Source organism: Bacillus rossius, chromosome 17 (assembly GCF_032445375.1).
Source record: "Bacillus rossius redtenbacheri isolate Brsri chromosome 17, Brsri_v3, whole genome shotgun sequence".
In the NCBI taxonomy this organism is placed as follows: domain Eukaryota; kingdom Metazoa; phylum Arthropoda; class Insecta; order Phasmatodea; family Bacillidae; genus Bacillus; species Bacillus rossius.
In genome coordinates this window covers 30,270,457-30,820,971 of record NC_086344.1, presented here as the reverse complement: position 1 = coordinate 30,820,971, position 550,515 = coordinate 30,270,457, and the positions used below count along the sequence as shown (strand labels likewise).

Genomic DNA, 550,515 nt, shown 5'->3' with positions numbered 1-550,515 from the left:
ATCACCGAGGGACCACTGTCCACTCTCACATCACCGAGAGACCACTGTCCACTCTCACATCACCGAGGGACCACTGTCCACTCTCACATCACCGAGGGACCACTGTCCTCTCTCACATCACCGAGGGACCACTGTCCACTCTCACATCACTGAGGGACTACTGTGAACTTTCACATCACCGAGAGACCACTGTCCACTCTCACATCACCGAGAGACCACTGTCCACTATCACATCACCGAGGGACCACTGTCCTCTCTCACATCACCGAGAGACCACTGTCCACTCTCACATCACCGAGGGACTACTGTCCACTCTCACATCACTGAGGGACTACTGTGAACTTTCACATCACCGAGAGACCACTGTCCACTCTCACATCACCGAGGGACTACTGTCCTCTCTCACATCACCGAGGGACCACTGTGAACTCTCACATCACCGAGGGACCACTGTGAACTCTCACATCACCGAGGGACCACTGTGAACTCTCACATCACCGAGGGACTACTGTCCACTCTCACATTATAGGGTTACTGCGATATACTCTCACATCATAGGTAAACTGTGGCCGCAATCATATCAGAGGTTAACTGCTGTCTTCACTCGAATCAGAGGGTCACCATAATCCGTTATTAAATCAGAGGTAAACTGTCACATCAGAGGGTACCTGCTGTTCACACTGACATCAGGTGTAATCCATTCTCACATCAGAGTTAACTGTGTCCGTGTTCACACAAAAGACAACTGGTGTTCACTCTCACATCAAAGGGTCATTGCGATATCTTCACATCAGAGGTAAACTGTGTCCACTGGAACATCAGAGGGCCACTCTCACACCAGTGGTAAACTGTGTCTACACTCAAATCAGAGAACAACTCCTGTACACTCTTACATCAGGGGACAATTGTGTTCTGCTCTTATATCACTGAGCAACTGTGGTTCGCTCTCACAGCACGTAAAAACTCGCCCACCATCCACCTGCATCTTCGCTACAACTCTCAAGTGGATTCAAGTTCACACCGAAGGCATGTTGCGGAATGTACCTCTATTGGTTCACTTGTGATCTGATTTCTCACGTTGATTGACACTCACTACTTTATTGTTCGTTTGGGAGCAATGTTCCTTGGTTGTATTACTTGTGTGTGATGCAATGCTAAACTAGCCAGGAAGAGAGAAATTGTAAGACACATTTATTATAGTAATATTATAAGTGAACATTACATGAATTAAATATATACTTATATATAAAATACTAAACAAAAAAATACTTGCATAATTTTTATGGACTCGCAAATTTAACCATCTTTATTTCTGCTTTGTCTTAAAGAACAATTGTGTGAACATTGTATTATTACCTGCGTTAGTCAAGAGAAAATATTGTAAATTTGCTTAAATATACAGAGTTATTTTACAGAAATCGTTAATATTGTAACAAGGTGTATGGTGGGATGTAAATATTGGTAATCAATAAAACTGTGTAAAAAAAAACATAATTGGGCTATGCCTATACGAACCCAATAGTTTTCACACACAATTATTAAAATCGAAACAATATAATATTCATGAAGTGTAATACGTTGCGTGTAAAAAACTTTCGTGCAATCGATAGTGCTTACGGAAACTTGCGTGATCTTTAACACCCTTCATATTACAATTAGTGAATATATGTTGAAAATGTTTTTGAGCGAACAACAAATTTCAACAGATATAGGCTATAGTGTTTAAAAAAAAGGGGGGGTATTGTCTGTAAAGTCGGTTTACGGACGATAATTTTACGTGATAACGTCATAAGAAAACATTGATGAAAAATTGAATACTTTTTAATTTTCAAATATCATTTACGGTTTTTGCAAATTTAATTTAAATAATTTGTTTAAATATAATCACGAACAATTAGTTTAAAAGCCCACCTTAACCTGTTTGATATTATAGAAGATTTACTCGCACGGTGGTTGGCCGGTTCTTGCACGCTCGGCTCAGGTGGAACGTGACCATTCTTTTCGTGCGTGCAGCCGGCGTTCATCGATTTACAAGAAGTTATCACGTCAAAAAAAAATTCGTATTACTTAATTTACACACCTCCAAGATCTTGACCGTCTGTTCCGTAAACTTGCATGTCATTTTACTGCCCACTTGAGACAAACAACACCCACTACTGTTAACTTCTTGCGCAAAAATAATTACACGGGCTATCATTCTTCTAGGACTCTTTCCAGCACCTCATGCGTACGATGTGTACAATTTGTCCGGAAGAGGTAGGGCTTTTTTTTTTGGATGCCAATTATTTGGGAGGTAAGTTGAATCGGTAATGCTACTGAAGTGAAGCTTCTTTGCTGAGGGGGTTACAAAAATTCAGATCGCACGAGGGGAATAGTCAGGTGCGTGGTGGGGGAACCGGTAGAGGAGGAGGAGAGTGCGTCAGCGGCGACGCCACTCCAACGCATGCGCTAGCGGTCGAATGGGAAGACAGGTACGTAGCGGAGCATGCTGTATGCCAGTTGTAGCGGCCGGAAGGGGAGACGGCAGGGGAGAGGTAGAAATGACGCAGCAGTGATGCTACGGGAATTCTCGATAACGCTTCTTGTGTTAGTCTACTTCTCAGTTTTCGTAACGGCTAGCGATTGACGCTGCCATATTTCTTTAAATTTCATTTAAAGTAGCTACAATTAATTTATTCGTGTGGAAAAGAGTTAGTGATCTGTGCAATTAACTTTATATGCGTCGTTCAATTTTATGTGAACAGTGTGATTTAAAAATGTATAAAAGTTGTATATACTTAAAAATTGAGCTTTAAAAGGGTTATTTATTTTTGGTATGTGAACACTGTGATTTGAAAAGTCAAAAGGGCTTACAGACTTGTGAGTTAGACTTTATAAGTGTAATTTATATTCGATAAGAGTTTTTTTTCTATCTATTCTTTCATTTCATTCAGCTGGAAATCGTGATTTAACACCGTGCCTAAAAATAATATTTAAAAAAAAAAGCAGAAGCAGATAATAGGTATAAACTTGGGAATAAACCACCAAAAGAGGCGCCAAAAAGTGCCGGTGAACGTATGCTAGAGTACAGGGCGCGGAAAGGGGCAATCTCCCCCCCCCCCCCATTTTTTGTTTTTTTTTGAGATCATGGCTGCATCCTTACTATTCTCAATTATTATCTCTTTTTCATTTAAAAAAAAATACTAATAATTTATCTCTTATCTATACCTAACAAGCAAGAAGTTTCACTTCTATCGATATATATATATATATATTCCTACAAAGCGTTTGTTAAATTCCATTTATTGAATATTTTTTTTGTAGTGTAGTCTTATTGTGGTTCGCGAACAGACGCCGTCGCGTCCTTGGCGGGGAGGTGGGGGGTGGGAAGGTGGTAAGGGGGGGGGGGGTAGGTGGGTTTGTCCCAAGGCTCTAACGAGGCGACGGGCGATGGAGGTGCGTCACCGCAATTAAGGCCACGTCGTCGACAGCGAAGACACAGGGTGCTCTCAGGGTCTCCAGCATCGCGACGAGTAGCGGTCACTGCGACAAATGCGGTGAGCGAATATACATGTGTAATGTAATATAGTATAATATATAGTATAATATTATATATAGTATAATATACATATATGTATATTATATGTGGATATGGTCCTTAACGTATTCAGACTGGTGTATATATATTTTTTTGTTTTATACTTTATTTTCTTCTCTTCCAATACTTATATATATACACAAACATACATACACACACATACACTAGCTGCAGTTGCCCGGGCTGAACACAGGGTGATATACTTACTGTCCGCGGGTTAAAGCAAAAATCGGCTAGCGCCGTACGAAAACTGCGGTGGACATTGGAGAAATGACACACGCAATTTGCCGTTCGTATGTCTTATTATGACCTGCGATTTTTCCTGTCTAGCCGCACGGCGATCTCGGTTAAACGGTTTTAGAAGTTGATGCGCTGCAGCGACGTCTAGCGGAGAGTTACAAAAAAAATGGATGGCATAAAAACCTTCTTCACGGGAAAAAAAAAAATAACACTACGATGTGCCAACTTTCATGGCGATCGGTTAAACGGTGTTAGAGTTTATAGATGCCATACGTACCGACCGATATATATATATATATATATATATATATATATATATATATATAGATGTGTGTTTGTGTGTGTGTGGTGGATGGCCGCGAACCAAAGTACACAAAGCCAAAGGTAAACTTTATAGTATTCACTGTTTGATGAATTTTAACATGATGGGCAGTATTTTAGTAAAAATTCCCTTGTCGAATTTCAGGTCCAAAGCAAGGGTTTACTATTTTTTCCAAGTCGTTTTCCGCCTTTTATCGAAGCCGTTTCGTTGTATGGTTTAAAAATTCGGCCTGCTAATAAAATGGTTCAATGTTAGACGTAGCTGCTCCGGCAGCGAATTCTAGCGGTGGACGCGAAAATTACTTGTGATTCACGTCAAGAAATTGAGTAGAAAACACAATTTGCGTATATTTATTAATGCTCGGCATTATTTTTTTTAAAAAAATCTACGTTTAAATCTGTGCATGAGTTTCGTGTTGTTAGTGTATTTTAAACATGAGAACGCATTAATTGACACGGTACCGGGGTTAGATGTTACGCATCTCTGGCGAGTACGACGACAAAGATTTACGAATGCGGATTTTACTCGGATGTCTGACGGGGTAAAATGCATGTTAAAGGCCGGTCCACACGCAACGTTTTGTACACAGTTTTGACTGCGCAGGCAAAACTGTGCAAACAAAAGGTTGCAGCTTAGCCGTGTCCACACAACACAGTTTGCAGCCAAGATTTATCCTATCAGTTGCGAGAATTCCTTACTTTGGCCAATTCTTTCCGGTATACCGACCTCAAAGAATTATTATTATTTTTTTTTTTGTGATTTTATCTCTGTTAGCAGCGATGTCAACCTCTTTGCATTTTTGCACAAGTGTTTCATACGCTTGACTTTTTTTTGTCCTATCGCTATATTCTTTTCATTTGACCCGCCACAAACACGGAAAGGACTTGTACAGACCAATGAACTCAGTCTCAGTTAGAAATTCACGTGAACACTGTCGTAAAACGGTCATCGTTGAAAAGTATTACACTGTTCCGGCACAAATACCGAGGGGAGAACTGAGCCCCGTGTACGGAGAAGACGGAGGAAGTGTCCACACGCTACGACAAGTCTGTGCAGGTGGGGACTAAACTGCGCGGACACAAATGCTCTTGGCCGCAGTTTTCCTTCTCCGTGTTCCGTCTCCGCGCAGTTTTCCTGTCTACGCGCTACGTCTTGTCTACAACGATGTGACCTGCGCAGGTAAATCGTTGCTGAAAACGTTGCGTGTGGACCGGCCTTTAAGGTTTCTGCCTGTATCACAGGAGGAGGTGTGTGGGAGGGGGTATCAGTCAGTCAGTCAGTCAGTGTGTGAGCAGACGCCAAGGTGGGAAGTCGTCACGTGACTCAACTCCGACGTTGCCGAAGAAAAAGGAGAGGGGAGGGAGGGAAGGTTCCACGCAACCTCGTGCTGGGTTTTCCGGCGGCATGCTCAGGTGAGTTACTTCGTGCCGTGGACTGTACGACGTGACAGGTGTGGTGCTGTGGGTTCTGTCACAACTTAGAAACACCCGAGATAGAATCTTCTTAGTTATGACAGTTCTATGTCATGTGGTTCGGCGTTGTGTGTTTCTAGGTTACGATAGGTCTAAGTCATGACTTTCTACGTTACGTTTCCAAGTTGTGTGGTTCTGCTTCTGCGTTGCGTGTTTCTAATGTAGGTGTTTCTATGTTGTGATAGTTTTAAGTTATGTGGTTCGGCGTTGTGTGTTTATGGGTTACGATAGTTCTATGTTACGACGTTTCTACGTTGTATGGTTCTGCGTTGCGTGTTTCTAATGTAGGTGTTTCTAAGTTGTGATAGTTCTAAGTTATGTGGTTCGGCGTTGTGTGTTTATAGGTTACGATAGTTCTAAGTCATGACATTCTACGTTACGACGTTTCTAAGTTGTGTGGTTCTGCGTTGCGTGTTTCTGATGTAGGTGTTTCTAAGTTGTGATAGTTCTAAGTTATGATTTTCTACGTTACGACGTTTCTAAGTTATGACAGTTCTAAGTTGTGATAGTTCTAAGTTATAACTTTTTACTTTACGGCGTTTCTAGGTTGTGTGGTTCTAAGTCATGACAGTTATAAGTTGTGATAGTTCTAAGTTATGACTTTCTAAGTTACGACGTTTCTAAGTTGTGTGGTTCAGCGTTGTGTGCTTCTAAGTTATGGCAGTTCTAAGTTGCGTGATTCTAAGTTGTGATATTTCTGAGTTATAACTTTCTACGTTACGACGTTTCTAAGTTGTGTGATTCTAAGTCATGACAGTTCTAATTTGTGACAGTTATAAGTTATGACTTTCTAAGTTACGACGTTTCTAAGTTGTGTGGTTCTGCGTTGTGTGTGTCTAAGTTATGTGTGGTTCCCCTAAGGCGCGCGTCTCTCAGCTACGTCCACGCAGGGCGCTATGCTCGCTGTGTTGGCTAAGTCGCCAGGTGTTTGGTTCTCGGCTATTTTTTCTAAATCGTCGCTGGCTTCGCGCACTCGCAGATAAACAAAAACATATGTTTTGGCGCGGGATTGTGCCGTACTTCTGTGTTTGCTTTACATTAGTATCATGTCGATGGAAAATTTTCACTGAAGAAGTACAAAAATTACCATGTTTATGGAATAAATCGATGGAAGGACAATAGAAAGCAAGATATGCGAGAAATTGTCAGGGATTTGATTTCATAGGAGGTTATTGATGAAATAATAATTTTTTTCGTACGAATTACCATTGCTCTTAATTTTCCTTTTATTTTGTTGACGATCAATTAGTTAAAGAATTATATCGTCATGAAATCATTGTTTACTGACCTCAAGCAAATAGTCAACCGTTCTTCTGCTAAAATGCTTTCCCTGTACATAATTTAAATTTTTCTTCTGAAATTTATTCTTGATGAGAAATAAAATGCTATCAAACTGAGTTGCAAATTATTCTGAAATAATCCATAAAATTTGGCTTCAACCTCACGCACCTGCTTAATCAAATGATGAAATTCTGCAACTTATATTCTTTTTGAATTTACTTAATGAACCCATTTATTTTTTATTTATTTTTTGACCTGACAGCGTCTAATAAATCTATGAACGCCGGCTACACGCACGAAAAAGTGTCCAGTTACGCACCTTGTCCCGTTACGCTGTGTCCCGTTGCGCTCATTGTACGCTTGCGCCACATCTATCTCTCTTCCATTCGATTGGCCTATGAATCTACTATTATATTAAATAGGTTAAGGCGGGCTTTTCAAAAGTAGCTTTTAAATTTAGTACTTCAACTAAACTATCATCTCATCAATGTTTTGTTATGACGTTGTCACGTTAAACTAGCGTCCGTAAACCGACTTTACAGACTACCTATTTTTTTTTTATTTATACGTTCACGTGCTGTGAGAGCCAGCAGAATGTCATCATCGTCGGAATCATCACTGGAATCCCACGGCATGCGTCTCTCTGACATCGCGAACTGGACTGTCCTGTCTGGTCGCCTGGCGCAGCGAATATAGCGAACATAGCGTATTTACTCTTCTCTTTTCAATGCACGATATCTGCCGCTAGCGCCGTCCTTGTCTCGGTTTACTCTGTTGTCAGATATATACGCCATGGAGCACGGAAGTTTTAGACACAACTTTTTAATGTAACGAAAAAAAAATAATCTTAAAGGAAAATTTGAAAATACATTTTCCTTTTTTATTCATCAAGAAAACAATCTGATAATATTCAATTATTATTTATAAGAAGTCGAAACTCAGAGACACCATCTTGGTTTCAACAGTTTTTCGAATAAATTATATTCATATTATATTAATATTAAACTTATTTTTTTTCTATTGTGAGCATACCGTATAATTTTATGGAATACCTTGCTATTAAAGGTGACGACCGCTACAAATAGTGTTCAGCATTGAAATATTTTTTTTTATCGGAATAACTAAAGATATAATAATTCTGTCAATAGACACTAATTTATGGTCTTGAAAAACCAGTGCATTTTTAAAAAAACATATATTAAAACGTAGGCTATTGCTGTTAAATATGGTATAACAAATACAATTGTTAATGTTAACAAGCTGGATAGTGGGATTCTGGCCAACAATGCTCGCTGTTTACTCTGCTCTGCAATCTAAGCGTGAGAGACTCTATAGCCGCGTGTGAAGGCGGGAGTGTTTCGGTGGACATTGCAGTAGCCATCTTCAGTCTCTCGCTGCAACCCTAAAGCTATGGCGACGATGCTGGTGTGGGTTGCCTCGGCATTTTTAGCAGGGGTGCAACAACAGGGGGGGGGGGGCAAGGGTATTTTATCCCCCCCCCCCTTTCTGAAACCTTGAAGTGGGGGCAAACGGGGGCAAAGAAAGTGCTGTGTAATTAATTTTTGGATAATAAAACTGCTTAAATAGCACCATTTTCCACCTTGAAATACAAATTTTTTCCCATATTGAAGTGGACCCCCCGCGGGGGTCCGCTTCAATAGGGGGGATAGATGATTCTTTATAAAAAGGTATATTGCTTCCCTTTGGAAATTTAGTTGTTGCGCCCCTGATTTTTAGCCCTCCCTTATACCACCCCCCCCCCCAAAAAAAAAAACTCCAGTTAACTGCTACCCTGAAGATGGCGAATGCGAGGTCAGCCGAAACATCGGTGAAATCTTCGCCTTTGACGTGGCGACAAACCGCAAGACAAGCAACTTCATAAATTTACAAAATGAGCTGGATATTTAAGTTAAAAATTTACTTTAAAAAGGGAGGGGGATTTTGAGAGTTTTTTTTCCCTCAAATTTTCCAGAGATGGGCTCCTAAAATCCCTACTTCTCCCGGGTCCATTCCTTATCACCCAGACCCATCACCAAAATATTATCCGCAAAAATAAATGGGTTAGGAGGCTAGGGCCCCACAAATATATAATTTTTATGTTTTTTTATTTTTAATTTAAACTTAGACATATTTAAGATGGCTGCTAGAGATGAGGACTACACTGTATTTTTTTGTAAATGTAACAGAAATATTTATGTAAAATTACAAATATTTCTACATTTACATGAATACAATTGTATCACTACAAAATAGTGTTCGCAGTAATACTGGGTTCGGATTCTTACCCAGGCAGCATTTATGCTCTGTGTTGTCCCAGTACCTCCAGTAGTTAAAATGATTTGTAAACTGTTCCCTGAATAGTTTCCAGTATTAAATAAGCCTGATAGAACAAAATGAAGTCAAACTGTTCAATATTCGATTTATATTTTCAGTGGTTAAAAAAAAAAGGCTTGAATGAAACGTCATTATTTAAAATTAAACGCCAATTTTCGTAAGAAATGCTCAGTATTATCTCGAAAAACGTACATCATATTTGCAAAAAATAACTATAACCATGTGTTGTGCAAAATTACACTATCTTTCTGTTAGTGTTATACTATTTCTTGACATCTGGTTTCCAAAATATTTTTTTTTTTTGTAAAAGAAAAGAAAAATTATTTTCTGCGTAGGGAAAATCCCACCTCTTACTTGGGTGCGACACAGGTAGCGCTCGTCCCTACCACTGCCACTACACGGACCTCCCCATTAGTGGGCTGCTTTTCCGACCCGGGGCGCTTTTTTTTTTGACGTGACGTCTAATAAATCGATGAACGCCGGCTGCACGCACGAAAAAGTGTCCCGTTACGCACATTGTTCCGTTACGCTGTGTCCCGTTACGCACTGTGGTTCCGTTTCGCTGTGTCCCGGTACACACATTGTCCTGTTACGTTGTGTCCCGTTACGCTCATTGTACGCTTGCGCCGCATCTATCTCTCTTCCACTCGACTGTTTATAAAGTGAAGTGAAAATTTAATGCGGTTACAACAATTTCGGCAATAAAGGTTAATTATTCTTGCATTTTAAAAATCTGATTACTAGTATAATTTAAAGTATGTATTATTTTATTATTAAATTAATAATGATTCAATTTTATTCATAAAAGTATGCAATCATTTCATCAATGTTTTGTTATGACGTTGTCACATTAAACTATCGTCCGTAAACCGACTTTACAGACAACCGATTTTTTTTGTCTCTCTGGAAGGTTCCGCAGGCTCCGAGAACGCCGACACCATGAATCGGCGTAACTAGGACGCCGTTGTTCTTGCAGCTTCGAGTGTTAAGTCGCGGGGTACTCTGATGACAGCGACACTTCCGGAATGCTGCGAGAACTTTCCACGGGTAACGCCGACGGGTGTACAGGGTGTCCACGCAGGAATGTCCCAGTTTCAATGGTATGGCGTAATTTTTTTTAATTTTTGACCGTTTACAAAAGATTACACACCAAATCGAAGGTAAACTAACCCAGTATTGTCTTTAAATATATTCAATATGTGCCACCTTTAGTCGTACGGCACGCATCCAAACCTAAAGTCCAATATTCTTCCCGCAATTTGGTTAACACGTCCGGAGTGATGGAAGCAATGGGCCTCTACAATTCCGTGTCTCAAACTCTGGCAAATCGTTGGGTAGCGGCGGTATGTGGACACGAAAAAAAAAACCGTGGCGTTGTGTCGAGTGAACACGGAGGACAGAGAAAAAAATTGGTTGTCTGTAAAGTCGGTTTACGGACGATAGTTTAACGTGACAGCGTCATAACAAAACATTGATGAAATGATTGCATACTTTTATGAATAAAATTGAATCATTTTTATTTTAATAATAAAAGAATATTTACTTGAAATTATACTAGTAATCATATTTTTAAAATGCAAGAATAATTAACCTTTATTGCCGAAAATTGTTGTTGTAATAAGCAATGAAAACCACATTAACTTTTCACTTCACTTTATAACCAGTCGACGAAACAGTTCACGTGCAGATGTAAGTTGTGTGCTGCCGCTGTCTTTCTTCTCCTCGGACGCATAGGCCAATCGAGTGGAAGAGAGTTAGATGCGGCGCAAGCGTACAATGAGCGTAACGGGATACAGCGTAACGGAACAATGTGCGTAACGGGACACTTTTCCGTACGTGCAGCCGGTGTTCATCGATTTATTAGACGTTGTCACGTCAAAAATTCATTCACGAAATCACTCCAGTTAAATGTCGTACACCGAGAGCTAAGATGTTACGCATCAAAAGGCTCCAGAGTTTAGTGAGCGGGCCAGGGTACTTGCAGGTATTGTGGGTCGCCACACATCTCGTTCGTGACGTCACGTCGGGAGAAAGTAGGTTTCCGGGGTGAAAGTTGTCTGCTCCCGCGTTGTCTCGGAAGAAGTTCGTGGGAGCGTGAAGTTGAGTGGCATTGCGTGCACGCGAATTCACTATAATTTAGACGGGGAAAAAAAACTGCCCCCTCTCCCCCTTCTTAAATTTTTCAAACAAACAAGCAATTTGCTGGATTCACAGCCTACGCATTGCGTATCGTACGAAAGTGAAAACACTGGTATTTCATGCTGCCGAGGATAGCAGAGAATAAATAACACCGGACAACATCCCATCCTTTATTTGGGATTTATAGACCACGGAATAAACGTAAGACGAAAAAAAAATAGAGTGTGTGTACTTATGTACGCGCGTGAGAAGTTATACTTCTTTGGCATCATTAAAAAATATTTTTTTAATTGCATGCAAATAATTAATTACAATAAAATAATAAAAGGGCTGGAAAAAGATAGTCAACACAGTCAATAAAGTTCAGTTTAAATTTGAAAAATTAAATAAATAAAATTTAGAGAATAATAAATATACATGACATAATTTGTACTAAATATTACAAGATTCTTAATTTTAAATATTAATTATTGATTATTTAATATTTTAAAAGAAAATAAATAAATTTAATAATTAATTCAAAAATTTAATTTAAGTTTATTCATTATTTAAATATTTATTATTTTCTTAATTTAATATTCACTTTTCATTTTTATCAAAAAGTTTTCATTAAAATTGTTAATTTATTTTTATAAATATTTACTATTTAGTCAATTTAATAATAAATATTAAAAATTAATATTTTAATTTGATGTTCAATTTTAGTTTTAATCACAAATATTGTATTAAATGTTTATTAAATTTATTTCTTTATTTTGTCAATATTAAATAACTAATAATAAAATTCTGAAAAGTGAAGGAAAAAAATTCACCTTACACAGTTTTGTATGTAATTGTATCATTATGTTTTCCACAAATTACGAATGTTGCGACGCCGAAACTCCGCGACGTCATTCTGTACGCGTACGCAATACGACTCGATTCGTTGCTCTAACATAACACAGCATGCTATGAGGTTATCACAAGTAACGAGTAACGTAACGATACGATAGTAACGAGTACTACCGGTTATAGTAACGAATTCATACAGGTACACTTTTTTTTTTCGTTACTTTTACACCTCTAGTTCCGAGCCTCCATCTGCTCTCAGATGGGGTGCTGTCCCAACTTAGAAACACACAAGATATAATCTTCTAAGTTATGCCTTTTCTAAGTTGTGCGTTTCTAAGTTACGTGTTTCTAAGTTAAGAAAGTTCGGCGTTGTGTGTTTCTAAGTTGTGATAGTTCCAAGTTGCGACTTTCTACGTTACGACGTGTCTCAGTTATTTGGTTCGGCGTTGCGTGTTTCTAAGTTGTGTGTTTCTACGTTGTGATGGTTCTAAGTTATGACGTTTCTAAGTCATGATCGTTCTAACTTATGACAGTTCTAAGTTACGTGGATTTTTTTTTTTTTTCGAGGTTTCTAAGTTGTGTGTGGTTCCCCTCTCAGGTCGGCAGACATGGCGTGACCCCCAGCTCCGATGCAGCTGGCGAGGGGCTGGCTCCTGAAGGCCAGCGTGGCCTTGAACGTGGTCGTGGTGGTCCTGTGGCTGTCGCGCGGGCACCGCAGGGACGACGACTTCGGCGACGGAGTCGAGGAGGAGGAGGAGGCGACCCGGCGGAGGTCGCGCCGGCTGAAGGAGCTGGTCGAATGCTTCGACGCGCCGGCGGGGTTCAAGGTCGCGCAGCGCGGCGCCTACTGGGTGCTGCTCAACTACGTGCCGGCGGCCAGGAGGAGGCTGCGCTGCCACGAGGGGGTCACCTTCACCACGCACTGCGACCACACGTACCTGGGCAACCTGGCGGCGCTGGTGGACCGCTGGCGCGCGCCCGTCTCCCTGGCGCTGTACGCCCCCGGGGACGACTTCCCGGCCGCCTGCGACGCCGTCGTGTACGCCAGGTGCGCTTCCGCATCCAAACTGTGCTTCATGTTGGTTGTCCGTGAAGTCGGTTTACGGACGATAGTTTTACGTGATAACGTCATAAGAAAAGATGAAAAAAAAGGGGGTTTGTCTGTAAAGTCGGTTTACGGACGATAATTTCACGTGATAACGTCATAAGAACAAAAAGGGGGTTGTCTGTAAAGTCGGTTTACGGACGATAATTTCACGTGATAAAGTCATAAGAAAACGTTGATGAAAAAAAGGGGGGTTGTCTGTAAAGTCGGTTTACGGACGATAATTTCACGCGATAACGTCATAAGAAAACGTTGATGGAAAAAAAAGGGGGGGTTGTCTGTAAAGTCGGTTTACGGACGATGATTTTACATGATAACGTCATAAGAAAACGTTGATGAAAAAAAGGGGGTTGTCTGTATAGTCGGTTTACGGACGATAATTTTACGTGATAACGTCATTAGAAAACGTTGATGAAAAACTGCATACTTTTTTTTAATTTTCAAATATTGTTTACAGTTTTTGAAAATTTAATTTAAATAATTTGTTCAAATATAATCACGAACAATTAGTTTTAAAAAAAACGCCTTAGCCTGTTTGATACTATAGAAGATTTTCTCGCACGGTTGGTTGGCCGGTTCTTGCACGCTCGGCTCAGGCGGGAACGTGACATTTTTTTTTTTTTTCAGTGCGTGCAGCCGGCATTCGTCGATTTACAATACGTTATCTCGTCAAAACTGTCTCTATGTTTTGAAGTTTTCTCTGCAAGTTTGCAAACACGACTGGCTCAACGTGGATCACAGACGGCAGTTTCACCGCAAGTCATTTACAAAATAAAATTTTATTACATAAATTTCTATTCTACTACAGGAACACTTGCGAAAGTTAGCAATTTTATAAACATTTAATCCTGCATCGGCGTGAAATGACTAAGTCTTAGCTGCATACACTTTAGAGGGTATCAAAGTTTTTTTTAGATAAATTTTTAAGAAATCTGCCTATTGTAGCTGTTACCGCGGTGATCAGAATTATATGATTTTATTAATAGGCGCCATTATCTTTTCCTCTTCATAATTTTAAGTTGGGGCTGGCTAGCAGCCCGTTGGTAAACGACGAAGGTTGCCCCCGAACGAATGCGGACAGCAATCAATGACCAAGTTACCCCCCCCCCCCCCTCACACACACAAACACTCTTGCTTAGCAGTTTTCTTTTCTGCTCTGTCCAACTCTTCTTCCTGAACCATCTACCATTTTCCTGTACCCAACCGCTTGATCTTAATGCATATTTTTTTTTTTTTTTGCATTCCACATGTAAGTGCCCAGGGTTTTCCCTGTGTCTATGCAGGTTTTACCTGGGCCCGACTTAGCTAGTTTTTAGTCTAGAATGGTCAGTGAGGGGAGTTAGTCATGGTGCCAATTGCTGCAATGTCTGGCCAATCCCCTCCTAGCACATGATGCATGCTCCCTCTCCTGCATGGCGTGATTACAGCGTATAGACTTCGGCCTGAGACACAGTTTTTAGTTAGGTTAGGAAAGGAAAAAGAATGTTTCACATCAACATTGCATTAATAGTTGGCCTTGAAATTTTGCATCAAAAAAATACCTTGCACCGGGAAAGCTTGGTCCCGTCGAAAACTTGTACCGAAATTACCGGGAATTCTCGGTCCCTTCGAAGACTTGTACCGTGAGTACCGGGAAATTTATTGTCCCGTCGAAGACTAGTACCGAAGGTATATAAATAAACCCGAGGTTGGCCGAAAGTACTACCGGGAATTCTCAGTCCCGTTGAAGACTTGTACCGAAAGTTGGAGACTATCACCGGGAATTCCCGGTCGTGTCCTGACGCGGGGTGCTGTCACAACTTAGAAACACACAACTTAAAAAACACATAACTTAGAAACACACAAGATAAAAATCTTCTAAGTTATGTCTGTTCTAAGTTGTGTGTTTTTTAAGTTATGATAGTTGTAAGTTATGTGGTTCGACGTTGTGTGTTTCTAAGTTGTGATGATAGTTCTAAGTTATGACTTTTTACATTACAACATTTCTAAGTTGTGTGGTTCTCAGTGGTGTAGCAAGCGGGTGACAGGGGTGGCCTCCGCCAGGGGCGCCGGCGCAGGGAAGGAGGGGTGGGGGTTTTGCAGCCAAGACGTGATGGTTTCGCGGTTACTGAACCCTCCCACCCTCTTTTAATACATGAGGGGGTGCCATTTCCCTCTGGCCAGGGGCGCCAGTCACCTTAGCTACGCCACTGGGTTCTGCGTTGCGTGTTTCTCAGTTACGTGTTTCTAAGTTATGATCGTTCTAACTTATGACTGTTCCCAGTTACGTGGATTTTTTCGAGGTTTCTAAGTTTTGACTGTTCTAAGTTATGACTGTTCTAAGTTATGGCTGTTCTAAGTTATGACTGTTCTAAGTTATGACTGTTCTAAGTTATGACTGTTCTAAGTTATGACTGTTCTAAGTTATGATTGTTCTAAGTTGCGTGTGCTTCCCTGGTGACGCCAGGTCGTGCCTGTCACCGCTCGTCGCGGAGTTCGTGACCTTCCACGTGTTCTTCGACTCGGGCCAGCTGCCTGGGGCGGTGCCCTCCCCGGAGGACATGCTCTCCAGGGCGGCCAACTGCTCGGCTCCGGCGCCGTGGGAGGAGACTGCCGAGACGCACCGCCGGCGCGGGGAGATCCCCTACCCGGTGAATGTGGCGCGCAACGTGGCGCGCGAGGCCTCGAGCACGCACTTCGTGCTGGCGGCCGACGTGGAGCTCTACCCCAGCCCGGGGCTCGCCGACGGCTTCCTGGACCTGGTGCTGCGGCGCGGGGGTCATTCGTCTTCGCCGTCCGGCCCCGAGGTGTTCCCGCTGGCCCTGTTCGAGCTGCAGGAGGGCGCCGCGCTCCCCGGGTCCAAGACGGAGCTGGTGGGTGGTGAGGGAAGCGCCAGGGGCGTAGCCAAGGAGGTTTTTTAGGGGTTCAAACAACCCCCCCCCCCCCCTCCTTATCATCAAATCTTTAATTAATTACTTATTCATCACTCAAACTAATTTCATATTAAAATTAATAAAAAAATTTACCATTACAATATTTAAATTTAGGAACAGAAAACTGCTAAAATAGCACTATTTTACACCTTAAAATCAAAATTTTTCCCGGGGGAGGACCACCGGACCAACCGCTTTAATACGGGGGGGGGCCTCCATGCTTCTTAACACCCCCCCCCCCCCCCATACACAAATCCTGGCTACGCCACTGGGTAAGCCTAAGATGTACATCAAATTCTGTCCCTGCCCGAACACGCCCAAAATATTCACCTTCGGCCAAACTCGGGTTTATTTATACATGTTCATATTTCTCTGTTTATTTTAATGTAGCTATACCAACCTAACTAAACCGTCCATAGTGTTTTAAAGTGTTATAATGTGGCTAACCTGAACGACCACTTTTAATATATTGAATTCATTTTTCCTGCGCAAAAAATAAAACAAATCCCCGAGGTTGGCCGAAGGTGAATATTCGGGCGTGTTCGGGCAGGGACAGAACTTGATGTACATCTTAGGCTTCTCGAGCTGGTGGGTGCGGTGCGTCCACAGAACAAGGAGGGAAATAAAGAAGTGCGACTCTTACAGTGGAAACTGAAACCATGTTTCACGCGACACGTGTCGCTATCTGTTGGGCGGGCCCATAACTACCAGCAAATAAAAAATCGGAATAGAGGTTCTCATACAAATTTTTTTTTTAGTTTTTTTTTTAATGGGGGACCCCCTCAGGGGGTCCACCCCGCCAAAAAAAATTGTCTCTTTATTTGAAAAAGAGTAGTACAAAAGGTTATTTCCATGAAAGAGAAAATTTGACACAATAAACAATAAAATCAGATATTTACAATATGATATACAAGGCACTGGGCCCCTCCCAACACAAGAGTTCTTGGGGGCTGGTGATTTATGAGCGGTGAAGTGTTTCTTTACATGTGTTGGTGAAGTTGATGATGGTGTGGTGGTGAGACCAGGCCCGTTTGGCTCGGGGCTGGCCTGTGCAGGCGGCAACTGGGATGATGTTTCGGTGGGGTGGTCATGATAGAGGTGCTGGAGTACCGTGAATCATTGGTCCCGCAGCACATTCTTGTAGAGTTGCTGGTCCCCGGGTTAGCCGCCGGCCCCGCCCACTGGGATGTCGTCTTCTTCATCTTCAGAGTCCTCCGCTTCGAGGTGGTCGGTAGTGAAGAGGGGTCCTCTGGGGTGTGGTGAGTCAGGGGGGGGGGATCGGCATTGAGTCTGATGAGGGGGTTGAGGCTGTATGAACATTTTTTGAGGAATTTCTTTGTTGATTTGATGATGATGTCATGGATGTGGGGGAGTCCGGTCTGCTGCAGGAGTTGTTGTCGTGAGGTGGAGCGGGGAAGTCCCAGGATGAGTCTGGTGCCGAGGAAATATGTTCTGGTGATGGGTCGGAGGTTGAAGAGAGATAGTGAGTCCAGTTGGGGCAGGCGTACGTGAGGTGTGACATGACGTGTGTGCGGTAGACGGTGATCCTGTTTTGGAGGGAGGTGCCAGAGGTAGGCCGGAGGACTGAACGAGGTAGGTGCTGGGAGGGGGAGTGAGGTCGGAGATGTGTAGGATGAAGAGGATGGGACTCAGGATGGCACCCTGAGGGACGCCAGCCTGGATGGATCGGGAGTCTGAAAGGATGTTCTCTACTCTCACCTGGAAGGAGCGATCCTCCAGGAAGGAGCAGAGAAGGCGGATGAGGTGCGGGGGGATTGCTGTGGCAGAGAGGCGGTGGAGAAGTTGAGCGTGAGGGACGGAGTCGAAGGCTCGGGCGAGATCTAGGAGTACCATGCCCGTGTGTTGCCGCCGGGAGAAGCCCTGAACCACCAGCAGCTCCACCCGGGCAATGGCGTGAGAAGTTGAGTGTTGTGGTCTGAAGCCGAACTGATAAGAGGGGAGGAGATTGTGGGTCGAAATGACGAGGAGGAGGCGCTTTAGGATGGTCCTTTCCGCAACCTTGGACAGGATGGGGAGGAGGGAGATTGGTCTGTAGGATGATGGGAGGGTCGGTGGCTTTCCAGGTTTGGGGATGGGGCAGACAATGGCTGTCTTCCATGAGGTGGGGAAGTGGCAGTGGAGGAACATGGCATTGATGAGCTTGGTGAGGAAGACGATGGCTTGCCGGGGTAGTTGGCGCAGGAGTGGGGTGGGGATTGAGTCTGCGCCAGTGGCCACAGAGAGACGGAAGTAGGATATCGTTGCCTTCAGTTCCCTGGGGGTGACCAGGGGGAAGGGAGAGGTGTTTTTAGTTAATACGTTTTTTTTTGGTTGTATTAAGTTATCTCCTTGGCGGCGCCAAACTAATTTAATCGATGCGAAAATACTTAATGCTGTTTTGTAATAAACTGTCATGTCATAAATAAAGGAGTAGGAGGTGCGAAAACTCATTGTATTTCACACCACAAAATTAGTGGCTACCTACCTACCTAAATAGAGTGAATTTTCACTGTTTTGTTTGCCTATACATTACTTCTCCTAATAAATTGATGTAGTTATGTCAGCAATATATTATGAAAACAACTATCTAGCGGACATGCCCATAACTACTTAAAAAAACTAGGTCTCAATATCGGTAATTAGAGTTCTCCCCCATGTTAACAACCACCGACCGATTCGAGCTTTTTAAAAATTTTCAAAATTTATTGTTAAAAATCAGGGAGTCCCTTGTGGGGGGGGGGGGGCGGGGCGTGCGTCACGCATGTTATACAGTCTTGTGTCAAAATTCTACCGACAAACTTTCAGTTCCAGAATCTAGAATCAAAACGAATGTCTCGTGGTCTTTGTTGCCTCACAACACTGGGATGTTGTTTTACGGACACACTGTGTGATGAAACGCCGGTCCGTGTGCGCCCCAGTTTAGTGTGATGTATATTCTGATGTGTGATACTAACAATGTAACCGATTGTATTTTTTGGTCAAAAAGAGCACAGATGCTGGAACTAAGATGTAAAGTATTATCTTTGAAAGATTTGTGCAATGGGAGTGCATGACTTGATGTAAGCTTTTGGGCATACACCATTGCTAAGCACATGTATGTATGTAGAAGAAAACTACAAAAAAAAAAAACCAAAAGACAAAAAAACACAAATTAAGCAAAAAAATTAATGTTGTATACAGGATACAAACACCACATAATATTCCATAACAGGAATATGGTCAACAAATTATGGAATATTATGTGGTATTTATATCTTGTTGACAACAGCAATTTTTTGCTTAATTTGTGTTTTTGTCTTTTGTGTTGTATTTTTTTTTTGTTTTCTTCTACAGACATACATGTGCTTAGCAATGGCGTATGTCCAAAAGCTTAGGCACATCAAGTCAAGATGTAAAGTGTTATCATGTGGAATAAAAAGACTTTTTAAATTGAAAAATTGTGCATCTGCCAGCTGGCCATGCTGAGCAACGGCAGCGCGGCGCCGTTCCACGAGAAGCTGTGCCACGACTGCCACAACCTGCCCAACGCCCGCCGCTGGCGGGGGACTCCCGAGGAACCGCGTACGCGCGTGCTAAACGTCGGCCGGCGCACAGACCGCTACCGGCACTGGGAGCCCGTGTTCCTGGGCACGCGCGACGACCCGCTGTACGACGAGCGCCTCACCTGGGAGGGAATGAGGGACAAGATGACCCAGGTGAGTCTCTTCCCCCTTCCCTCCCCTCATCTCCCGCGAGCCCCTTTCGGCAGCGTGCAAGCGCGGCTCCAGAAGGGGGGCGGTGGGGGTGATAGCCCTTCCCGAGACTAATTTTATTGATTAGTGTTAATGGTTAACTTATTTTATTTTGGACAAGCCAGATTTATCATAGTGTGGTAGTTAATACTTTTGGTCACCACTCTGATGACTTACAAACTAATGACAATAAATATTTTTATGAAAATTCACAGGTTCAGTAAACTCGAAATTTAGTAAATTAAATTATAATTGAATTGAATTTTACTAGACGCAGGCCGGCCGCGGATACTTTGATAATTACTTTACAGCTTACATTTATTTTAAAGCAAGTTACACAAACAAAGTTTCAAAGTATTAAAATCAAAAATAAACAACTTTCCATTATTTTGTATTGACAAGTACTTTTAATTACTATATTTTATACTTTTTTCTTTAAATGGTAGTTGAATAGTTCGCAAATTGTTCGTAGAGAATTTAAAACTTTAAGATTTCTTACATTGTGTCTTCCAAACATAGACTTAGCTGCATGCGAAGTGCTGACATCCGAATGACGAGGCGTGATGGGGCGGATGCGGACTAAAGTTGGCAGCACAATGCGGAGAATTTAGATGGCCGAAATCATGAACTCAGTGCGGGTAGATTGGTTGTCTACCCATCACTGGGGATGGAAAACCCCACAAATTCTGGGGTAGGTCGGTGGTACTATCTATCCATGTGATGGTAGATGACCACTAGCATGGTTGCACACACTTAATTCACCAGAAAAACACTAACTCTAATATGATGTAGTCTAAACTTTAAAATTGTAAAGGGGTTTTCCCCTAGTCGTCGCGACTAAATCCTATAATCTTTGATGTCCGACTTCTCAGGAGGAGAGATGCAGTAGCGCGGCAGATGTAGGATGCTCCCTGTACCACAGTTGATTGACGACTCTCTCTACTTGAGAGAGTCCCTTAGTTCCTGCATGGGCTTGAAACTGAAAAGTGGGGAGGGGGAAGAGAGAAACAGAGTGGGTGGAGCTAAGTGGGCCATGGGAGGAAATGTGCCTTGGGATTGGTCAGGGCTTGTAGGTGTCATAGTGCCACAAGAAAAAATCTAAAACTCTCTCTATGGCAGCGCCATCTTTAGTTGGCACAGGCGCCATGAGATAGCGCACCGAGCGGTGGTGTTGCTGTATGCCGTCTAAGGCAAAGGGGGATTGGAAGGTGGTGCTCACTGGTGGGAGAAACTGACATTAGCATGCTTAGTTTCGGTTGTGCTCGAGAGATCGCGCACAAGCCTCGTGCATGGAGCACAAGGATAGGCGTAACTTGTTCCTAAAGGAGAGGAGGGGTTGACGAGGGAAAGGGCAGGGTCCATGCCTCGGTCATGGTTCCTGGAAGCATAGCAGAAAACCTAAGAGGGCCAGGGGTGGCGGGGAAGTGCTTGTTTTATGCCGAGACCAGCACATCAACTTTACTCGCCAGGGCCTCGAGCCTGGGAAAGCAAGCTAGGCTCGCCTGATGAGGCAGGTACCCCTGCATGAGAAACAAGGTGTAAGGCACGTTAGGCAGGGAGAGTTATTATGCCTGTTCCTGCATGCAGGCAAGATAAAATTGACTCGGCTAGCCTACGCTGTGTGTAAGCGTCAGCATGTCTCTGCTGAGATGTAGAGACTCTCAAAGACCCACTTGTAAAGTTTTAATATGTATAGCCCTGGATGGTATAGCTGAGGAAATAAATTTTGATGAGGTCCTCTAGCTTATGGGAAAGCAAAAATATTTTAATAAATAAAAGTTGAAAAATTGAGCCAACAAATTACTGATTTTCGGCTCATACTCCCCCATTTGTAAGGAACCACGCTCTGATTACCATTTTTAAGAAACCACACTCTGATTGCCATTTGTAAGAAACCATGCTCTGCTACCATTTGTAAGAAACCACGCTTTGCTACCATTTGTAAGAAACCACGCTCTGCTACCATTTGTAAGAAACATGTGTTCCTGTTGACTTAGTAGGTACTTCAAAACAAAAAGGCTAGAAACATACAGTCTATAGCATACGTTAGAAAGACATTTTAACAGTGAACAGAGGCGGAACACAGGTAATATACAAAGAATTTAGGTGTTAACACCCCAAATGGTTGGTGGGTGTTCAGGTGGATCGTAATATATAAAAATATAAATAAAACCCTGAAATCTGGTTACTTCTAGATTATTTTAATGGTTAACTTATTTTATTTTGGAGAAGCCAGATTTATCATAGTGTGGTAGTTAATACTTTTGGTGACCACTTTGATGACTTACAAACTAATGACAATAAATATTTTTATGAAAATTCACAGGTTCAGTAAACTTAAAATTTATTAAATTAAAGGCTCAAATTTATAGAATTGGTTTTGTACGGGTTCGGATTTTTTCAGTTATTATTATGATTATTATTATATGAGTACCAACCAACTGTCATGACCTTTAATAGACAGGCACTTAACAAATATTGCATAATATAATACACACATAATAGTACATAAGACAGTCACTAAAAAGACAACAGAAACATAATACATGATACAACAAACACATCACAAGACAAATAAAATTCCTAAATGAAGGAAACAAAAAGATTAACATTATCAATTTTAAATTAATTCTAACTAATGAAATAACAATACAGTAGAGCACCCCTCAACCGTAATTCCCACAAACGGAACTCCCGATATCCGGAACTAATTTTCCAAAAAAAATTAAAACATTACAAAACATTTCCGCACTGGAATGAGGCGTTTTTGCCTGACTGTACATGTCTTGTAGGCGCGCGCGCGCACGTCTGTCAGAGAGCTAATTATAGCCAGTCTTTCCCGCGCATTGCGTAAATACACCGCTGGTTTTCGCGTCGGACGTGAATTACAATAAAGATGTTTATGCTATAAGTAGTTTTATTGTTTCACTATGTCACGTAAACGGAAAATTCCGGCCGGCCCGAGAGTATGTACACAGACTCCCACTATACACGCGATAGCGAGTAACATTTACTTCCAACGTGTGATGCTTTCAGTTTATAGACAATAATTTAGTGTCCAAATATGAATTATGTACATATTTATACGTTAATATGTGGTTAAACAGTCTACATTTACCTGAATTTCTCTATCTCTGTGTTTTTAAACGAGATGCTTGAAGTGTTATTCATGTGTATGTGAAATGTAAACTGTGCGTGGCAGTGACTATACACACTCCAGGAAGTATGAATCACTATTCTCCGTTCACTCTTAGCAGAGTTCTGAAATAAACAAACACCGTCGTATCACTGCGCCGCGTCAGCAAGTGATAGGCTGAATTCATCTTGCGCGCCAAGCACTAGTTGCAAAACACACACTTCAGTTGAGTCGGTGCTAATAAAATAACGGAGCAGTAATATAACAGGAAAATGGTGCCGTTACCGTGCAGGACACAAAAGCAAAAAAAGTTTATTTTTTGAATAATCGATAAAATAGCACCGTAACGTAAGACAAGGCTTTCAAAGGCTTTCCCGTTCTGTGCTTTACAAAACTCGGTCCGGCGTCAGCCATAACAAACCGCGCACGAATCCGATATACAACTGTTGCGCCGGGCATCAACTGTACACTGTACATACGGCGTCTGCTAACATAATTGTAAGTAAATACTTGCTGACACATTAAACTGTATTTAGATATTAATGGTGAAATGTTATAATGCTATATACCAATTGTTTTAAAAAAAGGCAGTGTAAAAATACTTACAAATGGTACGTAACCAAGGGACTATTTCTTGCGCACGAATAATGTGCGCGGCAGCCGGCAGCCAGTGAAAATGTTTGTTTACAAGAGACTTTGTTTATTCCAAAACTCAGGTAAGAGTGAACGGAGAATAGCACGTCAACACAGAAGTAACACAACACTGCAGCTGTAGTCCTACTACCTCCCCCGATACCTCTTCAACATCCTCTTCACTCACGCACGCACCCACCCACCCACAGTGATAAGAAACACCCGCTTGCCAGCTTGCTAGAATGAAGGTCATTCAACCGGCCCGGAGGCCGGCCCTACCGCAACTCCCCTTACCCAGAATTTTCCAATAACCGGAATAGACCTCCCCCCAATGATTCCGGTTGAGGGGTGCTCTACTGTAGTAAAATATTTACATAAAATATTTATATTAAATGCATAATAATTGTAGCTCAAATGTATTTCATTGAGATTATTGACTTTATAAATGCAATAATGATTGATTAAAACAATCATTATATTTATATGTAAAGTAAAATTATATTAGGCCTACCATTAATTATAAGTAAAACATTAACATTATCAATTTTAAATTAATTCTAGCTGATAAAGAACAACAAAATATTTTCATGAAATAGTTATTTAGCTGCATAAAAACTAAGAGCTCAAAATGTCTTTCACTGAGATTTTCGACTTTAGAAACGGGTCCAACTCTTTTGAACTAGGTATCATTGCAATTTTCAGTGCAATGTTTCGACAGCTCATTTTTTATGTGAAATGTTCGAAAAAAAAAATTGTGATATTGGTGTAACCAAGTTTCTGTTAGAAAACTGAAAGATTTTCAAAAAAATTCTCTCAATTTAGTCCTTAGCCCTCTAAGATTTTGATGGTATAAATTTCCTGCTTATCTATTAGACTGAATTTCCGGCACCTCCAGCCATTTAATTTGTTGACCCTCGAGAAGATGCCTCAGAATTATATTGTCTTCCAGATGACTCAGGGTTGACACTTTGATAAGAGCTGATGGCAGCCATGTTATCACCCTGCTTGCTCGTTTTGGAGACGTCCGTAGGAAGGGCTATTAGACAGCTGGAAGGCCAAAAGACTGTGTTGGAAAATACGATCATAATCCGATTCAGCAACTGCTATATAAAATGAAGAGTTAACTTATCATAACATGTTTTCAGTATGACCACCTTTAAACTTGTCACTTCAAGTTCAGTGTTGATGAATGATACAAAATGCCATTCTCTTGGACATCGGGTGCAAGCCGGGAAACGAAAATTGATTTATTGCGGGGCCTGATAGGTTTGGATACCTTTTTTTTTTTTTTAGGAGCACATTGTCTCGGACGCCGAGTTGAACTTGTTTCTTTGCGACACCCTGCTTGGAAGTCACTGACCCAAATCCCCCTCGATGTTTTCTTTTCGCGACCGCACACTTCAAACGAAGCCATCAGCGTCAGCAGCTGACTGCCGAATGGGTGCTTAGTCTGCAGAGGAACGCTGCCTCGTAGCGTTTCCACTTGGCGCTCTAATGACGGCATTCGCCACTTGCTGGTTACAGTTATTTTTTCTAGAATTTTTTTTTTTTATTTTTGTTATTGCCAGACGAATCCTCGTTCCCTGCAATCTGACCATACGTTGTATTCTTGACGGTATCTGCGCTTAGGTGACTGCTGTGTGTTGTTTTTTCTTTAAAATTGATTGTCTTCTTTTGATTTTTTTTTTTTAATAACCAACTGTTCAAGCAACACATATGTTTTATTATTTGTTGTATCACTATAATTATACTTCTACAATAACAAGTAACTGTCTCTTATTATCAATGCTTTATTCTTTATTATCACTTCCTACATCGTTACATCTTATCCACTCTCGCTCGTCTACATTATATCACTGCTGCCAACACTCACTCTTTTAAAGTCCCAAGTCTTTATCATACATCTCCCCCTTTTCCCCCTCATTAAGGAGATACACTAACTATATCTAAGCACATTATCAACAAGTTACCTAGCTTCCCTTACACCTACATATTCAGCTTTAGCGGTGGTATAACTTGCCTGCCTGTTCTCGTCCTATACCCTTCAGAGGGGCAGTTTACTTTTTCCACCTTCCCTTTGTCTTGAGTCCTTGCGTTACCAACCCTCTCCGTCTCAACATTAATTTTTTTCTGAGGGTTTGGTTACTGACCCCGTGCTAAGCTCCTTGCTGTCCTCTAGTTTGTGTAGGTATCCTGCACACTTGCTAGCCTCCTTGCCCGCTGTTTCGAGTTCTGTTGTTGTAAAACCTTTGAAGCTTTTCAAGAATGTGTCATTCCTCCTGTATTCTCTGTGCGTTTCCTCATCCCTCACAAGATATGATCTGGGTGTTGTGTGTTTCCCCACGACAACTGCTTTGTTCCAATACCGTGTTTTCAAATCCCTTAACAAGACAGAGTCACCCTTGCGAAACTCCTTTTCCCGTCCTGCCGTTAGGTCATACCTACGTTTGGTTTCCGTTCTGACCTGTTGCAACGCTGCCCTCACATCATGTACTTTCGGTAACAAGAGCTCTCGTTTGATAGGAAGCTGTGTTCTTAGCTGGCGACTCATCAGTACCTGCGATGGAGACACTCCAACATCCGCTAAAGGAGTTGCCCTATAATTAAGTAAGAACATTTGAAGAGGCTGTTTGGTATACTCCGCCTTTTTAAGCATTTTCTTTACTATGCCTACAGCCTTCTCAGCTAGACCGTGCCCTTTCGGATAGTAAGGACTGGATGTTACTAGTTTGAAACCCCATTGTTTGGCAAAAGTTTTCATCTCAAAACTATCAAACGGCATGTTGTCAGTTACTACTCTTTCCGGGATTCCTAGCCTGCTAAAAATAACTGAAAATGACTCTATAACTGAACTACTGGTCTTGTCTTGCAACCGTTCAACCTCTAACCACCGCGACAAGTAATCTACCACTACCAAATATGACTTTCCTGCATGTTCAGCTATATCTGCTGAGACTACCTGAAACGGGTAATCAGGAACTGATTGGTCAAGCAATGGTGATTTGACAGTTTTGTTACTAAACCGTTGACAGACATAACACGACAAAACTAAGTCTACAATTTGAGAGGTAATACCAGGCCAATAAAAATGTGAACAGACTTTTTGAATAGCTTTCTTACAGCCCTCATGTGTTTCGTGTAGCGCTTGTAATGCCTGTCTTCGAAGACTACTTGGCACAATCAGCCTGTCATTTAAGTACAACAGCCCCTTTTCAGCAGTTATCTCAGCCCTCATATTATAATAGTGGCCCAGATCTCCCCCGACCTTCTTGATATTAGGCCACCCATTTTTAACATAAGACAGTACTTTACTTAGCACAACATCCTTTTTTGTCTGATCTACATATTGCTCATATTTGTCATCTGTGAAAACAATTTCATGCATACCTACTACATGCACAACATCTTTCAAGGACTCATCATCTTTCTCTGATTTCAGTGGATAGTTTCTGGACAACAGATCAGCTACATGCATCTTTGCCCCTTGTAGATAACGAACCTCTAAACTATACATTAGCAATTTTAACCTCAACCTCTTAAGCCTAGTGTTCTTGATTTGCACCATGCGCTTTCTCATCAGTGATACCAAAGGCAGATGATCAGTGTAAACAACTACCCTTCTTCCGTAAATATAATTATGAAACTTTTCACAAGAATAACATATGGCTAACAGCTCTTTCTCCACCTGAGCGTAACCTTGCTCTGTTTCTGTCATGGACCTTGATGCAAAATGTACCGGCCTATTATCCTGTATTAGGCAGCTACCTATCCCACTTTGACTAGCATCACACTGTATGACTATCTCTTTACTAGAATCAAAGCCAGCCAAAGTGGGAGCTGCACTGACCCTTTGTTTAACATTGTCAAATGCAGTTTGCTGTCTGTCTGTCCACTCCCACACCACATCTTTCTTTAACAACTCTCTCAATGGTGCTACTACCTCAGAAAACATTGGCACAAAGTCCCTAAGATAATTCATGAACCCCATTAGCTGCTGCAGCTCTTTCTTATTACGAGGTGCATGTAAGGCCTGTACCGCTGCAACTTTGTCAGGGTCTGGGTGAACTCCCTCTTTGCTAACAACAAACCCCAAATATTTGACTTGATTTACACAATACTGAAACTTATCATAATTAAACTTAACATTGTATTTAACAGCTCTGCTCATCACTTTCTCTAGAACTTGATCATGTTCAACTTTAGTTTCTCCACTAATTAAAATATCATCAAAATACACAAACACTCCCTCTATATCTCCAAAGTACTTAGTATTCAGTTTCTGACACACCTCTGGCGCACTGGCTAACCCAAAGGGCAGTCTCTTGAACCTGTAGCACCCAAATGGTGTATTGAATGTACATAGCTTACTTGACTCCTCATCCAGCAACACTTGATAAAATCCATCTTTTAAGTCCAGCACTGAAAACCATTTTTTTCCAGTTAAACTTGATTTTACTTCTTCAATTGTGGGGATAGAGCAATACTCTCGCAAAACATACTTATTCAGTTCTTGAGGATCTAAGCACAGTCTTAACGAGCCATTCGGTTTCTCCACTACTACCAACGTATGAACCCAATCCATTGCTTCTGTGCAAGGTTGAATAATGTTCTTATTCACCAGATGATCTAAGGTATCCCGTAACTTGCCCTTGATGGAAAGTGGAACTCTCCTGCTTGCATTTGCTACTGGCACTGCATTGTCCTTTAGATTTAACTTGTACACATCTGGGAAGCACCCTACTCCTTTAAAAACTTGTTTATATTTCTGAACAATGCTGTTTTTTCCATCCCCCTCTGCAATTGCCACCTTGAGTGACTCCACTCTCTGAATAAGGCCTAATTCCACACAGGTGTTTAAGCCTAATATTGGGCATGCCCCTTCCTGAACAACCATAAACTCAGCTACTGTCACTCTTTTATCAGTCTCACAGTCCACCACAATCTTGCCCAGAGGCTTTACCTGAAACCCTCCAAAAGCTTGTAACCTCACTTTAGTTTTAACTAGCTGTATCTCGCTCCCAAGCTCTTTGTATACTCTGTACGGTAGAATATTAGTGACTGCACCTGAATCCAACTTAAACTTTATACTAACACTCCCGACAGTCACTTCTTTAAACCATTCCTTATCACTGCTCCCCTTTAACCGACTGACTGATAACACCTCTAGTGGATCTGAGTCACTACCACTACTCACTTCGCCATATCCTACCGTGAACATTTTACTGCTCTTCTGAGATCCTCCGTGCTTGCCATTCCTACTAGGACCACTTGCTTGATTCTTGCACGCTACTGCAAAATGGTTAAAACCCATACACTTATTACATCTTTTTCCAAACGCTGGACAGTTCCTCACCTCATGTTTTTTTAAGCACCTCGTACATTCTGTATACTGTTTATCTCGTCTCTCCCCTGATTGTTTACGAAATCTACTCCGACACTGACTTGTTTGTCGCGACCTAACCTCCAAAACATCTTGTGTTGTCTGGCCTTCTGTTAGAGCTTTGGCACTAATCTCTGCAACCTCCACCGACTTGCAGTAATTCACCATTTTCTCTAAGGTCATATCACCACGGAGTAATTTTTCTTGTGTTACAGAGGACGCTATTCCCAACACTATTTGTGCTTTAAGTAACTTTTGCTCTTGATCTCCAAATTCACACGGCTCACTTAATAACTTCAGGTCCGTGTAAAACTTATCGAAAGTCTCGCCACTTACTTGCTTGCGACTAAAAAATTTGTAAATATTCATAGCTTCATTCTTTCGTGGAACACAATGGCTGCCCATTAGCTTTAAAATTCCTTCAACTGTTTCTTCTTCGTTTTCTTGCTCACGTCGCAGTGAGCTATACACCTTTAACGCTTCAGACCCCATAAGATTCTTGAGCCTTGCTACCTGTACTTTAATTGGCTTTGTGTCCGTTTGTCGCTAAAAAGTACACTTCTACCTCTTGTTGAAACAACTTGTAATTACGCGCCACATCGCCATTGAGGCTCAGTGGGCTCGGCTTATTGAACTCCATGTTACCGTTGTTATTCTTCAGTTCTTCTCGATCCTACCGACTGCGCCATGTTTTATTATTTGTTGTATCACTATAATTATACTTCTACAATAACAAGTAACTGTCTCTTATTATCAATGCTTTATTCTTTATTATCACTTCCTACATCGTTACATGTTATCCACTCTCGCTCGTCTACATTATATCACTGCTGCCAACACTCACTCTTTTAAAGTCCCAAGTCTTTATCATACAACATATACAACACAAAAACATTTTTTCAATATTTTAATGAACAAATCTTAGGCTTCCAATGTTTCAAAGCTTTGCAACAAACGCGAAGCTTTGCATCAGAACCAAAGCTTCAAATAAAACAAATAGCAAATTTCCTGGCTAAGTAAAATCGAATATTAAAAAAAAAAAAAAAAAAAATCTTTGATTGATTTGCTAAGTCTAATCTTTACACAGGCGCTAATGACTAACGTCGTTAATTCATTGAAGAAAGAAACTTATTTTCTGGTGAGTCGTGGGAAAGGTCTCGATGAAATAAAAAATGTGGCTATGTGTGCTTTCAGGGTTACATAATGTGTGTGGAGAAATACCCGTTTCCTCTTCTGTTCTTTTTTCCTTGCTCACCAAAATTTTATCTCTATAGTTTGTTTTCTTACGGATGATTGTTGGTCGATCGTATGTCATCTTGGTTTCCTGTTGATTGGGAACTTGTAGAGGAACTGAGTCTTCCATCGAACGTGTTTCCGAGGTTTTGATCGTGGTGTCCACGTCATCAGCCTTTTTTCAGTGACATTGTCAACATCGTTGCAACTTATGTTCGAGAAGCTCCTGCAGACAAGAATAAATTGTCGTAGGAAAAGGACTGGATGAAATAAAAAAAAAACGCGGCTGTGTGTGTTCTTTCAGGGTTACATAATGTGCGTGAAGAGATACCGGTTCCTGATCCTCAACAACCCATTCCTGGTGCACACGCCGGGCATCAAGCGGAAGGTGGTCGACGCCCGGCGCAGTGAGGCGATCGAGCACACCAACGCGCTCATCGACAACGTCATCCTCCCGGAGCTCAAGCTTCTGTTCGGCTCCGACGCCAAGTGCAGCGTGTGACACGAGGGCCGACCCCGTGGGACACTCTAGGGGAAGCGTTCGTTTCACAGACGAGAGAGCCACACCCGAAGTTACCCGAAAGTTCATGCTCGCTTTTTTTTTTCCCCCGTACCACAACAGGTGTATTTATTTGGGGGAAAACAGTTTACATGATTTCACAGTATCTTTAATGTAGCTATCCTAACCTAATCAACCGTCCCCAATGTTTTAAAGTAGTATTTATAACGTAGCTAACCTAACCTAATTGACCATTAGTTATCATGAGTTGTATATTTATTTACAATGACCCCCAAAAAAAAAACCCGAAGATGCACGATCGGGCGTTTGGCTCTCTCGTCTGTGAAAAGAAGACTTCCCACACTCTAGAGCGGAGCTGGCAAGTTTACCTTTTCCGAGGACGCGATACCATTTCCTTGGAACCAGGAATGCGACAATCGAAATCCTCAAATACCTTCAAATCTCTACTATTCAAAGGATTCGACATTCAAAGAAAAATATCCGACTGAATTAAAGTAAATTGAGAAATACAACAACTGATAACCTCTGAAGTTCACAAGGTCAATTTTTTTTTTGTATTTGGGCCAATCCAATCCTTAGTATTCTAAAAATTCTATATTAAAAAAAAAATATCTGACTGAATTAAATTAATTAAGAAATTCAACACTCATAACTTCTGAAGTTCACAAGGTCAATTTGTTTCTTCATGCCTATTCATTGTAATGTTAACATGTAATTATGTAAGTAAAATTACGGTATGTATTGATTCTGAAAACTTAGTTTGTGAAACAACCATTTCCAGGATAGAATGTTTCAACACCAAAGATAATAAGAGGTACTTTCTGAGATTCGGTTTCGAGAAAATTGGTCATCACTATTCGAAACTAATCAGAAGGCCAGACAGTAATAATTAAATACTACATATTTTACACTAAAACTTTTAATGTTGCATTATTCTGTTCAATAACCAATAATCACAATTTGTGATGAAGAAATGAAAAAAAAATTCTCTCAAAAATTGTATTTACAAAAATTAAAAATTTTAATGTCTAAGAGGAAGTGCCACGAAACAACATACGGATTACAAAAATGTTAATAATTTTTTTTTCCAATATTTCTGTGAGCACATCATAGCTTCATAATATTGTCTGCGGATAACTTATTCTGCGTGTGTGCAAACAAAGACGGTTGATACACGACAGTTTATCTGATAACATTTCTTTGTCGAACGATTCTTCATGCGGGCTGTACGAATCAATGTTGCGGGCTGGATACAGTCTGTGCGCTACCAGATTTTTAATCACTGTTCTAGAATGTGGAAGAATAGTATTTTTTTTACTACAACAAAAAAAACCAAAGAAATATGTATGTACATATTTAATACAACAGTTAAAGTAAGTGATATTTTAATAAACATCTAATATGAAAGTGATAGAAAGCAAATAACATATTATCACAATTTAAAAAATTAAAAATATATAATTCTGTTAGAAATGCGAATTTGTTATTTTTTTACCCATACAGAACCTTCTATTGATCTTACAAACAAAATTAATTGATTATTTTGTGGTGTAGCAGAAAATGATGTTAAAAGTAAATAAAATAATATTTACCATTTTATTTTGATACAAATATTTATAATAGTTTCATATACATAATAATTACATAATTTTATAAAGTATACATAAAATCTTTCAGTCTACTTTAGACTTTCTTTGGTTTCACCTGAACAATTGGAAATTTAGATTAAATGCTCTTTCTCATAACTATGTGTATATATTTTTTTTTTTTTTTACTTTAGCTAATATACTGAAACAACACAGGGTACACAAAATAAAAATTACTACTGTACGATACTTTTTTTTGTTTAGGCACAAATCAATGATAATGCCTGCCTTTATCAACAACTCTTTTTCAGCAACGCAGCCAATCGCAGACAGGTAAAACCAACACAATCAACAATACGTATTTGTATGGAAACATGATACAAATAAGAACAAATACTAGTTATTTTACAATTAAGTGAGCGAGTGTCCGAATTTCAAAAGGGTCAAAAATTAGTAAATTTTAATCATTAACAGAAATGTAGTACACTTCAGCTTGTGAAATAAGCAATAAAGTTGAGAAAATATACAGTAGAGTCTTGATTAGCCGAACTTCGATTAACCTAATTTCCATTTAATCCTAACGAACAAAAGAAAAATGATACCACTAAGCTAAATTAAAACCAAAAAAAATTTTCTTCATATGTATATCCGTGCTATACGAGGTTGCCGCTGTCTACATTCACTCAGTTAATTGAGATACTATTGTAAATGACTTATGGTCTTAATCTAAACTCTAAAGTGCTTCGCAAAAATTAAATTTGCCTTTTAATTTGTAGCTCAAACAAATCATGAAGGTGTACTGCGAGAAACCGATAAATTATTTAAGACGGAACACTAATAAACGTTTGGATTATGTTTAACTCAATAAATTTCTATAATCACCGCTAATCTTGTCACTGTCGTAAAATAATTTCACTGAAACAATTGGGAGCAAAATCCTTATTTCCCAAACATTTTTCTGAGTTTGCTTTTTTCATCATGCTGCAGCTGAAGTTTGTCGATTATTTTCAAATTTTTGCTGTTCCCCCCCCCCCCCCCCCCCCCCTCCCCTCTTAAATTTCAATTATTTATCATCAACTGTAATGTTCGTAATTTTCCTGCCAGTGTTTGCATGCAGATGCTGTAATTTCAGTTAAAACACGAAAGTTTTACAACAAAGTTGTATTCATTTATAAGCATATGGTACACAATAAGGTTCTATAACATACTATGTTCACAAATCAAAACAACATACAACAATAACAAAGATACAACACTGCAGTACACTAGAACAACGAATCATATGCATCCTTTTGTACTTTTTCAGAGTCAGAAGAAATGAGAGCGAAATAACCACAAATTAATGCATTACATTGATGCGAAAAATCATATATAAGGTTAAGGATATGAATGGGGCGTGTATTTTTCACTAAATATTTTGAGACCAGCTGAGCGTTAAGAGACAGTGTCATCATCTGTTTTTTTGTGATTGGTCGAGTTTCTTTCGGGTGCCCACCCAGTGTCGACACACGAATCTAAGCAAATCTGTGCGGAAGCAAACTCGTCCTGAACAGCCCGGCCCAAATAAGACAACGGCTTCTCTTGCAAACTGCCCCCAATGACAAGAGAGAGACCAACTACTGTGGGAATAATATTTTTCAGTCTAATAGGCGTTCAGAATTTTTTCATGAAAAATGACTGCCCCTGGATATACATAATTAATGGGAAGCCCAAGATGTATATCAAGTTCTGTCCCTGCCCGAACACGCCCGAATATTCACCTTCGGCCAACCTCCGGATTATTTATATTATATATTTATATTTCTCTGTTTATTTTAATGTAGCTATACTAACCTAACTAACCGTCCATAGTGTTTTAATGTAATTAACCTAACCGACCACTTTTAATATTTGAATTCATTTTTCCTGCGCAAAAATAAAACAAATCCTGAGGTTGGCCGAAGGTGAATATTCGGGCGTGTTCGGGCAGGGACAGAACTTGATGGACATCTTAGGCTTCTCATAATTAATATGGATGTTTACACAGTAAAAAAATATAATTTTAACATCCTGACAAACAGAAGTAACCTATAGTATTCACCCGCAGAAGGATCGCTCCTTTTAATTTTGAGCATAAAAAATCTAACATTTTCACCGTAAGGGTCACATCATTCTAGAGTTCCGTGGATACAAGAGAAGTCTCAGTGTTCCGTGTCTCAGCTTATTGGCTCGTAAGAAATACGGTACTAGTGTTGACTCTCGGCTCTTCTTTGTCTATTTACTAAGGGAGGGTGTGAGGCAGCCCATTACTCTCCCCCACTCCCCCCCCCCCCCATTTCCCATTAACTCATATAGCCAAAATTTTTATTTCCAAAATTCAATAAATATTTTTATTTTGGTACGGATTGAAATAAACTGTAAAAAACTACACAGACCAAGGTTTTTGGATGACATTAATTATATCCACTAAATGATGACAAATACCTAACTTATCTGTCACTAGATGTTACTCACCTTGTTTTTTATTACCGATTTTATTACATGCTAGTACCCAAATGACTGCTAATTTCAATTTGTTTTTTATTTCGGAATGAATTTTCTCTAGGCATTCATACGAAAAATATTATAAAAATGCATCTTGTATCACAATCAAAATTTCATTCAGTATAGAGAAACATCTTAAGAGATAATTTTTGCACCATTTTCATAGACAGATTTTTTTTTTTAAATAAATCCAATACAGAAACACCCTAAATATTTAAATTTAAAATTGAAATTGGGCTGAAAATGAAACCATGGAATCTCATTTCTAATGACAATGATCTTGTCACATTTTTTAAAATCATTTAAAAGAATCAAACGGGGTTAGGATGCAAGTGAAAGAGGCGTGTGCAGACTACATTTTTATGACAACTCTAGTGTCTCCTCGGGTTACTAAGACCGTAGCGGCGCACAACCGTAACACTTTGTCGACGAAAAGTCGAGGGGCTGTAAGGTCAAAGTACGATGCCGCTAACTAGGCCTGTGCGAAGCTTCCACTAAGCTAATCAACCGAAGCTCTTTTTAATATTTCATTTGACTCATCCAGGAAATATGCTATTCGTTCTTGATGTGAATCTTCCCATTTGTTGCTTAGCTTTAAAACACTTCAAGCCAAAGATTCATTCATGAAAATATTTAGGTTTTTTTTTCCCTTTGAATAAAGTTGGTTACTTAAAAAAACATCAAAAGGTGCCACTCTGTTTGCTTTTATGTGTGATTATTTTATAATTTCGACACAATCCTCACTGTTTTGAAACCACTATAAAATGCATAGGAAAAATTATATTAAAAAAAATAACATTTAATTGCAATGAATACTGAAACTCACACTTAACACAAATAATACCCAAGCCAGCAAAGTGAAAGCCAATAAAAATATATGTATAGTCAAGAGGCTTTTCAAAATAAAACACTTGAAGACTAAGATTAATTACAATAATATTGCACATAATAAAACAAAAGTATGTTAAAAACTAGGTCACTATGAACTTGCAGCAAATAATCAGCTGATATAAAGCAGTATTGAGGAAACACAATATTTATTCTTTTAATAATTACGTGTAAAAGCCAAGAAGGTCTTCCAACGTTGCTCTATCAAACGAACAAACTGAAGAAAGCCCCGGGTTTCAATTAGAGATGTTTTTATTTCAAGGAAAGGAAATAAAACATACATTTTTGTCTTTCTTTCCAACATACCTAATAGTTCACTTAATATTTGAGAGCTAGGTAGGACCCATGCTACACTCTACCAACTGTTATGAACAATTTTTTTTTGTTTGAACAGTATCTGCCAATCCGCAGAAAATAAATTATTGTATCACAAACTTCAACCTCGTAATGAAAAAAAAAAAAGGAAATTTTTCCATATAAATACGTGGTTACGTTTCTCCACTCACGTCTCTAAGTCACAATATTTTTGTGTTTGAATAAAACTGCCTCCCGACCGGAGGTAAAGCGTACAGCGGTGGTCGGAAAGTGGCAAGGTTGTCTGGAGCACCGTATGGCCACACACACACTCGCGCGCATGCGCCGCCTGGCACGGCTTCTCGGCCTCACAGCTCCTGCAGCTGTTGCCGCGTGCTCGTCACGATCTCCCGGAGGTCCCGGTTCCACTTCGTTTGGTCCGCCAGCTGCAAAAAAAGCAACATCGTAAAGTCTCCACACGAGAAGCCCTCGCTGGAATCTTCTCACAGACAAGAATCTACTGTTTCACATCCTTTTTTTTTCAGCCATCAAGAGCGTAACGGAAAATGCAACACCCAGAAGTGGGAGGCAGCTCAATGTAAAAAAAGGGGAAGGGGAATAACGAATAAATTATAAAGTCAGACAATAAAAAAAACTTTTTTTTTTTTTAGGTTTTTTTTGTTGGCCAGAGCGTTTTTTGCAAGATCGCCACCAAATGGAGTTAAAATTAGGAAATTAATAAAAAGCAGCACTTTCCACACCGCTTTACGCAGTAAACAATGCAAAATAAAAAGTGATGTTTCTTTAATAATACCCTGAGGTACTGAGCTTCTCACGCATGCCAGCATTACAACAAACAAACGCTGAACACAATACAATATTTTCTCAACTATTCCATGATTTTTCCAGACATTCGAAAATTCCCTTTAAAATTCAGAATTTTTTCCCCTGATGTTGAAAATCCTGCATTGATAATTTGACTGTAGTGATTTTGACAAGCCATGGAAAACCAATACAAGGATGAAACACAACCTGAAGTAGAATCCACTGATTTTTTTTAACAAACATACCACGATGGTGTCAAGCACATAGCCGTACTTTTTATCACGATAGTATGGTTGGCCACCCTGCTAAAAACACAAATTTAACTTCAAATCTTAATTCCCGCAAGAGACAGGTTACCAGAATGAGAACACTTCTAAGTTAAAACTTCCCACGATATATCATGTCGCACGTCATGTTCCTGGACAGATATTATTTAGAGAGTAGTACAAATAATTGTTAAAAAATTATGATCACACTTATATAATATCTACTATATATGTACATACTATAAACTAAATCTCGCTTAAAAAAGTTTCCTACATAATAAATCTTTAAAAATTAGTACTGCACAATTGCACATATATCATACAAATTAACCATTTAATAAAATTTCCCTGTTGAAAAGTCTTAGCTCGTAAGTACCTAGTGTTCCAAGTAACATGATACTTTAATCACTGGAAAGTTTATGAATATTTTAAAATGATTTTGAAGTTTTTGTTGTTGCCAACATTGATGATGAATCATTACCTTACAATAAAGGTTGGTATTTAGTTGTATTTACAATGGAGTTGTTTCTAAAGCAGTCTTTTTGTTTTATTATTACTTCTCAAAAAACAAAAACAGATCACAACTTACATAACAGGTCGAGACGATCTTTCACGTATTACTGTAGGCCTAGCTCGTTACTTGATTACAAAAAAAAAAAACAATTAAGTCCCATGGTTAATCTTTTAAGTAAGGTACGGCACCCCGCGGATATGTCCCGGGAGAGTGACGTCGATCACTCTGGACTGATGATGACGCCTGGGGTTGAATTTCTATTTCAAAAAAAGTCTGAAAAATAAAAAAAATTGGTTGTCTGTAGTCAGTTTAAGGACGATATTTTAACGTGACAATGTCATAACAAAACATTGATGAAATTATAGATACGACGCAAGCTTACAATGAGTGTAATGGGACACAACATAACGGGACATAGCATAACTGAAAACAGTGTAACGGGACAATGAACATAATGGGACACAGCATAACGGGACAATGTGCATAACGGGACATTTTTTGGTGCATGCAGCCGGCGTTCATCGATTTACTTCTCGGCTAGGCCCCGACCAGCAGGCGAAAATAGTATATTTATTTTTATGAGCTGCCAATGACATGATCGAACGCGGCACCAACTATGTTTGCATCATGCAGTTTTCCTTCCCTTACAAAGGCAAGCCCATGTTTCAACCGATCAATCACAACACAGAACCTGGAACTAACATGACCGTACTGGAAATAATGTGCTGCTGGAATTTTTTTTTTCTCTGAAATAGTTTGGAAAGGCACGGCACACCACCTCACGGCTCGTTCCAACTGGCCGGCGCGAGGACAGGCGCCCAGATAAGGTTCTTGTCCGTTGCTGCGCAGTCGTGCGCCTATGCGCTGAGTTTCACCAGACAACGTGCTAACTTGAGGCGTGAAAAATAACGTGTTGGCGACAAGTGTGTCACGCCCGGGTCTCGCCTGTCTCTTTCTTTCTTTTTAAAACTTCTAGAATGTTACAGCCTCACTAACCAATTGAAGCTTAAAAATTGCAAAAACCGTAATCAATAAATATATTAAGTTTAACTGACAAAACAAATTAAAGTCAAAAAAAATTATAAAAAACACTAAATTCATATTTATGTAAAACCTAGCCCAAATTAATAATAATTAATATTAAAGCACAAAAAATATAACTTACATGCCTATGCATAACAGAATAAACATGAGTATAAATTAGTTATGAAACATTAAGAAAATATCAACAATAAACATTCTCAGTTAAGGTGTTATTACTTGATAGTAACGGCAGGAATTATGCTAGATTACATATTACACTAGAGAGTTCTTAATAGGGATAATTAAAAAGAAAAAAAATCAAAATCTTAGAATTGAATTTATATACATATATATAAAATCATATCTTGTAATTTTTTTTCCTCTGAGCATTTATGATATTAGTTACTCACAGAAATAGTAAGATTTTTTATTGTATCCTCGTTGCTGGCAATTTCATTTTCCTGAAACAAGCACATCACAATTTCTGTACTGGAAACCAATAAATAAAATGAGTAAGGTAAAATTATCTTAATGCTACAATTCGTACAGTTAAAAAATAATCAAAGATTTGTGAAACTAGAATTAGAAAAATTCATGGGGAATTGCAACACATTTTCTATATGAAGCAAAAATAATTTTTTAACTGTTGGTGTGCGAATCAGACCTTTTAGTTTGAATAAAATATTTTCTAAAGATTCTTAATTGATTAAAAGAGAGTTGAAAAATAATTACGATCACTGTCAAGAATGCTTACACAAGCACGAATCCTGTTTTCGCGTTCTCTGATCATGGAGTCGTGAACTTTGGCCGACTTCGTCATCAACATTATAACCTCTTCCTTGTTCACGACCTGAACAAAATAAATCAAGAACAGTTGTAGATCGTTGACAAAACAAACGCAACAAGGGTTAGATTTTAAGTCCCCAATGGATAGCGAAAAATTCATTTTTTTTAATGTCAAAATGTTATTTCTTGTGCGCCCACCGTCAAATTACATTTTGTCATTTTGTGTTGATGGTAGTAAAAGTAGTGCAGAGGTAAGACACTGGCCTCAAATTCCAGACGGTCCAGATTCGAATCCTGGTTAATGCTTTCTTAAATTTAAGTATAAACATCGGCATAGTACGTAATGACTAATAAGTGGAGTCACCAAATAAAAATATGGTTCGTACTGAACACACAAGCTCTGTGTTTAATTAAACATATAAAACTCACATGATGCCTTGATGTTTTTTGGAAAACATACACCATATACTTTCATAAAAAAAATAATTTCCCAATAACAAAAAATTGATCTACTCATATTCATTTCAATTCACTGACTCATGATTAAATAAAATATAAGAAAAAAAATAAATATAGTTTCCCACATGCAAACATGTCGAAGTCCTGTTCTTACGCAACGCATGCATTGAAACAATACCACACATCTTATAAATCAGGACACAATTTTAAAAGTGGAGTGTAATAAAAATAAGTCTCTCTCTCTTTCTTTCTCTCTCCCTCCTTCTCTTTCCCACCCTCTCTCACTCTCTCCCTCCCCCTCTCCCTCCTCACTCTCTCTTTCTCACACTCTCCCACCCTCTCCCTCTCCCTCTCCTCCCTCACACCCTCCCACCCTCTCCCTCACTCTCACTCTGTACCTCCCTCTCTCACTCACTCCCTCTCTCACTCTCCCCCCTCTCTCACTCTCCCCCCTCTCTCTCCCTCCCTCTCTCTCCCCCTCCCTCTCTCTCTCCCTCTCTCCCCCCTTCTCTCTCCCCTCCATCACTCTCTCCCTCTCTCTCCCCTCCATCACTCTCTCCCTCTCCCCTCCATCACTCTCTCCCTCCATCACTCTCCCCCTCCCTCTCTCACTCTCTCACTCCCTCTCTCCCTCACCCTCCCTCCCTCTCTCCTGCCCTTTCTCTCTCTCTCCCTCCCTCTTACTCCATCCCTCCCTCTCTCATTCTCTCCCCCTCCCTCACTCTCTCCCTCCCCTTCTCCCTCTCCCTCACTCTCCCCCCCCTCCCTCACACTCTCCCTCCCCCTTCCTCTCTCTCGCTCTATATATATATAGAGAGAGAGAGAGGTGTTTCTCCCTCTCCCTGCAGTGTGTGGTCCTCTCAGCACCGGTGATCGAGAATCCTCATAAGTGGTTCTTTGTTCTAAATGCCGTTCCTTGCAATTCACCATATGCCTTGACAGTGTAATTTTTTAGCACTATTCTTTGTAATTTCGTCACACAGTTGTAATATCGTAAACCTTTTTTTTTTTTTTTTTTTTTACACTTTTTAAATTATGGTTTAAATAGTTCAATTCTTTCTGCACCCCTCGTTTACAACACTTGCGCAATCACGCTGAGTGCACCGATGCGGAGTGTGAGGTCGGTGACTCGAGACGGGAGCGCCACGCACCTCTTCCTCGACCAACCGCAGTCGTGTCTGCGAAATCTCGAGGGCTCGCCTCAGCCCCGCCACTTCCGACCGTAAGTTCGCCACCTGGAGGGTGAACGCATCAACTATCAAGCACACACAATGACACGCACGACTCAACTACAAACTCACAACTAGTTTCACCAAAATCCGCAACACAGGTGTTTAGTGGTTTTTTTAATAAAAGTTTTCCTCTAAAAATTTACCATCTGAAGTTTGTACCCCCAAGTGCTTCAACATATTTCACTGACAATAACAAAGTTCAAAAAATATATATATGTCTGTACTTTATTATTCAACACTTGTGATGGGTCAAAATTCAAATCCCAAAGATAACTTCGAATGTACCCCTCAAATACGAATCTAAGTGTTGAGTGTCAAAAAAAAAAAATGTACAAGTAATTAAAAAATGTTAATTAGGTGTTAAAACAATCAACTCCTTGTTTGTTTCACTTACTGATATTCCAAAATCCATAACAGTTTTAATTTCATTTATATAATTACTTATCTCGGCGAACTACAATAGAATAGGTCTAGTATTATACTTCAGATTTGTCAGTGTTGAATTGTTTTAATTTACTACATCACTAAAGGCTAAGTTTTAGAGCAAATACATCGATAAGATGGTGTCTGGGAGCAAGAGGTGTTTAGCGGTACCTAACATAACGGATAAACATTTCAACTGAAAATACAGGCCAAAAACTAAATTTTCATTGGACATTTTAAAGGCTTATGTACACTTCCAAACGATCCCGAACTGTACAGAACACACCCAACTAGTCCCGGGCCGCACCAAGCACTCCCGACAGCCACTTAAGTGCATTATGTAAAAGCTTTTTCTACCTTAGCTGAAAATCATAGGTTTGTAGGTCACGTTGACTTAGTTGGCTTAAACAAGTACAGTTCACTCCCGATTATCCGCGAAATTAAGTGGCAGGGCCACCGCGGATAGTGAAAATCGCGGATAATCCGCAAAAGAGCGGAAAATGGGAAACAAAAAAAGGAAACATAATTTCAACTTAAAAGTCTAAAAATTTATGGAAAGTAAAAGTTAAAATTAACAGTAAAAAAATTTTAAATGATGCTAAAATATTAGTATTTTACTGAATAATTAACATACAGTACATTTCAGTAATGTAAACATAAAAGTGCTCGGTACTTGTTTCGTAACAAAGATACAGTACTGTACGTACTCAGAGACTTCATTAGACACTGCGTGAGTTCCGAGAAGGCCTGTGGCGTTTTACTGTATACTGCACACAATGCACTCGTCAGTAGTGTTCAAATGTGCTCACTTGTAATAAAATACAGATTTACATATATGCTGTATTTTTTCGTAGCATGCGCGGATAATCCGCACCGTGGATCATCCGCCCGCGGATAATAGGGAGTTTACTGTAATTTCCTCCCTGATGACAGACCATCGGTAATCCCCGAACGTTGAATGCCAGACTATCGGAAGTCGGCTGAACTAAAAATTTGATGGTACAGTAGAGTTTCGATTAATCAAGTTAATGTTGACTGCGGCAACCTCGGGTTAGCAAAATCCCTGATAACAGTAACAGAAATTAAACAAGAAAATCGTCCTGGGTTTACATTTGGCCAACTGATATAATTTTTCTGGTTTTTTTTTTTCTAGCTTCTCTTTTAGTATTGATTCTTTCACGTCACTTTACGATTTGCCCGACCAGCAAACGGCATCTCGGAGGTTAATTTTCTTTAGGCTTTCGACAACAGTCAACGTTATCTAGGTCCTCAATCTTGCCAGAGACGTCACTTTAGTTCGGCTCGGAATCTCGGTTCATCGAGACTCTACTGTACTTGGGAATTCGATTGGCCCGTTTCTAATTGAAACCCACTGTTCACACACGCTCGTAACAATGCGCGGCGCGTCGGTCTAACCTCCAGGCCGTGAGACTTGACCGCCTTCAAGCTGCTCAGCAGGTTGTGCACGTGGGTGTCCCTGAGACGTCTCGCCTCGTCCGCAGTCTCCTTCACCGCCTGCGGGACACGAGACACTAGACGCTCGTACGTCAATGCCACAGCGCACAAAACATTGCACGTTCGCTTTTCCTGCGTTCCACCCTTGCAGGTTGCGTAGTCAGGGGGTCCACACAAATCTGTAATAAAATTTCACCTGACATCCCTGTCTAGTTTTCAAAGTGAAACCTCTTTGCTGAGGGGGCCAAAATTTTCGAGCGTTACGAAAATTCTGATCGCACGAGGGGAATAGTTTGGTGCGTGGCGGGGGGAACCGGTAGAGGAGGAGAGTGAGTCAGCGGCGACGCCACTCCAACGCATGCGCTTGCGGTCGAATGGAAAGATGGCAAAAAAGGAGCGGGGGGAATAGATAAATAGCGTAGCATACTATAGTTTTAATGGCCGGAAGGGGAAACGGCAGGGGAGAGGTAGAAATGATGCAGCAGCGATGCTACGGAATTCGTGTCACGCTGCACGTGTGTGTGTACTCCTCAGTTCTCGTAATGGCCAATGATTGACATTACCATTTTTCTTTTATTGAATTTAAGGTATCTACAATTTATTTATTCATGAGGAAAAGAGTCATTGATTTGTGCAATTAACTTTATAAGTATAATTCATTTTTATGTTAATAGCGTGATTGAAAATGTAAATAATATTACTCTATCCATACGTAATAAGTAAGAAGTTTCACTTCTGCCGCGCAAGGACTCTACGCTCACACGTTTTATTATTATTAATTATTATTATTGTTATTATTTAGCTATTTTGCAATTTCCTGAATGAAATGAGGAAAATGCAGCCCCCCATAGTTGGCCTACTACTCTCTCTCTCTCCATTTTCTATTTTTCGAAAAGAACCTTGCATATACAATTCTGTTGGCTGATTTAAAACATGGTTTAAATAGAGTGATTTTTATTAGAAAAAAATTAATGTTTTGTTTTTATGTATTTTTAAATATAATATTTTAATACATTTTAATCAAAGGTAATTCCACTCTTAATAACAACATATTTATGGGTACAAATAATTAAATAATAATAAGTTCTTATCATTTAAATTATCTGAATAAGTAGTAAATTTAACCCAGCTAAATACTAATCTAAAATTAAATGAATTAGTACATTGTAGTCAAAAGTATCAAAAAAAGACGGAAATAAATTCATTAATTTAAAAAAATCCTTATCTGTGGGAAATCCCCAGCTGTATTGTAAATCCCCATTCTATGGAGAATCCTCCTCCTGCTGGGGAAATACCCTTTCTGTGGCCAAGTCCCAGTCAGATGTGCAGATTTGCTGGACTTCAGTTCTTTGATGTTACAACTTCTCTGGTTCAACACGAGTGGCAGAAAGTTGGATGTTGTACAGCTTTCATTTGAACATGGTGAGGACCAAAATAACTAATGTAATAAAAAAAAAGATGGTTTGAACAAAAAAACAATTTTTTTAAAACTTTTTTTTTGACGTGAAAACGTCTAATAAATCAATGAACGCCGGCTGCACACACGAAAGTGTCCCATTACGCTCATTGTACGCTTGCACCGCATCTATCTCTCTTCCACTCGATTGGAACAACCATCGATTTGACTTTTTCGAGGCACATTAAACTTGAAACACTCCCATTCATTTCCTACTTATCCTATCATTGTCCTGTCCTTAACAGAATAACACAGATTGGAAGAAGTTAAATAGCAAACATGAACAAAAGTTATAGTTAAAATAATCTCTTTGTTAAAGTAATAAACATATTTGAATTAATGAGTGCAAACAAAAGTAAATTTATCAATTAAATTGTAGATTTAATTTCACTCCTTCTTTGTATCCATACGAAATAGTGATAATTTCAATAAAAATGATTCAATTTTATTCATAAAAGTATGCAATAATTTCATCAATGTTTTGTTATGACGTTGTCACGTTAAACTATCATCCGTAAACCGACTTTACAGACAACCAATTTTTATTTTCCAGCCCTGGTTCCAACTAATTTTACAGTGCCTGGCCTTCAAATTTCGAATTTATCCGGCCGATGGTGGCACGGTAGGGAGATCGAACGCCGTGCCACGCTCGTACCTTGTCCACTTTCTCCGCCAGCTCCACGAGCTCGCACATCGCGAGCGCGAACAAGCGAACGGCATCCTCGACCACGTCGTCTTCGCTCTGCAAGCACAAAGCACAAGACACGCTCCTTTCGCCTTCCGGCCCCCCACCCGCCGCGGGCGAAGGCGGGAAGGATTCCCCCCACGCTCACGCCCAGAGAGGACACAGCCAACTCGCAGAAGTGTACCTAGCGTGCAAGTGCCCAACACCTGCTTGGTCGACCCTTTTCCATTCTTTGGATGGTTCACACAATGAGGAATCTTGATTTAATGCAGTTTTTTGTACATACTTCATTGCAGTTTTACACTGTCTGTCATGGAAAAACTCCAAAAATAAAAAAATAAAAAAATAAAAAATCTTAATATATATAAATCCAGTGTCCTGATGTTTGTTTCCAAGTGAACTCTTCACCAAGTCAACCGATTTCGATGAAAATTGGCATTTATGCGTAATTTTTTTTCCAATTTGAGAGATACGATGGTTTTTTGTTTCGATTAATGGTCTTGATAATTTATAATTAATAATAAACTGATTATCAATGTTGATTGGTGTTTAAGCCCGGGAAACAGTGGGTACTTCGTCTCCATGACAACGTTGCGTGCTTGAGAGTCGGGAAACCATCGGTGCTATTCGTTTTTTCTTCGGTACATCACAAAGCATTGTATTAATTTTTTTTTGTCAAAATTAATTAACTTTCATTTTATTTCATTTATTATAACTGTAAATAAGAGATTTGGTCTCATTTCCCCCCCCCCCCCCCCCCCAATAATACAACCGTGCGAAGCCGAGTCAGGCAGCTAGAAAATTCACAGAAAACAAGACCGAATCAGCTGATGTCTGACAAACGGAACCAACGATGAGACCAAACAAGCATATGGACGACAAAACGATGACAGTACTGACAAAAGATGTTTAACGCATTAATATCATACAGCACGAGAATTCTGTTGAAGGAACTTAGTCATGGAAATATTAATACAACAGCACAGACGAGACAGATTAAATGAAGGCAGACAACAAACCTGGACAACGCAGCAAACATATAACCACAGCGATGAAGATAAACAAGTACTACGGAAAACACAACGACGATAGCACAGCAACTGTTCTCGGAAATCTTCTGTATTCATCATTTATTTTTTTTTTTTAATGACCAAACGGTACTTACTTTATGGACATTCCTCGTATGTCTTCAATCACTGTCATGGCTGGTCAGTCCACGCACAAAGCACACAATACATGCTACCCTCTGACTGCATGACTAGGCGTATAGGCTTCGGCCCGAGACGCACCTATGTCCCTCCCTAACCCGGACCCCTCCTACAAATTGCGCTTAGTTTTAGTTACATCAGGAAAAATAATTAACATTACAACTCGACTTATTTTTTGTCTGTTTCAACTAAAACTTTGGACTAATGCTATTATTACAACTCTAGCAAAATGTTTGAGTGTAGTTTCGACATAATGGTTTTATAAAAAATAATTTTTAAAACGTTCATAATTTGCAATAAAACAATAATCGCCAAAGTTGGACTGGTATTGTTTAGCTCTGAGATGTAGGATTCACCCGCCTCTCTCCAAGGGATTCCGTTTGCCGGGAGGATCAAACAGGGATTTATCGCAATTGCAGAAGTTATGAACAGCATTTTGCGGACAGCTGTTGCCTCATCAAAAGTTCTACTGGGACAAGACAATTCTAGACTGTGTCTCTCAAGCATTACAGTTATTTCATTTTCTTGCCTTCACTATTATTAGAGGGCTTTTTTCTCGTAAATTTACTTGTAAATTCATCATCAAAGCTCTCTTGCATTTAATATTTCATCTTGAATTTTCTTCAAAGTTATTTCCTAAATATCATCTAATTACAAAAAAAAGTAATGATATTGTATATAATTATAATCAATTGTGTGCCCTTTACAGCTCAAAATTAACATGACTGGCATATTTGATGATATAATTTTTACCAATCTTTTGGTATCATAAATTTTTTCCCAAATAAAAAAAAATTATATCATAAATACTTATTATAGCAGCAGATACTTTGATTCAAGCATACTAGACTATTAACTGGCTGTACAGAACTAAGGCCTGTTCTAAAATGACATGAAAATGAAGACGTATCAAGTAAACATGGACATATCTCACTGAACACAGTATCTGCAATGGCACGCATGCGTACACGGACCCATACTGATTAGCTCAGCAACGCTCAAACTCTTTTGCTTATGTTACTCTGAGCGACCAATAGAAGCGGAGTATTTAGCCGCGGTGGTAGCCATGTTTGTCTGAGTTTTAAATACATTAAAAATTGTGTGAAGAAAAGTAATATAAAGAGTTATATCATTACTTTGTGGTTTATTTTTATTAAATATGTAAATACTGAAAAAAGTTTTGTTCTGAAATTTTCAAATTTTTTCTAAACAAAATTTTTTTTCTTAACCGTTAAATTAATCTCATTAGTTGCAGTTTGTTACGTTCGCATGCACTGTAGAAGCAACAGACAGCGAAGTGTTAAGATCCGTTTCAGTTTTTTACTTTCCCCGCGTCATCGTGGAACGGGACTCTGGGTTGGGGGAGAGGAGGGGGGGGGGGGGGGGGGGAGAGCAGCCAGACAGCCATCTCATTGGCCACTCGGCCTGAAGTGCACGGCACAGACGCACCGCGCAAGACGTGTGCACACGAGCACTCACCTTTGTCTTGGGAACTTCACCCGTGCTCGCTGGAAGGGCAAGCGCCAGCTGTTCATCCTGAAACAAATAACAAATAACAAATACTGTTCATCCTTCCACAGGGTGGCCACAAATTACAGGATGTTCGTGAAAGAGTGTACCAGTTTCACTGGCATATTGTAGCAGTTTAATTTAGACTGTTTACAACAAATCACACATCAAAATGAAGGCAAACCAATCTCTAGTCATTTTTTTACAAATGTTCAGTATGTGCACCTTTAGTTATACGGCGCACATCCAACCTTAAGCCCAGTTCTTCCCACACTTCGGTTAACACGTCCGGAGTAATGGAAGCAACAGCCTCTTCAATTCTGTGCCTCAACTCTGGCAATTCATTTGGTAGCGGCGGAACGTAGACACGATCTTTTATAAAGCCCCAAAGGAAAAAATTTGCATGGCGTTATGTCAGGTGAACGCGGAGGCCAGAGAAAAAGAGCTCTGTCGTCTCGACCATTACGACCGATCCAACGGTCAGGGACTTCGGCGTTCAACCACTCTCGTACAGAGAGATTCCAATGGAGAATGCATGTTGAACTGAATTATGGATTCACTCTTAGACAATTGCAGAACACAAAATGCTTTATGCTCAGGAATCGCCATTTTGCATAGGTGGCGCTGCGAGCGAGAAAACAACAAAGCAGCACCCACACTGCGCGCTTATCTAAATCTGTTTGAGTTACTCTGTAATTGTGACCATGAACCAACACTCTACAACTCTTACAGTAGATACTATTAAAATTTATAACCGGGACATTCTTTTATGGACACACCTTAGATTATTAATAAATGCAAGGATATTTCAAGGGTTTCAAGGACCAGAATTGTGTTTTAGCGGTTCACTTAATGAAAGAAAAATTATGAAAATAATTCAAAGTATAAACATACATAAAAATACTAAGAGCAACTCAATTTTTTTAAAAGACACGATTAACCTTAAAATTGTTGTAAACACGAGCATATGCAGACACATACGTATTGCACATCGCATACATATCAACATCTTGGTTACTGCCTATTTCGGAGATGTGGTTCTGACCAAAATGTAGATTGAACATAATAATTATTCACTCGAACGGCCAAAATAATTGCATGAAACAATAAAATTCATGGACAATTCCCGCTTTTCAAGAATTCAAGGACATGTGGCCACGATGTTTGAGTAGCGGTTTTAAAAAGAGTTTGCGAAAAGGTATTTCTGTTTATTTTACTCTAACTCACTGTCTTATTGTAAGTGAGGTCTCGTCTTACGGCAAAGGAACCCTCATGGTATTTTATTATTTTATTTTATTTATTAATACTGTAACATGCCCACCAACAGCCGAGGGCTTTAGCGGTGGGCACGACACATATATACAAAGACAACATATAAACAATACAAACAAAATACAAACAAACAAGTAAAGTTAAAATAAGTATAACTATTAAAAATAAACATCAAAATATAAAATGCATAAAAAGAAATACAAAACATAGACATTACAGTATAATGAAATTACTAATTGGAGGCTTATGTAAAAATAAATTTAAAAAAAGAAAAATACATTATATACCTAGCTACACTTTTACAGATTAACCCGGATCTTCTTGAATTTTGATTCCAGTGCCTCACCACTACACAGCCTTGCAACATGCGATTGTCTAATCATAGCCGCCATATTGGAATCTAGTGCCCCACTCCCCGAACTATGTACTTTCCATTACAGTGCCCTATTGCCAGATGAGGCACTTTTAGTTATGGTTGCATCTCGACCTTGATCCGGCCGCCGTCTTGGAATATGGCATTTTGTAATCCACCATTTTGAATTATGACATCACTTCCACCATATTGAAAAAATATTTTAAAAAATTAAAAATTATAAAAAATTATTTCATTTAACTTTTAATAAAATTTCAATTAAAAAACAACTGTCATGGCCCTTGGAGTCCTCGATACAAACCTTGTGAGGGAAATATAAATGACAATGGGTCCTTCCTCGGCAGAGGCTACCAGAAGAGAAACCCCATCACTAATAGCAAAGGAATATATGTTATGCCAACCAGTATGTCATGACGGCCATCTTGGATCCGCCATTTTTTTTTTGTCGGCGAGACGTGAATTACAAGTTAGGACCACCAGAAGGGAGTTAACACCGGCCTACTGTAAATAAAAAAAATTGGTTGTCTGTAAAGTCGGTTTATGGACGATAGTTTAACGTGACGTCATAACAAAACATTGATGAAATGATTGCATACTTTTATGAATAATTTGAATCATTTTTATTGAATTATCACTATTTTGTATGGATACAAAGAAGGAGTGAAATGAAATCTACAATTTAATTGATAAATTTACTTTTATTTGCACTCATTAATTCAAATATGTTTATTACTTTAACGAAGAGATTATTTTAACTATAACTTTTATACATGTTTGCTATTTAACTTCTTCCAATCTGTCTTATTCTGTTAAGGATAGGACGATGATAGGAAAAGTAGGAAACGAATGGGAGTGTTTCAAGTTTAATGTGCCTCGAAAAAGTAAAATCAATGGTTGTTCCAATCGAGTGGAAGAGAGATAGATGCGGCGCAAGCGTACAATGAGTGTAACGGGACAAAGCGTAATAGGACACTTTTTCGTGCGTGCAGCCGGCTTTCATCAATTTATTAGACGTCACGTCAAAAAAAAACCATGACAGCATTTGCCTGGAGACATTCCGGATGGAACCACGTTAAATTCAAGATCAGGACGGGATGGGACGGGACGCGTATCCGGGCGCTCCCGAACGCGCGAGTCCAAACATTTCCGCGTGACGATCGATCGGCGCGGTGGGAGTGGCTTCTCTCTCGTGACCAACCAACACGGTTCTATACGAAACTTTCAGCATAGTTACCCATGAGTCTGGTTCTTCGAACCCCCTGTCCAAGTCCTTCGCTTCCCCGCGTGCGACGTTGAAATACTCCGTGAAGTTTATGACTTTCTTCCTCTGTAGCGCCACCTGCAAATGTTGGTCCACAGTCAAAACAAGCCAATAATATATATATATATACACACGCATATTGCACACATTTCCCTCCCCCCTCCAACCAAATATCTCTGCTCTAGTATAAGCTCTTTTAAGATGGAAGTGTCCTGAAAAAGTTTTTTTTAATTTATTTTGTGTTTTTGCACATTATTTTTAATAAATTCATAATATAACAATAATTAATTGTTTGTAAAAGGTTTTCTTTTCTACTAAATAAGTTCTTATTTAATGGTTTTCATGAACTTCAATACAAAATTTTATGTCAGTTCTAGCATGTACTGAAAGCTTGAAATCATGTTTTAAGACGAAGGCTACATACCAACCGTTGATTTTTACTATATCATTCATTAAATCAATATAAATTATATTATTTAAAAACCAGAGGAACTCGAGGTTTTTCTGGGTTTTGTGCTAATGTGTGAAAAAGCATCTTGTACTGTGTGTACTTAAATTTTGGTAATTGACAGTTCTCACTACCGCTACCCATTTCCATAAAACCTGAAAAGCATCACAAAATGTTGTTGATGTGTAACACCTTAGCCCTCTAGACACCGAATTAGGTACGGTGTGATTTCGATGAATGCGACGGAAGTCGCTTGGAAAGGAAATGTGTGCCATCTGTGGCAGATGGCGCAAAACAAAGTTGAAAAATACGTAGGGAAACCTTTATAGTGTTAACTGTTTATTGAATTTCAACAAGATGGCCGATATTTTAATAAAATTCCTTGTCAGAATACAGGTGCAAAGTCAAGGTTTAGTATTTTTCAAGTCTTTTTTTTCTCTCTCTTTTTTTATCGGAGCCATTTCATTATATAGTTAAAAATTTCGCTCTGCAAACTGAATTGATTCGATAGTCAACGTGGCTGCTCCGGCAACGGAAACTACGTGTGATTGGCGTCCAGAAATGTAGCTGAAAACATAATTTGCGTGTATTTATCACGCTCTACATTATTTTTAATAATTCTACAGCGAATTCTGTGTCCGAATTTGTATTATAAGGGTATTTGTGACATGAGAACATATGAATTACTGAGGTTGGAAGCTACACATCTCTTGCAAGTACTGAAAGAGTGGCTCACATTTTTTTTACAAACTCTGACAACCACATGAAGTTGTTTTCGAACACTGTTGGCAGAACAAAGTGGTGGAAAAAATCACTGGTACTACTTTAAGAACTGTCAGATTTGAGACATTACATAAAATAATGGGTCATGTAATATAAAGAGATTCCCTCCCTTTTATCATCTTTGGTTTCCCCCCCCCCCCTCCCTTTTTTTCCTTCCAGTTGTGTTCCCCTCTTTCCCCTTGTTATTGCATCATTCACCATTTCCCCTTATCTAATTCTTCCATCATTCGTTTGTCTTCTCCCCACATTAATTTTATTTCATACTACACATTTTTTTTTCTCTTTCCTTCTTCCTTTCTTCCTCTATCCTTGATAAGGGAAATTATGTAGCAACTTTAAAGTTGGACCTTTTATAACTACATTTTTATAGTTTCACTACTATGCAAATTGCTGGTAATTAACTAATTTTTTTTTTACATGCAAACTTTCAACATATATGTATATATTAGAACATGAAACCATCCAAGGTTGATGCATATTGCCCTCTATGGTTTCGCGCACAAAATTTTCAGATAGCTAGGAGTGTAGCAGGTATCATCATCAGCCAATGGGTCTTTTTTAAAACCACCACTTCTATTCCCCCCACCACCGTCTGTAATCATCGACCACTTCTTCGGGCTGACGGAGACACCAGGTTCATTCCTCGGCAGGACAGTCAGCTCCATAAATAAAACCAATTCCTATCTTTTCTTTGCATTTTTGACATGACGTCTAATAAATCGATGAACGCCGGCTGCACGCACGAAAAATTGTCCCGTTACGCTGTGTCAAGATGGCACCAATCCAAGATAACGGTCAGCACCGCAGCATCACACCCAGGTTTTGTTCAGTTTCGTAATGAAAGAAAAAAATTTGGTTGTCTGTAAAGTCGGTTTACGGACGATAGTTTAACGTGACAAAACATTGATGAAATGATTGCATACTTTTATGAATAAAATTGAATCATATTTATTTTAATAATAAAAGAATAAATACTTGAAATTATACTAGTAATCAGATTTTTAAAATGCATCAATAATTAACCTTTATTGCCGAAATTGTTTTAATAAGCAATGAAAACCACATTAACTTTTCACTTCACTTTATAAACAGTCGACGAAACAGTTCACGTGTAGATGACTGTAATTAATTTTAAAAACTGGTGTTTAGCTATAAAGTTTAAATATAATTATGAAAAATTTTTCATATAAATAAACTGTAATCAAATATCTATCATGAATTATATGAATCACCATAATTTTTAGTCAAATGTAACATAACCTATCATTACTGCACTCGCCGACAGCGTAACGGAACACAGCGTAACCAAACAATGAGCATAACGGGACACAGTGTAACGTAACAATGAGCATAACGGGAGACAGCGTAATGGAAAATTGTGCGTAACTGGACACTTTTTCGTGCGTGCAGCTGGCGTTCATCGATTTATTAGACATCACGTCAAAATGGTGTGGTTGAAGCCGAGTTGCAATGAGATAAACTTTGTTTGTGAAAGCAACCTATCAATAATTTAAGGGATAAATTTGCTATGCGAGTGCTAAGTACACCCTCCGCCCTCCCCTCAAAGTATCAAGTAACACAATATGTTACAGGAAAACAGAGCACCAATCAAAACAGCACTAACAAATACATTTTATTCCATACGTGTGGATGTTAATAAAAAATAATTTGTTTTCCAATCAGTATGTGTGCTGGCTGAAAAAAAATTTTGCTCCCGTTAAAAGTCAATTTAAAGTTCTAATATGTGTCTGCACACATCTGAAGTACGTATATTTAAATTAATGTTGAGTAACATTTTGAGACAGACTAAACAAACTAAAATTAAATTCAAAAAATTTACGGACCACATTGTTTACACGACAGGTCTTGGGCATAACATTTCTACGAGGCTCTAACTTTCTGAATCACAAAATAATGATGTTACTAATATAGGGGATATTTTTCAATTCCAATTTAAAAGAATCATAAACTAAATATTTTCTTTTATTAGAAAATTATTTAACTTATTAACATAACTCCAGGCTCTGTTGTTTATTAAATGTGTGTCTGCCATGATTTGCCACTAGCGCATCCTAGTAGGCACGAGGTAAACTCTCCAGATCTGCTGCCGACATACAGGATGGCACAATATGAACGGTGGCTGAACACTCGGGCCGTCGTCGTAGATAAACACCCAATAAAGGTAGTGAATAGCTATCGAGGAAAGAGGAGAACATTGTTTGTCCATTCATCACATTATTAATTTGTTGATTTTATTTAATACTACACCAGTGCTGTTGTGCACGCACAGAAATAAAAATTCACGTAAAAGAAAAAAGCGTTACTTAGAATCCATGACCGAGCTACTTCAAATCATGCCGTAATATTGGCGTTGTTACTTCAAAACCGCGCAAATCGAATAGCATTACTTTGAGGGGCGTATGTACTGCACTGCCGGCAGTTGTTAGTCCATTTTCATTATATTACAGTGTTCCCTGTTTTTATAGTGGGTTGCATTTCCCTGAGCACATTTTCGTAATTACTTTTTTTGAAGAAGAACAATAATTATCTGTATCATTTTTTTTCTTTCCACAAAGCAGCTTACTGCTACTTGTTTCAAATGCTCTTTTACCGTATATCAATGTTTCTGGTATTCCCGTTAAAACTAGGTATATCAACACTCGATAATACAGTATTGAGGCAGAAACTGAACTCATTTTACTAAAAGACCTTTCTTTGTACTCAATTTCAAAATTTTGGTGAGCATTTTGTCTCCATTTACATCATGAAGGACCATGCATGATACATAAGAGACAAGATTTTATGGTTTCATTTTTGATCCGATTTCCTTTTTAAAACAGGGGATTTCGGTGTTATAGTTTTTATTTTTATAGAAGCTGATTTGTAATACTTACTTCACCAAAAATAGTGGTAAAATTTACGTGTTGCAATTTAACAATAAAATAGTTTGTACATTCTAAACTGGTATGAACAAAGACACATTCAAAACAATATAAATGAATGAATGAAGACTTGAGTGACTCAATAAAAATGCACAATAAATCAAATTAATTTTTATGATCCACGCACTTAAGTGCAATTTTTGTGTCCACAAATAAAATATATTTCTTGAATTTCAAACATTAAAGAGATTACTTTTTTTTTTAAAATTTGAACCAAGCTTTGGTTGAATGCTACTTAACTGCACTATGGAACTTGCAATGCGGTGTCTTGACACGTTTTTAAATTTTATTTTGATTTTATCGAAATTCACCATATAATCGTGTCCCTAATGATATAAAATTGTAAGATAACCCACTATTGCCAAGGAAAAATATTTTATCTGCACTATGCAGGATGCATGCCATTCATGCACAGATATAGGTAAACTTAAGGTTCCAACAGCAAAAAGGTTTATGCCACTAACAACTGAATCATAAATCAAAAAAAAGGACTACAGAGAAAAGAAGGTATGAGTCAGGACTATGTAATGCAACAGTAAAACCAAAACTACACATGCACTTTCATGCACTTTTATTCAATTTAAAAAAAATTGAATACACATAGTATACATATCCCTTGAAAAAAAATAATAATATTAATTTTAACATCAGGTACTTAAATAAATAGTAAAAGGGTCAAAATATTGCACTCGTATAGCCATTTGCATCACAAAAGGTAAATATGTACAAAAAAAAAATATTTGCACATACAATATAATATAACAATTAACAACAACTTGAAAATTTAAATAACACAAGTATATACTGTATTAACATATGCAAATTGTAAATGAAAACCTCATACTGTTTACATTTACTTCTTTTTAAATAAACCAGTGCGAAGATCAGTTTTTAATGCGAATACAAATACCAAATTTATTCTCGTTGAATACGAATATTGAATTTAGATGGTAAAAATAAGTATTGAGCCCACAAAAATTTTTTTTGTCAATATCTCATAACAAATACTTAGGGGGAAAAAAAGTTAGATTTTGTAGTGACTTCTGGGAAATCTAAACTAGGTACCGGTATTTATATTGCATAAATGACTTAACTCTACAGTGAAAATTGGTTTACGACAAACTCATGAGGTATACTATGTCAAATATTCTTAAAAAATTTGTATATTTTTTAGTATTTGAAGTTGAATTGAATACGAATAATAAACTATACAAATTCATATTTAAATATTCGTACAGGCCTAATTTAAAACTAAAGAATTAAATACTAAATCATTAACATAGGTTGGAACAACAAATAATTTTTCAACAAGGTCATTACTAAATAAAATAATTAGTAATATTTGTCACTTTAACACTCAACATTATGTACGTTACCCAAGGCACTTTTGAATTTTAAAAACATACACCCTCTTTGATTAATGCTTTCGTGTCTGTCAAGGACTTATACTTACAAAGAATTATCAATATTCTTTGAATATTTAAGGTCATAGATAGTTTAAGTCAAACATCTCCCTCTTTTTTAACACAATACTTAATAATTTTAGAATTACAAAAAAGAAAGATATGTATTGTAGATTTACTCTATCTAATGCAAAACTTTTGCAATAAGGAAAATTATTATTTTGGCACGCATTGTTACACGAAAAACATAAAAATAAAATTTCAATGACAAACAGTAACCTTACACATGAAGATTATTAACATACTGCAAGAAATCAAAACCCACCTCTCTGATGATTTTCAACATGAGAAGAAAAAAAAAATAATCAAAACATTTTCACTGTATGTATTTTTGGCATATGACTTATCACAGCTTCCTTGTAATTTTTCATGATGGAGAAAATAAAAATTTCTGTACACTATTTGAAAAAGGGTTTCGTTTCAACTTTCAAGGGCTTTACAGAGTAAAACAATATTTTTTTTTTTTTTTGCACTTGAGGTTTGCGTACATCGCCACGAAGCAGCGACGAGGCAACGGTGCATTACGTTCACTCTGTACTCGACGAACGTAACGGCGAGATGCGCCACAGGAGTAGGTGGGGGTTAGCGGGCGATGCGAGACCGGTTCGGTCCAATCAGAAAACAGGCTGCGCGCTGCTTGAAAATAAGCGGCCCTCGGCGGAACCCAAAATATCGCCGGGCGCACCAAACGTCAAGAAGCATCTCACGCACACGTCAGAGAGAGCGATGGGGTGCGTGGCCGTTGCGAGTGTCTCTCCCCGGGGCTACCACCACGACCACTACGCATCGCCCCCTGGGGTCGCGGGGAACTCCGCGAGGGTGCAAGCGGCGGCAGGCGTGTCACAATGCGAAGGCTTCGTTGCCGGGTGCTGCAAACAAGGCCCCAGTCCACCGGAAAAAAATTTTACCTTCAAATCTTCTCAAATTAAATGGTAAGACAATACTTAAACAATTTTCTAACCACATACTAAACCATTCTTACAATCAAATACTGACCTTGGGTGAATAAACTATATACATCGATTAACAGTGATTTACTTAACAATATTAGTAGAGACTAGATTTTATGGTGTTATTTTTTTGGTCAATTTTGTTTTCAAAACAGAATATTTAGATATAATCGTTTTAATTTTTTTATTAGTCTGTTTATTTTTAAATGAAGTGTTTCAGTCAACAAATACGACAGTAAAATTCTTCTTAGTACTTATTTCACCAAAAAATTGTATTTTTTACTGTGAGACACTATAATACGTAATAAAAGCTTATCTGGCCTCTGAACTCTGAACAATAAAAATAATAAATCAACAAGCATTTGTCTATTTGAAAAATGTACCCAAGTCAATAATGCAAAAATTATTTCAGTAAAAAAAAAAAAAAATTGCTCACAATGGTTTAATATAATTTTGGACTAAACTTAATAATTAAAAAAAAAATTAATTTAATTTAATAACACATTTTTATGATTGGGTTAGGTCCTGTTAAAATTGTGTTAATTTTACGATGTTAGTAGTTTTTTGGCGTTATTTTTTTTTACTGCAATTCACCATAAAACCTTGTCCCATTTTATGAAACAAGGAGAAGGGATAGCTTGAATCAACATTTCATATAAAAACAGAACACTATCATTAGAGAACAAAGAATATGATTTTATACAGTTTTAACCAGTATTATTAACAGAAAATACCTATCATTACTAAAACAGTTTAACTTAAGGGGGAGGGATAGTAAAAGAAAGATATCACCTCGGATCCAACATTTTAGGCCATAAACATTAACATATTTTCTGAGGTTTTAAAATAATGTTATCATTCTCAAAAATGGATTCCATGCAAAATGCTAATTTTGCTTCACATAGTGAATTATTTGTAACAGCCATTACCACTAACTTTGGGCAGTCTGTTATGTTACGTATACTAAGCTTTAAGGAAGCTAAATATCCAACAACAAAAATTAGTTATGGCAAAATACTGTTGGAACCAAGATGACATTTTGCATTTTATAAATTTATAATTTATACTGTAGAGGGAAAGGAGTAACAAAGGACAGAGAGAGAGAGAACACATGGACGGTATCACACAGGAAAGTAAAACTGAAAAGAAGTGATAAAACAGATGTTTGATGGAAATGGGTTGGACAAAGAGCATGGAAGTAAGAGGAAAATAGGAAACAGGAAGCAAACTGCAAATGAAGGACAAATGAGAAGGGACAGTAAAGAGACGAATAAACATGGACGAGGGGGAAGAAATAGAGAACAGAAGTAGAAATAGGAGGATTAGAAAAAATTGTAATAAAACAGGAGAACAAAGAGGGTAACAAAAAAGAGAAAAACAGGTGAAGTAAAATAAACTCATCCCATACACACATAACAAATGTAACACAAATTTTTACTTTAGGTAACTACAAAATAAATACAGTCAAACCCCTGTTAAGACAATACTCAAGGAATTTAGAAATTTTTAACTTACAAACAGGTAAAATTTAATGGTTTTATATGCCAAATTTTTTAATTTATTAAATTTACTAACCTGGAGATTTTCTTTAAGTGTGGTTTTCTTACGAGGGTTTTACCATATGTCATCAAATATGCCACATGCACCTACCTACACCATTCAAACTACATAGTACATGCTAAAAAAAAATGTCGATGATTTTAAATACAATCCCAAGGAAACTACTGCACAAACATCACAACATGAACTGCACTACTTCCTGCCTTTAGAACACAGACATTGCAGTCACATGCAACCGATGTACATGCCACAGACAAATTGCTCCTCACTTACTGGGCAGTGATTAGCGGTAAATGTTATTAGTTACGTACCACGTTGACAGGAACGCTAGCGCACACATCCAGTAATACCGAACAGATCTCGGAGCGATTTGCTGAGATAGGAAAATAAAACGAGGCAGGACTAGCATGATGTCTACAATTCTTGGTGAGTAAATTTCACGAGCTTTTCAGGACCTTTAAGTAAAATTTTCTTACAAATTTTTTTTGAAGTGAAACTTCTTTGGGCGAGATGAGAGTAAAATTTCAAATCCGAATTTTAATTTCTGACCTCGCTCCCTTGAGCATGTTATTCAATATTTATTTAAATATACTTCAAATGCATTTAGATACGTATTAGTAATGTAAATTAATTCTAACGGGAGTAGTGTCTTGATTAAATTGGTAGTCAGCGATCACACTTACCTATTTGAAAAACAAATTATTTTGATTATAATATTGTCTCATGGAAAAGTAAAGAATTAAAAAAAAAAAAACAGCGAGCATGGTGATTCTATGCCCACTACTGCAAAGTGAAATTCTCTGTATGCTCCTACTATTTCTCTCGTGTCACATACATACAATGCAATACAAGCATAAAATATTTCTTGGACTCCCAAAAAAAAAAAAAACAGTTTAGCTGTACATTTACATTAATTAGAAAAATATTCAACATTCGTGAATATTTAGATATTTAAGTCAAAATTTGATTTCGATTAAAAAAAAAAAAAACAATGCGCAGAAGTCCACTTAAAGGGCCCCATCACACGGCGTGCAGAGCTTCAGGGAAAACGAACACGATTTCAAAAACCTACTCGGGATAACCAATTCGGATCTGTATGCAGAAAGAATTTTAGAAATTGCTGGTAAAACCTGTTTTTTTTTCAGACGGTTTAAAAAGGGCGTGTTTTCAGAGTAATTTTCAGGCGTGAAAACAACCGGCACAGTTTCTCGAAAGCACTTTAAGGGCTCCGCCTACCTGGTCACACAGACGGTTCGCAGAGCTTCAGGAAAAACAACGCAATTTCAAAACTACTCTAGATATCCGAGTGGGAAGTGTTTACGAAAAGCATTTAAGAGTTTGCTGAGGCCCGAAAAGTACTTTTAATTTTGGATCATGTTTTTAAACTGTATTTATAGAAGAGTTTAAATGGCTAAAACGCATGTTTTCAGAGTATAATTTTTAGGTGTAAAACGACCGGTACATATTCTTGAAAGCACTCCAGGGACTTGCATTACACCGTTATCTTCACTTCTCCGCCGTGTGATGTCACGGTCGCCGCTCAGTGCACTGGGAGAAGACCGCGCGCCGGTCCAGAGGAGACACCCCCGCTAGAAGCACCAGGGCGGGTCCTACCACCGACCTGCGACATGTACAGCTTCATCTCCTTGCGCATGCCCTGGATGAGCCGGTTGCGCACGAGCACGCCCGACTGCGCCCGCGCCAGCTCCCCCTCCAGCTCCAGCACGCGCCGCCTGGCGTCGCCCAGCTGCGCCCCCGCCCGCTGTCGGCACACACGCCCCCCCGTTGAGGCACTAGTCCGTTCTGGCTTTGAATATATATACAGTGGAACCCTGTTATAAATGTTCCTGCATAAAATGTTTTCCTGCTTATAATGTCATATTTTTAAAGTCCCAATATTTCATTGGCTTACTTCTAAAACCTCGTAACGCCATTTCAGTCAATTTTACAGGAGAATTTATGAGCTTTTGGAGCACGGTTTCGACTGACAAAGATACAAGGTTTTATAATTTATGAATAGAAAAGAGACTAAGTAGAGTTGACTTACGAGTATTTATCGGCATATGCACTATGAAATAATTTTAAAAAATACTCCAAACACATCCGGAATATAATACTGGGAAAATGTGGACTTACGAGGTTTTAGAAGTAAGCCGACGATTTCCCCCATAAGGACAAAGTATTTATTTCCTGCATATAACGTTCATAAACAGTGTAATTTCCTGCTTATAATGTTTGCTTTCTAACATTCAATAAATGGGGGAAAAAAAATTTTAAAACCAAATTATTCCACTTACTTACGATAAAAAGTTTCCTTTGTGTATGTTAATGTTTACAATTACTGCCATACAATACATGAAGTTTGTTAAAATACAATTTTATGCAATATACTGAAGATACAGCAATGTTCATAGTTACGTATAAGTTGACACCCTTAGTCAACTCTTCTCTTCCTTGCCATTCCAGTGGGTATTCAGATGCACGTACATAGTCCTACGATATTTAAGTTGCCAACCATTGAGCGAGGGCATAACTAAAAGTGTTTTCTATTACTTACACTTTTTTTTTTTTTCATTCATACGTAGGAATCCCAAAATTAAACATTTTCAGGTGGCGAAGGAGTAGACGTTCTCACTCTTAATGTTGTCACCATGAATCGTGAGACAATTTTACAAATAAGTGGTAGTGTATCTTTAAAGACAAACAAAATTTAACCAGGGAACAAGACGAAGTTGAAAAATTGTTGGCTTGTTTCAGAAAATTCATGTATCAAGTATACTATCTTTGGTTTTAACATTAAAGTTGTTTACATAGCTTTGTGAGTCCATTGGTACAAAGCTCGAACATTGTTAAGTGCTAAATTGAGATTTCCTGCTTATAACGTTTTCCTGCTTATAATGTTTATTTTCTTGTGCTCCCTTGAAAAACATTATAACAGGGTTCTACGGTACTGTATAGAAGTCGCGAGTGGATTGGATTTACTCTACGTTTTTCAGGAGCGTATGATGAGCAGCTTGGGAATTTCACCGCTGCAGGGCGCTGCCGTAACGCCCTGTATGGTCTTCGGTTGTTATTTACACGTTAGAGCGCAGCACTGTCATTCCCCCCCCCCCCCCCAACCCATCATTCACTGTAGCTCAAGGTCGTTCAACGGGAGTTTGTGCGTCACAAAACTGTAGGGATGAGAGTTGGAGTAGAGGGTGGGTGGAGGACAACGCATGTTTGAGGGAGGGTGGGGAAGGGGTGTTTAAAGAGTTCGACACTTGTCCGCTAGGGACCACCACAAGTCGGTGCCCTAGAGATGGTGGCGATTGCGGCGGTGAATTAACCAACTACCTCAAAACCGTATTAGAAATTTTAACCTTGGTTGGCGACTTCTATACAGTATATATATTCAAAGGTTCTGGCGTGCGAGTCAACTGGACAGCAGAACAAATCGTAGCTGCGTTGTTTTGGCAATATCCACTACGTGACAGCGACTTCAGCCAGTTCCTTTCAAGCTATCAAACACATTTACAGCATGAAGCGTACAAAAGCTTCAGGCGGCAATGGGGATAAAATACAAACAGAAGTACAGTAAACTCCCGATTATCCACGATATTAAGTGGCAGGGCCACCGCGGATAGTGAAAATCGCGGATAATCCGCAAAAGAGCCGAAAATAGAAAACAAAAAAGGAAACATCAATTTCAACTTAAAAATCTAAAAATTTAAGTACACTAAAAGTTTCAATTAACAGTAAAAATTTTTTAATTATGCTAAAATACTGAATAATCAACATACAATACATTTCAGTAATGTAAACATAAAAGTGCTCGGTACTTGCTTCCTAACAAGGATACAGTACTGTACGTACTCAGAGACTTCATTAGACACTGCGTGAGTTCCCAGAAGGCCTGTGGCGTTTTACTGTATACTGCACACAATACACTCGTCAGTAGAGTTCAAATTTGCTCACTTGTAATAAAATACAGATTTACATATGTGCTGTATTTTTTAGGGAGTTTACTGTACTAATAAGTCCCTTCATGTAGGAACAATGTGAAAAGCGTTAGTTCCCCTATGTGTTTCAACATTGACGTAAGGAAAAACCACATCAAAGGCAAGGCAAATTTATTAAGGTACAAACAATAATGAATGCTTCTACACACCCTAATGTTAGGGTTCTACAAACAAGGCAATAATATGCAAAGCGTGTCATCCGGGTGCCGATCATGGGTAAGACAAATCAGGTAAAAAAAGCTAAAATACTCGTGGTAGTTATGGTATACTGCTTAAATTTTGTTTCGCTGCCACGTTCTAAATTGAAGTTGGGTTTCACGAGTCTTAGATGCTCACTGTGACAAACACGAGTTCAGCGCAAGCATACCAGCAGAACACGGCAGACGTTGTCCTGTCCAGTGTTTGTTTATTTTCCTCTATATATCTAAAATGGATGGTCGGTATGTCATATAGAATCTATAAAGCGTTTGAAATGGTATTCCATTTTTAACTGACTCATTAAAAACTTATCACAGTCACAATCACTGTTTGTTGTTAATGAGGATTAAGGACAGTAAAAATCACAATATACCGATTCCCATGGCGATCAGTTAAACGGTATAGAAGTTGCTTCGCTGCGGCACCGTCTAGTGGCGAGTTAAAGGAAAATGGATATCGCGAAAATAATCTTCGAGGTTTAAACATCTACGTACACCAATTTTCACTGTGATCGATTGAACGGTGTAGAAGATAATGTGCTGCAGCACCATCTAGCAGAGTAACAACTAACGGATAGCACAAAAACCTTCTCCATGAAAAAAAAAAACTTTGATGTGAAAACTTTCATGGCGATCTGCGAAACGGTGTCGGAGTTTATCAACATCATACATACACACATACTATTTTATATATATTCGTTATACTGAAAACACCTGTCCATTTCACGAAAAAACGTGAATTGTTTTTTCAAATTATGTATTTGCTACAAGTGATTACATGAGCTCACATTTATATAGTTGAACCATAGTTATTCACTTGCTTTCGTTGTTAATGGCAGCTAGGTAAACTGTATTTTTGTTCAGAAATATTATAAACACATTTTCTACTTATTTCCTAAGAAATCTGGAACCATTATTTACGTTTGTTTATTTTGTTTTTGAGTCGCAACTTCTGTTTTGTCATAGATACACACAGCAAGTAAGCCGCTTCAGTAGCACATGGTGGTAAATTGATTGTGACTATTGAATTACACTCTATTTGCAACTACTATTATGTTCACTTCCTTGAATGGTCATTGCAAAGAAGTGTCCGTGTATTTTTTTTTTAGTCCATAGTTTTTGACGTTCATTTTTTTTTTATTCCCACTACAAAACATGGAGGTATTAGTCTATGGAGCGGGTGTTTGTTTTGAATATGAAGTCAACTGGAGAGCAAAACAAATTGTAGCTGTACAAAGGCTGATATGCTAAATTTGTTTGATAGCTTGAGAAGAGGTCCCAAGTGATATGTATTGTAATTTGTAGATTTATTTTTATTAGTTTTTTTTGTTTATATTTTTATTTCAGTATATTATCTGTCTTTTATTTGCATGTTATAGTTGTCTTGTATGTCATGCACAACTATTACTCTCACCTTGAGTGTTTTTATGCATGTGATAATGTATAAATAGATTTTTAAAATAATAAAAATAATGCTATGTTTTTATGATAGGCTACAGAAACACAAAATGTTTTAGGAATAACAGCAAAAATTAACATTTGGTACCACTGCTTTAGCCTTATTTTAACACCGATTTTGGTCAGTTTTATTTGATGTTTTTGTTTCTGGGGTCCCTAAAATGAGCCTTGGCCCACGGTAAAGGACAACCGTGGCAAGGCCGAACCAAGATTGGAACCCGTGTCGCCCACTTGAACACGAGAGGCGCATTGTTTCACGACCACGCCACGCTTCAAGGTGGCGACAGGACCTCACGGGTCGCGGCTCGGGCGCTCGCACCTGCTCCGTGCCGTCCAGCCGGAGGGTCAGGAGCCGTATCTGCTCCGCCCTCTCCGCGGCCAGCCCGTTGGCGCGGTCCAGCTCTCGCTGCAGCTTCTCGCTACGGTCTGCGGCCGCCGTCTCGCGCCCTCCCGTCTCCCTGGCCTACACGCACACACACACACAGTCACACAAACAGAAACACACACACAGAGAGAGACACACACACACAGAGAGACACACACACACACAGAGACACACACAGACACACCCACAGAGACACACACACAAACACAGAGACACACCCACACAGACACAGAGACACACCCACAGACACACACACAGAGAGACACAGAGACACACAGACACACACACAACTACCAGCGACGAAGCACGCCAGTCACTAGGGACAAGGCTACGCTGTGAATAGCGATAGATCCAAGAAGCACTTTGATGCACCACGTAGCATCGGAATGCAAGCTGGTGCCACATTACTTTGGGAAAAGATCATTCGGTTTTACGTCTAGGCCAATTTCGTTTTTTAACTGGAGGATTTTCGGTGTTATTGTATTTATTTTCATTAAATTACTTGGTTCATTAAAAAAAAAAATATGTGTGCGTGAAGTCCATGCGCTACACAAGTGAAAGTTATTAACCAATTGGGCCGTAAATATAAAATAATTTGATACAATTATAAAATAAACATGCACAATGTTAATATTTAGCATTCATGAAAGCAAACAGAGCGCCTGCTTTTGATTTTTATTAGTAATCAACTCCATTCAAGCAAAACATTTACAACTAAAAATAAAAACTAAATTTTTAATGAGCAAAGCTTTGCAACAAATGAGAAACTTCACACCAGATGCGAAGATCTGCATTGTAACCGAAGCTTCAAATAAAAAAAAATATAGCTAATTTCCCAGCAAAATCACTTGGAATATTAAAAAAGAGCTTTGATGGGCTTGCTTAGTCGAAGCTTCACACAGGCCTAATCGACCCTTTAACCGGCGTCCTTTCAGTTTTAGCGCAATCCACCACAATAACTGCCATTGTTATGGACCACAGAATGCCCGGTTAAGAGACCTTTCCCTCTACTTTTGTGTTTAGTATACACTGAATATGTATACTTTAGGTCAGGGGCACAACTAAATTTCCAAGGGGGGGGGGGGGGGGGGCAATAGACCTTTTTATTAAGAATCGTCGATCCCCCTATTGAAGCGGGGGGTCCGGGGGTCCGGGGGTCCGGGGGTCCTCCCCCAGGAAAATTTGTATTTCAAGGTGGAAAATAATGCTATTTAAGCAGTTTTATTATCTATAAATTGATTACACAGCACTTTCTTTGCCCCCGTTTGCCCCCACTTCAAGGTTTCAGAGGGGGGGCAAAATACCCTTGCCCCCTCCCCCCCCCTTCCTGTTGTTGCGCCCCTGCTTTAGGTGGATCGGAAAAGCTACGACTGAAAGTTACTGCGACGACAGGCTGCCTCGCTCTCCTGACCTGCCGAGCGTCGTCCGGGCCGGGACCGGGAGCCCTCGCCTGCTCCGCTGCCGTCTCCGCGGGCAGCCTCCTCGGCCGGTCCAGATCTCCCCGCTCCGCCCCGGGCCTCGTCGTGTCCCAGGCCGCCCTCGCCTGCGCAACACAACACACCGTTTCCTCGTTGTGCGCTCGCGTAGCTCTACTGCATCGCGAAATACAGTCGACGGTCATCTTTCCTTCTGAAAAGTAAGGCAAATAGTTAGGTTAGGACAGCTAACATTATTAACAAGTACACAATAAGTTAACGAATCGTTCGAGTATCATAAACGCAGCTGACCTAACCTAAACAAATGCTCACTTACAGCTATCTTCTCTTTCAGAAACCATGCTGATTTTTTTCGTTTTTTCGTTCATTACTTTGTCGCCCCTTCTCGCTCCACCTGAGGTTTGTGGGACGGCCAGGCGACCTTCCTCTAGCCCCGCTCCGCCGCGGGGCAGCTCTGCTATAGAACGCCAAGTTCCTACGTCCAGGCCAGGACTCTGGCGACTGGCCCGAACAGAATACCGTGTTTCATCGCATTATCGTCGCACCGTTATTTTAGGGCGTCAAAATTTCGAATGAACGTTGCATTATGTTTTTTGGTCCCCTCTGTTACATTCCGAGCGCTTTGCGTAGGTAGTTTTCCCGTATAAAACAACTTATTTCAAAGCTGAAATCTAATATTAATATTACCGCTTATTTAATTAAACCAGGGGTGCCCACAAGGGGGGGGTAACGACGCAGACTGCGTCATTAAAATTTCAGGGGGGGGGGGGGGGGGGGGGAGGTTAAAAGACGAGAAAAATGTATATATTATTTACATAATTATAGCTTCTAATGTGAAAATACGTTTCTGGTGCTGTGATAATTGAAAGGGATCTTGTAAATCAAATTGGCAACCCCGCACTTTCCTCAACAAAAGCAGTTTGGCATCTGTCGGTTCAGGATGGAAATATTACCTGATATGACCAAAATTATTATTAGAAAATCAGTTTTAATTAATGCAAAATGTGATAAAATATAATACTAAAAAAGTATAATATTATAAAATAATTGAGTAAATCATTGAGAAAATGGCATAAAAAATTACGGGGGGGGGGGGGGTGCGCATCATTAGGTTAGGGGGGGGTGGGCACCTCTGATTAAACGAAATACGAAGTTGTCTAACGTGTAAGGTGGCTGAGCTGTGGGTTGCCACACTCCTCCAGGCAACGGCAGCGTCCCGTTAACACGTAGGGGAACTGACGTCGGGCCCTCAGATACGTGCGCGAGCAAGCAAAGAGTTTTCTCTAAAAAAAATCTGAACTCACCAGCATTTGTTTGTGGAACAAAAAATGCCAGGGAGGTCTCGTGTTTAAAATTTTATAAATAGCCCTTAAAAGAAGTATTGACAAAAAATCAAAATGGCTTGCTAGACAGAAGCTTATTATTAGCCTTTTTTTCCCCCAGAAGCCCCTACTCTGCAGAATTACCTAGTCAGTATAATTGACACCAACATGGCGTTTGCGACACTGAAAACTACGTCTTAAGCCTGGGTGTTGATCATCGCACCAAAAACACAATTCTTTTAGCAAAAGCTTATCGGTACAAAATACACAAAACCGTGCCAACTGTATGCCACATCTTGAAAATGTACGCTCTAACACACAACACCGAAAGTTGCTGGCTCGTGATTAAGTCAGAACAGACGTACAACTGACCTCGGCTTCAGCTTTCTCTGCCCGCATCTTCCACAACTCCACCTCCGATGTCAGCTTCCGGAGTTCTGTTTCATACTGGGGGAAAAAAATTCCATTTAAATTTAAAATAATAAGTTTATTTTCAATGTTTTTAAAACCTTTCTGAGAAATATTCCAAAACATTTATAAATAATTTATGGTCGAAAACAAACCATTTTTTTTTAACATCATTTTAATGTATCAAAAAAAAATTGGTAATGGAAGTGAATACCATACCAGTGAAAATATGTAGGTTTCAATGGCACAGGTTTCTAGCTTTAACAAAGGTTAAGATGCAAAGTGGAAGTTTAGAAGTATACTTTTCTGAAATAGATATTTTGAAAAAGAAAAAAAATTTTTTGGAGATAGTGCAAGAAAACTAAAGGGGGAAAAAAAGGAATAATATTATTTTATGAATAGTCCTAGTATGAAACCAGTTTTCAGAACAGAATTGCAAAAATACTGATGCAGTAGAGTGATATGATTTTTTTTCAGTACAAGAATTAAATTTAAAAGAAATACATAGTTAAAATTTGGTTTACATTCATAACTTTTAATTTGCAACATTTTTGATTCTGTTCTATACAGAATTCATACTTGAGCTAACATCAAATTTCAAACTGAGCTAGAGAACATTTCTCGTGAGCAACAAGACTTTTGACTAACTCACCTCTGGCGGTTTCTTGGGCTCTTCTCTTTTGGGTCTGGAACAAAACAAAAACCCACTTGTTTTCTCTGCCTGACAAGGAATTTTTTTGCATGCTTTCCACAAACTCTACAACTAAAGCATTACATCTTCTCATCTCAATATATCTAAAAACACGCGCAAAATAACGCACACGCACACAAAAATAAGATAGATTATTTTCTGAACAATAATTATGAAGGAAATAAAATTATAACTGTTTGCAGTGTTTAGACTTTATATATTTTTTTCTTTCAGACTAAATACAAATGTAACACATAGTGTCAAAACATACTATTTTTATGGTTTTAGAAAAATCAACAACAGAAAAATTGGAAGAACAAAAAATTAAAACTTATTATAATTACTGCCTGCATACAAAATAATAATTTTAACATCAACAAGCGGTGTATTATCACTCAGGCAACGATGGGCACCATTTTCTCTGTGCTGCAATCTAAGTGAGAGAGAGAGACAGATATCGCCAATTTCAAATCCCCTGACTTTCCAGAACGTGGTACTAAGCTCTTGCGAATACTATTTAATTTTATTTTTGTTTGAATCAAATACAACAATACAAGTGGAACTCGATTATCCGTAACCCCATTAACCGGGCATTTGGTTAGCCGGGTGCCCAAATAAAAATTTTGACATTTTTTTATGGGCATCTTTCATGGCGATCGGTAGAGACCTGCAAAATTCGTGGATTCATTCGGTGATAGGCTAGGATTCAAACACATTTACCTCTTAGATAAATTTGCTATTGACTTACTGTTCATCTGGACGAATCTCAACCAGTTATAAACCCTCTCAACCAAAGAAGGATTGAATCACAGACAAAACAGCTGAGACGACTCGCAAGTCGGCAAACAGTGAACTTGCATTATTTGCCAGAGTGTACAGGGGTATGTGCAGTCTATCCTGAAGGCCATCGAAACCGCGAATTTCGCAGGTCTCCAGCGATCGGTCACAAAGCGCCGGAGTTTATCGACGTCGTACATACATACCAACATCATATTTCATATATCGTCGGCTTACTTCTAAAACCTCGTAACTCCATTTTCAGTCAATTTTACACAGGAGAACTTATGAGCTTTTGGAGCACTCATCGACTGACAAAGATAGGAGGTTTTATAATTTGTGAATAGAAAAAGAGACTAAGTAGAGTTACTTACGAGTATTTATCGGCATATGCAATATGAAAAAATGAAAAAATTGGTTGTCTGTAAAGTCGGTTTACGGACGATAGTTTAACGTGACAACGTCATAACAAAACATTGATGAAATGATTGCATATTTTTATAAATAAAATTGAATCATTTTTATTGAAAAATTACTATTTTGTAGGGATACAAAGAAGGAGTGAAATGAAATCTACAATTTAATTGATAAATTTTCTTTTATTTGAACTCATTATTTCAAATATGTTTATTACTTTAACAAAGAGATTATTTTAACTATAACTTTTATACATGTTTGCTATTTAACTTCTTCCAATCTGTGTTATTCTGTTAAGGATAGGACGATGATAGGAAAAGTAGGAAATGAATGGGAGTGTTTCAAGTTTAATGTGCCTCGAAAAAGTCAAATCGATGGTTGTTCCAACAGAGTGGAAGAGAGATAGATGCGGCGCAAGCGTACAATGAGCGTAACGGGACACAGCGAAATGAGACACTTTTTCGTGCGTTCATCGATTTATCAGACGTTGTCACGTCAAAAAAAAATACACCAAACACATCTGCAATATAAAACTGGGGAAAATCTGGACTTGCCGAGGTTTTAGAAGTAAGCCGACGATATGTAGGTTTTTGGGGTGTGTACGCCGAAACCCCCAGAGGGGGGCCGGGCACTCACGCGGCCGGCGGGGGCAGGCCCGAGGACGGGCCGAAGATGTCGCGGTAAGCCACCCGGTGGAAGGTGAGCCCGCGCAGGTCCCAGCGGCCGTCCCGCATGGCCCGGCGAACCAGCTCCAGCAGGGAGCCCACGTCCGCCTCGAGCTGGGCCACCAGGGAGCACAGCGTCGCCACGGACTGGCCCTGCCCATAACACACACCCCCTTGCCCGCTCGACAGTTCCCCGCACACGCCGACCAACTGTCATCCTTAAGGGGCCCGCCTCGTCAGGGGTGTATCTGTGCTGGCGAGGCGGGATGATGAGCGCGACGCTCGCTGGTGCTTCTAGCGCGGTGTCTCCTCCGGACTGGCGCGCAGTCTTCTCGTGCATTGAGCGGCGACCGTGACATTATATTGCGGGGAAATGAAGATAAAGGTGTAATGCAAGACCCTTAAGTGCTTTCAAGAATCTGCACCGGTTGTTTTACGCCTAAAAATTACTCTGACAACATGCGTTTTAGCCAATTTAACTCTTCTAAAAATACAGCTTTTAAAACTTGATCCGAAATCAAAAAAGTACTTTTCGGCCCTCGGCAAACTCTTAAATGCTTTTTCGTAAGCAGACCCCACTAGGATATTTTTAGTAGTTTTTAAATTGCGTTGTTTTTCCTGAAGCTCTGCGCACCGCGTGTGTACCCTTAAGGCCTCCGCCCACCCGGGCACACACGCGGTGCGCAGAGCTTCAGGAAAAACCACGCTGATTTTCAAAAACATTCGACATCCGAGTGGGGGTCTGCTTACGAAAAAGCATTTAAGAGTTCACTGAGGGCCGAAAAGTACTTTTGATTTCGGATCAAGTTTTTAAAACTGTAATTTTTAGAAGAGTTAAAATGGCTAAAACGTGTGTGTTCAGAGTAACTACCGGTACACCTTCATGTTCATTTATCCGCCATGTAATGTCACGGTCGCCGCTCAGTGCACGACGAGAAGACTGCGCGCCAGTCCAGAGGAGACAACCGCGCTAGAAGCACCAGCGAGCGTCGCGCTTATCATCCCGCCTCACTAGCACACATACACCCCTGACGAGGCGGGCCCCTTAAACCCTTAATCACAAAAAAAAACTGTTTACTGCGCGTGCTCAAAGCGTTGTTTGCTGCCGAGTCGGAAACAAAAGAACGTCAAAATACCCACATTCATCCATTATGTGCATGCTATCAGTTTTTATTGCGGAGTTTTTAAGGATTCTTACTGAAATTTAAGGACTTTTAAGGGCCCATATGCCCATATTCAATTAAATACAATTTCAGAGCTTTTTAGGAACCATATACAATTAAAAACAAATTAGGGACTTTTAAGGGCCCATGTTCCATTAAAATCAAATTAAGGACACAATGTAATAAAACAGGAGAACAGAGGGGTAACAAAAAAAAAACAGAAAAACCGGTGAAGTAAAGAAACACATCCCATACACACATAAAAATTGTAAAATAAATTTTTACTCTAGGTGACTACAAAATAAGTACAGTCAAACCCCTGTTAAGAACATAAACAAGGAATTTAGAAAATTTTTAACTTACAAACAGGGAAAATTTATTAATAGGGTAAAAATTAACGTAGGCCTACTTGTATGTCAAATTTTTAAATTGATTAAACTAACTTGGTCGATCAAAGACAGATTGAAGACTGTTTAGGGACATGAAGGAGGCATGCGATCACTGGCGGGAAGACGGGGGGAAGGAGGGAGGAAGGAGGTAACTCACGTCGGGGGCCCAGACCATGTCGAGGTGTCCGATGCCACGGTCAGACAAGCGACAGTTCTTAAGACATTGGCCGACTGGTATCATCCTTAAACAATCAATTAAAAATTAAAAAAAAAAAAAAGAGCACGGTGTACCGCGCGTGCTCAAAGCGTTGTTTCCTGCCGAGTCGGAAACAATACATTATCCATTACATATGCATGCTATCAGTTTTTATTGAGTAATTTTTCGGGATTTGTATTATTACTGAAATTCAAGGATTTTTATAGGCCAATGTTTAATTTTAAAAAAATTTCAGAGCTTCTTAGGCACCATATACAATATAAAAAAAAAAATTATGGTCTTTTACGGGTCCATGTTCGAATAAGAACATATTAAGGACTTGTGAGGGCCCTTGGTCAAGGCGTGCGGTCACTGGCGGGTTAAAAATATGGTCTTTTAAGGGTCCATGTTCGAATAGGAACAATTCAAGGTTCAAGGACCTGCGTGGGCCCCTAAAGTCAGTTGAAGACGGGCGGGCGGGAGGCAGGATGGAGGGGGACAACTCACGTCGGGGGCCTGGGCCCGGGCCACGTACTCCCGGACGGACACGGACGACCTCTGCAGCCGGTCCTCGAGCAGCGCGACCCTGTGCACGGCCGCCGTCTCCAGCTCGGACACTGTCTCCACCAGGAGGGCGTTCTGGTCCAGCAGCTCCGCGATCCACGAGTACAGCAGCTTCGTCCGCACCTGCGCCAGAGCCGGGGGTGGGGGGGGGGGGTGTACTTGGTGGTTACACTGTGTACCAGTGGCGTAGCCAGGGATTTGTGTATTTATTGGGGGGGGGGGGGGGGGGTGTTGAGAAGCATGCCCCTTCCCCCCCCCTTCCCGTATTGAAGCGGGTGGTCCGTGGTCCGTGGTCCGTGGTCCGTGGTCCGTCTTCCCCCCACCCCCCCCCCACCCCCCCCCCCCCCCCCGGGAAAATTTGGATTTTAAGGTGTAAAATAGTGCTATTTTTAACAGTTTTTCGGTACTTAAAATTTAAAATATTGCAATTGTAAAAAAAGTTTATTAATTTTTAATATGAAATTTGTTTTGAGTGATGAATAAGAAATTAATTAAAGATTTGGGGCTAAGGGGAGGGGGAGGGGGAGGGGATGTTTGAAACCCTAAACCAACACTCCCCCCCCCCCCTGGCTACGCCCCTGCTATGTAGCTACAAGGAACAATTGCCCTAATAACTTCGCTGCAAGGGTGGTCATGTCACGTCGGATATTTTATTATTTTATTATTCCGTGAAATCATTGTTATAACATCAAAATTTTCTAAAACATGAGATTTTTATTCCCACTTAATTGCTATTATAGTCATAATTTGCCTTATTTCAAAGAGGCATTAATTTAAAATTATTCTGCCTCCAATTTCTTCAGTACGAAGAAAGAGGAGAGTTATCAATAAACAATTACCTAACCAACAATGGATCACTACACCTCTCACTCCAACATACAATATGCCAAAAACTTTTACAATTTGTGTATCTGCCTGTACAAATCATGCTAAATATATAAATAACAACAAAAATTTTGCAATAGAGTTGCAAAAACAAGCACTAAAATTGTTTTTTTCTATTCTTTCAAAGACAATGAAAATTTTATGAAAATAAAAAAATTATGATAAAAGGTTGTCGGATGACTGAAACCAAGGTATAAATTTATGCTAAATATTGTGGTTGTACACACTATTGTGCAAGATTTATTATTTTTATTATCATTTCTTAGTTTCACGTAATCACTGTTATGATTTCATTGTAAGAGTTATTTTATATTGTGTGTTCCTTATAAATTTATTTTATGTGTGTGTATGTATATATATATATATATATATATATATATATATATATATATATATATATATATTTGATATGAACCATACCCCATTAATGGGGTTGAACAATAAATGTAAAATAAATAAATAAATCTAAGTAGACCTTACTATAAGGTTACTTCAGTATTTCCTGCAGTACACAAATTACCTACCTCTGGCGAATCATACTGTTCATTAAGTTTCGCCAACTGCTCCACATAAGTTTGATTTATTTCTTTGGAAATTTCACTCAAAGCAGTCTTTTCATTACATATTTCACCTTCTTCGATAATACCACATGCATCTTCCTCAATGTTTGAGTGTAATTCGTCAGGTCTCTTGTATTCCATTATATTTACATTAACAATTACTATTTATACTATGTTTTTAATGAACTTCATGTAGTTATTCAAATCGAGTAAAATCAAGGAGTATAAAATAAACAAGTACTATCTACCCTTCCCTAACCTAATTGCCGACACAAAATAACAACAAACTTTAAAACCATAGAGATGAACATCATAACAGTAAACAGTTAATGGTGGTCCGCGAACTAACGTTGCTAATAGTGGAACCCATAATTAACATATTGTTAACTGGGAGTTTCGTATATAATTCCTAATTCCATTTCAATTTTTTAAATTGTTTTACGGATAGCTTAAGTGGTGCGAGAGAATGCCTCGTTTTTGTATCGCGCCTGGTTGTAATGATGGTTACGGCTCAAAACCGTCATGTTTCTGCTAAACCATAAATTTTAAATATTATACATAGTAGTAAATGGGAATCTTTTGGTGGTTCGTTATTGTTATAAAAAAATCTGTTATGATTTTTACATAACTCAAACTGTAACGTAATGCACGACTTGTGTTAGTTGTCCTTACAAAAATTACATGGGTAAAAAGTTTGTAACTACACAAGTCAAAAATATTTCAAGTTATTAATTATAAAGTCTTTTAATTTTAATTTAATCAATTATTGTCACAAAGTTCAATTATAAAATGACAAAACACAACATAAGGAAACAAATATAAAATTGTGGAAACACCTGCACAAATATTGTTAAATAAACAATTATTTATTAAGTTTCTAACGCTTCCAGGATTTTATATTTCTACAAAACATTGTCAGTCATACTAAAACAGTTCTAACTAACCTTTGCTCTATGTCTTAGGATGATCCATTTGAACTACAATAATACGACTCTGGGGACTTATTAACTTCGAAACAAACAATTAATATACTTTTTTTTATAAACCAAAACTATCTCAGTGTGATTTTATTTATTTTTAAAGACTTTTTAGCATTTTTGTGCTATTGTTGACGCCTGTGTTATATATCTTCTGTGACTGGAAAGAGACGTTAGCGCAGCAGAACACCAATCAGCTTCCAGTATTTAAATTTAAGGAAGTTTCGAACTATTTGAATTAACAATCCTTCTGATGGCGTTTCTAACTTAATGATGTACAAATTTTAAAATGTTAGCTAAACAGCTTAGCATCCAGTCATTTCCTGGTGCAAAACACTTGAAGTAAGTAGAAAGGGTAATACTAAAAGGTATTGTGCCTAGGAGTGACAATTTATACGTGAAATGTACGCAGTAAGTTGCAACCACTAAGTACTATTGCATTTTTTTTCTTCTAGCTAGCATCGGTTACATAAAATGTGCTTTATATCAGTGTTCTTAGCTCTTGTGGTAAAGAAAAGCAATACTTTAGTATTCAACCGCAATGAAAAAAAAAATTGATAACATGGGTTGGCACAAGCGTACATTTGACTACAGATACGAGTTTATGTGTACATAAACGGAATTTCTGGCGACTATATAAGCTATAAACACGATCTTGTTTTACACTAGTGTTAGCAATATAAGTATAAAAGTAGAGACCAATACATAAACAGCAGAAGCACAAACATTTCATTTATAGAGGCTTTCGAACTGCGATGTGACTGAAATTTTGGAACAAGGACCTATCTACGTTCGTTGGCTTTTGAATTATTTCCTTTTTACATAATAATGGACGACATGAAAATGGGGCGGAGCCAAGCAGTTCGCGTAACGGCCGGTTGAAGCGCCACTGTCAACTGTGGGAGACAGAATGTCATCAAACAGCCACTAATAAGCTATGTTGAAAGAGTTTTCGTGGACAAAGTCAGTATTAATATGGATTTTTTTTTTTTTTTTTTTTTTTTTAAGTTATTTTAAGGATTTTAGCTTTGTCGAGGACTTGGGAAGCAAGAGGCTTAAAAAAACCTAAAGTTTTCATGTGTATGCGTATTATTACGATGTTTGGATAGCGACACGCGGTAGGAACGTGTTTGTGAAAGCATATTGTTATCCACGGCAAAGAATACGAAAAGTATTGATTTAATTCTGTTCTTGGAGAAATGCGTTAAAGTAGGGCACATAGTTTTGATTTACGTTTTGTGTGAAAATTGTGCAGTGTTTGTGTTATTATGTACCTATATGGAAATTGGTGGCTGATTACAAAACAAAATAATTAACTGCAAAATAAATCGCCATTAAATATTTCAGAAAACCCGTATGAAGTTAGCTTTGATAACTCAACATTCTTAGTTGCTATAATTTTTTTTACTGAGAAGCGCATGTTATTACAAAATTTAGATTTTTTTTTTTTACCCCTTGTCCATTGTGAATTTGATGGTAATTCAAAAGTCACGGCCTTTCCATGTAAAAAAAATGCAAAAGAAAAACATTTGAAAAACTTTTCTTTCATTAAAAAAAAACGGGTGTCGAAATTCCTAGTGGATTCTGAAATACTAGAAGTGTGGAGGGCAATTAAGTCCAGGTAAATGGTGAGGTTAAACATTAAACCGAGAATATAATAATTATAATCGTTGTAACATTGAACCCAGAAATACCATTTTCCCACATCTCTAGTTTTACGGAAAAGCCGCTACCTTCCATATTTACAATTCTAGGCCGCACTACAGGTATCAACGTGTACAATCTTCACGATTTAGCTGTGTTTTTATATGGCTTATGCACTTTGCAAACTTTTGCTACACTGGTTCTGTTTATAACCGAGTTGTGTTATATCTAATTAGATAAGCACAGATGCGACTGTGTGAATGTGGCAGGTCCTTTATGTTGTCCGTATAAACCACGATTTTCATCTTATATTTAATGTTCATTAATCCAAAAGTTAATATCTCGTAAAAATATGAAAAACTGTATTGGTTTAATAAATAGTTCTCGGACACGATAACTTTTTTTTTCATGTTCTAGACCTACTTACATTTGATCTGTAGTAAAGATTTTTTTTTTTTTTTTGCGTGGGGTGATTTAGTTTCCTCGGTGTTGTTAATGTAAAAGTACTGAGAATTGAATTCTTCTTTGAGATTGTAACGTAAGCAATTTACTTTTTCTGCAATCTGCAGTGACGAATTGTATAGAGCACACACGCATGTGCGCTGACATATTGTACTTTGAGCGTTCGTCCCCGCAAACTTAAATTTTCGTTATTTAAATCGTTATTTAAAACTTTCTTTTTTTAAGGTGTAAAATGCTGTTTAAGGCGTAAAACGTGAACGCTTACAATGAAGGATGAAATAAAAACTGTACCGTTATTTAAAAGCTTGAACGGAAAAAAAAAAATTGTAATGCTTCGTTGCAGCCATAAGCAGCATTGGGCAGCGACTGATTCCTTTGTTTCCCACAGTTCCCCACTCTCCTGGTGTGTCACGTGACACAGTGACGTCAGAGGGCGGGTATCTCAAGTCGTCCATTAGCTCTGTAATTTAGTTAGAGAAATGTTCAGAAAACCTTTTAAAGACACAGTCGTTAAGTGCATGTTGGTTTTATTATGTACACCATGTTTACACGTGTTAAACTATTGCAGAGGGAAAGAAAATGTAACTTTAAAACAAATTATTGACAGTTTATTTTAGTTTCGTGATAAATATGAATTATGAAAAGAAACCAGTTGTAGCAATTTGTTTTCTACTGTTTTACGATTTTGAGCTATAGGGTTGCCGTCTTGCGACTTTTGCTATTTATACGCTGCTGTTAATTTTTTTTCGTTGTTTGCTTGTTGCGCTCCTTGCACTCTTGCGTTTCCTGCGTGGTTTATAAACCCGGTCTTGAACAAAGCCTTGAATGAAGGCTTGGCACGGCTTGAGTTGGCAATGCGTTCATTCTTGTCCTATCTTTTGAAGTTAAACTTCTTCGGGCGCGTTGTAAAATAATGATGAGAGTGAAGTTTTACCGAAGTGCTCACACCATGTAACGAAATTTTTACATCATGAAATAAAAGTAAAAAATTATGTGTGCTTTTAAATTGCCATCAGCTTTGGTCTCGTGTTTGGGACACGGGGCGAGCCTGGTGGTTCTTATTGGGTGAAACTGCTGGACTCAACCCGGGAGGGCGCCATGTTGGCTTGCACACCAGCCGTTGTTACGTGGGTCGTCGGCTTCCGCGTGGTCCACTAGGCCCTTAGGGAAGCATTCTTTTCACAGACGAGAGAGCCAAAACCCGAAGTTCATGCTTTCTTTTCCGTATCTTTAATGTAGCTATCCTAACCAAATCAACCGTCCACGATGTTTTAAAGTATGTATAATGTAGCTAACCAATCCTAATCGACCGCAAAATTTAATGCCACACCAGTTTATACAATGAGATAGAACGGAAAAAAAAAAGCGAGCATTAACTTCGGGTGTGGCTCTCTCGTCTGTGAAATGAAGGCTTCCCGATCCACATAAATAAAAGTTTTTTTTTTGTGAATATTAGTGGTAGAATATGGGTTTATAAACTTTCTCAAGTGTACCTATCTATAAAAGTCAGGTTATGTTCCCGTGAGAATAATTTATTTGCATTATTAATAATAAATTATTACGTTATTATTTAATCCATAATTAAACATTAAAACAGTGATAAATATTCATCATATTTATTTATTTTCATTACTTATTAAAATTTATCTCGATTATTTTACTAAAATAATAATTAATTTTTACGCGTTTTCTATTATTATTGAATACTGAGTATTTATTAATAATTTTTTTTTAAAATTTTATTTATATGTAACCAAGTATATCACCCTGTCTTTAGATGCATATGTACATTTATGTTGGTACATATTGGGAGAGAAAAAAACTACGTGATTATATTTTACCATAATTTTTTTCGAAAATGTTCACCACTCACATCTCAACACTGTTAAAAAATTTCACCATCAATTTACGAAAAACCCTGGTTACGAATTATCCTCGGATCTACGTAAGTTTACGGACACTGGGTATACTTATTTTGAACACGAATTAACAAAACATCCAAAAAAACTGGAGTGCACCGTAGTTTTCTACGAAGGTTCAGTTATTTTAAATTACGAAGAACTATTTCGTTTTCCCAAGTTCAATTATTCTTCGCTAAGAAGTCCGTAAATGAACTGTGATTTCTAACAGTGTAGTTGTGTGCAAAGTCATTCGGATGTTATTCTCTGACAATTTAATTTTTTTTTTATTGTGAACCAAGATTTTTACTGCAGTCCGTCAGTGGAATTCTTCTGGCAGTCCTTTCAAGCGCCGATAAGCCGGATGTATCCGGGGGTGTTGACAATGTGTTCGAAATGTGTTTTTGGAAAGAGGTGATGAGAAGGTGGTTGGGGGAGGGGCAGGTAGGTGCGTTCCGGGAAGTCGCCATTATTTTCTCCCCCCCCCCCCCCCCCCTCCTCTTCGCCTCGCAAAACAGAGTGACCATCGGACTGGGGTGTTTTTCCGCGGTTCGCCGCTGTCTACCGGCCAGGAAGGCTCTGGGATTCCTACAGGGCGCGGTCCCTTTGAAGTCGCGTAGCGCGCGAAGTGCCTTTAACAACTGACCTAGCAAAGGGACAGCGACCTCGCCAAATTTCGTTCTTTCGTTCATTTGCAATGGCGGCTTCAGGATGACTTTTCGGGGAGGGGCTATCGCACAAAGAACGGTCGTAGTTGCAAAAAAATTAAAGTGGTCAGATATTGGCGTTGGAATATTATCTACAAATTACAGGTTTAAAATACAGAACCTTAGTAGCTCCATGCAACTTTTGATGAGATAAAAGTTTAACATGTGAAATTAAATATTTAAGTAAACATAAATATACACTAATCAATAAAATTGGTCTTCTGGAGCCGCGCTTGTCCGTTTGTTTGACAGCCGTCGCGACACCATATCTTCCCCTTATGGACAGTTCTACGACGTCACGGAAAGGGAGACGTATCTCCCTAACACTTTTCACTATCGCGTCTCTGCTGCTTCCACGGTACACGGAAACGTAACAAATGGCAACCATTATGATATTTTTCAAGGTTACTAAAATTTTAATTTAATTAAAAATAGGCTATATACAATGCCTCGAGATTATAGCACGGGCAGAATTTACGTAAATAAAAAAAACGACAAAGTAATAATAGAACACTAGATATTCTTGTAGCTAATTGAAACCATTTTTAAAGTATTTAGAACATAAAAAAAAAAAACATGGTTACCACCGCGGCCAAGCACTAAGCTTCTAATGGTCGCACTGGGAAACATAAACGGAAGAGCTCAGCATTACCGAGCTAATCCGTACTGGTCCGTCTAAGAATGCGTGCTATTGTAGAAACTCTTCCGTGAAATTTGTGTCCTTTTACGTGATCCGTTTCCGTGTAGTTGTATGACGGGCCTTACTGACGCCCAGGGACGTAACTAGAAGTTATGGGTAGGGAGGATTGGAGGTTTAAACTATCAGAGTTCTAAATATTTTCTTGAATATCGTAGTGTTAGAAAGAAAAAAATTTGTTGTCTGTAAAGTCGGTTTACGGCCGATAGTTTAACGTGACAACGTTATAACAAAACATTGATGAAATGATTGCATACTTTTATGAATAAAATTGAATCATTTTTATTTTAATAATAAAAGAGTAAATACTTGAAATTATACTAGTAATCAGATTTTTAAAATGCAAGAATAATGAACCTTTATTGCCGAAATTGTTGTAATAAGCACAAAAAAACCACATTAACTTTTCACTTCACTTTATAAACAGTCGACGAAACAGTTCACGTGTAGATGACTTGTAATTAATTTTAAAAACTGGAGTTTAGCTATAAAGTTTAAATATAATTATGAACAAGTTTTCAAATAAATAAACTCTAATCAAATATCTATCATCAATTATATGAATCACCATAATTTTTTAGTCGAGTCGTCGCGCCGCGTCTGATTTCTATTTTTTTTCCTAACCTAACTAAAAACTAAGTGTGTTGAGGAGGGTTCCGGGTTAGGGAGGGAGATTAAGTGTGTCTCAGTCCGAAGCCCATACGCTCTAATCATGCAGTGTGTTAGCCATGCAGGGAGAGGGTCGCATGCATCATGTGCTAGGAGGGGATTGGCCAGCCATGACTGCGATTGGCGCCGTGACTAACTCCCTTCACTGACTATACTAGACTTAAACTAGATAATTTGAGCCCAGGTAAAACCTGCATAGACACAGGGAAAATCCTAGGCTCTGACATGCGGGATGCAAATGTTCCATGCATTAATATCAAGCAGGATGCTTACGGGAAATTTAATGTTTGAATGTTTATTGTTGTTGTTAATAGCACAGAGGCTAACATAATCGCATAAATATAATACATAGGTTTCATACATCCAATACTGACAACATTATATCTTTTACATACGAAATCACCTTGGTATACATATATACACCATCCGACTTATAAGTTGGTATTCAATTCATTGCTGTCTTTTGCATAACAAAAAGTTTCGTAAGTGTTTCCTGAACATTTTTAAATGTGGACATTCTCTAACGTAAACTGGCAAATTGTTGTATTCCTGGAGACCTTTAGAACAGATTGACTGTTGAGCTGAAGCAATCCTCCTATATTGCAAATGGAACTTATTGCAATTACGTGTGGCCATAAGAATGTACATTTGAATTTTTTTTTCTAGCCTATCGCTTAAATATTTTGGCAAGACTCCAATATTAATCTTAAATATAAAAATCTGGAAGAAGTCTGATCTATGTGTACGTGGTAGGCAAAAATGTAGCGTCGTGTCGTGGCGTGCTTCATTGTGTGCGTGTGTGTCCGGTCTTGTCACACAAGCGCTTCCACGAACTGTCAACAGCAAGCGAAGAGACATTTTGCCGGGCTGGGGAGGGTAAATTGTTCAGTGTTGGAAAGGGTGGGGGGGGGGGGGGGGGGCGACGAGAATGTGGGAGAAGTTCCTGGAAAATAGCCCGTCGCCAACACTTTGCCCTTGAGACCACCTCTTTTGTCACCCTGGAACTCGCTTCCCTGGCTGAACATTATTCCTTTTTTTTTCTTCTCTGAAATCGGTCACTAATGATTCTCACGCTACCAAACACACAGCCATGAAACCAAAGAAATTTTTAGTTTTTGTCCCGAATATCAGGATCTAGGTTATCATCAGAATTCTTCGGGTTCAGGATCTAGGTATCTTTAGTACATTTAGGTGTTTATATAAAGTATGGTCTTGATAGCCACAGTATAAAAAAAATAATGATATTTATAACTTTTTATTAGAGATGGAAGGTAGTTTTCGTTGGTGATATAGAACAATGTTAGGATAACCTAGTTGTTTCAGAATACATAACCATCTTTGGCTCATAACATAGCAATATAAATTTACATAGGCTTAAGTGCCCACTTAATGCAATACACACAAATTGACTTAATTTGAATGGGTAGTTAAAAACACTACAAATAGGCAATAGGAATGAACCATTAACTTGTGCTTTCAAGAACCAACTGATACGTTCAATAACATAATGTCACACCAAAATTAACATAAAAAATAGTATTTAAAAATAAACGTTTATCGAGGTCTCCGGATTCCTTTACATTTAGGCGCTACACATTATTTGATAGTTATGCATACTATTTATTATTATAATAGACAAGCATATCCAAAACACAACGATGTTTTAACGATCGCGATTGAAAAATTAAAAAAAAAAAAAAAAAGGGACACCAACCTGACGGTGTAATATGTTGTACGAGTCGAAATAATTACATTAAGAAAGTAAAATAACAGTATTTTCACAAGTCAGATTATTAATAACTCAGCTCTGAATATGAATGAAATTCTGATGAAGGCATAGAAGGAATCCGTAGTGTACGATAAGCTCATAGTAGGCCCTATCTAGTGACAGGCCCCTGTTCCTGGCTGTGTGAACGATTCTGAAGTAGTTTCATTTCATCAGGTGTGTACGCCAATTTCAAGTTACATTTGAATTGGTTTTCTGTTTATGTTTCATCTTTGTATATTTTAACTTTCAAGTTTTATTTTATCAGTTATTACTTTGCGTGATTTATTATTTAATTTTTAACATCAAATGTTAATGTGTAAGAAAAGGCGTATCGCCTTAACTTCGCCACCAATGAAGTCGATAATCTTTGTAACAACTGCTTACCATGACCACTTCGCCGCTACCCTACTGCTTGAATCTGTGTGTGAATGTGCGAGTGACTGGTTTTAATGTAGTAGCACCTATTTTTTTTAATACTATTTGCTGTATGTTTAATCACTTTCATTTTTACGTATGTCTATGCTTAATTTTTAGTTACTTTGAATTAGTTATGTTTGAATCTTTTGTAATAGTTGATATTTGAACATTAAATTAAAATTTTAATTTGTTCTCTTAAAATTTAGTCAACATCTGCTTATATCATGCTTAATTTTTAATATTACACTATTTGATTTAATTGCAGAAAAGTGGTCAAGTGTAACTTCGCCACCCATAAAGACGATAAATAAATAAATAAATAAATAAATAAATAAATAAATAAAATGAATGATTTGGGGGGGGGGATATTTGTGCAATTGTGACCCCAGCAAGAATAGTTGGATGGTGTTATGCACAAATGAATTAACCAACAAAAAGAAAAAAAAGAGTTATTGAAATAATTGTGTAGGTAAAATTACACTTTTAATTGAGTTAAATTTTTTTAAACCGACATTCCTTGCTACTATGCCATCTTGCGACCAAACATTCAACGCACTGTTACAATACCGGTTTTATTTATTTATTTATTCATTCATTTTTTGTTCTGTAGATCCCATATGGAGGTAAGGACTCCGGGATATAGAACAAGTCAATTAATACAAATATATACATATATACAAACAAACTGTACAATCAAAAAAACTAAATATTACAGAGTACTTTTACATTTCAAAAGTAGGAAAGAGAGATTTAAAAAAAACATGGGTACATAAGAAATTGTATAAACTGATGCTCATAGCGAAGAGTTAGTTTACAAAACTCAATATTTTTCTCCTCGTTTTGTGATGTATTTAAATAAAATTTACCAGAGTTTAGTTTTCTTATCTGTTATTAGGTCAAATAATTCTATGAGAGAGTAGGAAGGATGTTTTAACAGTACTTGTTTGATTGTTCTTTTGGATATAGGTAAATCGGTTAAACTTGTGACATTTTGTGGCAATAAGTTGTAAATTTTTATGCCTATGTAATTTGTGCCCTTTTCATACTGACTGGTATTATGACCTGTTATCCTCAATTTATTGGAGTTTCTTGTGTTGTATAAATCAATTTCTAGATTTTTTTTTGAAAATAGCGTTTCTCCTTATGTATGAATAAGAGTATTCTTAGTATATACTCGTTTATGACTGTTAAGATTTTAAGTTTTCTGAATTATTGTTCACAGTGAGCTGACAATTGTCATGTGTCATTATACGAATAGCTCTTTTTTTGTAATTTTAGAATTGTTTCAATTCCCACTGAGTTTCCCCAGATATCTTTATTATATGTCATTATAGAGTGGAATTGAGCGTAGTAGACAATTTTGAATGTATCAATACTAACTATGTCTGTCAGTCTTCTTAGTACATAGCAGGATACACTTAGCCTTTGTTGTATTGTGTGTTCAACTTTGAGCTAAAATTTACTCAGTTGAAAATGTTTGCGGGTTGAACCATTTTTACGTAACACCGTCCAGTTGGGGGCTTGGCGACTCCGGCCCATGTGTGACCCAGGTGGGGCGTCATGAGTGAACCACGTGACTTCCAGGAATCAACTGGAGCCATGCAGGTGTCCGAGCTGCGACTACTGTGGCCGAAACGGCCCGGTACAGTCGCGACGAAATGACTCGCAGCACGCGTGAAGCATCACCAGCCTGATTCGCTTTCTTGAGATACCTACTGTAAAATGTCGCGAAGTAGTCTCAGTGAAATAAAATAATTTAAAATCAAATTTTCATTAATTAAACTTTTTGACGTGACAACGTCTAATAAATCGATTAACGCCTGCTGCACGCACGAAAAAGTGTCCCGTTACGCTCATTGTACGCTTGCGCCGCATCTATCTCTCTTCCACTCGATTGGAACAACCATCGATTTGACTTTTTCGAGGCACATTCAACTTGAATCACTCCCATTCGTTTCCTACTTTTCCTATAATCGTCCTATCCTTAACAGAATAACACAGATGGAAAGAAGTTAAATAGCAAACATGTTAAAATAATCTCTTCGTTAAAGTAATAAACGTATTTGAATTAATAATCATTTCATCAATGTTTCGTTATGACATTGTCACGTTAACCCTCCGTCAGGCGCAATGTCGAGGGTCACGAGTTTGGTCGCAATGTGCCCAGTAGGCACACATTAAAAATAATAATAAGTTGCTGTGAAAAAAAGTTTTTATTTTACAAAACTGTTTCTGTACATCTTTAGAATGCGTATACGCGTATTTGCTAAGTCTTGGATGTAAAATAAATTGGCCAGAATAACAAATTTAAACAACAATCATAAATTGATAAACATTTATTTTATTTTATTTTACTATTTCTAAACTACTTTCTTTGCCCAGAAAACACTGTTAGAAGATATAAAAAAGACATATTACACAAAAAAAATTATAGTACATTTTTCAAAAAGGTTTTGGTTTTGTACTCATCCGCAAATATGACTCCTTATAATTCACAGGATTCAGTTCCTAAATAAATGTATATAATGTTGTCTTCATATATTAATTTTTTTAACGTTTTCTTTTATTACGAAGCACTACTAGAAGACATAATACATTTATGTAACACTAGAAAACAATGGATCACTTAACTTAGTACATATTTTAGCTTCTAATTTAGCGGCAAAGATAACCACCACAATCCACATATTTCAATTCCTAAAGACTCTCTTTTTCATGTTTTATGTTTTTGCTGTTTTTTCTCTCACTAAAAAACACTACAGGGCAACATAAGAGATACATGGCAGAAACAATTAATCACTTAATATTTGAGGCAGTTTTTGGCTGTTTATCTGTCACTAATGATGGCACCCAAATTTCACACATTTTAGTTCTAAAGTTGTCTTTCTTCACTTTCAATGTTTTCATAATCATTGTATTCAACATAAAACACAAGTGCATTACATAAGACATATTGCAATGAATAGAGATATGTATCACTTTTTTTTTTTTACCAAATTTGGTTTTTATAGAGCAGAAAAGCTTTACAACACATATTACCTGACAAAATCATTCTGTAAAGTAAGCGAGTTAGAAAAAAAGTCAATCATGAACCACTCATCATCTAAAGGCAATGATAGTTACGCACTGAGTGCTGAAAAACAAGTATCACATACATAATTTGCATGAGACAGACAAAGTGCCCGCTTACATTTTCTGCATTCGTACTTTGACAGTCTTCTAATTCCAGTTTCTGCGGTGCATGCAGAACATCGTTGTCGTTTTGATGATGATGATGTTGAAGGTGATGGATCAGGTTTATCATCTGGAAATGGTCAATATCTTTTTAGCCTCTGCTGTAAATCCAAGGGCATGCCAATCGTTTTTAAACTCCTTCGACGAAGTTCGCCAATCACCAACTCATGTCACAGTTGTTTCAGAAAAATTCTTCTCATTGCAGCAAGGCCATTACCAAGGTAAATAACTTGGGGATTGATGCCAGCTATGCTCAGTATAAAAAACAAAATGAGCATTGGCCATATTTTGGTGTTTCTAGCCACATTGTTTGTTGCAACAAAATTTAAAACAAAATGTATATCATATGTGGGCGCAATGTGTCTGACAAACACAGGTCAAAAACATGCATGTAATAAACATAACAAACACTAAATTTCAGTGTAATATATTATAAAATGTACAAAATAATCAATTTACTATATAGAATTGAAAAGTACACACTTCACAAATTGTGATGAGTTCGGGCGCAATGTGCTTCTCAGGCCACTTTGCCACATGTGAGCTTAATATTTGGTTTAACACTAAGTCACATATACACACTGAAAGAACAATGTTAAAAATACAGCTACTGAGGAGCACAAACCAAACTGCCATCTATTGGCATCCAAACGAACAAAAACATCTGACCTGTGCCTGTCAGATCAGTTGCGCCCGACGGAGGGTTAAACTATCGTCCGTAAACCGACTTTACAAACAATAAAGATAGTTTTTTAATGTGAACTAGGCTATGATAATTGAGGTTCACGTTAACATTTGTAAACCAGCAACTCTGCTCTCAAAACCTTAAGTACAGTGCTTCGAAAGTCTCGCAACACGTAAGAGTATCTCTTGCTTACGTAGCTTTCTTGAAAGACTTTTAACGTATGTATAGAATGTAGAAAAAAGTCTCAGTAAGTAAAATACTCTTTATAATACGTAAGTAGGTACGCCTCAGGGGCAAGAAGAACGTAACATCGCAAATACACAGCTGCGTACTTGAGTTCAGACACGGCCTGAGTTTGTAAGCCCCGTTCTACAATAGCACGTAGACGGAAACGGATCGCCCGTTACATTTCATCATCACGTCTGCTGCTCCCAGCTGTTGTCTTCTTTAAATCAAATTTCTCACCAATACTGTCCTATTTTTATTCGTTGATGCTTTTTTTTTTTTTTTTAATTATCAACAGAGTTACAATCGCTGCAGAACGTTGTCTATTAATGATGACACACCTTCCAATGTCACGTTTTCTGGTTCAATCAATTCACTGGGACTGTGTTACAACTGCTCTAGACACTTTATGTCTACATAATAATTGCTGGTCGTGTAGACGCCAGTGACACTAGTGTCCTGACTTGTGTCTACTGTCAGTGTCATCACCGTGTAGACTGCCACAGGGAAGCGCGGGTACATCAGCTACTAAATTAATTAATTAATTAAAGTGGTCTCCTGGCTGAGTTACCAAAAAAACACGCAGAGCTCCAGATACTATTGCACCATTTGCAAGCCGCTTAACATTTATTGAAATTGTCTGATTACGAACATCATTTATATTCATTGTACTTGTCCATGCAAGTTTCTCTCCATTGGTTTCGTGTATAACGTGTTTTTTTTTTTTTTTACAGTGGAAAAACACTAAAAACGGGTGTTTTCACAGACGGTTTTTCGGCGTGAAATATTCAACGCACAGTAAGTGCGTAAGTGGTACTGGGACGTGAGCGGAGCCTTCATCTTCAATATTTCAGCATGAAAATGGTTGTCTATAAAGTCTGTTTACGGACGATAGTTTAACGTAACGTCATAACAAAACATTGATGAAATGATTGCATACTTTTATCAATAAAATTGAATCATTTTTATTGAATTATCACTATTTTGTATGGATAAAAAGGAGTGAAATGAAATCTACAATTTAATTGATAAATTTACTTTTATTTGCACTCATTAATTCAAATATGTTTATTACTTTAACGAACAGATTATTGTAACTATAACTTTTATACATGTTTGCTATTTAACTTCTTCCAATATGTGTTATTCTGTTAAGGATAGGACGATGATAGGATAAGTAGGAAACGAATGGGAGTGTTTCAAGTTTAATGTGCCTCGATAAAAGTCAAATCGATGGTTGTTCCAATCGAGTGAAAGAGAGATAGATGCGGCGCAAGCGTACAATGAGCGTAACGGGACAATGAGTCATCCTTTTTTCGTGCGTGCAGCCGGCGTTCATCGATTTATTAGACGTTGTCACGTCAAAAATACAGCGTCGCCGCTTGTAGAGTCTCGTAGCGGTGCGTCACGTACGAGAAGTTCGGTGCCTGGCGTGTAGAGGCGAAAGAGGCGAGTGATTCACGAACCACACTTTCCCACGCCGCCGATCCATCATATTGCCATCCGGGGCAGTTAGTGTGTGCGAGACCAGAAACCGAAGTTTCTATAACTCGCTTAGTGCATTGTAAATCAGGTGCACCCCACACTTTTGTAGAATCACTTGGATGAACGGGCGGGGCGCGTGTCTTGTGGGATAAGTTTGGCACACGGGCCTGTGTGTGCGCTGTTAGGTTGTGTAATGCTAAAAAAAGTTACGTGTACCTAATTCGGCGGGGGAGAGAAGCTCCCCACCAGCTAGATCGGCTAACTGGCGTGATGTAGTGTCGTGTTGGTGTGCATTAGAGGCTTGTCGGTGTGCTGTAATTTCAAGTGACCCTAGTTAAACTCGGGTGTGGCGTGTAGTGTAAAGCTGTGCAAGCCGCTCCTACGAACCCCTGGGAACACAGAAACATGCTAGGGTACACTTTCCCACGCTTTTGGACAGGCGGAAATATGGCCACAAAAAAAGAAAAACAACTGTGCGGATGAGAAATGCCAACATCAAAAAAATTAAGTTTTAAATATACAGAAAACATAGAAGTTTCTTAAACATTATGTTTTAAAATTTAAAAGAAATGTAATTTTACAGTCATCATTAGTTCTGAATTTATGGGGTGGCGTATTGAGTAAAATTTGCAAAACCATTATACTTGAAATTTATTTTTTTGACAATGTTGAAGTATCTTGGTAGCAATGGAATAAGCATTGCTGCCATGCGCGCATGTGTTTTTTTTTTTTTTGCAATTGGAACTGAAGTTATGATTTTCAGCACTCATACATTGCGGCTATGTAGTTTTTAAGTTTTGAAACAAAATATTGTTGTTGTTCCGTATTGGAAATTAGATAATGCGAAACGAACGCATGCATCACGAACGACAAAAAAAAATCAAGGTGGCCAACATTTTCTTTAGAAAAGAACGATTTTTAGGTTGTTGGGTTGCCGATAAATACCGCACTATTCACTGATTTTCAAAGAAAATAAAAGCTATAGTTCTAGCATTGAATTGCGACTCGTTATCTTCCTTGCTTCGTGCTATTGTGGATCGCGCGTCCAGCCAGGTGTAGGGATAGCAACGATACGTCGATATATCGGAAATATAGATATTTCAGGTTCAAAATATCGATAATTATCCATCGATATTTTAGTGTTGATGATTATTTGATATCGATATTTTGTCCCGATAATATCGAATATGAATACAATAATATTTTTTGAAGTAAAAAAATAATAATATCATTTAAATGTCTGTAAATAAATTTGGCAGAAGAAATAATAAAATGGTAGACCCAAGGTTTCGGAAATCTTTATATTCGCATTCAGTCCTCTCATTGTTGTACTGCGACGGAGTGATTTTGTATTCCGTGTTCTGGCGGTATGGCATCTAAACGTAACGTTTGAATATAACATATCCTGAAATAAAAATTTTATAATAAATAAATAATGAGTGAAAGTTTGTGTACTATAATATACCTATATATCGAAAATATTGATATTTTATCGGTATCGATATATATTCAAAGATACAATTCAAGCGATATATCAAAGTGTTGAAATGTTTTGCCATCCCCAGTAAGGTGCCCACACTAATGGGTGGCTGGGAACTGAAGCACCCCGAGAAAACACCACCACCGGTGATGAAAATCCCCGAATAGTAGTCCTGGTGGGAGGCGAGATCTGTAACCACGCGGCCACCGCGGGAACACCACATAACTTAGAAAGTCACAACTTAGAACTGTCATAACTTAGAAAACTTGGAAAAATCCGCGTAACTTAGAAAGATCATAACTTAGAAACACACAACGCAGAACCACACAACTTAGAAACGTCATAACTTAGAAAATTCTAAGTTATGTGTTTCTAAGTTGTGTGTTTCTAAGTTATGACAGCACTCCGGCGACCGCTAGGGCCTTCTTCATTCACACATCCGTTCGTCCATTACTTCAGTTTCTGGATGACATGGTGGGAACTGCATAGCTGCAGTTTGGCTCCTTCCACTTCCCCTCCCCTCTCAAACATCCACACACCCCCACCCCCCCAAAAAAAAGGGGGGAGGGGGGGGGTGGCCATCACGATTCATCGATACACGCTCGAACAACAGAGAGACGGGCGCGAAGCCAAAGTACACTATGGCCCGTTTTACAATAGCATGCAGACGGAGACTGACCCGTACGGTCTAGCTCGACAATGCTGAGCCCTTCCGTTTACTTGATGTAAGCTTATGGACATACGCCATTGCTAAGCACATGTATGTCGGCAGAATAAAACTACAAAAAAACCAAAAGACAAAAACACAAATTAAGCAAAAATTGCTGTTGTCAACAGGATATATACACTACATAATATTCCATAACAGGAATATGGTCAACAAACAAAGAAAAATGGACTAATAGAACGACCCCTCCCCCCCCCCCCCCCTCAAAAATGATGGCAAAAATATTGAACACAAAAAAATTCAGCACAACAGTTCAAACGAGACAAAAACACGACAAAACGAAAAGACGAAACAAACACAATAGTTTTCCAAAACAGAAACAAGCGACGTTTCGGTAACTGTTATCTGCTCCCGTCCTCAGGCAGAGGCCCACATGGTACGAAAACACAAGTACGACTGAGTAGGGGCTGGAAAAATGAGGGTACAGACATACATGTGCTTAGCAATGGCGTATGTCCAAAAGCTTACATCAAGTCATGCACTCCCATTGCACAAATCTTTCAAATATAATACCTTCCGTTTACGTTGCTCCGTGCGACCAATAGAAGCCGAGTACTTGGCTGCGGCGGTAGCCATGTTTGTGTTCTAAATACGTTATTCATTTTTTTTTTTAAATAAATTAAATTAATATTTTATAACCTTAAAATGAAATATCTTTGGTTGCATTATGTTACCGTCACGTGCACTGTGGAAGAGCAGACGGGATAAAGTCCGTGTCATTGTGGGACGGGGCTGTCACACTACCAAACGGGGACGCACCACAACGCCGAAATACCACAACGCCGAACGTACAATAACGCCGAAAACCATAACGCCGAATGCCAAATTGACTACAACGCCGACAGCTAGAAAACTGCTGTGTACAACAACGCCGAATTACCACAACGCTGAAAAATGTCATTGCAGGACTGCCACAAATGTTAGGTTAGGCAAGGTTAGAGAAGTCTAGGTTAGGCCATCCTAGGTTAGGTTAGGTTGTGGTATTTCGGCGTTAAGATACATTTAAGAAACACACACAAATTCATTCAGTTGTTTTTCATTTTGCTCCTGTGGTTCCCCCTCCGCACAGCAAAATTTTTCGGCGTTGTGGTACACAGCAGTTTTCTAGCTGTCGGCGTTGCGATCAATTTGGCATTCGGCGTTATAGTATTCAGCGTTATTGTACTTTCGGCGTTGTGGTAACGACCCCAGCCAAACGTTTGCTTACTTATGACGTCACCGAAAACGTCACCAGTTCAGCCATGTTTGAATGACCAGAGTTTCCATTGAACGTGTCAATTAAACAGGTTGTAAAGGTTAAATAACTAAAATTCGTATGCGAAAATATTTGCAATGTGCAGTAACCATGCTTTTTGTATATCCATGAGTCGGGGGAAAATTTTCCCCCGACGTCGACTGCTCCACTCAAACGGGAAAGGGGAGGGGGGGGGGGGGGGTGTCAAAATCACAAAATCTCGAAAATTTCAAAAATATAAACTCTTTTGCTTTTGAGTGTTTCCTCAACCCCCCCCCCCCCCCCCCCAACACACTTTTTCATGGGAGATGGGAGAGAGGTCATTTGCCCCTGATTTTTTGAAAATTGGGACAATTGAAGTAGCTACGTTAATTTTGACATGCTTCCGGGGCCTTCGGGCTCCATCGGACCTTGGGGGAGGGGGGGGGGGGGTTAAACTTGATTTTGTAGTGCATTTCAAGGAATTTGTTAAAAATTTAATTAAATATAAACAATAAAATTATATTTCATAATCTAAAAAAAAAAACACGAATTAATTGTTGTATGAACTAAAAAGTAAAAACATATCTTTAAAATTAAGTAGGCTAATTTGTTCAACAGTGACTGAATTAACATCAACTATGTATAACGAAAAATTTTAATACATACGAATAAGAATCAAGTAATAAACAAAACAATTAATTATAATAAAGAAAAGCGTGGGTTGCTCTCTTATTTTATTTTCATAATAACCTTGTCCTCACGAATAGACATTGGTGGTAGAAAATTTAAAACATCTCTACGCTTTTTTTTCTTCATTAAAATTGTTTCATTTATTAGTTGATTCTTTTTTTAAGCTTACGTATTTAAAACAATTCGTTATACAGAGTTGTAGTTTATTCTGTCGCTGTTGAAGAAATTACTTAAATTTAATTTTGTTTTAAATTTTAGTTCATACAACAATTAAACCATATATATATATTTTAAATATAATTATATTACTTGCATCTGTAGCGTCTCTGTGCGCTTGTGTTTCTTTGCCAAGTTCATAAACCTAGTTCTTAGGTTTTATTTAGATATTGTAAATAGTTTTTTAATAACTGAATATTTGTTATGTTCAAACAGTGTGTCCAGACGCCTTGGAATTGTCAGGAGACTGAATGCATACCTACTTTGACGTAGTTGAAGTCATTTATTTATTTTTCGTCTTTATTGGTGGCGAATTAAGGCGATGCGCCTTTTCCTACGATCGCCATCACAAAATTGTCCCGCCCAAAACATTGCGGGAATAGGTCTTGACCACGTCTGACGATGGTTTGGTGATTACACGTGGATTAGAATATCCAGTCGATGAACAGTCACTACAATGAAATGCAACCATTTGAAAATGTTTCCACAACTCAAGTCACGTGACATGTAGCCAATCAGATGGCGGGGAATATTCCCGCCCGCCCACCCGATCATACCTTGCCGAAGTTTAACTGGATCGTTACCACAACGCCGAAATACCACAACGCCGAACGTACAATAACGCCGAATACCATAACGCCGAATGCCAAATTGACCGCAACGCCGACAGCTAGATAACTGCTGTGTACTACAACGCCGAAATACAGTAACACCGAAAAATGTTGCTGCGGGGAGGAGAGCCACAGGAGCAAAACAAAAACTGAATGAATTTGTGTGTTTCTTAAATGTATCTGAACGCCGAAATACCACAACCTAACATAACCTAGGCTAGCCTAACCTTACCTAACCTAACCTTTGTGGCAGTCCTGCAATGACATTTTTCGGCGTTAATGTATTTCGGCGTTGTGGTACACAGCAGTTTTCTAGCTGTCGGCGTTGTCAATTTGGCATTCGGCGTTATGGTTTTCGGCGTTGTGGTGCGTCCCCGGTTTAACTTTTGATGGACGAACGGATGAAAATTATGACCTCATGTTTTCAACACGTTTTTAAGTTTGGTATTTGAGAAACACAAAAATTAATTAATAACGGTGGGTAACTCGAAAAGATATTAAAATAAATATTATAGAGTTTATCATTTTAAAAAAAAATGCCTAGCGTGAATGATCCTTCAAACTGGTAAACCCCTGGAAGATGAATTTCCTCAGAAATATAAATATATATTTTTTTAATGTTTGGCAGAATGCAAGTTAAATGGGGGATCATTCAACTTGGCCACCCGATGGTGGGGAAGCCTTCATTTCACAGACGAGAGAGCCACACCCGAAGTTAACGCTCGCTTTTTGTTTTCCGTACCACAACAGGTGTATTTATTTGGGTGGGAAAAAAAATCGCGGCCATTTATACTCCAAATGCGCGGGTTTAACTTATAAGATATCATTAGCCAGAAGTAATTTAAAGAATTATTCAGTAGGTTAGCTACATTATAAATACTTTAAAACATTGTGAATGGTTGGTTATATTAGGTAAGTATAGCTACATTAAAAATACTGTAAAATAATTTTATGGTTGCTTAGCAAATAACTTTTTAATATGTAGCTATCCAGCGCTAGGAAACCGTTTACATGATTTCACAGTATCTTTAATGTAGCTATCCTAACCAAATCAACCGTCCAAAAGGTTTTAAAGTATTTACAATGTAGCTAACCTAACCTAATTGACCATTAGTTATCATGAGTTGTCTAAAATAAACACGGCAAACGAAAAATATGGCTGCGGCCGCACCGATGTACAAGATGTATGTTAATGAATAAACGGCGATTTCTTGTAAACGTGTTGTAATTTCGTATCTCCGCAAGTTGTATTAAATATAGGAATTTTTGTAGCACAAAATAAAAGCATTCCAGAATTTTTAATATTATTTACAATGAACAAAAAAAAAACAACCGAAGATGCACGATCGGACGTTTGGCTCTCTCGTCTGTGAAAAGATGGCTTCCCGTTGCGACCGTTCTCAGTTTTCCAATTGTCGCTGCTGCATTGCAGGATACGCAAGGTTGGCAGGCCTTATTGCGACGTGTCGCCGGGGCAAGCAGGAGTGAGGTCGCGTGATCGCTGATGACTGTCTCTCTCTCTCTCCCCCCCCCGGACCCTTGTTTTCCCAGCGCAGTGTTGCCATATCTCGTCCCTTCTACCCCGCGTTCTTCAGCGTTCAGCGTTCGCGTGAAAACCTCGTCTCTGCAGGAATCTGCCTGGCGCGGCGTCTGGCGTCTCGGACAAGAGTTTCCACAATTGACACGCAGACGGACGACGTATCAGGGGGGGGGGGGGGGGGTGACAGTAGATAGGACGAACTGAATCCTTCAAAATTGGATCATACCATGTTTCACCAACATCGGGGGAAAAAAAAATAGATTACAAGTTCATTACATGGCCAATTGTTATTAATTTTGTGTTAATCTAAATTGCTGTTACAGTACTAGAAATTACTTATATTCTAATTATAAATAGTTTCTTGTGATGCCATTGTTGTTGTACCTATTTGGCTGTAATTTTTTTCTTTGTCAAGTTGCAAAGAAATGGTACGTATGATCGCAAGGGTTTTGTTTTTGCAAATTTAAGCGAACGATCATTACTATGGGAGTGGCGCCTCTCCCTTTACCTACTGTATAAGACAGACATAAGAAAAATATTCAAATACCAAAGCACCATAGCTCCTTCTTTAAAAGATCATTTAGTTACCTGGCAAGCTATCTGTGGAATGATTTACCAGACTCGTCCGACGCTGGTTTCAAAACGCGTTACCGCGCGCTTCTTCACAAGCGACAGTCAGCTGACACAATAATGGTGACTGCGCACTGGAAATGTGACCTACCCAGTAAATATTACAACAGACTTTTTTTTTACAGATGTGGCATATTGTATGTATTGTATAGATACGAACCCTTACATTAATGTTTTATTTTTTCAAGTTATTTTTTGGAATAGTTTTTAGTGTTTTTTTTTAAATTTATATTATTCATTAAGCTTCCTTAATTTATTGTATTCAATAGTGTGGTCCCAATGTTCAGTGTAAAAGTGTTTTATTTTAATAATGTAGTGTAATAACACGAGTAAATTGCAAACCGGCCTAGTGCTGAATTTTGTTCGTGTATAAAATAAAATAAAATAAATAAATAAATATTAGCACTTCCTCCGTGCGACCAATAGAAACCGAGTTCTTGGCTGTGGTGGTAGCCATTTTGTTTATGTTCTAAATACGTTAAAAAAAATTGTTTAAAGTACGGGAATACATCCAATATTATACTACCACTTTGTGGTTTATTTTCATTGTAAATGCAAATTTTACTGGTTCTATTAAATAAATATTTTCAATTTTTTTTTTAAATGCAATTTCATTGGTTGCGATTTGTTGTTTTTCCGTTAATTGTGGAAGCAGCAGACGCGACAGTGAGATTCGTGTCCTATCCATTTCCATTTACAGGCCATTGTAGAACTTACAAGAACTACGCAAGACGAGCAAGTCGCAAAATGTTCAGAAATCACATTTAAAAAACACACTTACTACTCAAAGCGCAGTAACTGAACGCAGGTTTGCTGTTGTTCAGCTTCCAACTTTCCTGCTTTTAATCTTGCGTCTTCGACGGCCTTATTTGAAGAGAAATGCTCCAGAAAACTTTTAACGACGTTTAACGTTATTTTAACAGAAGCAAACTATATTCTTTTTTTATGATGTAGGCTACGTATATCATGTTTACACTTACTTGTTAAACTTCCACTCAGTGAAAGAGAAAATTATTGACAATTAATTTTGTTTTCGTGATAAATGAGAATTATCAAAAGAAGCTTGGGGGTAAAAAAAAATATGTTTTTATAATGCTTGATAGAAATTATGAACTTGTTTCAATTTTTATGCATTTATTAACTTTAAAAATTTCTGTGAATTCCACTGAGATTAATAGTCGTATTATAAAATATATTTTACTGTGATTAAAGTTATTGACCTATTATTTGTTTTTCCTACCTATAAAACTATTTTGCGTACCACATTCATTTTAACATTATTTTAGTTCTTTCATCTCTATAATCTCTTTGATAGCCAATATGTTTTTCGTCGTTTTAAAATTTGTTGTGGCGGAAACTGATGCAGTATTCGTTTTCGGTAGGCACGATTCTGATTGGCTTATTTCGTCCGTCGTCCAGCATATTTAGGAACAACTCCTGTGTTCAAAATACAGGTATGTCTATAAAAAAAATGTGCCAGTTTCAAACATTTTTAGTATCAACTGTAAGCGTTGTAGATTGTTGGTTTAAGGTCACAATTAAAGAGTAACACAGACAGTTTTAGATAAGATCATGCGTGAGTAATGCTTTCTTGTTTTCTCGCTTGAAGCGCCACCTACACAAGATGGCGACTCCTGAGCATAAAGCGAGCGAATCTTTAATTTCAGCCCTCCCCATTGGAATCTCTTTGTACGAGAGTGGTTGAACTATTTTTCGCTGGCCTCCACGTTCACCTGACATAACGCCATGCAATTCTTTCCTTTGGGGCTTTATAAAAGACCATGTCTACGTACCGCCTCTACATAATGATTTGCGAGTTGGGACCAGTGCTTAATTTCTAAAGTTTTAGGTGTGGGAACTCTAAAGCGGGATGCTCAGACCGGGGGGTCTGGAATACCCCCCAGGAAGGAGGAGGGTCCGGGGGCCCTCCCCCGGGAAAAAGTTTTGAAAATTATAACTGTAAACCCGCGTTTTTAGGCCATCCAGACATAATACTACAATTATTTTTATAAAAAATTGATATTTTAATGGTGATTACTTTTTAAAGTGCTTGATTATGATGTAAGAAAATAAAAACATGAATTTAAATTGAGTTCACCCTTTGCTCCATTAACATCTTGTTGACTACTTTCACTGACCATTTTGTTTGAAGCAATGAAGCTTACCAATATTACTTTTTTAATGAATGGTAAAATAAAAACAAATAAAGCCTTATTTACAATTTTATTGATATACAGTACAGTTGTAATAATACATATCCATATGTAAATAGATGTTTTTGAATATAACAGCTTGCTTGAACTACAATTTTGCATATTTTACAAAGAAAATTTGGCCTACCTTATGGGTAAAAAAACAATATTTATACATTCAAAATAGACCAACTTCTTGGAAAATAAAAGGAAGTGTTTAATTACACACAAAATAAATGACACAAAGAAGTAACACGGTTTCATTTTAAAAATTTAATGAAATTTTAAAAAGTTAAGGTGTTATTTCATCTACTTATTATGACAATGTACGGTTTGTAGTCATTGTAGTCTAATATTGTAAGGCAATGCCTAGTTGGTAAAATTAGTTGTTTGTTAATTTTTTGAAGTGAAAACTGCAAAAAAACATCAATACACAACTAACTGTAAATACAAAAAGAAAACTAAGAAAACTTTAGTTTAGAACACAACTACAAGTTAGGCCTAGTTATTTTTATGAAAACTGAATGTTCTGAAATTCTAAAAGATATTAAAAAAGAACGGGTTTAGGAAAAAAGTTCCCACAATGCAATGCTGTCTTCATTGTACGTTTTCTGCCTTCGTTGTTTTGACTTGGTGTCAAGTGCAGAATGGTGTCCCTTCGCCAGCCAAGTTTTGACGTGTCGCTCGGGATTGTATCTAGCCACAGGAGGTCCTAGGAGCCTGATCCGCAATAAATCGCAAACCGTGCTAATGTAGAGTGAAGATCTAAGAGGAGTCATAATTAAATTCATTGCAGAAAATCCACGTTCACATTCAGCACTAGACACTGCAATGCTATTTATGATGGATATCAGTTTCTTAAACGACGGCGGCTGCTCAAGAATAGTAGGTTTCTCTCCACTTAACATAGGCTTCAGTCCCTGCTTGAAGTGTCTGAAGTCTTGAAGTGTCTGAAGTCTGAAGTGTCTGAAGTCTCTAATTATATCCTGAGAGCTGCTAAACTTAAATCTATCGCAGATTCGCTGGATCTCACATTCTCCGTAGGTGATGGATAAGTCTTTTGGCCAATACATGGGGTGGATCACTTTGATGTCATTCATGATTGTGTTGTAGTTTTCAGACGCATTTGAAGATGATAGCAACCTTGAAGTCAAGTTGTTTGCGAGGCTCCGATAGAACTGTTTTTCTGGAATACTTGGTATCTTGGCTCTCACATAAAGTTCAACATCTTGAAATATCAAATCGTCAATAGCAATTTTAGCTTCCACTGAACGTCTACCCATGTTTTCAACTCGGTTTTCAAACACTTTGATTAACAGTGTTATATCACTGTGGGCTTGGATAAGGTTGAGGCTTGATTTTTGAAGCTGAAGGGACAAATCAGCTAACTCTTCTAGAGCATCGTACATCAATGCAAGGTTGTGTACGAAAGTTGTAGAAGACAATGTACTACAAAGCCCTTTGTAAGTCGAACGTTGCTTCGAGTCCCTTTGCTTGTCTTCAGATGCTTCAAGGAAATGGTTGTACAAAGCTTTAAAATCTGTCCAAACTGCTTTCACCGCCATTAAGCTGGAAGCTACCCAACGAGTATCTAAAACACGGCCGATTTTCAAAATTTGCTCCTCTAGTCCTTTAGCAACTTCTGCCAACTCCCTGCTATTTTTCGGAGAACAACTAAACATGTTTCTAATTTTATCCATGAAGATCTTAAAATGATTGATTCCAGCTACTTCTTCTACGGAATCGTGTACGGCAAGCTCTAAACGATGGTTCAAACAATGCCAAATGAACAAGTTGGGGAATGTTTCAGTAAGCTGCATAGCAAGGCCAGATTTTTTGCCTAGTAGCACTGATGCACCATCACAAGTTAGAGCAATCATGTGGTCTTTTATGAATTCAAAGCTTAGACCTAATGCTTGTAACTGATTTAAAAGTTCTTGTAATATACCAGCTGATGTTGTGCTATTTAGTTCAAAAAGTGTTAAGAACACTGTCATAGGGTTTTGCATTCCTTTTAGAACAGTTCTGATATAAACCACCAAAGCATTTTTGTTTGAAACTGAAGTGGCTTCATCTAAAAGCAGGGAAAATTTAGAGTCTGACTTGATTAGGCCATTTATTAAGTCTGATTTCATTTCATCAGAAATATGATGAACTATATTGGAGCAAGCGACATTTGAATGGAGGATTCGGCCCATATCTAAACCATTCATTATTTGAATATCAATTTCAGTTTCAAACTCAAAGAATGGCCTATTTAATTTGGCTTGCTTATAAGCCGTGCGGAAAATGCGCTCAGTTACAATTTGCTGCTCTTGATGCATAGAAGCAACAGCTTTTTTCATTGTATCTTTCTTTGCTTCATTGAGTATTTTTTCAGCTAAAGAGTGAGCTCGAGACCCACGGTGTAAAAATATCTTTTTCCTAAGAGAGGATTGCTGGTCTTTCTTATTGTTTCCGGAAGCGGTAATAGTTCCTAAAACCCACTCTTCGCTAATCTTTAGGCCCTTCGTTTTCCCGGCACCTAGAGTACTCACGCTTCTGCAAACATTGCAACCTAGTTCTCTGTTCACAATTAACCATGGATTTTTTGCTTTGAATTCAACAGTTTGTTCTACAGACCAACAAACTGGCTGTTCACCCCCAACAAAATCATTATTTTCTATACTAACCTTAGCTTCGTCTGTATCAGATCCAAAACCCTCCAACCTGGATACTGTTTTGTCCGACGAGGAAGTCGAAGGGGAAAGGTAATCGCAATTATCCTCCTTGATTCCGATTGCGTCTTCTTTTTTATCTTGATTAACAATTGAAGTCGTACTTGATGCTTCCGAATTCACGTAACCTTTTTGTTTCTTAGGGTTAGGTTTAAAAAAATCAACAAATTTTCTGGTAGTCATAGTCAAACTATTTAGCTGCACTAGCACTAATAAGTATAAAAACGAACACAATCATCGAACACAATGCAACTTGTAACTTAAACGCGAAACGGCGTCAAGGTCAAGTCAACGCACCTGTTGTAAACTGACTAAACTCCAAAGATCACGGGGGCGGTGGCGCGGCGAAAGAATGGAGGGGAGGAAGGGGTGGGCATTGTTATGTTATAGAGAGGCGCGGACGAGGATGACTCACCAGTCACCTTCCTCCCTGATTCTGTGCATGACTCATCACAACACAGCTCACAACGACTTGTACGGGCGCTTCCTACCTGCTTACGAGTCACTCGCAAACAAAGCTTTAAGCCGCGTACACACTTGCGCGCCGCGGCTGCAATGCAACACGAAACGCGCGCCACCCGCGCGGCGCGGAGCGACACAGCGCGCCGCGCACCCGGCGAACCACCTGAGACTGACGAACACCGCAGTTCAGCCGGTCATGTACGACGAGGAAGACGAAATTCTTCTCGTTAGCAGTGCTGTGGTTGTAATAGCTGCTTACCATTGTATGCAACGAAAACATAAGCGTCGATCTCGACGATGGTGGTGCTCAAATCTTTTTAAAGATCGTGTATCTAACCAGATGTTAGGAGTCCTGAAAGCTCAGGAAATAAGTGGCCAATACAAAAATTTCACACGAATGAGCCCGACTACTTTTGAAGATTTATTGATTAAAATTGGACCAAAAATCTGTAAGAAGGAAACACACTTGCGAGAACCGATCACTATTCAAGATCGGTAAGTAGCCTATGAATTGTTTACAATTTGTACTAATGCCTGACAGCAATTTCCCTGTCAGCATTATTAAAAGTGTTAATGTTCAATATGTTTAAGTACACAGGTTTTCAATTTTAATGTTCCAGGTTAGCCGTGACATTGCGGTTTCTAGCGACAGGAGACTCGTACTCAAGTCTGCAATATCTGTTCAGAATTTCAAAGCAGGCTATAGGAGGAATAGTAACAGAAGTCTGCTCAGCGTTAATTGAAGTGTTGAAAGAAAATATCAAGGTAAGTTGAACGTTAGAACAAATAAACGTTCTTATTGCTTAAGTTTTTATTTATAAAACGATATTTTCAAAAATACAGTACTCAAATGATGTAAGAAAGAAAAATTAAATAAATGAACTCATTAAATTCAAATTAAATCAGAGTAGTTCACATAAACTAATAAATAAATTAACACAAAAATTGTGATGCAATTTACACACAGTCATTAAAATCATCAGAACACTGAGATGAATGCGATAAAGGACTTTGCATTGACGCCAGCGGTGAAATGGTGTGACTTGAATTTGTTTGTATACTTGTAGCCGAGGCACTAGGTAGCATAGTAACTTGTGCATGTGGAGTCATTTGTGTCGGGGACCGACCAGCTGGAGAAGACTGCGACAGATTTGGCTCAAAGGGTTGTTGTTGTTGTTGTTGTTGTTGAGCAGGAAGATAAACTGATGAAGTTGATGAGTGGGAAGCTGGCTGTTGCATATACATGCGAGTAGAATAGTTTTCAGGTGCATTGGAATGAAATAGTTGACCTTGACCATAGTTGTATGTAGGTATTTCAAACAAACCTCGATCTGCTTTCATCAAAATGTCATAAACAGCGTGCTGAACCCCCAATCTTGTAGCTGAAGAAAATGTCGCCATTTTGGAAGATAAATATGCGCAAAATGTTTTAATCTCGCTCTGTTCAGGAGACATGTTGAATTTTCCAGCAGTAGCTTGTAGAATGCTAACAGCATCCGCTAGCAGTGCAGTTCCATCACCCTGTTGCCTTCCTTTTGCTCGCTTAGGTGCACTTGGAGAAAGAAATTCTTGGTCTTCATTTTGCACATTCAGTTCTTGATGGACGTGGTTTCCTTCAATGATCACCGGCTCCTTAAACATAATAATTAATAAACATAAATATACTTGCGATAAAAGTATTTATTACATAATCCCTCTACATTAAAAATTCTTAGCTTTGTCAGTACAGAAAGTTTCAATATTTGAAAACAAAGGGCAATACTTGTGAGGGAATGTAAATTTTCATCGAAAACAAATGTGGATATTTTCATATTAAATACTTTCTCTTAACAGTGCACAAAAATACGATTTAAATAGTTCCCAAAAGAATCTGTTTTCCTAGGTAAATTTCAAATGAAAATGAAGTACACCTGATTTTCATGTGAGAGGTCATACAGAAATATTATGTCTGTGACCACTATTGTCTTATCATGTATGTATCTATCCTTTCAGCTCCCCAAAAATCCCGCGGAGTGGATGGAAGTTGTGAAGGTGTTTGAAGATCTTTGGAATCTGCCTCATTGTGTGGGAGCTATCGACGGCAAGCATGTCATTATACAGTCTCCAATGAACTCTGGCAGCGAGTTTTACAACTACAAATCACAATTTAGTATTGTATTGTTTGCTTTGGTAGATGGAAATTACAACTTTTTATTTGCTGATGTGGGATGCCAAGGAAGAATTTCGGATGGGGGAGTTTTTAACAACAGTAAACTGTATGACATGATGACGAAGAGAACTTTGGGGTTGCCATCTCCAACAGAACTTCCTGGACGACAGATGAAAGTGCCGTATTTTTTTGCAGCTGATAATGCTTTCGCCCTTGGAGAAAATATATTGAAACCTTACTCTGGAGATTTAGAGAAGGGTTCTTGTAAAAGAATATTTAATTATCGGCTAAGCAGAGCCCGTAGAGTGGTAGAGAATGCCTTCGGAATAGCAAGTTCAGTATTCAGGGTTTTAAGAAAACCAATCCTCCTGGAACCTGAGAAAGTTCAATTAATCGTTACTGCGATTATACATCTGCACAATCATTTAAGACGGCATTCAACAAACCTATACACACCGCAAGAATTAATGGACTACGAGGAAGGTGGTGTCTTGACGGAAGGTTCCTGGAGAAAGGATGAAAATATGACATCCCTGGTTCCATTAAGAAGTATTCCTAGAAGATCCTCTGCCCATTTTCAAAAAATAAGGGATGAACTAGCAGACTACTGCGTTAAAGAAGGTGCGATATCGTGGCAGAAGTCATATGCTTGAAACTAACGTGTGTGCCTAATTCGAGAGGTTTACAATGGTGTTGGCAGACACATAAGTGTATTTGATGGTATTATATCCACTTTTTTACTATCTTCCATTTTAAGGCTAAATAATTTAAAACATAAGGCCAAGATACATCTCTCGCCATTTAATCATACTTATAAAAACTATCAACATGTACTGTTAAAATGTTGAGCTTACTGTGTTCATTGTTGGCCGTGGCTTATCTCTGCCTTCCAGAAATTTTAACGACTCGTAGGCGAACCATCGGCTGGTATACACTTCGGAAGTACCTGCAAAAACATGCGCCAGGATTACATAATTTTTTGTTAAAAATATGTCAATAATTATTTTATATTCAGGTGTGTCAATTAATTAAAAAGTATTAAAAATTAGGATATAATTTGTCATGTTATATAAACACATTGATTGTTCTATGTTCAGCAGTTTCATTCAATTAAAGGTAGTGTAAACTATTAAACATATACAATATGCAATACATTTAATGTACATTTAATGTACTGATAACAACAATTTCTATTATATATAAGAGCTACGTATTAACTACTAAATGTGGTATTCAACGACGGTACAGCAAAATACTGTGAAACCTAAAATTAACATTAATTTACTTGCAATGAGAAGTATAATAAAATCTTACCTTTACCAGTCCCTATTGTGTTTTTTTCTTTTGACTTCTCCCTTCTGTACGACGACAGCAAACTAATCATTTTTTTCCTGCATTCATCTTCTAACTGCCCGACTGTAACAGCTATGTCTCTCCACGCATCCATTTTTTTAGCTTTTTTGTAGTAGTCTCTATTACTTGGGTCCCAAAGCACAGGATGTGTTCTATACACTTCAATCAAGCCCAACATATCTTCTTCGCTCCACTCCATGTTCGCTGCGTGTGCGCTGCGAGCTGCAAACACGTCCACACTGGCGCGCCGAATCCCTTTGTGTTCGTCGAAAAAACCGACAGCTGGCGGTTCGCGGCGCGCGGTTCGTGGCGTGCGCGGCGCACGCTCGGCGCGTGTTCGAGGGCCCGTACACACCTGGCGAATCCTGTTCGTGGCGTGTTGCATTGCAGCCGCGGCGCGCAAGTGTGTACGCGGCTTAATATTGATCCAACGTAATTGTTTTTTAAACTTTTAGTTTTAAGTGCGTTCCCTTGCGTTCCGGCACTCTTGGGAGGTAAGCGAACGCCGTTCCCTTGCGTTCCCACTGAAATTAACCCCTGGTTGGGACACAGAATTGAAGAGGCTATTGCTTCCATTACTCCGGACGTGTTAAGCAAAGTGTGGGAAGAATAGGACTTTAGGTTGGAAGTGTGCCGTATAACCAAAGGTGCACATATTGAACATCTGTAAGAAAAATAATTACTTTAGTTTACCTTTAATTTGATGTACTTATGATTTGTTGTAAATAGTCTAAATTAAACTGTTATAATATACAATTGAAACTTGGACATTCTTTTGTGGACACACTGTAATTGATGGGAACTCGAGTCATCCAACTTGTCAAACATGGCTGCGCTGGTGAATTTTCGATGACGTCATGACTCATCTACATTAACTTGAACAACTTTATTGGAGGTGCCGGAAGCGACAGTTTGACAGTGTGATAGAGCCTGAAGGCCCGTTTAGCGATGACGCAGGAACGGAAACGGATTACGTAAACGGAAGCGGATCTCCCGGAACAGAGTCTCTACAACGGGAAGCCTACGATTCACTCGTCCTCTTCTGGACATACCCGAATACTCACGTTGGCAAGCCTTCTTTTTCACAGACGAGAGAGCCAAACTCGAAGTTCATGCTCGCTTTTTTTTTCCGTACCACAACAGGTGTATTTATTTGGGGGAAACCGTTAACATGATTTCACAGTATCTTCAATGTAGCTATCCTAACCAAATCAACCGTCCACAATGTTTTAAAGTATTTATAATGTAGCTAACCTAACCTAATTGACCATTAGTTATCATTAAGTTGTATATTTATATACTATGAACAATAAAAAAACCGAAGATGCACGATTCTCTTCTGTTGAAAGAAGGCTTGCCAACGTGAGTATTCGGGTACCTATGTCCAGAAGGACGAGTGAATCGTAGGCTTCCCCTCTAAAACAGCTCGCAGACGGAGAAGTACAAGTACGGATTAGCTCGGCAATGCTGCGCTCTTTTGTTTACGTTGTCCCGTGCGACCAATAGAAGCAGAGTACTTGGCTGTGGTGGTAGCCATGTTTGATAAACTTTTAAATACGTTGAAAATTGTTTCTATTGCATGAAAAGTCTACGGTTCTATCATTACATTGCGGTCTATTCTTACTATACGTGTTAATCCTGACCATATTATGTTCTCGTTATAATATTTTTTTTATAACCATGAAAATGAATTTCATTGGTTTCCATTTGTTACCTACGTTTTATTTATTTATTTATTTACTATTGTCTTTATTGGTGGTGAAGTTAAGCCGATATGCCTTTTCTTACACCTAAATACATTTTCTGTTTTAACATCAACATTTGAATTTTACAAAAATAAGCATAACGTAAACATAATATATGGTAAAATAGTTAATAACGGGCCTAAGATCTTCAGGAGGCAAGTTGAAAGAGAAAAAAAAAAGGTGCGGCTGTCTCATGGAAACGGCCGTGTGTTGTACGTGAATACTTGTCGATATAGAAGCAATTTCATCATCCACTTGCATAATTTCAACCGCCCCAGCTGCAGATGTACTGGCACCGTCGTTGATCCGCTCGGCCGCATTCATTCTTTCACGTTCCCGGCACTGCTTCACTCGGTCATACAGTGTTTTATTGGTATCATTCGATTGCTTTTGGGAAGCCCTTTCCAACCGTGTACTATCTCTGTATTTGGATTTGGCTTTTTGACGCGTATAGGCTGACATTAATTTTTATATTATATATTTTATTTTAACGCCATATATATTCACAGTAACTATTTTACACTAATGTTTTATACATGCAATCGATCGATTTTGACGAGAGCTAACGATTGAAACTCAAACGAACGTCGTAGCTTCTCCGAGTCAATAGTTATACTGAATGGAAATCTCGAAACGCAGCAAAATGACCTCAAAATGGCGGCGCTTCCCCCTCCACCGCGCGCTATGCGTCACAGTCCTCACTTAGCGTAACGAATTCTTTGATCCTTTAGCTATCCAGTGGTGTGATTAAATTTTGTGATGGAGATGCAACACCAAACTGTATCCCCCGATTTTGTTATCATTCGTTTTTGACAACGTCTAATAAATCGATGAACGCCGGCTGCACGCCGTTACGCACATTATTCCGTTACGATTTGTCCCGTTACGCTCATTGTACGCTTGCGCCGCATCTATCTATCTTCCACTCGATTGGCCTATGCGTCCGAGGAGAAGAAAGACAGCGGCAGCTCACAATTTACATCTACACGTGAACTGTTTCGTCGACTGATTATAAAGTGAAGTGAAAAGTTAATGTGGTTTTCATTGGTTATTACAACAACAATTTCGGCAATAAAGGTTAATTATTGTTGCATTTTAAAAATATGCTTACTAGTATAATTTTAAGTATTTATTCTTTTATTATTAAAATAAAAATGATTCAATTTTATTCATAAAAGTATGCAATCATTTCATCAATGTTTTGTTATGACGTCACGTTAAACTATCGTCCGTAAACAGACTTAAACCCCCCCCCCCCCCTTCCCCCTTTTTGAATTTCCTCCCACTATGGAAGCAATTTTAAAGACGTATTCACGTCAAAGAAAACCGGTGGCCCAAATCACAGAAATATTCCGTGGCTCAACTTGATCTATCAAGTTCACTCAAACCTGGCCTACTTTCCACTAACGACTCTTGTACGACTTACTGCCACTAATTGTGGCCAACTTACGCGGTCGTTTGTCACAAAGTGTTTCTGTTTTGACAATCTTCGTGTTCATCGTGTTTTGTCCACGCATTTCCACGCTTATCTCACATCTAACTTTACGTCAGATGTAGACTACCGCAAAGTGCCCGTCTTCCTGGAAAGCAAGTAAATCGACTTTGTTTTGATTTTGTAACCTTTAACCCTGGTTATTTGAACATTCAACCAGCGCCTAAGTTTGTGTTACCAGCTCATTGCTCATTTTATAAGCAACTCTTTTTTATTTTGAATGGCTAATGCAATGTTATATTAGTTCATTCACAAAATGTGGTCAGGTGCATGTGTATATATATAAAAAAAATACGGGAGTTACTCATGGTAATGACTTAACTAGACATAATCACCTGCAAGTTTAGAAACTAATTATTAGCCTAAATGCATTTTAGGATCGAAAATTAACATTTTAAATTTACGACTTTGCTTGTACGTTTCAAACCTTTTCGTTGTGTTATCTTATAGAATGTTCGCTTTCAGACCCCTCACCTCCTCTCTCTCTCTCTCTCTCTCTCTCTCTCTCTCTCTCTCTCTCTCTCTCTCTCTCTCTCTCTCTCTCTCTCTCTCTCTCCCCCCCCCCCCCCCCATCTTAACCCTGGCCGACAGGCGCACATGCGCTGTGCAGAGCTTCAAAAGAAACCGCTAAACTGCTCCAGATATCCAAGTGGGGTCTGCTTACGAAAAGCATTTAAGAGAGTTCGTTAAGGGTCGAAAAGTACTTTTGATTTCGGATTAAGTTTTTAAAAACTGTATTTTTAGAAGTGTTAAAATGGCTTAAAACGCATGTTTTCAGAGTAATTTTTAGGCTTAAAACAACCGGTACAGATTCTCGAAAGCACTTTAGGGACTTGCATTACACCTTTATCTTCATTTCTCGGCCATATACGGTTACGGTCACCGCTCAAATTTCACGGTTATCCTGCGACGACGAGAAGACTGCGCGCCAGTCCAGAGGAGACACAGCGCTGGAAGCACCAGCGAGCGTCGCGCTTATCATCCCGCCTCGCTAACACACATTTACGAAGAATCAGCTCGTGGGGATTCCAGATGGCGCCAAGCACCGGTGCCGAACAGACGAGACTCTGCCTAGGAGAGGAAGAAAGCCAAGATGGCTGACGTCACCCGGTCTACACGACGTATTCACGTTAATATATATATATATATATATATATATATATATATATATATATATATATATATATATATATATATATTTCGGCCGTGTCCTGACACAAACTAGCCCAGTTTTATTTTACAAGTTGATACCTTTAATTCCCTATGATGATCTACAATTAATAATTAATTTTTCATGCAGAAATGGACATTCTATTAAAAGAAAATACAGAATACGTGGGAATTTTTTTTCTACGTAACCATGTCACGTAGCGGTGTTGATGTCAAAATTATATGTATACTTGCTGTCAACATAGGTGTGTCCTGCCAGGGCCGGATTTAGGGGAGGGCAACCGGGGCGAAAGCCCCGGGGCCCCCACAAACGGAGGGCCCCCACAATAGAGACATCGGAAAAGAATATTTCAAATTCCGACAAGTAAACACTAGTAAACATATTTTCCTTTGATATTCTTTTTTCGCTGTTTTACCTTTACCTACAGTACTTTGTGCATACATTATTATATTATTGTTTAGTATTAACAGAAATATTCATTAACACTAAAACTTAATTTCATATAATTCTTGTCTCCGATTATATTTATGTATGTTTTTTAAATACTAAGAGAATCTACTTGATTTCACAATAAATTATTTATTGGAAAACTCGACTGAAAAAAAATTGTTCATTTTATTTGGAAAATAATTTGGGGCCAGTGTTGCCCCGAGGCCTCCAGACCTCTAAATCCGGCCCTGTGTCCAGCAAAGAAATGGAGATAATGGAAATCCGGGAACTTTGAGGTATTTAGAGGCAACATAACAACCTCAACGTTGTTAACTTTTCGAAAGTAAATGTTGGTAAATAAGTAAAAAAAAAATAAAGTAAAATTTTTTTCGTGCGCGTTTGTTACTGTGAATGTTATCTTAAAAAGATTTGTGCAATGGGAGCGCATGACTTGATGTAAGTTTTTGGACATACGCCATTGCTAAACTTACATCAAGTCATGCGCTCCCATTGCACAAATCTTTTAAAGATAACATCAATGCTCGGTATGGACCCGGTATGCATATTTCTCTGAGGAAGTTGGAAAAGAAATTAATTGATTTATCACAATGTTTCTTAGCAATGGCGTATGTCCAAAAACTTACATCAAATTACTGTGAATATTAACCAAATGATGTTTAAGATTATTTATTTTGCATGACGTAACAACCAAAACAGGACGTTAAATTGATTAATGTTTTGTTTCAAAAATTAATTAAATAATAATAACTGCATAGCTGCAAAGTGTGAGTGTTGAAAATCATAACCTCAGTTTCTATTGCCAAAAATTACACGAGTGCACATAATTGCCAACCTTACCTTTGACACTGAATTATTATGTCTTTATTGGTGGCGAAGTTAAGGCGATACGCCTTTTCTTACACTTAACAGCATTAGACATTGAAATATTACAAAAAATAAGCATAGCGTAAACATGTTAGAGTATAAAATAGGTAATAAAATAGAGAGTAGAATTAAGCTTTAGCTAAATGTTCAAAAATTAAGAGGTAACCATTACATAATTTAACCTAATTTAAATTTACAGGTAAGTAAAAATTAAGCATAGGCTTATGCGTGCTGGGAAGTAATTAACACATAAAGAAATTCGTCGTTTTCAAAAGAAGATAATAATAAGTAGTATTACATTGAAACCAGTCACACAGATTAAAACAGTAGGAAAGCCGCGAAGTATGAAATGACATTCAATACAAATAATGTGCGAACATATTTCATTTAATGCGATGCACTTTGCTTCAACCTGTAGGGTAAAATTAAAGGGCAAAAAAAAAAAAAAAAAAATACGTGTTTTCACAGGTAAGTACGGATTTATAAACTTCGCAAGAGGCAAAGGGTTCAAAAACGATTTTGTTCAAATATTCGTCTATAAAGCACGCAAGACGCAAAAATAAAACGCAACATCGACAATAATTCGTGCTTTTTCGCATTCCAAATATGAAGTGAAATTTACTGAAATTGTTTTGGAGACTCAGACCTTATATATACAGAAGGTCACGCACGATATTGTTTATCTTCTCTTCTCTAAATAGTATAAACTAAAGTCGCTAACTGCGTCTGCCTATTCGTTTACTTCTAAACTACATAATGGATTTAAATTCTGTTCTCACTATCATTTAAATAATTTCTTTCGGAAGGTTTATGTTCTATTATTGAATATTCGATTATATTTTCCATGGTGTGAAAAAAAAAAATTATGCGTGACTGAAACATCAATTAAATTTAAAATTGTGTTCAAATTTTCCTAAGAAATTTATTAGTATTATTTCGCAAAACGTATTTTCGTGTATGCAAAAATATTCAGAGCCATGTGATGTACAAAGTTATAATATGGGAACGCACCACAACGCCGAACGTACATTAACGCCGAAAACCATAACGCCGAAATGCCAAATTGACCACGAACGTCGACAGCTAGAAAACTGCTGTGTACTACAACGTCGAATTACCACAACGAAAAATGTCATTGCAGGACTGCCACAAAGGTTAAGTTATTTAAGGTTAGCACACAAATTTATTCAGTTGTTTTTCATTTTGCTCCTGTGTCCCCCCTCCCCGCAGCAACATTTTTGGCGTTACTGTATTTCGGCGTTGTGGTAAACAGCAGTTTTCTAGCTGTCGGCGTTGCGGTCAATTTGGCATTCGGCGTTATTGTACGTTCGGCGTTGTGGTAACTACCCTTATAATATCTTTCTTGTAGTATTACTAGCTATTTCTTGGATACTGGTTTGTAAAAATACATTTTTTTTTTTTACGATTTATAAAAATTTCCGTTATTTTTTTTTTCTTTGGTTGCGTTTTACGTCGTTGCAACGTTGCGTTCCTAGCGTACTTCACAAACCCGGTCTACGGCCGCTAGGGCTGTTAAAACGGAGTTTACCGATTTACCGTACCCAACTATAATCCGGAAATGTTTACCGCATATCTGAAGTCCATTCTAACGTCCGTCCATTCATTCAATGCCGTGCCCTTGAACAGGTATGTTTGTGCGCTTGGTGATGGCAAAAACTTTCCAACACATCGATACATCGCTATTTCGATGTATCGCTTGAATTATATCGATACCAATAAAATATCGCTTTGAAAATATCGATATTTTCGATACATCGGTATATGTTAATACACACACGTCTACGCGTGCTTTACTTAATATAAAATTATTAATTACGCATATTTAAGCTAATATAAAGGAATTACCTAGTAAAAGTTTAGCTCTTACTAACTATATAGTGAATACAGCATTTTATTTATTAACTATTCTCTATTTGTGTCGATATTTTTAAAATAATTTTTAAAGTAATATTTATGAATTGTTATAGACTTCTGAAGAATTTAAGCGCAAAAGAAGCAAAAAAATGAGAAAAGAGAATAATGAATATTGAAAAATTACTTAGTTGTAGCTATTTGATTTTGCTGGTAATAGCAAAAACTGCTATAGGTAATTTAATTATAATCAACTGAAACTAGCATAAATATATATGTACCTATTTTTTGTCAAACTCAGAAGCATTTATTTTTCAGGTATCTAAACTTTTATTCATTTTCTATTTTTCCGCCAAATATATTTACAGATAATTCTAGTATTTTTTTTACTTAAAAAAAAGTATTATTTTATTTAAATCAGTTATTATTGGAACAAACTATTAATATAAAAAAAATCGGTACTAAAATAATTATGGTAAATTATCGATTTTCTGAACATGCAATATTGATGTTTCCGATTTACCGATATATCGTTACCATCCCTATTGTGCGAGTGCACAAATTCACGAGCTGACAGTCAACTCATAATATTTTGTATCTGCAAAAAAAAAATCTGTATTAAATTTGTTTGCCACTTTCTTTGTAAGAAGTAAACTATGTAGAAAGATACTTGTTCGATTTCAAAAAATCATTCACTGTTATAAAGATACACTATCAACAGAAGGTAACAGGGTATGTCTTATTTAAAAAAAAATGGTTCGGTAAGACAGCGATATTTTATAATAAAACTGAGAAAACAAAAAACCCAACAAATTGGCTGCTTTAAAAATTAATTAATGTGCTATTACTTATAAAAAGTCATCAGCAATTAATTTAAATCGAAAATAAAAAAGATTGGTGGTTAAGTACCTAAATACAACATTTTACATAATCCAAATTTATTTTCTATGTTGAAAATCTTAACAAATTGCTTGTCAGATGTCACGGGATAATCATTTGGTAGGTAAAGTAGTTATTTACTAACACTACCAACAAGAGTCGGTTGCATCGCGAAATCTTATTGGCTGAAATCAACAGCACGACTTCAATTGCGAACCGATTTCGCACAAGGATGCCTAAATCCCCCCCCCCCCCCCCCCCCAAAACCAAAAAAAAAAAACAGGTACTTACCTAAGACTTTGAGTTTGATAGTGTCCAATCAGTTGGTCCGGGGGTCCTAACAGAGTTATGTATATATATAATATTATTAATAATATAAATATTATTATTAATATATTATAATATATATTATACTTATATAGGTATATATATAAACCAATTTTCAAATATAGGCTATATATATATACATATACATATACATATAGCCTATATTTGAAAAATGGTTTATCAACAAAAAAAATATTTTAATGCAAATATAACACTAATGTACTAAGCGAAATAATGCATTTTAGGAGAGATTTAATGCCAACTGATAAAATAAATTTTCAGTACCTTGCTTCATTGTCACATCAGTCCGATATATAGCAGACGGTATGTTTAGCATGAGCAATGGATGTATTATTCTACTTCTTACCACCATGGTGTGAACAGTCTATCTGTTTAATTCATAGGGTAGGGTGGGACTAATTGGATCAAAATAAGGAAGAAAAAAAATTCACCTCTTTGATTTAAAGTTAACACGCCATTTCCCATGTTAGAGCTTGTGAGTGTAGTTGTGGATGGAAGCACTAGAAGATTAAACTAAACATCTTTAACGTATCTCACGTGATACCTACCTATCGATTTAAAATTTGTGAGGTGAGTATTTTCTGTGATTTCATGGCACTGATGTAGTTTTCGATGTTCGTTATTTAAGATGTGACGAGAAAAATAACTCAACTTTATGCATGTTGTATTTGTTATCACGGCCGGCAAGGATCACTTCGCCGTTCTACGTGACAATTAGCGGCATCTGTTGATTGGTCTCGGAACTGTTAGAAGTTTAGAGCTTCGTTTCACGTGGGGCTATTTTTTAATCACACTGAAACATTCCTTCGTTTTAGTTGTTATTGCCTTTATGTGTTACAGGTGTACGGTAAAGAAATAACACTACAACAAAATACACACAATGCAATGAAACTGAAGTACAAAATGTGGAGTCATCAGATGTGCCAACTTCGTCAACCAATTTCTCTGTGCAACAAGATTCTGAAAACCAAAAATATTTAAGTGCAACCACATCCTTCTCTGTTGTGCTGCTAACACAAAAAAAAAAGAGTGAAAGAAGAAAATATTGACTAGAGCAAAGAGATCAGCGTGTCACATGACATCTCCTTAACACATTAAAAATACAAGAACTAAGAAGAAATTAACTTTTAATAAATCAACACTGACAAGAAAGAATCAAGTCCTAATGCAAAGTTTCATAGAAAAGAGAAGCGAATAAGAAAACGAAGTTAGACCTCTACAAGCTCGAACGAAATTTCGTCAGAAACATCAGATGAAGACAATAAATACACCGTGTGGCTTCTGTGGTGTTAGATATTTGGAGGAAAAGTCACAGAGCAAAGATATGGATAAGTTGTCAAAAGTGTGGGGAATGGTTTCATGAAATTAGTATTGGTGCTAATGAATACACACACACACACATGCATATATAGATATGGAAGATGTGTTTGAAAATTTTCCGATCACTATTTTATACTTTATTATTGTTTTTATATGTGCACTTCTAAACAAAAAAAGTGAGCCAAATATTTCTACGATTTATGGATTTTCATTCTGGCATAGTGTTTTCGTTAGTATTTTTTTTTACAGGGAAATGAGTTAACTAAAACAAAAAATGTTCTTTTTATTTCATATGATGCAAAAATTCTAACTTTATTTTCTATATATTTTTTTGTATCGGATCGCATAAAATGTTGAATTAAAAGGCTTAAAACTTGAAATGATCCAAATGGTACGAAGATAACATTCTTTTTTGTCGGAAAAATAAAACTTTTTTTTTTAAAAAAAATCATTGTGCATTTTTATGGGTTGGGGGGGAATTAACATCTAGTGCTTCGAAAATCATTCAAAAGAAGTTTATCCTGTTCGGCATAAGATAAAATAATATATAATATATAATGCTGAATTTATCCGTAAAATATTTTGTTGTAGAGTCACACCATTTTGTAACTAGGTTTATTTCCCACTCTTTACCCTGTGTTGTTAGTACAGAGATGTTCGGTTTATTTGGTTTGCAGGAAACCAGGCGACGGTATTCTGCCCGTTGACAAACACCCCTCCCCCAATCAGCCACAGAAAACGTTTCAAATTCCAGACAGCCGGAAGAAAAAAAAAAAACACGTTACTCTTCTCGGGATTACAGACGATGGCGACGCGTCTACCACGAGATGACGGGCCTAGAGCCTCCCCATTGGCCGGCCCTTGAATGAGCATCACCACGTGGCTCTTGGAGAGGGAGGTGGGAAGCCGACGTAACCCCTCCCTCATCGACCCTGATTGGTCCACCACCGGGAGGAGCCTAGAAGACCCGCCAAGAGGTTTGGAGACTGGCGGAAGTTTTGTTATTCCAGTCGCAGCTCACTTGGGAAGAGTGTGGACGTTTTGGAGGATGATGGATGATCCTTCGCCCTCGGAGACTCTTCACGTCGTACGCCCGGGTCATTTGCAGGTAATCACCAAGGTTTTTTTTACGCCTACTTAATATGTCTTTTAAATTAGTAAGGCCACTCACGACTTAAAAAATAAAATAAACTTCCTTTAATGAACACGGATTTATTTATTTATTTATCGTCTTTATTAGTGGCGAAGTTATGGCGGTACGCCTTTTCTTACACTTAATCACTTTTCTGAAATTACATCAAATAGTGGTATATTAAAATTAAGCATGATATAAGCAGATGTTAACTAAATGTTAAGAGAACAAATTGCAATTTTAACTTAATGTTCAAATATTTACTATTGCAAAAGATTCAACCATTACTAATTTAAAGTAATTAAATTGTGTGCAAACAAGGGATGAACGCGGGTATTTTTGAAGTTCCGCTTCCCACTTGGACGAAAAACTTGCGTGTTTCATGCCACGTGATTTAGATTTTTACGTATAAAAAAAAAGGTTTTCAAATTTGCTTTTCGTTATTAGTGTACCTTAGAACGTGTTTTTTTTTTAAAAAATATTTTCAAACGGATAAAGTAAATGTAATTAATGATAAAAATTAATGTTGAAGTAAATTTCAGATAATACTATGCTTGTGTCCTATTATGTGTTTGAGACAATTCTGGACCATATGCGCTTACCACCCGTAAGAATTGAACTCATTATTTTATCTGCATGAACTGTTTAACATAATTTTTTGTAAGGTCTTTTCTATGACAAATGGTCTTCTACTTCAATATAGTGATTTTTTTATTGCAAATAAAAAAAAGGTACAAACTATGATTACAAGCAAAAATAGGCGAGTCTGTTAATTAAGCACGTATGGCGATTGTTACTATTGCGTATCCAGTTGTATTTTAACATAAAATTTTAAAAGAGAGTTGTCTTCGTAATGTTAAGCTGTAGAATCATTAAAAAACATTTGATTTTTAAAATTGCGTATAAGACTTTTCGAGGAACATTGTCCCTGTGATCAATTATTATAATTGTACTTTAACGTAAAGTATTTAAATAAGCAGTTGAATGTGTTTGATGTAAAATTGTACTATATTCAAAAATATTTTTCATTTTGAAATTATGAGATAAAACTAATAAAAAAATTGGATATGCACTAAGGAACAATTACTGTATTTAAATATATAATACGTTTCCGAATACTTAATTTAATTGTTCAGCCAAATTCAGACCTGTTTCACAATCGTTAATACAAGTTTTTTTTTTCCCTTGCGATTCAACATTGCCTAATTAAAACTGGTTTTGCAGTAGGAAGGACTTATTTTTATACACTTTATAAATTAACAAAAAATAAGCAATCCATCAGTCGATTTTCCATTTTTTCCCGGCTAAAATATTTGGAATGTTAAGACAACTGTTGTAGACGCAGACGTAATGCGTATGGAATCGCTGCGTTTAAATTTTTTATCACTAGATTTTACTAAATGAAACTTAATTTAAATCGAAGAATTTCACACGTTATGGCGAGGAAATAAAAATTGTATACAAAAAGCATTATATTCATGTTGTGCCTGTAAGTTGCGTGTTTTAAACTAACACACTTTTCGTAGATAACTTACGTTAATGATCTTATTGCAAAGTTTATAAACCCAGTCTTAGATATGAATGATAGGTGTAATTTAATGACATTTCCATTTGTCTTAGGTTGACAATAATCGTGTGTTGCCTAAATTTAATTAGAACAAATTAATGAAAATTAATTTTTAGTGTTTCCAGCATATTACCAATCATTGTCAACTCTCAAAGCTATGCTAAATTAATTTTAAGCAGATAATCGCAATAGTAAATTAACTTCCTAAAAAGACATTAAACACGTGTATCGAAAAACGGGTCATCGTATTCCAATTTCTTATCTGCATACATTTGAACGGTGTTATACTGTAGTAGGTTTTGTAAAATACTGTACCTACTTCAATAATACGTTTACGAGCATGTTCAGATAAACTAAATGAACTCAGTAAAAAAAAAAATGCGTAGGGATGCACACAGCTTACAACCAAAAAAATAAGGTATCATTAAAGGCCTAGCTACATTCGCAATAGCACGCAAACAGCACACAAATAGCACAGAGCTTGATGCTACATTCACGAACAAACACAAAAGAATACCGGAAGCATTCAAAAATGTTTTTTAAATGATTAACTTCCGTTTACAATTTTGGTCACTGAAGTTTGTTTAGATTCGTGTGTTATTGTTGTACGGTTTTCGTTTACATACAAAACACAAGGAGCATTCAAAAATACATATCACTGTTTATTTCAAATCCGGCTTCTTTAACACATTCATACACGGACTTCCAAGCATTTAATTTAGCTTCATTTTTGTATCCTGCGGATCCCCCGTCATACAAAATATTTTTACTTTATATTACAGCTATCAAAAAGCTATCAAATGTGCCTTCCATTTTTATGTTTTCTTGTTTTTGAAAACAATAACAAACTATTCCAAGTCAACAGCACCAATACTTTCGGGACAATTGTTCTTTTATAAGCTCACTAGAGTAGTACTTAAATTGTTTGCTGATTGGCTACCACCAGGGTCGCGCACAGAAGATAACCTAAAAGTTAATGAAATTTCTGTGCGCCGATCCTGTGCTATTTTTCTGTGCGCGTGCTATTTGCCAATGTGGCAGCTCATATCTGATGGTGTATGTTGAACTTCTGTGCGTCTGTGCTGTTTGCGTGCTATTGCGAATGTAGCCCGGGCTTAAAATGAAATAAAAGCAAACATATGTTGTCGGATGTGGAAATGTATATGAAAATACGGTGTAGGCCTAGTTTTGATCGAATAATCTTTTGGAAGTGTTTTAAATGAGACGGTAAACGATCTTGTAGAATGACGTACATGTTGTCGGTCTTCACGTGACTACTCACCGCCGCTCTACCTGGTAGCTCCGGGGTAGAGTGTCCGACTCGCGGCCAGCAGGTCCGGGGTTCGATCCCCGGCCGCCGGAGAAGTTTCACACGAACGTTGCGCAGCGTTCGTTGCTGGGAAACTCCGAGTGTCGCTGCAGTTGGGCCGGGAGGAGCGGTTAAGGGCGGAATCAAAAAATCCGCTGAAAGATGGCTTCCGCAAGGGAGCGCTTCTTTTGCGTTTCCCTCGCGGAAGCCATTGGCAGGTGGGTTTCTCCCCGGGGCGGACGGAGTTTTGCAAAAAAAAAATACAATTTTTTTTTTCATTTACGCAAGTCCCTAGCATTTTTAAATCATGAGGTTTTATATATATTTTTTAAAAGTCGATGAAATAATTAATAAAATAGCTGTAACGCAGCTAAGAGATACACTAAAAGTGATTCGTAGAGATGCTGATGCACTAAAACCAGGTTCATAGTAATGTCAGACTCGAGTTGTATTATGTTTGTATTAGTTATTTTTTTTGTTATAAACGTAACGTAAGTGATACCTTTGAATATATATACTGTATAGAAGTCGCCAGCCCAGGTTAAAATTTCTAACACGGTTTTGAGGTAGTTGGTTAATTAACCGCCGCAATCGCCACCATCTCTAGGGCATCGACTTGTGGTGGTCCCTAGCGGACAAGTTTCGAACTCTTCAGACACCCCTTCCTCCTCCTGTTGAACGACGTTGAGCTGCAGTGAATGATTGATGAGGGGTGCGGGGAATGAGATGAGGGGTGCGGGGAATGACAGCGGGCGACAGTGCTGCGCCCTAACGGGTAAATAACAACTAAGACGATACAGGGCGTTACGGCAGCGCACTGCAGCGGTGAAGTTCCCAAGCTGCTCATCATACGCTTTTGAAAAACGTAGAGTAAATCCTATCCACTCGCGACTTCTATACAGTATACATATTCAAAGGTGATACTCATAAAGAAAAAAAAAATGTTAAAAAACATTACCGAAAGGCGAACTTTAAGGTGTATGTAATCTCATTTTAAGTATGTTATCACCATTATGAAATTAATAACAATTTTTTTGATCGACAGATACGTTGATAAACGCTACGCTACATTTTTTTTTAAATTGGGACGTTGTTTTTCTTGGCTGAATATTCGATTGATATCACGCCTCAGAATGGGCCACGTGCTCATTAGTACGACCAGTTGTCAACAGGTGGTGTTAGCAGTAGACGTATTCGGTTACTATCCATTAGAAATGCGTCCTCTACACTTTGGCTGTATTTGCTAACGAATGTATGTATTCGGATACAACCCATATCAAGTAGCCAAGATCATTGCCATTGCCTTGAAACCCCAAACTTTTTTCAGTTATTTATTTCATTTTTAGTTCTTATCCATAATGCACAAATAAGGTTAGTTCAACTTTGCCAGCTAATTTCGTTAATATAAAATAATAAGAGACGTGAACGAACTGTAAACGTCTTGCAGCGCATTAACCCCTTTTCACACTTATAAAATTCTTAAGATATACCTAATTTTCATTTTTTTTTATAGTAAGTAAACTTTTTTGTGTTGGAATAATTTTACGCTATAGTTATAATAACTAATAAAAGTTAAAACAAATATATTTACTAATGACCACTAGAATGCAGTTACACATTTACCCACACAGTCAAGGTTTCATAATCTCCATGTATCATTGAGACATAAATTGTCCCATTGATTGGTGCCGGATTACAGGATGCGCCGTACCGTAATCGTTGGTTTCCACTGTATGTCATAGAGAAATTACAATGAATGGACTGGCGAACAGAAAATGAAAAAAAGTTAACCTGGCTAACACTGTCTCAAGACTTTCTATTGATTTGAAATCGAAATCGGCTGATGGTGGCGCTTTTTTTTCTCCTGCTGTTCGTATGTTAAACTTGTGGCATCTCTGGCATACCGCGAAAACTTTCAATTGCGCATGTTTAAAAAAAATAGTTTCAAAATCTCCCTCGCCGAGAGAACCATTCAAAGAACTAACCGCAGGATTAGAATATCTTTAATCACGTCTACGTCTTGTTGCCTAGGGGAAGGTAGATAGAAGAAAATGTTTTTTTTCCTAACCGTGTATTTGTTTGGGAGGGGTGTTAGTGAAGACTATAATCATTTAAGTTAACGTTAAATTACAATTTTTATACATGCGTTCTTCAGGAAATTAAGGAATTATAAAAAGGGAAATTAACTATTCTGGTTAACAAGAACAGTATCTATTTAGAATTGTAGAACTGGTAGGTTTTTTAATCATAAATTCTTGTGTCGTTAATGTCTGATTTATTTTTCGGAGTATGTATTTTTTGGCGTGTGATGCTAAATTCCATCTGGGATAGCATCTCGAAAAATTTGTGACAAACGTCACTTTGTTTTTGTCTTCCATGATTAAATTCCGTCGAGAATTATTAAATTCATAAGCACATAGTAACAATGGAAGTAATAGAGCAAAAAATTGTTTTCATTGGAGATATTTTGTGCTAGGAAAGTTAGAAAAATTATTTCGGTTGGACCTACTGTATCATTAATTCTAAGTTGGACAGACTAAATAAGATTGAATTACGAGAAGTTAAACAATTTACGAGCTGTGTTAGTGGGAATGCTTGAGTTTTGTGTCAGGGAATTTAAAATATACAGAATTAGTCTGAATTCCACAAACTTCGGTTGCAGGTTTATCGCGACAAAATGAGTTCGAATCCTATTTATGACTTATGCTTACCAAGGTCTTTGAACGTATTATTGTATTTTCAGGGTGCGTAAGACTACTTAATTTGTCTTTAATTGAAAAGGGCCCTTAAAAGTTATTATATCTTAAAACCTCCCCAATAAAAGACTGATAGCTTGCAAGTAATGGATCAATCCGGGTGATTTCAATTTCCGACTACCTATGCGCAGTACAATTGGCGAATTTCTGACCACATGATTGGATTTTGTACATAACTGGCATCTCATCTTTTCAGATAGACACTGTGCTGGGGTTAGATATCATATATGTTCGAGATCATTCTGGACAGTATGGGCTTAACTGTAATAATTAAACTATCCAACAAAATTATTTATTGAGGTAGGCCTATTTTGTGGTAGGCGACAAAGTAAAAAGGGGTTAATAAAAATTCCTTAGTTTTTATTTGCATGGGAAGGTACGAGGCATGTAAATAATAAAAGTATTTAGGATTGTACACAATTATTTAAATGAATAAATTTTGCTACATTGTAGAAATTCAATGCTCAGTATTCTGTTATTCGCAGTAAAAATATTGCTCGGCTCTTACTTTTCAAAGATGTATACCAACCTTGGGAAGCCTTTTTCGTGATGAACCTGCAAACTCACACACACATGTTACCTCTGAAGGTTACTAGGTGAAACTTTTCCCTAATTCCCTTCATTCCTATCCTGTAAAATATTTTCCAAGATATGTACTTTTTACATGTAATTATATAAATAACATTTAAATAGGTGTTGGTTCTGGAAGTTACGTTGGTTAGAACAACATTCAAACAGTTGAATGTTTAGCACCGTAATTAACATTTTTAATTTCTTGTAATAATTTTATTTTTTGACCCTTGCGACACCTACATAGGTCCGTTTTCTAGGGGTGTACCGGAGGGGGAAGCCTACGATTCACTCGTCCTTCTGGACATACCCGAATACTCACGTTGGAAAGCCTTCTTTCAACAGACGAGAGAGCCAGGCGTCCGATCGAGCATCTTCGGATTTTTTTTGTTCATTGTAAATAAATATACAACTGATGATAACTAATGGTCAATTAGGTTAGGTTAGCTACGTTATAAATACTTTAAAACATTGTGGACGGTTGATTTGGTTAGGATAGCTACATTAAAGATACTGTGAAAACATGTAAACGGTTTCCCCCAAATAAATACACCTGTGTGTGGTACGGGGAAAAAAAAAGCGAGCACGAACTTCGGGTTTGGCTCTCTCGTCTGTGAAAAGGCTTTCCAACGTGAGTATTCGGGTATGTCCAGAAGGACGAGTGAATCGTAGGCAACCCGTATCGGAGGTACTCTCCTGGGATTCCGGACCCAGACAATTTGGGAATTGGCCCACCTTCGCGCTGTCGCGATCGCAGCGAAGATATAAACTAAAGAGTGGTTTCACCCTGCGACAAAGATGCTGCGTGGCATTTAAGCTTGACCTTGACCGGGTTATTCCTAAGAGTTTTAGAAACCTTTTGCTTCGGCAGGGGGTCGTTAAGCCGGAGAGCGAAGGACATAAAGCTGCTTCTACCGGACATGGTTGGACACGGCTATGCCCCAGGTACCATTTATTTCTGTTCCGAAGCATGCCTTTGTAGTCGCCGCCTGCAGAAGGCTAGGTGTGCCGTCTGATGGACTGTGAGAAAAAGATTTTACGCCTACGTTTTGTTTCGAGTTCATGAATCAGGATGCATTTATACACTACGCAATATCGCAACGCAAGTGGGCTATTTATTGTTCAACTTCCAAACTTTATTGCGTTTCGACTAGGCTTGCTTTTTATTAGCGGTTAGTAAAGCCCCATAACGGAAAGTGGAGTTTTTTTTTTAAATTGGTTGTCTGTAAAGTCGGTTTAAAGACGATAGTTTAACGTGACAACAAAACATTTATGAAATGATTGCATACTTTTATGAATAAAATTGAATCATTTTTATTTTAATAATAAAAGAATAAATACTTCATATTATACAAGTAATCAGATTTTTAAATTGAAAGAATAATTAACCTTTATTGCCGAAATTGTTGTAATAAGCAATGAAAACCACATTAACTTTTCACTTCACTTTATAAACAGTTCTCGTGTAGATGACTTGTAATTAATTTTAAAAACTGGCGTTTAAGTATAATTATGAACAAGTTTTCATATAAATAAACTGTAATCAAATATCTATCATCAATTATATGAATCACCATAATTATTTAGTAAATTTATTAGCGTAACGGGACACTTTCGTGCGTGCAGCCGGCGTTCATCGATTTATTAGACGTCACGTCAAAAATATTTTATCCCAGACTGGAAGTTTTCGGCAATCGTAGCCTGAACAAGGGGTCTGGGACTCTGAAAATGTTTATACCCCGAGAGAAGGTAAATCTCTCCCGGCGTTCGAAGTTTCGCTGAGGGGTATTGGAACTCTCGAAAAAAATTTCGTGTGCGGTGTATGTAATAGAGGCAACCAACTGCGAATCGGGCGGGTGTCGTGGCTACGAGCAGTTTTGAATAATTTTAAGTCCCCCGAGCCCCCAGTTTCATGTCCAGGCGATCGAGGACTCGCCTAGACGGCCGTATTTGCAGAAACTGACGCAGATGTTACTCGCATAGAAGCACACGACGTGCCTTTTATTACATAGCCAGGGTGGCGACCAACCTGGAAAAGTCAGGGAATTTTGCCAGCAGGGAAAAGTCAGGTAATTTTTCAGACAGTCAGGGCAAAAAATTAAATCTTCTTTAAGGTTCCTGCTGCAGTATTTTACAGCTTAAAATTATTCATAGTATTAGTTAGTTGTACGTAGCGAATTACTAACTGAAATTCTGGAAAACTATACTTTATATGAAGTTTGAAATTTTAATGATGCTGTGTTTGGATTTGCTGGTAATTTGCTCGCGCATGCCTCTTATTGCCGCCATAGTCACGGTACGTGTACCAAATTATGTGTATGTTATCTGGTAAGTAAGTAAATATGCAAGATAACAAAGGTTATATATACGCTTAAAAATTGATGAGATTGGGGAGCATGGCCAGGAAATAAAACTTGCTTGTCCTGGAAAAGTCAGGGAATGTATTCTTAACAGTATGGTAGCCACCACTTGTTAAACTTTCACGCAATTAAAGAAAATAACTTAATCTAATTATTGACAAGTTTGCCTTCGTGATGAATACATCTTTGTAACAACTGCTTACCATGACCACTTCACTGCTACCCTACTGCTTGATTCTGTGTGTGAATGTGCGAGTGACTGGTTTTAATGTAGTAGCACCTAATGTTTTTTTTCGGTTTTGATACTTTTTGCTGTATGTTTAATTACTTTCCTTTTTATGTATGTCTATGCTTAGTTTTTAATTACTTTATAATTAGTTATGGTTGAATCTTTTGTAATAGTTAATATTTGAACATTAAGTTAAAATTTTAATTTGTTCTCTTAATATTTAGTCTATATCATGCTTAGTTTTTAATATTCAAATCTTTGATGTAATTGCAGAAAAGTGGTTAAGTGTAAGAGAAGGCGTGCCGCCTTAACTTCGCCACCAATAAAGACGATAAACAAACAAACAAACAAACAATTTATGTACATATGCAAAAATAAAGGGATCTAGGGTTAGTGAAGTTTAGGACTTGCGTTAATATATAAACGGCTGTGACTTTCTTGCGTTGATTTCATGTTGCGTTCCTTTGCGTAGATGATAAATTTATATACTCTGCCTTAGGCTTCTATTTTGATTTTATATTTGAGCATTTAGTATGTATTCGGCATGCAAAGTTTTTTTTTATCGTACCTTAATCAAGTCTATTTTCGTTATGCTTTGTATTGTTTTATGTAATGTAATGGCAGACATTCTGTTCATCTGGATTGTACACCTTTAAATCCTTAATTTGTATTTAATTTTATAAGAGCCCTTAAAAGTTCTTAAATTTCACTAAAAATCTTTTGCGCTGTGTGGTTAAATTGGCGAATTTCAAGTAACGAGATTAGATATTATTTATAAAAAAATGTTTTTAATTTTTTTTGTAATATTGGATCTGCCTTTACTAAAAATTAACGTTACTGCCTTGTTTTAAACTTATATAGTAAATGTAATTAGCGAACAAATTAAATAAAGGCTACAAATTTCAGAAACAATTGATTGGATTCGGTATGTGTTCCAGAGATAATTCTGGACAATGCAATGTAAGACTGGTTTTTTTTTTCTGATAACAAATATTTTTGTAAAAGGGGTCCATAAAAACCTCAATTTTTTATTGTACAACAGGGATGAAGCATTAGTAAATATTAATGGTTGCCGCAGTTAGAAGTAACTGGTAAAAATAAACGCTGAAAAATATGTCTTTGATACATAGATAATGAACTAGAATTTTTTATAAAATAAACGCAGTATTTTATCAAAATATCACGTGCAGATAAAAACTCAGCAAAACTTAGCGTTAGCGGTTTTAACGAAATTAGAATCAGTTCAGTATTAATGGCGGATTGAGCGACGAGCGACGAGCGACATATTCACTTATAAATAAAAATTTCATCAAAATACGTTAAAGGGTGAAGCTAAATAGAAATTGGACTTACGTTGAAAGGAAAAAAAAATTTTTTTAACCGAGTGGCAACAGTTAGTTTTGAACCACAAGCTTTCTAGTGGTGAATCCGCGCAGCGCGCTTTCTACTCACTGCTCCACCGAAGCTCAATATTAGAAGGACGATAATATGGCTATATTAATATGTAAACCTCTTAATTTTTTTAAAAACAATGTGTGTTATTAGTAAGTCGTTACACGACAATTTTTGTGCATGTATACATACATAAATTGTAACCAGTTTACCTTTTGTACAATCACCGGGAAGAAAGCGGTCTTACGAGAAATCGGATTGCAAAGACGTGAAACAATACATTTTTGAAACCTATATAATAGGTTTATTTTTAACATTATACACGTGATTATTTATTGTATGTAGCCAGCTTCCATAAATTAAATAAGTATGGATGCTACTTCGTCGATGTGCGAGTAGTTTCCTCTACAAACCGATGCCACAGACAGTCTCAGCTGATCAACCAATATGTTATATCTTCCCATGGCATATGATCAATCCTGCTGTTATCGTCTTTTATTAATGTTTTTAATATTACTATCGCACCTGTGTTCACTGTCACAGCTTTAGGAGCTTCATCATAGTCTTTGATTTTGTCACTGGCGTCTTCATCCAGAACTGTAAGAATTCGAAATCGTTCTTTTTTACGAAGTACGGAAGAACTACCTGAATTCGGCTTGAATGCACTCTCTCACCTTTCATGTTAGGGCTACTTCAATTTTTATCGCTCTTCCATAAATCTACGTCCTTTAATTTTTAAGTTATTTGTGGAGTTTAGAAGATCTATGATCATAATCTTATCGGAAACAAGGACAGACACCCTGGCAATAAATGATTACTGCACTCTAGCGGGTAAACATTAAGCTAACATGACAGTAGTTCAATCTAGCAGACGAAAACACGAGGGCGGGTGTGACGTCATTCTAATCTGGCAATATATACCTTGGCATTAGCGGTGCGAGGTTAGTCTGTCGGTGGCTTCCATTGATGATCTGTCGCCATTTTTCGTCCTCACTAGGTTCGAACCGAGGACTCCAAGCTGCATGATGTATCGTATGTTTCTTAATTAAAATTTGATTGATTTAGTTTTTTATGATTAAAAATGTTTTCCGAATTACGGATTTGAAAAATGGTGGACGTGTCGTCATCCAAGAGGGCGTAGTCTTTAATTAATTTTTTTTTAATTTTCCCGATTTCCTAGCATTAAAATATGGATTTTCAATATTGCGGCCGTTTCTTTAATATCAAATATGGCTGTGTTGTGATTTGAATACAAAATTTTCAGTTATACAATTCATTGTTTTATTTAGAATTGCGTGAAACTAAAGGTCAGTGTATAGTTTTTTTTTTAAAGATGCATACATTCGTGGTATCAGTAGGATTGTATTAATGTTAGTTAACTATATGAGAGAAAAACCAAGTGGTAATTTCATGCATTCAAAGTCGCAATAATATTCGATATTATGAAGTCTGGTAAATGTACGTATGTTGTCGGTATAGTTTTTTTGTTACTAAGTTGTTGTCAACAAGTTTATATAGTTTAGTACCTACACACATAGGTATGAACATGAATTGAGTGCAGTTGATAATAGGTGCAATGTTGTATAAAGTACTATTCTAAAATGTCTGAACTATGGATTTTCCAGGTCATTTAGAGGCTATTTTTCCCCCTACAAATATTATTAGTAGATTATAGTATAAAATGTGCAATATTTATTAATGTTAGGACATGAAGTAATTTTTTTTTCTGTAGATTCAGCTTAATACATTTGAGAGCTAAACAATACCTACTAATCTGCAGAAAATCAATTACCGTATAACGTTTTTCTACTTTCTATCATAATGTATATATATATTTGATAGTAGAAAAATATGGAAAACGCGTGGTTTCATTCTTTTTTTTTCTTCCAGAAATTATTCTTTCTGTCACCACTTCAGCCGCTAAATCAGAAGTTTCAAATGAAAACAAGCATGTGACTAACCTAACCCTTCGATTTTTTTAATTTCAATTTTTGAGAGAAATTCGAAGTTGCACGAACGTAGTAGGGAACCGAAACTACGTGAGTTGTAGGCTTCCCATGAACAATGTATGTTAAATACATATGGTACCAACATTATGGCAACAAAAATAACTTTCTTTTCTCTTGTAACAACCTTTTTTTTAATCATAGTATAGATTTATGAGAAATATAGACCTCCAGTACTTAAATTTTTAAAAATTAAATTAATAATGTTTCACACCAGATAATATTATATATAATTTGTCACTATATATAAAATATGTTTGTAGTTAACACCTCTTGCCGCTAGGTTATTTTTCACACTCTCGCCTGTGTTGTTAGTATTGAGCTGTCCGGTATTAGTCTCTAGTGTATTTGGATATACTGTTCCGTGGGATCCGTAATTACGAGTTTACGTAATACGTTTCCGCCCGCCTTGCTTTCTCTGGGACGACGGAACGAACGACGGACCAATGAGGGGGCTTCGCCGTTGAAGATGGTGCGTTGCGATTGGCTCTCAGACTGCGGGCTGCGTGGGATTTGAATCCGTAGTACGTGGTTTGAGAGCCAGTCGCGACACGCATGTCATCCGAGTCGGATTCGGGTAGCGTCCGGATGTAATAATGTGTACACTTAAAAGAAAATTCTGTACTTTTACAAACTATTCCTTTGGAAATCCGTTGCCAAGAAACAGTTTGTAATACTACAAGAAATATAATTTAACTTCGTACAGCAAATGGTTTTGGTTTATCGAGACAATACTCAGTATTTCTTAAGAAAATTTGCGCATAATTTTATATTTTAATAGATTTTTATTAATGCATATTTTAAAACCATAGATAAGATATTAGAATATTCCACAGTTGGAATTTTATTCTGTTTTACTATGCTTATTAATGTTCGCAGTTACATTTGTAAAGATATTCAAGGAACGGTTTACAAATAACTTTCAGCTATTGGCGGTACTTGAACAACACAGGAAGCATAAATTCCTGGCTAAGAATCCGAAACCAGTACTGAAAACACAATTTTTTTTAGTGACAACAGTTTTCATGTAAATGTAAATATATGTAATTTTTCATGAATGTTTTGTTCCATTTGCAAAAAAAATTGGCCTTACGCAGGTCTTAAAGAATAAATTCTATTTTATCTGTTTCGTAAAAACGTTTCTATACCAAAAAAACAGCTTATTAATATTGTTTTCTGAAATTGGTTTATATATTGTTGGCTAACTGATTAAAATTATAGAACGATATCGTAACATTAAATAAAGTGTGTGTGTGTATAACCATACGCATAATATGCTTCATTTACACATTTCTTAAAACTCATCAAAACCTATGGATAATATCAGTTTGAAATTCAGCTATTAAAGCTAATACTATTACATTATTTTTTAATCATTTTCAATACCTATGTGAGTGGGGAGGATTTTTTTACAAACATTTCTCGTTAAGTAGAGTATTGTCTATTAAATTTTTACAATTCAGGTTGATACATATCCGGAAAAATAATTGCCGTCAAATTCTCACTGGGTCGCAGGGGCTGCAGATTTTTATATCTTATATATATATATTTCTTGTGTGCGTGTGTATGTCACTGAACTCCTCCTAGACGGCTGGACCGATTTTGTGTGAGTTCACGGGGATTCGAGGATGGTTTAGATTCACAATTGGATATTTTATCTCGATTCTGAGTTAAGAAAAACTAAAAAAACACGCTTTAAAAGCAAAAAAACTAAGCATTAATTAGCCTCCATGGCAACGGGCTTTTGCATTGTTGTTGCCTTCTGCGTAAACATGGGAAAGGTTTTTGGTAACGGCAGTGGCGTGCCCAAGAGGAGGGGTATGTATAATGAGAAGATACAAAATGTCCAGCGTAGAAATACTTACCGCCATATCCATATCTCACAAAAAGTACATTTGGGCAGGACAATGTCTGTCGGGTCCGCTAGAAAGATATATATAGAGAGATAGAGATATAAATAGAAAGATAGAGAGTTAGAGAGATAAAGAGAGATGCTTAGTATACGTTTAAAAAATTACAAAAAAAATTGATTGAGGCATTGCAACGCATGCCGGGCATTATCTAGTGTGTGTGTATGTATGTGTATATATATATATATATATATATATATATATATATATATATATATATACACACACACACACACATAATATATTATATACGGTGAGTCAACAAGTTAGAAAGAAGTGAAATTGTTTACATTATTTCGCTGAGTTTGCATAGCAGTAAAGTCCATGCAAGTATGCGAGCGGCTAAATTATGCTATTGGTGCTAGTGTGCTGCGCCATTTCCACATACTTTTCCCTTATAAACGTACTTAATTTCCCCTTTCCTTTCACAGGTTCCCCACCACTTACGTAGGCACGTAAGGAAGGGGCCAAGAATCTTGTCAGCTGTCAGCACGTCAGGGGAAGTAGGGGTTGAAGGGGAATAGTGTGTTGTGTTGGGTGGTGGGGGGAAATTCCGCCTCCGTGCGTTACTAACCGTGTGAAGTATATTGGCAGGTGGTGTGCGACGAGTAATGGAGCTAAATGTTAAGTGTAGGAATAGTAACAAAGTGATTCACAGCAACGAGAGAAATAATTAATAAATTGACTAATGTGATCAAGAATCTCGTATAAAATGCCTTACGATTCCTATTCACAGAGGAACGGAACCTTATATAAGCAAAGCAACAGTGATGTGTATTCGGAAGAATCAAATTGCGATGCCAAATGAACCACATACAACACCAGGGAAAGAAAAGGTAAGCAATGCATTTAATACACGTGTAAAGTGCATCAGTGATGTTAAAAACCGTGTATTTATCATTGGTTATGTTTGGTGTACAAAATATAACACGTGCATATGTTTATTTAATTTTATTAACATTGCTACGGCGTTATTTTGTGTGCAGGCTACGAAAAAAAAAAACAACGCAAGATTGAGATCTTCAGCTTCGATAAGCGTGTCATAAGAGACACAATTCAGAAATACTGTGCGGTTGAAAAAATTGTCCACACAGTACGCAAACTGATTCGCGTATTGAAGTAAAAGATAGGTTGGATGGAGCCCTTTGTCGTTCCCCCACCACGTACCTAACTTCCCCCCCCCCCCCAAGTACCTAACAACTCCCCCGCCCCCACCACGTACCTAACTTCCCCCCCACCCGTACCTAACTTCCCCCCCACCACGTACCTAACTTCCCCCCCACCACGTACCTAACTTCCCCCCCACCCCGTACCTACCTTCCTCTGCCCAAACGGTTCCCCCACCACTACCTAACTTCCCCATACCAAACCATTCCCCCACCGCATACTAAAATTAAACGTTCTTATAATTTTATGTATTATATGTTAATATTATAAAATTATCACCACTTTGTCTTCAAAACATGGTGATATAATATCTACGTAATTGAGAGCGTTATCGAAAGGGTTCGTTTTCAACATATGTCATAGGTATATGCAGACTTTGGAAGGGACCGTGTTCGCCCTTGTTTGGAGCGCAATTTTTCCCGGGAGTCTTCGTGTGTATTTCTCGCTGTTGGCGTGGCTTGAGGGATCGTTACAGGGAGTCAATACACACACGGAAGCCCGGGTCACATCTCGTGAACACTCGCAGCAAGATGGCCGGCCTGGGAGATGCCGAGCTTGTGGAACGTAGCGCCACGATTGCTTTTTGACGTGACGTCTAATAAATCGATGAACGCCGGCTGCACGCACGAAAAAGTGTCCCGTTACGCTCATTGTGCGCTTGCGCCGCATCTATCTCTCTTCCACTCGATTGGAACAACCATCGATTTGACTTTTTCGAAGCACATTAAGACTTGAAACACTCCCATTCGTTTCCTACTTCTCCTATCATCGTCTGATCCTTAACAGAATAACACAGATTGGAAGAAGATAAATAGCAAACACGTATAAAAGTTAATAGTTAAAATAATATCTTCGTTAAAGTAATAAACATTTGATTTAATGAGTGCAAATAAAAGTAAATTTATCAATTAAATTGTAGATTTCATTTCACGCCTTTGTATCCATACAAAATAGTGATAACTCAATGAGCGTACCGGGACACTTTTTTGTGCGTGCAGCCGGCGTTCATCGATTTATTAGACGTCACGTCGGACGTTGCAATCGATATCTTCAGCGAGCAGTTACCAACTCAGTTCAGTAGGTAACTACTCCCTCTTGGATGGGGACTGCTAAGTTCGGAACGCTCTAGTAATGCAATCAATTACGCCAACCTCTTGAAAAATATGCCACTTTAAAGATTAAGAAATTTTCAATAACTTATGTTAATGCGATAATTGCGTCGGATCATTAATTTTATGTAAAGGCTGGTTTTTTTTACGTCCTTGACCGAGATAACTTATTACTTAATCGATCCAGTATCCTACCTATTAACGATCGGAACTTTTCCTGAACACGAATGTGTAAAATAGTGTTTCTAGATTATTTCGGTTGGTTTATGGAAGATTATTGTTTAAAAAAAACTGCGTAAATGGGAAGCATCTGCTGTATGTCACTGTTCTTGTTTTCCGGTGATACGCAAAAAGTTAAAACCTTCGTAGTATAAAAACTGTGCAAAAACTCCTTTGGACAAATTTTTTTTGTAGGTTGAAAAACTTTTTTCCTGGGCCTTTTTTTAATTTCTTTAGGCGCCGACACAGGACTGCCAACATGTCCGGTAGTTTTTTTGTGAGCAATGGCGGCTTCAGGATGACTTTACGGGAGGGGCTATCGTATAAAGAAAAAGGTCGTAGTTGCAAAAACTGAAAGTGGTCAGATATTGGGCCTTGGAATATTATTTACAAATTGCAGGTTTCAAATACAGAACCTTAGTAGCTCCATGCAACTTTTGATGAGATGAAAGTTTAACATGTGAAATTAAATATTTTAAGTAAACATAAATATACACTAATTAATGAAATTGGTCTCGGGAGGGGCTATCGCCCCCACCGTCCCCCTTCTGGAGCCGCGCTTGAACTTGTGAGGCGATTGTCCTGAACACCATCGCAGGGGAAGCCTACAACTCACGTAGTTTCGGTTCCCTACCACGTTCGTGCAACTTCGGATTTCTCTCAAATTGAAATTAAAAAAAATCTTAAGGGTTAGGTTAGGTCAGGTCAGGTCAGGTCAGGTCAGGTCAGTCACAAAATGCTTGTTTTCATTGGAAACTTCTGATTTAGCGGCTGAAGTGGCGTTAATACCAAAACGCAAAACTTCGGAAATTCTTGCAGGGAACCGAAACTACGTGAGTTGTAGGCTTCCCACCATCGCAGTTTAGCGGCAAGGTTTTTTCGGCCAGACTGTCGGCACACTTCACACGCGGGAAAACACTGCCCCCCTCTTCTGTGGAACACTCCTGGTCGGTGGTCACAAGAGACGCCTGGGCCTCCCTCGTGGAGGTTTTTGGCGTATTTTCGACGGATTTATGGCGGCCATATACGGCGGCGAAGGCCTCTACCACCGTTGCCCCGACTTAGGGTGTGGTCGCCGGCCGCGTTCGAACCCAGTTCAGGAAAACCTGGAAAAGTCAGAGAACTCCATGTACCCTTGAAAGGTCTAGGGGAATAAAAAAAAATTGGTTGTAAAGTCGGTTTACGGACGATAGTTTAACGTGAGGTTATAACAAAACATTGATGAAATGATTGCATACTTTTATGAATAAAATTGAATCATTTTTATTGACTATAACTTTTATGCATGTTTGCTATTTAACTTCTTCCAATCTGTGTTATTCTGTTAAGGATAGGATGACGATAGGAAAAGTAGGAAACGAATGGGAGTGTTTCAAGTTTGACGTGCCTCGAAAAAGTGAAATCGATGGTTGTTCCAATCGAGTGGAAGAGAGATAGATGCGGCGCAAGCGTACAATGGGCGTAACGGGACACGTTCGTGCGTGCAGCCCGCGCGGCGTTCATCACTTAATTAGACGTTGTCACGTCAATAATATTTCTGGATTTTACCATACACCCTATGAACCAACACATTTTCCACCACACTGATAAAATGTACATTTCTCGTGTCGTTTAAGAAAACATTAATTTATTTATTCTGTCACGTCTCAAACATGACAGACAATAAAATAAATAACACCAGACCGGCGTTAAGATGATTTATTGAGACATTTGGATTAATGTTGCAATATTTTCCACACATGGTTTAAGAAAATTCGTTACTGTTTTTTATTTCCTTTTTTGTAAATATATTTGTGGTGGATGCACGTATTACTATTTTATTTTACCTTTTTTAATAAATTTTTTGCCTCCTGTGAAATTATTGTTAATTAATGATCCGACGCAATTATCGCATTAACAAAAGTTATTGAAAATTTCTTATGCTTTAAATTGGCAAATCTTTTTCAATTTGATTAAAAAATTATTCAATATTCGTAAATATTGTGATATTTGAAACGATATTCAATTCAAGTGAATTAATTAGCAGAAGCCTAGCCACACGCTTTGAAATTTGTAAGTTCTTTTTCAATTTAATCCTTTTTATAATTGTGTGTTATTTCATTTGTGGGTCTACAAACATGAATATTAAATATTGTTTGGTACATTCTGACAATAATTAGACTTGAGTTTACTTGAAGTTTATTGCATGTACTTGTACCACTCATTAAAACTAGTTCTTAAGACCTGTCTTAAACCAATCTTCCACCATTTCTACGCTTCCCCCCCCCCCTCCCTTTCTCGTCTTGTCAGTGTTATATATATATATATTTTTTTTTTGCTGGTTATTAGGTTTTGCGTAGTGTGGCTTCCTCCCTTATTTTTCTCTTCCACTCTTGAATGCATATAAGCCCCTGTCGAGCTTATCAGCTCCTTCTTTATATAATATTTTAGAATAAGTTGGTAGAACCAACGTAGCGGATCATGTGATTTCACTTTATTATAGTACGTAATTGTAAATGTGAGACTAGAACTTACGACGGAGCTTGATACGTGTTTGTTATTTATCTTAGGGCTGTGGTCTATTTATTTCGAAATTATGGTTGCTGGCCAGCCGTCGTTTAGCTTATTTTGGTATTGTTGTAAAATGCCTTTTCGAAACATGTTGCGTCGTGAGGTTTCATGGTCACTAGTGTTTGCGGTGATATTATTTAAAGAATTTGCTTATAAATTTTAATTTCAATGAGTCGTTTAGTTACTTTTTTTTTGTTAAATCGTTATGTTCAATGTGTATCTGGGTTAGTTCGCTTTCGGCTGCGTTAAATTTTTGCGTTGCAATATTTTATCTACAATCTCGCTATTGACCTGTATTTGTATTTGCCTTGACCTGGTAGAGGAAATTTTTTTTGATACGCTTAATTTGTAGAGGGCAACCCGCCCCCCCCCCTTCCCTTTGCTTCATGTATTTAACGCGTCAAGACACCATTTGAGTCTATAGTGTTTCCTATACTTGTCTTCCGTCACGGAAATAATTTATGAGTAAGAGTCATCCGCATTTAAGTGTGTAATTTCATTTTTACGTAAGATCTTGAAGTTAAAATTTATAATTTCGTGGCTTGTATAATTCTCGAAAGTGTGACTGTTTTTAATGTCTGGGCAGGATTTTTAAATTTAAAAGGGTAACTTTTTGGTTGGCATTTGTAATGGTTACCTCTATATTTGAACCTTCAGGATCGTTGCAAAACAATCTTTCACGGAAACTGTGTATTATAATTCGGCCTTGAATTCTAAATTTTTACTCTTCGCGCCATAAGAGTGAACCATTTACATGCGAATATGGCCCGCGGCACGGTGCACAACAATAACCTTAAACCCCGTTCTGTTGCCACCTGCCCAAATACTCCCCTACTAGACGCCAGCAAGTCAGGGTGGCGTCAAGCGCAGGCGGGTCCCTACCACCGCGACCCGCCTATCCCTGCAGCATGGCGGGGTTCAACCTGAGCCGCACGCCGCCACGTGAAGCCCGCTCGAGGGAACGAGTTCTCTGCACCGTCCGCAACCCTCAGTCTTTTTCACGTTCGGATCGTTTCACGAAAACGTTACATTAAAATTCGGCCTTGAGATGTTACTCCCAAGCGCCCAAAGAAGTTTCACTTCAAAACTTTTTATGGTGGTTCTTGTTCTTGAATCTGCCCCACCCGGCCAGTATCACAAACACATACTGCGTCGCTCTGAGAGCGCAGTGGGTGCTCGTGATACGACTGGAGGGGGCGTCTCTCAGCGTTTGGATACCCCTCTCCAAGAAACCACTGCCAGTCACCTTCAAGGCCACCGCCAGTCACCATCAAGACCACATTCACTCCAAGAAGCCACCACCAGGTCAACTTCAAGACCATCCACTCCAAGAAGCCACCACCAGGTCACCTTCAAGATTATCCTCTTCAAGAAACCACCGCCATTCCCTTGGTCAAGTCTACAGCGAGCGGAACACCTCCAAGAAGCCACTGAGTCACTTTCAAGACCATCAACTCCAAAAAGCCACTGCCAGTCACCTTCAAGACCATCCACTCCAAGAAGTCTCTGCCAGTCAACTTCAAGACCATCAACTCCAAGAAGCCACTGCCAGTCACCTTCAAGACCATCAACTCCAAGAAGCCACTGCCAGTCACCTTCAAGACCATCCACTCCAAGAAGTCTCTGCCAGTCACCTTCAAGACCATCCACTCCAAGAAGTCTCTGCCAGTCAACTTTAAGACCATCAACTCCAAGAAGCCACTGCCAGTCACCTTCAAGACCATCCACTCCAAGAAGTCTCTGCCAGTCAACTTCAAGACCATCAACTCCAAGAAGCCACTGCCAGTCACCTTCAAGACCATCAACTCCAAGAAGCCACTGCCAGTCACCTTCAAGACCATCCACTCCAAGAAGTCTCTGCCAGTCACCTTCAAGACCATCCACTCCAAGAAGTCTCTGCCAGTCAACTTCAAGACCATCAACTCCAAGAAGCCACTGCCAGTCACCTTCAAGACCATCAACTCCAAGAAGCCACTGCCAGTCACCTTCAAGACCATCCACTCCAAAAAGCCACCGCCAGTCACCTTCAAGACTACACACTCTCCAATGAAGCCACCGCCAGTCACCTTCAAGACCACACAGGAGACGAAGACTCCCGGTGTTCCCGTGTGTAGCACTGCCTGCTTCACTGCGTGTGCAAGGTGTTACAGGTAGTGATATACACAAGAACGCCGGGAGAGTCCACAACCGTAAGCTTTTTCGCAAAAGGATGACATGCTGCTACAGGTGCTGATTGCTGAAAATACCTTCCTCAAGAGTGGATTTACTTGTCCGCCAATCACGTGAGCTGCAGTCAATAAGATGGAACGAGGAATTTCATCCGCTCGTCCTTGGTATCTTCAAGACCCGTCTACAATAAATTGCAATGTCCTAAATTGTACTCCGACGGGCAATGATCTCCTATTGGCCCACATAACCTTTTGACGTCATGCGTGGCGGGGGCGAGGGCCCGAATGCATTCGTCAGCTTTTAACTTTTTGTCCCAATCTGTGTTTTTTGTGGCCTTGGTAGCATAGAATAAATGAATACTCGTGACATGTCTTATTTGCTGTTTTCCTGTCCCCAAAAGTAAACAGAAAAATAACGGGACATTTGTTTGCCTTGCAGAATATAAATTAATAATATTGAATTCCCAAAACTTTTCACACTTATTCAAAAACATAGCTGCGTATTCATTTACAATGCATGAATGACAAAAAAAACACGTAAACAATCATTTACTGCGGTTTGGTTACTAGTACCTAGTTTATAAAAATCATTAGGTACGGTCTTACGACATAGCAACCGTGCGACAGTAGGATGATGCCGGACCGCCCACACTTTCAGACTATTAGGGTCTCATACATTCGACTTATACTTTCGTCTCATACTTTCATGCTTTTTGAAGTTATAACCTCCAAATGTCACCTAGGTGTTTTGCGTGTAAAATCTGATATTAGAAGGTTTTAACATTAAAAATACATTTCAGAGGCTTTTTTTAAACAAAAATTTCCTAGTCACAGATTGTAGCTATGGAAAAGTAGAATAAATATAAGAATGAAATAATTTAATGAGTTGCTTAGTTTACATGATTGTTTAACTAATATTTCATAAGAGAATTTTTTCCCCCCTGAAGATCGGCGGTTCTTTGTTTGACAGTTGGATACACTGTGTTTCCACAAAATATTTTGCATATTTCTGATATAAATTTTTTTAGATCAGCCTGTCAAAAACGTAAATGACATCCGTTTCAGTCACTACGTATCTTTAAGATGGCGATGAACACATGAGTCTTATAAGTGGAAGTACTAAAAAAATGAATATTATTGAGTTAAATTTATTATGTTTCAAAAATGGCGCAAATAGCGTATCAGGTTCAAGTATTCCAACCAGCACTACGATGCATTATTTAATTTCGAAATGAGATTTGAAATCTCGGGGACATTGATAGTGTATGGGTTGCAAAATATCCACAAATTTCCATACAATTTTATATTGTATTATATTTAACCCATTCTTCATTTTAATCATGTATTCGGGTGCCGTTAATAAACGTGTTAGATATTTTTTTAAAACATTAAATAAACTTAAAAGGGATAGAAAAAAAATCTGTATCTCAATTTGTAGAACACTACAATATCTACATAATATAATACCTGACACATTTTGTTCCGCTTACACATATTCAATGGTAACATCACTTTCTGTAAGTTTTGCAGAAAAAAACATTTTATAATCATCTATGCTAGCGATACAGGGAATATTTAGGTAAACTGAGTGTATTAGCAGTGGAATATTTCGCAACATTATGCCTAGCTGCAAAAATTTCACTACGCAAAAACATAACCAAATCTGCGCATAACCATGTTATAAAAAACTACTTTCATGTTTTAAATTTTTGTTAGCTTGTTCGAATAGGGTAATGAAGCATGCCTGGTTAGTCTTACATTTTTGTGCTATGCTGTGAAAGAGCGCATAGTACAATATTGTAGGTCTGACAGGAATGTGTTCTAAACCTCTTCAATCCAAGCCACGCAGGTAAGAAGGCTTGTTCCCATACGAATAGGAAAATATTTCGGTTATTAAGAAGTTAACGCTACTTACTTTTGATTTGTTCTTTGTTTAGCTGTATTCATTACATTGTGACGTTTCGGTATTTAACTTTTTACTCTACTTGTCGCAGCTTTCTTGTCATTGTCAGCCAAATGTATTCCTGTAATTTTTCCCGACTTATTTCCTTTCGTTGTTTAAACATGAAACGTTCCACATCAGCTGATGGTTTTTATGTATTCAACTTTGTTTATCTAGGTTTCTTTTAAGAGAACCTGTGTGAGCCAGCTATGGCGTATTCCCATGAAATGTTCTTTAGTTGGTTCCAAATTCACGGAAATAGGCTTAATTCAAAAGTAGCACTCTTGATAAATTTTTAATACTTTTTGCATTGTGATAATGCAAATATAATTTAAAATCCCAAACATCAAATTCAGCTTTGCCTGTGACATTTTCTTTAACTTAATAAAATAATTTCCACAATCAATCAACAAACAAAAACAAAACAAACAAAATCACAATCAAACAACGGTTTTAGATATGTTTTTTTCAACGAAGAATTTTATTAAAATACTACATCAAATTCAGTTTTGCCAGTGACATTTTCTTTAACTTAAAAAATAATTTCCACAAAAAACAAAACAGTCACAATCAAACAGCGGTTTTAGATGTTTTTTTCAACGAAGAATTTTATTAAAATACTGCCCAACTGGTTAAAAATTAAAATGTTAATACTTAACAGTTTCCCTTTGGCTTTGTGAACTTTGGTTCCCGTCACCCGCCGCAGATAACACTTTGGTGTTACAATTTAGTTTAATACGACTTCGTTCCATTATCGAAATTAATCCTACCAAATACCGTACCTATACGGAGAGCTAAGATGTTACAAATAAAAAATTTGCACCCATTTCTCAGGAGAACCGATTCAATTGAAGGGAAAATAAAAGGAAATAAAAACACGACAAATAATAACCTGGAGCTCTGGCTACACTCAGTTCAGTTCATCATTTAGTTTATGCTTAAGATCAGGCTTCAAATGATCTGACAAAAATTATCGTGTATTGGGTCCTCGGGTGAAATAATAGCGTGGGAAGCCTGGGTTTCGAAAGGCGTATCTCTCATGTCGGGATATTTCACAGGCATGTAAACAGTTACTAATTTAGTCGTAATAGTTCCGAATAATCCTTCACAGCTAAGCTTTTAAGACTAGTCCTTCACGAGTTACCATTTTAAGGTTAGTCTCAGAAAATATTATTATTTTTTTTTGTTTTCGTCTATAAAAGTGCGCACTTGGGTTTTTTTGCAACTTTTCAAGAAGGAAAGAGTGTGTAACCGTTAACGCTTCGCACTTGGAGACTCGTATGTGCTGATTGCTTCTAAGTGCGCGATGACCGGTGTTTTTTTTTGACGTGACAACGTCTAATAAATCGATCAACGCCGGCTGCACGCACGAAAAAGTGTCCCGTTACGCTCATTGTACGCTTGCGCCGCATCTATCTCTCTTCCACTCGACTGTTTATAAAGTGAAGTGAAAAGTTAATGTGGTTTTCATTGCTTGTTACAACAATTTCGGCAATAAAGGTTAATTCTTATTGAATTTTAAAAATCTGATTACTAGTATAATTTCAAGTATTTATTCTTTTATTATTAAAATAAAAATTATTCAATTTTATTCATAAAAGTATGCAATCATTTCATCAATGTTTTGTTATGACGTTGTCACGTTAAACTATCGTCCGTAAACCGACTTTACAGACAACCAATTTTTTTACAGTATATTTATTTTTGCGGTACGCGCGCATCATGCAAGAAAACTACACACGACGAAAAAAAAAGACTACATACTACTAAATATTATCTTTGCATTTTTTTTAATTGTGCACTTTAGTGATTGATATTGAATAGTGGTCCATATATTTAAAAACATGTAATTATTATAAATTCTAATGTGTTTTTTTAATTAAGTGTGTTTATGCTTCCATATGTTTAATTTGTTTGCATGATAAATTATTGCACTGTTTAATGAAAAATTAATATTAATACATTAGGATAAAAATTTAGCATATTATTCGTTTTCATATTTTATTAAAATTTTATCTCCATTTTACTACATTAAAATCATTAATTTTATAGTTGTGTGGTATTAACGTTGAACATTTCAGTATTTAAATTTTTTGTTAGACTTTTTGAGTTTACTAACAGTAGTTAAAACATCACCCCAGTCCGTTATTATTTACGATAATTTCGAGAAAAAAATAATATTTTAGTGTTTTCACCACGGATTCAAATTTTTATGTTGTCTGGAGGAAAACAAATGTTTGGTTATTTTTTTTAGCCCCACCTTTTACCTTCCCCCCCCCCCCCCCTGCTAATCGGAGTGTCTTTGTGGGGAAGCCTTCATTTCACAGACGTGCATCTTCGGTGTTTTTGTTCATTGTTAAAGGTTAGGTTAGTGTAAATACTTAAAAATATTGTGGACGGTTGATTTGGTTAGGAAAGCTACATTAAAGATACTCTGAAATCATGTTAACGGTTTTCTAGCCCTGGTTAGCTACATATTATAAAAGTTATTTGCTAAGCAACCATAAAATGATTTTACAGTATTTTTAATGTAGCTATACTTACATAATATAACCAACCATCCACAATGTTTTAAAGTATTTATAATGCAGCTAACCTATCCTAATCGACCGCAAAATTTAATGCCACACCGGTTAATACAATGAGATAGAACGGCGTATGACGTATGAGTAAGCTACATCCCAAAAAAAAATACACCAGTTGTGGTACGAAAAAAAAAATTGGCTGTCTGTAAAGTCGGTTTACGGACGATAGTTTAACGTGACAACGTCATAAAAAAACATTGATGAAATGATTGCATACTTTTATGAATAAAATTGAATCATTTTTATTTTAATAATAAAAGAATAAGTCCTTGAAATTATACTAGTAATCAGAATTTTCTAACGCAAGACTAATTAACCTTTATTGCCGAAATTGTTGTAATAAGCAATGAAAACCACATTAACCTTTTCACTTCACTTTATAAACAGTCGACGAAACAGTTCACGTGTAGATGACTTGTAATTAATTTTAAAAACTGGCGTTTAAATATGATTATGAACAAGTTTTCATATAAATAAAATGTAATCAAATATCTAACATCAATTATGAATCACCATTTTTTTTAGTCAATTGTAACATAATCTATTACTGCACTCGCCGACAGCGTAACGGGACACATCGTAACGGGACAATGTGCGAAACGGGAAACACTTTTTCGTGCGTGCAGCCGGCGTTCGTCGATTTATTAGACGTTGGTCACGTCAAAAACAAAGCTAGCATGAACTTGAGGGTGTGTGGCTGTCTCGTCTGTGGAATGAAGGCTTGGCCCGTCCCTGTGAAGAGCCGTCACGAACGGGACAGTTGGTACGCGCGCCGCCCGGCTGGGGTAGTGGGCGCTAGCGTCGGCCGGCCCCACAGCCTCTTACTGCGTGCTCTCAGTGTCTTGTCGTAGTAAGTGCTGGTGCGGTCGGCCGACCAGTGCAGTCTCTATCGCCCCGTCTCTTGCCGGCGCGGACCTCGGCCTGACACCGGTGAGTATACAGCGTGTCCGACAAGTCGCCCTACTCCGCCGAGAAACAAACCGAAATAGAACTGGAACGCCTGTGTGCCGGTTGGGGGGGGGGGGGGGGGGGGGGGAGCAGAATGAGATGTGGCTGTGTCAAGGGGAAGCCTTCTTTTCCCAGACGAAAGAACCAAACGCCCGATCGTGCGTGTTCAATTTTTTTTTGTTCATTGTAAATAAATATGGCGGTGTTGATGAAATGATACTAATGGTCAATTAGGTTAGGTTAGCTACATTATAAATACTTTTAAAACATCGTGGACGGTTGATTTGGTTAGAATAGCTACATTAAAGATACGGAAAAAAAAAACATGAACTTCGGGTTTTGGCTCTCTCGTCTCTGAAAAGGCTTCCCGTGTCGTGGATGCGGCCGTGTGTTGTACGTGGATACGTGTACGTAACAGCTAATATTTGCCATACAACATTTAAAAATACGCTATTTTATGTATGTTATCATGTTTGAACACTCACGAACTCCGCTAAGAAATTGACGACATAGAACGGGAACGGAATTTTTTTTTTTGGGGGGGGGGGGGATTTTAGGTGTGGCTGTGTCATAGACACGGCCGTGTGTTGTACGTGAATACGTGTACGTAACAGGTAATATTGTCCATACAGAATATTAAATACGCTATTTTTTTTGTACGTTATGATCATGTTTGAACACTCAGGTCCTTCGGGTTGCCATGTTTTGTTTATGAAAGCAACTGTTTCCGTTCGTCGGGTTCGGGAAAGAAATCAAGTAAACAAGTAATTACCGTATTATAACTGTAACTATTTTTAAACTAATGTTGTATATATATGCAATCGATAGATTTTGACGGAGAGCTAACAATCGACACTCAAACGAACGTGGTAGCTTCTCCGACTCAAAAGTTACACTAAATGGAAATCTCGAAACGCAGCGAAATGATCTCAAAATGGCGGCGCTTCCCCCTCCACCGCGCACGATGAGTCACAGTCCTCACTTAGCGTAACGAATTCTTTATTCCTTTAGCTATCCAGTGGTGTGATTGAATTGATAGATATGTAGCTGCAACACCAAGTAGTATCAACCCCCCCCCCCAACCCCGCCATTTTGTTATCATTCGTTTTTTGTATTGTCTCCAACAATGGAAGCAATCTTTAAGACATTCACATCAAAAATCTTGAGGTAGTTTGTTACCTAACGTCAGGGAACCCAAGATGAAAATTGTCGTGGTATTTCAGGACTGAAACAAGGTCGTCATGGAAGCAGTGGGGCAGACTCATCTACACGAATAGGATCTGTCGTTTCGACCAGGCTGAAGATGCCTTATCTGAGATGGGGCATAGAATAGCGACTGAGTTGATTTAAAGGCTCGTTCAGAACAGTCTGAACCTTAGGGCGGTCAGGAAGCCTGCTTTTCACAGACGAGAGCGCCTAACGCCCGATCGTGCATCTTCGGGTTTTTTCTTGTTCATTGTAACTCATGATAACCAATGGTCAATTAGGTTAGGTTAGCTACATTATAAATACTTTAAAACATTGTGGGAGGTTGGTTATATTAGGTAAGTATAGCTACATTAAAGATACTGTGAAATCATGTAAACGGTTACCTAGCCCTGGGTAGCTACGTATTGAAAAGTTATTTGCTAAGCAACCATAAAATGATATTACAGTATTTTTAATGTAGCTATACTTACCTAATATAACCAACCATCCACAATGTTTTAAAGTATTTATAATGTAGCTAACCTATCCTAAGCGACCGCAAAATTTAATGCCACACCTGTTTATACAATGTGAGAGAACGAAAAAATTGGTTGTCTGTAAAGTCGGTTTACGGACGATAGTTTAACATGACGTCATAATAAAACATTGATGAAATGATTGCATACTTTTATTGATAAAATGGAATAATTTTTATTGAATTATCACTATTTTGTATGGATACGAAGGAGTGAAATGAAATCTACAATTTAATTGATAAATTACTTTTATTTGCACTCATTAATTCAAATATGTTTATTACTTTGACGAAGAGATTATTTTAACTATAACTGTTATACATGTTTGCTATTTAACTTCTTCCAATCTGTGTTATTCTGTTAAGGATAGGACGATGATAGGAAAAGTAGGAAACGAATGGGAGTGTTTCAAGTTTAATGTGCCTCGAAAAAGTCAAATCGATGGTTGTTCCAATCGAGTGGAAGAGAGATATATGCGGCGCAAGCGTAGAAAGAGCGTAACGGGACAATGTGCGTAACGGGACGTGTCATCCTTTTTCGTGCGTGCGGCCGGCGGTCATCGATTTATTAGACGTCACGTCAAAAAAAAAGCGAGCATGAACTTCGGGTGTGGCTCTCTCGTCTGGTGAAATAAAGGCTTTCCTAGGGTGGTCCGTGTCATCCCAATGTGAATGACGTCACATTGTCACACGGGAAACAGCCCAGTCTACACTTGGCGATGGCCGAAGTCCAAATCTACATATATTTTATAAAAGTAGTCACCAAGGCTAGGGCGCCAACGTAATTGATTTTGTTTACTATTTTCATGCTTTGCACGCGTGTACGCAGCTACGTTTTGAATGTTTAGTTAACATGTTAAATTTGTGGGTGGTCAATAATACATATTAAAAATGGAACTTTAATAAAAGTCTGATATTTTCTCTGTACCTTTTGGTATGGAACTGGAAACAGCAAAGATCTCGAGTGTTAAATCTTCTAGAATACCAGAGAACACATATAGGCCTTATAAAAAAGTTCGTTTAAGGGGAATGGAAAGGTAAAATATCTTGGGAATGCTGGAATCGAATATCAAGGATAAAATCTGAACTACTCATCATGTTTGTTTTGCCAACTAGATAATTTAATTACAGAGGGTTGTGTGTACAGAAGTGGCCACAATAATGCATAGTTTTTTAGAAAAAAATTAAATAACTTTATGCAGAAATAAGGGGTATTAGCCACAAAATTATAAATTATACCAAAATATAATTTTTGAATGGTGTAATACAATATTATCTAGAGCTCTATAATACAGAATTTTACGTAATTGCTCAACAAGCGTGTCCTTCCTTACCTAAATGTTGCATGGCAGGTTTTAATTGGTTAAAATTCCTTTAAAATTCAGCGATCAAGTGTTTTTCACTTTGATTATAATAGAGTTCTAGATAATATTATATTACACAATATAAAAATTACATTTTGGTATAATTTTTAATTTTGTGGATAATACCCCTTATTTCTGCATAAAGTTATTTAATTTTTTTTCTAAAAAACTATGCATTATTGTGGCCACTGCTGTACACACAACCCTCCGTAATTAAATTATCTAGTTGGCAAAACAAACCGCAAAGAAATATGATGAGTAGTTCAGATTTTATCCTTGATCTTCGATTCCAGGATTCCCAAAATATTGTACCTTTCCATTCCCCTTAAGTCGACCAATGGATTCGGACCGTCGCCCACACTACGCATGACGTCAGATGGTTTACGTGGGCCAATAGGTAAGGGAAGCCTAAGATGTACATCAAGTTCTGTCCCTGCCCGAACACGCCCGAATATTCACCTTCGGCCAACCTCGGGATTTGTATTCTTTTTTACGAAGGAAAACAGAATTGAAATATTAAAAGCGGTCGGTTAGGTTAGCTACATTAAAACACTTTTAAAACACTATGGACGGTTAGTTAGGTTAGTATAGCTACATTGAAATAAACAGAGAAATATATATATATATATATATATATATATATATATATATATATATATATATAAATAAACCCGAGGTTGGCCGAAGGCGAATGTTCGGGCAGGGACAGAACTTGATGTAGGTACATCTTAGGCTTGCCCATTGGAAGAGGCAGGTTAGCTTGTTTATCGCACCCTCTTGTTTCGAGATCATGTCTCGGCGCTCGTTGGCGGGTGGCCCATCCCCCCCCCCTACCCCTACTCGATCTAGAAAACACTCGGAAATGACGCCGGTTTTTAACGGCTTCGATGCTATCCAAAGCGGCCGTGACAATGGCTCTGAAAGAGTTTCCCTTCCAGGTCTTCCGACGACGGGGGCGTACCAAGGCACGGGGAAGTCGGTGGAATAAATGAATAGTAGATGCTCGTGGAAGATACTTAAAGAATACTAGATAATGCCCGGCATGCGTTGCAATGCCTCAATCAATTTTTTAATTTATTAATAATGTAATTTTTTAAACGTATACTAAGCATCTCTCTTTATCTCTCTAATTCTCTATCTCTCTATGTATATCTCTATAACTCTCTCTATCTTTCTATTTATATCTCTATATCTCTATATATCTTTCTACATATATATCTTTATATATCTTTCTAGCGGACCCGACAGACATCGTCCTGCCCAAATGTACTTTTTGTGAGATATGGATATGGCGGTAAGTATTTCTACGCTGGACATTTTGTATCTTCTCATTATACATACTCCTCCTTGGGCACGCCACTGCCGTTACCAAAAACCTTTCCCATGGTTACGCAGAAGGCAACAACAATGCAAAAGCCCGTTGCCATGGAGGCTAATTATCAACAATGCTTAGTTTTTTTTCTTTTAGAGCGTGTTTCTTTAGTTTTTTCTTAACTCAGAATCGAGATAAAATATCCAATTGTGAATCTAAACCATCCTCGAATCCCCGTGAAATCACACAAAAAATTCCATCAAAATCGGTCCAGCCGTCTAGGAGGAGTTCAGTGACATACACACGCACACAAGAAATATATATATATATATATATATATATATATATATATATATATATATATATATATATATATATATAAAGATTAACAATGTGTACCGGTATTGTCAACGCATCATTTTTAAACAAAATATATTTTGCATGTTTTTTTTTGAAACGCATGTGTAGTTACGGGTTAACGTTACATTATCATATACGAATCGATAAAAATTAGCTTTTCCTAAAACCATTGAAACCTGAGCTTTTCAGGGTTTTGGGCACGGTTGAAATTTTTTTTTTTTACGGAAATGGGAAACGGTGGTACGGGCAGGCGTGTTTATAGCGTTTCAAGTTACTATTTTGCAAGCACAAGCGGGCATCCTCACAGAGGGGTCAGAGTTCGTATGGCTCCTTAATATCCTTGAAAAATACTTAATTTGTCTTCTTTGAATAACGGTTCTTAAATTTCACTACTCCTTAATAAATAGTGCTGGTTTGTAAGTAATGTTTGTATTTGAAAGTTTGTTTCCGACTTAGCAGCAAACGTTTGTCGGGAATACGCAGTTTTTTTTTATGTATGTAAATGTCCCTACCCGTAAACTAAAAATTTTAATGCTTTTTTGCTGTTTTAATTCGACCACCATAAAGTAGAGCTAATTAGTGATACTGATCAAGTTAAACATTAGAGCCACAAATTTCAGATGTCACTATGCTTGGTTTAGATGTGTTATCTGTAAGAAGGGACTAACGAAAGAATTTATATTTTGTGCCTTAACTGTTAAAAATTTTATTTTTTTCTTTATAGGTATTTTATGATGATGGCACTTTATAAGCGCTACAGTGCGAAGTCAATGTAATAATAAACCACATATCAATTATCCGCAACGAATTTTAAATGGGAATGTTTAATTTTTATACAATTCTTTGGAAATGTGCTATTACCATTTTTACATAGCAATAAATTGTATTAAAATAATAAAAATTCTCAATTGTATGAATCTTTTAAAGAACGTAGAGGTTCGTAGATTGGGGAATTTAAACCTATTTGAAAACTTTTCAAACTTGCGTCAATTGATTTGGGCAATAAAATGGGAGTTTTTACAAGATTTTTTTTGAGGTTTTTTGGTGGAAAATTTACCTTAACTATTAAAGGTCAAAAGGTAATCCAAGATGACCACCGCGACTTTACTATCCAAGATGGCGTACATCGACACCTCAACCTTGCTTCTGGCAGAGGAATTATCCGTGTAGACTACATCAACCTAGTAGGATTTTCAATATTTTCCAAAATTTTATGCGCATCTTCAGTCTGTCACACGTGGATCCAAAAATTTGTTACAGGTTGTTGATGCACATGGAAATTTGGATAAATTGCACTAACATCTCGCTGTAAATAGTTTTAGTGTTTTGCAGTGGTCAATTGATTTTGACTGGTGCTGGAAATAGTGGAAAATGTATCCCAGCCTTAAATCTGTATACAACCTATTCACCATAAGTACATGTACATAAAAAATTAGATCAACATTCCGTGTAAATTAGTTTCACTCTACGTGCAACTTTGAGATGCAAACTTTCACATTTTTACAGCGGTGTTAAAACTTTAAATTATAGAAGAACCGCGAACCATTGGGAGTACAAATTGATTCCCTGTTACATAAACCAGAACACAATTAACAAAAAAAGCAGGATTACACGTAATTAAACTTCTGAATAACCTATCAAAGTGATGATAGATTTACGTGGAATTTTTGGACGTGCGATGAAAGAAATATTACCAGCATCATAATTTTGTCTCTTAAAGATCAACACTATGAACAATTTTGTCATACAAACACAGATTAAAATTGTCTTAGCCAAGGGGAAAATGGCATGTTCCGATTTGCCACCACTGAAAAAAGTGCGTAGAGTCCACACCACATAAATATATATTTTGCTTATTATGTATAGAGTTAAATTATTAGTATTTTTTTTAACAAGAGAGAATAGTAAGGATGCGGGAATATTATCAAATGACATGGTCTTTTTAGGCATGATGTTAAATACCGATCTCCTAGCTGAATTAAAAAAAAAACTCAAATTGAACAAATACTGCACTTATAAAACCTAACCTTTAGATTATACGCCCATTTTTTTACATTTTAAATCACAAAATGAATGGTACATATAAGTTAATTGCAGAAATCAATAACGATTTTCCTGACGAATAAATAAACTGTAGATACCTACTTAAAATTTAAAAAAATATATATATATGCATCGTAGCGCCAGTAGTAAACCGTTAACAAAAAAAACTCAGGAGTTGATTACACAGGCAGCGTTACGAGAATTCCGTAGCATCACTGCTGCGTCATTCTACCTTTCCCCTGCCGTCAAAACTAGCATATAGCATGCTATGCTACATAAATAGCCCCCCCCCCCCTCTTTTTCTTTCTCGTCTTGCCCCCTCAAAGAAGATTTCACTTCAATAATTTTTATGTGCGTATGCAAAGTTCCGTTTGTAATAAAGAAAACTGAGAGAGAACTTGTATAGCTATGGGGATGGTAGTATGGATTATCCTTATTCCTGTCGGAGAATTTTGCCTGTCTTCCGATTTCACGGTGCACTGAAACTTAACAAATGGCAACCAATGAGACATTGTTACTACTTGGGGAAAAATATTTAAATATTATTTATGTTTAAAGGCCGACGATAGTTTACTGAAACTATTATAACAAATTTTTGTTAGGAAAAGAATGTCATATATATTACTGATGAATAAACAAACATTGAAAATACGAAGGAAAAAATGTTCGCATATCATGGTTTCGAAACAATTAAAGAGACGAGAATACTACACGTCGGTATTTACATGTAATAGCAATTAACCACACGGTAATGATACAACACTGGATGTGCCAAATACTCTGCTTTTATTGGGAGTTGTGCAGCTAAATCAGTACCTCCCAAGTCCACACGTAGGAGTACCTTAAGGTTCATTAGTATTACTGTCAACACCATCAGGAGCCTGCTGGGTTCGTACACCTCCTTAATGCCATTAAAATGTTTTTTATACGTCTTTGAATAAGGGCCCTTAAGTCCTCATGTTTCACTAAGAATCCTTAATAATGACAGCGTGAAAGTAATTTATTAATCCAGTTTTTTTCTTCTCATTTGGCAAAAAACAACTCTGCGCATGCCCAGTACAATTGGCGAATTTCGGGCCACCGTGATTACATTTTATATACAGAAAAATGAGTTCTTTTTTTTTGTTTTGTGTACCACCTTTCGAATAAAACAGCGTGTTTTTATTTTACTATCTTACTGTAAACTCATGAAGTAGGTGTAATTTTATTATTGGATTAAATGTTAGGGCTTGTTTTAGATGTTTGTTCCACAGATAATTCTGGGGGAAGCCTTCTTTTCACAGACGAGAGAGCCAAAACCCGAAGTTCATAGTTTTTTCCCCGTATCTTTATTGTAGCTATCCTAACCAAATCAACCGTCCACAATGTTTTAAAGTATTTATAATGTAGCTAACCTAACCTAATTGACCATTAGTATCCTTTTATTTACAACGCCATATTTATTTACAATGGACAAAAAAAAAACCGAAGATGCTCGATCGGGCGTTTGGCTCTCGTCTGTGAAAAGAAGGCTACCCCAATTCTGGACGATCAAGAAAAAAATGGGGAGGGTTCCTTAAATAAACCTTAATTCTAGATTGCACAAGAGGGTCTGAGTGTGACGTTCAATATATTTTAGTGAGGTTCTGCCATAACTCACCATTTTCTTTCCCTCTAGCATACTTAAAACTCGTGTTCTCGGCCAGCCTTACGTAACGGCACTATGTTGCATATGAACGCATAGTACTGTTCTGTAATGCTGACTGGGTTGCACTTAAATGCAGCCTGCTTGTCGATTCATGGATATCTCCATCGGCAATTATTCTGTAAGAACCATTTTGCAGCACGGAAGGATAAAAAAGAAAGTGTATTTGTGTGAGAGAGGGGCGGGTTTATAAGTACGACGCTCGCTGGTGATTCTAGCGCGGTATAGCCTCTAAGCGCAAGGCTCTGAACTGGCGCGCATTCGTCTCGTCGGCACAGGATAACTGTGAAATTTGAGCGGTGACCATAACATTATATGGCGGAGAAATGAAGATAAAGGTGTTATGCAAGCCCCTTAAGTGCTTTCAAGAATCTGTACTGATTGTTTTATGCCTAAAAATTACTCTGGAAACACGCGTTTTAGGCATTTTAACGCTTCTAAAAATACAGTTTAAAAACTTAATCCGAAATTAAAAGTACTTTTCGGCCCTCAGCGAACTCTTAAATGCTATTCGTAAATAGGCCCCACTCGGATATCTTGAGTAGTTTTGAAATCGCGTTGTTTTTCCTGAAGGTCTGCACACCGTATGTGTGCCCAGGTAGGTGACGCGTAGGACAAAATTTGTTAATGTTAATATTTGAGCTGTTACCTTTACATGGCGTAGAAGCGAACATAAATATATAGTGCGAGTCCTTAAATTCTCTCAAATATTTGTACCGGCCGTTTCACGCTGAAAAATCCTGTAAAAATAACTACTTAGCGTTTTTGCAATATTCCCTGTCCTAAAGTTACAGTTTTAAAACAAAGCCTATAAATGCTCTTCGTAAAAATTCATTTCTAGGATATTAGCAGTTTAAAATCGCGTGATTTCTTCTGATAATGTGCACATCATATGTGCTCTCTTGCATTTATTCTGACACAACTATTTGCTAAGTGTGAAAAAATTACTACAAACACTTGATCGACTTTTAAAAATCATTATATAACAATAAGTAAATATGCAGCACGTACATAAAAGAAAATCCCAATTACAAATTTTGATAGAATCAACTGCAAGCGCTGTAGTCAGTGGCGGATCCAGAGGCACACCTCGGTTTGGGGGGGGGGGGGGGTGGCCCCCCTTGTATCCGCCACTGTTTTGTAGTGTTGGTTCAAGGTCACAAAGAGTAACTTGCACAGTTTTAGAGCTGTTTAAACTCCGTACTTCCGTCAATTTTTCTTACACAAGCCGCCAATTGTTGAACTTAAATTTTATAGAACATTTTTCATGTATAATAGGATTAATTTGACATATCATGTAAGCTATTCAGTTATAACTCATTAAACTATTTTTTTTCAACTTTTTCAGTTACACACTTACATGAATCGTGAGATTTTTTTTGTTCCAAAAGACACAATTTAAATTGTGTTCCAAAAATATATGCAGTATAAAATATTGAAGAAAAAAAAACCTAACTTCTAACAAAATTAAATTTCGTACGCAAAACATTTGGAGGTTATAGTCCCATCCGTTTGTCCGTCAAAAGTAATTACCAATCTTTTGACAAGACTGATGGACGGATGGAATTTTTCGGGCCGTAAGATTACCTGCAGTTTACATGGTCGGCTGACTATTGTAGTTCCTGCTTTGGAAGCCCAAACAAATTGACTGGAGTTTGTAGTGTTGGCATTGTGACCCGTATTTAATGGAAGTGGCTGTTAACGACGGAGATTAAAATTAATAGCCTATGTACTATTACTATGTTTATTCGTGGGTAAGCACAATTTCCACCCAGTGTGTTGGGTGTTACAATATGGCGGAAGCGTGGTAAAAGTAAATACCAACTAACTACATCACAGTATGCCCGTTCCCAGGGGGTGTTCATACCTGCGCGAAGCCGTTTTCTTCCCCTTCACCTAATTGTTGGTGCCATATTCAAAACATTGGCTGAAGTGTAATGTTTGCAGTGTGGAAACAGTTTTAAATGCCTTTTTTTTGTGAACATGTTTTTAACGATGGAGATTCTCATTTATACACACTCACCATCATTGGACATGGTCAAGCACCATTTCCACCCAATGTTTTGGGTGGTACAATATGGCGATGGCGAGGCTAAAAAGCGACTTCACCCACGTCACAGAAAACTGTACTCGTGGCAATTCAAAACTCCTTGACACTTGAGTCGTTCAACGGTGGCCTGCTGTCTCGCGCTGTGGCCAGTTGGTTTCACAAGCACTCACAGCATGAAAAAAACACCGCTGTGAAGGTTTGTGATCCTTGCTGGCTGGCGCGCAAATACTCTGTGCACAAGGACCGGGTGATTGGGCGTTTTCGAACTTGGAACAAGTGTCAGAAATCAATACTGTGGTAGGTATAACATGATACATTAGTGTCACAAAGGCCGCGTTCCTTTTTCTACTGTTAGCAGCAAATATTTCTGTAGAGCGTTTTTATACAGAGAGCTTACAAGTAATGATTTTGGTGTCTGGGTTAGGACCATGTCACTGTCAAATATTTTGTAAAAGGTTATATTTGTAGTTTTGAACGGAAAATGGCTTCCAAATTTTCTCCATAAAATAATTTTGGACACATGACCTCAAATATGATTTCAATCAAGTCACTCTGTGAACGTTTTATTTTTGGCCTGACCTATCTTAAACTTATAAATCATTTTGTGATGGTGCATGATGGCATTTTTGAACTTGTTATGCTATTTGTACATTTATAATTTTTTTAACATTTTTAAATTTAACCCTCAATAATATTGGTTTGCATGACAAAATATAAAATGTTCAGCAATTTTTTAAAGTTATAGAAACATATTTTTTTACACAAAATTACTTCGCATAAGAATTTATATTATCGTTACTTTACTTTTATAGCCTAGTTAAGCATCAGTGTGTTAGCCAATTTAAAGATTTGTTGCGACTGTACCTGGCGAGTGTCATTTCCGTTTACGATAGGCACGATTTTGATTGGATGACCGCACCCAGCATATTTTAGATTCTGTCCAATATTAAAAAAAAATAATGGAAACTCGTCATTGAACTTGTTAAACAAATACAACTTCATTTGCTAAAATATATTGGAAGGTGGCGGAAGCAAAAGTTTGACAGTTTTGGCTGGGCCTTTCTACATTTTCAGCTAACACCACAGGACCCAAGCAGTTTCAACACTAGCAGACGATGAGACTTTGGAAATTGATCTCGGAAGTGTAGAGTTTATAGTATTATATGCATTTCTACTGAAGATTGAGGTTAACAAATGGTTTGCTACTGGCCAGCATGAATGTGGTCTTAGTTGTGACTGTGAGCTTTGATTGTGCTGTCCTTGTTGCTGCTACAAGTGTTCAAATCTTGGGCTATGTCCGAATGTGTTAACAAACCCTAGTTGATAATAACATGGGGATGAAATAAAATAATATTGAACTGTATTAAATAAATGAAAGAAATATCTGTAACAAGACTCAGTACCACTTTTTTTTTGCTGAGCCATTAAGTGTAATTTTTTTTTGTTTTTGATAGTTGCAGTGTCACATAAATTATATTTTGTAACTATGATTTTACGCATTATGAATGTAACTTACTCAACTCAAACAACCCTTTATCTACTTATTTCCCAGAAGTATCTTATACAACTTTCCTGGGTAAATCACTTCAAATTTTTAATACCCCTGTCAACAAAAGTAGTTACAAATGGGGCTGCTGTGACGGGCTTCTAGGCTGGCGGAGCCTGGAGCTGACCTCATCTCCGATTGTCATCACGGCGGCCATCTTTGACTCAGAAACGACTCAAAATTTCCAGTTTTATTTTTCGAAAATTCCGAATTCGAAAACCTCAAAAGACTTGTCTTCGAAAGGACGAAGATTTCTAAAGACTGCTTAATCTAAAAGCAAGCTGCCATAAGACGCTATTATCTAGAATGTGGCCCTAATATTAAAATTTTTAATTTTATGCGTAAAATTCTGAAAAATAATTGCTTACTGCAAATGTTTATTTAATATATTTCGGTCTATGGTTCGATTCCCGACGAAAGCAAACATGTAATATATTATAAACCAAAAAAATTCTTATCAATAAAAAATTTCTCGCATCACACACACTATTTTTAATTATGCTGTCACTGTTGAAATTGTTATGCCCACCATACTGAAAATATGTTATTTTTTTGTTAGATATTCAGGAACATTTTTAAAATTCATTAATAATACTATTTTAAACCCTGTGGCACATTTCATTATGGTCGCTATCTCGAATTCTAGAGCATTGCACTTTTTGTTATGGTCACCATTTTGAAAATCTGTAATTATTATGCTAGAAAATCGGAAAAAGGTTTAAAATATATAAAAATTAATAGTAACATTTTATATAAAACACTCCGCCATCTTGGATTATGATGTTATGCCAGCCATCTTGAAAATCCGTATTTATCATCAGATTTTAATGGGAAAAATTATAAAAAATAATTATTGAGATTTTAATAAAATATTATTTAAAAATGGCGACATAGTCTTCCTCCATGATATCCACTGGCGGACTGACCTATCACTTATGCCAGGGTGTGTGTGACTTTATATCCAGCTACTATGATGTCATGTCTGTCATCTTGTTTTCGTCTGCTAGAGTGCTCTACCATAACGTTAGTGTAATTTTTATTTACTATAGAGTGCAGTATTAATTTATTATTACTGAGGCATCCGCCATCTTGAAATTTGGGAACCATCTTGGAAATCTGTAATTATTTAGCTAGAAATTCGGGAGAAATTTCAAAATTCAGTAAATAAAATTTGCCATTAATTTACGGATTGTTTCGATCCGTGGATGATGCAATAATGGCAGTTTATTTAAAAATATTACAAAACTGACAGGTTCGAAAAATGGAACAAAAGTTCTTTTACAAAATAAAATTTATTACATAAAGTCTACACTACAACAAAAAACAAACACATCACTTGATTTATACAGTCTTCTTAGAGTACGAAGTAAGTCCTTTACATGGCTTGACATGATCCTGTTGATAGCACAACTAGTCTGCCACAATTTCTGATGCAGTAATATTAAATACGTCCAGAGTTATAACAACAATGTGTATTACATAATCACATTGCAATGATGACATAATTAAAAATGGTTGGTGTGATGCAAGAAATATTTTTATTTTTGTTAAGGATTGTTTACCATTTATAAATTGCATGCTTACTCTCGCCGGGAATTAACCAAGGACCAAAATCTATTAATTAACTAAACGTTTGTAGTAAACGATTTTGTTTTGAAATTTTTTTCAGAATTTTTTGGTCGAAAATTAAAAAAAAATAATAATTTTAAGGTTAAGGTAAGATCCTGATAATAGCGGCTTATTGCGGCTTGCTTTTTGGAGTCTTAAGCTGTTTTTAGGAATTTGTGTTATTTCTAAGGCAAAGAGTCTTTTGAAGATTTTAGAATTAAGAATTTTTTTAATTTTCTAGGAATAAAACGGAACATTTTCCCCTCGAAATAGGGACACTTTTATAAATATTGAGTCATTTTTCAGTTCAAGATGGCCACAATGATGACACAATCAGGATATGACGGTCTGCTCCAGGCTCCCAGCCTAAAAGCCTGTCCCAGAATCTCCATTTGTACACTACTAACAAACGATGTGATATTGTTTATAAGTAACAATATATCTGGTATTTTTTTTATTATATTTAACTTAATTAAATAATAGGTTTTAAAAAATGTCAATTATTTCAAACAATATTTAACGTATAGGTTATGTTGTGTTTCAGTTAAAATTAAACAAGACAGTTTTTACTTTTCGGTGCACATTGTAAGTGCTGATCTGCCAAGCGAACGCGTCATCTGTTTGTAGGCACGGAGCAATTTTTGGCCGCAAAAATGCGTGACTTCGCAGCTTCTTAATCCCTCTACTTGTATTCAACCTCCGGGAATTCCCCCTCAACTGAGGTTTGGTATCAGATTCTTACCGGATGTATTCTGTCACTATCAGCAACGTCTAGATTTACATCATTCTGTCTTGTTTTCTTTTGGTGTTCAAAACTGGCTCGTGAACGAAAAGCTCTCAGTTTGTAACGGTGGCAGCTAGACATTTAAATCTCTTCGAGAAAATAGGACGAAGATGTCCGCAAGGTTAGTTGTGATTTTTCATTACTAGTAAAAGATTAATTACAAGGATAAATGTCTAGCTAATGTTTTTCTGTCTGGTAAAATGAGAATCGCCGTGTCTTCTAAATATGTACGTAGTAGAACTTAAAATCATAAGCAGTGGTACATAATCATATATGTAACAATATATACCTACCTTTCACATGAAATTTTTTAGCGAATTATTTTAGTTTCTTAAAAAGCACTGAAGGGTCAAGTGAGAGCATGAAATTAAGATTTCAAAAATCTTTTTAAAAATTTTGTTCATGGTGATACTTTCGATAACCCCGAGAAACGGGCCATTAAAAAAGGGATCATTTAAAAAATTCGTAGGTGAGACCTTCTATAACCCTCAGACCCCCTAAACATGTCTTTTATTGATATATTAATTTCAATTAGAAATATTTAAAAAATTTCCAAGGTCTATTTAGAATGTATTCTTATTAATCACTTCAGCTTCCTTGAACAATTCTTGGCTATGCCTATCAAAACAAAGTAAATTGCATTTAAAAATTGTTAAATTAACCATGGGGGTGGAAAGATTTATTTGCCATTAGCACATGGGTGATATGCTGTGTTCCCCCTCCCCATTTAGTTTCCCCCTTTAAAAAATGTGATCATCATCTTTATTTGTTTTACAAATGCATTATTTTTACATTTTTATTGCTACCGTATGTGTAATTTTGAAAAATTAAAAACACTATTAAAACTTTTTGCTATTACAATTTAAGATTCCATAAATGTGTTACAATGGCTATCAACACGAAAAACCTGGAAAAGGTCAGGGAAATCATATTTTTAATGACTATTTTAAATTATGAAGTTAAAAATTATAGCAGATATTTTGTACTGGTTTCATTTACACATTCTTTCTTGCCCCTTTTCAACCTGTATCTAAGTGTTAAACAAATGTCTTCCACTCATATAAGTACCTGTATATCAGTCAAGTGTTAAAATAATTTTTATTTGCCTGTTACAATAGTGAAGCGTGGCATGCATAATTAATGATGATTTTGATTTTTTATATGGTTATTGGCCATTAAATTATTTCAGTGGCCCGGGACTTTTTTTTTTTTACAAATCTGGAAAGGTTTGCTACCCACACTGTAATAGTTTTCTGTATGTTGGACTACCCGTTAGACAGTTTGGAATGGGAAACCTCCCAGTTATTCCATCGGCCTAAAACCCTGATGCCATCATTCTATGGGCGGACTGGCGATTGTGGTTGTACAATTGTGTTGGGGGGGGGGGGGAGAAGTATCATTAGTATAGGTCTGAAATAATTCCTCTTTATTACTTCAGAAGTATACAATCCAGTGCATATTCAGACCTGCCAACTCTCACGATTTTGGTGTGAGGCTCACGATTTTAAGGTCCATATCACGCCCTCACGCCAAAATAGTGTTTCCTCGCGATTTTTCGTGGCCCCAAGATTTTGTTTGGAAATGTTACAAAACAAGTTTTACAAAAGCTTACAGTATGTAACGAGTTTCCATCAATACTCTATTCACTTAAAGGAAGCAATTTTGCGTTTTGTAGCGTGTGCCGTGCTGATTTTTCTATCTCGCATAGTGGAAGAGGAGACATTGTGAAACATGTCGCTACAAAAAAATACAACTAACACGTGAAGTGTATTGCTTCCAATAAAAAAATTAATTTGCTGTGAACAGTGATAATAGTGTTACACGGGCAGAATATTATTTTACATCTTTTAGTTGCAGCCCTGCATGATCACTACACGACAGCACTAAATTATGTTCAACAAATTAAATCTGCAACCTATAATTTGTTGGAATAAATTTTGAAGCAGAGACCATGTAACATATGTACAGGTATGTCACTTAAATTAAAAGATTCTCATTTGTTGTTTTTTATATCTAACCTGCATTTATGGGCCTGAAAATTTTTATCGAGGACCTCATGATTTTTTAAATTTGAATGTTGGCAGGTCTGCATATTTTACCCTTCGCGGGGGGTGGGGGGCATTGTCCCCCCTGCTGCCCTCCCTTCTAAATTTGCCACTGGACACAGTAATAAATATAGTTATGTGAACTGTAATTAACTTTGTAACTTTCAGTAGGTTTCGAGCTTCAAATGGTTCCCACCCCAATGCACAGATGCCATTTAAATATATACAATGTTTGCCATATATTTAAGATAAATTACAAATATAAAATCTTGATAATTTCAGAATTTTAAGTTTGTTAAATTTTTCATATGACATGCATTAGAATTTATACATCTTTGTGATTTGAGACACTAAACTATTTTCATATTTATTGTAACAAATATTAATTAAATATATATTATTCAATATCGCTATAAAGATGAATGAAATAAAAAATTCAATTTACTAAAATTAATAAATGAAACATCTCCGATAAAAACTAGTCTTGAAAAAATAATGAATCCTGACTTGGACCTGATACGTGACAAGGAATTTTATTCAAATACTGCCCACTTTGTTAAAAATTCATTAAAAAGCCAATACTATATAGTTTCTGCACACATTTGATGACTGTAAATGATTAAATATTGGAGGATAGCTGTGCCGTTATATAGTTTTATTTTTATGTATGTGAAATCATGGAAATTAATTTCCTGAATATAATAAATATGTAAATAATTTAATATTACTATAACTATTGTTTTGGATTTGTAATCTTGTGTTATAGTCTTTTAAGTTGTCAACCAGAAACAAGGTTAAACAGGATGTAAATTAAATAAGTAAATATATTCACAGGAAAATCCTTTAGTAGCAATGACAAAGAATAACTAGAGACCTGCAAAATTCGCGGATTCATTTCGTGATATGCTACAATTCAAATAATTATACCTTAGCGCTGCTTCTGCAATTGGTTCACTGTTAATCTGGAGTAATGAGGTCCAATTAGAGACCATCGCTCGAAGAAGTGTCGAATCGCAGACACTCGGTCGAGACGACTCGCAAGTCAGCAGCCAATGAACAGGTGGCATTTGCCCGAGTGTAGTAGAGTCTATCCTGGAGGTCATTGAACCCGCAAATTTTGCAGGTTTCTAAGAATAACCAATGGCATGCGAGACCAGGCCTTAAAGCATAGATACATGTACTTGGATTAATTTTTCTTTATAGTGACAGCCCACAGGATGGAAAGACGGACAGCAGGCCTGGGGACGCGACGGACCCCCTGGGACCCGCTGGGAGCGTCGAAGGTCGTGAAGTCGAGCGGGAGATGATGCAGCCACAGCTGTTGCCTCCCCGCGACTTGGAGGATCCTTGGATACGTCGACTGGTTTCAGTGGAGGATCCTCTGGTACGTCGACTAGTTTCTATCTCCCGTTCCGGGCACGCGGCTCATCAGTTTTTATATTTGTCTTACTCACAGTTTTTTTTTTTTGCTCTTTAGAAGTTGTAAAGAGTTTGGGGCAATAACAAACCTAGGTCGGAATGTTGGTAACAAACTCTTATGTTATGGGCAAAGAAAATGACTTAGGAGTTCGTTTATTTATTTTAAACTGCATAAGCACTCATTTTGAGAAAATTCAAATGCAAATTAAGATTTGCCCCAAGGAGAAACTGCTTCAGCAATACCTAAAATTTATGAGAGCCTAATCAAATTACATTGTATGTGTTTCAAGTAAATCTACTTAAAAAAAAAAATATTATTCTAAATATCATGAGGTATAAATATAAATTTGTGGCCATCATTAATTTTTGTAAAATGCTAAATAAGTGTTTTATTTTCTTAAAATAACAATAAAGTGTACATACGAACAATGCAGCAGCAGATGGTCTCGCTAAAACAACCAACAGACGACTTGCCGTCACAATTCTTCCTCAAGAGGAAAATCATGGAAGGCGTGCACTGAGGGATCTTGCCCCCTTGAGTGAAAATGGCCATCGGTCATCTTGCTTCCGGCAAGCAAAACATGCGAGGGCACCCAGATAGACCAAAAAGGTAAAAAAAAAAGGACTTTTGAGTAAAGCAAACCTATTTTCTCGACACTGGGATTATTTGTAGGACAAGAATAAATAATTTAATAGTTTCTTAATTAATTGAAATTACTAAGTAGCCAGCAGCAGCATTGCCTTAAAAATCTGAAATAGTTTATTTATTCTTTTAAACCTATTTGATTCTCGTTTTCCATACTGCATAAAAATTAGCTACGTATGTGTATTTTATTCTACGCAAGTTCAACTACTCAATTTTAATTTAAAAAAATAACCTGCAATGACACTTACCTCTACATTGTAATGCATTTTATCTGTCTATAAACAACATTTTTATAGATGGTAGGACTAAAATGTTATGTTTGTTAGTCATGTCACCGAATGGTTTTGAAAGGTGCCTAAAGTAATCAAAATAATCAATGGTATTTTATTAAGGTTTTTTTTCTGTGTTAAGAATTAGATAAATCAGGGTGGCCAGCCAACCGGGAAATAGCCAGGATTTCTTAAAAAAAACCAGGAATACCTGGAATCAACCACGAATTTTTTTATGAAGTAACGATCGCAAAAACATAGGGCTGTTAAATGAGCACGTTCACCACCCGTCGAAGCACGACAGTATGCTCGTGAGCTATATTTTGTGAAAGTTTATTTGTTCATATTGCATTTAAAAACTTTTGTAGTACGTAAGAAACCGTTAACAATTCAGACTTCCATACTTATGTTTCTGTATTCAAAAGCAACAGCATTTTGGCTGAAAATGTTGTAGGGTGGTAGTAATTTCTCGCACGACATGTTGGTAGCACTAGTTTTGTATGTATATTTGTTTTTACTTTGCGCTCATGTTGTTGCGTCACGGTATCACGGATACTTTTCTCAAGTTTTTTTAAAAGTTAAGTTGTGCGGGACGTTGTTTTGAATTTTTTAATCTAACATGTAATTGGCGCAGACTATCAAAATGTCAACGAGTTCGGTCACCACATACAATGACAAATATACGGAAGAGTTTGAATGGGTGGAGAAAGATCCAAAGTGCAGGACAAACGCTATTTGCAATTTGTATAATGTTAAAATCAATATCGGTAGCATGGATGGGAAGAACAGCATTAGCCAGCCACGCAAGAGGGGCAAAACACGTGCGTTTGGTGTCAAGTAATTTTTGTGACGTGAGATTATAAATTTTTTTGTTGGTGGTAGGTTTTGTTTTAAGCAAGTTCATTGATTTAATTTTTAAGCCTATAGTTAAGTTGTCTATTGTTTAACGCCAATAAAACATATTGTGTGTGCTTTGTGTAACAAAAATACAAATTGTATGCAAATATTGATAAAAACAACCCTTGACCTGGAAATAACCAGGAATTTTATTATCCCAGAAGAGTGGCCACCCTGTAAATTTTTTGCAGGTGTAAGGGAAATTAATAAGATCTCTAATTACACAGCTAAATGTTGAGAAATCATTTTCTCTGATGTTTGGAATTATTTTACTAGAGTCATTTTCGTACCTTGGCGTACACTGTCGGGGTTTGTTTTCACAGGAGCTGAAGGAGAGTCTGGGGACTGACGAAGCGGGCGATGCAGCACCATGCAAGTGTGAGGAGGCGGAACATGGGGAGACAGCTGTCGCCCAGTCAAGTGACACTCTGTGGGAAATACCATCATCTCTTCCACAATCATTACCATGTGCATCTACATCATCATATGTATACACACCCACATCACCATCATATACACCCACTTCACCATCATATTCACCCACTTCTCCATCATATTCACGCACATCATCATATTCACCCACATCTACATCATACAAACCCACATCTCCATCATACAAACCCTCATCACCATCATATACACCCACTTCACCATCATATTCACCCACATCTCCATCATACAAACCCTCATCACCATCATATTCACGCACTTCTCCATCATATTCACCCACATCCCCATCATATCCACCCACATCACCATCATATGATGATCAAAACTGAGATTATCCTATGTACTTACTATTATTTTCACTACCTCTACATTTATATCTATGCTTGCCATTTCATAGTGCAACATTAGTATTTGGATCGCATATCCTTGTCACCATGACTGGCTGCTCAAGGAAAAAAAAAACACACACACACGTATTGACGAGTCATGTTTCTCTCTCTCCATGTCCGTTACTATGGAGGCTTTTCCTTTTCATTTGTTTTGATACATCTCTTGTGTTTTGTGATTTCAAATTTTCTCAACAGATTACTAAATAGTATCTAATATCTGTAAAAGGAATTTTGCACAAATGTTTACATTTATGGTTGTTTGCACAGGGTTACAGCATACAGAGGAAGCCTGGGGAAATTAAGAAAATATTAACTAAGCCAAACTGGGTTTGTAATTTTTTTCATTTTAGAGTTTTATAGTTTCTACTAAAATCACAATAGATACGTAGTTGAAGACTCATCTCATCAAATTTAAAGAATCAACTGTATATTGTCAATCATCATTTATCTCCTCACTGTCAGTAAATTATCATTTAACAGTTGATCAAATATGTATAGTGGGTTTTATCTTACAACTGACAGCATTGATGGATTCCGTAACAGTGCAAACTTTGTATAGGGGAAAGATTTGATGTGTTACGTGCGGCCAAAACATGTTTTGATACATATTTGTTAAAACCACTTGCTAGAAATAACCAAAGGGAAATTTCTAAAACATGCTACATGATTACCTAATACATACTGCAGGTTCTGGTGGTGTTTGTAGTTACCGTATTGGTCCGAATATAAGGCGACCATTTTTACATAAACGAGAGATGCGAAAATTGGAAGTCGCCTTATTTTCGCACCCAAGACGTCAGAACTGCAAATATTAGTTCCAAACTGAAAGCTACAGTAGAAACATTGTTACAAAATGTTCACGATTTTTTATATTAACTAAAACTTCGTTACCTCACACAGGGAAAACGATAAATCCACCCAATATTGCAGTAATTCACAATTGTTTAAAGTTGAAAATTAAAATATTTGTTCTTGAGTAAAAATGTGAATGTTGAAGCATCTCAAAATGGCAACCTTTTATTACACAATTTGTACTTTATGTACAATCGCGTGTCAACATTTACGGTCATTTATTTTCAGATTTTTAACGGAAATATTTGTACTAAAATATCACAGCTATTTTCAGAACGATTGTTTACGTTTACAAAGAACATTTCGGATGTAATGTCTGCCAACTGTCTTTCCACAATATTTCTTTGTTGTAAAACGAACATTGCCGAACACGCACGAAGACGCCATATTTACAGGAATTTGGTACGTTGCTTCAAAAGCTATTTTAATAATTTCACAGTAATCCACTCTTTATTTATGTAAAATCCTTTCAAACAACATAATTATCATAGATTATTCTTTAAAATTCATAGGACAGAGACACTCTTGTCATAAAGTAATATGGACAAATATTCGCGATCACGTCACCGAAGTACCGAAGTTATTCATGGCCGTATGCTTCACCATGGCAGCTAGCCACTTGTTTTGTTCCGGCAAGCTGCATTCTGTGTTTGCGTTGTTACATCTAACACACAATACTAAATAGTAATACGTATCTTAAGTGAAACGGAAAGTTAAATGCTGTTTTTTAAGAGTGATTAATAGCCATTGTATAAATTTTAAATTCGTAGATACAGTAAACTGTGAAAAATGAACGATCACACATAGGTGGAACGGCGGGGAACGGGGAACGAGCTCTAGACAAATAAACAGCTCTGAAGATGACAATGATGCAGCTGCATTAGAATAAACATACGAAAAAATTTCTAGTGTAATACTTTAAAATGTAAATATTTTCTAATTGTTTTCTTTTGACTTTTAGTGTAGGCAATTCAAACTTTTTTTAAAATAAGTAATGTGATAAATATAAATTATTTGTTATACATAAATGCAAAAAGAATTTATCAACACAAAATGTATGTCTAATGAATTTTCACATTAATTTCTGCCAAAATTATTTTTACATTTGTTTGGCCTCCTGAAACTGCAGGTCGCCTTATATTCGGGCCAATACGGTACTTTTCATTTGTGCTCTTGTCATTAAATGACAAGGTACCAATATGAAACCTAACATGCAGTTATATCATTTTAGTGTATTGCTTATGTAAGTTTTTTTTCTTGCCAGTTAAGCTTTATTGATAGTTTTTAATCATGGTGCTTTATGTATTCTAATACTGTGTATATCAGTGTTCTAACATTACAGGGGACATTAGTCTTCCATACCGTGGACTACCTAATTGTCTTGAAATGTGTGTACTTTTAGGGTGGGTGCACGTTATGATAAACTCACAATCATCCGTCTTACCTGCCCGTCAATCATTTGGTGTGGAAAATTCCGTCCATCAAAACCTGACCGAATTTTAACTTTCAACTGATGAGTGAAATAAAACCTCCAAAATATTAGCAAATTACCTATTGCAGGCAACCTTTACTGTCTTAAAAGTTTTTTAGGCATATTTATATGTTTAGCTGCTTCCATTAAATGTTATTCTTAGGTTTAGGTTTGAACATATTTTTAACAACTGAAAAAAAAAATTGAATTTGTTTCACGAAGTGCTTAACTGATCATTAATATTTATACAATATAAATATTTACCGGCTTTTAAGATTTACAGCCTGTTGGCACCATTAACATGGGAAAGTATTTGATGGCCATGTAGACTGTTGTGAACTGCCGAGCTCGTTGACGGATGATCATGTGTCCAGCTGAATCGGACAAGACGCGACACAACAGCACACAATCCATTGCGACTGTTTGAACACCATATTTTCATTTTAAGTTACTTTTTTCCGCATTCTTGAAATAAAATTATTGTTAAGATACTGCTTCGTCAAATATGAACTATATTAAGTATGTCGGATCTTTACTAAAAATACTAATTGATCTGCATCCAGATCCATTCTGAAAAATTATTAAATAATGTAAAATATTTACTTGCAAGTTATTTTAAAGTATTGATGAAAAAACAATCCGTTGACAGTTTTTTAGACCAGCACATGTGCAGAACACTGCAATCATCAGACAGTCTGCTCACAACGAAAGTTGCAATGGTCGCATCGTATCTGATCCTGCGTGCATTGCCTTTGTATATATCGGAAGGGAACTACTGTTGGGCAAAATGCCGTATCTTGTCGTGTCTTCTGTGTGTTCCTGGCCTTGGTAATCGGCATCTGATTTTCCCTAAAATTACTTAACCCAAATGAAACTAGTAACTTTGTAAATTAATTTGCAGCACATTCAATTGTCTTGTGTTTAAAACCGGTTCCCTTTCAACATTGTTGTATTGTTTCAAAGATTGTTGAGAAAATATAGCTTGTTTTGTTTCTTTTATAGTAGTGGGAGTGTTGACATGGCATTGGGTGGAAACAACGGTGCAACAATTATACTTTATTCTGCACTTTTATGTTTTGACACTAAATACTTTTAATTTTAATTACAACATTACCACGCAGCATGAAAAAATTGTGACCTCGTAGAAATAGATATATTTCAGGCATTATTTTGTTTTTCGAAAAATGTTGAAAGTCTGTGAAGGACAAAAAAAATGTAGATTTTGTGTATCAATTTTTGGGGTCCTTAATATTTTACATGTTGACTGTAAGGACACACACACTCAACATGAATTTGTTGCACATTGTGTGGTGACCATGATTCTTTTTTTTAAATCCACTGTCTTGGATGTTGTGTCTAATATACTTTTCTAAGAAAAAATTGAACTGTGATTTTTAATTGTTAAGAAGTTCTGCAAGATGCTATATGACCTCAATGTATCTTCAGCTCTCAAGTTGACCTGGATTTTGAAGCGGTGTCTCTTTTTTGAAAATGTATTTTTAATGTAAAGTAATGATAAGTACAATTGTTTGCTCATAATGTTTCTTGTGATTGACGGGAACAAGTAATTATTGTATACTAATCAAGATCTTGATTTGTAAATTATATCCGGCTCTAAACTCTGAAAGTAAATTAATTAGTAAATTGTAATCACAAGTGGAAAAAAAAAGTAATAAATTATTATTAAAAATTAATTTATTCTTGTTTTGTAAGAAATCACTGATTGTACTGTGCAACACCCATAATTCTCTGGACTTCCAGTTCTTTCATGATGTTGAGTGGCAGAAAGAGGGATGCTGTACAGCATTCATTTGAACATTCTGAGAGCCAGAATAGTGTATTAACACTTCATTCCAACCCTGATTTGATTCGCGGATTCATTTCGCGGTAGGATAGAGTAGAAATACTTTTGACATGATTGGGCCACAGTTTATCTGAAGGACTCTGGGCCAATGAAAAATCTTTAACAGAAGAATTAGCGAATCACTATCATTCCAGTCAACAGGTGTTACGAGTCGGTAACCAATCAGCAGATGTAATTTGCACGAGTGCATAGAGGATCATGGAGTCTATCCTTTAGGGATTTGAAATCGCAGTTTTAGAGGTCTCTAGTGATTTGTGACAAACCTCACAGGCTAAATAATTTTTATTAGAATTTATATCTTGTGAATACTACAGTGTTGAGATTTACATCACATTATCATAAATAGCTACTATACATATTTGCAATTTTTCTTCATAAGGTTTTCCCTGATGGTAGATATTCTGTTAATAAGTTGGATTGACGGGGCTTGTTAAAAAGAATAAAATAAAAGCACTACACACCTGTGCATTTTATTAAGCTAAATTATATTACAGTCATTTTTTGGAAAACACTATACAAAGTTTACAACACAACAGGAGAAAGTGAAATAACCCTCTCAAATTTTATTGGAATGTAAAGAATTAAGCTCTTTTTTTATTATCCCACGAAAGTCTTAAGCATAAGCCAACATCAAGTCATGACATGAGTTTATCTGCATGTTGAGTGGGCGAGAATATACAGGAAGGAAAATGTGCTTACACTATGTATGTACACATGTGGAAAATATAAATTTTACAATTTGACTATACAAAACAAATTACAGGCAACAATACTATAAATATTTTTCCTCCCCTCAGAGTGAAATTTTAATTGGTGTTTTACACTAGCATATAACTGTTCACATGCATATTTACACATCAGGTACTTAAAATACTAGTTAGTCCCAAGTATTACAGTACTGTTTCTAACCCAGAACAGGTTAACTTCCAAAAACTTACACATTTCAATCTTTGGTTTAAACCGATGTCCCTTAAATTTGTGGGTTGTTCATAATTTGTTTTCCTCCCAGTAGTGTTCATTATTTCACATCACAAAACCAATGTCTGTGTAGGTTTAGTTTCTAAAGGAATCACTGCACCTAATGCTAACTACTACATACATTGTACACAATAGGAAACACACATGTTCTTATTTTCTACATGACAAATTGGTGTTTTGAAATATGGTCCCTTCTAATAAATAACAATGGATTTATTACTTTTAGTAATATTGTGATATGTTCAATTAACCACAGATAGACTTCACAGAATTATTAGTAAGTCTGCTTTGGAATAGAAAACCATTTAACTATTTTCTGTTTACAATAATTTTTGTTTGAAAATACAGTTAAATAAGTACAAAGAAATTTCCATCCTCTAAATAAATGTTTTTAAGGCCTGGTTCTTATTTGGGTATATGCTTAGAATTTTATTTGTTTATTGCATTTTCGCATTAATGCTCCTGTCAGTTACTCATATATTCCTTTGATTATAACAGGAAATTTTTTTCTGAGCAATTGTAAGTTTCATTGTAATTTTAGGTGGCATAGGTATTGAAACTGTCTGTGCTATTATATTGTTTGCATTTGTCTACTATTTCCACAGCGTCAAGGTTCTAGCGGTATCCCTCGACTTTATTTAGCTGCTTCCACCGCTTTATGGGTGCACACAGTGTGTGCAGATATTGCTCAAGGTATCCAAAATTTATTTTCCTTTCAATATTTCATGTTTGTACTTTTTATTAGTAATTAAATCATTAAGTGTTCAATATTCTTCTAAAATTTGGAGGCCAGTTTTTGTGTTAACCCTAGCATGAATTGTATTTTAGTGGTTTGTTGATTATACAAAAAATAAAAGGGTTTTTGGAAATCCAAATTTGTAAGTTTTATTAATATGTATTTAATGTTTTAAGCACCTAATTTGAAATTATGAAGTCTAATTTAGGATAGCACACATTGTGTTCTTAAGTTTATTTAAGAGCTAAAACGACAATTACATCCCTGCATTTGCTCTGTCTCTAATATTTTCAATGTGTGTTCATAATTACAATGGCTACTTGCAAAGTTAACTATGTTTGGTAATTAGAATAATAAACTTGAAAGAAAGTTTTAGTTTACTACATACATACTTCACAGTTTCCATTCAGTTCCACACACTTATAGCAATGCTGCACAGGTTTCTTTAAACTGTGTTGTTCAGACACCTTGGCTATATGTATCGAGAACTTCAACTTCGCATACAAGAGTAATTAAGTGGTTTGGATGTGAATCAGTCTTATTAAACTTTAATTTGATACTTAGCAAACAATACCGTCTAAAAGAATTTTGAATTCAATGTATTCTAGTTGATGTTTCCCATCCATGGATTAAATTTTAATGGCAAATATTCTAGACATAGCAATACCATCTGACAAAAATGGAATCTCCTAAATCAAAAAGCAGGCTTACTAATTTCAGTAGACTCCCTGCTGAGGAAATATGAGTATAGTTCATTACTCTTGCTTGATAATAAATAAGCAGTTTTTCATCCTGTTGCAAAGGTTAATTATGTGTTTCAGTTACCTAAGCGATGATATTGATGTTCTTTAAATGGATAGATAATATTGTCTGCAAGATGGGGTGTAGACCAGACATGATTGTAAAAGAACAAAAACACACACCCGTGTTACTTTATGCAAAGTGTCTCAGATTCTGAAGTGTTCTTTTTCTAGATGGTTTCTAAACAGAGCTAGATAAATATTTAAATACATGACATGAATTATTATTGCTACTCATATATCCCCTGTTGCAACACGAATCATATTCTTAACAAAAAAAAAATACATAGGCAGTGGTACAAAAATTTGCACTTCATATTAACAAGGTTGACAGTGCCCATTTTTTTTATGCATTGACATATACCAGACAAACCTGGCTACAATTGTAACAGAAATTTTTTCCCCATCGAATACACAGTTTTTTTTATTCAAGAAATATATGTACGTATTGCTCACATTCAAGGCTTTATGTCTTGCGTCAAATGAATGCAAAAAGTCTTTGATCTAGTAGTTTGTTCTAGAGCCATGGTAATACATAATAACAATAAATTGGGGAGGTCAAGATGATGTGGTTTTATTTTTTGGTGAACTTAGGTGTTATTTTTTTTTTAGAAATATCTTTGTTCACAAATAGTACACATGATTTTGGCTATTATCTTCTATACTTTTACATTATAATACTTTTTAATGAGGGTTTACCTGCTGGAAATGATTTGTGTGTTTGAAAAATGTATCGATGTCATAATGTAAATGAATTACTAATAACCTAAACACTTCATTAAAATTAACATTTGTGATTTAACTTTTGTTATGATTGTAGTTGTGTTTTAATGTAATTCACCATATTATTTTTTCCACAGTGGTAACATGTTAAAATAAAATACTGCTAAATTAATGGATTTAAGGTAATTAAATATTGAACATTTTCCGCAGTTACAAGCGGTATAATTTGCGGCAATTAAAAGTTAGTCAAAATTTGACCTTTATGATGTAATGGGATTGCAAGTCATGAGTTCGGCATTTTGTACTAATCCATGATTTCAGCTCCTTAATTCTGTTGATACAAGCTTACAACCTTTTCATGTTCAAACCAGCAGATAGTTCATCAAAGTTCACTGATTTTACTTGTAAGTTGATCATAAATGATCACCTCCATTTCTAAGTATGCTGTGCAAGGTAAAAAAAATATAACAATTACATAAATGCAATTTATTGGATGTTGCCTATGTAGGACTAAGCTATCTCCCCCCCATCACCGAGTGAAATGTAGCGAAGGGTTGCAAGATACCTGAAAATATCCTGATGCAAAAATACATTTTTAACGTCATATGTCTGCAGTTGGATACTCCAGAGCATTAGTTTCTTGCTAATTATTCACATCCATCCTTAATGTAAAGGAAAACAATTAAACAAGATTTTTGGGTTGCCCATTTATAGGTGTTTACCTCCCCCCCTTCCCTTCGGTCAGTGCTAATCTAGTGAAGCTACTGTGGCGAATTTTTCGTTAATCTACAAATTATTGTAATTCCATTCGGATCTGGGGGAGTTAGTGTGGCTTTATCTCTGAACTTTCTTGAAAATCTTGTACCTTACAACTTCTAAAAAAAGTTGTGGTCATATACAAAACACCATTTCCCCCACCCCCAGGAATAAGTAGTTCACATTTTGAAAAAGGGAAACCACTGAACTTTCACATATATGGAAGTGGTTCATCTTTCAGAACACATCATGGCACTTCCTAATGATGCCCGGAAAGAATGAAGATGGCTCTCTCTGAAGAACTTGAATTTGGTTTCTAATTTGATTCTTCCCATCATGTCAAATTATATCAACATCAAGGAATACTAGATATAATACACTGCACCAATATAACAGAGTGATATAATTCTATTTTGGGAATCCAACATTACAATTTTAGCTCCTTGTAACACAAAACTCCAAATATACATACCATGTGCAGTACAGCAAAACAAAGTAGTGTTTATAATGCTTTGCAATCCTATGCCTCAGATATAAATAATTTTACAAATTTAACATGGGTAGAAAATGATTTCAACTGAGAATCTTGTCCCACATTAAATGTTTAACATAGTAACATTTTTACATTCTGATAATTTACCATTATTTTATAGTATTAAAATGTGATATTGCTAACAAAAAAAAACTCCGAGTTGATAACTTTACATACATAAAAAGTAAATAATTTCTGTGTATCTTCCATACCACTAATTTTTCATAACACAAAAATTATATAGGAAACTGACTTACACTGAATAAAATAAAATGTTATCAGATGATTAATGGGAATGTAAATGTATAAATAATTTAAAAAAAAAAAGTTGCTTTTGGTAGTCAGCATATTTGTATATGATACTAGGTAGAATAATTTTACTGAACTGTGTATATAAATAAGAAAGCTGAGGAGCTATTACACCCCCCCCCCCCCCCCCCCCCCAAGTCCAACAATCATATTTTCCCCCTATAACATTTTATTTACATGACTTGCTTTTTTAATGGAGAACAAATAATATAAATGATAGTAATGATATATATACTCTGCAAAAACTTAACTGAAATCATGCGTGGAAGTGGAAACATCACTTTGCAAGTCTTAAGTCTTCACACGTAGGGGTGTCGCCTCTGAGAGGCGCGGGAGGACGAGCGAGCGTCGCTTCAGTATTCGTTCCCGCGGACGCCGTAGCGACGCTCGTCGGGAACGGGACCGTCGCCGCCGGCCCCCGTGGCGAGCTGCGCAGGCCGCGCCGTGCGTCCGTGTCAGGGCAGGAACTCGACGTAGTTCTCGGGGACGAGCCCCGTCTTGCCGTTCAGCGTCCCCTCCAGCCAGCCCGGCTCCTTGGACTGCCGCACTGGACGCAAGACGATGCAGTTCAGCTTTGTTGGTCTCTTAAGGGGCCCTCACACTGGCGAGAATTTTACTCAATATTTTGAAGGTGTCGTGTTTGTACAAAAATATTGAGTGTGAGGAAATATATTGCGTAAAGAAAGGGGTGTTGAAAAGTTTTGCGGACCCGTCAATATTTTATAGCACGAGAGTGCCGTGCGAGGGGGCTGACAAAATATTGCGCAATATTTTTGTGTAGTGATGAGGGGTCCAGACCATTCAATATCGCTGTACAAGAACGAGCTCAACAATTTTGCGCAAAATATTGAACGAAATTTTTGTTAGTGTGAGGGGCCCCTTTAGCCATCAATTTTTTTTATTCACACTATCATTTTTTGCAGATGGGTAACAAATAGAAACCTGCAAAACTCGCGGGTTCAATGACCTCCAGGATAGACTCCAATATACTCTACACACTCGGGTAAATGCCACCTGTTCATTGGCTGCTGACTTGTGAGTCGTCTCGACTGGGTGGCCTGTGATTCGACACTTCTTTTGGTGAGGGTCTCTAATTGGCCCTCATTGCTCCAGATTAACAGTGAACCAATGGCAGAAGCAGCGCTAAGGTATAATAATTTGAATTGTAGCATATCACGAAATGAATCCGCGAATTTTGCAGGTCTCTAGTAATAAAGTACGAAATGTTTAACAATTCCGAAATACGATTCCCACTGAACTGAGCTACACATGCCTGTGCCTCGACCCCGTCCGAAATAAACACAATTTACCTTAAAAATTGCACGTAGTACAAGTTTTAGACAGATAGGACACTACTGTAATATAGGTTGGCTAATGTTTTCAGGTTGTGCGTGAACATTAAATCATAAGTCGTAACAAATAATACATTCTTTCATGTATTTATCTTATAAACCCCAGAAATAGCACTTACCGTTAGTAATGATTTGGTTAGGCTCGAACGATAGTTCTCCATCATTCTCTCCCATGCATGCGTACAGAGTACGCACTCGCCTACAAAACAAAACACATACACAAAGTTAAAACTGCTGTTAACATATGAACAGCTTAACCATGCCATATAAAAAAAAAGTTTTCAGGTAGAATTTTCCTTCAAGAATTAGGTACACGAGATTTCACAGTTGTGTTTATAATGGCTTTGGATAATTCTACATCACTTGAAAGTAAACTACACTTTGGAATAAATTTTGCTGTGTAATTTGAGTAAAGTTAGAAAAAAAGTGTTTGTACTTATTTACACAGGTCTTATTTTGAAATTAATGAAATAAGTACTCTGTATTTGATATTTAGTTACATAATTTAATAAAATCAAAATCAAGAAATATGATGGATGTTTATTCTCAGTTATTAACTTTATGAAATAATGCAGATAAAGTATACATATGGCAACATGACCTGAATTGAACAGTTTTTATCACTACATTTCTGGACATGACTAGAAGTATTTCTACACCCACCACTGGAGAAGCAACATCACTACATTTCTGGACATGACTAGAAGTATTTCTACACCCACCACTGGAGAAGCAACATCTACTATTAAATCATTTGTTTTGCAACATCTCCGACTTGAAAGGTTACCTAGTATGAAATAATACAATGGACTGAACTATTATAATATACCAATATTATGTATGTAAAATGACCAGATTGTTCTGTAATATTTCCCTTGTGAATAAACAAAAGATACTTCTCAATTTTCTTTTTCTTTTTCTGAAACCCTGGTATTTTTTGTCAACACAAATGGCGGTGAACTAATTTCCGGAAGCTTGCATACAAGTTCGATAACCTACTGATAGCTTCACGTGAATCAAACATTCTAACTGAAATAGTGTTAATTTTACAGAGGTTGCATGTTTGTAAGTCTATAGAGCTTCCACCCCCCCAAAAGAAACACTAAGTAAGCCACACAATGATTTGAATCTGAAAGATCGGGGAATTTTTGAATGCCAAGCTTGTGGTACCCCTGTTAAAATATACAGCACGTACCAAAATAATTTTCCAAAAAAAATAAAATAAAAAATTCAATTTTAGAAATGCGCAGACAATGATAATTTATCACATTATTATAATTTACCTCAAATGTTTTACTAAATCAAATAATTTTGTTAAACATTGAATTTCAGAATAGTTTAGTGTGTTAAATTTATCTCCTTACTACATTGATATGATGGTGAAATGTAACTTGGATGGCTTGGTTCACATTTGCAGCATTTACTCTTCTTACTAGCTCTGTTAGCATGTGGGCTTTGATAAATTTAGCTTGAATTTGTCTTTTGAACATAATTTAAATAAATGTAAACACCTAAGACTGAGTGGACTAGAAGTTCGCCGAAGCAGGTAGGATTTTAAGTAATATTAAATCGCTTTATTTTACCCATGGCATGAATTTGAATGAGCATGACTGTTTTTCTTGTTCAGCGCGAAGACACCATGTTCCATGTTACTCCGGAGAGCGTGCTCTGTCGACCCAGTCTTAACTTTACCAGCACCTGGGGAATTTCATCCGTTTCCATCACTGAATAAGATACTCTGTTTCATCATTTAATTAATTAATTCAACTTGTTTTCTTTTCTTTATGTCCTTATGGCCTGTCTTGGGCGGTAGACTGTTCAAATCACTATTATTTGCTCTTAATTGAGACTTTTCAACCTGAGTTCAGTACTGCCACTTAAACTGATCCGTGTCATAGGGCTTTCAAACAATTTCAATCTAAATGTATACGAGGGCGTGTTGTAAATGTTCCAATGAGAATGAAAAGTGTTAGCTTCTGGTCGCGTGGGAAGTATCGAGAGCCCACTGGAACATCTTATGCTTATAGCGTGCCTTGATGAAGTGAGCTAGCCGGTCTAGGTGATTGTATAAGGAAGGTCCGCGTACCCTTAATGTACTATGCTGCCCATTTTAAAATATTTCTTAATGAAAAGTAGCCCTCCGAGCCAAAACACTTGTAACGGAACAAAAACTGCAAGTGTTATTATGTTAAACTAACAGAAATAGTCTTTAACTAATAGTAATGACAAAGAAACATCAACATGGTATGAGAGACTCCACCTCAAGCTGTAGAAGCGATTACACATGAGATAACTATACAAATACAGGACTAACATCAGCATTTGTCTTAAAGGGTGCGGGAATAAAGACTTTTTTGAGAAGTGAAACTTACGATGCGTCATGTCCTCGGTATACAGATGCGCTGTGTATTCCGCCAACCACACCTGCAAGCAACACAGATGAAGTTATCTACCTTGTATTTTCAAACATAAAAAATTCTCTTTTTTCATGTAATATTTTCCCACACACACACAGTTTATATATTTTTTATTGTTTCTACTTATATAATGCAAAACTGAAAATTTTGTAGGCTAAGTATAAATAGAGGTGTATTTTCAGACTTGCAAATTTGGTGGCAAGCAACAAGAAAGGAATTGTGATGTAACACTCGCACCAAACATTACGGTTCATCATTTAATTTTGGACTTTCAGTCATAGTATTAGCTGCCCCTAAAACATGTTTACAATAAATAACATCATTAAAAAACATAGCCACTAATGTCACACAAGTTTTGGATCATGCTTATAAGTGCAGTGCAAATGGTTAAAAAATGTACATCTCTTTACTTCATTTGCAGAAGAAATTGAAACTAATACACAACAAAATGACCTAAAACATTATACATTTAATTGCATATTTGTAAATGCATTAATTTTAAATAGATATACACAACATTTTTATAAAAACTTCATTTAAAATTTTATGTTTTTATAAAATAAATGTATTCAAGGGTTAGAAGAAAAAATATTAAAAATCTTATTTATAAAAAAATAAAGGTACATTTTTTGCTTTATGTATTACTAGTTCTTCAAATTCTGGATTAAAATTTATTTCAGCCATTATTAAAACTTTCAATATGTTAAAATACTAATAATCATTTACTACAATAAAAAATATGACTTTTGTTTTTAACCATTCATTATAACTCATAATTTAGTAAAAAGTTATATTTACAAGTACTTAAACACAATAACCACTTAAAAATTGTTTTAGAAGAACCAGTTCTGTTAGCAGCTTAAGATTTGCCTTAAACTCGTATTAATTAAGCATTAAGTTGGGTTAGCAAGTTACGTTACTTGTGATCAGCTTGCTTCCTTCTATAAGTTAATTTTTAACTTGGGCCAACGTTTGGGATGTGCAGTCTGCTCTTGTACATAAGGCTGTTTCCGAATAGTAACTTACTGGATAAGTTAGCTAAAGGGATCCATAGAGCATCGTAGTGGTCACGGCTATCTTTGCTTCGCTTCTAAATTCACACAAGGGATGTGACCGGTAAAGTTATGGCACGGGATTAGTTGAAAAAGTTTAAGTTAGAACTGATATAGAGATGACAAGAAATATACTTATAAAAAATATAAACCTTCCAAACTGTCTCATATTTACGAATGTATTTAATACTCATAGCATCTATGTTTAATATTTTAAAACCTAAACCAAATTATTGATTTGATTGCTATCAATTTTATGACATCCATATTGTGTTTTCAACTACATTTCTTGATGCCAATTTCACATAGTTTCCACACTTACCACTATAATTTACTGCCAGGGCATCATTTGATTGCAGACCAAAATTTTATACTACGTGAGATGACTCCGATAAAAGGTAAAAAGGCCTTGAAAAAATACTAAATCTTGTACTTGGACCTGATTTTTGACAAGGAATTTTTTTTACAATACGGCTCATCTAGTTCATTAAACAGTTAATACTATAAAGTTTCTCTTCGGCTTTGAGAACTTTGGTTTTCGTCATCCGTCGCAGATGGCAGTACTGTGGTCACGCATTTCTGTTTCATTCATGAAATTACTCCTACCACGTGATGCTAAAGATGTTAGGTACACATAAAAATTTTTACGTCAACTCATGGAAATGATTTAAGTGTGTTGGAACCTTGATTAAAGAATCATCATAATAACAATAATAATAATAATAATTTTCATTGTCTTTGCAGCTCTTAAATAACAGTAATGAAAGAAAATGAAATAACTAAAATGTGCGAGGGTGCGCCTTAACTTCAAAAATTGTTCTGCAGAATTACACGACAGACCAAGACGTGACGTGAACTAGGTGCTACTAATTGGTGCATGTGAGACAAAAGACTAGACAGATCAGTGATATTACAGTGAAAGGAAGAGTTAAAATAAATACTCGGAACATTTACAGCCAAGTAAATTCCTCGGAATAATACCCACTGATTTTATCAGCAATAGGCAGAATACGATTGAACGCGAATAGCGACAAATACATGCAGGTTGCATCAAAAATGCACGTTGAAAGTGTGGTATATTTACGTAGGACTTTACCATGTGCGAGATGCACAAGATTCCTGCTATGTGGAATGACATATTATATAGAAAAGGTAATCAGCCAACCACAAGTGAATGGTATGTTATTTATCGGTCATGGCATCCCACTTAGCAATGATCCAGTTGATTCTTGTACACTGCAATGACTTTTGCAATAGAAGAGAAGCATTTATGGCCCTACGTTCATTTTTACGTGTACTTTAGATACAGCCTGTACATGTTACAGATAGATCTATGAATGAAAAGTTATATCAACATGTAAATAAAAATTTCCCTTATGAAATTTTTAAAAATAATTACCTATTTTCAAATGTCTGAAAGACAACCCACTTTCCGCCATCCCTATAGCTGTACTAGTTAAAACATAACCTTGTATAGGGCCGGTATTCCACTGTAAAATCTTTTATAAAATATTTTCCATCTTTTAATAAAATATTTGATCAGTGCTTACTTTATAAAAGTTCTTGGCTGTCAAGTACACTACATAAAAGATTCTTGTCAAAGAAGTAGTCAGTAATTGCATAGCATTTGATTGTTTGCAGTGTATTAAGTGTTCATTAAACAGTTAAACTTATTAACCACATTGAATTGTTTAAAGAAAACATTACTATGGATGACAGGCCCCCCACATCATTCTGTGGGCCCCGTTGCTAGAGGTCATGATGATCCCCCCCCCCCTCATTTTTTATACTAAAAAGATTAAAAAATTTTTTTTTGCTTCTATGTATATTAATTCTTAACCTTAATCACAATTATTTTTGTAATCTTCGTGCTTTGCACTGTACAGTATTTCATTACATTCATACTCAGCAATCAACATTTTTGTTGTTTCCAGAGTCCAAATATACTTATTTGAGGGCTTAGTGGACATTTTTAAAATTTACTACCATGAATCAATGTAAACAATCAAATTATTTTATAAGATGTAATGCCAACCTATTACATTTTATAAAAGATATAATTTATAAAATATGACCTATTACACTATAAAAGAATCTTGGTCAAAGATGTTTTATAAAATATTTTACAGTGGAATACCGGCCTAAAGCATTTTCCAGTGCGTGTGACTACGTAGTAAACATACTCTGGAAAAGTGTTTAAAGTCCGGGTGTTGGTAAACCGGAGCATGACATTTTCCCCTCAACTTACTATCACAGGCATTTTCATGACTTTTCCAGGTTTTAAAGTAAATTTCCCGACTTCACGGAATGTGGAACCGTGCTGATTCTTGTAAAACTGATGTAAGTTTACTTAGGAAATCTTACTATTTTGGTTATTGTTTTCAATGCTGTGCCGGACTATAGACCGTCTCACTCTTAGACTGCAGTGCACAGGTTATGACGTGCGTTGGTAACACACTACTAATTTCAGTTTGGAATTCTGATTGCACAAGAAGCATTTTTAGTCCCAACGTAATTTATAGTATTTTATACTTTCACGCTTGTGAATTTGTAATAAATTGCTACTTTTTGAAGTCTAACCTACAACAAGAAACCGTATAAAGAAATTAATAACACACATCTTTTGAATCACTATCACTACCGTAAAGTTTCCCCTCATGTTTTTTCTTCTTTTAAATTCTGAAATACTTTCAACATAATATTGCGCTCTGTCGCTCATAGCCTACAGATGTAGTTTATTTTTGGTGTTCCCCTTCCATAGTTTACATTTTAAGTAATCCACATAAAGGCAGAAAATAAAACCACCTATGTGTGAATATATCACTTGTCAACAGTGTCGAAGGAAATAACTGAACTAAGGAAGCCTTTATCTTGGAACTCACTTGCAGGAGAAAACCTAACTCCTCCGATCACACGGTCGTGTTTCATCTTACGACAGTAGTTTGGCGGAGAGCCTCTATTGCAGCGAGTTCTTGCGCTGACGAGTCACTTCTTCACAGCTATTGGACACGAAAACTGTAGGAGCAATTGAGATGGTGTTGCTTTTGGAAAAAAATTGCATTCATTGTGAACATCTTTTGTGCTTTTGACCCCCATGAAACTTTGCAGATGATAAAACTTTTTGAAGTGTCAGTTTATGTGATAGCACATTTAAAAATTTAAAAAATATATATATAAAAGTGGAACATGAATCGTTTTTATGTGGTTTCCTGAAACATGTGTTTATTAACACAAACAATTTGAATTGAATACGTAGGATATTTTTTTTTAGACCTACCTTTTGGAATACTTCAAAACAATCCCCGGTTAAGAAGTTATGTTTTTTGAAATTTTTTTTGGCCCCTTTAAAATGCCAATAAGTATGCAATAATGTTTTGTCCAAAAAAATACAATTTTTAAACCATATGATGTATGGCAACAGCACACTTAGAAATGACACAGCGCTAATGATAGTCAGTGTGTGTTAGTAAGAGAGAAAACACTCATTTACTTCCACACTGCAATGTAAGAGTGGGATGCTATAGCGATTGGACTGTTAAACATCAATATAGTTTTAAAGGGGATACCAAAGAAAAATTAATATATAGTACTATGATATTTTTAACAAGTTGTAGAGTTGCAAGAAAGAATGCCTGAATTTTCTAAAAAAAAAAAATATCTGAAAGTGAGTAGCTCTATCCGTGCCATATTACAGAAGGTGCAGAAAAAAAAGGATACAAATGCAGACAGTACGTATATATTTTGTTAAAAATTATTTCAAATTTTATATGAATGTAATACAGTCCATTTTAGTCTGTTGTCTTTTCTTTTTGAAAAGCCGCAAAAAAAAAAATTGCAATGTTAAAATATCGGCGACTAATCCAAAACACGTGAAATTATTTTTATTTTACATAAACATCATTTCTTCTAGTAAAAAAAAAAACACTTAATTTTGTACAAAACATAAAAATGAAAACTGATTTATATACATGAGATCTACTATGACAGTTATTTAAAAAAAAAAAAAAATCTTTGATCTCAAATAAGTACAAACTGTTAATGATGTCTCATGGAAAACATTGGTGAGAGAAATGAACTATGTAGGTAGTTGCACAATTGCTAAAAAAATTTTTTTTTTTTGCTAAATATGTATAAAATGATTAGAAATGTGAGCTGTAATAAAGAAAGAAAAAACAGAAAGTAAAAGATTTAAGGATGGAGTGGTGAATGATTAATCACGAAAACAGCAGGTCAGTCAAATAAAGAACAGATCAGAGATGACCGGAAAACTTGTAGAAATAATATAAACTGACGGCTAGGACATTACTTCTTTTCTTGACAGATCAAGTCAGGAAGAAAGAGAAATGTGATGATTACATTGGGTAAAAATTAAAATAATAATTTTGTTATTAAATTTAAAAATGATAAGAGTAATCTGTCCAAGTATGCCTAATTTGACAAATACACAAGTGAATGTCTTATATATTTTTAGCCTATCCTGGAATGATAAAAGAAAATTTCGCCGTGTACACCAACTATAAAACAGTTGCACATAACGAACAAGAAATGATTCCGAAACATTCCGGCGAAACACAAACTTGCAAAGCAGGCGGCTCGGTTACGGGACAGCGAAGCGAAGCGAAGCTCTGTTAGAACACGTCAAGTCATTCAATGGTTTTTAGTCGGAAGTGGAGGGGGGGAGAAAAACAAACGACGTCCGCATGCACAGACATGCTCACACCAGTTACCTGTCTTGTATTCCCAAAAGTACCTCCTTTCTTGGGAGAAAAAGTCAAAGCTCTCGGCGGAACCGACTGCGTCATAACGTAAGCCTACGCACATGTTACCGACCCTTCAAAACCTTCCACGTTGTGTCACCAGAAAGAACATGGAAGGTAGAAAAAAAAAATGTGAGAGTCTTTTATGTACTCACCAGAGATGTGTAACATCTAACCTCGGCAACGAGCAAACTCATGTGTTCTCACGTTGCACATAAACTGATAATATGAAACTCGGACATGAAATTTAATGTAGAATACATAAAAAATATCTTCAAGAGTGATAAATATACACAAATTTGTATTCCACTACACTTCTGGATGCGAATCACATGTAATTTCTGCACCCACCACTGCCGGATAAGCTAAGTCGACTATAGAATATTTGATTAGCAGATCAAAATTTTAAAATATACACCAAACAGTGCCGATAAAAAAAAAAACACTTAAAAAATTACTGAACCCTGATTTTGGACCTGATTTTCAACACAGAATTTTATTAAAATATTGCCCATCCAGTTAAAAATTCATCGAACAGTTAATACTACAAAGATTTCCTTTGGCTTTGTGGACTTTGGTTCGTGCCATCCGCCAAAGATCGCAGCACCGTGGATACACATTTCTGTTCCATTCATGAAATTACTCCTACCAAATGCTGCATACGAGGCTTACATGTTACACATCTAAAAGATTCAGAAAAAAAAAAAAAAAAAAAACACACACACACATCAGCACATAAAGGGTATCGATAATCACAAGCTGTAAAGCCTAATTTCCATACTTAAAACCATCACGTACATTTTCTTAACCATTTTTCTCAGAGCTGCACCATCAGTAACAAACAGTCTTATGCGACCAAATTAAAACAATAAACACCCGCAGACAGAATACAAAATGAAGTCTTAGAGAGAGGACACGGGAAGAGGGAATATCGTGAAAGAAACAAGAATAAAATGGTAAAGGCACATTAAGATAGAGTGATCTGAAATAAAGATGAAGTCTTCAAGGTGGAACAAGAAGTCCAGGAAACAGAGGGGCAGACTGAGTCATAGTGGTGTGAAAGTGGAAATATGTCGGAAACAGTCTTGAATGATGATGGAACAAACATCCACCCCCCCCCCCCCCACACATAGGGTGCTTGCATAAACCCTTGGGTTGACTCTTTTCACGTGATGTTCGTTTCCACACAGTGGATCACCAATTGGTTTGCAAATTTTTATAAAGGTTAACATTTCAAACGTATTTGCACATTAAAAGATGCAAAAATTAAAATTTTATAATTTTTTTCAACATTTAAGTTCTTGTATACAAAAATCAAACTGAAATTTTTTTTTTTAATTTTCATCATAAATTTGAACTATTTACTGCATACCTTTATCTGCCTATTTTCTATTTTATTTTATCTTGTCAGTATACAACTTGATCAATACCTCTCGAGAACTCCGCAAACAAAGCAACTGCTTCTACTACAGATGTTTTTGAGTTTGTTTAAGTTTTCCCCCCGCTCTTCAAAGCCCTACTCGACTCGCCTTACGATCACCCAGGGTTTTTAAGAGGTTGCGTTGCTGAGGGCCGATGCATCCCCAGTCCGATGGCATAAGCGCGCTCCTACCAGCCGAGGCTACGACAGACAGAATAAAAAAACATGGGTGCATGCTGCTTTCAGGTGGACTGGAGCTTACCCCAATGCCCTGGTAAAATGGCAGCTAAGCCACTTCTTCCAACCGCTCCGATAGCAGTGTTGTCTATAGCAAGGGAGCTGTTATTGGCTAGGAAGTACTTTCTTGCGCCCTGATCCACCTAGTATTTAGCTTGAAACTTTTGTGTTGTGAACTAACTTGTAGTGGTTAAACAATTTCTGAAATTATACTTCGTTAGAATAAGTGAGCTTGCTAAACAGTGGTGAATTCAAATTCCCTCATTTGGAGTGTGGCGGAGGGATACGGAGTGCCGGCGGAAGAGGAGACGGGAAAAGGAAGAGGAAGGTCATGATGGAGGATGGGACGCTGAGAGAAAACGTGTGTGTAGGGTGCACAGGGGAGGAGTAAGGGAAGCGAGACTGCAAAAAAGACTGGATCAACGTGTTGCGAGTTGGTTGAGTGGAAGTGATGTGACACACTCTTGTGTAGCCATTTCTCGGTAACCACTGAACCGCTGGAAAATCCCTTTGGTTGGGGAGTCGTGCAACAACCAATGGCTCCCGAACAAACGTGAGTCGGGGGTGGAAAATGTTACACTGCCATGTGCGTAAGAAGTGAAACTCTCCGCTTAAATACATCCAACACTCTTAATTTGTTCCAGGAAAACAGAGCGCTAATCAAGTACTTTTTTTCCGTAGGAGTGTACGTTAATCAAAATAATTCCTTTTCCAATACAATCAGTTAAACGTGCCTTCTGACTACCATTTTAATCAAGACACTGCTCCAGTCAAAATTAATTTACGGTAAAAATATGTGTCTAAATACATTTGGAGTACATTTAAATAAATGTTGAATAACATTTTCAGATCAAACAACCTAAAATTGAATTTAAAAATTTCATGTATCACATTGTTTACATAATATAGCTTGGGAATAACATTCCTACGTAGGCTTAAACAACATTTCTGAGTTACAAAATAATGATGTTATTAATATAGAAGATATTTCAGTTCTAATACGAAAAACAAATTAACTTTACATTTACTATTATTAGAGAGATTGTTAAAAAAAGTTAATGTAATTCCCGACTCAGTTGTTTACTAACTCTTGATACCTAGATTCAGATTCAAAGGGTAGAATTGAGGTACTATTTGCAATTAAAATACGAGATTTAAGAAAATTGGGAATCGACCCACTACTAATTAAAACACAAATGAGAGAAGGGAGGTAAAGGATGAAAACGAAAGGAAGAGGAGGGAGGAACGGTACTCTTAAACATAGAACTGGAACAACGAACAAATGGAACGAGACTATATTGTCAAAGCTGACAAAGTAACTACCTTAATGTACAGTTCAGAGTTGTTTTACCTTTAGGCGAAAAAAAACAAAATGTAAATGAAATAAAAAGCTAACGTAGTACAAATATGAGTGACGAAAACTCACCTCTTTTGTTCTTTTGTGGAGATATGACGTAGTTGTTGTGGTTCGACGATTCTTTGGAAGGCAGCGAAGAGACAGACTCACTGGAACTGCTATTGCTGCACTGATCGAACACTCTGTCCGACCCTGCTGAAAAGATTTTTTTTTATTGCTATTGGTAGAGCAGGGTTTAATGTGAAAAATTGGTTGTGTGTAAAGTTGGTTTACGGACGATAGTTTAACGTGACGTCATAACAAAACACTGATGAAATGATTGCATACTTTTATGAATAAAATTGAATAATTTTTATTGAATTATCACTATTTTGTATGGATACAAAGAAGGAGTGAAATGAAATCTACAATTTAATTGATAAATGTACTTTTATTTGCACTCATTAATTCAAATATGTTTATTACTTTAACGAAGAGATAATTTTTACTATAACTTTTATACATGTTTGCTATTTTCCAATCTGTGTTAATCTGTTAAGGGTAGGACGATGATAGGAAAAGTAGGAAACGAATGGGAATGTTTCAAGTTTAATGTGCCTAGAAAAAGTCAAATCGATGGTTGTTCCAATCGAGTGGAAGAGAGATAGATGCGGCGCTTACAATGAGCGTAACGGGACACTTTTTCGTGCGTGCAGAAGGCATTCATCGATTTATTAGACGTCACGTCACAAAAAAAGTGCTAATATTCTGGGGAAAAAACTGATGAAATATTTTAGGAATGTGTATGTACAGAAAGAGAGAAAGATAGTGCGAAAGGAAAGGAGGGAGAATGTCAGGGAAATAAAATGGAACAGACAAATACTCATATTGAATCACCAACCATCACGTGAATTGTTTTTGGGCTCTGTGGTGTGCCAAGTATTTTCTGGCATGGTTGTATGTTTCGAATGTGAGGCTGGATTCCATAAGACAAGCATTACATTGGAGAGTCCGTAAGATCGGTTTGATTATAGTAGAAGTTTAGGAGGTATCGCAAAAAATTTACATTAGTTGTTTTTTTTGTGGAAATATTGCAGGTTTTTGGTCAGTGAAATTTGTAAGACAGGAAAAAGTTAGTTGGTAGGCCTTTTACAAATTTATTAAAATAAAAAATTTCAAAGCAGTCATGAGGACTGCCGACAGTAGTGAAAACGTTTTTGCAATTTTTACGAAAAAATATTACCACACAAAAAATTTGTTTTATCACGTTAGTAAAATAACTCCTAAATTACTATAAAATACGCATTGCATAGTAATTGTAGGTATTAAACAAGAAATAAATAATGATGATCTTAATTTTTAGGTTATATTGCTACAAAGACTCAGTTTTCCACAATAAATTGAGGATCTAAAAAAAATATTATACTTATATATTTACAGGGAATAACAACATTTTTTCCTAAACTTCAAATGATAGAAGAAAATACAAATATAATTTGAAATAAGAAATACTAACTTTTTAAAATATAATTGTGTAACGTAAGAAAATCAGAGACTTTTTAACAATTTTTACGGAAAATATTATCACGCAACAAATTTGTTTTATCACGTTAGCAAAATAACTCCTAAATTACTTTAAAATACGCATTGCACAGTAATTGCAGGTATTAAAAAAAATAAATAATGATGCTCTTAATTTTTATGTTATATTGCTACAAAGATTCCATTTTCTTTGTTATTCAAACTATATATCTATGAGAATATCAATGTATTTTAACTCACTTTTTACTGCACAGTAATCGTTTACTTCAGATTTAAAAAGCGCAATAAGTTATACTAATAGGAACAGATATAGTGTTATTGTTAACACGTCACGTGACCATGTCGATGACGAATACGTGAATTTCCTATCCAAACATTCCCATTGTAATGCTTCGGGTTCGTTCAAGTCGAGCCTTGGGTTGGTGGTGTTCTTTGTTTCAGCCCGACCGCAAACGCGAACAAAGAAACATTTGCGATTCCTAGCATCGCCATAGTACCAGCTCCTTGACGCCGTTTTCCTTTTCCTCCTTTTTAGTTATCTCGTCGCTCTTACGATACCACTCACAAATAACAAAATGCTCGGGTTTTAAACTCCAAAGACCTTTATTTTTATTTTTATTCACAACGGAACACAAACTCAAGCTTCCTCATCACTCTCCACCACCATTGTTATATCTTTTCCACAAAACAAAAAACACATCTGGCCACACCAACCTTCTTAATCTAAATTCTCTTGCACCACATCTTACTCCGCCAAATTTTCCAACACAAATAAAAACACCTTCCGGGTACAAAAAAAAACCCACATAAAGAAAACCCTTAGTCCGGGAGAGCAACACTTTACACATTAAGTTTTCACTTAAAAAAAAAAAAAAAAAACATTCACACCAACAATTTTGTTTGAAATTGTATCTCTGTTAACACTTTCTACATAATGACGTCGGTACATATTTCAAAGACATAAAAATTGGCCAAATAATTTTCAATTTATCTGAGTAATTCTTTCCCAAGCACGCTCATTACAAAAATTATTTTATTGTAAAAAGGAAATTATGAATCATTCAAAATGTGAACTATTTTGTTCGAAATAGGTATCGAGAAATATTTATATTCATAGTTGTTGGGGAAAAAAAAAAAAAAAAAAGAATACAAACAAACGAAAAAATTTTTTTTTACACATTATGAATGTGAATTAATGTAGAAATAAAACCGTAAAATCTCGTCCCCCAGTTATCGCCTCACGGTTGCTTGTTCTGTTTCCGCGTGGAATCGCGGCGTGTCGTGTGCGACTCACCCGGGAGGCCGGCGTGGTTGTCGTGGAGGAAGGCGGGCGGGACGCGGTACTTGGGGTGGGCCAGGAACGCCCCGTAGCCCGCCGCCGCTGGGGGCAGCCCCCCCTCCGTGCCGGCCGCGCCCCAGTGGCCCGCCGGCGCGCCCTTGTGGCCGTGCAGGTAGCCCACGCCGTTGCCGTCGCCGTGATCCCGGTTCGCCCCCGCGCCGGTGCCGTCGTACAGCCTCGTCACCGCCTGCCGACCGGACTTCCGTTCCCCCTGCGTGTCTCCACCGCACACCGCATCACCGAGTGCACGCTGACACACCGTAAACCACACAAATGCGACCACCGTGTTCTATCGCACGACGGTCGCACGCGCGTAATCGTCGCAACCATTTTTTTTTTTTTAGGCTGTCAGAATCTGGATAAAAAAAAAAATTCTCGCGTAAACGTCGCATGATGTTTTTGGTCCCGCCAGTAGATGCCGAGGGCTTTGTGTAGGTATCTTTTCCGTATAAAAGTAGAAATCTAATATTTATTCGGTCAAACCGCTTACTTGATAAATTGACGGAAAAAAAATTTTTTTTCCGCATATTCGTCGCACCCCTGCTTTTCAAACTTGATTTTAGAATAAAATGTGTCGACGATTACGCGAGAAGACACGGTACCATCGCAAAATGGTTACCGGGGATAAATCAAAAGCATTTGAATAAGGAGTTTGACGTTAAGTTACGCACTTTCATTTCAGCTAGAATGAAGTGTTAATTTTGGATGTATGAATTTACTGAAGCATGAAATAACTACTGGAGAGGCCAGAACTATATAATATTTTAATTTATTAAATTCAATGCATGTAATTAATTTAGAATGGTTTGTACCAAACTGTATGTAGCCTCCTGGAATTTTTTTTTTTTTTTCATTCTTTGTTTGATCTTGCGTATTTAATTAATAAAAACTCATTTTCATGCTCGTGACATCAGTTATTTTTCAAACACAAAAAACACATGTTGATTTATTTTTTACTGTTCCAGGCAGTTTTGTGCTAGACGTGCATATTACAAAATACAAATTGTCTTATTATAAAAGTACATCATGTATGTGTCAATATGACACAATTATGGTGAAATAAGCACCAAGTAACATTTTATTATCATACATGTTTCTTTAAATTATTACTTTGGACATACACTGTATGTCTTGGAGGAAACCTAAAGAATGGACAAAGAAAATTTTTCTTCCACGAAATTCTATGTGTACTGTCTTTACATTTAACATTTGACATCTCCTCATTTTGGCTTGCTCCCTGCGTTTGTGTGTTCATCTCTCTTTGTTCGTTCTTCTGATTTCCTCTATGGCACACAGTGCAAACTAGCAATGACGTACATCCAAAATAATTATTTAAATCAATCTTCCCAATTTATTGTAAAAAAAAAACTTGTTTGATTATATTCTATCTTCACGGGGAGAAAACAGTAACCTTGAAAATAAAAACTTACAACGCTGTAATCTCAGGCTTTAAATTGGACATTGGAGTAAAAATGAAACCATGAAGCCATGTATCCAAGCACATCCCAGCGCACACCGGGCGGGAGTTCACAGCGGACGTAAAAAAATGTTGGCAATCCCGCCAGAAAAATTTGATGTCATTTGGGGTCCATAATCGAAATTCGCACTCCACTGTGCTAGACAACCAATTAAGTGGTAATGATTTGGAAAGAAATGATGATCAGCAGGTGGCATTGCCTGCCACTTTGGACTGTCAAGCCCGAATTACGATAGCCCTTCACATCCGTCCATCAGCCGCGGAGTTCTTTGCAACACTCCTCTCGTCCGTCATAGTATTTTTCCATTTCAATGCTGACAACTGAGAGAAAACTTAGATTTTGGTGAAAAATTATTTTATGTAATTACCTATATTAGTTAAACAATCACAACTCATTAAACTCAATATTTTTTTCACTCTGGTATTTATTTTCACATTTCCAGTGTCACCATGCATAATTAATACATTTCTGTGACTCAGGAAATTTTTCGTAAAAAAAAAAAAAACAGCTTTACAAATATGTTCAAACATAAATTAAGAAAGAATTTCAGGCAGTAGCTAAACAATTAAACAAACTTTAATATCTTCCAATGTAACAAGATTTGTCACACGCAAACACCTAAATGCACTTGGAGGTTGTAATTTCATTCGTCCTTTACGCGAAAAAGTATGAAGTTACCAAGTTTTTTGACGGACGGACGGACGGACAAAATTTTTCCGGGCCATCTTAAGTGACTGACGAAGGCGACGACGGGCTATTGTAATTCCGACCTTAATTAAAATAATTATTAACTGAATTATTTAGGTTTGTGATAATTCTTAAAATTTGCAAAAAAAACTAAACTAGGTATTATCATAGCTCTATTGTGTGTGTGTTTGATGTTGAATCTGTAAAGTAACTTCCCCGACGGGAGCTTATAGGTCTTTTGTGTGTGTGTTTGATGTTGAATCTGTGGAGTAACTTCCCCGACGGGAGCTTATAGGTCTTTTGTGTGTGTGTGTTTGATGTTGAATCTGTGGAGTAACTTCCCCGACGGGAGCTTATAGGTCTTTTGTGTGTGTGTTTGATGTTGAATCTGTAAAGTAACTTCCCCGACGGGAGCTTATAGGTCTTTTGTGTGTGTATTTGATGTTGAATCTGTGGAGTAACTTCCCTGACGGGAGCTTATAGGTCTTTTGTGTGTGTGTTTGATGTTGACTCTGTGGAGTAACTTCCCCGACGGGAGCTTATAGGTCTTTTGTGTGTGTGTTTGATGTTGAATCTGTAATGTAACTTCCCCGACGGGAGCTTATAGATCTTTTGTGTGTGTGCTTGATGTTGAATCTGTGGAGTAACTTCCCCGACGGGAGCTTATAGGTCTTTTGTGTGTGTGCTTGATGTTGACTCTGTGGAGTAACTTCCCCGACGGGAGCTTATAGGTCTTTTGTGTGTGTGCTTGATGTTGACTCTGTGGAGTAACTTCCCCGACGGGAGCTTATAGGTGTTTTGTGTGTGTGTTTGATGTTGACTCTGTGGAGTAACTTCCCCGACGGGAGCTTATAGGTCTTTTGTGTGTGTGTTTGATGTTAAATCTGTAAAGTAACTTCCCCGACGGGATCTTATAGCACTTTTGAGTGTGTGCGTTTGATGTTGAATCTGTGGAGTAACTTCCCCGACGGGAGCTTATAGGTGTTTTGTGTGTGTGCTTGATGTTGACTCTGTGGAGTAACTTCCCCGACGGGAGCTTATAGGTCTTTTGTGTGTGTGTTTGATGTTAAATCTGTAAAGTAACTTCCCCGACGGGATCTTATAGCACTTTTGAGTGTGTGTGTTTGATGTTGAATCTGCGGAGTAACTTCCCCGACGGGAGCTTATAGGTCTTTTGTGTGTGTGCTTGATGTTGACTCTGTGGAGTAACTTCCCCGACGGGAGCTTATAGGTCTTTTGTGTGTGTGCTTGATGTTCACTCTGTGGAGTAACTTCCCCGACGGGAGCTTATAGGTCTTTTGTGTGTGTGTTTGATGTTGAATCTGCGGAGTAACTTCCCCGACAGGAGCTTATAGGTCTTTTGTGTGTGTGTTTGATGTTGACTCTGTGGAGTAACTTCCCCGACGGGAGCTTATAGGTCTTTTGTGTGTGTGTTTGATGTTGAATTTGTAAAGTAACTTCCCCCGACGGGAGCTTATAGGTCTTTTGTGTGTGTATTTGATGTTGAATCTGTGGACTAACTTCCCCCGACGGGAGCTTATAGGTCTTTTGTGTGTGTGCTTGATGTTGACTCTGTGGAGTAACTTCCCCGACGGGAGCTTATAGGTCTTTTGTGTGTGTGCTTGATGTTGACTCTGTGGAGTAACTTCCCCGACGGGAGCTTATAGGTCTTTTGTGTGTGTGTTTGATGTTGACTCTGTGGAGTAACTTCCCCGACGGGAGCTTATAGGTCTTTTGTGTGTGTGTTTGATGTTTATTCTGTAAAGTAACTTCCCCCGACGGGAGCTTATAGGTCTTTTGTGTGTGTGCTTGATGTTGAGTCTGCGGAGTAACTTCCCCCGACGGGAGCTTATAGGTCTTTTGTGTGTGTGTTTGATGTTGACTCAATGGAGTAACTTCCCCGACGGGAGCTTATAGGTCTTTTGTGTGTGTGTTTGATGTTGACTCTGTGGAGTAACTTCCCCGACGGGAGCTTATAGGTCTTTTGTGTGTGTGTTTGATGTTGACTCTGTGGAGTAACTTCCCCGACGGGAGCTTATAGGTCTTTTGTGTGTGTATTTGATGTTGAATCTGTGGAGTAACTTCCCCCGACGGGAGCTTATAGATCTTTTGTGTGTGTGCTTGATGTTGACTCTGTGGAGTAACTTCCCCGACGGGAGCTTATAGGTCTTTTGTGTGTGTGCTTGATGTTGACTCTGTGGAGTAACTTCCCCGACGGGAGCTTATAGGTCTTTTGTGTGTGTGCTTGATGTTGACTCTGTGGAGTAACTTCCCCGACGGGAGCTTATAGGTCTTTTGTGTGTGTGTTTCATGTTGAGTCTGCGGAGTAACTTCCCCGACGGGAGCTTATAGGTCTTTTGTGTGTGTGTTTGATGTTGACTCTGTGGAGTAACTTCCCCGACGGGAGCTTATAGGTCTTTTGTGTGTGTGTTTCATGTTGTGTCTGTGGAGGTACTTCCCCGACGGGAGCTTATAGGTCTTTTGTGTGTGTGTTTGATGTTGAGTCTGCGGAGTAACTTCCCCGACGGGAGCTTATAGGTCTTTTGTGTGTGTGTTTCATGTTGTGTCTGTGGAGGTACTTCCCCGACGGGAGCTTATAGGTCTTTTGTGTGTGTGTTTGATGTTGAGTCTGCGGAGTAACTTCCCCGACGGGAGCAGCAGGACTGCAGAGTAACTCACGTGTGGCACCGGCTGCGGCCCGGGCACGTAGTTGATCTTGGCGGTGTGCGAGACGTGGGCCGTGGCGGTCTGCGCGTGGTTCTGTGCCGCGCCCGTCTGCACAGGGGCGAGCTCTCGCTGAGGCACCTCCGCGTTGGCAGGCTTGTTCAGGAATATCTGCCGAGCAACAACAGCGCTCAACGCCCTGAGAATTCATCCCCCGCCCCCCCCTTCATGCGCGGACCTGGGACCAGGGACCAGGGCTCGAGTGAAAAACGGGGAGCATGACGAGGCCACTCGCCGGGCCTCAGCCTTCCTGCACCTTTCACACCATTTTTTTTTTGTTTTGTATTTTGTGCCGATATTTTTTCTTATTTTTCTTATTCAGGTCCAGTTATGATTTATTCAAATACGAGTGTAATTTTTTTATACATATTATGTTTTTTTGTTTTGATGCGAGTCAAATTTCTTTTCACACGCTAACACGCAACATTGATACTGTTTCCTCAGACGGCCACTGTGCCGCGCGGCGTCATCGGCGTGGCTGCCTGACGAGACGTCGTTTTAGGCTAGCACGTTTTCCCTCTCATCCGACCATTAGTTCCACCAAGCGACGACCCTATGCAATCGTTTCAAGTATTGTTATCGGCTGACATTACCAATTATCTGGATTTACATTGCAATTTGTTTTCCAACCGATACTTAAAAATCTAATATACATGAAAAAAGTATGATTTCATCTTTTCTATTTACCCGTTTACAGTTCTGTAGGCATCGTTTCTGCATATTAAGGCTGTGCTTCAATGATGTTCTATGCACAAATTTTATGCTGTAAATTTCTTTTTTTTGTTGATATTTACCAATAATCCATTCAATAAAGAATTTTATAAAGATACTGACTTATTACTTGAAAATATTGGAATTTCTGGAGACAAGCACCGTGATTACTTATGTTTAGCCCAAATATCAAAATGTTTGAAACCAAGATTGCATCTTCCAGCTATGTCTACTTCAAAATAAAAATTAAATACTATTTAAATGTTTTGTTTATATATAAAGTTGTGTTAAAAAAGTTTTGTGATCTTTGGGTGTAAACAGAGCACACTAAAACAAGGACAGCACTAATGCCAGAAATTGTATGACGGACGTTCTGAAAATACGTTCACACTGAAACATTATTGCAAAAAAAAAATACACCATGGTCTCAATAACTACATACCTTGCACTATTTTCCGACATAGCAACAATTAAGGAGTTTTCACAGACACCTTTACTTCATTGCAATCACAACTATCAAGAGACTGAAAACCATTTGTAATATTACAAAATACCTCAAGAATAAACATTTTAAATGTAAATTAACAAAAAAAAAACTTTGTTCATTTTTTTTATTTTACTGATATCTCAATTATCGCTGGAATATATGTCTAACCCAAGCACAGTGTCTTTCTGAAGTTCATAGACCTCACATTTAATTTGATTTCAAACTACAGTTACTTTACAAGTTTATAGTAAAAAACCTTTTTTTTTAAAGGTAAGACAGAAATTAAAAAAAAAAAAATTAAAATTGTTTTATATATAAAATCTAATCATGTGAAATGAATTTTGCCAATTTTAGGTAGTGCGTGTGTGCAAAGCGTTGTTTACTGCTAAGTCTGAAACAAAAAAACCATCGTTCATCCATGACTTGCCCACTATCGTCTTTATTGAGGGGATTTTTTTTAGTGAAATTGAAATTATCTTTGAAAGATTTGTGCAATGGGAGTGCATGACTTGATGTAAGTTTTTGGACATACACCATTGCAAAGAACTTTTTCTGTTGAAGAAAAATTAAAGAAATAAATAAATTTAAATACCCAAAAAAGAGAATTTGTGTTTTTTTTGTCTTTTTTGGGTATTTTTATTTATTTATTTATTTCTTTATTTTTTATTTTTTAGTTTTCTTCAACAGAAAAAGTTCTTAGCAATGGCGTATGTCAAAAAACTTACATCAAGTAGTGAAATTGAAGGACTGCCAAGGGCCCTTATCGAATTGAAGACAGATCAACGCTCTTAAGGATGTCGGGGCGGTGCACGCCAGGGGGGGGGGGGGGGGGGGGGGAGTTAAGGGGTTCAACCTTTAATTAACTTCTTATTCATCACTCCAACAAATTTCATATTAAAATTAATAAAAAATTTTACCATTACAATATTTAAATTTAAGTACCTGGAAACTGCTAAAATATCACTATTTTACACCTTAAAATCCAAATGTTCCCGGGGGAGGACTCCCGGACCCCCCACTTTAATACGGGAAGGGGGGGGGGGCATGGTTCTTAACACACACCCCCCCCCCCCCACACACACACACACACAAATCCTGGCTATGCACGCACCTTGTCGTAGTTCTCGATGAGGATCTCCACCACGATGTTGCAGAACTTGATGTCCATGATGGCGGCGACGGTCTCCTCCTCGGGACGCAGCAGCGTCGGGCCGAAGCACACGCCCAGGTTGCTCACCGTCATCAGGTTCTTGTCGCTCTTCGTCACGATGCTTCAACACGGTCCAGGTGGGTCAGAGCACGCTCAGGTGATTACAGCAGGTTCACAGTGCGTTGGAGGGATTAGAGCAGGTTTAAGGGACTAGAGAATGTTGAAGGGTGTAGAGCAAGTTGAAAGGGTTAGAGAAGGTAGAAGGGATTAGAACAGGTAGAAGGTTAGAGGAGGTACAAGGAATTAGAGCAGGTTTAAGGGACTAGAGAATGTTGAAGGGTGTAGAGCAAGTTGAAGGGATTAGAGGAGGTAGAAGGAATTAGAACAGGTAGAAGGTTAGAGGAGGTACAAGGAATTAGAGCAGGTTTAAGGGACTAGAGAATGTTGAAGGGTGTAGAGCAAGTTGAAGGGATTAGAGGAGGTAGAAGGAATTAGAACAGGTAGAAGGTTAGAGGAGGTACAAGGAATTAGAGCAGGTTTAAGGGACTAGAGAATGTTGAAGGGTGTGGCGCAAGTTGAAGGGATTAGAGGAGGTAGAAGGAATTAGAGCAGGTTTAAGGGACTAGAGAATGTTGAAGGGTGTGGCGCAAGTTAAAAGGGTTAGAGAAGGTAGAAGGGATTAGAACAGGTAGAAGGTTAGAGGAGGTACAAGGAATTAGAGCAGGTTTAAGGGACTAGAGAATGTTGAAGGGTGTGGCGCAAGTTAAAAGGGTTAGAGAAGGTAGAAGGGATTAGAACAGGTAGAAGGTTAGAGGAGGTACAAGGAATTAGAGCAGGTTTAAGGGACTAGAGAATGTTGAAGGGTGTGGCGCAAGTTAAAAGGGTTAGAGAAGGTAGAAGGGATTAGAACAGGTAGAAGGTTAGAGGAGGTACAAGGAATTAGAGCAGGTTTAAGGGACTAGAGAATGTTGAAGGGTGTAGCGCAAGTTAAAAGGGTTAGAGAAGGTAGAAGGGATTAGAACAGGTAGAAGGTTAGAGGAGGTACAAGGAATTAGAGCAGGTTTAAGGGACTAGAGAATGTTGAAGGGTGTGGCGCAAGTTAAAAGGGTTAGAGAAGGTAGAAGGGATTAGAACAGGTAGAAGGTTAGAGGAGGTACAAGGAATTAGAGCAGGTTTAAGGGACTAGAGAATGTTGAAGGGTGTGGCGCAAGTTAAAAGGGTTAGAGAAGGTAGAAGGGATTAGAACAGGTAGAAGGTTAGAGGAGGTACAAGGAATTAGAGCAGGTTTAAGGGACTAGAGAATGTTGAAGGGTGTGGCGCAAGTTAAAAGGGTTAGAGAAGGTAGAAGGGATTAGAACAGGTAGAAGGTTAGAGGAGGTACAAGGAATTAGAGCAGGTTTAAGGGACTAGAGAATGTTGAAGGGTGTGGCGCAAGTTGAAGGGATTAGAGGAGGTAGAAGGAATTAGAGCAGGTTTAAGGGACTAGAGAATGTTGAAGGGTGTAGAGCAAGTTAAAAGGGTTAGAGAAGGTAGAAGGGATTAGAACTAGTGTTGTGCGAGATCTCGAACCTCGAGAAAAATTTCTAGAAATATTGCATTCTGGAACAGCGAGCGAGAAAAATAATTTCTCGAAAAAAAACGAGAATTTCTTTTGGTATGTACCGGTAACAACTCAATTTGGTATTGATAGTTGTATTTTTATGTGTTGAACATTACACACACACACTGCCATTATTTTAGTTTAAATGTTTTAAAAATACCAAACGCGCCTGCCTGTTTGGACGAAAAATGATTTGGCGGAACACAAAGCAAACATGTTGTAATCATTAAGAGATATTAGACTAGCCGATAGTCAACCATCCAAAACCTTTATCAATAACCGAAACTGTGAATAAAAACTGTCATATGAAATTCCAATTTATCCTGAAAGAAAAACTGCCGTAATTAATTTTTAAATTACGTAAGCGTAATACATAATAAAATACGTTTGAACCTAACCTACAAAACTGGTTTTGTTTACATACACGTTATTACGGTAAAGTTATTTAAAGCATTACCTTTCATTTAGTCATAATATTTTGTTCGGTAATGTTTAATAGCATACTGAAATGTTGATTATTACGGCAAAATACAAAATTTACTTTTTAACGAACAAAAGGGAATGGTGGTTATGCTGCCAGACCGAGTCTGCTTCGCTGTTCCGTTTCTTATTTCATTCCAATAAAAGACTGCGCAAGTCATGTGATTATTAAATGCACTGGAATGTAAAGGAATGGATTGAACATGCAGAAAAATTCACGCCCTTGTATTACTTAAAATTACGTGAATGTGTGTGTTCAAACCCGTTGAAAAGGCAGAATAAATAGTATGTTCATCCCATTTCCTTTTCCACCTTTGTTTCACTCAGTCGTAAGACGTCACGAGTAATGAATCCCGCCAAAGCTTCCCTAGTATCAATTTCTTTGTTTTCATTACAGTACCAGAGTTTCCCGTTTACGCGTGTTACTCTGCGAGTATGAATAAATAATGTGACGCCTGTAAAATGTTATTAGGAATATGAGAATAATTTCCTAATACTGCTTTATCTCTAACTGAGGCGTAACAAAGTGGAAAAAAAAAAGTGTTGCTGGAATATATAAGTTTAACAGAAGTAAACTTTGATGTCGAATTAAACTTTGATTTTACGGTAAAATGGAAGATGTGGACATATCAGTGGCAGTATTACACAAAAAGTGGCGATAAGTCAACGGAACCACAATTAACATGTTAGCTACTAGACTTTTACCTAAGTGAGTGAATGTTTATTTATAATTTAGTGTAGGCTTACATAACGTGTGGTGCATGTCAATTGTGCACAGGCAACTAAATTGACATTCTATATGTTAAACAACATTTTTATGTGCAGAACAATATATTTTGAAAGTGATATCTACAGTAAATCTTGATTATTTAAAAATTTCTCATTCTCGTCTCGTTTCTCGCGAGAAAAATATTTTCTTTCTCGAGGCCTAAATCTCATTCTCGCACAACCCTAATTAGAACAGGTAGAAGGTTAGAGGAGGTACAAAGAATTAGAGCAGGTTTAAGGGACTAGAGAATGTTGAAGGGTGTAGTGCAAGTTAAAAGGGTTTGAGCTGGTTGAAGGGAATGTTTGTGTTTGCCACCAGCTACAATGCTCTTGGAAATGTTTGTTTAACACTTCAGGACAAAATTGTGGAGGAAAAAAAATTGTTTACTTTCCAAAAAATGTAAATATTAGGTCTGCACGAATATCAGTTTTTTTTTTAGTTTGAATTGAGCACAAATATTGAATTTGAATTGTACGAATTGAAAATAGAATTCCACTAAATTTTTTTTTTCACATTATGTAATAACTTCTGAAAAATTAGATAAAATAATAATTAAAAAGAAAATGTTTTTTTTTTAAGATATTGAAATTATGAAATTATTGTTGTTTTAATTACGTAGCTAACCTAACTTAACCTACCTCATCCTAACAAACAAATCTTTCATTTAAGTTCCTATTCGCCTTATTTTCTACAACCTGCTACTCTGTGTATCGTCTTGTTTTTAAGTTGGCCAAGAGGTTTCATTTTTCAGGGCAATGTTTCTGCAGCTTTTCTTCAGTGCAGTTTCTTTCACGTCACTCCATGACTTGTCAGAGTAAATGTCATCTTTAAGGTTGATTTTCTTCAGGCTTTTGAAAGTGGTTAGATTACTTTCTAGGTCCTCATGTAAATGTTTGAACAGTCTTTGCCAGTAATGGTGCTTTAGGTCGGCTCTGAATGTACAGAAGCTTGGTGTTATTGAGACTCCACTGTAGATTAATTAATAAACTAGTAGTTCACCCTTAACTGAGACCTCGCGATATTCCGTTTTTAATGTAAGTACTAACTTACTTAGCATCAAAATAAATCAAGAAAACAGTTTCAAATGAAATTCTACCAATGTAATAAATTATATTTACAATGCAATCAACAACCTACTAACAAAATAATATAAAAAGCAGATATTCTGTCAACAATTTCAAAGTTAATGCAACTAATTTAATTTAAGAAGTAATAGATATATTTCAGATACATTTAACTGCTTTTTATTTTTTATTTCACTTTAAGGCATGCAGTATCATGATTCTTATGGACACTATTCTCTTTGGATTCAAGCCAGAAATTAAAGAAATGCATTTGATTTTGAAATCTACATGCATAATTTTTATTAAATGAATCAAAAAACCTTTGACACAGGCCTCGCTTCACTTGGTCGATAATTCAATATACATATGTAAGAAATATAAGCATGGTTCGTCAGTACGTGCCGCTATAACTCCCCAACCCACCTTCAAAACCCCAAGGGGGTTCTGTGGTATGGCAGCCTGTCATCTCTCACCCACGGAGAATGTTTCGGGTTAGAACAGCAGGGGTTGGGTCCGAAGATACGGGCGTCAAAAGAGGGCATCGCACCGAAGGACTTCTTACGGGAAGTCGGTGAAGCAGCTGGGAATCGAGTGCGGAAGTGGCCGAGAATGTTCTGGAAGGTTCCAGAATGTTGTAGAATGTAACAGAATGATACAGAAACTTTCATAAAGTTCTAAAATATCAAGAATGTTATGGAATGTTGTAGAATGTTCAAGAATGCTATAAAATCTTCCATGAGGTTCTGGAATGTACCAGAATTATACAGAAACTTTTATAAGGTTATAAGATATCAAGAATGTTATTGAATGTTCACGAATGCTATAAAATCTTCCATGAGGTTCTGGAATGTACCATAACAATACAGAAACTTTCATAAGGTTATAAAATATTCAAGAATGTTATGGAATGTTGTAGAATGTTCAAGAATGCTATAAAATCTTCCATGAGGTCTGGAATGTACCAGAATGATACAGTAACTTTCATAAGGTTATAAAATATTCAAGAATGTTACGGAATGTTGTAGAATGTTCAAGAGTGCTATAAAAAATCTTCCATGAGGTTCTGGAATGTACCAGAATGATACAGGAACTTTCATAAAGTTATAAAATATTCAAGAATGTTGTAGAATGTTCAAGAATGCTATAAAAATCTTCCACGAGGTTCTGAAATGCTTCAGAAGTTCTAAAAATGTTCTAGAACGTCCCAGACGATCCTCGACCTTCGAAAGGGACTTCCGTTCCCGGTTCGACGGGAGCTGGCTGGGCTCTGACCGAGAGAAGCGAGGGTAACTCTGGCTAGTGACCAACAAAGAGGTGACGGAGGGCGAGGAGAAGGGGTGCTTGCTCACTTCCTGAGGTGCTTGATGAGCATCTCCAGCACTTCCTTGTTCTGCTGCGGCAAGCGGTGCACCAGCGTGTGGACGTCGTTCACCCTCAGGGACTGTGTCTCCTGCTCTGCAACCAACAAGACAGGGCCGGCGCGTCCGTACAGGCGAACCAGGCAACGGCCCGGGGCAGCCAAGTGGCTGGGGGCGGGCGCAGCACGACACACAACAGCTGATATAATATGTTTGACGATTATTGAAACTAGATGGAAATGGATTTTTGGTAACAGTTTGGAATGTTTTATATTGATAAAAGTAATTATTTAAAGTCCACGGTGACCTGTTTATGATTTGTAATAAGTAAAAAAAAGGTAAAAAAAAAAAACAATACAAGTCTGCTTACATTTGATTGTTGACAAAATCTTAGGCTTACGTGATGTATTTTGAGGCAAGGAAATTTTTTTTTGTGGTGTCCGGCAGGGGGATCATTAAGGTTTTTCGCCTAGGGCGCCAATTGAACCTTGCACCGGCCCTGCAACAAGAAGCACTTCCAGCTCTTTTCAGCTCTTTTGCTGCGGGGAAAAAGGAAATGCAATTTTTTTTTTAAACCCAGAAAGCGTAGCAGTCAGCGCTCAGCGGTAGGAGGTTTCCGGCCACAGTAACAACATAGACAAATACGCGGAGATCCAAACTTTCAAAAAAAAAGGTTTGTGGTATATTGTGTGCTGCCAGGTTGGCAACGCACGTCCGGTCAGACAGTTACGGGATGGAGGCTGGTCACATACACGGCCAAACAAAGATTGGTATGTAGTTTGTTCATTGTAATCCCAAAGTTACTACAAAGGTAATAAGTGATAATTAAATAATAGATTTCACGGGGATTCCTGTGTTATAGTTTTTGTTTCTATAAATTCTGTTTATTCTTAAACATAGTGTACTAGTCAAGAGGTATGACACAAAACTAATATATTTTTTCTTGTCATAATACCATTTTCACTGATACTTGGTGCAATTTTCCAATAAATAATTTGTAAATAATCATGACTAAGATAGAACTGTTCAGAATAAAAATAAATTTGCAAGTTTTTGTGTGTTTGAAAATTAAGAAACGTCAGAGATGTGAGAATGAGTTACTTATACAAAAAGCAAGCTCCTAAAATGAAGCAAAATCAAATTTTCCCATTCCATTCCATTTACATGATTTACTTGATGCTTAATAAATTACATTAACTGAATGACGAATGAGTCATACTAAGATATTACAGAGTTGTTAGAACTCTGATTAAATTCAATGTTATTTCTGTTTTCTTTCCTGTCAATTATGTGACCTCAAGGACCAATCACAAGGTCCAAAAAATTCAATTTGTCAAAGTCAAATGGAAGTGTCGAATCACAAGGCCACCCGGTCGAGACGACTCACAAGTCAGCAGCCAATGAACAGTTGGCATTTTGCTCGAGCGTGTAGAGGATATTGGAGTCTATAGTGGAGGCCATTGAACCCGCAAATTTTTCCGGTCTCTACTCATTAGTTAAATACATGCTTCGTGTTGGTTCTTTCAAGTGCATATATTAAAATTGTTGCGGCTGTCCAACCGGGAGTAATAGGAGACGTGAACTTTTTTTTTAAATTAACATGCGGGAAAATCCTTGGGAAATGTGAATTTTTTGAACGCAAGTTGTATACTGCCTTGCCCTCTGTGGACGTGATGAGGGTATTCCGAAGGGTTTCTCCTAGGGACGGGTCAGTGAAATCCTCTAAATATTTTATATTCGAGGGAAAATACGTAAAGAAGATATTGTAGATTGAGTAGATCTGTGTTTTCGGAGCCCTGAGGCGTCGCGGCACTCACTCGCGGCGGCGATGAAGCCGTTGTGGTAGCGGTACGTCATGAGCGGCTCGGGCAGGTTCCTCAGGTACGTCTTGAGCGCGCTGGTGATGGTCTTGCTGTCCCACTCGTAGGCGTCGTCCAGCATCGGCAGCCTGTCCGTCTTCCGGCGGTCCAGCCCCATGGACACCAGCTTCGTGACTTTGGAGGAGACCCCGGCCACGCGGTACAGGCCCTGCTCCTCCAGACCTGAGACGCACACGAGTCGCACCCCGTATCACGAATAATATACATTTTTGAAGTTATACTTCCAATGCGACTTCCAACAAGGTTGCGTTAAACGTCTAACGCTCCTGGGGAGGGGGAACAGAAAGAGAGAGAGTGAGAGTGAATGCTATTGTAAGGAACTAAGTAGAGAGTAAGATAAAAAAATAAAGATCCTGACAGTTTGTAGTACCGTCATATTTGTTTCAATTTTCAATACCCTTTTTTGTATATTACAATTTAAATTGCAGAAAAAAAATATGTTTCATAGACACAAATTGTGAGTGTGTGGCATTTCTCTATGTCCACGAGGTCTCGCCGCGTCAATTTTCTCCTTGGGTCGAACCCGTCCGCTTAATTAAATAAACAGCTTTTATCATTGAATGATGTCATGATTTATTTCATGAAAATCTGCTCTCATAAATAAGTTTGTTTTATAGACATGCAATAGGTCTCTCTCTCTCCCTCTGAAAATCAATCTATGAATCGTTACAAATTTATTTCCTTTATTTTTTTAGTTTGATTTGATACAACAATATGATTTCACTAAAAATCAATTTCTACCCCTTCCTATTTTCATTTCCACATTACGAAGTTTCACTTCTTCCGCGCGGAGGGAGTCCACGCACTATTTTTGCATGCAATTAAAAACTATTTTTTAATGATGCCAAAGAAGTTTAACTTCTCACGTGAGTACCTAAGTGCACGCACCCATTTTTTTTTAATAATGTGTGTAGGCTTTCGCGGCCATTGTCTGAAGAAGCTTGGCTTCTGGGTTGTAGCCGTGTCCTTGGCGGATAATTCACCGACGTTTCGGTCGACATTGCAGTCGCCATCATCAGGGAACAGTTACCTACTGGGGTAACTGCTGGCATGATGATGGCGAGACTGCAACGTCGACCGAAACGTCGGTGAATCATCCGCCAAGGACACGGCTACAACCCAGAAGCCAAGCTACTTTATATATTTTTTATTTTTATATGTATTACTAAGGATTAACATCTTGTCCACAGCGAGGTCAATACACTAACCAGTGCTGCAAATGGTACAGAATCAAAAGGATGCCAAATTAAAGAGTGCAGGTTGTAAAAGTGTTTATTTTCTGTTAAGAATAACGTTCTAACTGCTTGCCTTACGAAGTGTTCCCAAAACCATATTATCCACGTTATCATCAATAAGTATTATTTTTCATGGGCCAAACTAGTTTCAGATAAAGATATAGAGGATGCGGAAATGTATTCAGATCTAGGACTGCAAAAACAAATTTAAGGATAGAATTGTTTTCCTTCTTAGTGAATTCTCTGCACTCTGTGTGTTTTTAGCAGATAGTTTGTGGATGGACTTGCTCTGACGTTCAAAACCACAATGGCCCCAGAAAACAAAACACAGGTCAAATTAATCTATCTATACGGGCAAATAAACACACTTGTATTCCTTTGATAAGATGATATAATCACACGCTGGGTAAAGTCAACATAAAATACAGAGCTCAAAACATACGTACCTCTACTTTCCAAGACTTCTATACATCTTTTAACAAAGCTGATTCCAACATCATCCAAGGGCCTTTCTTCTGGTTTCGATATTTTCCCAGGTACTGCGTACGTCTGGAAGAACACATTCCTGCACTCCCTGCCATTTAACTTTATATGCCATTAGCAAATTTTATTAGTAAAACTGGCTCTTCCATCGACACACAAGCGAAAGCAAATATTGCACTCACTGAACACAGCCCAACAGCAAAACCTCACCTTAATAAATTCAAAGGCATACAGCAGAGGTGCCCACCCCCCTAAACACTATGACTCACCCCCCCTAACCTAATGATGGCCAACCCCCCCCCCCCCCCCCAACCGAAATTTTTTATGCAATTTTCTCAATGATTTATTCAATTATTTTATAATATTATACTTTTTTAGTATTATATTTTGTCATTTTTTGCATTAATTAAAACTGATTTTCTAATAATAATTTTGGTCATATCAGGTAATATTTCCATCCTGAACCGACAGATGCCAAACTGCTTTTGTTGAGGAAAGTGCGGGGTTGCCAATTTGATTTACAAGATCCCTTTCAACTATCAAAGCACCAGAAACGTATTTTCACATTAGAAGCTATAAGTATGTAAATAATATATACATTTTTCTCGTCTTTTAACACCCCCCCCCTTCCCCTGAAATTTTAATGACGCAGTCTGCGTCGTTACCCCCCCCCCTTGTGGGCACCCCTGCATACAGTATAACCCTGTTATAATGTATCTCAAAGGGGCAAACGTAACATACATTATAAGCAAGAAACACAAGTGAAGCACTTGTCAATGAACTCATCAAGCTACACTATATAAACAAAATTTCATGCTAAAACCATTGATAGGTACACTCAATGCTCAAATTTGCTTAAACCAAACCTTCAATTTTTCTTTTACAGCTTCTGTTTTCTTTGTTTTTGCAGACACACAAGTCACATTTCTGTAAAATTGTCCCACAATTCAAAACAGCATTTAGCATGGAAATGCCTGTGTCCAATTTCTTCGCCATTTGAACATTATTATTTTGGGGATTCCTATCTACTACTAAAATAATTTCAACGCTATAAGCAATTAATTTTTTTTTTGAGCCATTGCAAAATGGTTGTCAAACGAAAATGTTACATACGTAAATCTGAAAACACACCAGATTGTCAAGGTATGGAAGGATTTGTTATTACTTTGCTTTCCAAGGCGAAGGTGACAAAAAAACGCATAACTGCGAACATATATACCATTGAAATATTAAATACAAAGAGGTTTTTCAATTTTTTTTTTTAAATATCTTGAAATTTACAAATCAAACGTTATAAGCAGGAAACGCATATTTGTGAAACATCAGTAGACTGGAAATACACTGTTCTTATGGGGAACATGTTGGGACTTCAAAAATATCACGTTATAAGCAGGAAAACATTACAAAGACGGGGACATTATTACAGGGTTTTACTGTAATATGTTGCTATTGAGGCAAACAGATACATGAATAAATGAATAAATTCCCTAATAACTAAATGCCAATGACGTCACAAGGGAATACAGTTGTAGCAGGCAGTGCCTATTAACTTTTGGGATTACATTAAATTATATACTTAAGCTTTAAAGAAGTCAATTTTTGAAGTTATGAAAACAGAAAATTGTTATGGTCTAACAACTGTTTAAACCAAGATAGCATCATTCAGTTCTTATTCCTTCCTCTTTTAATGCCTTTACATGCAGATGCAATTGCAACACACACAGTAAAAAACATTAATACGTATAGCAGAAATAACTAGCCAATTCTCTTTACAACCACCCATGAAGCCAACCTCTGCAAAAAAAAAAAAAAAAAAAAAAAAAAAACATTGCCTAGGAACTCAACTCCAATTCAGCGTACTTTTCTGCATTCTATTATAAGTTATTTTACCAACATTAAAACAATGCATGAATAAAAAAATTTCACTCCAGCACACAAAACGTTGACAAAATGTGCAAGGACAGGTAATATTTTAAAACACATCAGTTGTAACTCAAGAGAGAAACATTTCAGAAATTGATCTTTATGTCAACTTTAAAAATACTAAATAATAATAATATTAATATAAACTTCTTGAAAAGAACATTATTTCATCAAACAGTTTTCTACAGAAAAAAAAATCAGGTTATCTAACAAAAAAAGGTAGGTATTACTTTATAAAAAAAAATGTTATGTTAAAAATTCAAACTACAGCATTAGAAAAATAACGATAATTATAATGGAGCAAAACTTTAAAATCACCACTACCATAGTTTTAGACAAATATAAATAAACACAAAAAAACTTACATCTTAGTTTTCCCACAACCATTTCAAAAAATTCTATAGTAAAAAAATAACTAATACTGTCACTACTATCACCCCAAGATTAGTCGTTACTAGAAAATTTAGTAAAGATGTTACTGTTGAAAACAAATCATTTGTCAACTAATTAGTTGTAGTTCTTAGTCATCTTTTACATTTAAAAACAAATATTTGCAAATAACAAGTATTTGTTTACTGCTCGAAATTTGAAAAAATTGCATTATGAAGCGCACCGTTATAAAGCATAGTATATATATGTCTATGATGTTTCCACCATTGTTGATTTGTAAAAAACTTCAGATCATTTAAGTATATAAAGTTTTAATTTTTTTCTAATTTTTTAATACATACATTCTGCAATTTTCACTTTAGTTTCTAGGTTTGACGCACCATATTCTTAAATTGTTAATTATTGTATTATAAAAAGGTGATATATCATATTTTCTAGAAAAAAGTTACTTTTTTCAGAGCAACTCAACTTTACAAAGTTACTTTTCATCTACAAACAACTCTAGATAAACTTAGGAATTTCACAACATGACTTAATTACTTTTAAAAAGTAACTTGTACAAGTCTGATTAAAAGTATGTGCAGAGCTATAGACAAACAAGGAAAAATTCCATATTTCCATTATATTCAGAATAATTAGGTGTAAAAAAACTAGATATAAAATAATAAATAATGTTAATAAAACAGACTCTGCCCACTCCAAAATTGACTATGAAATTAAAAGTTTTATGTATACACCTGAATTCATTACGTTTTTTGATTCTTTAGATCAGCGTTTTCCAAAAGGTGTTCCGCAGAATCTGGGGTCCCGTGAGTCAGGACGAATGTCATATAATACAGGCACAATTATTGTCAAACAACTTCCTTTGAAGGAGTTGGGTTCCGCCGAAAGAAAAGTCGACCATAGGGATCCCTGGCCGAAAAAAAAAAATTGGGAACCACTGCTTTAGATGACATACATGCTCACATTTTTAACAGGCAACTATTTACCCCAGAGAATGATAAACTGATGGTGATGGATACAAAAATGGCACAGATGTTACAAGGATGTAGATTCGCCTCCACGGAAGTGAAATTCGCGACAATGATATAACCAATTTATATTTCAGATTTTGCAAGACTGAATCGGGGTAGCTGAAAAACATATATATGGCACTGCAGAATGTGCAAAAAAAAAAAAAAATCCAATTGTTTTAGTCCTATATTATTCATCCCATAACTTAAAGTGTTTCCTGATTAAAATTTAAAAAAAAAATATTTATATAAATATTTTAATACCTCTGTGATCAGAATTAAGAGGTGATATTTTGGATTCAGGTGAATACAGTACTTTTAACACATCGCAAGTCAAATGCAGTGAGTCCTCGTTCAACAGACAGGTTGCACTTCCCAAAAGAGTTTATCGCAATAGTTTGTCGACCAAACTACTGTCGTGGCGGCTAGTCCTTTGCTGACCTCACGCGGTTCTTTGGAATGGCACACACCGTCGTAGCTCACACCTCGGAAGTCTCTTGGGGGGATACATGCCCGCCTAGAGATGTGAATGGGTTAATTTTCCTTTCTTATTTAACTACCGAAAAAGGATTTATATAATAATTACGAAAGGTTGTACACATTACCACAATAATTTATTTCCTACAGATTAGCAGGTACTGTTTAAACAACACTTGTTTGGTGAAGTGAACAATGATCATTTGGTGGAAAAGAAAAAAAAACTGGGTGTCACATTTCGAAGTTTCATGGAGGCCTGGATCAGCCTTCGGGCATTGTGTTAAATAATAGGCAGAGCATAATGGTGTTTGCAGTTCCAGGTCCTATACGTATTAACGGTTGTCTGCATTAATCTGTTGCCTTTAGACCGAGGACTTAAAATAATGGTGTCTTCAGTAAAAAAAAGTGTCCATTGGATGTCTGCAGTAATAAGAGACCATTAAATGACAGAACTTAAAAATTCGGTGACTTCAGTAATAAATGTTCATGAATTAGAGGACTGAAATAACTGTGTAGGTAGTAATAAGTATCCATTCGCGGGTGCGCGGGAATAAGGGGATAAGTCAAATATTGGCAAAAAAAAATTTATGGTATGAAATAAAGGAGAACAAGCTCTACAAATTGGTCCGAATAGGTTATGTCTAGCACCCTTGTGTGTTATTCTATGGCACTGAACTTTTGGAATGATTAATTACCGATCTTGCATACTTGAAAGAACTTTAAATGTTTAATATCTTAATTTAAGTAATTTTGACATATCCCCTTTTTACCGCGCACCCGCGCATTGATTCAAGTATTTTAAAGACAGAGTCTGAATTGAATCGACGACTTACTGCACTTGAAATAAGTAACAGGAGTGGAGCAACGAGAACAGTCGGTGCGAGAAAGAGACAGGTGGAAGGGGAAAAGCGCTACATACCACATGCGAGGAGGCATCCTCACTTACGGGTTCCTTTCCGTCCATGATGTCCATCCACTGCTTGCGGTCCTCCTCAGACAACGCCTGCAGCGTGTACTGCGCGGCCGGCACGCCCGGCCTGCGTCGCGGGCACACGCACAGCGCTCGTCACTACCCGCGCGCACACATGCACACCGCTCGTCACCAGTAGCGGATCCAGAGGGGGGGCTAAGGGGCTCAAGCCCCCTCCAAAAGCATCTGGGTCCACTATTGTTTTAGTGTTTGCCTTGATAAAGCCTAGCCTCAGCTGGGTCAAGCCCCTCCCAAACCAAAATCCTGGATCCGCTACTGCTCGTCACTACCCACGCGCACACACGCACAACGCTCATCACTACCCGCGTGCACACACGCACACCGCTCGTCACTACCCGCGCACACACGCACACCGCTCGTCACTACCCACAAGCACGCACAACATTCGTCACTACCCGAGCACACGCACACACATGCATGCACAACCGCGTGCACAATCACAACCACGCGTGCACACAACAGCACGCATTCACAACTGTACGCACACCCAAGCTTACACATCCTCATACCCACACTGTGTGCACAGCTTCAGGAGGAACCACGCGATTTGAAAAAACTGCTCAGGATCTCAGAATGACGTCTGCTTTTAAGAATGCGCTCAGGGCAGATAAGAAGTTCTGCTTCCGTATTTCATTTTTCAACTGCAATTTTTTGGAAGCGTGAAAACGGCTAAAAAAAATTTTTTTAGGATAACTTTTTGGCATGAAACACCCGCCCACAGATTCTTGAAAGCATACAACGGAATTGCTTCACACCTTAGGCTCATAGTTCCCTTGCGCTTAGAAGTGATACAGCCCAAGAAACACCCGCAAGCATTGCACTTATCATCCCACATCAGTAATAAAAATACACACCTTAAGGCTCTGTCTATCACGCACTGTAAGTTATTTCATTTCCTCGTCACTACAGTTATGTGAGGGCATTTCATGTATCCCCATAGTGCGATAGTGCTCTGGCATTTTATTATTTGTCTTAAAATTTTCTCAACAGATAAAAACTAAACATTACTTAATAGCCATGAAAGGCCACATGTATGTTCAAATTTATGATCACATTTGTGATTTTTTTTTGTTCATTTAAAACATAACGTTTAGTATATTGGGTGAGAAATTATTTTTTTATCCAAAAACAAAATGCAAAAGAGCTATCAGAATAAATTTACAAGAAAATACCTGAATTATGTTAATGACGAGAAAATGAAATTTCCAATTCCGAGTGCGAGACCAATCCTCGAACCGGTAGTATCCCAAATTATTTTGCTTCGAATAATTCAGGTTTTAGCACATGTTTATAACAGACTTTTTCTAACAAACAGGTCCTTATTTAATGTTTTTTTTTAATGAAATTAATGGAAAATTTTTATGTCAGTCTTAGCATCTCCTGATTGCTTGGAATCATGTGGTATTTGTTTTGGTTTGGCCGTTTGTATGTTGCCTTAGTCTTTAAACACTTTATTTTTGGTATATCATTCATAAATCAATAAAAACTAGTTTTTCACAAAATACTAACCTCAAGTTTTATTGATTTATGATGATACACTAAAACGTAAAGAGTTGAATACGACTGCTACATAAAAACGGTTAATTCAAAACTATACCACACAACTACATGCTTTCAGTACATGCTAGGAAAAACAAAAATATTTGTTATAAAGTTAACAATAACCATTAAATAAGTACTTGTTTACGACAAAAAGGCTTTTATAAACAATTTAATATGGTTTCCGTATAAATTTACTTCAAATAATCTGCAAAAACGCGAAACGGTAGAAGCAAAATAATTTAAAACATCATATTTCAATGTTTTTATAAAACTTATAGAAAAAGGTTTAATTTATATAAATGTGTAGTAGGAATTACGACCACAGGATGTCGACAAGAGTTAAAGTTTTTTTTACATCATTTCATACTTATTGTATAAGCCTGACACATTTCCGTACTACAAAAGTTAAATTTTTTTTTTCCTTTTATTTAGACTCACCCTGACTTGATGTAAGATTTTGGACATAAGCCATTGCTAAGCACATGCATGTCTGTAGAATAAAACTATAAAAAAAACAAATCACCAAAACACAAATTAAGCAAAAAATTGCTTCTGTCAGGATAAAAACAGCACACAATACTCCACAACAGGAATATGGTCAAAAAACAAACAAACAAACAAAAATGGACTAACAGAATGAAAAAACCCCCACAAATGATGACAGCACAAAAATACCGAACCCATAAAATCAGCACAACAGTTGAAATGAGACAAAAACACAGCAAAACGAAAAGACGAAACAAACACAATAGTTTTCCAAAAACAGATGACAACGAAAAAGAAAAAAAAATTGTTTTCCTACAGACATACATCTGCTTAGCAATGGCGTATGTCCAAAATCTTACATCAAGTCATGCACTCCCTTTGCACAAATATTTCAAAGATAATAAACTCACCCTATTAATACTAGACGATGATGATGTTTAAGCTACTCACTTTTCGATGGACGTGATGTCGAAGCAGAACCTCTTCTCGATGGAGTCCGACATCCTCCGGACGCACGAAGCGAGCGTCAGCGACTCCGCCGAGTTCTGGCGGCAAAAGTGGGGGACGCTCCCGATAGAGCTTGAATGCCCGCGGCCCGGTTTCACGGGCCGGTCTGGTCATTTCATTTCCCTCGCTGTTGTTAACTACAGGACTTGCCTGATAGCTAGAGACCGGAAAAATTCGCGGATTCATTTCGCGATATGCTAGAATGCAAATAATTGTATTTTTATGCCACTTCTACCATTGGTTCGCTCTTAACCTGGAGGATTGTGGGCCAATTATAGACCCTCAGTCAAAGCAGTATCGAAACACGAGTCTCCCAATTGAGAGCCTTACAAGCCAGCAGCCAATGAACAGGCGACTTTTGCCCGAGTGTGCACAGGATCGTGGAGTCTATCCTGGAGGTCATTGAACCTGCAAATTTTTCCAGTCCCTACTGATAGCTCTCCAGCATTTTTTTTATTAAGGCCCACGCCTACCCTGGCACACGCGATGTGCAAAGCTTAATGAGAAACCACGCAATCTCAGAGCGGTGCCTGCTTACGAAAAAGCATTTCAGAATACACTGAGGGCGTAAGAGTAGTTCTGTTTTTAAAACTGTATTTTTAGAAGAGCGAAAAAGACTAAAATGCTTTTTTTTGATAATAATTTTTAGCAATTAAACATCTATTACTGATTCTTTTAAGCACTCAAGGGACTTGCATTACACCTTCATCTTAATTTCTCCGCCGTGTAATGTCACGGTCGCCGCTCGATGCACGACGAGAAGACTGCGCGCCAGTCCAGAGGAGACACCGCGCTAGAAGCACCAGCGAGCGTCGCACTTATCATCCCGCCTCGCTGGCACAGATACAGCCCTGACGAGGTGGGCCCCTTAAGTAACAATTCTCTCACCAGATACTAGGCTTGTGCGAATGTCACTGTTTTGATGCGAAGCAAGTATCAGATCGAATGTTTAAAATATTCGCAAAGTCAATTCAAATTGCGAATATTGTTCTCGTTGAAACTGTATTACACTTATTTTTACTAAATACAGGATCCAAGTAAAAAAAAAATTAATTTAATGTTTGAAACGTTTGAACTGATCAAGTGACTTCCGAATTGGGCCCTACATGTAACATCATTCAATAACATTGATAAAATAACCATGCATGATATCAACCATTCATAAAAGCAAAAGGAGTGCCTTCATTTTATTTTTTTTAAGTAATCGACATAGTTCAAGCAACACATATACAACACAAATTTTTTTTTCCATTAGCGAATTATAGACATCCAATGTTTTAAAGCTTTGCAATAAACGCTTCTCTTCACATCATACATGAAGTTTCAAATAAAACGAATAGCAAATTTCCTGGCAAAGTCAAACAGAATATTAAAAAGAGCTTTGTTAGATTCGCACAGGCCCACCAGATACTTACTAAACGTTATTTTTGAGCTGTGAATAGTCACGCAAGTGAACACTATTATGTACACTCGTGTGGCTTTTTATCGCTATTAGATAATATTTGAACCATGATTTGTTTAAAGGGCATCAGTCACCATTTCGGCCATTTTTATGTTTCCAACTGTTCATGTAATACTGTTGTAGAGCTATAAGGGCGGTATTCCAAGACATTCGGGTAAGGTAGCGAATAAGCACTGCCTTGTTGGGACACAACCGTAACCTAACTCGTGGGCTGTATTTCAGAACGTGTCCAAAGCCAATCCCTGTTGGGTAACGAAAAAGCAACTGCCCTGCGCGAGGCTAGAAACTGATTTCAGTGCATTCTAGCGGACGTTTGGCAACCATCGGTACATTTGCTACGCCAAATATCCTACAGATAGCAGCACTATCGCGCAAATTAAATGGTGTTTTTTTAAAAATTTTCTCAAGTACTTTTAAAGTTATGGATTATTTGTTTTTATGACCATTTAAGTGCAGTAGCGGATCCAGAGGGGGAGCTAAGGGGCTCAAGCCCCCTCCAAAAGCATCTGGGTCCACTATTGTTTTAGTGTTTGCCTTGATAAAGCCTAGCCTCAGCTGGGTCAAGCCCCTCCCAAACCAAAATCCTGGATCCGCCACTGTTAAAGTGTACAAATTGTATTCAGATAGTTTTGCTATCATAAAGTTTAATTTTACACACGAACATGCTTGGTACATCCACTGATTTTCACAAAAAAAACTATATATGAGTTAATGGCGCCAGATGCGGTTAGGCCATCTGGACAAAATCAAGGTAAAAATGAGCTATGCCTATGCGTGTAATTTGAGCAACAGATTGGAAACAGGACACCAAAATCTGTTACCTAAAAATATGGGACTGCCCGTGTCCTATCATGCACTACGGATATGGTTAGAGAACATGTGTAGCATATTCAACACCTAGACCCTTATTTTTGTGTCTTGGAATACCAGCTTAAGATGGTGTTAAATCGGCATCAGTCACACACATTTTTCAGTAAATGGATAGTACATAAAAATTAAGTTTTTTTGTTGAAACTGCATTAGCCCTGAAATGATGCCTATTTGACGAAATAGTGATTGAGCTCTTAGAGTAGTATTCAATGGTTGAGTATGATGGTCTGTTGTAACAGCTTTTATTTTTCAATTCCATATGTTACTGCATAAAGTGCCTGCTTAAGAACTGTTTTACTTCCACCAATCAACAGTCAACAAACAGCGGAGTTCCGAAAATCTGAAATGATTGGGACCAGACCCTTTTCCGATTAACAATTTTTTTTTCAGATTAACGGAAATCGTTCTTAAAATGAACTTAAATTTACATAATAACATGTGACTGCATAAATATGTATTATTACGGAAGCAGGTGTGCATATACATCGGGCAAAGTTCCCATAAAAGAATCCACGATTAAAGACCGGGAAAAACGTGACCATTATGTTCTAAAAGAGCACATGGGGTTTTAAGACTTTTAAGAGAGTTCTTAGGTGAGCAGCAGATACTATCACTGAAAAAGAATAAAAACTAAAGAGTTTGAAATATTATGGATGACAACAAGATTTTATTAGTGTAGCCAGTAAGTTTAAAAAGACAGAATGGATACTATGAATTACAAAGAAAAAATGTTTAATTTGATATGTTTTGGTTTATAATCATAATTAAATAACATTGATACATTGAAATTGTAAAAATCTGTAAGCTAACCATTCATATATGTGTACATAAAATAAAACACATTTTCACTAACGATTCATAGTGCTTTCATTTGGATTAATCATATATTTGGTTATAAATGCTTTAGTCATCAAAACCAAACAAAAATTATAAAAAATATCTGCTTAACAAAATATATTAAGCATATTCTAAAAGCATCAGAACTGTGGTCAATATTAAGTACATAACTAAAACGGTACCTTTTAAGTTATCATAAACAAATAAAAAAAGTTTTTATCAATTTCCCAACAGTTTACCTATTGTGTCTGATGCCTTTTTCACAAATCATGATTCATTTAGTAAATATCTGACGAGAAAATTCGAGACACAACATAAAATATACGAGCGCTACGGTGATGAAGTAATGTCAAGTTAGAACCATCAGCGGTACATCTGCAAAGGCCGTGCTACGTTCGCAACAGCACACGCACAGCACAGACACACGGAAGTCGAACGCGCACAAGCAAATAGCAACTGCCACGTCCGGAAATAGCACAAGCACTGCAAAACAGCACGAGCATGGCTTACAAAAAAAAATGAACTAACTTCAGACTTTTCTCTGCGCCATGCCAGCGACGTGGAATAACTCACAGTTGTTTTGATACGCGCATTTCAAAGTTAAAAGAGTGAAACTAATTAGAACACGTGTTTATTCGCTGAAATTCTTTTTATTGAAAATAAATGTTTCTTAAACAACAGCAGGCAAAATTCTAACGTCTGAAACAGAAATTTTTGACGTAAGTAAACGAGGGATAAATATGTTGGATTGTTCGAAGGGCTGTGTTATCTGCGAGCGTAGCTTTGACTTGTGTTGTTGTTGCGAGAGTTACTGTGCTATTTGCGTGCTGTCGTAACATAGCCTCGACTTAATTAAATGGTGTAATAGGGTAACTATATTTATTTTTATATCTGGGATACCACACGGCACACCCGGGAATCTTCCAGGGTAAAAAACCGTGCCCGGGAGCACACTTTAAGAACCACTGCTTTAAGGGTGTATGTCCTGTTCCAGGAATTATTTCATTTTTTTTTTACGTTTTACACGGTTAAAATATTGTAGACTTGTTGACTGACTGAACTTCAAACAAAATGAAAAAAAATATACACAGTGCATACTTTTTGCACAATTAGCTGGCAAAGTTGAATTTTTAAAATTTTTTGTGCAGTATGGATAAGGAGAATCAAATGGAGTGAATGATTGCAAATTTTCCTTTTAAAATCATTAAAATTCTGGTGATTTTAAAAGGCCAGGTAAAATTTTTTTTTTCTGAAAGAAAAATAGCAGCCAGTAAAATTGAATTTAACCCTAAAACATTCAAGGTTTATATTCCATTTCATTCTCCTTACCCATGTTGAAAAAATATGTCAAAAAAAAAAAAAAAAAAAAAAAAAGGGGGGGGGGGGGGGGGGTTTCGTCTGTAAAGTCTGTTTACGGACGATAATTTTACGTGATAAAATCATAAGGAAAAACAATGATGAAAAATTGCATACTTTTTAATTTTCAAATATAACTCACAGTTTTTGCACATTTAATTTAAATAATTTGTTTGAATATAATTACGAACAATTAGTTAAAAAAAGGCCCGCCTTAACCTGTTTGATATTATAGAAGATTTTTCTCGAACGGAGGTTGGCCGGTTCTTGCACGCTCGGCTCAGGCGGAATGTGACAATTTTTTGTGCGTGCAAGCGGCGTTCATCGATTTATAAGACGTTATCATGTCAAAATGCAACTTTGGAAGCTAATTATGAAAAAGAAAAAAAAAGTACATGATATGTATATTTTTTTTAAATTTTGTGAAAGATCAGCCACTTCACAAAGTCGGATAGTCTGACCGTGTGGAACGTGTGTGTGTAAAATGAGGGATCGGAACGGGACGTACACCCTTAAGCCCTTACCACAGCTCCACTCCAAGGCCACTTACAAACTTCCCCGTCATCTGGTTGTACGGGAGCATGCGGAACTCCTTCGTGTCCCTGTGGTACGTGCAGTACTGCTTCGTCCAGGTCGTGCCGAAAGCTTCTGCGGGTTACAAAAAAACAAAAAACGCGTGTCACAAAGAAACACGGACGCAACCAGGGGAGTAGCCGGGAGGGGGGGGGGGTGGTGGTGGTTAGGGGTTCAAACCCCCCCCCTCCAGCACCGAATCTTTAATTAATTTCTTATTCATCACTCAAATTTCATATTAAAATTAATAAAAAATTTTACCATTACAATATTTAAATTTAAGTCCTGAAAACTGCTAACATAGCATTATTTTACACCTTAAAATCAAAATTTTCCTGGGGGAGGACCCCCGGACCCCCCCTTTAATACGTGCTTCTTAACACCCCCCATACACAAATCCTGGCTACGCCACTGGACGCAACACACAACCAGTGCAAGGAAAACGACGAGCGCTTATAAAGCGCAGAAGTCACGATACATCAAAAACACTAAAAGTTCAAAATTATAAAGCTAAGGAAAATACACACTCTCTTCCTCGGAAAAAAAAATTTGATAATTCACGTTAGGTCATGAAAACATGCGAGATTCACTACGGTTTGATTTAGAAGTGCTGTGTACATTTACAGTGTGAAAATTTGACACATGAAAATGTGATGCATAAAATTTTAAAAATCAGGGCTTTCTATAAACATGATGTTAGCATGTTAAAAGGATGAGAATGGATAATTAAAGGACTGAATTCGAAAAAAAACTGGGATTGACTCAGTTGGGGATTGAATCCACTTCGCACTGGTTACAACACAGAAAGGAAGAAATTAATGAATGGCAAAATCCCAATTTTCTCGTATCCAAATTTCAAAATTCGAATCCCAAAGAGTACCTCAAATATACCATTTGCATCCAAAGCAAAGTGTCAAGGGTCAAAAATAAAATAATGCACAGGAAACAAAAAATTTTAATTAGGTGTTAAAACATTCAACTCCTTATTGTTTGTTTCACTTAATAATATTCCAAGATCAATAAAAATTCTAATTTCATTTGCATGATTATGTATAAAATGGACAGTACCTTGGTGAACAGTAATAGACTAAACTAGGTATACTTTTATATATACATAGAAGGGTACATTTATGTTAAATTAAATACTTAAATTCAAGTGAACTGTTCTTTTCATCAAAAGTGTCATAAAAGTTCAGAGCCTGAGGCAAATTTTTAAATGTTGTGAGGCCAATCTTGGAATTATTTAATTCAGAGTTAACAAATTCAATCTTTTTTTGAACAATAGCCCTTGTCAGAAAAAATTCTCAGAGCCAGCCCTGACTGGTTGTAGGCAAATGATCTGAACACTTGACCAACTTGGTTCTTCTATAACTACAGAAAAAACAAGTGCCAAAACTAACAAAAAAATGGTGTGCAAATCTTTTGGTAGTCGTCATCTATGTGTAACATCTAACCTCGGTAACAAGCAAATATTGCAAAAATACTTATAATACGGAACTCAGGCACAAAATTTAATGTAAAATTCTTTAAATAATGCAGAATGTGATAAATATATGCAAATCATATTTTCCATTATATTTCTCTGTGCGAATCACGCATAGTTTCCACACACATCGCTAGAATTTGTTGCCGGAGCAGCTATTTTGACTATTCAATCATCTGATTAGCATAACTAAATTTTAGACTATATAATGAAACGGCTCCGATAAAAGCGTAAAAAGACTTCAAAAAATACTACACCCCAGCTTTGAAACCGATTTTCAGCAAGGAATTTTATTAAAATACTGCACATCTTGATGAAATTAACAAAACAGTTAATACTATAAAGTTTCCCTTTGGCTTAGTGAGCTTTGGTTTGTACAGTCCGCCACAAATGGCAGCACCCTGATCGCACATTTCCGTTCCATTTATGAAGTCATTCCTAGTAAATACTGTATATTGAGAGATAAGATGTTACACACATAAAAAAAAAAAAATTAATTCAGCTTAATATACAAAGAACTTACTTTTTTCCATTAAGTAGAGATAGCCTTCCTTCACATCAGGTTTGATTGATCCACCGGTTTCCATTGCTTTCTACAAACATGAGCATTAATTCAACACTGCTACCTAAATGCTTGAAACAGAAAGAAAATAGAAAATAGTTGAATGTTTTTAATAATACAGTACAACCCCGGTTAACCACACTAAAAAGAAGGTTGGGGGGGGGGGAGGGGGGGGGGATTGCAGCTGTTTCCAATAATGATTTTTTTCAGTTCACTCATCATTCATTTCTATTTTTTTTATCTAATTATAATATTTAATTCTGAAATGCTTTGAAAACAATGACATCTTTGTAGATTACAGTTTAGTGTTCTTTTATTAAAGTTGAATTACACTTTTAGGATTGCAGTACATTAAATTACACTTAGTATGGTTAAATCATTTAAAAAATTCAGTAACTTTTGATTGTTTCTTTTGTATCTCTCAACAGTTTGGAGCAGCAACATCCCACCATCTTTTCATTAGAAGGCCTTCAATTGTTCCTGTACAGTAGCGTACGTGTTTATTTTTTGGATATGCGATTTCGGAGGCATTTTGAATAACCCAGGTTTCGATTTACAGGGAGTTCGGTTTACCGGGATTTTACTGTATTAATATAACTCGCTAACCCATACTGTCACTATTAAAAGTGAGAAGAGTTATTCCAAAAGTATATTTTGCATGGAAAGTTGCAGGCAGGTAAAAATTATGCACTCATTAAACACATAACTAGGATTATTCTTTTCGCTGATACTCGAAAAAACCGGTACCAGAGGTTTAGCTCGTAAGCAGTCACCCGCTAAACCTTCTGCAATATGGCAGGAATTAACATTCTCTAAAAATAAAAGCAATGTTTAAAAATCTTGCTTTTGATTTGATTAACATTTCAAGGTAGGCATCTGCCAAAAGTGTGGTGTGGGGTTTTCGACATCACGTCTACTGTTGATGTGGAAGAGATGATGGTAGCTTGTCTGTTCAGGCTCGCTTTAGAACAGCATCGTGACTGCAGTCGTTTAGCTGTGATTGAAAACCGGAGGAAGGCAAAGGAAAGAAACACAGAAGGGAAGAAACCAGCGAAGGGCCAAACCCCAATTTTCTCGGATCCAAATTTCAAATTCGAATCCCACAGAGTACCTCGAATATACCCCCTGAATCCAAATCTAGGTATCAAGAGTCAAAAATAAAATAATGTAAGAAAAATGAAAAGTTGTGATTACGTGCTGAAACATTTTTTTTTTCATTTGGTGTTATATGAAAATGAATAAATATTTTAATTTTATTTATGTAATTACATATCAAATGTACAATATCTTGACGAACACTAATATAATAGACGTAGTATACTTCAGACTTGTCAGTGTTGAATTTTTTTTTAAAATTTATTATTTTTCATCCAATAATCTTCTTTGCATATTTTCACTCGAATATAAAATATTTAGAGGATTTCACTGACCCATCCCTAGGAGAAACCCTTCGGAATACCCTAGTCACGTCCACAGAGGGCAAGGCAGTATACAACTTGCGTTCAAAAAATTCACATTTCCCAAGGATTTACCAGCATGTTAATTTAAAAAAATTCACGTCTCCTTCAAGGTTTCCCATTACTCCCGGTTGGACAGCCACAACAATTTTCAAATATGCACTTGAAAGAACCAACACGAAGCACGTATTTAACTGATGAGTAGAGACCGGAAAAATTTGCGGGTTCAATGACCTCCAGGATAGACTCCAATATCCTCTACACACTCGGGCAAATGCCAACTGTTCATTGGCTGCTGACTTGTGAGTCGTCTCGACTGGGTGGCCTGTGATTCGACACTTCTATGAGTGAGGGTCTCTAATTGGCCCTCAGTCCTCCAGATTAACAGTGAACCAATGACAGAAGCAGCACTAAGGTATAATTATTTGAATTTTAGCATAACACGAGATGAACCCGCGAGTTTTTCAGGTCTCTACTGATGAGCACAGACGTGAAAGAATTTTAAACTATCAACATTGTCTAGGACAACCATGAAGTTCATGAGGAGTGTGTTGGCAGTTACGAGGCAAGACAGGATCAAGAGTGAGATAAAGTGAGTAAGAGCAGTAGTACAGGACTTGGATGACATCATTGTAAAAGCGAGAATGAGATGCTATGGCCATGCGCAGAGAATGGGAAAAGAGAGACTGACTAGGAACACGATGGAGTTGAAGCACCCACGAAGAAGATCCCAAGGAAGTGGGTGGGAAGAGCAGACAGTTAAATGACAGCAGGAGAGAGGAGAAGAACGGAAAACAGAGTGTGAAGGCAGGGGAATGGTGAAGTGACAGAGGAAGATGGAAACATTTTACTTCGCTGACCTATTCGCAGGCTGGAAGCAGTCAATGATGTTGATGATGATGATGAACACTGTACAGGTCTAATAATACATTTTCCCATGGAGTAAAGCCTTTGCACGTCAGCTAATTATTTAATCTTTCTGTGAAATCTTGTTAGAGAATCACTCTCCTTGAAAAATTAAATATTCATAAAAATTAAAAAAAAAAAAAAAGTTAACCGGTGCATAATTACTGCTTTAAAACCTGTCAAAATCATATTTTTAACATTTTCGGGACCAACTTATTTGGAGAATTAATTCTACTATCCTAACGTTTTATTTCTCCAAAAAGGCATGTATTTCATATAGTTTAACTGCGTAGAAATTCTCTAAATTAAGAGAATATCTCAAGTTAACATCTACCACACTCGGGCAAATAAACGATGGGTTAAAATTAAAACTGCAAACAATATGCTAGAAGCATGAAAAACAGTTATAAGCTAAGTCTACGTCACAGCTACACAAAATACCACTAGAAACAAAATAAAAATAACTATCCAGTGAAAAAAATAAACGTTAAAATAAAAAAAAAAATTATATTAGTGAAACCCACCTCAAGCATCTTCTGCATGTAAGATTCAGTTATGTCTCGCGTCGAATTGAAGTTTTCTCTCGTCTGCGCAAGCCAGCACATTGATCAATTGCAAAACTACGGCAACTCAAGGCAAAACGATTAGTATAAACAAGCAATGAACTAAAAAAAAAATACAAATAAAGTTAATACTGAAATAAAAATTTCTACAATACAGCACGACTTATTTTTCCCATTTCATCATCCCTCATAAAAAATAGGGACATGATTTTATGGTGAATTATGATACACCATGAAACATACAAATAAAAAAGTAAATACACCATGCAACACATAAATGCCACTATAATCATAAAATTATCAGCATTTAAACAAAATGTTACTAAAAAAAAGTAATATTTTAATATACCAAATTGAAACGTCATTTATTTAGTTAGCATTCAGTTGGTAACAAAATATTGCTACCAACCATAGCGATTGGAAAAAATTAATTTTAATGTAATGATTTTTACTTTCCGAACATAGGAACCTTTTTTTCTAACACACAAATACTTGTCGATTCATCTTTATTATTCTGAGTGATTCTGTCCAAAACACACTTATTTAAAAAATTTTCTTTCTTTCTAAAAATTTATCATGTAACACATACTATTTTGGTAAAATATATATTAATAATTTTTTTTGAATGAACACTAATTTTATAACTAAACAGAATTTATAAAAAAAATATATTGCATGTTTAAAAAAAAACTGGTCTAAAATAACATCATAAAATCTTGACACTAGTCAAAAACCCATATTTGTGAGTTACAGGCACACAAGTAGTTAAATAAATACTTAATACAGCACTTGTCGCATTAGCATTGCACAATGAATTAAATATTCTTGTGAGTAAAATACAATTAGTAAAATGTTTATTATTCTACCAAACAAAACAAAAAACATATTAATACATTTTATTTACACCAGACTTAATTCACGTGACCCCATTATTGTACAACCGTGTGATTCTCGAAATTTAAAAATCACTCGCAAAACAGACATTTTATGAACTTCAAAACGAAATAAGCTAATTCCTGTACCTACGTGGAGGAAAAAACCACTGTTCCTTATCGGCCGTCGGTGGCAGATCCGAATGACCGGCGTGAACCACGGATACGAGAGTCAGCATGGTCGGAAGTAAAAATCGCTCGAAGTGAAAAAATTCCGCGGTCGCCGCGGGAAAAGGATTTAAGAACACGCGCTACGAAGGTTTATCTCCCGGCGGAAGCGAGCATGCCATTCGGGAAGAAGACAAACGACGTCAGAACAAACGAGCAACAACAGCAGCAGAACGATCGAAGAACTGAAATTCAAGAAAAAAAAATAATAATAATAATTAACCCGGTAAACTTTGCACGACCAATAGGAACGTGATGTATGCCGGAAGGCACACCAGCAAATGTCGGCGCGTGCCGATGGGAGACCGCCCGACCACTCCGCTCCCGATTCAATGCCGCGCCGCGCCGCGCTCCGGCACTGGGGCAATTAGTCACTCATTTGCTCGGTTAGCGCCAACTGGCAACCTTGCCAAGGCAACACGCCCACACGGCACTTTCTACTGCGCGCCGAGCCACCGACACGCCAAAAAGAGAACGATACGCGCCAAAACCTGCCGCAATATTTCAGATGGGTTGGGGGAAAATATGTTTTGATTTTCATATTTTAAAGTGGTTATTATTAATTAAGTTTACATAATTATAAACATTTCAATCTCAGTGTAATAAATAATTGCCAGAAGTTACAGTTAGAAAAAAAGAGAGCACACAGTATTTTTAAATTAATCAGTGATTTTTAATTATTCTGTGCTTAATATTCGGAATCGGATTCATATCTCAAATATTGCCAGGGATTCGAATCGAACTGAAAATCAAGGAATTGCACATCCCTAGTTCTTTTATAACTACAGAACAAACAAGTGCCAAAACTAACAAAAAAATTGTGTGCAAATCTTTTGGTAGTCGCCATCTATGTGTAACATCTAACCTCGGTATGCGTGTACTTATGTATGCGCATTAGATTTATACTTACTTGGCGTAGTAAACAAAAAAAAAAAACTTTAATTTTGCATTCACATAATTAATAAAAATAAAATAGTAAAAGGACTGGAGTGATATAAATATGGTTCGTAAAGTACAAATTCAATAAAATTAAAAAATATATATATTATTTAATTTAATAAAATAATTTAGATTGATGAATTATGTATTTAAAATAATACTGTAATAATTTATAATGCAAATAAATTATACACACAGGAACATAACCTCACTTACATAAATATACTTGAAAAAGTTTGTAAACACAATTTCTATGACTAATATTCACAATAAACCAATTAATGTTCAATTTTAATACCTTTGTTATAAAAATTATGGTTTTTATTGTTTGTTTTTTACAATAATATGAACAAGTATTCAATTTTAAAGAACGTACATATGTAATTTTATTTGCATTTAGCCATTTGTTCATCCTGCGAAAAATTTTGTTGCATGGTGCACGCGCATCTTAAAATTCACTCTCATCATTTCTTCATAACGCGCCTAGAGAAGTATAACTTTCTAAAAGAACAAACCCCTATGGTATGAGAAGTGTATCACATAATATTCAGCAAACATGATTCCCTTACTGACAACCAGATTCACACTGGCACTTAAAAATTTTTTTCACTGATCAAAAATTGTAATATTTCCACAGGAAACAACAAATATGCATTTGTGTGCTACTTCCTTACGCTGCCATAACAACGAATTATGGATTCTTTACGAGTGGCGGCCCTGGATTGTAAGGGTCCATGAAGGACTTTTAATTTTCAAGGAGGGCCTCTCTCCCAAAAAAAATTGAAAAATTAACCCTATCAAACAAAATTTTAAGCCAACCTGAAACTTAAATTTTCGACGATGGGTTTTGTTCACTTAACTTAAGAAATTTTGATATTATTTCCTAATAAATTATCCTCGGGTCATTTTTAAAAAAATTCCTTACGATAAAATTCCTGTGGAATTGTGTAATTTTACGTGGCAATAAAATGTGCGAAGGTTTTTCTAATATGATGTCATGAATTGAAATTGTCATCGACCAGCTACTTTAATTTACATGCTAATACAAATATTAATCTTATTTTTCCTCATTATGTCCACATTCTAAACCGAAAAATAGACAAACAGGTGAAATAAAAAAAAATGAAAAATGTCGATGCGGGGCCTCGAAAGTAGCAAGGCATGGAGCGATCACAAAATCCCGGAAACCATGCACAACGAGGAACCATCACGGGCGGAATTCATACCATACTAGCAAAAAAAAAAAAAAAAAAAAAAAAGCGACATACTACGAGGCCGGAGACATTCCATTTACACCCCTTCCTTCACCATGCATCACTCGTCTGTCAGGCCTGCGCGGCGGTTCAGGGAAGCCCCGGACTTAAGTGGCCACGAGTGACGCGATTTACAGGCAGAGCAAGTAGTGTTTCTTCCAATCTCTTCCCAACGGCAGAATACAAGTTTGCGATTTTAAATATAATAATACATAAAAAAACAAACAATTACTACCCCTAAAAAAAAAAAAAAAACAACTACGAGCTCACAAATTTTAGTAACGTCGTTATTCGGTTTCAAACTCGCGACTGTAGCTACAATCACCGACGGAATTCAGTCCGACACGACAAAGATACCACTCTGCTCGAAAATTACTCGGCAAAAGAGCATTCATTGCAAAGAGACAAAATTCGGACCCCAACACAATACGCATAGAGAGTAGCGTATAAAATCAAAGCATTATATTCAGGTAGATATGGTTAATTAATCAAACAGGGTTTAGACGAGTAATTAATTAACTCACCTTCTGAAGCTTGTGCTGCAGCTCTCGCATGTACGGCTTGAACTCGTTGGCGACCTCGTGACCTTGGTGGTAGAACGTCAGCCAGCCGTACATGAACCCCAGCAGCTGCGGGACAGACAAGCACGCATAAACACACGGGCAGGCGCGCGCACGTACACACATACACATACAACAGGGGCGCAACAACAGGGAGGGGGGGGGGGGGGGGCAAAAATACCCTTGCCCCCCCTCTGAAACCTTGAAGTGGGGGCAAAGAAAGTGCTGTGTAATCAATTTTTAGATAATAAAACTGCTTAAATAGCACCATTTTCCACCTTGAAATACAAATTTTCCCGGGGGAGGATCGATGATTCTTTATTAAAAGGTAGGTATATTGCGCCCCCCCCCCCCCCCCCTTGGAAATTTAGTTGTTGCACCCCTGACATACAGTACATGGATTTTCTTCCACCAAACCCTATGAAAAAAAACTACATAACATCGCATACTCTTCAAACAGAAGGCAATTGTGCACGACAAACTTTACGAACAGGAATATAAAATATTATAATCATAGCGAGGAAGTAGTAACTCAAATTTTAAATCACGTACATACACACATACATGCATACTTTGCAAAGAAAATAAAAACAAACAGGACACCAGCCATCAGCAAGGTCTGCATCGTTCGTCAAGAACCAACTGCCAGCTTTCCTCGCCTCAGTTCGTCGTCATCCACGAGGGAGTATCAATTAGTAACGAACGCTCCTACGTCCCAAACCAGCAGAACCAGTAAGGACCGGAGTTGCCGGTCTTTTCTGCCGTGAGGGTTTCTCCTATTAGTGATTTTCCTGCTGCTATTATAATTATTATTAATGCTCTCTTTCACACATCCTTAAAATTTATGTTCTTATATCCCACTGTGCATGTGTCGTGTTTCTGTCGTGCTAGTATATTTCTGTTTTGGTCACTGTTAAGTGGCTGGTATGCTTATTTCCGTGTGTTGGCCGACTGCGGATGTGCCTAACTGCAGTAGTTTCACCTCAGGTAGAGCTTGCCTAATTCGGTGCCGACAGGAGGGAGTCTCCAGGTACTTGCGGTGACCATTTATGTTACTGTTTCTGTTTTATTTTGTACTGTCTTTTATTTATTTATTATTTTTTTTACCTGCCTGTATGTGTCGTGCCCACCGCTAAAGCCCTAGGCTGTTGGTAGGCATGTTACAAACTTAGTATAAAAGCAATTAAGGATAGAATGAAACAGAAATGGATGTGTTACACGCATTTATTACTTTTCCACGTGAATTCCATGAATGTCGAGGCATTTGTCCCAACAATGGATCAATTTGAAAATCCTGGTCTCGCAGGAATCTGTCGGCTCCGTCGCATGGCCTGTTTTGCGTTCGTCGTCAGTCATTCTCACCGACAAGGACCTTCATGGGTTCAAACAGATGGTAATCGGAGGGAGCCAGTACCCAACCACAACGGTGCAAAGTTTCACGAATCGGCACGGTCAATAGTCTTTTTCCGTAAACTTCCACCGTCACCATCACAATAAATGGATCTCTTCAACTTTCTTTCCTTTCGAAAAAGAAATATAACCACAGCTCGTGATCGCCAGTTGATGATGTAATCACCAACACCATTTTACCAGTCACTGACGAACGCTATTGGTACACAGAATCACGAGATCTTGCATTGCGTCCGGTCATCGGCACCCTCTAATTGCCTTTTTTTTTAGTAAATGATTTCATTTTTACTAATTATTTTTCCAACTTAAATACTGACACATGCGTTACTTATTGATATGCACTCTTTTGATCAGATGTTGAAACCTCGTGAAAAAACATGAACTAAAACTTCTGTTTACAACAATATTATTAATACTTTCTCCTAAGAAATTTAAAAACAAACAAATGTAAAGTACATACATACTGCGTTTTTATTTAACATTACAGCAAATTTTGAAACAAAAATAATATTGGCGACAAATACAAAGCATAAAAAACAACATTGTTGAAATTTCTAGGAATCTGGGACAATATATACTTCCATAATCAGGGAGCTTTTAGAAAATCAAGTGACTTTGGGTATTGAGTAGCATGGAGGTAATTCCTTGGGGGTTGAAGGGGGGGTTGGGGGTGGGGTGGGAAGGGAACGCACCCCTGGAATTAAAAAGCTTCTCACCGAGGGGCCTGCTTGCATTTGCAAAATCGCAAAAGGAAATGATAAATGTATCCTGCAGGACCACCAAAGGGAATCCTTTAGTTTTTCACCCCTGCCCCAGAAGAGAACAAACACATTTTACCATGTATAAAAATTAATAACTGCACTCTCTGAAGAACACTTTCCATATGATGTGATAGCAAGGTTGGAAAAAAACCAGGTCTAAAAAAAAAAAAAAAACAAATAAACAACCTGTTTTTTTTTTATTTATTTGAACCAGTATTTTTTATTACAATGGTTGCTTTGGTTCTCAGTATGTTCAAATGACCAGCCATTCAACATCCAACTTTCTGCCACTCATGTTGAACCAGAAAAGTTGTAACATCAAAGAACTGAAGTCCAGCAAATCTCCACATCTGACCGGGACTCAACCACGGAAAGTGTATTTCCCCAGCAGGAGGAGGATTCTCCATAGAATGGGGATTTACAGTACAGCTGGGGATTTCCCAATACATAGGACAGTTCTTTTTAAATAATAAATTGATTTATTTCCTATTTTTTTTTTTTTACCCTTTTGACAACAATTTACTAATTAATTTAATTTTAGATTTAGCTGCTTATAATTTACCACATATTCATATAATTTTAATAATAAGATCTTTATTAATATATGATTATTTGTTCCCATAAATCACAAGAAAAAATAATGAGCAAACTATTGTTGTTATCAGGGTGGATCCTCTGAAAATCAAGACTGTGAACCCAAATTTTTTTTTTAATTTTTTTATTTATTTTTTACTTCAACTGACAACTCATCTCTGGACTGTTGGCTCTGTTTCAAAGGTTTCTTGATTAATTACACATGAGTTGAATTCTATATCACTGAAATCTTAGTCTATATATATATATATATAATGAAAATGGTCTTCGTTTGAGGCTCAATCACGCCTAAACCACTGATCGTATCGACATGAAACTACCACCATTCGATGCGAAATTTTTCCTATATGGTTTATGGCTATTTATTTTTTGAATTCTAATGTTCCTTCATTTTTTTTATTGCTGTTTTACTTTTATGAACATTTATCCCACTAATAAAAACAAAAGACAAGCATTTTCTCTTGATTCTTTTGTTTTCATGGATTTCAACGGAGTTTACTAAACGGATTATGTTCTTTTACATTCAGCTAAGAAGCCACAGCGTAGCGTGGCAGGGTACAGCTAGTATATATATATTTTTAATTCAGCATCATTAATGCCCAATTTTTTCGTTTCTCATTACTGGATTATTAATTTTACCTACTGATGTGTATTTAATGCCGTTTTTGGACATATGCCATTGCAGTTTTACACTGTTTTGTCATAGAAAAGCTGAGAAAAAAAAATGCATTAAATCAAAATTAACCATTGCATGAAACACTTAAAGAATGTATTGAAGTGTAGTCGAAGTGATGAAGTTACAATGGAAAATGAAGTCCTACCTAGTGCGAAGTTCAGGTTAAGTTCAATTAGGTTCTTATATGCATGAATGTAGAAAATTAATATATTTATAACACAAGATACACAGGTCATGATTATTATTAAGAATATTATAAAATGATCATGAAAGATAAATTTTTTCTGTAATATGCAAATTTCTATCTTATAAATAACGGTGCTTTCTTGCATTCGACTTGACCAATGAGAACGCAGCTAATGTGCTCCCGAGTGTTCTGTGATTCGCCGGAAAAAGAGCGACGCAACGTCAGGCATTATTCCACCAACCATAACAGGCCAGAATGCTAGTGAAATAGGACGCGTCTATAGTGCGGGGCCAGAAGTTTCGTTAAAATAAGTCACACATACACGTATATTAATTTTATTAAATACACTTTACCCACATATCAAGTTTGTACGAAAGACACACTTATATTAACACACGTGCAAACCAGTTTTAAATACAGACTTCTTGGAAAAACAATTCCTGCAGCTTGTGTGTATGAGGTATGCCGGGCTAAAATGGCGAGGAAACATATGATTGCAGCCCACAAAGAATTAATAATAGAATTTCCAGTGTAATCTTTCCGTGACCTTCTGTAGCTAAGTTGCTATGATTTTCTTGTTCTGTCTTTGCTTTTGACGTGATTAACGTCTTATAAATCGATGAACGCCGGCTGCACGCACGAAAAAGCATGACTCATTGTCACACGTTCCGCCTGAGCCGAGCGTGCACGAACCGGCCAACCACCGTGCGAGAAAATCTTCTATAATATCAAACAGGTTAAGGCGGGCCTTTTTTAAAAGCGGCAAAATTTTAAAAAAAATTTGATTTATTTGTCCAATTTCGTCATTTCAAACTAACAATTCATTGACTTTGATTTGATTTCAGTTTATTTCTATAACTAATTGTTCGTGATAATATTCAAACAAATTATTTAAATTAAATTTTGCAAAAAAAAAAAAAAACTGTAAATAATATTTGAAAATTAAAAAAAACTATGCAAAAGTATTCTTATATCGAAAACTTTATTACCAACCGGCTAGACCGCTACTGAATCATGTAATGAAGCTATGCTATTGATATAAATAATCTCTGTTTATTAAAATATTAACTTTTAAGTTAGCTGTCACTGCTGTACGCTGTAAGCATGTTTAAAAGATTTAAGTGGGGAGAAATAGGTTCCGTAAACCCCATATTTATCGTAAACCGACTTTACAGACAACCTCCTATTTTTTTTCTTCTCCCCCTTGAACGCATCCCAAATACACCAAACTTATTCATAATGTGTTACAATATTTTTTTTAAACATTGTGCAAAAGATCCCGGGTGTAATTTGAATTATTATGTGTAACTGTAAAACACCATTGTTCGTACAATATTGTATTTTTTTAAATTCAACATTACTTTTGTGTGACCGTGCCGATGGTGCTGAAAATCGGTGGAACGATCGTTAAGTTACACAATATTAATAATTAAAAAAAAAAAAAAACATGATTGATTTCTTCTACCCCCTCGAACGCGTCTCTTCCGGGGGGGAGGGGGGGCGAGAGAGAGAGAGAGAGAGAGAGAGAGAGGGAGGGAGGGAGGGAGAGAGGGAGGGAGAGAGAGAGAGAGAGAGAGAGAGAGAGAGAGAGAGAGAGAGAGAGAGAGAGAGAGGGAGGGAGGGAGGGAGAGAGGGAGAGAGGGAGGGAGGGGGAGAGAGAGAGAGAGAGAGAGAGAGAGAGGGGAGGGAGGGAGGGAGAGAGGGAGGGAGGGGGAGAGAGAGAGAGAGAGAGAGAGAGAGAGAGAGAGAGGGAGGGAGAGAGGGAGGGAGGGAGAGAGAGAGAGAGAGAGAGAGAGAGGGAGGGAGGGAGGGAGAGAGGGAGGGAGGGGGAGAGAGAGAGAGAGAGAGAGAGAGAGAGCCCTGCTCCCGAGACGCCACGGCGAAGCACTCACCGTCTCCACAAACTCGAACTTCTTCCGCTCCTGGACCTCCTGCAGCAGGAACACGTACTCGAGGCTGGCTTGCACAAAGTGCCTGTGCTCCATCACAAGAGCCGCGTCCGCCTAAGGGCAAGCACACGGTCACATCTCCGCACGGCAGCGAGAACCCCCCTGTTCGTGCAAAACCACTCACTCACAATTCATCGATGCGGAAACTCTCAAAACACCCCCAACTTCCTCGAATCCAAAATCCCGAAAGAGTACCTCGAATACACCCCCTCAAATCCGAGTCCAGGTGCCACATGTCAAAAAAAAATTATATACAAGGAAATAAAAAAATATATATATTTAATCTACGGTGCTGAAACACTCAATCCTACAAATGTTTTGTCTCGCAAAACTAAATTTCCAGGATCAGTAATCTTATTTATAAGTTACCTGTTAAAATTACAGTATCTTGGGGATCTTTCCCCTCTAAAATCGAATCCTTCGAATACCAAGGACTCTCATTAATACAAAGTGTTTTCACAGTCCCTAGAAATTACATAGGAGTTATAGTGCTCTTATGATTTTTAATACAAATATCCCAGAAGATGTGAAGAAACAATGTAAAGTTTCAGATATAATAATAATTCATTATAGTTTGGGGGGAAAAAAGTTTGGAAATTTTTTTCTTCTAAAATAATGGTAGTATATCCTTATGTGAGTAATTTTTAAACTCTAATTAATGTTTTTTTTGTTTGAATTTTTAAATATTGTTGAAATCTTTTGTCTCAATTAAATTTTATATAACAAATTATTACTGCAAGAAGTGGAACTAACAAGGGTAGAAAGACAAAATGTCATTACTTTTTTTAATAGATATACTATCAAATCCATTAGAATTTATTGTAAAACTCCTAAACTTTATCTAAAACCTTTGTTGACTAAAACAATTTTTGATGAAATGATTTTACCCTAAAAACAGGGGTTTAAATAAAAAAATAAAAACTTTATTAGTGTCAACATTGTCTGAATTTATTAATAACCATCTCAATAGTATCTTAAACCTTTGTCCAAAAAAAATCCATACGACCATGTATTAAAGCAAGGGATAAAAAATAGTGTTTGGAGGTCAAAAATAATTGCATAACTACCTTAGTAGGCATAATATCAAATTCATTAAGACTTTTAATGCTGGATGCATTAAGTTAAAAACATTGAAAATATTCTCGCTGCATGGAATATGAGAAAATGTTAAATTGATATTTTTGGATATTTGCGAACATATAGGAAGTAATGTAGGCTACAATAAGTTCTTAAAATGATCCAGGTGTTTATAGAAGTTTCCAAAATATTTCCAGAAGAAATATGTACTTCGAAATCTACCTACGCCTGTAGGCTGTGCCAAAAAGGATTTTTTTTTATTTCAACCATGTAATATCTTCACCTAAATAAAATTTCACTGGAAGCAAAATATTAAAAAACTTAAGAATGCTGACTGTTACGAATGCATACCTTTTAACAAAACTCATTTTGGTTTTTAAAAGAATATAAAAAATAAAATAAAAATTCTCTCGTGCAAGACCAGAAATACCAGATAATCGAGGACATCAAATCATAACTCAAAGCCATTTGATAAAGGTATAAACTTACTTATTACCACAAAATTAAAAAAAAACAGATAAACAATTTTAAAAATAAATACTGAAACAATTTCTATTAAAACACTCTTTCTATTCTTGGAATATACTCTTTAATTTACTACAAGATAGAGACTTAGAACTGTAGTTTAACTGACAATATTATTAGTTTTACACCAATAATAATAATTAAACTTTTTGATACTATACTAATAAGTATTTAAGAAAATGTGACCAAGACTTAACTCACATCTTTATTATGTACACTGTAAACATATATTTCAAGAAATGTACTGTTTATAGTATTTTCAGAGGGTAGATGGGTTTTTCTAAAATTTCATTTATGTAAACAGTAATGAACGTGCCTTTAATTATATTGTGTGATCATTGATGTGTTTGTATTTCGGAGTGTTCAACTCAACATGGGATCCATGAAAAAAAAAAATCGCTTTTATAATCCAGTTTGGCTGAAGCCACTGTTACACGAAGATAGAATGCATTCCGACGAACACCAGTCAACAACGCTATCAGCACTTTGTGTGGTTGTTACTTATCACACACAGATATGGAATTTTTCAGGTCTTACATACAGTGTTCAGGAATTTCTCCTCAAAATCGAGTCCGATCTAACAGAATTTCATGAAAATACGCCATTGCTGGTTTCAACTGTATGTCATAGAGAAACCACAAAAATGAACAGGAAAAATAAATGCACAAACACACAGAAAGCACACATAGAATTGTGTGGAAGGAATTACAGTAAACTCTCTATTATCCGCGCATGCTACGAAAAAATACAGCACAGAAATAAATCTGTATTTTATTACAAGTGAGCAAATTTGAACTCTACTGACGAGTGTACTGAGTGCTGAATACAGTAAAACGCCACAGGCCTTCTCAGAACTCGCGCAGTAGGCTGGCATGCGTTGCTATATTTGTCTCTGTCGCACTTTGTTTCTAGTCGTATCGTTGAGCACTTTTATGCTTACATTACTGAAATGTACTGTATGTTAATTATTCAGTAAAATACTAAAATTTTAGTATCATTTAAAATTTTTTACTGTTAATTGTAACTTTTACTGTACATAAATGTTTAGATTTTTAAGTTGAAATTAATGTTTCCTTTTTTGTTTCCCATCTTTGGCTCTTTTGCGGATTATCCGCGATGGCCCTGCCACTTAATTTCGTGGATAATCGGGAGTGTACTGTAGTTGGAAAAAAAAATTTCACAGCACTAAGAGTGTACAGTTGTAAAAAGAACAGAAAATACAGACAAACAACAATCTTGGATAACAGAGTGACAAACAGATGGATCCAACGACGATACAATAATGGATATGCAAAACCAGTGATAACACGATGACGCTGGTACAGACGAACACGCAGGCTTACTAAGATGAACAGTTGCGACTTTTCGGGAACTGACAACTGCTCCCGCCATCAGGCAAACTCGGTGGGGGTTGGGAGAAAAGGGAGGGGGGGGGGGGGGGGAACACATATATCACACATTCCATAGGTCCGCCATTCAACCACGCACCCCATTCCTCATAATAGAGTGATTCCACAAAAGTGTATTGACTCCCGGGTGTCTTGATGCGGTGGCTACAGGGACGGATCTAGGCTTTCCAGTGCCCGGGATACACCACACTCCCCAAACACCAATAAACATAACAAGCATAGTTTGTTTTGCACCCGTCAACATTACATGAACAATTTTATAAAACTCAATGTACTCACCAGTGTCATGTATTGCATTTATAGTAAAATTACATAGGTATAGTAATAATATATATTTACAGCAATATAATGAATGATCTTCATGGAAAACATGAGTTAACTAAAAAATATGTACCTCGGAGGCATAAGACACTATGTCACATAAAAATATTTTTCATGAGAGCATTTTAAAGAATTTTAAATGTTACATCACTTATTTTTTTAACTATTTTCTACCTAAAATATGTGAATTTTTGACATATCGTAGATCTTAATGTAGTATGTAACTAGAAAGAACGTCAAACAGCAGTAATGTTTATGGTCAAGAGTGCATATTTCCCGAAAGAGGACATGGTGTCTTAGACCTCTAAGGTACAGAAATATTAGTAGATAATTTTTGTATGATGATTTTTTTTTTCTATTTGCCTTTAATTTAACTTTTTGTAGTTCACAAAAAAAAATTGTGCCAACTTAAAACTCATTCTTTATTAACCCTCAACCCAAGATCCATCCTTGGGTGGCTACGGCCCGAGGCGCTCACCTTTGCTTCATATCGACCTTGCGGGCTCTCTCCGCGGCCACCTAGGGTTTCATGCACGGAGATAGCCCATCCTGCAGGACACAGTGGCTTGCAGGACCTGACTCGCCTTGCCGAGAGGATCCTAAAACCCTACCGTCCCTTCGACACTCCTCTGGCTTCCCAGCCGCTTCGCCCAAGGGCGGGGTTTCCGAAAAGCCCTCGTGTTCGGGAAACAAGACGCACACACCCTTCGAGGTGTCTCTCAAGCCCGTTTCACACAGGCCTCTTCCTTCAGCACGGAAATCACCACAGAATGAACTGAACCAAGCCTCAACTTTATATTCTAGTACGCGAGAAAAAAAAAATTGTGGAAAACCACACACAAGGTAAAATTTTATGTGCTCATTACTTCTGTCAGGAGGTTCAATTTAGAACTAAAAACTTATAAAATTTACAAATCTTAAATTTAGTGAAAAATTTATTCAACCATTCCTACAGTGCAGTATCAGGTTCTTTTTCACACGACACGAGTTCACCAAAAGTTGAGATGTTAACATTTTTCATCTTAAATTAAAAAAAAAAAAAAAAAAAAAAATGCTGGTTAACAATTTATCCAGGAATCTTGATAAATTTACGGGTACTAAGTTCGCTTATTTATTTTAAACATGAACCCACAAGATTATCCTGTTACACAAGCAAAATTTATTCAAAAAACTGGTTAAGACTAGCGTGGAACAAAGAAAGAAAACAAACAAACAAACACAGGTGTGCTGGCACTGTTTATACCGACTGCCAGAACTCGGGAAGTCGAAATAAGACGTAGTTCACCAACTAAGTTCCAGCTGTACGAGATTTACGGAAAACAACTCGTTCGTTTGTCCGAGGTTGAAATTCGTGGTCGAAATATGTCCGTTAGACGGCGCGAAGGGACCCCGCGAGAGAAATGTGTCCGTGAGCTACGGGAACGCCGCGGCCAAATGTCCAGACAGACGCGTCTGGACGCCGCCTCTACACCGCACACGTATGTATGGCGTCGGTTGTGGCGCGCGCGAGGCCAAACCCGTTTTCAACCCCAGCGGCGTCGGCGGTGAAGTAGAAGGGGGAAGGGGAGGGGTGAAGCGTCCGAATGTCGCGTGGGGGTCTCGCAGGGCGCATGCGCGTCGAGAATCGATACTCCCGGGTAGGAAGGGAGGGAGGGACGCGACCGTGTTTCGTGACGGGCCGTGCGATAAGGGGACGCGACAACCCCCCCCCCCTGTCCACCCCCTAACCCACCCTACACCGACCAACCCCCACTCCCCTCCCACCGCTTCCCCTACGGTGATTCGATGCGACACGTGGCGACGGTACACGGTGAATGGGGAGGCCCCCTTTTTCGCGCGACGCCCCCATTCACTCCTGTGGGGGTGGCATCCCTCCCTCCCTCCCTCCCTCCCTCTCCCCCTTCTCCCACAAAGTCTATTCTCTGAGGCCTTTTTTATACAGCGTGTTCCGGAAACTACACACACTATACACAGCTGTACCTGCAGGCATGAAATTTGCGGGCATGAATATCACGCGATAAGATTTTCGAGGCTAGACAGAAAAAAAAAATAATTTTCTGTACATTTACATAAAGATTCCTCTGGAAACCAGTTCCCAAGAAATAGTTTGTAATAATACAAAAAAATATATACATTGTAAATTTGTACAATACAAGTGGCTATAGATATTTTTTGCATATATGAAATACATTTTGGAGATAATATTGATTATTTCATACCTACGAATATTGGCGCTTAATTTTAATTTATGTTTTATTGCCATATTTTTTTTGAAGTTATACTTCTTTAGGCGCGTTATGAAAAAATGATGATAGTTAAATTTTAAGATGCGCGCGCATCACTGTAACACAGTCTCGAAAAAAAGCTACCAACAAAATATAAATAGAACCTCTATTAGTCACGCATGTTGGCACGCTCATCGCCTCTGATCACTGTTTTCATATTTATAATATTTATCCACATGTTTCTAGTTTCTACATTCAAAACACGTGTTTTAGTTTCATACAAGTGCGAATTATATATGTGCTAATAAATTATATTCAGTAGTGATTTAAATGGAATATTATGATTAATATTATTTACTATTCGTAAATATTAGTAAAAAAAATTGTGCCTTTATACTTTTTCAAGTGCTCCAATATAATTGAGGTTAACTATCCCTATATTATTTATTGATATAAATTAAAATATTATTATTTAATATAATTAAAAACAAATATTATTAAATTATTAATGTTAAATATTTATTATTGGTTATTTAATATTTACAAAATAAAGAAATAAATTTAATTAAACATTTAATAAAAAATGTGATAAAAATTAAAATCGAACGTAAAATTAAAATATTAATTTTTAATATTAATTATTAAATTGAATTAATAATAAATATTTATAAAAATAAATTAACAAATTTAATGAAAATTTTTGATAAAAATGAAAAGTGAAATATTACATTAAGAAAATAATAAATATTTAAAAAATGAATAAACTTAAATTAAAATTTTGAATTTATAATTAAATTTATTTATTTTCTTTTAAAATATTAAATAATCAATGTTAATTTTTAAAAATTAAGAATCTTATAAGATTTAGTACCAATTATGTCATATATATTTATTATTCTCTAAAATTTATTTATTTTATTTTTCAAATTTAAACTGAACTTTATTGACTGTGTTGACTATCTTTTTCCAACCTTTTATTATTTTCATGCAATTAATAACTATTTTTTAATGATGCCAAAGATGTATAACTTCTCACGCGCGTACATAAGTACACGCACCCATTTTTTTTAAACCATGGAAAAGATAATCGAATGTTCAAGGAACGGTTTACAAATAACTAACTATTGGAGGTACTGGGACAACAACAAGAATCCGAACCCAGTATTTCTGCGAACACAATTTTGCAGTGATACAGTTGTTTTCGCGGAAATGTACAAATGTACAAATTATCTTAATTTTTACGTGAATATTTCTGTTCAATTTCTGTAAAGTCGGTTTACGGACGATAATTTTACGTGATAACGTCATAAGAAAACATTGATGAAATTATTGCATACCTTGACCTGTTTGATATTATAGAAGATTTTCTCGCACGGTGGTTGGCCGGTTCTTGCACGCTTCGGCTCAGGCGGAACGTGACAAATGAGTCATGATTTTTTCCGTGCGTGCAGACGGCGGTCATCGATTTATAAGACGTCATCACGTCAAAAATACAGTGCAGTCATCATCATCATCATCATCATCATCATCATCATCATCATCATCATCATCATCATCATCATCTACTAATTCCAGCCCGCGACCAAGTCAGCACCATCGACCTCTGTATCTCCAACATTCCTCTGCCTTCTCTCTGTACAGTTCTTCTCCTCTCTCTCCTGCTCTCCTTTAACCATCTGCTCTTCTCACCCCTTCCTTGGGGGTCTTCTTCTTCTGTACTTACAACTCCATTGTTTTCCTAGGCAGCTTTACTTTTCCCATTCCCTGCACATGGCCATACCATCTCATTCTCGCCTTTACTATGATCTCATCCAAGACCTGCACTCCTTCTCTTGCTTGCACTATCTCATTCCTGATCCTGTCTCGCTTAGTAACTGACACACATACGAGGTGTGATAAAAAAAAAATACGGCGAATGAATTTTTACAGCAACAACTTCTGACGGTACACATATCTGAACTAGAAAGCCCGGTAACCTGATCCGTTGAGAAAGGCCAGTGTCAAGTTTGAACAAGTTGTGAGTTGTCAGTCGGCTTGCAAGGCCGGAAGAGTGAGGTCGCGTTTACCGTGTCACGCGCTTCATGGATAGACACCCGGAGATTTATTTATTAATTTTTTAATTAATTTTTTTAATCCTAACCTAAATTAAAACTAAGTGTATTTGGGAGGGGTATGGGTTAGGTAAAGACTCTAAGTGCGTCTCAGGCCGAAGCCTATACGCTCTAATCATGCAGGAGAGGTAGCATTCATCATGTGCTAGGAGCGGGGATTGGCCAGCCATGGCTGCGATTGGCGCCACGACTAACTCCCCTCACTGACTATACTAGACTAACAACTAGATAAGTTGGGCCCAGGTAAAACCTGCATGGACACAGGGAAAACCCTGGGCACTTACATGCGGGATTAGGGTTACCAGACACTGATAACAAAAAAGGAGGACATTCACCTCGCAAAAGGAGGACATTTCACTAAAAAGGAGGACAATGTATATATATATATTTTTTTAAAAAGCCGTGAATTAATTACAATGGAGTACGATATTTTACAATGTTTTGGCATTTAATACAGTTTCAGTATAAAGAATCAAACAAACTACGCATATACAACATATTAAAAACACGTGCTTCTGCATGTGCTGTCATAGAACTACTTACTAGTGGGGTGACTCTGCGGACAGCGCATTACCGCGCACCGCGCGCTTTACTCAGAGTGTAACTGCAGGAATTATCTCACTTTATAAAAAAGCCGGACATTTTGGAGCATTAAGGAAAATCCCGCCGGACGCAAAAAAATATATAAAAAGGAGGACATGTCCTCCTTTTGCCGGACGTCTGGTAACCCTATGCGGGATGCAAAAATTCATGCATTATTGGCAAGCAGGTTGAATACGGGAACAGAAGGATGTTTCGGGATGAAGAGTTGGTCAGAGTAGAAAAGAGTCTACCATGCGGGGATTGGGGGCTTGCACATTATTGTGCGCATTGTTTGGGCAGTACTGGTTGTTTCGGGGGCGACTTTAGTCGTTTCCCGCCAGGCTGCCAGCCAGCCAAGTGAAGTGAAAACTTAAGATTTAAATTTTAACTATATGACCTCAGCTCCCAGGTTGCCCCAGTCGCCGCTGCCGTTTCCCGCGAAAAGGACGGAGATCAGGTTGCGGACGGTGCAGAGAACTCGTTCCCTTGAGCAGGCTCCACGTGGCGGCGTGCGGCTCAGGTTGAACCCTGCGCCCGACGCCACCCGACATACGGGCATCTAGCAAGGGCAAACAACGGGGTTTGGGCTTACTGTTGTGGACCGCGCTATAAGCCATGTTCGCAAAAAAACGGTGTTTTTTTTTAAGTACTTATTATTTTAATTACTTGTATAAATCAGTATCGTTAAACTGTGTTAAAAATTAGTGTTGTTAATTAATCATTATTGATTGATCAATACTTATTGTTATCATGAGTGAGTAAAAATTTTGTTGAGACATATTTATTTAGAAAATTGTCCTCTTTCTCTTTCTCTCTCTCTGTTTTACCCATTAAGTTATGCTGTGCCCTATGTGGGCGCCCTTTCCTTCTAGCATTTGTCTTGTAATTATTTAAAACAATCGTTAAAACGACGCCTGCGGGGTTTGCTGCCCGCAATGCTTGCGCGCCAAACGAGCGGTCTAACAGCCAGGGGATCAGCGGTTCTGCTAAGAAAATAAGGGTCCCAAGGAGGGAAAAAAAAGTTTCTATCGTCACCAACTGGAGATGACGTCATACTGCAAGGAGGCCATTGCTGCAAACACATAGGAGAGTGTTCTAGGACGTTCTCTTCTGAGCCGATTGACGCTGCTTTGGGTATATAACCCCCTGGAGAAGTGTAATCGTATACACTGTCACACTGCCCATGTAATTTCATAAATATATTATCATTCTTATTGCATAGTGAATTTGACATTGATATTAGCATTGTATTTTAATATTTTCATGAGTATGGGTAATTTCTTTGTCCCTTTTTTAATGATTTCCTTTGGAGTACGATGGGCCATATTTATACGACGATCTAATCGTGCTGACAATTGCTTTGTTTGCCTATGTGCAACGCTTGTGAGGCACGATTAGTAATGTTAGATATGTCTGTTCCAGAGCCATCTCCAGGTAACATCCGGTATACGCTTCAGAAGCATTGAAGTATTGAATGAAAAATGGATTCATATCCCTTATTATTGGGAACTGGTACATTACTAGGGACTGGAAAAATTCGCGGTTTCAATGACCACTAGGATAGACTCCACGATTCTCTATGTACTCGGGCAACTATCACCTGGTCATTGGCTACCGACTCGGGACACTTGTTTACTGCGATTCTTATGATTCGATACTAATTTTGTTGAGTTTTTGCCATTGGCTCAGAGTCCTTCAGGTAAATTGCGGTTTGATCACTGACGCAGCATTAAGCCAAACGAGTTTGGATTCCCGCCTGTCTCGAAAGGAATCCGCAAATTTTTTCGGTCTCTATACAATACAAATTTTTATAAATATTGTGTTAAAAGTTACGGCGATGCCTTCGAGGTAATTTCAGTTGTCATCCGGCAACCCACCAGTGGCGACAGTTATACGCACGATTCGAGGTTTGAAATGCCAAAGAACGTAATGTGTACTAAAATGCAAGCACTATATACGTTTTCCCACCGAGAAACACAAATCCCCAAAAAGTTTTTTTTTGACGTAACAACGTCTAATAAATCGATGAACGCCGGCTGCATGCACGAAAAAGGATGACTCATTGTCCCGTTACGCTCATTGTACGCTTGCGCCGCATCTATCTCTCTTCCACTCGATTGGAACAACGGAACAACCATCGATTTGACTTTTTCGAAGCACATTAAACTTGAAACACTCCCATTCGTTTCCTACTTTTCCTATCATAGTCCTATCCTTAACAGAATAACACAGATTGGAAGAAGTTAAATAGCAAACATGTATAAAAGTTATGGTTAGAATAATCTGTTCGTCAAAGTAATAAACATATTTGAATTAATGAGTGCAAATAAAAATAAATTTACCAATTAAATTGTAGATTTCATTTCACTCCTTCTTTGTATACATACAAAATAGTGATAATTCAATAAAAAATGATTCAATTTTATTCATAAAAGTATGCAATCATTTCATCAATGTTTTGTTATGACGTCACGTTAAACTATCGTCCGTAAACCGACTTTACAGACAACCAATGTTTTTTTTTAATCCCTGACAGTCCCGACTTGAAAATCTTTGTAAGCATGATAAAGCATAATAAAAGCATAATAAGCATAAAAGCATAATAAAAAGCATAATAAAAGCTAAAAAAGCATAAAGCGTAATAAACCTTGTCATTTACATCTCCCCGTTTCAGTGTCGTCGTAGAATGGGGGGGCCTATGGAAGCTTGGTACAGTCAACAGTGTCGACGCTGTTTTTTTTTTTTTTCTCGCGTCGCGTCGCCTCTAAGCTAATTGCTCATTAACACGCGGGGTCGGGACAACCCCTCCTTCCCCTTCCTCCCCCCCCCCCAAAAAAAGTTTTCAATGAACAGAGGGGGGGAAGGGAAATTGCATACAGTCCCTGCCAAGCTCTGATGAAACAACCAACCCCCCTTTTCACGGAGAACTGGCACCGTCGAATCGCAAGGTTAATGACGTCTGTGGCGCGTCACACCTTTTAGATTGCATCCGTGCATTTAAAGGGGAAGCCTTCTTTTGACAGACGAGAGCCAAACGCCCGATCGTGCATCGGTTTTTTTTTGTTCATTGTAAAAGGTTAGGTTAGCTACATTATAAATACTTTAAAACATTGTGGACGGTTGATTTGCTTAGGATAGCTACATTAAAGACACTTGTGAAATCATGTAAACGGTTTCCTAGCCCTGGATAGATACATATTAAAAAGTTATTTGCTAAGCAACCATAAAATGATTTTACAGTATTTTTAATGTAGCTATACTTACCTAATATAACCAACCATCAACAAAAAGGTTTAAAGTATTTATAATGTAGCTAACCTATCCTAATCGACCGCAAAATTTAATGCCACAACCGGTTTATACAATGAGATAGAACGGGAAAAAAAAGCGAGCATGAACTTCGGGGAACTTCGGGTGTGGCTCTCTCGTCTGTGAAAAGAAGGCTTCCCTGCCATTAGCGCTATCCTTGTTTCGGGTGCTGTGTTGCCAGATGTACATGCCATAGAGCGCACACGTTTCAGACACAACTTTTTTTTAAAATGTAACTAGCTGCAGTACCCGGCGTTGCCCGGGCTGAACACAGGCTGATATATACTGTCCGCGAGTCAAAGCAATATGACAGTGCGGTGGACATACAGAAACGACACGCAATTGCTATTTGTACGTCCGTGACCTAATGATTTTCTGTAAACCAATGGCGATCGGTTGAAACGTTTAGAAGTTGATGCGCTGCAGCGTCATCTAGCAGCAAGCTACAAAAAAAAATGGATGATATAAAAACCTTCTCCATGAGAAAAACATTTCAATGTGCCATCTTCATGGCGAACGGTTTAACGGTGTCAAAGTTTATCAACGTCATACATACCAACATTCTAATATATATATAGTATATATAAATATATACTATATATAGTATATATAAATATATAAAAATTTATCTGAAACATTGTATTTTGGAAAGATTTTTTTTTTTGAATGGGAATTTTGAAAATGCATTATAAGTAGAGACAGGAAAAATTCGCGGGTTCGATGACCTCCAGGATAGACTCCAATATCCTCTACACACTCGGGCAAATGCCAACTGTTCATTGGCTGCTGACTTGTGAGTCGTCTCGACTGGGTGGCCTGTGATTCGACACTTCTATGAGTGAGGGTCTCTAATTGGCCCTCAGTCCTCCAGATTAACAGTGAACCAATGACAGGAGCAGCACTAAGGTATGATTATTTGAATTTTATCATAACACGAAATGAACCCGCGAATTTTTCAGGTCTATAATTATACGGAATACAAAATAGGAATCCTAATGTTAACAAGTCGGGTGGCACCAACCTAGGAAAAGTGTGTGCGCCATTTACTCTCTGCTGCAACGTAAGCGAGAGACAAGAGTTTTTAACGACCGTTCAAACACAAAAGAAAAAAAAAACGCTCAGCTGTTTCAAGGACGGTCTGTGTGAGGTAAGGTATCTCCACCAATAACGAACTCACCACTACATAATAATAATAATAAAAAAAATATTGTAAGCTAGTTTTCAGTAAGTGCCAGTATGTGTAGAGACCGGAAAAATTCGCGGATTCCTTTCGAGACAGGCTGCAATCCAAACTCGTTTAGCTTAATGCTGCGTCAGTGATTGGACCACAATTTACCTGAAGGACTCTGAGCCAATGGCAAACACTCAACAGAAGTAGTATCGAATCATAAGAACCGCAGTAAACAGGTGTCCCGAGTCGGTAGCCAATGACCAGGTGATAGTTGCCCGAGTACATAGAGAATCGTGGAGTCTATCCTAGTGGTCATTGAAACCGCGAATTTTTCCAGTCCCTAAGGAGGTATATGTAACATCGAACTTCGGTAACGTGCAAGTTAAACTGTGTTCTCATGTTGCAAATACATTTGTAATACGAAACTCTGGCACGAAATTATACGTAGAATTTTTAATAATAGTGCTGAGCGTCATACATATATATACACGGTAATTTTATTTTTAACTGCATTTCTGGACGCGAATCACAAGTAGTTTCCACACCCGCCGCTAGAATTCGCTGCCGGAGCAGCTACGTCAAGTATCGAATCATTCGAATTGCAGAGCGAAAGATTAAACTACATAATCAACAGCTCCAATAAAATAAGAAGAAAAAAACTTGAAAAATTCACGTGTTCTCGTGTTGCAAATACACTTATAATACGAAACTCGGATACGAAATTCGACGTAGGATTCTTAAAAGTAAAATATTAACCCGAATCATTTTCAAACACACATCATAACACTAAGTATATCTTAGTATATTTATTTTTAAGCTCAAACGACTGGAATCAGCCTGTGAATACTTCCTACAAACGAACCTTAACCTTATTGAACGAACCGATTTAACATTTAAGTTCTAACAGTAAAAATTTCATCACGAAATTTATTTTATTTTTTCATGGCGTCGAATATATGCAGGCTAACAAATTGTCGTGTCTCTTACAGTATGATGAACGCTGCTCTATCTCTACATTTCAATGTTAACTGAGGGTTTCAATGCCAGGATTAGAACGTATTTTTTAAGTTGTCATCACTTTAATTACTATAAATTATAACAAAAGATTAAAGGATAGTTTTATATTATAAAGGTTTTTTTTGACATGACAACGTCTAATAAATCGATGAACGCCGGGTACATGCACGAAAAAGTGTCCTGTTACGCACATTGTCCCGTTGCGCGAATTATTCCGTTACGCTGTGACCCGTTACGCTCATAGTTCCGTTACGCTGTGTACCGTTACGCTCATTGTTCCGTTACACTGTCGGCGAGTGCAGTAATAATAGGTTATGTTACAATTGACTAAAAAATTATGGTGATTCATATAATTGATGATAGATATTTGATTACAGTTTATTTATATGAAAACTTGTTCATAATTATTTTTAAACTTTATAGCTAAACGCCAGTTTTTAAAATTAATTACAAGTCATCTACACGTGAACTGTTTCGTCGACTGTTTATAAAGTGAAGTGAAAAGTTAATGTGGTTTTCATTGCTTATTACAACAACAATTTCGGCAATATAGGTTAATTATTCTTGCATTTTAAAAATCTGATTACTAGTATAATTTCAAGTATTTATTTTATTTTTATTAAAATAAAAATGATTCAATTTTATTCATAATGGTATGCAATCATTTCATAAATGTTTTGTTATGACGTTGTCACGTTAAACTATCGTCCGTAAACCGACTTAACAGACAACCAATTTTTTTTTAATATCTATGCGCGGTGTGTAAATTCTGCGATGTTCACGAAAGCAATATATACGGACGAATCACGCGGGTCCACCATTTTTTTTTGTTGAGATTCCTGAGACTTCCACAGATGGCACCACCCTACCAAACGCCATACACCCACCGAGAGCCAACACGCCACACGTCAGAAATACGGAACACACTCTACCTCCTTCAACACGGTGTCCTGCTTCTTCGTGGACAGGTTTAGGTACCGCTCCTGGCTCAAGCAGAATTTCCCTGTCTGCTTCTCGAACTTCTTCTTACCCTCCTGGAAAAAACAAAACGAACATAACATAATACATCCTACACACATGTACGACCCCACCCATCTATACAAATTCTAATAATGTTCGCAGGCTTTCACGGTCATTGTCTGAAGTAGCTTGGCTTCTGGGGTTGTAGCCGTGTCCTTGGCGAATAATTCACCGACGTTTCGGTCGACATTGCAGTCGCCATCATGAGGGAGCAGTTACCTACTGAGGTAAGTGCTGTACTGAGGTAAGTCGGTAACTGCTCCCTGATTATGGCGACTGCAATGTCGACCGAAACGCCGGTGAAATATTTGCCAAGGACACGGCTACAATCCAGAAGCCAAGCTACTTTATACAAATTCCAACCAAGTTACATATGTGGCTCAACTTTGCAACTTTTTGCCCGTAACCCACAGGGGGGAAAAAATATCAAAATGGCGAACGCCACTTTTAAGTCCACGCAGCCTTTTTTTTAACGTGCTTTTTTTTCTAAGCGCATATATACACACATATATATGTAACGTATTTCACCAGCAGTATCGGACTTGGGAGAGATCTACAAGTTTGGCCATACGACTATTTTTGTCGTAACTCCGCATCGCCATCGGTATACAAATACAAAATTAAGTATACAAATATAGGCTGTTCTTTGATCACTTCGTCGACTGCAAGTTCGTTGGAGAAGATTAAACTCGACAACAGTTAAAACGATCTTGGAGGAAGGAATTAGACATGACTTACATATACGGGAGGAACCAATATCGTGATTTTCCCCGGAGTTATATCGATTTGTGTTGGGGGAAGGGGGGGCAGTATGAAAATAAAAAAAAAACCTATCAGAGATGGGAACGGACCGAGATTCGAAGACGTGTCCTATGGGGTGCAAGTCCTAGGGTCTTGCCACTGGTGTCATATTGAAATAACATGAATTAAAACCATTTTATTTTAATGCATTGATCTTAAGTGGCCCGCCTCGTCAGGGGTGTGTGTATCTGTGCTAGCGAGGCGGGATGATAAGGCGCGACGCTCGCTGGTGCTTCTAGCGCGGTTGTCTCCTCTGGACTGGCGCGCAGTCTTCTCGTCGTGCATCGAGCGGCGACCGTGACATTACACGGCGGAGAAAGGAAGATACAGGTGTAATGCAAGTCCCTTGAGTGCTCTCAATAATCTGTACTGGTTGTTTTACGCCTAAATTTTACTCCGAAAACACGCCTTTTAGCCATTTTCACTCTTCTTAAAATACAGTTTATAAACCTTAATCCGAAATCAAAAGCACTTTTCGGCACTCAGCGAACTCTTGAAATGCTTTTCGTAAGCAGACCCCCACTCGGATATCTCGACTAGTTTTGAAATCGCGTTGTTTTACCTGTAGCTATGCGCACCGTGTGTGTGCCCGGGTGGGCGGGGGCCTTAAACTGATATTGAAAATTCAGGAACGCCTGCTTAGTGAACTTACCTTCACTCCCCCGATGTGTTCCTTCCGAAAGTTCTCCAGCGGCAGGATGATCTGATCGTAGGCCCGGTCTAACTGTAAGGCAAACAAAAACAAAACAATAAAAATCAATCAAAAAACACAGCAAAGACTTATATCTACAGCAGGTCCAGACCCAACCCTTCGGGGAATAAAAAAAAAAAAAATTGGTTGTCTGTAAAGTCGGTTTACGGACGATAGTTTAACGTGACAACGTCATAACAAAACATTGATGAAATGATTGCATACTTTTATGAATAAAATTGAATCATTTTTATTGTATTATCACTATTTTCTATGGATACAAAGAAGGAGTGAAATGAAATCTACAATTTAATTGATAAATTTACTTTTATTTGCTCTCATTAATTCAAATATGTTTATTACTTTAACGAACAGATTATTTTAACTATAACTTTTATACATCTTTGCAATTTTTCTCCACCAATCTGTGTTATTCTGTTAATGATAGGCCGATGATAGAAAAGTAGGAAACGAATGGGAGTGTTTAAAGTTTAATGTGCCTCGAAAAAGTCAAATCGATGGTTGTTCCAATCGAGTGGAAGAGAGATAGATGCGGCGCAAGCGTTAAATGAGCGTAACGGGACACAGCGCGTAACTGGACACTTTATCGTGCGTGCAGCCGGCGTTCATTGATGTATTAGACGTTGTTACGTCAAAAACATGAACCAACATGATTATAAAATAACATCAATTTAGCTATTTGAGGTCACAACGTTATCATTCTGGAAATAATACTGTAATCCGTAGCGGACAACATTAGTGAATTACAGCTCCCACATACACAGACACATCAGAAATGTGTGTTTCCGAGTACAGTATATAATTTAATGCCAGTTTGCATGCGTATTTTCATGTGTTTATTAACGTAAATACATATGCATACGTGACATGTCTTGACGAAATCAAACAATTGACTTATGAACAAAGTGCATATTGAAACAGTTAAATAAAAATAAAAACCAACCATAAAACGTCCAGTTTTTCTTTTCTCAAGCAAAATCATTACTTAAAGATTCTATTTGTAAAATTCCCTGAGATTTAAGTGTTACAAAAAGTGTTCTATTTAGATTCCAATAACCCCAATATATAGAATACTTACTCGTAAAAAAATTATATAATGGTTATACCGGACCCACCCTCTTCACAATGACTTGGCTACCTGGATGCAAATCGTTTTCGGTGGCAAAGTTTAACTTAGAACACGGTCCCACCTAGTCAGGGGCGTATCTGTGCTAGCGAGGCGGGATGATAAGCGCGACGCTCGCTGGTGCTTCTAGCGCGGTGTCTCCTCTGGACTGGCGCGCAGTCTTCTCGTCGTGCATCGAGCGGCGACCGTGACATCACACGGCGGAGAAATGAAGATAAAGGTGTAATGAAAGTCCCTAAAGTGCTTTCAAGAATCTGTACCGGTTGTTTCGCGCCTAAAAAATTACTCTGAAAACACGCGTTTTAGCCATTTTGAACTCTTCTGAAAATACAGTTTAGAAACTTAATCCGAAATGAAAAGTACTTTTCGGCCCTCGGCGAACTCTCAAATGCTTTTAGTAAGCAGACCCCCACTCGGATGTGTTGGGTAGGTTTGAAATCAGCGTTGTTTTTCCCTGAAGCTCTGCGCACCGTGAGTGTGCCCGGGTGGACTCCATCTAGCGGGGAAGCCTAAGATGTACATCAAGTTCTGTCCCTGCCCGAACACGCCCGAAAATTCACCTTCGGCCAACCTCGGGTTTATTTATATATACATTTATATTTCTCTGTTTATTTTAATGCAGCTATACTAACCTAACTAACCGTCCATAGTGTTTTAAAGTGTTTTAATGTAGCTAACTTAACCGACCACTTTTAATATTTAAATTCATTTTTCCTGCGCAAAAATAAAACAAATCCCGACGTTGGCCGAAGGTGAATATTCGGGCGTGTTCGGGCAGGGACAGAAGAGCTTGATGTACATCTTAGGGCCGTATTCCAAGACACAAGAATAAGGGTTTATTTGTTGAATATGCAATACCTGTACCCTAACCATATTCCAAGTGCACGATAGGACACGGCCAGTCCCTTATTTTTAGGGCACTGATTTTTGGTGTCCTATCTGCTGCCGATTTGATCCATAACTGTATATATATTTTTTCCTTCTACATGAACTTTAACGGAACTTTTACGATTACAATTTCCCCCCATAATATCTTTAAAAAACAGCAAACATAAATACGGCCAAAAATTCATGGTTTATTCTTGTACAACCAAAATAAAATATTTTATTTCACATTATAATTCCATAGTTTTAAAAAGTAAGCTAAAATTACGATGGATTCCACGAAGTACAACTGTTTATAGCCTCGCACAAGTCCTCGTTTAATAGAACGGCTGCCGATCTGATACCTTACAGGGGTTCAGTTAGGACACGTTTTTGGAATATGAGACCCGAGAGTCAAGGGTACGGCAGTTGCCCAACAAGGCAGTGCAAATTCGCTACCTTACTCAAATGTCTTGGAATACCGCCCTCAGGCTTCTCCGTCTGGCCTTTGAATATATATACTGTATAGAAGTCGCGAGTGGATAGGATTTACTCTACGTTTTACAGAAACGTATGATGAGCAGCTTGGGAACTTCACCGCTGCAGTGCGCTGCCGTAACGCCCTGTATCGTCTCAGTTGTTATTTACACGTTAGAGCGCAGCACTGTCGCCCGCTGTCATTCCCCGCACCAACCACCTATCATTCACTGCAGCTCAACGTCGTTCAACGGGAAGGCGGAAGGGGTGTTTGAAAGAGTTCGACACTTGTCCGCTAGGGACCACCACGAGTCGACACCCTAGAGATGGTGGCGATTGCGGCGGTGAATTAACCAACTACCTCAAAACCGTGTTAGAAATTTTAACCTGGGCTGGCGACTTCTATACAGTATATATATTCAAAGGTCTGGCGACAGCCCGCTCCTGGCTGGAGGTACAGAAGGCACACACCAGGAAGATGCGGTAACGGGACCCGACCCCAGTTCAAGGTCGCCCGCCGTGAGTCACCGTCGTGACCCCTGACCGCTGTGAGGGGGGGGGGGGAGGGGGGGGGGGGGGTTGTAATGTGGGTCAGCGTGGAACGACGCGCTCAAAGCTAGCGGGTCAACTCCTCGAGAGAAAGTTAACTTCCAGGCCTCACCCTACGCGGGTACTGCGAAAGGTAAAAGTTACATTTTTACGTGTCACACGTCACTGGTCTTAAGTCTTAGTCCCTTTACTTATAAAATATACTTCCCCCTTTAAATAATTTTAAACAAAGTCTTAATTAAAAAATACTTGTTTATTTTTCTTAACCAAACAACCCCATTAATTTTTTTTATGAACGCAAATTTTTATATCAGTCCTAGAATGTGCTGAAAGAATGAAATCACACTGTACAAATTTTTCGTGTGTAGACTTCGTCTTAAAGCTATTTTTAGTACCATTATCTTTCATTATATCAATATTTAAAAACAGACGTTTTCCTAGAACCCTGATAAAACTCAAGTTCCTGTGGTTTTTCAAAAACTTGATATTTATTGATTTAATAAATCATATACTAAAAATAAAGCTCATACTAGGACTGATGTAAAATTTGCCCGGAAGTAAAAAACATTTAATAAGAACTTAATTGCTAAAAAAATATAAACAATTAAATAAATACTGTTAATATATGAATTTATTTAAAATCATGTGGGAAAACACAAAATATTTGAAGTAAAATATCTTAGGATATGGGGTAAACAAACCCTACTCGGATATCCTGAGTAGTTTTGTTGAAACCGCGTTGTTTTTCCTGAAGCTCTGCGCATCCGTCCGTGTGTGCGTGCGTGCGTGTGTGTGTGCGTGTGTGTGTGTGTGTGTGCGCGCGCGCACCCGCCCGCCCGCCCGCCCGGGGTAGGTAAGGGCCTTAAAACACCTGGAGCTTTGCAAGCTGTCCCGCGACTCAGCCTTAATTAAAAAGGAACCGCTAGGAGTATAGCATGCCGTCACGCACCTCCGCGCCGTGTCTCGTCGTATATGCGAGCTGCCATCCGCCCCGGGGGACGAGTATGGGACCGTCGTCGGTATGCGACCGCAGACCCGTCGCGCCTTGATTGGTCGTCCGCTCACAAGAGTCTAGCGGCAGCACCGCTAATTCCTGCAACTGGCTGCAAATGCCGAGCCTTTCCGAAGTTGGCCGATCGGGAGCGCCTACCCCCTGGATGTTTTTATTTTTATTATTACGCGCGCAGTTTTTTCTATCCAGTATAAAAAAAAGCCACACAGACTGTTTAGTGGATGGTTGGTAATATCAGGTAAGTATAGCTATATTAAAAATACTGTAAAATCATTTTATGGTTGCTTAACAAATAACTTTTTAATATGTAGCTATCCAGCGCTAGGAAACCGTTTACACGATTTCACAGTATCTTTAATGTAGCTATCCTAACCAAATCAACCGTCCACAATGTTTTAAAGTATTTATAATGTAGCTAACCTAACCTAATTGTCCTTACCTGAAAATTACAAGTTGCGTAAAATTGCAAGGGAATATGGGGCGTCCCGAGAATATTTGTAGAAGACAAAGACTTCCTAGATTTTATACGGTATGAAAAATATACATATCCAAGAAGTACGTTTTTTCAATTAAGTATTTTCCTCTATTTGGTGAAAAAGAAGGCTTCCCGTTGCGGGATCTCGCCGCCGGCCCCGGAACGAGCGTGAGCGGTGCGGCATTTGCAGCCAGTTGCAGGAAGTAGCGGTGCTGCCGCTAGACTCTTGTGTCCGACAAGCCAGAGGACGACCAATCAAGGCGCGACCACAACACGCCACACGTCTGCGAGCCGTCGGGAACTACAGCACACACTATTTGTCACGAGCGTTTGGTGAAAAACCAGGCCCGTGATTGAATCATACAACATTTTTAAACGTCTGTACACAAACCAGTCACACCGGAGCTCAGCCCGAGATGGTGGCTTCCTCTTACTGTTCGTCCATTTTTTTTCCCACGCGACTCGGTCCCAACACGGTCTCCGCACACGAAGTCCCGTCTCTCGTCGCCCGCTATCGCTCGCCAAGGGTCCACCCACCCTCTTCACTTCGCTTATCACCGATTGTGTTGCCTCTCAGCCACGCCCTGCAATGGTCTCGCAGTCCTTCGGAACAGCGCGTCATCAGAAACACCCCGACTCGACACTCGAAGCTTCGAGAACATTGACTCGAAGCTACGAGAACATTGGCGTCCTAGTTATGCCACTTTGATCAGGCGGAGCTCTAAGTTCATCAGACCAGGATCGCGATCGAAGCTACGAGAACACTGGCACGAATCTACGAGAACATTGGCGTCCTGGTTATGCCACTTTGACCAGGCGGAGCTCTGGGTTCATCAGACAAAGATCGTGAAAACCTACAGTCCGCTCTTGTATATTCTTTCATGAATTCTTTCGTTTGTGACGACTCACACTAGAGATGAAAGAAAACGAAATGACGAACATGCCGAGAGAGGCAGAGCAATGATTATATTTAATGTGTAAAAATCCTAGCTCTCGGTATACGACATTCGGTAGGAGTAATTTCGTGAAAATGGAACGGAAGTCGATGAACGGTTATGCTGGACAAAGATGGCAGACCCACGTGAAGCAACAACATTAACCCACGAAAAGTAACTTTTGTAAAAAAAATTAGACTAAATACCAAAAGAGTAGTATGTAAATGACGGAACTGAAACTGGCTTCTGGCTGTGGTGCCTGTGGTGCCGACCACCATCTTGGATTGTGACATCACGGCGGCCATCTTTGACTCAAAATTCCTCAAAAATGACTCAAAATTTCCCGTTTTCGAGGGAAAAATTCCCGTTTCGAGGAAAAATTAGGATTTCGAAAAACCACAAATGTCTTTTGCCTTAGAAAGAACACAAATTCCTGATATAGGCTTAAGCATCCTTAACTACAGTCTCCGATAAGCCTCTTTTAGGATTATGACGTTACCGTTGCAATTTTCGTTACGCCCGCCATCTTGAAAATCTGCAATTTTTATGTTAGAAAATCGGGAAATTTTTTAAAAATCATTAAAAAAATTATTTGATCAAATTAAATAAAAATCTTTAAAACCACTGTTGCAGTTATCGTTACGGTCGCCATCTTGGATTATATAAATTTTACATATTTCGTTACACCCGCCATCTTGGTTGAGTACCATGTCATTCTTACACTTTATGTTACGACCACCATATTGGATCCTATTATTGTTCCAATTATCGTTATGGTCGCCATATTGAAAATCCGCAATTTTAATGCTAGAAAATCCGGAAAAAAGTTTCGTAGTCGGTGCTTCCAAATGTGCTGCCTTTTCGTAGTCGGTGCTTCCAAATGTGCTGCCTTTTCGTAGTCGGTGCTTCCAAATGTGCTGCCTTTTCGTTGTCGGTGCTTCCAAATGTGCTGCCTTTTCGTATTCGGTGCTTCCAAATGTGCTGTCTTTTCGTTGTCGGTGCTGCCAAATGTGCTGCCTTTTCGTTGTCGGTGCTGCCAAATGTGCTGTCTTTTCGTTGTCGGTGCTGCCAAATGTGCTGCCTTTTCGTAGTCGGTGCTTCCAAATGTGCTGCCTTTTCGTTGTCGGTGCTGCCAAATGTGCTGCCTTTTCGTTGTCGGTGCTTCCAAATGTGCTGCCTTTTCGTAGTCGGTGCTTCCAAATGTGCTGCCTTTTCGTAGTCGGTGCTTCCAAATGAGCTGCCTTTTCGTAGTCGGTGCTTCCAAATGTGCTGCCTTTTCGTTGTCGGTGCTTCCAAATGTGCTGCCTTTTCGTATTCGGTGCTTCCAAATGTGCTGTCTTTTCGTTGTCGGTGCTGCCAAATGTGCTGCCTTTTCGTTGTCGGTGCTGCCAAATGTGCTGCCTTTTCGTAGTCGGTGCTTCCAAATGTGCTGCCTTTTCGTAGTCGGTGCTGCCAAATGTGCTGCCTTTTCGTTGTCGGTGCTGCCAAATGTGCTGCCTTTTCGTAGTCGGTGCTTCCTATTGTTTTTCCTTTCTTGAAGGTGCTTCCAAATGTGCTTCCTTTTTTGTTGATGGTGCTTCTATTTTTTTAATGTTGTTGTGACTCTAGTATTTTAGTAAATTGTTCTTGATTTGACTAGCGTATTATTCAAACCGGTTAATGTATATAAACGAGTCCTAGACATCAGTTTGTTACTGCCTTCGACGGTGTACGGATGACCTAGTTTGTTTCTTCTGGTGCATAAGTCGTGTAATTGCCTGTTCTTGAGACTTCGATGGCATCTTTACCGACTTTAACGACGTACTCGATTGAGGATGTACCATCGCCTACGGGAACCATGACGTCAGCGCCGACGATGTTGGAGCAGATCCCGTTGGCAACGTCGATGTCAACACTGGAGGAAACTTCGATATGTGCTGTTCCACCATCAGCTGAAGTTTCATCAGCATTGAATACTTCAATTAATGAAGAGCGTACTTCGCATCAGTGCAAATACTGTGGTGCATCATTTACTATCACCTCAAATGCTCGCAGACATGAAAGAAGCGGTTGTTCTAATAATGTTCAAAGAATACAATTTCAGTGCAATAAGTGCAATAAACTAATTTCACGTCTCGATAGCTTACATCGTCATTATAAAAAATTCTCCGAGATGTATAATGAACATGGTTATTGATTTGGCTCAGGGGCGTAGCCAGGGGGGGGGGGGGGTTTTAGGGGTTCAAACCCCCCCCCCCCTTAGCGCCAAATTTTTAATTAAATTTCTTATTCATCACTCAAACAAAATTCATATAAAATTTTTACCATTACAATATTTAAATTTAAGTACCGAAAACTGCTAAAATAGCACTGTTTTACACCTTAAAATCCAAATTTTCCCGGGGGAGGACCCCCGGACCACCCGCTTTAATACAAGGAGGGGGGGGGGGGAGGGGGGGGCATGCTTCTTAACACCCCCATACACAAATCCTGTCTACGCCACTGATTTGGCTCATGTGTTGTACCGGCTAATGAGACTATATAAGTGCTATGAACTTCAGTCCGTCTCTGGCTGTGGTGATGAACGGATCGGATAGACATTTAAAGTCATGTAAAAGGCTTAGTCCGTACAATAAGAAGACTGTTTGAATCGAGGAATCCAAAAGGCTTTGGTAATTTGTCAGTGATTTTTTTTGTACTTGTAGTAGTGTATTGAATTTATGTAATAAAATTTTTTTAAAAGAACTTGTGGTGTTTTTATTTTCTCAAACCTAACACTTTTTTAGTTTTTTTTTAAATTAAAGTTGTTTCGTATCGGCCAGAGATCGAACCAAGGACCTTAGTCGATCCAATCAATCATTATATGGATTACAAATTTATTTAATGAATTTTGGATTTTTTCCCGCTTTTCTAGCTACATTATTACATGATTTCAAGATGGCGGCCGAATTTCAAGATGGCGGGGGGCACCTCCATAATAAATGATTACTGCACTGTATCGGGTTAGAATAAAATTATCCAGATGGAAATGTACTCTATAATACATGTACACACACACACAATATGGCGTACTCCAGCAGGTGGTAGCTCCTGGTAGCATGTACTGAACATAAAATGTCGGATCCATGATGGTCGACAAGGACAAAGTCAAATTTCAAGGACAAAGTCAAATTTCAAGGTCAAGGTCAAATTTTAAGGTCAAAGGTAAAATTTCAAGGTCAGGTCAAAGTTCAAGGTCAAATTTCAAGGTCAATATTCAAGGTCAAGGGTGTGGTGACCAGATAATTATACTAACATGGTATCAGCACACTCTAGCGGACGAAAACAAGATGGTGATCTCCAGCGGGTGATTTCAAGATGGCGGCCGTCACGAAAAAGTGCAACGGTGGTTTTAAGGATTTTTTATTATTTAATTAGGTTGATTAATTTTTTAATGATTTTAAAATTTTTTCCCGATTTTATAGCATTAAAATTGCGGATTTTCAATATGGCGACCATAACGATAATTGCAACAATAATAGGATCCAATATGGTGGTCGTAACATAAAGTGTAAGAATGACATGGTACTCAACCAAGATGGCGGGTGTAACGAAATATGTAAAATTTATATAATCCAAGATGGCGACCGTAACGATAACTGCAACAGTGGTTTTTAAGATTTTTATTTAATTCGATCAGATAATTTTTTTAATGATTTTTAAAAATTTTCCCGATTTTCTAACATAAAAATTGCGGATTTTCAAGATGGCAGCGTAACGAAAATTGCAAAGGTGACGTCATAATCCTAAAAGAGGCTTATCGGAGACTGAAGTTAAGGATGCTTAAGCCTATATCAGGAATTTGTGTTCTTTCTAAGGCAAAAGACATTTGTGGTTTTTCGAAATCCTAATTTTTCCTCTAAACGGGAATTTTTCCCTCGAAAACGGGAAATTTTCCCTCGAAAACGGGAAATTTTGAGTCATTTTGAGTCAATTTTGAGGAATTTTGAGTCAAAGATGGCCGCCGTGACATCACAATCCAAGATGGCGGTCGGCACCACAGGCACCACAGCCAGAAGCCAGTTTCAGTTCCGTCATTTACATACTACTCAAAAGTATTGGTATGCCAAATGAAACTTTATGATAGTGAAATTGCATTGGGATATATTAATTATAATTAAGTATTAGTTCGTGTGTTGTTTCCAACGCTGCTGTTTAGTGTGTCCAAGTTTTACAAGGTAGGACAAACCTGCTTTTAACCGTTATTCTATTTTTGTGTCACGAATCAATGTTATTTATTCTTTTCGAATCTGGCATAAGTGTGCAATTTTTTTTAATTTATTATGTTATACTTAATTGTCACTTGATTGCATGGAAAACACCGCGCTTTCTTAATTTTCGCTTACAAATATACGATCTCTTTTTCCACCGACCATTGGGACATGTATGAGTGGCTTTTCGCATGATATATGATATGTAATAAAAGAGTGAAACCAATTTTGCTTACACAACTTGCCCACGCCATGCGCACCAAAACATCGTAGCTGTTCCGAAACCAACTGTAGCACATCAAATGCACCAACTTTAATTTTTAGTTCTTTTAAGCCACCCTGCCCACACCAGCGCACTAACTGCATCACACCTGTTACGAAACTACCTGAAGCGCATCAAATGCACCGAATTTGGGAAAAATTGTAAGAAAAAAAAACTAACCTAACCTAATTGGGTCGGGTTAGGTACGGTTGGGTTATAATCATCTATAGTTAGGTTTTAGAACGGAAAAATATTTACAGTTTTCCCCTAAAACAAAAAAAAAGTATTCTACGTTAAATTTCATGCCCGAGTTTCGCATTTAAGTTTATTTTCAACATGAGAACACACAAATCTGCTCGTTACAGAATTTAGATGTTTACACTCACTGACGAGTACTAAAAGAAAAGCTCTTTTCTTATAGAAAAAAACGCCAGGAGATAGCAAGGTGTGACGCAATTGAAGTATTTTTTTATACCTAACCATCGCCATACTGAAACACTAAAAAAAAAGTGCGGAATTAGTGCAAGACAACACCCTGATGATGATTAATGGGCACGAATTAGAATTTCCGTCGTTATACACATACACAGTCACTTCCATAAAATACAGTATTATAAGTGGATTTGCAACATCAGAAACCATGGATTTGCTTATTTACCGAGGTTAGATGTTGCACATCTCTGGCGAGTACATTTTTAAAAATAAATTTCGCAGGCTTTCACGGCCATTGTTTTAAGTAGCTTGCTTGGCCTCTCTACTGCACCCTGATGATGGCGACTGCAATGTCGACCGAAACTTCGGTGAATTATTCGCCAAGGATACGGCTGCAACCCAGAAGCCAAGCTACTTTGAGTACATTTTTTTTTAAAATCCCCTCCCGAAATTAATTCCTGTATTACGTCAATGCATGCATGGTAGAGCCCCCCCCCCTTTTTTTTTTTTCACCCCAAAGGAATATAGCTAGAGACCTGTAAAATTCGCGATTTAAAATCCCTAAAGGATAGACTGCATGGACCTCTATGCATTCGTGCAAATTACATCTACTGATTGGTTACCGACTCGTAACACCTGTTGACTGGAATGATCGTGATTCGCTAATTCTTCTGTTTAATATTTTTTCATTGGCCCAGAGCCCTTCAGATAAACTGTGGCCCCAATCACTGAAGCAAAAATATTGTCAAAAGTATTTGGACTCTATCCCATCGCAAAATTAATCCGCGAATTTTACAGGTCTCTAAATATAGCTTACCAAACGAAAAATAAAAAACAAATGCGGGGCATGTGTCGTTTTGCCTAAAGGCGTTTTGCCTAATTTTAGGCAAAACGCCGTTTAGGCAAAACGCCGTTAGGCAAAACGCCGTTAGGCAAATCGCCGTTAGGCAAAACGCCGTTAGGCAAAACGTCGTTAGGCAAAACGCCATTAGGCAAATCGCCGTTAGGCAAATCGCCGTTAGGCAAAACGCCTTTAGGCAAAATGACTTTAGGCAAATCGCCGTAACGAATTCATGTTTAGGCAAAACGCCGTTTAGGCAAAACGCCGTTAGGCAAAACGCCGTTAGGCAAATCGCCGTTAGGCAAAACGCCGTTAGGCAAAACGTCGTTAGGCAAAACGCCGTTAGGCAAATCGCCGTTAGGCAAAACGCCTTTAGGCAAATCGCCGTAACGAATTCATGTTTAGGCAAACCGCCGTTAGGCAAATCGCCTGTTACTCCAAATGCGGCACAGAAGGCTAAGTGATGTCGTCACAGCCGGGCAGTAACGGAACGCAGCCTTGGAAGGTGATGTCAGCTGCAAGTTTTCTTTGTCGTTTAGCGGCGGGAGGGATTACTCACTCGTTCGCACGTCGCAGCTACAGTCCCGAGCTGCGTCGTGTAACATCGGGGAAGCCTACAACTCACGTAGTTTCGGTTCCCTACCACGTTCGTGCAACTTCGGATTTCTCTCAAAAATTTAAAATTAAAAAAAAATCGAAGGGTTAGGTTAGGTTAGGTTAGGTCAGTCACAACATGCTTGTTTCCATTGGGAAACTTCTGATTTAGCGGCTGAAGTGGCGTTGATACCGAAACGCAAAACACTTCGGAAATCTTCGGAAATTCTTGCAGGGGACCGAAACCACGTGAGTTGTAGGCTTCCCCGAGCTGCGAGCTGCGTCGTGTAACATCGTCTCGACTGCGACGGTTCTCGGAAGCAACGCCAGTTTTGTATGCCCGTCCCCGGACTGACTTGTCACTTGCAAACCAATCACACGGTGTTTGTTCGCGATGTTCTTTTTTTTTTTTTTTTTTGAAGTGAACAAGCCTTTAAAATTGCTTCCATAGTGGGAGGCAATAAAAAAAAATGATAACGAAATCGGGGATACAGTTTGGTGTTGCAGCTACATATCTTATCACCTCCATCACAAAATTTAATCACACCACTGGATAGCTAAAGGACCAAAGAATTCGTTACGCCAAGTGAGGACTGTGACGTATCGCGCGCGGTGGAGGGGGAAGCGCCGCCATTTTGAGGTCATTTTGCTACTTTTCGAGATTTCCATTTAGAATGACTTTTGACTAGGAGAAGCTACGACGTTCTTTTGAGTTTCAATCGCCAGATCTCGTCAAAATCCATTAATTGCAAATATAAAACCTATAATTAATAAAGTTATAACGCGGTAATTATTCGTTTACTTGATTTCTTTCCTGAACCCGACGAACGGAAATAGTTGCTATCATAAACAAAACATGGAAACCCGAAGGACTTCTTAGTGTTCAAACATGATTATAACGTACATAAAATAGCGTATTTTATACTTTGTATAGAATATATTACCTGTTACGTACACGTATTCACGTACAACACACGGCCGTGTACATAACACAGCCTCACCCCATTTTCTGTAAATAGAACAGAAATATTCATGTAAAATTACAGATATTTGTACACTTATATTTTTCTTGTAATTGAAATTAACGGCCGATTTATTTTTTTAAAAAAGTTTATTCCGAAAGCTCTATGATATTTGTTGTTTGGTCAAAAATATTTTTACACAGAAAAAAATGTTTCTGTACTTTTATAAAAATATTCCTTTAGAAACCAGTTGCAGAGAAATAGTTTGTAATACTACAAGAAAAATAATGGTAACTTTGCACAACATATGGTTACAGTTATTTTTTTAAACCATGGAAAATATAATAGAAATATTCAATAAGTGGATATTATTTTTCTTAATATGCTAACTAATGTACGAAGTTAATACTGGAAAGCTATTGAGGAAACAGTTTGCGAATAACTTTACCAACTGGAGATGCTAGGGGCCAACACAAAGCATAAATGCCCGGGTAAGAATCCGAACCCAGCATAACTGCGAACACTATATTGCAGTGATACAGTTTTTTTTCCATGTAAATGTACACATTTATAATTATCTGTAATTTTACCTTAATATTTCTGTTACATTTACAAAAAAAAATTACAGTGCACCAGAAATTTGCTTCAATGTTATTTTCGAGCTGTAGAAGAGCATTTAAGTGATCGTGATAATTATTATGAACTAGCTATTACCCGCGGCTTCGCTCGCATTGAAGCCATTAAATAAGTATCAGAGATCATTACAACAGAAATGAATCAATAAAATATATTTCTCTGTAACAAAAATAAATAATTTTGAATTTTGACCGTCGATAATACAGTGCAACGGTATTACAGTACTCAGGGTTGGAACTTCATAACTGGAATGCTAGATGGCGTTGAAGTAGCTAGATTTTGAGATTTTTTTACAAAATTTTTTTTTATCTTTCGTAAAAAATATTTTTTTTTTCAATAAAAAGTATCCTATGTTACTTCTAATACATCCAAGAAAATGTGTACGAAGTTTCATGATGATCGGTTAAGTAGTTTTCGCGTGAAAGCGTAACAAACAAACTTACAATCACATTTATAATATTATAAGTATGGATTGCAAGCCTTTTTAAAACATTATTAGATTATACTTAGTGGATATTATGTTGAGTGAAGTTGGGACAGAGCGGAACATGCAAGAGCGCTAACGCGACAACCGAGACATAGCTCTGAGTGCCTTCACAGGTTGAAGCGCAGAGTAGGCGGTGACTTCCTGGCGCGAGCCACGCAGTAGATACACGCAGTCCGCCACCCCACTCGGCTGAAGAATGCGGACCTCTATGGGCGGCTGCCGATAAGGGCGGTTGGTGTCTGTACGTCCGTCGACACACAAGAGTGCAAGTTTCGTAGCCGGGGGGGGGGGGGGGGGGGGTCCCTGACATTTGCAGTAGCCAGGAGCTATATAAGAGCAGTTGCTTGCAACCATGGGCGTCGCAAGGATTTTTTTTTTTGGGGGGGACTGCAATTGATTTAGTTGTTGAGGAATATCCATCCCCTGGGGAAAAAAAGCGGGGGTTCGGGGGGGGGGGGGGGGGGTCCTTCCCCGGGAAAATTTAGGGTTTGAAGGTGCAAAAAGGTGGTTTTTAGGCATTTTTCTTTCCTAAATATTCTAATTATATTTGGTTGCAATGTATAATTTATTTTTAAAAAAAATATTTTCAGAGAAAAAAATTTGTAAAAAACACAGTGCTCACATTACCACGATTGGACTAAATGCACCATGCGCAACATATGGGTTATATCACAGAAATAATATTTTTAATATAACTACGAAACTAAATATATTATTGGAGGGGACGAAATTAAAGATTTTTATTATTGGGGGGGGGGGACGTGTCCCCCCCCCCCCGGTTGCGACGCCCATGCTTGCAACAATAAACACAATACTAGTCCACCAAGAGTGGACACAAGAGTGCAAGTTTTCTTGCAGACGGGTGTCATCGCGACTAGTGCAGTTCATAAAACATAGTTTTTATGTTTACGTTTAATGAGGGGGCTGCTTAATTCCAGGGGGGGTGCTGCCCCCCCCCTTTTTCCAAGTATAGAGGGTAGCAATTCTACCCCAGGACATAACTAGTGTAAGAGTATTGGAATTTGGAATATTTCTCTATGCAATTAATGTGCTTTAGTACTTTCACCCACATCTAGTTTTTTTTTTTTTTCATAATCTGTAGGAGATACATATATTTTTTCTCTTTTAACAACGTTTCCAAAGCTTTTCTGTGTCTCCTCCAACAGCAGCAACTAAGATAACATCTTGCAGCAGTAACATACATACAAGAAAACTGAGAAAAAAAAATTACGAACTCCTTAGATTACATGGAACTTCTTTTAAGGAAAAAAATCTAAATATTATTAAGCTACTTCAAAGTTCACTGCTTCAGAACAACACATTAATATAGCAAGCTGTGATGAAAAAATTCATAATTTATTTTTTCCCTCCTATGTTAGAACCCTATGAAGAATAACATAACATTAAGTAAATGACATTTTAATAAAGTGCAGAGTGTACAAAGTGTATTTTCTTTCGTTTGAGATGGAATCCGCTTGACTCTCAAACACTTGCCAAGCTTTTAAGCTTTAACTTTCCGAAGACGGACGGACAGCTAAAATTATGACCACAAAAATGTTTGAAAAAACATTGCATTTATCTTAAAAATGTTTTTTTTTTTAAGTTTGTTTATTTGTTTAGCAGCTTCCATATCATGATTTTTTTTTACTTGCGTTAAAAAAACATTCCAATGTTTGATATCTAATACCAAAAATTACGGAGACACCGAAGCGTAATTAACAACGTACGGTAACTTGAAAATGTATATTAAAATAATTATTATAGCGAAAAAAAAACGAGTGTAATGATTATGTTTAGCTTACACGGAAGTAAAAAATTTAAGCCATATATAAGTGTTTAACTTACGTTATCAAAATTTCTTAAAAGTGTAAGCTTTCTAGTCTGTTGAAAGCATCCACGTGGAAAAATATTTTGGATGCTGCTGTGGGGTGTTGTAAATCAGTCGAATAGTTGACGTATGACGGTCGGATGCGACGGATCAGGGGCGTATCTGTGTTAGTGAGGCGGGATGATAAGTGCGACGGTCGCTGGCGCTTCTAGCGAGTTGTCGCCTCTACGCGCCAGGCTGTGTGTTAGGCGCGCATTCTTCTTGCATACGACAACTTCCGAGATTCGAAAGGTAAGATGAAGATAAAGGTGTGATGCAAGGCCTTTGGGTGCTTTCAAGAATCTCCACTGGGTGTTTAATGTATAAAAAAACATCCTGACAAACACGCTTTTTAGCCATTTTCACTTTTATAACAATTAAGTCAAGGAACAAAATACGGCAACTGAACTAGCCTACTTATACGCCCTCAGCTTATTCTTCGTAAACAGACACCACACTGAATTCTTGAGCAGTTTTTAAATAGCGTGGATTTTATCTGAAGCTCTGTACACTGTGTGTGTGTAAGTGAGAGTGTGTGAGAGTGTGTGAGAGTGTGTGAGAGAGTGTGTGAGAGAGAGTGTGAGAGAGAGTGTGTAAGAGAGTATGAGAGAGATTGTATGAGAGATATTGTATGAGAGAGAGTGACAGAGAGTGAGAGTGAGAGTGAGTGAGAGAGTGAGAGAGAGTGTGTGAGAGAGAGTGTGTGTTGGTGTGTTTGTGTGTGCCAAGGTAGACTCGGACCTTGGGGTTAAAATTAATTATATATATATTTCTATAAAAATAAATAATGAAACGTACCATGGATGTTACCTTCGCTGCGTGTTTCCCCGCGGCGTAACTGTCAGAAAGTGTGGGTACTTCAGTCTGCGCTCGACGATCCACTGTTTGGACACCCCTCCCTGAGGCGAGAGGTGTACCAACTCACAAAAGCACGACATTTTAAAGCTATCTTCCCAGTCTCTTTCTCTCTCTCTCTCTCATTCTCCTCCCGATCCTTTTTTTTCCTTCTTCCCAATCTTCCGCATTCTCGGGTGGTCTCAAAAGAAGAACACGAGAGCTCATCCGGGAGACAAGAAAAGATTTAAAAAAAAAAAAGCAGAAAAAGAAAAGAACGTCAACGTTCATAAGCTTTGATAATCCGGAAGCTAACCCGTCTGTGCTAGTAAAGATAGGGTCAACGAAACTCGTAGCATTTTTTTTTTGCAGTTCTCAAAGAAAGTAGGCTACCAGTGGTATTGCCCACTTCCCAAATGCCAACTTACATAGCAACACGAGATGTTTTGTTTACGAATGCTGAATACCATACACGATACAGAAACCCTGTAACTATGGATCGGAAAAATTCGCGGGTTCAATGACCTCTAAGATGAACTCTATAGTTCTACGTACACTCGGTCAAATGTCACCCTCCCATTGGCTGCTGTCTTGTGAAGGTGTCCCAATGTAGCGGCCTGTGATTCGACACAGCTTCGGTTGAGTGTTTCTCACTGGCCCAGAGTCATCCAGGTGAGTTGTGAGCCAATAGCAGAGGCAGCACTGAGGTGTAACTATATGAATTTTAGGCTGTCGTGAAATGAACCCGCGAATTTTTCCTGTCCCTACCAATAAGTAGAGACCTGCAAAATTCGCGGATTCAATGACCTCCAGGATAGACTCCAATATCCTCTACACACTCGGGCAAATGCCAACTGTTCATTGGCTGCTGACTTGTGAGTCGTCTCGACTGGGTGGCCTGTGATTCGACACTTCTATGAGTGAGGGTCTCTAATTGGCCCTCAGTCCTCCAGATTAACAGAGAACCAATGGCAGAAGCAGAACTAAGGTTATAATTATTTGAATTTTAGCATAACACGAAATGAATCAGCGACTTTTTCAGGTCTCTCTACTGATGGGTCGGGCTGTATGTAGCCTGGCGGGACGCGAGGTCTAGAGGCGCTGACCGCTGACCGCAGCGCGCCCCTGGGGCGGCCTCGAAAGCCGACACCGAGTCCACGACACGACACGACACGACACGACACGACACGGCCGACGAGGCCTGCGGTTGGCCCCCCCGCTTTGGGCCGCGAAGCTTGGACTGCACTGTGCATTTCCACCTCCGCGTCAACACTGCTGTACCACTAAAAACAAAACTGGTTGTCTGTAAAGTCGGTTTACGGACGATAGTTTAACGTGCCAACGTCAAAACAAAACATTGATGAAATTTTTGCATACTCTTATGGATAAAATCGAATCATTTTTATTTCAATAATAAAAGAATAAATACTTGAAATTATACTAGTAATCAGATTTTTAAAATGCAATAATAATTAACCTTCATTGCCGAAATTGTTGCTGTAATAAGCAACGAAGACCACATTAACTTTTTTCACTTCACTTTATAAACAGTCGAGTGGAAGAGAGATAGATGCGGCGCAAGCGTACAATGAGCGTAACGGGACACAGCGTAACGGGACAATGTGCGCAACGGGACACTTTTTCGTGCGTGCAGCCGGCGTTCATCGATTTATTAGACGTTATCACGTCAAAAAAAATAAAAGGGGGTTGTCTGTAAAGTCGTTTTACGGACGATAATTTTAAGCGATAACGTCATAAGAAAAACATTGATGAAAATTTCCATACTTTTTTTTAAATTTTCAAATATTATTTACAGTTTTTTTTTGCAAAATTTAATTTTAAATAATTTGTTTATATATAATCACGAACAATTAGTTTAAAAAGCCCGCCTTAACCTTGTTTGATATCGTAGAAGAGTTTCTCGCACGGTGGTTGGCCGGTTCTTGCACGCTCGGCTCAGGCGGGGACGTGACACTTTTTTTCGTGCGTGCAGCCGGCGTTCATCGATTTAAAAGACGTTATTCACGTCAAAAACTAGTGTTCACAGTAACACTGGCTTCGCATTCCATTCTTTTGAATGGAACTTCAATTATGTGCTAATTTTCGTCAGAAAAACTCAGTATTTCATACATGCAAAGTTAAAATATATGTATTGTAGTATTACAGATTGGTTCTTGGTAACTGGTTTCCAAAGGCATCTTTTGTAGCAGCACAGAATAATTTTTTGACGTGACCACGTCTAATAAATCGATGAACGCCGGCTGCACGCACGAAAAAGTGTCCCGTTACGCACATTGTTCCGTTACGCACAATGTTCCGTTACGCACAATGTTCCGTTACGCTGTGTCCCGTTACGCTCATTGTACGCTTGTGCCGCATCTATCTCTCTTCCACTCGACTGTTTATAAAGTGAAGTGAAAAGTTAATGTGGTTTTCATTGCTTATTACAACAACAATTTCGGCAATAAAGGCTAATTATTCTTGCGTTTTAAAAATCTGATTACTAGTATAATTTCAAGTATTTATTCTTTTATTATTAAAATAAAAAAAATGATTCAATTTTATTCATAAAAGTATGCCATCATTTCATCAATGTTTTTTTTATGATGTTGTCACGTTAAACTATCGTCCGTAAACCGACTTTACAGACAACCAATTTCCCCCCCCCCCCCCCCGCGTGTGTACAGCCCGGGAAGATATAAACGTGCGTGTGGGGGATATGCAGCAGTCGGTTGTCGGTATCTAATCTGGAGCCCAGATTACGAGGTTTACGCGCGCGGCTCCGCGGCGACAGATGAGTTAAGCCCCCGCGTCGTCCAGACAAGAGAAGACGCGTCTGTCCGATCCGCTCTGGCCGTTTTTGTCCGGAAGCCTAAGGCTAGGTTCACAATTGAAAAAAATAACAGTAACAGTAACAGTAGGTCGTGTGGATAGGATATGAACGCCATGTTTCCTACCCTAACGATTCACAATAGCAGAAAGTTGGTCGTGTGCATGGGAGCGAGGTCGTGCGCATAGGAGTGAAATGAATATATTTTATTTCGGTCGCGTAGGCATGGCAGAACAGCCAATGAGAGAAGAGCAGGGTGCTTTTTTTGGCGGGACTAGAAATATGTTTATATTTATTAACCATATTGTGGCAAGAAAATGTCGAGATAATAATAGTTTTATCATTATTTTGAAAGTTAATATGTTTATTTACTAACACTGCAAACATATGTCGCATATTTCGCGAAATTTCATTGGCTGAAATTAACAGTAAGAATTCAATTGTGAACCGATTTCGCAGTTCGCACAGGTCGTGTGCACAGGTCGTGTGCTTGGCTTGCTATGCACTCGCTTAATTTTTTTAATTGTGAACCCAGCCTAAGACGTACATCAAGTTCGGTCCCTGCCCGAACACGCCCGAATATTCACCTTCGGCCAACCTAGGGTTTATTTATATATATATTTATATTTCTCTGTTTATTTTAATGTAGCTATACTAACCTAACTAACCGTCCATAGTGTTTTAATGTAGCTAACCTAACCGACCACTTTTAATATTTGAATTCATTTTTCCTGGGCAAAAATAAAACAATTCCCGAGGTTGGCCGAAGGTGAAATATTCGGGCGTGTTCGGGCAGGGACAGAACTTCATGTACATCTTAGGCTTCCCCACCACCAGAGGTGCGGGTTACCATGGTCGTGAATCCAGCGACGGACACAAGATATGAATGCTGTCTACTCTGTCCTACACTCCATCCATGCCATCCTCTGTATCCTGCGTACTCCTGCGCTACTAAAGCGTGTCCTTGCATCCCGCACGTCTTGTGTCCAAAGTTATCCCCGTGTCTGTGCAAGTATTTTTACCTGCGCCCAACTTAGCATAATTTTAAGACAGGAGGGGGGAGGGGGGAGGGGGGAGTGAGTCGTGGCTTAATCGCTGCCATGGCTGGCCAATCCCCGAACAGTGCACATGAATCATGAGACCCTCTCCCTGCATGGCTGATCCCAGCATGACTAGGCTTAATAGACGCACCTAGGTCCCTACCTTAACTGCTCTTTTACAAATACTCTTAGTTTCAGTTGGGGTTAGGGAAAAAAAAATTGAATTAAAAAAAATACAATTTTTCACGATTTTAGAGAATTTTAAATGTCGCTAACTAAAACAACCAACATTTCATTTTAGCAATGATAACCTACAAGTGCGAAATCCTACCCTTCCAAAAGAAAAAACAAAATGAATTTTTGCGAGAATCGTCTCTATTGTAACACACCTAACGTAACCCAATTTAAGTTTTAATATAAATAAATATATAAATAAATAATGATTGCGTGACCAGCATGCGGATTTTAAATGAAACTTCAGACTTCAGACTTCAATGATTCACGTTCTTTCAATGATTCATGCAAAGAGGAATTTTGATTTAATGCAGAATTTTTTTTTTACATACGCCATTGCAGTTTTGCACTCTTTTTCATGTCCATGACTAAGTTTTTTCAACGGCCTTCTTGTGCCGTATGATACTGTTACAATTTACCGCGGGTTCGTAAAGGATAGCCCAATTAATATATTTTACTACACACTACACAGTTTTATTGATGGCCACTACTTATGTCACAATTAATCTTATAAAATTGCCAAATAATCAATTGCACTTAAAAATTTTGCTTCGCCAGTCACTCGTTTCTTACAATCCACACGCCTCGCTGGGCCGCACCTCTGGCGCAACTCTCGCCGCAGCGCCCCTCGTGGGTCTCCGCCGCGGGACTCCGCCGCCGCCGACGCACTTCCCCTTCGCCGAGATCCCACTCGACGCCTCGCTCGGAACTTCGCTCGGAACTCCACCGCGCCCGCGACACTATCGCCCGGAACTGAACTCTTCGCCCTGGAACCTTCGTCCAGGGACTTCGCCACTCTATCGCCCGGAAACTCCGCCGCGGGAAAACTCCCGACTCCACTGAACTCACTCACTCCCTGCCCTGGAACCTTCGTCCAAGGACTTCGCCACTCTGCCGCACCTGCGGCACTATCGCCCCGGAAACTCCGCCGCAGGAAGGCTCCCGCCTGAACTCTCTCTCTCTCTCTATCTCTCTCTCTCTTTCTCTCTCTCTCTCTCTCTCTGAACTGACTTGCTGAGGCCGACGTCCTCTTTTTATATATCAGCCGCCATTTCTGGAACTCACGAGAGCGGCCGGGGCCAGTCGCGTCATTCCGCGCCGACTCGACGGCAGAAAACTCTCGAAACACGTGTCGGCGGCTCGCGTAACTCCGCAGCTGTCAGGTTTCGGATGTCAAACAGCGCCGCGCGGGGAGCTGGGGGGCTGGGGGGCTGGAGGGAGGGGAAGCGGCGACCCAGGTGCGCACGGCACATCTCATGTTACGGCGGCATGTGATGCAGCCCAGCTAGCTCTGTACCTGCGCGTGACGTGGCCTTGCTCACGTTCGTAACAGTATTTATACGTTGAACAATTTTTTTTGTCCGTGCTGTCGTCGTTGTGTTGTTCATAAAACTTGTTTAGTTTCATCGTTGGTTCCGTTTGTCCGACATCAGCTGATTCAGTCTTGTTTTCTGTAAAAAAATAAAAGTGATCTTCATTTTTAATTTTTTTTAATTTCAAATTTTTTCCATGACAAAAAAGTGCAAAACTGCAATGACGTATGTCCAAAAAAAACCTGCATTTTTCAATAATTCACTTGAACACTGAAATATTTTATTCGATACTTAACTTCGACGATAACTGAACACAGAAGAACACAATGGACTCAAAAGAGTTTTAAGCTGATGAGTCATGCCCTTCACTTGCCCTTCTGGCCGTGAAGAAATTACACCATATACAAAAAAAAAACATTTCGTAGATGCACGAACGCCGATTATTCGGGCGTCTGACCAGAAGTCAAGAGAATTTAAAAGTTTTCTTCTGGACTTCAGGTGTTTTTCTGCACTTGTTACACTACGTGATCAGCATTCTGTGAAACTAAACGCTGTTAAGCTGGGTTCACGCGGGGGGGGGGGGGGGGGGGGGGGGGGGGGGGGGGGGGGGGAGGAGGAGGATGTGAGCGAGTTTTTCAAAGCTCGCCCCAGACGCGTTCACAGGGTCGTTGCCACAACGCCGAAATACCACAAAGCGAACGTACAATTACGCCGAATGCCAAATTGACCGCAACGCCGACAGCTAGAAAACTGCTGTGTACCACAACGCCGAAATACAGTAGCGCCGAAAAATGTTACTGCAGGGGGGGGGGGGGGGGGGGGGGCACAGGAGCAAAATGAAAAACAACTGAATGAATTTGTGTGCTAACCTTACCTAACCTAACCTTTGTGGCAGTCCTGCAATGACATTTTTCGGCGTTAATGTGTTTCGGCGTTGTGGTACACAGCAGTTTTCTAGCTGTCGGCGTTGTAGTCAATTTGGCATTCGGCGTTATTGTACGTTCGGCGTTGTGGTGAGTCGCCGCGTTAACATATAACCTCTGTGTTCTCATGTTGCAAATACACTTATAATACGAAACTCGGCACACTGAATATAATGTAGAATTTATCAAAATAATGCCGAGCGTTTTGAATATACGGACGGGCGAATCACACGTAGTTTCCGCACCCGCCGCTAGAATTCGCTGCCGGAGCGGCTACGTCGACTATCGAATCATTCCATTTGCAGACAGAAAGTTTAAACTATATAATGAAACAACTCCTCCGATAAAAGCGTTAAGAAAAAAAAACCTTGAAAAAAAAAACCTAAACTCCTACTTTTGGACCTGATTTTTTACCAGTAATGTCATTATAAACTACTAATCTTGTTAAAAATTCATTAAACAGTTAAAATTATAAAGTTTCCCTTTGGCTTAGTGAACTTCGGTTCGCGTCATCCGCCACAGATAGCAGCTCCATGGTTACACATTTCCGTTCCATTCACAAAATTACTACTAACAAATGCCGTATACCAATAGCTAAGATGATAGACAAAAAAAAAAGGGGGATCTGTAAAGTCGCTTTACGGACGATAATTTTACGTGATCACGTCATAAGAAAACATTGATGAAAAATTGCATACTTCTTTAATTTTCAAATATTATTTACAGTTTTTGCAAATTTAATTTAAATAATTTGTTTAAATATAATCACGAACAATTAGCTAAAAGAGCCCGCATTAACCTGTTTGATATTATAGAAGATTTTCCTGGCACGGTGGCTGGCCGGTTCTTGCATGCTCGGCTCAGGCGGAACGTGACAATTTTTCGTGCCGGCGTTCATCAATTTATTAAGACGTTATCACGTCAAAAAAGAAAACTTTTTTTTGACGTGACAACGTCTAATAAATCGGCTGCACGCACGAACAAGTATCCCGTTACCCACATTGTCCCGTTTCGCTGTGTCCCGTTACGCTCATATTATATTGCTCTTTGCTAACCTGAACCTCCTAGCATTGCGACCGAGTCCGTGGCGTAATTCTGTTTCCATGCATTTCAATGTAACATTTTCATTGTTCTTTGCCAACCCGTTCCTCCTAGCATTGCTGCAGAGTCCGTGGCGCAAATATATTATTTTTGACTGCATTTTGGTTTTGGGTAAGCCATTTTCCTTCACATAATCCTTGAAACACTCCCATTCGATTCCTACTTTTCCTATCATCGTCCTATCCTTGACAGAATAACACAGATTGGAAGAAGTTAAATAGCAAACATGTATAAAAGTTATAGTTAAAATAATCTGTGCGTTAAAGAAATAAACATATTTGAAATATTGAGTGCAAATAAAAAGTAAATTTATCAATTAAATTGTAGATTTCATTTCACTCCTTCTTTGCATCCATATAAAATAGTGATAATTCAATAAAAATTATTCAATTTTATTCATAAAAGTATGCAATTTTAATCAATGTTTTCTTATGACGTCACGTTAAAACTATCGTCCGTAAACCGACTTTACAGACAACCATTTTGTTGTTGTTGTTTTACCTTAGTCTGCATGACAGACGGCTCGGATCTGCGGTAGTCACAATTGTTGCCGTCCTTGTACCGTGTTCCGTGTCCATTGTCGAGGCGACTGGGGGATTCGGCCGAGCGTGAAGGAGACACACGTCACGTCCCGACACTAACAACCCCCCCCCCTTCCCCTAACCAACACCCCCACCACCAGCCCACAGTGTACCCGCGTCGCTCGTTTGTATGTAGTCTCGTTCGCGGCCGAAACCCTGGCGCCGCGCCGTTACGAAAAGCGCAGGAGTCGGAAATTGGTCGGGTTATGCCACGCCGTGACGTAGTTAGGATTTGTGTATGGGGGAAGGGGGTGTTAAGAAGCATGCCCCCACCCTTCGTATTAAAGCGGGGGGTCCGGGGGTCCTCCCCCGGGGAAAATTTGGATTTTAAGGTGTAAAATAGTGCAATTTTATTAATTTTAATATGAAATTTGTTTGAGTGATGACTAAGAAATTAATTAAAGATTTGGTGCTAAGGGGGGGGGGGAGGGGGTTGAACCCCTAACCCCCCCCCCCCCTGGCTTCGCCCCTGGTTGGAGTGAACATCGTGGGAAGCCTAAGATGTACATCAAGTTCTGTCCCTGCCCGAACACGCCAGAATATTCACCTTGAACATTGTACCACATACATAATCTAATGTTTTTATTCTGTCACAATCAATAACTTTTTTTTTTTTCATTTTTATTACATGACATGTTAATTAAAGAAGGGGAGGGAAAAAAAAACACCGTGCGTTGATTCGCAAGGGGACACACACTAGTATGCACATAATACAAAATTATACATGAGAAAATGTATGAACCAAATTGTTTTACAATTCGCAAGAATGTACAGATTTTCATGTTTTTACTTTTCAGAGTAGAGATATAGCCGGAATTGGGTAGGGGCATGATTTTTTTTTTTTTTTTTTTCGCGAAAACAAAATATATGTTCGCTCATTGTACTGCAATGAATAGAGACCGGAAAAATCCGCGGGTTCAAAATGACCTCCAGGATAGACTCCAATATCCTCTACACACTCTGTCCACGAGAACGTGCATGAAATTTCAAGGCCCCCGCCTACTCGGGCACGCACACGGTGTGCAGAGCTTCAGGAAAAACAACGCGATTTCAAAACTACTCAAGATATCCAAGTGGGGCCTATTTACGAATAGCATTTAAGAGTTCGCTGAGGGCCGAAAAGTACTTTTGATTTCGGATTAATTTTTTACACCATATTTTCAGATGAGTTAAAATGGCTAAAACGCATGTTTTCTGAGTAGTTTTAAGGCGTAAAACAACCGGTACAGATTCTTGAAAATACTTAAGGGACTTGCATTACACCTTCATCTTCATTTCTCTGCTATATAATGTTAAGGTCACCGCTCAAATTTCACAGTTATCCTGTAACTACGAGAAGACTGCGCGCCAGTTCAGAGGAGACACCGCGCTAGAAGCATTTCATCAATGTTTTGTTATGACGTTGTCACGTTAAACTATCGTCCGTAAACCGACTTTACAGACAACCAATTTTTTTTATGTGTAGACACCTTATCTCTCGGTAAACGGCATTTGGTAGGATTAATTTCGTGAATGCGACGGAAGTCAAGAAACGGAAATGTGTAACAACCACGGTGCTGCCATTATGTGGCGGAAGGCGTGAACCAAAGTTCACAAAGACAAAGGAAATATTTATGGTATTAACTGTTCACTGAATTTTTAACAAGTTCTTGCAGTATTTTAATAAGATTCCGTGTTGAAAATCAAGCCCCGAACCCGGGTTCAATTTTTTTTTTCCAGTTTCTTTTCGCTTTTATCGGAGCCGTTTCATTATATACGCCGTTTAAAAATTTTTGTCTGCTAATCAAATGATTCAGTAGCCGACGTAGCTGCTCCGGCAGCGAAATCTAGCGGCGGGTGCGGAAACTACGTGTGACTCGCGTCTGTAAATTCCGTTTAAAACACAAGTTGCGTATATTTATTATGCTCAGCATTCTTTTAAAACATTCTACGTTATATTTCGTGTCCGAGTTACGTATAATCGGCGTACGTTTTCGTCACATATTTCTATAGCGACATCTAGTTGTGAATTTTGTATTACAATGAGTATTATTTGTTATCATGAATAATTTTAAACGATGATACGTAAAAACTTGAAACACTCCCATTCGTTTCCTACTTTTCCTATCATCGTCCTATCCTTAACAGAATAACACAGATTGGAAGAAGTCAAATAGCAAACATGTATAAAAGTTATAGTTAAAATAATCTGTTCGTTAAAGTAATAAACATATTTGAATTAATGAGTGCAAATAAAAGTAAATTTATCAATTAAATTGTAGATTTAATTTCACTCCTTCTTTGTATCCTTCCAAATTATTGATAATTCAATAAAAATGATTCAATTTTATTCATAAAAGTATGCAATCATTTCATCAATGTTTTGTTTTTTTTCCATAATTTATTCACTAAGTGTGAAAAGCCGGGTTTAATTTTAGTATTTGTCACTTTTACACCCATTATAATTGCAGGCATATTGGCTGCAGCTGTGGGCCAATTATGAAGCACCTTCCCTTCAGGCGAGAGTATATAAAGCCAGGAAAACTGGTAAGAACCTCAGTAGGTTAACTGCTCCCTGATGATGGCGACTGACTGCAATGTCGACCGAAACGTCGGTGAATTATTCGCCAAGGACGCGGCTACAACCCCAGAAGCCAAGCTACTTCAATAATTGGTGTTGCTGTAAAATTGAAGCTGAGACTTATTTTTTTTTATTTGTACCGGTTTCATGAACACACCCTCTTTTCTTTTCCAACCCGTACCTGAATGTTACAAACAGTTTACCTCGCGTTCTTTCTTTTCTCAAAAGTATGTCAGCATTTCTGCCACGCGAAATTGAGTTCAGTGCTGTCGACAGTTGTGCAATAAAATAATAATTTATTGTTGCCTGTTTCAATTGTGAAGCGTATGTCTAAGAGCCGGGATTTTTAAATTTGACTTTATGATAGTTACTGGTGACCAACTGACGTCAGAGCCAGGGGATTATCACAGGATTACTAGCCACTCTGTGAAACAAGATTAAAAAGATAAAGAGGTTGAGGCAGCTCAGTCCAATATTACGCTGTTAAAATTTTTCAACAAAGTTTACGAAGAACGCTGTTTACAAATTGTCCAGGTCTTCGTAAATTTACCGTTACCTTGGTAAATTACTTAGTTATCCACTTTGAGCATGAATCCACAAGAATAATCTTGGTATATCAGCAAAACTTCAAAAAACTAATAAAGATTACTTTCGAGAACACTCTTATGCCTTCTGAGTGTTGTTTGTAACGAAAAACGGAGCTCAAAAGCTTGAAATTACATATATTTGTACATTTACATTAAAAAAAACTGTAGACTACAAATAGTGTTCACAGTAATACGTGATTTCATAATATTTTTAATGTAGCTATACTAACCCAACCAACCGTCCACAGTATTTTTAAGTATTTTTTTATATTGCTTATGATCTTAACGTATGAATCGTTACTTAACGACTTGATTCAAAACTACTTCAAATGAAATGTAAAAAAAAAATACTTTATTAATTCTTAAGTTGTGACTTTGATTGGACTATGAAAGAGCAAAAATTCTGAAAGGTACCCTTTCTGAGGGGATACCTTTCCAGTGCATGTTTGCATTAAAACCGAAACATTTTAAGAAATCGGAAAAGGGTAGACTACCTTTCCAGTTTATACCCAGCTGCACTACCGCCACCAAAAGTATGATAAGGTACCCTTTCCGAGGGGATACAATTCAGCCCCCCCCCCCCCCCCCACCCTCCACAAATGCAGTTGGTGACGGAACATTTGACGGCGTGAAAAGGGTCTTGGGAGGGGGGAAGGGGAATGCCCCCTTGATGTTGGGAAGCCTTATTTTCACAGACGAGAGAGCCACACCCGAAGTTACCCGAAGCGAAGTTTATGCTCGCTTTTTTTTTTTTGTTCTATCTCATATCTTTAATGTTGCTATTCTAACCAAATCAACCGTCCACAATGTTTTAAAAGTATTTATAATGTAGCTGACCTAACCTAATTGACCATTAGTTATCATGAGTTACAATGAACAAAAAAAAAAAACAAAAAAAAAACGAAGATGCACGATCGGACGTTTGGTTCTCTCGTCTGTGAAAAGAAGGCTTCCCCTTGTAGTTGACGCCCGGGGCTTACGGAAGGACTGTTTTTTTGTTTTGTCGGCGTGACGTCATCTCCTGAAACCAAAACAAAACGCACACGTGTGTCCCCTCTGCGCACGCGCGGCAGTGCAGCCAACTGTTGGAAAGGGAAATGTACCTCCCACAGTTTCCCCGCCAGAGTCCCGCTGAAAACACAAATCAATCGTGTAAATAATTTCGTTTCTCCAGCCCATGAATAATAATCGACCGAGCTAAGCGAAGTATTCTCCGAGTCAAAAGTTATTCTAAGTGGAAATCTCGAAACGCAGAAAAAAATGACCTCAAAATGGTGGCGCTTCCCCCTTCCACCGCGCGCAGATGCGTCACAGTCCTCACTTAGCGTAACGAATTTAAAGTTTGGATGGAGATGATAGATGTGTAGCTGCAACACCAAACTGTGTCCCCCGAATTTATCATTCGTTTTTTTGAATTGTCTTCCACTATGGAAGCAATTTCAAAGACGTATTCACGTCAAAAAAAAATTTTTTTTTCTGTGACCGTCGGCGTCGATTGTCGAGAGGGGGTGAGGTGGCGAACGGTGCCAAGAATGTGTATCGTCGAGTTCCAATCGACCAAGAGCCCCCCTTCCCCTTTCCAGGAAGCAATTGGAGGTATTTCTAGTCCGCGTCGCTGACACCATTTATTTGTTCCATGAAGCGTTTCGCCTTTTGTCTGCATGTGTGTGAGTTCAGAAGAAAAGATTAGATTAAGAAGAAAACACAAGAAAAATGTCTTTATGGGAGATTTTTGTACATGTTACGATTTTATGTCCAAAACGCAGTGCAACCCTTTAAGGTTTATAAATGGACTAACATTTTGTAACAAAACACGTTTCCATGTGTATAAATAAATATTTAGCCTTATACTTTCAGAATATTTTGATATATGTCGGACGTTAACTTCTGAACTGTCTACAGGATTCTCGTTAAATTTGTAGGTAGGCATGAAGGGCCAATATAATTTTCAAGGTCCTATATGAGTTAAATCGGTCGAGGAGTTGGTGAATTATTTGGTATAAAATGGGGGGAGGTTGAGGGGGCAATATTTCGTAAAAGTGATTTAATCAGGTCAAGTGGTATCTCCTGTGAAAGATTTTGTACAATTGAGAATAGTTATTTTTACCGTAGGCTGTATGTTTTAAGTCATTATAACCTAATATATAGTTAAAATTTTGATGTGCCTCGAAATAGTCAAATCGATGGCTGTTCCAATCGAGTGTAAGAGAGATAGATGCGGCGCAAGCGTACAATGAGCGTAACGGGACAATGAGTCATCCTTTTTCGTGCGTGCAGCCGGCGTTCATCGATTTATTAGACGTTGTCACGTCAAAAAAAACCCTAGCCTCACAACCAGCTCGTTTGATGTCACGTGTTTGCCAGATATCTGCCGCGCCCAGATAACGCATAGCTGACGAGATAACCGCCTATCCCCCACAGCGACGCCCATACGGGACGACGGCGGCGTTGCCAGATGTACCGAGATTCCATTCGCCCTACCTAACACAAGGGCGTAACCAGGGGAGTGACCAGGGATTGCATTGTCGGGGGAGGGGTCAGATTCCCCCTTCACGAAATGGAGGGGGGAGGGAAAAAAAAACAGAATATACATGATAGAGACCGGAAAAATTCGCGAATTCATTTCGCGATAGGCTAAAATACAAATAGTTTTACCTCAGTGCTGCCTCTGCTATTGGCTCACAACTCACTTGGGCCAATGAGAAACGCCCGACCAAAGCTTTATCGAATCACAAGCTGCTACGTTGGGACGTCTCACAAGACAGCAGCCAATGAGTGGGTGACATTTGACCGAGTGTACGTATAACTATGGAGTTCATCCTGGAGGTCCCTGAACCCGCGAATTTTTCCTGTCCCTATACAAGAACAATACATTTCTGAAAAAAACTTTTACCGATAAAGCTGATTGTTGGTATTTGAATCGGCACATGATTAAAAGGGCCTGAGTCACAAAAAAAAAAAAAGGTAAGCGATTTCAAGCATGAAAATCGCATGTTACAGGATAGCTTCAACTGTCTATGCTAAAAGGGACTGAGACACACGCGCGGGTTAGCTAATATTAGCCAGGGAAATTCTTGACGTACGCTAAAAAGGTTGCTTGGAGACCGATTTATTAATTTTTTCTCAAAACTGGGTTGCTTGGCCTGAGGCCCTTTTAGCATGTGCCGATTCATTTAAACACTCTGAAAGAAATAGACACACTGCTTAATATTTGAGGTTGAAATAATGATAAAAAATTTTTTTGTCTAAAATCATGTTCAAAGCCGGGGGTTCAGCATTTTTTTAAATTTTTTTAAAAGTTTTTTGCTATTATTGGAGCCGTTCTATTATATAGTTTCACCTTTCGCTCTGCCCATCAAATGATTCGATAGTCGAAATAGCTGCTCCGGCAGCGAATTCTAGCGGCGGGTGCAGAAACCACGTGTGATTCGCGTCCAGAAATGCAGTTGGAAACACAATTTGCGTATATTTATCACGCACGACACTTTTTTTTTTTTTTAAGAATTCTACCTTATATTTCGTGTCCAAGATGCTTATTACAAGTATTTTTGCATCATGAGAACACACGAATTAGCATGTTACCGAGGTTAGATGTTACACATCTCTGGCGAGAACTGAAACACTCGCTCACTTTTTTGAAAAATATAAATTCTAATATAACTATCATTTTTTTAAAAATATTTATACATTTAATAACAATTTATCTACGGTTTTAGAAACTTAAAGACCAATTTTTATGACAACCCTAGCAAGAACTAAGAACATAGGTTTAATAGTGTTGATAGTTTTAAATTAATCGCTATGTGTAGCCTTTGTCATGCATTACTTAATTTTTTGTATACCATTCATAAATCAATAAAAAAAATGGTTTTCCCACAATCCTACAAAACTTAAGTTCTTAAGGGATTCTGGGAAATAGAAAATTGTTTCGACTTATGAATGATGTACAAAAAAAAATAAAGTAATAAATGTCAAAAGCTAAATACGAACGATTAATTTAAAACTGTATAAACACGACTGCGTGGTCTTTGTTCACGCTAGGGTTGACATAAAAAAATCGTTCAGTTTCTAAAAAAAAATGTATTTAATTAACACGTATAAAACACACTATAACTAGGGACTGGAAAAATTCGCGGTTTCAATGACCACTAGGATAGACTCCACGATTCTCTATGTACTCAGGCAACTATCACCTGGTCATTGGCTACCGACTCGGGACACCTGTTTACTGCGATTCTTATGATTCGATACTTCTTTTGTTGAGTGTTTGCCATTGGCTCAGATTCCTTCAGGTAAATTGCGGTCCAATCACTGACGCAGCATTAAGCTAAACGAGTTTGGATTCCAGCCTGTCTCGAAAGGAATCCGCGAATTTTTCCGGTCTCTAACTATTAGGAATGTTACGTTAAAAATTTTATTTTTTAAAAAAATGAGAGAAAAAATAAACTAAATAATGAAAAAGAAAAATAATAGAGCATACTACCCCCTTTCGGCGTGTTTATAAAGAGCTGAAACAATGGAAGATTCTGTTCTCCTGCGATGGAAAGCCACGAAAGCGAACAATGCGGAAACTCGATAGTTGGTTCGACACGACCATCACTTGACGAGGAAAAAAAAAAGAAGCACTACGTGACACGTGACGATCCAGGCCGTTTAACAGCCCGTCGTAAAAGTTTGAAACGCCCTTGACGACGAACTGCGCCTACGTCACAAAGGCGGCGGCGTCGAACAGCCTGAATCATATCCGTCCGGAGAGAATTGTTTTTTGGGGGTTGTTCCTGATCGAGTCCCACTTGCGGCGATCTCAAGTGGCGCGGTAATACACACTTGACTTAGAAAAATACACAACTTGGAATTAAAAAAAAAAAAACTGACATAAATTACAACGATTCTAACTTAGAGACATAAAACACTAACACGTCAAAACTTTATAAAACGTACTTAGAACGATCACAACTTAAAAAAAAAAAACTGGTTGTATGTAAAGTCGGTTTACGGACGATAGTTTAACGTGACAACGTCATAACAAAACATTGATGAAATGTTTGCATACTTTTATGAATAAATTTGAATCATTTTTATTGTAATAATAAAAGAATAAATACTTCAAATTATACTAGTAATCAGATTTTTAAAATGCAAGAATAATTAACATTTATTGCCGAAATTGTTGTCGTAATAAGCAATGAAAACAACATTAACTTTTCACTTCACTTTATAAACAGTCGACGAAACAGTTCACGTGTAGATGACTTGTAATTAATTTTAAAAACTGGCGTTTAGCTATAAAGTTTAAATATAATTATGAACAAGTTTTCATATATATAAAGTGTAATCAAATATCTATCATCAATTATATGAATCACCATAATTTTTTAGTCAATTGTAACATAACCTATTATTACTGCACTCACCGACAGCGTAACGGAACAATGAGCGTAACGAGACACTTTTTCGTGCGTGCAGTCGGCGTTCATCGATTTATTAGACGTTGTCCAGTCAAAATGTCATAACATAGAAACCAATAACTTACAACCACGCAGCGAAAAACTACACAATTTAGAGCCATGACAACTTAGAAACACACAACGCCGAAACACACGACTTAGAAACGCCATAACTTGTAAAATAAATATTATAACTATCACAACTTAGAACAGCCATAACTTAGAAGTATCCATAACTTAGAAGTATCACACATTGTATACACACGACTTACAACTGTCATAACTTATAAACACAATGCCGAACCACAATTAAGATATGTAATAACTTAGATACGTCATAAACTAGATACGTCATAACTTAGAAACACGCAACTTAGAACAGGCATAACTTATCTTGTTCATTTCTAAGTTTTAATAGCAAACAGGTTTCGCGCGCCATCTTTTATGTGCGAGTTTAAAATCGGCACGATAGATAGCCCTACCATAGTGGACTACATATTATAAAAATTCACAGAAAACTTTAGTATTTCTAACGAATATCAAAGTAAATATTTTTTTACGAAACTAAATGCACGTATTAAATGACAAATGTTGGTTTAAAAAAAATCAAAAATTATTATTTTATATTTTTGTTTGATAAATGTTAATTTTGTAACTAAAAAATATTTGGCAACATAACGATACTTGTAAAAAACAAGTTTTGGCAAATGACCTCATTTAATTAATGTACTGGTAACAAGAATTAGTTTTTAGGTGCAGCAAAATTTTTTAAACTTCTAATTCATGTGTATAAGTAGGGGGAGAATTAGACCACACATACTTCTACTGGAATATACTTCTACGGGAATTATTAGTAGTCTTGTAATATAACCATTTTGAGATAGGTAGAAGATAAGTAGGTAGTAAGCAACAAGTTTCAGCTACAAGTTTAAGTTTATTAGCTAAATTAACTGTCATACACCCTCGGTTTTTTAGCAGCCTACAAGTAAATCACTTTGTAAAATTCTTAGAATGCACTTGTCATTACTAGTTTACAAAAAATAGTTCTGCGAAATACTTGTAACTGTACATTTTCATAAAATTGTAACATTTACATTGTTACACTGTATTTTTTTTGTGAACCGAACAGAAATATTCTTGTAAAATTACAGATATTTGTCAATTTGTACATTTACATGAAAACAAATGTATCACTACAAAAAAAGTAACCGCAACAATATTGTGTTCCGATTCATACCCGCGATTTTATGCCTTGTGTTGTTCCAATACCTCCAATAGTTTATTTGATGAAAACCGTTCCCTAAATAGCTTTTCAGTATTAACAGGGCACATTATAAGCATTATACAAAATAAAGTCAAACTGTTGAATATTCATTTATCTTTCCAAGATTTATTTAAATGAAACATCAATTAAAATATATAATTATGCGCCATATTTTCGTAAGATCTCGTATTATCTCGAAAAACGTATTTCATATACGCAAAAAAAAAAAAATCATAGACATATATTGTACAAAATTACAATATCTTTATTGTGGCATTAAAAAACTATTTCTTGGCAAATGATTTCAAAACAATATTTTGTACAATTACAGTAACAAAATTTTTCTGTGTAGTTACAAACATTGGGTTCCAAGTTTGCTAGCAAATCTCGAAGCGGTGGGGGAAGCCATATTTTCACAGACGAGAGAGCCAAACACCCGATCGTGCATCTTCGGTTTTTTTTTTCTTTGTAAAAGGTTAGGTTAGCTACATTATAAATACTTTAAAACATTGTGGACGGTTGATTTGGTTAGGATAGCTACATTAAAGATGTTATCTTTAAAAGATTTGTGCAATGGGAGTGCATGACGTCCAAAAACTTACATCAAGTACATTAAAGATACCGTGAAATCATGAAAACGGTTTCCTAGCCCTGGATAGCTACACATTAAAAAGTTATTTGCTAAACAAACATAAAATGATTTTACAGTATTTTTAATGCAGCTATACTTACCTAATATAATCAACCATCCACAATGTTTTAAAGTATTTATAATGTAGCTAACATATCCTAATCGACCGCAAAATTTAATGCCACACCGGTTTATTCAATGAGATAGAACGGGGGAAAAAAAAGCGAGCATGAACTTTGGGGAACTTCGGGTGTGGCTCTCTCGCCTGTGAAATGAAGGCTTCCCCTGGTAATCACGAATGTGTAAATGCTGAATATACTCATTAATGCGAACATTGAATAAGCCGTTGGCCCCGCATTGGGTACTCATTCAAGGCGCCCGCGAATCAACGGCCAGACGCCTCGCAAATCAAACGAGGCGTGATTAAACTCTATAAATGACGTCATTCGAGGTCCCAACGTCACGTTTGCAAACGCGTCTGTTAAATAGAGCGTTGTCGTCGCTCAATGGGCTTTCATTCGTCCCGTCGTATGCACAACGCGTTTCACGTTGATTGGCTAAAAGTCAGTTCGCGTCAGTCCTATGGGAATATTTTTTTGACGTGACAACGTCTAATAAATCGATGAACGCCGGCTGGACGCACGAAAAAGTGTCCCGTTACGCACATTGTCCCGTTACGCTCATTGTACGCTTGCGACGCATCTATCTCTCTTCCACTCGATTGGAACAACCATCGATTTGACTTTTTCGAGGCACGTTAAACTTGAAACACTCCCATTCGTTTCTTACTTTTCCTATTGCATTGTCCTATCCTTAACAGAATAACACAGATTGGAAGAAGTTAAATAGCAAACATGTATAAAAGTTATAATTAGAATAATCTCTTCGTTAAAGTAATAAACATATTTGAATTAATGAGTGCAAATAAAAGTAAATTTATCAATTAAATTTTAGATTTAATTTCACTCCTTTGTATCCATACGAAATAGTGATAATTAAAAAAAATGATTCAATTTTATTCATAAAAGTATGCAATAATTTCATCAATATTTTGTTATTACGTTGTCACGTTAAACTATCGTCCGTAAACCGACTTTACAGACAACCAATTTTTTTTGGCGTGATAACGTCTTATAAATCGATGAACGCCTGCTGCACGCACGAAAAATTGTCACGTTCCGCCTGAGCCGAGCGTGCAAGAACCGGCCAACCACCGTGCGAGAAAATCTTCTATAATATCAAACAGGTTAAGGCGGGCTTTTTAACTAATTGTTCGTAATAATATTTAAACAAATTATTAAAATTAAATTTGAAAAAACCGTAAATAATAATTTGAAAATTAAAAAGTATGCAATTTTTCATCAATGTTTTCTTATGACGTTATCACGTAAAATTATCGTCCATAAACCGACTTTACAGTCAACCCCTTTTTTTTAAGGTATAATAAAACCCGACATGATTAAGGGTCACGCCATACCTGAGCACACATACGGAATGCAGAAGTTTCAGGAAATATTAACCGCGCGATTTAAAAACCGCTCAAGTAACGAATAAGCTGTGGATGAAAGTGTATTTCTGTGTCAGTGTTCTGTATCCTGTATCTGAACAGCATTTCCAGAATAGTGAAAACGGCTAATACTCGTGTTTTTCCAGGTAATTGAGGAGGTTGCTTCAATAAGGGCCTATGACACCGTGGGCCCTTTTTTTGGGGAGAATACAAAAAATGAATTCTACATTTATTAATCTTATGGTCACTACATATTATCCAGAAATTTTAATTTGGTTGTGTTGGTACGATTTATGTGATGATGTTATGATCCCTTTTTGAAGAGAACCACTTTGATTGTTCAAAGTTTTAAAATGAATAGATTATTTACTATTTTTACGTGTTTGTGTATTAAAAGTGAAAGATTAGGGAAAACATTCATTTAGTAAGTTAAAGAATGTTATTCAATAACTTATGTACGTATGTGTTCATTGGAGCTACTGTGGTCCGACTTCATGTGTGCCACCAAGAGAAAACTTCGCACATTGATGAAGTAGCTTGGCTTCTGGGTTGTAGCCGTGTCCTTGGCGAATAATTCACTGACGTTTCGGTCGACATTGCAGTCGCCATCATCACGGAGCAGTTAACTACTGTAGGTAATTTCTCCCTGATGATGGCGACTGCAATGTCGATCGAAAAGTAGGTGAATTATTCGCCAAGGACACGGCTACCACCCAGAAGCCAAGCTACTTCAGACAATGGCCGTGAAAAACATTATTTGCACACTGATATCTCACAACATTGTGTTGGAGCATGGGCCCTTATTGCAGCAACCTCCTCAATTTTCAGGTATGAAACGTCTGGTACAGATTCTTGGAAGCACTCAAGGGACACCCACAACACGTTCATCTTCATTTCTCCGTCGTATAATGTTTTGGTCACCGCACAAATCTCAATAGTTACCCTATGCTAGACGAGAAGTTCACACCACCTCACTAAAACAAACACGGCTATGACTAGGCGGGCCCTTTAAGATCATTATCAAATGCACTATTTCGGTAAAACATGTGTGAGTTTGACACAAATGAATGATTTTGTTTAATTTGATGTGGCGGCAAAAGCTCAGCGCATGGTTCTATTCCAAATGACACAAAAAAAAAAAAAGAAAAAAAAAGTGCGTGTCCATGAATTCATTTAGTGATATTAGCAGCTGAAATGACTCGTAAGTTGAAGTCCAGTAATACTTGAAACAGTTCCGCGAAAATACCTGTATGTATCTTCACATGTACCTATGGGGTACTACAGTACATATTCACTTGATTAATACTATTTCATGCACTAAATAAAAATTCTTGTTTGCACACAATAAAGTACACATTCGAATTTTAAGTTCACAGCTGACTATCCCGTTAATTCATCGAGGTATCTGAACCGAAAGAAAAAAAAATAGTTACATGACAAGGTAAATAAAGAGGGTTTAAGACAAAATTATGTTTACCGAAGCTGCCAAAAAATTCTCTCTCCCCCTCTCTTAGAACTGTCATAACTTATAAACACAATGCCGAACCACAACTTAGATACATAATAACTTAGATACGTAATAACTTAGATACATCATAACTTAGATACGTCATAACTGGAGACCCGAAAAATTCGCGGGTTCAATGACCTCCAGGATAGACTCCAATATCCTCTAGACACTCGGGAAAATGCCAACTGTTGATTGGCTGCTGACTTGTGAGTCGTCACGACTGGGTGGCCTGTGATTCGACACTTCTACGAGTGAGGGGTCTCTAATTGGCCCTCAGTCCTCCAGATTAACAGTTTACCAATGACTGAAGCAGCACTAAGGTAAAATTATTTGAATTTTAGCATAACACGAAATGAACCCGCGAATTTTTCAGGTCTCTTGTCATAACTTAGATACGTCATAACTTAGAAACACGCAGGCGCGTGTGTATGTATGCATTCGTATGTGTACTTAAAAGGGCCCGCCTAGTCAGGGGTGTATTTGTGTTATGTGGAGTGAGATGTGCTTCTAGTGCGAAAAAAAAAGTATAAAGGATCAATTTTATTTATGTAACACACCTAAACCTTACTTACATTTAACAAAAGAAACAAATCGGAAGATTCACGAACGTGGATTATTTTTGCTCATTGGCGGAAGCATGAAAGTAAAAAAAAAAAAAAAAAAAAAAAGAAGAGAGAGCATAAAATATCAGTGAAAACAGTCATGTTACTAAGTGAAAAGCCTCTTCGACTACGGCCACTACTGTAGGCCCAAATATCGGTGTCAGTTTTGTATACAAGTTTTAATTTTTAAATTTATATATATACATACTTTTTTGTTCAAAATCCATCACAAACACCCTCCCCCTCCCCCTCGTAAAAAATTCCTGTGTCCGTCACTGCTCGGGCGACTGACCCGGGATCAATGAATAGTGGGGTGTCACGTCGTAAAGCGAACAGGTGTAACTAGTGCTAATAAAGGTTTTGGGGGGGTCCCTTTCAGAACCAACGTCTCAACAATTGCCTACACTCGCTCGTCTTTGTGAGTCATTCCGAGTCACTCTCGTTAGGCGGGCCCGCCCAGTCAGGGTTGTATCTGTGTCGGCGAGGCGGGATGATAAGCGCGACGCTCGCTGGTGCTTCTAGCGCGGTGTCTCCTCTGGACTGGCGCGCAGTCTCCTCGTCGTCACAGGATAACCGTGAAATTTGAGCGGTGAAGGTAACATTATAGACGGAGAAATGAAGATAAAGGTGTAATGCAAGTCCCTTAAGTAGTTTCAAGAATCTGTACTGGTTGTTTTATGCCCAAAAATTACTCTGAAAACACGCGTTTTAGCCATTTTAACTCTTCTAAAAACACAATTTAGAAACTTAATCCAAAATCAAAAGTACTTTTCGGCCCTCAGCGAACTCTTAAATGCTTTTCGTAAGCAGACCCCACTCGGATATCTTGAGTAGCTTCGAAATCACGTTGTTTTTCCTGAAGCTCTGCGCACCGTGTGTGTGCCCGGGTAGGCGGGGGCCTTAAGTGAACCAGATATCCCTGGAGGACAGCAGTCGAGATCTCCAGGGGCCCTATGCTGGAGTTTTAAGTCGTATGCGAGTTGCCAGCCGAGTGGTCTTTTCCGATCGGTTTGATGCTTTGGTATGCACGAACTGTTCCAGTTTACTCGTGTGCGACTCGAGTGTTCGGAATGGAAACCGAGGGGTCCAACTCGAATGAGATAACCATTACGAATGCGAAAAGTCACGAAAACAGTGAAAATGGCGGAGTGGTTGGATGTTTTGAACATTGAAGAGCTTGAATTAGCTGAAATAGAAGCAGCTAGAAACCCTCGTCGATTCCTAGAACGGAAGGATGCGTTTGAACTGGACGACAACAAATTTGTTAAGTTGTTTCGTCTTAACAAGCGGTGTGCCGGAGACCTGATTAGCAGTCTGGAAGAGGTTATGCCGGCACCTTCTCGTACAACTGCACTTTCTGTTGAAACTAAAGTAATTGTTAGCACCTTATAAAAACCAAAGAAGCCCTATTGTTATCTTTATGTGCTTGCTTATGTGTAGTTTCGGTGACAAAACAAATTGTTCGTTAGCTGTCAGAGTGCAATGTTATGCAGAAGGCAGTTAGGCCTGTAGTACATTTTTAATATAATTATTGACTGAAGTCAAACACTAAAGTACCATTAACACAGAATAGCAGTTTATCCCTCCTTGGAGCATACCTGAATTAAGTTACCAGTTACAATAAATAGCTAATCAAAGATAAACATAGTAAACCCCCTGTTTAAGCATTATACAGGTTTAAATAGGTAGGCCTATTTCAGTTATGTTAAAATGCTTGGTTTGTTCCTGTGACAGTGGTAATAGCCTGGCATATTTAGTTCCAAGTGAACGTCTATGTCTTGTGTGTATTCACATTAAAATTAGCCTATGTAGCCTGCTCCCTAACGCCAAACTGAACATTAATGGTTAGGCCTACATGTTCATTACAATACTGGTTAAGGCTACTTAGTCTTAATTTTGGTAAATATGTAGAGTAGCGGTATTTGCGAAAAACAAAATGCTAAAAATCCGAAAGTACTTTTATTATATGCTCTTTAACTTCTTCTTTTCAATAAACCCGGCGGAGATAAGAAATTCCAAATACTTTAGGAGATATCGAATTTTTTAATATTCATATTTGGGCGATATATGTTTAAAAAAAATTAAATTCCGAAAATACTTTTATTCTGTGCTCTTTAACTTCCTCTTTTCATTAAACACGGCGGAGATAAGAAATTCCAAATACTTTAGGAGATATAGAATTTTTAATTTTCATCACAATACCTGTGCTTTCATGCGGCGTTCAGGATTGTTGCTTGTTTACGAGTATGAATTCTTTTTTTTCCGCAACGTACGTGAACGACTACATCATTTTCTACTAATGGCAAAGGAATTGTACCCGCCTCTAACTTAGGCGAGTTTTTAACGTTTCAAATTTTAATGTTTTATTTGTTATTTTGATATTGTTGCGCAAGTAATAAGTAAAAAAAAAAATTACGTGAGTTCCTACTGTTCAGCCTTTGTCCTGGTTTGTTAGGTCAGGTCAGCTACATTATAAATACTTTAAAACTGAACAACCATTAAAATTAATTCATATTATTTTTAATGTCAGTTTAGTTTGAAAGTATTTATAATGTAACTGACCTGACCTAATCGACCATTTTAATTAATTAGGCATTCACGAACACACGGCAAAATAAAAAAAATGTTTTGATAAAGAGTTTGTCTTCTTCCTACCAAACACGACAACAAACGAAACGGCGATCGTTGATTGGCCAGTTGGAACACGAGCAGAGTAGCCATCCTGACAAATTCACAGTTCTCTCCGAATTCCCACAATCCACTCGACTTCTCCGTCTCGAAGACTTTTGTGTAAGTCGCATGCGACAAGTAGCACCTCGAGCATAGCAAATGTCGAACACACCAAGTCGTATGCGAGTTCATCACTCTACTCGACTCGAATGGTCTATGAAGTCGAACGATTTCGAGCATCAGGGCCCCGGCCGGCTGTTCACGCACACACGGAAAATCACTACATAGTATAAAACAAAGTCGCTTCCCGCTGTCTCTCTGTCCCTATGTATGCTTAGATCTTTAAAATTACGTAACAGATTTTGAAGTGTTTTTTTTTTTAAATAGATAGAATTAATCAAGAGGAAGGTTTATATGTATAATACATGCATAATATAGTAGAGAAAAACTGATAATTTTAGAGGTTTCTAATGTGATGTCGTAAATAAACACATTTTTTTTGCGCTTAAATTGCAAACGCTGGCTGAACCCTACGAGATAGATCATGTTGTCGAATATTGTTGATTATTTGTTTTTGTTTTTAGTTGAACGAATTGTAAGTAAAATATTTTTTTTATTTAAGTATCGAAAATCGTAGTTTAAGGTAAGGTTAAGTTCAAAAAACAACTGAATAGAATAAGGTATCTTTTGTTGTTGATATTTGTTGATTATCTTTTGTTTTTAGTCTATATTTATATTTATAATTAGTATATTTTTTTAGTATCAGCATTGCACCCGTGCGAAGCCGGGGCGGGTCGTTAGTAAATAAATATTAGTAAGCTAAATCATGGACCCCACAAGGGTGGGGCAGGGTGGATCCCTGGGTCAAGGATTCGGCCCCAGCCCTGTTTATTTTTAACTGTTTAGCTATCATAATTTTCTTTACAAACTAGAAAAAAACATAATGGATATTTTATAAATAAAGATTAGTTTTGGACTTACAAAATAGTAACCATAAGTATACCCTGTATTTAGGTTAAGTAACATCCTAAAAAGAGTGTAGGCAAGAAATAACCATGCAATTATAGTGTAGCACGTGACTGTAAAATTTGGCGGGGGGAGGGGGGGGGGACCCGTCTCCGATCCTGGGTCCCCCGTAATCGAATGTCGGGGACATGAGCTAAATACCCTTCGGAGATTTCCAGAAATCTACGACGTTCCCTGGACAATTTGGGCGCGGTTATGCAATCAGAAACCAACTTCAAAGATCTGCTCGATACAGTAAAAAAAAAAAATTAACAGTGGACTGCCGAGAAGTTCCCCCCCCCCCCCCCTCTTTTATCATCACTCGCCACACGCCCTTTGCTGGGAAATGCACGAACGAATGGTTATAGTGGAGTTCATCGGCGGATTGCATATTCACAGCTCGGCACTCGGGTCACATGGGCGTGGCTAGGACTTGTGGGAGGGGTGGGCCGAAGTAAACTATAAGAAGATATTTTTGATATGCCACTTTTCGTCGAGCGAGGGAGCGATGAGGATGTTGGAATGTCAAGGAATATCCTCCAGATAAGACGGAAGCATCCTCCGGACTTTTTTTATATTTTTAATGTGATGCTTTTAAACACATTTTGAAGCTCTCTGAGGAACGTTAGGTGGTGTTTTTTTTTAAAAAAAAGCCCTTTAAAAAAATCATAAATATAAAATTTCATGTAATAGAATGTTTAAATTGAAGGCTACTCTCTAGTTTCGCAAGTTAATTGGCCCATGATCGAAAAATACGTCCTTTTAATATGGTTAACGAGTTACATTATCATTGGAGGGGAAAAAAGAAAGTTCTAGAAAGGGGGCAATGACCCCTAATGCCTTTCCCTGATTACGCCCTTGCGTCGAACAGTCTGACAATCCACTTCAACTCGCACCTTGCCCTACTTGCCTGTCTTCTCGTCCCGCCAGCCACGCGACTGAAGATAACTGGTCCAGTGTAAACCAGCCCTCAGGCGCGCGCCTCTCCCCCCTCCCCAGTTTTGTTGTGAAGGCTTTCTCCAGTTCGCCTCCTTCAGCCCGCCACAGAGTGTGGACTTAACGTAAATAAAACATTTAATGCCCACACATGCGTTACACCACACATTAAGGCATGTTAGCCCGCGCAACATGCATTTACTAAAAATAGTCTAGTCTGTAGGATGTTTAATTTTCTCTCTTTTAGTTATAGGTGCTGCTGTCTGGAGCGGATGTGAGTGGTTAGTGTTACCCTCACCGCCAGGGGCCCCTGCGTCCCTGGCCAGCGAATTCCAGTCCTGGACAAAATCAAAAATCAAGGCGGACATCGAGTCCAAGTGCCCAACCCCCGCATGGTAGACTCTTTCTACTCTGGCCAACTCTTCATCCAGACCATCCTCTGTCTCCTGTACTCTCCTACACTAATGCATGCAAACTTGCATCCCGCATGAAAGTGCCCAGGGTTTTCCCTGTGTCTATGCAGGTTTTACCTGGGCCCAACTTAACTAGTAGCTTAGACTAGAGATAAGAGTGAGGGGAGTTAGTCATGGCAACAATCGCTGCCATGGCTGGCCAATCCCCTCCTAGCACACGATGCATGTGACCCTCTCCCTGCATGGCTATTTCCAGCATGACTAAGGCGTGATAGGCTTCGGCCTGAGACGCACTTAGGTCCCTCCCTAACCCGGACCCCTCCCAAACACACATAGTTTTTAGTTAGGTTAGGAAAAAAAAAAAAAATCAGAGTGTGGACACTCGGAATGAGACGAGCTGACGTCGCGGATATTAGCTGCACGCCAGACCCAGGGATGCCAACTTGGGGGTTTTCCCCCCAAATTTAGGGGGAACCAAGATGTAATGGTTTTTTTTTTGACGTGACAAAGTCTAATAAATCGATGAACGCCGGCTGCACGCACGAAAAAGTGTCCCGTTACGCTCATTGAACGCTTGCGCCGCATCTGTCTCTCTTCCACTCGATTGGAACAACCATCGATTTGACTTTTTCGAGGCACATTAAACTTGAACCACTCCCATTCGTTTCCTACTTTTCCTATCATCGTCCTATCCTTTACAGAGTAACACAGATTGAAAGAAGTTAAATAGCAAACATGTATAAAAGTTATAGTTAAAATAAACTGTTCGTTAAAGTAATAAACATATTTGAATGAGTGTAAATAAAAGTAAATTTATCAATTAAATTGTAGATTTCATTTCACTTCTTTGTATCCATACAAAATAGTGATAATTCAATAAAAATGATTCAATTTTAATCATAAAAGTATGCAATCATTTCATCAATGTTTTGTTATGACGTCACGTTAAAATATCGTCCGTAAACCGACTTTACAGACAACCAATTTTTTTTTAGAAGGTACATGTTTTTTTTTTTTTGGCGGGTACATTATACTAAGAAATTGTTTGAGGGCGTGAAATTAAAGTGTGTATCTTGAAAACAAAAGAAAAAAAAGAACAGCCACACAAGTGGCGCTGGTGGCTGAATTTCGCACTACGACCAACAACTTGCTGGTCAAGAGAATTCTGTTTTTACTTTTACCGCTCAACGTTTTCACGTTGTATGATGTCTGGTTGAGGTTGTCTACTCGCGAGTTTTATTGGATTGCAAAGTAAGTCGTTTATGTTTTTTTATGTGGTACCAAGTAATAATAAAATAAAAGAATAATAATTAATTATTTGTGTTCAAATATTTTCCGGAATGCCAAAATAAAATAAAAATCAGCAAAAATATACGAAATGTTGGGAGACCGATCCAGAACTTCAAGGTTAGTAAACATGTATTCTAAAACCGAAATTAAATTCGTACAAGTGTAAAATTGTAGATACTGAATGTTATTATAAAAAATTACTATGCTCTGTTTGGGCAGAAAAATACGGAAATGTAAGGTTCAAGAGAAAATAATTTTAGCTCTCAAACAGGGTGTACAACGAAAACTTTCGGGGTTTTTAATCGAAATCTAGGGGGATTTGAAGTTGGTCCTCGGGGGAACATTCTGTAGGAGTTGGCAGTACTGGCCAGACCAGCGCCTGGTGTGAGTCTGTGAACAACAACACACACTCCTTTGTGTGTGCTACATTGCTAGTTCAGCTAATAACAGAGCAGATGCGCCAATGTCTACTACATTTCGAGAGCCAAGATCTTACCCGAACTCCTTTCCCTAGTTTATATCTTCTTCCACACTACTTCATTTACTTCCTCTGCCGACAAATCGAAACAACCTTTCAACGTAATTAATTTTAAAAAAATTTCGGGGGACATATATATATATATATATATACACAATGTTGGTATGTATGACGTCGCTAAACTCACACACCGTTTGACCGATCGCCATGAAAGGTGTCACATCGAAATGTTTTTTTATTGAGGTTTTTACTCTATCCTTTTTTTTTTGTAACTCGCAGCTAGATGACGCTGCAGCGCATCAACTTCTAAACCGTTCAACCGATCGTCATGAAAATTGATAGATATTTGAACACAGAGAATATTTTCCAAAAATATTGTTTATCCACTTGCGTTACGCTGGATATTAGTATTAGTGTGAATTATTTTAGGTTCTTTCGATTATATAGCGACTTGAATAGTAAAAAAAATTGTTCATTCACGTAATTTATTAATAAAAATGTATGTAATTATTATTTATACCAACATAAATTATACAATCTTATAACTATCAGTAATCTTTCATTTTTAAAATTTTTTAAAGTGCTTTATAGATTCTAAATTACATAAAACGATCCATTTTAGAAATATTGAGGTAAATAAATCAATAAACACTGGCAGGAAAACGTATTCCGGGTTCTGCTAGTACATATATTATGAGAGAGTTTACATTTGTGTGTTTGTTTCATATATTAGTGCTAACCCAAGATTTACTCCGATATTGATGAAATATTGCACACTTGCCGTTCGAAACCAGAGGAAGTTCACTCACTCACTGTCCACGCTAGGTTTGAGAAAACCAACCCCTATCTCCAATTATCGTAGCACTCAAAGCAGTATTTTCGGTACGTTAACATGAAAATTTTCGCTGTGCATTGTTGCTCTTCGACTTCAAGCGACTGCAGTTTCCCATCCGAACTGCACTCGTTATGCATGTCTACGAGGCGCAGGGACACACAACTTAGTGTAGCCAGTATTCAACATAAATAAGAATAAAAAAAGAGCAACGTTTTTCACACGGAACAACAATGCGTGGCTTTCTAACGAGTCAGCACGCCCGATAGTTTTTTTTTACGCTCAGGATGGACACACAAAAAAAAAGTGATCCGAGTCTTTCAGTACTCGCCAATTATGTGTAGCATCTAACCTCGCCAATTATGTGTAGCATGTAACCTCGCCAACGAGCAAATTCATGCGTTCTCACGTTGCAAATTCACTTATAAAGCGTAACTCGGACATCAAATTTAACGTAAAATTCTTAAAAAAATAATTTCGAGCGTAGTAAATATTCATGCAAATCTTAACGCGGATCACACGTAGTTTCCGCACCCGCCGCTAGAATTCGCTGCCGGAGCAGATACGTCGCCTACCGAATCATCTGATTAGCAGGCCGAAAATTTTAAACCACATAAAGCTCCCGAATACCAACAAGGAATTATTTTTAAAAACACTGCCCATCTTGTTAAAATTCATCAAACGGTCAGTACTACAAATTTTCTGTTTGGCTTTGTGAACTCTGGTTCGCGCCATCCGCCACAGATGGCAGCGCCGTGGTTGTTGTTACACATTTCCGTTCCACGCGACTTCCGTTCCATTCGCCTAATTACCCCCACCAAATGCCGTATACATAGAGCTAAGATGTCGCAATAAAAAAAACCTATCCTCATCCCACTGAAAGAAGCTTCTTCACAATACGTAAAGCCCGGTCAACCGCAGAGATACTTCAGCTGCTTCCATGTCAATAACAACAGCGCACACGCAAAAGAGAGTTTTTCCTTTAAGGCCCCCGCCTACCCGGGAACACACACGGTGCGCAGAGCTTCCGGAAAAACAACGCGATTTCAAAACTACTCAAGACATCCGAGTGGGGTCTGCTTACCAAAGCGTTTAATAGTTCGCTGAGGGCCGAAAAGTACTTTTGATTTAGGATTCAGTTTTTAAACTTTATCTTTAGAAGAGTTAAAATGGCTAAAACGCATGTTTTCAGAGTAATTTTTAGGCGTAAAACAAACAGTACAGAGTCTTGAAAGCACTTAAGGGACTTGCATTACACCTTTATCTTCATTTCTCCGCCGTGTAATGTCACGGTCGCCGCTCGATGCACGACGAGAAGACTGCGCGCCAGTCCAGAGGAGACACCGCGCTAGAAGCACCAGCGAGCGTCGCGCTTATCATCCCGCCTCGCTGGCACAGATAACACCCCTGACTAGGCGGGCCCCTTAAAGGCTTGTTGAAAGGGGTTATTCTGAACAACGGCGATACAACTGGCCCGGGTATTTGTAGTGACTGTCTCAGGGGAGGGGGAATGGGGACGATAACCTCTCCTCCTCCCCAACCCCAAAATTTTTTCATGTTAACTTACAGATATTTGTAAATTCATTCATTTTCATGAAAACACCTCTATCACTACTAAATAGTGTTCGCAGTAACACAGGGGATTCAGATTCTTATCCACGCATTTATGCTTTGTGTTGTCACAGTACCTCCAATAGTTAAAATTATTTGTAAACCGTTCCCTGGATAGGTTTCCCGGTATTAACTGAGCACATTAATAAAGCAAGACACTAAAAAAAAATTGTTGCACATTAGATTATAATTTTTTTTTAAATTTACACTTGAATGTAACATCAGTTAAAAAATATAACATTACGAACAAATTTAGGTAAGAAATACCCGGTATTATCTAGTTCTAGAGAGAGAAAAACACGTGTTTCATATATGCACAGGATTAAAGTTACAAAGTTTCAACATCTTTCCTTGTGGGTGTTACAAATTGCTTCTCGGCAACTGGTTTCCAAAGGGATCTTTTGTAGAAGGCCAGGAGATATATATATATTTTTTCTTTTTTTCTTTTCTGTGCATCCGACGCAGTGTCCGTGATGTGAACCGGCCTCCAAGGGATTACAAGCTGTGCCAGGCTATCACGCATGCACCAGCGGAAAGATAAAAAGAAAATGGGGGGGGGGGGGAAGAGGGGAGGAATAGCTGCAAACCCTTTCATGAATACGCGACGAAGCATTATAAGGTTTCAAAAAAAGTGGGGGGGGGGGGGACGTGGTACGCACGAAGGGTGACCATATCTCTCTGTGAACCCCAAGCGTTCTATCTAGCGACGGAAGGGAAATCCTCCACCCTTCCCATTGGAGTGGAAATCAATAAGCCTTCCCTAGCCACCGGTGGTGAAAGGGGGGGGGGGGGGGGGGGTCCTTAGCTGCGCGCATACGTCAGCAAATCCCGAACTAAGTACGCGCTCATCTGTTCAGCAAGCGAGTCGGGATTTTTTTTTGGAGGGGGAAAATGTTTCGCTTCTATATCAGACCAGCCGCCACAATTTTTTTAAAAAAAATACTTGTCGGTAAATAAACACCCTTCTCTTTCAGACAAGTAGTATAGACCGCGCCAGAGTTGGCTGATTTAAACCACAATGGTTTAAACCAAGTTTTTTTATTTAAAAAAACCTAATTTTTTTAAATAATGATTTTTTTAAAATATAATATTTTAAATTTCTTTAAAATAAAAAGTCTAATTCTACTCTAATAACAACAAAAAAAATATTTTGAAAGTCCAGAAAAACTGCAAATCTGACTGAGATTTAACAACATAAAGGTTATTTCCCCACAGGAGGATGATTCTCCATAGAATGGGTATTTCCCACAGAATAGGAATTAACTAAATTAGTATTTTTTTTTTTAATTTTGGAGGAGTATTTAGCTGGGTATAATTTACAACTTGTTCAGATAGTTTAAATGATAAGAGTGTGTGTGTTTGTGTTTGTGTGTATGTGTATGTGTATGTATATATATATATATGCTCCTATCAACCAGCGAAGATGAAACCCATTGGCAATGCATATTTCCTTGACCCTTGGCCGGTGGAGGAAATCTCAGCGGCGAATCCCAACTACAGCATGGTGGTCAACCCGCACTGCTGTCTGAGTAGCTCATACACACGCGGGCTTATACCATCTGTCAGCCCTCGAGCGAGTCCTATAGTCCCATACCGAGGCACTTCCACAATCTGGACTAGAGTATTCGGAGCCGTAACCGATTTCCAGAACGGGAAGTCTCGGCTCTAGTCTCCAACGGAACCGAAAATTCCCGGTACTAGATAGTTTATTATTATTATTATTATTAACGGCACAGTAGTCGGTGATGGAACTAGATATAGTCAAGTGTTGAACGATTGAAGTAAAATAAACATTCGTGTTACAAATTTTTTTTTATTGCAAAAGGTATCTACCAACGTGAACAAATCTATTTATTCTCAGTCTTACTCTCACCCCATAAATTTTAACAAATAACCATTTTAACGCATGCAAAATCACGGAATAATTGACTTTAAATAAAGTTTTATCATTTTCATAACAAAGAAAAAAAAGATATATAGTAGATATTTATTGGCGCAACAACCGCAGGCACACACACCAGATAACCCTCCCCCCCCCCCCCCCCGGAAACAATTGTCTCGCCCGAGGAGAGTATGAAAAGAAGGTAACTTTAACGATCAAAAAGAGAAAAAAAATATATGCTGTCGATGTCGAGTCCCGAAAGAACCGGTAATCGACTTAAAATTTTCCCGGTTCAATTAATGGTATCAAAAGTACGGGTATTTCCCGGTACTTTCGGGACCGGGATTTCCCAGTTCCGGAACCCTTGACCTGGACAGAGTTCTTTCTGCCGGTGTCGGGGTCCAAGACACCCGCGGACTCACCATCATGTCGCGCTGGTCCTCGATGCTGGCGATGAGGCGGCCGAACTCCTTCAGCGACATGGAGATGCTCATCTCGTCGTCCGTCAGGTTGGCGCCGATGCACTCGAAGTTGAAGTCCATCAGGCTGCTGGAGAGCGCTCGCTGGGCTCGGGACAGGTCTGCCAACAAAAAATAATAGTAAATAACTGAGAGTAGTCTACGTCCCGAAACCACGACAACGTTGATGGAGTCACGAAACTGTGGAGACCTTTATGCGAGTCACGAAACGGTGGAGACTTTTATGCGACGTTGATGGCTTCATCAGACAGCTGAGCCTTTAAAGCGACAACGTTGATGGAGTCACCAGATAGCGGAGACTTTTATGCGACAACGTTGATGGAGTCACCAGAAAGTGGAGACTTATGCGGCAACGTTGATGGCTTCACCAGACAGTGGAGACTTTTATGCGACAACGTTGATGGAGTCATCAGACAGTGGAGACTTTTATGCGACAATGTTGATGGCGTCACCAGACGGTGGAGACTTTTATGCGACAACGTTGATGGAGTCACCAGACGGCGGAGACTTTTATGCGACAACGTTGATGGAGTCACCAGACGGCGGAGACTTTTATGCGACAATGTTGATGGAGTCACCAGACGGTGGAGACTTTTATGCGACAACGTTGATGGAGTCACCAGACTGCGGAGACTTTTATGCGACAATGTTGATGGAGTCACCAGACGGTGGAGACTTTTATGCGGCAATGTTGATGGCGTCACCAGACGGTGGACACTTTTATGCGACAACGTTGATGGCGTCACCAGACGGCGGAGACTTTTATGCGACAATGTTGATGGAGTCACCAAACAGAGGAAACTCTAATGCCCAGCTCAATTCTTCACCAGGACCATACTTTCTGAGAAATTGCCTCCGATATTATGTTTTTTTTTTCGTGTAACATCTTAGCTGTCAGTGTATGGAATTTTCTAGGAGTAATTTCGTGAAATGAACGTAAGTGGAAAAAGACAGCAAAAATACGGAATCCCGGCTTTAGACCTGATGTTCGACAAGAAATTTTCTAAATAAATAAATAAATAAATAAACTGTCCAGCGTGTTAAAATTCATTAAACAGTTACAACTATAAAAATTCCCTTTGGCTTTGTGAACTTTGGTTCACGCCATCCGCCACAGATGGCAGCACCGTGGGTTACATTGTTTCCGTTCCGCGCGCCGTCCGTTTTCCATTCTCAAAGTTACCTCCACCGAATGCCCGCCGTGCCGACAGCCAAGATGTCACACACGTCAACAAACCCGGTGAAATGTAAACTGTGCGAGTACACGTCGTTTTGCCTAAAGTCATTTAGCCTAAAATGTTCTTTAGGCTAAATGACTTTAGGCAAAACGACTTTAGGCAAAACGTCTTTAGGCAAAATGACTTTAGGCCAAACAACTTTAGGCAAAATGACTTTAGGCCAAACAACTTTAGGCAAAATGACTTTAGGCCAAACAACTTTAGGCAAAACGACTTTAGGTAAAACGACTTTAGGTAAAACGACTTTAGGTAAAACGACTTTAGGCAAAAAGAATTTTAGGCAAAACGAATTTTAGGCAAAACTAAGGTGGTGAAACACGATTAGGCAAAACTATTTTAGGCAAAACGACGCCACCCCAACTGTGCACGGGCCCCTGAAGGTCCGCGCGCTATGGAGGCAAGCGCGTCTCCTGAAAAAAAAAAAAAAAAAGGAGGGAGAGGACGCAGGGTACATCTACGTTAACTTAAATACTTTAATTCACGTGTTAAACATTCCTTTCATGTAGAGTTACTTGAAACTATATTAAATAACAGCATTTCGAGTCCATACCATTTGTGAAGATGCCATGCCTTATTTAAGATCCTTCGTGCTGAAGCACTCAGAACGCGCCACTCATCCACATTACAAACCGCCAGTGTGGATAAATAGATTTGGAGTGAGCAAGTTCCGTAGTTTGTGTTGTTGCCACAGCGAAAGAAATACAACAAAAACAAAAGACGATTTATACTATGCTTTGTTGAGCAGGAAAGAGCTGTGCAGCAGGAAGTGGCGTGATTATGAACTCACCAGTGTCAGGGATGCCAACTTGAGTTTTTTTTCCTCCAATTTAATGGGGAACCAAGATGTAAAGTTTTTTTTTATATGGTACATTTATTTAGGGGGATTTTTTAGTGGGTACATTATTTAAGTTTTTTTTTGAGGGCGTGAAATTTAAGTGTACATCTTGAAAACAAAGTGAAAAAAAAGAACAGCAACCCAATTTGTGTTGGTGGCTGAATTTTGTACTACGACCAACAACTTGCTGGTCAAGAGAATTCCGTTTTTACTTTTACCGATCAACGTTTTCACGTTGTCAGTTGTCACATTGAGGTTGTGTCAGTTAATTTGTTTCTACTCGCGAGTTTTATTGGATTGCAAAGTAAGTCGTTTGTTTTTCTGTAGCGCCAAGGAATAAAAAAACAAGAATAATAATGATGAAATCTGTTCCAGAATGCCAAAAGAGAAAAAAAAAATGCAGAAATTTTTTTGAAATGTTGGGAGACCGATCCGGAACTTCAAGGTTAGTATACATGTATTCTTCAAACCGAAATTAAATTCGTACATGTATAAAATTGTAGATACATAATGTTATTTTTCAAAATGACTATGTTACGTTTGGGCAGAAAAATAACGAAGTGCAAACACGCATAATCTACATTGAAAGAGAAAAAACGAGGTTCAAGGGAAAATAATTTTAGCTCTCAAATAGGGCGTAAAATTAAAACTTTAGGGGGTTTTAAATCGGCATTTGGGGGGATCTGTAGGAGTTGGCATCACTGGCCTGTGTGTGTGTGTGTGTGTGTGTGTGTGTGCGTGTGCGTGCGTGTGCGTGCGTGAGTGTGCGTGAGCGCGCGACCAGTATGCGAGTATCCGTGTTTGGCTTGATGTCGCCGCGGCGTGGCGCGTTCCTATTGGCTCTCCCGCAGGTGGGCCCCGACGCGAAGGGAGTTGGAGGGGGACGCACCACAACGCCGAAATAATACCACAACGCCGAACGTACAATAACACCCGAAAACCATAACACCGAATGCCAAAATTGACTACAACGCCGACAGTTAGAAAACTGCTTGTATTTCGGCGTTGTGGTACACAGCAGAGTTTTCTAGCTGTCGGCGTTGCGGTCAATTTGGCATTCGGCGTTGTGGTATTCGGCGTTGTGGTATTTCGACGTTGTGGTAACGACCCGAATTGGAGCCTCTGAACGCTGTTTTTCGCAACAGCATTCTTTCCTTGGGTAACCGCCCTCCACCCCCCCCCCCCAACCGAAAAAAAAAATTCTTCCCGGAGCCGCTCTGGGCCGTAGGATCTTTGAATATATATACTGTATAGAAGTCGCGAGTGGATAGGATTCACTCTACGTTTTTTCAGAAGCTTAGGATGAGCAGCTTGGGAACTTCACCGCTGCAGTGCGCTGCCGTGACGCCCTGTATCGTCTTAGTTGTTATTTACACGTTAGAGCGCAGCACTGTCGCCCGCTGTCATTCCCCGCACCCCCCCCCCCCCCCGGCCCATCATTCACTGCAGCTCAAGGTTGTTCAACGGGAGGGGGAAGGGGTGTTTGAAGAGTTCGACACTTGTCCGCTAGGGACCACCACAAGTAGATGCCCTAGAGATGGTGGCGATTGCGGCGGTGAATTAACCAACTACCTCAAAATCGTATTAGAAATTTTAACCTGGGCTGGCGACTTCTATACAGTATATATATTCAAAGGTAGGATGCTGTATCTCGGGCCTGGGTCCCGCCCTTCGGCCCCGGAGAAGGGATTATCGGGACTGCAAGCGGACCACGTGTCGCGTCCAGGAATAGCGAGGCGGCTGGCTATCTCCGCACCGGCCGGCTAAAAGCACCAGACCCCGGCGGGCGTGTTATCGCCGCCATTTACAATCTCGAGTACTTCCTGCCGCCAGACTTTTTGACTTCCGCTCTCCTTCTCGCGCCCCCGACACCCGCGGACCGTCATGCGTCACCTCCTCCCTCCCTCCCCCCCCTCCCCCCACATCGTACTGGCGTCCGCACGCGAAAAACCTCTCAAGATCTGTGCTGATGACGGACAAGTAGTTCTGTTCCCCGGTTTTTTTTAAAACTGTGTCTTCAGAAGAGTGAAAACGGCCAAAACTCGTGTTTTCAGAATGATATTCGGGCATGAGACACCCGCCACAGATTCTTGAAAGCACTAAACTGTGTCTTCAGAAGAAGAAAAAAAAGCTAAAACTCGTGTTTTCAGAATAATATTCGGGCACTAGACACCAGTCACAGATTCTTGAAAGCACTCAACTGTGTCTTCAGAAGAGTGAAAATGGCTAAAACTCGTGTTTTCAGAATAATATTAAGGCATGAGACACCCGTCACAGATTCTTGAAAGCACTAAACTGTGTATTTACAAGAGTGAAAACGGCTAAAACTCGTGTTTTCAGAATAACATTCGGGCACGAGACACCCGTCACAGATTCTTGAAAGCACTAAACTGTGTCTTCAGAAGAGTGAAAATGGCTAAAATTCGTGTTTTCAGAATAACATTCAGGCACGAGACAACCGTCACAGATTCTTGAAAGCACTAAACTGTGTCTTCAGAATAGTGAAAACGACTAAAACTCGTGTTTTCAGAATGATATTCGGGCATGAGACACCCGCCATAGATTCTTGAAAGCACTAAACTGTGTCTTCAGAAGAAGAAAAATGGCTAAAACTCGTGTTTTCAGAATAATATTCGGGCACTAGACACCAGTCACAGATTCTTGAAAGCACTCAACTGTGTCTTCAGAAGAGTGAAAACGGCTAAAATTCGTGTTTTCAGAATAACATTCAGGCACTAGACACCAGTCACAGATTCTTGAAAGCACTCAACTGTGTCTTCAGAAGAGTGAAAACGGCTAAAACTCGTGTTTTCAGAATAATATTAAGGCATGAGACACCTGTCACAAATTCTTGAAAGCACTAAACTGTGTCTTCAGAAGAGTGAAAACGACTAAAACTCGTGTTTTAAAAATAATATTCGGGCATGAGACACCCGCCACAGATTCTTGAAAGCACTAAACTGTGTCTTTACAAGAGTGAAAACGGCTAAAACACGTGTTTTAAGAATAATATTCGGGCATGAGACACCCGTCACAGATTCTTGAAAGCAACCCAAAGGGACTTGCACAACAACTTCATCTTCGGTTCTACGCCGTATGTTGGTACAATCACCGCTCGAATCACACAGTTTCCATGCGCTACGACGAGAAGACAAGTGCGCTAGTTCGAAGCCTTGATGGAGAAGTAGTCAGTCAAGACAGTAGTTTTTAGTGGCTAACTACGATGAAGCAGAAAACACACCACATAACATCTGAATGCAAAGTTGCATTTTCTTGGCCTCTGGGTGTAGAACGTGTCATATAATTGCAGCTGCCATCATCAGGTAGACTAAGTCTGACTGACGTCAGATGATGGCAGCTACAATGACTGCCGAAACGTCGCAAGACAATTTTGCCTACACCCAGAAGCCAAGAAAATGCAGACAACGGCCGTGAAAGCCAGCGATCTTTATTAAATGCAAAGTTACTAACACCACATGCAGCTTTAGAGATTCAACTAAATTCGTGAAATTAATCGAAATTTCAACAAAAAAAAACCTTTTACTGAAAGCGAGGAGTGAGGTATAGAAATTTTCCCCCTCTCCTCCATCGAGTGCCCCACTCCCGAGTGTTTCACTGTTAATTACGTCGCCTACAGGCTGTGAAGAAGTTTCACTTTAAAAAAACCACTGCAACGAGGCAATTGAAGCCTAACATTAAGGGGCCGGTCTAGGTGCGGGTGTTTTTGTGTTGAGGCGGGACGATAAGTGCGACGCTAGCTGGTGCTTCTAGCGCGGCATCGGCCCTAAGGGCAAGGTATAGCATTGGGCACTGTGAGATCTTAAGGGTGACCGTAACACTATTCGGCGGAGAAATGAAGATAAATATATAATGCCAAGTCCCTGGAGTGCTTTAAAGAATCTCTACCGGATGTTTCATGCCTAAATATTATTCTAAAAACACAAGTTTTAATCCACTGTCACTCATAAAAAAACACAGTTTAAAAAATATACGGAAACAGACACCACTCGGATATCGAACAATCTTCAAATCGTTGTCGCTTCTTCTGTATCTCTGCCCACCACGTGTGTGTCCGAGCCGGGGGGGGGGGGGGGGGGGGGGGGATGGCGGTCCTAGACTTTGCCTATTTACTTTTGAGGGGCCGTTGTAGTCAATTTGCCATTCGGCGTTATGGTTTTCGGCGCTATTGTACGTTCGGCGTTGTGGTATTTCGGCGTACGGCATAAGCCGCCCCCAAAAGACCAGACCTGACCAAACCAATGCGGACTTAAAGTCCAAGTGCCCCACCCCACGCATAGTAGAACTTCTACCACACCCCACTATTCTTCCAGGACCATCCTTCTATTCCTGTAATCCACCTGCTTGTAATAATGCATGACCTTTGCGTCCCGCATGTATGTGCCCAGGGTTTTCCCTCTGTCTATGGATGTTTTACCTGGGCCCAACTTATCTAGTTTTAGTCTAGAATTAAGAGTGAGGGGAGTTAGTCATGGCGAAAACGTCTGCCATGGCTGGCCAATCCCCTCCTAGCACATGATGCACGTGACCTTCTCAGCATGGTTAAAAACCCGCATGTTTAGAGCGTATAGGGCTTGCCTACCTAGACCCCTGCCGTACACACTTAAGGTGGGTTTACGATTGAAAATTAAGAATTAAGACTTAAGACTTAGTCGGATACTTACCATATGACTCTATGTAAACTAGTGGAATGGTTTATGATTGTCGTGTGTGAATTTTGACGGGTCGTGTGCGAACCATATGATGACTTAAGACTTAACAGAAATGGTTATATTTTATATTTTTCGTTAAGACTTAAGGGAAGCGACCAATCACAACAAACCGGAACCTTTAAACCGGAAGTTTATGTCTTATTATTGGACCGAGCGAGGCAGTATTTTGGGTTACAACTCGTATATTTGTCATTTGTAATCATCATCCATTTCGAAAAATAGATATTCCATTTGTCAATAACCTATTTCATACCTGCTTCTCCGTTTAGAACAATGGCCGACCATGTGTTTTGTGCTGTGATTGGTCAGAATTAACGACTTCTATGTCAATCATAAACTGGAAAATGTAGTTTTGACTTAATCGTGTGCTCGATGTTAAGTTATAATTCTTAAGGAAATCAATCGTAAACCCAGCTTTAGTTTTAACTTAGGTAGGTTAGGGGGAAAAAAAACGAGAGGGACGGGGATGGTGAGGAGGGGGAACAGGGTTCGAAGAAACTGCGAGACCTCGCGGTCACTAGTCGTGATTCACACCGACGTGACCCAGAGAAGGGCGGACCGAACAGTCGCTGAGGCCGTAGCGACGTGGGCCCCGGTGGAAGTCACGTCTCGAGCGGCCCAAGTCGTATCAGAACCTACCTACCCCTCCCCGCCCTCCTGTTCCGACACCAACACAACCATAACCTTCTCCAAACACACACACGCTTCGGTATTCTGCCCACGTGATCCTCCAGCACGGCGTCACCGGCCGAGATAGCAGACCCCGTTGCTCAGCTGCTTAAGGCCCTGTCACGCAGGTCAAAAACTTTCGCCATCCGAAACCTTCCAGTGTAATAAACCTGTTTTTCCTGTAGACTTAGTAGGTACTTAAAAAAAAAAAAAAAAAAAGTAGAAACGTACGAGCTATGGCTAGAGACCGGAAAAATTCGCGGGTTCAATGACCTCCAGGATAGACTCTAATATCCTCTACACACTCGGGCAAATGCCAACTGTTCATTGGCTGCTGACTTGTGAGTCGTCTCGACTGGGTGGCCTGTGATTCGACACTTCTATGAGTGAGGGTCTCTAATTGGCCCTCAGTCCTCCAGATTAACAGTGAACCAATGACAGAAGCAGCACTAAGGTATAATTATTTGAATTTTAGCATAACACGAAACGAACCCGCGAATTTTTCAGGTCTCTAGCTATGGCATAAGTCAAGAAGACATTTGAACAGTGAACAGAGGCGGAACACAGGTAATATACAAATAATTTAGGTGTTAACACCCCAAAAGGGTTGGTGGGTGTTAAGGTGGATCGTAATATATAAATTTTGATGAGGTCCTCTAGCTTATGGGAAAGCAAAAATATTTTAATAAATAAAAGTTGAAAAATTGAGCCAAGAAATTACTGATTTTCGGCTCACCAGCATGCTTCGTCGAATAAAGTTGGAGTGTTCTTTAAATGATACATGCACTGGGGAATTCTGATTTAATGCAGTCTTGCACGGTTATGGAAAAATACCGAAAATTAAGAAAATAAATAAAAATATGAAGATATAAAATTTACAGAAAACAAGACTGAATCAGCTGATGTCGGACAAATGCAACCAACGATGAAACTAAAAAAACCTTATGTACAACACAACGACGACAGTACGGACAAAAAATGTTCAACATATAGATACCATACAGCACAAGAATTCCGTTGAAGGAACTTAAGTCATGAAAAACAATATAACACAGTGGGCTTAAAATGCAGGCAGACAAAAAACATGGACAACGCAGCAAACATAAAAAACACAGCGATGAAGATGAACAAGTACTATGGACAAAACAACGACGATAGCACTGACGAACTCAGAAGGTTTCCGGTGACAAAACAGTCGCGACGTTTCGGGAACTGACATCTGTTCCCGTCATCATGCACAAACTGTGCAAAATTGGAATGGCGTTATGTCAAAAAAAATACATTAAATTAAAGTTGGAGTGTTATGACGTCACCAAAAACGTCATCAGCGCAGCCATGTTAGCTTGACAAGTTGGATGACGAGTTTCTACACAAATATTTTTTTTATATAGGACGTGTTATAAAATAATGTTGGACGCTGGATGCAATCGGCCAATCAAAATCGTGCCTAGCAAAAAACGAAAATGACATCCGTTTCCGACACAACTATTCTTTAAAATGGCAAAGAACTCATGGCCGTTTAAAAAAGGTTATAAAAAGTAAAATAACTAAAATAATGTTAATATGAATGTCGTAATGCGAAATAATTTTATGTGTGAAAAGGAAACATTTCTTAAGACTTATTGATACGCTTTTGAAAAATTTTCAAATTGTACAAATTCAAAAATTACATCCGACACTGATTCATTATTTAATTTCACAACTATATAAAAATTTAAACGACTGATATAGCTCAGACCAAAAATAACTTTTAATATTGTGTCATGATTTAAAACACGTGTGAGGTTACCTGTCGAAATTTATTTGATGGAAAAAAAAAACGGAAGCCTGTTTCCGTCCAATACTACCCCTTCCAACTATATTGTCAAATTTGACAGCAATAGAGATAATAATAAGTTGAAACTGTTAGTGACTCAGGTGAACTATTCACGCATAAATTGTCTATTGCATGCGCCTCAAGTTTTCCGTTTGAAATCTTACAAGTATTTTCACGGGTATCAACAATTCAGAATCAAAAATTTTCAGGACAATCTATATGGGGTATATAACTTTTTGTTTATTTAAATAATTTTTTTTTGCCCTTTAGTCTTTCGTGTGCATTGTAATCCAGTTCTAGCCATTTTCAGTTTCGTGTGTCTAGCTCATCGAGAAGTTAGTTTAAAATCGATTACGATTTTTTTTCTTTTTACCCGAACAGACAGACAGACATACAAGAGAGCGAGTTAATAAAAATGTGGTAGTAAAATACATGTTCAAGAAGCGCGGATGGATCGTTACCACAACGCCAAAATACCATAACGCCGAATGTCAAAATTGACCACAACGCCGACTGTGCCACAACGCCGAACTACCACAACGCCGAAATACCATAACGCCGAATGTCAAAACTGACCACAACGCCGACAGCTAGAAAACTGCTGTGTACCACAACGCCGAAATAACAACTGAATGAATTTGTGTGTGTTTCTTAAATGTACCTTAACGCCGAAATACCACAATCAAACCTAACCTAACCTAGTCTAACCTAACCTAACCTTTGTGGCAGTCCTGCAATGACATTTTTCGGCGTTAGTGTATCTCGGCGTTGTGGTACACAGCAGTTTTCTAGCTGTCGGCGTTGTGGTCAATTTGGCATTTCGGCGTTATGGTGCGTCCCGAGCGCGGATAACCCTAGCGACAAGACGGGATTTGGGTCATCGAGCGAATTACATACAAGGAAAAAGAACGAACAAGAGGGGTGATTGGGGAGGGGAGGGGTTATTGGGAATGAGGAGGTGGGAGGGGTTATTGGGAATGGGGAGGGGGAGGGGTTATTGGGAATGAGGAGGTGGGAGGGGGTTATTGGGAATGAGGAGGTGGGAGGGGTTATTGGGAATGGGGAGGGGGAGGGGTTATTGGTAGGGACCGGAAAAATTCGCGGGTTCAATGATCTCTAGGATGAACTCTATAGTTCTACGTACACTCGGTCAAAAGTCACCCACTCATTGGCTGCTGTCTTGTGAGACGTCCCAACGCAGCAGCCTGTGATTCGATAAAGCTTTGGTTGGGTGTTTCTCATTGGCCCAGAGTCATCCAAGTAGAGTTGTGAGCCAATAGCAGAGGCAGCACTGAGGTATAACGATTTGTATTTTAGCCTATCGCGAAATGAATTCGCGAATTTTTCCGGTCTCTAGTAATATGACATCCTTTCTACTTCAAATGTACGTAAGAAAATTATTTTAGTATTATATCACTAGCAAATCGGTGACGCGAACCCGTAAGTTTGGCTCCAACCAATAATAACTTAAAATTAGAAGAAATGTAGTTTTATCATTGAAAAAATAAAAGAAACTCAAATCAACAAATAATCAACATTCACTACGTAAATAAATAAACAAACGAAATATATAAAAAAGAAAAAAAATGGTGCGTTAGAAGTTATACTTACTTGGCATAGAAATAATAAAAAATAATGTTACTTTTGCACGCAAAAAATTAATAATACAAATAAAATAATAAGTTCAGTGGAGTGATATAATAAATACGATTGATGAAATATAAATTCAATCAAACATGCAACATTTCTAGAATCCAAGATTTATTATTAAAATTTTATTAATATTTTTTTTATAAATTCTAAAAAATTTTCAGTATTTCTATCATTAAAATTACGGATTTTCAAGATGGCGGCCGTAACTAAACTTGCAACAGTGACGTCATAATTCAAAATTACGGAATATTATAGATAACAAAATTGCAGTGAAGTCGTCATCCAAGATGGTCATAAAAGTCACGGTCATCTAAGATGGTCGCCGTGACATCACAATCCAAGATGGCGGTCGGCACTTCCGCCTGCCACCTGCGCCAGAAGGCAAAAAAAAAAACATATTACTCGCGCCTTTTAGCTATTATCACAAGTCTAAAAACACAGTATAACACTTAATCAGAAATTAAAAGTACTTTTCGGCGCTCAGCGAATTCCTAAATTCTTAAATGCTTTTCGTAAGCAGGCCCCACTCGGATATCTTGAGTAGTTTTGAAATCGCGTTGTTTTTCCTTAAGCTCTACGCACCGTGTGAGTGCCCGTGTAGAATGAGCCCTTAAAAAAGGTACACGTATATGAATTTTAGCCTATCACTAGATACCGGAAAAATTCGCGGATTCATTTCACGACAGCCTGAAATTAAAATACGTACACCTCAGTGCTGCCTCTGCTATTGGCTCACAACTCACCTGGATGACTCTGGGCCAATGAGAAACACTCAACCGAAGCTGTATCGAATCACAGGCCACTACATTGGGACACCTTCGCAAGACTGCAGCCAATGAGAGGGTGACATTTGATCGAGTTAACGTAGAACTATAAAGTTCATCCTAGAGGTCATTGAACCCGCGAATTTTTCCGGTCCCTACCTATCACGAGATTAATACGTGCATTTTTTTTTCCTGTCTCTACGCATTAGCGACGCGTTAGTCGGAATTGACGCCTACGCAGCCATTTGGGTGGGAGCTCGGGGGCGGAGGAGGGGGGTGGGGAAGAATCTGTTCTGGCCCCCGCACACGTGACGAAGACGACGCATTGCGTCACACGATTCCAAAGGCCGTACGCACGTGCGTACCATTCCCACCTCCCACACATTCTCTCTCTCTCCTCGTAGAGCACACCATTCATGGGCGTCGCAAGGATATATTTTTTGGAAGGACTTCAATTGATTTAGTTGTTGAGGAATATCCATCCCCTGGAGAAAAAAAAAGTGGGGGGTTTGAAAAAAAATGGGGTTTGAAGACGCAAAAAGGTGGTTTTTAGGCATTTTTTCTTTCCTAAATATTTTAATTAATGTTGGTTGCAATATATAACTTATTTAAAAAATATATATATATTTTCAGAGAACAAATTTGTAAAAACACAGTTAACATTATCTGCTGGTGGTATATCCACACAAAATCATTAATTTAAACATCAGGTGAAACCTGAATGTTACACTTAAATGCCGCAGCAGTATTAAGAATATTTCGCACATGTCCACAAACATAGGTAATAAAGTGATTATATCCACTATTATTATAGTATCTCTCCTCGGTATCGGACCTGATTTTGATTTTACACGAAGATCGAATTAAAAAGTGCCAACATTACCACGATTGGACTACATGCATCGTGCGCAACATATGGGTTATATCACAGAAATAATATTTTTAATATAACTACGAAACTAAATATATTATTGGAGGGGACGAAATTGAAGACTTTTATTATTGGGGGGGGGGGGGGGGGACGGACGTGTCCCCCCCGTCCCCCCCGGTTGCAACGCCCATGCACCATTCCCGTCCAATCATAAGTCTCAGGGGCGTGTTCGAATAAAAGGAGCATTTTGTAAACGAAGAGAGGCACACATGAACCGTTTTCTCCAAACAAATCTCTCGGTACACGGCATCTGGCGGGAGTGAATTCGCGAATGCGACAGAAGTAAAAAGGAACGGAAATGTGTAACAAACACGGTGCTGCCATCTGTGGCGGGTGGCGCAAAGTAAAGTTCAAAAAAAGCCACAGGGACACTTTATAATATCAACGGTTTAGTGCATTTTAACAAGATGGGCAGTATTTTAATAAAATTCCTTGTGAAAAATTAGGTCTACTGCCCTTAAACCGAGGTTTGGTGTTTTTTTTTCTTTTTTTTTTTCTTCTATCGGAGCTTTTTCATTATATTATTTAAAATTTCGGGTACACATCACTAGGGAGTAGGCCTACTGAAAACCTTGTTCACCTTTTTTTTTTTTTTTAATGTTCTTCGATATTTCTTCCGCACTTTGCATCAAACAAAATGCCATATAGCTGTGTGTTTGTGTGTGCGCGCGTTCGTGTGTCCTTGGCTGAGACTATTAGCTTGTATCTTAGCACCGTACGTGAATTTGCCGCCTTCAGAGCACGCTATTAGGGTTGCTGAACAGCTGAGTCGCTTCTGGAATATTAACATATCGATAGCTGAACATATAGCCTTGCGGGAGTTTTTAAAAAAATGTCCGCCTGGCCTCGATGGGCTTCAAAACCAGACTTGACTGTGCGTCGGTTATCAGCGGCAGGCACGCGTCGCAGATAAGCCCGCCTCTCGCTGTGCCGTTCGCGAATTCGTGACGAACCAGCGCTGCAGGAAACTACTCAGAAAATAATAATAATAATAATTGTGTGCGTATGTAAGCACGTCAGAACTCATACTTAGGGACACCTGTATTTCGCGAATACATTTAGTGTCTAGGTACATCGCAAAACACCGTAATTTTTTTCTTGCAGTTATTGGCTGTGGTCGGCGAGAGGTGTTTTCTCGCACTTGACGGGGCCAATGGGAATGTGGATACCGTACTGCTGCACGCACACGATTCGCCATTATTCAAAGAAAAAGCTACAGTGTTCTGTGACATACCTTGACACGAAATGTATTCGCGAAATACAGGTGTCCCTACTCATACTTACTTTGCGAAATAAAATAAAAAATTGGTTGTCTGTAAAGTCGGTTTACGGACGATAGTTTAACGTGACAAAGTCATAACAAAACATTGATGAAATGATCGCATAACTTTATGAATATAATTGAATCATTTTTATTGAATTATCACCATTTCTAATGGATACAAAGAAGGAGTGAAATGAAATCCACAAATTAATTGATAAATTTACTTTTATTTTCACTCATTAATTCAAATATGTTTATTACTTTAACGAAGTGATTATTTTAACTATAAGTTTTATACATGTTTGCTATTTAACTTCTTCCAATCTGTGTTATTCTAAGGATAGGATGATGATATGAAAAGTAGGAAACGAATGGGAGTGTTTCAAGTTTAATGTGCCTCGAAAAAAGTCAAATCGATGGTTGTTCCAATCGAGTGGAAGAGAGATAGATGCGGCGCAAGCGTACAATGGACGTAACGGGACACAGCGTGACGGGAGACTTTTTCGTGCGTGCAGCCGGCTTTCATCGATTTATTAGACGTTGTCACGTCAAAAAGCGAGCATGAACTTGGGGGTAATCTTTGCCCGTGACCGCCTTCCGCGCGCAGGGGCTTCAGCTAGGTTTACGATTGATTTCCTTAAGAATTATAACTTAACATCGAGCACACGATTAAGTCAAAACTAAATTTTCCAGTTTATGATTGACATAGAAGTCGTAATTCTATCCAATCACAGCACAAAACACATGGTCGGCCATTGTTCAAAACGGAGAAGCAGGTTTGAAATAGGTTATTGACAAATGGGATATCTATTTTTCGAAATGGATGATGATTACAAATTACAAATATAAGAATTCTAACCCAAAATACTGCCTCGCTCGGTCCAATAATAAGACATAAACTTCCGGTTGAAAGGTTCCGGTTTGTTGTGATTGTTCGCTTCCCTTAAGTCTCAAGGAAAAATATAAAATATAACCATTTCTGTTAAGTCTTAAGTCATCATATGGTTCGCACACGACCCGTCAAAATTCACACACGACAATCATCAACCATTCCACTAGTTTACATAGAGTCATATGGTAAGTATCCGACTAAGTCTTAAGTCTTAATTCTTAATTTTCAATCGTAAACCCACCTTTAGCCGCGGTCTTTCAACGGAACGGTAGTTACGCGCGGGACACGACATCCGGCGCCGACCGGGTGTGTCTCACAAACGCCGCGGGACCATTCAACGCGCGTGAACCAGTTCTCGTCCGGCTTCATCCTCGACCGACAAGAACTCTGCTTCAGCGCTTCATCTCGCTTGCAGCGGAGGCCCTGGTCACACTGTCGCATACTGGCGAGGTGGTCCACGAAAAAAAATGTCCCAGCTACAGTTTCATTCGGACTATTTGCAACAAATCACGAGTCAAAACTGAAGGTAAAATAACCTAGGTGTTCTTACAAATGTTCAATGTGTAGAGACCGGAAAAATTCGCGGATTCATTTCACGACAGCCTAAAATTCATATAGTTGTACCTCAGTGCTGCCTCTGCTATTGGCTCACAACTCAACTGGACGACTCTGGGGCCAATGAGAAACACCCAACCTAAGGCTTTATCGAATCACAGGCTGCTAAGTTGGGACACCTTCGCAAGACAGCAGCCAATGACTGTAGAGACCTGCAAAATTCGCGGTTTTCGATGGCCTTCAGGATAGACTGCACATACCCCTGTACACTCGGGTAAATGACGCAGTTCATTGGCTGCCGACTTGTGAGTCGTCTTAGCTGGTTTGTCTGTGATTCGATCCTTCTTTGGTTGAGGGTCTATAATTGGTTGAGATGCGTCCAGATGAACAGTAAGCCAATAGCAAAAATATATCAGAGTTATATGTGTTTGAATTCTAGCCTATCACCGAATGAATCCGCGAATTTTGCAGGTCTCTACCAATGAGAGGGTGACATTTGACCGAGTGTACGTAGAACTATAAAGTTCATCCTAGATGTCATTGAACCCGCGAATTTTTCCGGTTTCTATCAATGTGGACACCTTCAGTCCTACGGCACACGTCCAACCTAAAGTCCAATTCTCCCCACACTTTGGTTAACAAGACCGGAGTAATGGAAGCAGAGTAGCCTCTTCAATTCTGTGTCTCAACTCTGGGAAATCATTTAGGTAGCGGCGGAACTTAGACAAGATCTTTTATAAAGCCCCAAAAAAACATTGCATGGCGTTATGTCACGTTAACGCGGAGGCCAGCGAAGTAAAATCTCTGTCGTCTCGACCATTACGACCAATCCAACAGTCAGGGACTTGGACGTTCAACCAATCTCGTACAAAGTGATTCCAATGCGGAGGGGCTCCATCCTGTTGGCAGATAAAGTTTCCAGGTTCACCCTCTACTAATTACTATCAGGAGTAGCCATATTGTGTAGGTGGCGCTGCAAGCGAGAAAAAACAAAGAAGTATTCGCGCATGCGCTTTATCTAAAACTGTTTGTGTTACTCTTAAATTGTGACCTTGAACCAACACACTACAAAGATTACAGTTGACAGATACTATTAACATGTATATCTAGGACATTCTTTTATGGACTACTGTATTTTGACACTATAGTTGGAGGGGTATTGGACAGATAACCTCAAATAGGTTTTGATTCATGTCACACTATCAAAGTTTATTTTTGGCTTGAGCTATCTCTAACTTTTCAATTTTAATATCATTTTTGAAATTAACCAATGCATCACAATGCTGGATGGAATTTTTAAGCTTATGATTTTTGTGTACTTTTAAATATTTTGAATATGTATTAATTTAAATCACAATAATTTCGTTCATAATGAAATAAATGTTTAGAGTTTTTTTTTTTTTAAGGTATAGAAACATTTCCTTTTATTTTCATATAAGTTTTTCGCATACGATATTCATACTGCATACAATTATTTTAGTTATTTCACTTTTCTAACGATTTTAAATGCCCGCCCACATGATCTTCGATATTTTAAAGAATCGCTGTGACGGAAAAAGGATGTCTTTACGGTTTCCACTGGGCTTGATGTTTGATTGCCTGATCGCACCCAACATCCAACACATTTTACAACTCGTCCTATACGTAGAGACCTGAAAAATTCACGGGTTAATTTCGTGTTTTGCTAAAATTCAAATAATTATACCTTAGTGCTGCTTCTGCAATTGGTTTACTGTTAATCTGGAGGACTGAGGGCCAATTAGATACCCTCACTCATAGAAGTGTCGAATCACAGGCCACACAGTCGAGACGACTCACAAGTCAGCAGCCAATGAACAGGTGGCATTTGCCCGAGTGTCTAGAGGATATTGGAGTCTATCCTGAAGGTCATTGAACCCGCGAAATTTTTCCTGTCTCCACCTACACGCAAAAATTATTTCATGGAAACTCAAGTCATCCAACTTGTCAAACAAACATGGCTGCGGTAGTGACGTTTCCGGTGACGTCATAGCCCTCCAGCTTTACTTGACACAACATACCGGAAGATTTGATATAGTTTTTTTGAACATACGCCATTGCAGTTTTTGCACTGTTTGTCATGGGGAAAAAAAAATCCGAAAATCATTGGCTGTGCAAGGAGAGAAGCTTTAACATACATAAACCCATGTTTTTTTTACAGTGTCCAATATCAGACAGTTTGTGCATGATGACGGGAACAGATGTCGGTTCCCGAGACGTCGCAACTGTCGTCACTGGAAACCTTCTGAGTTCGTCAGTGCTATCGTCAAGGTGTTGTCCATAGTACTTGTTTATCTTCATCGTTGTGTTTATATGTTTGCTGCGTTGTCCAGGTTTGTTGTCTGCCTGCATTTAATCTGTCTTGTCGTTGTTAGACCACTGTGTCCTTCTGTGTTGTTATATAATTTTTTTTTCCATTGCTAAGTTCCTTCAAACGGAATTCTTGTGCTGTCTGATATTTAGAAGTTGAACATTTTTTGTCCCTGCTGTCGTAGTTGTGTTGCCCTTTAGTTTCATCGTTGTTTTCCGTTTGTCCGACATCAGCTGATTCATTATTGTTTTCTGTGAATATTTTTATCTTCATAAATTTTTTTTCGGAATTTTTCCATGTCAAATAGCAAAAAATGCAATGGCGTATGTCCGAAAAATTTCATTAAATCAAAATTCCCCATTGTTTGAATAATTTAAAGAACACACTGGAAGATGTTGGAAGCGAAAGTTTGACAGTGTACAAGGTCTTTACACATGTGGGCCAGAGCAGTCGTGTTTTTTCCTTTTTTACTCCTGGGAGAGAAGAAGGGGGGAGGATGGTAAATCGTACAACTCGTTTTGAATGCCGCTACAAATAAAAATACCTCCCGCTGGTCTTTAAAAAGGCCGGGAAATAGGAACTGAAAGACGCCACCATGACGTCAACATTTTTTTTATCCCTTACAATTTCCGATAGCTTTATTTGGCTCCGTTAAAGAATAGTACACATATTCAATTGCGAATACAGAAATATATTTCGGCAGAGAAATGAATAAAATAAATAAATAAAAATTAAAAAGTTGGTGTACTTATGTATGCGCATTACAAGTTTTAATTACTTGGCGTAATAAAATACTAACTTTAATTTTGCATGCACATCAAGTTAATAGAAATAAAATAATAAAAGGACTGGAGTGAAACCATAAATATGGTTGGTAAAGTATAAATTCAATCAAATAAAAACATTTAGATAAATACTCAGTATTCAATATTAATATGAGCATGCGTATAAAATTAATCATTTATTAAATATTAATGTAAAAAATTATAATGCAAATAAATTATACAAACGGGAACATAACCTCACTTATAAAAATGCACTTGAAAAATTTTACTAACACAATTTATATCACCAATATTCGCAATAAATAAATGTTTTAACGAAATGGGCCAGTATTCAATATCGATCACTAAGTATGAGATTAAAAGCACATACATATATAAATTTTTAGTACGTAGACTTATTTTCATTCTGGGAAAAGTTTGTTGCATGCTGCTCGCGCATCGTAGAAATTCACGCTAATCATTATTTTTCATAGCGCTCCAAAATAACTATAACTTTAAAAACGTTTGTATTCAAAAAATTTTTAGGACATTGAACTATAATTCTCAAACATGCACCACTGCCTTTGTGATTTGCGATTGCAGGTGTTGCAAAAGCGCACCTTGCATCGCTCAAAATAAAATACTACCTTCACCGAGAGTTTTTTTATAACATGAGGGCCCCCTCACGCCTAATGTGCGTCACTTATATCTTAATGTCAACAGCGACCTGAAACTACAAATAGTGTTATACTGTGAAGTCATTGGCGTTTTCTATTTCACTCATGTTCGGGAATTACCACAACAGTAATAATACGTCAATATACACTACGGCAGTGGTTCCCAAACTTTTTCAGCTGGCGACCCACCTTTCCATAAAACGAATATCTCCATGGTCTATCGGTCCATGGTGGAGTAAACCTTATTTGTATCGTATCCCTTCCTTATGTATATATAAGTTACCATCAAATATTGCATATATATATATATATATATATATATATATATATATATATATATATATATATATGCTTTTTTTAAAGATACCGATTGGTTATTGATAAACAATTTGTGTTCTGATTTGAAAATGGTGGACAGAATAACAAGCACTTTGTAGCAAAACAGTTATTTATCTAACAATATATACGTGTTTGCACACAATTCGATTTGTTTGCGATTTTTCTTATCTTTCCTGATGGTTTATTCGATGGTTTCAGGATCGAGTCGCGACCCACCTGTGACTCTTCCGCGACCCACCGTTTGGGGAACCGCTGCACTACGGCATGGCGTGTGGAGAACTCTCGATGTGTAGAGACCGGGAAAAATTCGCGAATTCATTTCGCGATAGGCTTAAATACTAATAGTTATACCTAGGGACTGGAAAAATTCGCGGGTTCAATGACCTCCAGGCTAGACTCCACGATCCTGTGCACACTCGTGCAAACGTCGCCTGTTCATTGGCTGCTGACTTGAGAGGCGTCTCAACTGGGAGACTCGTGATTCGATACTGCTTTGACTGAGGGTCTATAATTGGCCCGCAGTCCTCCTGTTTAACAGCGAACCAATTGCACAAGTTGCATAAAAATACAATTGTTTGCATTCTAGCATATCGCGAAATGAATCCGCGAATTTTTCCTGTCTCTAGTTATACCTCAATGCCGCCTCTGCTATTGGCTCACAACTCACCTGGACGACTCCGGGCCGATGAGAAACACCTGACCAAAGCTTTATCGAATCACAGGCTGCTACGTTGGGACGTCTCACAAGACAGCAGCCAATGAGTGGGTGACATCTGACCGAGTGTACGTAGAACTATGGATTTCATCCTAGAGGTCATTGAACCCGCGAATTTTTCCGGTCCCTATCGACGTGTGATCTCTCTGACAGCAAAAGCAATCAAGGAAACACTCGTATCTCGGCGGAAACGCATTTTCAAGGCAAGTGGGCTGCCGAGCATGGGTTCCTGTCACCCTGAAGACGACGACTGCAACGTCGAGCTGAAACGTCTCTGGTCCAGGGTTCATTAGTAGAGACCCGAAAAATTCGCGGGTTCAGTGACCTCCAGGACGGACTCCAATATCCTCCACACACTCGGGGCAAATGCCAACTGTTCATTGGCTGCTGACTTGTGAGTCGTCTCGACTGGGTGGCCTGTGATTCGACACTTCTACGAGTGAGGGGTCTCTTATTGGCCCCCCAGTCCTCCAGATTAACAGTGAACCAATGGACAGAAGCAGCACTAAGGTATAACTATTTGAATTTAAGCATAACACGAAATGAACCCGCGAATTTTTCAGGTCTCCATTCATTAGGGAACGCGCCCGCTTCATCTTCCGACGACGGCGGAGACCTGCACCTGCACCTTCACCTTCGGAGGTGGGTCGTGACTGGTCGCCCGTCGGTTGGAAAGTAGTCGGGTAGTCCCGAAGGCCGCTCCCGAGAGACGGCAATGACAGAGCGCTTCGACGACCATTACCACGTCCCGCGCCACCCGAAGAGGTGGATTTACGACTGAAAATTAAGAATTAAGAATCAGGAATCAGTATTGACCTTCATGGACTCACCCGTTCATAGAGACCGGACAAATTCGCGGATTCATTTCACGACAGCCTAAAATTCATATAGTTATACCTCAGTGCTGTCTCTGCTATTGGCTCACAACTCACCTGGACGACTCTGGGCCAGTGATAAAACACCCAACTGAAGCTGAGTCGGAATCACAGGCCGCTACATTGGGAACACCTTCACAAGACAGCAGCCAATGAGAGGGTGACATGTGACCGAGTGTACGTAGAACTATAAAGTTCATCCCAGAGGTCTTTGAACCCGCGAATTTTTCCGGTCCCCACCCATTCAAAGTGTGTGTATCAGTGAGACCTGGTCATAAGTGCGACACTTTCTGGTGCTTCTACAGAGCGTCTCGCCCTTGAAGGCAGTTTCTCTTTCTAACACACGCCGACTGCAATAAGCGCTGTCCTTGTTTCTGTACGCGCTGTTGCCGAATAGAATAAGTAGGGGCAGGTATTTTTCGTGAATAAATCTGACAGTCTGTCAGACTGCCATCAAGGTACACCCGTATCAGTGGTTTCTTCCTTGTGATTGGCGACCGTCTGCGAGAGAATTCGCCTTGTTTGACCTGAGCCACTCGGGACGCGTTTGCTTCCGCACTGAACTACTGTTGATTGTTGTTGTGACAATCTTCGTGCGCCTGAAAGAAATTCACCCAATCACGAAGCACAGACGATGCTACAGTGTTTTTAACTTATAACTAATCTCGGAATCTTTTCGCGAAATATGCATAGCCCTAAGAATAAGTAATTGCATTTTAAGGGGATTGGTGCACCAGCATCGTATTAAAAAAAAACAATATATTTGTTAATGATTCAGCTGCTAGAGAAGATTTGAACCATTCTGGTGTAAAATTTATTTTTTTATTATTTATGTTAATTAAGTTATTGCTGATTTTCGGGAATTTTTTAAATTCAAGCTTTATTAAAAAACTATAAAGATTTCAGTGGTAAAACTTTCGCAGATAAATTTTCAGACACGGGAGATATGACTGTGACCATTATTTTATCTGTAATCATTATTCATTTAACGTAATTACAATTTGAATTTTAATAACTGAGCTGCTACGAAATTGCGTGATATTCATTTGCGAATTTAATAACATTCGCGTTTTCATTTGTAATTCAAACGCCTACATATATGTCGGCTGAATGATTGACTTTATTTTAGTCTTTAGCTTATTGCAGTCGGACCTAAAGTAAAAACGTAGCTGTAGAAATTTGAGCCGCGTGCAAGCTCGGATACGAGGAATTATGGAGCGCGCTGGACAGTAGTGACACCTTGCGACAGTTTTCCAAACTTTTTGCAGCTCGTTCCCACTCTGCCACAGCTGTCTGCTGTTTACGAAGAGGAGACGGGATTTCGCGGGAAACTGATATGAAGGTCAACGTACTCATATTCAGTAGATAAGAGAACGTGTTTGGTTTAGCTCGGCGTATAATTGAATGGTTATTCTCTGTTATTATTTAGCACAGTGATTTAGCTAGATGTTTTTTGTTGCAAGCGTAAGATTTATTCAGGAATAAAATGCAGAAGAAACCTCCACCAAGCAGAGTACACAAAATAACAAAACTATCGAAAGCCATTAGAGCGCTTCGAAAAAAGAATTAAAAAAATAAGAGATTATTTTATTATAGCTTTTTTTACCATATATTTATTTTTCAGAGTTGCGTATGTACAACGCGATGGACACGATGCGACAACAAAAAGATGTGTAAAATTGTAAACATGTTTTTTTTTCAGCAATGCGTGAACCATTCATAAACTATACTCAGCATGTATCCGTATAATTACGTTTGATTTTTTTTATGACAGGCATCAATGTTAACAAGTTTATTAAGCCACAATATACTTTTTTCAGAAAACTAAGTGTAGCAGAAAACACTCAACATAGTCTCACACAAAATCAGTTTACATGAATGCAGTTTTAAGAAGTAAGCAACGTAAATAATAGTTAAACATTATTTAATATCTGCTGGTAACGTTTCCAAAGTATCAGCATCGCCTTCATTCACGAACAATATTCGTGAGCTTATTTATGTATTTTGCTGGCTATTCGTTGGTGACTGTTAGGACTGCAAAATTATTAAATATTTTTCACACTATCCTGAGTTAAATCTAAGTGTGCGCGGTTAGATGAGGACCTAGATATGTCTCAGGCTTACGCCTTTAAACTCTACTCATGCATTAACCATGCGCGTAAGGGCGCGTTGCCATTGACCTGTAGGATAGTTTCAACAATCCTCTACGGACTCGAAAAATGTCACCTGCTCATTGGCTACTTGACTTGTGACAACTGTTTGTTGTAATGCCTGTGATTCATCGTTGATTTGGTTGAGGAGTTTTCAGTGATTCAGAGCCTCCCATTTGACTGTGGCCGAATTGAAGAAGCAGTACACATGTTACATGCTTGAATTCATAGCGAATGGAAACCACAAATATTTACTGATGTAGTGGTTGGTAAAAAAAAAAATATTATTCGTATCGCGTCCATCGCTTCGCGCCATGTTGGTTCCTATATTATATGGATTTACAAAATATAACGATTTATTTACGACACTTAAGATAATGTGTGTAGGATTTTAAGAATTCACTTGAATTATTATTTAAGAACATATTTCAGGATAACTTGTGAAGACGCTCGTACAGACGGCACCGGTTGTGATGACTCATTGCTAACAGAGCAGGGGCCATCTCGTGTACACGAAGTGACATGTGAAACTTCAACATAACTCGAAAATCAATAAGTGTTACATTGAAATGTGTCCACTACAAATTTTCAGGAATTATAATTTTGAAATCGAGTAGAAATATTCCTGCAATTAGCATTAGGTATATTTTAATAGACATTGAAAGCGAATCATTAAGTAGCTTCAAAATCCAAATACCAGAATACAGATAGTCTGTAACAATACAGACCTCACCGACTAGATATGGTCCAGATTGTTAATACTAACACATTTGAAAAAACTGACTAGTTACTGAATATGTTGAAATTTTGTAAACCTGTTATTTTAGATGATTGGTGATGTAATAATGTCTCTTGGAAACTACATAAGATTTTAGCTGCTTTTATTTATCCATAAATTCGCAAATCACCATGGCGGCCATTTTACGATCACGATTTAGTTCTTAAATTTTAAATTAGTTTATTTGTTGAGAGCCTGGTACAATGTGTCTGACCACTAAAGTGATCCGAGCCGCGTAGTGTATACTACTGCGAGGTTGCCGATGTAGGCTCGGGTCGGGACGAATTTCGCTGTGAAGAAACAAAGGTTTAAAATACATGGAAAATTATCCCAAAGCCGAAAATTTGTACAGTAGTAGAATTAACACTTCTTAGTAACACGACAAAAGTTTAAGTACTGCCGCAAACCTTGTGCGTCACACCAAAAACGAGCAGTTAAGTCCAAAATGACAATTTTTTGCAACGATCCTCAATAATGGATATTGCAAATGCAGTTTATGGAGTAGACCGTCAGTATGGAACCCAAAATAATCTAGAAACATTGCCCCATCTGAGGATACTGATAAAAAGCACATAGTTTAAACATGTTTCTATAAATTAGACCTTTTAAATCATTAAAGTTAACGAATTAACTTTCATTCAATTTTAAGGAAATATAAATACATCTTACATAAAATTAAAGAGCCCAACGTGGAAATCGCTTAGAGGTAACGTTTTTGCATATTTATTCATCTTTAAATTGGTATATTTTTTAAGTGTCTCATACAATTAGTCTGACCACTAAAGCGATCCGAGCCGCGTAGTGTATACTACTGCGAGGTTGTCGAAGTAGGCTCGGGTCGGAACGAATTTCGCTGTTAAGAAACAAAAATTTTTAATACATGGAAAATTATCCCAAAGCAAAAATTTTGTACAGTAGTAGAATGAACATTTCTTAGTAACACGTCAAAAGTTTACCGATGAAACCTTGTGATCACACCAATAATGAGCAGTTGAGTCCTTAATGATAATTTCTACAATGATCCACAAAAATGTTTCGTAAATTTAATAACTTTAATACTTTTTTAAGTCGGTTCTCATTATGGCACCAAAGTAATATAAAAGAATGTCCTACATGGTAACTGTGATAAACACCTCAACGTTTAAACGTCCTATTATTAAATTGGTAATTTTAATCATAAAAGGTAAGAAATATACATTTTTTATAGAAATTTGACTACATGTTACATAAATATGTTGAGCGTAGCGTAAAAATCACTTCATAAATATTGTCTGTGTTTTTTTTGTAAGGTTTAAATGTGTATATTTTGAGTGTCTGGTACAATAGTCTGACCACTGATGTATTTCAAGCTGCGTAGTGTGTGTGTGCAGCAGTGTTAAAGTCGCTCGTGCTGGGACGTTTTTTGCTCCAGAAAACTAAGGTTTTTAATGTATGGTAATTCCAGACTGAATTTTACTCTGAAAGAATAAAAGTTTTCTAACTGAAAGTGATTTTTGCTGCAAACGTAGATAAAAATCTTCCAGAATGCGATTTGCTTAGGTAAAAATATTAGTATGATCGACTCTTTAATTTCTAAATTATAAATAAATAACAACAATAGAACTTCCCGGAAAGTTGTGATAAACTGACGATATTAAGCGAGTAGCAGACCCGTACGTGACTACAGAGAAAGGCTATTTTCCTTGACCGTTAGGATTTCTGGGACGAACACCCTCTCACAGCTGGGGTCATAAAATACGGTCAAACTCTTGAAAAAACATCCACCACCGCTCTTTGCCACTAGCAATTCAACGAAGTAAGCTAGGCGCAGCACTACAATGAATTAACTTAGAAAAAAATACTAAATATGTAATTCTATCAATACATTTTACAACAAAACTTATGTTTTATTTATTTTCTGGAAAAAAATAATATTATCATACGAATTATGTTATAAAAGTGACAAAACTCAATAAGCACATTTACGGTGTATCGTTTTCTTCAATTGTTATGTAGTAAACTAATTTCATACCATTAAATATATATATTTTATAATATAGGCTACATTAAATTTTGCACAGTTCTGATGTAAAATAATATAGGGGAGAGTTGGGTAAAACAGGGTAGTTGGGTAGAACGGGGTACCACTGTTATTTTCCGTACACGTGCTGCTATATGTGTGTACGTTTGGTAAGTTACTACTATACACGTCGTCACTAGAGTGAGGTAGTATGAAGTGTCGCACAGTATTATTTCGTGCGTAGTAATGGAAATTACAAATTTATGATGTTTCACTAAAATGTTTAGCGTGTATTGGCTATACAATATTTAATCAGTGGTTGCAGATATATTTTATGGTAAGTTGTATTCAAGTAAAGTATTATATTTGCTATGTTTTGCCATAGTAACCGATGTAATTGACGGGTGTTAAGATTTTCTGTTGTTTTTGCTTGAAAACCTGCATGTAGGGTAAAACAGGGTACACAGGTAATGGGTAAAACGGGGTAGTACCCCGTTCTGCCCAACCAGTTTCCTGTTTTAACCATCTTTTCGATCAATTGTGCAAATGACTTTTAAATTTAAAAACAATTTTTTTATGCATACTAAATGTTATACAGAGTTACCTACAGTAGGTACATTTATACAGTCACCCAAAATACAACTGACCGAGCTAACTCCAGGCCTTCAGAACCGAGTGGAAATGACACTGTCGGTGATATTCCACTGACTGCTGCAACAACTGACCGAGCTAACTCCAGGCCTTCAGAACCGAGTGGAAATGACACTGTTGGTGATATTCCACTGACCGCTGCAACAACTGACCGAGCTAACTCCAGGCCTTCAGAACCGAGTGGAAATGACACTGTTGGTGATATTCCACTGACTGCTGCAACAACTGACCGAGCTAACTCCAGGCCTTCAGAACCGAGTGGAAATGAAACTGTTGGTGATATTCCACTGACTGCTGCAACAAATGACCGAGCTAACTCCAGGCCTTCAGAACCGAGTGGAAATGACACTGTTGGTGATATTCTACTGACTGCTGCAACAACTGACCGAGCTAACTCCAGGCCTTCAGAACCGAGTGGAAATGACAGTGTAGGTGATATTCCACTGACTGCTGCAACAACTGACCGAGCTAACTCCAGGCCTTCAGAACCGAGTGGAAGTGACAGTGTAGGTGATATTCCAGTGACTGCTGCAACAACTGACCGAACTTACACAAGGCCTTCAGAGTCGCATGGAAATGTCAGTGTTGGTAATATTCCTGGGACATCTGGTTTGGTATCTTCACCAACTGAATCTCGTTTAGGCCTATCAGATAAAGACAATCGAAATGCTTCATCAAACAGTAGCTTCACAATCCACCGACTACAGTGATGCCGATTCCCCATGCCAAAAGAAATCCTGCAGAAGGAAGAGGACGACGACGTGGCAAGGCAGCTGTGCTGACCGACTCGCCATATAAGAAAGAATTAATTATTATTCAGACAGCTTCACCAAAATCTTTAAAAAGGAAAAATGCTGGTGTGTCTAAATCTCAAAACAGTTCTAAAAAACATAAGAATAAAGAAGACAGCAACAAATCCATACCAACAGTAACTTTGCGTGTGTCTGATGATGACGTTCCTGGCATGTATTGCGCTGAACAGTTCTCCACTTCAAATTCAGCGGAAAGTTGGGTGCAATGCTTAGTGTCATTCTTGGAGCCATGAAGGGGCAGGATGTGCTGGTGTAGACACAGATGACTGTAGGTCATTTGAATGTGATTTCTGCCAGTTTGGAATATAGACTCTGGCCTTATTTTGTGTTCTGTTGGGCCTACTAAGCCATATTAGGCTAATTAAACAATCATATGTTTTGTCAGATATTTGGGTTAACCGCATATGCAAGGTTGTCTTATACATAATTAGATTATGCTATTAGACTAACCACTTCCTTAAAATTAACAGTGTTGTGTTTGTTGTTCAAACAATGTTTGTGATTTTCCGCAAACCAATGTTTTTGTGAAGTTTTACTGCAAATACAGAGGAACATGTAAGGTGAAGGCTTATAATTGAATTTTTTTTTAATTCTCATATTTTTACTGACAGTTGCATTTATTTGTCATACTACATATTGTTCAGAATTTTTTTATAATGCACATATTTAATCATTTAAAAATCTGCTTTCTGTACCCTGTTTTACCCAACCAGTTGGGTAAAACAGGGTAGTATGCATACATTCAAATAATGAAAAATCTCTGCAATAATAATATTTCAGAAGACACGGTACTAGTTGCAGAATTAAACTCACATTATAATCTACGCATGCTGATGGTTTCAGACAGATACCGCAATATTAAAACAATAAATTAAAGCGATTTATACTAAGTACCCCGTTATACCCTACTCTCCCCTACTTAATGTATTAGAAATAAAAAATAATTATATTTTTTGGTATTAAAATAATTTTTAATAATAAAATTTTTGTAACAAAATACGAACACATATATAAAACCAGAGGTCCTCTAGAATTTTGATTTACAAGTTCCCAGCAGAAATTGTTTATTATTAATTTTATTGTATCAAAAATCATTCATACATATAAGAAAAAAGAATATGTATATCTCAATAGATGTAACATGAATACACCCTATCATATGCATGAACTATATTTTAAGTAATCCCTAAATCAGACCAAGTTTATTGAGTGTCGCAGTACGCAGCGTGTTTCAAAGCCCGCCGGCCGTGAAAGATCAGTACGGCCGCAGTACACTGCAACGCTCGGGCAGCTTTAATGAGGCAACTAATTATGCTAGACTCTTTATAAATATACTATCTTAAAGCTAAAAGTATAATTAAAAACATTTATTTAGACATTTTTTCGCATTGGGCTCTTCAAATCGGTGTAAATCGTATTTTTATCTGGGTGGCAAAGATAAAAAAATATATATGTCGTGAATTAATCGCTTTATATCATATCTTAAATATTAAAAATTTAAATTTTTTCTAACATTAATGGGTGTATTACAGTTTCTAGATTATTTTGCTAAGTTTACGGACAGTCAAAATTAAAAACTGTATAAATGGGTAGCATTTTAATGGACTGATGCAAGTTGCTGTCACCTAGGACTTAAATGCAAATTTTCGGTGATAACGCACAAGGTCTACAGCGGTAAACTTTCGGTATGTTATTAAGCATAGTCAACTCTACCACAGTACAAAAATTCAGCTTTGGACAAATTTTTCAGTAACACGAAAGTCTACGCGGGGAAGGGCGGCTACCTGATCCGAGAATGAAGGATAGGATGAGATGGGAAGCGAAGATAAGAGCTGGTTGGGTGTCCGTGTTGGAGAGAGAGCGAGAGAGAGAAAGGCGATATTGTGGAAGACCTTCGAAAGATTCCCGCTAGATGGCAGGCCTCAGAGCTGCAATATTCGACAACCTCCCCTCACGGAAGCTCTCTCGCCACTAACTTGCCAAATCTCACCCGCTAGCTTATATACGTGCTGGCTGGCCGTACAGTAGTAATAAACAAGCATTTATAAAACACTTAAGCTCATTTCCAACAAATTCTGACGAATGTCTGTTTTTTGTCCTGCACCAATCCCCTTAAGGTATTGGCTACCGTTCATTTATTTATCAAGGGAACAACGCGATTTTTCGTATAAATGTTGAAAGATTTACGAGCGTTATCTAAAACATTATAAATTACTGAAACTGATTCTTTAACATGCTTCTCGTGCACTCAGAATTCCAAAGGAGTACATTCCCCTGAACTTATTCGTAACGCGGTAAAGAGATATAGCAACAGCGCGCGTCCAAGCCGTGAACTGCAATCCACAAAGCGAGGAAGGTAAATAGTCGCAACTCAATGCTGAAACTAACGCTCTTATTTTTTTTGGAAATCAGCGAACTGTGCGGTATTTATCGACAGACTAACAACCTAAAAGAAAGGAAATGTTGGCTTCCTTGATTTTCTTTTGTTGGTCGTTCGTTGCTGGGAATATTCACCACAAATGTTTCAGATTACCTATTTTCCAATACGGAAAAACCAAAACACTAAATTAAGGTGATTATTCTTTTGTTTCAAAAATAATAACTGCATAGCCGCAGAGTATGAGTGTTGAAAAGTAGTCATAACTTCAGTTTCAATTTAAAACAAAAATACACACAAGCACATTTGCGCATGGCAGCCATGGTTATTGCTACCAAGATAACTCAGATTGCCAAAAAAAAAAAAAAATATATTCCAAAATATAATTATTTTGTTTTTGCAGTCATACTCAATACCCACTGCGTTAATAACGTCATTCCATAAATTCTGAACTAGGAATGTTTGTAAAGTACTTTTTATTTAAGTCATGATGTTTGAGGAATGCATACGTTTTCTTTGTATATAAAACCATTTTTGATGTTGGAATTTCTCAACCGCACAGTTTTTTTAGTGGCCATATTCCACCTGTACAGTTGTGCCCCCCTGGTTTAATTTAAGCACGGGATAAGCATAGCACTATGTCCTCTGGACTGGCACGCAGTTTTCTCGTCGTGCAGGGAACAACTATGAGATCTGAGAGGTAACCTTAACACTATAAATGACGAAGGTGTAACGCAAGGCCTTTGGGTACTTTCAACAATCTCCGCCAGGCGTTTCATGTCCGAACGATTATTCTGAAAACACGCAGTTTGGGCCCTTTTCACTGTCCTAAAAATGCAGTTCCAACAGTGAACAGACACCATTAGGATATATTAAGGCCCCCGCCCACCCGGGCACTCACACAGGAAAAACAACGCGATTTCAAAACTACTCAAGATATCCGAGTGGGGTCTGCTTACGAAAAGCATTTAAGAGTTCGCCGGGGGCCGAAAAGTACTTTTGATTTCGGATTAAGTTTTTAAACTGTACTTTTAGAAGAGTTAAAATGGCTAAAACGCGTGTTTTCGGAGTAATTTTTAGGCGTAAAACAACCGGCGCAGATTCTTGAAAGCACCCAAGGGACTTTCATTACACCTTTATCTTCATTTCTCCGCCGTGTGATGTCACGGTCGCCGCTCGATGCACGACGAGAAGACTGCGCGCCAGTCCAGAGGAGATAACCGCGCTAGAAGCACCAGCGAGCGTCGCGCTTATCATCCCGCCTCGCTAGCACAGATACAGCCCTGACTAGGCAGGCTTGACACAGAGTGAAGGTGGGTTTACGATTGAAAATTAAGAATTAAGACGACTTAGTCGGGTACTTACCATATGACTCTATGTAAACTAGTGGAATGGTTTATGATTGTCGTGTGTGAATTTTGACGGGTCGTGTGCGAACCATATGATGACTTAAGACTTAACAGAAATGGTTATATTTTATATTTTTCGTTAAGACTTAGGGGAAGCGACCAATCACAACAAACCGGAACCTTTCAACCGGAAGTTTATGTCTTATTATTGGACCGAGCGAGGCAGTATTTTAGGTTAGAATTCGTATATTTGTCATTTGTAATCATCATCCATTTCGAAAAATAGACATCCCATTTGTCAATAACCTATTTTAAACCTGCTTCTCCGTTTCGAACAATGGCCGACCATGTGTTTTGTGCTGTGATTGGTCAGAATTAACGACTTCTATGTCAATCATAAACTGGAAAATATAGTTTTGACTCAATCGTGTGCTCGATGTTAAGTTAAAATTCTTGAGGAAATCAATCGTAAACCCAGCTTGAGTCTCGAGTCAGTGATCTCGGCACAACAGCGACGGTCAGCCGGAGGCACGCCGATGACGTCATGGCCAGTTAACGAGGATGTCACGTGACGGGTCTAATTCGTCGGGCGCCCCCTTACCCCCCTCCCCCTTCCCCATTCACAAAGCACACCATCTTCTTTCCCTGTCTCGCTGGCCTGGGGCTACCGACCAACGACCACAGACTAGAACGGAGATTTTCACTCCCCCGGTTAAACATAAAGGCGGGTTTGCGACTGAAAAACTTGCTGTTTCAAAAATGCCATGCCTCGCTACTGACAAAAGTGGTACCAGAAAGCTCTAGTAAATACCCCACAACAATACTAATTTAACTAATTTATAATTTCTGTGTTTGAATTGTTATTTCCACTCCAGAAAATATTTTTTTATAAACCCACATTCAGAGTCACATTATTTTCGGGTAATAATGTAGGTTGTTTTTTATTGTATGTTAATGTATACATATTGTTACGATTTACCGCGGGTTCGTAAAGGATAGCCCAATTAATAGATTTTACTACACACTACACAGTTTTATTAACCAGCTAACCAGTACATCAATGAGCACAGAATTATGTGCTACAGCGAATATACAGTAAACGAATTAATAGTGGTCGTTGATTCAAGCCAAAAAAAAATGAAAAGAATGCAGCCATGTTATTAACGTTGAATTCTTGTATTGGCAGGATTAGTCTGCATTTTGATGTGAATTTCAAAAAGGAATTTTTGTCGATTGATTATTTGTTCAAATTAACATTTTTATCAGCGGTGAGGTACATGTTTGAAATACTAAACTTATGGCTATTTCTTGCTTATTAGGGATAGATGGAGATGAATTATTTACATTTACAATTACACCATTCACATAAAAATAAACTATAGTATAAAAGTAATTGCACAAATCAATAACTCATTTTCACACAAATAAATAAATAGAGACCGGAAAAATTCGCGGATTCATTTATAGACAGCCTAAAATTCAAATAGTTACACCTCAGTGCTGCCTCTGCTATTGGCTCACAACTCACCTGGATGACGGGCCAATGAGAAACACTCAACCGAAGCTGTATCGAATCACAGGCCACTACATTGGGACACCTTCGCCAGACAGCAGCCAATGAGAGGGTGACATTTGACCGAGTGTATGTAGAAATATCAAGTTCATCCTAGAGGTCATTGAACCCGAAAATTTTTACCGGTCCCTATAAATAAATTATAGATTCTTTAAATAAAATAATAGAAAATTGCAGCGTCAATCGTCAATAGTTACGAAAACTGAGGAGTAAACAAACACAAGCAGCATAACGAGAGTTCCGTAGCATCGCTGCTGCGTCATTTCTACCTCTCCCCTGCCGTCTCCTCTTCTTGCCGTTACAACTGGCATACAGCATGCTCCGCTACGTACCTGTCTTCCCATTCGACCGCTAGCGCATGCGTTGTGAGTGGCGTCGCCGCTGACGCACTCTCCTCTACCGGTTCCCCCACCACGCACCTGACTATTCCCCTCGTGCGATCGGAATTTTCGTAACGCTAGGAAATTGTAGCCTTCTCAACAAAGAAGTTTCACTTCAAAAATAATTTACCTGTATTGCAATCCAGCCTTTACTATCCCCATGGCTGGCCTAGTCCTATCTCTCCATTTTCTTTATTTTAAAAAGAACTTGCATGTATCATTTCATAGTTTGTATGATAATGCACCTGAAAACCACTGAAAAAAAAAAAAAACTTTCACAGGCTGGGTGACAGCAAATTGGAGCATGAAATTCTCCTCTCAAACTACAATCTCTGGGGGAATTTCCTGGATTTTCCCAGGGTTTAACGTGAATTCCCCGTCTTTCTCCGAACAATTCCAAGTTCACTGACTTTCCAGTGTGTGGACTATTTGTATATATAAAAAAGTGACCGCGAACGCAACAGATTATGGCTTTGTAAACTATGCGGAAATATTTTAAAGGTTAAAATATTTTTCTACGCTCAATCATCTTTTTTTTTTTTTATTAATTCAATACAATTCTTATGGACTTTAAAAATATCGCACAGCACCGAAAAATTCGTGCAAGGAATATAGTCAAGGAAAAAAATAACAGCACAGACGAACACAGCGGTTTAACAACGAGGAGACAAGTTTCCACAAAAACAGTAAACAGGGTCGAGACGAACACAACTAGACAGCACAGTGGGCCTCCCGTAACAAAAAAAAAAAAAAAAAAAAAAAAAAAAGTTGCAAGCAGTTGACATCAGCTGATTAAGGCATGTTCTTTGTGGGGGTTTAATATATTTTTTTTTTTCAATTTTATTTTGCATTCTTGACGGGAGTTTTTTTTTTCCATGGCGAATAGTGCGAAACTGAAATGGCGTATGACCAAGGGGAGGCCCGCTGGCCCCAAATTATTTTCCAAATAAAATTAACAATTTTTTTCAGTCGAGTTTTCCAATAAATAATTAATTGTGAAATCAAGTAGATTATCTTAGTATTTAAAAAAAAAACATACATAAATATAATCGGAGACAAGAATTATACGAAATTAAATTTTAGTGTTTTAATGAACGGAACCTTCCGAGCTTTTTTCGCCGAAAAATCGGTGATGGTTTCGCTTAAATCCAATTTGTGGGGGCCCCTCCGTTTGTGGAGGTTGCCCTCCCCTAAATCCGGCCCTGATCAGCATACTTACAGCAGGGCGTCGTTTGTGTTTGTTTGGAAAACCTCTCTCGACCACCACCCCCCCCCCCCCCCCCCCAAAAAAAAAAAAACCAACAATGGGTTCACCCGGGAATCGAACCTTCTCGCACGAATGATCTATCTCTCTCTATTGTCTCCGGCACAAAAGATCGAACGCAGGAAACGGAAATGACATTCCCCCGCTAGCTCTTCGTGCAATGCAGCATCACTTCCGTTTACTACTTAAAAGGAACTTAACACGCATAATTTTTTTTTAACATTACATGACAGGACCTTTTTTTGTGGACATTCTCGAATTTTTTTTTTATTACAATGCAATTTTGTACATTTACATGGAAACGAAATAAGTGTTCGCAGCGATACTGGGTAGAGATTCGTACCCGGGCATTTATGCTTTTGTGTTGTCCCAGTACCTCATATAGTTACAAGTTATTTGTAAACCTTTCCCCCAGAATAGCTTTCCAGTATCAACGGCGCACATTAATAAGCTTAATAAAACAAAATAAAGTCCAAGTGTTGAAAACTCAATTATCTTGTCCTTAGTTTAAAAAATATATATATTATTTAGTGAAACTAAAATTATTTAATTATTTAGTGAAACATAAAATTATACGCCAATTTTCTTAAGCATTCAGTATTATCTCGGGGAAAAAAACGTATTTCATACACGCCAAAACCACAGCAATGTGTTGTACAAATATGTTTTATTTCGTTCTGTTTTCATTAAAATAAAGTTGAATAGAATTATTTGTGTATTTATTTGAAAGAATAACTGGTAAAAATTTCCCGATTTTCCGGGAAATTACCGGAAAATTTCCCCAAAAATACTACTCTTCTTGAAAAAAAAAAGTCTCCAAACACCTAAACCTAAACCTACCCTTTACTCCAAAAGCAATATCAAATCGTGAATACGCCCGAACTCGGACCACTCGGGTGTGTGAGTGTGTGTGGGAGTCAGTGAACGGCAGGTTTCCAGACACTCGCTAGACGTTCTGACGTCACACACGCAGTCGGCCCCACGTGTCCCGGAACACGCCGCGTCGTGACGTCACCAGCTGGTGCCGCGCCGCCCCCACGTGCGCTGATCACCACGCGAGTAAATAAACAACAGAGAGAGAGAGCGCGAAATGAAAAGAGAGTAGGAGCAACGAAGAGAAAAAGAGAGAAAGAGGGAGACAGAAAAACAGAGGGGAAAAAGAAAAATAATATTAAAAGATAAAGACAGAACGAGAAAGAGAGAAAAAGACAAAGAGAAAAAAGCAGAGAAAGAGGGAGACAGAAAAACAGAGCGGGGAAAAAAGAAAAATAATATTAAGCGATAAAGACAGAACGAGAAAGAGAGAAAAAGACAAAGCGAAAAAAGCAGAGAAAGAGAAAGAGAGAACGAGAAAGAGAAAAAAAGACGAAAAAGAGCGAGGGGGAGATATAGAAAGAGGGACAAACAGAGAGAAAGCTAGAGAATGAGAAAGAACGAGGTAGAAAGATGAAAAGATGCAGAAAGAGAGGGAATGAGAAAGAACGAGGTAGAAAGATGAAAAGATGCAGAAAGAGAGGGACAAGGAGAAAGAGAAATAAAAAGGGAGCTGGGATTGCTAGATAGCTAGCGAGAACGAGTTCCGTTAAGGGTGTATCGCACATTAGTGTTGTTCTATTATTTCGTGTTTTTAAATGTGCATTATTTTAAATAAATTTATAATATGACCATTAATTTTTTGGCTTATAAAAGCTTTTTTCCCCTAAACAAGCCCTTAATTGTTTTATGAACTTAAAAGCAATTTTTTCATGTCAGTCTTACGATGTACAGAAAGCATTAAAACATGTGGTGCTCATTTTTTTTTATTAACCGTTCGAATATAGCCCTTGTCTTTAAAACTCTTTCGTTTATACTTTATAGTACATCGTTTATTAAATCAATAGAAAGAGGTTTTCGTAAAAGCCTGAACACCCCGGGTTTTTATGGTTTTGGGGATATAATGTCAGTTTTAAATGGAATCATTTTCAAATTACAAATCAAAAATTCATATACAAAGCAAAAGAAAAAAAAAACACCGAGAAACTGTGATACACATTTGAAACAAAATAATATTTAGGCCTACTAACATTTAAAAAAAAATAGAAGGTAACCAGGTTCATCAATTTGGGCAGCTCATTTAAATCATAAAACATTTTCACAATACACGAACGTTTTAAATTTTTACACAACTTACATGGTGTACCTGAGTTTAGTTGTGGGACATCCAGTAAAAAAAATATATCACTCCCTCGCGAGTCTTAATCGGGTGAAAGAGACGTCACAATGGGATATTTCGGACACACCTGCATCGTCGGGCCAACAAACTCTGCACGTCTCGGAGAACAATAAAAAGTAAATTGAAACAAACAAAAAAAAAACATTTGGCGCTCGTATCTCGGGCCGACTATTGCAGCACGAGCCAACGAACAAGCAGCTACAAATCAACCCAAAAACACTAGGCTCCTTTCACACTATACCACATATTCGTCCGGGATTTCATCGGTTGTCGCAGCCACGGACAGAAGATACCATTTATGCGTTGTGCTATGTTTGGTCCAAAAATTGTAAAAGAAAAAAAATGGGACTTAGCTGTGTCATGGACACGGCCGTGTGTTATACGTGAATACGTTTACGTAACAGGTAATATTTTCTATTTTAACACCATATATATTCACTGTAACTATTTTACAATAATGTTTTATAGATGTAATCGATAGATTTTTGACGAGAGCTGGCGATTGAAACTGAAGCGAACGTCGTAGCTTATCCGAGTCAAAAGTTATACTAAATGGAAATCTCGAAACGCAACAAAATGACCTCAAAATGGCTGCGCTTCCCCCTCCACCGCGCGCGATGCGTCACAGTCCTCACTTAGCGTAACGAATTTTTTGATCCTTTTGCTATCCAGTGGTGTAATTAAATTTTGGATGGCGATGTTGGATATGTAGCGGCAACACCAAACTGTATCCCCCGATTTTGTTATCCTTCGTTTTTTTGAATTGCCTCCCACTATGTAAGCAATATTAAAGACGTATTCACGTCAAAAAGAAGCGAAATAAAACTGTTTTGGGTACTTCCTCTTTTAATGAGAAGGAATTACATAGGAGCGTCTATTGTATTTCAAGAACTGAGACAAGGCGAAGATAATATTTTGTAGTTATTTTGGTATGCAAGTGAGAAATTACGATGAACTTCGTGGACTTCTCAGAGTTCATTTGCAACGTCAAAAAAACGTCGACGTAAAGTTCACTATTGTTGCGCACAACTCTGGAACGAAACCTCACCCGGTAAGCTGCCTGAGTGTGAACGCACCCACACTGCGCAGTGTACTGCTACGCAATCATCCGGCAGGTCATCAGGAACCAGGAAGGCAAAATGTCCTTGTGTTCGTTACTGTGAACACGCTCATGCCTCTCAATGTACCTCGGATAGTGTGGAAGGAGCCTTGACTCAGCTATGTGTGCGCCCGTGTTTAGCGTGCAAGATTAGATGGCAACTACTCCACTGGTGAAGACCGTATCGTCACCAACACGGGCACCCTAGAGCCACACGAAGAAATGGATACGCCATTTCATCGCAACTTGGAGTTGTTTGAGGAGGAGCTACAGTGAGGCAGCTGAGGCGACCCATCACAGCATCATTGTCACCCACTTCTTGTTAACATAACTTAACTAACCTGTAGTTGACTCACGTCTATGAGTATCACGAGGCACTTAACCAAGTACATCATCTCTCTGGGACTCCTTGGACAATCTGACCGAGGGCCCATCCAACCTCCACTAGCTGTCCAGGCTTGTCCCGGAGCCGTGTGGCCATGCTACGTCCTGCCCTTCGACGGAGTGGGGAGACCCCCTCCAGATGAGCTCCAAGTGACCAGAGCCACCAGCTGCCAGTGTATGTCCTCGCCATGCAACCCTTGGCCGGTGGAGGAAACCCTCGGCGGGGAGTCCCGACATCAGCAGGGATCACCTCGCACTGCTGCCTGGATCTGCTCATGTACGCGCGGGCTTGTACGGTCTGTCAATCCGTGGACTAGCACGGTACGGGACGCAGGAGAAACCTGGGAGCTGGTCCCGTGTCCCTTGGATACACCACCAGATTCGGTGCCCCCAAGCTTATAGCGTTCTTCTCGGATACACCACCAGATTCGGTGCCCAAAGAGCTTACAGCGTTCTTCTCGGATACACAACCAGATTCGGTGCCCCAGAGCTTACAGCATTCTTCTCGGATATGCCACCAGATTCGGTGCCCCAGAGCTTACAGCGTTCTTTTCGGATACACCACCAGATTCAGTGTCCCAGAGCTTACAGCGTTTTTCTGGGATACACAACCAGATTCGGTGCCCCAGAGCTTACAGCGTTCTTTTCGGATACACCACCAGATTCAGTGTCCCAGAGCTTACAGCGTTTTTCTGGGATACACAACCAGATTCGGTGCCCCAGAGCTTACAGCGTTCTTCTAGGATACACCACCAGATTCGGTGTCCCAGATATTACAGTGTTCTTCTAGGATAAACCACCATATTCGGTGCCCCAGAGCTTACAGCGTTCTTCTCGGATACACAACCAGATTCGGTGCCCCAGAGTTTACAGCGTTCTTCTGCAACCCAGGTTGCAATTTTTTCCACAGCAGAGGCCACGCCCAGACTAGCCATTACCACTACGCCATTGATTCTTCGCGGTGAGCCGATGACCTGAGGGCCAGGCAGTTCTGACAAACAACCTCCTCCTTCCCCCCCCCCCCCCCCCCCGGGTGAAATTTCCGAGCCATCAGCCTTTACCCGCATAAATGACTTTTTCCACCTCACCAGATACCTCTTCCCAACATCTCTGAGAATTTTATTGGACGAGGACTCCCCGGCGGAGCTCACTCTGGTAAACACCTTTGATACCCCGAGGACGTAGTGGATGTCCTTGGTTGCGGAGAGGCAATGTATTCACACCCCTGCGCCCTTTACGCGACCTTGTTGTTGTTCGGATACGAGAGCTGGCAACAGCTCCGACACCTTCAACGGCAGGCACCATATTCCGCAGAAGTCAGGATCACTCCCAACAACAACAACAACACCGACAACATAAAAATGCCTTCAAGAACAAAGAAAAAGTTTTTTTTTTCGAAGCGAAACTTCTTCACAGCCGGTAAAGTAAGTCGAGGCGAAGAAGTCATCCGGGCGTAACGGAAAAAAAAGAAACAAAAAAACTAAAAGAGCAATGCTCGATGACGAATAAAGTAGTAGAGTTAGAAAACTGTGTGACTATTTTCAGGTTTCTCGCCGCTACGTTTTTTTACACAACTGTGAAACTCCAGCTTGAACATCCATTGTGTACCTACTTCACTGCTTAGTTTTATCAAGTGGATGATTGAAGTGTGAAGTTTCACGTCTAAGGCACGCCACTGTGCAGCTACGTCGACTATCGAATTATTTATCATTTGACTAGCAAACCAAAAAATTTAACAGCGCCGATGAAAGCGAAAAAAAAAAAAAACCTTGGAAAAAATAGTGAACATCGGCTTTGGACCCAATTTTTCTTACAAAGAATTTTATTTACTGCTCATCTTTTAAAAAAAATCATTAATCTGTTGGTGTTATAAAGTTTTCCTTTGGCTTTGTGAACTTCGGTTGACGCCAGCCGCCACAGATGGCATTTACGTTCCACTCGCGAAATTACTCCCACCGGAATGCCGTGTAACCCAGGGCCGAAATGTGTTGCAAATGAAACAAAAAAAAAGTATAATTGATTTGCAAGCATCGTGTTTGTAAAATAAATAATAGTTTAAAAACTAAAAAATACTCTTTTATAGAAAATCCAACAAAAATAGAAAATAAATTTTAATAAAGTTAAATTAAAAATAGTGTAAAATAAAAAAAAATATGTTATTTAAAAAAAGTGTGAAGTGCTATTTAAGATATTATGAAAATGATAATCCTTCTACTCATATCTGTCAATAAAATAATCATAACTATTGACACCATGCACCCCACACTTTTTTTAAATAACATACTTTTTTTATTTTACACTATTTTGACGTGCCGTCTAATAAATCGACGAACGCTGGCTGCACGCACGAAAAATTGTCCCACTATGGATGTGTCCTGTTTACGCATGCGTGGCATCTCTCTGGTATGTTGCGGACGGTACAGAGAACCCGGCCGGCACGTGGCGGCGTACTGCTCAGGTTTCACCCCGCCATGCTGCAGGGATAGGCGGGTCGCGCCGGTTGGATCACGCCTGCGCATGTCGCCACACACGGCTTGGGGCAGACGACAACATAGCGGGGTTCGAGGTTATTGTTGTGCACCGCGCCACGGGAGTATATTCGCAAGGAAATGGCGTTCTTACAAGTACGTATTATTTTAATTACTAGTGTAAATCAGTATATTTAAACAGTGTTGTATGAGTATTGTTTTAGCTGTGTAACTAAATATTTATTGCTGGTATGATACTTTTCACGCTTTAGTTTGACATTGGTAATTATTTGTCATGAGTTATTATTTTATTTGATCAACTAAATCACACACCGTATTATAGTTATGAGCCCACGAGCATGTAAATATTTCGAGTCCAACAGAGAATATGCTAGTTAAAAGAAATTCAAACAAATATCGTGCGTGGAATATTATTAAATTGTAACATCTGAAACAATTGTTTCCAATATGGCCTCATGGCTGTACGGTTAGCATTGCTGACTACCAATCGATAGATTGACGGATAGAGTCCCGGCGGCTGAAATATTTTTTTTTTGTACTTGTAAAAATAAATATGGCGCGCACGAGACTTCAAAAGTAATATATATATATATATATATACATATATATTTGAATTAATGAATGCAAATAAAAGTAAATTTATTAATTAAATTGTAGATTTCATTTCACTCCTTTGTATCCATAAATTCAATAAAAATGATTCAATTTTATTCATAAAAGTATGCAGAGGTAGATTTTATCATACAAAAGATAGAAAAAAAATTTTCCTCAAAGAATATAATATTTTTAATGCCTAAATGGTTTGGTTGCAAAAACCTATTATGGCTCAGTCTCAGGCCGAATATGATATTTCATTTTCTTCTGGATCAATCATTTCATCAATGTTTTGTTATGACGTTGTCACGTTAAACTGTCGTCCGTAAACCGACTTTACAGACAACCAATTTGTTTTTAATTCAAATTTATTTTCTATTTTTTAGTTGGATTTTCTATATAAGCGTGTTTTTTTGTTTATTATACTATCCAACTAAGTGTAGATTTGAAAATATGATTTAATAATTAATTACGTGACAAAGTTAAAATATTGTAGTGAAAAACGAACGATATACATAGCTCATAAAAATAAACAGTATTTTAAACGCAAACAAACAGCTAGATACTTGGTTTCTATTGGTCGCACGAAGAAATGCAAACGATGTAGTTGAAGAGCTGAGCCCTAAACTGTTTCCAACGAAACGTGTGACGCCGTTCCATTAGTCACAATGCAATGTATGAACACATTTATACTACGACGTAACAATGTTATACATTAGTTTTAAAAAAATTAAGTAGCGACTAGAAATTAATACATAAACATTATTTCACTACTACCAATGAGATCCGGTGGTACAGTGCACTAGGCGCTTGCCCCAAAGAACACGCGATCACAACGCTCCGGGTTCAAACCCCAACTGCTTCTAACATGAGGGACTAATTTTTTTTCCCGCAACCTAAATTACTACTATAAGTCCAAAACACATTATCAATGAATTGTACCTACTTTAATATATAATTAATATATTAACTAGGAATTTTTGGGATATATGTTGCTCAATCACGTCGTCAATTTGTGTACAATCTTTAACACTCATGCTACACATAGTTTGAAATTCCACACTTTAGGCAGTGTAATTAATAATAAAAATTATATTTCTTATATAAATCATGGGAGGTATGTTCCCGCCAAATATAACCTCGAAGTAATTTTTTTTAAATGAATACAGTAGAGAGTTCTTGGCAGTTCGTTCGTTCCCAGGTTCGTTAGCATTGTATATTTTATTATTTATTTAATCTTTAAAATTAATTACAAAAGCACACTGGGACTCTAAAGAACTACACACTAACAGGAAATCATTCATGAAACTAATCAAGCGGGATGTATGTTATATGGTATGATTTATAAACATTGAACATCTACATCTCTTTTTGAAAACTTGCTGAGTTTATACTTTTTTAAAGGTTAAAACATATCTGATCAAATTAAGAAGTATCATGGATTACGCCCTACATACTAACTTATATACTTAAGCTCTTTACAATATAAGTATATATGTCACACCTGTGACAAGCAAAAATATTAATATACATAAATCAATGTTGGTGTGCTCGTCTTCTGTTTTTTAAAGTAATACACGGAGTTAGATTGAGATTATTTGTAAATGTGTACCGAATTCAAACAAATTAATATATATATATATATATATATATATATATATATATATATGCACATTATCTTATGCCGGGAATAAGCAAGTTTTTATTTTATTACAAACTACTTTAATCTCATTTACTTCGGGTGTTGAGATCATAACAGGTCATCGACAGGGTTTAAAAATTACTCAAAAGTTAATAACGACGTTTTCAAATGACCGCCTTTAAATTATGAATTCGAATTGAATAATTATTTTTTAAAGATGCAGGCCGGCCTTATGTGCACTTAATAAACTATAAAATAAGACGAAGCTTTGAAGCCATGTCATACGTCATAAAAACATTATTTATGAAAAGAACATAAATGAAAAAATTTAAAAAAAGGCACCGTATTATTTGTATAATGTATACAAAACGTTAAAAATATTTTTTCCACATATTTGTCTGATTTCCGTAGCATCACTGCTGCGTCATTTCTAATACTAATGTGTGTTCGTACTAAAAAAATAAATTCGAAAGAATTCGATATTATTTTGCAATAAATTATAATAGTTTTTTTTTGTCTTTATGTAAGGTCCCTGATGGTAATATGGCCATGTTGGTAATATGGCCATTTGGCTGCCATTGACGTAGTTCGTGCGGATACCGATAGAATGTGCTGGCATGTTCTTCGGAACACCATTGTCGAGAGCTCACAGATTTGCCGGGTCCGGGCAGCACGCACACCACCAGGGAGGCGCCATTTTCATGGGTTTTTGCTGCGAGCAGAGAACTCTTCTTATTTTACTCCGGTAAGTTTATATTTTGTTTTAATAGTGTACTACTAGATATTGTCAGAAATTTGATGTCTCAGTGCGTAGATTTCTATGCTTATTTAAATGTATTTTAAAAAGATTTATTACCTTCAACCATTTAAAAACTATAATCGACTTTTTGAAATGTCACCCAGGTTGTTGATATGGCCAACCATGTGGCCATATTAGCTGCAGTTGGCCATATTAGCAACCTTTTGTGAATGAAATGGTTTATACATACTGTATGTCCCCTCGTAGGTAAATTGTTATTAGTGTATGTGATTTTATTATTTATTACGAGTTTATTTATTACTGTAATTAATATATACCTTTACAGAGACAAGTAATAAAAATTACAGAAAAATGTGTACCTCACACAGGATACCTACCTAAAATGACAACTTAAAAAAAACTCCTCAGATGCCATCACTGGGTATATTTAAATTGTTTTTGTCTGGTGCATTTTTGCCGGAAAATATTTATTAAAGTGCACAATGGAAAATATATTTTTAAGAATAATATGTAAAAATGTAATGAAGTGAAAATATCATGAAACTTGTTTTGCAGGAAAATATTTATTGAAAGAGCACACTGGATATTATATTTTCAATAATTCTATATAAAAATTAATTAAATTACATAAAAAATATCACGATACATTAATTATAGCGCCAAAAATAATAACTTATAATTAAATTGTAACTAATGTTAATTATTTGTTTTTTGTTTCAGAAATGAATCCCTTCAATCCACAAAAGAAGCGGGGTAGTTGGACACAAGATGGACTCAGCAAGGCAGTAGATGCTGTAAGACTTGGCAACCTATCTGTTAATGCAGCAAGTAAAAGGTATGTCGTGCCTAGGCGAACCCTTCGCCGTTATCTTTCCAATAACCAAGATGTTAAATAAAAATTGGGTTGTAAGGCAACACTCAAAACTGAGGAAGAGAGGGAACTTAGCAGGAGAATAATTCGTCTAGCAGATGTTGGTTATCCACTCACATCAAAGATGCTCAAGTTAAATGTTTTTAAATACTGCCGTGAAAATGGGATAACTCACCGGTTCACTAAAGAAACTGCAGGTCGCTACTGGTTGAATGGCTTTTTGGCCAGAAATCCTGAAATTAGCAAACGAAAAGCTCAAAGGCTAAATCCTGCCCGAGCTCAAAAGCTTAACAAATTCATAGTTGGAGACCATTTTGAAAAATTGCAGAATGTCCTTGCTGAGAACAAGTTTTTAAACTTCCCTGAAAAAATATTCAACATGGATGAGAAGGGTTGTAGGTTACAACTGCACAAAGATCCAGAGGTTTTGGCGAAAAAGGGGTCAAAGCGCGTCCATATTGTTGCAAAGGAACGTGGCGAGAGTGTTACTGTTGTAGCCTGTGGAAATGCTACTGGAAATGTCATTCCCCCAATGATCCTATTCCCTGGATTAAGAAAAAATCCAGCTTGGGAAAAAAATTTACCTACAGGTTCAACAACAATAATGACTCGAAAAGGTAGCATGACAACCGAATCTTTTGTGTCCTTCCTGAATCACTTCTCTAGGTTCAAGCCAAGTGGGCCTTGTCTTCTGATTTTTGATGGGGCTAAGTCACATTTAGACTACAGCATATGTGAAGTTGCAGAACAGAATGAAATTATTTTGTACTGTCTTCCGTCAAACACGACTCATGAGTTACAGCCTTTAGACAAAGGTTGTTTCCAAAGTTTTGAGATTTTTTGGGATCAGCACACACTCCTTTATTTTAATATGCACAAAGAACAGCAAGACATTTCCAAATTGAACTTTGCTGATGTTTTTACACCAACATGGGAAAAGTTAATGACACAAGCAAACATGAAAAGTGGATTTAAGGCTACTGGCATTTTCCCCTTCAATCCGTTCGTGATTCCAGAAGAGGCCTTTGCACCCAGCATAGCTACTGAGCTTCCGCCACCTAACACAAAAATGGCAGACGAAACTGTAACCGCTTATGCGTTGCAGGAACAACATAATGCCAATGACGACCATTCATTGGCAGGTCCGTCTGGTCTACAGACAAATGTTAGCCAGCTTGGTTCTAGACACAGCACCAGTTCATCATCTGATTCAGATATCACAGGAGACTTGGCACAACCTTTAAGTTCTTCAGATTACTCTGATAGTTTGCATATTCCCGAAAGTACTGCAAATCTGTCCAGGCGTGGTTCCATTGGAGAAATGCTACCTACACCAAAGAAAAAACGGAAAACCACACGGGTTATGAAACCTGCTATAAACAACAGGGGTGTTGTACTGAATAAATCTTTATTTGAAGATAACAAGGATGTAAAGTTAGATAGCAGCAAGAACAGTGGAAACAGCAAAAAATATAATACAAAGTCTGTTCGCCAGATGACTGCTTCAAAGAAGTCTGAGAGTTGGTACTGTGCAATTTGTTGCAATGATGAAGTGAAGGATATGAGACTGTGCGGAGTTTGTGAAATATATGTCCATGAAGAATGTGTTGGCCTCACCAAAGATCACAAAGAGTTTTTTATTTGCCCGAAATGTTTATTATAGTGTGAATATTTTGAAAGAGACCAATATGTTCCTTGTTAATTTAATATTTTATCTACAATCTGACTTTCATTATCAAAAAATAATAAAACTGTATTTTATATGTTTTAAAAAATATATTTGCTGTTTATTCTTATGTATGTATAAGTAAATATTATTTAATATTCATCAGAAATACAATTCATTTATGATTTGTGCTAATAAACCTTATTTTTAGCTTCCTATAAATCATTGGCCATATTAACATCACATGCTTTTAATATGGCCCAAATACATGTATTTATTATTTTTCAGTTATTTTATAATGACATGTATTAAAAAATGTTTTGTTAATGGTTTTTGACAAGAAAAACTGTAGATATTATGTCCATCAAACACTTATGGGGATTTCCCGAAAACTAGATAAAATAAAATTAAACAAAGCTTAACATGGCCATATTACCATCAGTGACCTTACATGGTATGGAATTTTAATTTATTTATTTTAATTCGATCAACTGGTTTTGCGGCATTGGTTCGTCTTATCAAAAATTGTTTAAAATAATTTTTAGAATATTTAAAATGTATCGTAATACATATTAGTTAAACTATAAAAAGTATTAATAATTTTTTGATACCTTTAACCTGTTTATATCACCCTTAGCAGAATGGTTGGTTCTATAAAAAATTGTTCCCGACAAATTTTTTATATAATATTACAAGGTTTAGAAAATATTTGATACTGATTACTTATGAATAGCAATTATGGTTGGTCAAAAAGTTTCAAGGAAAGTGAAATTCGTCATATTATGCGAATTTTCTGACATTTATTTCCCCCTTAGGACAGATTTTGCGATTTTGCCCGTTTGCGAACTCGATCGCTTTGTGCAAAATTACACCAATTATAAAGTTAATAAAAGAATGTGATGTATATAAACATTTTAGTGGGGTTTTGGAGTCTATGAACCATAAAACGAAAAAATTATATACGATTGCAAATGGACTGTATTTATTTCTAAAGCAATATAAAAAAAACAGTAACATATTAGCATGATATTACGAAGTGTTATAGTACATATTACAAGAACAGCACCCCGCATATGCATCATGCTGTCCACCAACACTGCACAACTTTAGATGAGTTAAGGCTTTATATGATTTCATAACTGACGAGGTAAAAAGGTTAAAATATTACTTTAGTTTAAATCAGTACGGAAATTAAGCGTGTACAATTCAGTCACGTGTATCATATGAATTCCCACGGTGATGTAGTGTAGAAAGTCTGTCATTCAAATGACCAATGACAGCATGAGACGACCTGGTATATATATTGTTATCAGTGGGAGCCCAAGGGCTATCTACCACTATAGGTACTATATACTATAACCGCGAGTGGTTTTAACGGATAGCTACGGAGAAAAGTGAATGACTTCTATGGTTACATTAAAACAAATTAGAGATCAAAGAGTAAAGCATAGTATTTACATAGTTCAAAAAAATAAAACACGATATATATATTTTTTACCTTAAACGAAAACAGCTAAATACTTGACTTCCATTGATCGCACAGAAAAATGTAAACGGTTGAGCTGAGCACTACTAAACTAATATGTGTGTCTGAACAACAGGGTAGACCGAAAACAAATGGTAAATTTGTTAGAGTATAAAGGTTCTATTATTTTTTGGAGTAGTTGAATTTTAGGGTTAAGGCATAAAAAAAAATATTCTAAGTAACGTCCTGTATAAGGCACAACATAGTTTCACTTAAAACCTATGAACATACGTGATGAAGTGTCATCATTCCATTCCTCATAGTTTTTCTAGGCAACGAATGAAAACATTTATACTACGACGTGACAATGTTGTACACGAGTTTTAATGACGGTAAGCTCTGGCATGGGCGTCGAAACCGGGGGGGACGGGGGGGACACGCCCCCCCCCCCCAATAATAAAAGTCTTCAATTTCGTCCCCTACAATAATATATTTAGTTTCGTAGTTATATTATTACTATGATTTCTGTGATACAACCCATATGTTGCGCATGGTGCATTTAGTCCAATCGTGGTAATGTGAGCACTGTGTTTTTACAAATTTGTTCTCTGAAAATATTTTTTTATAAAAAATGAATTATATATTGCAACCAACTATGACAAGAATATTTAGGAAAGAAAAATTCCTAAAAACCACCTTTTTTTGCACCTTAAAACCCCAAATTTTCCCGGGAGAGGACCCCCGGACCACCCACTTTTTTTCTGGACTAAATACTTGGCCACAGGCAACACATGATTTGAAAGATCGCAGTTAGAACTCCACCTGCTGCTTCCTACACGAGGTAAGAGATTTTTTTCTTATGCAACCTAAATCAATACCGTAAGTCCAAAATCATATTATTGTACAACTGATATATAAATACGTATTTATAACAGAACGGATTTGGGAGCGTAAAGAAGTGTTAAATTAATTTTTTTTGTATAAAATCATAGGAGATAAGTTAAACAGGTGTCTTTCTTCTGCGCTTGTTATATACACAATATTTGCGAAATAACCTTAAGGGGCCCGCCTCGTCAGGGGTGTATGTGTGTTAGTGAGGCGGGATGATAAGTGCGACGCTCGCTTGTGCTTCTAGCGCGGTGTCTCCTCTGGACTGGCGCGCAGTCTTCTCTTCGTCAATTGATAACTGTGAAATTTGTGCGGTGACCGTATTTTTATATTACGGGGAAATGAAGAAAAAGGTGTAATGCAAGTCCCTTCTTAAGTGCTTTCAAGAATCTGTACCACTTGTTTTACGCCTAAAAATTACTCTGAAAACATGCGTTTCAGCCATTTTAACTCTTCTAGAAATACAGTTTAAAAACATGATCCAAAATTAAAAGTACTTTTTCGGGCCTCAGCGAACTCTTAAATGCTTTTTTCGTAAACATACCCCACTCGGATATCTTGAGTAGTTTTGAAATAGCGTTGTTTTTCCTGAAGCTCTGCACACCGTGTGTGTGACCAGGTAGGCGGGCCCCTTAACATATAATTATATAATATAAAATTGTTTAATATTATAATATGATGTATTAAAATAACGATGCAAATTTTTGCAAAACTCCGTCCGCCCCGGGGAGAAACCCACCTGCCAATGGCTTCCGCGAGGGAAACGCAAAAGAAGCGCTCCCTTGCGGAAGCCATCTTTCAGCGGATTTTTTGATTCCGCCCTTAACCGCTCCTCCCGGCCCGACTGCAGCGACACTCGGAGTTTCCCAGCAACGAACGCTGCGCAACGTTCGTGTGAAAAATCTCCGGCGGCCGGGGATCGAACCCCGGACCTGCTGGCCGCGAGTCGGACACTCTACCCCGGAGCTACCAGGTAGAGCGGCGGTGAGTAGTCACGCGAAGACCGACACCTTGCCCCAACCTTGCGAACCAACACGTCAAGTCTGTTATAACGTCTCTCACACTTTATGCGTAACAACGTAGCTCTCGTTGTATGAAAAATTGTAATGCAATTCCTTTTTCGGAAAGCAAGGGTTTGGTAGGCCTACTTTTATCGAAACCATTTTACAGTGTACCTATACTTGCGTGCAGCTAAATCCAGTGAGCAAAAATTGGCTTTTCTGTTTTTTCACAAAACATTAAAATTTTGCAGGGATTCCTTTGTCACTAAAATTTGTACTATATATAAATGTTTTTTTCTTTCTTCAAATTAACGTCATCTGAACGTAAGCTTAGCAAAATGCGCTCTGTCATGTAACCACGAAGTGCGAAAACTACGTGTGATTTGCGTCCAGAAATTAACTTATAATACTAAGCTCGGACACTAAATTTAAAAAAAAAAAATTCTAAATAAATTTGAATTAAAAATAGTGTCAAATAAAAAAAATATGTTATTTAAAAAAAAGCGTGTGGTGTATGGTCTCAATAGTTATAATTATTTTATTGACAGATATGAGTAGAAGGATTATCATTTTGATAATATCTTAAAAAGCACCCCATGCTTTTTTTAAATAACATACTTTTTTTATTTTACACTATTTTTAATTCAAAATTATTCAAATTTATTTTCTATTTTTTAGTTGGATTTTCTATAAAAGCATTTTTTTTTTTAGTTTTTTTAAACTATTAATTATTTTCTACTTTTTAGTTTGGTTTATTTATAAAGGGGTGTTTTTTTTTAACTGTTATTTGTTCTAATCTTCTATTAATTCCGTGATAACTATAAATAACTGTAATTATTTTCCAAATTATTAATGTGTACAGCTGTATTGATAGTCAATGAAGCGTTCCACATTTACGTAACAGGAATTTTGGGAAGGATAAGGATTTAGAAAGGATGAGAAAAGGACCTTCTCAATGAGAGTGTATAGAATATGTGAGAAAAATTAGGATAGCCCGGACTGGGATTCGAACCCAGAGCCTTCCAATGACATGTCGGCTGCTCTACCATCGGGCGCTCGATGTACGATAAATATGGAACAAGGCGCCCCACGCTTTTTTCACAATAATACTAGTATTTTTCATTCATTATTGTTTTAGGTTAATTTTAAAAATTATTTTTCACTTTTTAGTTCGATGTGCTTTAAAAGCGTGTTTATGAGTTCTTTTGAACTATATTTATTTTTCACTTTTTAGTTTGAATAGAAGGATTGGCGAAGTCCCAGACGAATTACAGTTGGATTTACGGCACCAATCCCAAAATTTGTTGAAAGAAAGCAAAAAAAAAAAAAAAAATTCAGCCGTGGACAGGATTAGAACCCACGACCGGTGATTCCGTAGGTTGACGTCAACGAAGGGTATTGGGTATTCGAGAGTTTTTATTTACATAAAGTATCCTTTACAGTGTTTTATACAGTATTTGTTGACATGCCAGCACTGTGCTCTTTGAACAAAATTTACATTTGTTACATTATATACTACATAGACAAAAACATAAAATACAGTTTATTTGAAGGAAAATTTAAAAAACCTTCTTGCAGTTCCGCTCGGCCAACAAACCAACTGTCGAGGATATTGTAATAATACTAATACCCCGAGTGCTCTAGCTGGAAAGTAGGTAGACGGTACGCATGCGCCGACTGCACGGTTGTCTCACTTGCTCTCACACAGAGGCTGGGTGAGGAAATTATTTAATCCTGTCGATCCTAATCAGGATAATGAGACAAACTTATTAAATTAGTGTATTGTCACCGGTCCTCGATAAGTGTACGAAGTTTAGATTAAATCTGTTCGTTTAAAGTGGGTCAAAATCGAGTGCAAAGGAGCCGGTTACAAACATACAAACAAACATACAGGTGAAGCTAATATAAAGCGTGTAAAAAAGCGTGTAAAAACTCCCGCGCCTTCGTCGACGAGGCAAAGTTTGGCACGCTGTTGTTTCAATCACCGCCAAATTGAAAAAAAAATCTAAAATCAATATATGTAGACATTTTACACACGTTAAAGTGTGTTATTTTTTAAAAGTGTTTTGTGCAATTCTGATAGATTCACAAGCTTAGTTAAAATAATCATAACCCACTCTCACTTTTCATTTAATTAAATGTCACCCACTCTCTTTTTTCTATGAATGTCACAAAGTTTAGTAGACTTTAATTATATCGCGCCAAAGACAAACTGAAAGAAAAGAGTTCGCACATGAGCGAAATGGTTTTCTTTACAATGTGCGAACTCTTTTTCTTTCAGTTTGTCTTTGGTGTGATATAAACAAAGCCTACTAAATATTGTGAAATTATATAAATTGACAAAAATCTTATTTTTAAAATTGAATAATGGAGTAATCTTATCAAATTAGTGTATTGTCATAGGTCCTCGATAAATCTACAAAGTTTGAATGAAATCTGGCCGTTTAAAGTGGGTCAAAATCGCACCCAAAGGAGTCGGTTACAAACATACAAACAAACAAACAAACATACATACAGGTGAAGCTAATATAAAGCGTGTAAAAATTGGTTGTCTGTAAAGTCGGTTTATGGACGATAGTTTAACGTGACAACGTCATAACAAAACATTGATGAAATGATTGCATACTTTTATGAAAAAAATTGAATCGTTTTTATTTTAATAATAAAATAATAAATACTTGAAATTATACTAGTAATCAGATTCACGTTTTTAAGTACATTTGACGTAGAAATTATTTCATATTACACATTTATAAACAAAGTTTTTTAAGTTTTCACTTCTGTCGGTGCGGCGCAAGCTTACAATGAGTGTAACGGGACACAGCGTAACGGAACAATGTGCGTAACGGGACACTTTTTCGTGCGTGCAGCCGGCGTTCATCGATTTATTAGACGTTTTCACGTCAAAAAAAAATTAAGTGTCGATAGGAAATATTTTTGATTTTTGTTATTACGAAGTTTAGTGTTGATTTCTTGCTGGTGTGGTCTTAACATCTTTTGTCCTGAAAGACACTCACTTCAAGATGACATCGTTGTCACAGCAACACCTTGTACGGGGTAGAGTCCACCCAGTGAAAAACATATCATCTCATGTCACGTTTCATTTTCAACAATGCCGCACATCATTTCCCTTTAGGATACCCTCTCGTTGACAGTCGCAAGTCTTTCCTCGCATGCATTATGCATCGTCCTCCACATGATGTGTATTTTTTTTTTTTTCACCTCCACGAAGAATGCGTGGAAGCGCAGCGAAAATACGTGAGATCTGGGGCACATCTTTCTGTCTGCTCTCTGCTTCAATTCGCGCCTGCAACTATCTGCAAAATAGCTGACTTGAACACTGGAGCCTTGGCGACATGTCAGGTTTTCCCGCTGACCTTGTTTACATAGCGGAACAGGCTTTCCTTGCACGATGCTACCGTCCCGCCCACCCGGGACACGTACAGCTTCGGAAGAAACCACGGCCGTGTGTTGTACGTGAACACGTGTACGTAACATACAGGTAATTTTTTATTCCTTTGTTGGCTTCAATGAGCGCAGAAAACCCATCGACGATCACACACATCACAGGAAGCCTTCTTTTCACAGACGAGAGAGCCAAACGCCTGATCGTGCATCTTCGGGGTTTTTTTTTTGTTCATTGTAACTCATGATAACTAATGGTCAACTAGGTTAGGTTAGCTACATTATAAATACTTTAAAACATTGTGGACGGTTGATTTGGTTAGGATAGCTACATTAAATATACCTACTGTGAAATCATGTAAATGGTTTCTTAGCCCTGGATAGCTACATATTAAAGTTATTTGCTAAGCAACCGCATAAAATGATTTTACAGTATTTTTAATGTAGCTATACTTACATAATATAACCAACCATCCACAATGTTTTAAGGTATTTATAATGTAGATAACCTATCCTAATCGACCGCAAAATTTAATGCCACTCCGGTTTATACAATAAGATAGAACGGAGAGAAAAAAAAGCGAGCATGAACTTCGGGGAACTTCGGGTGTGGCTCTCTCGTCTGTGAAATGAAGGCTTCCCCACACATCACACTCATATCCGAATGGATTGTTGACAAACGTCTTAGTGAAACGTGCACTAGCTGTTGCCCAGTGTGTCTTCATAATCGACGATCGTACACAATCGATGCCTACACAGTCCGGCGTCGATACAGAAGCGATTTCATCACCCACTTGCATAATTTCAACCGCCCCCAGCTGCAGATGTACTGGCTCCGTCGTTGATCCGCTCGGCCGCATTCGTTCTTTTACGTTCCCGGCACTGCTTCACTCGGTCATGTGGTGTTTTATTGGTACCATTAGATTGCTTTGGGAAGCCCTTTCCAACCGTGTACGATCTCTGTATTTGGATTTGGCTTTTTGACGCTTATAGGCTGACATTATGTATTTTTTATTTTAACACCATAAATATTCACTGTAACTATTTTACACTATAATGTTTTATATGTGAAATCGATCGATTTTGACGAGAACTGACGATTGAAACTCGAACGAACGTCGTAGCTTCTCCGAGTCAAAAGTTATACTAAATGGAAATCTCGAAACGCAGCAAAATGACCTCAAAATTACGGCGCTTCCCCCCTCAACCGCGCGCGATGCGTCACAGTCCTCACTTAGCGTAACAAATTCTTTGATCCTTTAGCTATCCAGTGATGTAATTAAATTTTGGATGGAATGATAGATATGTAGCTGCAACACCAAATTGTATCCCCCGATTTTGTTATAATTCGTTTTTTTTTTAAATTGCCTCCTACTATGGAAGCAGTTTTAAAAACGTATTCACGTCAAAACTACTCGTTTACGGAAAAGCATTCAAGAATACGCCATGGGCGCAATTTTCGCTGGTGCTTCTAGCGCGGTTATCTCCTCTGGACTGACGCGCAGTCTTCTCGTCGTGCATCGAGCGGCGACCGTGACATTACACGGCGGAGAAATGAAGTCCCTTTTGAATGCTTTCAAGACTCTGTACCTGGCGTTTCATGACTTAACAATTTTCTGAGTACACGCGTTTTCAGCCCTTTCCGCTCCACCTAAAAAAAATACAGTGGTCGCCTGGTCGGACGCAGAGCTCTAAGGGCGACACTGGCTCGCGCAACACACGCGTCTTCGCCTCTATGTTTTTATGATGGAATATTAAATAAGTAATTACGCTCATCACACTGACTCTCACTGACGTGACTGTTCAAAGCTGTAAGATACCACACTCGCACACTTGCTCTCTAGAATACTTGCTCTCTAGCATAAACTCTCTCTAGAATACTTGCTCTCTAGCATACACTCTCTCTAGAATACTTGCTCTCTAGCATACACTCTCTCTAGAATACTTGCTCTCTAGCATATACTCTCTCCAGAATACTTGCTCTATAGCATACACTCTCTCTAGAATACTTGCTCTCTAGCATACACTCTCTCTAGAATACTTGCTCTCTAGCATATACTCTCTCCAGAATACTTGCTCTATAGCATACACTCTCTCTAGAATACTTGCTCTCTAGCATACACTCTCTCTAGAATACTTGCTCTTTAGCATACACTCTCTCTAGACTAGTTGCTCTCTAGCATGCACTCTCTCTAAACTACTTGCTCTCTAGCATGCACTCTCTCTAAACTACTTGCTCTCTAGCATACTCTCTATAGCATGCACTTTCTCCTATACACTCTCTCTAGCATACACTCTCTCTAGAATACTTGCTCTCTAGCATACACTCTCTCTAGACTAGTTGCTCTCTAGCATACACTCTCTCTAGACTAGTTGCTCTCTAGCATACACTCTCTAGACTAGTTGTTCTCTAGCATACACTCTCTCTAGCATACATTCTCTATAGCATGCACTCTCTCTAGAATACTTGCTCTCTAGCATACACTCTCTCTAGCGTGCAATTTCTCTTATACACTCTCTCTAGCATAAACACTCTCTAGAATACTTGCTCTCTAGCATACACTCTCACTATAATACTTTCTCTCTAGCATGCTTGCTCTCCCTGCACGTCCCTATACCACTCACAATACTGTGAGTTGAATTTTTCATACCTGAAAACGTCCGTAAAACCACACGGTTTTAGCCTTTTGTTTTTTTTTCGCTGTTAAAAAAAAAGTACACGTTATAAATGAAAACACGGAATTAAACTTGTGTAGAAACATGCAACGGCTCTTATATGCTATTCTTAATCATACACTTATATAAACCTCGAGTGGTTTGTAAGTGGCGCGTTTTAACACCTAGAGCTCTGCACGCCATTTGACGGCCACCTTAACGAATATCACACACTGTCGCAGCTTAAAATGCCGCGTCGTTACTGAGCGGGTCCTAAGGCCGATACTCCAAGACACAAACATGTGTGTAAGTGTCGAATATGCTACACCCAACCGTGTTCCTAGTGCACATCAGCGCTCCCAATCCCCTTAAATAGGACAAGGCAATCCCCAATCCCCTTAAATAGGACAAGGCAAACGCTACTAATCCCCTTAAATAGGACAAGGGAAACGCTCCAAAACCCCTTAAATAGGACAAGGCAAGCGCTCCCAATCCCCTTAAATAGGACAAGGCAAACGCTCCCAATACCCTTAAATAGGACAAGGCAAACGCTACTAATCCCCTTAAATAGGACAAGGGAAACGCTCCAAAACCCCTTAAATAGGACAAGGCAATCGTTCCCAATCCCCTTAAATAGGACAAGGCAATCGTTCCCAATCCCCTTATATAGGACAAGGCAAACGCTCCCAATACCCTTAAATAGGACAAGGCAAACGCTACTAATCCCCTTAAATAGGACAAGGGAAACGCTCCAAAACCCCTTAAATAGGACAAGGCAAGCGCTCCCAATCCCCTTAAATAGGACAAGGCAAACGCTCCCAATACCCTTAAATAGGACAAGGCAAACGCTACTAATCCCCTTAAATAGGACAAGGGAAACGCTCCAAAACCCCTTAAATAGGACAAGGCAATCGTTCCCAATCCCCTTAAATAGAACAAGACCAACTCAAAATGAGATTAAATAAAAAAAAAAGTATTTGCAACCAGTCCAAAAATAAAATATAACGTGACATGATTTAAAAAACAAATTTGGAGTTATCTGTCCGAAACTATCTGATGGAGAAACTTTGAAGCCCTATTTCTTTCAGTATATCCCCCCAACTCCGTTTCTAAAGTAGAGTATGTCCATAGAAGAATGTCCAGTTACAAACATGAATAGTATAAATTGTAAGCGTTGTATTGTGTTGGTTCAAGGTCACAATTAAAGAGTAACTCAAACAGTTTTAGATAAGCGCATGCCCGAGTACTGCTTTGTTTTTTTTCTCGCTGACATTTTTTTAGAATTAATTCTTGGCTTCTGACACGTCGGAGATAAAAGAGGTTATAAAAGTAAAATTATGTAAATATAAATGTTGTATGTAAAATAATTCATGTTTAAAAAAAGCTAATATGTATCTACAACTTTGAAGGATCAAATAACAATCTTTCCATTGTGCAACTACTATCAATAAAAAAAATATTAAACCTCGTTAATAAAATTTTTCTTCCAACTATATATAACGCGTTAGTTAAATTTTGCGTTTATTATTAATATTGAAAAGTTTAAGCTGGATCAGTTGAAAAATAAACTCTGGCAGTGTTATAAGATTTTGAAATGTTTCGGTGAAATGTCAATGAGAAAATTGGAAGCCTATTTCGTCCTATGGAACACATTAAATTTTTTGTTGTAACGTACAGTTGTGGAGAAGAAAAATTTACAGTACGACTGGGTCTTGGTGGTTTGAAGAAGAGCTGAGGCTGAGTTATACAATAAAAGAACATAAAAGAAGAAAAGAAAAAGAACGAACGAAAGCAGATGGCCTTTCCGGGTTAATACACTGTCACGAATGCTGCAGGGGGATAAAAAAAAATTGGTTGTCTGAAAAGTCGGTTTACGGACGATAGTTTAACGTAACAACGTCATAACAAAACATTGATTGCATACTTTTATGAATAAAATTGAATCATTTTTATTGAATTATCACTATTTTGTACGGATACAAAAAATGAGTGAAATGAAATCTACAATTTAATTGATAAATTTACTTTTATTTGCACTCATCAATTCAAATATATTTATTACTTTAACGAAGAGATTATTATTTAACTACAACTTTTATACATGTTTGCTATTTTACTTATTCCAATCTGTGTTATTCTGTTAAGGATAGGACGATGATAGGAAAAGTAGGAAACGAATGGGAGTGTTTAAAGTTTAATGTGCCTCGAAAAAGTCAAATCGATGGTTGTTCCAATTGAGTGGAAGAGAGATAGATGCGGCGCAAGCGTAGAATGAGCGTAACGGGACAATGTGCGTAACGGGACACTTTTTCGTGCGTGCAGCCGACGTTCATCGATTTATTAGACGTTGTCACGTCAAAAAAGTACGCCTACGCTAATTTCGTGTGCTTTGGCCCGCGCACAATAAAAATAGTAGCTGAACTTGACATTACGTACTAAGCACTTTTGATATATTTATATGCGAGAATCCCGACACGACCAACATTATGTTGACGAATAAAAAAACCACGACCACAAGCAGTAAATACAGAAACATAAATTCAAAATATTTCAAGAGCAATATCTGTGTAGGTTACTGTAAAATAATTGTATGTATGTTATTCTCTTGAAAAAAAAATCATCATGTCTAGTTGAACATTCTAAGCACAGAAAAAAAATATGTTTTGGTAAAAAAAACTTACAAAAAATATGTTGACAGAAAATTTTTTCGTGAAAATACGATTTTCTACAGAAATAATGTTCACAGAAATACAAACACGTTCTGTTTCTTACAGAATAGTCTGGCGACAAACTCTACTTGAGCAACATTACTGATAAGATAACGTTATTTGAACGCCATAAATTCTTTGCAAAATGGTTCAGCAGTTTACTCACACAAACCCAGCCACACACACAAATATATTAATATATATTAATATATATTAATATATATACACACATATACACATTCATACATACATACACACTCACACAAAACACAATATGGTGATTTTCCAAAGTTATTCTAGGGTGAAAAAATGTTGTGTCGAACTTCTTCATTGTATACTTGGACACATGATTAGTTATTTATTTTTCTTTATTGATAGTTAAAAATTTAATGGTTATGTTCGCAGAGCCAATCATAGTAGTTGCAAAAAATATATAGTGAACTATTGAACACACACACACATTTATTTACATATATTGTAAGATTTAAATTTTAAAAAATGTGTTCGTATAGTCCATGCGTAACAACCGTGAAACCTCTTGCTTATTATATTATTAGGTATAGGAAACATATTTATCTTTGGCTGAGGTCGCAGATAAAAAAAAAGCAAGTATACGAGAGCTTAAATTATGCTATTACGCAAGTGTACAAGTATGTAGTATGCAAGTGTGCAAACATGCACGTATGCAAGCTAGCACATGCGAGTGTGCCAGTATGTAAGTATGCTGCGTCATTTCTACATCTTCTATGAGGAAGCCTAAGATGTACATCAAGTTCTGTCCCTGCCCGAACACGCCCGAATATTCACCTTCGGCCAACCTCGGGTTTATTGATATATATTTATATTTCTATGTTTATTTTAATGTAGCTATACTAACCTATCTAACCTTCCATAGTGTTTTAAAGTGTTTTAATGTAGCTAACCTAACCGACCACTTTTAATATTTGAATTCATTTTTCCTGCGCAAAAATAAAACAAATCCCGAGGTTGGCCGAAGGTGAATATTCGGGCGTGTTCGGGCAGGGACAGAACTTGATGGACATCTTAGGCTTCTCTCTTCTATGCCGTCTCCTCCTTTCTCGGTTCTTCCACCAATTGCTTAACTATTCCCCTCATGCGATCGGAATTTTTGTAACGCTCGAAAATTGTAACCCCTTTCAGCAAAGACGTTTCACTTAAAAAAAAAAAAAAAAAAAAAAAAAAAAAAAAAAAAAAACTTATGAAGACAGAATGAGAACATTACAGAGCGCTTTATTACGAAAGATTACTGTAGTTATTATAGTGAGGCTACAATAAATGCATTTCCTGCCACATCTAGCCCAGCATGCCTCATACACAGAAGCGACAGAAAATGTGTTTGCAAGAAGTCTGGTATTTAATGTCAGTTCACACACGTGTTAGCTATAACCATTTCTTCGTACAAACTTGACACGTGTGTTTCATGCATTAAATAACATTAATACTCATGTATTTATTACTTGTTTTACAGAAAACATCAACTATTGACTTAAGAAAAAAAGGACTTAAAAAAAACAATTAGATAAAATCCTAACTATAAAACCGTTCAGATTTATTTTCTACAGAAAACATGAAATAATTTATTTAAAGGAAAAAAGTATTAAAACAATTAAATAAAAACCCGCACATATAATACTCAAGCAAAATCATTACTTAAAATTTATATGTGTAAACGTTCAGACTTATAAAAGTCTACTGTTCTCGGAGATTTCAGAGTTACAGTTAAACAACTCAATCAAAAAAAAAACTTACCCGTCAAAAAATGTTTTAATGCTATTACCGAACCCCCTCCTACACGGAATCCTAGCTACGCTACTGCACAGATGTGTGATTGTTGGCGAGAGGCGTGTACTGTGCCCGGCAGATAACTTGGCGTCTGAGCTCCCTAGTCCTGCTGTTGTAAAGGAGAGGCGAAGAGAAAGCGATACCCTATTGTCAAGGTCAGTGGCCAGGTTTGTACTAGCAGAACAGAAAACATTCGGCGCGTGACTTCCTACACTACGTAAGTCTGTATCCACGCCCGTGGGGCCCCAGGGCGGTAAGGCCTTTTGGCTAAGAGTGCTGGGTTACCAAACCAAAAATGAGAAATCCTATGAATTGTACTTGTACTACATAAGTGTAACATTGTGTAAATTGCAGTGGTTGTGCTCGAATATTTGTACTCATCTGTGAGGAAAAGTAACAAACTACTATCTAAACCTGCAACGTTTTACTTTGTCCCATCAAATATACTTACGGTGTCTGCTAATTATTATGCTAACCAAAATTAATTGAAATGTTGTTAACTCAGTAACTAGCGAAAACCAGACACGATTTATTTTGGAAAACTAGGTCACTTAGTATCTAAAAGAAATTTAAAACTATGCTTCTCAATTCATTGTGTTCTCAAAGTTATCTTTAAAAAAAAAAAGTCTTACAAGAAAATGCAAACGACCAAAACATTACGCAATTGTAGCTCTCCGCGCGAAAGCTATCTCACAGTTGACGCAGGAGCCAGTCTTGCCCTTATCGTTCTCCGGTTTCCCTACCTAAAACGTGCCATTTAGCGCTGGATTTACATTTAACTAAAGATGGAGCTTGTTATGTTATATTTGCTGCTATAACTTCATGTCAGTCGTTTAGACACCTAACTAGCAACGTTAATGACATTTGAAAAAAATGCTTGTGTATGTGTGGCTTTATATTTTAATGCACCTTTAATCGATTATTTATTATAAATGTAAATACAATTTGCATTGTACTTCCACTTTATACCTTATATATATATATATATATAATATGATTTGTTTAATGTAAGTGTGAAGTTCTCTTTCCATGATAATTGATTGTATTATGTGACGAAAAACAAAATTAAGTTAAAATTAATTACTATTATTACTATTCGATTATCAGCATTCATAGTGTACAAACAATGCAGATCATATAACTTACAATGTTAAACTTTCCATTTAAGCCACTTTTGCGCTTTTTTGGAGTAATAGCAACTTATACCATAGAATAAACTGTTTTTATTATTTCCCGCTCTCCGCTGTGTGTCACTTTACCGCGACTCTGCGAGCTGCCACCTTCGCCTTCCATTTTCGGGTATACACTGAAGGGAGATATTTTCCTAACAGCCACTACACGGCTCTCGGCTACGTGTCCCCGCACCACCGCGCTGAGAGACGCTAAGATAACTGCCGGGCACAGTACTCACTTCACCATTACCTTCAGTGTGTGCGATCTCTCAAGGACAAACCCCCCCCCCCTACCCCCTAGAGGACACACACACGGTGTGCAGAGCTTCAGGAAAACCAACGCGTTTTGAAAACCGCTCAAGATATCCGAGTGGGTATGCTTACGAAAAGCATTTTAAGAGTTCACTGAGGGCCGAATAGTACTTTTAATTTTGGATTAAGTTTTTAAACTGCGTTTTTATAAGAGTTAAAATGGGTACAACGCGTGTTTAAAAAGTAATTTTTAGGCGTGAAACAACCGGTATATATTCTTGAAAGCACTTAAGGGACTTGCATTACACCTTTATCTTAATTTCTCTGCCATATAATGTTACGGTCACCGCTCAAATTTCATAGTTATCCTGTGACGACGAGAAGACTGCACGACAGTTAGGAGCCTTGCGCTTAGAGGCGATACCGCGCTATAAATACTAGCGAGCGTCGCGCTTATAATCCCCCCCCCCCTTTTTTTCTTACTAACACACATACACTCAATCACGTGACATTCAACCAATCAGATGGCCTAGAAACATTTCATCCGTCCGGTCCTTTCAAAACCTTACCAAGCTTCAACTTTCTACCGACGACGAACGGATGAAATTATAACCTCACAAATGCACGGAAGGCACTGTCTTTATTTTAAAAGGTTTTTAATTTGTTTAATTTCTAAGCTGCTTCCGTATCATGTTCTTAACCTTGCAAATGAACACGTTTTGAGTTTGATATTTGAAACAATAATTGTCAGAGACAAAATTAATTAAAGATGCAACGGGAACTCTAAAATGTTTTTAAATCATTATTTTAGAGTTTGTTTAATAATTTATAAGTGCTTGGCCTCAGGGGCGTAAACAGGGGGGGGGGGTCTAACCCCCCCCCCCCTTAGCCCCAATTATTAGTTATAATCTGAAAGCAGGTTAGCTAAAAGCCTGGGTGTCTTACTGCTATCACCGGCCACTGCACTGGAGGGGAAGAGTAAGCGAGCCCTACAGATTCTCCTTCCCTTCCCCTACCCCTGTCTCGAGCAGAAGCTATGAGGTTGTGACGCCATGACGGGTCCCAAGCTTTCAAATATCTTACACCTACTGTATTTAACCAGCGCGGTAATAATAAGCAGGTGTTGACTGGGCTTACAAAAGTGTAAGGATCGCTGTGTGTGTATAGATTTGAGACAACGACATGGTGTCGTGTAACTCTTCAAGCTAAAGCTAATTGTTTCCAGGAATAGATTAGTTCTGCCGAAACCCAACCCTTTTTATTCCTTTTTTTTTTGTATTGTCGAACTTCGAGCATGATTTATGATTTTGAGTGGACGTAAACAAGGCACTTGGATTGATAAAAATATCTTTAGTTAATTTCTTACTTCATCACTCAAACAATTTTTTTATTAAAAAATTAACAATATTTTTACCATTACAATATTTAAAGTTAAGTACCGAAAACTGCTAAAATAGCACTATTTTACACCTTATAATCCAAATTTTTTTCGGGGGTGAACCCCCGGACTCACCCCGTTTTAATAGGGGGGGGGGGGGGGAACCATGCTTCTTAACCCCCTCCCCCCCTTCCCATACACAAATCCTGGCTACGCCACTGCTTGACGTTCATGATAGTCAGAGTGGTAAACGTTTAAAAAGGGAAATTTCCTCGAAAATATAAGCCCCAATAGACGTTGGCAGCAACCAAATAGAAAAATATGATGGACGTGCGGATCAATGTGAACGGACTTTCTGACGGACGCGAAGGTTCATATAGACACCAGCTTCACGGTTTCAATGCGATTTGAAGATAGTTACGGGGGATATGTCTCGTTCCAGCTTCCAGGTCATTATTCTATAATTACTTTTAACAATGTGAAACTTATAGACTTATCAAATGGCTAAACTATAACTACTTAAAGAAATATTATACATACACATATACACATACATGGCATACGTTTTGCATAATTAGCTGGCAAAGTTCAATTTTTAAACATTTGGATCCATTTTAAATTAATTTCAGAAAAAAAATTATTTAACTTTATTTAGCATTTTAAAATCATACAAATTCTACGTAAATTACATACATATTTTCGAAAAAAATTAAACCGTATCACGTAGAAGACAAAAAAATTGTTAAACCTAAACAGTTATAGTTTTACACCTATTCAATTTTTTTTCCTTATATATACTGCACAAAAACGTTAAAAATGCAACTTTACCAGCTAATTATGAAAAAAAAATTATACGATATATATATTTTTTTTCTGTTCATTTTGAGTAAGTTCAGCCACTCAAAAAGTCGGCAAGTTTAACAGTGTATAACGTAAACACAAATAATGACCTGCAACGGGATATACACCATAAGGGTATATACAACGCACTCTACTAAGTATTATACGATGATACGATCTCGGAATTTGTAGCGTGTAGCAATTGTATCGGAGTCTCATTGGCGAGCGGTTGCCCATACTGAACACTCGTTCTGAATTCATCACATTTTCACAAAAAATCTACTGTGCCTGTCTTCATTTTTTTTTTTTTTTTTTTTTTGAGGGAATGAGACCCTATAGCGTCCTTCGTAAAACAGTGTAGCAAATAAAGCCAAAATTTATTCACGAATACCGGATTCTGGGGGTTATGGTCGGGCGATAATTCACACTACAATGGGACACCAAATTATGGTATCCAAAACATATCTTACTAATTACATTATAGAATTTTGTTTCATTTCCAATAATGACTACGTTTAGAATTGTAAACAGTTTCTTTTTCAGACCTGCCCTGACAATAAAACATTTCATTTGATGTAAAGGCAAGTGATGTATATTGCCTCCAAACGTACGCATTAATTAAATGAGATGTAATAATTAAGTCTTTTAAGCTCCTGATACAATATAATAAAATAGTTTCAATAATAGGAACTACAGATAATCTAGCTTTTTATATCTAAGTCGCGTTTCTCTACAACAGGTAAATATTCAGAGTTAAATACTCTCACACATAGGGATTCATTACTAAATAATCTTGCACATTAAATAACAAAGTAGGATCATATTTGATCTATGTTAATGCCGTGTTATTAGTGCAAATAAAAGATACTTACTTTTTGCAGCACGCAAAAGTTCCTTCACTTCCTTGATAAGTCCCTTGATCTGTTGACTTGTTTTTTCCAGCTCTTTTTCATGAGAATGGAGTTTCTCACGAAAATATGGGCTGTCCGTCAAACAATCCGTAAACTCAAGAGGTTGTAATCCCACACCCATGATAACGTTATAAAGTTTCCATTCACTATTTACTAAAACATAACCTATCAAAACCAACTGTTAACTCACTCCACACTAGACGACTAACATAACTTCTGCATCATGACAGCAACATCAACCGCAGCACCAGAAGCAGATATCGTAATAGGAACATCATGTGAAAATGGTAAAAAATACGTGAGACAAGTGATTGCAGCGAACCTGGCGGTTTAGAATGTACCTACGTTTTTAAGTGCGTAAAACCAGATACAGTAGTGGCATCTAACGGTGCAGAATAGAAAATAACTTAAATAGCTAGAAAGCAAGTGCAATAACGTGTCTCGAACTTCGACAATGCTATTTGGCCAGAATTTTCCATATTATTGTCTAATTCACGGCTAATTTCATAATTATATGATAGTAGTATCAAGAAACTTAAACATAAATCCAGGGTCATAGAACAGGTTAACCAAAGATATACAACAATCCATTCCGAATCAGCAATCGTGCGTTTTTTTACCACTCTTAAAATCTAAAATAAACACGTAAAAATATTAATTTTAAGAAGTACTTTTAATTTGGTACACATTTCGTTAGGTCAGCTACAATTAAAATACTTTAAAATAAGGTGGTTGCTCAGGTTAGGATAGCTAAAAATGAAAATCATAAAATGAATGAATAGTTTGGTAAGATTAGATTAGATTAGCTACATTAAAATTACTGTAAAATAAATTTAATGGAAGTTAAAGAGTTACCAATTTAAAACAAAGCTAACTTAGCATAGGTATGGTAGTGAGTTCAAAGCACATACTTTTATTCCAAGGTACCGTATCTTGTTCGTGCAGCAGTAAATACACATTATGGTATTAAGATAAAGTAATTTGCTGTTTCTTCAATATTGTTGAAGTTATATTAGAGAAAGGTTTTTAGTAATTTTAAGCATCTTAGTTTACTCAACTTCGGAGGTTTTCAGCACACAGTTGAATGTGGGATGGAATAGTATGTTTAGAGTGCATATGCACCTTTTTTCAATATATATTGATGTGGTCCTGATTTCAATTAGTATGTAAATTGTTCTCTAGTCTGTAGGTTTGAGATAGGGTTGACGCCGACCGCCAATCCTCCTCTATGTCGCATAGACCGCTATGCCTCATCAACGTCTCCTAAAGGCGTGTGCACCGAACGCGCTCGTGCGCGCAGCAAAGTGTAGTTCGTGCGACGAGGTGAACGCCATGCAACGAGTGCTGCGCCGGCGGAAGGATCCGGCCGGGTGTGGCATATCCCTCCACCGCACTACAACAAAGTAATTTATGTTTATTTTTTCACAGGTTTTATTAAACATTATTTTTCATTAATTAATATTTCAGTCCTGGCAAAATCATGTTTCACTGTGCGATTTGTCCCGAACCTGGCCGGTTCAGTTTCCCGCGAAATTCACACGATTCCGCGGGAGGGCTGGCGGGGGAGGGGGGTCGCGCGCGGTGACACCGGCAGTGTCCTACAGGAGCTCCGACAGGCCGGCAGCCTGCGCGCAACGCGGAACCATCAACCTTTTCTTTCACCGACATGTAGTTTTCAATAGTGTAATATCTTTTCAAACTTTTACGTACAGTTCCGCAGTCGGCCTCTATCTACCATGAGGTATTTAACTTAAGTAATTCAGTGCTCCAAGATGAGTGTTCTGCATAATACGTAAGTACTGTGGGGAGTCTACGACACTTTACGTCGGTGCTTCACGCCCCAACTTAGCTTACCGGCTACTTAGTTTTGGCCCGCACGGGGCAGCCAGAAGGCGACACGTGCCACCGAACGTAATAACGAATCAGTCCCTGGGACACATCTAGGTATCACATAGAGTCGCCGGAGACACTGGACTACGTGCAACTAGCCCAGTTTATTAAGTGTTAGGTAGTAGTGAAGTGTATTGTTCGTCAAGATATCGTTCGTCATGTTAGAGTGTATTTTTGTTACTGTCGCATCACGTGTACAAGTCCGCCCCTCACGTGCATTAAAATCGTGAGCCGCCACTGAGGAAGTGAGCTGCGCGTGTGACTAGGGCCTACGTGCAACTAGCCCAGTTTATTAAGTGTTAGGTAGTAGTGAAGTGTATCGTTCGTCATGTTAGAGTGTATTTTTGTAACATTCGCATCACGTGTACAAGTCCGCCCCTCACGCGCATTAAAATCGTGAGCCGCCACTGAGGAAGTGAGCTGCGCGTGTGACTAGTCGCATCGGGAAAACCGTTACGGCCAGAACGGGCAGCACCCTGTATAGGGCTGTGCCGTAATAAATTCATCAAGTATCTTCCAGAAACTTTGTGTTATTCTTCAGGCGTCCCGAGTGGCCATAACAGCTCGGGGGGCCCTACTGCGTTAACCCCTACCTCTAGCCACAAGGCCGAACCTTCCCTGAGATCTCGAACCCAAGCAAAAATCACGTAAAAATCATAGGAGGTAGCGGGGATGGCGTCAGGGTGTAAGGAATGAGTTTATGATTAAATTTATTTTAAGAATTTTGGAAGTAAACATGGTTCTGTTAAACTCTTTGTAAGTAGCTGGAGGAGATCATTGCTAAAGATGATCAGTGTACAATGGTCAAACAGAGGCTGCGAACACATTAGACTTGAACTTAAGTGATGAACTCTTTTTGTTTAATTTGTAATGGTGTGATCGTCCTCAAGAATTTGCAATATTCTACGACCATGTAATTATATTAAAATTTGTTTAATGATGTAATTTTTCATGTTTTGTATAAAATTATAGTATTAAGGTTCACCAGGAGATGAGTATTGTAGGTTTATGCATGTTCAATCAGATAGAGAAATGATTGGCTTTGAATGTAACGAAAACCATTATACTTATTATGTTGAATGTAACACATTGAAGGTTCACAACACTATACTTTAAGTTAGTAACAAACTATTGCACTTGCTGTTCTTTTCGTAAGCCTGACGTCGTCCGGCCGAAGGCCGCATTAAGCCCGACCTGCAACCGCCAGCATCTGACCCCGCTAACGGAATGCACCCCTAGCCAAACCAACCTGAGTCAGGCAAGCCTCCCAACTCTAAGGTAAAACTGTTGCCACAGCACTTAACCACCATACCGATTGACCCCCACACCTAATTATTAGACGCCACTCACCAGTGATTTTTATATAATTTCCCAACCCCGTCTGACGAAAGTGCGACGCAGGAGTGCCCAGGTCACTCCCGCGGGAACGTGTTAATCTATGAGCGTGAGTGTCCCCCTTACGGCCTTCCGCCTTAATCAAGTGTAGTGTTATGTCTGCCAAATTAGGCCTCCACGTTTTTACGCATAAGCAATCACTAGAGTAGTCAACAAGTGACAAACATTCTCTACCGTGACTTTGGATTTTCAAATATAATTTTACGTACAACCAAGTAGGGAAGTTCAGGATAGATTTCAAGCCGCGTACCTGGCGGAGCACACGGGGGCAGAGTACCCACGACTCATCACCAACGGCCTAGTGTCCCACTAGCCTGGCGTCCCCCCGGACAACAACAGCACCGCGATGCCCGTAGCACCCATCAGGTACTTCCCGGGTCTTCTACAGAGGCTGGGTGATGGCATTTTTAATTTCTAGAAAAGTGGCTTTGCTTCAGAAATGCCAGTGTTTCAACCAATTAACAAAATTTTTCAACCATATACAGCACATATGCTATAAGCAGAAATTAAAATTAAATCCTCAATGTTTAAATCGTAAGTAAACAAAGTGAGTAAATAAATGTTAAAGTTTAAAATTTAATGTTCGTATCGTTACTGTAGTAAGGTGTTTGCAAGCACAGTAGGGATGAATAGAAGAAAATGCAAAAATTAATTACACAAAATGCAGTTATTCAGGTTCACCTAAAAGACTGTGAAATGTAGATTACTCTCAAACAGCTATTACCATTTTTTTTTGAACCAGGGAACTCTATAAACGACTTTTCTTTTGGCGGAACCCCGACTCTTTCAAAGAAATTTATTTGAGAACAATTGTGCTTGCTTCACATGACAGTCGTTCAGACTCACAGAAACCTAGGGTTCTGTGGAATACCTTTTGGGAACTGCTGCTCTAGAATACACACCAACTTCATAGACATATTCCTCCATGATGATTAGTGATGTGTTAGGCCATTTTTCCTTAGATAATCTTTGCGCCATATTGGTAAGACGTTCAAAACATTTACTGATGTTATAGTGCTTTCCACTGTGGAAACAGTTTTAAACGACTATTTTCACAAGAGAAACTGATTGGGCGTAACAATATGGCAATGACAAGCTTAAAAATGCGACTTGAAATACGTCATATCATACCATCTTGTAACAATTTCTAAGGGCACGGTTATACGGGACCCTGAACTACTTCAGGTCAAGATGTTTAAGTAAACACGTTTACTACAAACGCGAAAGTGTACGGTTACACGGTAGTTGTTGAAAAGTCTGTTTAGCTCTAAAACCGATTGTCTGTCAAAGAATGACTCTGTTGATCTTCTCTATTTTGTATCCAGAAAACGGGGGATTTTCTCACTTGTCTATACAGGATTATCTGCATTTGGTCGTTGGCTGATTGGCTGGAGACCATAACAAAAAAAAAAAAAAAAAAAAAAAGGATTACCTGCAGAAATGGAATGTGTTTTCATATTGCTCAATATTTTTTTACAAATCGGGAATTCAAACAACCTGCACAGTAATATTTTTTAAACTTTTTTATTATTTTTTGAGCGAGAGTACCTATCTCAGTTTTAAGATAATTAAGGTCAGAATCAATTAAAAAAAAAGTACTATATATAATTACCTGTTGATATTTTTTTGTTGCATTCGGTAAAATATTACTCTAACTTGTGCCAGGAATACTTTCCATTTTGAATTTCTGCAAAGGACTGTTTATATTCTAAACAGCCAATCAGAGGCTAATGTAGAAGATTTGTCGATCTGAACTACTTTGCCAACCTGTTTAAGTTAAATGGGAAATGGCCTCGAACGAAACATGTTCAGACTGTGTAACCACAATCAACAGCTGAACATGTTCACCTGAAGTAGTTCAGACTCCCGCGTAACCACGCCATAACTTAAAGTGGCTATTCATCACCTTCAAGTGATAATTTTCATGAACACTTTGAGATTCATAAAGTACGAAAAAATTCTGTCAAAGTATACTTAATATACTTTATATATTAAAAAATTTGAGTGTGCATGTTTACAAAAATCTTTGACATGAATTTTTTTTAAATTTAAATTGTTTAATGTTTTAAGGTTTTATTGTACCATAACGTTTTTAATTTTCTCCACTTATATATCTACTAACTAATAAATTGTCAGTATTATTTATATTTTCATTAATTGAAGTAGAATTCTCAAAGTTTATTTATAATGGAAAAATTTTTAAGAGGGTTTAGGTTATAACGGAATAGGTACCGTAAAATGGGGTGAATAGGAACAGTTTCCAACTTCAAGCACAAAAAAGTAACTTTATTCACAAACATATATAAATAAATTTATGCCAGAAACTTAGGTCCTTCCTTCTTCTTGCAATACCATAAGCAACAAGTGTTCTTTAAAAATTCCTTTTGTTAGTTATTAATTTTTTTAACGGTGTTCCCATTCACCCCACAAAGAGGGGTGAATAGGAACAACAATTTGAATTCATCTTTGTTCATATTCAAACATTAGTAGGGCAAATAGGAACAGGTTGTAATTGTTAGACATGAACGGGAACACACTATTAATTGAATATAAAACATTTTAATACGAAAATACAATTTTTTATGAAATTTCAACTTATAAATACACAAAATATACCCTTTTCATTTTACATCATCATAAGTGTTACGAAAAATATTGTTAATACTTAGAAAGAAATACATTTTCTACTGAGTAAATCATACAACTTCAGAAATGCACATTGGTACCTACCAGTTCTCTCCACATAAAGAGAGAATTCTTATTTGAAGAACAGTAAGCTAACTGTATCTAATACAGAAAAAGATCACTGAGATCATTTTTAAAACTAATCATATTTTTGAATCTGGAAGATGCCTTTTCTGTGTCACTAAGTTGTAATTTTGTGACAATGTCTTCGGAACTGAAAAATGCCTCTTCATCTGTTGGGAAAAATCTACATGTTTGAGGGTTCCTTTTGTAAAAGACTCCTACGTAACCATCATCTTCTGGATGCATTACTTTGCAGACATAGAGTCTGAAGACATTCTTTGATTTCCCGTACACTTTAACCACCAAATAGTCTCCTGGATGATGAACACTTGTCGATACCGGTGTGACATGACTAACATGAGTTCCCAAACGTGGTTCCTCTTCAGAATTTGTTTGCAATGTGTACTCATCACTTTCTTGTACACAATAATCTGAGTCATCAGATGATGATGATTCTGTGATTACTGGAATTTTGGTCTTCTTTGTGGGGGCCCCTCCAGCAAGCTTTCTACCATTTGTTTCTAGTCCTGAGGGTCCTGGTTCAGACACAACTGCAGATTCTTCAAAGTCTTTCACCTCCATACTTTTGCCAGGAATAACCGTAACTCTTCTTCTCTTCTGTCGGGTTTTGGGAGAGTCAGACTGCCGTAAGCTCTTCAACAGCTCTTTAAAAGTACTGTCTATGGCTTGCACTGCTGGGGACTGTTGAGTTGATTGAGTTTCGTTCTGGGCGCTGCTGTCAATGCTTGGTAACATCTGAAGGACTTTGTTCCGACATAAAGGCACAATGCCACACTTTCTGAAACCAGATCGTACATTGTCTTCTTTAAGTGTGCTAACCAACTTCTTTAACAAGCCAGGAAATTTGTCTTTGGGTACAGATGCCTCATTTCGGCCTGGTCCCTTCTTCCATTCTTCCAAGATTTGACGCCATGAATTCTTCATGGGTCTGAAGAACGCAACATCGAGAGGTTGTGTGAGGTGTGTAGAGTTTGTGGGTAAAAATATGAATTTGATGTTGTTAATGTTGCAGAGCTGTATGATGTCAACTGACAGATGAGAAGCTAAATTGTCCCCAATCAAGTATTTTGTCCCATCAAGTTTCTTCAAATAGGGTATGGCGATTGTCTCCACCCAATCACTGAAACAAAAACTATCGAACCAACCAGATTTGGTACGGTTGTATCTTGAGTTTTGTGGTCCACCTACCCTCCAACTGTCGTACAAATGTTGTGCTCTGTACACGACATAGGGAGGCAAGATTTTCCCATCTCCACTTGCCGCGAACATGACTGAAATGGAAGCTTTGGAAGAGTTCAATACACGTTCAGGGTATTTACAACCCCGCCTGAAAATTAATTTACGCTTTCCAGGATCATCACTCAAATTGGTTTCATCGAAATTGATGATATGAGTAGGGGAAACATTCATCAACTCTTTCTCCAGTTCATCAAAGTATTTAGATATGACATCATGTGACACTGCTGCCCTGGCCCTTTTAATATTCTGGCACATCCGAGCTGACAGAGCTTCTTTATGACGCTCTAAAAATGAATAAACAAAATCGCGACCAGGTGTATTGTCTTTGAATCTGGGCACATTCTTTCCCTGTCGCTCAAGAAAATCTTTTACAATTAATCGCAAGGTAAGCGAATCTAGGGGATATCCCCATTCAGCACACACTTGGAGACGATCAACCAATATTTTCTCTTCCTCCTCACTTAAAACTGTCTGTCCACCTTTTTTTTTATTTTATCTCCTTTCTTAACGTGTCTGTGCAACACTGTCGTTGGAATGTTGTATTTTTGTGAGCACTTTCTATAAGAAAGACCATTTTGAATGTGCGTAACAGCCAACTTGAGAATATGTGGTGGGCAATCTGCATGCTTACGCTCAGTAACTGGTTGATATTTTCGTGGCATTGTTTAGGCACACGTCATAATCTGCAACAAAAACAAAATACAAACTGGTACGTAATATCGGGAATATATTTCAGAGTATATATTTTTACTCTATGTTAAGGAAACAACCTACAAACATGTTCTATACAGAGTGGGGTGAATAGGAACACTCTTCTTCAGTGTTCCTATTCACCCCACAGTTACATAAACATAACCTCACAAAAACAAAATGTTAGCATCACATGTTTGAAAAGAAAAAGTATATATATATACATAAGAAAAATTTTAAATAGACCTTAGGTTAACACAAAATAAGTTACATTAAAGGTATATAAAGTGTAGTATTATACTTACAGATGAAGTTTTGGGGAATAAATATTTCATAGAATCTAGAGCACAAAATTTACAGCTGTGTTATTTGTTACTCAGTGGTACCAACAGTGTAAAATATAATTTCTCATCTTAGTATCATGTTAGCAAACTGACAAAAAATTAACTCAGACATTGCACTGCAATTATGCTTCACATGATTTTTTTTATATTTACATGAAGTTTTGTTCCTTTCCACCCCACTGTTCCTATTCACCCCATTTTACAGTACTCTCATAGAGGTTACATGATACCCAGATTATAATCTGTGTGTGATAGTAGCCTACATAAATTGACAATGTATGCTGTGACACTGTTGTGATAGTGTAAAGCCTTAATAATACCGCGCTAGCATAGATCTATGGTCGGATGCCAAGGAAAGGGTTGGTGGTGGGTTGGGGTGGGGGAGGGGGGGTTGGGCTCTCCGTAATGGTGTCCCTGGCAAGCCATGGGTTTAAAATTGAAAGAAGGTATTGGGGATATATAAAGATGCAATAAAGTTTTGATTAAGACTGTAGACAATATAATAAAAAACAAAATTTTCAATTACGCTACGGTACTGGTCGATGATAAGCCTTCACATTTTGTGGCAAATGTCAAGCCCAGGATTGCATGCGAAGGAAAAAATAAATCTGAAACTTAATAGTGCATGTTTATACTTCCTAATTATTTTTTATATAATTTTGAAAAGGCATTGCATCATTTCCAAACTTTTTGGTACCTACCTAATTGAAGTTTTACAGTTTCGTTATGTTGGTTCAATTAAAAATACTTAAAAATATTGTGGTAGTTTAGCAAACTTTAAAATTTGTTTTTAGTAATTAATTATTATGATTACCTACCCTAACATAACCAATATTCCACATTATTTGACAATAGTTTACAATGTTTTACAGTTTTAAAACACTGATCAAGATATCAGAGAGTTGGTGGTTTACGAAAAGCATTTAAGAACTCGTCGAGGGTGGACGAGTATTTTTGTTTCTGTACTTTAGTTTTTAAACTGTATTTTTTTGAAGAGTGAAAATACCTAAAACAGAATAGGTAATTTTTACCCATGACACTCGGTAGAGATTCTTGAAAGCAGTCAAGGGACTTACATTACACCTTTGTCTTCATTTCTCAGAAATATAATTCTGTGGCCACCACTCAAACACCAACTTGACGAGATACCGCATTAGAAGAACCTGCGAGAGTGTATTACTAACAGATACACCCGCTAGCATGGGCGTCGCAACCGGGGGGGACGGGGGGGGGGGGGGACACATCCCCCCCAATAATAAAAGTCTTCAATTTCATCCCCTCCAATAATATATTTAGTTTCGTAGTTTCTCCTGATGTTTAAATTAATGATTTTGTGTGGATATAGCACCAGCAGATATGTTAACAGTGTTTTTACAAATTTGTTCTCTGAAAATATTTTTTATAAATAATAAATTATATTTTGCAACCAACTATAATTAGAATATTTCGGAAAGAAAAATGCCTAAAAACCACCTTTTTGCACCTTCAAACCCCAAATTTTCCCGGGGGAGGACCCCCCCATCCCCCACTTTTTTTCCAAGGGATGGATATTCCTCAAACAACTAAATCAATTGAAGTCCCCCCCAAAAATATATCCTTGCGACGCCCATGCCCGCTAGGACTCTGTTAATTGGTTTGCTTGAACGCGTTCCAGTTCCAACTGTTCTCGGAGCACATTGTGGGCACCGCTACGAGGACGCCTCGGAGGAAGAAGCGCCTGAAGAGGTGGAGCGTCCTGAACCTGTCGGAGAGCTACGACCAGCTGCGATGGAGTCTCGCTTCCGTGGAGTCTCTGCCCCAGCTCCGGAACACGAAGGACGAGATCCTGGCGCTGCTCCGCTAGTTCGTCGAGCTGAGGCGACCCCATGTCCCTCGAGCCGGCTCCGGAGTGAGTGGCTCAGCCTTCGGCAGTAGCGCATCCAGAGAGGGGGGGGGGGCTAAGGGGCTCAAGCCCCCTCCAAAAGCATCTGGGTCCACTATTGTTTTAGTGTTTGCCTTGATAACGCCTAGCCTCAGCTGGGTCAAGCCCCTCCCAAACCAAAATCCTGGATCCGCCACTGGCCTTCGGCCATGTTGCTTTAGGCCCTGCCGCACCATCAGTCATTTGTCTCCCTCCAACCATATTCGACTACAGAGTTGGAAAGTAGTACTGGATGGAAAATGGCTTCAATATTTCCTCCGTCAAATAAATTAGGATAAATAATCTCAAATACATGTCTCAAATCATGTCACGTTATCAAATATTTTAATTTTCGGTTCCGAGATATCCCAATCTTTTCAGTTTTAATCTCAATTTCGAGATTAAATTGTGCACCACTGCGATTGTCGGGATTTTCGAACCTGTGAGCTGTTTGTGCATGTAAAAATTTTTTTTCAAAATATGCATAAAATTTAACTTGCAAATAATATTCATTACATAATGAAATGAATGTTAGGTGATATTTTAAAGTGGCAGAAACATTTCCATTTTGGAATACGCGCGGTCGACGGCAGGGCGGGCCGTGTGGGCTATTGCAGCGCTGCCTAGCCCAGTGCACCCTGGCCAGGCTGTCCACAGTTAGTACTTTTATAAGTTTTTTTAGTGGTCTAGTACATTTACGCTCAGATCTAGTGCAGTAGAACCCTGTTATAATGTTCCTGCATATAATGTTTTCCTGCTTATAATGTCATATTTTTAAAGTCCCAATATTTCCCCCATAAGGACAATGTATTTATTTTCTGCATATAATGTTCATAAATAGTGTAATTTCCTGCTTATAATGTTTGCTTTCTAAAATTCAATAAATGAGGGAAAAATTGTTTTAAAACCAAATTATTCCAACACTTACGATAAAAAGTTTCCTTTATGTATGTTTATGTTTACAATCACTGCCATACAATACATGAAGTTTGTTAAAATACAATTTTATGCAATATACTGAAGGTACACAATGTTCATAGTTACGTGTCAGTTGGCACCCTTAGTCAACTCTTCTCTTCCTTGCCATTCCAGTGGGTATTCAGATGCACGTACATAGTCCTACGATATTTAAGTTACCAACCATTGAGCGAGGGCATAACTAAAGGTGTTTTCTATTGCTTACAAATAATTTTTTTTTTCATTCATACGTAGGAATCCCAAAATTAAACATTTTCAGGTGGCAATGGAGTATATGTTTTCACTCTTAATGTTGTCATCATGAATCGTGAGACAATTTTACAAATAAGTGGCTGTGTATCTTTAAAGACAAACAAAATTTAACCAGGGAACAAGACGAAGTAGAAAAATTGTGGGCTTGTTTCAGAAAATTCATGGTTCAAGTATACTATCTTTGGTTTTAACATTAAAGTTGTTTACATAGCTTGGTGAGTCCATTGGTACAAAGCTCGAACATTGTTAAGTGCTAAATTTGAGATTTCCTGCTTATAACGTTTTCCTGCTTATAATGTTTTTTTCTTGTGCTCCCTTGAAAAACATTATAACAGGGTTCTACGGTACTGTATAGAAGTCGCGAGTGGATAGGATTTACTCTACATTTTTCAGGAGCGTACGATGAGCAGCTTGGGAACTTCACCGCTGCAGTGCGCTGCCGTAACGTCCTGTATCGTCTTAGGTTGTTATTTGCACGTCAGAGCGCAGCACTGTCGCCCGCTGTCTTTCCCCCGCACCCCCCTACCACTCATTAACTGCAGCTGAAGGTCGTTCAACAGGAGGGGGAAGGGGTGTTTGAAGAGTTCGACACTTGTCCGCTAGGGACCACCACAAGTCGATGCCCTAGGGATGGTGGCGATTGCGGCGGTGAATTAACCAACTACCTCAAACCATATTAGAAATTTTAACCTGGGCTGGCGACTTCTATACAGTATATATATTCAAAGCTTATACCAACCCTGATATCACAGAACTCTCATTAATACAAAACATTTTAACAGTCCCTAGAATTTACATAGGAATTATAGTTCATATTAGCTTTTTTAATACAAATGTATGGACATTACGTATTACAAAATTGTTTTTTTTTTTTGTTCCAAAGGTAAAACAATTACACGTAGTGATGGATGGTTAGTACAAATATTCCAGAATAATGTGAAGTTCCAACTAAAATAATGCTGATGCCATCATTGCTTTGGTTCATTGTAGGTTGGGGAAAAATAGTTAAGAAATTACGTACTTTTCCAAAATGATGGTATGTCTTTTTGTACGTAGTTTCTGAACTTTTGGTTTTTTTCTTTCGTCTTAGTCCCTGTAAAAGTAGTGGAGTACCAAATATGTTTTTGAGTTACAGGTGTAGTCAGCCTTAAATTGGTGTTTCTTTTTCCCTAAAAAAAAAGTACATTTGATGCTGTATGAAATTGTGTGAAGTTTGTTTGAAGTATATACTATTTTTTTTTACATGTGTCGTGTGTATTAAATGAAAAAAATTTGTAACTTTATTTGAATTTGATTCAGAAATAATACAAAAATTGTGATTAAATTTTGTAATAGCGTGGTTAATACAAACCTCGGTATTGCAAAGAGATCAAATTACATTAAAGTTATATAAAATTTTTTTTTATTAACTTGGCCTCAAAAAATTTCGAAATTGGTTAACAGGGCATTAGTAGGATGTAACGATTTTGGTTGTATTGTAAGGGTTATCTTAGCAGCACAATCGGGACCTTATGTGTGACGTGCTCACCAACAGGCAAACTGACTTTTACGGTGGTCAAGACACATACAGACCTGAGACAATGTAATCACTGCAAGTATGTGGACGCGCTCTCTCTCTCTCTCTCTCTCTACCCCCCCCCCCCCCCCCCGTAGGCCAAGAACAGGCAAGCACAACCCGAGGGAAAGTCCACAGCATCTGGGTGCATCTGCAACTGGCCAACACATACGAAGGCAAACATACCACACATTTTCAGTGATCACAACAGACAAGCACTAAAATAACAAAAATAATTAAGATTTAGATGAACAAAAGAACAGCAAAATGTATACGAATTTCATTTTGCACTATATACGAAAGTGTATAAATTTGAAATATAATATGTTAAAAAAAGAACAGACTATACAAAGAACAGACAAAATACATGTAAACACTATGAAATTTAAAATAATGATCTGCTAGGTATTAAATGTTTGTTTAATAAAGTACATAAATTTTGTAACAAAAATATATTGAGAATCAGGTAGCATGACTGTGATGTAGAGGCCCAGAAAGGAATCTGAAATATTTCAAATCTTCGCAATATGAAAACAGTTGACTTCACCCAGTGCATAGTAACAAACATATTGTTTTTTTTTTTTATGATTACTGAACATGAGCAGTATCTGCTGCTTATCAAAGCTTATCACGACTGTGCACACAAAAGAAAGTGATTACTGTTTATCAGCAGTGTTTCTAGTGTGAGATTATTCAACAATAAAGTTTATATTTATAACCAACAGTAAAGTCTGATTATCAACTTACTATCTGAATAAAATTGAAGAACTGTATTCTTTGTCAGAACAATTTAATATTCTTTCTGTCAAACATAGGACTAATTTGCTATGTATGTTTGTGTACAGATAAACTATAATTCATTCCATAACATAAAACATTCATAGCTCATAAAACAGAAAATATTGTATTACCAACCAAACACTATAATCTAAGTAGCACAGAAGTCAAAAACACTACTTTCGAAAAGATTTTTGAAAATGAACATGTGAACAAGTTATAAAAGCTTTTTTTTCAGAATGTGCTCTTTAAAACTCAACATAATTTAAAAATTAATTCCCCAAACATTGGGGCTGTGTGCATTAAAATACAGTATGTCCATAAAATAATATCCCAGTTATAAATTTTAACAGTATCAACTGTAAGAGTTGAAAAGTTTTGGTTAAATATCACAAAGAATAACACAAATCAGTTTTAGATAAGTTACACAAAATGGCAACTCCTGAGAGTAAAGCTTTTTGTGTTATGCAGTTTCCTAAGAGTGAATCTGTAATTTCATTCAGTGGCGTAGCCAGGATTTGTGTATGGGGGGTGTTAAGAAGCATGCCCCCCCCCCCAGCCCCCCGTATTAAAGCGGGGGGTCCGGGGGTCCTCCCCCAGGAAAATTTTGATTTTAAGGTGTAAAATATTGCTATTTTAGCAGTTTTCGGTACTTAAATTTAAATATTGTAATGGTAAAAATTTTATTAATTTTAATATGAAATTTGTTTGAGTGATGAATAAGAAATTAATTAAAGATTTGGGGCTAAGGGGGGGGGGGGGTTAACCCCTACACCCCCCCCCCCCCCTCCCTGGCTAAGCCCCTGATTTCAGTCCTCCCCATTGGAATCTCTTTGTGTGAGAGTGATTGAAAGTCAAGTTCCTGGCCGTTGGATTGGTCGTAATGGTCGAGACGACAGAGCTCTTTTCCGCTGGCCTCCACGTTCACCTGACATAACGCCGTGCCTTTCTTTTTTCTCTTTTGGGGCTTTATAAAAGATTGTGTCTACGTTCAGCTGCTACCTAATGATATGCCAAAGCTGAGGCACAGAATTGAAGAGGTATTGCTTCCATTACTCCGGACGTGTTAAGCAAAGTGTGGGAAAAATCGGACATCAGGTTGGCTGTGGGCTGTATAACTGAAGATGCACATATTGGACGTTTGTAAGATAAACTAAGTTAGTTTACCTTCACATTTATATATGATTTGTTGTAAATAGTCTAAATTAAACTGTTGTTATATACCATTGAAACTGGGAAATTCTTTTATGGACATCCTATATTTAATGTAAAAATAAAATAAAAGTTGCTATAAAACTTACTTTGTGATAGTAGGTTTTTAAGGTCAACGCAACATTATTGGAGGGCAATTTGATGACAGTAGAGTCGTATTTATTAATAAAAACCCATGATTTCATGCATTCGAAAGTATTAACAGGAAAGAAGAAGTGGGCCAAGTAGGAGATGGGATGGGAAAGCAGGGATGTAGTGACAGATGGCTCTTGTGTGCATCTTCACCTAAGGGTGAGCCAGAACCACCTTGATTTCCCTACTAATGAGAGTTTAATCTGTAGCTTGCAGTGTGCATTTAAATGGGAATTTACTCTCTCTCTCTCTATCTCTCCAATGCACGATATCTTGTTTCAGTGTACTCTATGGCCAGATATATGCCATAGCGCACAAAAGTTTTATTTATACACAGTGAAAATTTAGAACCGGAATTTTCGGTAATATATTTTATTATTGTATTCATCAAGTGCGTCATTTGATAATATTCAATTTTACAACTAATGAGAAGTAACTGAAACAGGCCCATCTTGGTTTAAAAACTTTTATCAACAAATTTTGTTATACCATTTTAATAAACAAAACTTTGGCTCCTTTTGAGCATAGCACATATTTAATGAAATGCCTTGTTAGTACAAGTTTCTCCTGTGAAATAATAATGTGTGTATAGAATTGCAATATTTTTCTTTCATTCAGAATGACTACAGCTGCAATAATACTGTCAATGAACACTATTTTATGGTCTTATAAAAATCAACAAATATAAAATTAAAAAAAAAATTAAAACAATAATGGATGTATAGAGAAAAAAAAAAAGATTTTTCAATTTAGCGAGCCAGGTATTATCAGTCTGGCAACAGTAACAGAACTATACCAGTGGGTTGAAAGCAGGAGCACCCAGAGAAACCTCCACTGGCAAAAAATCCGGGTCTGACCCTGCAGGGGAACAAACCCGGGTCGTCCTGTTGGGAGGTCACGCGCTCCGATCCCTCGATTGGCCGACACTATCGCCAACGCGCGTTCTTACAAAGAACGATCATTCGACGTTTTCAGAACGCTGAATTTTGCGACGTACCTCGAACGAACTCTTCCTTGTGCACTTACAATTAAGTCGTACTGTGACGGCTACAAAGAAAAGATAACCGGAATTCTTTTTATTTATTTTTTTTCTCTCACGGTCAATCAACCTTATCTTGAAATACCCGACGTTTGCGGGCATTCTCTCGGATCCCAAGTGGCCCGGCGCGGCTTGGAGAGCGCAGAACGGTCGTAGGAACGAAAGCGGGGCTTCACAGCGTGTGAAGTGGCCGTCGAGCGAGATAGCTCGCGACCGTCGTCTGCGAGGCCGCGAGAACACCTCCTGTCCGGCCCGACGATCGCGCAAGGTACAGACGAGTACAAGTCAGTGGCGACCTACTGCTTTGAACTGAGTAGGCTCGCTCCCCGTGAGACGCGAAACAGTCTCCGGGACCAGAGACGGGTATCGAGAGGAGACGAAACCTACGTTGCAACTTCAACATTTACATTGGTACGTTTGCTAGCTACACTAGACTCCCGCTCGTCCGGACATAAACCAATATTATTTTACTTGTATTAATTATTATAAATAATTATACATTAATATTATACTTATAACGTAAGATTTGTTACCACACATTAAAATCCCAAAAAAAAAGTAATTAAATTAAAATGAAAAAAAAAAAAAAATGAAATTAAGACATTCTTAATATTTGTAAAAGTGTGACTGAAAGAGTTTACAAAACAAAACATCTTGGTTATAAAATTCATTACTTAATTTTTAATCAATTTTGGAAAGAGATATTGTAAACATTAGCTGGGCTGTAACTGCAAACTTGATTATTTTCAACCTATCACATAACTTGTTAAGGTTTCCTATTAGTTTCATTAGCAATAGACTTATAATTCTCATCAGGGTAAACCCAAGCATTATAAATAAATCTCGAAACTCAACCCAACTCGACGGTCCTGCGAATGAACCCTGTGTAAGTGTTCTGTTATGAAAAGCTAAAAAATTATTTGTGAAATATTGAAATGCATAGGTGCGGAACCCCTGCAACCATGGAGTCTGTCATGGCGACGATGGATCCCTGCATGATAATGGGTGGAAATACAATGGGACCATGCAACAAAACCACAACTGCACCGGCCATGCCAGGAATGGGCACGACTGCATCCGCTATGCCGGGAATGAACATGGCGACAATGGTAAGAGCATCGGTTATATCATCATATTGCCAACAAAAGTCACACAAAGTTTGCAGACTTTTGACCGACTAATCTTTGTCCGCATTGAAAAAAATTATTCCGAAATTTCGGAGGGTAGCGCAGTCGCAGTGTTCAGGGGAGTTCGCTACCTGGAGCTACCAGACCGAAGTATTGTACGCTGACGCAGCTAAATCCACGAGACTAGTCGGTGAAACTTGCTAGGATATTGTTTTGAAATACGCACACCTAGTTCTCAGTTGTGAGCGTGTGAGACAGGGCCGGATTCAGGGGAGGGCAACCGGGGCGAAAGCCCCGGGGCCTCCACAAACGGAGGGTCCCCACAATAGAGACTTCGGGGAAAAAAAATCTTTCAAATTCCGACAAGTAAACACCTGTAAACATTTTTTCCTTTCATATTATTTTTTCGCTGTTTTACCTTTACCTACAGTACTGTGCACATACATGATTATATTATTGTTAAATATTAACAGAAATATTCATTTACACTAAAATTTATTTTCATATAATTCTTGTCTCCGATTTTATTTATGTATGTTTTTTTTAAATACTAAGAGAATCTACTTGATTTCACAATAAACTATTTATTGGAAAACTCGACTGAAAAAAAATTGTTCATTTTATTTGTAAAATAATTTGGGGCCAGGGGGCCTCCGCTCCTCTGTTGCCCCGAGGCCTCCGGACCTCTAAATCCGGCCCTGGTGCGAGAGAAACCTAAGTGCTCGTTACGAGAAGAATAGACCCAACTTTTTCTCCAACTACCGTCTACTTCTTGATAGTCTGGCACCCAACGGTCCAGAATGCCTGATGGTCCAGCAACAGCGAGACACGTACGGACTTACGGAAACTCTGCAAACTTAAGCTTGAAAAATTAGAATTTTTTTTAGCCGAGATCAAAAAAAACAAACCCTTTGAAAGTACGCGACTAAGTGGCAGTCGGAAGATCTCCGCACAGCTCGGGGTTAGCTGGGTTCGCGAAACAAATGGTCGATGCACTTGGTGTTTCTTCAGAAGCTATTTGGTTTCGGCCTGTTTTTGTGTTCGAACGTTAATCCTCACGTTCCTACCATACAACATTCGCTGCCAGGCACCATCTTCCGAATGTATTTGCTCTAAAACTTGATGTTTAGCGATCACAGGAGATACCACCAGATAATCCAGAGTTTCCAGTGGTAGTGACATCTGCTTGTCCCAGACGTACCTGACTGTCCGACATCTACCGTACTTCCCTTAAAGTGTAATTTCCGACAAGTGCGAACGTGGCGTGGCTTTTAAACACATGCCCTTAAACAGCGAGAAAACTTACGCCTTGAATACACTTGGCGAGTCAACTAGCTACTCACTTGAGAATCCACAAGCAGCCAAAAACCACCTCGATCAATACGATTACACCAACTCGCAGCTCGCTCGCCGTCGCCGTGTTTTGATTGGTCTTAAAGTATGAAACTGGTAACGAACGAAACGTACTAAGTACATGTGCAAAACACTGCTTACTGGCCAAAGTCTAAAACATAAGACTACAAAATCCATACAACACAGAGTTTTTTTTTTAAATTTACGTGTCTGAAATGACATATTAGAGTTTTATAGGATCTGTCGAAAATCAAAGGACATTTAAGGACCTTTAAGTAATGAAAATAAAACCAATAATAAACTCGGGACTTTTAAAGGAATTTAAGATAGAAAACATTGCATCATGCACGAATAATGAGACTACTAAAACTATAATAGAATTTGAAAGACTTGACAAAATTCGATGGGGTTGGTTTTGTCAGGTAAAAATTTTCATTATGGAAATCTGAAAGTACAAAAATAATAATGATTAAAAAAAAGTTTTTTTTTAAAAATAAAATAAGGGCTTGAAACAAATAAAAATTAACAAATATGAAAAAAAAAATTGGCCATATAATTATTATAACGACATAAGAAAAATCTCTATGCAAATATTATAAACAAAAAAAATTTCAATTTTAAACTTATTTAAACATCCTATCATGCAATTGTAAAAGAAAACAACCATTGAAATAATTTTATTATAAGATTTGGTTACCATAAGAGGTTTTTGTTATATGATTTTAATGATCATAGTCAAATTTGTTGGTTTATTTTTTTTTATTTCAAGGACTTAGTTTATAAAGAACTGTTTGCAATTTTTTTTTTTAACTTTAACACTGTATTGATGATTTCTGTACATTCAGGTCTCGGTAATGAAAATAGCTGGCTGACTATTGCATTCTGTTAAGCGTTATTGTTTTTATATTCTCGTCATTTGTTCACAATGTGACCTTTCCTATCATCTTATAATTAAAAAATAACTGTGTGGTGGGAGGGGGTGTAAGAGGGGGAGAGAAGAGGAGAGATTATTTCTTGTTTCTATCTTCCAGGCTGACTACTTCCACTGGGGTTATAATGAAACCATACTCTTCCAGTTTTGGAAAATAGACTCACTCATAGGACTCATCCTGTCAATGGTAATCATATTCGCTGCTGGGTTTTTGTACGAAGGCCTGAAAACATTCAGGTAGGTGAAGCATGAAGAAACAATCACTAAGGTCAAGTATAGATAAGAGCAATCATTGTAAACAGATCCTTATCTTCCGTGTAAGTTTTGGTATTCACAGATAGCAATGTGTCGCAGTTGTGTAGCAATTTCCTTATTTTTTGGGGTCTGAAGTCCTAACCTTGAAGTTTTAACCTTTCAGAGCTCAGAGTCAAAGTAACATTTTTAAATGGAATATAATAATCAAAAATAATTTGTAAGAAACATAAAGGATGGACAAGATTTTATGGTTTGAATTGAATGTTGGTTAAATGCTGTTTAATTTTAATGAATTAACTTGCATTTCAGTGTATTTAAATGCTTACAGTGATATTTCATTTTTATTAGAATTCACTATACATTCTTGTCCTTAATAATTGAAAAAAAATGATCCAACTGGTCAGTGAAATGGAAGACTGACAAACATCTTCAAGACTGGCTGATGAACAATTTTTTTTTTACTAATCCTAATGTGGAAGTGTCAACACTTTATTTACGCTTAGTTACACTCATTATAATATTAAAAATCTGTGCTATGGAGGTAAAGAGAAGAGGCCACTGATTGGCCAAACCAAATAGGCCAACCGGGATAAAGGAAGACTCTGATTGGCTCACAGCTAAACCCAATCAGGAAACACTCCCCCTCTCAGGCGAGAGTATTAAAAGGCAGCAGATAACTGCTCCCTGATGATGGCGACTGCAATGTCGACCGAAACGTCGGTGATGTGTTCGCCTTCCGGCGCGGCTACAACCCAGAAGCCAAGCTACTTTTGTGACATGATGTTCTTTACCACCAGGGTACACAAAAATTTCTTTTTCTCAATGTTGAAGAAATACATATATATTTTTTTGACGTGATAACGTCTTATAAATTGATGAACGCCGGCTGCACGGAAAAAAATTGTCACGTTCCGCCTCAGCCGAGCTTGCAAGAACTGGCCAACCACCGTGCGAGAAAATCTTCTATAATATCAAACAGGTTAAGGCGGGCTTTATAACTAATTTTTCGTGATTATATTTTAAAAAATTATTTAAATTAGATTTGCATAAACTGTAAATAATATTTGAAAATTAAAAAGTACCTATGCAATTTTTTGTCAATGTTTTTCTTATGACGTTATCACGTAAAATTATCGCCTGTGAACCGACTTTACAGACAACCCCCCCCCCCCCCCCCCTTTTTTTTTTTAAAATTATTAACTAACTGATGTACCCACACTTCACTACTTCAGTCCACAGGCAGAAGACTTTTCACTGCTCATATATGTACCCCTCCTTGTAGGTATGCCACTGCCACACATTGAACATAAAAAAATCAAATTTTTGAAATTCAACTTGTGAAACTTACGAAGGAAAAAAAAATTGTTGGAACTAAGATGACAGGATGAAATATACAACAGATCCAATTTCGGATCCAACAGTTTTTAAGGGCATTCTAATTTTAAATCTCTTCAACCAATACCATGCCAATATGATGGCAAAGCTAATTATAGAAAAACTGGATTATGAATAAAGCATCAACAATGCACTAACTAGCTGTTGCCAGGGGATCATCAGAAAAATGTGGTCGGAAATCACTATATAAAAAAATATACACATTAACAAAAAAAAAAAAAATTTTGGAAAAATAGTTTAGAACCTAATGCGGAGGCCGAAATGTAGTTTAACATAGGTCCAGAAATTCTTCTGTTTACAGCTAGTGTGTCGTCGGCTGTGAACAATGAGATACATTCTGGAATGCCGTATCTGTAGGGACATGAGTTTTATGGTAAATTGCAATAAAAATTAAGTTACACCTTCTATACATGCCAGTATACACCGTAACACCAAATGTAATCAATCAAAATTTCAGTAAAATTGCATAAATGTTTTCCTTAAACATATAAAAAAAAATCACTAATGTTTTGCAAGGGATACCTACTGCTTTGCTTATCACATAACTTTTACCTTATACAGATTCTGGAAATACTTAATTAGAATACATATTTTGTTCCAAGTAAATATGCACCTAATTCATAAATGGTCATTTTAAAAACAAAATCATAAAATCTTGTCTCTTCATATCTGCAAGGTACATAAACGACCATGCCTGAATCTGCAACATGCAAACATTAGCCATTATGGCATTCTACATAACGAGGCTCCAGTGTATCTCAGCATTCACGGTAGCAGCAATAAACTGTACACAGTAATCATACTAACCATTTCAAACCAAAAATTGCCAGTCATAAATATGAACTAAGCATTACTTCATGATGAGTTGTTCCCTTGTACCTTGAATGTCATTTTAACAGAGGCTTGTTTATCTTTTTTTTTAGGGACATCGTTGTACACAAAAGTTTCATTTCAAGGAAGAAAAAAAATGGAAACAGAGTCAGGTAACAATAAAAACAGCAACTTATGGCTTCTTCTAATACTCCATTAAACCAAGGAATCACCAATGTTGATATTTTTTATGATTTTACATTTCTTAAAACCTAAAATTAGTAAGTAATATTTTGAAGTTAAAAACTCCAAATTTTACACATTTCCAAATTCATACATTTCTCATAAAGTAGTTTTATGTAAATACGACCATTAGGCTATAATGTGTGTACCTATCAATTAAAATATCTTCAAATTATTTGCATACTGACTGCTTATCAATTGCAATTGTGTTTCACTATTAATGTTAAGAAGGGCACAATGGAAAGACAAGGGAAAATATTGCAAACAGCAACCACCATTAAGTTATGTCATGTGCTCTATCGGAGTTAGTCTTACGAAACCAGCTGAATGAATGAATGACTGTGATTCATTGTAAATTTAATTATACTTAAATTTCTTTATTTTTAAAAATTAAAGAATTAGTTTTTATAACAATTACTTCTCCAGGATGTAAAGCAATTTCATGATTTCTTCAGGACCTTTCAATAAAATTTATGTAAAAACTTTTTACACATGCATAAGAAAATTTTTTTTTTACACAATATGAAACAGACCTACTATTCACAGAATTTTCCCGGTTTTTATGTTGGAAAGAAAACCAAAACCTATTAAGACATATTTTCCACATAATTTAAGTAAACAATATACAAGTACTTAATGTACAACCAAAAACCAAGGTAAAGTGGCAAAAAAAAATTAACTCTGCAAAAGTCTACTGGAAATTAAAATTTAAGAGTTCTCCAGTTCCAAACTTATTCATTTAATAAAAAAAAAATTATTTTAGCTGAACTTTAAAAATAAGTTGTTGTAAATCTGCATTTCTGCACCAGATACTATCAGAACCTTTAAATACTAATTTTCAAGTTTTCACCATTAAATAGTGTAAAAATTACAAGGTTCGTACCCTCTTGTGCAATCAAAAAATTAAGGAATTTTCAAGGGACTTTTTTACTTTAGTTTACCACTATCAAGAAGTATAAAAAACTATTTGTTGTATTACAAAATCCTTCAAGAAAATAACAATGTTAAGTGGTTAATTCACAAAAAAAAATATTTTCTTTGGTTAGTTTATTTTTTACTGTCCAGAATTATCTCTGGAACACACATCTAACACAAGCATAGGGTCTATATATCTAATTGTAGCCCTAAAATTTAATTTGATCGCTAATTACATTTATGTAGTTATAACAAGAGGTTTTCTGTTCTTCTCTTTTTCTTTGTTTATTATTTTGTGTTGTATGTAGTTAATAATGTTTGTGGTGTTTATTGTATTTGTTGTGGTGGTTATGTTTAAGTGTTCGTTACCACTAACATGTGGTACTCTTGCCTTCGTGTGTTGGCCACATGCGGTTATTTTACACCTGCTATGGCAGCGGTAACAGGGGTTCCGTGAGTCAGGACGAATATCAGATAAAGCAGGCACAGTTATTGTCAAATAACTTCCTTTGAAGTGTGTCGGGGGGTTCCGCCTACAAAAGTCGATCACAGTGTTCCCTGGCCGGAAAAAAAAAATTGGTAACCGCTGTGCTATGGTGTCGACGAGGTTGGTTGGGAGCACATATGTTTGTCGTGCCCACCATCCGAGTCTAACGACTGTCGTGGGCATGTCGCAGTTTAAAAAAAAAAATTAAAATTTAATTATGTTAATGGTCACAGGGGCAGCCTACGATTCACGCCAAGTATTCGACATGCCCGAAGATTACCGAATACCTGCCTTCGGGTGACTTCGGAATTCTTTTGTTTGGGTGAAAAAATTCATTTTTTTATTTTGCCGTGTGTTCGTGAATGCCTAATTAAAATGATGGAATAGGTCAGGTCAGTTACATTATAATTACTTTCAAACTAAGCGGACATTAAAAATATATGAATTATTTTTAATGTTTGTTTAGTTTTAAAGTATTTATAATGTAACTGACCTGACCTAACAAACCAAGACAAAGGATGAACAGTAGGCATTCACGTAATTTTTTTTTACTTATTACTTGCGCAACAATATCCAAACAACAAATAAATCTTAAGTTAATTACATCACATTTTAATTTTTTGACATTGCAAGATGAATGTAAAAGATAAGAATGTTCGTATATTTACTTAAGTATTAGTCTTAGATTTTATGGCTTGATTTGTATTATTGTTATGAAACTTCCTACCTTTTTTTGTTTATGTCCGGCATTTAAAACAGACGTTTTTTCACCTAAACAAAAGAATTCCGAAGACACCCGAAGGCAAGTATTCGGTAATGTTCGGGCATGTCGAATACTCGGCGTGAATCGTAGGCTGCCCACGGTCACAGTTGTCCGGTGCACGACACAGCCCTGCGCTTACGAGGCGACGACCGCGGTAGATTCGCCAGCGAGCGTCGCACGTTTATCCCGCCTCTCACTAACACACACACACACCCCCCCGACTAGGCAAGATCCTTAGTTTCATCCCGAGGAAAAAAAATAAATAAAAACCAATCTCTCTCTGGTTGCAGGCTGTCCCTGTTCTTCGAGTGGAGGTACGTGCTCCTGTCCGTGCTTCACGGAGTTCTCCTGTCGCTCGGCTACTCCTTCATGCTGATATACATGACCTTCAACGCGTGGCTGGGGGGAGCCCTCGTTGTCGGAATGTCTGTCGGCTATTTCTTCTTCGGGTGGTTATGCCCCGGGATGGAAGAAGGCTGTTAGCGGCGCGGAACCGGACTGTTGACTGCTCGGAACAGTGTGTGGTACAACCCAGGGCAACGTGGACAGCACTGATTTCAGCTTCTTTCAATAAAAAAATAAATAAAAAAAATTATTTACATCATTTACCCCCTAGTTTATAAGCTACCTTCACTCTACCCCGAAATTCTCGTACTTATTGATATTGTAATATTATACGGTTTAAAGCTGTTACGAACAACTGTTCCTTAAAATAAATGGTTTTGTTATAACTTATAAGGTTATAACCCTTTACTTAAAAAAAAGTATTACACAACAGAATTTACAAAAATAAAAACTTCACCGAAACATTCAGTTTCAAAAACGAAATTGGACTAAAAATCAAACCATAAACTCTGGTCTCTAATTATTAGACACAAGAGGGGTGAAGATGAGAGCATTTTGAAAAATCCCATCTGCATACAGAAACATTTAACATTTTCCCTACTTAACCAAAAATCCAGTTTAACCTTCACTCAGAATCTAGTAACTACCTAATCATGTATTGTCCACCTGGAAGAAAAGAAAAAATATTGGTATAGAACAGTATGAATTTAATTGCCAGTTCAACAAAATTTTACTGAAAATAGAAGACCTTGAAATTCTAACACCTATTTTCAAGATTATCTGGAGAAATGCAAATAAAAAAAACATTACACCATATAAAACCATAACGTACCAAAATACAACTACAGTAGACTCCCAATTTCTGAGTGCAGATTATCCGGTTTGCGGGTTAACCTTGGCATTCATTATCTTACTTCATCTTTTTTTACTTTTTAATTTTTTTTCCAGTGCATGAAATCCAATGAAATTAATTAGTAATGCAACAAATGTGACCAAACATGGAACAATATTTTGCTCTTTCCTCAATGGTTATTCGCTTCCTTCATTGTATATTTATTTCCGACGATGCCCAAGTTTCAGCCAACGTTATATTCAGCCATCCTGCATGTCATAGTGTGTCAACTCGAGAGAGAAGCCAGAAGATTTCAGGGCTAGTTTTCCTCGCACCTACTAGGATGCGCTAGTGGCAAATCATACCAGAAACACATCTAGCACACAAGTCAGGAATTAATGTTAAAATGTTAAATAGTCTTTCTAATAGAAAACGTTAAGTTTATGCATTTTAAAATCTCTTATTACAACCAAAATGTATCTCCTAAATGAAAAATTTATTACATATTTTGTAATTCTGATATGTTGGTAGCACCTATGTTGGAATGTTATGGCCAAGCCTTATGTAAACAAAGCAGTACGTGACTTATTAAATTTAATTGGTTTAGTCTCAAAGTATTATTTAATATTTATTTAAATGTACAGCTAATGTATTTAGACACACATATATTACTACTGTATAACTTTAATGATATAGTAGTGTCTTGATTAAGATGGTATTCCGCAAGCATACTACCCGGATTGGAAAACAAATGATTTTGTTTAAAATACTCTAATTACACCCCCCCTTCCCACATTTGACTAGCGCTCTTTTGATTGACGTGTCACAAATACATAATCTTTAAATTTATAAATTTAAGGAATGTAATTTATTGGGATGTAAATTTGTACCAAAATAAAAATACTAAATAGATTGGAAAGTTTTACCTTTTTTTTAAAATTACTTAACTGTTATTAGTAAATAATTTTTTGTATTACTGACGTGGAACATTTTTTAAACACAAATACCTGTGAATATTATTTTTTATTGTTCGGAGTAGTTAAAACATTCTTGTTACAAATTATATCATACAAGTACAGCAAGTCCTCTATTTACGTCGTACCGATTTACGTCGTTTCGGATTAATGTCGCTAATGTTTGAGTACTCATGTTTCAATTTAAGTTGTCGCCGATTCACAATAACGTCGTTTACAATGACAGAAAATCTTTATTTTAACCAAAACACCGTATATAATTCGTTTATAATTCTTTGTTTCCTTCGGTAGTTAATTTATGCTATGTAGCGTAAGCTACACGTTCACCGCCTTATCTTATCATACATCATGAGGGACGCTTCCTGCTCTCCACTGCTCTCCGCGCGGTGATGCAATACTACCAGCCCGCCCGCTCGGCCACCCACGTATCTCGCACGTTGAAGTGTTATCTACTTCCCGCAACAACACAGCATTTTCTCCTACCCCTTTTCGTCCAACTCCTTGACACTTCAGTAGAGGTGTAAAAGTAACTACAAAAAGTGTACCCATATGTATTCGTTACTATAACAATTAGTACTCGTTACTTTCGTATCGTTACTCGTTACTTCTGATACCGCATAACATGCTATGTTATGTAACAGCAACGAATCGAGTCGTATTTCGTACGCGTACAGTATGACGTCGCGTAAATAATAAATTGAATATAAACAATTAAAAGTATTTGATAATTAACAGCTTTTGTTAACCAAGAAACAATAAAATCTCATTAGAGCAGCTTTATTATAATATCTCTTTTAAGATAAAAACAAAAAACGTGAAAATACGCGATGATAAAAAACAAAAACATACATATTTATAATTTGTAAAAAATACTTTCTTACGTTGTTTCTGTTCCAATCTCAAACTTTGTCTACACACACAATACCTTTAATAAACAGTAAAAAACTTGGACGACGAATTTCCAAATTATACATTTCTTAATAAACAAACATCGTTCTTTGTAACGAATAAGCGCGCGCATGCGTAAAACATACGAAAAATGCGAGTAACGAAATGCATTAGTGTGTAATGTTTCGTTACTCGTTACTAGATGCCGCACCCGTTACTCAGTAACGAATACATACGGTTTGCTACAGCTCTACACTTCAGTCGCTATGATATCATTGAGTTGGCCGGAGTTTTAAACGTGCTGTTGTTAACTTTATCGTGATTAAATGCGTTTGTAGTAGGCCTACCGTATCAGCTCACTGCAATTTATGATTTTTTCTTCATAAGATGTCTTCCAAACGACTATATATCTGTTTTTATATTTCAATCAATAAAGGTAATAAAGCAGCTGGTTAAATAACCATTCTATAAAGCTGAGAAGTACTAGTTGGACTTGTTTCCCACGCTGTGGGTTGTAATTTGCTGATAAAATTGCCCGTTGTCACGTCTGTATGCCAGCGCTTCCGGCCGACCTTGGGCCGTGGTCGGCCGGTGGCATGAAACATGGCTCATTTTGCGTCGTTTCTATTTACGTCGCGGTTTTCAGGAACGTAACCCCGACGTAAACCGAGGACTTACTGTACTTCATGTGTCAGTCAAAATGAGACACTACTGGTGAAATGACTATCATAAAAACCTTTAACTGTCAATTTTAACAAAATACATAAAAAAATAAAATAGCGAAATCTCATGTTTAAAAAGACAAAATTTATTTGGTATTCATCCATGCGATACATCCAACACTTTACAGTTTTGCAGTCATTCTGAGCAAATATTTTTTAATTGTTTGAGACATGTGTCCATCAAAAAAACGAACAAAACATTTATTGCACTAAAGTTTTTTTCATAATAGTCCTTAAAAATCAGAGTCATAAAAAAAATAATAATAATTCAAGCCCAACACTAGTCAAAATGAACTTGTACATAGCATTTACAATTTTTTTTAATAAAATTAATTATTATTACAATTAAAGCAGTCTTTACAGCTCATCTAACACAAATCTTATATTCTTAATAACTACAAAACAGCATAATTAAGGCTAAAATATTTTTACATTATCTATTAAAATATGTTACTTTGTACGGAAAAAAAAAATATTTAAAAACATTTCACAAGTTATTTACATTACAAGTTGTAAAAGGTTAAAAAAAAAGTTGATATAAAAACAAGCAACTATTTTAAAACATTGAAGTTACAAGCCATTTCCTTTTTCTAATTTTAAGGGCTACAATAATAGCATGTACAATATATTTTTATCATTGGCATGGCATTAAAAAAAAACACCTTCAAACAAATTAATTACAATACATGAGAACATTAAATTGAGGCAACATAGCTGTCTTGACTGTGGTCAAGGTTGTCAAAAACTAGACTGCTTTTTATTTTCTTTTGATGACCTGCAAAAAGAGACAAAAATTAACTAAACCAGTGACAACAGACCATATAAACAAGACTTTTGACACACAATCCACTACAAAAGAAACTAGAATGACAAGGGAAAAAAAAAAAGGACAAGAATTAAAAAACAAAGCATTTTCTATTGCTAATGAAGAGTTAGATTTTGTAATCTTTACGAACCGTGAATATTTTACTGAAATGTGGCAGTGTGTCTTTAAAGACAATTAAAATAGAAGCTGGAAGAACAATGAAGTTGAAAAACTGTTGGCCTTAGTAAGCAAATTCCAGCATTGAGTGTATCCATCAGTGGTTTTAAATTTAAATTTTTTATACATAGCTAGATGAGTCAAATGGTAAAAAGTTCAAACATAGACAGTGCCAAACTGATATTTCCCACTTATAACTTATTCCACCTTATAATTTTTTTTCTTATGCCCCTTGGAAACCATTACAACAGGGTTCTACTCTAGGGGCTTTACAGGTATGCTAAAATGAGACGATTGCATAGTATTCAAAATGTGTCAGATGTACGAAACAATACTTCTCACATCATAATGTTTTAAAATGAATTACCTTTTTCTTGGTTCACTTCCCGTGCTCCTGTAGGGATGAAATCTCGGTACAGAAGCTTTTGGCTTTGATGTCGGCACTTTTAGTCCTTAAAGAAAAAAAAAAAATTAAAATAGCGCATACTTTAGTTAATTTGGCAGTCACAAAAACAAAACAATTGACTATCTTACACTACATATAAACATATCTAGTTTTAATTACTTATTTCACGTTAAAATAATGCACACATACTGGGGAAAGAAAAAAAATCAGGATTTCACAACCAATCACCAACTACTTACTGTATGTTCACAATAAAGTAAACTACCAAAAAAACATTTAAAATCAATTTTTTCTTAGCTACCACCACTCCCACATCAAAAAATTATTTCTTCCAAACAGTCTTGCCATTACAGCAAATAAGGTAGTCGCCTATATGGACTGCTAAACATGCAGAGCTCCTGATGTTACCCATTAGTCAAGACAGGATTAGGCACTTTTATTTTAAGGCCAATTTCGTTTTTAAAACAGGAGATTTCGGTCATATTGGTTATATTTTTTTATGAAATCTGTTTATTAATAAGGATAGCATATTACTGAACAAATATGATACTTAAATATTCCACGATACTAATTTCTCCAAAACAGTGTAATCTTAACTGATACATGATGCACTTTTACAATATAATGAATTGTAATAAGCATGACTAACAATTTGGAATAAATAAAATAAAAGCTGTTGAGCATTTTTGTGTTTGTAAAATACTGAAATCATAATCTAAAAGTAACTAAAACCAGTTTCAAAATAAAAATATAAAAAAGTTAATTTTCGACAAATTTTTTGCATGCTAAACAAATTATCTCCAATGAATTTAATATTTAAAAGATTACAAATATGCCATTAAAGTTAAGTTTTGTGCAAAAATGCTATTTTTCATGATTTTAATTGCATTTTGGTAATATGTGGTGTCCTGCTTGAATTTTGTGTTACATGGTGTAATGACAGGCTTTTCGACATTTCGGTTTTGTTGCATTCACCATGTTATCTTGTCACTAACTCACAGCTGGTCTATTTTTCTGTAATTTCTTTATTTCAAACAAAATCTTGCCTACACCATTGGATAGTGTGTGACTACGCTCTAAAAACTAGGCCTGTGCTAATATTAGTTTTTTTTAGTTCGAATTGAATACAAATAACACATTTTTCCTGAATATGAATATCGAATAGTAAGAATGAGAATCATAATCCCTTACATTTTTTTGACTCAATTTTTTTTTTGAAAAATTAGACAAATAATACTAAACTGATAAGTCAGCTATAATAATTGCACGGAAAAGGTTTTTTTTGTTTAAATATTTACATCATTAAATTAATTTTTTTATCATGCAGCTAACCTAACATAACCTAACCTAATCAACCCAACATTTCATTCAAGTTCCTACTCGCCTTATTTTCCATGACCTGCTACTCTACATATTCATCCAGAAAACTTATGCGAACTGCAAAATACAGGGATAAACATCGCTATCTATTTTATGAAAAAGTGAACTTGTTTTTAAAATTAGCGACGGAATGAGCTCATATTTACACATTTAAACCCTAGTTATTCACAAGTTTTCGTTGTTAACGGCAGCCAGGTAAATTGTATTTTAGTTCAGAAAAATCATAAAACACAATTTTTGAGTCACGTCTGTTTTGTCATAGAAACATACAGCTGTTTTTGTCTCACAATGGATTTATAAACTGTTGAAACTATGACGATTACTTCTTTTAATGGCCATGTGGTATTTTAGTTCAGGGTTGTTAATGTTTATTTTTTCCTACTTCTGGTGCGTGTAAAGAAAATGAATAAGGTTTTGTTTTCAAGTTTGAATGGCAAATAAGCAGTGTTTTGAATAATTTATGCAATTTTTTCCGTTACTGTTTAGAGACAGTAGTGGGCAAACAAAAACTTTAAATACTTGTTACCTGTTTAAAATGTCACAAAAAAGTTTTCATATCACACAAATGACAATCCCAGCGGTGAAAGTTGGCATATGACAAACTTACGAGATATGCTATGTCAAGTATTCGTACGCAAACAAATATTTGTTATTTCAAAAGTGTTAGCATTCGAGGTTGAATAAATATGAATAGTTTATTATTCACACACGAAAATTCGAATGTTCCCACAGCAAACAACAAAACCTTTATATATAAAAATAAATAAAAGTTTGGATAGTCTGGGTAATGGAAGACTTAAGCATGACATTATCTTTTCAAAATTACTGTCACTGGGGAATTTCCAAGACTCAATTAATTCAATCCAAGTAAATTGCCTGACCAATTCCAACTCTCATTACTTTCCAGAGTGCGGACAGCCAGATGTTAAATTATCTTTAAAAATTACGAACATTTCTATGCCATAAACATGTCAGTTCAGTTCGTTCATTACACATAATCAAAATACAATTTTTTTTAAAATTTAAAATAAACACAAACATGTATAAAAAGGTTCTTATAAAAGCACATTAAAAATAAACAAATGTAAATAAAAGACAGTAAAAAAAACTGTTTAAGTGTCACACTGTTCAAAATAATCTACACTGACAAGATGTCTAGTAACTATGACAAAGTTTCTAACATATCCCTGTATGATTCCCATACACTCCCTGTAATTTTTCTCAGATATGCACATGAAGAAGAAGAAAGCCACCACCAAATATTCAAAGGGGAGAAAAAAGAAAGCAGAAGATACTCACACTTATCACTGGGAGACTTTGTTTTGCTTTTTAAGGGCCGGTGAAATTTTTGCTACTCCGAGAGACTTTTCACTTTGCTTTTCACGTGCCGGCGAGTATTTTACTTAAACATGCAAGAAAACAAATATTTCATACAGCAAGCAATAGAAACATGTTGAAATACAGAGTCTTTTGAAGTGTTTTATGTTTGATAAAGAAAAAGACAAGCATAGTTAGAGATAAAAAAAACAACTACTTTTTAGGTTGCAAATTTTTCAGTGCTGTCTTCTGATTTTAGATTCTCATGCAGGCCAGCCAACTTATCAGTAAGATTTTTAAATACTTATGACTAGAGATGGTGATTTATAGCATTTAAAATAATAACATTTAGCATTTTGAATTTGAAATTTAGCATTTTGTAGCATTTTTAAAAACAAGATTTAGCCAATTCTCTCATTTTACATTACCTACCGAAGAAAAGTATATTTTTAAAAAGCATTAAATAATACACATATTAATTATTAACAACCACAGAAATAAAGCTCTAGCACAACTACAAAGATAGCCTATCTTGGCAGGTTTCCAAACAACTTTTTAGCACTTATGAGTGCAATAAATTGAATACTTAAAATTATAATAAATATTTTTTAGCCGTGTTCATGGCCATAGTTGATGTAGAGTGCACAAATAATGTTATTAAAACTTTTTTTTTTTAATTTCGCCTTCTTTTGGTTTTCGATCATGCCAGTAACTGTTGCTTGCCATTTTACTGACTTTTTTTCTTCATCCGATTTCTCTGTGAATGATTTTTTTTTGCAGCCTGATGTCCCTCAGATTTAATGTGCTTTTCAAATACATCTTTTTTTTCCACTCCAGACGGCGATTACATTATTATTATTACTTAACCTGCAATTGGGCTTTCACCCGGTGGCAAGAACTCCCACTCACTCCCCTCTCCCCCCCCCCCCTCCATCAGCTTTCTCCTCAGCTCCCTCCCATCCCTGACCTCCACCATTTCCTCCCCCAGCCCATTCCACTCCCTCCCCGTCCTCACCAGGAAGGTGTTCCGCCCTCTCTCTGTCCGCCTCCACACCCTCTGGAGCTTACATCTGTGGTCTCTTCGTCCTCTGTACTCCCCTCTATGTACTTTGCTTCCCAATTGCCCCCATCCCCCTTCCCCCTTCAGCACCTTGAACATCCTGACCAACCTTTCCACTCTTCTTCTCCTCTGTAACGTTTCCCACCCCAACTCCTTAATCATTTCCGTTGGGCTATGCAGTTTCCCATCCTGCCCCTCCCTCCTTCTCCACATTCCCATCACCCACCTAGCCGCTCTGCGCTGCACCCCTTCCAGCTCCTTCACCTCAGTCACCAGGTAGGGGTCCCAGACCGCCGCCGCATACTCCAACATTGGCCTGACCAATGTGGAGTATGCCTTCTCCTTTGTCCTCCTCCCAGCTCCCTGCAGGGTCCTACCAAGCAACCCCAGCGCCTGCCTTCCCCTCCTGACCACCCCCTCTATGTGCTCCGCCCATCCTAGGTCATTTTTCAGTGTCACCCCCAGGTACTTATATCCTGCTGCCTCTCTTATCTCCTGCCCCTTCCAGTAATATACATTTCGTGTGACTTTCCTCCTCTTTGTAAATCTGACAACTTTTGTCTTACCAACATTCAAGGACATTCCATTTTTCTCCGTCCATTGCTCCAACCTTATCAAGTCCTCTGTTAAACATCCCCCTTCCCCCACAACCTCATACACTACACAGTCATCTGCAAATAGCCTCCATCTGGCTTTCATGCCCTCCCCCAGATCGTTTATCATAATTGTGAACAACAGAGGCCCCAGCACACTCCCCTGTGGCACCCCCGACGTCACTTCCCCCTCCTCGGAGCTTTCCTCACCCACTCTCACTCTTTGTCTTCTATTCCTCAGGAAATCACCCACCCAGTTTACCACCCTTCCATCCCTCACCAGCAACTCAACCTTTTCCATTAACCTCCTATGGGGGACCTTATCAAACGCCTTTTCAAAATCTATAAAGATTGCATCTATCTGCTTCCCCCCGTCCACCGCTTCCACCAGGTCTTCCAACAGCCCAGCCATCTGGGTCTCGCATGAGAACCCCATCCTGAATCCATGCTGCCTGTTATCCACCCACCCCAGATCTTCCATTTCCCCCTTTACGTACCTTCCTACCAACCTCTCCATCACTTTTCCTACACAGGACGTCAAACTGACCGGCCTGTAACTTCCTGGCTCCGCCTTATCATTTCCCCCCTTGTAGATGGGAACTACCACTGCCTCCTTCCATTCCATTGGTAGTTTCCCCTCCTCCAGAGACTGCTTGAAAACCTCCAACAGGTACTTCCCAATCTCCCTATCACCCAACTTCAAATGACTATTCCCTATACCATCTGGCCCAGCTGCCTTTCTCCCTTTCAACCTCCTGATCACCTTAATTACATCTGTCAGTCGCAGCTCAAAGGCCTTCCTGCCCATTAAACTGTCGTCCTCTTTACCCTCCCATGCCTCCTCCTTTGTAAATACTGCCAGATATTGCTCCTGCAGTAAGTCTGCCTTTTCCCTGTCCTCTGTATATTCCTGCCCCCCTCCTCCTCTGAGAACCCCTATTCCCTCCTCACCCTTCACTCTTCTTATGTATCTGTAGAGCTCCGCCCCATTTACCGTCCCCCCTTCCCCCATCAGCTGTTCCATGTAAGCATCCCTTGCTTCCCGCGATTTCCTCCCTAGTTCCTTCCCAAGCGCCTTCATTTCCGCCTCTATCTCCTCTCCCCCAAGCTTCCTTGCCCTCGCATGCAGCCTCCTACATTTCCTTTTCAACACTTTCAACTCCCTTCCATAGTAGGGAGGGTCACCTCCTTGGCCTACCCTCCTCTGAGGTACAAAACGTGTAGCCATCTGCAGCAGAATATTTCTTAAGGCAGCCCATCTACCTTCGAGGTCCTCTATATCTACCCATCTACTGTATTCCCCCTTCAGGAATGCCTCTGCCCCCACTCTATCAGCCTTACCCCAACAGTTTACCACGTTTCCCCTCCTTACCCTTTTCTCCCTCCAGCCCACGTCTAACTCCACTACTGGGATCCTGTGATCACTGATGCCCTCCATTACCACACTTCCCCTGACCGCCTCCATTGGTCTCACAAGTACCACATCCAACAGGTTCCCGTCATCCTGCTCTCCTCTCCTGGCACCTTTTCTGGTGCTTTCAGTCACCACCTGCTCCAGTCCTCTGTTTGCCAGTTGAGATGCCCATCTCTGTTCCCTTGACCCCATCCCCTCCGGCCCCTTTTCCCATGCCACCCCTGGCATGTTCAGATCCCCCGCCACTATCACCCACTTGCCTTCCCCTAGCATGTCCAACCTGTCCTGCACCTCCCGTATGGCTTCATCCCCTTGCCCTGGTGGCCGGTACACCGCAATCAGCCGTACATTTTTCTCTCCTACCTGGAACTGCATCTCCAATAACTCCGCTCTCCCCCCAACCCATACAACCCTACCACAGAGTCCCTCTCGCATGCACACCATTACCCCTCCTCCATTCCTGTTCCTGTCCCTTCTAAATATTTCAAAGTGTGCTCTCTTCAGTTCCCCATCTCTAATTTCCTCGTCCAACCATGTCTCCACCGCTACAATGATATCCGCCCCATAGGCTTCCACCCTGCCCCAGAACTCCTCCACCTTCTTATATATACTTCTACAGTTTATAACTGCGACTTTTACATATTGGCATTTTCCCCTTTGCGCCTCTGTCCCTTCCGCCCTGATACGAGTGCCCCTTCCCCTTAGAACCCCGATTTCCAGCACTCTTGCAGCCCTATCCAACTCCACCCCCCTCTTTCCTCCTTCCTCGCTCCCCGTCCAACCAATCTGAGTTTTGTTGACTTTAGCTGTCACCTCCTCCCTAGCATTGCTATCGGCTCTATATTCACAATCACCCCCCTTCTCTCCACCTTCCTCACTATCTAGTTGCTATCTTCTTCCCTGCTGCTCAAACCTTGCCCTTTCCAAATGGCCAGAAGTCTCCCTTCCTAGCAGGTCTCCTAGCATCCATTTTCCCCTCTCTGTTAGGTGAACCTGATCCCTGCCCACACAGTCCTGCCCCACCCATTTCCTGCTATCTACCAACATGGCTCCCAAGTCCCTACACACCCTCTCATACACCTCGCTGACCGCCGCAGCCTTGACATAGTTTATACCCCTCCTTACTAGTACCCCACTGACCACAACTCTGGCTACAGGGAACTTCTCCTTCACCTTGCCCACTAGCCCCCTCATATCCTCCTCTACTTCCCTCCCCACCACTCTACCAGCCACATCATTTCCCCCTACATGAACAACCACCACCTTAACTTTACTGCTTCCTTTCATGCAGCCTACCCTCTCCCCCAAGTTCCTAATCTTTGCACCCCCAAACGCAGCTTTATATATACTTCCTTTCCCCACCCCCTGCAATTCTACCCCCTTCACAATAGAGCTGCCCAGGAAAATCACTTCGGGCTCCTGTCTAACTATTGTACCCCTTTTCGTATCCCTGCCCTCTTCATGCCTGTTCACATCTACGTTGCTTGTACCCACAGCCTTACTGCCGGCCTCCTCCCGCACCCTCCTTGCTACCCCTTCATTCTGCAACCTGACACCTGTTTCCTGAACTTCCCCAGTACATGCCTCTGCATATGTGGCCTTAACAGCTTGAGTCCTTACTTTCTCCCTCCCTTCCAGCTCCTCCACCCTCCTGCGCAGCCTATCTACCTCCACATCTGCCTCCTTTCTCATCTGCCTTTCCTTCTCAACTTCCTCCTTTGTCCTCTTCAGCTCGCACTCCAGCCTTTCGACCCTTACTAACACACTTCTCAACCCATCCTCCCTTTTTACTTCTTCCTCTACCCTCTCTAATCTATGTTTTATTTCCATCTCCTTCCTGTACAACACCTCACCTAATCCTTCTTTCAAATCGACTTCCCTCCTTGTCCCACTCAGACCCTCAACAATCTTTCCTCCCAGAATATCACCAATGAAATTGAGTGCCCAGTCCTTACCCACATCTACATTCCCTCCTTCCCTCTGAGTTCCTGACACCCCACCTACCAGCTCCTGGCTATCACTGCTTCCTGCCATTGCCACTACACTTCCTGAACGCTTGTTATCCTTGTCACAATCCTTACACATCCACTCCTGCCCCAGACTACCCAGCTCCCCCTCCTCTAGTCCTGCACACTCCGTATGGACCCAGCCTTCGCATTTGTCACACCGTACACCACTCTCTCCATCTTTCCACACCTTTTTACAACCCACACATTTAAGCTTCGACTTACATTTCACCCTACCCATTTTGTCACAATTCACTATTCTACACTAACCTATTACCCAAATAACTTAAATAATATATAATCCTACTGTAATAACCAACAGATAATCCTACACCTTAGATCTTATTTCTACTACATAAATTGTGCATTAAAATATTTGTATCACTTTCGTAGAACTGTTCACTTTTGTATTCATTTTTGCGATCGCGAATGGAAATTACGTTTCGTCCCATTTTTACCACGAGAAATAACAGTATACAGTAGAACCTCGATGATACGTTCCCGTTTCATACGGCGATTCATTTTGGTTCCGCCGAAAGTACTATATTTACAATGGTTTACTTTCCCGGAACACACACTTATAAAATCATTAATTTCCCGTTTCATACGTTTTTACAAAGCGGAAAAGTCTCAAAATCACAATTTTTTTTGTTGTATTCCTCCTGATAAACTACGTTATAATGATTTTATTTTGAAAAACGTTCATTGTTTACCTTTGCAAACGTAAGAAAATAACTATCGCACCATAGATATGGATAGTATCAGGAAGACTGTGCACTTCGCTAGTAGCATCTATAGCCAGCATCAAGCGAGACTAGTGGCGCAAACTAGCAATGATTATGAAAATGGTGCACGCGCTTTACCAAGGCACGGATCTCATATTTTATGTGCATTCATTAATCTTTGCACTGAACATACCCGTTTGTTATTGTTTTCTTACGACGGATTGTTTTGTATTTTACGTTTCTCAAGCTAAAATTTTATTGAAAATTTTTCTGTTGCATAAAGTTGTTTTAAAATGAAACAAACAAGCAAAAATTTGATTTTCTTTTTACAATAGCCTAATTTTTTTTTTAATTTATAGTTTAGGCTTGGTGGCTTTTCCCCCCCTCCAAGAAAGGACTTGATAACATTTTGTAAGGCCACTGTTTCTCATGCAGCTTTATTTGATTATGGACTGTATTTTACATTTCTGGTGGTTTTATTATATGTATATATAATGATGAATTCATATCATTCATTAATATTATGCAATTATTTACACATTATGTATTTAAGTTTTATTTGACATTGTGCTGGTATGCTAGTTTGAAAAAAAAAATTATTGCCATTCCCTTTTCATACACAATTTTTGTGCCCTCCTTTGAAAAGTGTATGACAGGGCTTCTACTGTACAACACATTCACGAGTGTGCACGTATTTGTAAACACACCACCTTCCACAGACTACACAAGAATGCGGCTTTCACGTGAAACACAGACAGAAAATGGGCACGGCGAAGCAGAGATGTCGCAATATGGTGGCCTAAAAACTTCTACTCTCAAGATGACGGACACTCTTCCAGCTAGTTGTTCTTTACTTTGTTTACAATCGCGAGGCACGGATGGCCATTTTTCATTCAATATTTACGAACAATAGTGTTGTGAATGACGTAACAATAAGATACTTGTGCTGAATACGCCATAAAATGATGGTTTCTTTTGATACTGAACTGAAACGAAATACAATCTGTAAATAAATTTTGTAGAGTGAAGACGAATCTACGTTTTTTACCTTGATTTCGCATGTATCTCGGAATAGTCTAGATTTCGCATTTTATAGCGGAAAAAATATAATTTAGCATATTTTCGCATCTATTTCGCGAAAACGAAAAATCACCATCCCTACTTATGACCTTTAAACTGGTTACAACATTTCATTTCAACTTTGCATTCGTACATGGGACAAAACCAATGCGTGGAGAAAAATTACTACACAAATATGTAGTCACACTCATCTATATATACATAGTAGTACTAAACAAACAGTATATATATAAAAAAAATTGCTAGAGAAAATAATTTGCTGAACTAAAATGAATGTTATTTCATAAAAAAAATATTAAAAATGCATGAATGTACACAAATTTTTTTATAGATAATTTTTATAATCTTTTGCCTTTCAAACAATTAACCATGTTTTACAGGTATGACACAGCATATTTACTCCAAAATAACAGAATTCTGAATACAAAAATCCCAAAATTTTTGATTACAAGTTTCTGAAAAAGATTTTATGGAATTGAAATTCTATTCAAGTTCGTAGTACTTAAAAATTTATTAAATTTTATTCCGTAATTACCAGAATATTTCTGGTGCAAAATTTCTGTAGAGTCCTTTACACGGTTCCCTATGAAATACAAGTTGCAGTTAGGAAAAAAAAAATTTGTTTGTTATAACTAGCTGAAAAGAGGTTGTTCGGAAAACAAATGCGGTGATATGAAAGAGGATGGGGCACCACAGAGAACTCATTTGCACTGTCCTTCATACCGAATCTCTCATCTGTCACAACTGTGCAAAGGTTCAGGAAGCCCTTGACTAAAGTGGCATAATTATAGAAAAGATTTTACGGTGTTATTACAAGTCCAATTTCATTTATAGAACAGAAGCTATCGTTGTTATTGGTTTTATGTTTATAAAAGTTGTTTTACAATATTTACTCCATCAAAACAGAGGACAAATTTATGAGCTACATTTTCACAATAAAATATTTGTAATAAAATGGTCTAAAACAGATAAATTCTGAACAAAAAAATTAACTAGCGAGCATTTGTGATTAAAAAGTGATTCAATAAGAGATGCACAACAAAAAAAAAAAATTAAAATTTCTGATCCATGCACTTGGGTACAATTTTTTGTCCACAAAATAACTACTGTATTTACTCGCACAATGTCTGCAGTAATTAGGCTACATTTTTGACAAAAAAAAAATGGGGTGCGGACATTATGAGGTGAAGTCCGAAAAAAAATATTTTTTTCCCCTCAAAATTTTACGTTTTGTGTAGAGTAAAAAAACTGATCTCTCATAATTAGTTTACTAGCAGAGCGCTGGTGACTGGCGACCCTCCGCAGCGGACGTGAGAAATGTGACAGGTGTCGAGATAATTGGGTGCCGGCAATTAGTGGAAGACTCCACTCATTTTTTTTCTTCTCTCACTCGCGTGTGCGCTCTTACGTTCAGAAGCCACAGCCAGCCTACACAAAATAAACGCTTCGCGTGAAAAGATATTTTTTTAATCTTTCATTGAGATGGCCACTTACGGCACGGGGCAGATGTCTAATTTCTACATTAGCCGGCGCCGGCGAGCCTCCCTCCCTGTCCCTTGCCCACTGTGTGTATAAAAAAACCGTGCGCATGTACCCCCACCACTTCTCCGCTAACTCCCCTACTTTGCGACGTAGTGTGAGTTGATGTGTACTGGCTTGTGCTATATATAGCCCATCCCCTTGCAACTCGCGTGACGGCGCAGGCAGCTGCGCAGTGGAGTGCGAGTTTCTGAGTCCGGAAGGTTTCACCACGCTGCAAAACCCTCTCAGCGACCGCTCCGGAGAAATGAACAACTCAAGGTCAAAGCATTATTGACTGCGTCGGTAAATTTCCATCCTGTTACTGTGCCTTTCAAGGGTGGCCAAGGTTGCTTTGTCTGGTGCGGACTTTATGCGGATTTAAAAAAATTCCATTTCAAGTATTTAAAAAGAAATGTGCGGACATTATGCGATTAAATATGGTAATCTTTGATATTTATGAACTTTTCTTTGCCATAAACATGTCAGTTCGTTCATTACACATAATCTCATACAATGTTTTTTTAAATTTAAAATAAACACAAATATATATAAAAAGGTTCTAATTAAAGAACACTAAAAATAAACAAATGTAAATAAAAGCCAGTAAAAAGAAAAAGTTGGTTTGAAGTGTCATACTGGCCAAAATCTTCTACACTGACAAGATGTCTAGTAACTATGACAAAGTCTCTAACATATCCCTGTATGATTCCCATACATTTCCTGTAATTTTTCTCAGATATGCACAAGAAGAAGAAATCCACCACCAAACATTCAAAGGGGAGAAAAAAGAAAGCAGAAGATACTCACACTTATCACTGGGAGACTTTTTGTTTTGCTTTTTAAGGGCCGGTGAAATTTTTGCTACTCCGAGAGACTTTTCACTTTGCTTTTCAAGTGCCGGCGAGTATTTTACTTAAACATGCAAGAAAACAAATATTTCATACAGCAAGCAATAGAAACATGTTGAAATACAGAGTTTTTTGAAGTGTTTTATGTTTGATAAAGAAAAAGACAAAGCATAGTTAGAGATAAAAAAAAACTACATACTTTCTAGGCTGCAATTTTTTCAGCGCTGTCTTCTGATTTTAATTTCTTATGCAGGCCAGCCAACTATCAGTAAGATTTTTAAATACTTATGACCTTTAAACTGGTTACAACATTTCATTTCAACTTTGTATTCGTACATGGGTCAAAACCAATACGTGGAGAAAAATTACTACACAAATATGTAGTCACGCTCATCTACATATAGATAGTAGTACTAAACAAACAGTATATATATAAAAAAGCTAGAGAAAATAATTTGCAGAACTAAATTTAACGTTATTTCATAAAATTTTTTTATTAAAAATGCATGAATGTACACAAAAATTTATTTTGCCTTTCAAACAATTAACCATGCTTTACAGGTATGACACAGCATAATTACTCCAAAATAATGGCATTCCGAATACAAAAAATCCCAACCTATTTGATTACAAGTTTGTGCAAAAGATTTTATGTAATTGAAATTCTATTCAAGTTTGTAAAATTTATTAAATTTTATTCCGTATTTACCAGAATATTTCTGGTGCCCCATGTCTGCAGAGTCCTTTACACGGTTCCCTATGAAATACAAGCTGCAGTTAGAAAAAAAAAATTGTTTATTACTAGTTGAAAAGAGGTTGTTCGGATAGCAAATGCGGTGATATGAAAGAGGATGGGGAACCACAGAGAAAAGAAGCAAAGAGAATGCATTTGCATTCTCCTTCATACCGAATCTCTCATCTGTCACACTTGTGCAAGGGTTCAGGAAGCCCTCGACTAAAGTGGCATAAATAGACAAAAAATTTCACGGTGTTATTTCAAGTCCAATTTCATTTTTAGAACAGAAGTTATCGTTGTTAGTGGTTTTATGTTTATAACAGCTGTTTTACAATATTTACTCCATCAAAACAGTGAACCAATTTATGAGCTACATTTTCACAATAAAATAATTTGTAATAAAATGGTCTAAAACAGATAAATTCTGAACAAAAAAATTAACTAGCGAGCATTTGTGATTAAAAAGTGATTCAATAAGAGATCCACAACAAAAAAAAAAATAATTAAAATTTCTGATCCATGCATTTGGGTACAATTTTTTGTCCACAAAATAACTACATTCCTTGAATTTAAAATATGAAACGATTTGGTAGAATGCTACTTAATTCCATTATATAACCTGAATTTCAGTGCTTTATGGTGTAGTAACTTTCATTTCGGTGTTACGGTGTGTTTTTTATGTTTTTCAATGTTATTATTTCGGTTTTATTGCAATTAACCATATACAGTAAAACCCTGTTATAACGAATCTGAAGGGAGTAGTCTATATGTTCACTATAGAGGGGAAACTTTATATCTGGGAAAACCTTTATATTGGCAATACATACTCAAAAGCAAAATCTTAACTACACATAGGCCTAAGCCAAGAAAAGAACGAATGAAAATACTCAAAGCAACAGTTTTATAAACAAATGCAGATATTACCGTGTTTTCTCGCATAATCGTCGCAGATTTTATTCTAAAATCAAGTTTGAAAAGTAGGGGTGCGACCATTGTGCGGAAAATTTTTTTTGTTAGGTGAAGTTATTCATAAAAACAAATCCCGTTCATGGAAAGTACGTTTATTTAAAAAAAAGGCGGAGTATACAAGAGCACGCCAAACAATCTATATTAATAATTCATTAAACAAAAACCTTTCTTCAACTTTAAATATAAAAACCTAAACTCTAACGCGAACGCGTGAACTAACGTGTCGTAGTGTACACACTTGCCACGAAAGAATGCGGGCTATCAAATGTAGTTAACTCGGCACCTGACAGAGAGCGCGCGCGTTGGATCCAATCGGCGAGATATCGATATTCGACTACGTGCGCGCGCTCTATACGGTAAGCAACATAACCAAACATGAATGATGCGCTGGCTACATTTTTATAAGCGGTACGCCGCGGTAACGCAATCAGATAAAGGAAATACCGTTTAAAAACGTCTTTTAAAGAACATTTACACGTCAGACAACTTTGTATTTCCGTTAATTAATTAAATAAGTGGTAATGACCGAAATTAAATTTTAGATTATACCTACACCGCGGTGACGCAGACAATCAGATAAAGGAAATAACTTTTAAAAACGTCTTTGTAAGAAAATTTACACGCCAAAAAACGTCGTATTTTTCCGTTAATTTATTATGTAAGTGGTAATGAACAAATAAATATTAGATTTATACTTTAAAATACATCGTTTTATATGGAAAAGATACCTACACAAAGCGTTCGGCATCTACTAGCAGGACCAAAAACATCATGCGACGTTTACGCGAGAAGTTTTTTTATCCCAATTTTGACAGCCTAAAATATGGTTGCGACGATTACGCGCGTGCGACGATTCTGTGATAAAACACGGTATTTTTAATGAACTACACGTGTACAAACTTTCTATTACCTAATGGTTCTTGGACATCGGCGTATTATCCTTTTTTTAGGCATTTAATACTCTGTGCGTTTTCGCAGCTTGAGAAAGAAGATTGTTCAGCTTGTTTAGTATTGTACTTAATGTGGATGTTGCAATTCCCAGTTCCTTTGCTATTAACACATACGGGACAGTGGGGTTGGAGTCTCCCTTTTCAATAATGTCCAGTTTATCTTGCACAGATAATGCCTTACTTTTTTCACCGCATTTTTCACCCTTTTTTATGTACACATTTCTTTTTGAAGCACATTTGCAGCTTAATAACACAAAATTCTTTTTACCGTCAAAAGTAAATAAACGAAAAATAACGGTCTGGCGCATCAAAGATCACTACGTATCATTTAGTATCGCAGTTACTAAAGCTGGGAAAATGTCTCACTTTCTATGGAAAAATTTAGTCCACAGAGTTCTATCTAGTGGTAGTCTTACGAATCTTACTCGATCAAAATGTCCGAGACGTGAACGATAAAAATGAGACGTAAAAATATTGAATTTGCTGCTATAATGTACATAAGCATTTGTGTGGTGGTAATTTATGTTTAATTTTGATAACATATTAAATGTACACGCGTTCGTCCACTCTTTAACTATGCAAGGAAAACTATTTTTTATTTTCACCAAACTGATCACCATTTTTGGCTACACGTAGCCTACCGAGGCCACTCGAATACGACTTGTTTATAATATGAACAGTGGACAATCGAGTAGCGTATTGCGGAGAAAAACTTCAATGTGATCCATAATAGACGTTTCGTGAAAAAACTTGTAATTATATGAAAATATTTGAGATAAATGTGCATTATGTCGGCAAAATTTGTTCGTAGTACACGGAAAAACGTATCAACATTGACAAAAGTTGTGCACTATATCCAATAAATTAATACATAACCTCACATCATTTTGCTGGGACTGAGACGGAAATTTACAATAAACGGGAATTCATTATAGGCGGGTTCACTATAAACGGGTTCTACTGTAGATATATTCTTCCCAGTAGCTATAAAAAAGGTGTGATCAGCTGTGATTATAAAAGTCACTGCTTAACTAACTCGCCTTATCGCCTGGAAACTCTTATGTCTCCACTAGTTCCCACCCTATCCCAGCCGGAACTGACTGCACTTCAAGACCTGTGACATACAGCTGCGAGAGTTTGCCTGCCGTCTCAGGTGCCACGATGAAGACGGAAGTACTGTATTTACCAGAAAATACTGCGACCGTGAATATAATGCAACCCCAAACGTTTTTTAAAATTTTGAGCTTAGGAAAAATACTTTATGGGGTAAAACTTACAATTCAAACTCAGAAACTAAAAATGATTTAAATTAGCAATTTTATACCATATTCACCCACAACTTTTCTGGTGCCACTTTCTGCCAGAATATTGAATCCTGTGAATATTAAGGATTTGACGGTACTGTATTTAACAACAGAAGTATCGCCCCTTTGTATGGGTCGCACACTTAATTTTGTGAAAAGAAAAGGGGAAAAAAAAAAAAAAAAAAAAAACTAACATTTTCACTGTAAGGGTTGCTTTCGAACGTGAGACGTCTCCAGTAGAATACAAATTAAGTGTCTCGTACAACTCCGTCTCTTAGCTTATTGTCCTGTACGAAACTGCAATGATGTCCGCCTTTCCCCCTCTTCAGCCTTTGAGGCCCTTCCTCCCCCTTCCCCTTCATCTGGGCACCATAAAACAAAAAAACAAACAAAAAAATACAAAGGAAAATAAAGATATTTTTTATTCTTATGTTTTCCCTTCCCATCTTCCACAAGAGAGAAAAGACCGCAGGCTTATTTCCTTGTCAATCCTTTTTTTCTTTCAGTTTCTTCAATAAAAACAAGCACACCCTTTCACAGCAGTTTTGTCACGAATGAAAAGTTGCAGCAGAAAGCGTGGGAAATCTCGCGCAAAAACAATGTTTGGACACAGTTGCGTCACAAAACCCTGTCGAGATGAGACGTGATGATTGTGTACGGGTGCCAGTTCACGGCGAGACAGGGAGGGAAAACCACGAACACTGCTGCAAGGCAACATGCACTCAAACACACTTCTCCCCCTTCTCTCTCCGGCAGGTTTATATTCAGATTCCTCCTCTCGCCGAACATGCCACAGTCCAGCAGCAGACAGTCACATGACATGCCGGAGCCGGCAGACCTAGCTTAAACAGCGCAGTTTTCAAGATGCCTTACACGCACTGTCCGAGATATATAATATTATATTTACTCGAGACATATTTATTAAAAAAAAAACCAACACAGGCTAGTTATTAAAACATGCAGTCAACCACAACAGTGCAATGTAAATTTTTTTTGAAGTGTAAACTTCTGTGGGAAGGTTTGGATAGGGAGTAAATTCATGCAAGTCGTCATCGACATGGTCACATGATGTGTTAACTATAACACTATATCTGTTCCTATTAGTATAACTTATTGCAATTTTAAATCTAAAGTAAACGATAACTGTGCAGTAAAAAGTAAGTATAAAATATATTTATATGTATTCTCATATGGATATATAGTTTGAATAACGAAGAAAACTGAGTCTTTGTAGAAATATAACCTAAAAATTAATATCATTATTTTTCTAATACCTACAATTACTATGCAATGCGTATTTTATAGTAAATTAGGAGTTATTTTACTAACGTGATAAAATAAATTTGTTGTGCGATAATATTTTTTTGTAAAAATTGCAAAAAATGTTTTCACTTCTGTCAGCAGTCCTCATGACTGCCTTGAATTTTTTTATACCAAAAATGGAAACTTTCGCACACAGGTCGCAGTACCGTGTTTTATCGCAGAATCGTCGCACGCGCGTAATCGTCGCAACCATATTTTAGGCTGTCAAAATTGGGATAACAAAACTTCTCGCGTAAACGTCGCATGATGTTTTTGGTCCCGCTAGTAGATGCCAAATGCTTTGTGTAGGTATCTTTTCCATATAAAACAATGTATTTTAAAGTAGAAATCTAATATTTATTCGGTCTTTACCACTTAATAAATTAACGGAAAAATACGACGTTGTTTGGCGTGTAAATTTTCTTATAAAGACGTTTTTAAAAGCTATTCCCTTTTATCTGATCGTCTGCGTCGCCGCGGTGTAGGTGTAATCTAAAATTTAATTTCGGTCATTACCACTTATTTATTTAATAAACGGAAATACAAAGTTGTCTGACGTGTAAATTTTCTTTTAAAGACGTTTTAAAAAGGTATTTCCTTTATCTGATTGTCTGCGTTACCGCGGCATACCGCTTATTAAAAATGTAGCCAGCGTATCATTCATGTTTGGTTATGTTGCTTCCCCTATAGAGCGCGCGCACGTAGTCGAATATCGATATCTCGCCAATTGGATGCAACACGCGCTCTCTTTCAAGTGGCGAGTTAACTACATTTGATAGCCCCCATTCTTTCGTGGCAAGTGTGTACTACGACACGTTACGACATTAGTTCACGTCAGATTCTAGTGGCTTGCGTTCGCGTTAGAGTTTTTAATGTTGAAGAAAGGTTTTTGGTTAAGGAATTATTAATATATATTGTTTGGCGTGCTCTTGCATACTCCGCCATTTTTTAAATAAACGTACTTTCCATGAACGGGTTTTGTTTTTATGAATAACTTTACCTAACAAAAATTTTTTTCCGCACAATGGTCGCACCCCTACTTTTCAAACTTTATTTTAGAATAAAATCTGCTATGATTATGCGAGAAAACACGGTATTTTACCAAACACAAAACCTGCGACGACTCACAAGCGGGCGAACACAGTATTAGAGGGTCCATCGGTGCGGATCGCGGAGTGTTTCGGAGGCGGAGCTCACCCAAGGAGGACGCCTGGCCGCGTATCTTCAGGGGCAGGCGGATGCCGGTGGGGGCCGGCGCGGCGTTTCTCGGCGCCAGGAGCGGCCGCGGGGAGGCGAACTTGAGCTGCTTCTTGGCCGGCTTCTTGAACAGTGCCTCGCTGTTCTCCTTGTTCTGCTCCCCAAGCTCTGCGCCGACGGGAACACCACATAACTTAGAAAGTCACAACTTAGAAAACTTGGAAAAATTCACGTAACTTAGAAACACACAACTTAGAAACGTCATAACGTAGAACTATCACAACTTAGAACTGTCATAATGTAGAAACACGTAACTTAGAAACACGCAACGCAGAACCACACAACTTAGAAACGTAACGTAGAAAGTCATAACTTAGAAAATTCTAAGTTGTGTGTTTTTAAGTTGTGTGTTTCTAAGTTATGACAGCACCCCTGTGCCGACAACACACACACACCTTTTAACTATCCTTAAACTTTTAGATTGCGGTACAAAGAAAACGGGGCGACAAATGCTGCCCCTTGGAAGGGCAGCCTTTCAGGATTTTTGTACAGCGACTGGAAGGGCAGCCCATCCAATTTCTTAAAACATGTTTCTTTAAGAGTTTAAATAATCCTGAAAAACTTGCCCCTTGGAAGGGCAGCACACCAGGATTTTTCTGACAGTAGTTTTTTTTGAAAGGTTTTCTGAATTGTTGCCCCTTTGGATGGGCAGCCATTCAGGATTTTTCTGACAGTTGTCAGTTTGTAAAGTGACCTAACCTAACCTAAACTAACCACTGTCAGAAAAATCCTGAAGGGCTGCCCATCCAAGGGGCAACAATTCAGAAAACCTTTCAAAAACACCACTGTCAGAAAAATCCTGATGGGCTGCCCTTCCAGTCGCTGTAAAAACAAACCATTGCCAGAAAAATCCTGAAGGGCTGCCCTTCCAAGATGCAACAATTCAGCTCCCCCAAGCAAACAGCACCCACTGTTGCCAGATCGACACTAGCCAGCTGGACGACGGACGAAAATTCTTATATTATAGCACTATCGATAAGAGACACAGTGTGTAAGCTCGACAAGCAGTTTTTCAACCAAGCTCTTTTGAACTTGCTGATCAAGAAATAATTAGCCGCTTTTTCAAGGTTTTTCCTGGCACCAAAAAACATTCCAAACTTATTCAAGGCTTCCGCATTTTTCCCTGTCAGGTGAACACCTGACAGCATACAGCATACACATACCACCATACAGCAGAATGGCTACATATCAGACGATACAACAATGTGCAATTTTTATGATACAATGAAAACAAGTGGACTAAAATAGTTTGTAAACACAGCTATATAATAATAATAATAATAATAATAATAAAATAATAATAATAATAAAATTCACTGTGTTTACAAACTACCTTTGTCCACATACACACACCAAAGTTTTAATCTATTGCTAACGCTAGAAAGTATATACAAGTATTTGTAAAAATATTTCTTTTAAACTATCTTTAAAACATTTAATATTTGAGAAAATTTTATTGCTTACGTGTCTGTCCCAGTTCTCTGTTCCGCTGGCTCTTGTCAACTTAATGGCACCAAGAAGCTTAAGAACATATAATCCCGGTATCATTGAAATCTATACACCCATATTTCCTGGTACAAAATACAAAAGACTTACGGTAAAGGCCGTTGCTGAACATATTGCCATTATGCAACGTACTCTTCTTTCTAGCTTCCCTTTAAGCCAACGAATTAATATCAGTAGGCTTCTGCGATCCTGTTTTTTTTAATTCAAATCAAGTATCAAATTATTCACGAATATAGAATATTTTAGGAGACAAATTTAAACTTACAGTAAATTTTTTTTAATTATCACAATTCATAGGAGTCTAAGAAAATTATTGAAAAATACATGCAAATTTAAATGTAAAATAATTAATGTGGTTTTAAAAGTAAATGAAGAGGCTATTGCTTCCATTACCCCGGACTTGTTAACCTAAGTGTGGGAAGAATTGGACTTTAGGTTGAATGTGTCTCTTATAACTAATGGTACTCATTATGGAAATTTTTAAGGAATAATGGTTTGTTAACCTTAAATTTGTTTGTTGTTTTAATATGCTATTGAAACTGGGACAGACATTTATGGACATTCTGTACTTTTCAAATGCTCCTGAGACCCGTAACTATCAGCAGCCTGTACGACACTGAAGTAAGTTAGCTGAAGTTTGAAAACAGCTGGCGAAAATAAGGCAGTTTTCTCCATTTCCTGCCCTTCAACCCACGCACTAGCCCGCCCCGATGGAAAGATTACACAAGCAGGAAATGCCAGCCTATGGCAAACAAAAGAGATTTTTGTAACATAAATCTCGACCCTTTGTTTGACCACATTTTCACCTGGAGACAGGGATGATCATTTGAACTAAAAGTAGCGGCAAACTGATAAGTCATATTGAACACACAAACATGCCATCTGTCAGGACATACTATATCTTTTGTTTAACTATGAATTGTGGGAAGTTAACCTAGAACCTACAAATAATTTTTGAGAACAGGAACTAAACAGAGAGAGAGGTAGAGAGAGAAAAGGAGGGAGAGAGAGTGAAGGAGGTAGAGAGAGTGAAGGAGGTAGAGAGAGAGAGAGAGTGAAGGAGGTAGAGAGAGAGAGAGAGTGAAGGAGGTAGAGAGAGAGAGAGAGTGAAGGAGGTAGAGAGAGAGAGAGAGTGAAGGAGGTAGAGAGAGAGAGAGAGTGAAGGAGGTAGAGAGAGAGAGAGAGTGAAGGAGGTAGAGAGAGAGAGAGAGTGAAGGAGGTAGAGAGAGAGAGAGTGAAGGAGAGAGGTAGAGAGAGAGAGAGAGAGAGTGAAGGAGGTAGAGAGAGAGAGAGAGTGAAGGCGGTAGAGAGAGAGAGAGTGAAGGCGGTAGAGAGAGAGAGTGAAGGAGAGAGGTAGAGAGTGAAGGAGAGAGGTAGAGAGAGAAAGAGAGGTAGAGAGAGAGAGAGTGAAGGAGAGAGGTAGAGAGAGAGAGAGTTAAGGCGGTAGAGAGAGAGAGAGTGAAGGAGAGAGGTAGAGAGTGAAGGAGAGAGGTAGAGAGTGAAGGAGAGAGGTAGAGAGTGAAGGAGAGAGGTAGAGAGTGAAGGAGAGAGGTAGAGAGTGAAGGAGAGAGGTAGAGAGTGAAGGAGAGAGGTAGAGAGTGAAGGAGAGAGGTAGAGAGTGAAGGAGAGAGGTAGAGAGTGAAGGAGAGAGGTAGAGAGTGAAGGAGAGAGGTAGAGAGTGAAGGAGAGAGGTAGAGAGTGAAGGAGAGAGGTAGAGAGAGAAAGAGAGGTAGAGAGAGAAAGAGAGGTAGAGAGAGAAAGAGAGGTAGAGAGAGAAATAGAGGTAGAGAGAGAAAGAGAGGTAGAGAGAGAGAGAGAGTGAAGGAGGTATAGAGAGAGAGAGAGTGAAGGCGGTAGAGAGAGAGAGAGTGAAGGAGAGAGGTAGAGAGAGAGAGAGTGAAGGAGAGAGGTAGAGAGAGAGAGAGTGAAGGAGAGAGGTAGAGAGAGAGAGAGTGAAGGAGAGAGGTAGAGAGTGAAGGAGAGAGGTAGAGAGTGAAGGAGAGAGGTAGAGAGTGAAGGAGAGAGGTAGAGAGAGAGAGAGAGGTAGAGAGAGAAAGAGAGGTAGAGAGAGAAAGAGAGGTAGAGAGAGAAATAGAGGTAGAGAGAGAAAGAGAGGTAGAGAGAGAAAGAGAGGTAGAGAGAGAAAGAGAGGTAGAGAGAGAAAGAGAGGTAGAGAGAGAAAGAGAGGTAGAGAGAGAAAGAGAGGCAGAGAGAAAAAAAAAAAAAACACATCAATTTATATACATACTTGTATTTGAATGTGACTCACTAACCTACAGGGACCAAGCCAATGCTGGCGGCAGTCCTGAAGCCCAAGGTGTTGACGGGTATCGATGAACGCAGCCGGAGGGGCAGCTGCTCGTCTGGCCGCGCGCTCCCGGGGTCTTCGCTCGGTGCGACGGCCAGGACGAACGTGTCCTCGAAGACGACGCCGGGGGCATCCTCCGGCAGCGGCTCGGGCTCGGGCTCGGCCTCCTTGCAGAACGTGGCGTTGAGCTTGACCGGGGTGCAGCCCAGGGCGATGCTCTCCCGCCGGGCGCTGTTCAGCTCCACCTCCTCCAGCAGGCCGGTCACCTGGCCCAGCCACCGGTCGAAGGAGGGCCCCGGGGCCGGCCCCTCGCCACAGCTCGCCAGCTGCCCGCTCTCCCACGTCAGGGACGCCACGCCCGCCAGCTCGTCCCTGCCCTTGTCGCGACAGCCGTCCTTCACGGCGCTGAACGTCACCGCCTTGTCCCCTTCTATCATCTTCAGACACTCCTGTACCACACAATGTACCACGCAACACTTATACACACCAACACTAATAATTAACAAATATTTAAAAAAAAAAAAAAGAACGGAAGGATAAACGGAGGATGTAAATCAGGGGAATATAGAGACATGTGTTTTATCTTTGAAAGATTTGTGCAATGGGAGTACATGACTTGATGTAAGTTTTTGGACATACGCCATTGCTAAGAACTTTTTCTGTTGAAGAAAAACTAAAAAATAAATGTGTTGTAAATGTAGAATGGGGAGGGATCTAAAATTAGGAGTGAAACGTGAAGTACGATGTAAAGCAGGAGGGGAGGGGATGCAAAAGCATAAGGGGGATGTACAGGAAGATAATATACCCTCTTTTATCACATAATTGCAGCACTCGCGTAATCGCTGCACCCGTATTTTTGAGCGTCAAAATTTGGATAAAGAAAACATCTCGCGTAAACGTTGCACAATGCTTTTGGTTACGCTATTAGCTACAGAGCGCTTTGTGTGGTTTTTTTCTTCCGTATAAAACGCTGTATTTCAAAATATAAATCTAATATTTATTCGGACATTACCTCTTACTTATTTAATTAATGGAAATATTTAGCTGTCTGATGTGTAAATTTTCTTTTAAAAATGTTTTTAAACGTTATAACGTTCATCTTTTCGTCTGTGTCGCCGTGGTGTACCGCTTACAAAAATGTAGCCAGCGCTCGTTGCAATCATTAATGTTTGGTTATGTTGCTTCCAGTATTGAGCGTGCACACGTAGCCCAATATCGATATCACGACGATGCATGCAACGCAAGCTCTCTGTTTGGTTATGTTACTTCCCGTAAAGAGCGTGCACACGTAGCAGAATATCGATATCTCACCGAGTGCATGCAGCGCACTCTCTCTGTCGAGTGCCGAGTTAACTACATCTGATGGCCCGCATTCTTTCGTGGTAAATGTGTACTACGGCAATAGTTAGGCGTCAGTTCACGTCACAGATTTAAGTGGCCTGCGATCGCGTTACAGTTTGGGTTTTCAATTTAAAGTTGCAGAAAGGCTTTTGTTTAATGAATTATTAATATAAATTGTGTAGCGTGATCTTGTATATTCCACTTTTTTTTTAATTTTATTAAATAAACATAGAGCTTCATTATAAAGAACAGGAAGGGACCAAAATTATGGCAGTTTGTTATAATGAAGATCTTTATACCGAAATCACAATGATTGCCTGTTTTGGGGTTTTGAACATAACTCGATCTTGTTAAAAAACAAAGTAGAAAATCTAATATCAATATGAGTGGTACAAGCATCAATTACTTTAACAGCTATACTTTGGGATCAAGATACATACTACATACATACATACTAGTATGTATATGTACAATACAGAAATACGTAGGTAAGTTGTTTGCCAAAGCAGTAAGCCTACCTTTGGAATCAAGACAAGCTGTTTGCAAAAATGCTGTAATAAATCAAAAATATAAAATTTAAAAGTTAGGAATTTTTTTTTTACATTTTATTGTCTTCCAAACTGGATCGCTGGGTGAGAATTGTGGATAATGTTGATTTGGAGATACCTAACTTTTTAGCCACATCAGTCTTTTTATTTTCTTTATATACTGCTTTTAACATTTCAAGTCGTTTCCTAGAAGACATGTTCAGTAGTACGGTTTTTTAAACTATAAAAACAAATGCACCCTACACATGTAAAAATAAGTTATACACGTAGTATAGCCACGTTTCTGGGAAGCCTACAACTCACGTAGTTTCGGTTCCCTGCAAGAATTTGCGAAGATTTCCGAAGTTTTGCGTTTTGGTATTAACGCCACTTCAGCCGCTAAATCAGAAGATCAAGCATATTGTGACTAACCTAACACAACCCTTCGATTTTTATAATTTCAATTTTTGAGAGAAATCCGAAGTTGCACGAACGTGCTAGGGAACCGAAACTATGCGAGTTGTAGGCTACTGCACGTTTCTCAAACAATAAACAAGAAAACGACCAGAGATGTGTGTGTAGCAATACTTTATGATGTAGCACTTCGCATCGGTTAAACACGTCGTGCGAGCATAGAACAAAGAGTAATGTCAGCGAACACCACAATGCAGCGCTTTAGTCGCTACACTAGTTTTGTGCATTGATTTCAACACTAGTCCATTGCAGTCATCTATGGCGCGTATCAAAATAAATAAGATGGCAGTTTGTGGGTGAATGGCGACAATTTTATCCGATTGTCGTTTACCGTGCTGGGCAGAAAAGTGTTCGTTCAAATGAATATTTATAGAATATTTAAAAAATTTGAACGAGAAAATTCGTACTAGTGAAATTTTTTTACGTTATGTTACATGGACGTCTGACGGGACCAAAGGCATAGTTCGTAGTAATGAATTGTTCGCTCTAATGAAGTTCGTTAAAACGGTGTTTTACTGTACTTTCCATGAACGAGGTTTCTTATGAATAACTTAACCTAACAAAAAAATTTTTTCCCGCATAATCGTCGCACCCCTACTTTTCAAACTTGATTTTAGAATAAAATGTGTGACGATTATGTGAGAAAACACTTTATACAGTAAAATCTCGTTATAACAAAGTCTTATAAAGCAAGGGATTTTGTTCTTTATACTGAAATATCACAACGTACATATACTATTCCCATACATACATCTTCACAATTGTTCATTAATGGACTATAAAACCGCGAATTGCACAAAAACTATTTAATTTGGCGACCGATGTCGCCAGATAGCAAGAGTACCCGATAGCACCACTTACGACCATGCCTTTGTAGAACAACTGACTTCCGGAGGAAGCAGGGCAGCCAACTCACAGCAGCCAAGTAGCAGCGCCACTATCGCCAGCAGCGTGGCGCGCGAGATTCAAAACTCAAGTGTGTTGACCAATGCCAACAATGTTTATAATGTCCAAGGTCTATTTACACGGAAACTATACAATATACATAACATACCGCCCACCTTGAAATCACCGATTTCAACAGTCACAGGGGAGCGGGCATAATTTCACTGCTGGCCGTTTGACAGTGCCTGTGACAGTTCGTACAGTGGCCACTCGTGCCACGCCGTCCGTTCCATGATGAAGATCAACAATGCGCCCCAGCGGCCATTGCAGAGGTGGAAGCCTGTCTTCCTTGACCAGCACCATCTGGTTGGGGGCAAGACCTGACGCCCTTTTCTGCCATTTGCTACGTTGTTGCAGCGTGTGCAGGTAATCCCGATGCCAGCGATGCCAGAAATCTTGATGTAGTCGGGATACAAGCTGCCAGCGATGCAAACAGTTCATTTTTACCTGACGTAAATCTGGTTCGGGTATTGTCACTAACGGTTCCAGCGTCAGGAAATGGCCTGGGGTCAGAGGAGTGAAGTCCTTGGGATCCGCACTGAGGGGACACAACGGCCTTGAGTTCAACACTGCTTCAACCTGAGCCAATACTGTGTTTAACTCCTCGTACGTTAGTATCTGCTCTCCTATCACCCTCCTCAAATGGGACTTGAACGACTTGACACCCGCTTCCCATAAACCCCCAAAGTGAGGAGCAGCTGGCGGGTTGAAATGCCAAGTCACACCAAGATGTGCGAGCGATGAAGCCACTGTTGTTTGATGGGAAGACGACGTGAGGAGTTGTAGTTCGGAGAACTGATTTCGTGCCCCAACAAAGTTGGTGCCACAATCGCTGTAGATGTCCGAGGAACGTCCTCGACGTGCAATGAAACGTTTATAGGCAGCCAAAAACACATCTGTCGATAAGTCCGAGGCTAGCTCGATATGTACTGCCTTTGTTGCGCAACAGACAAACACGCATAGATATGCTTTCAGCACAGCAGCCTTGCGAAGACGGGCCATCTTAATCAAGAATGGACCAGCGTAATCAACCCCCGACCTTGAGAACGGTTTTACCTGCTGAACCCGCATAGCTGGACGGTTTCCCATCAGCGGAGCAACTGATGATGGAGATGCACGAAAACAACGCACACAACGGTGCACAAGGTTGGTGATTGCACGCTTGTCCCCCATAATCCAGAACTTCTCCCTGACAATGGCCTGGAGTGCTTGTATTCCCGGATGTTGATTAACTTCATGGTAATGACCTATGATCAGTCTTGTCAGGGGATTCGATTTAGGAAGAAGGGCTGGGCGCTTCTGCTCAAAGGGCAGATCCGAATGAGACAGTCTGCCGCCCACCCTAATCACTCCCTTGGAGTCAATGAACGGTAGCAATCTACGAAGTTGTGGGGAGGTGATTTGATCCTTCTTCAAGGCAATTAAATCACTTCGATAGCACATGGACTGAACATAACGTATCCAGAACTCTAGGGCAGTGTTTAGATCCTTCGATGACAGCTCTTCTATGGCCCGTCCTTCCAGTGGATGACGACAATTGTTGATAAATCTGAACAAGCAGGCAGTAACACGCAACAGCCTTGTCAACCGACTGAAACGTTCCAATAATGTGTCCAAGTCCCCAGGGGAGATAAAAGTTCCCAATGCCACTACCTTCCTTTCAAGCAGGATTACGTCAGAAGCCTTAATGCACGGAATACCTTCAGGCCACTGGTCCTCAGCCTTCTTCAGCCATGAAGGGCCAGACCACCACAGAGGATGAGATACAATTTGTGCTGGCAGAAGCCCACGGGATCCACAGTCTGCCGGGTTATGTTCAGAACGAACATGCTTCCACCATTCTGGACGAGTTAGCTCTTGAATGTGACTAACCCGGTTTGCCACAAAGGTCTTTAACTCATGTGGAGAAGAGTTTATCCAGGCAAGAGTTACCTGTGAATCAGTCCAGGCAGTAACCGAACTGAAGTGCAGTGTCGCTCCATAGGCATCAATGACATGGTGAAGCAGGCGAGCCAACAAAAGGGCCCCACATAGTTCTAAGCGAGGCAGCGACTGAACCTTGAGTGGCGCTACCTTCGACTTGGCAATCAGCAAGTGTACCAGAACTGTACCATCAGGGTTGTCAATGCGCAAGTACACAACTGCTGCGTAACCAATTTCGGAGCTGTCCGAAAATCCATGCAACTGGTAGGAACCTCCTGCCTGTCCTCGAATCAGTCGGGGAATGGTAACTGATGACAGTTGTGACAGCTGAGTGTTGAAGTTCTTCCAGTTGCTTAGGATGTCATCCGGTGGTTCAGTATCCCAGCCCAGGTTCCGTGCCCACAAGACTTGGATCAGGTGCTTTGCAAACATACTCAGTGGGGTGAGCCACCCAAGAGGATCAAAAATCCTAGCCAGATTTGACAGGATTGTCCTTTTTGTGGCATTGCCAGAACTAGGCTGTATCTTGTAGGAATATGTGTCCGACACAGGATTCCATTGCAGACCCAAGACCTTAATGACACAATCGTCCGAATCCAATGAAAATGGTTGTGGGATCTCAATATCCTCCACTGGCAACCAATCCAGAAGAGCTTGGTGGTTGCTCATAAATTTGCGCAGCTTGAAGCCTCCTTTTCCTAGGAGTGTTATAAGCTCCCTCTGAATGGCCAAGGCAGAATCAACCGAATTAGATCCAGTGACAACATCGTCAACGTAGACATCTGTAAGTAAGACCTGTGATGCAGTTGGGAAGTGCTCGGTTTCATCCTGTGCCAATTGTTGAAGTGTACGTAATGCGAGAAACGGTGCTGCAGAGACACCATAGGTTACAGTCTTGAGACGATAATCCTTCACAGGTTCAGCATCATTAAACCTCCAAACAATGCGCTGATAATCCTGATGACGAGTGTGTACACCTATCTGTCTGTACATCTGTTTGATGTCACCAGTGAAGACTACTACATGCAGACGAAAACTCAACAATAGGTCAACTATGTCCCGTTGAAGCCGGGTGCCAGTAAAGAGCGCATCGTTCAGCGAAACACCTGAAGAGCTCTTGGCGGATGCATCAAAAACCACCCTCAGTTTTGTAGTTGAACTTTCAGGTTTAACCACACAGTGATGGGGAATATAATACGACGCTGAAGGAATCTGTGACTCTGTTACTTCTTCCATGTGACCACTAGCTACATAATCACTCATAAACTCTGAATACATGGCCTTCAATTTGGGATCAGACTTGAGACGATTTTCAAGACGAAGAAATCTGTTAAGAGCCTGCGGCCTTGACGCACCCAATTTCAGAAGAGGTTGCCGAAAGGGCAGTGATACACTGTAACGCCCATCTCCAGACCTCAGATGAGTTTTACTGAACCATTCCTCACATTTGACATCTTCAGGAGACTTGTGTGTTGTCGCAGGAAACTCCTCTAATTCCCAGAACCTTTTTACTACCTCATCCAAAGGAGGGTGTGAAGTGAGAAGAGAGATACACAAAGATGTTGCAGTCAATGATGGGACTTGTGTGTCCACCTGTCCCATAATGATGGGACTTGTGTCCACCTGTCCCATCAGTATCCACCCAAGCACAGAGTCCAGAGCTACGGGTGAACCGTCAATTTTGGCCCCAGTAAGGAGTCTAGGAACTAACTCTGCACCAATTAACAGATCAACAGGACCAGGGGTGTCAAATGCAGGGTCGGCAAGTTTCAAATGTGCCACTGCACCACGGACCCTGGCGCTCAGCTTGGCACTTGGCAAATTGGAGGTGATTCTCGAAATTACAAATACATCTACTGCTCGTGCTACCAACTGGTGCCATAACAATGGAGGCGCATGACTTGGCCACATTCACTGAAGTGTTAGCTAAACCTTGTACTGGTAGATGAGATCTTCTACGAGTAAGCCTCAATCTTTGCAGACAGCTCTCTGTGACGAAGCTAGCTTGGCTGGCAGTATCCAACAGAACCCTCACGACCATTGGAGTTCCACTTGAATCAAACACGTGTACCTGTGCTGTTGATAATAACACTGTTCTTGCTTCACTTGGTAGAGCGGCAGCAACTGCAACAGTTGCAGGGTTTGGTTCAATGAGTGTGGTTGAAGCATCCTTGCCCGGACCAGGGTTGATGGCTGTCTGTTGCTCGAAGTGCAACAGAGAATGATGCCTGGATCCACAATAACGACACGATGATGATGAACAATCCTTGGATGCGTGAGATGGTGACAAGCAATTCAGGCATTATTTGTGCTCCTTAGCTATCTTATATCTGTCCTTGGGACTACTCTTGATGAATTTAGGGCACTTAAAAACAACATGGGTACTGTTACAAACGCAACATGATTGTGGAGAGCTGACCAAACTTTTCACAGATTGACGAGCCTGTCTCCAGCTTGGCATTTGGTTCCTTGACTGTGTAGGTCCTGCACCTGGAACATGTGACCGAGAAGCTGTCACAGTTTCCTGGGCCCGACAATGGGTTTCGATAAAGGACAAAAGGTTTTTTACAGTTGGAAGGGCATCGGTTTGAGTAAGCTCCCACTGTGTTTGAAGGACAGAGTCTAACCGCTTGCACAAAATAGGGAGCAAAATCAAGTCCCATTGGTCTACAGGGACACCCAGTGCCCTAAGGGCCAAGAGGTTCTCGTTTACAATGGTTAACAAATTGCGCAGAGCCTTGGGTGAGTCAGACGCAGCCATTGGGGCCTTCAAGAGGGCCTCTACATGGACTGAGACAATTAGCCTCTTATTCTCGTAGCGGCCAACAAGAAGCTTCCACGCGACCTCGTAATTCGCTTCAGAGATCGGCAGAGATTGCACCATTCCAAGTGGTTCCCCATTAAGGGCGGTCTTGAGGTAGGCCAGTTTTTCCACTGATGATATATCAGCATTGTTGGCTACCAGGGTGACAAATAAATTAGAGAAATTAGCCCACTGCTGAGGGCTCCCATCAAACTTGGGAAGAGAGATTTTTGGAAGAGCCACACGAGATTTGCTCACCTGAGTAGTGGGTGTGCCTGGTGATACTACCTTGACCTCCTCAATGGCTTCCAATGTTGACATCACTTCGAAATATTTTTCTTCAAAGTCAGCCAAGCGTGCGGTGTGCGCCTCAGCATCGAATCCATCTTCGGTCGTTGCGGTTGTTTCAACGATGACGAAGTCCGTTTCGAACCTTTCTCGGACGCAGTGAAGGTCGCGCGCTGTGGCGCGAAACAAATTTATTTTTCAGCTATCACTGGGAACCATCTGCGCGAGATCAAAGGCTCGCTTAATACGACCTTCAGCAAGACGGATGCGCACCAGCGCCGACTGCCCTTCAGCCATGGTGATTGACTACCAAAGGGTTCAACGATCGTTTTCAAATGAAACGGAAGACATAACCTCAACCTAGAGGTTAGAGTCGTCGAACGAACTAGTTAAAACGTTTCAACCACAGCCGAGACACTGATCGCTGCTCCCGCCAACCAAAACGAGCACTTCAGAGTCACAAACTGTTAGTCAATGTGCGAGAATTCACTTCACACGAGGCTAACAACGCCGCGATAGCACGAACGAAAATTACACAAAAAAACGAACGAAAATACCGGAACTAGATCCGGCCCGGAGGACCAAAAATGTTCATTAATGGACTATAAAACAGCGAATTGCACAAAAACTATTTAATTTGGCGACCGATGTCGCCAGATAGCAAGAGTACCCGATAGCACCACTTACGACCATGCCTTTGTAGAACAACTGACTTCCGGAGGAAGCAGGGCAGCCAACTCACAGCAGCCAAGTAGCAGCGCCACTATCGCCAGCAGCGCGGCGCGCGAGATTCAAAACTCAAGTGTGTTGACCAATGCCAACAATGTTTATAATGTCCAAGGTCTATTTACACGGAAACTATACTATATACATTACAACAATCTTCCCCCGTTCTTTCAGTACTGTAGAGAGTGTAGGGGGTGCCAAACCAAACTGCTTGGCCACGTGTGATTTTTTTGTGCCTTTGTTTACTTCCTTCAAGATTTCCATTTTTCCTTTTAAAGAATACTGTTTCCTTTTTTTTTTATTATCGTCCATGATGATAAAAATTGAACTGAAACTTGGCTAGAAATATAATAAATGCATAAATAAATAAAGCAAGTCACTGAAAATCACTGAAGGCAACAAAATGTAAACAATCAATAATGGAAACTGAAACCGAACAGACCAAAGACTTAACGATATGTGCAGAAGATGGAAACCATTGAGTCGCTGATATTGCCAGTTTTAACGGCATCTAGTTTTCCAGTGAGTTAACTTTGTGTAAGTTTTTCATAAATGTTGCCGCTACGGAAAAGCCGTTGGCCATATCTCGCCACAAATAAAACGAGAAGTGCGCACATCTAAACATACAGTTACTACTACTAGTAGTGTATTTTTCAAGTCTATGGCCGTGAGTAAAAGCAGTTGGCCATATCTTGGGTAGAAAAAAAAAGAAAACAAATGCTCATCAAACTTTGCAATGCTGTTTTCAACAAAATAAAGCAGTTGAATGCTTGAATAATTGAAATTATGCCAAGAGAACGACAGTAAGTAAATATTTTGACGCATAGACTAAATATTCGGTAAATGCGCATGATATTGACGAAGAAAACCGATAAAATGCTTTCGTTGTAACGAAAATCTATTCCGTAAATTTGAAATATTTTAACCTTGTATGTGCACAGTCATTGGAGGGGAATTTCAAATCATTCGTTCAAGTGAAATTTTCGTTAATGTGAAGTTCATTATATTGGTATTTTACTGTACTCACTTTGTACTCCTGATTCATGGTGTCCGTCACTTTGCCGTATGCCTTCAGCAGCAAGTAGAATGACTTCAGAGTGCCACACAGCATCCTGATGACAGCATCATCTCTCTCGTTTTGAACGAAAGCAATCTTCAGAAGTTCCTTCATGTGGTCCATTTGGAGTTCACTATTGTGGACCTTCATCTACAATAAATAAATTATTAATAATAATAAAAAGAAAGCAGAGAAAATTATGCACAGAATTTCATGAATGAAATACTTATAACATTTAATTAAAATAAAAACTCTGAAGTTTTAAATGACATTGGAAGCTTACTATACATAAAAACAGGGTAAAAAAAAAACCTACGTGGAAAAATGTATAATTATTTATTAATGCAATAAATATTAACTAGAAATCCTCATTAGGTTTTAATGAAATTACTGTCTATGTCTAAAGCAGCGGTTCACAAAAGGTTTCCGCAGAACACTATGGTTCCGCGGCAGGGTGACGGGTTCCTGAGGGTCAGGACTAATGACATATAAAGTAATAATTTTCTTTGGAGTTGGGGTTCCGCCAAAAGAAAAAATGATCACAAGGTTCCCTGGACGAAAAAAAATTGGGAACCGCTGTTCTAGAGTATATTATCTTTTAAGGAAAAAAAAAAAAAAATTAGAATATTGAAACCATTCATTTTTATATTAATTATGTACATGCAGTTTTAGAGAGAGCCTTTAGATATAAAATAATCAAATGTAGAAAAAAAAGTTTTGCTTTCTGTCACACCCAAGACCAAAAATTACTACAAATTCCCCACTAAGCATTTTTGTGTTATATGTTGTACTGGCAATGCTTTGTGGTTAATTTCGGGTTTGTCGCCACTCATCTCATAATCTTGTCCCTATCCATAACTAAACAAAATTTTTAGGGATGTGCGAATCCTTGATTTTCAGTTCGGTTCGAATTTGATTCGAATCCCTGGCAATATTTGAGATATGGATTCTGAATATTAAGCACAGAATAATTAAAAATAACTGATTAATTAAAAAATAATGTGTGTTCATTTTTCTAATTGTAACTACTGACAATTTATTACACTGAGATTGAAATGTTTATAATTATGTAAACTTAATAATAAACACTTTAAAATATGAAAACCAAAACACATTCGATTCTCCAACTCAATCGTAATAAACTGCATGCCACAGGGAAATCTCAGTTTTATAAACATTTCAGCAAACGAAACCATTTTTTCTCCAATAAATAGCCAAGACTTTTTTATCTTGTAGGTATCCAATTGTTTATAGTTTGCTATACGACGAAATTCGTAATTATAGTTTGTGCTCTCGAAATCTCGATATTCTATTAATGTCACTGTGTTAATTATTTAATTTACATATCTTTGTTTGATACATCATGTCATAAATATGTACTTACGTAATAGTAGCCTAATTTTATTTTTCACTGCTAGTATTTTTGAGCCGTATTAAATTAATTTATAACTTTTGTGAATATTCGTAACACTGTTCGAATCCATGTACAGCGAAACCCCTTATTTACGTTACCGTTATTTACGTTTTCCCGTTATTTGCACTATATTCTTCAGGTCCCGTTTGGTTCCCATATAGTCCAATACAATACTTTCCCGCGAATTACGTCTCAAAAATCGAATCAATCCCGCTATTTACGTCACGTAACAACCATAAACAACCAGAAAATACCGTGGAGTTAGTAGGCAATGAACATTTTAAATAGCAAAATATACATATTTTATAACATGAAAAGTTGCTTTTATTTCTAAACATGTAATAATTTAAGACTAGGCGTGTAAAAGTACGAGTAATTATAGCAGGAGACAATCTAAAATGCACGAGGGAAAAACGTAAACTCATGAATGTACAAACATGGCTGCTTGTAAGTTCTGATACTGTATTTATGTCACAACTTAGCCGAAATACTGGTACGAGATATAAACTTCACAAGATAAAATGAGCGGTGTCTTGGTAACTGTTTTATACGTCTTTTATAATTTGGGAAGTATTGTACAGTTGACGCCATATTTTTTAAACTAACCATTTATTTCTGGGGATCGTAAATAATTAATTATTGGTATCAAGACATCATGATAAACGTAAACTTGAACATGTCACGGCAGCGAGAAAACTGGTGCGTATACCAATAAACTGGTATTAGAACTGGATAAAATTGGTACACGGGAGGTGGAGCTTATATTTTTTTCCGCTAAGCTCGCATCTATTGGTTGGCGGCTGATGGCGTCATGAGTCTGGGCGGAGCATAGAGTGCGCATGCGCCGCCGCGTCGTTACAGCAGCTGACCGAGTACAATGACCTTTCTCCGCGTTTGGCGCGCTATTGACGGTAAATATTCATCAATTTGCGGCCTTTTCTTAAAATTTTTTTTACTGTGAGCAATGTGTATGTAGCCCGTATTTGTTATAAACCCTGCCGGTTGCAACTGTATTTATAATTTGGAGAGGCAAATAATCTCCTTGAACAGCCAAAAAAGCTAGCAGAAGAAAATTTCAAATTTATTTTTTAGGAAGTAATCAGAAAAACATTTTGGCTTTCATTCTTTTTTTATTTTTGTCAAATGTGGTAAATTAATAATTGATTAAATACTAAAGTAAAATTTGTTGTTAGTGTGTTTGTACCTGCATTGTAGTATGTGCTATTAAACAAAAGGAAAAAAATTCTAAATAAGGTAAACTGTACTCCTTTTTATACGTTTCCCTTTATTTACACTTTCCCGCTTTTTACACTTTTTTACTTTGTCCCCATGAAAAGTGCAAATAAGGGGTTTTGCTGTACGTACAACGATTCCGGGTTCGGGTAGTTGTGGATTCGAACCGTACCCGAAAATATCGGGTACTCGCACATCCCTAAATTTTTTACAAAGAATCGAGAATTCTGCCAGAATAAATTTTTAATTCTTGCAGCGAGTTCCGAATTGTTTCGAGCCGACAGGGCAGGAACATTTACCTCCAGCTGCGCCCTGGCCGGGAGAGGGTCTCCGGCCGCCTCGAGCTCCCGGAGCGCCTCGAGCTCCCGCCCGTGCCGCCCCAGGCTGTCGCGGAGTTGGCGCGCCTGCTGCAGCGCCGCCCGCACGAAGGTCCTCATGCGGCTCTCCTTCTGCGAGGACCACAGGCACAGCCGCCTCGTCAACCCCTCTCTCCAACTTTTCAACGTCTGTCTGTACCACTAGTACCGTATTCACCCGCGTAACGTCCGCACCCTTTATTTATATATCCTTAAAAGAAAAAAACTGAAAATTCGCATAATGTCCGCACCAGTCGTACACGGCAGGCAACACAACTTTGGCCACCCCTGAAGGACGCAGTACGAATGGAAAGTTGACGGCTCTGTAAACAAAGCAGCGACCTTGAGCTGTTCTTTCTCTCCTGTCCTGAAAGGGTGGGGAAATTCGTCGAACTGAACAAAGCACGGTTAACGGTAAACACAGCCGACCAACACGCACGCAAGTTCAAGGCATGAGTTTCGCGTCGAGTCTTGTAGTGTAGAGTACAGAATGGGTAAAAATAAATCCTTCACTGCGTGGTTTAAATTAAAGAGTTGTTCGTTATGCTGAAGAGCATGGGAACAGGGCTGCTGAAAGGGAGTTTGAAGTGCACGAAAAAAGTGTTCGTCAGTGGCGGAAAATAAAAGAACAGTTGCAGTCAACAAATGCAACACGGCGTGCGTTTCGCGGACCCAAGGCTGGGTAGTTCCCAGAACTTGAAGTTAAAGTTTTAAACTATATACGTGAATTAAGAAGTAATGCCTGTACTGTTTCGTATGAAATGGTTCAAATAAAGGCGCGGGAAATGGCACGTTTAATGAATAAGACAAAAAATTTTGTATTTTTGTATTTTTCCTCGCACCCCATTTTTTTGGACCAAAAATGTGGTCAAATTACTGCGGACATTACGCGAGTGATTACGGTAGTTCGCACTGAACCGAGACCTCGCGATGTTCTGTTTCAGTGTAGGCAAGTAGTACAAATTGACCAAAGTTATCTCCTACTTACTTCATATCAGAACAAACCAAGGGAACAGTTTAAGTAAAATACTATAACTCACTAAAATTTAAAAATTTAAAAAACAATCCTAAGGAATACTAACTACAAGTTCATTTTAGTCATAACAGTTACATAATACAGTTGAACCTCGTTACTACGAGAGTCGACAACAGCGGGAAAAAATCCTCGTAACGAGTTCTCGTGATAACCGAAAATAAAAAAAATTTAAGTTAAGTCAGGTTCTGAACCGCCCAAATGGTCTTAAATTCACACCGTAACTTGAAAATGGTGCACTCAGGGTGGCCACTCTTCTGGGATAATAAAATTCCTGGTTTTTTCCAGGTTTTTTCAAGGGTGGTTTTTATCAATATTTGCATACAATTTGCATTTTTGTTACACAAAGCACACACAATATGAAGTTTTATTGGCGTTAAACAATAGACAACTTAACTATAGGCTTAAAAATTAAATCAATGAACTTGCTTAAAACAAAACCTACCACCAACAAAAAATGTATAATCTCACGTCACAAAAATTACTTGACACCAAACGCACGTGTTTTGCCTCTCTTGCGTGGCTGGCTAATGCTGTTCTTCCCATCCATGCTACCGATATTGATTTTAACATTACACAAATTGCAAATAGCGTGTGTCCTGCACTTTGGATCTTTCTCCACCCATTCAAACTCTTCCGTATATTTGTCATTGTACGTGGTGACCGAACTTGTTGACATTTTGATAGTCTGCGCCAATTACATGTTAGATTAAAAAATTCAAAACAACGTCCCGCACAACTTAACTTTTAAAAAAACTCGAGAAAAGTATCCGTGATACCGTGACGCAACAACATGAGCGCAAAGTAGAAACAAATATACATACAAAACTAGTACTACCAACATGCCGTGCGAGAAATTACTACCACCCTACAACAACATTTGCAGCCAAAATGCTGTTGCTTTTGAATACAGAAACATAATAAGTATGGAAGTCTGAATTGTTAACGGTTTCTTACGTACTACAAAAGTTTTAAATGCAATATGAACAAATTAACTTTCACCGCGATGTTCCGTTTTTAGCGTAGGCAAGCGGCGACCAACGTTAGCGCCTACTTACTTCGTATCAGAACAAACCAAGGAAATGGTCTTTAAGTATAATATACTATCAACTACATGTAGCTATGTTCATTTTAGTCCTAATAGTTACACAATATAAGTAAAAAAGAAAACCAATGAACAAACCTGGGAAGGTAGTCGAATCACACATGATCTTGGGGGTGGTGGAGGTGGGGGGGGGGGGGGGGGGGGGGGAGGAGGAGGAGGAGGAGGAGGAGGATGAGGATGAGGAGGAAGAAGGAAAAAAAAAGACTCACCCTCTCCAGTTCCTTGTGGTCGCTGCCGAGGCTGTTCAGCCGCCGGGTGGTGACGAGCCGCCGGTAGCACTTCCACTGCAGGCGCTTGAGCGCCCTCTCGTCGGCGCACAGCTTCTGGTACAGCTCCTTCTTGCGCTCTTGGATGACCTCGAGGTCGCCCGACGGCCCCGGGGGGGATCCGACTGTCGCGGTCTCCGCGGGCGGGACGCGGACCTCGCCCGTGTCGGCGTCCCCGGGGGGTCCCGCCCCCGACTGCTGCTGCCGCTCATCCTCCAGCGACTTCAGCTTCAGCCTCAGGGCGGACAGCTCCTCCTTCAGCGCCGCCAGCTCCGCCTTCAGCGCCGCGTTCTCGCTCTGGATCGTCTCCACCAGCTTGTCGTACTGCAGGCGCGAGAAGCCGCTGGCGACCACGTTCTTCGCGATCTGCAACAGAAAAAAAAATAATAAATCACGTTACTTTCAACTTACGGGTTCCCAAAAGAATTTCGCTTGTCCGCTAGAATAAATCCACTCGACATGACTGCTGAGATATGAATTGCAAAATATGCATTAATTAATGTGCACAATTTTTTCTTAACGCCACTTATACGTACTCCTGCGTATTAGTATATACAGTAAAACCCCTTATTTGCACTTTTCAAGGAACCCCAAGGAAAAAGTGTAAATTGCGGGAAAGTGTAAATTGTGGGAAAGCACTTTTATTGGCAGTTAATGCTAAATTTTAGCTTAAAAAAATGTATCAGCATTTACTGGTGCTACAAGACAAACAATAGTTGTTTACAACACATTTAGGGCACTGCAAAAATATAATTTTCTTAAATATAAAAAACAATGCAACATAAAGCCTAAATTAAATTTTCTCTAGTACAGTTTGATAGGTGCATACTAGTATAAATTCAACACTTTTTAAAGAAATCTGAAATTTTTGTTTGACTTTTCTTTTGTTCAGTTTGTATGGTCTGAATTTCTTTTTCCAAGGAATGAAGTGCATCAACTGCATTTTCACTGTTTGGTGCACCGAGAATATAATTCCTTAGAGTCTGTAGGGCTTGAAGTGCATCGATCATCGTCGGTATGGGAGTTTCCACTTCCGAATCATCATCTTCACTACTTTCTTGTTTTTCTGCCAGATGACTATCAACAATGTCCTCCACAGTCTGGACTTCACAAGTTACAACATTATCATCCAGTTGTACATAGTCAGTGAAGTCTCCATTTTGTGAAAGTTGCAGATATTCTTCTTTCACTTTATCTGCTCCAGGCAAGTTTTCACTGGATCCAGCACTCTGTCCACTGTCAACAAAGAAACCAGCTTTCTGGAAACAGTTGGTTATAGTTTCTGGTGTAACTTCCTTCCATGCTCTTGCTGCGAAATGTAGTGCAGTTAGTAGATTTATTTTCATTTGTGTTGGGTCCTTGCCATTGTCCAGCATGGCAACTGCTCTGGATACAATGCATTTGCGGTAATAGCACTTGAAAGAGTTGATGATGCCCAGATCTAGGGGCTGGAGTGTGCTTGTGCAATTCGCAGGGAAATACACAATCTTCACATTCCTCAGCTCTATGTTTATTTTGTGGGCAGGGCACTGATCAATGAATAGCAAGACATTTCGGTTACGCAGCGCCATTTTTCTGTCAAAAGCTTGGATCTGTTGCTGAAAAAGAGACCCTGTCATCCAGGATTTATTGTTTGCTTCATACAAAGTTGGCAAAGTTTTAATGTTTTTAAAACAACGTGGTTTTTTTGATTTGCCGATTACAAACAACGGAAATTTTTCAGAACCATCAGCATTTGTAAGTAAGAGAATGGTAATGCGATTTTTGCTCAGCTTGCCACCATGGCATTTTTCCCCTTTAAAGCATAATGTTTTATTAGGCAATACGCAGTAAAATAAACCTGTCTCATCAGCATTGAAAACATCTTTAGCTGAGTACCCCTCCAACTGTTCCTTGAGCGACGTGTTTTTCTAAACATCAGCAGTTTCCTCGTCCACACTCTTGCTTTCACCACACACAACCTTATAAACAACATTATGGCGCTGGCGAAATCTGTCTATCCATCCATTAGAAGCTGAAAAATCATCAATTCCAAGCCTCAAAGCAATGACTTTTGCTTTCTCGCGTAGTACGTTGCCATTGATTGGAAGATTTGAAGAGCGAGCACAAATGAACCACTCATACAACAAACTTTCAAGTTCTTTAAATGTAGAGTCTTTCACGTACTTGCGCTTCTTCGCACTAGGCCCGCATTGGGCAGCATTTGCTTCAATAGAACACCTATTTTTAATTATTGTGTTTAAAGTACTAACTAGTGTTGGGCCGATTCCTAAAATATACCGATTCCTATTCCATTTTCGATTCTTAAATTAAAGGGTCGATTCTTCGAATCCGATTCCGATTCCTGAATTTTTATCTGACAATGTTCAACAGAGTAATATACTAAGAAAAAAAAGTTGTTTATGATTTTAAAAATGTAATTATGTTGTGTTTCATTTTCTGTGCAGAAATTAACATTATATACAGCTTATATAATGTTAAAAAGTATGTTCATTACCATCAAGTTACGCTACCTTGTATTTCTAGCACAATTTGGCCTTTTAACCTTGCATATAGTTAGACGAAACACGTGTTCAAACACTGCCAATAATCAAAGATGTCTAATGACTTAAATTGTAAATAATGTTATAACTTAAACTTTAGATACCTTACATTATCAACTCAATTAATTAATTGTAAAAAAAGAGGGTTTGTACGGTTAGGTTAAGAATTTTATTTTCAAGCACAACTAAATAATGATCCAAATAAAATGTCAATATAACCTCGTTTATACATATTTCAAGGGACCATGACGAAAAAAAAATAAAAAAAGGGAAATGTAAAAATAAAACTTTATTATCTCATTATGATGGAAATGACAAACAAATATGCACCACACTAAAATAAAATGTCAGAGATGCTTACGTTTTAAAAGGGATGGGACGAATCCACATTTTGGTCGAATCCGAATCCTTGTTCGAATCCTCAGTGTTTGTCATCGAATCTCGAATCCCAGTCCCACACTAAACTTCACCACATGTTATTAAAAAAATCACACATTTATTTTAAAAAATTACATAGGCCTATGTATTAAAAAAAATCACATGTGTATTTATAAAATTATAAAATAAGTGCATAGTGTATACACCTGATATAAAATAGAGACAAATAACCTCAAAAACCACACATGTAAGTGTGCATCTGTCTAATTCTCTGTTAAATTAATCCTTCCTATGTTATCAATAAAATGTGTTTGTATAACGAACACCATTTAAAAAAAGTTACGTTTTTTTCTGCAATGTTATATTATTGAAGGTTGGAAATGATAGAGTAGTTATGCTAATTGACAAAATGCAGCGTATTTTATCTTAAGTTTGTGCTATTTCCGTTACCTTTATAATATAGTTTAGGTATACAATTTTCTAGAGCTGGACGAACCTCAGTTCTCTGGTTTCGAACCGAGCCGAACCGAACCTCATACAGAAATAATTGTTTTGAATTAAAATGAACCGATGACCAGCATTTTGGTCTTTAACTGAGTGGTGAAAAAGAAAGGTTCTCCAGCCATATGTAAAATTAAAACATTATATAGCTTAGCTTATATATATACCAATTTTTAATTAATGAAGAAGTTACATCTAAATTTCAAAAAGACTATCTTCCTTTTTCAGTGTACACTAACCTTCATTTAAAAAAAAATATAAAGATGACGAACATTCAGCATAAGGCCACATAACATATTTTTGTGGTAGACATAACCTAACATTTTTAATAAGTAAAACTTTTTAATAGGACATCAAAAAAAAGGCGAATGTGAATTAAGTTACCTATCTACATATTTTTGTGGTAGACATAACCTAACATTTTTAATAAGTAAAACTTTTTAATAAAACATAAAAAAAAAGGAAATGTGAATTAAGTTACCTATCTACATTACAAAACCCGCTGACTGCAGTTGCTGTTTTCTTGGAAGAATGCTGCTCATCAGAAGAAACTTTAGACGGTTTTTTGGGGTGGTTCTGGGTCATCCGGGTCGTCATTATCTTTTCTCAATTTGGAAAACTTAAACGACGTTAGCCTGCTCATCGCAATTCACCTCAAGAACAATAATATTGTAAACGTAACGTAAAAAGTGTGGTTATAGAAATTTGCGTCGGAAAAAAGAAAACACGAGAAATAATGATGGCTGCCGCGACTACGCTAGTCAACTTAGTACCGTACTGTAAAATTTACTGGACCAGTACTTTTAATACACAAGATTAAATTAATATTTTCATTACCTGACTGTTATAACCAAAAAGGCCAAAGAAAATAAATACATCCCAGTAATTTACGTAATCATTTCCTACCGCATTTGTCTTGTGTTAACTTGATCACGTTAGTTTTGCCGAAATACGAGAGTTATCGTACATGCGCTTTAGTTTAACGTATGGGGTACGCAATCTTTGGTGATTTTACAACACTTCTCGTACACGCACTATAGTTAAAGGTATAATGTACAATACCTTTGGCATTTGTACGATAGGTTATATTACCTAGTACGACAAATGCATACAAAATTCTCTAAAGCAAACAAAAAACAAAGCGCGCCTATATGTAAAAATGCTATGCGAGTTATGCGACTATTAATAATTTTTTTTTATTTTGTTTGCTCTTGAAACTGTTGAGGCGACGACTATGCGATAAAAGTCGGAATATTACAAGTAATAGAATTTTGTTGAGCTGTTTTGTGAATGGTCTCAAATGGGGGTTAGAAAATTAGAAAAACGTAATTTTTTTTAAACAAACTTTCGGTTTTTCGAATATATTTTAAGAGGTTTCGAACCGAACCGAACGTAAGGGTTCGGTTCGGTTCGAAATTTTCAAACTTCGCCCAGCACTACAATTTTCAATTACTACCTAAAACTCTTAAAAACCCACCTCGAATCCCACCTCGGATCCTACGAATCCTCGAATCCATAGGATTCGGTATATTCGACGAATCCAAGATTCGAAAATCCCATCCCTAGTTTTAATATATTACCTAGAACTTAATTATCTCACTTGGTGAAAAGAATAAATCCATCCAGTCTTGAAGTTCCTCACAATCGTAAAGAGAAAATAAATTTTCGGTTCTTGAGTAAGAAAGTTCTGTGCAATTTTTAGCATCTCAAAATTTTCACATTTTATGGTGAGATTTTCTTACACAAAATATTTAAACTCTTCAAATAATCGCGTGTTAACATTTAATTCATTTCAGAAATTTATCGGAAACAATTCTGTTAAACTAACACAACTACTTTCAAAAGATTGTTTATGTTTGCCGTTTGGTAATAAAAATTTACGAACGTTTCCGCAGCAATGTTTGGAAATTCAGACTTGCCAACTGCCTTTCCAAAATATATCTAACGTAAAACGAGCATCGCTGAACACGCACAAGAACGCCGATTTAAAGCAATTTGGTTATGTTGCTTTTAAACTTATTTTAATATGGTTGCAATAATCCACTGTGAATTTGGGTAAAATTTCATTCAAAAATTATTTCATTTTAATTCTTTAAAGTTTAATGTGTAGAGATGTTCACGTTCACGTCACCTAAGATTTTGTTCATGGCCGTATGGTTTACCATGGCAGGTAGCACAAAAAAAAATTAGGTTGTTTACAATGGCAAATGTAGCTGCCATGATCAAATAGTTAACGTTTACATTATTTGCCGTTTACATTTACATAATTTTCTTTAAACATTTATGGTTTTGTCTAATTATTTTTGAAGGTTTGCTATTAAATGCAGTGCTGCTGCAACGTAATTTCCTAAAAATGCTTTCGCTTAAAGTGGGAAAGTAGATACTGCATTTGTACAGTAGGGAAAATGGCGGTGCAAGTAAATAAATACGTTAATCACCGTAATTCGTAAATCAGTTCCGTAAAAAAAGATTGTATTATGTAGTTTTAAAAATTATATTTGCATGCATTTTAATATTTTCTTACGTTGCGTAGATTATGTATTTTGCAAACTTAAAAACAATGCAGGAATCGGTCATGGTCGATTCCAAAACCATTGTATTCTGAATCCCACGATTCCAGTGGAATCGGTGGAACCGACCGATTCCGGAATCGGAATCGACCCATCACTAGTACTAACAGGAATATTCAGTTCCTTGGCCAAAACCACTCGGGTACCCACATGCTGGTCAAACTTCTCAATAATTTTAATTTTATCTTCAATAGATAAAGTATTTCGTGGAACTTTATACCTATCCATCTTCAATCAAAATCTTGCCATAAATAATATTGTGAACGATAAAAAAACAAGTGCTAACCAAAACGGACGTTGACTAATGTAAACAATGAAAGCCATCATAGATATGTACTGTACATAATGCAGCACTACTAAATATACGTACTGTGTAGGAGCGCTTTCCGGTAGTATCGATAGCTCAGCGCTTCGGACTATGCTCTGCTACGAGAGTGCTCTATGACACCATAAATAAAACCGTTTGTGGTTCTGCTACGAAAGTTCTCTATGGCAGCAAAGATTAAATCGTTAGTAGAGGAGAGGCACCATAGAACTTGTCGATACATCAAAACGAAAGGTTACAGACAATAGGCGAACTACTTCAAACTTTTCACATCTATGACTAACGTGACGAGTATTTACATTTTTACCGTGTTTTGAAACGTACATTCCGGGTTTTTTGGTTACGTAGCGGTGTAATTTCAGGGAAAATGCAACACGAAAGTTAATGTACAATAAAACGGACCTACATAAAATGACATTTGCGGGAAAACGTAAATAACGAGAACGTAAATACGAGGTTTTACTGTAGTACAAGGATAAAAATGCTTGATATTTGTTCTTCTCATTCATGAACTACGTACGTAAAACTCACAAAATTCAGCAAACAAATGTAGTTTGGTCAAAAATAATTGCTGCCTGTGCAGTATTGCACACAGCAATTACCCTAAATGTGAAGTTACAACACATTCTGAGCAAGAGCAAATGCAAAAAATGAGAGAGAGGTAGAGAGAGAGAGAGAGAGAGAGAGAGGAAGAGAGGAAGAGGAAGAGAGGTAGAGAGAGGTAGAGAGAGGAAGAGAGGTAGAGAGAGGAAGAGAGGTAGAGAGAGGAAGAGAGGTAGAGAGAGGAAGAGAGGTAGAGAGGTAGAGAGAGGAAGAGAGGTAGAGAGAGGAAGAGAGGTAGAGAGAGGTAGTGAGAGGAAGAGAGAGGTAGAGAGGAAGAGAGGTAGAGAGAGGAAGAGAGGTAGAAAGAGGAAGAGAGGTAGAGAGAGGAAGAGAGGTAGAGAGAGGAAGAGAGGTAGAGAGAGGAAGAGAGGTAGAGAGAGGAAGAGAGGTAGAGAGAGGAAGAGAGGTAGAGAGAGGAAGAGAGAGAGGAAGAGAGGTAGAGAGAGGAAGAGAGGTAGAGAGAGGAAGAGAGGTAGAGAGAGGAAGAGAGGTAGAGAGAGGAAGAGAGAGGTAGAGAGAGGAAGAGAGAGGTAGAGAGAGGAAGAGAGAGGTAGAGAGAGGAAGAGAGAGGAAGAGAGAGGAAGAGAGGTAGAGAGAGGAAGAGAGGTAGAGAGAGGAAGAGAGGTAGAGAGAGGAAGAGAGGTAGAGAGAGGAAGAGAGGTAGAGAGAGGAAGAGAGGTAGAGAGAGGAAGAGAGGTAGAGAGAGGAAGAGAGGTAGAGAGAGGAAGAGAGGTAGAGAGAGGTAGAGAGAGGAAGAGAGAGGAAGAGAGAGGAAGAGAGGTAGAGAGAGGAAGAGAGAGGAAGAGAGAGGTAGAGGTAGAGAGAGAGGTAGAGGTAGAGAGAGGAAGAGAGGTAGAGAGAGGAAGAGAGGTAGAGAGAGGTAGAGAGAGGAAGAGAGGTAGAGAGAGGAAGAGAGGTAGAGAGAGGAAGAGAGGTAGAGAGAGGAAGAGAGGTAGAGAGAGGAAGAGAGGTAGAGAGAGGTAGAGAGAGGAAGAGAGAGGAAGAGAGGTAGAGAGAGGAAGAGAGAGGAAGAGAGAGGAAGAGAGAGGTAGAGGTAGAGAGAGAGGTAGAGGTAGAGAGAGGAAGAGAGGTAGAGAGAGGAAGAGAGGTAGAGAGAGGTAGAGAGAGGAAGAGAGGTAGAGAGAGGAAGAGAGGTAGAGAGAGGAAGAGAGGTAGAGAGGAAGAGAGAGGAAGAGAGGTAGAGAGGAAGAGAGAGGAAGAGAGGTAGAGAGAGAAAGAGTGGTAGAGAGAGGAAGAGAGGTAGAGAGAGGTAGAGAGAGGAAGAGAGGTAGAGAGAGAAGGGAGAGGTAGAGTGAGAAAGAGGTAGAGAGAGAAAGAGAGAAAGTGAAAAGTTTCCCTAAAGAATATCACTAGTTTTGAAGTTCAAGAGTCTCACAGCTATCTACAAACACAATGTAAGTGAACAAATCTAAATGTTAATTCTTCTCAAAATTTTTAGTTAGTTTTACAGTTCCAAGACTGCAGTTACCTTCAACTTGATCATCTTGGCCCTTTCTGCATATTTCAGGGTCCTGTGCGTGTCCTCGTAGGCGTTGCTGCACGGGGAAATGTTTGCGATCATGACGGTCTTGCAGTTTCCCCCGAGCGAGTCCTTCAGAAGGCGAGTCAGTTTCGAGTCCCTGTACGGGACAAACTTGGAACCAGCGGCCAAACTGTTGATGCAGTTGCCTGGGGGAGAGAGCGGTTCAGTGTTACAACACTACCGGTCGCTGTGGCTATACTGAAGACACCAACAGAAACAAATACTACACTAAATACAAATATTTCCCTTTAAAACTTAACCTGTAAAAAACATTATAAAGTTATTAGTGTAACTTAATGGCTGTGCAGGTACCCTGGCATAATACCAAGTATGTTAACTACTTGTGAACTTGTTATTTTTACTTCGTGCATAACATTTTAGTTTTTAAATAAAAACCATTAATGAAAGCTTCATGAAATGAATTGTGTATATTAATAGCTATAAATAGATAATTCAGCAGAATTTCGCTGCATTTCGGTACTATGCCGTGTTATTGACTCCCATTCTGGTTGTTTGGCGGTGTATTGACTTAATTTCGCTGTTATTTCGTTTTTATCGCTATTTACCATATAATCTTGCCTCTATGTATGATTATTGACAAAATTATATGGTGAATTACGATAAAACCAAAATTTCACACCTAATACAACACAACACCTTTTTGCACTAAAAATTAACAAAAAAAAATAATTAACTTTTTGACAAAATTTAACTAAAATTACAAGCTAATATTTCATCACTGTCAAATCATTGTAATTTATCTAGCATAAATTGTGTACTAAAATTAATGACCTGAATGAATTGTAAAAAATTAATATATTGTTTGATCTTGCATCTTACATTAGTAACAATTTTTTACATTATTGATGGCACGTTTCAAACACACAAATATTTAAAATTAATTTTTATTTTCCTGAGTGGTTTTGTTTTAGGCATGCTTACAGTTATACTGTATTCGTGCATAGGCGTAGATGAAAATGAGACTTATTTTGGTAAAAGAGGTAGTAAGTTCCATATTTGTTGAATAATACACCTTTTTTTAAGGAATAAAACAATTTATTAGAATAAAAGAGAAATATCCTATTTTAAAAACAAAATTATATAGGAATAAAACCACGAAATCTTGTCTCTGCTTATGACACTATCTGTCGCTATTTGCTGTCTAGCGACAGTGCCACCCAGCGTGTGTACGTTATGCGGGCCCAGTCCATACGTGTGCCTAGACATTTCCATTAGGAAGGGGGGCCCTGCTAAATTTTTAAATCAGAAGCCGAATTTAGAATGTTAAATAGTCTAAATACATTCACTCATTGACTTGTTTATATTTTTGTGCAGTATCAACGAGTTACTTTCACTAGTTAATATTTATATCCGTATAATTTTAACAATCTTGAAAATATGTTACCCCCCCCCCCCCCCTCCCATAGACAATGTTTAAAGTGTACTTACACATTTCCCCCCCTCGAATTTCCAATAGCTTGGTCCAGATCTACCTTGAAATGAACTTCTTTTTTAGTGAACACAAACACAGCAATTCAAACAGAACTTTAACAAACCTCTTAAAATATATATTTTTTTTTTTTTACCAGGCCATTTTAAGGGACCTCATGTTTTAAATAAAACTTAAGGCGGCTGTATTTTTCCAGAAGGATAAAATGTTTTTAAAAATATTGTTAACTAGCTGCAGTACCCGGCTTTGCCCGGGCTGAACATCGGGTGATATATTGTCCGCGAGTTACAGCAAAATGGATAGCGATATGTCCAGTGTGTTGGACATTAAGAAATGACACATAATTACTGTTTGTGTATCTGTGACCTATGATTTTCTGTTTACCCATGGCGATCCGTTGAAAGGTTTAGAAGTTGATGCGCTACAGCGCCATCTAGCGGCAAGTTACAAAAAAAATGGATGATAAAAACACTTTGATGTGCCAACTTTCATGGCGATCGGTCAAACGGTGCAAGATTTTATCGACATCATACATACCAAAATCCAATTATATATAGTCTTATATTTCGAAATTTTGGGGCTTTCACTTTTGCGAAAAGTGGATGTTCAGGACCTCGAATGGTTTGGAACACTCCATCTCGAAAGAAATGATATTTGAAATTCCTGAAATTGTCGATATTTTGGGGCTTTGTCCCCGGAGGGGGAGGGGTGATGTTGAGGACCCTGAATGGCTGGGAAACAATAAAAATCGAAAGAATGATATTTGAAATTTTTTAAATTTTGGGGTTTTGACCCCCATAGGGGGGGGGGGGGGGGGGGTGATGTTGAGGACCCTGAATGGCTCGGAAACACTCCAAATCGAAAGAGATATAAAGGAAAACTTATTACCTACCTATGAATAATTTTCTAAATAAATTAATAAATAACTCTATGTTTAAGAATTTACGTACATACATAATATTAAACTTCAAACTATACACACCAAAAAAAACTAAGGATGTTTGTGAAACTATTTTTTATTTGTCATAATGTTTAAAACATTTGTAGGATTTGTTGATATGTAAAACTGTGGTGGCCATATTCCGCTTATCCAAAGGAGTATAGAAATTAATAGAGATATCCCTCCCTGTACACACCACAAATCTTTGAATTAAGTAAAAAAAAAAAAAAACATAGTCCAAAATGAAACAAAAAGTATAAATAACAACTAATTTGTCAAAAAAATTTATTCAACTGGAATGACAATTTAAATTGTAATATACAAAAACGGTATTGAAAATTGAAACAAATATGGCGACACTAAAAACTGTCAAGATATATATTTTTTTCTTACTCTCTACTTAGTTCCTTACAATAGCAAAACGTAACGTAATGGCTTGAAAGTTATTGCTCGGCAGACATAGAGGAATGACACTAACAGTTTGTATATCTATGACACACGTTACATAAAATTAAGATGTATTTTTTTTAACCCGTTTAAAATTTTTTTTTTTTTTTAGACAAAAGATAGCCTATGTCCATCCCGAGGATATAATCTATCTCCTTGCCAAATTTCATTACGATCCGTTCAGCAGTGACAAGGTAACAGACAGACAGACAGACAGACAGACAGACAGACAGACAGACAGTAGCTCGCTGTAGGAAAGGTTTCGATGGAGATTAAAAACTGACAAAAACTAGCTTCTACTGCGCAGCTTAGGTTCCCCCCTCCCTTCTTTGCGACAGAGAATTTCCGTCACTCCCCTCTCCGTCGCAAAGAAGGAAAGGGGGAACCTACGCTGCGCAGTAGAAGATAGTTTTCGTCATTTTTTTAATCTCCATCAAAACCTTTCCTACTGCGAGCTAGTAGACTTTCGCATTTATAATATTAGTAAGAATAAGAATTAGCACGCTGCAACACTGAAACTCAAGTTTTGAGTGTCACAGTGCCAGGAATATACGAATATTAACGAACGGATTAGACAAAATGCCGATCCGAGTGATTACATTAGGAGGGGCCATGGCCCCCCCCCCCCCCCCCCCCCCCCCCTGTAGGCACGCCTAAGGCCGAGTCTCGGGAGCCGGCTCACCCAGGGCCAGCAGGGAGCGGTTTATGTTCTGCCCCTCGCAGAACCGGGCGCCCCTGCCCCCCGTCGCACTGGCCTTCTCCGACCCCGCCAGGTCTATCATGGACAGCTTCACCAGCTTCTGCTGCTTGGTCGTCTTCACCCTCGAGTGTATGTACGTCTGGAACACACACACCCGCGGGACCGACCGATCACACGAGCGATCCATCGTGACGCCACGCCAAGAGAGAGTTTTGGAACAGACTAACAATACAGTAAACCCTCGATATGTCAGACTAAAGGGGGGGGGGGGGGGGGGGGGGGGGGGGGAGAGAGAATTTGTCAGAGTTATCCGGTAGATAATATTTTAGGTTACACCCAAAGATAACTACATACCAGCATTACAAAATAAAAGTATACAAAGTGGTATCAGTTCAAAGACAGTTGCAATGTGACACACACAATTTATTATTCAGCGTCTTTTAGGTAAAGCACGGCAAACATTCCGCAGCGAAACACAAGTCCGTGGCTGCGTATGGCCGCTAGCAAGGTCAACTGTGAGCAGCGAGCACGAGACGGCCAGGCAAGTGTTGCGCGCAAGGTCACGGTAGTATGCCGGCGCGCCGTGCGCATCTTATCGACTCAGCTGTTGCTGCGTTGCCGCCGCATGCACCTCGCACACAACACCGGGCATGAAAAATTTTAAAGTTTTTTCCAATTTTGAAGGCTCAAAAATATCGGCGCTGCTCATACATACCAAATATACGGTGCAAAACTGTGAATTTTAGGCTGCCGCAAACTTTCGGACCTTCATCTAATACGAGTAGCAATTTAATCGCTGTCGGAACCAGTAACACTTTTCGGGATCGGGAACACTACACTTTCCTGTATGAACACACTGTACTCTTAACAGGGATTGGCTATATTAATATCAAATGCGACAACTATAAACTAAAGCGAGGCTGTTCAGGCCGAGTGTAAATGTTGAATTTGAATTTCCCGCCCGCCCGCAGCGTCGGAATCGTGACGCTGCTGCTCCCACGCCATCTTGCGACCAGTTCGTTCTCGTTTGTTTTCGCTTCGGTAGGTTGACCGTGCGCAACAGTAGAAGTTTTTGATTTTTTTAGTAATTATACAGTCCATTATGTCGATTGAGCACGGACAGAGGCGTAAAAAAACCGAAAAGCAAGTCAGCGAAAAATCGCCGGAAGTCACACAAAGTTAAGCGAATTCCGGCACCGGTCCGGTTAGTTCTGTAGACTTCCAGCGACGGTCTCCAACTCGCCTGGAAGACGGCGTGCGAGCGGGACGACTCGGCGTTGGAGTCGGTGGGGTGCTGGGAGCGGTTGACGTTGCCCTGGGACAGGCGCGCGAACAGCTCGTCGGCGCAGGTGATCCTGCTGACGGTGAGGCCGGGCACCGTGACCCCGTTGCTGGCGTCCTCGCGCAGGTGCAGGTGCTTCGAGGCCGGCTGCAGGAGGTCCCGCACGTTCTCGTTGTACACCTGGCGCCGGAGAGAACAACAACCGGTCCAAGTCACACTCCCGCGAAACCTATCCCCTACCTCCAACCCAATTACAATCAAATAACCACAGACAGGATTTTACGGTATTATTTCTTAAGGCCAATTCCATTTTCGAAACAAGAGATTTGTGTTATTGTTGTTTATGAAAGAAATAAAGAGATAAAAAAAAAAAAAAATTCTTTCACAAGTTGGGTGATGGCTGCCTGGAGCTTGAAATTTACTCTTCAAATCAGTACTATCACAGAGTTTTCCTGATAATTCCAAAATCCCTTACTTTCCAGAATTTGGACACCCTGAAATGCCCGGGAGGGGGTAGGGGAAAGAAAGAATCCAGGCTTAACCCCACCGAAAATCAAACTTTGATCACACTACCGGGAAACAGAAACCGCAAAGGGACTTGAGTCTTAACTGATTAGAAAATTTTATATTTAACCCTACTTGGATAGTATTTTCGTGACAAATGGTTTCATAGTTTTTACTCAAACTGCCTTGCTAAATCATCTAGCTATTCTATTTGTGATAAAATAATCCCTAATCATATAAAAATAAACAGAAAATCTAAGACTCACTTTAAATTTTAAACTTGGGTACATACAAAATATAATAACCAGGGATGTTGCAACATGTTTCTACATTTTATTCTACTAATAGCACCCCTACGATTCATAAATTTGATAAAATAAAAAATAAAAGCTGTTTAGTTGAATTAATTCCACTTTTCATTAACAAACATCGAAAGCCACCGCGGGTACTGAACCTAGCCCCCAATTTATTGAAAATTCACAAACGAGGAAGGAACGGGAAAACCAAATCACCTCCAAGTGTGAAACGAGGATGTCAAACTGAAAGCTCCTTCGAGGAAGGTAGCGAAAAGGCACTACATTGGAATACGGCTGTAAACTAATTCTCAAGACCGTATTCCAGTATCTCCAAGTAACAATTCCTGTTAGGTAACGATGAACTGTTCCCTGATTGAGTTTTTTTCTCCGGGTAAAAGGTAACAACTCAAGAATTCACTTTTTGCAGGAGAAACAAAAAACTCTTAGATAAAAATTGAATTTAAATACTTAAATTCTTCTTGCATTATTCTCTTATTTACCAACATATTTACCAACATAGTTGCCAATGATTAAAAAGAGTTTAAGTGACTTGTCGACTAAAAATCACCAAAATGTGACTTGTTACCTTTTACCCGGAGACCGTCCAATTAATTCCACTTTTTCATTAACGGACGTCATACGCCACCGCAGGTACCGAACGCAACCCCCAAACGAGGGAGGAACGGGAAAACAGCCCCACACCTCCAGGTACGAGACGCGGATGTCGAACTCGAACTCCTCGGACAGGTCGTGGACCCTGCGGTAGAGCTCCACCATCGTCTGGTACGCGATGCCCGGGTTCTCCTTGTTCCCCAGCATCGTGAAGGTCTTCCCAGAGCCGGTCGCCCCGTACGCAAAAACTGCAATCAGCACGACAAACGGTTACTACTGGCTCGCTGTAGGAAAGGTTTTTGATGGAGATTAAAAACTGATGAAAACTAGCTTCTACTGCGCAGCTTAGGTTCCCCCCCTCCCTTCTTTGCGACAGATCATTTCCGTCACTCCCCTCTCTGTCGCAAAGAAGGAAGGGGGGAACCTAAGCCGCGTAGTAGAAGCTAGTTTTCGTCAGTTTTTAATCTCCATCAAAACCTTTCCTACAGCGAGCTAGTAGTAACAATCTTTTAATGAAGGAAGAAAAAAAAAAGAAAAAAAAAAGCACATTCACTAGACTCCAAATTATCCGGGTGCGGGTTATCCGGTTAGCGGATTAACCGAGCCAAATATTTCACTTTCATACATCACAACAACAAAAATAATTTTTTTTTGAAATTCATTTCCGAGTGCACAATGGCAACGGCACTTGCGTAGCATTAAATTAAATGTTATTCAACATTTAAATGTACTTGAAATGTATTTAGATATGTATTAGTACTTTTCTGGCATCAACTCATTCAATGACGAAAATTTCAGCAAAACACCCAAAAAACCACAACACTGCAAATTATTTAATAATTTGTGCTTGTGCCAATAAAGCAGTAGGATTTATGAAACTAGTCAAGCCATATTAAAAATTGTTACCTGAACAGTTATAGCCATCAAAGAGGGCTTTCAGAATCTCCCTCGTGCTATATTCGTACACATCGTTGTTCGATGCGTTTTCACCGAAAACCCTGTCAAAAACAAATTCCGAATTTTTGTTCTTCCTCCTGGTGACATCCCGGTTCCTCTGCGTGGAGCCGTGGTAGAAGAAGAGGTCTTCCGGTTCTTGGGGGTCGAACACCAAGCCTTCGTCGCTGACCACTTCAACGACTTTCCTGAAACAAACGAGACAAACAGGTGCAAACACATGGCACGACCATAGGTTTAAGGCTTTCTCGCTTGCCATCTTGGTTTGTTTTCTTGTAATAACTATTACTAAAGGGCTATTCCTGGGAATTCACCACAATCGCTTTCTCGCACTAGTCTGGTCACAAATATATGCCATCAGATTTTTACAACACATTATTTGTAAGCTGTAAAAACTTTCTCAAGTGATCATAAAGGCCCATCTACAAACAGTCCGAAACTGTGGACGGTCCGTGTCGCGTGGGAAACGGCCATTCTGCAAATGCGATGTCCGATTACAGATTTCTGAAGAAGTCACCAGAGCACAGTAAATATAGAGCGCCAAAATAAAATAAGTCTTTATAGATTGTTTTTCTTTATTGTAAATGAATACACAGCTAAGTTTTAAAAATTATTTTAACTTGTGAAAGTTTTGAGAGATCAATAATATTTAGTTAAAAAGTCAGGCAGAAGCAAATGCTAATAAATGAATAATCACCCTGCCAAAAATAACTGTGTGTTTCACCAACTTTGTCGTGGTCTTCTTGGCATCGAAAACATTGTCAGTTATTTTCTGTTTACCTCTTTGAAACAGGAACCAGAAGTCACAGATTGGAACAAAAAGTTTAAGTTGAACATGTATTTAGCCCAGGGAGAATTTGGACCATCGCCCACACCACCCATGACATGGTCATGTAGGCCAATCAGCAATCAGTGTACATCGGACACAATCACGGACATTGCAATTGTGCATGTGCTTAATAGGGAACACTTGAAGTGACTTAATACTGCTATTATATAACACCTATGTTCTGGCAACAAAATTTATTACCAAATATAAAATGTAAGAAAATAAACATAACATGGCATGCAAGACCATGTCTCAAAGCAGGATTCCCACACTTACTTCAACCATGTAACAAATCAGATCAACCTGACTAAAAGACGACTTGACAAACATTCACAAAAAAAGACTTCAAAAACTAAATACTGTAAAAAGTTTTTCAAAATTTTTGTAGACGTTTTAAATTTCATGTTCAGTATGAATTTAATGGGCAGTATTTATTGAAGTAGTTTGTTAGAACTTTTAGGTAGATTATGTTTTTCAGTTATTCACACAAAAACAAAACACTGTCTGCCATTACATGATGCTCACTACATGTCTACACTGTGTCCATAGCAACACAATCAAATTTGATCTGCAAAAAGTGAATGTTTATTAATTTTGATACTGCCAAAAAAAGTACTTAAATCATATCTTGTTCGCCTTATTCCCGAGCTCATTACACCCCCCCCTCCCCACTTTACCCAACCCATGAACCTCCCACCCACTTCGGCAGCCGTGTGCAATCCATACTATCAATTTCAGTCAGCTTTTTCATTGTTCCAAACCACCCATGATCATCACCGTTCCCCTTTGACCTTCGGTATGCAATCACTAGAGACCTGTAAAATTTGTGGATTCATTGACCTCTAGGATAGACTCCACAGTCCTTTAAATACTTGCGGAAATGACACCTGTTCATTGGCTACTGATGCGTGAGACGTCTCAACTAGGCTGTCCGTAATTCGGCACTTTCTTGGTTTAGTGTTTCCCATTGGCTCACAGTTCCCCGGATAAAATGTGGGCCAATCACAGAAGCGGTACGAAGGTATAGTTGTTTTCACGCCAGCCTATCGCGAAATGAATCCACGAATTTTGCATGTCTCTAGCAATCACATAAATCATATCTTGTAAATCAATTGTGTCGATGGGATAAACGCATTCTCGGAAAGGCGGCTAAAAACCACATTAAAGTTCCATAGTGGGCCGATTACCACGACTGTGGTCGCAAAATTTTAACTGTAAAGGGGCAGTGAGAATTGGCAAGATGATGCAACTACCACCAGCCATTTAGGGAGGAAACTGCTATACCTCACAAACCAATCACAGCACAACTACCTCGAACACAATCTTATACATATATAAATCCAGTGTCCTGATGTTAGTTTCCAGTGAACTCTTCACCAAGTCAACCGATTTCGATGAAAATTGGCATTTATGTGTAATTTTTTCCAACTATAGAGATAGGATAGTTTTTATTTTGATTAATGGTCTTAATAATTTATAATTAATAATTAACTGATTATCAATGTTGATTGGTGTTATTAATTGTAAGTTTCATAAGTCTTAAACAGATGGCGCCTTAAATCAATTTTTTACAGACAACTGTTTACTGGCTGACATAAATATCTCATAGATGGCGCTAAGTTACAATTCAAATTTTATTTTTCTCCATGTTGTGCACATTTTCGTTGATCAATATACTACGTAACCTCGCTTTTTTTGGTATTATTTTTGATGTTATTCTCACGTGTTTACAATAATTATTGATATCTATCTTCAGCTGTCAATCTACAGATATAATAATAAAACAAATAATATTAGCTAGAGAATCAGAGTTCATTAAATTTTATTTCATGTTAAAAAATTTGTAAGTATTAATTAATTCTACCTTTCCTGCAAATTTTATAATCTAAGTTTATAAAAATTACAACAATATATGTATTAAGTGCTTGGTTTTTATTTTCTCATTTTGATTGAATTTTTACTAACTTAATTATTATTTTCAGTAAAATGCCACCAAAAACATTGAATCTCAACAATGCCCGGACCAAAAATATTGTACACCGATTGGCGCTTCATTAAACTTTAACTGTAATTTATCATAGTTAGAACTAATCAGAGTATTTATTAATAAAATGAACTGTGATTTATTATTAGTAGAATTGAAATCGTTATGTTAAACTGTGTTAAATTTTGTCTTTTAAATCCTTTCTAAATCACTCAGCCACAGCAACGTGTGGCCGGGTCTGCTAGTATAACATAAAATTCAACTAGACAAAAAAATAAAGATACAAAAAACAAATTCTTTTCTGATTGGCCGTCACAAAACCCCGATAATTTTATTATCTCCCATCTGTCATTTTCTATCATAATAACGCATACAGAAAATGGCAGAACGTATCTAACTGATAAAAGACCCGGAAAATTGGCACCGCTGTCTCGCGCACCTATCTCGGCCTTTTTTTTTAAAAACAAGACATACATACCCAATATTCTAGAAAGGCATTAAAAAAAACTTGCAATTGAAAACACACAGAAATACAGCTATAAAAACATTTTTAAACATATACTAACCTAGCAAATAATGTGGAAACCAGTAAAAAAGTAGATAGTTAAATGTCTTTTCTATGTAAATTAACTACCTACAAGACTATTAATAAACGATAAGATACATAAATGAAGAACTAGGTAGGTCACTAAAGACCTTGAAGCTATGTAACCAGCTAATCCACCTGAATGATAAATAATATTTATGCCTCCCAAAAATACTCATAAAAGCTACGGAGGGCAGGACATGCAATGCTACACACAACATCCCAGACTTTTCTCAGTCGCATCTAACATTTTTTTCTGTCTTTAAGAATACCTGACAAAACAGGTTAACTACAATCAGGGTTGTAAAAAAAAAAAAAAAACTTTTTTTTTTAGGGTTTACCAGGTTTTTTATTACGTTAGTTATTTTGGTTCTTAGCATGTCCAAATGGAAGCCAAACAAAATTCCGCTTTCTGCCACTCATGTCGAACCAGTAAAGTTATAACATGAAAGAACTTCAGTCCACCAAATCTGACATCTGACTGGGACTTAACAGAAAGGGTATTTCCCCACAGGAGGAGCATTCTCCAGAGAATAGGTATTTACAGTAGTCTGGATTTCCACATGAAAAAATTTTATTATTAAAAATATTGTATTAATTCCTAATTTTTTTTACACTGTCTAAATTTGACTTATTTAATTTAATTTTACAGGAGTGTGAATATGGGTATAGTCCAGATAATTTTGATATTTTGCTAAGCATATGATTTTAATTCCTGTAATAACAAGAAACAATGAGCTAATTTTGGTTGCTATTAGAGTGGAATTCAACCTTTGATTAAAAAAAAATTAAGATATTCTATTTAAAATAAATCATTTGAAAAAATTGCTTTTTATAGAAATTACTTATGAAATTTTGCTGTTCTGTATAAATTAAATACATTTGAATTTGATTATGTGTGCTGACCTTCCCCCCCTCCCCCTAATTACCCCAGTTAATCAAAGTTCTCACTGTTCTGTGATATCGTGTGAATGGTTGGTTGGATCAGGATAGCTACATCTTAAATTGGTAATTCCTAACCAAGCATTAAAAATATTTTACATTGTTTTTGACGTAGCTATGCTAACCTAACCAACCGTCCACAAAGGTTTTAAAGAATTTTTAATGTAGATAACCTAACCTAATCAACAATGAATTCTCACATTTTGACTAAATTCCCCCAAGACAAACGCACACAGGAACGCGAACAATAGCATCGGCTACATCAATGCAAATGAAAGTTATAAACTGTGATTCCTCGCAAACCAGCATGAATTTATCAACGCTGTTTTCAGGGTAAATACAGGAACATCTCTAATGCTTGAAAAAGTATTTTCAGAATTTTATCATTCATTTTCCGAAAAGCTTGCGACGTAAATTTTTTTACCAGTTACATACCTGCCAACTTTTTAGTTTGGTCATCAAGAAAACTTTTAAATTGGGAAAATGTATCGTAAATCAAATGCGGCAATTTTTTATATGCTTTATGTGCAATTATTTTCTATTTTTCTATTCCATTTGGTTTCTGCTAATTTACTAATGACATGAAGGGCATATCGATGGCCTAGAATGAAAACCTCATACAGTCAATATTGTAAATGTACTGGGAAACTAAACCTTGCTATATCACATGTTTGTTACATATTTCAGTCGTCTCCTGATTATAATCCTTAATGCAATTTTAAGACTTAGAATGTGCAGCAGTTGCCTTCTTTGCTTTACCTAACAAATCTGAGGTAAACCTTTGTTCATATCAAACACAATTCCTTGATTTCAACACAGCAATAGACTGCAAATTTTCAGATGACATGGAGGACCTAAATTGGGTTCTGTTTTTTTTACCATACTGAAAATGTGATCACATTCTGAATTACTGTGGGGGATTGACAGAATTGATAGCATTATCTTTGACAGTCTGTTATACTTCAGGAAGCCATCTACTCCACGAACTCTTGATAATTCAGCCCACTTGACATCAACAGTGCCTGCTTTCGTCACTTCCAACCCCGTGTGTGCAGTACTGGTGAAAAAACTATCAATCTCTTATTTTCTTCCTCAGAAAGCACGTTTTTCCTATGCTTAGGACACTTAACGTGTGTAGTTATGTCGGACCTACCTCCATGAGCAATACTAAAATCACATCGGCACACTGTGCAAAACACAAAAGTTTCTCCTTTTTGCGATTTCAGAATACACGGGAATTCGTTGTTGTACGCAGCACGGTAAGTCTGAGTATATTTCTTCTTGGCTAGCTTACTCATTGTTCCCACCACGTAAATACAAACGAAAAAAAAAAAAAAAAAAAAAAAAAAAGGTTGCGCAGCACTACATTGGAACTACGAACAATAGTCAGCCATTTTGAACATAACATAAGGAACAAGAAACAGACCAAGGAGGTAGGGCTGACGTCACAATTGTGGTCCATTCCTCCGTTTAAGGGAGCACTTTTCCGTTGCGGTAAGTGGAAAACAAACGTAGACCGTCCAGTCCAAACCATATACAAATAACTAACTATTTCTTGTTTTGTTTTCATTCCGCCTTCCGTCGGTACGTCGGTAACATGGCCGGTACAGTAGAAGTTGACAGGTATACATGGCCGGTACAGTGAACGGTAATAAACCACCACGCAAAAATAAATCCGTAAGATATTAAAGACGTCCGTAAAACCGTAAAAAAGTATTAAAATTCGTAAAACTTACGGACAATCCGTAAAAGTTGGCAGGTATGCAGTTATAGTACCGAACAAACGTTTACTGAAGGTGATTTTTTTACAATAGACGTGTGTCGTTACATGGACAGAAAAGCAAGGATGAGTTGGTATGGCCATGTCCAGAGAATGGGGGAAAAAAGAGGCTGTCTAAGAAAATGACGGGAGTTGAAGTAAACAAGAAGGCCCCACGGAACATCAAGGAATAACCGGGAAGAGAAGATAGTTAAAGATACAGACAGGAGAGAAGAGGAGAAGAATGGAACAGAGTAAAGGAGGAATGGTGGTGTGACAGATGAAGATGGAAGGTAATCTACTTTGCTGAATCGGCCGCAGGCTGGAAGCTGTTGATGTAGGCTATGTCGACTCAGAACTTACTTTGTTTTCAAGTGCCGCCAATCTACACCTAAAATATTTGCGACAAATCATAAATTAAAAACAACTTTATTTAAATACAAAGCAGTCAATCTGATTTCGGTGGAAAATGGGCCGACGTAGAGTTTAACATAGATTAAAAAAAAGTCTCCATTTTCTTTCACCTGATGCTGTCGCCATTATGAACTCTGATAAATAAGATTCCAAAGGTCAGAACAGCCACATCTTAAATTTGTAATTCCTAAGCAACCATAATAAATATTTCAATAGTTTTTTTTTCAATGTAGCTAACCTTACCTAAACGAGCATTCACATTATTTGAATGAAGTTCGCCAAAACAAACACACAAACATACACGGGTAGACAATTTTTTTGGCAGCAGCAGCAGCAGCAGCAAAAAGCACAGGTATTGAAAAATTTTAGGTATAGATCGGCGGCACTTGAAAATCGCAAAATCTGTACCTGTGGTGGCGTTAATACGTAAGTACCGTGGATTCTCTGACGCATCACCAAGGTCCTCTCCGCTGTACTTACCTCACGTTTCCCTCCAGCTCCCGCTCGTTGGGGGGCCGAACCCGCACCACGACCTTCATCGAGGCGGGCTTCTCATTGGCCGGCTCCGCAGCATGCGCCTTCTTCTTCGCCAGTTTGTTCGGGGTGAAGGCCTTGCCGAGCGAGCGTCTGTTACGGACCATATTTCGGCCTGCGAAAGGTCAGAAACATCGTGTTTTGAAAACTGAACTGAAGTTAGTTAATGGCATCACATAGCTAGGCACACAGTGTGCAGAAATTCAGGGGAAAAAAAAAAAAAAAAAAAAAATGCACTCTTTGAAAAAGAGCCAAAAGACCAGACAGGGCGGAAGAATAGTCCTGTTTCCATGTTTTGTTTTTACCTGTCTTTTTAGGAGAGAAAAGTGCCAACACTGTGTGTTTTCAGAATAATTTTACGCGCGAAAAACCCAGCACAGATTCTTTAAAGCACTGAAGGGGCTCATTACTCATTTATCTTCCATGTATTATGGTTACCGCTCAATTTTCTTAGTTGTCCTATGCACTCCTAGGAGACTGTGCACTGGTTCTGAGACTTACGTTTAGAAGAGATAATAAGCACCAACCAGTGCCGCAATAACCATCCTGCCTCACCAACACAGATACACCACTGATTAAGTAGGCCTGCCAAGAATATAAAATGAAAGAAAAAAATACAATTAAGCTGCTTAAGCAAAAGTCTCAGCTTGTTTAGCAATATATACATGATGAATTGTCCAACCTCAGGTACTTTTGATCCTGAAACGCACATTAGACAGGAAACGGCAGTGAACCAATCCCATGAATTTATCAGGAATTGGTAACTTTTTTTTAGATCACAGCATCCAAATTTTATATACATAAGCAAAATCAAAACATGGTATAAAACCGATATACTTAACACAGGAAAGTGCTGATTTTTGTTAAATAACATTTTCAGGAATAATTTCCACATGATTTAAGTGGATAGTCAACGACATGTATGTTTATTGTGCAACTATAAACCGAAGTGATGCATCGATAAAAAACAAGAAAGTTAGCTAAGACTGATGGAAATAAGTTTCGAGACTTTCATGACATTTGATGTCATTTTCTCGTAGTTGCTATTATCTCAGGCCCAAAACACAAATTATAACAAAATAACTTATTGTTCTCTCACAAATATTTTACACGCACACACACACACATATATATATAAGATAATACAATACCATGGGTATAATAAGTCACGCAAATGTTCATTATTATAAGACTATCACTAGCCAGAATACAAACATTATATTACACAAAGAATATCTGCTGAAAATGTGTTACAAAACAAATGCAACGGAGGTATCGTGTTAGCAGAAAATACAAAGGTATTTACAGAAATTTAACTTAAAAGTGGTGAACTTTAGATCAGCTTCATTTTGCTTCACATGGAAGCCTTTAACACAATTGCATTAATATCTAAATCAGATCCAACTGTAAAAACAAGTTCTGACGTAGTTTTATAATACTAATTCGACATACGCAAGTTAAACTGTAATTATACTTAATGGAAAACTGTGAAGTCGACAAAATGTTAGTACATTAGATTTAATACTAGCAATAAAAACATACCTGAACGTCCACAAATAATTAAGACTGAATCATACAAGTCCAACTGGTAAATGCAAGTAATTTATCTTACAGACCAAGTGATTCCAAAAACAATGCGTACAATTGACATGTCAATAGTTAACACCCAAATAATTAGACTTCAAAACGTTAAAAAAGACAGTCTAGTTAACATCAAACGTTTCAAATCGAGTAGCTAGCCTTTGATTGGTAGTTGACGCCTACGAAAACCGTTGACATTCCTTAATGACCAACCGTATAGATTGTTTCTGTGACCAACTTTTGAAACATTCGAAAAGATTTAAGTTTAAATACTTTGAGTTAGAAAACACTCACATATTTATTACCGTATTCAAATAAAAATAACTGTAACTAAGAAAATTTAACATGATAATTGCATTATATCTTCAAAATTTTAACATATATTTTTAAAAATAGGTTATAGCTATTTATTAGTCATGGCTGTTTTAACACAGCGACCTTTTAGCGTAAATGAACCCTCTCAGAGGAAGAAATATTTCAAATTTTAATCACGCCTTTTCGGGCCCACGTCGACGATCATATAGATAGGTCTGGCCATGGAGTTAGGAATAGTGGCCTGGCAGTTTCCCATCCTTTGTCTTGGCGAGTCTCGTCCGCTTAGTAAGGCTCGTGGCGGACTGCGAACTTAAAACTTATCTGTATTTGTCATTTGAGCTGAAGTTTTGAGAGAGAATGCCTCGCTATTGTATTTTGACTGGTTATAATAAAGTTACAGTTTCTGTCCGACCTTAAATTTTAAATATCATCCATAGTAATATTTGGGAATATTTTTGTTGGTTCATTATTGTTATTAATAAATCTATGATGCGATTTAACTGTAGGTAACTCTTTTGTACAAAACGAACTTCCGCTCACTTACATTAAAAAGAATTACTGAATATTAAAAAATCATATTTAAAAGAATTAATACACTTGCTTGAAGATTAAAAAGTAAAGCAAACGAATATTCTTGATTTAAAAAGCAATTAACTTTTAAAACATGTTTTCTTATCGGAGATAATGCATGAGATAATTCGTGTGTTCCTTGGAATTGGCTCCTAGTAGAATACTGCCCTAGTTGAACATTTAAACAGTTAATTATATGTTTAAGTTCAAAAATTCGTGAAGTTACACGAAGGCCAGTATGGAAAAGGTTTTATGCATCATAATATTTCTGTTTGTCATATTGTCTTTACTCTATGGTGGTTGTTGGTAGTAACTGACGACACCCATTAGTGCTCACATAGACCATTCTGCCACCTCTATGCCTCACTGGGGTGAGTGAACGACAAAGAGAGTGCCAAGAATGGGTGTAGTGCAGCATGGGTTAGGTTAGTGCAGCAACTCGAATGGTTAAAACGATCAAAGGATTCGATTGCTGCCCGAGTGGCAGTCGACTGTTACTGTAATTGTACTTACAATTGTGTTTTCCTATAATCAATTAATGTTAAACTGCCGTCACCCGGCCTCTGTAGAAGCCCGGGAAGTACCTGACGGGCGCTACGAGCATCGCGGTGCTGCTGTTGTCCGGGGGGCGCCAGGCTAGTGGAACACTAGGCTGTTGGTGATGGTTCGTGGGTACTCAGCCCCCGCTTGCCCCACCAGGTACGCAGCGTGAAATCTAACCTGAACTTCCCTGAGGCTGCTCGGCTGTGTGGAGGATGGGGTGGCGCGAAATAATCGTAAGCGGCACCAGTTATGTGGATTTGCGTTTAATTAACGGACTTCTCTGGTGGTACGCACGGGTACTCGGTACTCTCTATGCGTACTCTACGCGGTGGCAGAACCGCTACAAACACTATGCGAATGCGCTGTTCGGCGTCTGAGCCGTTGTACAGTTACATTAACACACGCTGATTACAGAACAAACACGACACAAATATAACACAATGAATTTGCTGTGGCAGTCTCACGGGGCGCGGTTACGAGTGCTCTGGAGATGGCCAGTACCGAAAGTTAACTGTCTTAGGGTGGCTCAGTGAGTGTGATCTAAACTTACACCTTACACTTACTTGAGATTGCAGCCGGCAGGCATATGCGCGGCAGTCTAGCGAAAGTGTGTTGGCTGGAGTCGGCCAGTGCCGTAAGTGGCGTGGTCCGCGACGTGGTGCGGTACCACTAAAGAAAACTGACGAGAAAAACCCGGGTCCGCAAAATACACGCCGAGTCGACGTGAGCTGCTATGAAGTAAAAGAAAAGGTTTAGATATTAACGTGACTACAGAATTAACGATCGGTGAAAAAAAGTGTATGGCTGCTCACGGACACATGTTTTTACCCGGCGCGGAGTGGTTGGAGACTGCCGAACATGGCCGTCTCGCAAGGGAGGGAAACTTTCACCTCCTTTGTGAGCCGGCACCAAAAACTTTCATTAACTTAATTTGCTCTATTATAAGCTAAAAACACGTTCCAGGTGCCCAATTAAAAGGTAGCACCTGGTGATTGGGTGCTTAAGGCTTAACAATTGTTTTAGAGTATTTAATTATTTGAATTGTGGCATCAAGTTGGCGACTGTAAATTTATTAACATATTGTCTCCCTGTGAACTGTATTACTGGGATTTCTCCTAATCCGACTTGATCATTGTCACGGGCACTTTAATTAAGGCCAGTGGCCACAGTGAATGTTAATGAGGTTCGTTGTCTACTCTGTGCATGCGGTGCTCGCACGGTGTGGCTACGACGTACTTATTTAATGTCTGGGAATTAGTAATTTTGTCCTAATGTCTTTTCCTTGAATTGTTTTATGGGTTCGAGCCCCCAGGGTTCCGTGCCCTCAAGTTTCTTTGAGTCTATTGGGGTCACGACCGAGGCGCTTGCCTGACTCATTCCCGCTGGGCTGGGGGTGCACTCCGAAAATGGGATCGGGTACTAGTAGTGCGGAGTACGGGCTTAGAGACCATGGTCGGGATGACGTCAAAACATTCTTCTCATCACAGCAATACTGTTTCAATTTATGATCTCTTTGTTGATTCGCGCAGTTACATCCCTTATACCCCGCTGCACACGGCACATTTGCGCGCGAAGACGAGGTTTAGTAGCAAGCAGCTACTAGGAACAAAGGCAGTCATCCTTCGTCGACCATCGGGTCTAGCCGTATCCGGACACTACAGAGCTCCTCACCACTCGCAGCGCCATCACAATTAACACCGGGCGAGTGCATCATCCACTTTCACCAGCTACCTTATACGGGAATAGTGCCCCTAAAATTCGCATACCTGTCGCAGATAATCAGATCCCGAGGAACCGCCCCGGAACAAGAACACTCAGACACAGACGAGCCGCCCGGGGCGAACCTAGCCGAGCTCGAGCAGCTCATGGACCGATTGTTTTTCCGAGGACAGATCCCGGAGCCAGGTGGGTATCCCAGGTACTGACTCAGACGATTCGAACGCCCCCCATTAGTCATTACCAAGGCCTCAGAGGATGATGACCTGCAGATCCCAGCCGCCATCACTGACCTGCTGGTACAACCCCCCGATGTTCCTCCTGAGTATGGGAGTGACTGACAGGTAAGCTAGTCCAAGACCCGATTAATATTAAGATTAATGGGAAGGGGAGGAGGGGAAGTGGGCTGCAAGGAAAGGTGTGAATGAAAGGGAAAGGGGATTACCAGGAAACTAATAATATGAGCTAAACCAATCCCTTGAGACGCGCAGTAAGAGCTCCGAGGCTCCAGATTTCAATGGCTGTTTCTTGAAGTGAAACTTCTTCACAGCAAGTTGGGTTAGGTCGAGGCAACGGCGTCGTCAGAGCGTAACGAAAAGTGTAAACACTCGGAGGGCTACCAAAATCGCTACAATCAGGACTGGTTTTTAATGATTCGTGCAATGGGGAATTTTGATTTAATACAGTTTCTTGGACATAACGCCATTGCAGTTTTGCTTTGTTTGTAATGCGAAAAATTCATAAATGCAAAAAAAAAAAAAAAAATGGGTGCATGTACTTAGGTACGCGCATGAGAAGTTATACTTCTTTGGCATCATTAAAAAATAGTTTTTAATTGCATGCAAAAATAGTGCGTGAAGTCCCTCCGCGTGGAAGAAGTGAAACTTCGTAATGTGGAAATGAAAATAGGAAGGGGTAGAAATTGATTTTTAGTGAAATCATATTGTATCAAATCAAACTAAAAATAAAGGAAATACATTTGTAACGATTCATAGATTGATTTTCAGAAAGAGAGAGAGAGAGAGAGAGAGACCTAAGGAATGTCTATAAAACTAACTTTTTTATGAGAGCAGATTTTCATGAAATAAATAATGAAATCATTCAATATCAAAATAACAAATAAGACTTTAAAATTAGAAACGTTAAAAACTCACGTAAGTTGGAGGCGGTAATTAAACACCGTTTTAAACAATAATTGAACTAAATAATCACGTATTAGTTCATTTGAATTCTGGCCTATCACGAACAATCACGTGACATCATTATCCAATAAAAAAATAGATACTCGTACGTAAACAAGAAACAATGGTACACGCACGCCACAGGAATGCTCTGGTTTTGTGCTGAAATTTAAAAATTCGATATCTCCTAAAGTATTTGGAATTTCTAATCTCCGCCGCTTTTAATGAAAAGAGGAAGTTGAAGAGCATATAATAAAGGTATTTTCAGATGTTTAGCATTTTTTTTTGGCATATACCGCGACTCTACATATGATGAAATTAAAAAATTCGATATCTCCTAAAGTATTTGGAATTTCTTACCTCCGCCGGTTGTTTTGAAAAGAGGAAGTGAAAGGGCACATAATAAAAGTATTTTCAGATTTTTAGCATTTTTTTTGGCATCTACCGCGATTGTAAATATTTACCAAATCCAGTATTTATTTTCGCCATATCACTACCATTGCTAAAAAGGGTAAGTTTTTTTTTGGTTCATGATATTTATTTAAAAAGTTTTTTGAAGTCGTTTGAAGTTTTTATTTTATTTTTGCATTTTATATGGCCGTGCAGTTCGGGGCAATGCCGAACAGCGTGTTCGGTATTACCCAATCTGTTCGGCATTACCCCCAAATGTTTGGCATTGAATCACCTACGTTTATCAGTATCAAAGTTTTGAACTATATTACAAATCCGTTTTATTTTTTAAAAAAATTTCTTCGTACTAAATAAAATGTAGGCTTATGTGAATCTCAACGGAAAAAAAAACTGTTAAATATTTTTTTAAAATTTATTTTAAATAATTCTCTAGCATTTTTGACATATTCTAAAGAGACCTTTAGAACTGTAACCTCCAGACAACTTTTATGTTTGAACACTGGAATGACCAAGCCATATTTCCTACTGCGGCAGAATTTGGTTACGGCGTTGCCATATTTCGTTCAGCCTTTTGTCTTAAGAGATGGACTCTTTGTTTATACGCCCAGAGCAAACATGTTTTCAGTATCTTCTGATTAAATATTTTGGTGTTATGATATTAAATTTAAATATGGCCCAACGGTAGCAAGTTGGACTCGCATTCGGGAGAACGCAGGTTCGATCCCCGGCTCCGACCATCCTGATGTCGGTTTTCCATGGTTTCCCATTACTCCAGGTGAATGCTGGGATGGTTTCTTAAGGGCTCCGCCTACCTGGTCACACAGACGGTGCGCAGAGCTTCAGGAAAAACAACGCGTTTTCAAAACTACTCAAGATATCCGAGTGGGGTATGTTTACGAAAAGCATTTAAGAGTTCGCTGAGGCCCGAAAAGTACTTTTAGTTTTGGATCATGTTTTTAAACTGTATTTCTAGAAGAGTTAAAATGGCTAAAACACATGTTTTCAGAGTAATTTTTAGGCGTAAAATAACCAGTACAGATTATTAAAAGCACTTAAGGGTCTTACATTACACCTTTATCTTCATTTATCGGCCATATAATGTTGCGGTCACCGCTCAAATTTCACAGTTATCCTGTGACGACGAGAAGACTACGCGTCAATTTAGAGCCTTGCGCTTAGAGGTGATACCGCGCTAGAATCACCAGCGAGCGTCGCGCTTATCATCCCGCCTCACTAACACACATACACCCCTGACGAGGCGGGCCCCTTAACAAAGACCATGGCCGACTCCTCCGCTAGCTCCTGTCATTGTACAAAGTTCTGTAGGCTACCGTCTCTAATGACCTCGGTATCGGCGAGACCTAAAACCCATTCACCTCACACTATTAAAAGAAAAAAATAATATCATTAGGCTAGGCATAATTTGTAGATTAACATATTGCATGCACAGTCAGTAGTTTCGTGAAACCATCGCTGATTTGTAACATGCAGCAGTGCAATTTCTGGCATTTCGGTCGGCTCCTGTTCTTCATGATATTAAAAAACATTGGCCACAATAACTCTCGCCTAAACAATATTTTCTAAACAATAACGACATTCTCACATTGTAGGGCCCAACCCAATTTAATGTGTCTGATTTATAAATAGGCCTATGTGTTTTTTTACCAGATGGTTCGCTGTAGGAAACGGTCCACAGATAAAGCAAACTGGAGCCATTTCAGCAGTGCAAGATGGTTGAAAACTACGAGAAGCCGCCAGAACTTACGGAATACCCGTTACCACTCTTCATGATTAGGTGTATTTGGTTCATATGGGGACAGGGGCTGGGGATCCGGGGATCCGTGGCGGCCATCTTGGATTACGTCATTTCCGGAGGCCATCTTGGATTACGTCATTTCCGGCGGCCATCTTGGATTAAATCATTTCCGGCAGCCATCTTGGATTATGTCATTTCCTGCGGCCATTTTGGATTAGGTCATTTCCAGTGGCCATCTTGGATTACGCCACTTCCGGCCGCTATCTTGGATCACGCCACTTCTGTCCGCCATCTTGGATTTGACCTTGACCTTTGACCCCGGCGGCCATTTTGTCTTTATCTGCCATTTTTTTTGTAGAACATTCCACCATTTTGTTTTTATAGAATATTCGATTACATTATGTCCGCCATCTTGAAAAGCCATAATTTTTAACTTAGAAAATCGGGAAAAAATTAAAGTAATTATAAAAAAATATTTAATAAAATTATAAACACGATGATATCATCATCGAGCCCCCCACTCCTATGCATTACGATTACATCATTTAGCACCCCACTCCTGCGTTACATTTTTCGGTCTGCTGGAGGCAGCCATCTTGTTAAGAAGAGTCCGCCATCTTGATTTCATCCGATGTCATCACCATCCTAAATTACCTCAGTGTATGTATATGTTTACGGTCGAGTTTCTAACCCGTGACAGAGCTAATATGAGCTTTACAGGCAAAAAATCTTCAATATTTTTTTCTTGAAGTCATAATATTTATAATAATATACATTATCATATATTAAATTAACCAGCTCATCGTTGCGAATGCTGATAATTTTATAGAAATACATTTTATTAATTTAAATAGATTAAATTTTATGAAAGAAAAATGTATACTACCATAGTATGTCATTCAGGACCAGAATTTTTTTCATAGTCCTATCATACATGTAAGCATACTAAATAAATTAATGTTTGTGTATTCGTGTTTAAAAGCTGCATAGATATTTATTGGTTTGCATATAATATCATTTCTTAGAGTCAGTGTTTGCGTACATGTGTTTAAAATCTGCATGGAAGCAGATATTTAGGTGTTTGTGTATAATTACATGATCATTTGACGATATCAAATTAAGTATAAGTACCTTGAGGAATATATGGTATGAATTTAAAAAAAATAAATAAGCGGTAAATCTATATCGCAACTGCTAACTAAAATACTTTTCATGGTATTTATATTTCCTGTAAGAATTATTGTTTCGTTCGGGTGTAAAATATTTTTTAAGTAATCTTCAATATCAGTCATTTCGTATCATACAACAGGTATTTTTATTTCTTTAAAATTGTTTTCATCAGACTGTCTGTATCTGAAAACATTATTCGTTTCATCAACATTAGCTATATAATTAAAAGTTTGTTAATCCGTCAGCGCAACTGACCAGTTTCCCTGCAGTTGTATTGGAGGAAAAAATATAGAAGTTAATTCGCTACTAGCACCTGACAATATTGCTGTAATACTCATGTTTACAACTTACTGGCTAATCAATTTACATGCATCTGTTTATATACTTTTTTTACACGAGAAAAGTTTTACCTGTAAAGTTTTCAAAGTATCACAGCTCGCTAGGAAAGAAAGTATGTGCAAGCTTTGAATATATATACTGTATAGAAGTCGTGAGTGGATAGGGTTTACTCTACGTTTTTCAGAAGCGTATGAGGAGCAGCTTGGGAACTTCACCGCTGCAGTGCGCTGGCGTAACGCCCTGTATCGTCTTAGTTGTTATTTACACGTTAGAGCGCAGAACTGTCGCCCGCTGTCATTCCCCGCACCCCCCACCTATCATTCACTGCAGCTCAAGGTCGTTCAGCAGGAGGGGGAAGGGGTGTTTGAAGAGTTCGACACTTGTCCGCTAGGGACCACCACAAGTCGATGCCCTAGAGATGGTGGCGATTGCGGCGGTGAATTAACCAACTACCTCAAAACCGTATTAGAAATTTCAACCTGGGCTGGCGACTTATATACAGTATATATATTCAAAGGTGCAAGCAAACTGCGGTTGCAGAAAGTCGTTAAACGTTCCAAGCCTCCTGGCTTGTCACAGCCCGTCGGGGAACGAGTGCGTATTTCGTGCACGTCAGTGCTGAGGAATGCGTACCCCAGTTTGCGGAGACATGTCATTAGTCGCGCGGATGTTTCACGTCAGGTTTGGCGACGACACATTGGTGACTGTCTGTGACTGCTACCAGAAATATTTCACGAATATTTCGACAGATATATTAAACATAGTTTTCCACAGTTTTCAGAGTTAAAGTTTTGTTTCCTATTGTAATTGTATGATATTTTTGCACCTTTTAAAATAAATTACGAGTTCTCTTGGAGGCTTTAAATCTCCGAAACTATCAAAGTAAATAACTGTTTTACCTCGTTTCACATATGCTGTCCAGTGAGTACCACTGTTACTTTTACTATATAAATTAACAATTGAAGATTCGTTAACATTAGGTTTTTCTGGAATTCCATCTCTCATAAACACTCCTCTAAAGTTCTTTATTTTTAGTTTATGAGCATATTTTATTAATTCCGTGTTTGATATTGCTCGAGTCGCTATTAAGTTTATAACTTCTTGTTTTTTTTTTTCGTTGTTTTGTCTTTATTTTTCCGCCTCCTTTTGCATATGGACGTAGAAAAATTCCCTTTCCGTTTTTTGAACTTATAGCTAGTGCCGCCATCTTCTCGTTGTGACGTCTGGCTTCTTCCAAGTTTTTTTTTTATTGGTCTTTGCCGAATTAATTGCCCTGACTACACCGCTTCCTGTACCGACCAATCCTGCTAGTGCAGCAATAGCCGGTAGAAGTGGAAGGAATCTACCCTTCTTGACTCGTTTCTTAATATTTTTCTTGATTTTACGTTTTTTCTTATGTCCCATACCTAATTTCACTTTTGAATTCATGATTTTTGAAACGGCAAATGAAGCTAGCTTTTCACCTAGTTTAATACCTCCCGCCTTGTACAAATTTTCCGCTGCCTGCGATAGGATTTTTTCGGTTTCATGTCGGTATTTCAGATCTGTGCTTTTACTATAAGCAACGTCGTGGTTTTTACAAAAATTATCAAGTTTGTTTATACCTTTATCTCCCTGCCTAAGTCTCTTAGCTAATTTCGTGCCCGGACCACAGGAGTTATAACCTGGAATATGTAATTCGAATGGCAATATGTTTATCAAACTATTTACTAATCCGTAACAGAATTTGGACTTACTCTCACAAGTCATTGAAGCTTACTGAGGGAGACATATAAATACAGCTTCTTATATAGCTAAGGTACATTATCTGAAGTTTATCTGAAGAATTAATATTAAAAAAAGGACATTTTGAAGAATCACAGGTTTTAGTTTTAAATATTTTTATTGCTGATTTCTCTCCATGCAAATATCCAACATGACAGCCATCATTACACTGTTCAGAAAAGACAAAATATTCGTCCGAACTATAAGTAACAGTTTTATATCCCTTTAATAAAGTAACATAGTTTGCGTCCTCACTATAGCGTAAAATTTTACAGACTGAGACATTATTCGTTAATACACTGCTTCCAACGACTCTCATAAAACTAATCAGGAACAAGTAGGCCTATGTGTGTCAGTTAGTGCTCTATCCCCTCTTCCAAAACCACAGCAAAAAATACAACAGGGCAAACGAAAGCAGCATTCCGAAATACTCACAGCAACCCCAATGAAATGTGTGTTGACAGATATCCAAAGCAGAAGAGACAAAAAAAAAAAAGAAGAAATGAAGAATGAAACGAAGAACAAGAAACAAAAAAAATCATCCCACTCTGCATGGGAATCAGAAAAAGAAGACAAAGAAGCACATGAAGAAAAAAACACCAGCGCACAGAAACCTCTCGTTCTCTAGTTCTTCGTCTAAAAGTAACGTATCTGAATCTAACCTTTGTGATGATGATGATGATGTAGACGATATGGATGTAGTCGCAGCTATTACTGATATATGTTGCATTTGTGGTGAGTTTGGACGTGATGGAGAAATGTGGTTTAGATTTGTTCAGTGCTCTAACTGGTCTCATTCTGAGTGTAGTGGTTGGGACGAGGCAGAAAACTACAATTGTGACTATTGTTTGGAAAATAAGTAATGCTTATTTGAAAATTACAGTCTTATAAAACATTTTTCATTTGCGCGATAAGTATTCGGCATCACCCCACACAGGTGGGCAATACCGAACATTAAACTGTTGGACTAAAATTATGACAAAAAATGAGAAAATATACTTTAATGATTTTTGACTCTGCTTTAGTGTATTATATTAGTGCCTTGTGGTGAGTAATTAATATAGTTGAATTTAAAAAAAATATTTAAAGGAAATATAGCCTTTCGTCCTTAAGTGTTCGCTATTTCCCCGCTCCCCCCTAAATCACTCGGCGGCTAACGTACGGACGGTTAATGGACGGACGCGACGGGGCTATTGCAATTGAGGCTTTAGAGGTTGGCAAGGGTTTTGATGGACCGGACGGATAACGGACGGACGCGACGGGGCTATTGCAATTGAGGCTTTAGAGGTTGGCAAGGGTTCTGATGGACCGGACGGTTAACGGACGGACGCGACGGGGCTATTGCAATTGAGGCTTTAGAGGTTGGCAAGGGTTTTGATGGACCGGACGGATAACGGACGGATGCGACGGGGCTATTGCAATTGAGGCTTTAGAGGTTGGCAAGGGTTTTGATGGACCGGACGGTTAACGGACGGACGCGACGGGGCTATTGCAATTGAGGCTTTAGAGGTTGGCAAGGGTTTTGATGGACCGGACGGATAACGGACGGACGCGACGGGGCTATTGCAATTGAGGCTTTAGAGGTTGGCAAGGGTTTTGATGGACCGGACGGTTAACGGACGGACGCGACGGGGCTATTGCAATTGAGGCTTTAGAGGTTGGCAAGGGTTTTGATGGAACGGACAGATAACGGACGGACGCGACGGGGCTATTGCAATTGAGGCTTTAGAGGTTGGCAAGGGTTCTGATGGACCGGACGGTTAACGGACGGACGCGACGGGGCTATTGCAATTGAGGCTTTAGAGGTTGGCAAGGGTTTTGATGGACCGGACGGATAACGGACGGACGCGACGGGGCTATTGCAATTGAGGCTTTAGAGGTTGGCAAGGGTTTTGATGGACCGGACGGTTAACGGACGGACGCGACGGGTCTATTGCAATTGAGGCTTTAGAGGTTGGCAAGGGTTTTGATGGACCGGACGGTTAACGGACGGACGCGACGGGGCTATTGCAATTGAGGCTTTAGAGGTTGGCAAGGGTTTTGATGGACCGGACGGATAACGGACGGACGCGACGGTGCTATTATAATTGAGGCTTTATAGGTTGGAAAGGGTTTTGACGGACCATTCCGATTGACCGAATGTCACGCGATCGACGGGTGACGGACGGGGGAGACGGATCATTGTTAGTCCAGCACCGGATCCATCCAAGGAAGTTAAAAAGTAGACGTGATGTTCATTCGGGGACGCACCACAACGCTGAACGTACAATAACGCCGAAAACCATAACGCCGAATGCCAAATTGACTACAACGCCGACAGCTAGATAACTGCTGTGTACCACAACGCCGAATTACCACAACGCCGAAATACATTAACGCCGAAAAATGTCATTGCAGGACTGCCACAAAGGTTAGGTTAGGTAAGGTTAGCACACAAATTCATTCAGTTGTTTTTCATTTTGCTCCTGTGGCCCCCCCCCCTTCCCCGCAGAAACATTTTTCGGCGTTACTGTATTAAGGCGTTGTGGTACCAGGGGCGTAGCCAGGGGGGGGGGGGGGTTAGGGGTTAAACCCCCCCCCCCCTTAGCACCAAATCTTTAATTAATTTCTTATTCATCAATCAAACAAATTTCATATTAAAATTAATAAAATTTTTACCATTACAATATTTAAATTTAAGTACCGAAAACTGCTAAAAAAAAAGCACTATTTTACACCTTAAAATCCAACTATTCCCGGGGGAGGACCCCCGGACCCCCCCTTTAATACGGGGGGAGGGGGGGCATGCTTCTTAACACCCCCCATACACAAATCCTGGCTACGCCACTGTGTGGTACACACCAGTTTTCTAGCTGTCGGCGTTGCGGTCCAATTTGGCATTCGGCGTTATGGTATTCGGCGTTATTGTTACGTTCGGCGTTGTGGTATTTCGGCGTTGTGGTAACGACCCTGTTCATTCGTCTGTGCATCGCTGCTCTGGAAAAAAAAAATAGAAACCGCATCGTCACGAGAACCCCACTCACTCTCGTGAAACGTAACTACTTCCACTCGACTCGTCACTCACCGGTTCCGAAGGTCGCGGTTTCGTCAGAAAAAAAACAAAGGTCGTTCGTCGGCGCAACTGCGCATGCGCGTGGTACAAGTTGTTGGAGGGGGGGAGGGAACCTACTATTCACTGACCCAGAGTCTCACGCTCGAAATAATCCACGTTTCGTGCGGGAAGCCTACGTACGATTCACGCCGAGTATTCAACATGTCCGAAGATTACCGAATACCTGCCTTCGGGTGACTTCGGAATTCTTTGGTTTAGGTGAAAAAAAAAACACATTTTTTTTTTTAAATTTTGCCGTGTGTTCGTGAATGCCTAATTAATTAAAATGGTCGATTAGGTCAGGTCGGTTACATTATAAATACTTTCAAACTAAGCGGACATTAATAATAATACGAATTATTTTTAATGGTTGTTTAGTTTTAAAGTATTTATAATGTAACTGACCTGACCTAACAAACCGGGACAAAGGATGAACAGTAGGAACTCAAATAATTTTTTTTTTTACTTATTACTTGCGAAACAATATCCAAACAACAAATAAATCTTAAGTTAATTACATCGCATTTTAATTTGATGACATTGCAAGACGAATGTAAAAGATAAGAATGTTCGTATATTTACTCAAATATTAGTCTTGGTTTTAATGGCTTAATTTGTATTATTGTTATGAAACTTCCTACCTTTATTTGTTTATGTCCGGCATTTAAAACATACTTTTTTTTCCACCTAAACAAAAGAATTCCGAAGACACCCGATGTCAAGTATTCGGTAATGTTCGGGCATGTCGAATAGTCGGCGTGAATCGTAGGCTTCCCGTTTCGTGCATCTCGGCAAGGGCGCACATACCTATGAGCAGGGTGGGTCCGTGGCAAAGAAAAAATTAGGTGTTCTTGAGCATTTCGGGCAAATTTTGAGTCCTTTAAGCCCATTTTTGGCCATTATTTTTTGTCATTTGTGATGGTTTGCCCCCCTCCCCCTACAAATTCTGCCACCCCCCCCCCCCCCCCACTTTTACAAACTTTCATATGAGCGCCCTTGCATCTCGGAATTGTTTTTTAATTTGCTGTCATGTTAGGTTATGTCAGTTAAATAATTAACACGTAAAAAAAATTGATGAAGTATTAAAAATATCTCTAAACTTTATTTATTTATTTTTCTTCCGGAAGCTGGAATCACAATGCCACTCACATCCAACAAATACTTTAACATTTGATGCTGCTATATTACTGAGCTAAAATATTGGTGAAATTTTTTTTCTTGTACAGGTATTTAGGTCAATATTTGAAGGAAAAACATCAACTTTTAAAATGTGTTCAAACGTCAGAAACATTATTTAATGGAAGCAGAAAGATTCAAGACCTTTTTAAAATATCAGAGGTTACCAGAAATACCTTGCAAACATTTTGGAGATCATAAGTTCATCTATCCGCACTTCGAAAGTAAAAGCTTGGGTAGATTTCGACGAAGGGCGGATGTAATTTTTCCGGGCCTTCTGATTGTCTGTAGGTCACGCCATTGGACGGATGGGAAACGGGTGGACGCGACCATTGCGAGTCCAGTTCAAGTGATCGTAACTGAAATGTAAGTGTGGTTAGGTTAACTCTGAAATCGTGAAACTGAATGAAATCTGGGCAAATCTTTTGTGTGTAACGTCTTACCTCAGAGGTGTATACGACATTTGGTGGGAGTTATTTCGGGAATGCGACCGAAGTAAAAAAAAAAAAAATGGATATGAAAAAAAAACCATGGTGCTCACTTCTGTGGCGGATAGTGCAAACCAAATTTCACAAAGCCAAAGGGAAACTTGATAATGTTAACTGTTTAGTGAAATTTAAGAAGATGAGCAGTATTTCTATAAAATTCGCTGTCGAAATTCAGGTTCAAAGTAGGTTTTTTTTTTTCCACCCAAGTATTTTTCGCTTTGAACGCAGCAGTTTCATCATATACTTGGTTTAATAAATTCGGTCTGCAGAAACGAACGGTTCAATAGTCGACGAAGCTGCTCCGGCAGCGAATTCTAGCGGCGGGTTGCGGAAACCACGTGTGTTTCGCGTCCAGAAATGTAGCTGAAAACACAATTTGCGAATATCTACCACGCTCAGCATTATTTTAAAGAATTTTACGTTGAATTTCGTGTCCGGGTTTCCATGAATATTTTCTCGTTACAGAGATTTGATGTTGCACACAGGAACACTCGCTCACGTGTGTGTGTATGTGTACACAGATATAGCCTATATAAATATACTAGCTGCCCGACCCGGCTTCGCACGGTTGTATTAATGGGGGAAAAAAAATGAGACCAAATCTCTTATTTACAGTTATGATAAATGAAATAAAATGAAAATTAATTAATTTTGACAAAAACTTAATACAGTGCTTTGTAATGTACCGAAGAAAAAGCGAATAGCACCGATGGTTTCCCGACTCTCGAGCACGCAACGTTGTCATGGAGACGAAGTACCCACTGTTTCCCGGGCGTAGACACCAATCAACATTGATGATCAGTTTATTATTAATTATAAATTATTAAGACCATTAATCGAAATAAAAACTATCCTATCTCTCAAGTTGGAAAAAATTACACATAAATGTCAATTTTCATCGAAATCGGTTGACTTGGTAAAGAGTGCACTGGAAACAAACATCAGGACACTGGATTTATATATATATGTATATTCACGCGCGAGCGGGGATCTTCGGATATGTTCGGGACAGATCGGGCGCCCGGACTCCACGTTGGTGAATCTTATGCTTCAACGGAGCAGGAAACTGTGAATATATACCTCGTTAGTTGCGATTAGTGCGCGAGAATCGGGCGTGCGGCGCAGACGTGTTGTTTGGAACTGCACGCAAGCGATACCACAGCAGTCCAGGTAAGATCATGTTCCGTTTTCCGCCGAACGTTAAATAAAGTCCGTGTATAAGATGGGTTCACAATAAACCCCCCCCCCCCCCCCCCCCGGTTCTAAAATGACACGTAAAAACGAATGCGCCGTAAGCATTAGCTCGGAAATGCTGAGTAGAGGTGTAAAAGTAACGAAAAAAAGCGTACCCGTAGGTATGTATTCGTTACTATAAAAATTAGTACTCGTTACTATCGTATCGTTACGTTACTCGTTACTTCTGATAACCTAATAACATGCTATGTTACGTAAGAGTAAATAATCGAGTCGTATTGGCGTACGCGTACAGTATGACGTCGCGGCGTTGCAACAAAATGTAGAACTACAAGTGAACTGTTGACGGAATCTACTAAATTTGCAATGGATTTACTATTTTGAAATTTTTTTACCGTGAGCTTATGTTATATCACGATAAGATCGCAATCCATTATGCGTCGATTATAATGAAAAAGCAACAAATAGGTGTCGGAAAATTATTTATTGACAATAAAATGTAAACAACATTCTAACGATAAATCCCATACTACGAAAAATGAGAGTAAAGAAATGCATTCGTGTGTAACGTTTCGTTACTCGTTACTAGATGTCGCACCCTTCACTCAGTACCGAATACATTCGGTTTGCTACAGCTCTAAAGCTGAGCTCTTCCGTTTACGTTGCCCCGTGCGACCAATAGAATCCCAGTACATACTTGAATGCGGTGGTAGCCATGTTTGTTTGTGTTCTAAATACGTTTAAAATTTGTTTCAAGTACAACGATTATTACTTTGTGTTTTATTTTTGATCATATTTACGTATGGATTCTGCCCGTGCTATAATCTCGAAGCATAATTTATTTATTTTTTATTTAATTAATATTTGGTAACGTTGAAATGGTCTCATTAGTTGTCATTTGTTACGTTTCCGTGCATTGTTGAAGCAGCAGATGCGATGGTGAAGTGTTACAGGAGATCCGTCTTCGTTTACATGATACGTCTCCGTTTACGTGATCCGTCTTCGTTTCCGAGCCATTGTAGAACGGGCCTAATAAAAAAAAATTGGTTGTCTGTAAAGTCGGTTTACGGACGATAGTTTAACGTGACAACGTCATAACAAAACATTGATGAAATGATTGCATACTTTTATGAATAAAATTGAATCATTTTTATTGAATTATAATCATTTTGTATGGATACAAAGGAGTGAAATGAAATCTGCAATTTAATTGATAAATTAACTTTTATTTGCACTCATTAATTAAAATATGTCTATTACTTTAACGAAGAGATTATTTTAACTATAACTTTTATACATGTTTGCTATTTAATTTCTTCCAATCTGTGTTATTCTGTTAAGAATAGGACGATGATAGGAAAAGTAGGAAACGAATGGGAGTGTTTCAAGGATGATGTGATGGAAAATGGCTTACCCAACACCAAGATGCAGTCAAAAATAATATATTTGCGCCACGGACTCTGCAGCAATGCTAGGAGGAACGGTTTGGCAAAGAGCAATGAAAATGTTACATTGAAATGCATGAAAACAGAATTACGCCACGGACTCGGTCGCAATGCTAGGAGGTTCAGGTTAGCAAAAGAGCAATATAAAATGAGCGTAACGTGAAACAGCGAAACGGGACAATGGGCGTAACGGGCCACTCTTTCGTGCGTGCAGCCGGCGTTCATCGATGTTGTCATGTCAAATAATTTAAATAATAACCAACGTAAGCGAGTGCACAGCAGGACACACACACAATTTGATTCTTATGCTGGAATCACAGCACCCCTTCGGAGACGCGTTGGGTGCGAATATTTTTTTTTAAACCACCACTTTTGACTCTTTGTAATGCCGGCGTGACATAAATGGTGGACGCGAGACACTTCCCGATTAGGTTTAATTTCTATTTCCATCGTGTTGCAGTTACTGCAAAGAGCGTCAGCGCTTTTGTTTTCTAAAGATGGTTTAGACTGGTGGATGGGCATAAAAAAAATATTATTCGTGTACAGTATTGTCAAGGTTATGTTTACATTTATAATTGCAAGCTCTGTAAATGTGCTCACGTTAAGAATTTTCCCAACTGAATATAAAATTTGTACCAAACAAATTTCTCTCAAAATAAATCGATTTTAAGGGGGTACCTCCCTTTTCAGGCCATGAATTTATATTTACAGTAATCACAGATCAACTTGTAGACTTTTTAAACAGTTTAGATTTTCAGAAATGAAAAATGTATTGCATATATATTTCTTTGCATTATTAGCTGCCAAAGACACATTTTTAACGTTTTGGAGTGTTCAAATAAGAATCAACTGGAAAAAATGACTACGTAACACCTTTCACTACTGGCTAGTTCAACGAATGGTTAGAATTTATTTCAGAAGATATTACTTAATTTTACCTGGCATTTAAAAATTCCCAAGCAACATAAAATGAGTTTTTTTGATAGAAATTTAAACCATATCACGAAGTAGCCAGTAGCATTGCAGTTAAACCTAAAATAATAAGTTAATAAGTTTTAGCATTGCATTTAGGCTACTATCAGCACTGTTAGAAATAATTCTTACATCGCAGGTCACGATTAAAGAAAACAGTTTTTGTAAATTTCTCGTAAATAAGTTGGTAAGAATAATTTATTGTATGGGGAACTGAATTTGTATCTCCTTGCTAAATCGACGTACTTTACAACTAAACCATTGAACCAATTGTGGCTTTTAAACATAATAATTTTAAATGGTATTTAAAATCATAGCGTTTGTTTATAGATGGATTAAAAAATGCTTTTTATGGATTTCAACAATGCAAAATCATTAAAAATCGTATAACATTTAAAATGTTTCTTTAATTGGTATGGATTTCAACAATACAATAAAAATTTTAATCTAAATGTTGGTGCATTGTGTAATCCACATGAAAAAGTTTTAAATACATATTTAGACATATACTATAAACTGAACCATCATTTATCACATCAATTTTTGCAGCCATACATAGCTCTTTACTCGTCAGGTACACATATTAGCACTGAATTATACAAACATAACCCATCCTACTTCATCCTTTACAGTACTATCCATTCTAAATTTTTTTTAAATTAGCTTACTCTCTAACACAACTCACCAACTAATTTGATATAATATTAATATTTGAAAAAGTGTATTGGTACGCTAAATTTATTTCGTTTGCCACGTATGGGAATTAGAAAAATATAAAGTCGTTATTTGTTTGAAAAATGGAATGAAAAATCTCCTGTATTAAAGTTAATGTACTACTACTACTACTACTACTACTACTACTACTACTACTACTACTACTACCACCACTACTACTACTACTACTATGCTTGATGTCGCCGGCAAGCTCCTGGAAAAACTTGTCAAAGCACGGCTCACAGCTGCAGTAGAGAGAGCTGGCAGACTCTCAGCCAACCAACACGGGTTCAGAAAGCAGCACTCAACAATCTCGGCAATAGAACAGGCTCTGGCCATCGTCAAGCACGCCTGGACGGGAAATCATAGGTCCCGCAAAGTGTGCATCTTCATCACCTTCGACATCCGGAACGCCTTTAACTCTGTAGGCTGGGAGGACATACTCGACGCCATGGAGGTCGACTTCAAAGTTGACAAGTATATTCTAGACATGGCCGACGATTACTTTCGAGAACGAGAACTCGAATACGACACAACGGAAGGCCCGCGTACTACTGCAGTCACGGCCGGCGTGCCTCAAGGCTCCGTCCTTGGCCCGGACTTCTGGAATATACAATATGATGACCTTTTGAGGATGGACATGGCACGGGACACCCACCTAACAGGCTACGCCGACGACGTTGCGGGAATAATTCTTGCAAGCAGCCCCGAGGACGCGCGGCAAAAAATTGACCACCTAATGGTGAGATTGAACGACTGGCTGAAACGCCATAAGCTCAAACTAGCCCCTAATAAAACTGAGATGGCTGTCCTCACTAGGCAACGCTGGTACGAGACACCGTTTGCGGTGAACATCAATGGAGTAAACATTGAAGCGAAGCATTCGATAAAATACCTGGGCCTCCAGATAGACGAGAGGCTCACTTTCTGCGAGCACTTCAACAACACAGTCTCAAAGGCCAACAAGGTAGTAACGAGCCTGTCGAAGATCATGCTGAACACGTCTGGGCCTCGATACGCCAAACGGCGACTGCTGCTCAGTGTGGTACACTCAATCCTACAGTACGGTGCTGAAATATGGGCAAGCCAGCTTGCCCAAAAAAAATACAGACGGAAGCTCGCCGCAATCCAAAGACGAGCCGCCCTCCGAGTAGCCTGCGCATACCGCACAGTATCCGAAGCGGCGACACTCGTCATAACCAAAACCATACCGATAGACCTCATGGCAAACGAAAGACAAAGACTCCACGAACGACGCACAAAGGGCACCCTTGACGACTTCTCCCGTGAACTCGAAAGGAAGAAGACCCTAAGAGAATGGCAAACTAGATGGGACAATGCGAACACAGGGAGATGGACAGCTAAACTTATCCCAGCACTCGAAACATGGTCTGACTGCAAACACGCAGAAACTAACTTCTACCTAACGCAATTACTCACGGTTTCCGGTCTGGCTCCCTTCCTAAAAGAAGGGCAGAAAGAGAGGACTGATTTAGTCAGTAAAAATCTGACACTACCAACAATCCCACCTGTTGGTGTCTTTTGAAGATTTTTAAACCTCTCTCCCCCCAAAAAATACTACTACTACTACTAATACTGCTACTACTCCCACAAAAAAAACTACTACTACTACTAGACACAGGGAGATGGACAGCTAAACTTATCCCAGCACTCGAAACATGGTCTGACTGCAAACACGCGGAAACTAACTTCTACCTAACGCAACTACTCACAGGGCACGGACTGTTCGAGGCGTACCTGCACCGCATGGGGCTAGCAGACAGCCCTGCATGTAAATACTGCCCATCAAACACTGATGATGCCTGCCACACCTTGTTCCACTGCAGCAGATGGGAAACAGAAAGAACAGCGGCCGAAGAAACAATCGGAGCCAAATTGAACCCAGGAAACATAATCCCCTTTATGAGCAGCTCTCCGCGGAACTGGGAGACAATAATGAGCTACACCGAAGCAGTACTGAGAGCAAAGAAGCTTGAGAACTGATCAAGAAGAGCGCCTAGTCGCGTAACCTGGGCCAAGCTGAAGTAATGCGAAAGCGGTTTCCGGTCTGGCCCCCTTCCTAAAAGAAGGGCAGAAAGAGAGGACTGTTTTTAGTCAGTAAAAATCTGACACTACCAACAATCCCACCTGTTGGTGTCTTTTGAAGATTTTTAAACCTCTCTAAAAAAAAAAACTACTATTGTTACTACTACTACTGTTACTACTGTTACTGTGTGAATCCATCCTTAAGAGAATAGGGAAGGTCGCATCGTGAATGAATGACGAGAATATAAAAAATCAACAATAGAATCTGAACGACTTGACAGATTTCACTGGGGTTGGTTTAGTCTGCTAGATATTTTCATTACGGATACCTGAATGAACAGAATAATTCAATACAGAGTATTGTAAAAAAAAATTTAAAACGTTTCTCCATAAAACAAAGGCATAAACCCAAAAAATAAACAAATATGAAAAAAAAATATTTTGTTGCAAAATCATTAAATACATATAAGTAAAACCTCCCTGATAACCAAATCTTAGAACGAAATATATTTCAACGATTATCTTGTACAATTTGCATAACAGATTGTTTAAATAATTTAAAATTAACTTAAAATAGAACCACATTTCGTTTCTAAGATTTGTTCCGAATTCAAATACCTACACAGTTGTGTACTTGCGACTCCGTCTACTTCACATGTATTTGTGGTGTAACTAGAGCAAATCGGACGGGTACAATGTTTGGCCTCTTCGAAACTGTATTAGCCAGTGGAACAGATTTTTAGATATAATAATTTTTATAATAAATTTATTTAAAAGTACAATGTTTAGCTGAAATTAGTAATTTTTTACACTTCATTGATGATATACGAATTTACGGAACTTTATATTATGATTCTACCTTTGTTTCGTATTTACAAGTGCTATCTATGTATGTGCATGCATATATTTGAACTTCCGTATGCACTCGTTTGACTATTTGTGTTTTCATTAAATTTATGAATACAAAATGATTTTACGGGTTTTTAAATTACTTGAGTGTTATATAAAATATAATGTAAAAAAACTTTTTTTTTATCAAAATGATGGCGTTTCTTTATCCGGAAGTACACGAGGAGAACAAAGATTCGTTTGTTTGGCGTACTTGCATACTTCACTTACTGTTCGGACGGTCCTCGTGACGTCACGCGAATACGGACACAGCTTTAGTCGGTGACCCTGTGAGTTGTATTGTCGTTAAGGTGTGAAACTAAGTTCAATACACACCACTTGGGTGATTATCCACAAGGTTTTGGGATGCAGCAATGCAGAAATACACATTTTGATACACGTTTTGGCCATGTTAAAGGCCTTCGAATATTAGTTGTGAGGTTATGCACACTATGGAATCGACCTCTGAGAAAGTCATTCCTGTCAAAAAATACACACAATATTAATTATGGATGGGCCAATGAAATTCTCAAATCCTTAAATACCATCATATATTAAGTATTCTAAGGATATGATATTTGAGGAATAATATTTGAAGAAAAATATTAGAGGAATTAAAGTAAAAGAAAAAAACACTGATATAACCTCTCAAGTTTACTAGGTTAATACTTTTCTTCATACCTATCCTGTTACCATTCCCCAAAATATAAGACTTATAACATGTAATTATATAAATTAAATTTACAATGTGTATTGATTTTAAAACTTGGTTCAGAAATATAATATTTAAAGGGTTAAATGTACAAACACCATAGTTAATATTTTTTTCATTTCTCATACATTATTTAATTTTGGACTCTTGAGGCCTAGGGTGGATTCAAATTCGAGATTCTGATCAGAGAAAATTGAAATTTGACTAATAATTAATATTAATTATACCTGAACATAGAAAACCTAACACTTGGTCTAACTAACAACCTATTAGGTCATTTAGTTAAATTTTAATGCTTTGTTTTGTCTCGTTGTCAGCAATGTCATTAAAGAACTATGTTCTTTGAATGATTCTTGCAATCGGTAAGATTTATTTATTTATTATTATGGACATACACCATTTCTAGTTTGTGCTGTATGTGATAGATTGAACCCGAACGACGGAAAAATAAATATGAATACACAAACACACAGAAAAAAATCAGAATAATCTGATGTTAAATGTTAAATCTAACGACAACAAAGAGGATTTCATGGAAGGAATTAGTGCTGAGTTCTGATATGGTTTTGACTACTGCTATTTTTACTTGCACCAGCTGATTTTGCCTTTTTTTTCCCCTGTGGGTTTGTCTATTCATCTTTCTTTGTCCGATCTTCAGGTGATTATCTCTATGGCATACAGTGAAAACTAGCAATGATGTATGTCCAAATAATGATTTAAATTAAAATGTAACTACACAGAACAAGAATTTTGGGAGAGGAATAGACCATCGCATGCTGTAAAGAACCATCCCAGCATTTAGAAGAGGTGATTTTGAGGCACAATGGAAAACTTAAGTAAGGATGGTCGGATATTTTGGAATGCGAGTTTAAAGTATTAAAACTGCACCACTTCAATCCATTTTAACGCTTTTTTTTGACCGAGAGCAACCCCTTCAAGCTAGAATTCAAGAGTGTTCATATTCGCTGTGATGCACTATGTGTGCGAGTACATCCACAGTTTTTGAAGTGAAAACTTCTTTAGCCGCGTTGAGCGATTTTTGGTAGGGGCAAAACTTATGGGTTCGCGTCACCGACATGCTAGTGACGTATTGCGCCAGACTGGTGGAATGCAGCGGCCTGTTTACATGTATACGCATATATACACTAATACATTGTATATACTGGACTGTATCATGTGCGTGTTGGACTCTTTTTTGGATGGGTAAAATTTTGCGAGTTCGCAACACCGACATGCTGTAGTAGCAGTAAGTGAAGTTAATTTGACCACCTGAATACATTACCTAGGTCTGACATCACTGGTAAGTCATAGCTAGGTAATGAATTTTTTAATGTAATTTTGACATACCACTGACATCTGTTGTGACTAAAAAATTGATGTAAGGATAAATGATATAATGCTGACATCGTACTGATATAATACCAAAATCATTTTCTTACGTACATGTGACGTAGAAATGATGTCATATTACACATTTTAAAAACAAAGTTTTAAGTTTTCACTTCTGTTTGACAGTCTCCATGACTGGCTATTTTTTTGGTTCCAATGGTTGGTTGGCAATGGGAGTGCATGACTTGATGTAAGCTAAGCACATGTATGTCTGTAGAAGAAAACTACAAAAAACACAAAAGACAAAAACACAAATTAAGCAAAAAAATTGCTGTTGTTCCAGAGGTCATGTTGGACGTGTTGATGACCACCCTGCTGGCAGGGATGATGTTCCTGCTGGTCTACTGGTACTACTCCAATGCCTTCTCGTACTGGTCCAAGAGAGGCGTCCACACCCCGAAGCCACTACCTTTCTTCGGCAACCTCAAAGACTCGATGCTGTGGAGGAAGAACTTCGCGCACGCCATGACGGACATGTACCTCCAGGCGGAGGGCCTACCGTTCCTGGGCTTCTACCGGTCGGCGACCCCGTTCCTGATGCTGAGGGACCTTGATCTGATCAAGCACGTGATGGTGAAGGACTTCCAGTTCTTCGGCGACCGGGGGATCACGGTTGACGAGAAGAGGAATCCCATCGGCGCGCACCTCTTCTCTCTGGGGGGAAGTCCTTGGAGGAAGCTGCGCGTCAAGCTCACCCCGACCTTCACGGCCGGGAAGATGAGGATGATGTCCGGGCTGGTGCGGGAGTGCTGCGAGGAGATGGTGTCCTGGCTGCAGGACTCTGCGGCCAAGGAGGAGGACATTGAGGTCAAGGAGGTGGTCGCCAAGTTCACCACGGACGTCATCGGGTCCTGCGCCTTCGGCCTGCAGATGAACTCGATGAGGGACCCCGACTCGCAGTTCCGGAAGATGGGCAAGAAGATGTTCACGCCGACGCTGCGCAACACGCTCGTCAGGGCGGCTGGCAGCCTCGCTCCGATCCTGCTGAAGATCTTCCCGTTCCGCCTGGCCGACAGGGAGGTCAGCGATTTCTTCATGAAGCTCGTCGGCGAGATCGTCTCGTACAGGGAGGAGAACGGGATCACCAGGAACGACTTCATGCAGCTGATGATAGACCTCAAGAAGAACAATTCCGCTGCTGGCGAAGACAATGCTTCCAATCACGAAAGTTCCAATCATGTCACAGAGAACAACCACAAACTTGACGACTCGTATGGTGAGTATATCCATATATCTTAACCAAAATTTACAGGAGAGTAAATTAACTGCTCCTACAATAATATTATGTCTTGTATCAAGCTACATATGCGTGTGGCTGACAAGAATAAACTTGTTAATGATTTCCTCTGAATTGGGAACATTTTACAACAAATACTTGTACAAAACTGCATGAATGGAATTAGGGTTTTCCTGGCTAGCTGAAGCTTTAGTTTTAGGTTCTGATAACCGTCACTGAATGCTACAGGAAAAATAAATAAATAAGTAAATGAGTTGCAATGTAATGGTTCAATAGAATACGATATTTTTTTAATTTTACAATTTACAAGGAAGATAAATAGGTAATTTACAAACTTGACGATCAATAGTCCATAGTTGTCTTTTTTGTCTCTCGCGGCCACGCCTCGCGGTTGCCCCCCAGAAATCACGAACAGCCGCATCGCCGCGCAGTGCCTGGTGTTCTTCGTGGCCGGCTTCGAGACGTCGTCCACGGCGCTCAGTTGTTGCCTGTACGAGCTGGCGTCCAACCCGGACGTGCAGGAGCGGCTGGCGCGCGAGGTGGCCTCCGTGCTCGGCAGGCACGGCGGCAGCATCACGTACGATGCGCTGCAGGAGATGAAGTACATGGACCAGGTGGTCGATGGTGAGTCCCTCGCGGGCGGATCTGCCGACACACTACTTAGAAACACGTAAAGTAGAAACACGGAACGTAGAAACACGAAACGTAGAAACACGAAACGTAGAAACACGAAACGTAGAAACACGAAACGTAGAAACACGAAACGTAGAAACACGTAACTTAGAAACACGCAACTTAGAAACACGCAACTTAGAAACACGCAACTTAGAAACACGCAACTTAGAAACACGCAACTTAGAAACACGCAACTTAGAAACACACAACTTAGAAACACGCGACTTAGAAACACGCGACTTAGAAACACGCGACTTAGAAACACGCGACTTAGAAACACGCAACTTATAAACACATAACTTATAAACATGGAATGTAGAAACACGTAACTTAGAAACACGCAAATTAGAAACACATAGCTTAGAAACACGAAACTTAGAAACACAGAACTTAGAAACATGCAATGAAGTAAACATGATACTCAGAAACATGAAATGTAGATATACAGGACATAGAAACACGCAACTTAGAAACATGCAATGTGGAAACATACGATGTAGAAATATCCAAATTATAAATACACCACTTAAAAACACGCAACTTATAAATACGTTAACTTAGAAACACGCGACCCAGAAATCAATTATAAGCACGCGACTTACATTCAAGTGTTTGTTTTGGTCGTGCGTCATTGCTAGTTCTAGTAATTGTCATAAGAATGACAAACAATGTCAAAACTGATTTTTCTTTCCGTTAGTAGGTTTATTAGACGTCCAGTACAACCAGCAATGGCGTATGTCCAAATACAAAATTTTAAATACATTTTCCCCATTGCAAGAACCATTCAAAGAATGTAAGCAATTTATAAACACATACCGAATCATGCAACTTAGAAACATCACAGCATGTAAAATCATAACTTATAAACACGAAATCTGTACACTTATAACGCCGAAATATCGCAAACTAGAAACATCCCGGAAATTTCTTGAATATCATTGAAACTCTCTTGGATTATTCAGGAATGTTAGTATATTCCGAAACGATTAATCATGCATCCCATGCAGCCAGAATATCATAGCCATGAGTCTGACATTGTATTGGCGCAGGTAGGTAGATGCTGTGTTGTACTGCTAGTGAAAACTACCACAAAGGTACACAAACTTATTTACTCCCAAACTTACAACAACCTAATAATTTCTGAAATAAGAGGAAAACATGTTAACGGCAATCTTCTTAAAGTGATTACCAGGGGAGATATGAGCAGTTTAAAATGATTATTTTTAAACACTTTTTTTTGTTAACTCTGTGGTTAAGTGACAAACAGAGATCTTACACTTGAGAAATCATGGTCCGAAAATTCCCTCCCATTCGTAAATTAAAGTGTGGCGCAAGGGCGTCGCCGGGGGGGGGGGGGGGGGGCAGTTACCCTCCCCCTAAGGCCCTAGAGATGAAAAAAAATGTAGCCAAATGCAAAAAAATACATACTTTTTCCACAACTTTGCCCCCCCCCCCCTTCCCCTAGGCCATCGGCTGGCGACGCCCTTGGTGTGGTGGCTTAGCGTTATACAAATAGGTGCATTATTGGTTTTGTTCTGAGTCACCCAGTGAATATATAGGTTGTTTTAAAATTAAGAATTTAATTCTGAGGTTTTTTTTTTTTAAATGTTGGATAGAAGTTGTTAGTGAGTGATTTGTCAAGTGTATTAAGGCCCTTGCCTACCCGGTCTGTCACACATGCGGTGTGCAGAGATTTAGAGGAAACCAAGTTATTTGAAAACAGCTGAAAATACCAGAGTGGCGTCTGTTCTCGAAATGCATTTAAGAGTACGAGAAAAACAGATGAGTTATTTTGTTTCCATATTTTGTTTTGAACTGCATGTTAAAGGTGAGTGAAAATGATTAAAGCGCATGTTTTCAGAACAATTTTTAGAAAACAATTGTTTTTTTAAAGCACTCAAGGGAATTGTATTACACCTTTATCTTCATTTCTCCGCCGTGTAATGTCACGGTCGCCGCTCGATGCACGACGAGAAGACTGCGCGCCAGTCCAGAGGAGACACCGCGCTAGAAGCACCAGCGAGCGTCGCGCTTATCATCCTGCCTCGCTGGCACAGATACGCCCCTGATTAGGTGGACCATCAAGCTGAATGCTCTCTGTTTTAATATTGGTGGCAATTTTCTATAAAAAAAGGTTTTTCTTTATGTTGTCATGTTTAGGTCCATGATTCCCATTATGGTCTTGTAATAGCCTATCTGTACAGTGGAGGTAATATTGGCTTGGAATTTTTCGCCATTTTAATAAATTAATCTCCACCATCTTTCTCATCAGTAAAGTATTTTTTTTTGAAAACTGAATTTTAACTTTAATCTTGCTGATGTGTTTTATTAACATCTTTGTTTAAAATTACTAAATTCATGTTGGCATTTCTAATTTATTCCTAGAAAGTGCTTTTCAAGCTGTTAAGCATACCTACTTCTATACTTCGGTTTGTTTCGCTTACCAATTGCTAGCCAATTATTATTTGGGGTGACTTAAACTTTTTGAGTAGACTCCCACCCCATAAATGAACACACACCTCCACGATCTGAACATTTTTGAGAGATTAATTTTGGGAATCTTTTGTTTTAATATTGTTTACCGGAGTCTTGGTGATGCATTCATCTCAGTTTTACCAACAGATAAAAATTTACTCCATTAAGGAATTCAGCTTTCCGATTCTCCGCATTTTCGTAAATAGCTTATTAAATTGCTGATCCGTTTTTGTCCATCCTGTGCATGTATCCTCGGAACGCGATCTCACATACAGTAATCATGGCTGATCTTGTTTGTACTTTATCACAGCGCGTCATTTTAGTGAGACACAGCAGACTTTCAAAAGGGTTTAAACAGTTCAGCATTTTACGACATAAGGCCGAATGTCAAAATTGACCCCAACGCCGACAGCTAGAAAACTGCTGTGTACCACAACGCCGAAATAACAACTGAATGAATTTGTGTGTGTTTCTTAAATGTACCTTAACGCCGAAATACCACAATCAAACCTAACCTAACCTAACCTAGCGTAATCTAACCTAACCTAACTTAATCTAGTCTATCCTAGTCTAGTCTAGCCTAGCCTAGTCTAGCCTAGCCTAAACTAGCCTAACCTAACCTAGTATGTATAACCTAACCTAACCTTTATGGCAGTCCTGCAATGACATTTTTCGGCGTTAGTGTATTTCGGCGTTGTGGTAATTCGGCGTTGTGGTACACAGCAGTTTTCTAGCTGTCGGCGTTGTGGTATTTCGGCGTTGTGGTGCGTCCCCTTCCAGATCTACCAACAATATTATAAAAATACACTTTATCTTTATACACGACTCTGTTGCAGTGTTGTGTATTTATTTAAATATACACCTATATACATGGTAGGTTTAACGTCTCACGGTTACGCTCAAGAGGCTTGCCTTTTGAGGGGTGTTTTATTGCGTTAGTGAGGCGGGACGATAAGGACGACGCTCGCTGGTGCTTCTAGCGTGGTGTCACCTCTAAGCGCAAGTCTCTAAAAACTGGCGCGCATGAGTTGGCATCCCTGGTCTTCTCCTGTCTTCTCTTCTACCACACTCTCCCCCCCCCCCCCTTCAATAGTCCATCGGGCAGTTCTTGTTCACGAGGCATGCCTTCCCTCGAAGCTTCCATATTTCCACGAGAACACAAGCAGACTCATAACCGTTCTTTTATCACACAGGGCAACGAGCAAGCATACATGTTTATTGACATGGCTGCCACTGCGTGGTTCTTTTGACGTCAGACTTCAGTACACTATGATTAAGATTCAAACAAACATTCTACGGGCATCATCCAGCCTAATGCGAGTGTCTTTTTTTTTTTTTTAACTACAAACTGCATTTTAGTATTACAATATGCAGAACCCTTATAAAATATTATGTTATTTAATTATTTACCAACACAATATAGTATTACAATAAACAGCAATTATGATTATGTCATATTCCCTTGTACTTGTATCAGGAGTCGATCAGCGACCCCGTGTTACCACAGATGTTCTAACGCTGAATGATTCTAAGCAAGTGGTTCTAGCTCGAGATAGTTATTATTTGTGTGTTTCTAAAGTATGACATTTCTAAGTTATTCGTTGGTGAGTTACGATAGTAACGGAAGGTCTAAAATCATGATTACCAACAACTCAATTCTTAAATACTGCAAAACGTGTTTTAATTTCGATCCTATACCCTGAATAAAATAAATTCTAACTGTGTAGTTCAAGATCAGAAATAATTTACATATAATGAAATTTGTAAATCAATATTGATTAGAACCTCAATTTTCCAAATTTTAAGAATATACTACTTGGTTCACTATAGCACCAAGCCCGCCAGTTATAACTTATGACATTTCTATGTTGAGACGTTTCTAAGTTGCATGATTCTTCGTTGTATGAGTCTAAGTTAAAAATTTCAAAGTAAGAGATGTATATATTAGGATATATGTAGGTTGCGTGATTCAGGATTGTATTTTTTTTTGGTTACATCATATATCTAAGTTATGATTTTGTATGTTATAACATTTTTTAAATGCATAATTAGTATGTGTGTCATTCATTTACGTGTTTATAAGTTATGGTTATGTGTCATGACTTTCTTAGTTACGTGTTATTAGGTCATGATTTTGTATGCTGACATTTCTAAGATAGATGATTCTGCATGAGTTTCTCTAAGTAATGTGTTCTAGGTTATCTAATGTGTTCTGTCTTGTCCACGTCATGACGTTTCTAAATTGCGTATTTCAAACTTACTATTTTCAATGATATAAAGTTTTCAAGTTACGAACTTTTACTTTGTTATTTTTAATGTTATGACGTTCCTAAGTTGCACAATTTGGGATGTGTGTTGTTTTAAGTTGCATGTTTCTAAGTTAAGTAATTCTAAGCTGCATGTTTGTGAGTTACGTGTTCCTAAGCCACGTGTTTGTGAAGGCGGAATCACAATAGCCTCGTCGCCTTTGTCCGTCCATCATCCGTAGAGACCGGAAAAATTCGCGGATTCATTTCGCGATAGGCTAAAATACAAATACACATACCTTTAAGCTGCTTTTGTTATTGATTCACTGTTCATCCGGACGACTCTGGGCCGATGGGAAACACTCAACCAAAGAAGTATCGTATCACAGACAAACCAGTTGAGACGACTCACAAGTCAGCAGCCAGTGAACAGGCTATATTGTCCTGAGTATACTGAGGACTGTGTAGTCTATCCTGAAGGTCATTGAATACGCGAATTTTTCCAGTCCCTAATCATCCGTACGTCGATCGCGTGATCTGCCGCCAACCAGATGGCCGGAAAATTCCATCCGTCCTTCCGTCAAAAGCTCGGCAAGCTCTAACTTTCGACGTATGGACGGATAGATTGATTGTATCTGTGGCATTAAACTGTTACCAGAACACAGGCTTGTGGTGTTTCAGCCAGATATTTTGAAAAATAACGCCGCTGTTCTTAAATCCCATGTTGAAACAATTTAAGCAAGACTCTTAAATGTTCAGAGAAATAAAAAATGCTAACGCAATACGCACATAGAAACGATTTAAAAAGGAAACGAACATCTACGTAAATGTCCGAGATAAAACCAAGGATTATCTGGGAAAATATTTTGACGGACGGATGGAGTCGAGTTCACTAGCGAGTTAACACGACCCGTGCGAAATCGAATTAAAATTATCTTACTGATAATTTTAACCGATGAAATTTTGCTATGTATCCGACATCTGTTGGTGAGTAACTATATCAACTATCCAATGATTATCCCGGGACTTCTGACAAGTTATTTATGAACGCAGTTGTTCAACGTATATATTAATTTGGGCAATGCAAAATTTCTGGTTAAAAATTCTAACCACCAAACATTTTTATTTTTATGTACATAAGTCGCTAACGATTTGTTTACTAGTAGATAATTAATTTATTTCTAAAGCATTGTAATATCTTGACAATTTCCTGCCACGATATGATCAATAAATACAAACAGATCTCTAGTCCCGCCAAAATGGCACCATACTCCACTCTCATTGGCTGTTGCACGCGCCATGCGTCCGTAACAGAAATAAAATATACTCATTTCCCTCCTGTGCTCACGGCCGTCCTATGCGCTGTTGTGAATCAGAAGTTTTGAAAACGTGGAGGTCAAATCTTGTGCGCTCATCCTACTGGTACTGTAACTACTTTTTCCGATCGTGAACCCTATAGCGGTTGGCCGGATGCGTGGCAGGGTATTCGAAACCGTAAACAGTTTTTAGAACCGGGAATTTCGTTAATAGTCTTCAACCAGAACCGAGAATTCCCAGTACTTTCGGATCTAGGTTAATTTTTGTTTTGTTTTAAATTAGCGGTGCAGCAGTCGGTGATTTAAATAGTGATAGTTAGTTTTGAACGATTAAACAGGTTTTAGTGACCAAAAGTAAAAAAAAAAGATAAAGCATTTGTGTTACAATTTTTATAGCAAAAAGTATTTACTAACGTGAACAAATCACTGAACGTTCGGAAAAAAAAAATTTAAACAAATAATCGTTTTAACGCAAGGAAAATCACAGAAATACTAACTTAAAATAACATTACTTCTTTTCATAAAAAAAACTATCGTTATTTAAATAATAGGCATTAGCACACACACAGTAGTCCGAAAATGACAGGCAACCCCCTTCCCAACGTATCGACCGTCACGGCAGGGGAGAGTATCAAATGAAAGTAACCTCAGCGCATAATAATAATAATAATAAAACGAAATTTTATGCTGTCGATGTCAAGTCCCGAAAGTACCGAGGTAACCGGGAATCGAATTTAAATTCCCGGTTATTTTACCGCGTCAAAAAAGTACCGGGGAATTTCCTGTAGTTTCCGGACCGGGATTTCCCCCGGTTCTGAACCCACAATGCGTGGCGTCAGAGCTATGCGAACGGCAGCGGCGACGGACTGTTGTGATTCCGCCTTCGTTCTCTCCCGATGGTGACCGCATGTCCGCATGCCCGCATGTCCGTATGCCTGTACGTCAGCATGACATGTGTCGTGACCGAGCGGTAGTTTCCTAATAGGACATCTAGTATTATTATTATTCCTCTTTCTTGAGTCTTTATAATGTTTCATACTCTACAGATATTTTGCATACAACCTCTAGATACATAGAAGTTTACAGTATGTACATCTTAGACTCTCCAAGTCTCCTCCATCCGACCTTTGAATATATATACTGTATAGAAGTCGCGAGTGGATAGGATTTACTCTACGTTTTTCAGAAGCGTATGATGAGCAGCTTGGGAACTTCACCGCTGCAGTGCGCTGCCGTAACGCCCTGTATCGTCATAGTTGTTATTTACACATTAGAACGCAGCACTGTCGCCCGCTGTCATTCCCCGCACCCCTCATCCATCATTCACTGCAGCTCAAGGTCGTTCAACGGGAGGGGGAAGGGGTGTTTGAAGAGTTCGACACTTGTCCGCTAGGGACCACCACAAGTCGATGCCCTAGAGATGGTGGCGATTGCGGCGGTGAATTAACCAACTACCTCAAACCGTATTAGAAATTTTAACCTGGGCTGGCGACTTCTATACAGTATGTATATTCAAAGATCCGTCCAAGCTCTCAGTCCCAATCCATGACCTCCTCCTCGGGAGTCTCTTGTCCACTTCATTCTCGTCAGCAGAGCGCACTCGCTCCCCACCCCTTCTCGGGATTCGTCGTTTTCATTTACACAATCGTCTCCTGTTCTGTCCACGAATTCAGTCATTGCTTACCCTTGTGATGCGTAGTTTCCCTTGCAAGTAAACAGTCTGTTTGGTGGAACACCACACATAACTAACATTCGGTTAGTAAACTGACGTAGAAGGTTTGGAAACCTTCGACGGGCATACACTCATCGTTCGACACACAAAGACATGAAACACTCTATTGAAACATTACCCATTAGTAGAGACCGAAAAAAATTCCCGGGTTCAATGACCTCCAGGATAGACTCCAATATCCTTCTACACACTCGGGGCAAATGCCAACTGTTCATTGGCTGCTGCCTCGTGAGTCGTCTCGACTGGGTGGCCTACGATTCGACACTTCTATGAGTGAGGGGTCTCTAATTGGCCCTCAGTCCTCCAGATTAACAGTGAACCAATTGCAGAAGCAGCACTAAGGTGTAATTATTTGAAATTTAGCATAACACGAAATGAACCCGCGAATTTTTCAGGTCTCTACCCATTAATCATCTTATGATTATAATACAATTTAATATCAGGATTATAGTTATAGTATTTTTATGTTTTTAATACTACCCTAAACTAACTATACTTACGACAACAGCATGTCCGCATGACCGCATGTCCTCATGCCCCGCATGCCCGCAGAGACGCTGCGCAGGTACCCGCCGGGCGGCACGCTGCTCAGGCGGTGCACCAGGCCCTACACGCTGCCGGGCACCAGCCTGCACCTCGACAAGGGCAGCCTGGTGATCATCCCGGTGCACGGACTGCACCACGACCCCGAGTACTTCCCCGACCCGCTCCGCTTCGACCCGGAGCGCTTCAGCGAGGAGAATGCCAAGCGCGTGCCTCAGTTCGCCTACCTGCCGTTCGGAGAAGGCCCCAGGATATGCATCGGTGAGTCACTCGCTTCCCACGTCCGAGATAAGGTAGATGTTTAAGCACAAGAGGTGCATAACGGCTATCTGCCTGGACCGTCAAACAGCCTGTAGGTTGGTAGCCCAGGATAGGTATTTTTGAGTCTTGCGTGTTCCACGTCCAGGATAAGATAGATGTTTAAGCACAAGAGGTGTACAATGGCTATCTGCCCGGACGTCAATCAACCTGTGAAGGATTAGGCAAGCGCCTCTTATATCCATCGGTGAGTCACTCGCGTTCCACATCCAGGAGAAGATAGATGTTTAAGCACAAGAGGTGTATAACGGCTATCTGCCTAGGCCGTCAAACAGCCTGTAGGCTAGTATCCCAGCATAGGTATTGTTGAGTCACACGCGTTCCACGTCCAGGATAAGATAGATGTTTAAGCACAAGAGGTGTATAACGGCTATCTGCCTAGACCATCAAACAGCCTGTAGGCTAGTAGCCCAGGATAGGTATTGATCAGTAACGCGCGTTCCACATCCAAGATAAGATGGATGTTTAAGCTCAGGAGGTGTATAACGGCTATCTGCCCAGACCGTCAAACAGCCTGTAGGCTGGTAGCCCAGGATAGGTATTGTTGAGTCACGCGCGTTCCACGTCCGAGATAAGATAGATGTTTAAGCACAAGAGGTGTATAACGGCTATCTGCCCAGACCATCAAACAGCCTGTAGGCTAGTAGCCCAGGATAGGTATTGTTGAGTCACGCGCGTTCCACTTCCAGGATAAGATAGATGTTTAAGCACAAGAGGTGTACAATGGGCTATCTGCCTGGACGTCAAAAAACCTGAGAAGGATTAGGCAAGCACACCTTATATCCATCGGTGAGTCACTCGCGTTCCACGTCCGAGATAAGGTAGATGTTTAAGCACAAGAGGTGTATAATGGCTATCTGCCTAGACCGTCAAACAGCCTGTAGGCTAGTAGCCCAGGACAGGGGCGTAGCCAGGGGGGGGGTTTTAGGGGTTCAAACCCCCCCCCCCTTAGCACCAAATCTTTAATTAATTTCTAATACATCACTCAAACAAATTTCATATTAAAATTAACAAAAATTTTACCATTACAATATTTAAATTTAAGTACCGAAAACTGCTAAAATAGCACTATTTTACAACCTTAAAATCCAAATTTTCCCTGGGGAGGACACCCGGACCCCCCGCTTTAATACGGGGCCCCCATGCTTTTTAACACCCCCCATACACAAATACTGACTACGCCACTGGCCCAGGATAGGTATTGTTGAGTCACGCGCGTTCCACGTCCGAGATAAGATAAATGTTTAAGCACAAGAGGTGTATAACGGCTATCTGCCTAGACCATCAAACAGCATGTAGGCTAGTAGCCCAGGATAGGTATTGTTGAGTCACGCGCGTTCCACATCCAGGAGAAGATAGATGTTTAAGCACAAGAGGTGTATAACGGCTATCTGCCTAGACCATCAAACAGCCTGTAGACTAGTAGCCCAGGATAGGTATTGTTGATTCATGCGTGTTCCACATCCAGGATAAGATGGATGTTTAAGCACAGGAGGTGTATAACGGCTATCTGCCCAGACCATCAAACAGCCTGTAGGCTAGTAGCCCAGGATAGGTATTGTTGAGTCACGCGTGTTCCACGTCCGAGATAAGATAAATGTTTAAGCACAAGAGGTGTATAACGGCTATCTGCCTAGACCATCAAACAGCCTGTAGGCTAGTAGCCCAGGATAGGTATTGTTGAGTCACGCGCGTTCCACATCCAGGATAAGATAGATGTTTAAGCAGAAGAGGTGTACGATGGCTATCTGCCTGGATGTCAAAAAAACATGTGAAGGATTAGGCAAGCACCCCTTATATCCATCGATGAGTCACTCACGTTCCACGTCCGAGATAAGATAGATGTTTAAGCACAATAGGTGTATAATGGCTATCTGCCTAGACCATTAAACAGCCTGTAAATGAATAGGCGTGTAGCCCTGGATAAACATTGGTGAAACGTCGCATTGCACAACCTCTATGAGATATGTACTTATGCAAAGGAGGTGTAGAATGTCCACCCCCTAGACTGTCAAATGAGCATGCAAAGGGTTATGAAATGCTCGAGGCATGTCCTTGCATTCCATGTGCAAGATAAGATTCATAGTTATTGCCAGAAGGTGTAGAATGGCCACCCACCTAGACAATCAAAAAAATTTGGTCAGGTTAAGTAATTCCCCCCAGATATTGCTGGGTAAGTCCGCAGGTTCCATGCCAAATTTAAGAGTCATAGTTATGCACAGAAGGTGTGAAATTGCCATATGCCTAGAGACGAAACAGCACGTGAAAGAATAATGTATGCTTTAATAATAATATATACATTAATCCCTCTGCATATAAGTTTGCCGCCTTGTAGAGGATTAGGAAAGGTACCTAGGATAGGCATTAATGAGTCCTCGTGTTTCAACTGCCAAGATAAGATACACGATAATGCACAGGAGGTGCAGGATTGACATCTGCCTAGACGGTCAAACATCATGTAGAGGATTATTAGAGGTTTCTAGGATATGCATCGGTGAGTCCTCTACTTTCAAGTCCAAGAAAATTAACACGTACCACCAAAATTTTGAGAATATTTTTTATTTAATATTATTTAGTTTTAAAGTTCTTGCTTCGTAGCCATAGTAACTAATTTACATATTACGGATCTCTGTATATTTGTTTATTGATGCCTGGTTAGCAAATTTTATATAAAATATAAGCAGAAAGAAGTGTATAAGAAATGTAGGTAACTTTAAAAGGTAATTATAATTGTTCAAACGAAACACCACCATATGCAACCGAGAGGGTAATTCTATAGAGGGTTTTTCAAAATAAAAATAACCCAAAAGAATTCAAACTCCTATCTTTTAAAAACATTAAAATATGTAATTTCTAGTCTTCATAAAAAATTTCAATCAACTGTAAATATTGTTGTTTTAACAAATAGTTACTAAAATTAGTTTACACTTTATAGTTTTTTTTTTAATAATGCACGAACCAAGAATGAACTGTACTAATCAGCATAGAGACAGCGCAGCGCAAGACCTGAGCAAAGAAACGTGTTACGTCTCCGGCTCGTTATCAAGTTGGCGCTAACCACGCAGAGATAACGTCTTCCTGTGAGAATGTAACACAGAACGTTAGGAAAACTTTTTTCGGTTTTATTTATTTATTTCTTTAATTTTTTTATTTTTTAGTTTTTCTTCAACAGAAAAAGTTCTTAGCAATGGCGTATGTCCAAAAACTTACATCAAGTCATCCACTCCGATTGCACAAATCTTTCAAAGATGATAAAAGCTGTTAATTTAATTAAGCGGACGGGTTCGCCCCAAGGAGAAAATTGACGCGACGAGACCTCGTGGACATAGAGAAATGACACACACTCACTATTTATGTGTCTATGAAACACGCATTCACTCTCGCTCTGTCTCTTTCTATTCCCCCTCCCCAGGAGCGTTAAACGTTCAACGCAACCTTGTTGGAAGTCGCATTAGAAGTTTCACTTCAAGAAACTTTGGCTGTTTCCAAACAAAAGTCTTGACGTTAAAGGACCCTTTGGTTAAGTCTGCACTCTTTGTTATTCGTAAACGGCTTAGGATTCCCACCCTTTGCTCCTTGCTGACCTTCAGGACATTCCCACCCTTTGCTCCTTGCTGACCTTCAGGACATTCCCACCCTTTGCTCCTTGCTGACCTTCAGGACATTCCCACCCTTTGCTCCTTGCTGACCTTCAGGACATTCCCACCCTTTGCTCCTTGCTGACCTTCAGGACATTCCCACCCTTTGCTCCTTGCTGACCTTCAGGACATTCCCACCCTTTGCTCCTCGCTGACCTTCAGGATATTCCCACCCTGTTGTTGCAGGCCTGCGGTTCGGCCGCATGCAGGTCAAGGCGTGCCTCGCTGCTCTGTTGTCCCGCTACCAGTTCTTCACCTGCGCCAAGACGTCGACACCGCTCAAGTTCGACCCCAGGGTGCCCTTGGTCACCACGCCCACCGAGGTGTGGCTCACCATCAAGAAGCGACCGGCCGTCAAAGTTGCCGGGCTATAGACTACAGAGCAGCAGCACACGCACACTCGGTCCGCGAGTTGTGGCTCACCATCAAGAAGCGGCTAGCCGTCAAAGTTGCCGGGCTATAGACTATAGAGCGGCAGCTCACGCACACTCGGTCCGCCAGCTGCGGCTCACCATCAAAAAGCGGCCGGCTGTCAAAGTTGCAGGGCTATAGACTATAGAGCAACAGCTCACGCACACTCGGTCCAGGAACTGTGGCTCACCATCAAGAACAGGCCAGCCGTCAAAGTTGCCGGGCTATAGACTATAGAGCGGCAGCACACGCACACTCGGTCCGCGAGCTGTCTCTCACCACCAAGAAGCGGCCGGCCGTCAAAGTTGCCGGGCTATAGACTATAGAGCAGCAGCTCACACACACTCGGTCCGCCAGCTGCGGCTCACCATCAAAACGCTGCCGGCCGTCAAAGTTGCCGGGCTATAGACTATAGAGCAGCAGCTCATGTACACTCGGTCCGCGAGATGTAGCTCATCATCAATAAGCGGCCGGCCGTGAAAGTTGCCGGGCTATAGACTATAGAGCAGCAGCTCATGTACACTCGGTCCGCGAGATGTAGCTCACTATCAAGACGCGACCAGCCATCAAAGTTGCCGGGCTATAGACTACAGAGCTGCAGCACACGTATACCTAGTCCACCGTCCAATAAAGTTTTTTTTAAATATAATATTGAGTGGAGTGAATAACACTAGTTTATACCATAGAATTAACTACAAGGTAATTATAACATCAACCCAAATCGGTGGGAATAAACAGAAGCTAAAACTATTTAGTATCAACTAGCCTGGAAGTAGTGCTACCTAGAAATTCTGTAGGCACACATACCAATAGTTGTAACTAGGTGGTAGCAGTAACTTGATTCATCACTGTTGTTGTTTTGCTCCGCACAGACCTTACGTTCGTTAGTTGTGTGTCGTCCGCCCTAGGAACACGTGGTCGGTTAGTTAGGTGGACTTTATCGACTACTTATAACCTATTGTCGTTTTAATTTTGGTAATTTGATAATCATGTATTTCAGTCAATCTTCTGACGGTGATGTATACAAGAAATTCTTTTTTTTGTTCAACCGGCATTGTTATATAAATCTAGAGTAACCAATCTTATGATATATGAAAACAAGCTTGGGATCAAGTAGTTACGGAATCAAAGTCACGCATTCGCAAATGAGTGAAACTCTTCAAAACATGAAGAGTCACATAAAAAAAAACTGATACTTAGGCTACCGGAAATGAAAGGATTAAGTCTATGGAGTGGGAGAAACAGTTGATGTTAATTCTGAGGGCCGAAGGAACCTCCTAGTTTTACCAAAGTTCAAGGTCGTGTCGTTCTAGGTGTATGTGAAGCGAACAAACAGTACAAGACCACTGAATGCCAGTAACGTATCCCCTCTTTCAACCTCACTTAAACGGGAACGTTGAAAAAAAAAAACAAAAAAAACAACGTACAGCAGAGTTACGTCTTGATGTAATCTTTTGGACATACGCCATTGCTAAGCACTTTTTCTGTAGAAGAAAACTAAAAAATACCCAAAAGACAAAAAACACAAGTTAAGCAAAAAATTTTTCGTTCTCTTAGTCCATTTTTCTTTGTTTTTCTTTGTTTGTTGACCATATTCCTGTTATGGAATATGATGTGGTGTTTATATCCTGTTGACAACAGCAATTTTTTGCTTTATTTGTGTTTATTGTCTTTTGGGTATTTGTTAGTTTTATTCTACAAAAAAAGTGCTTTAGCAATGGCGTGTGTCCAAAAGCTTACATCTAGTCATGCACTCCCATTGCACAAATCTTTCAAAAATAATAGCAGAGTTATGTGTGAGTCCGGGTGTGAAAAAAATGTGGCTTAGTTATGAGAATATCGGTACAAAATAGTTGTGTTCACCTCAACTGCAGAGAGTTGTACTTTCAAAACTGAAAAAAAAAAAAAAAAAGGTTGGACATACGTAATGTATAAATCGAAATTGAGAACTAGCAGGTAGTATATAGTATAGAACTGAAATATAATTTAATGCAGTTTTTTTTGGACATACGTCATTGTAGATTTGCACCGTTTGTCATGGAAAAATTCCGAAAATCAAAAATAAATAAAAATATTAAGATAAAAAACTAATTTTTATCTTAATTTTTTTAAAAAAAATTGTTTTTAATAAAAATATTTTTTATCTTTATAGTTTTTATTTATTTTTTATTTTCGGAATTTTTCCATGACAAACAGTGCAAAACTGCAATGGCATTATGTCCAAAAAAAACTGCCTTAAATCTAAATTCCCCATTGTATGAATCTTTCAAAGAACTGAAACATAAAATTTTGAATCCTCCCGCCCCTTAAAAACTGGCGCTCTGGGCAAAATGAAAATTTTTTTTTCCTACCCTAAGTTTTATTTATTCATAGTTAAGTTACAACCTGAAAATATTCTATTGTTAGCTTTAACTCACTTTTATTCACTCCACTTATTACATTTTTTAATGTAAATTAAGTCCATAGTATTTAAAAGCATGTTATTAAGGAGACAATTTTGTTGAATGTTATGCGGGTTATTAAGGAGAACGATAAATGCAAATATCGCTCTTGCTTGTGGTGTAGTATTTATTACCTCTTAAATCAAGAAACTGTCTTGGAAAGTGTATTCCTTCGACAGTATTTCAAAACATTCTTTGAAAAAAGGTTGTATATAATTTTTTTTTGTATCAATGTTAGTGAATGGGATATTGAAGTATTATTTTATGTAATAAATTGTTATTTTACGTTTATTTAGTCATAGTGAATCATTATGTCAACATATTACAAACTGTTCTGAACAGATATGAAGCTTAAAAGATTACAAGATTACCAGGAAATTCATATAAACGAACTGTGTGTTTGTTTGTCACTACATGTTCATAAAAATATTGCAAATAAAACATTACTTTATTACTACCGTCTTGATTTGGAAAAGAGATTGTGGGGAAAAAAAGGGGGTGGGGGAATAATTGTTGTATAAAACAAACTCATAGAAACGTCCTCCATGTTTCCCACTTAAGAGTAAACTATATATATATATATATAAACATATATATATATATAAACATATATATATAAACAAAGAGAAAACTAGATTTAAAGTACATAACCTTCATTGCCGTTGTTTTCATTGCGAACCTGTCATATATTACTATACATGGTTGCCTCAGAGTGCGTGTAACTAATTTTCCTCACTTTTCCAAGCTTCCCTGACAAAAAAGAAGAGTTTACAGTCTTTTTTAAATTGAAAATAAATAATTTCTATTAAAATAAATCCTACAAAATTGTCCTTTATTTAAACCAAAATGGTTGTAATATTTGCCCATTTTCCTAATGCATGACTTTTATTTCATTCCATACAAATTATTCTTATAATATTCTTAGTAACAACAATTGGATTTCTTTACAGTTTTTTTAAATGATTTTATTTTACCGAATCTGTATTTCATCTTAACATTTGCAATGTTAGTAATTGTTATCGTTTGACATTTCAAAAAATTTTCCCGGTTTTTCCCAGGCTTTACCTCACTTTGCCAGTTTTTTTTTTTAAATATTTCCCAGACTTGTAACAACAGTGTTGTTTACATGCACAGAGCATTTATACGTGCTCACACAATATTTCCAAAGACGTATATTGTTTCAGTATTCAAATGCAGATTAAAATTCGTTATAGTTAGTGAAAAATTTAATAAAAGAATGAGCTTTATCAAAAGTCTTAATTAATTTTCTTATCTTTTTTCAATTGTTTTTTAAATATTAATTAACTCTTTATTTTTAACTTTGGATCAGAAACATACGTGTGATCTTTTGACAAGCAGACGATGGTTATAGTCTGTGCTATGTAACTTTTTTTTTTAATAAATATAGTTTAAAAAACTAAAGAAACATGCTTTTAAAGATTATCAAACTAAAAAGTAAAAAATAATTTTAAAATTTAATTTATGACAATAGTATATAAGCAATATTAATATAAATGAGAAAAAAGCTTGAGGCGCTTTGTGCCATATTTTTTGTATATTAAGCGCCTCAAGCTTTTTTCTCATTTATATTAATATTGCTTATATACTATTGTCATAAATTAAATTTTAAAATTATTTTTTACTTTTTAGTTTGATAATCTTTAAAAGCATGTTTCTTTAGTTTTTTAAACTATATTTATTTTTAACTTTTTAGTTTGATATTCTTTAAAAGCATGTTTTTTTTTAGTTTTTTAAACTATATTTATGTATAATTATCATAGGGAAATGAGTTACCGACACTACCTATTACCATCTGAGATAACTATTTGGAGTTGCAACGTCACAAAGAAATGGTAAAGTCTCTCCGAATCATTTACAGTTAGATGTACAGATAAAATCTTAGAATTTACCGAAAAAAAAAAAACCATTTTTTTTTCGGCGTGGCCGGGAGTAGAACCCACGATCGCTGAATCCGAAAGCTGACGTCACAAAAGCCGCGCGCCTTAGACCGCTCGGCTAACGAACATAATGAAATTGGTGGGACATTTTACAGTCATGCGCCACTCACTCTTAGTCGAAAGAGTTACAGACGGACAGACAAACAAACATACAGGTGAAGCTAATAAAAATCATGTAAAAAGCATGTAAAAATAGTGACTATTGTGTACGAACCCTACTGAGTAGTATATGATAGGGCATCTGGGCGCAGGCTTTAAGGCTGTGGAGAAGATGAGCCGAACCGCCATCTAGGATTGTGACGTCACGGCGGCCATCTTGGATGACCGTGACCTTGACCTTTGACCTTGAACTCTTACCTTCAAAATTAGCCAAAATAAGACAAAATTAGCCAAAATTTACCCAAAAATCGCCAAACTTTCCATTTTTTTTGGGAAAAAAATTTCACCACAAATTCTCAAAAAATTCTACAATTCAAAAATTAGTATTTAGAAAACCTCAAAAGTCATTTTGCCTTAGAAAGAACACAATGTCCTAAAAGAGGATTAAGCATCCATGTCTAAAGCCTCTGATAAGCCTCTGACGTCATCTTGGATTATGACGTCACTGTTGCAATTTCCGTAACGGCCGCCATCTTGAAAATCTTTATTTATTATCCGATTTTAATGAAAAAAATGCATAAAAAATTAAATTAATAAAATTTTAATAAAACATTTTAAAAACATACATTTATGACATGGAACTCGGAGTCCTCGGTTCGATCCCGATGAGGGCAAACAAAAAATGGCGACTGATCCTTCCCTCATGGTGGCTGCTGGCAGACTGACCCCACCACTTTTTTCGTAGCATATATATCATCAGGTAGTATGATGTCATGTCCACCATCTTGGAAATCCGTAATTTTTAAGTTAGAAAATCAGGTAAAATTTTAAAAATCATTAAAAAAATTAATCAATCGAATTGAATAATAAAAATTTAGTAAAATAATACTTAAAAACCACTGTTGCACATATCGTTATGGCCTCCATCTTGGATTCTATAAATGCTACATGTTTCGTTATGCCCGTCATCTTGGTTGAGTATGATGCCATTGTTTCACTTTTTTTATGCCTACCATATTGGATTCTATTAATTTTGCATGTTTCGTTACGACCGCCATCTTGAAAATCCATGATTTTATGGCTAGAAATTCTGAAAAATTTCCAAAAAATATTAAAAAAAAATTGCCTACTTCAAATGTTTAGTTATTTAAACGATTTCGCTCCTCGATTCGATTTTCGGTGAGAGTAAACCAGTAATTGATTAATATACTTAAAAAAATTCTCAATAAATGTAATAAAAACGTTTTACACCACACTCGACATTTTGAATTGTCACCACTGTATCAATTGTTCTCCCCCGGAAAATTTGGATTTTAAGGTGTAAAATAGTGCTATTTGAGCAGTTTTCGGTACTTAACTTTAAATATTGTAATAGTAAAAGTACTATTAATTTTTTTAATAAAAAATTGTTTGAGTGATGAAGTAAGAAATAAATTAAAGATATTTTAATCAATCCAAGTGCCTTATCCACGTCCACTCAAAATCATAAATCATGCTCGAAGCTCGACAATACAAAAAAAAAAAAAAAGGAATAAAAATGGTTGGGTTTCGGCAGAACTGGCCTATTCCTGGAAACAATTAGCTTTAGCTTGAAGAGTTACCCAGTTACCACCTGCTTATAATTACCGCGCTGGTTGAATACAGTAGGTGTAAGATATTTGAAAGCTTGGGACCCGTCACGGCGTCACGACCTCGTAGCTTCTGCTCGTGACAGGGGTAGGGGAAGGGAAGGAGAATCGGTAGGGCTCGCTTACTCTTCCCCTCCAGTGCAGTGGCCGGTGATAGCAGTAAGACACCCAGGCTTTTAACTAACCTGCTTTCAGATAAGAAAAAAAAATAATTGTGGCTAAGGGGGGGGGGGGTTAGAACCCCTAACAACACCTAACCCCCCCCCCCCCCACCTGACTTCGCCCGTGCTTCTTACAAACACACACACACGTTCATTATTTTATAGTATTGGAACATATGATTACGATTCCAGCATGAGAACTGTTAACGTAAAATAAATAAATAAACTCGAAAATTTTAGGGCTTCTAATCCTGATGTGCCAGAACAAAAAAAAAATAGTAATTTCCCTTCCGGACTTTCGGGACGTACGGGTTCAATCGAACTCGGACATTGTGCGTCTCTCTCTCTCTCTCTCTCTCTCTCTCTCTCACACACACACTCACATCTCCCACCCCCCTTTTCCACCACCCCTCAAATCACGCACCGATTATTTCCCCTCTATCGTATCCGCTGGCAACCTGCCAACCACAACACACGGAACAAACTTCACGCCATTACCTCCTGTCGCATCGAGGGTGCTTCGTGACGTCATCAAGAGGTCGACCTTCACCCAGATGCGTCACGGAAGGGGGGGGGGGGGGGGGGGCGAACACGGAATCAGACGCGACACAGCGCGACACAGCGCGACACAGCGCGATTCCGCGCGACAGCTCAACACCGTTCTTTCCGTTTACGTGGTTTCTCCACACGTTTCAGAAATGCAATTTATTGTGGTCGTGATACTCAATCCCCTCAAAGATGGATTACATAAAATATGTCTCCTTCCTGTACTAAACATGCTAATCGATCTGAATCCAGCTCCATACTGAGATGAAAAATAAAAACCCAATAAAAAAAAATTGGTTGTCTGTAAAGTCGGTTTACGGACGATAGTTTAACGTGTCAACGTCATTACAAAACATTGATGAAATTATTGCATACTTTTATGAATAAAATTGAATAATTTTTATTGGAAAATCACTATTTTGTATGGATACAAAGGAGTGAAATGAAATCTACAATTTAATTGATAAATTTACTTTTATTTGCACTCATTAATTCAAATATGTTTATTACTTTAACGAACATATTATTTTAACTATAACGTTTATACATGTTTGCTATTTAACTTCTTCCAATCTGTGTTATTCTGTTAAGGATAGGACGATGATAGGAAAAGTAGGAAACGAATGGGAGTGTTTCAAGTTTAATGTGCCTCGAAAAAGTAAAATCGATGGTTGTTCCAATCGAGTGGAAGAGAGATAGATGCGGCGCAAGCGTACAATGAGCGAAACGGGACAAAGCTTAACGGTAATACGTGCGTAACGAGACAATGAGTCATCCTTTTTCGTGCGTGCAGCCGGCGTTCATGAATTTATTAGACGTTGTCACGTCAAAAAATAACACGAAATTACATTTAATGAAGTAGATTTTATTTACATCGGTACAAAGTTAATTACTTTTAAAGGATGTGTCAGCGTATTGCGAGTGATTGTCTGTTCTGAAGTTCAAGTCGCTTGTGTTGCACTGTACAAGGTTTTTTATTTTATTTTAGTTTACAAGAAAAGCACTCGGAAGCTCAGTTGCCTACGATATAACTTGTAAAACTACAAGACAGCGTTTTGTAACCGTTTGCAATTTTACGAAGCTCTTCCTTGCAGTTTAACAGGTGACTTCGCTGGCAACTGAGTTTCGAATGATTTTCCTCGTAAAGTAACAACGATATTTACGGACTAGCAATTTGATAGAAAAACAGATTATGGCTGAACAAAGTTATAATATGCTAGACGTTTATTTAATAGTTTGAAAGGAACTCACTAGGAATAATCGTAACAACTACATCATGAATTACTGATTTTTTTAAAACAAATATGATCACAACACAACTGCAAGGATATAGCATCAAAATTCACCATAGCAATTTTTTTTGGAAAAAAAAGCGGGGTAATTTTATAATTTAGTTATTAAAATAATAATGATTGAACGCTCCACCTCCGTAAAATCTTACCTTCATTTTTTTTAGTTTCTAACAAAAACATGAACTGCGTGTATGAAAAAATTAATTTTTTGTCACTTCTAGCGTGGACTCATTAAGAAAAAAAATATATCTAGGGTGTACAAGTACAACACATGTTTTTGACGTGACAACGTCTAATAAATCGATGAACGCCGGCTGCACGCACGAAAAAGTGTCCCGTTACGCACATTGTTCCGTTACGCTGTGTCCCGTTACGCACATTGTTCATTTACGCTGTGTCCCGTTACACACATTGTTCCGTTACGCTGTGTCCCGTTACGCTCATTGCACGCTTACGCCGCATCTATCTCTCTTCCACTCTACTGTTTATAAAGTGAAGTGAAAAGTTAATGAAGTTTTCATTGCTTATTACAACAATTTCGGCAATAAAGGTTCATTATTCTTGCATTTTAAAAATCTGATTACTAGTATAATTTCAAGTATTTATTCTTTTATTATTAAAATAAAAATGATTAAATTTTATTCATAAAATATGCAATCATTTCATCAATGTTTTCTTATGACGTTGTCATGTTAAACTATCGTCCGTAAACCAACTTTACAGACTACCAATTTTTTTTTGTATATTAGGCACGAATATTCCACAATATATCTACTCGAGTTACTTCAAAGGCTTGAAAACTTAAAATTCAAACGATATCGAATTGATAAAAAGTGTACCAGTTTGCCTTTTGTTGTTATTATGTTACAGTCATAAATTGCAGGAAAGAAACAACTTATTATTTTTGAGTGGGGTAGCTAAAACGGCAATGTTGAATTCAACAGTTGCTCAAAGCTATATCACATGTTACGTTGAGCCATACAATTGTAAAGTATTTTATTTATTTATATGTTTGAACTCGAGACAAATCTTGAACTTGGCCAATTTACAATTCGTCGGGTTTAACAGACAACAAAAAATCTTAACTCAAAATATTTATAATAAACTTAAATTATATTGAATTAAAATAACTTTCCACTACTGGCTTAGTGGATTCCATATGTTTGAACTTATGTGATATCTCGGAATACATTTAATAAGCGAAGGTAGTTTAAATTATGCTTAGTAATCATCGACCACATCTTAAAATAAATTTTATTAAATCAGTACAGAGTATTTTGTACATTTAAACCGTATTTGCATATTACAGAATACAGTGTTAAAGAAATATATAACATACAAAATATTTAAGTAAATGAAACAGACCGGAAAAAAAATTCATTAAATTTACTTAAAATTTACACCTTAAAAATCATTAGAGTTAATTTTCATCTTAATGTAATTCAGTAGTTCATGATTGGCTGGGTAGTCACACTTTTAGTGCGATGCCTCTGTTTATGTGACAGGATTACCAACTAACTGTACCTATTTGATGTGTAACATCTTAGCTCTCGGTGGGTATACGGCATTTGGTAGGAGTAATTTCGTGAATGGAAAGGAAGACGTGTTGAACGGAAATGCGTGACCACGGGCTGCCATCTGTTGCAGATGTCAAGTTTACAGAGCCCAAAAGGAAACTTTACAGTAGTACTAACGGTTTAGTGAATTTTAACAAGATGGGAAGAATTTTAATAAATATCTTTGTCGAAAATCACGTTCAAAGCCGTGTTTTAATATTTTTTTTTTTTCATAGTCTTTTTCGTTTATAACGGAGCCGTTTCATTTTGTTTTGTTTGAAATTCCAGTCGCCTCATCACATGATATTTTATGGTCGACGTAGCTGCTCAGAATTCTAGCGGCGGGTGCGGAAACTACGTGTGATTCGCATCAAGAAGTGTAGTTGAAAACACTATTTGCGTATTACTATCTTTTATCTCGCTCGGTATTATTTTTAAAATAGTTCTACGGTAAATTACGTTGTAAATCTTTGGCGAGTACTGAAAGACTCGCTCAAATATATATATGTATATATATACATTTTTTTACGCACGTAGCTACGTACAGATTATGTTCGCGGTAGAAACTGTCGTTATCTCTCGCAGGTGCCGCTATCTCGATGGCTTCTCGCATGCCTGCCAACCCCCGGATCGTAAATCAAATACAAACGATCGCACAAGTTGTCGGCTAAACGGACAGACAGTTGGTACGCGCGCGTGCGATAGTGGCAGATGCTCCGCCAACGCTGTCAAACCTTCGCTTCTAACACCTTCCAGTCAAACTGGTCAAAAAAAAAAATGGTTAGAGATGTTACGACAACACCGTAAAAGACACAAGCGAAGTCACTGTTCGAAAAGTTGGATGAATAATAAACTTCTGACGTCTTGGCGATATCAGCCGATCAAAACCGTGCCTGACGAAAACGGAAACGGCTTGCGTTTTCCGCCTCGAAAAAAACCTTTGAAATGACCATAAAAATCACGCTAGATTAAAAAGGTTATAAAAATAAAACCACTCAACTAATGATCTTGTTAAGAAACATATCCAGTAAAAAATGAATAAATTTTAAATAATTTTACTATACGAGTTCTACATATTATGTTTAAATAGATAAAAAAAAAAAAAAAATCAATTTCCCAGCCAAAACTGTGATGCAAAAGTTATATGTGACATCTTAGCTCTCTGTATGTGGCATATATGGTGGAAGTAATTTCATGATTGCGACGGAAGCAAAGGAACGAATATGTGTAAAAGACGTTGCTGCTATCTATGGCTGATGTCGCGAACAAATTTTCACAAAGCCAAATGGAATCTTTATATTTATTAACTGTTTAGTGACGTTTAACAAGACGGGTGGTATTTTAAATAAAATTCCTTGTCGAAAATCAGGTCCAAAGATGATTTTTTTTCCAGGATTTTTTTTTTCGCAGTTGCCGTGCCTGTTCCGGCAGCGAATTCTAGCGGTGGTGGCGGGAACTAGGTGTAATTCGCTTACGGAAATGCAGTTGAAAACAAGTTGCGTGTCCGAGTTTCGTTGTAGGAGTGTAGGTATTTGCAACACGAGAACGCACATGAATAATAATTTGCTTGTTAGCTAGTTTGGATGTTACACACACATATCTCTGGCGAGTACTGGAAAACTCTCATTTGTGGAGTTTTTTTTTCTTTTTGACGTTTCAACGTCTAATAAATCGATGAACGCTGGCTGCACGCACGAAAAATTGTCCCGTTTGGAGAAGGGAATTTTTTTTTTGGACGTGATAACGTCTTATAAATCGATGAACGCCGGCTGCCTGCACGAAAAATTGTCAACGTTCCGCCTGAGCCGAGCGTGCAAGAACCGGCCAACCACCGTGCGAGAAAAATCTTCCATAATACATAACAGGTTAAGGCGGGCTTTTAAACTAACTCTTCGTGATTATATTGAAACAAATTATTTAAATTAAATTTGCAAAAAAAAAAAAACAGTAAATAAAATTTGAAAATTAAAAAAAAAGTAAAATGTATCGTCCGTAAACCGACTTTACAGACAACCCCTCCTCCTTTTTTTACAGTGTGACTAGGCCCGGAATGGTTGGTTTGATAGGGGGGAGGGAAAGGGGCAAAACAATTTCACACCCCTCCCCCCCGGATTCTCCTCCCCCCCTTTTGCATCTTCGTGGTGACAGGGGCGTGCAAGAGGGGAAGTGGGTCACTGCCGCGCTGTCTCCCTCCCCTCCCCAACCCTCCCCTGTCCTTCCTCGCGGGGTCAATCCAGGGTCAAGGCTAGGTCAGGTCACCACGTGCAAGACCCACCCCAACACACCCTGTCTTCGGGAGCAAGCTTCGAGGCCAGCCCGTACAAAAAAAAAATACCAAGGGGGTGGTGGTGGGACGATAGGGTTCCATCATTATTATTTCTATTTTCCTCACCTCAGAACTGTCGAGTCAAGGTTTCCCATTTGCGTGATGGGCTTCCCGGCCATTTCTTTTTTTTCCCCTTCTCTTTACGTTCGACGCGTACCTTTCTCGAAGCATTTCGTCGGCTGTCTGTTGTTACATTTGTTCTCACGTTAGTTTCTCGCCCTAACACGCGGTAGACGTACAATATTATATATATATATGTATATATATATATATATATATATATATATATATATATATATATACACACACACACACATATACACTAGCTGCCCGACCCGGCTTCGCACGGTTGTATTAATGGAAAAAAAAAGATACCAAGTCTCTTATTTACAGTTATAATAAATGAAATAAAATGAAATTTTTTTAATCTTGACAAAAACTTAATACAGTGCTTTGTAATGTACCGAAGAAAAAGCGAATAGCACCGATGGTTTCCCGACTCTCGAGCACGCAACGTTGTCATGGAGACGAAGTACCCACTGTTTCCCGGGCTTAAACACCAATCAACATTGATAATCAGTTTATTATTAATTATAAATTATTAAGACCATTAATCGAAATAAAAACTATCCTATCTCTCAAGTTGGAAAAAAATTACACATAAATGCCAATTTTCATCGAAATCGGTTGACTTGGTGAAGAGTTCACTGGAAACAAACATCAGGACACTGGATTTATATATATTAAGATAAGATATATATTTTAAAAAACTTGCTCCACAACACCTTTCAGCTAGTTGTACATATATTAAACATGGCAATTAACCAAATAACTCATTCCATCTTTTACCGCAGGCGTGAAATCCATAATATTTATAGTAAATTTAAATTATATTGAAATAAAATAACTCTTAAAAATACCGGATAAGTGGGTTTAATTTTTTTAAAATTTTTTTCACCCCTGTTTAAAAATTAGTGATATTTCTGAATGCAGTTAATAAGATAAGGTACCGGTAGTTTGAATTATGCTTTAATTATTGACCATATCTTAAATTAAATTAGATTGAATCAGTACAGAGAATTTTTTTTAGATTTAAACCGTATTTGCAACCTTTTAAATCCCTTAGAAGTAGAATTTCAGCAAGTACTAAAAAAGAGCTGTCAGATTTCGTATATATATATATATATATATATATATATATATATACACACACACACACACACATACATATTACAAAATAACTTAAAACATGCTAATTTAATTTCAGAGATAAGAATTTTATAACAAAAAAAATGACAGTCTTTTCAACCCTTTTGCGATTCAATATAAAAAAATAGTAAATGTAAAAACATACTATGAAATAATATAAAGTACGTTATTTTTGCTCAATTTCGTACCTCCCGTTTAATGTACTTGTATATATTATTTGTTGCTGTAAAAATAAACTTAACCCCGTTTTACTAGCTTTGGGGTTGAATTTCGAAAAAAGAAGATAAAATCACAATTAGTAAATAATTGTTAATGTTAGTCAAGCTTTTTTTTTTACTTCTCGCTTGATTTTATTTGAAGATATATATTTTTTTACTAAAAAATCTTACATATTCCCTTTCCACCACTTTTGCAGTTCAATCTAAAGAAGTTCTGTTTCTTACCTACAGCTTGATTTGCTTTGCAGATATGATTTTTTAAATGATAAACTGTTCTTATCGCATTTTTACTCCCGTTTCACCCCTTAAAACAATTCGTCACTCTGTATGCCTAACGTCCGTTCTTAGTTTCTTACCTTTGGATCTATTAGACTCGGAAGTGTGTATTATTTTCTCAAAACCAAACTTACAACGTTTACATCACTTAGGGGTGAAATTTCTAAAAGTGTTTAAAAAATATATGTTGTTTAATATGTTTATTATTCTTACCAAATATGTTATGACAAATTTATTAGTTTTGGAGATATTATGTTTTTTTAAATTAAATCAAAATATACCCCCTTTTAACTTTGTTAAAGGCCGAATTTTGATAAACAGGGGAAAAAAAACCTAACTCTACATGCAAGTTGTATTTTCTTAGTTTCTAACCTCTTGTTCGCACAAATTGGAAGTAATAAGTTTTCTTTTCATAACATTTTAAACTATTTTACATTCTTTAGGGATTGAAATTCGTAAAATAGTAAAATAGTCTATGTTGTAGGCTACTTATTATTAATACTAAACATATTTTATTATGCCTGATTAGTTTCTGAGATTTTAATAATACTATTAAACAATATTTTTATCCCATTCCACCCCCTATATAATTATATAAATCCTAGTTTTTAAGTTATCCAAAAATAAATTTCTAATAAAAGAATTCATCAAAATCCGTCGAGTGGTTTTATATTCCATCTCGAAACAAACAGAAAGCAAAACAGCCAATAAATAAAAATGAAAACATTTTTGAGTCCCAAATAATTTAAATGGCAATTTCCCATTTTTTCCCCAATCATTTTATCCAGCGTACAGTCTTTTTCCCTCGACCAGTTTTATTATTAGTATAGACTTTATTTTACTTACTTAAATGTATGTATGTATGTACAACCGCAAGTGCGGTTCACTGACTCCATTATAACCCTCGTACAGATGAGCTGGAAAGTTGAAAAATTTGGTTTACGACGAAAATGGAAATATCAAAACGTTAAAAAAAAGAACTTTATTTTCGTACACACACCCACCTAAAAAAAATTTAAAAAAAAATGGAATAATTGTAAAGCACGTTTAAAGTTGGAGCAGACCATTCTTCGGTAGTGCACAGTGGCTAAACGGTAGGACCTAGCAAACTACTGATTGCACCATTTTACAGGGACTGACAAAAACCAGGGAACAATTTATATTACTTCACACATTTATCATAAACCCCCCCCCCCCTCACTTAAATAAAATCTGTAGGCTTCAAGTAAAAAAAAAATTAGTTGTCTGTAAAGTCGGTTTACGGACGATAGTTTAACGTGACAACGTCATAACAAAACATTAATGAAATGATTGCATACTTTTATTTATAAAATTGAATCATTTTTATTGAATTATCACTATTTTGTATGGATACAAAGAAGGAGTGAAATGAAATCTACAATTTAATTGATAAATTTACTTTCATTTGCACTCATTAATTGAAATATGTTTATTACTTTAACGAACAGATTATTTTAACTATAACTTTTATACATGTTTGCTATTTAACTTCTTCCAATCTGTGTTATTCTGTTAAGGATAGGACGATGATAGGAAAAGTAGGAAACGAATGGGAGTGTTTCAAGTTTAATGTGCCTCGAAAAAGTCAAATCGATGGTTGTTCCAATCGAGTGGAAGAGAGATAGATGCGGCGCAAGCGTACAATGAGCGTAACGGGACAATGTGCGTAACGGGACTTTAGTCATGCTTTTTTCGTGCGTGCAGCCGGCGTTCATCGATTTATTAGACGTTGTCACCTCAAAAACGAATAATAACATAATCGAGGGACACAGTTTGGTGTTGCAGCTACATGTCTGTCATCTCCATCACAAAATTTAACTACACCACCGACAGCTGAAGGATCAAAGAATTTCATGACGCTAAGTCAGGATTGTGACGCATCGCGCGCGGTGGAGAGGGAAGCGCCGCCATATTTTAGGTCATTTTTTTCTGCGTTTCGAGATTTCCATTTTGGTATAACTTTTGACTCGGAGAAGCTACGAAGTTCGTTTGAGTTTCAATCGTCAGCTATCGTCATAATATATTGATTTCATATATAAAACATTAGTGTAAAGAAGTTACAGTGAATATATGGGGTTAAAAAAAATATAATGTTGGTCTATTCTTAGTATTCAAACATGATTATAACATACATAAATTAGCGTGTTTTATATTTTGTATAGAGAATATTACCGGTTACGTACACGTATTCACGTAAAACACACGGCCGTGTCCATGACACAGCCAAACCCCATTAATTTTTTACATAATAATACTGTTATCAATATATCATTAACTCAAGCTATTTAAGAAAATCCATACACAAACACACGAATCACCGCGCTATCACGTCTGAGTCGTGAGTTGCTCTGAGTAGGAAGGAGCGAGAGAGCGCCTGTTTCGACCAATCAGCGCGGTATCCCCTTCCCCGCCAACCCAATTCTCCCGCCCACGACACAAACTCAAGGTCACCATATTCGTTAAATGACAACACCGCACTCACGTCTCTAGGCAAGACGTTACAGACCTTTTTCATTATGGTTCAAATTTCTGTTCTGGTAATCCGCATGTTAAGGTTCAAGGTCATCAGAAGGAAGAAGTGAAGTGAAGTGAAGTGAAGTTTGTTGAAATAATGAAAATTTTATTTTCTGTATTAAGTTTGCTCATCGAGTTTTTATTATTTTTTTTTTGGAATAGAAGATTACTAATGGGTAAATAAATTCCAGGAAAATCTCGGGCTTCTCGTCCACGGAAAATAAACAAACAAGCGAAATCTGCGAATGAGATATGGAGAGAAAAAAAGGGAAATAATATTTACAGTAAGGAAGAAAGGTAAGTGAAATATTAATCAGCTGAGTTTGATGGAAAGAGCGTAGTATTTAATTTTACGTGGAACAGTACGGTTTAATATTTGAAGTAATATATTACTATTTTTTTGTACAATTTATAATTTGGAAAATGTCGAACTTAATGTCTTCTTCAATGCAAATTGGATTTTAAAACCTAAAATTAAAAAAAGCATAAATTTTTTAATTTGAGTATTGCAATGTTATTTCCCCATATGAATTTAACAAAGAGTTAAATTAATAATGTTCGCAGTCTTTTACGACCATTGTGTGGAATAGCTTGGCTTCTGGGTTGTAGCCGTGTCCTTGGCGAATAATTCACCGACGTTTCGGTCGACATTGCAGTCGCCATCATCATGCCAGCAGTAAGTAACTGCTCCCTGATGATGGCGACTGCAATGTCAACCGAAACGTTGGTGAATTGTTCGCCAAGGACACGGCTACAACCCAGAAGCCAAGTTACTTCAAAGAGTTAAATTCCCAAATTTTCGTTGGTATTTCGCTTTGTTTTTGTATTTATGTCTGTACAGTTTTACAATTAATTAATGTGTTCTGAAACTGGCTATCACTGCGTACTCGCTAGAGCACCAGCTCATGGTTGAAGAGGTTGCTGGTTCGAATTCCGGCCGGGTCAATTCGATTCGTGGTCGTAGGTTTCAAGTTTATGTGGAAGCCGTTCCTATAAGCAATGCAGAATTTAACTTCTGCTCGAACATAGCTATGAATGTTAGTATGTGTCGGGGGAAATTTTATTTACTGTTTCTTTGGTTCTAGCTACGGTTAACAATTTTCCAATTTTTTTTTTTAAATTTCGTTATTGGCTCTATACTGTGTGTGAGTTACATTCAGGGGCGCAACAACAGGGGAGGCAAGGGTATTTTGCCCCCCCCCCCCCATCTGAAACCTTGAAGTGGGGGCAAACGGGGGCAAAGAAAGTGCTGTGTAATCAATTTTTAGATAATAAAACTACTTAAATAGCACCATTTTCCACCTTGAAATACATATTTTCCCGGGGGAGGACCCCCGGACACCCCACTTCAATAGGGGGATCGATGATTCTTTATAAAATGGTATATTGCCTCCCTTTTGGAAATTTAGTTGTTGCGCCCCTGGTTACATTAATATTCAAACAGATAAAAAAATAATTTTGAGAATTTTACAGCCACGCGAGTAGTAAGTGGCCAGAAGCGGAAATTAGATTGAAGTATTTTAACTAAACGTATTTAGCAAACCTGTGTGTTGAATTTAGAGACTACAATTTTCGTTAAGGCATGTAAACGAAATTCGCTAGGCAGATAGGTGTCGGACCTCACATATATGTGCTCCCTCCTCACTTTTCAGTTTTTTTACAAGTATTATGTTCCTGAAAATGTTTTGCCCGCTTTTCGAACACAATTTTAGCTAAACCCATACTTATAGTGGGTGAATAGGATACGTCTAAGTCTGCAACCATTTAATCTCTGTCGTATCTAACTTTCCAGTCCAATCGAGAGAAAAAAAATTGTAGGTCACTACAGATAAAAAAAAAAGTGTTTACAGAAATGATATACCACCATCTGTAATTGAAGCTGTTATTTTGATGGCGAAGTCACCTCGAATGTAAGTTGTACGTACCAACCATAGCAAAATTATTTTATCTTGCTGAGAAAAGCATTCATCAGTCGTTTTTTCAATATATTTAGAGCAATAAATGTGATATTAATTTTTTTTCCATTCAATCACCGTGTGAATAAAATTAATAATCATGTAACCGAGACTGTATTTAGCAGGATACAAACGAAATAAATTATGCTCTCTAAAGTACCACATAGAAGAGGGGCTGTTCTAAAAAAAATTAAAAAGCGTGCTAATATTTAAAGTATATTTTTGAAGTCACTTTTTCCATCTTACTATTTGTGAAAAAAAAAATTAATTCTCACTCGCCTTTTTTATGACATTATTTTTTAATCGTGTAGGCCTATCTGTGCACTTAACTTTAAAATAATTTGTATAGTAACAGTCTTATCTGGAGTTGAATGCTATTGGGAAGCGGAAACACATCTTTCTCGGAAAGATCATCTCGTGCATCCTTACACAAAAGAAAAGAAGACAACGATGAAAGGAAGACAACGATAATTTTGCCATATATGATGAGGAAAGTATTCCGCATCTTTTTTTTTGAAAACGTTCCTCTGTGTGTTCATATACATTAGCAGGAAACAGAATCGTAGCATATAACATTTTATTAAAGAAATACAAGTAGTCTACGAGCACCCAAACGTTTCCACACAAGAATGTTTTGAGCTCAAGAACGAGAAAAGAAATTGCTTTGCTTTTCCCAGTGAACAATTTAATGACGAAAATAATGCACTTGAATGCACTGTATGCACGTACTCTTGCTGTAGGGGTAGAATTATTTAATGAAAATCGCAATAATTCATTTTCAAAGGAGAACAAACTTTAACAGATTTATTAAAAATAAAAAAAAAACAGTGGGACTAGCCTTCAGACGTTACACAGTAACAGAAACACGTAAGACAACTTTTCATCAATAAATCGTTAATAATTGCTTACAATTTGCAATTTTCACCACAACCAGACAACCATCTCTATTTTATGATATGTTTGCGTTGCCATAATCTGAGTTCCGTTTATTTTGACATCGTTGTTACCAATTAACGGGTTCCACCAAAAGTTTAATACCATCAGTAGAGTTAAGATGATAATGTTTGAGTTCTTGTAGAAATTACTAATCAATTTTAATAACTCTTAAAATGCTCAATTATTAAAATTAATATTATTTCCTAATTTTGTCAATTATTTGTTGAACAAAACAAATTTTATAGTTCTGGAAAATCTTAAAATCTTACTTACTTACTTACTGTAAAAATAATGATTTTTTTTTGTTTTAAGATTTTTGGAAGATAAATAATATATGCAATTTTTTGTATATTTGGTTAACATGTAGCTATTAAAAAATAAAAACCTCTCATGAGAATACTGTGATGTAATTTAAAAGTCGTAATTAGTAAAGTTAGTCACGTAAACAAATAGCAATTTAAAGAAAAAATTCTCGTTGCTTATTACACATTTTGCTAACAAGTAGTCAAAAGCTATCAAAAAAGAGTTTTTTTTTAAAGAATTATCGTGGTTAAGTACCTATTATTATATTAATCTTCCTAACAATTTATATTTCAATGATACACGGAGTTCATCAAACTTTGAATGTGTGGGTTAAAGTTTACTTGCATTCTAGTGGACAACATAATTTATGGCCACGAAAGAAATATATTTTATTTTACTTTTATTTTTTATTTAAAAATGATTTCATTATTATAATTACCGCGTAAGATTATTAAAACACAAAAAATACAAAAAAAAGCTTAGTTACTATAAAAAATTTAAATTTCTTAGGAACTGACAAAGAGTGACTGAAGAAGTTAAGCTCACGGGGTGAAACCTGCGCGTGATACAAATGGATGCCCGTGTTTGAGCAAGGTCCCGAACCCAGGACCTTCACGCCGAAAGCCGGCGTAAATGCAACTTCGCCAGGGAGGTCGGCTTCAATGAAAGTCTAGACGCCACGCAAGACTCGCTGACTAACGACCAACCCCGAACATTCCCGAAGTTCACCACTCGCCAGAGATTTGCAAACATCTGAACCTCGGGCGAAGAAACAATTTCGCGTGTTCTCGGCACGTAACGCGAAAATTCGGGACACAAAAATTCAACGTAGAACTCCTTAAAATAAAGCCAAGCGCGATAAATAACGCGAATTTTTTTTTTGTTTTGTATTTTTGAACTGAATTTCCGGACGCGAATCGCGCGTAGTTCCCGCGCACGCCGCTAGAATTCGCTGCCGGAGCAGCTGCGTCGTCGACTATCGAATCATCTGATTTTGTAAGACAGAAATTTTAAAATACATAGGTATTATAATGAAACGGCTTCAATGAAAACGAAAAAAAAAAAATGTCTTGAAAAAAAAATATATATATATATACTAGAATGCCCCGAATTTGGAAGTGTTAAAAATTCATCAAAAAGTTAATATCACAACGTTTCCCTTTGGTTCGCAGCTTCCGATGGCAGCACCGCACACGAACGCTGATTATCCTGGCGGGGGAAGCCTTCTTTTCACAGATGAGAGAGTCAAAACCCGAAGTTCCCCGAAGTTCATGTTTTTTTCCCGTATCTTTAATGTAGCTATCCTAACAAAATCCACCGTCAACAATGTTTTAAAGTATTTATAATGTAGCTAACCTAACCTAATTGACCATTAGTATCCTTTCATTAACACCGCCATATTTATTTACAGTGAACAAAAAAAAAAACCCGAAGATGCACGACCGGGAGTTAGACTCTCTCGTCTGTGAAAATAAGGCTTCCCGTCCTGGCGGTGGGATGGTGGAACTCGAGGAGGGGATAGGGCTGGCTCAGGCGGCAGACTCGTCGTCGAAAGGGTAGCAGAGCGGGGGCGGCGGTACGGGCGGAGGCTTGAAGGGGATGTTCATCCCTTGCAACTCGAGCAGCAGCAGTCGCACCTCCATGTCGGTCAGGACCTCGAGGTCGGCGAGCATCGTGGCGCTGGTCATCTCCCGACCTGCCAGACACCATGGTCGTCAGCTGACAGTGTAGCCAACTTATGCACGCACATTTGGAAGTTACACTATACATGGCGCAATGAAAAAAAAAATTCACTTCAACTCTGCATGAAAATAATTAATATAAAAAAATAATTAAAAATAATGGATTTAAATTATATATAAGTTTGTTAAAAATAAAAAAAAGATATAAATATTTAATTATTTAGTTTAGTAAATTATTCGAGATAAATTTTAATTAGTAATTAAAATCAATAAATAATCAAAACTATTTATTTTAATTATAATGTTAAATAAATTATACATACGGGAACATAACCTCACTTTTGTAAATACACTTGAAAAAAAGTTTGTAAATACTTTTTTCTAGCATTGATGTTCACAATAAATAAATAATATCGCAATATAATATACACAAAAAGCATATATAATATGACAATAAATGTGTAATTACATCCCCCAAGGTTCGGTTACCTAGGAGGGCGTTGAGGCCGTCGACCCAGCTGTCGAAGGTCTGCCTGTTGGGCGCCACGAGGTCCAAGGACGGCGGGTCTTCCTCCAGCAGCAGCGAGAAGGACAGCTCCACCAGGTCCGTGTCCATCTTCCTCTGCCTTCGGAAACAACAAACCCAAACCCCAACCCCCACTAAGGTCAAACTCATTGTTGGAACCACGTCTCCCACCACCCGCCGGAGATTTGTGTGTGTGTGCGACATCTAACCTCGGTAAACGGAACGAGTTCTGCACGTCGCAAGCACACTCACACGAAACTCCTTAAGAAGCGTGATAAATGTACGCAAGTTGTGTTTTTTTTAACTACATTTCCTGACGCAGAACACAAATGTAGTTTCCGCGGGATGGTTTGTAGTCTCCTCGGGGTAAGAAGCGCCTACAAATCAACAAGAAATATTAATACACAAACACCCACAAAGAAAGACTAAATCAAACGATGTCACTTGCTTAACACGAAGACATCACAGAGAATACTGTGGAAGGAATAAGTCTAAAAAAAAAAAAAGGAAAAAAAATTGGTTGTCAGTAAAGTTGGTTTGCGGACGATAGTTTAACGTGACAATGTCATAACAAAACATTGATGAAATGAATGCATAATTATATGAATAAAATTGAATAATTTATTGAATTATCACTATTTTTTATGGATACAAAGAAATAATGAAATGAAATCTACAATTTAATTGATAAATTTACTTTTTTTTGCACTCATTAATTCAAATATGTTTTATTACTTTAACGAAGAGATTATTTCAACTATAACTTTTATACGTGTTTGCTATTTAACTTCTTTCAATCTGTGTTATTCCGTTAAGGATAGGACGATGATAGGAAAAGTAGGAAACGAATGGGAGTGTTTCAAGTTTAATGTGCCTCGAAAAAGTCAAATCGATGGTTGTTCCAATCGAGTGGAAGAGAGATAGATGTGGCGCAAGTGTACAATGAGCGTAACGGGACACAGCGTAACGGGACAATGTGCGTAACGGGACACATTTGTGCGTACAGCCGGCGTTCATAGATTTATTCTAAATACGAGGTACCAGGCATGCGGGGCTAATATGGGGAAGAAATACAAAATCTTATCCCACTAAGGATTGCAATAATCTTTCCAAAACATTCTCTCTGTAACTTTTTAAATTGCTGTGATTTTCTTATTCTTGCCTGTAACCTCTCCATTCTCTTGAGTCGAATGAACCAAAAGTGTCCATAAAAGAATGTCCAAGTTTCTATGGTGTATTAAAAAAAAAACATACATCAAATTGGAGGTAAACTAACCAATTATTCCCACACTTCGATTGACAAGTTCCTGAGCAATGACCTCTTCAATTCACTGTCTAAACTCAGGAAAACCATTGGGTTATGTCAGGTGAACGTGGAGGCCAGCGGAAAAAGAAGAAGTGCTCGGTCGTCTCGACCATTACGACCAATCCAACGGTCAGGAACTTGGACGTTCAGCCACTCTCGCAACAAAAGAGATTCCAATGGAGGAAGGGACTTTCCATCATGCTCCCGAGCAAAGTTTGCACCCTACACTAACTGGGGAAAGAGTCATTGAGGAAATCAACGAAGCAGAACTCGTGCTTGTCTGAAAATTGCTCGAGTTACTCTATAATCGCGACCTCGAACTGGGGGATTATTCTATGTGGACACACAGTAAATTTTCGGGTGGACCCTCCGGCGCGCCGGGAGGCCGACCGCCGTCGGGGACCCTGACGTCGTGCGGAGTAGCTTCTCGGGCTCACCTGACCTCCCTTAGGTGCGGGCACCTCTTGCCCGTCACCAGGCTGGCGACGCTCGTGAGTTGCACCTTCTGCAGCTTGCCCTGGCTCGAGCTGCTCTCGTCGTAGTCGCGGTAGATGAGCGTCTTCTGGTTGCTGGTCAGGTACACGTGCCGCAGCTTCTTCTTCTCCCTCTGCCGACAACCAGCGCTCCAGTTTCTTTGTTGCTTGTCCAGTTAAATTTTTGTATAAAAAAAGGGAATCAAACAGAAACTAATTTTATGCACTATTTTTTTTGTTAAATCTTCCTTTTCGAAGAACTTGTACCACGTCGTTCGTCTACAGAGTCGAAACTAAACAAATCATCCTATAATATTTAGTTAGTATAATCATAATAATTAACTATAAAATTATTGTAATGTATAATGTTATTAATTTTAAATGTTTTCTCGATATTTTCTACAGTGCAGGAAAGTTATGGGAAAACAAGATCGTGGCTATGATGTCATGTTCCAAAATAGCAGTTGGTTCATGGCTCCAAACCCTGCACCCTATCCTTGGTGTGCCTTTTTTTATGTCATTACGAAAATAAATAGATTAATTATATTTATATCTATATATAAAATTTGATGATGGTATGTATAACTCTTTGATAAACTCCAAAGTTCGTACATCGAACAGTTTTTTCACGGAGAAGGATTTTTATGCCATCCAATTTTTTTTGTAACTCGCTGCTAGACGGCGCTGTAGTGCCATAAACTTCCAAACCGTTCAAACCGATCGCCATGGACGAAACAGAATAAAACATAGGTCTCAAGACATGCAAACAGCAATTGTGTGTCAATTTCTCTGTGTCCATCACGTTCTCCATTTTGCTTTGACACGCGGACGGTGTATCACCATGTGTTCAGTCCGGTCAACGCCGGGTACTGCAGCTAGTTACATCTAAGATTTTACTTTTATGAAATTTTTTATGAGTGTAGTATGAATAGAGACCGGAAAAATTCGCGGATTCATTACGTGATAGGCTGAAATTCAAACATGTGTACAATTCTGCTCGTTCTGCTATTGGCTCGCAGTTTAACTGGAGCTCTCTGGGACAATGAGAGACTATCGGCCAAAGAAGCGTCGAATCACAAGCTACCCAGTGGAGACGCCTCACAATTTAGTACCTAATGAACACGAGTGTTTACTTGAGAAATGCAGAGGATAATGGAAGCTATCCTAGAGGTCATTGAATCCGCGAATTTTTCCAGTCTCTAGGTATGAAGTAAAGACTCAACCACCCCCAAGGGAAGGAGGGTGTTGGGTACTCCTCTGGGTTGGGCACGGCTACGCGCGCGTTGCGCCAGGATATGCGCCGAGGGAACAGACCCGTTAAGTCAGAACGTGCGCTGAGGGAACAGACCTGCCCCCTGGAGTTGTAGAGCGGGAAGTCCGCGCCGTCCTTGAGCAGCCCGATCCTCTGCTCCTTGACGAGCTCGAGCAGGTCCTGCCGCCGAGACGCCTTGAGCTCCTGCACGGAGGGGCAGCGCGCGACGACCCACTGCTCGCGGTCGGCGCGCTCCTGCTCCCAGGCGGCGGCCACCGAGTGGTAGGACTGGTCGTGCAAGGCCTCGTCCAGCTTCTCCAGGGACTGCGGCCTGGAGCGCAGCGCCTGCTGGAGCTGCCGCCGCAGCACGGGGAACACCTGCGGACATCCGTACACGTCCCACACCCTGTCTCTCCCGTTTCCCAGCCCTCCTTTGGTAACGGGCACTAACAACCGCGGCGCCAGCCAAATGCTTCTCACGGCGGGATCAGTATCTTTTTTCCCCCCAAGTCTCTTTTTTTACCCGCCATTTCATTGCTCCAGCAGCGAGCTCTAGCAACGTGTGATTTGCACCGAGTATCAAGAAATGCAAAATTCATGTTTTCTCATGTTGCAAATACAATACTCGGGCACGATATTTAATGTAAAAATCTTAAAAAAACATGATAAATACATAAAAATGTGTTTTTTACTACATTTCTTGACACCAATCATACATAGTTTCCGCACCCCCCACTATAATTCGCTGCCGGAGCAGTTATGTATAATTTTGAAACATTTTTGTAGCAGACTGAAAATTTAAACTGTATAATGAAATGGCTCCAATAAAAGCGAAAAAGATTTGAACAAATAAATTTACTAAACCCCGGATTTGGACCTGATTTTTAAAATTGAATTCTATAAAATAAATTCTTAACTTGATGTAGCTTTGTTACAGTAGGTAACTGCAGGTAGGTAAATGCTCCATGATGATGGCGACTGCAATGTCGACCGAAAAGTCGGTACATTATTCTCCAAGGACACGGCTACAACCCAGTAGCCAAGCTACTTCAGACAATGGCCGTGAAAGCCTGCGAACATTATTAATGCTTAACTTGTTAAAGTTAATTAAACAGTTAGTACTATAATGTTTCCCTTTGGCTTTGTGAATTTTGGTTCGCACCATCAGCAGCACCGTGGTTACACATTCACGGGATCACTCCCACCAAATGCCCTGACCCGAGCGCTGAGATGCCCGAGCGTCAGGAAAGCAGAGGCGGAGGCGACTCGCCTTGTCCTCGTCCTCGACGGTCCTGGCGCGCATCTCCCGCCTGGTGCGCCCCAGCAGCGGCACGGAGCGGCAGAAGAGCTCCTCCAGCAGGTGCAGCCCCGGCTTGGCGGCGAACACCATCGGCTGGAAGAGGCTGCCGTCCTTGCGCGGGGCCCGGCCCACGCCCGTCACGTCGCACACCAGCCGCGCCAGCCGGTCGCACGTCGCCGGGAACGAGTGCGACAGCGACGTCTCCTCCAGCATCAGGCGCGCGAACGACTTGGTGTACCTACGACGCCAGGGACACTCGCACACGGGGCCTGTCGCTCTTGCTGGAACCATGCACATTAGCAACCTTATTTTTTTTTAAAATCCCAGCATCGACGTGAAATACAGAACTGGTTCCATTTCGGTCAAGAGTCCCCGCGTACAAACAGTCGCTGAGCTGTTGCCAAGGACAATGAAACAAGCATGTTGAAACCTGTCCCTTCACACGGGCGATACAACTGTAGCAGCGACTGCCATGAACCGACATGCCAGAGTAGATGCCTTGTAGTGAATCGACACGGCATTCAACAATGGATATTGAATCGGAACTGTTAATTTCAGAGGTAGTAAAAGATCTGAACTCTATAATTGTGCATTAAAAAATTAAAGTGATGGAAACTCTGATGACCTGTGTTTAGAAGAGAAGAAAGATAAAAAAGGGCAGAAAAATTCCACAGGAAGGCATGCTAACTCTACGAAATCCGTCTTGATGCTGCGGCTAAAGTGACGTTCGTGTGAAAGGTCAAGCGACTTTATATTACTCAGTCGCTGCGACAGAAAGTCGCCCGTGTGTAAGTGCCCTGGCTAACCTGTGGTTGACTCAGAGAAATTCCTATCCAAAAAGTAACCCGCAGCACTTAACCTAGTCTATCACATCTCTGAGTCTCCTCAGACAACCCTCAATCCCTGTGATCTGCCATAAGTGCATTAAACCTATACTAGTTTTCCAGTGACCATGAGCAGCAGAAGGAACTATCACATTACACTAATGTTCCAGTGGTATGGTCTTTTTAGAATAATCGGCAGTGTTTTACATCGCGTGGTTAACGGGGTAATATGGGAAACTTAAGATGCCGTATTTGGTTTCACTAGTTTCAATGCCATAACAAATTTTTATTGTTAAATATTGTAAATTTGTCGTTGGTAAAGGTAAAGGTTACACACTAAGAGATTCACAAAGACCAAATCTATAAACATTATTATTACATTTGTAGTCATTCCCACGACTGAATTTAATATTTACTTCACACCAATGACCACTGAGGGGAAAATGCTTGAAGCAACCATTTCTTACTAGCTTACAGTACCATTACATTATATAAAATGATTTAACGAAGGCAAAATTTTCAACTAAAATGTTATAAATAGTTTATTGGCCTAATAATATGTCATCACTTGGCTCCTATCTCTTTAATTTAAGGTGAAGGGACGTCCAATATTAAAAATAGGCTTCTAACCACTTGGAATCAACTCACTGCTAATATTAGAGTGATGCAGCAAGTGCTGAAATCGAAACCACGATCCTTGAAAAGGGAGCGTGACGCGTTCCCATTCACGACCAGCGAGGACTTCTACAGGTCCGGTTTGAACGCACACTTTGTTAAGCCTATTGTCTGGTTAGTCACAGGCAGCAGTTTCCAGTCCTTGTTGGATAAAAGGATTTGTAATACGTAACTTACATTGTATCAAATTCCAAATTTATGGGGAGTAATTTAATCTTGTTTGAACTTAAAATTTTATCAACAGCAATGTAAATACTCGACATAACCTGACAGAGAAATGGGGGATGAGTCGGCAATGACAACTTATCAAATATCCATCATTGGTGGCTCAGGAAAAACAATGAATAATCAGAATCATATGATGGCCAGACACTTGTCCTTTAGAATAGAACCATCGAGAGAAACTAAAGGCCTGGGTGCAAATATTTTTGTCAAATAACTTCAAACCCTATAATTAAAAACATGAAAACTGTAAATATTATGGTGGCCATAAATGTAAAATTGTCTGTTCGCATCCATAATATGTAAGGTTTTCTTCGAATTCTGTTAGCAATATATTTTTTATTTTCATAATATCAGGGTAAACCCAAGCATCAAAAAGAATCTCGAAACTTAACAAAGGCCCTCCTGATGCATGGCCTCCGTGGATTTTGCTCCCATTGCGCCTCCCTCTCGATGGCTCAGTTTTGAAATGAAAATCCTGTGATATCATTGCACACAAATGGCTATGTTCAAAAGAGTTAAGATAAGTGCGAGTTGTGTGTATGCACCTTTTAGGGAAGTACAGCATGAAATCCAGTGTGATCTTGCAGATGGAGCTGGGGACCAGACCGGATGTGCTGAAGTAATCCTCAAAGTTCGTGGTGGACATGCTCCTCGGGAACGTCTTCTCGGGCCAGCCTTCGGCCTCGATGCACTTAGGGTCGCTCTCCACGCGAGGGGCACAGCTGTAGCGCGCCTGCGGCACATCAGGCACGGACAGGCTCTCCGGCTCCCTGTACGCCAGACTATTCAGGTCTGCCTCCACCCTGCTGATGATGGACTTCAACTCGAGCACCTTCTTGTGGTCCTCCCCTGAAGGGTCAACTATCGTATTCAGCTTGTACTCCTGGAGGTTTAGCACCAGGTTCTGGTACACATGGAGCTCATGAGCCATCGACTCGCTGACTTCAGAGCTCTGGATGACATTCCGGTACACGGTCTCTCGGTACTTGTTCGACGCCATGGACTGCAGGATCCTTTTGGAGTTCTCCCCTTCGGCCAGGGCGTTGATGACCGCTAGCGCCCGTCGCTGGATCTCGGGATGGTCCCGGTTCCAGACGTTGTGCACGAGGTCTGACATGGAGAGGTTCTTCTCGATGAGCGAGCTCTCCTCGTCGTCGACACGCTTCCGGACCATGATGGCCCTGAGGATGGCCAGCGAGTCCTCGACGACCCTGCTGTCGAGCGGGTTTTCACTCGTGGCGAAGCTCATCATTCGGGTGATTGCCCCCATGCTGAGGGAGGGCGCCAACTTCAAGGTCAGGATGTCGAGCACGCTACCGAGGCACAGGGCGATCTCCTCGAGCGGGACGGAGAGATCGGCGATCAGGTCGCACAGCACGAAGAGCCCACCGCAGGACACGAACTCCTTGGAGAAGATCGGGTCGCAGGTGTAGACGGACGTTCGCTCTAGAGCCCACTGCCGTTCGTCCTTGGAAACTAGCCTCCGGAGTATGATCTTTACCTGGAATTGGACGAGTTCATACATAAATGCATTTATGAGTCTTAGATACTTAAAGAACAGAAACATTTGTGAGAAGATCAGATCATGGTTTCAGGTGTAACATTGCCCCATTGCTTACCGCTGCTTATCTCCTTGCGATAATATAGTTATTAACTCATAATGTCACCAATGAACATGTTTAGATACTTGAATTCAGTATGAAAAATAAATTTTTTTCTTATGTTTTGATATCGGGAAGTTAAACTAAATTTTTCATATTTTGGAGCATGTCTACACAAAAGGATTAAAAGAGAGGGGTAAGAAGCAGTATTGGGTGAACTTATGGAAAATAACAAGAGTTTTTACACGGGCGAGTGTATGCCAAGGAGGGTAGATGCAGTATCCTGTGACCTCTGTGGCAGATGATACACTTTCTGCTTGGGCGAGTGTGTGCCTAGGAGGAAAGGAGTAGTATTAGTTGACCTCATTGCTCGGGTGAGTGCCTACCAAGGATGTTACCTACTCGGGCGAGTGTATGCCAAGGAGGGTAGATGCAGTATCCTGTGACCTCTATGGCAGATGATGCACTTTCTGCTTGGGCGAGTGTATGCCATGGAGGAAAGAAGCAGTATTAGTTGACCTCCTTTCTCGGGAGAGTGCCTACCAAGGACATGACCTGCTTGGGTGGGCATGTGCCCAGGAGGCAAGAGGCAGTATTAGTTGACCTCCTTTGCACGGGTGAGTGCCTAACAAGGATGCGACCCGCTAGAGCTGGCGTGTCCGCCCAGGAGGCGAGGGGCAGCGTCACCACGCAGAGACAATGCACCTCCTGCTCGGGCGAGTGCACGAGGCTCAGGATGCAGCCGTCGCGGATCTCGCCGCGGCTGTCCTCGCCCAGGTAGCGGTTGCGCCGCTCGTCCTCCTCGCTGGCGACCAGCCGGAGCGCGTACTTGCGCGGGTTTGGGTCCAGGCCGAACTCGCCGCACAGCTCGGCGACGGTGGCGTCCAGCGGCTGCGACGCCCACAGCTTCTTGAGCTCGGTGCGGCGTCCCACCTTCAGCGCCACAGAGACCACCTCCCTGCTGGAGGGCCGGCTGGCGCCCGCCGCTTCCTCGCCTGTCGGGTCACTGCACTTGAAGTCGGCACAACTTGAGATGTTACTGACAACGGAGGCATTAGTCTATGGAGTAGGAGCATGTTATGAAGTTTAAAAGAGGAGCGATAGGAAACGAACGACGTCATATAGGATTTTACCATTGAAAGATTTGTGCAATGGGAGTGCATGATTTGATGTAAGCTTTTGGACATACGCCATTGCTAAGCATTTTTCAACTTCCCCATGAGAAATATGCATACCGGGTCCATACCGGGCATTGATATTATCTTTGAAAGATTTGTGCAATGGGGGTGCATGACTTGATGTAAGCTTTTGGACATACACCATTTCTTAGCAATGGCGTATGTCCAAAAGCTTACATCAAGTCAGGGTTTTATCAGTCTTTACTGCCGTTACAATTTACCGCATTTGAAGCAGTAATTTCTTGTATGGAACGGAAGTCTCATGTAGCCACATTCTGCCATCTGTGGCAGCTAGCGCCAACTAAAATTAAAAAAGGGAAACTTTATGGTATTGTTGCATGCGTGCTAGGAGGCAAGGTCGTAGCGCGTGCCAGGCACCCGTGCGGGCCTTCCAGTGAGTCTGGCCAGTGGTCCCGCATGGGTGCTAATGTCACACATGCCATGCGTGCCCGGCTGGATTACAAGGGTCTGGCTACCCCTCCCCCTCCGCTCCAAGCTCTCCGTCCCGCGTCCGGTCTCGAACTAATGTCACCGACACTTTAAGCGGCCTGGGAATTCTGCGAGTTTCCCGAGGTCACCGCGCGGAGTGGCGCGAATAAACGCCGTCTTTCTGGTCTTTTCGGGTGTTAGGTTGGCTTGGAATGTTGCAACATGTCACAGCCGCTCTCGTGACTTCCAGAAGGACGCCATGGGGATATAAGCGTCGACGCCGGCCTCCGCGGGAGTTCCGAGAGTTCGGAGAGTTACGCGAATGAATCAGTTTGGTATTTTTTTTCAAGTCATTTCCGCTTTTACCGGAAGTATTTCAGTATATAGTACAAATTTACGTATGCTAATCAAATGATTCAGTAGTCTATGTAGTGGAAAACAGAATTTGCTCAATATTTTTTTAAAGAATTTTACGTTAAATATCGTGTCACGCCAAGCGGTCTATTACTTCAATTCGACGCTCCCCACCAGCGTTAATTACGCCATCACTGCAAATGCTGAAAGTGTGAGTCATACGTACCTATCACGAGCAAAGTCTGCTCTGCTAAGATATGTTTACTCAAACTCTGTAGCTTTCATAGATTACGAGTTTTGTGCTGTGCCGTATCCTCAGCCGAAGATACACCAAAACCCGAGATTAATTGATATCCCTGTCGGAAATTCACGTCGAAAACCGGACACGCACGAACGCAGTCTAGGAATGAACTGGTGTGAATCTTAGGTTTTCCTATTATGTAATCCGTCACCAATCAAGCTGCTTTCATTCGATTTTTTTTGTGTGGTGTTCACCTTGACTGCTAGGTTGTATTGCTTCGCTGCACGAGATCCAGTTCGCTCAGAGTTTATTGTTATGTAATGTCATTTTATAAAATTTTATTTTAGCATGATGTTTTCAGATTTTTACAGCGGGTCGCGTTTCACATTCCCCCATTTCATAGTTACGTTTCCGTAATGATTTTTAAAGTAGACCCTCGATCATCTGTATTTCTTATTTCTATTCGGCTGCTTATTGTCAACTTTTTTTAAAATACAATTTGACGGTAGTTTATTTGATGTAAAAGTTTTAGCTCTTGGTATACGGAATTTGGAAGGAATAATTTCGTGAATGGAAAGAAAGTCGATTGGAATTGGAACGGAAATGTGTAACCACTATGCTGCCATCTGCGGAAGTCTCATAAATCTCGAAAAGATGGCGGACCCGCGCGGTTCATTCGTATGTATTGCTTTCGTGAACACTGCAGAATTTACACCCCGCATATGTATTAAAAAGTAAAACTTTATAATAGTACAAACACCCTTAAATACTTTATGTTATAATTAATAGAAATGCAAATAAAAAATGACAACAAAAAAAAAGTTATAAATCTGGCATTACAACCCTTAGTTGACATTGAAATGTAGAGATAGCGCATACCGTAGGAACACAGCAAATTGTTAGCCTATATATATATATATATATATTCGACGCCATAAACGATAAAATAATTTCGTGACTAAATTTTTTACTTTTAAATCTTAAATATTGAATTAGATCAGTGATGTGGAAGTTTGTTTGTAGGAAGTATTTACGGATTGATTTCAGTTGTTTGAGTAAAAAAACAAATGAATCGACACATACTTAGTGTTATAATGTGTGTTTTAAATTCAGGTTATTATTTTAGTAATCCCATACAAGTATAACTTATATCGTGTGTACAAAAGTACATACACATTCACTTTTTGATGTGAAACCTCTTTGGGTGCGATGGGATTAAAATTGTGCCAGACTGGCGACGCGCAGCGGCCTGTGTACATGTATACGCATATATACACTAGTATATTGTACACACTGGACTCTACTGTATGATGTGCGTGTTGGACTCTTTTTGGATGGGTAACATCTTGTGAGTTCACGTCACCGACATGCTGTAGTAACAGTTCGTGAAGTTAAATTGACCACGTGAAAAAAGTTTAATTTTTGTGTACTGTGCATTGGCCACTGAAAACATAGCCTAGGTCTGACATCACTGGTAAGTCATAGCTAGGTAATAGATTTTTACGTAATTCTGACACACCACTGACATCTGTTGTCCAAAACAAAACCCATATAAGGATAAATTATATCATACTGACATCATACTGCTATAATACCAAAATAATTTTCTTACGTACATTTGACGTAGAAATGATGCCATACTACTCATTTTAAAAACAAAGTTTTAAGTTTTTACTTCTGTCGTCAGTCACCATGACTGCCCTTTTTTTTTTGGTCTTTTTATGGACACTAACAAAACAGGAGAATAGTGTATTTGTTAAATTAAATCTGAACACAGCCTTCTCAACCATTATGTGGCATATTTGTGGTGACCACAAGATGTGAAAGTCCCTCAATTGCTTTCACGAAGCACTAAAGGGTGTTTCATGAATGTAATTTATTTAAAATATTGACGTGACAACGTCTAATAAATCGATGAACGCCGGCTGCACGCACGAAAAAATTGTCCCGTTACGCACATTGTTCCGTTTTTGCTGTCTTCGAGTGCAGTAATAATAGGTTGTGTTACAATTGACTAAAAAATTATGGTGATTCATATAATTGATGATAGATATTTGATTACAGTTTATTTATATGAAAACTTGTTCATAATTATATTTAAACCTTATAGCTAAACGCCAGTTTTTAAAATTAATTACAAGTCATCTACACGTGAACTGTTTCGTCGACTGTTTATAAAGTGAAGTGAAAAGTTAATGTGGTTTTCATTTGCCTATTACAACAACAATTTCGGCATTAAAGGTTAATTATTCTTGCATTTTAAAAATATGATTACTAGTAGATATAATTTTAAGTATTTATTATTTTATTATTAAAATAAAAATAATTCAATTTTATTCATAAAAGTATGCAATCATTTCATCAATGTTTTGTTATGACGTTGTCGCATTAAACTATCGTCCGTAAACCAACTTTACAGACAACCAATTTTTTTTTACATTTTTATTTTTTTGATGTATATATATATAATATATATAAAATTGGACGTTGGTGTGTATGACGTTGATAAACTCCAACATCGTTTGACCGATCACCATGAAAATTGGCACATAGAAGTGATTTTTTTTTCATGGAGAGGTTTTTTTATGCTATCCATTTTATTATAACTCTCCGCTAGATGGTGCTGCAGCGCATAAACTTCTAAACCTTTCAACCGATCACCATGGGTAAACAGAAAATCATAGGTCATAGAGTACAAGCAGTAATTGTGTGTTCACTACACTGTCATACAACGCTATCCATTCTGATTTAACTCGCGGACAATTCATCACCCTGTGTTATGCCAGGGAAACGCCGGGTACTGCAGCTGTTATAGTTTAGAAACTAAAAAAAAAACAAAAAAAAACTACGTGTCCGTAGTTTGAATGCATATCGTAAAACGACACCACTTTGGCATCTCGAGCAGTTTTCAAGTCGCGTGTTTCATTCAGAAGCTCTGCACACCCTGCGTGTGTGCCCGGGTAGACGGGGGCACTTAGCCCCGGAATACAGATGTGCCCCCCCCCCCCCCGAACACTATGACTCACCCCCCCCCTAACCTAATGATGCGCCCCCCCCTCCCACCGAAATTTTTTATGCCATTTTCTCAATGATTTACTCAATTATTTTATAATATTATACTTTTTTAGTATTATATTTTATCACATTTTGCAATAATTAAAACTGATTTTCTAATAATAATTTTGGTCATATCAGGTAATATTTCCATCCTGAACCGACAGATCCCAAACTGCTTTTGTTGAGGAAAGTGCGGGGTTGCCAATTTAATTTACATGATCCCTTTCAATTATCAAAGCACCAGAGACGTATTTTCACATTAGAAGCTATAATTATGTAAATAATATATACATTTTTCTCGTCTTTTAACCACCCCCCCTGAAATTTTAATGACGCAGTCTGCGTCGTTATCCCCCCTTGTGGGCACCCCTGCGGAATAGAAGGGAAACCCACGAAGCACAACGACTTCTCGGCAAGGCCCAAATGTTTACCTTCGCGTAACTTGGGTGCCCGAACAGTTCCGAAGTTCGCCGCTATCTCGGGAAATGACGTCGAGGTCGTCTTTCGTGGGATGTATCCGAACACACAGAGATGCGCCCACAGCACACACACGGGGATGCACCACAACGCCGAAATACCACAACGCCGAAATACCACAACGCCGAAATACCACAACCCCGAAATGCCAAATTGACCACAACGCCGACAGCTAGAAAAAAACTGCTGTGTACTACAACGCCGAAATACACTAACGCCGAAAAATGCCATTGCAGGACTGCCACAAAGGTTAGGTTAAGTTAGGTTAAGTTAGGTTTGATTGTGGTATTTCGGCGTTAAAATACATTTAAGAAACACACACAATAAATTTCAATAAGTTGTTATTTCGGCGTTGTGGTAATTCGGCGTTGTGGAACACAGCAGTTTTCTAGCTGTCGGCGTTGTGGTACAATTTTGACATTCGGCGTTATGGTATTTCGGCGTTGTGGTCAATTTTGACATTCTGCGTTATGGTATTTTTGCGTTGTGGTAAAGACCCCCCTACATCCCTTAGAAAATGCTGTTATAGTGTGCAAATGACGCATTTCTAACGGATGAACAGTATCCGAATACTTCTGCTGCTAGCACCACTTGTCAGTTGGTCGTACTGATGTGCACGTAACCATTTAGAGTCTTGATATCAACGAATATTCAGAAAAAAACCGTAAAGAAAAACAGCCAATTAAAAAAAAAAATTTAGCATAGCGGTTATAAATGTTATAGTTCAAAATAAAATGGTTATTATGAAATTAAAATGATTAAAAAAACTTAAAATGAGCATTAAGTACAACTATAAGATTAAAGTTTTAATATCGGTGATATGTATTAACGTTTTCATTTTTCTCTATTTGAGCTATCACTTACGCTTATAACGTTTTAAAACCCATATTATGGGAAAAAAACCTAAATTATATTATCTACAAAATGAATACAACACTATGTCGAAGCTAATCGACTTAGGGATGCATCAGTGGATACGAGTGACTCTAGAAACCTCGATTCAGTGGACGTGTGCAGAGATGTATCGGCATCCCTTGTGAGGATTCGGAAGCAACGAAAAAATGGCCGCGTCCTCTACGATGCAATTCTAGTAGCTCCCTTAGCTAATGGATCCATTAGGCTAGTATTCGGATACAGCTATGGACTTAAGTGACGGAGAAATCAGATAATTATCAGGCTACATTGAAAATATTAAAAAAGTGTAAATTGTTAATTAGGCGATTTGCAATTAAAGAAATATATCTTTGAAAATTGGCTCGGAGCCTGGGAAGATGTCAACTATAGTTGGACGTATTAAAATAAAAAAGGCCCAAATTACGCGGAATGTAAACATTTCGGGTGTGTAGAAAAGTGCGCTTCGTAGCAAGCTGTTTGCAACCACAGTTGGATGTATTAAAAAAAATAAAAGGCCCAAATTACGCGAAATGTAAACAATTCGGGTGTGTAGAAAATTGCGCTTCGTAGCAAAACTGTTTGCAACCACAGTTGGACGTATTAACAAAAAAAGTCCTAAATTACGCGAAATGTAAACAATTCGGGTGTGTAGAAAATTGCGCTTCGTAGCAAAACTGTTTGCAACCACAGTTGGACGTATTAACAAAAAAATCAGTTCCAAATTAAGCGAAATGTAAACATTTGGGTGTGTAGAAAAGTGCGCTTCGTAGTATAGCTGTTTGCAAACCAGAGTTGGACGTATTAAAAACATTGGTTGTCTGTAAAAACGGTTTACGGACGATAGTTTAACGTTACGTCATAACAAATCATTGATATAATGATTGCATATTTTTATGAATAAAATTGAATCATTATTATTTTAATAATAAAAGAATAAATACTTGAAATTATACTAGTAATCAGAATTTTATAATTCAAGAATCATTAACCTTTATTGCCGAAATAGTTGTTGTAATAAGCAATGAAAAAAACCACATTAACTTTTCACTTCACTTTATAAACAGTTGACGAAACAGTTCACGTGTAGATGACTTTTAATTAATTTTAAAAAACTCGCGTTTGGCTATAAAGTTTAAATATAACTATGAATCAAATTTTTCATATAAATAAACTGTAATCAAATATCTATCATCAATTATATGAATCACCATAATTTTTTAGTCAATTGTAATATAACCTATTATTACTGCACTCGCCGACAGCGTAACGGAACACGGCGTAACGGAACAATGAGCGTAACGGGACAATGTGCGTAACGGGACACATATTTTCGTGCGTGCAGCCGGCGTTCATCGATTTATTAGTCGTTGTCACGTCAAAAAAAAAAAAAAAAAAGGGCCCGAGTTACGCGAAGGTGAACAATACTGTGCTTTTGTAGGGCTTCGGCGGCTCCGAGAAGTCTTACCTGCCGTGTCGGACATGACGTGGATACCACGAGCAACGTCCTCGCCAGACGCCCGCCGTCACCAACTAACACACTCGTCGGCGCGTCGTTATCGCGCCGCTGATAACGACTCCGCTGATAACGAGCGCGACCCCGCTGGAGATGAGGTACCCCCCCCCCCCCCCCCCCCCCCGTCGCCCACCCGCCCCTCTTAAGTATCAACCGGCTCGATCCACCCGGGTCATCATCGACCCGACAAGACACCGAAGAGTGTCTTGTCTCGTTCTTTAGACCCACGGCCTTCCAGAGAGGGCTGAAATAAAAAAAAAAATAAAAATTGGTTGTCTGTAAAGTCGATAGTTTAACGTGACAACGTCATAACAAAACATTGGTGAAACGATTGCATACTTTTACGAATAAAATTGAATAATTTTTATCGAATTATCACTATTTCGTATGGATACAAAGGAGGAGTGAAAGGAAATCTACAATTTAATTGATAAATTTACTTTTTTTTTTTGCACTCATTAATTCAAATATGTTTATTACTTTAACGAAGAGATAATTTTAACTATAACTTTATAAACATGTTTGCTATTTAACTTCTTACAATCTGTGTTATTCTGTTAAGGATAGGACGATGATAGGAAAAGCAGTAAACGAATGGGAGAGTTTCAAGTTTAATGTGCCTCGAAAAAGTAAAATTGATGTTTGTTCCAATCGAGTGGAAAAGAGATAGATGCGGCGCAAGCGTACAATGAGCGTAACGGGACACAGCGAAACGGGACAATGTGCGTAACGGGACACTATTTCGTGCGTGCAGCCGGCGTTCATCGATTTATTAGACGTTGTCACGTCAAAAAATATTTTAGCACGGGTATTAAAAAAAAAAACGGTACGGCACGGCGGCATACGCGCGGACCTAAAAAATATTTTTGGTCCTTTACACTCCATAGCCGCAATTTAACTTGCCATAGCTGATGTTTGTTCAACAGCCGATAACGTAGACAAACCTGTACGCGCATCTTTTCCCCCCTTATTTGGCTAACTGAATACCACGGCATATCTGTTTTTTTTTTTTTTGCAGAATTTTGATACTGACTTCGTGGCGTCGTGCCTGACCTTTTTTTTTTTTTTTTTTTTTCGCCTGTGGAGATTTCGCGCTAACTGAAATTTACAGACGTGCTATTCAAGACTGGGGCGATTATCTCTTCCAAGGTATAAAAAAATTTGCCGAATGTACACATAAATTGAAGTATAAAATCACTAGCCAATTTTTTTTTTTAAAGAAATACTCAGTTATACCTCATTAAACCGTATATCAGATGTGCAAAAATAATTAAAGCTATGTGGTGTACAAAGTACATCTTTCTTTCAGTATTGAAAACTTCTTTGGCTATTCAAACCTCGACTCCTAAGTATATCGTAAGAGGTAAAGTGGCAAAGAGAGAGAGAGAGAGAGAGAGAAATAAAGAAAGAGAGGAAAAATACAATTTTGTAAATAAACATGACTCACTGTTGAAAGACTCACACCACAAAGAAAAAAAAAACCGTGAGTGTTAATATTTTTTTTCAAACAATTCTGCCATTTGGAACACGCCAAATTTCTTGAACGAAATATGGAATTTTAGAACAGGCAGCGCCATCTATACGGGAAACGCAGGGACCATCTGAACAGCGCTCTCTACACTGCTGTTCTCAGTCCTTCCTTTTCACGTCAGAAACGTTTCAAAAAATGTTTCTCGGAAAACGTTACATTAAAATTTTACTCTCATCGCGCCCAAAAGAAGTTTCACTTAAAAAAAATATTTGAAATTCTGGTACAATTGGTCTTGTCGTTGCATCACTTTTTTTTTTAAAAAACAAAAATTGTTATATATATTTATTTTTTTAAAATAATTTTTACAACACAAATAATTAGTATTATCTTTGAAAGATTTGTGCAATGGGAGTGCATGACTTGATGCAAGCATTGGGACATACGCCATTGCTAAGCACATGTATGTCTGTAGAAGAAAACTACAAAAAACACAAAAGACAAAAACACAAATTATTAAGCAAAAATTTGCTGTTGTCAACAGGATATAAACACAACATAATATTCCATAACAGGAATATTCCGGTTTTGCTTAATTCGTGTTTTTGTGTTTTTTGTAGTTTTCTTCTACTGACATACACGAGCTTAGCAATGGCATATGTCCAAAAGCTTACATCAAAACAAATAATTAGCCTGATGTGCAATTTACATCACATTTTTATGACGTTCGTTTGTTTCATTTGGCGGTTTCATGACCTTTGGCGGATTTCAAAGAAATCGCGCAAGTACACAAACTAGCACAACTGCCTAAAAATTTAAACTCACGTCTAGGGAAAACTATTCGCACAGAAAACAAGAGCGCATTATTTCAACTGATCCATGGAGGCCAGCTGGTAGCTGGTTCGATTAAAAAAAAAATAAGGGGGGGGGGGGGGGGGAAGTATCGCGCGGAGAAAATTGGATTCACCGGGAGCGGATACATATCCAGGAGCCATCTTGAGCCTGATGGATGGGGCAAAGGATAGGACGTCCTCGCAAACATCCATGCGTGATGATTGCTGGCTGCGACCGCAGATACGTCACCCGCCAGACGGACGGCGCTAGACAGAAAAAAGAAAAAAATTGGTTGTATGTAAAGTCGGTTTACGGACGATAGTTTAACGTGACAACGTCATAACAAAACGTTGATGAAATGATTGCGTACTTTTATGAATAAAATTGAATCATTTTTATTGAATTATCACTATTTTGTATGGATACAAAGGAGTGAAATAAAATCTACAATTTAATTGATAAATTTACTTTTAATTGCACTCATTAATTCAAAACATGTTTATTACTTTAACGAAGAGATTATTTTAACTATAACTTTTATACATGTTTGCTATTTAACTTCTTCCAATCTGTGTTATTCTGTTCAAGGATAGGACGATGACAGGAAAAGTAGGAAACGAATTGGGAGTGTTTCAAGTTTAATGTGCCTCGAAAAAAGTCAAATCTATGGTTGTTCCAATCGAGTGGAAGAAAGATAGATGCGGCGCAAGCGTACAATGAGCGTAACGGGATACAGGGTAACGGGACAATGTGCGTAACGGGACACTTTTTCGTGTGTGCAGCCGGCGTTCATCGATTTATTAGACGTTGTCACGTCAAAACTGTGTGTGTGTGTGTGTGTGTGTGTGTGTGTGTGTGTGTAGTCCACGCGCGAAAACTGTGAAAACTTCTTGCTTATTAGATATAGGCACACGTCAGAGAAATTTTTTTCTTTGCTCAGGTTAAGTTATGTTAGGTTATATTACGCTAGGTTAGGTTAGGTTAGGTAAGGTTAGCTTTGATTGTGGTATTTCGGCGTTAAGGTACATTTAATAAACACACACAAATTCATTCAGTTGCTATTTCGGCGTTGTGGTACACAGCAGTTTTATAGCTGTCGGCGTTGTGGTCAATTTTGACATTCGGCGTTATGGTATTTCTGCGTTGTGGTAACGACCCACCCGAGTCAATCAGACTTAAAATTTCCCTTTCTGTGTTTAAGAAAACATTATTAAGTTACTTGCTTAGCTCCAATAATCAGATTTATCTGTGGTATCATATATATGTGTGAATGTACGTGTGTATGTGTGTATGTGTTATTGTAAGAACATGTATTGGTATACATAGTCTATATTTAAATTGTTTGTGTCTTCGTTAGTTTTTACATAAATATTTAGGTTATTCAATATCTTTAAATCTGTATAACTTTAACTTTAGATACATTAAAAAAAGGCCTTTTATAGTATGCTTATAATATATTAGAGTTCAGGTAACTCATGTGTAACTTTTATGTTAATTTTTTGTTATTTTCATATTTTTACTGTTATGTTAATTCAGTCGTTATTTATTTAAATGGTATGTGTAGGCTATAAAATTTATCAGGTTTACTTTGCACGTGCCTAGTTAGTAAATATGTATGTGGTTGAGTGTAAGACAAAGCGGTACGCCTTAACTTCGCCACTTAAAATAAGACAATAAATAAATAAATATAGATAAATTATTAGATTTTTTAAAAATTAAACAAGAGATAATAATTGAGACGTGTAAGGATGCAGGTAAGATCTCAAATGAAGGGGGGGGGGGGAGGGGGAAATACCGAGGATTAGACAAACACAAGGGGCTTTACGATGATTCCCTAACATCACTGTTTAAATATACCTCGGAAACTGGGGCATCCTTTTATGGACATCCTGTGTTACAATATTCTGAAATCTGGATTTGGTCACTATTACTCCGTTTCCACGATTGCACAATGGTAGCCACCCTATTAACACAAAGAACTATTTTTTAAAAAGGAATGAGTCGTTATTGCGGAGTACCCAGTAAAATTAATAAAATAAAATATTGCCACACTAAAAAAACAAACAAATTAAATGTCAGGTGTGACCTAATGGTAGTTTATTTTTCTATAATTCTTCGATTTATTATTTAATTCGCGTGGGATATTTTGGAGGGAGGGAATGTAAAGCAACGGCTTGATGATTAGGAAACACATTTTCGCCTCGCTTTCGAAAGCCCCATTTGATTTTTACGTCGCTCATTCTGATTGGTTTTCTGCCATCAGGCATCTCAAGTCAACTCGCTAAATCATTCTCTTCACGTCTGTGCTTTTTGACGTGAATACGTCTGTAAAATTAATTCCATAGTGGGAGGCAATTCAAAAAACGAATGATAATAAAATCGGGGGATACAGTTGGTGTTGCAACTACGTACCTATCATCTCCATTCAAAATTTAATTACACCACTGGATAGCTAAAGGATCAAAGAATTCGTTACGCCAAAAGAGGACTGTGACGCATCGCGCGCGGTGGAGGGGGAAGCGCCGCCATTTTGAAGTCATTTTGCTGCGTTTAGAGATTTCCATTTAGTATAACTTTTGATTCGGAGAAGCTACGACGTTCGTTTGCATTTAAATCGTCAGCTATCGTCAAAATCGATTGATTGCATTGAGGCCGGGCCCCATCAGAGTCCCAACTCCCACTGCAAGCACAAAATCCCTGTTACTTCCCACAAGGTAAATACTTGCCCAGATGGGGCCTAACCTGCATATTAAAATTCAAAATCAAAGTGAGCATCAAAACCTATGCTGAAAAATGTAAGGTGGCAAAAACATTGACTGAACACATCAAATATATTTTCAAGGTTTATTGTTAATCTTAATATCTCACAAATAGTACAAAAATAGTTAGATCTCATAAATATATCACAAATGTTTTATAATTGACTAGAGATATCTCATAAATAATACAAGAATAGTTAGATCTCATAAATAACAAATATTTTATAATTTATACACAATAAATATTCCTGTCTTTAATACTTTCTTTGGTTTCAAAACTCTAGGCTAGAAGAGTACATTTAAATGCTTAATGACTTTAAACCAAAAATAAACAAACCATTAATCAACTCGCAAGGAAAAGGTCTTTGGAGAGCTAAAAATCAATTAATTATTGTAAGCAATATGGCCGCCAACAACAGCAAAATGCACAGGAGGTGCAACAAAATTTACCAAGTGCCAATCCACATTATGAACACCTAAAGCAACACTAAGCTTAAACAGGTGCATCATATTCGCACAAAACACAAGTCCAAGTCAAAACTTTAAACTCTACTGGCCATATCATAACAAATAATTACAACACCCATACTTAGCTCTCCACAACACCTTGCCTTCTGTCAATCTCTCTCTCTCTAATGCCTCATGATGATGTTGGTGATGGTCCTGCTGCTCCATGCCTAACTGATCAAAATCCCGGGCTTATATACCCATTTCTCACCCCCCCCCCCCTTCCCTCCTATTGTCCCTCCAATCTCGGGATTAATAGAGATAATTTTCGAATGTTCTAGAAAGATCTTCATACCAGTTCACATAATCGATAAACAACCAATTTCCGGGATTTATTCTTCTTCTTGCTAAATTCGGAGTTGGTAACACTGAATTCGATGTTGTGTAGGAATGAAGTCTCCATTTTGTCTATGGTATTTTGTTGAAAGTGCACTGTCTTCTGCCGCACACAGCCGTAGCTTATCTATGAGTCGTGACGTCACAAGAGGTCAGTCTATTCCCACATGTCAACATAGAAGGTAAGCTTCTTCATGTCCTTAAATGTTTTGGTGGTGGAAATTTAATTTAACGTCTTGTGACCAGACACGGTCACAGCATATATAAAATATTAGTTTAAAATAGTTACAGTGCATATAATGGTGTTAAAATAAAATAAATATAATCAAAAATAAATAATATCGGCCTATTGGCTACTTATTAGTGTTCAAAAATGATAACATACATAAAATAGCGTATTTTATATTTTGTATGGAAAATATCACCTGTTACGTACACGTATTCACGTAAAACACACGGAAGTGTCCATGACACAGTCACTCTCCATTTGTTTTTAAATTTTGTTTTTATCAAGGACTCGTGCTACCTCCCACAGTCTGTCCGCAAGAGACGGGGACGAAGAAATCAATGGCGAGGACATGCAAGTAATTACACTCCTGTCGCTCGAACGAAACTACAATGTCATCGACAATCCTCAACATGCCGTGCGCGACCAGCTCACACTTGCAGGTTCTGCGTGATGGAGTTACGCACTCTGGGAGGAAGAACAATATGGCGTTAAAAATATTGGTTGTCTGTAAAGTCGGTTTACGGACGATAGTTTAAGGTGACAACGTCATAACAAAACATTGATGAAATGATTGCATACCTTTATAAATAGAATTGAATCATTTTTATTGAATTATCACTATTTTATATAGATGCAAAGAAGGAGTGAAATGAAATCTACAATTTAATTGATAAATTTACTTTTATTTGCACTCATTATTTCAAATATGTTTAGTACTTTAACGAAGAAATTATTTTAACTATAACTTTTATACATGTTTGCTATTTAACTTCTTCTAATCTGTGTTATTCTGTTAAGGACAGGACGATGATAGGAAAAGTAGGAAACGAATGGGAGTGTTTCAAGTTTAATGTGCCTCGAAAAAGTCAAATCGATGGTTGTTCCAATCGAGTGGAAGAGAGATAGATGCGGCGCAAGCGTACAATGAGCGTAACGGGACACAGCGTAACGGAACAATGTGCGTAACAGGTCACGTTTTCGTGCGTGCAGCCGGCGTTCATCGATTTATTAGACGTTGTCACGTCAAATATATATATCTACAGAATGAGCACTTCAGACCACGCACAGTGAAATTTTTTTTTTTCGACTTATTCAGTTGTGATGAAGCTGCAGGAGAATTTTGATGGACGAATTCAGAAATATTATATATATATATATATATATATATATATATATATATATATATATATATAGACACACACATTTTAGAAAGACAGCGTTCTCTACTCTTCTGTGTTACCTTTGAATCTGCAGCCTCATTCGCTCTTACGGTAAGTCACGTAACTGTTTCTCGTTAATGTTACATGAGCCTCAATTATTATTATTATATTTTTTTCGAACATTTACTACCATGCTTGCGACTGTGCGTAATTTTTATTCAATAAGCGTTTCATACTTTTTTTTTTTTTTTTTTGGCAGTGGGTTGGTAACGCATTCCCTTGAAATTCCTCAACGTCTTCCCGCTAATGGAAGGTGACGGGAACGAATTTTTTTTTCTTTTGCCAGCTGGGTTCCCCTGACAGTCGCTGACTGCTGAAAATAGATCACCGCGCACCCATAACAGGCTGTATCGTAGCAGGCCTACGAAGTTTTTAACGGTCAAACTGAGGGACGGACAACTGCTCCAGTAACATTATGTTAAAAGATTACAGGGTACTTGGTCACGTAGCTACAAGTCTACGAGGCTACTTGGTTACGTAGCTACAAATCTACGAGGCTCCAATGCACCATGACTACGCGACTACGAGACGCGAGGTTACGAGACTACGTGACTACGAGTATACAAGTCTACGGATAGGTACCGAAAAACAAGGAATGATAGTTTCCAAAAAATGATTTTAATGCATTGTTTCAACTTAACTATCGAAAATGGGCCTTCGATTAGGCCGAGATCACATAATATTAAATTGCCAAACGACCATAACACAACACATATTTGCCCTGTTATTAAAGCTACATTCATCTCCAGTAATTGATTTAATACTACGCACCATTGACTCCACAGATTAAATTTTTTTGTAACACCCAGTCACTGTTAGATTCAATCAGTCAACTAAAATTGTGTACCATGTTTTATCGAAGACAAGTAGTTTATAAAAGGGGGTTCCTGCTACGCCTTAGTGGAGAGAGTCTGGAAGCTTTTTGGGGGACCCGAGCAATTGGTCTCAGATAATGCGAGTTATTTTAATAGTCACAGTTTCCAGCAGATGTGTTTTAGCTGGGGTATTAAACACGTAAACACTAGTCCACACTATCCGCAACCGAATTTAGTGGAAAGATTGAATAAGGGGGTGAAAGCAATGTTAACGATTTTTCACCATGAACAGCATAGGAAGTGGGATGAGTCACTGGAATTTTTAAATCTTGGATTAAATATGACGCAACATGGAAGCACAGGTTACACCCCGGCTAGTGTATTTTTGGGACGAGAATTATGTCATCCCTTGTTGAACATATGGGGAATTGAGCCAACTAACTTTACGGTGTCTAGCCCCCGCCTTTTGGAGAAGGTATGGACCGAGGTGTCAAAAAATCTGGATAAAGCTCGCTCTAAGTTAGCCCGGAAATATAATAAGGGGAGAATTGCAAACCCTTATAGGGAAGGTCAAGAGGTGTTATGCCGCCAATTTTTAGCCAGTGATAAGGGAAAATACCTTAGTGCTAAATTGCAATTTGCGTTTGCCGGGCCTTTTATAATTAGGAAGTTTTTAGGTCCAGTTACGGTGCTTCTAGAAGATGTGGAAAAAGGGAAGTTGGTGAAAAAAGCACATGTTAGCCATCTTAAACCTTATTCTAGGAAATCTTAAATATGGTAATTTATAGTTTTCTAAGTTATTAGGGTTTAGTGTTGTTAGTAATTATATATTAGAGATTGTAAAGAGTGCTCAAATAGTTGTATTGTACGCGCCGTACGGTTTTGTTATTTATAAGTTTTTGGTAATTTTTTTTTGGTGCGTTAATTTTGGGGTAGGTTTAGTTTAGCTTTCGGAGTGAGGTACCACTCTATTCAGTGTGTGTTCTATCATGTCTCTTGACTCGTGCTTTTGAGAAATTTTCCGCAATCTGTTTGTGATTCTAAGGCTGTGATTTATTTCCTTCTATATGTGTTTAAATGTTTTATTCTATGTTTTTATTGGTACCTACCCAAAGAAATTGTTATTACCTTAATTTTTTTAAAAATTTTTTTTGGGGGGGATATTGTACCCCTTTTCTCGGGGTACTGTTTTACTAGAAAATTAAAAGGAAGTTTATAGTATAGTTTTCCTTTAGTATAGTTTATTTGAGTATTGGTGTTATCCGTACGGCGGTATTTTTGAAATGTTGGTAACGTTTTTCAGCGCTAGTGTCGCCTGGGAGCACCTGGTAACAGTTAGTGAGAATATCATTAAATAATTGTGTTTATTGGTTATATTTATAATGTAGTTATATATTTGCATTTGTATAAAAGTATTTTAATTATTAATGCGACAGAGCAATGTTGGACAAATTGTGATCGGGGTAAAATGAAACAATTCACGAGCACGGCGCGCATGCGCGCGAGGGACAGACTTTTTTCCCCTCCCTTGGTTGAAGGAGGAGAGGGGAATGGCAGGCGATCAGCTGTTACGTACGACGGGCCGGCGAGTGTGATTCCGTTCGCGCCAGGGGCCTCGCTAAAAATGATTTTTGCGAGTGTGGGGCCGGCTTGGGCAGCAAATAACTCGTTGATATGTGTGTGCAAGAGTAGCTGTATAGCTGGTGAAGATGATAGCCGCTGTTCTATCGCGGCGGAACGAGGCTCCTTGCGGCTGGTATAGCCGTCAGCACCGACTGGCCTGAGGACCAGTGGGGTTTAGCGAGGATTTGCTAACCATACGGAGACGTCGAGCCGATACGTGAGTGACTTCCCTTGTGATTCCCCTTGTGCCACGGGGTTATGCTGCAAGAGATTGGTGGCAGAAATAATTACATCAAGCCTGAGAGTGTCATTTTACATCGGAGGCCTGTTTCCCCCAGTTACATGTAACAACTTTAGGATATGGACACGTGAAGTAAATAATTGAAACTTTAGATGAAATTCAAATTGGTAGACATTCGCGTTGAACGTTTTAAGGGTACCTGTCCCCCGAACACTAAAGCACGTCGCGTAACCAGGAAGGCGGTTACTATGTCGAACTTGGTTTATTTGAGATTTTAAATAAGTATAAGGTGTCTTTGTAACTGATGTTAAGATTAGGGTATTTTTATAGTTCCTTATCATGTGCTGGGTATGAATATATATATATAGTTTATAGCATCGGGTCCGATTTAATTAATAGGTACCGGCGAATGCTTATATTCCTTTAATGCTTGTAATAGTTCGATGTCAGACGTTCAGAATAATAAATATTGTTTTGTCGTACTTGCCGCAAAAGTTGTGCTTTCTCAAGCAAATTCCTTTCTTTTGTTGTTTAAATTAAGCCCTGATATTTTTTATACCCGTGTTGAATACCGAGAGGTTTGGGTGAACGGTGTGCCGTTACTTATTTCGCTGATATGTCGGATGGCGATACACTATACCAGGTAATTTCCGGCAATTTTACGCGGTTCACGACGCTCCCTAGGGGCTTGCGGGGGCGTCAAATGCGCCACTCTGCTTCTGGGATTTGCTTGTGGCTAAGCATAGCGGTTGTGATTAGTATTGGCGTAATTTCAATGATGCCTGTTAGCTGGATCTATAAGCTGACTAAGCCCGAGTTACTAAGTAACGTCCAGGCTGCGGGTTTGACTGTATCTGACGATGTGCACCCCGACGAGCTTCGCAAATTATTTTTTGAATATTTAAAGACTGAGGAAAAACGTAATCCGGAAGGCCAAGTTGAAAATAAAGTTACCATGGAAGGTATTAAAGGGGTGCCGGGGTTACACGAGACCGCCATTTCGGAGTGGGTTCACCAATTGACGAAAGAAAACGTGGTTAGTAATTTAGAAAGTCTTGGGGTAGAGGTAGATGAGAAGGATGATTGGCCTATGTTGCAATTGCAATTACTAGCTGAAATGTTAAAAGAAGGTAAGGAATCGCATAAACAAATTCCGAGACGTGTCGACAGAGAATTGGAAAATAAACTGGATAAAATGTCATGGTTAGAGAATATTAAGGCGATTCCCAACTTGCAACGGGGGGAAATCGAAGATTGGATTTTATTTTGTAGGGAAGTAGAAAAATTCCTGGAATTAAATTATAAGGTGAATCAGGAAATTTTGATGAAAAGTCTGGCAAGTAAATGTTCGGGTGTAGCCCACACTATTATTACCGACGGCATAAAACGCGAGAAAAATTGGAGCGAGGTGAAAGAAAATTTATGGAGTAGTTTGTGCCCGCGTAGAAAAAAATTGGGATTAATGCAACAATATATATTTAGGTTTCAAAAATTTGATGAAAAAACTGTGGAATATGTAAATGATATTAAGTTGTATTTGAAGGTTTTTGGATTGGAGCTGAGTGAAAGGGCGGTAGTCGATATAATTATCGAAAATATGAATCCTGATATCAGAAGGGAATGCAGTTTTGTCAAATACCCGGGGAATTTAGTGGAATTGAATTCTTGGGCTGTTGAGGTCGATAATGTTATGTTCATGCGTCGTGAGTACGATAAAGGGCGAGTGGATAATAATACTGATGTAGTAAGCGTGGGTAGCCGTAAGGGAGGAGAGGAGGATAAGGAGGTTGAGAGTGAGGTTGTGGAGCGGGATAGAGTAATGAGTAGGAGAGGGCATGAAAAATGTGAGTGTAGTTATTGTGGGCGGGCCGGGCATTTAGCCCGTTTTTGTTTTAAAAGAAAAAAAGTCAAATACGTCGCTGAGGTTAAGGGATTAAGGGCTTGTTATGGTTGCGGAGTGAGGGGTCACGTGTTGAAGGAGTGCAAAAAGAATACAGCAAAAGATGTGGTATGTGGTTTTTGCGGTAAACGGGGGCATTGGGCACGGAGGTGTGGCATGAAAGCCGAGCTACGTAGACTTAGGTTCGGAAATAAACATTTTTTAGCGGTGATGAGGAGTTCAAACACTTTCAATATTGGCGTTGAAATAGAGGGTAAGGCGGTTAAAGCACTCGTGGATACGGGTGCAAATAAAAGTTTTATAAACAGAAATTATTTTGTGGAATGCCAGCGAGAAAATAAAAAATTTAAAGGGAAAAAAATTGTTCAAGAAGAAGTGATTAAGGTGCAATTAGCGGACGGGAAAGTGTATGAGTGCGCTGAACGGGTAAGGTTGCATGTAAAAATTGATAAGTTTTCCTGGGACAGGGAGTTTTTTGTCATGCCGAATTTAGTCAGCGATCTGATTTTGGGGATGGATTTCCTCACGGATACCCAGGCAGTTGTTAATTGTAAAAGAAAAGAAGTGAGGTTTGGGTTTGAACCAAGCGTGAAAGTACCGTTTGGAAAAGGGAAGAAAGGTAGGGTTATTTGTGGTGGTATTGAGGGTGTGAAGGAGCGTTTAAATTCGGAAGAGGTGAAGCAAATAGAGAGGATCATAGAGGATTTTAAAGACGTGATATGTAAAAAGGTGGGTAAATGCGAGTTGGCTCCCTATAAAATTGAGCTGACAGATAACACCCCGGTTAAGTGCGTGCCATACCAATGTGCCCCTCCCAAATTGAAAGCTTTCCGGGAAATAATTAAGGAACTTGAGAAACAAGACATCATTGCTCCTTCCAACTCAAATTATGCTTCTCCGGCGTTTTTAGTAAAAAAGAAAAAGCCGGGAGAATATCGTTTAGTTTTGGATTATCGTTTGCTCAACCAGAAAATTAGACTGGATCGAAATTATTTTTCAATATTTAAGCAAAGCTAAATATTTTACCGTGTTAGATTTAAATCCTGCTTTTCACCAGTGCGTCCTGGAAAAAACCAGTCAAAAGTTTACAGGATTCGTTACACCCTGGGGGCAGTATGAATGGAAGAGTGTACCATTTGGGGTCAATTTTGGAGCGCAATGTTTATCTCGTATCTTAGGAAATATTTTGCAGGATTTTCAATATAAGTTTGTTTTAAGTTTTTTAGATGATATTTGTGTATTTTCCGAGAGTTTTGAGCAACATCTTCAGCATTTGAGAAAGGTCTTGGAAAAATTAAGAGATGCCGGATTTACAGTAAACCCGGAAAAAGTGTGTTGGGCGCAAAGTAAGATTAAGTTCCTGGGTTTTGAAGTAGGGGAGGGTGTATTACAAATGGACCGCGAAAAAATTGCCCCAATTGTTAATTTCCCTGCGCCAAAAAACGTTAAAGGAGTTATGAGGTTTTTGGGAATGATAGGTTTTTTTAGTAAATTTATCCCTGAGTATGCCGATATTTGTGTTCCCCTAAATCAGCTAAAAAAGAAAGGGCAAATTTTTGTATGGGGAGATGAGCAAGAACAAGCCTTTTTGAAACTGAAAAAAGCGATTTCTGAACCCCCCATATTAATGTTACCGGACTTTGAAAAAAGATTCGTAGTGCAAGTAGACGCCTCTAGCAAAGCGTTAGGGGGAGTTTTGCTTCAAGAAGCTAAAGACGGGTTTCACCCAATTATGTATGTAAGTAGAACATTGAATAGGCATGAACAAAAATATGGGGTATATGAGAAGGAGGCGTTGGCATGTATTTATGCTATTGAGCGATTTGAAAATTTTTTAGAGCACGCGGAATTCGATCTGTGGACTGATAATGAAGCATTAACTTGGTTATTCTCCCATCCCCGCCAATTGGGAAAAATTGGAAGATGGGTTATGAGGTTAACCCGTTTTAGGTTTAAAATTCACCATCTTAAGGGACGTGAAAACGTCATTGCCGATGCCCTCTCTCGAATGTATGATTCACAGAATTTTTGTAGCGAGCCAGACGAGGAAGAGGTAGGGAGTTGGCAGGGAGATGATAAAGGCGAAGGAAGTGAAAATGAGCACAGTGATAGTAAAGAAGGCGAGAATGGCGAACCAAGGGAAAATAAAATTTGTAATGTGCTGTGGGGTTTTCCGGAAAGTTTTGAAAATATTAAAGAATATCAGGATAAGGATCAAGAAATACAAAATATTAAGACTCGTATGCGAGGATCGAAAGATGATGAATTTCAGATATTTAAAGACCAAATTTATAGAGTGCAAGGTGGAAAGAGAAGGCTGGTAATCCCTGTTTTGATGAGGCCCATGATTCTACGTTATTTTCACGACTCAGTAATAGGGGGACATGGTGGAAAACAGGCGGTGGCACGGCTGAAGGAGGAGCTGGCCGCGGCGTCGGGCCAGCTGGCGACCCTGGCCGCGGAGAAGCAGTGGGCTCGGGAGAAGGCGGAGGTGATGCAGGACCTGAGCGGGCTCCAGGAGCGACTGTCGGAGCTGGAGGGGCAGAACGCTCTCCTGCATGACCAGTCGGAGGCCCTCAGCGCCCGCGCCTCCGCCTCCGCCCGCAACCCGCAGGACGCGCGGGGAACGGCGCCGGCCGGCCCCTCGACCTCCGGCGGCAGCGCGGACGTGGGGGAGGCGCGGCTGCAGGAGCAGGTGTCCCGCCTCGACCGGGAGAACTACTGGTTTTTATTGGTACCTACCCAAAGAAATTGTTATTACGGTACCTTAGTTTTACTTTTAAAGTTTTTTTTTTCGGGGGGATATTGTACCCCCTTTCTCGGGGTACTGTTTTACAAGAATATTAAAAAGGAAGTTTATATTATAGTTTTCCTTTAGTATAGTTTCTTTGAGTATTGGTGTTATCCGTACGGCGGTATTTTTGAAATGTTGGTAACGTTTTTCAGCGCTAGTGTCGTCTGGGAGCACCTGGTAACAGTTAGTGAGAATATCATTAAATAAGTGTGTTTATTAGTTATTTTTATAATGTAGATATATATTTGCATTTGTATAAAAGTATTTTAATTATTAATGCGACATAGCAAAGTTGGACAAATTGTGATCGGGGTAAAATGAAACAATTCACGAGCACGGCGCGCATGCGCGCGAGGGAGACAGACTTTTTCCCCTCCCTTGGTTGAAGGAGGGTAGGGGAAGGCAGGCGATCAGCTGTTCTGTACGACGGGCTGGCGAGTGTGTTTCGGTTCGCGCCAGGCGCCTCGCTAAAAATGATTTTTGCGAGTGTGGGGCCGACTTGGGCAGCAAATAACTCGTTGATATGTGTGTGGAAGAGTAGCTGTATAGCTGGTGAAGATGATAGCCGCTGTTCTATCGCGGCGGAACGAGGCTCCTTGCGGCTGGTATAGCCGTCAGCACCGACTGGCCTGAGGACCAGTGGGGTTTAGCGAGGATTTGCTAACCATACGGAGACGTCGAGCCGATACGTGAGTGACTTCCCTTGTGATTCCCCTTGTGCCACGGGGTTATGCTGCAAGAGATTGGTGGCAGAAATAATTACATCAAGCCTGAGAGTGTCATTTTACATCGGAGGCCTGTTTCCCCCAGTTACATGTAACAACTTTAGGATATGGACACGTGAAGTAAATAATTGAAACTTTAGATGAAATTCAAATTGGTAGACATTCGCGTTGAACGTTTTAAGGGTACCTGTCCCCCGAACACTAAAGCACGTCGCGTAACCAGGAAGGCGGTTACTATGTCGAACTTGGTTTATTTGAGATTTTAAATAAGTATAAGGTGTCTTTGTAACTGATGTTAAGATTAGGGTATTTTTATAGTTCCTTATCATGTGCTGGGTATGAATATATATATATAGTTTATAGCATCGGGTCCGATTTAATTAATAGGTACCGGCGAATGCTTATATTCCTTTAATGCTTGTAATAGTTCGATGTCAGACGTTCAGAATAATAAATATTGTTTTGTCGTACTTGCCGCAAAAGTTGTGCTTTCTCAAGCAAATTCCTTTCTTTTGTTGTTTAAATTAAGCCCTGATATTTTTTATACCCGTGTTGAATACCGAGAGGTTTGGGTGAACGGTGTGCCGTTACTTATTTCGCTGATATGTCGGATGGCGATACACTATACCAGGTAATTTCCGGCAATTTTACGCGGTTCACGACGCTCCCTAGGGGCTTGCGGGGGCGTCAGTCCAGGGAGTGGAGCCATGGGGCTGACGGCCACGGCGGCCATCTTGGATGACCTTGACCTCGAACTCGGCAGCCATTTTGGATACGCCATCTTGGATTCCACCATTTTGTATTGCCACCATTTTGTATTCTAGAACATTCCGCCACCTTGGAATCGAATTATTTACTCTCTAATGTTGCACTTTTCGTCATGTCCAACATCATGAAAATCCATCTTTTTTACGACAGAAAATTCGAGATAAATTTTAAAATTCATAAAAAATTATAAGTAATAAAAATTTTAATAAAAATAACTTCTACCGTTTTGATATTTTGTCCGCCATATTGAAAGTCCATAATTATTATCCAAAAAAATTGGTGAAGAATTTTAAAATTTATAAAAATTACTTAATTAAATATAAAAAAGTACTTTTTTATGGAGTCCTTGGTTAGAACCCGGCGAGAACAAAAAAAAATTAATCCTCCCCTTTAATGACAGATGGCATACTGACCCCCAAACACTAATGCCAAGGCAGATATTACATATATCAACCAGTATGACATCATGCCGGCCATATTTTTTTCGTAATCGATACAAGAAGCGTTAGTGTCACGTAGTACACAAGCCATCTGCTAGAATGCGCTGCCACCATATTGGTTTAATTTTTACTCGCTAGAGGGCAGTATTATTTATTGCCAGGGCACCCGCCATCTTATCGGTCGTCTTGGCCATCATCTTTAAAATCCTTAATTTTTAAGGTATAAATTCGGGGGAAATGCCAAAAAAATCATCAAAATATCACTTATTAAAATAATGATTGTTTCGATCGCACACAGTACTTGATTCGAGCCTTGATCAATGAAAAAATTACAATTTAATTAAAATTACCATATAAGTGACAGGTTCGAGAAAAACACAATATTTTTTTACAAATAAAAATTAACTACATAATTACAAGCACAAAAACTTGAATTAATTTTTAGATGACTTAAAAATATTCTGATAAACATTTATTTTCACAATTTATTTTGCGCAGTTCTAGAAATTGTATAGTTGTAAGGCCCGATTTTTAAGGTGGATCAAATAAATACCTACTTAAAGCACATCTTACACACATAAATCTTGCGCTGATGTTTTGTAACATGAGATCTCACAAGTCGGGAAAAAGTTTCTTGATGTAACAGTTGTTCTTCCGTAACACCGAGATTTTTTATATTACTCTATCGGGCTGTAAAAAAAAGTTTCATTAAAAAAAAACCTTATATGATTGGCAGCCGCTTTGAAATCTCTGCCCCTGACAGTGCTTGGAGCAGGCAACACGCAATACGAGACTGCTTGCCGGGTCTCCGTATACCTCCCGCCTGCAGGCGCACTCGGTGCTTGTCAAGAGTAGGCTGGTGATGCCCCTGGGAACGTAGGAATTTTATGCAATATGGAAAACCCAAGATTATATACAGTACCCGTGGAGCCCCTTAGGCTACTTCTGAAACTTTAACACGATACCTCCTTTGCATTTTATTGTTCTGTTCCCATTATTACCAAAACGTTTCACTAAGTGTAATTAAATATCTGTAAAATGTCTTGACAAGGTTCGGTAATTTATCATCACTTGGGCGACCTTTTTTTACACTAAATATATTGAATTCAGTGAATATTTGTTGAAAATATTGGTGACAGAAAACAAATGTAAGAGAGGTACATACATTGTTAGAATCTCAAAAATATTAAAAATTTAACATTTAATGAAATTAGTTTTTGTAAATGGAACATAAATATGCACGTAAAATTACAGATATTTGTATATTTGTGCATTCACTTTGAAATAGCTGTATCACTACAATATATGGTAGGCAGTAATACTGGGTTCGGATTAATACCCGGGCATTTATAGCTTTGGGTTTTTACAGTACCTCCAACAGTTATACGTTATTTGAACACCGTTCCCTGAATAGCTTTTCAGTATTATATGGGCACACAATAAAAATAATGAAACAAATTCAAGTTAAATTATTGAACATTCACGTAATTTTTTTTCATGGTTTAAAAAAATTATGCTCGAATAAAACATATGTTAAAATATAAAATCATTCGCTAGTTTTCGTAAGAAATACTCAGTTTTATCTCGAAAAAAAAAACGCATTCGTTATACGCAAACCATTACAAATTATTTCTTTGGCAACTGGTTTCCAAATGCATTTTTGACGTGACAACGTCTAATAAATCGATGAACGCCGGCTGCACGCACGAAAAAGTGTCCCGTTTCGTTGTGTCCCGTTACGCTCATTGTACGCTTGCGCCGCATCTATCTTCCACTCGATTGGCCTATGAAACTACTATTATATTAAATAGGTTAAGGCGGGCTTTTCAAAAGTAGCTTTAAAATTTAGTACTTTAACTAAACTGAACTATTTAAACTTTGATTAAACTTCTTTGTATCCATACAAAATAGTGATAATTCAATAAAAATGATTCAATTGTATTCATAAAAGTATGCAATCATTTCATCAATGTTTTGTTATGACGTTGTCGCGTTAAACTATCGTCCGTAAACCAACTTTTATAGACAACCAATTTTTTTTTGTTGGTTAAATTACAGGATTTTTTTTTTCTTTTCTGTGTGTGTCGTGTGAGGCAAAGAGTCCCCAAGAAGCAATATTTCTATCGCAAACGCGAAATGCAAGAATGATTAAAATTGCAATTTTTTTTTCTAAAGGTGTTAGGCTCTTGGCGTGATCCGTGTTCACGCGAGGAAACGATAGGTCGTGTTCCGACCGAAGAGGTGAAAAAAAAAAAACACGGACCTTTGAGGTCGATGGCGAAGGTCACAGTCGGGGAAGGAGCGGCAGGCAGGTGTGGTTCGTCCATTAAGTAGAGGTGTTGGGAAAAGGGGGTGGGTGTTTGCGGGGAAGGGTGGGAAGGGAGGACGTAGCTCTTGGAAGTTATAAGAGGGGGAGGGGAGGCACTGGTAATCGATCTTCTGAAAGCAGCATCAGGTGAGAGATGCCAGCAGGGAAGAAACCCTCTTCGTATCTCGGTGCAACAGGTCTTCAGGAGGGGAGAGACCTCGTTGGTGGAAGTTCCATGGGCGTCGCAAGGATATATTTTTTCTGGGGGGGACTTCAATTGATTTAGTTGTTGAGGAATATCCATCCCCTGAAAAAAAAAATCGGGGGGTCCGGGGGTCCTCTGCCGGGAAAATTTGGGGTTTGAAGGTGCAAAAAAGTTTTTTTTAGGCATTTTTCTTTCCTAATTATTCTAATTATAGTTGGTTGCAATATATAATTTACTTTTTATAAAAAATATCCTCAGAGAAAAAATTTGTAAAAACACAGTTAACATATCTGTATTCGGCATCGGACCTGATTTTGATTTTACACGAAGATCGAATTAAAAAAGTGCTCACATTACAACGATTGGACTAAATGCATCATGCGCAACATATGGGTTGTCTCACAGAAATCATATTTTTTAATATAACTACGAAACTAAATATATTATTGTAGGGGACGAAATTGAAGACTTTTATTATTGGGCCGGGGGGGGGGGGCGTGTCCCCCCCCCCCCCCCCGGTTGCGACGCCCATGGAAGTTCTGCGTAGTCGTCGTCGTCAACGTCAACGGTAACTGCATCTCCGTCGGCCACCAGGTTCTGCTCTCGTCGATGGTGAACTGTCCATCGAAAAAAACAAAACATCGAAAACACAATATCAGGTAACGTACAAAGGAGAGAGAGCCGATTCGCACTGCGCAGCTCTCGGAGGAGGACTGAAAGTCCTGCGGCGTGGGACCCCGCTTATATACCCGCGACCGACGAAATAATACGCAAGTCATAACATAAACTATTTACTTTAATACACGAGTCAAGACCACATTTTAAAAAAAAAGGGGTCGTCTGTTAAGTCGGTTCACGGACGATAATTTTACGTGATAAAAGTCATAAGAAAACATTAATGAAAAATTGCATACTTTTTTTTTTAATTTTCAAATATTATTTAAAGTTTTTGCAAAATTTAATTAAAAATAATTTGTTTAAATATAATCAAGAACAATTAGTTAAAAAGCCAGCCTTAACCTGTTTGATATTATAGAAGATTTTCTCGTACGGTGGTTGGCCGGTTCTTGCACGCTCGGCTCGGGCGGAATGTGAAAATTTTTTCTTGCGTGTAGCAGGCGTTCATCGATTTATAAGACGTTATCACGTCAATAAAATAGCACATTCAAC

The 550,515-nt window shown here is 38.3% G+C and overlaps 12 protein-coding genes and 1 long non-coding RNA gene across 26 annotated transcripts; 6 read left to right on the top strand and 7 right to left on the bottom strand.

Annotated features, from left to right (window-relative positions):
• Window positions 1–2,490: 2,490 nt before the first annotated feature.
• On the top strand, window positions 2,491–31,762 carry LOC134540645 (beta-1,4-glucuronyltransferase 1-like). Of its 3 annotated transcripts, none has more exons than XM_063383513.1 (5): window positions 2,491–3,536; window positions 12,795–13,244; window positions 15,748–16,153; window positions 19,666–19,908; window positions 30,631–31,762. In XM_063383513.1, exons 2-5 carry the CDS (start codon window positions 12,826–12,828, stop codon window positions 30,826–30,828), a joined length of 1,266 nt encoding a protein of 421 aa, XP_063239583.1. In that variant the 5' UTR covers window positions 2,491–3,536; window positions 12,795–12,825; the 3' UTR covers window positions 30,829–31,762. The 3 variants fall into 3 exon arrangements, with proteins under 3 accessions (XP_063239583.1, XP_063239581.1, XP_063239582.1); XM_063383511.1 differs by lacking the exon at window positions 2,491–3,536 and adding an exon at window positions 5,403–5,551; XM_063383512.1 differs by lacking the exon at window positions 2,491–3,536 and adding an exon at window positions 5,550–5,589.
• Window positions 31,763–35,192: 3,430 nt separating this feature from the next.
• On the bottom strand, window positions 35,193–43,156 carry LOC134540744 (uncharacterized). The gene is made up of 5 exons (XR_010076497.1): window positions 43,082–43,156; window positions 41,162–41,245; window positions 39,520–39,615; window positions 39,176–39,226; window positions 35,193–36,583 (listed from the first exon to the last, which is right to left on the bottom strand). It is a non-coding gene; the product is annotated as an uncharacterized LOC134540744 (long non-coding RNA).
• A 12,455-nt stretch (window positions 43,157–55,611) lies between these two features.
• Window positions 55,612–74,826, bottom strand: LOC134540726 (uncharacterized). 3 transcript variants are annotated; one of them, XM_063383621.1, is made up of 9 exons: window positions 74,509–74,826; window positions 73,043–73,222; window positions 70,759–70,940; window positions 68,890–68,923; window positions 68,202–68,276; window positions 66,483–66,614; window positions 65,006–65,149; window positions 60,652–60,792; window positions 55,612–57,389 (listed from the first exon to the last, which is right to left on the bottom strand). In XM_063383621.1, exons 1-9 carry the CDS (start codon window positions 74,683–74,685, stop codon window positions 57,300–57,302), a joined length of 1,155 nt encoding a protein of 384 aa, XP_063239691.1. In that variant the 5' UTR covers window positions 74,686–74,826; the 3' UTR covers window positions 55,612–57,299. The 3 variants fall into 3 exon arrangements, with proteins under 3 accessions (XP_063239691.1, XP_063239693.1, XP_063239692.1); XM_063383623.1 differs by lacking the exon at window positions 65,006–65,149; XM_063383622.1 differs by lacking the exon at window positions 68,202–68,276.
• Window positions 74,827–102,043: 27,217 nt separating this feature from the next.
• On the top strand, window positions 102,044–104,695 carry LOC134540782 (uncharacterized). The gene is made up of 3 exons (XM_063383699.1): window positions 102,044–102,388; window positions 102,514–102,658; window positions 103,886–104,695. Exons 1-3 carry the CDS (start codon window positions 102,090–102,092, stop codon window positions 104,693–104,695), a joined length of 1,254 nt encoding a protein of 417 aa, XP_063239769.1. The 5' UTR covers window positions 102,044–102,089.
• A 38,651-nt stretch (window positions 104,696–143,346) lies between these two features.
• LOC134540579 (uncharacterized) lies at window positions 143,347–168,909 on the top strand. 3 transcript variants are annotated; one of them, XR_010076465.1, is made up of 3 exons: window positions 143,347–143,437; window positions 161,178–161,358; window positions 163,529–168,909. XR_010076465.1 is itself a non-coding variant. In XM_063383400.1 (3 exons), exons 1-3 carry the CDS (start codon window positions 158,040–158,042, stop codon window positions 163,982–163,984), a joined length of 648 nt encoding a protein of 215 aa, XP_063239470.1. In that variant the 5' UTR covers window positions 155,463–158,039; the 3' UTR covers window positions 163,985–168,909. The 3 variants fall into 3 exon arrangements, 1 of the variants encoding a protein (XP_063239470.1); XR_010076464.1 differs by lacking the exon at window positions 143,347–143,437 and adding an exon at window positions 154,206–154,288; XM_063383400.1 differs by lacking the exon at window positions 143,347–143,437 and adding an exon at window positions 155,463–158,050.
• Window positions 168,910–173,211: 4,302 nt separating this feature from the next.
• LOC134540940 (rho GTPase-activating protein Graf) lies at window positions 173,212–362,921 on the bottom strand. 5 transcript variants are annotated; one of them, XM_063384024.1, is made up of 22 exons: window positions 362,574–362,921; window positions 297,982–298,139; window positions 247,671–247,742; window positions 246,130–246,231; window positions 231,394–231,504; window positions 225,838–225,942; window positions 221,983–222,045; window positions 219,057–219,126; window positions 217,028–217,125; window positions 211,896–211,990; window positions 209,373–209,463; window positions 204,587–204,689; window positions 202,843–203,067; window positions 201,017–201,122; window positions 195,716–195,875; window positions 193,362–193,517; window positions 188,473–188,704; window positions 185,727–185,852; window positions 182,614–182,697; window positions 176,790–176,841; window positions 174,537–174,616; window positions 173,212–173,612 (listed from the first exon to the last, which is right to left on the bottom strand). In XM_063384024.1, exons 1-22 carry the CDS (start codon window positions 362,731–362,733, stop codon window positions 173,521–173,523), a joined length of 2,541 nt encoding a protein of 846 aa, XP_063240094.1. In that variant the 5' UTR covers window positions 362,734–362,921; the 3' UTR covers window positions 173,212–173,520. The 5 variants fall into 5 exon arrangements, 4 of the variants coding, with proteins under 4 accessions (XP_063240094.1, XP_063240091.1, XP_063240093.1 ...); XM_063384021.1 differs by having other exon boundaries at window positions 209,346–209,463; window positions 362,574–362,920; XM_063384023.1 differs by having other exon boundaries at window positions 185,727–185,849; window positions 209,346–209,463; window positions 362,574–362,920.
• Window positions 341,361–344,569, top strand: LOC134540941 (tigger transposable element-derived protein 6-like). Its single transcript, XM_063384026.1, has 2 exons — window positions 341,361–341,582; window positions 342,318–344,569. Exon 2 carries the CDS (start codon window positions 342,593–342,595, stop codon window positions 344,129–344,131), a length of 1,539 nt encoding a protein of 512 aa, XP_063240096.1. The 5' UTR covers window positions 341,361–341,582; window positions 342,318–342,592; the 3' UTR covers window positions 344,132–344,569.
• A 4,591-nt stretch (window positions 362,922–367,512) lies between the features above and the next one.
• Window positions 367,513–387,655, top strand: LOC134540699 (protein SLC31A2-like). Of its 2 annotated transcripts, XM_063383578.1 has the most exons (6): window positions 367,513–367,844; window positions 372,594–372,827; window positions 379,728–379,893; window positions 382,296–382,432; window positions 384,769–384,828; window positions 387,354–387,655. In XM_063383578.1, the coding sequence occupies exons 2-6, from the start codon at window positions 372,805–372,807 to the stop codon at window positions 387,544–387,546; spliced, it is 579 nt and encodes a 192-aa protein (XP_063239648.1). In that variant the 5' UTR covers window positions 367,513–367,844; window positions 372,594–372,804; the 3' UTR covers window positions 387,547–387,655. The 2 variants fall into 2 exon arrangements, with proteins under 2 accessions (XP_063239648.1, XP_063239649.1); XM_063383579.1 differs by lacking the exons at window positions 367,513–367,844; window positions 372,594–372,827 and adding an exon at window positions 378,870–379,195.
• Window positions 368,177–371,119, bottom strand: LOC134540779 (uncharacterized). The gene is made up of 2 exons (XM_063383695.1): window positions 370,901–371,119; window positions 368,177–370,588 (listed from the first exon to the last, which is right to left on the bottom strand). Exon 2 carries the CDS (start codon window positions 370,158–370,160, stop codon window positions 368,685–368,687), a length of 1,476 nt encoding a protein of 491 aa, XP_063239765.1. The 5' UTR covers window positions 370,161–370,588; window positions 370,901–371,119; the 3' UTR covers window positions 368,177–368,684.
• Window positions 387,656–390,889: 3,234 nt separating the features above from the next.
• Window positions 390,890–454,434, bottom strand: LOC134540984 (kinesin-like protein KIF18B). Of its 3 annotated transcripts, XM_063384091.1 has the most exons (15): window positions 454,218–454,434; window positions 452,622–452,790; window positions 445,580–445,815; window positions 444,764–444,921; window positions 443,223–443,441; window positions 441,962–442,118; window positions 438,389–438,588; window positions 429,923–430,345; window positions 427,519–427,668; window positions 424,543–424,722; window positions 414,454–414,937; window positions 410,615–410,782; window positions 404,116–404,220; window positions 394,892–394,994; window positions 392,169–392,258 (listed from the first exon to the last, which is right to left on the bottom strand). In XM_063384091.1, the coding sequence occupies exons 2-14, from the start codon at window positions 452,780–452,782 to the stop codon at window positions 394,897–394,899; spliced, it is 2,739 nt and encodes a 912-aa protein (XP_063240161.1). In that variant the 5' UTR covers window positions 452,783–452,790; window positions 454,218–454,434; the 3' UTR covers window positions 392,169–392,258; window positions 394,892–394,896. The 3 variants fall into 3 exon arrangements, with proteins under 3 accessions (XP_063240163.1, XP_063240161.1, XP_063240164.1); XM_063384093.1 differs by lacking the exons at window positions 394,892–394,994; window positions 404,116–404,220 and adding an exon at window positions 390,890–391,599 and having other exon boundaries at window positions 392,174–392,258; window positions 454,218–454,428; XM_063384094.1 differs by lacking the exon at window positions 404,116–404,220 and having other exon boundaries at window positions 454,218–454,428.
• On the bottom strand, window positions 417,511–424,168 carry LOC134540983 (uncharacterized). The gene is made up of 2 exons (XM_063384090.1): window positions 421,322–424,168; window positions 417,511–421,291 (listed from the first exon to the last, which is right to left on the bottom strand). Exons 1-2 carry the CDS (start codon window positions 421,607–421,609, stop codon window positions 417,908–417,910), a joined length of 3,672 nt encoding a protein of 1,223 aa, XP_063240160.1. The 5' UTR covers window positions 421,610–424,168; the 3' UTR covers window positions 417,511–417,907.
• Window positions 454,435–469,844: 15,410 nt separating the features above from the next.
• Window positions 469,845–494,800, top strand: LOC134540606 (probable cytochrome P450 6a14). Its single transcript, XM_063383442.1, has 5 exons — window positions 469,845–469,946; window positions 478,420–479,352; window positions 479,776–479,997; window positions 488,370–488,621; window positions 492,503–494,800. The coding sequence occupies exons 2-5, from the start codon at window positions 478,425–478,427 to the stop codon at window positions 492,688–492,690; spliced, it is 1,590 nt and encodes a 529-aa protein (XP_063239512.1). The 5' UTR covers window positions 469,845–469,946; window positions 478,420–478,424; the 3' UTR covers window positions 492,691–494,800.
• A 16,898-nt stretch (window positions 494,801–511,698) lies between these two features.
• LOC134540783 (engulfment and cell motility protein 2-like) lies at window positions 511,699–530,177 on the bottom strand. Its single transcript, XM_063383700.1, has 8 exons — window positions 530,126–530,177; window positions 522,736–523,025; window positions 520,975–521,930; window positions 518,676–518,943; window positions 517,502–517,783; window positions 516,118–516,287; window positions 514,338–514,474; window positions 511,699–513,862 (listed from the first exon to the last, which is right to left on the bottom strand). Exons 1-8 carry the CDS (start codon window positions 530,139–530,141, stop codon window positions 513,696–513,698), a joined length of 2,286 nt encoding a protein of 761 aa, XP_063239770.1. The 5' UTR covers window positions 530,142–530,177; the 3' UTR covers window positions 511,699–513,695.
• Window positions 530,178–550,515: the final 20,338 nt, after the last annotated feature.

Excerpts from the sequence above, each read along its gene's own strand:
- LOC134540645 (XM_063383513.1), top strand. The coding sequence starts at position 12,826 with ATGCAGCTGGCGAGGGGCTGGCTCCTGAAGGCCAGCGTGGCCTTGAAC. Across the intron at positions 13,245-15,747 it reads GACGCCGTCGTGTACGCCAG|GTCGTGCCTGTCACCGCTCG; the intron begins GTGCGCTTCCGC and ends TGGTGACGCCAG. Across the intron at positions 16,154-19,665 it reads CCGGGTCCAAGACGGAGCTG|CTGGCCATGCTGAGCAACGG; the intron begins GTGGGTGGTGAG and ends TGCATCTGCCAG.
- LOC134540726 (XM_063383621.1), bottom strand. The coding sequence starts at position 74,685 with ATGGAATACAAGAGACCTGACGAATTACACTCAAACATTGAGGAAGAT. Across the intron at positions 73,223-74,508 it reads AACAGTATGATTCGCCAGAG|GTGCGGACGAAGCTGCTGTA; the intron begins GTAGGTAATTTG and ends GCTCTGGCGCAG. Across the intron at positions 66,615-68,201 it reads CAGAGAAAGCTGAAGCCGAG|GCGAGGGCGGCCTGGGACAC; the intron begins GTCAGTTGTACG and ends TGTGTTGCGCAG.
- LOC134540782 (XM_063383699.1), top strand. The coding sequence starts at position 102,090 with ATGTACGACGAGGAAGACGAAATTCTTCTCGTTAGCAGTGCTGTGGTT. Across the intron at positions 102,389-102,513 it reads CCGATCACTATTCAAGATCG|GTTAGCCGTGACATTGCGGT; the intron begins GTAAGTAGCCTA and ends TTAATGTTCCAG. Across the intron at positions 102,659-103,885 it reads TGTTGAAAGAAAATATCAAG|CTCCCCAAAAATCCCGCGGA; the intron begins GTAAGTTGAACG and ends CTATCCTTTCAG.
- LOC134540579 (XM_063383400.1), top strand. Across the intron at positions 161,359-163,528 it reads TTTCAGTGGAGGATCCTCTG|GAGCTGAAGGAGAGTCTGGG; the intron begins GTACGTCGACTA and ends TTGTTTTCACAG.
- LOC134540941 (XM_063384026.1), top strand. The coding sequence starts at position 342,593 with ATGCTCAAGTTAAATGTTTTTAAATACTGCCGTGAAAATGGGATAACT.
- LOC134540940 (XM_063384021.1), bottom strand. The coding sequence starts at position 362,733 with ATGGGTGTGGGATTACAACCTCTTGAGTTTACGGATTGTTTGACGGAC. Across the intron at positions 204,690-209,345 it reads AGGATGCCTCCTCGCATGTG|ACGTACGCAGTACCTGGGAA; the intron begins GTATGTAGCGCT and ends GTGTTCTTCCAG. Across the intron at positions 195,876-201,016 it reads CTCATCAAGCACCTCAGGAA|CATCGTGACGAAGAGCGACA; the intron begins GTGAGCAAGCAC and ends ACCGTGTTGAAG.
- LOC134540779 (XM_063383695.1), bottom strand. The coding sequence starts at position 370,160 with ATGTGCCAGAATATTAAAAGGGCCAGGGCAGCAGTGTCACATGATGTC.
- LOC134540699 (XM_063383578.1), top strand. The coding sequence starts at position 372,805 with ATGTCCCTCGAGCCGGCTCCGGA. Across the intron at positions 379,894-382,295 it reads GAATGAACATGGCGACAATG|GCTGACTACTTCCACTGGGG; the intron begins GTAAGAGCATCG and ends TCTATCTTCCAG. Across the intron at positions 384,829-387,353 it reads AAAAATGGAAACAGAGTCAG|GCTGTCCCTGTTCTTCGAGT; the intron begins GTAACAATAAAA and ends CTCTGGTTGCAG.
- LOC134540983 (XM_063384090.1), bottom strand. The coding sequence starts at position 421,609 with ATGTGGCCAAGTCATGCGCCTCCATTGTTATGGCACCAGTTGGTAGCA. Across the intron at positions 421,292-421,321 it reads GGTGGATACTGATGGGACAG|GTGGACACACAAGTCCCATC; the intron begins GTGGACACAAGT and ends ATTATGGGACAG.
- LOC134540984 (XM_063384091.1), bottom strand. The coding sequence starts at position 452,782 with ATGGTCCGTAACAGACGCTCGCTCGGCAAGGCCTTCACCCCGAACAAA. Across the intron at positions 430,346-438,388 it reads CCAAGATGATCAAGTTGAAG|ATCGCGAAGAACGTGGTCGC; the intron begins GTAACTGCAGTC and ends TTTCTGTTGCAG. Across the intron at positions 427,669-429,922 it reads ACCACAAGGAACTGGAGAGG|AAGGAGAGCCGCATGAGGAC; the intron begins GTGAGTCTTTTT and ends TGGTCCTCGCAG.
- LOC134540606 (XM_063383442.1), top strand. The coding sequence starts at position 478,425 with ATGTTGGACGTGTTGATGACCACCCTGCTGGCAGGGATGATGTTCCTG. Across the intron at positions 479,998-488,369 it reads CATGGACCAGGTGGTCGATG|AGACGCTGCGCAGGTACCCG; the intron begins GTGAGTCCCTCG and ends GCATGCCCGCAG. Across the intron at positions 488,622-492,502 it reads AGGCCCCAGGATATGCATCG|GCCTGCGGTTCGGCCGCATG; the intron begins GTGAGTCACTCG and ends CTGTTGTTGCAG.
- LOC134540783 (XM_063383700.1), bottom strand. Across the intron at positions 521,931-522,735 it reads TGCACTCGCCCGAGCAGGAG|GTAAAGATCATACTCCGGAG; the intron begins GTGCATTGTCTC and ends GTCCAATTCCAG. Across the intron at positions 517,784-518,675 it reads CCGTCGAGGACGAGGACAAG|GTGTTCCCCGTGCTGCGGCG; the intron begins GCGAGTCGCCTC and ends GGATGTCCGCAG.